Source organism: Arthrobotrys flagrans (genome assembly GCF_004000055.1).
Source record: "Arthrobotrys flagrans strain CBS H-5679 chromosome Unknown unitig_0, whole genome shotgun sequence".
Lineage (NCBI taxonomy): Eukaryota > Fungi > Ascomycota > Orbiliomycetes > Orbiliales > Orbiliaceae > Arthrobotrys > Arthrobotrys flagrans.
This window is the reverse complement of record NW_027137550.1, coordinates 6053407-6477911: the sequence shown is the minus strand read 5'-3', so window position 1 is coordinate 6477911 and position 424505 is coordinate 6053407. Positions and strand designations below refer to the sequence as shown.

General features: G+C 47.5%; 124 protein-coding genes across 132 annotated transcripts; 61 read left to right on the top strand and 63 right to left on the bottom strand.

Moving 5' to 3' along the window:
* Positions 1-2483: 2483 nt before the first annotated feature.
* DFL_004909 (uncharacterized protein) lies at positions 2484-8374 on the bottom strand (the record flags this gene model as incomplete). The annotated part of the gene is made up of 4 exons (XM_067634085.1): positions 2484-2588; positions 2650-2768; positions 2833-5881; positions 6068-8374. 4 exons carry the CDS (start codon positions 8372-8374, stop codon positions 2484-2486), a joined length of 5580 nt encoding a protein of 1859 aa, XP_067492189.1.
* Positions 8375-9451: 1077 nt separating this feature from the next.
* DFL_004908 (uncharacterized protein) lies at positions 9452-9929 on the bottom strand (the record flags this gene model as incomplete). Its single annotated transcript, XM_067634084.1, has 2 exons — positions 9452-9839; positions 9889-9929. 2 exons carry the CDS (start codon positions 9927-9929, stop codon positions 9452-9454), a joined length of 429 nt encoding a protein of 142 aa, XP_067492188.1.
* Positions 9930-11156: 1227 nt separating this feature from the next.
* Positions 11157-12272, top strand: DFL_004907 (uncharacterized protein; the record flags this gene model as incomplete). Of its 2 annotated transcripts, XM_067634083.1 has the most annotated exons (4): positions 11157-11445; positions 11522-11554; positions 11641-12000; positions 12061-12272. In XM_067634083.1, 4 exons carry the CDS (start codon positions 11157-11159, stop codon positions 12270-12272), a joined length of 894 nt encoding a protein of 297 aa, XP_067492187.1. The 2 variants fall into 2 exon arrangements, with proteins under 2 accessions (XP_067492187.1, XP_067492186.1); XM_067634082.1 differs by having other exon boundaries at positions 11157-11559.
* Positions 12273-14628: 2356 nt separating this feature from the next.
* Positions 14629-18487, top strand: DFL_004906 (uncharacterized protein; the record flags this gene model as incomplete). The annotated part of the gene is made up of 4 exons (XM_067634081.1): positions 14629-14730; positions 14795-15398; positions 15468-18000; positions 18070-18487. The coding sequence occupies 4 exons, from the start codon at positions 14629-14631 to the stop codon at positions 18485-18487; spliced, it is 3657 nt and encodes a 1218-aa protein (XP_067492185.1).
* Positions 18488-19381: 894 nt separating this feature from the next.
* On the bottom strand, positions 19382-20321 carry DFL_004905 (uncharacterized protein; the record flags this gene model as incomplete). The annotated part of the gene is made up of 3 exons (XM_067634080.1): positions 19382-19517; positions 19608-20222; positions 20284-20321. 3 exons carry the CDS (start codon positions 20319-20321, stop codon positions 19382-19384), a joined length of 789 nt encoding a protein of 262 aa, XP_067492184.1.
* Positions 20322-20882: 561 nt separating this feature from the next.
* On the bottom strand, positions 20883-27731 carry DFL_004904 (uncharacterized protein; the record flags this gene model as incomplete). 2 transcript variants are annotated; one of them, XM_067634078.1, is made up of 12 exons in its annotated part: positions 20883-21146; positions 21215-21352; positions 21416-22342; positions 22401-22778; positions 22835-23471; positions 23523-23551; positions 23611-24369; positions 24424-24723; positions 24786-24821; positions 24874-26005; positions 26069-26962; positions 27031-27731. In XM_067634078.1, 12 exons carry the CDS (start codon positions 27729-27731, stop codon positions 20883-20885), a joined length of 6195 nt encoding a protein of 2064 aa, XP_067492182.1. The 2 variants fall into 2 exon arrangements, with proteins under 2 accessions (XP_067492182.1, XP_067492183.1); XM_067634079.1 differs by having other exon boundaries at positions 22835-23456.
* A 13-nt stretch (positions 27732-27744) lies between these two features.
* Positions 27745-30198, top strand: DFL_004903 (uncharacterized protein; the record flags this gene model as incomplete). The annotated part of the gene is made up of 7 exons (XM_067634077.1): positions 27745-27984; positions 28063-28125; positions 28500-28707; positions 28817-28879; positions 28956-29609; positions 29673-29744; positions 29813-30198. 7 exons carry the CDS (start codon positions 27745-27747, stop codon positions 30196-30198), a joined length of 1686 nt encoding a protein of 561 aa, XP_067492181.1.
* Positions 30199-30267: 69 nt separating this feature from the next.
* On the bottom strand, positions 30268-31159 carry DFL_004902 (uncharacterized protein; the record flags this gene model as incomplete). Its single annotated transcript, XM_067634076.1, has 2 exons — positions 30268-30961; positions 31035-31159. 2 exons carry the CDS (start codon positions 31157-31159, stop codon positions 30268-30270), a joined length of 819 nt encoding a protein of 272 aa, XP_067492180.1.
* Positions 31160-31930: 771 nt separating this feature from the next.
* On the top strand, positions 31931-32493 carry DFL_004901 (uncharacterized protein; the record flags this gene model as incomplete). The annotated part of the gene is made up of 2 exons (XM_067634075.1): positions 31931-32015; positions 32081-32493. The coding sequence occupies 2 exons, from the start codon at positions 31931-31933 to the stop codon at positions 32491-32493; spliced, it is 498 nt and encodes a 165-aa protein (XP_067492179.1).
* A 4199-nt stretch (positions 32494-36692) lies between these two features.
* On the top strand, positions 36693-37493 carry DFL_004900 (uncharacterized protein; the record flags this gene model as incomplete). The annotated part of the gene is made up of 1 exon (XM_067634074.1): positions 36693-37493. One exon carries the CDS (start codon positions 36693-36695, stop codon positions 37491-37493), a length of 801 nt encoding a protein of 266 aa, XP_067492178.1.
* A 964-nt stretch (positions 37494-38457) lies between these two features.
* Positions 38458-39282, top strand: DFL_004899 (uncharacterized protein; the record flags this gene model as incomplete). The annotated part of the gene is made up of 2 exons (XM_067634071.1): positions 38458-38634; positions 38722-39282. 2 exons carry the CDS (start codon positions 38458-38460, stop codon positions 39280-39282), a joined length of 738 nt encoding a protein of 245 aa, XP_067492177.1.
* Positions 39283-39884: 602 nt separating this feature from the next.
* Positions 39885-40610, bottom strand: DFL_004898 (uncharacterized protein; the record flags this gene model as incomplete). Its single annotated transcript, XM_067634070.1, has 3 exons — positions 39885-40143; positions 40211-40429; positions 40594-40610. The coding sequence occupies 3 exons, from the start codon at positions 40608-40610 to the stop codon at positions 39885-39887; spliced, it is 495 nt and encodes a 164-aa protein (XP_067492176.1).
* A 5219-nt stretch (positions 40611-45829) lies between these two features.
* DFL_004897 (uncharacterized protein) lies at positions 45830-47226 on the top strand (the record flags this gene model as incomplete). Its single annotated transcript, XM_067634069.1, has 3 exons — positions 45830-46350; positions 46435-46741; positions 46819-47226. The coding sequence occupies 3 exons, from the start codon at positions 45830-45832 to the stop codon at positions 47224-47226; spliced, it is 1236 nt and encodes a 411-aa protein (XP_067492175.1).
* Positions 47227-53910: 6684 nt separating this feature from the next.
* Positions 53911-55275, top strand: DFL_004896 (uncharacterized protein; the record flags this gene model as incomplete). The annotated part of the gene is made up of 2 exons (XM_067634068.1): positions 53911-54668; positions 54726-55275. The coding sequence occupies 2 exons, from the start codon at positions 53911-53913 to the stop codon at positions 55273-55275; spliced, it is 1308 nt and encodes a 435-aa protein (XP_067492174.1).
* Positions 55276-57055: 1780 nt separating this feature from the next.
* On the bottom strand, positions 57056-59363 carry DFL_004895 (uncharacterized protein; the record flags this gene model as incomplete). The annotated part of the gene is made up of 3 exons (XM_067634067.1): positions 57056-58171; positions 58705-58974; positions 59085-59363. The coding sequence occupies 3 exons, from the start codon at positions 59361-59363 to the stop codon at positions 57056-57058; spliced, it is 1665 nt and encodes a 554-aa protein (XP_067492173.1).
* A 4039-nt stretch (positions 59364-63402) lies between these two features.
* Positions 63403-64021, top strand: DFL_004894 (uncharacterized protein; the record flags this gene model as incomplete). Its single annotated transcript, XM_067634066.1, has 5 exons — positions 63403-63444; positions 63513-63520; positions 63596-63602; positions 63655-63694; positions 63768-64021. The coding sequence occupies 5 exons, from the start codon at positions 63403-63405 to the stop codon at positions 64019-64021; spliced, it is 351 nt and encodes a 116-aa protein (XP_067492172.1).
* Positions 64022-64817: 796 nt separating this feature from the next.
* DFL_004893 (uncharacterized protein) lies at positions 64818-65395 on the top strand (the record flags this gene model as incomplete). Its single annotated transcript, XM_067634065.1, has 4 exons — positions 64818-64977; positions 65040-65097; positions 65179-65253; positions 65323-65395. 4 exons carry the CDS (start codon positions 64818-64820, stop codon positions 65393-65395), a joined length of 366 nt encoding a protein of 121 aa, XP_067492171.1.
* Positions 65396-66879: 1484 nt separating this feature from the next.
* Positions 66880-68720, top strand: DFL_004892 (uncharacterized protein; the record flags this gene model as incomplete). Its single annotated transcript, XM_067634064.1, has 3 exons — positions 66880-67300; positions 67394-67643; positions 67727-68720. 3 exons carry the CDS (start codon positions 66880-66882, stop codon positions 68718-68720), a joined length of 1665 nt encoding a protein of 554 aa, XP_067492170.1.
* Positions 68721-69372: 652 nt separating this feature from the next.
* On the bottom strand, positions 69373-70539 carry DFL_004891 (uncharacterized protein; the record flags this gene model as incomplete). The annotated part of the gene is made up of 1 exon (XM_067634063.1): positions 69373-70539. One exon carries the CDS (start codon positions 70537-70539, stop codon positions 69373-69375), a length of 1167 nt encoding a protein of 388 aa, XP_067492169.1.
* Positions 70540-70757: 218 nt separating this feature from the next.
* DFL_004890 (uncharacterized protein) lies at positions 70758-72806 on the bottom strand (the record flags this gene model as incomplete). Its single annotated transcript, XM_067634062.1, has 1 exon — positions 70758-72806. One exon carries the CDS (start codon positions 72804-72806, stop codon positions 70758-70760), a length of 2049 nt encoding a protein of 682 aa, XP_067492168.1.
* Positions 72807-75223: 2417 nt separating this feature from the next.
* Positions 75224-77392, bottom strand: DFL_004889 (uncharacterized protein; the record flags this gene model as incomplete). Its single annotated transcript, XM_067634060.1, has 7 exons — positions 75224-75467; positions 75542-75802; positions 75883-76172; positions 76229-76316; positions 76376-76527; positions 76588-77149; positions 77250-77392. The coding sequence occupies 7 exons, from the start codon at positions 77390-77392 to the stop codon at positions 75224-75226; spliced, it is 1740 nt and encodes a 579-aa protein (XP_067492167.1).
* Positions 77393-82581: 5189 nt separating this feature from the next.
* DFL_004888 (uncharacterized protein) lies at positions 82582-84361 on the top strand (the record flags this gene model as incomplete). The annotated part of the gene is made up of 3 exons (XM_067634059.1): positions 82582-82925; positions 83029-84028; positions 84092-84361. The coding sequence occupies 3 exons, from the start codon at positions 82582-82584 to the stop codon at positions 84359-84361; spliced, it is 1614 nt and encodes a 537-aa protein (XP_067492166.1).
* Positions 84362-88907: 4546 nt separating this feature from the next.
* Positions 88908-92150, top strand: DFL_004887 (uncharacterized protein; the record flags this gene model as incomplete). Its single annotated transcript, XM_067634058.1, has 5 exons — positions 88908-89022; positions 89358-89439; positions 89484-89723; positions 89788-90929; positions 90985-92150. The coding sequence occupies 5 exons, from the start codon at positions 88908-88910 to the stop codon at positions 92148-92150; spliced, it is 2745 nt and encodes a 914-aa protein (XP_067492165.1).
* Positions 92151-93176: 1026 nt separating this feature from the next.
* Positions 93177-94555, top strand: DFL_004886 (uncharacterized protein; the record flags this gene model as incomplete). Its single annotated transcript, XM_067634057.1, has 5 exons — positions 93177-93350; positions 93409-93533; positions 93607-93642; positions 93720-93810; positions 93869-94555. The coding sequence occupies 5 exons, from the start codon at positions 93177-93179 to the stop codon at positions 94553-94555; spliced, it is 1113 nt and encodes a 370-aa protein (XP_067492164.1).
* A 1851-nt stretch (positions 94556-96406) lies between these two features.
* Positions 96407-98375, top strand: DFL_004885 (uncharacterized protein; the record flags this gene model as incomplete). 3 transcript variants are annotated; one of them, XM_067634055.1, is made up of 7 exons in its annotated part: positions 96407-96520; positions 96633-96872; positions 96947-97417; positions 97474-97576; positions 97638-97832; positions 97894-98145; positions 98193-98236. In XM_067634055.1, the coding sequence occupies 7 exons, from the start codon at positions 96407-96409 to the stop codon at positions 98234-98236; spliced, it is 1419 nt and encodes a 472-aa protein (XP_067492162.1). The 3 variants fall into 3 exon arrangements, with proteins under 3 accessions (XP_067492162.1, XP_067492163.1, XP_067492161.1); XM_067634056.1 differs by lacking the exon at positions 98193-98236 and having other exon boundaries at positions 97894-98055; positions 98133-98149; XM_067634054.1 differs by having other exon boundaries at positions 97894-98375.
* Positions 98376-100584: 2209 nt separating this feature from the next.
* DFL_004884 (uncharacterized protein) lies at positions 100585-101844 on the top strand (the record flags this gene model as incomplete). The annotated part of the gene is made up of 2 exons (XM_067634053.1): positions 100585-100627; positions 100691-101844. The coding sequence occupies 2 exons, from the start codon at positions 100585-100587 to the stop codon at positions 101842-101844; spliced, it is 1197 nt and encodes a 398-aa protein (XP_067492160.1).
* A 2014-nt stretch (positions 101845-103858) lies between these two features.
* Positions 103859-107269, top strand: DFL_004883 (uncharacterized protein; the record flags this gene model as incomplete). The annotated part of the gene is made up of 9 exons (XM_067634052.1): positions 103859-104057; positions 104143-104721; positions 104784-104887; positions 104948-105044; positions 105096-105655; positions 105709-105773; positions 105826-106980; positions 107060-107150; positions 107210-107269. 9 exons carry the CDS (start codon positions 103859-103861, stop codon positions 107267-107269), a joined length of 2910 nt encoding a protein of 969 aa, XP_067492159.1.
* A 1121-nt stretch (positions 107270-108390) lies between these two features.
* On the bottom strand, positions 108391-110199 carry DFL_004882 (uncharacterized protein; the record flags this gene model as incomplete). The annotated part of the gene is made up of 1 exon (XM_067634051.1): positions 108391-110199. One exon carries the CDS (start codon positions 110197-110199, stop codon positions 108391-108393), a length of 1809 nt encoding a protein of 602 aa, XP_067492158.1.
* A 2185-nt stretch (positions 110200-112384) lies between these two features.
* On the bottom strand, positions 112385-117165 carry DFL_004881 (uncharacterized protein; the record flags this gene model as incomplete). The annotated part of the gene is made up of 5 exons (XM_067634050.1): positions 112385-112457; positions 112536-114911; positions 114967-115971; positions 116025-116661; positions 116724-117165. The coding sequence occupies 5 exons, from the start codon at positions 117163-117165 to the stop codon at positions 112385-112387; spliced, it is 4533 nt and encodes a 1510-aa protein (XP_067492157.1).
* Positions 117166-119747: 2582 nt separating this feature from the next.
* DFL_004880 (uncharacterized protein) lies at positions 119748-121470 on the top strand (the record flags this gene model as incomplete). Its single annotated transcript, XM_067634049.1, has 4 exons — positions 119748-120214; positions 120291-120714; positions 120800-121251; positions 121326-121470. 4 exons carry the CDS (start codon positions 119748-119750, stop codon positions 121468-121470), a joined length of 1488 nt encoding a protein of 495 aa, XP_067492156.1.
* Positions 121471-122123: 653 nt separating this feature from the next.
* Positions 122124-124248, bottom strand: DFL_004879 (uncharacterized protein; the record flags this gene model as incomplete). Its single annotated transcript, XM_067634047.1, has 5 exons — positions 122124-122315; positions 122412-122579; positions 122642-123596; positions 123696-124063; positions 124198-124248. 5 exons carry the CDS (start codon positions 124246-124248, stop codon positions 122124-122126), a joined length of 1734 nt encoding a protein of 577 aa, XP_067492155.1.
* A 1194-nt stretch (positions 124249-125442) lies between these two features.
* On the bottom strand, positions 125443-125711 carry DFL_004878 (uncharacterized protein; the record flags this gene model as incomplete). The annotated part of the gene is made up of 2 exons (XM_067634046.1): positions 125443-125514; positions 125574-125711. 2 exons carry the CDS (start codon positions 125709-125711, stop codon positions 125443-125445), a joined length of 210 nt encoding a protein of 69 aa, XP_067492154.1.
* Positions 125712-127174: 1463 nt separating this feature from the next.
* Positions 127175-129358, bottom strand: DFL_004877 (uncharacterized protein; the record flags this gene model as incomplete). Its single annotated transcript, XM_067634045.1, has 3 exons — positions 127175-127210; positions 127279-129082; positions 129150-129358. The coding sequence occupies 3 exons, from the start codon at positions 129356-129358 to the stop codon at positions 127175-127177; spliced, it is 2049 nt and encodes a 682-aa protein (XP_067492153.1).
* Positions 129359-132556: 3198 nt separating this feature from the next.
* Positions 132557-135863, top strand: DFL_004876 (uncharacterized protein; the record flags this gene model as incomplete). The annotated part of the gene is made up of 5 exons (XM_067634044.1): positions 132557-133189; positions 133249-133839; positions 133908-134202; positions 134326-135507; positions 135580-135863. 5 exons carry the CDS (start codon positions 132557-132559, stop codon positions 135861-135863), a joined length of 2985 nt encoding a protein of 994 aa, XP_067492152.1.
* A 3008-nt stretch (positions 135864-138871) lies between these two features.
* DFL_004875 (uncharacterized protein) lies at positions 138872-140203 on the top strand (the record flags this gene model as incomplete). The annotated part of the gene is made up of 1 exon (XM_067634043.1): positions 138872-140203. The coding sequence occupies one exon, from the start codon at positions 138872-138874 to the stop codon at positions 140201-140203; it is 1332 nt and encodes a 443-aa protein (XP_067492151.1).
* A 504-nt stretch (positions 140204-140707) lies between these two features.
* Positions 140708-141895, bottom strand: DFL_004874 (uncharacterized protein; the record flags this gene model as incomplete). Its single annotated transcript, XM_067634042.1, has 7 exons — positions 140708-140888; positions 140962-141053; positions 141113-141145; positions 141209-141534; positions 141596-141606; positions 141696-141808; positions 141881-141895. 7 exons carry the CDS (start codon positions 141893-141895, stop codon positions 140708-140710), a joined length of 771 nt encoding a protein of 256 aa, XP_067492150.1.
* Positions 141896-142342: 447 nt separating this feature from the next.
* DFL_004873 (uncharacterized protein) lies at positions 142343-145285 on the top strand (the record flags this gene model as incomplete). Its single annotated transcript, XM_067634041.1, has 6 exons — positions 142343-142531; positions 142609-142728; positions 142797-142850; positions 142910-144325; positions 144381-144961; positions 145018-145285. The coding sequence occupies 6 exons, from the start codon at positions 142343-142345 to the stop codon at positions 145283-145285; spliced, it is 2628 nt and encodes an 875-aa protein (XP_067492149.1).
* A 1626-nt stretch (positions 145286-146911) lies between these two features.
* On the top strand, positions 146912-147183 carry DFL_004872 (uncharacterized protein; the record flags this gene model as incomplete). Its single annotated transcript, XM_067634040.1, has 2 exons — positions 146912-146922; positions 146985-147183. 2 exons carry the CDS (start codon positions 146912-146914, stop codon positions 147181-147183), a joined length of 210 nt encoding a protein of 69 aa, XP_067492148.1.
* A 1543-nt stretch (positions 147184-148726) lies between these two features.
* On the top strand, positions 148727-149692 carry DFL_004871 (uncharacterized protein; the record flags this gene model as incomplete). The annotated part of the gene is made up of 2 exons (XM_067634039.1): positions 148727-148860; positions 149020-149692. The coding sequence occupies 2 exons, from the start codon at positions 148727-148729 to the stop codon at positions 149690-149692; spliced, it is 807 nt and encodes a 268-aa protein (XP_067492147.1).
* A 2057-nt stretch (positions 149693-151749) lies between these two features.
* On the bottom strand, positions 151750-152394 carry DFL_004870 (uncharacterized protein; the record flags this gene model as incomplete). Its single annotated transcript, XM_067634038.1, has 2 exons — positions 151750-151924; positions 152159-152394. 2 exons carry the CDS (start codon positions 152392-152394, stop codon positions 151750-151752), a joined length of 411 nt encoding a protein of 136 aa, XP_067492146.1.
* Positions 152395-156230: 3836 nt separating this feature from the next.
* On the bottom strand, positions 156231-158137 carry DFL_004869 (uncharacterized protein; the record flags this gene model as incomplete). Its single annotated transcript, XM_067634036.1, has 7 exons — positions 156231-156540; positions 156620-156760; positions 157288-157328; positions 157578-157590; positions 157648-157692; positions 157928-157961; positions 158089-158137. 7 exons carry the CDS (start codon positions 158135-158137, stop codon positions 156231-156233), a joined length of 633 nt encoding a protein of 210 aa, XP_067492145.1.
* Positions 158138-158161: 24 nt separating this feature from the next.
* Positions 158162-159234, top strand: DFL_004868 (uncharacterized protein; the record flags this gene model as incomplete). The annotated part of the gene is made up of 2 exons (XM_067634035.1): positions 158162-158303; positions 158369-159234. 2 exons carry the CDS (start codon positions 158162-158164, stop codon positions 159232-159234), a joined length of 1008 nt encoding a protein of 335 aa, XP_067492144.1.
* Positions 159235-159378: 144 nt separating this feature from the next.
* DFL_004867 (uncharacterized protein) lies at positions 159379-160519 on the bottom strand (the record flags this gene model as incomplete). Its single annotated transcript, XM_067634034.1, has 3 exons — positions 159379-160272; positions 160341-160381; positions 160438-160519. 3 exons carry the CDS (start codon positions 160517-160519, stop codon positions 159379-159381), a joined length of 1017 nt encoding a protein of 338 aa, XP_067492143.1.
* A 225-nt stretch (positions 160520-160744) lies between these two features.
* On the bottom strand, positions 160745-163346 carry DFL_004866 (uncharacterized protein; the record flags this gene model as incomplete). The annotated part of the gene is made up of 5 exons (XM_067634033.1): positions 160745-161071; positions 161137-162709; positions 162769-163040; positions 163106-163263; positions 163331-163346. The coding sequence occupies 5 exons, from the start codon at positions 163344-163346 to the stop codon at positions 160745-160747; spliced, it is 2346 nt and encodes a 781-aa protein (XP_067492142.1).
* Positions 163347-164446: 1100 nt separating this feature from the next.
* DFL_004865 (uncharacterized protein) lies at positions 164447-169781 on the top strand (the record flags this gene model as incomplete). Its single annotated transcript, XM_067634032.1, has 11 exons — positions 164447-164802; positions 164861-165149; positions 165209-165474; positions 165537-165644; positions 165702-166785; positions 166842-167924; positions 167987-168218; positions 168281-168449; positions 168511-169006; positions 169071-169256; positions 169311-169781. The coding sequence occupies 11 exons, from the start codon at positions 164447-164449 to the stop codon at positions 169779-169781; spliced, it is 4740 nt and encodes a 1579-aa protein (XP_067492141.1).
* A 1545-nt stretch (positions 169782-171326) lies between these two features.
* On the bottom strand, positions 171327-172019 carry DFL_004864 (uncharacterized protein; the record flags this gene model as incomplete). Its single annotated transcript, XM_067634031.1, has 1 exon — positions 171327-172019. The coding sequence occupies one exon, from the start codon at positions 172017-172019 to the stop codon at positions 171327-171329; it is 693 nt and encodes a 230-aa protein (XP_067492140.1).
* Positions 172020-174047: 2028 nt separating this feature from the next.
* Positions 174048-174888, bottom strand: DFL_004863 (uncharacterized protein; the record flags this gene model as incomplete). The annotated part of the gene is made up of 4 exons (XM_067634030.1): positions 174048-174159; positions 174317-174416; positions 174488-174552; positions 174851-174888. 4 exons carry the CDS (start codon positions 174886-174888, stop codon positions 174048-174050), a joined length of 315 nt encoding a protein of 104 aa, XP_067492139.1.
* Positions 174889-179105: 4217 nt separating this feature from the next.
* DFL_004862 (uncharacterized protein) lies at positions 179106-181342 on the top strand (the record flags this gene model as incomplete). The annotated part of the gene is made up of 3 exons (XM_067634029.1): positions 179106-179540; positions 179605-181158; positions 181229-181342. 3 exons carry the CDS (start codon positions 179106-179108, stop codon positions 181340-181342), a joined length of 2103 nt encoding a protein of 700 aa, XP_067492138.1.
* Positions 181343-181743: 401 nt separating this feature from the next.
* Positions 181744-184942, bottom strand: DFL_004861 (uncharacterized protein; the record flags this gene model as incomplete). The annotated part of the gene is made up of 8 exons (XM_067634028.1): positions 181744-181776; positions 181855-183073; positions 183127-183260; positions 183312-183921; positions 183984-184333; positions 184398-184562; positions 184652-184716; positions 184816-184942. The coding sequence occupies 8 exons, from the start codon at positions 184940-184942 to the stop codon at positions 181744-181746; spliced, it is 2703 nt and encodes a 900-aa protein (XP_067492137.1).
* A 582-nt stretch (positions 184943-185524) lies between these two features.
* On the bottom strand, positions 185525-187483 carry DFL_004860 (uncharacterized protein; the record flags this gene model as incomplete). Its single annotated transcript, XM_067634027.1, has 3 exons — positions 185525-185660; positions 185726-185906; positions 185968-187483. The coding sequence occupies 3 exons, from the start codon at positions 187481-187483 to the stop codon at positions 185525-185527; spliced, it is 1833 nt and encodes a 610-aa protein (XP_067492136.1).
* Positions 187484-191432: 3949 nt separating this feature from the next.
* Positions 191433-192064, top strand: DFL_004859 (uncharacterized protein; the record flags this gene model as incomplete). Its single annotated transcript, XM_067634025.1, has 3 exons — positions 191433-191497; positions 191557-191902; positions 191984-192064. 3 exons carry the CDS (start codon positions 191433-191435, stop codon positions 192062-192064), a joined length of 492 nt encoding a protein of 163 aa, XP_067492135.1.
* Positions 192065-192118: 54 nt separating this feature from the next.
* Positions 192119-193327, bottom strand: DFL_004858 (uncharacterized protein; the record flags this gene model as incomplete). The annotated part of the gene is made up of 1 exon (XM_067634024.1): positions 192119-193327. The coding sequence occupies one exon, from the start codon at positions 193325-193327 to the stop codon at positions 192119-192121; it is 1209 nt and encodes a 402-aa protein (XP_067492134.1).
* Positions 193328-193533: 206 nt separating this feature from the next.
* On the top strand, positions 193534-195003 carry DFL_004857 (uncharacterized protein; the record flags this gene model as incomplete). Its single annotated transcript, XM_067634023.1, has 5 exons — positions 193534-193591; positions 193678-194000; positions 194079-194195; positions 194253-194444; positions 194506-195003. 5 exons carry the CDS (start codon positions 193534-193536, stop codon positions 195001-195003), a joined length of 1188 nt encoding a protein of 395 aa, XP_067492133.1.
* Positions 195004-196227: 1224 nt separating this feature from the next.
* Positions 196228-203604, top strand: DFL_004856 (uncharacterized protein; the record flags this gene model as incomplete). The annotated part of the gene is made up of 8 exons (XM_067634022.1): positions 196228-196546; positions 196618-196704; positions 196776-197165; positions 197224-198620; positions 198681-199545; positions 199602-199848; positions 199915-203470; positions 203551-203604. 8 exons carry the CDS (start codon positions 196228-196230, stop codon positions 203602-203604), a joined length of 6915 nt encoding a protein of 2304 aa, XP_067492132.1.
* Positions 203605-204632: 1028 nt separating this feature from the next.
* Positions 204633-209271, bottom strand: DFL_004855 (uncharacterized protein; the record flags this gene model as incomplete). The annotated part of the gene is made up of 5 exons (XM_067634021.1): positions 204633-206054; positions 206123-208509; positions 208573-208731; positions 208784-209003; positions 209071-209271. 5 exons carry the CDS (start codon positions 209269-209271, stop codon positions 204633-204635), a joined length of 4389 nt encoding a protein of 1462 aa, XP_067492131.1.
* A 1780-nt stretch (positions 209272-211051) lies between these two features.
* DFL_004854 (uncharacterized protein) lies at positions 211052-211782 on the bottom strand (the record flags this gene model as incomplete). Its single annotated transcript, XM_067634020.1, has 5 exons — positions 211052-211077; positions 211154-211187; positions 211254-211285; positions 211395-211548; positions 211720-211782. The coding sequence occupies 5 exons, from the start codon at positions 211780-211782 to the stop codon at positions 211052-211054; spliced, it is 309 nt and encodes a 102-aa protein (XP_067492130.1).
* A 278-nt stretch (positions 211783-212060) lies between these two features.
* DFL_004853 (uncharacterized protein) lies at positions 212061-212812 on the top strand (the record flags this gene model as incomplete). Its single annotated transcript, XM_067634019.1, has 3 exons — positions 212061-212251; positions 212321-212631; positions 212703-212812. 3 exons carry the CDS (start codon positions 212061-212063, stop codon positions 212810-212812), a joined length of 612 nt encoding a protein of 203 aa, XP_067492129.1.
* Positions 212813-213046: 234 nt separating this feature from the next.
* DFL_004852 (uncharacterized protein) lies at positions 213047-214976 on the bottom strand (the record flags this gene model as incomplete). Its single annotated transcript, XM_067634018.1, has 10 exons — positions 213047-213527; positions 213602-213833; positions 213899-214023; positions 214093-214123; positions 214187-214229; positions 214294-214441; positions 214505-214632; positions 214695-214762; positions 214818-214848; positions 214920-214976. The coding sequence occupies 10 exons, from the start codon at positions 214974-214976 to the stop codon at positions 213047-213049; spliced, it is 1344 nt and encodes a 447-aa protein (XP_067492128.1).
* Positions 214977-215759: 783 nt separating this feature from the next.
* Positions 215760-218507, top strand: DFL_004851 (uncharacterized protein; the record flags this gene model as incomplete). Its single annotated transcript, XM_067634017.1, has 7 exons — positions 215760-215877; positions 215937-216128; positions 216185-216858; positions 217234-217248; positions 217316-217401; positions 217636-217831; positions 218058-218507. 7 exons carry the CDS (start codon positions 215760-215762, stop codon positions 218505-218507), a joined length of 1731 nt encoding a protein of 576 aa, XP_067492127.1.
* A 1619-nt stretch (positions 218508-220126) lies between these two features.
* DFL_004850 (uncharacterized protein) lies at positions 220127-221305 on the top strand (the record flags this gene model as incomplete). Its single annotated transcript, XM_067634016.1, has 2 exons — positions 220127-220928; positions 220995-221305. 2 exons carry the CDS (start codon positions 220127-220129, stop codon positions 221303-221305), a joined length of 1113 nt encoding a protein of 370 aa, XP_067492126.1.
* A 288-nt stretch (positions 221306-221593) lies between these two features.
* Positions 221594-223375, bottom strand: DFL_004849 (uncharacterized protein; the record flags this gene model as incomplete). The annotated part of the gene is made up of 4 exons (XM_067634014.1): positions 221594-222641; positions 222708-222859; positions 222930-223245; positions 223320-223375. The coding sequence occupies 4 exons, from the start codon at positions 223373-223375 to the stop codon at positions 221594-221596; spliced, it is 1572 nt and encodes a 523-aa protein (XP_067492125.1).
* A 380-nt stretch (positions 223376-223755) lies between these two features.
* On the top strand, positions 223756-225158 carry DFL_004848 (uncharacterized protein; the record flags this gene model as incomplete). The annotated part of the gene is made up of 3 exons (XM_067634013.1): positions 223756-223883; positions 223933-224892; positions 224954-225158. The coding sequence occupies 3 exons, from the start codon at positions 223756-223758 to the stop codon at positions 225156-225158; spliced, it is 1293 nt and encodes a 430-aa protein (XP_067492124.1).
* Positions 225159-225368: 210 nt separating this feature from the next.
* On the bottom strand, positions 225369-227464 carry DFL_004847 (uncharacterized protein; the record flags this gene model as incomplete). The annotated part of the gene is made up of 2 exons (XM_067634012.1): positions 225369-227317; positions 227386-227464. 2 exons carry the CDS (start codon positions 227462-227464, stop codon positions 225369-225371), a joined length of 2028 nt encoding a protein of 675 aa, XP_067492123.1.
* A 1394-nt stretch (positions 227465-228858) lies between these two features.
* On the bottom strand, positions 228859-233451 carry DFL_004846 (uncharacterized protein; the record flags this gene model as incomplete). The annotated part of the gene is made up of 4 exons (XM_067634011.1): positions 228859-230502; positions 230568-230840; positions 230902-232359; positions 232426-233451. 4 exons carry the CDS (start codon positions 233449-233451, stop codon positions 228859-228861), a joined length of 4401 nt encoding a protein of 1466 aa, XP_067492122.1.
* Positions 233452-234172: 721 nt separating this feature from the next.
* On the top strand, positions 234173-239935 carry DFL_004845 (uncharacterized protein; the record flags this gene model as incomplete). The annotated part of the gene is made up of 5 exons (XM_067634010.1): positions 234173-234553; positions 234612-234680; positions 234744-235447; positions 235648-235673; positions 235848-239935. 5 exons carry the CDS (start codon positions 234173-234175, stop codon positions 239933-239935), a joined length of 5268 nt encoding a protein of 1755 aa, XP_067492121.1.
* Positions 239936-245449: 5514 nt separating this feature from the next.
* DFL_004844 (uncharacterized protein) lies at positions 245450-248769 on the top strand (the record flags this gene model as incomplete). Its single annotated transcript, XM_067634009.1, has 2 exons — positions 245450-246807; positions 246864-248769. The coding sequence occupies 2 exons, from the start codon at positions 245450-245452 to the stop codon at positions 248767-248769; spliced, it is 3264 nt and encodes a 1087-aa protein (XP_067492120.1).
* Positions 248770-249571: 802 nt separating this feature from the next.
* Positions 249572-252521, bottom strand: DFL_004843 (uncharacterized protein; the record flags this gene model as incomplete). The annotated part of the gene is made up of 2 exons (XM_067634008.1): positions 249572-252244; positions 252312-252521. The coding sequence occupies 2 exons, from the start codon at positions 252519-252521 to the stop codon at positions 249572-249574; spliced, it is 2883 nt and encodes a 960-aa protein (XP_067492119.1).
* A 543-nt stretch (positions 252522-253064) lies between these two features.
* Positions 253065-257207, top strand: DFL_004842 (uncharacterized protein; the record flags this gene model as incomplete). Its single annotated transcript, XM_067634007.1, has 3 exons — positions 253065-253095; positions 253152-253385; positions 253444-257207. The coding sequence occupies 3 exons, from the start codon at positions 253065-253067 to the stop codon at positions 257205-257207; spliced, it is 4029 nt and encodes a 1342-aa protein (XP_067492118.1).
* Positions 257208-260460: 3253 nt separating this feature from the next.
* On the top strand, positions 260461-262077 carry DFL_004841 (uncharacterized protein; the record flags this gene model as incomplete). The annotated part of the gene is made up of 3 exons (XM_067634006.1): positions 260461-260623; positions 260727-260888; positions 260951-262077. 3 exons carry the CDS (start codon positions 260461-260463, stop codon positions 262075-262077), a joined length of 1452 nt encoding a protein of 483 aa, XP_067492117.1.
* A 938-nt stretch (positions 262078-263015) lies between these two features.
* DFL_004840 (uncharacterized protein) lies at positions 263016-263672 on the bottom strand (the record flags this gene model as incomplete). Its single annotated transcript, XM_067634005.1, has 3 exons — positions 263016-263357; positions 263425-263458; positions 263533-263672. 3 exons carry the CDS (start codon positions 263670-263672, stop codon positions 263016-263018), a joined length of 516 nt encoding a protein of 171 aa, XP_067492116.1.
* A 788-nt stretch (positions 263673-264460) lies between these two features.
* Positions 264461-268559, top strand: DFL_004839 (uncharacterized protein; the record flags this gene model as incomplete). The annotated part of the gene is made up of 4 exons (XM_067634002.1): positions 264461-264678; positions 264765-267504; positions 267560-267727; positions 267783-268559. 4 exons carry the CDS (start codon positions 264461-264463, stop codon positions 268557-268559), a joined length of 3903 nt encoding a protein of 1300 aa, XP_067492115.1.
* A 1409-nt stretch (positions 268560-269968) lies between these two features.
* DFL_004838 (uncharacterized protein) lies at positions 269969-272900 on the top strand (the record flags this gene model as incomplete). Its single annotated transcript, XM_067634001.1, has 7 exons — positions 269969-270009; positions 270096-270123; positions 270225-270280; positions 270361-270610; positions 270695-271010; positions 271072-272262; positions 272329-272900. 7 exons carry the CDS (start codon positions 269969-269971, stop codon positions 272898-272900), a joined length of 2454 nt encoding a protein of 817 aa, XP_067492114.1.
* Positions 272901-273517: 617 nt separating this feature from the next.
* Positions 273518-275728, top strand: DFL_004837 (uncharacterized protein; the record flags this gene model as incomplete). Its single annotated transcript, XM_067634000.1, has 1 exon — positions 273518-275728. One exon carries the CDS (start codon positions 273518-273520, stop codon positions 275726-275728), a length of 2211 nt encoding a protein of 736 aa, XP_067492113.1.
* Positions 275729-276062: 334 nt separating this feature from the next.
* DFL_004836 (uncharacterized protein) lies at positions 276063-277714 on the top strand (the record flags this gene model as incomplete). Of its 2 annotated transcripts, none has more annotated exons than XM_067633999.1 (4): positions 276063-276197; positions 276261-276279; positions 276364-276488; positions 276548-277714. In XM_067633999.1, the coding sequence occupies 4 exons, from the start codon at positions 276063-276065 to the stop codon at positions 277712-277714; spliced, it is 1446 nt and encodes a 481-aa protein (XP_067492112.1). The 2 variants fall into 2 exon arrangements, with proteins under 2 accessions (XP_067492112.1, XP_067492111.1); XM_067633998.1 differs by having other exon boundaries at positions 276343-276488.
* An 897-nt stretch (positions 277715-278611) lies between these two features.
* On the bottom strand, positions 278612-281296 carry DFL_004835 (uncharacterized protein; the record flags this gene model as incomplete). Its single annotated transcript, XM_067633997.1, has 3 exons — positions 278612-278820; positions 278876-279542; positions 279605-281296. The coding sequence occupies 3 exons, from the start codon at positions 281294-281296 to the stop codon at positions 278612-278614; spliced, it is 2568 nt and encodes an 855-aa protein (XP_067492110.1).
* A 1340-nt stretch (positions 281297-282636) lies between these two features.
* On the bottom strand, positions 282637-285088 carry DFL_004834 (uncharacterized protein; the record flags this gene model as incomplete). Its single annotated transcript, XM_067633996.1, has 4 exons — positions 282637-282742; positions 282801-283498; positions 283554-284437; positions 284584-285088. The coding sequence occupies 4 exons, from the start codon at positions 285086-285088 to the stop codon at positions 282637-282639; spliced, it is 2193 nt and encodes a 730-aa protein (XP_067492109.1).
* A 1084-nt stretch (positions 285089-286172) lies between these two features.
* DFL_004833 (uncharacterized protein) lies at positions 286173-288711 on the bottom strand (the record flags this gene model as incomplete). Its single annotated transcript, XM_067633995.1, has 4 exons — positions 286173-286411; positions 286477-286732; positions 286793-288552; positions 288609-288711. The coding sequence occupies 4 exons, from the start codon at positions 288709-288711 to the stop codon at positions 286173-286175; spliced, it is 2358 nt and encodes a 785-aa protein (XP_067492108.1).
* Positions 288712-289315: 604 nt separating this feature from the next.
* Positions 289316-292066, top strand: DFL_004832 (uncharacterized protein; the record flags this gene model as incomplete). The annotated part of the gene is made up of 2 exons (XM_067633994.1): positions 289316-291724; positions 291794-292066. 2 exons carry the CDS (start codon positions 289316-289318, stop codon positions 292064-292066), a joined length of 2682 nt encoding a protein of 893 aa, XP_067492107.1.
* Positions 292067-293510: 1444 nt separating this feature from the next.
* On the top strand, positions 293511-296113 carry DFL_004831 (uncharacterized protein; the record flags this gene model as incomplete). Its single annotated transcript, XM_067633993.1, has 7 exons — positions 293511-294282; positions 294414-294556; positions 294767-294799; positions 294904-295005; positions 295116-295815; positions 295914-295973; positions 296100-296113. 7 exons carry the CDS (start codon positions 293511-293513, stop codon positions 296111-296113), a joined length of 1824 nt encoding a protein of 607 aa, XP_067492106.1.
* Positions 296114-300592: 4479 nt separating this feature from the next.
* DFL_004830 (uncharacterized protein) lies at positions 300593-303341 on the top strand (the record flags this gene model as incomplete). Its single annotated transcript, XM_067633992.1, has 6 exons — positions 300593-300625; positions 301321-301370; positions 301523-301892; positions 302076-302171; positions 302233-302880; positions 302946-303341. The coding sequence occupies 6 exons, from the start codon at positions 300593-300595 to the stop codon at positions 303339-303341; spliced, it is 1593 nt and encodes a 530-aa protein (XP_067492105.1).
* Positions 303342-306062: 2721 nt separating this feature from the next.
* Positions 306063-307955, bottom strand: DFL_004829 (uncharacterized protein; the record flags this gene model as incomplete). Its single annotated transcript, XM_067633990.1, has 5 exons — positions 306063-306428; positions 306743-306857; positions 306938-307227; positions 307494-307595; positions 307821-307955. 5 exons carry the CDS (start codon positions 307953-307955, stop codon positions 306063-306065), a joined length of 1008 nt encoding a protein of 335 aa, XP_067492104.1.
* Positions 307956-311738: 3783 nt separating this feature from the next.
* DFL_004828 (uncharacterized protein) lies at positions 311739-313753 on the bottom strand (the record flags this gene model as incomplete). The annotated part of the gene is made up of 2 exons (XM_067633989.1): positions 311739-313142; positions 313199-313753. 2 exons carry the CDS (start codon positions 313751-313753, stop codon positions 311739-311741), a joined length of 1959 nt encoding a protein of 652 aa, XP_067492103.1.
* Positions 313754-323150: 9397 nt separating this feature from the next.
* DFL_004827 (uncharacterized protein) lies at positions 323151-325472 on the top strand (the record flags this gene model as incomplete). Its single annotated transcript, XM_067633988.1, has 5 exons — positions 323151-323198; positions 323468-323500; positions 323715-323830; positions 324238-324574; positions 324654-325472. 5 exons carry the CDS (start codon positions 323151-323153, stop codon positions 325470-325472), a joined length of 1353 nt encoding a protein of 450 aa, XP_067492102.1.
* A 559-nt stretch (positions 325473-326031) lies between these two features.
* DFL_004826 (uncharacterized protein) lies at positions 326032-326643 on the bottom strand (the record flags this gene model as incomplete). The annotated part of the gene is made up of 2 exons (XM_067633987.1): positions 326032-326417; positions 326499-326643. The coding sequence occupies 2 exons, from the start codon at positions 326641-326643 to the stop codon at positions 326032-326034; spliced, it is 531 nt and encodes a 176-aa protein (XP_067492101.1).
* A 366-nt stretch (positions 326644-327009) lies between these two features.
* On the top strand, positions 327010-327487 carry DFL_004825 (mitochondrial 37S ribosomal protein bS6m; the record flags this gene model as incomplete). Its single annotated transcript, XM_067633986.1, has 3 exons — positions 327010-327033; positions 327097-327128; positions 327199-327487. 3 exons carry the CDS (start codon positions 327010-327012, stop codon positions 327485-327487), a joined length of 345 nt encoding a protein of 114 aa, XP_067492100.1.
* A 709-nt stretch (positions 327488-328196) lies between these two features.
* On the bottom strand, positions 328197-329586 carry DFL_004824 (uncharacterized protein; the record flags this gene model as incomplete). The annotated part of the gene is made up of 3 exons (XM_067633985.1): positions 328197-328493; positions 328552-328679; positions 328743-329586. The coding sequence occupies 3 exons, from the start codon at positions 329584-329586 to the stop codon at positions 328197-328199; spliced, it is 1269 nt and encodes a 422-aa protein (XP_067492099.1).
* Positions 329587-330666: 1080 nt separating this feature from the next.
* DFL_004823 (uncharacterized protein) lies at positions 330667-332423 on the bottom strand (the record flags this gene model as incomplete). Its single annotated transcript, XM_067633984.1, has 3 exons — positions 330667-331584; positions 331642-332031; positions 332106-332423. 3 exons carry the CDS (start codon positions 332421-332423, stop codon positions 330667-330669), a joined length of 1626 nt encoding a protein of 541 aa, XP_067492098.1.
* A 727-nt stretch (positions 332424-333150) lies between these two features.
* Positions 333151-336048, bottom strand: DFL_004822 (uncharacterized protein; the record flags this gene model as incomplete). Its single annotated transcript, XM_067633983.1, has 2 exons — positions 333151-334725; positions 334819-336048. The coding sequence occupies 2 exons, from the start codon at positions 336046-336048 to the stop codon at positions 333151-333153; spliced, it is 2805 nt and encodes a 934-aa protein (XP_067492097.1).
* Positions 336049-336632: 584 nt separating this feature from the next.
* DFL_004821 (uncharacterized protein) lies at positions 336633-337167 on the top strand (the record flags this gene model as incomplete). Its single annotated transcript, XM_067633982.1, has 2 exons — positions 336633-336651; positions 336719-337167. The coding sequence occupies 2 exons, from the start codon at positions 336633-336635 to the stop codon at positions 337165-337167; spliced, it is 468 nt and encodes a 155-aa protein (XP_067492096.1).
* A 353-nt stretch (positions 337168-337520) lies between these two features.
* Positions 337521-339756, bottom strand: DFL_004820 (uncharacterized protein; the record flags this gene model as incomplete). Its single annotated transcript, XM_067633981.1, has 5 exons — positions 337521-337643; positions 337713-338990; positions 339067-339222; positions 339309-339494; positions 339592-339756. 5 exons carry the CDS (start codon positions 339754-339756, stop codon positions 337521-337523), a joined length of 1908 nt encoding a protein of 635 aa, XP_067492095.1.
* Positions 339757-340518: 762 nt separating this feature from the next.
* On the top strand, positions 340519-340868 carry DFL_004819 (uncharacterized protein; the record flags this gene model as incomplete). Its single annotated transcript, XM_067633978.1, has 2 exons — positions 340519-340549; positions 340621-340868. The coding sequence occupies 2 exons, from the start codon at positions 340519-340521 to the stop codon at positions 340866-340868; spliced, it is 279 nt and encodes a 92-aa protein (XP_067492094.1).
* An 804-nt stretch (positions 340869-341672) lies between these two features.
* DFL_004818 (uncharacterized protein) lies at positions 341673-342872 on the bottom strand (the record flags this gene model as incomplete). The annotated part of the gene is made up of 2 exons (XM_067633977.1): positions 341673-342067; positions 342260-342872. The coding sequence occupies 2 exons, from the start codon at positions 342870-342872 to the stop codon at positions 341673-341675; spliced, it is 1008 nt and encodes a 335-aa protein (XP_067492093.1).
* A 511-nt stretch (positions 342873-343383) lies between these two features.
* On the top strand, positions 343384-344143 carry DFL_004817 (uncharacterized protein; the record flags this gene model as incomplete). Its single annotated transcript, XM_067633976.1, has 2 exons — positions 343384-343634; positions 343714-344143. 2 exons carry the CDS (start codon positions 343384-343386, stop codon positions 344141-344143), a joined length of 681 nt encoding a protein of 226 aa, XP_067492092.1.
* Positions 344144-344456: 313 nt separating this feature from the next.
* DFL_004816 (uncharacterized protein) lies at positions 344457-346097 on the bottom strand (the record flags this gene model as incomplete). The annotated part of the gene is made up of 1 exon (XM_067633975.1): positions 344457-346097. The coding sequence occupies one exon, from the start codon at positions 346095-346097 to the stop codon at positions 344457-344459; it is 1641 nt and encodes a 546-aa protein (XP_067492091.1).
* An 831-nt stretch (positions 346098-346928) lies between these two features.
* Positions 346929-347967, bottom strand: DFL_004815 (uncharacterized protein; the record flags this gene model as incomplete). Its single annotated transcript, XM_067633974.1, has 2 exons — positions 346929-347087; positions 347152-347967. The coding sequence occupies 2 exons, from the start codon at positions 347965-347967 to the stop codon at positions 346929-346931; spliced, it is 975 nt and encodes a 324-aa protein (XP_067492090.1).
* A 698-nt stretch (positions 347968-348665) lies between these two features.
* DFL_004814 (uncharacterized protein) lies at positions 348666-350668 on the bottom strand (the record flags this gene model as incomplete). Its single annotated transcript, XM_067633973.1, has 5 exons — positions 348666-349152; positions 349210-349361; positions 349415-350452; positions 350587-350603; positions 350659-350668. 5 exons carry the CDS (start codon positions 350666-350668, stop codon positions 348666-348668), a joined length of 1704 nt encoding a protein of 567 aa, XP_067492089.1.
* Positions 350669-352334: 1666 nt separating this feature from the next.
* DFL_004813 (uncharacterized protein) lies at positions 352335-353071 on the top strand (the record flags this gene model as incomplete). Its single annotated transcript, XM_067633972.1, has 8 exons — positions 352335-352337; positions 352397-352416; positions 352479-352521; positions 352587-352617; positions 352669-352722; positions 352785-352802; positions 352864-352993; positions 353053-353071. The coding sequence occupies 8 exons, from the start codon at positions 352335-352337 to the stop codon at positions 353069-353071; spliced, it is 318 nt and encodes a 105-aa protein (XP_067492088.1).
* Positions 353072-353298: 227 nt separating this feature from the next.
* DFL_004812 (uncharacterized protein) lies at positions 353299-355164 on the bottom strand (the record flags this gene model as incomplete). Its single annotated transcript, XM_067633971.1, has 6 exons — positions 353299-353779; positions 353854-354718; positions 354772-354807; positions 354883-354903; positions 354964-355033; positions 355108-355164. The coding sequence occupies 6 exons, from the start codon at positions 355162-355164 to the stop codon at positions 353299-353301; spliced, it is 1530 nt and encodes a 509-aa protein (XP_067492087.1).
* Positions 355165-356787: 1623 nt separating this feature from the next.
* DFL_004811 (uncharacterized protein) lies at positions 356788-358829 on the bottom strand (the record flags this gene model as incomplete). The annotated part of the gene is made up of 6 exons (XM_067633970.1): positions 356788-357134; positions 357195-358190; positions 358255-358368; positions 358442-358562; positions 358639-358724; positions 358802-358829. 6 exons carry the CDS (start codon positions 358827-358829, stop codon positions 356788-356790), a joined length of 1692 nt encoding a protein of 563 aa, XP_067492086.1.
* A 2454-nt stretch (positions 358830-361283) lies between these two features.
* On the top strand, positions 361284-364027 carry DFL_004810 (uncharacterized protein; the record flags this gene model as incomplete). Of its 2 annotated transcripts, XM_067633969.1 has the most annotated exons (12): positions 361284-361289; positions 361396-361411; positions 361550-361770; positions 361983-362330; positions 362409-362694; positions 362755-363060; positions 363122-363131; positions 363187-363275; positions 363337-363444; positions 363514-363581; positions 363644-363679; positions 363734-364027. In XM_067633969.1, 12 exons carry the CDS (start codon positions 361284-361286, stop codon positions 364025-364027), a joined length of 1788 nt encoding a protein of 595 aa, XP_067492085.1. The 2 variants fall into 2 exon arrangements, with proteins under 2 accessions (XP_067492085.1, XP_067492084.1); XM_067633968.1 differs by lacking the exon at positions 361983-362330 and having other exon boundaries at positions 362439-362694.
* A 780-nt stretch (positions 364028-364807) lies between these two features.
* Positions 364808-366477, top strand: DFL_004809 (uncharacterized protein; the record flags this gene model as incomplete). Its single annotated transcript, XM_067633966.1, has 7 exons — positions 364808-364821; positions 364994-365206; positions 365347-365402; positions 365487-365636; positions 365696-366052; positions 366121-366230; positions 366289-366477. 7 exons carry the CDS (start codon positions 364808-364810, stop codon positions 366475-366477), a joined length of 1089 nt encoding a protein of 362 aa, XP_067492083.1.
* A 362-nt stretch (positions 366478-366839) lies between these two features.
* On the bottom strand, positions 366840-368183 carry DFL_004808 (uncharacterized protein; the record flags this gene model as incomplete). Its single annotated transcript, XM_067633965.1, has 4 exons — positions 366840-367455; positions 367532-367688; positions 367778-367834; positions 367898-368183. The coding sequence occupies 4 exons, from the start codon at positions 368181-368183 to the stop codon at positions 366840-366842; spliced, it is 1116 nt and encodes a 371-aa protein (XP_067492082.1).
* A 488-nt stretch (positions 368184-368671) lies between these two features.
* DFL_004807 (uncharacterized protein) lies at positions 368672-369103 on the top strand (the record flags this gene model as incomplete). The annotated part of the gene is made up of 1 exon (XM_067633964.1): positions 368672-369103. The coding sequence occupies one exon, from the start codon at positions 368672-368674 to the stop codon at positions 369101-369103; it is 432 nt and encodes a 143-aa protein (XP_067492081.1).
* Positions 369104-369395: 292 nt separating this feature from the next.
* On the top strand, positions 369396-369758 carry DFL_004806 (uncharacterized protein; the record flags this gene model as incomplete). The annotated part of the gene is made up of 1 exon (XM_067633963.1): positions 369396-369758. One exon carries the CDS (start codon positions 369396-369398, stop codon positions 369756-369758), a length of 363 nt encoding a protein of 120 aa, XP_067492080.1.
* Positions 369759-369972: 214 nt separating this feature from the next.
* On the bottom strand, positions 369973-370389 carry DFL_004805 (uncharacterized protein; the record flags this gene model as incomplete). Its single annotated transcript, XM_067633962.1, has 1 exon — positions 369973-370389. One exon carries the CDS (start codon positions 370387-370389, stop codon positions 369973-369975), a length of 417 nt encoding a protein of 138 aa, XP_067492079.1.
* Positions 370390-371059: 670 nt separating this feature from the next.
* Positions 371060-372043, top strand: DFL_004804 (uncharacterized protein; the record flags this gene model as incomplete). Its single annotated transcript, XM_067633961.1, has 1 exon — positions 371060-372043. One exon carries the CDS (start codon positions 371060-371062, stop codon positions 372041-372043), a length of 984 nt encoding a protein of 327 aa, XP_067492078.1.
* A 282-nt stretch (positions 372044-372325) lies between these two features.
* On the bottom strand, positions 372326-374263 carry DFL_004803 (uncharacterized protein; the record flags this gene model as incomplete). 2 transcript variants are annotated; one of them, XM_067633960.1, is made up of 2 exons in its annotated part: positions 373323-373340; positions 373439-374263. In XM_067633960.1, the coding sequence occupies 2 exons, from the start codon at positions 374261-374263 to the stop codon at positions 373323-373325; spliced, it is 843 nt and encodes a 280-aa protein (XP_067492077.1). The 2 variants fall into 2 exon arrangements, with proteins under 2 accessions (XP_067492076.1, XP_067492077.1); XM_067633959.1 differs by having other exon boundaries at positions 372326-374263.
* A 659-nt stretch (positions 374264-374922) lies between these two features.
* On the bottom strand, positions 374923-375423 carry DFL_004802 (uncharacterized protein; the record flags this gene model as incomplete). Its single annotated transcript, XM_067633958.1, has 4 exons — positions 374923-374957; positions 375020-375056; positions 375134-375220; positions 375301-375423. 4 exons carry the CDS (start codon positions 375421-375423, stop codon positions 374923-374925), a joined length of 282 nt encoding a protein of 93 aa, XP_067492075.1.
* A 280-nt stretch (positions 375424-375703) lies between these two features.
* Positions 375704-376656, top strand: DFL_004801 (mitochondrial 54S ribosomal protein uL15m; the record flags this gene model as incomplete). The annotated part of the gene is made up of 2 exons (XM_067633957.1): positions 375704-376189; positions 376249-376656. The coding sequence occupies 2 exons, from the start codon at positions 375704-375706 to the stop codon at positions 376654-376656; spliced, it is 894 nt and encodes a 297-aa protein (XP_067492074.1).
* A 270-nt stretch (positions 376657-376926) lies between these two features.
* Positions 376927-378295, top strand: DFL_004800 (uncharacterized protein; the record flags this gene model as incomplete). The annotated part of the gene is made up of 2 exons (XM_067633956.1): positions 376927-377073; positions 377255-378295. 2 exons carry the CDS (start codon positions 376927-376929, stop codon positions 378293-378295), a joined length of 1188 nt encoding a protein of 395 aa, XP_067492073.1.
* A 72-nt stretch (positions 378296-378367) lies between these two features.
* On the bottom strand, positions 378368-379641 carry DFL_004799 (uncharacterized protein; the record flags this gene model as incomplete). Its single annotated transcript, XM_067633953.1, has 2 exons — positions 378368-379276; positions 379342-379641. 2 exons carry the CDS (start codon positions 379639-379641, stop codon positions 378368-378370), a joined length of 1209 nt encoding a protein of 402 aa, XP_067492072.1.
* A 541-nt stretch (positions 379642-380182) lies between these two features.
* Positions 380183-382901, bottom strand: DFL_004798 (uncharacterized protein; the record flags this gene model as incomplete). The annotated part of the gene is made up of 2 exons (XM_067633952.1): positions 380183-382401; positions 382463-382901. The coding sequence occupies 2 exons, from the start codon at positions 382899-382901 to the stop codon at positions 380183-380185; spliced, it is 2658 nt and encodes an 885-aa protein (XP_067492071.1).
* Positions 382902-386621: 3720 nt separating this feature from the next.
* Positions 386622-389659, bottom strand: DFL_004797 (uncharacterized protein; the record flags this gene model as incomplete). Its single annotated transcript, XM_067633951.1, has 7 exons — positions 386622-387154; positions 387263-388083; positions 388302-388375; positions 388435-388442; positions 389026-389064; positions 389145-389503; positions 389613-389659. 7 exons carry the CDS (start codon positions 389657-389659, stop codon positions 386622-386624), a joined length of 1881 nt encoding a protein of 626 aa, XP_067492070.1.
* A 626-nt stretch (positions 389660-390285) lies between these two features.
* Positions 390286-390737, top strand: DFL_004796 (uncharacterized protein; the record flags this gene model as incomplete). The annotated part of the gene is made up of 2 exons (XM_067633950.1): positions 390286-390460; positions 390535-390737. 2 exons carry the CDS (start codon positions 390286-390288, stop codon positions 390735-390737), a joined length of 378 nt encoding a protein of 125 aa, XP_067492069.1.
* Positions 390738-391155: 418 nt separating this feature from the next.
* DFL_004795 (uncharacterized protein) lies at positions 391156-392593 on the bottom strand (the record flags this gene model as incomplete). Its single annotated transcript, XM_067633949.1, has 5 exons — positions 391156-391766; positions 391842-392123; positions 392189-392281; positions 392377-392389; positions 392453-392593. The coding sequence occupies 5 exons, from the start codon at positions 392591-392593 to the stop codon at positions 391156-391158; spliced, it is 1140 nt and encodes a 379-aa protein (XP_067492068.1).
* Positions 392594-393076: 483 nt separating this feature from the next.
* DFL_004794 (uncharacterized protein) lies at positions 393077-393669 on the top strand (the record flags this gene model as incomplete). The annotated part of the gene is made up of 2 exons (XM_067633948.1): positions 393077-393481; positions 393613-393669. 2 exons carry the CDS (start codon positions 393077-393079, stop codon positions 393667-393669), a joined length of 462 nt encoding a protein of 153 aa, XP_067492067.1.
* A 1162-nt stretch (positions 393670-394831) lies between these two features.
* Positions 394832-398017, bottom strand: DFL_004793 (uncharacterized protein; the record flags this gene model as incomplete). The annotated part of the gene is made up of 4 exons (XM_067633947.1): positions 394832-395621; positions 395702-397547; positions 397610-397843; positions 397948-398017. 4 exons carry the CDS (start codon positions 398015-398017, stop codon positions 394832-394834), a joined length of 2940 nt encoding a protein of 979 aa, XP_067492066.1.
* Positions 398018-399238: 1221 nt separating this feature from the next.
* DFL_004792 (uncharacterized protein) lies at positions 399239-399811 on the bottom strand (the record flags this gene model as incomplete). Its single annotated transcript, XM_067633946.1, has 1 exon — positions 399239-399811. One exon carries the CDS (start codon positions 399809-399811, stop codon positions 399239-399241), a length of 573 nt encoding a protein of 190 aa, XP_067492065.1.
* A 1039-nt stretch (positions 399812-400850) lies between these two features.
* Positions 400851-401970, bottom strand: DFL_004791 (uncharacterized protein; the record flags this gene model as incomplete). Its single annotated transcript, XM_067633945.1, has 2 exons — positions 400851-401155; positions 401217-401970. The coding sequence occupies 2 exons, from the start codon at positions 401968-401970 to the stop codon at positions 400851-400853; spliced, it is 1059 nt and encodes a 352-aa protein (XP_067492064.1).
* Positions 401971-402885: 915 nt separating this feature from the next.
* On the bottom strand, positions 402886-405451 carry DFL_004790 (uncharacterized protein; the record flags this gene model as incomplete). The annotated part of the gene is made up of 5 exons (XM_067633944.1): positions 402886-402955; positions 403024-404624; positions 404688-404834; positions 404897-405174; positions 405241-405451. 5 exons carry the CDS (start codon positions 405449-405451, stop codon positions 402886-402888), a joined length of 2307 nt encoding a protein of 768 aa, XP_067492063.1.
* Positions 405452-406470: 1019 nt separating this feature from the next.
* DFL_004789 (uncharacterized protein) lies at positions 406471-409365 on the top strand (the record flags this gene model as incomplete). The annotated part of the gene is made up of 3 exons (XM_067633942.1): positions 406471-406692; positions 406783-409271; positions 409332-409365. 3 exons carry the CDS (start codon positions 406471-406473, stop codon positions 409363-409365), a joined length of 2745 nt encoding a protein of 914 aa, XP_067492062.1.
* Positions 409366-410346: 981 nt separating this feature from the next.
* DFL_004788 (uncharacterized protein) lies at positions 410347-411683 on the top strand (the record flags this gene model as incomplete). The annotated part of the gene is made up of 4 exons (XM_067633941.1): positions 410347-410393; positions 410473-410670; positions 410753-411030; positions 411103-411683. The coding sequence occupies 4 exons, from the start codon at positions 410347-410349 to the stop codon at positions 411681-411683; spliced, it is 1104 nt and encodes a 367-aa protein (XP_067492061.1).
* Positions 411684-411858: 175 nt separating this feature from the next.
* Positions 411859-413663, bottom strand: DFL_004787 (uncharacterized protein; the record flags this gene model as incomplete). 2 transcript variants are annotated; one of them, XM_067633940.1, is made up of 6 exons in its annotated part: positions 411859-412354; positions 412425-412684; positions 412776-413112; positions 413196-413242; positions 413325-413373; positions 413443-413663. In XM_067633940.1, 6 exons carry the CDS (start codon positions 413661-413663, stop codon positions 411859-411861), a joined length of 1410 nt encoding a protein of 469 aa, XP_067492060.1. The 2 variants fall into 2 exon arrangements, with proteins under 2 accessions (XP_067492060.1, XP_067492059.1); XM_067633939.1 differs by having other exon boundaries at positions 413358-413373.
* A 1293-nt stretch (positions 413664-414956) lies between these two features.
* On the bottom strand, positions 414957-418809 carry DFL_004786 (uncharacterized protein; the record flags this gene model as incomplete). The annotated part of the gene is made up of 5 exons (XM_067633938.1): positions 414957-415255; positions 415309-415525; positions 415577-417714; positions 417789-417921; positions 417994-418809. 5 exons carry the CDS (start codon positions 418807-418809, stop codon positions 414957-414959), a joined length of 3603 nt encoding a protein of 1200 aa, XP_067492058.1.
* Positions 418810-424505: the final 5696 nt, after the last annotated feature.

Here is a 424505-nt window from a genome sequence, read left to right as displayed (position 1 = left end):
AAGAAGCTCGATCATGCAAGCACCAGCACGCACAAGAGCGATCGGATGAGATTTCGAGATTATCTATTCTAATGACTCCAACAAGAAAAGAACCCGAACGATAGAGAAGTAACAGCAGAATGAATAAGAATCGAAGAGCGAAGAGCCAAGAGGAGAGGGAAAAAAGAAGAGAGGAGGAGGAGCTAAGGTAGTTGGTTGTCTGTCCCGCGAAATAACGGACCTGACCAAAGAGGGGCCTCAGTTCGGTCGAGGGGTCGCAGATGCTTTAAATATCACACAGACTACAAACCAGGAACGGGCGATGAGGAACCCGAGAATTAGCCACTCACAGAACCCCCCCATTCGATTGTTTTACCTCGCTGAGACGGCCAGAGTACAATGATCTTCCCCTCGACCAGCACAGTATCAGTCTAATCGGTCGGTCAGTCGCTGGAAAGGTGGTCCCAAATTTCAGGTCGGGTGCATGGGTCCAGCCGGGCGCCAAACCAGGGCAACCAATCAGCTGAACGGACCCACCTGCTCACACCTCTTTGACGTCCTCGAGCTTCAGCTGGGGTGAAAACCAAAAAAGAAGCGTGCGCTTGGTGGGGAAAATTCACGCTCGGGGCATTGCGTAGACGCCACAATGCCTGCTGTACGTCTACCCTCGAGGTATTACGCAAGCTATGAATAACATTTTGCATCTCTTCGTTCCAACTTGGTTGACGCTTAAGCTTTGCATTGTGCGACTTTGGCGAAGGAAGTTATCAGATGGATGCCGGAGGATGATATTGCCACATGGAGAAGCTCGATGGATGGCAAGGATGCCCGACTGTGGCTGAATTAACCTTAAAATCTACTAGCCAAGGGCCTTTTCCTTCTGGAACTGCTGTGCAGCTGTGGCGAAGTAGCTCTTGGGCTGGGCTGTACATGTTGCATGCCGCTTGCATCCTCAGGCAGACCCTCGGACAGACGTCAGACGGTACTCGGTGTCGCCTTTTCGTTAATGCAGCATTGCCATCGAGATGCATCTTCTGGGAATAGAATCTTGGAATTTCCACATGCTCTTTTTCGACCTATCAATGCAATATTAATTTTGCTAGTTTGTTGCATTCTGTACCTATGTAAACCCTCTCATGACGGCGGACCAGCTAAGCGCCGGCAGGCGTGACATTCGTAAGCACCTGCGTAAGTACTCCTTGGTCAATGGTGAATTATCGCGATGCACCCGTAAATTGAACTTCACATGAGATCGTCAATTTTACAATCGAAACGGGCCGGCGAAGCCGACGAGTCGAAAATATCGAACTATACCAATCGGCGCTATCATATAATTCAGTGCTATATGTATAAAAGGTTCTATAAAGTTATATAGTAGGATTGGCAGTAATGCGCTGTAGGGTGCCCGCTAACCCCCACAAACTCTTTTATTCTTCTATGGTCACAGCCATATGCATGCCTATAGAAATATATACGTAACTGATTTGCATCTTGGGCGGAGAGGCAAGTAGTTTTTGTTCAATCTAAACTGGCTTTCATACCATATAATTAAGTAAATACGTGATCCTCAAAGGCTCATGAAAGACTCGAAGAGGGGAAAGGATAAACCTACCCACTTCGTAGACTGGTTCCGTTCCTCGATCTTTAGAATTCAAGGTTTCAGGGTCAAGACTGGCGATGATGACGACGAAGCTCAATTAAGGAGGAGATGTTTTATGAGAACAAGCTATACTCGAGGCCAAGGGATCCGGGATCTGGGTACAAGACAATAAAAAGACTCTTAGATTTCTTTCTCGTACTTCCTCCATCCCACCTAGGAATTACTCGATTGAATTCTTGATAGTAAATTATATAAAATCCTATACAAGTATGTTTCTTCCATGAAAGAAATCCTCCGACGGTGCTCCTGATATATCAACATCGATAACAATATAAAAGAAAAGAGATATTAAGAAGAAAAGGCGGGGGGAGCATTAAATCTTTGTACATGTACAAGTATTAGAAATAAAAGTCGTAACGAATGATCCTACGTATTCCAGCAATAATATCAAAAAAAATCCCGACTCCTCTTTTGTTCTTTTAGTCCCCAGACGTATATGCGTGTGCATTTGCATATTCATGTGCCTCTTTTTGTTCGTATGAATGCCCATAAAAAAATATATAAAAAAAGGTTGACTCCTTACCGTGAAAAGTTATCGCCACTCTAAATGCAAGAAAGATACCCCATCCAGAACGCCCCGCTGAAGCAAACAGACGAAAAATGACAACCAAAATCAAAAGAAGATCAACAATAGAATATGTTACAGTTAAACGAGAGACTCCTCGAAAAGCAAATCCCAAAACTCAAAGGGGTATAAGTAAAGCACATAAGATGAAAGAACGAAAAAGCAAACGAAAAAAGTGAAAGACGAAAAATAAAGAAAGGGAAGAAAAAGAGAAAGACTGTGTTACTCTATTGCGGATGTACTCGAACGATAACACTCGATACTCTGACGCCGATGCCATTATTCGTCAACCCCGATAGTGTCACGGTCCTTATATCTGGACACAACAGAGTGAAGTTTGGGTATAAGCTCCTTGATTCGATATGGCTTGGACAAAACATCATCCTAATGAATTACCGTAAGTAATGAATTCTAGTCGGGATTTGGAAAAAAATGGGTTTCTTACCATCCCAGCAGCAAACATCCTGTCAATCTGCGCTTGTCGGGCGTTCGCTGTCACCGCAATGATCGGGATATGACCAAGAATCGACCCTTCCGCCTGTAGCTCACGGATTTGTCTAGAGCCTGTTCCAAGGAAGGTTAATTACCTGTGTGATAATCAACTAGAAGAAGTATGTTGTTCACTTACAAGTCAGGCCATCCATCACTGGCATCTCAACGTCCATGAGGACAAGCGACAACTCCTGCGCATCTTCCCGCGCATCCTTCCAATAAACCGATTCTTTGATCTTGTCCAGAGCCTCGACGCCATGGTTCGCCACGTAGGTCGTACATCCTAAGTTTTCCAAAGCCTTCCTCAATAACTTCTGATTGACTAAATTGTCCTCAACAATGAGCACTTTATAATCTAAGGTTGGATTCCCTTTAGAAGACCTAGAAGGCTTAGGTAACCGGGGTCTGGCAACGTTGAAACCCGAGTCGTTGATCGGGCTTGAGAGTGCGGGTGAACTTTGGCTGCCATCCCTTCGTTTCGAAGACCCCGTTGGTCGAAGGACAGGTGCTTGCGGAACTTCAACTTCAGGCCGTGAACTCCTTCGGCCCTTGATGTAAAACGAGAAGCAACATCCCTTCCCGGCTTCGGATTGAACACCAATTTCACCAGATTGTAAGTGGACAAGCTCCTTGCAAATAAACAATCCCAGCCCACTGCCACCATACGAAACTTCGGTCTTCGCAGTAGCCTGACTGAATTTCTGGAAAAGATTCTTCTTCTCCGCTTCGGTGAGGCCCTTGCCGGTATCTAGCACGGAAAAGGTAAGGAAGACTGACTCGCCATCGCCCCAATCCGGACCTGTCGTAAGGTCGGCTGCCTTTCGTGTTGAAGGGAAATATACTAGCGAGTTTTTCTTGTCCTTCGACGACGGTCGTTTGACTGAACCTCCCATAGTGACAATAATCGATTTGGACGGCTCGGTTCGCAGAAACTTCAAGGCGTTGGTCAAAAGATTGATCAAAACTTGCAATAACCTCGCAGGGTCCAATTTGACCCAATCGACACCGAGTTTCTTGTAAGAATCGTCAATCTTAAATGCCATTTTGGTTTCACTAGATATGGCTTCTTGCTCAAACATCTTGAAGGCCCTCTCGACCACTGCGACCGGCTGAACATCGACCGGCGTGACAGTCAACAAAGCAGAATCGAGCTTGCTCATCGTGAGAATATCGTCAACGACCCGCTTTTGATGGAGTGCGCAAAGGGATATTGTCTGGGCGACATCGATACTTGACTCAATATCTTCTAGTAAATCCTGGGACGATGCAATGTCCCTGTACCTTTCGAGAGATCCAAGGACAGCGTCTGCACCTTGAAGAATAGCGGAAAGTGGATTTCGCATTTCGTGGCTGGCCATATCGACAAAGTTATCCTGCTGTCGCTTCAACTCCACAACCTCCTCCACCCGGCGCTTTTGAAAGTCCTCTGCAAATTTGGTTTCCGAAATGTTGGTAATCGAGCCGAAGACACCTAGTAACATGCCGTCGGAATCAAGCTCCGGACTCGCAGAAAACAAGGTCCATCGGTCAACCTGTTCTCCTAAGTGATTTAGAAGCATCCATGGAGTCTTCCACCTAAACTCCCACGTCTTCCTCTTCTTCCCATGGATGACCTCGTTCCAGTTTGCTTCGGTTTTTGCCGCATCGCCGGGGTGTACACTTTCTAGCCAACGGGAAACGTCGATGTTCTTTGGATGGCATGAGATCTCCGAAAACATGTCGTTGTAATAGCTGATCTTGCCTTGGAAATCTGCGATGAAGACACCAACAGGCGCAAATTCTGCTAGGCGAGTGAACTTCAATTCCGAATGCTCCGCTTCCTTGGATTTTATGGCAAGTTGGTGTGATAGCTCAAACCTGTCCAGCGTAGCCAACCTCACAGCCCTCTGAGCTCGTCGGATCTCCTCCTCATAAAGGACAACGCTCGCTATTGATGTAGTAAGTTGTCTCGTCAAAAGCTGAATGAAGAGTCTATAGTCCTCGTCGAACGGGCGTCGAGGATTGATCCCAAGGACAAGGAAACCAAGTGGTGTTTCGGAGTTCGGATTGATTTGACAAACAACCGCAGATGTGCACATATCGTCTGAGAAACCCTGGACGTCAATCCCATCCATCAGATTTGCCGGCAAAGTCCCAGATTCCACGTTCAAGAAGATGTTTCCCTCAATCTGTAAGGCTTCCCTAAAAGCGACCGAAAAGCCTTCGGAATTCGATTTGAGATCAAGTATCGCGGGTGCCGCCGGATGGCCTTCTGGAACACCAATTGCACCTTCTAATGAGTATACCCGCGTGTTTGATAAATTCGATGCGTATGAAGACGAAACCTCACTATCCGTTGCGTCGGCTTTCTTACAAGAATACAGCATGGCGAACGGCGCGTCCCAAGGGTTCATCTCCAGCGCCGCCAGAACATGCTCCCAGAACGACTTTATATCCCTTGCGCTCCCACACTTTTCACCAACCTCTCGCAACGTAAGCATTCGTCGTTCAGCAATGACGCGCCGTGTTTTCTCGAATGCAGGATTGTGCAATCCGATCGTCGTCCCATCCTCACCAATGATAGGACATATCGACCAAGAGAAATACGTTTCTTCCCGGAACCCATTTCGAAGAATAAACAATCGATCGTCCTCCTTGTTTGTAGGTTTGCCGGTTCGGACCGCCTCCATAAAAAACGGTTCGATAGATTCCCAGATTTCGGACCAGCCATCTTTGTAATTTTTCCCAAGCAAAGACGGATGCTTCGCGCCGATCAAAGGAACATAAGCTTCGTTATAGACGATCGAAAATTCGGGTCCCCAGTACATTGCTGCAGGGTGTGGTGATGATAGGACCAAGTTGACCATGGTGCGCAAGCTCTGGGGCCAGTTTTCAATCGGTCCAAAGCCGGTCGAAGTCCAGTCTACCGCCCTTACCAACTCAAGGTGCGGATCTGAAACGGCCTCGGGCGGAAGCCGGCTCCAGTCGAAGAATCCGTAGTCGCTTGGCAAGTGTGGACTATACACTGTCGAAACCATAGGATCACTGTTTGCTTGGACAATGTCATCACTGACATCCATCTCTTCGGTTTGAAATTTACTATATTCTCCGTCTTCATTTCTATGAAGCTCTTTGGCTCGAGAAGATTCCGGTGCAGGAGTGGAGGGAGGGCTAATAACCATGCCCGAGTCCATCTCATTCGCAACCTGAGTATAATAGTTAGGAACGGTTATAGCTTCAAAGTACGAAGACCCCGGAACAAGTTCAGCATCGCCGTCGCTTGCTCGCCCTGTACTTATGCAACCGGACGTGGAGCACATATCGTTGAGTTGCCCTATAACGCCGATGGAAGGAGTTCCTGGATCTGTAGTAGAGGGCTGCGCATCGCTTACTAGAGTAGTTGCATCGTCTTCATCCCGGAGCGATTCTCGAATTTGTGCGGCCTCCATAGACTTTTCCCAAGCATGGGGAGGACATATTTCCCCTTTGCTTACGTGGACCTGGCTAGTAGTCGTAGAGGGTAAAGGAACACCGCATATGATAACTATTCTCGAACCGTCCGGGCAGGTGAACGCATTCTGTGTCCACAGGATTCCATCAGGACATACGTACGGTCGACATTTACCATTTTTGGTGCTCGTATTTGCAAACGAACTAGATATCCAACGATGATACCGAGGATCTGTTATATTAAAGGTTGTTCTATGATGCCCTAGCTCAACAAGGGTTGTGGAAAATGCTGCATCTGGGAGGATAGAAGAAAACGCATCGTTATGATAAACCACTTCTAGTCTAAGTTCATGAATTGTCGTCGACGATAGCTGGGATTCTTTAGTGTTGGTCGTTGAAGCGGCCCCCAGTAAAAATGTCGGCCTGGGGTCATTGGCAAGAACTTCAAGCAGTTGAACACTCTGAAGGTTTTCAGGCGGCGAGTTTCTGATCGGCACCGCCAATGACTTGAGAAGTTGTGGAGAAATATCGGTAGGAGGAGCAACGGTGGACGGAACAGCGCTAAGTTGTGACCTGCTTTTGATAGGAATAGAAAAAGTCTGAACACTTGGAGCAAGAACCATATCGTATACTTGACAATAGTCTGAAGATTGTTTTTCCCACTGCTCACGAAGGGCGTCTGTGAAGAATGTTGGCTGCACGGGCGATGCACTGATCGATTGAAGTGGAGAATAGAATTCGTCTGCCCCTCCAGCCGGTGTAGAGTAAGATCTTTCTTTGAATATAGCAGGTCTAATTGGTGAAGGTTGTACAAGATGGGGTTGCTGTTCGGGAGTATGAAGTGATGCCGAGGAAAGAAGTTCGGCAGCAGAATTTGCAGATAACGAGTGTGAGTGTGAGTGTGAGGGACCCTTACGAGAAGCAGCAGTGAGGGTAGAGGTGGAGATAGAGGTAGAATTGAGAGGGTTAGAAAGCGGAGAAGCAGGGGTGAGGAAGTGGATCTCTGGAAGGTCGTAGCCGAGACGTCTCCTTCGTTTGTGCAAGTGATGATCGTGATGATTGTTATTGTGAATATTATTGTTATTATTACTACGGTGATGGTAGGCTGAGGAGGACGAGCTGTTGCTCAAAGAGTGACGGTGGAAGCCGTTGGGATTGGCATTATCAGCATCGCGGTTCGGATTCAAGAGTGACGATGACAACGGTCTAGTATGGATACCACTATTAGCAGTGATGGCTTTGGTAGTTGGAGGTTTCGCATGCGGAATATGCTTTGGGGTCAAGGCACGAAAAAGACTGGGCGGCAACCGAGATGCTGAATAACCTCCAGATGCTGATGACAACAGGGAGGCATGTGCGTTTGTGTGAACATGTTGCCTAGGGAAACCTAAATTTTGACTCGGGACAATAGCAGCAACAGGCCCTACAATCCCTCCTCCGTAGCAGGAGGATACCACAATCGGGCCGGAGAGCAACATGCCATCATCATCGACCGATGCGTGCAAGATTGCTGGGATCGGCTGTTGTGGTTGTTGGGCCAGACCGAGGCGACGGCGGCCTGGCTGATTGCCCAGAAGTTTCCGATCTCTGACCCGCCGTCGCTGCTTTTCCCTGTCGGCTGCATTTGCATTTGCATTTGCATTTGCATTCGCATTTAAATTCCTACCACCGACGCTAGTGCTAGTACCGCCACTAGTGATATTGGTGGCTTTGGCTCTGGTTACTCGGGCTCGCCCATGTCGGTGGGCTACGGCTGAGTCGGTGCAGCAGCCATGCGCCGACGACGATGAATGCAAAGAAAATGACGACGATGAAGACGAAGATGTATATCCCGAAGACGGACCGTCCGAAGTATCGTCGTATTCCTCCTCAGCTATTCCCTGTTTGATTCGGTCGTTGTTGTTGTTATTGTTGTTATTGTGTGTGTTTGCGTGTGAATTTGCAGCTTCCTCTTCCCATTGGTCGTCATTCTTGTTGTATTCAGCCGAGGTGAAAGAAACAACGCTGAGCTTTCTCGTCCGGTTGATCGTGGCAGCAGCAGCATCATGAAAGTCGTCGCCTGTGGGAATAATTTCAGATAGAGTTGCAGTCGAATTTGAATTCGAGTTCGAGGCTCCAGCTAGATGGGCGATGATGTTGGCAGTTGGATCATTACTGCTTTTCCTGGAACAGGCGGCACTAGAGCTGCTGTAGGACAACTGTCTGTTGCGCAGGTCCTGGCAAGGCTCTGCCATACCTGATCTGATCATTTCTATCGACAGGAAGTATCAACAGACAAGAGAAAAGAGAAAATACGGCACCATGCAGGTGGCAATAATATACAAGGAAAGAGGAATATTAGATTCTTGAGAAGATAATAGAAGATAAAAGAGATAAAAAAAAGACAGCTAGACGATAGATGGAAAGAGCAGCTATAGGAGAGCGGCCCTATAGGATAACTCCCAAACAAGAACCCCAAGCACAATGACGACTGACTTCCTGCACCCGTCGAAAAAATAATTTTTAATTTAATTTGAAAAAAGAACTAAATCCCGAAAAGAAACAGAGAGAAAAAAACTACAGAATAGTCTGGTTCCATTATTTTCCCTTCTCCTTCCAAAGGCCTGGTGAATTGAAGGTTTTCTGGTGAGCCAGTCGAGCGTGCTTGCATGTGGACATGGAACATGGAATAGCCATGCGCGGGCAATCAGCATTCGAGCATCTTTAGCTGGATTCGGTCATACCACTTGATGGTCCAGACCGCTATCGACTCCGGTCTTCAGGGCCGTTCAGGGTCTTAGGAATGCTTCGGGCATGTCTTTCCCCCTCTAGCCTGCTCCACGTAGCCGGATCCAGAATTGCCTGGCCTGGGCATTTTTTATTTTTTCTCATGTCTTCGGAAAATAGGCTCCACTCGAGCTAAATCTTAAAGAATATCGATTCTTGCTTCCATTGAGAGCCCCATTTTCCCATTCTTGCATCCAAGCCTCTGATTCATTGGCTCCGATTTGTTTGCACTTCTGCGTTCGCGTACTGTGCAGACTGCTAACTCTAGAAAGTAGCTTAGCTTGGCTAAGAGGCTGGTGGGACTCCTCGCTTCATCATCTTCATAAAAATGTACACTGCATCGACAGAAAGAGAGGGGAATTTGAATTATAATATTAGAAATTAAAATGCAAGGAATCGACGCTAAATAACGGGGTCCCAAAAAGACCCGCGTCCAGAACAAAACGCCGATATACCATGACATCATAGAGGATGCACGCCCAGGCTCGCCTCGAACCAGTAGCGAAGCCGATGGAGATTCGAAATTGGGAAAAAGAAATATAAAATGGAGAAGAGCAGAGCTATGTATTAGCTTGTCCTTGAAGCTTCATAGCTTTAGGCCGCGAAGGAAGCTCCTGAGCTTCTGCACTTGGCGGCTTGTACTGTTGTAGCCCTCCGGATATCGTATATGGAGCTCCATAGAATTGGCGATTGCCCAGCTGTCCATTGAACCGTGCCGCAGGAGGTTGCGGAGGCAGTCCTAGCTCTTCATAGCGGCGTGCTCTCTGATTGAAAATAAACCTGCCAATACCAACCCCTATAAGCAGGGCTAGAATAGCCCCGGTCACAATGCCAGCTATAGCTCCACCGCTCAACGGGGGAGTTGCCGACGTGCCACTATTTGGTTCAGACGTGACGGTCGAAGCAGGTGCGGTCGTGGTTGTCGACCCGGCGCTACCACCAACCGGCCTAGTAGTCCCAAATACAACTTCCGGGATCAATTCCGCCCTAATCTCACATCTGACTAATTCTCGAGTCTGGTTGAGGTTTGCCGCACATCTCGTGAGCTCTTAGGGTAAACAAGATTAGAGCGAGCAAAATCCTGTCTGAATCCGGTACAGAACCAAAGTCTCGGATTCTAGATTTTTCCATCCGGAGAGAGTGCGGAGTACCCGGACAGCATGCATCGGAATTACATTCAACGCTATCAGGGGTCCCGCAAGTACTAGCGACGTCGACGAAGCATGATTGGTGCTCGGTGCAACAGAAGCCATAGCCAAAAATGGAGACGCATTTGGGACGGGCCTCGTCGGGAATGATGCCTTTGATTTTACCGTCAATATATACATACATACATACATACGCACACACATAAAACATACAACTCCTTAAGCACTTGGGTATACAAAAGACGCACAGCAAAGGGTATTGCTGACGGAGTTTGGCTGGCAGATTTCGGAGTATCTGCCCGGGAAGGCTTGATTGCAAACATCGGTAGAATTGTCGTTCTGGCGCTTTAGCAGCACCGCCTGCTGGAGAGTCGGATAGTTATAGGAGATGCCATTAATGTTGGGGGACGTCGCTGCAGACTGCGAGGCCAAGAGGAACAAGACCAGTACCAGACGCATGGATCCGTGCCAACAGCAACTATGTATAACCGATCTCGGGATGAAACTGGAGAGAACCGCCATTAGCTAACTTGATGGCCCGTCCGTTCTCCAGCTTCAAGTTGTAAAATGTGACAGAGCTAGTTAAGTGGTCGCAACCTGTCGTCACTAAAAAATTAACCGTCGTACAGTGCCTAGGTAAGTAGACACCAAAGTATGAAGGTCGAGTTCCTATACTAGTGCGATGCAATGGTGTTTGTTATTCGCTGTTCGCCGTTGCCGTTACATGGTTACGATTATTGTTGGTTCTACATGCTACAGACGAGAAGAGTAATATAATTTGCATTGGCCAGCCTGCTATTCTGGGTCGTTCTCAGCCTCTCTCTCTCTGGATCACTCTCTCATCCCCTATTCCATCCAAGTTCAAGTGCTGACCTACTTAAAGTACTTAAGCGGTATATTCTGTACTGTAATCGCTTTGGAGGTTTCATTATTTTTATATTGATCAGACGAAGTATATAAGCTTGCTTCGATTCCCCACATTTCATCCCGAACGTTAAGCAAGTTAAAACGGTATGTCCTGTACCAGGACCAGGACTTATGCCCACCACCACCATCATATGATCCGATTAGCGACCTAGTTGAGACCGTTGATTGTAACCCACACAGATCAGAAGCGATGATTCGCACCTTTACCCAATCCCGCTTCCGCCAACTCTACCTCCTCCTCGTCCTCCTCGTATTCGTCTTCTACTTCCTCCCGTCATCACCAACTTCCAAACTAAAAGCTCTTGACGTCCCTCCCACGCGAGCGTATCCTCCACGCGATATTGTGGTCGCAGCGCTGAAACATGACGATGTCTCCTGGATCGACAAGTTTTTAGCGGAATGGCAGCCACAAGTCTATATTACCGATGCGGCGCTGTATTTTGACGAGACAAGCTTGACCGTACCGAGGAACAAGGGTCGTGAAGCGAATGTCTACCTCACCTATATTATCGACAATTATGACAAGTTACCCGATTATATGGTTTTCATTCATAGTCTACGCTATCAATGGCACAATGAAGATCCAATGTATGGTTCGTCACACTCCTATAATTGCTCGAGTAACTAAATTGTCCTATTTCCGACCGTATATTGATTAGAAAATTAACTCGCAGATGGCGTCCCTGTACTTCGCAATCTCCGATTATCCTACATCGACAGGGTCGGTTTCGTCCCTCTTCGCTGCACTTGGACCTTGGGTTGTCCTTCCGAGCTCAAGCCTACAAACCCGTTCACAACTCGAGTTGACGATCGTTCGCATACTGAAGAAGTATACGCCGAGGCATTCCGACAATTATTTCCCAACATGACAATTCCAGACGTCGTAGGCGCGGCGTGTGGTGGACAATTCGCACTGACGAAATGGAAGGTCCTGGAGCGTCCGTTGGAGGATTACGTGCGATATAGGCAATGGCTGATGGATACGCCATTGCCGGATGCGATCAGCGGGAGGGTCTTTGAGTATTCGTGGCACAGTATGTCCTCAAATTATATGTTCAATCTCGGACGAGCTTTTTTACTAATTGTTTTTATAGTCATGTTCGGGAAACCATATGTCAACTGCCCGCCAGCCAAAGAATGTTTCTGCAATGTATTTGGACTATGCGACTTGGAGTGTAATTCAGAGGGCGAATGCGAAAAGAGGTACATGCTACCCCAGTATGCGACAATGCCACCTGGATGGCCCGAGTACGGGCCTGGGACGGACGGGTGGCCGGAAGTAGGATGGGCGGATGGGAAGAAGTAGTGACTCGAGTTTGATTTTTGGCCTTCACAATTGGACATGGATTTGCCATATTTGGGGTCTGGCGTTTTCGATTCTGTTTGGTTCGCTAGCTGGGCTAAACTAAAACAGGGCAGCATACTCTTCATAATGGAGTCTCAGAAGGATGGACAAAATGTGTATACTTCTTATTCGATTGATCATAAGCAGCAAGATAATATGAGATCCGTCTCGAGCCTCTCTAAAAATCTATCAAGCGTCATGTAGATGCAACACCAACAACGCAAATATTAGGACAAGATGCTTTGAGATTGTCGTCCTACTCGGTTTTGGATCCTATTTCTGAAATCCTCAGAGTCTTGAGGCCTAATCCTCCAAATCTTGAGACTCCAATGCTCGCAGCGCTGAATGGCTCCGACAGTGTGGGATATATGTAGGACATTAATTGGGACGAGACTACCTAGTCTGGTTATCTCGTAAACCAAATGCTACTGCGGAGTAGTTAAGCCGGTGCGTAGTTTTTCGCAAGTATTTATCTCCTGCACTCTCTCTATATAAAATAACCGTGGATCTGCTGCTAGGCTAGTCATTTCGGCATAGTCTAGAGCTTTGGGATTTGGATCCTGAAACACACTTAGGATGGTTTGGTTTTGGTTTGGGCGTCCGAACACCGAGACCTGAAGTCCTACACCTAAACTACAGGTCAATGATAAACCAGACTCTGGTCTTGTAAAAAATGTATCGCGAGCTACGCACTCAATCGAGGACGCCGCAGAATATTCAATTGCTGTAAAATTACAGGTAGGAGCCTCATCGGTCGTTCTTCGAAATACTCTGGGTTTTGGGGCCGGCATTTTAGGACGAGGAGCATCCAAATGCATTTTTACTAGGCTCCGCAATTGAGGCTCAAAAGAACATCGAATATGTGATATAGCAAGTGCTTCGACCTCGTCAGATTTTAAGGCTCTTGTTTTACATAGTACATGCACTAGCTGCGAGGCGACAGCCGCAGGGATCTACGGTTGATCGAAGTAAAACATTCTAATTGACATGAGCATCAGCATTTCGAGCGCGCGAGGCCGAAAGGATGCGCCCTGCCACGGATGGACCACATGTGTAAGTACATGCCGATACCGTGATATTTTGTAGATCAACCACGCGGGTGCAGATAGTTGAGGATTGTAATTTCTGGCGAGCCGTTTCTATTTGGCAAGCCAGCTTGGGCAAGGAGGAAAGAAAGGAGAGGGATCCTGGGAAAGTAAGTTGTATGGAGGAACTTGATTAAAATTTTTTGTGAGATGGTAACGTTCAGTAAACTGCGGCTCTGCGCGGCTCTTTTTTCTGTATCAAATGTAAAGTTTGGAAATCGTGGTTGCATTGAATCGAATCTGGTGAGACAGAGTTTCGTGTGTACTCACGAGTTCATCTAGGATTTAGAAGGGAAAAGACCTCGACTTCCCAGTTCTCGTATCGACAAGGACAGAATTACGTATCTTCGAATATATTCAAAATGAGGCTATTTGACCGAGGCGCCGAATTTAATGTAATTGCCACAGGCATTACGCCCTGTTTGGAGATCGCTCACCTGAGTACTCCCGTTTGCCTTTGGAACAACCTCTTGTTTTCGTCGATGATCTGCTTGGGATACGGAGGTCGTCGGGATCGAGTTAATTCTCTCTCATATATGCATGCTATGGCCTCAGCTTTTAACTAGAGATATCATCATACGTCGGCTGGCGGAAGTTCGAAGGATTAGAATGATAGCTAGAGGCTGAAAGTGCAAGGTAGCTGCAGTCGTCTGACCAAAGATCAGAATGACAAGGTCTAAGCTTCTCGAATTCGACTAAGAATAGGCTAGCCGGGATGTCTGTGAGTAAGTACATAGCTGGGCAGTGGTGAACCCTTGGAATCGGACCCTGCAAGCCCTGCAAGTACCTGTATACTTATGGAAGAGTATAACATTTAAATGTCCGTGTCCAGGTCTTCTTTAGGGAGAAAGAAGACAGGATTGAATTCAAGATACCTTTATAAAAAGGTTAATGCTTTTGCCCGCCCTTCTTCTTCTTTCTTTCTCTTCTTTTCCTTCTCAACCCCCCCTTCGATCAATCAATCCATCTCTTTATCAACCATTCAATTGATTTTAATACCTTACCCAACCCCCTATCGATATCGATTATCGACACGAGTAAGTAGGTAATCATCACTATCTTGAGCTTCGGGTCATTCTTTCCGATCGAGTTCCATCGAACCTCAAGTTTGGATGTGAGGGCCCACTTTTATTAGCGAAAAAGCCCCAATTTCCTATTGCAGCATTGCATTGCATCGCATCCCCCTATCACCATCTTTCATTGTCATCTCCATCCTTTCGAACCAAATCACCATGGAGGGACAACAGGAATCTCCCATATCCGGAGTAAAGCCAACAGCCACAGCTCCAAGAACCGTTCCTCCCGGGCAGAGTCTCATCGCAGAGCGACGCAGGGTAAGCTTAACTGATTCTCCTTCTTCTTCTCTACCATAGCATTTTGCTGACCTGCCGAAAACAGAGCAAACCCGATATTGTTCTGCGATCCGAGATCCCTAGAACTAGCTCTGGACCAGCTGAAATCACCACACCCGTATCTGCCACCTTTCGTCCGAGAAGCGATTCTCTCATAAGCGTCGAACACTCGATTCCAGAGCTTCCTCTCGAAGAATCTCTGTTATCGCCCGATACCAAAGACCCTCCTCCTGACTCCCTAGGCCCAACACATGATGAGCTCGAAAACAGACCTATCGAAGCTCCCCTTACCAAATCTCCTACAATCGAGCTTCCTTCCATCATATCAACTATTCCGGTGAAGCCTCTGCCCGAAATAGTAAACGAGCCACAGGCGACCATCTCTGCGGCTGATAAGGAAACATGGGATCGGACACTGCCACGTGTGATTCGTGGTATTGTTTCTATCAAGGCAACAACCGTTCGGCCGTTCGATACTGAAACTGCCGGTGACTACACGGCAACTGGCTTTGTAATTGACGCCAAGCGTGGCCTCATTCTCTCAAATCGACATGTAGTCTCACCGGCGCCGATCACGGCCGTTGGTATCTTCTTCAACTATGAAGAAGTCAAACTAGCACCCATTTATCGAGACCCGGTCCACGACTTCGGTAAGCAATGAAACCGTGAAACATTTTTCTCTCCAATTTTATGACTTTGCTGGACTAAACGTTTTAAAGGGATTTTCCGATATGATCCGGCCGACCTTAAGCATATTACGGCGACGGAGATCCCACTGAGGCCCGATTTAGCCCGTGTTGGCCTCGATATCAAGGTCGTCGGTAACGATGCTGGTGAGAAACTGTCTATCCTTGGCTCTACCCTGGCTAGGCTGGACCGACCCGCTCCGATCTACGGTTCTGATATGTATAATGATTTCAATACATTTTACTTTCAGGCCGCTAGTGGTACTAGTGGAGGTAGCAGCGGTTCTCCTGTTTTGAATGTACAAGGTGAAGCTATAGCTCTCAACGCCGGAGGCAGTCGGTCGTCTCAGTCTAGCTTCTACCTCCCGTTAGATCGTGTTGTCAGAGCGGTTGAATTGATTAAGCGAGGGGAGCCTGTTCCTCGCGGAACTTTGCAGACCGAGTTTTTTCATCAGAGCTATGACGAGCTCAAGAGGCTCGGCATGTCCGATGAAAACATGATGGCTTGCCGTGAGAGAAATTCTGAGGCTACGGGGCTTCTCACAGTCCGCATGGTGTTGAAGGGTGGCCCAGCTGCTAGCCCCCAGCCGACCAACGCTGCGAACAATACGGAAGAAGACCCTAGCATTCCTATCAAAGGCCTTGAACCCAGTGATATTCTTCTCACGTGTAATGGGAAGTATATTACTAATTTCATCGGGCTCTGGGAAATTATAGACGAGTCAGTGGACAAGGAAATTACTTTGGAGGTGTACCGTGCGAAAGTCCTCCGAAAGTGTACCCTCAAGGTCCAAGACTTGCATAGCATCACTCCTGACCGTTTCCTCCACTTCGGAGGCGCCATTTTCCATGACGCTTCTTACCAGGAGTGCAGGTGGTACAACGAGGCAATTGGGAACGGAACCTTCTGCGCATCTTCGGGGTTCATGATGTGGAACTCTTATTCTCGTGACTTTCTTGTCACTAAGGTTGACGGGAAACCCACTCCAAATCTCGAGGTGTTCATGCAAGTCATCAAAGAGATCCCGGATTATAAGCGGATACAGTGTATGACAAGGGGCCTCGGTAAATCCGATGACCAACTCTTAATGGTTGACGTAGATTGGCATTTCTACCCTGCCAGCTTGTTTGTCCGAGATGACGATAAGGGTGTCTGGAGGAGAGAGGACATTTCGCCTCCAGCGGCTGTTGAAGATGTGAAGACTCTTGCGCCTCCAACTGTAGATGGTGAGACGGATTCCGGTATCGACGTCGAATCAGTTCCTTCGTCGCCGCAGCCCCCAGAGACGGATGCTGCAACCCCGGGCCCCCAGGACCCTAGCCCACAAATAGAAACCACGGACGAAGATTCAGACGAGGAAGAGGAAGAAGATACACCCCTGGATGTCGCTATTGAGGAGCTTAGGTGCTCTATGGCCTACGTCCGATGTTTCCTCCCACATACAATTTACGGCCATACCAGCAATCAGAGCTACAGTGGTGTCGGTCTCATTCTGGCCGTAGATCCCATTCCACTCATATTCTTCGACCGAACTTGTATTCCTACCGACATGGTGGACATTCGCCTGACTATTGCTAACAAAAATATTGCCGGCCGTATTGTCTACATGGGCGACTTTGTCCTCCTCACTTTCGATAAGACCCTCCTTCCAGAGGGTAGCAAGATCCTCATCCCAGAGTGGGATCCCAAACCCCTGAAGGTCCGCGAGTCAGTCAAGATATTCGGCTTGACCTCGGATCAATTGCTCAGCACGAAGGAAACCACGATCAGCTCCATTGGTACGAATTCGAACACCTGGGCATGCAATCCACCTCGTCACAGATTGATAAATACAGAGAATATCTCAATCGCAGAGGGGGCCTCCTGCTGGGGTGGAGTGATCGTTCGTATGGAGCAATTAAAGAGCATCAAACCAGGAGAAAACATCAAGGTTGCTGCGTGGATGATGACTGTATCGTCGCAATCGAGCGGAACTGATTCATACTGGACTCAAGGTATCGATATGCATCGTTATGTCCTCCCCATCGTCAGAGAGATCGAGGAGAAGAAGTTAGCGAGATACGATCACTCGACCTGGGATTTGGGTTTCGAGTTTTCGGACGCGGCGTTGCCGACAGTCTCAGCCATGGGATTGTCGCAGAAGAGGTTCAACGACTTCGTCAAACAGGCCAAGAAGATAAGAGGCGTTGCTAGGCCGTTGATAGTTGAGACGAGGATGCAACCCCCAAAGACGACGCTGACGGAGGAAGAGGAAGCGAACGGCCTGAAAGTTGGTGATATATTGTTAGAAATCGATGGTAACCCGATCTACAAGGTTGGTCAACTTACCGAGTTCAAATTTGAAGGAAGGGAGACCGCGTCTGTTTTGGTATTGAGGAATAGTCAGGAACTTTTATTGAATGTTCCGGTTGTGAAGAGCTGGCCAAATACTGGCGATCGAGTGATTCAGATCTTCGGGGCGATAGTGCACGCTTCACATGCTGCTGCAATCGAGCAAGTCGCCAAGACGGCCAGAAACGTCCCGTTGGATTCTGAGGGACTGTATATCTCTGGTGTAAGCTATGGGTATGTTCTAGAAGCCCCCTCTTGCTTTCCCTTTTATTTGAGCTGTATCACTAATGAATTTCATACCAGGTCTCCTGCTCTCGACAAAATGCGGCCTACTTTCTGGATTTTGTCGATTGATGACCACCCAGTTGCTACCATTGATGATGTCCTTCAACTCGCACGAGAAAGGAAGTGGGCACAGGGCGAGTATGTTCGCATCAAACAAGTCAATCGGGTTGGGATTACTAGCATCGCATCCGTAAAGGTTGACGATCGCTTCTGGCCGTTGTATCAGTGGAGGATGAACCACGAGACTGGAAAGTGGAAGATGACAAAGGAGACTGGGTTGCAATACAATAATGAACTCTCTAACAACGGAATGAAGCAGTTCAAGGACAAGGTTGTTCCATCTCCTGCTTCGTCGGAGGGCGTTCAAATCACCCAAACTGTTTTGCAGGAGAACAAGGAGGCACCGTTGGTAGGTGAGGCAGTTGCGACTGTCTAAGTGACTTTAACAAATTACGAATGATGGAGATTCTGCAGATAGACGATATAGAGGAATAAATGTTGGTTTCTCCTGCAATATGTGAAAAAGGGGAAGAAGGCTAGAAGTGTATGGGTTTGTTACTCTGCTCTGCCTTTTTGTTCCTGGATTCTTTCTTTCCTACAAAATTGCTTTCACGTCTGCAATCCTTTCCATTTTGCCTTTTGATTTTATTCTTTTGACACATCCTTTCAGGGACTACTGTACAGTGGGGGATGGATAAACTGGGGGTGTATATTTTTGTTTTTTTAAAAAATTGCTTTCCTGTGAGCGTTCACCGGCGATTTTCGATATTTCTGGGAAATGGATGGTGGTGCGTTTGGTGCGGTTACCTAGATTTACCTTTCTTCTTACTAGGACAGATCTAGGGAAGGAAAAAAAATTTATCATCTCGACTCATAATCAAGTTGTTAATCAATCTACCGATCTCGACTCCTTGTTTCTTTGCTTTTTATGGTCTTCTGCTTTCATGTTCTATGGTGTGAATAGTCTATGTTATGGTTTGAAGAAGCAGTGTGTGGTTTCTCACTGATTGACCGAAGCACATGCACTGTACTTTTCTGTATTTTTAGACCCCAGCTGTTTATGTTTCCCGACGATCCGCTGCTCGAGTATTAGAATATTGCTAATTGAAAAAAAAATCATAAATTTAAGAAGAAGAGGATACATGGAGAAGTCGTAGGAACGACAGATATCCAAATGCCCGCTCCCTGCATGCTAAAAGTAATAATAGTTATAATACAATCTCTAGAAAGAAACACCATCCTAAAAGCTGGTGGCGAACAAGCAAGTCTATACCAACCGATTCAAAAGGCAGTCGCTTCAATATTATCGAAACGGGAAAGAATATTCTTTTTAAAGCCTAGCAGGCATGCGGCTACCACCATCAAGTCGAATGACTTCACCGTTGAGGATGCTGCTTTCAATGCAAGCGACAGCCACTTGTGCAAATTCATGCGGCTTACCAGGGCGCTTGGGGAATTCCATGGATCTATAGCACGCACAGCACGTCCAACATTAGCCTCATCTCCACAACGATAATAGAAATAAATTGAGTATAAAAGAGGGACATCTAACGTACCGCATCAAACTCTCCTTAACCTTAGCTGGCATCCTCTCGGTCATCGGACTATCGAACATCGACGGCGCAAGCGTCATAACTCTAACTCCGTACCGGCTCAGATCTCTCGCCATCGGCAGCGTCATGCTGACAATAGCACCTTTACTAGCCGAATACGCGACCTGTCCGCTCTGTCCTTCATATGCAGCTGCAGAGGCAACCATGATGATAACTCCTCTCTCACCATCCGGTCCTTCCGGCTCGACCTTTGTAAGGTACTCGAGTCCATTACGAACCAAATCAACGGTCCCAACAACATTGATATCGTTCACGAACTTAAACCCATCAAGATCTAGAGGACCCTGACGTCCGTAGATCAAAGCCGGATTGGCGACACCGGCGGCAGCAATGATACCGCCTAATGGAGCTTTCGATGAAACGGCCCATTCAGCAGCGGATTTTACACTCGAGGCGACTTGTTCGGTGTCTGTGACGTCCGTTGAAAAGAATTTGACTTTGGAGGAGGAAGTCGAGGAGATTACCTCTTTGGCGAGGGATTCGTTGAGATCGAGGATTGCGACGTTGCCGCCTTTGGCGACGATGTCGAGGGTGGTGGCCCGGCCCAGGCCGGATGCTCTGGATGTTGGTTAGCTTTTTTGCTTCTTTTGATCGAGATGGAAAATGGGGTTTTCTTTACCCGCCGGAGATGATGAAAGTGCGGTTTTCGATCTTCATTGTTTCGGTAATTATTAAACTTGGCGAGCGATTAGGAGGAGTTGAAGGTCGTGGAAAAAGATGTCACGGAAGGTTGAGGGTTACGTTGAGATTGGGTTTGGTCCGTTGCTTACGCACTTGAAGAATACATGCGCGGTAGTGATGCAATGGAGTGCGCCGTTGCAACCGAGGTAAACCAGAATCTGGGGAACCTGGCACCGGGCATGTGCAGGGGAATCGTTGAAGCTAGCCGGACCTAGTTATAAAAACCACATGATATTACAATTGGATGCTACGTACTATATTACTTGAATTCATGATCTCTGGTTACCAGACGCCATTGATTCGTGCTAGATTTTAGGATATTAAAGTATTTGAAAACACGAAAGGCTTCTGCTGCTGCTGCTGAAGTGCTCTGAGGAAAGAATAATGTTCATTAAAAAAAGAAAAGAAAAAGAAGGATGGATTGAAAAACAAGACGGCATAGGTCCACCAAAAACTCCGTACGCTCCTTCCTCTATTTTAGAGGTTTTGTAAGAGAGCCCGTTTAAACGTTAGTTTCGGAATGTGTGTGTATTATATTCAAAAACCAAGTAGAATATCTTCGTGGATCAGTGGTGGAGGTGATGGTACTGCGGGGGACTTCTTCTCAACAGCACGGAAAGGCGCTGAGATAATACCTATCGCGTGGCAGTAGAGTCCGAAGTTCCCATGCATACCAATGATCTCGTGTCCCTCTGGGCACATTATTGTTTCGTAGATTAGCTGGGGTGGACACTTATTCCGGTATGTCGATTCTCTGGCAGGTGGTGTCAGGGGTAGAATTTCACCGTTTTCGAGAATAAGCTATTGGGGGTCCTTGTTAGTCTAATGGAACCACACTTGGGGTGAAAAGTTGACATGGGTTTCCATACCTCCAAGGTGACTATTTGAGGCTCGCCACCTTTATTACGCCTGGCTTTGATGGGCCAGTCTGCAAGCTTAACATCTCTTGGCGGGGTTCCTGGAGTGGATGCCGGTATTCTCTGGAAGATATCGGGTACCATACCAACCTATAGGTCCTGATTAGCCTTGTCTACCTTTTTTGACAGTGTATTTTTCTTGTGAATTTTTACCTTCAAACCAAGTATCTTTCGCTCCCTTAGTTTGAGGGGGTTCTTGGTTGTGCTGCAGAGAGTTGTCATAAACCCAGTAGTTCCTAACCTCACAACTTCCTGGTTTCGCATATGGCGACCGGCTCGCTTGTCAACCTTGATAAATTGCGTGAATTCAATTCCATGGATATGGATGAGGCGGGTCGGGAAGCTGTAGTACACGTTGATGTCCATCAATTGAGGCTTGTTAAAAGATGCCCACAGTCGCACTGAACCAATTTGAGCGCCTACTTTCTTCGAAAGCACAGCATCGCCCGGGAGTTTATCTGTCGGATACGACCCCAACCATGGCAATGGCGGCATAAACGGTCTTCCGTTGAAAGACTTGATTTCAGCTGATGGATCATCCGCATCGGTGTAAAGGTCAAGAACTGGTTGAACGGAGGTTTGTGGAGGGGGGAAAGAAAGCTCTGAATAGTCGACCATAGCTAGTAGAGCATCCGGGTCCGGTGCAGCGACAACCAGCATTCCCAACTTAAAATCCAGATCAACCTCCTGGAGCCAAAGTCCTGCGAAATCATACCCTAGTGGCGGGCGGATGTCAACGAATCCATTTTCATCCCATTTGAAAGTTCCCTGAACGACATTGATTTCCAGTGCAGTGGCGGTTTGAACTCGAAGATTGTTTTGATGGGTGTCGTAGGCATCTTCAAGAGGATGCCGATTTGAAGTTTGATAGTTGTTATAATCGGAGCTTTCGTCTGTGGAGTAACTATAATCTCTCTCCGCAGGTCTAACTTCGTCTTCGAATATATGCCGCCATGACTTCAGGTCCCTGACGTTTTCGTTAAGAGGCGGTAGACCAAAGCCAGCAACCTCAATACCGAATAGAGGAGTCGATCTGGTGAGAACGTCTCCGGTTTCCGGGTCCACCCGGGCAGTACAGAACTGATGTATAGTTAGTCCATATGTCTAGGTTATAGTCATGGAAAGGAATTGAACTTACGTGGAAGGAAAAGTTAGTACCCGGGCGGTATCGCAATGCGAAAATTCTCTCCCCTTCTTCCATGTGAAAATCTGCGCTCGCGCCTATGCACTTCCCGAATGACCTTGTTTCGCCAGATTTGTATATGAAACTCAAGCCTCTAAACTGGTGGTCAAAGAATCCTCTGATGATCTTGATTTGGTCGGGGCCAAAGTCTTGGCTATCCGCAGGGTCCGCGAACACTCGTATAACTGATAGTGGTCGATTCAAGACGCTCCAGCCGAATGGGATGTAGCGAAGCTTTGGATCAGGCTTCTCTGGAAGGATATCTTCCTCCTGTTGGCGCCAAATAGGAGAGATCCAATCCGACATATAGTCGTACGTCATTCGGAGGCCAACCTAATATTAATTAGCCCAACCTTTTCGATCCAAATTCTTTCCCTGTTTAGACTTACGAGTTTCTTTTCCCCTGAGGATTCGAAAAAGTGGCAAGTACCACCTCTCTCGCCTCCGAATATCTTACTGGTCCTCCCTTTGTCGGTCCGAAGTCTTAAGGCAACTATTACGTCTGCTCCACGGTGTCCGAATTCGTTCACATGTGACTTACTAACCCGGGTCTTATCAGCGCACCAGACCCAGATACCATTGATCCGTTCGCCTTTCTCAAGATCGAAAGAGCCAGCCGCGCTTTCTTCCCTTAGTTCTCCGAGGATCCGCGCTGCTCGTGGGCGGAAGCCCCCACAACCGTCTTCTACAAGGTCATCGCTGTGATATTCAAAAATAAGGCCAAGGCCATTAGCAGTGGGTTTTGAATACCCAGCAAAGAATGGCAGTGTAGGCCGGCAAAACACTCTGATTTTCGCAATCGGGTCGTCAAAGCTGACTTTATTGATAAAATCTTTGATGATATCATCGTCACCGTGTCTTTTCCAATACCTAGCCTTGTCGAGTTGGGAAAAGCAAGCTACAGGGCCTCCCGATTCAAGTTGATCGGGTGGCCTTAGCTGGCTTATATCTCGTGCATCGAGGACATTTCGCTCTTCTTCAGACGGTGTTTGAGTTACGATTCCGAATGCTCTACGTCTCCGATTGCTGCATCAGTAAGATTAGTTTGGTCGGCCTAAGGGATATGAAAATACATACTTTAGTCCCTCACCCAAGTACGGCTTACCCTATACCAAAATCAGATTAGAAGAGGCAAAGAAGTAAACACAGGGATAAGATATCTTACGTCAGTACACCCAAAGAAACCAGTTATCAAAGATTTCGAATCAGTGTCGAAAAACTCATAGACGGTTGATGATGCATGCGTATCATCAAGATCCGGCTGCGTTTCTTCAGATCTACTAGAGGACACCGTCGGAAGACCGAGACCGAAGGGGTCATCCCAAATACCGGGGGATGTTACACGTGGTGCGATATCGTTTAGGAACGCCTCAAAGGAATTTTCCCTGGCTTGGTTGCTCGGGGTCGCCCCTGATATACTGCTTACCTCGCCTTCATCTTTTGTGCTATCATCTTTTGTGGCGACGTCGCTCTTCACTCCTTCGTTAACTTCGTTTGTGACGGAAGATTTGTTGCTCTTTGAGTCATCTTTGCTCCCCAATGGTGGAGCGAGGCTTGAAGAATCGTTCGCCTTCATCTTTTTAATTCGTACTATCCCTCGAAGCCGCCTGGATGCAGAGGGTATGGCAGTAGGCTGGGCTGCCATCGGGGGTATCAGCACTGGCAAAGCACCACCGGGGGGCTGTGGGCCGTTGGAGATCACATGAGTAGGAGGAGGCAGTGGAATAGATTGCCCGCCAGGGCTTGGAAGCCAGTAAGGCAAGGGAGCGGGGCCTGCGCTATCATCACCGCCGGGTGGAGGGGGGTTACCCCCTCCAGAGGGATATACTCTAGGTACCCTTCTCAATCTACGACGGGACCTGCGCCTAGTGGTTGGAGGCAGGCAAGCTGGAAACTCAATCTTTCGTCCAAAGTTTGTAATGAACTACAATTTCCGTTAGTAATATCTGAAATTTTTTAAATGTGAAAGCTTCCTTACCATGACACCAAGGTAGCTCCGCTCGCTAAGACAGAGATGGTTCGTCCCAACACGCACGATCCGCTCGCCGCCTTTGCCATCTATCGTTGCTGCGCAGCTGAGGTAGTGTAGATCTACGCCCCCGCGTCTAACTTCGACATACCGCTCGAGGGGCGGCATGCCTTCCCCACGAAGTTTGCACTCCTTCACATCCACTTCGTCCATTTCGTAGGTGAACTCAAATCCGGAAACACCTCGTGCGGCACCATTCGTATGGCTAGCATAAAATGCTTTAACACACAGCAATCGTCGTAAATATTTCTAGCTCCAAACGTCAGCAGCAGATTTTAACATTTGAATGTCTGAAATTGGCAGATATATACCCCGCCTGGCCCTCCAAAATCGAAATATTCCATGACCTAAATGCATGTTAGTGTCAAGCGAGATCATGATACTGGAAGTTATTCTCACCGTCAACTCATCCCGGTTTCTCGGAACCCTCAATGGCGGGGTGTTCGGCGGGGGGCCAAAGTTTGGCCCATTCCAGTATGCATGTGCTTCAGGGGGAATTGGCAAGCCCGCAGCCAGGAGGGCATCTTGCAGGTAAGTTTTTGGGAACGCAAATGAAAGGTTCCTGGCAGATACAGTCACATTTGTGGTATTGTCCTCCCAATAGTGAGGTAGCGGGAAGTAAGGCCGCCAGCAATATCGGTCGACAAGGCTGGGAACTCCGTCAATATGTTCGCCTGGCTCGAGGACATTGTCGGCTGCGCAGAGAGGAAGCGGTTCACAGTTGACTTCCTCGCCGTCAATTACAATTTTCCCGCAGTCAGATGGCTCGTCAAAAATAGTAGCTTTTCCCTTGCCTTTGCTTCGTTTTGAGGTTGTCTCGTCATTTCTATATTCAATTAATGCAATTGATGTGAATCGAAGAGTACCTAAGCCGACTGTGATCCCACCAATTGTCCATTTTGTTGGTGAAACTGTAAGTTTGCCCTCAGCTGCTGGGTAGGAAAAATCAGAGTAGTAGTCATGGACGGGGCCGATGACTTTGAAACCTTGAGCTCGACGTTTAGCAAGTGCCGTAGTTTGTTCTCCGTGTTCATGTTCATGCCACATGCTCCAGCCCAATTTTGATTCTGTCATCGAAGTCGAACTCCCGATCCAACGAGCTTCTTTCCATGGTGGGTAGGTGAGTGGCTTTAACCTAACTATCCCCGATTCTGTTACACCGACCATGAATCCAACCCAGATGGAGTTTTCTGGCAGTGAAACAACGACTTCATCAGGCATGATATAGCCAACTTCACCAAGCAGCACCGTCGGCGTTTCCGCCTCAGGTATTTCTTCGTCCCATAGCGTGGGCAGTCGGCCCCAGAATCTAAGACCGCAAATGTGTTTTCGATAATCAACTACAGCTTCCTGTGATTTATCATCTGCTTTCCCAATAAAACTGAAGCCAATCCTCGTAACAGTCGCATTCGGATCCCATGTGCACTTTCGAGCACAATTCTCAATGCAAGACAAAGCAGAATGGATGAGCTGCCTTTGGTCGGGAGGCTGTTCTTCCAAGTCTCTTGTTCCTCGTTTCACATTTGGGCCTCTTGCCAAATCGATCTAGGTTAGCAAATGATCTATGTATTTTGGGGCTGTGGGGTCAACTCACGCAGAAATAGTCTTTCGGATGCGGACTCGTGATCTCCCTCTCAGCGGCAGCAGTCTAACTTGCTGCGTCGATAAACCAATCGTGTTGGGGATGATCGTTGAAGCAAATATACCACCCTGTTCACCTAAATAATAATGTATCCCCTGTCTACTGTGTGGTAGGTTAGTTTTGTCAGCTATGACAGCTGTAAAATCGTCAAGAAGTGGGCTCAAAGATGGGTATTTGTCAAGCTCCCCACCGAGAAATGAAAGAATTCCAGTATACACATCTCCTCTCAACGGTGTATCAACAAGAAGTGTAATACGATCTATCAGGGGTTTCAATATCACATGTATACGGAGCCTATTGGCTAGGCCAGGTGATGCCGGATACCAAGGGCATATCCGGTTTCGATAGAACCGACGTAAATGCCGAGATCTATCAAAACGGAGCCGTTTTTTGCCATCTTTGCTCTCGAATCGTTCCTCATCTGAGTCTTCCTTAGCTGCCGGAGACACTATGAGTTCTTTTATCGAGATGTAAAGACGTCCCCAATCGATTTTCCCTTCAGTGGACCGGGCCGTCGCACTCTCATATACGAAGTGCATCTCATGAGGATCCTTAAATCTCGACCTGAAGAACGAGTTCGTCAAAGGAGATTCTGCGATCGACCTCACAGCGAGCCGAAGGTTGATGACATCTTTACTTCTTAGCTGGCAAAGCACTATATCCAGTATTTCGTTTGGGAGTTTGCTGAACAGATCTCTCGGGCCTTGGCCTTGAGAAAACTGATGCTGAAGAGAATGACTTGAAGCAGATATCAAGGGGGGGTCGTCAAGAATTGCTTGCAATTTTGGAATCTTTAGTGGATCTGCGGCAATGTATGGCAGCATTCCACGACCTCCAAACGCCTTGCTTATTGACATTATGGATATTAGCAAACTTGACTTCGTAAGACAGGTGAGGGCATCATATGAACTTACCCATCCAATAGTGTTCTTGTGCTCGACCAGCTGCTATGGTCGATAAAAGAAGGGAAAGTACCATCGCTGATGGACTGACGGAAGGGTGAAGCCCCATCGTCCCAACCTGAGATATCACCATTTCCAAATCCCTTGCGAACCAGACTCAGTATCTCCCACAGCCTATCTCTCACTTCCGGCTTGACGTAGTATGCTCTGCGGCCCTCGCTTCCATCCTTGAAACGGTCCGGTAGAAGAGTTCTGAATATTTCGAAGCATTTCGCATGGAAGACGAAGCCACGGCCTGATGTGTTATCGAAGGAAACGTAAGATGTGAATATACTAAACGTATCATCGGGACGGGCTTGAAAATCCGGATCGGAATGCACAGCAGTCGGGTCGGTCGGAGCTGTTAAAGCTCTCGCATTGGCGCTCCGCGGGCCGAATAAGCCAATTCCTGTGAAGAATGGAGAGACGGCACTGTCCTCCCCCAAATCGGATGTTGGTGATATGTCGTTGTGTGTACCACGCGAGTCTCGCAGAGCTCTAAACTCAAATGCCCAAGCAAGGTCATCAACAGAGACGTATTCTCCCGGATATCCACCATCCCATCTAGCGTCTGGATACGGTTCCTTCGGATGGGCTCTAGTTCGGTACGCTGCTAAGACAATGCCGCAGAAACAACAATGCGATTCGAAATTATGGTATTCGCCGGTCGCCATCTTCGCGCACGCGATGGAATATCACCACCAGCGCTGCAGGCGAGACTTTGTCGAAGTTCTAGGAAAGTATGATATCCGGCACCGAAGTTATCGTAGGAGCATTTGTATTTCCAAAGGTTTCGAGGAGAAAGGGATCCAATATCAGGCTCAGAACAGGCCGGCTGAGCCGGTTGGATTGCCGCTTTCGTTGGGTAAGATGAGGATTACCAGCGGCTCTAGGACCCAGCAAAGGCACGTCCAGTTGCGGTATTGGGTTTGTATTTGTAGAGTGTTGGATTTGGAATCAAAGTTATCCGGACAAGACCAAAATGACGGATTAATCGATCCTTAGCAGTTCGCGACCGGCTACTGTCGGGATAGGCCAAGTTTGGAGGTTTCTGTTGGATCTAAATTTGTATGTTGGATGTCGGTTGGAAGGTGTCGAAGCTGGCCGTGTAGAGTCCATGTATTGTTGACCAGCCTCGTTCATATTTCACGCGAACCGAGATGGGCTAACATCCAAGGAGAAGCATAAGCATAAGGCTGAGCTGCATCGCATCCATTATATCGATCCAGCCAGCATCATAACAGACGCTAACTGTTACTTCCTGCCTTATATCAGCTATTCCCGGCATCAGTCCTGTTAAGGTCGGTCTTATCGATAATATTGCCGCATCTTACATAGTTTACATACATATAAATGCCGTGGCGGACCGCGAATTCATACCGGTGGTCCGCATAACGTGCTACAGCATATCCGCGATTCGATAGGTGGATATTACTAGCTAGTCTCTTTCGACCCCGGCTGCCTCTGCTCAGGAACAAAACGAATTGGCCTGCTTGGTCAGGACTGAAACTAGAACTGGAACCGGTGGTGCAAACTACAAGCATTCGACCAGGTTGAGGTTCGGGGAGTTGGGGAAGGGCTGGTCTTATACGCATACTTCCTTACCTATTACATATCATAACTGCCAGCTAACGGGGTGGAATAGCTGCAGTACGTCCAAACACCATCATCATCTGCTGCAGCATCATTATTTTCAACCAACTCTTTTTTTTTTTTTTAATCACCATCGACTTGCTAATAATCTGGATCTTGCCAATAGTGGCTCTCTTTGGTTTTCCATTCTTTCCAGTTCCCGAAAAATCCAAAGTCGACGCGAATCATGGTCAGATACCACCACCCTCTCAACAGGCGTCGTTACGCTAGGAACGCTTATCTTAACTCCCCTCACGATCCCTTAGGGTTCGGAGCAACTTTGGTCTCCCCGGCTCTTGCAAAGCCCGAAGACTACATCAATCATGCTGCTGTTTCGCAGTGGCTCGTCAGTAAACGTCAGAGCTACCGCTCAAACCTTCAGAATGGATACGAGCTGTGGGCCGTGAACTGCGTCACTGAGTACTTTACACCCCCGCGCATGTCACCTGTGCCGGGAGATGAGGATTACGACGAAGAAGATCATAAAGATTCGAACGAAGAGCCCATCGACGACAACGACCGAAAGACGGTTAGTGTCCTCTTCTCCAGGGGTGCTCACAAGCGATTCTATCGTCGTAATGGCGGGATATATTCAGAACTTCGCCAAAGAGGTGCTGCCGATTTCTATTCTTCGAGAGACCATAGAGATAATCGTATCAACGTTACAGTCATGTCTCTTGATCGAAGTGGGAAGAACGCGATGCTGGTCCAGAAGTACTCAAAATCGCGTGCCGGCATGGTCGACATTGCCGTTATGGTAGACATCCCAGGACCAGGGAGCGAGACATGGGCTAAAGAAGGCGGTGGCGGGTGGTGGGGCACCGCAAGAGAAACAGAAAAGTTACTAGCTGTAACCTGCCGACTTCGAATGCAAAGTTCGCCTAACGGACTGGGTGTGCTTTTTGGTCTTGTCACTGGAGGTAAATACAACATAACCCGTCCGAGCTCTTTTGTTTTGTTTTTTAACTAGAGAAACTAAACAGGAACCCGGGTGCGATTCTTTAAATGGACCGACGATAAGAAAGAGCCTGTTGAAGGAAGGTTCGAAGATTTAGGTTAGTGGACGCAGCACTCAACAAAATGATACTATACAATTTTTTCTAACAGAGTCTTGGTACAATAGCTGTTCTTCTCGGGCTAACAGATGACGAAGAGGACTACGACTCCTTCTCCGATGATGAAGATGAAGAGATGAAAAATGGGTGTGGAGACGACCTAGCCAATGGTTCCGAGCCCGACTCAACAACAATCAAAGGGAAGGGCAAGGGGAAAGCCAAGGCTGAAGACTTTGAGCCAACTCAAGAGGACGATGGGCTTCTACAGTCGTCTTTTAACGCTGAAGACCCTCCACCACATCATACCTCACAACTATTTGTGCCAGATCCCAAAGATCTTTTCGACATACGACTACCGCCTGAGACATCGCGAGGTGGCTACTACGACATGCTCTGGCAAGGTGACAAGTGCAGTGCAATGTTCCATCATATTGGAGGCTGGAAGGTGGATTGAACCATGGCCCTTTTTGTTACCATTCTTCGATCTTTAGCGATTTTGTATACATGGAGGACCCATTTAATATTAAGGCCAAACTTCTACTTCCCTCCAACTATCAGCTACCTTGCCAAAGTTCTCCAGCTTTTCATTCTTCTCAGCGTCGCTCCCGACTGGTACCCAAATCGTCTTGGTCCGCCCTTCCAAATCCAGGTACTCAACTCGCGTAGGTTCGATAACCGCGACCCGAAAATGTGACAGCGCTACCTCTTCATCCAATTGGTCATCCCCAATCGGACATTTGGGCATCAAACCACCATCACCAAGTTCCTTAGGTGCGCCGGGTAAGGGGTTCCTGAAAGAACCCCGGAGCACAGGCGATAAGTTTCCAAAATGTGCCTTATATTCTTTCGCAAAGTCGAAGCCACTACCATCACCCCCGCCTTCTCTTGACAATTTTTCTATCAGCCATTTTTTCGTCTGCTTAACCCCCCTATCCTCGGTTTCCAAATCTCTCGGTAACACAAAACATCTCCCACGTATTCTCCATTGTTTGCCAATCATCGGATTCTCATCAGATGGTATCCAAAAGCAGGCCTCCACATTATTAGTAACCGTGGGTAAAGAAGAAGATGCGACACCCTCGACCCCACCGAGATCTCTAAATTTCTCCATTCTTTTGTCTGTTGTGAACGCTATCAGGTCTGACCGGAACCCTGTGTTACCCGACACAGGATTATACTTGTTGACCGGGAGTTCGGCGTAAAAGCCCCGAAAGACGCTGTAGGAGCGGAAATGGTTCCATCAGCTTTGTGGGGTCATAAATACCCTCGATGTGAGGGGAATAAACCTACAGAGTTCTGACATGGGGGGCCGTTAAGCCTCCCACCTGTGAAGCTGTCGCAAGGGAAAAAGTCGGGCATGCTAATGTTTGAATGTGAGCATCGAGTGCTTGCTTCCAGGGAGCAATCGATGCCATCGTGTGATCGTATTGAGACAACCCTTAGAATTATTTGATCCGGATTTAGTTTTGCTATCGATATATCAGGATCATGAGGGTGTGGTATCTTAGCTTGGTTAAGAGACATGCGTGCAAAAGCGCGGTTCGGTAACGTTGGCAACCAAGCTTGCGGCAACAACACAGTTTCGCGTGGTATATTTGGTACCAATTGCGATTTGGAGACCTCCAGCCTCGAATCCAAGACCCACTCCTTCGTTACACAGTTTACAATTGCGATGCAAGCCTTCGAATTCCCGGCTCTTAGAAAGCATTAGTTGGTCAGAAACCTGGATCCTAGACCCAGATAGACATTGCGTTATCACTTGATGCGCATTTCGACCATATTTCAACCGGTAAGCAGTGAAACATTGGACGCCCTCATGCATTGTCGGCGAGGCTTCCGATATTCGGCAAGCCTAAGGAATATAGACGACGAGACATACATGCAGATACGATGTAATATTAGGGAGGAGATATATGTCTTATAGCCGAGAAGGGAGTCCACCCATCTAAAGGCGCGGGTCTGGACTCTCGCCCACCGTCGATATAGCTCCAACAATCTGTTCTACACATGAACTCAGAACCATGGCGTTATCTTCTCCAACCTACCGGCAGACATCTTCACCTTCGATACATTTCGCCAGTATTGGCATTTTGCTCATTTATTTCTCTCCTGAGGATCGTATGCCCCTTTCAATCTAATTAGATCATTGGTATATATATTCACCCTTTCAGCAGTAATACCATACGATGGATCTCATGCTTTATTCTCACATCATTATATGCCCTCTGGTTATCGTGTTATACCATACGTGCACTATACGAGCTGATGATGGTAAGAAGATTTAATACTCCGCTACCTAGTTAGGATACAACTCGAACGCTAACAAGAAGATACAGGTGATGAGCTTAGCAATAACCTTTTCAGCAACCTTGCCCACTCCTTGCACTGTTTGGCGAACAACTCGCAAAGTAGTACCTCAGCCAATCATTGTCATGGCTTGACTGTATCATTTTTGCTATGGCCCCACTTGGAATCACCGCAGCCATATACCATAGTATTGGCCATACAAGTTGCCGGGCCAACTTGGCTAAGAGCCGTCATAGAAGCCAAAGGCGATGCCGAACTTGAACTCATGTCCAGTACATCCACAGACGTGTGCGAGCTCTGGAATGGGAAACCAGTTGTTCGAGCGATTGGCTCGCCGCATATCACTGAAGTATTTTGGCTAGAGAATGTGGATCCCAACTCTCCTGATCTAAAGGCAATATCCCAACGAACAAGAGCCCTACCATTTTTATTGAAAAATTAGTTTACGACGTCCTTCTCAGCCAAAGCACTCCCTTCTACCCCAGAAGATAAACAAGAACCAGGATCAAAGGAGTCAATGGGTATTATCTTCAGTGCCCAAGAGGCTCAGAATCACGGGTTTCTCCGTCGGTCTCGGCGTTCAAGCACTGAAAATGCAATGAATCGGACCAATGAAGACACCGAATCAACAAATTCTTCAGACTCTTCTAAAGGGAGATCATTTCCTTAAATATCCTCGGTGACCCGACTTCTAAACTTGAATTAACACTCGTGGCATGCACAAGAACCATTTTGCAATTCGGTGTGATTGCATTTCAAATCACAATAACGTACCTCTTTCCATTCAATAGAGGGTTTACGAAGGGAGGGACCCACCACCAGGCTATGCATGTCCCCTGAATGTTGCATGAACGTTACTTGTCATAATCGGAATGTTTATATGCGCCATAGTTGTATAATTAAAATCGAAGGAATACATACGGTATTCCGACGAGAAAAAGGTTGGTTCTGAAGGCTACTGGTTGAGGTTGGCCTGGCTTCAACGTAGTCAGAGAGTTATGGACCAGATTGTCTTTGCCCCCAAGAAATGAGACGAAAAGTGGTCTACTCCGATTTTAACAACGACTTCCATTATCAACACTCTTGGACAGTTATTGGAACTCTCATCAGTATCGTGGGGTTCGTCCTCCAATTTACCGGGCTGAGAGGGATGAACTACTCGGCCAGCCTGGTTCAACTAGGGGCCATAGGAGTCGCCACACTATTGCGAGCTATGATCCGAAGATACCTTAATGATAAACCAGAAACTCAAGGAATCAAGAATGGGTATGAGCGTGAGTGGATGGCGAGGGAACTAACCGGTTGTTCGTATTGGAGCGTCAAAATTTTAATAAATATTTCGAACAGTTCGGAAGAAAAATAAGACCTCAGAACCTTCAAGGCGAGATGTAAGCTTCAGGAAATTTCTAACTGGCCACCAGAAAACATATCTATCAAGAAACATGCAGATTTTCTTGTTCGTGCGATCCAAGACGTCGCTCGGTACCTTCACCGCTCGGATATCAAACTAAAAACCGAAACTCAAAACGAATTGTCATTCGAATTCACACTTCCCATTGCCTATTCCTCCGCTAGCTCGGCCCCGAATACTCAACAGTCGGCGCCATCAAGATTAAGATAGAAATCAAAACCTCGGATTCAGGCAGGACTTGTGCAAATTGGAAAATGGATCGACGGGCAATCGAAGCAGTCCTCGCATTGTGGGCTTATAACGAGGAAGAAAACGAATCACGGAACGGGCTTGATGGTGGAAACTTGATCCTTCTTGATCCCAGCTCCGAGTTCAGCATACTTGACTACGAAATGTTTATCAGCCACGAGACACCATGCCTTAGGCTGAAAAATGGTCTACACGACCTCACAAAACCAGAATTCCGTATTTCCTGAAACCGAGTTTTTGGTTACGTTGGAACTGATGAAACGAAGGAGCACCTGGCCTTTAAAACTTCTATGGATGTTTTCAGTTTTCGTACAAGACACATTTTGACCTGTTTCTTCGGCCAGTTATTTCACAATATAGGAATTTAAAGGACAGAAGACATGGTATCGCAGAGCAGCTTCAGCTAGTATGTCTGGCATCCCAGCGCCAATCCCGGATCCTATAATACAAATGGGGGACAGTCACTTGGACGGAATAATTGACATCTTACACAATAGCGGTATCGACGGAGCTCGCCAGGAGCTTCTCACAGTATTAGTCCCTACCGTACAGAAGAATGGAAATCTTTTACGGATATTCGACGCATTTTCACAAGTAATCCAGGACGCAAAATTAGCCGAATCAGCAAACTCTCAACCTCAGTGTCTATGGAAGAAGTTTTCCGTATTTTCACCCATGCTGTTAGGAAGTTTCGAAAGAGTAATCATTGGTTCTATGTTGGTGATGCTCTTTTCGGGCTCCTTCAGGCTTGTCGCGCTATCTTTGGCGATAAGCATAAGTGGACAAAGTCAGCATATCCGTTGGTTTCCCAAATCTGCCGTTCTATCGAAGCCCAGATATATTATGAGATAGAGCTCTGAGATGGTGGCCACAAGTTCGCCCTGAGACGACAGCTATAGAGCTTCTGTTAAATGAGAAGCCTGTATTAACAGAGAGCCCTACAACTACAACCTCTTCTCCTGCAAACGATCCCGCCACGGTAAACCAATTCCAAGGGTACCCTGAAATAATACTGAGGCTAGTATGGTCAGAGCACCCAAAGGATTCATTTAATGATATTAGCCGGGCACACCAGGAAAAAGATAAAGTTGGATTGGTATCACAAGCACTCAACGCTGCAGCTGATCGGGGACGCTTAAGAGTGGTAGCGTTATGCATTACAGAGCTCCTTGACACTTTCTCGAGATCCATCTTGCCAATCAAGAACTTGGAAAGTACCATAGTCAAGGCTGCTTCTTCCGCTGCTAAAAACTGAGATGTCGCAGTTATTGATCTAATGCTTTCGACATTAGACGGCGATAAAGTTAAAGCACTAAATGAGGTAGTAGCTACATCGGGACTCAGGTACCTATAGAGATTTTTTGAGACTAGTCTACAAATGGCTTGTGAGAATGGTGCTACTGAAATCGTACATTTACTTTTGAGCGGTGGACTCAATCCTGGACTTGACGGAGATTTTGATTATCTACCCCTCTACATAGCCGCTCGCGGTGGTTTTACCGACATTATCTCCCTTCTTTTCTTTTATGGTGTCCCACCGATGTGTGAAGGGCCTGAAGGATGATACACTTTCTTACACCACGCTGCTGAGCACGGTGCGAAAAAGACTATTGACTTCGTGGTCTCTCCAAAATTAGGCCTTGTATGGTTTTTGTTCACCCAAGATGGTCAGGAGCATTGCCCTCTAGAAATTGTTCTCATTAGCAGTCACGAGCCCTTTGCAATACATATTTTCGAGGCTATAGTTAAACATCGGCAGTGGTACCCCTGGGAGCCAGAATTGAATGCAGAGAGAAGCCACGGACAATCGCTTCTTCACCTTGCGTGTATGCATGACCTCCCAGAGCTAGCGAAAACCCTCCTTAACCATGGTTTTCGGCCTAATGCCGTTGATGAAGACAACCGTTCCACCTTCCAGATAGTAGCGTTGTCTAGAAGCTATAGAGTCGGCAAAGTGTTACTTGAGCACGACAAAGAACATGCAATTTCGCATGGTTACGATGTATCCCCAATGGTACTGGCAGCTTCGAATGGTTAGACGCAATATGTCGAACTACTGATCAAGAATGGTGCTGACATCGAATCTCGGGACCCAACAACTGGGTATACTCCTCTTTTGGCTGCAGCGAGCGATGGAAGAGCCAATACGATCAAACTACTTCTCGAAAGGGGTGCAAATATTCTCGCCAAAGACCCCGGAGGAAGAACATTCGGACAGTTAGTAATGATTTCAGGGGCTCCAGAGTGCCTAGATATCATTTTTGACAATCCAGTCTACCCCAATGCGAAGAAACTGCTTAGCCCAACACTCCCGATAACAGCTATAACCTCTAATACCCACTTTGGGAATATTGGGTGGATACTTAACCGACTTAGACAGATGGAAAAGCCTAAGCGACCTGCTACCAGCTGGGGAAAAGGGACAAAATTCATTTCGTATAATTACTAACCCACAGTTTTATGATTTCCAGGATACATGAGACAGAAAGGGCTTTGACAAACTTATACTTCAAGCCTTATGTTGACGAAGTAAATCCATTGCTTCCCGAGCCTCTAGTAGATTCAGCATGGGGCTTTAGCAAGAAGTCAGCAGAGCGTTTGGACTCCTATATCCGTCCCCTTCTCCGGTTACACAAGGACAAAAGGGCCGCCCCGCCGTTTTAGATATGAAGGGCCTTCCATATGACATTTTATGGGGGTAGGGCCAATATCGTTAAAATCCTTATGGACGCTGGAATCCACGCCAATGAGCCACCCCAAGAAGTCCATCTAACCCAATTATCTCTGCGTCTTCGCATTGCGGCTGTAACGCGGAAAAATTAACGATGGGAAGCATTTTTAAATGATGACTGCAATACAAAGCCCTGGGGAAATGATTTCGACCTTCTAGAGTGTTTGGATTTTTTTCCTTAACCCTGAGATGGAGGTTAACCACCCCGGAAGACCTGGAAAAAGAGCAGTCTCTCCTCCACTTTGCGATTATGTGTAAATCCCCAAAGGTCTTGGCTACACTCATGGCTTTCGGCGTGGATATCAAGCTCTCCGAAGAGGCTAAATGGCCAATCTTACATTTTGCATTTTCATATGAATCCGGAGACACAAGCTGGATACCTGTATTCCGCCAGTATGGAATCGATATTAACGCCGTAGTTACGGACAGGAAGACCGCCCTAGTCATTGAGATCGAAAATTTGAACACATCAACAGCAAATGCTCTGGTCGACAATGAAGCAAAATGGAGGCAGCAGGAGGAAACGCCAGAGCTCATAGCAGCTATCAAATTTGGTCGCCCTCCCTATTCGTTATTTTCACTTCTATGCAAACGACACAAAAGGCATATGCCCGAGGAAGAATACCGAACATATATCAATAGCCCCGGCCTTTACGGTTCTAGTCCCGTACATGTTGCTGCGAAGCAATATAGTAATGAGATATTGAAATTTCTTTGGTTGGAGGGAGCAAATATGAATGTTAAGGACAAGCAAGGCCGCAATGCTTTAAGCTACGCCCTTGAGAGTCGACTAACAATGGAGTTGCTCGTCAAGGTCTGCGGCATTGACCCGAATGAAGGACAAACCGACCAGGAGTATACTCCAGCCCACATAACTGTCCGTACCCTCTCCGACCCCACAATTATTGAAGAAGCCTTGCAGGTTCGATGGGGTTTAGGCGCAAACTTCAATATAAAAGATAAAGCGGGTAACACATCGCTTTCGATAGCCGATGCCCGAATGTCCCAATTCGATCCGTGGTACTGCGCAAGAATTCAACTTCACAAGTAGCCTGGGAAGAAAACTTAGAGCTGAGCGGGCGGCTGCGACAGGTGTTTGATAAATATCGATTGGACGACGGGGGCTATTCAATTAAAGAGCGCGACCGTTGTGTGTCGGTCAAACATTGTAATACCTGTAGATTGAAACACACCGTCCAAGGGGCTAACGAATTTAGGAGACTTGCCTTGCACCTCAATACCCTAAATAAAGTACTTAACAGGTACCTCAATCATTGGCAGTTGTCTTTATTTCCTCGCTATATAAGTACTTTTACCTACACAATGACGACAACACGAAAAATAGTGCTGATCTGTTGTATTTTGTTGCAGTGATTCAACATAGCTTTTTAACTAGGTTGGTCCATGGAGTTGCACGGCCTATTGGAAGCCTTGTAGAAGGAAAGGGCATGCATTATTCGACCTGTCGGCCAGCCCAGCCGGAGGAACCTATGACGTCCTTATGATCCGGGGTGCATGACATGGGATCTGACATAGCAAACAGTACTTAAGTATTATATTAACGACAAGCATGTGGATGATACACTGAAGTATATGTATACTAAAAGAAAGTTTAGCTGCATGGTGGGGTCTCACGACCACGTCCGATTTCTTGAGCAATATAACGTCGCAAGTTTTTTTTTTTTTTCCATTTCGTCTTTATTTTCATTTTCATTTATTTATTTCAAAAGGCAGGAAATATGGAACTGCAGGTTCCCCGCATTCCCCTTGAATGGATCCAACAGGGTAAGCCTCCGCTAATACAAGTAAGGGAAGGGCTGGGGGAGATTGTTGATAAATTTTCCTTGTTCAAGGAATCCATGAGTTGTGATGGAGGTTGTTCGTGCAAGACATATTAGGTAACTATCTATAAGCTTCCTTAGTAGCTTCCTCGGCTTCCTCAGCCATTTATACCTCATCCAATACACCTTTACCATTCTAAAGATTTCTTTGGAGCTATTTATTAGTTTAGAATCATGGCATCACACGATGAAGACGAAAGCGATATTTCGCCAGCTGCGGCTTCGCACCAGCTACCACGTATTTTTATCATCGCAGGGCCTTCCGCAACCGGAAAATCCACCGTCGCTAGTGCAATAGCTGAGACGTTTCGCCTTCCAATGGTCGAAGGAGATGATTTACACCCTCAAAATGTGGGCCATTCTGTAGCAGTTTCTGGTTTTCTGTAATTTCAAAGATCCTCCAAGAACCAAAGCTAATAGAGTATATATTCGGCTTAGAACATTGACAAAATGAGCCAAGGTCATCCTCTCACAGACGATGACCGATGGGGCTGGCTTAAAACCGTAGCTTCAGTATCAGTGAATAGCTCTAAACCTCCTACCTCACCTCCACATGAACTCGGCAGCGAACAGCGGGGTCGTCCGGCATGTATAACCCCATGCTCTGCCTTAAAACGAAAATATAGGGACCTGCTACGTTCCCAGCTCCCCGAGCCAGAAACTGCCATCCTGCATTTCCTCTTCTTGACTGCATCCGAGAAGGAGTTACTCAGAAGGATTGAGGAAAGGAACAAGCATTTTATGAAGAATAATATGGTGCGGTCTCAAATTGTAACGGCTGAGGTTCCGAGAACGTTGGAGCTAGATGGAGGCGAAGAATGGTCTGATGGAGATGTTGAAAATGACTGTACAGTCATCCGGACTGATAATCTCTCCCCAGATGAGGTTGTAGAGAAAGCGGTGGAGGTGGTCAAGCAATTAATGATTTCGGAGGTCGAAAATGTATACTTTGGTGGCGGGGGTGAGAGTGATGAGGGTTCTGATGTTGGTGGTATTTGATTTCCTGGTTATAGTACATCTATGGAGCGTTTTTTGCAGCTTCAGTGGGCGAATATCTGGAGGATCATACCCATATAGCTAGAGTTGTAACTTACTGCTTTTCACTTCATTAAATATCTTAAAATTCAAACCGAAAGCGGTTTACGGTGCTTAGTATTAAATGAAATTATTTTATCAAGTTTATTAATGACAAGTTTGTAAGATGTGAGATGAGATGGGATCAATACTGAGACTCGGGGTATAAAAATCCGACATGAACAACTCGATCCGATATTAGAACTTCAATCCAATATGTAGAAAAATATAACATCTCCCCCAAAACATCGAAAACTCCAAAAGCACCCGGTCTCGAACGCCTCTATAACGCCAATTTTAACGCCAACAAAGGAAAGTTTCTTGGTAAACGAGTGATAGAGGCTTTCCGACGATCTAACTGAATTATAATTATATTGTGAAATAAGTAGTATATCGATCCGGGGTATATGGTAAAAAATAAATGCGATTAATTCTGCCGCCAGATTCGGATGCATTTGTGATAACTGAAACTGGTACCGCCGTTGGTAATGGTATTTTGTGGCGGATATAGGCAGACGTAGCCAGTATCATCTAATGGCCACGGAGTAGAAAGGAGGTTGTTCGCGGATTGTTGTCGCTGAATGTCGGGATGAAGACGAAGATGCGGATGAAGTTGACGAAGATGCGATACTAGGACTGTGATGTAAATCGATTTGATCGTAGGGAACTGGATCATCTGAAGGCACAGTTCGCTGTCCCGGTTTCGCAATAGCTGAGTATTCCGGAGGCAATTCATAGAGTGGCAATGGGTCCTCGTAGTCGCGAGAAAGATGAACCGGAGGGGGTCTAGCAAAAAGATGTTAACTACGAATATTCAACATTTTTTTTGGACTTCATGAAAATGACAACTTACTCTCGTAATCCTGATTCCAGATCGTAATAGTCTCCTCTCGCGCGACCACTTCTTGCCACTCTGCGACCACTATGCCGCCGTTCTTGCATCGACACTTCTCTCGCCATGCCTTGTTGGATAGTCTGAGCCGTCATCCTCCGGGTTTTAGACAGAGAATAATTGATATAAAATGCTCGAACCATTAAGATCGTCAGACCAAGCCCGAGCACGACGCCTAGACTGAGTAATATAAACTTTGTATTAGCGTCCAAGCTCATATTGAATACGTCGCTAGATGAAGTTGTAGATCCATCAAAAGGTTCAAGTCGCAAAGAAAACCTCTAAGCCATAAAAAAATATTCACAAGCGAACCGAAACATCGGTGAGGAATGGGTAGTATATACGCTATAATCTCTGTCATCTTTCTCTCCGTCGCAAGCGACTCATTCAGGCCGACGAATACCAAGGAAAAATGACAAATTGAAACCCAGTGCGCCAACTGAGGACGTCGCTTGACTTTAAACGTCGAAGTTGCGAAAAGCGAAGGGGAAAACTTACTAAGATGCGATTTCCATCAGGATGACTCTATGAGATGATTATATCTTGAAAACACCATTAAGGCCTTTAGATAGCAGAAGACGGGATCAAGCTTTTGAGACACGGGACTGGTTGGTATGGTCCCGAGATCGAGTGTCGTTCTTTTGACGTATCTTGGCTTTTCGGGAATGGTGGTATACAATACCACTTTTTCTATGAGCATATACTTAAGTACTTCTTACGCCCCTCGAAAGACCCTTAAATCATGTCCTCGTGCAGATTTAGCGAGGGTCTCGGTGGGTTCGATATCTTGTTTTGGTGCTATGAGGTTGTCGATAGCGTTCGTACCAGACGCCTGCAGTCCATCGCACGTGGCGATTTAGCGTTGATGTTAATAGACCAGAAGGCTGATAAATAGTTCATGTGGCCAACCTCAGAGTCAAAGATTCGACCCAGAGGTCTTTCGATGGTTATCAGAGGGTTGATCGATACGACCAAGAAATAGATTAAGTGGGGGAAGACTAGAGGTCGAAGTGTGACCCGTTCATATAATATCGATATCTAGCAAGCTAACGTTGGAGGACAAGATGCAACAGCGGGGTTGCTTGTCGAGATACCAAAATTAAAAGCTGTCGATGGACGAACCTTCAAACCGAACTTAAGGAAGGATTCGGAACTTTAGCCTCATCCAAATTTAATTATTTGGCCATCTCTGGCTTTGCAGCCCTCGAATTCGGTCTTTTGCCAGTACCCTTTGCGCAAAAAAATCTTGGATATTATAAGCTTCCTCGTGCCCACCCGCCGCTAAGAGACTGGAGATGCGCATGCTGACCATCGATAGTGGCGTGAGAGCTGATGTAAGGTTTGCGTCAAACATTTAACAGGGTAAGTACTATGCATGTACCGGCCAGCGGGGAAATGGCGAATTCGAATATTCGCGCGAAGACATGAATTAAAGTTAAACGGGAAACGGAAAATGTTAAACGGGATTGAATCCTCGAGCGACAATGGCGGTATGCACAGTCTACTTCAGCGCACGTGCGAACTGGGAATTTTTAAAATATATGGCTCTTATTGCTGTCAAATATTCGAGTATGAATTTATGAAAACATGCCCTCAGCTCATGCCTTCAGCATGAAATCTAGCCGACCGGCGCAAGTAAAAACGGTTTCAGCTACTCAACTAGCAAAGGTCTACAAATATATCGACAGTTCAATAGTTGAAAGCAACGCATTCTGGTTGCCTTTGCCCATATGGTTGGTGGTATATTTAATCCAAGACAAGGCTAGACGGCCAGCTGCATCGCCGACGCTTTGGTTTTGGCTTTCGAACTTTCCCAAACGTTCGGAGCGACCGCAGCTGTACCAACAGTGACTAATAACCGACATATTGGGCTGTATGTAATGTCTCTGGCACCTAAAGTACCGGTACTCAGAATCGAATTGTCAGCTTATGGTACCTGTGAAGATTTTTGAGTGTGTCCGCTAACAGACCAATTGCAACTGAAGCCCAAACTAACTTAACAGGTGCTCATTAATTCCCAAGCCAAAGTTACCAGCCTAGTTATTGGCCGGCTGAAATGTTTTATATGGTCCTCATTTCCCGATATCAATCCATTTTCATTAATCAATTGATATATTCGCTCATATGATCATTCATGTTTTCAAAAGCAAAAAAGCTTGGTGGAGTGGCTATCATTCTTTATATTCGAAGGCTAGAGATCCGGAGATTGAAATCGCATGCTTCGACAGTGCAGTCGTTATGCAAGTAAGTGCATTAGCTACCTGCAAGTGATAGCTTCATTAGCAAATTACGAGCCTTCATATTCGATGTCTACATCCCATAGTTAATATTATCAATACCTATGATTACGCACATCTTCCCCACAGAAAAGGGTGTACCAAGTGAAATTTTTTACAACCAAGTTCCTGTCAGGGTCAGGCTAGTCGAATTTCGAGCGCACAATCCAGGGAAGGGACCCGAGCTTTAACTTTGGAGCCATGCGAAAAAAGAGAAAGCTTTAAAAGTTTCGGTCTGCGACATGACATCACAGTGCATGCGACCAGGTTCAGCTTCCCCAGTAAACTTGCATTCCAGCTAATCCCTCGACAGTCGCTGGTTCGATGGAAAAGGTCAGCCGACCAGGCAAACCTATCAAACCCATTTCTGATCAATCCGATAGACCCCGATGCCTGGAGAGAGACTTTTAAGTGTTTGAAAGACGAAGGAAATTCTAAGGCAAGGTGTGCGCTGCAATAGGCCTGCTGCCTTGAAGCCGTAGACGATTTAGGTCAGATTAGGAAAGTAACGTGATGAGAGCATAAAAATATCAGTGCGAACACACTTTCGAAACGGTGCGACACGTGCAAACTGGATATCAGTAATTCGCAATCGTCGGGCCGCGAAATCACCTTGTTTGTTCGATCCATAGCAAGTAACAAGCTAAACCTGCTAATGAGACCGAATCAGCTGCGACAAAGGAGTGAGCCCGCTTCAAGTACTAACTTAATTCCCCAAAGCAAGGCTGTTTGCCCAAAAACATCATGCTCGAACGGCCTCGCCTTCCTCTCATAATCTCATGCAATAGGTCATAAGCCCCGCAGGCAATGGTGCGGTCGGTAGATAATCAGCATACCCGTAGACTAGCTCGGCCCATGCGAGAAGTGCTTCCTTACCCGAGAATTTGCAGGCTTTCCTATGGACTGGTTATGGTGGTCCTTCCCGTACACGGTATCCACTAGTCCTTCGAGTTCGGCTTAGCGAGTTGAAGACTTCTTTGGACGCTATTGGAGCTTGGAGGACTTTTGACCTCTGATTCGTCTACAGCTCCTGGGTAGCCGCCCACACTTTGACAGGGACCTGGGCGACTCGACTTCTCATTTGCTGCGGCGTATTGAACATTCCTTTCAATTCCCAACAATGGCCTTTACCAAACAGCAGGCCCTCGTTCCTCTACGCTTGGTCTCAGATCAGCTCAGGAAAGATGCGCAGTACTTCCCGCTGCCGATGCAAATGACCGTCGCCTTCAGGTACAGAGTATTCTTAAATGTGATTGATTTGTTTCTTCTTCCGCTTCTTTATATATATATATATATATATTATCAGAACGAAAGGATCGAATTCGTAGGAGGATTATGCCTAATCGAGACACCCTGCTTACCCGCGACGACCGCAACGGCTAGCTATGTATTATATTACCAAACTCAAGCAGAGACCGTAGATATTATTAAAAAGTAAGGGCTTGCCCAAGGCTAGATGGTGTGTGTGTAGAGCAGCTGCGCCTTTTAGCCTCTTCAAGATTCCTGTCTGGTCAGGAAAGGTGCAACGGACGGGATCGCTTAATGTGCGATCGACTGGATGCATATACAGGAAGTACGCCTGTAAGTTAATATACTTTGGTAAGTTAATATCATTGTATCCTGTCGAACTAGACCGTGGGAATCTGCCTGAAGACTCCACTTCTGTCCCGCCTCTACATAATCGACCAAGAGTAGCTTGTCACTAGAGTTCCGCTGCGACTGGGGCGAGCGCTCGTTTTCCTCCTCCTCGATCGCATGAACATACCCCGGTCAATTGATTGCGGAAAAAAAAGTGCACCGCTCTTTTCCTCCAAAACTTTTTGCGAAAGATGCCGATAGTTGGTGCCATAGATAGTATCCGCACAAACTTAATTCCCAAAAGTTTCTAGAGAGAGATATAATAATGTTCATATGAGATCCCTTTGAAACCATCACAAATTGACCTGCGAGGGCTTATGTAGTAGCATATCATAATACCACCCTTGCGCTTTCCATATGCCCTCAAAACCCACATCCCACATCCTAGCTGCTCTACCCCTCCCCCCGCGTAGTTTGTTGAGAATTCGGTTTCCAGTTCGCAAGTTCCTCTTTTATCGAATTGGCCCTGCTTCGCCTGCTCATGCCTACTCTTTTGCTTTTCTATGTGTTTGTCTCTGCCCACCCTTCCACCGTTGGCTCGTCGCCTTCCGCTCCTCCTCTTCTTTTATCTACATAAACGTTTGGATGGAGTCGTTTATGCGATCATAGTACCCCAGAAATTGGCATCAGCAGCCAGGAAAACGCCATAGCTTAAGCCATACCGTGCCCCTCCACCACAGTCCGAGACTTTGGAACATGACGAAGGTTCGGACGGAGAGTGTGATAGACTGACTGCATATGCATGGTGGGGTCGGACAAAAAAAACGAATTAATCAACGACCTTGTGGGAAGGAACCAGAAAAGAACCCACCCTCCTCAAGCCGGCTAGAAGGGTGGTGTGCGACCTGATTTAGCTCCAGTGCCTCACAAGTACACTGGCCATCAGGTCTTTTTTTTCTTTCCCATCACACTCATTTGCAGGCGCACCTGGTTTTATGTCGATTCTAGTCAGAACCCAGACAGGAGTAACTGGAGTCGATTGAAAGAAGAAAAAAGCCATACCATACTTGCCTCCATCCATCCCGCCGCGCAGGACTGCCCGACAGAAGGAAGAGTCTTAAAGAACGGGCTGGGTCGCATGGGATAACTCGTGAAATCGGTACCTTGCTTTTATTATATATCCCAAGGCCTTGCCCTTCTTTCCTTCTTTTGCTTGCATATTTCACCTAAACATACTTATTTTATATATTATATCGATACCATCGCCTGTCTTCGTCTTATTCTTCATCTTGTTTGTTCGTATTGTCGTCGCACCATTTGTTGGAATCGGACCAGGAACGCTGTTCTATTCGTCAGCCATCCGCTTTTAACAGACCAACAGCAGCGCTGCTATAAAGAAACATCGTCGTTCACGTTTCAGAGCTACATTCCCGAACCCTGAGTCGCTTTGTGGGACGAGACGTTTCAGGATATATACCAAGCTACTCCCTTTTTACAAAGGCCCTCCCGTCTCACTCGATGCTTCTTGAGGTTTTTGCATAGCAGCGATATCAATCATACTAGGTGGGGTTTCCGTACCTTGACGTTCCGACTTCGACTTCAACTTCATCCTCAACACATCCCCATTTAAACCACAGCTAAAAGCCATATCCCGCTCACAACATTGCATCGTACTAACGACCGTACCGCTGGGGACTGATCTGTCATTTGGGATACTTTGTCGGATATGTTGGAGAGACCGTGGGACGCAAATTACGCTCCAGCGACGGCGTATGGTGCACAAGTGCGACACAAGGTTCCCAGCACCAGTAGCCATGTACATGTCTACGGCGCACAATATCCATCACAGGCGCAACCTTCTACCTACAACAGCTCATCATATGCCACATCTTCACAGTACAACAACATTTACAGTTCATCGTCATCACACCAATACCAAGTTCCAAGCTTACGCCACTCCAAGAGCCAAGGGAAATCTTCAAGTGGTTCACAGTTTGTTCGTAGGAGGACAAGGAGAACAATGAAGGCCTTACCTGACGATGTATTGGCAAAGATATTTCGATATGCTAGCCATGACTCCCTTCACTATGACCGCAAGGGGCGGAGCCAAATGATATACGGCAGACATACACTGCTTTGTATTGCACTTGTTTCCAAGCGGTTCCACTGGATTATCACACCGCTCTTATACGAGCGTTTGGAAATACATCCTCAAAACGAGGCCCTCGTCAGAGAAACTCTTATAGAGTAAGTCGTTCTAAATACTTTCCCTTTAGCCTTTAATTCCCCTTCGTTGCACGAAAGATTAACACGATTTATTCGTTCGTTCAGGGACCCAGCTCTCACAAAGCATATCCACCATTTGCGAGTTCAAATGCCGAAGAGGTTTCGTACCTGGGTAATGAAGTACAGCTTCTCACCTATCAGCTTCGAGCTTGTATCCAACTATGGTACAGACTTGGACATTCTACAACATTTCAAAATAGATCCTTACAGTTTAAGACGGTTGTACATCGGAGATGCAATGAGTGTTGATTCTCGTATGTGCAAATACATTGCCAACAATTTCCCCAAGCTCGAAGACATCACCATCGAAAGCCCAGTCTCATTCCATTCCCAGTGGAACTCCGACGGACTGGTAAGAATAAACTTTCCCGTTCAAATTTAAATTCCTCGTACCTGACCTAGAATGCTAATTTACATTCCTTTACACAGGAGCGGACCGTTTCATTTTTCTTCCCACTGCGGAGATTGAAACATCTTCGGCTACACGTTAATATGAACCCCAGCCGCACCGCTAACATTCCACCGGAAAGCACCTGGGCAGACCTAGTTCATTTTCTTCCCAAGGTCCCAGAAAGACTCCAGACCCTCACTTTTGGGTCCTTGGGCAAGAACGAAGAATACGTCTCTGTTTCAGATTCCCTCGTTAGATGTGTTGCATACTCTAGTAACCCGCCATCTAAACGCAAGGGCGACAAAAGGTTGAGCTCAGACGGCGTTTGGAGCGGCCGTGGCACCAAGTGGTGGAAAGTCGACATCCCGGCGTATCTCAAAGACCGAATCACAGTCCTCGAGCGTTGGAGCGTACGACTCAAGCTCGACGAACTCTACCTCTACTAAGACGAAATTCCATGATTCCTGAATAAGCGACCATCACCGTACCTTCATACGATCCTGTCATTATTGAATTCTGCATTCCTATTTCCGAAACATGCGTACCTTTATGACTGATATCGGCTTCCCATGACCCCTTATCACGGCTGATTATACGACATATTAAGAATTTGACTCAAGGCAACTTGAATCTACTCATACTCATTCAGCGACGCATGCACAGCAAATATTAACCGCTCTCCTTTCTCATTTCCTTTGTTCTTGTCGTTTCCTTCTATTTCCATTATGTATTAACGTTGATTTCCTTGATTCTTCCAGCCCCCCCTTTCATTTGTGCACGGCGTTCTCAGTCCAGATTTATCGGGTTGCAACTACTCTGTCGGATTTCTGCTTTTTGTTATTTTCGCTTTACCACTAGATGCGCTGGCGTTATTGAAGCGATGTGATCTCTGCTTTTCCTTAGTCCCTTATATTGACGATTCATGTAGCTAGCTTTTTTCCCTTTTTCTTGCAGATGCTTTTTCTCGTCTCTACGAAGATACGTACGGCGTTCAAGATACATATTCAGGAGTCTATGGGGAGTTTTTGAGTTTTAGCATACAATATTAACATGAGCACTGGTTGTTTCCTTCCTTTTGTTCCCTTTGTTAGATCGTTCTTTGAGACTTTCTCTATCTTCGATGGCAAATATTTCTATATATTAACCCAATATTTTTGAATTTCCGAATATTTCTTCAAAGGTATATATCCCCCCCTGTTGTATTACCCTAATAATTTCAATTAACTATTTATTTATATATTTTTTTATTTTTATTTCCATATATTTTAATGAAACGGACATACTTTATTCCCCGAAAGTTGCAACAACTTCCCTGGGCTTTTGGAAAGAGATACAATGGCATTCGTTGAAAAAGTGAACCCCCAAAATGCCTTGCTGCTACTTACTCACATAATGACATATTTTTTAGCTCCAATTCTAGCTTGTGACTAGGGGTGCCGGGTGGGGTGAGCATGGGGTAAGCTTCACACCCTGGAGCTCCATTCGGACAATACCCTTGTGATAAGTTCATCTGCTTCCAGGCCCAGAAGCCTCAAAACTGCTGACGGCTTCCCTTTTTTTTTTTTTTTTTTACAGTGTCACAGAAAGGAAAGTTACTAGAAACTCTAGATTGGGAGGGGTCTATCGGTTTGGTTTTGGTTCGGTAAGCTAGATAATATCCAGGAACCCGTGCTTGCAGTAAGTTTTTGAGCGATGAGGAATAAGTTAAGACGAAGATTATAGTTTTGGTAATCGGATATCGCGCGACGATGGAGATAGTATTGTCCTTTTTAGAGCTTCCTGAATTACTTACCTAAGTACCTTGGCGGCTGTTAGCGTTCAATCTAAATCCTAGAGCTGGTTATCGATATCGCTGGTATATATTATAGCTTCGATAACGCATAAAAAAAACCCTTGATATCATTAAACGCTAACTCCCGTATACCCCTCTCTTCAAAAGCCCGCCTCGCATCTCAACAATTCTATTTTTTTTGGTCTTTCTGTGTGAGATCCCAAGGAAACCATCTGACCAAGGACAGAAACGATGGAGTCCAAGCGATGTGCAGAATCGTCCGCATTAGCGTACATGATGTATATGTATATGTATATGTAATTCAAGTGCAGAATGCAACTCTACAAAGCTTTGCATGCAAGCAGGAATCAAACGTTAAAACCCGCGAACAGGGAGGGAAATAAACGTAAAAGAATATTTTAAGAAATCCGGTATCAGGTACCACACCCCTTTTTCGTGATAACTCTTCAACGGAAGTTACCCATGATGCAAACTTTGACTCATAAACTTTTTTTTTTTTTTTTTTTTGAGATCTGGTCAGATGATCATACGACCGGGTTCCTCTTGGAGCACAAAGATGGTTCGCATCGATTTCGAAGTGTTTGCAAAGTTGATAGGGACTTTTATTGGTACTCACTAATGATTAAGTGGATATAGTACTATACCGTCTTGAAAGCCATCATCCTTACGTCTAAAATTATTAAAGTTCATTTTCATTTTGGTTTTAGCTTGTTTTGAGGTTTTCTGGGACCATGATTGGACACACTAGGGAAAGTTCAGAACGACTAGATAAGATGATATAGCAGAGAGAATAAATAAGCTTACAGTCGAGTATAGATTGTATTCTGACTAGGATTAGTTACTCGCGAGATAATACGGTATCGTAATGGTTATAATGGTGCTTGCTTGAGCAATCGTCATTAAATTAAGTGCCTAAGTATTTGTTTGTTGGCTCCTATTGTTTGTCCTTTCGCTTTTTCCATTTACAGGAGATCCTAGTTTTCCGAGGGTGTTCCACGCGGAAGATAAATATGAGTATTCGTATTTTTCTACAATCAAAAATTGGTGCGTCTTTCTGTAAAATACGATAGATTACCAGCTATTCAGAGGGTCGTTCCAGGGTAGAAGTAGAGAAACTTTTAAATCCTCCTAAATCGAAGATAACAAGTTTGTTTGGCGGGCTTTGATCCGTTGTTCCTGTAAAACTCCAATCTCGTTGTTGATTAGAGTAGCAAATCCGCTTTCTGATGACGGAGTCATATACATAAAGAATGTTCCTTCGGGAACTAACAAGTACTCATCTCAGCGTATGATAGGAGGATCGTGTTAACAACAATAATAATGCCAAAGCCATTTCTGTACTTGTTGGTGACTTGAAAATTGCCAGGCTGTGGTTTCATCAGGAATGTTTAAAGGTTTTTGTTTCAAACCTGAATGCCCTAACGCTTTTAAAGTGCTGGTTCTACAAACCGCCAATTCAACGGAAGAACTGCCGCCTTTCGGCTTTGGATAAAACATTTACAAATTTCCAGAACTTTTCAGAATCTTCTTGACTTTCTATCTGATGCCACAAATCCCAGAACCAATTAAATCCTTACCAAGTTCCATATGCCAAAAAAGCAATGTATCTCCATACTTGAAATTTTGATGCGGGCAAAATATTAAATCAATCTCTGATGGAGCCGGGTCTAAGTGTATGGTGGAATATTTGTCCCCCTCCTCGAACAAGCTGCAGAACAAGGTGACTGGCAGGTCTCAGGTGTTCCTTCTGGACAGCAAAACTCGGGAAGCCCCGTTCTTGAGCATGCGGGAAAGCAGCCTAGAATATCGTCGTTATTAGGCTAAAACGTAAGGCTGGCGTCGGAGCTAATGATAGGAGTCCTTCGAGCCATTTGCAGCGCAGGGCATTTGTCTTCGCCATTGCCGAGATCCTGAGGAGCGTTGCATACGTATCCGTCACCGCCTGCTTCAACATGCCTTTATGAATGCGTTGTCTAGATCCCACGCATAAGCTCGAGATTGGTTGGATTTCAAATCATAGTCAGACAAATTATTCTGATATCTAAATAAATTACGGAATTTGTTACAGTGAAGTCGAAAAGAGTAGCAGGGTCACCCGAGCCGATACATGCCTCTCCATCAAGTTGCTGGTCGATCCATTGACAGCCCTCACGAACCCATATTCTACCGGATTGTGCGTTTTAGGAATCAAAGCGACTGTTGTGTCGTTAAGCTTTAGCAACAATTTCCCCACTTTCAAATAGGATGGAAAGACACGGAGAATTGTGTCCTGTGTACTATTACGTATTCGAAAAGTAACTCTTGAAGAAGAGTCGCCCATAGGAGATAACTCTGTGAAGTGGACAAGACGGACATAGACACCTGAACTGGAGATAAGTGGATTATGCATGTAACTTATAAAGACTAGTTAGTGTAGATGCAGTTCAGGGACACACAGTACATCACGTTCTATCAATTGGTACGGGTCATGCCACTATGCATGATTGCCAATATTCGATATTGCCGGTATGTGCGTTTCTAGAGGCAATCAAATACGGAAGAGTGATATACCATAAAATATAATATTGTAGTTGCGAAACATTTTTGAAAAAATGGATACGAAGGTGTGTTCATATCGTTCGTCGTATGCTAAGCTAAGATCTTGTGAAATTGGCCACTGGGTTTATGCATCGGCAACAGCCGCCAACTCGAGCACGGAAACTTTGTGCTACAAAGAGTGTATGCAGGGTTTGATGCCATCTGGGTGATGATTTCTAGCATAACTCGCAATTACTTTCAGAATTTGTTTTATATAGACAAGTATCTTGAAGGGGTGTAAAATTCTTCAGTAGACCGACATCAGCAAAGTATGCTTTATGTTCCGAGCTTTATCGTTTACTTGGAACATATAGAAGTACAGGTAAGAAAATGATCTCAAGTCGCTTCGACGCTTCAAGGGAGGTCCATCTACTATAAGATCGCCAGACCCGCCTGCAGGCCTGGTGCTACAGCAAGGGACATATGATAAAGTTATCGGAGTTTGCTGGCATATATTATATCTTAGTCGCCATGTATTGTAAACTTCCATGCATGTACTAGTAAATATCGTGGCGAAATACCCTCAATCGGGATGTGGTCGCGTTACGGCATTGTGCGCCGAGCAATTCTTGTTATGGAATTTATAGGCAATAGTTTCTTCTGTAGATATTAATTCTGAAATCGAGGAGATCTATATCTAGAAAATATGACACGACACTTCATGCGACACTAATAATTAGCGTTTATAGCTCGCTACCGGCTTAGATGGTTATATTATCATTATTCGGTTCTCCTGCATTATTCGTCTGTCCCATTTGGCTCCTCGAGGGATATATTAAGACGGTACGGGCCGATGAACGGAGGAAATTTAACCCAAGTACCGAGCTTACTTTTAGATATATTGATATCAGTTCAATTGTGGCCGACAAATTCTGTCAAAACTAGTAAGACCTGAAGATCCGGTTATGATAAGGCGGAGTTACTTTAACACTGAGGAAGGGAAAAAAGGCTCTATCTTGGCCCTTCGCGGCTCTCCCGGTACGTCGATATTAGCTTCGACGGTATCAAGGTACCGAGCTCTTAAGCTCTTGGCTTTTCAACATTTGTTTTGTTTCGAATCTATGCCAAAGAACAATAGGCATCCTACCCGAAACCCAATGCTGACAGATAGTTCGATCTCGGCTGTCGGCTCGACGATCACTTAAGTAGCTAGTCAAGAAGCAAAGCTCAAAGCTTGATCCGAGTGTAATCTCTAAAAAAAACATGCCTATCCTGTACCACCGAGAGGTACCTGACAGGGGTGTTTTTTTTTTTTTTTGGTCTCAACAAAGCATGCATGTGCTAGATCGACTAAGCCGAGACCGCTAAGTATATCAACCATCAGCCAGAAGCTACGGATCTGCAGAGCTAGTCTCGGAGTCAAACTCTCTATAGAGCCGAGCACAAGCTCGTGCTTGTCGGGCTATTAATTACTAACTACGTACGACCTAATTAGGAGCCGAGACTGAGGTTGGTAGTATACACCCCGGAATGACACCTAAAATATATTTACGTACCATTAAGTTAAACAATAAACCGGAAAAAAGCTACCAGTCTTCTCGTCCTTTGGTTAGATTTGGCCAAACGTAGACTTGGTGACTTCTACACGCTACCTACGATCGCGATCATATGATGGTAAGTATCTCAGATGTTCCCGTTGCCTATTAATTCGCGTAAATTCCGAAACATCTTTGTACAGGCGGTCTAGACTAACGGTCGTCAACGATAGCACGGTAGTTCACAAGCGTTAAATATAAATTAAGTAACGGATAGCAATTTAGAGAAATTTAAAGCGCCACATTCCTGAGTAATATAGAAATAACGGGGTTTGTCAAAAAGTGGGCGGAGGGGGCTGTGGTGATATTCCTAGTGGCACTACAGTGGATCTAAGTATATGCTTAAGTATATTGGTTTTTTTTGAAGAGCTAATAGGAGATAATCTATAAATGCGTTTATTCTACCCCGCATCGAATCAATTCGGGCTGACAGGGTGCAGCCAAGTGGCTCGTTTCGGCTAACGTGCATAGTCACAGCTTGATATTGATTCCGGGCATCTAGTTCTTTCGAATCTACAAATTTGTTTGTAAGAGCTCCATTCTGTAAGAAAATGCCACATTAGAATTGGGTCTAGTTTTATACTTGGGTACGAGACCAGCGTATGCTTTGTTTATCTAGAAATGAATTGACTGTCGGAAGGTTTACTCTTTTTTTCATATCGCAGATCTCACTTTTGATCTCGGTGGTAGATGAAGTGGTGTTCTCCATCGATTCGGTAGCGCGGTAGCGAAAATATGGAGATGCTTTTTTTAAAACAAAAGAACAACGGGAAAAAGTTTATTGATATTCTGGAGTTTGCATGCGAAAACAGGGTCTTGGAATATTGAAATTATAGCTAGAATCCTGGCAACTTCGTCCAAAACTTGCCGTAAAAGTTTTCATAAGCGGCGCCGCAACCCTTATTACTAGGCATAGGCGAAAGGTGTCTTCAAAATACCCTTTACTCGCAACTTAACATTATGGTCCGATATCATGATATGGTGGGATCAATATTATATCCATCATTCTGGGTATAAAGAGGGCCTGTGGCGGCGGCTCGAGAGATTACTTCTCTCACCATCACAGCCCTTGTCGATCCAACTTGGGGCCTACCTAGTAGGTAAAGTTCACTCTCACTTTGTCGCTCCTTCATTTTCCTGACTCTCTGAACCACTCTCATTCATCTTTTTACTACCTTCATTCACTTTCTGAACCAAAATTCAACACCCTCCTTTTATCAACCAACATGCACTTTTCAAGTCTTCTCACTCCGGTGGCAATTTCTCTCTTGGGCGTATCCGAGCTTGTATCCGCCCATGTCCTTTTCGTTAAGGCCGTGGGAAGTGGCGATAACAGCATTGCCGGTTACGGACTGGGTTACGATCCAGCCAACAGACGAGATGGGGGTGGTTTCTTCCCTTGGCAGAAAGATGTACCAGTTTTCGACGTCAAAAACGTCCACACCAAGTGGAACAAGAAAATTCTTACTCATGGATGCGGAGTTACTACCGACTCTCTTGTTACCTGGGTACAGAGGAACAAGAAAGCGGAATGGCTAGATGTGGCAAATAAAAAACTCGGATGGCCATGGCCCTATCACGACACTCCAAATGATGGGTATCTCGACATTAAATGGTGGATTAACAACATGTTCCAGTTAGAACAGAGCAAAAAAAATAGGTTTGACAATGCTCTTAAACAGACTCTCAAAAGTGGTATCCCGAAGGTCGTCCCAGGTGGAAAATTAAAGATCACAGCCTGGCAGGTAAACCAGGACGGCGGTGGTCCATTCACATGCATGATCGACTATAAAGGTACTGCGAAAGGGTGGACAACCCAGAACCTGAAAGTAAATACAAACTGCCTCGGTAATGCCTATTCTATACGTCCGTCAGGTCACCCGGGGTCATGCGAGATCGAGGTCCAATTGCCCGCCAATTTGAAATGCGAGGGAAGTTACAATGCCAAAAGAATTTGCATCGTCAGATGTCAAAATAAGGCCGAGTATTATTCAATTCACTTTCACATCAAATAGTAAGAGGCTCTAATTTCGTATATTAGGAACGGCCCCTTTGGAGGATGTATTCCCATCCAACAGCTCGAACCTGTTGTGAAGAGTGTGGTGCAGAAGAAACCAGTTCCGGTTCCTGTCGTCAAAACTGTCAAGCCCGTCGTGCTTCCTCCTAAGGCTGTCACCGTCACGAAGAACAACGTCATCACGGTCATCAAAGACGGTCATACTAAAGTTTCCGTCATCACCAAGAATAGCATTCTCACTCTGACTCAAGTTATTAAGCCACCACCAACTACAACAGTAGAAATCCAGTACAAGACAGTTACTGTTGAGACAGAAGTTTTGCCCACGAAAGAGGCTACGGATATCGAAGAACCCATCACGCCTACTGCCAGGCCACCAGCAGATCAAAAACCTACTGAAGAAGAGCTTGAAGCGGGTCTCGGTGGAGAGGACTATGATGATGATGTCATTGAGGAACTGAAGAACACACCTATCACCTCGGAGGAAAAGGAAAAGCTTCAGGAACAAGTTGGTCAGGAGAATGAACCTGCGGACGGATACTATAAGCAAAAGCTTAGATTCCACCGAGATTAAGAACACTACTCGTCCTTCTTTCTACATGGGGAATTATGGAAACACGATTCCTTATGAGAAACGATTTATCGAGACCTAGCTATAATGCATATGGTCGGTCTCATTTTTTGTTGCGCCGTTTGTATATAGAAATATGTGCTACAATTCGCTTTATATCTAGCTCCGTAAAATGCGTGGTGTTATCAATTATTTAAATAGTAAGAGACTCCAATTCAGCCCCTGTACTACTTCCGACTAAAGAGGGTGCTAGAAAGCAGAGCTTCCGTATGTACCCTAGTATGAGCGGTTTTGAAGTCTTTCTATTTCTTCTCACAAGTGCCTAATTTATAGAAGCCTTGCCCAGAATATATATTGTTTGACTCAACCCTTGAATATTAATTAATTCGGTATGCATTTTACACAAATTGGTCAGAAATCAACACTCTAGTCACGTGCGAAGTCATATCGACGGTGGCCTGTCTAAGACTTGGTACACATCCTTGAACCAAAGGCCTCACAATCGGGAGAGTCTGAAATTGCGGTGACCGAACAAAGCCCTTCAAAAGGAGGGGCAAGTTTTACATCTATAATACATACCTGTATAGTATTTCAACAATGAACCCAAAATCCGACGGAGTGCCTAAACTCAAGTCGGGGTTTTATCAAACCTGCCTCCGAACCGTAAAGTTTCCTAAAAATGTCTAAAATTATATATACATAGTGTGTTACCATGGGGCGGCTGATCCGCCTCTAGACCGCTCCAAACCGTGGAGTAGTAGAGTGGACTTTTTATATCTTTGATGGACTTAAGTCTTTTGGTGGAGCGCCGGTTTGGACTTAATATTTTTAACTTACGTAATTACTTGAAAATATGGGCCGATGGTGTGGTTTGGACTTATATTATAAATAGACGGATTACCAGGCACTTGGCAGCTAGGAGTACCGCTTGAACCGACCTCTATTGATAGATATAATTTGAGAATAACAGTGTTTTGAAGGATAAAAACAGCTAGTAAAACAGCACTGAAGCTCAAATACTTTCCAGTCCAAAACACAACCTACTAAATTATTCCCCCAAAACTCCATCTATGCGCTCCACCATAACACCTTAGATCCCCTGCCCACTATAAATATAAAGTCCACCACAAATAACCGTTTTCTAAAACCCACTGGCACCTAAAGACTATACAGAACGCTAACCCCTCACTAACCCACACTTCATCACAAAATCAAATCCACTCCAAAATCTCCACTCCATCCATATTTTCTCTATCCACCTCCGAGTCCTTTAAAATCCTCTTAAGCGCTATAATACCTTTACTGCTCTCCTTACTATTATAACAACACAATGGATTTTGCATTAGTTAAATTTCATATTATAATTTTTTAAGTGAACTAGTGTATTCTAGTTTGGAGGTTTGGGAGTCCCAAAACAAAGTGAGATAGTACATCCAGAAACAACCCTCTTCTCCCCAGAATAACTTCCCAACCTGTGTTTTAGAAGTACTTAGGATCTGATGGTTGGAGCCTATAGTTTCTTAGTTACTCTCCAGATGGCTTAGTAATCCGTTGTATTTTGGTGTGGGCAACACGTTTACGACGTCACGAATGACTATGAGATCGCTGAGATTACGTTAGTATTAGGATAGTTATTTGAAAATTTTTTATCTCAAGAGTCGGAAAGAGCTTACCTTCTCTCGTTGATTCTTGTGTGTTTGAGAGTTGGGAGCCAAAAAAAATCAAGAAAGAAAAAAACGGCGACAAGTTGCCGGATAATGTTAAAGGGTCCCCCAGGCCCCCTTTATTGAGGATAGTCCATCTTGTTCCTCCAGGAATAAATGTCCTCCCAAGCATCGGACTTCTCAGCGGGGCCGAACACCAGACCGGCAAGCTCGGAGACAAGTTCGGAGACGGTGTCGACATGCGCCTCCCCGCCCACGGCCTCTCCCTGGGGAGCTGAGACTTCAAGGTTACCCCCGAAATCAATCAGCATCCCGGAGGGAGGGCCAGGAAGCGGGGTTTCTTCGGTTTCAGCTCGGGCAAGCCCCTCTTGCCAATCAGGGATGTTACGGTACTGCGCACCCGGAATGACCTGGATGTCGGTGCTCCGGGTCTCCGTGAGGCTCTCAGTAGCCTCGACGGCGCGCCTTTCCTTTGGGATGGCGACAAGACGGGCAGCGAGTTGTGGAGGGAGGGGAGGCAATGGCGGTGGGGCGACGATTCCACGTTGAGCCATTGGTGGGACTTCGGCGATGCTAGTGACCTTGCTCTCGCTTGGGGTGGTCCCGAATGGGTCTGAATCGTCGAAGTGGAAGACGGCGGGTGGTCTGATGGTCCCAGGTTGCTTTGCAGTGATGGCATGGTAGACGCGGCTTCCCCCAGGCTCGGCTTTGACCATGTGCGCAATTGTCAGTGGGTACCATGTGACCGGACGCTTTGGCTCCATTGGCGGGGCATCTTGCACGGCAGCCGATCGTACACTTGGGCCAGCAAAAGTGTTGGCACCAGCCTGGCCGTTAGCAGTTGCAACAGTATTGGCACCAGTGACGGGAGCGTTAGTGGTAACCCGAGCGTTGGTACCAACGGGAGCGTCAGCGGTCGCAACAGGATTGGTACCGGCAGGGAATTTAGTGGCCGCGACATTATTGGAACCGGTTGGAGCATTAGTGGTCCCGAGAACGTTGGCCTTGACGGCAGGAGCATTGGTACCAACTGAAATATTTCCAGCGGCGGGAACGGTGGCGGTAGGAGTATTGCCAGGAGTAGGAATGGTGGCACCGGCGGGAGCACTCGCAACGGTAGCAGCGTTAGCACCAGTAGTAGCATTGGTATTGGCACCATTCGGGGCATTGGTACCAGCATTAGCAGTAGGAGCGATGGAAGGACCAGTTCCAGCAGCAGGAAGACCTTTAAAATACTATTTGAAATAGAGAAAAGAATATGTTAGCCATTGAACCCTCATTCAAAACAATGTGATAGTAAAATGAGAAATTAAATAAAAATCATTGTGAATCCATTAGCTAGGATGAACCAATAGAGTTCCATATGATGTATACAGAGGTCAACTTGTCTGAAGCCATGATTCTATAGGAGAATCAATCAATCTAGTCTCCAAATGCATACAAGGAGGCTAGCGAATCTGCTAGGAGCGAGGATTATAGTGAAGCCAATATCAAGGGGATAAGGAGAGCCGTGATGATGGAATTGAAAGCGAAGACAAGAGTAACTGCAGGGGAGGGGCTGGGCTTTTATAGCCGGGCAGCTCAGCGCAGAGGGCTTGAGGGGGACGTCCTTTTGCCGTTGGTTGCCATGGGGGAACAGGACCCGAGAACTGTGCAGTGACCATGACGTCCAGGAGAGTCACTGCCACGGACTGCGGAAACTAGCAGGCAATCTCCGCCATATAATCAAACTGAACAAAGAACCTAAACAACGTAACATCACGCTTACATGTCCGAAAGTCATTCCAGCATCCTCCATCATATGCATACATCTGCGACGAAGCTCAATAGACGAAAGATTCTGCCATTTAGTGTGACATATGGCCTTGCGAAGGGGCTTTAGGTCGTACGAGTTGGCGTAACGGTTCCACTGGAGAGCCATGAGCCTGTTGTTTCCAAACACCTGGGTTCCGAGAAGCCGGGCAATATCGGTATGGATGTTCGCGTCATTGGAGAAGTCAGTCCAACCACGGAAGCCGGTTTCATTTCGGACTTCAACCTGAAGGTAAGAGAAGTCGCGTCAGTTCAACCATTGGACAATGGAAAGGCAAGCCAACTCGACAGCTAGCAGCTAGCTGTTTAAACTAGGCAATGAGGTATTGCACTTACCTTTGGGTACCCGGCAGGGACATGCTTGTCGTTGACATACAAGACCAATGATGCTGTGTTTTCAGCCCAATAAATAGTAACATACTTGCTATTCATGGTAAAGCGAATGACCTGGCGGCTCGTTGGGGACGGGAAAGTGATCTCAAGCCCATCATTTCGTCGAGCAACTAATTCAATTCGCTGACCTTGGCGGGAGCGAATGTGACGGTTACCTGTGAACGTGATGGATTCGTACGTCTTGATGACGAGAGCAGGGTGGGGGTTCTGTTGATTTGCCATTGTTGCAACGGGTGAGTGTCAAGACACGTCCTCTCGATGCTTAGACCTAGATGATGGATTGAGGAAAAGTTGATCGATGACAGGAGATGACAATGGGGATATCAAGAGTTGGTACTATCAAAAGAGATGATGATGATGGTGATGATGATAGATTGGTTTTGATGGTTGATGGTTGAGATCTGTCAGGTGCAGAGAGGAAAGAGGACGGTGGTTGGTTGTGAGGAGGAAGAAGAACCTGGGGGTTTCTGTTTTGGAGAAATTTATATACCAGAAAAATATCGTTGAGAGATCAATTGTGGCGGTACACTTAAGACTCAAGATATCCTAACAGCACCAAACTCCTCATGGCAGATCATCAGCCACACCAATACAGACATCACGGCCTACATATTCTATTCTACACATCACTATTCACGAGACGCACTAAGAGGCTCTATCGAACGACTGTGGTATTTTGTGTGTTGGATCCAAACAGGAATTATTCCCTATACGGTTGCTGCTCGTTCCGTTTGTCGAGCCACAGCACTCGCCACGATTCCCTCGGGACCTGCATCACCAATCGAACTCGAAAAGAACTCGATGGTACATTCAACCCGAAAAAAGCAAAAGTCTAAGCGTCATGTATTCACTAAAAGGGCCAGGTATCCGTTTGGCTATGCTGCAGCTGTATGACACTCGGAATACTTGGGATGGCACGAATATTAAGCTTAGCGTTGGCAAAAGTTATCAGTGCCCAACGGGCCTGGACGGAACCCTGGGTGGGAAATCCAACCTACAGAAACAAGGGCATATGTGGCCGGCGTTAGAAACAAATATAAAATGAACATGAATGGCCTATTCGACGGCCTAGAGCTTTTCGCGCGATCATTCCGCGGTTTTTTGTTTGTTAGCTGTGTATACTCGAAAACCAACACCAGACCAAACCTCTTCGAAAAATTTATTAATCGCGATACTTTTTATACACCTTTTAACCTTCAAGCTGATATCCTATCTTATTTGTCAGGCTCACATTGATATTATTATATTATCTAAGCATTTAAGACAATATTCAAGGGAGTGATCAGAAATAGAGACTTATTATGAACTTCGGTAATGATATTAGGCATGCAAAGTATACCATTCCAGTGGCCATACTTCTCACAATTCTTCTCCAGCCCTTCAAAACGAGCGTAGAAAATTACAAAAAAACATGTTTACTCGTTGTAAGTAACTAGTTAATTCTGATGGGCCATATTTCTGCATGTCTCGCAGTATTTTATCTAGCAAACACTACTAACAAACTATCAAATGTTGCAAATATCACAGATAGCCATAACATCAACGATACCGTGGGACTCCTATCTCCTGAGCAACGATGCTTGGGCCTAACATGCTGCCATTGGCACCACATTTTGGAGAATACCAGTTGAGGAACTCTTTTCTTCGTAGTACAACCATACATTACTTCACTTGTCTGTATACTTGTGGGTAAATCTATCATTCCTACGGCCTACCTACCGACTTCGCCAATGATTCCGCCGTCTCTATCAATTGAGGAAGCAAACCTCAAGCCAAAGAAGGAAAAACATCTGGTTGAAAACAATTACAAACACCTCAGACGCATCGGATTATTTAGAGCTATCTCCATTGCACCTTTAGTTGCCATTGAGGCCAAACTAGTTCATAGCGGTGGCTAAGGTACATATATGGGCTTGATTATAGTCCGAGCTTGCCCCGTTATCTTCTTCCTTTGGGGCCTATCCTATCAGTGTATTCTTTCAGTTCCTCGCAAGAATGTTCTAATCCCCATATCGCTACCTATGATTTACCTTTGGTTCGTTAATACGTTGGCATTGAAGAATGGCACTTGGGTTATCAATCCTGAGAAGAGTTTTGAGCTCAAGCTCTGGAAATACTTGGATAACGAGTAGGAAACAATGCTATACAGCTTTAATCGTTTACTAAATTAGGAGTAGCTAACAATATGGTGTTCAGGGAAGCTATATTTTTCCTCGTTACCAATATTTTAATCACTTTTGGCCAACTGTCTTTCGACCACACTCTAGATGTGATCAATGGGTTCCCAGAAATTTTCAACTTTGTAATTCCTTCATGGCCACTATTTCTGTCATGGTTAGAGGGTTGAGCATTCCCGTCAGCCAATACACACTTTAGACAGATACTTAATCTTAGATTTGCCATTATGAAACTTCAACATAAGAGCAGAAGTTTCTCCTTTGCCAGTGGCGTGTTTGAGGGAAGACTCCGGATCGACTTAGTATTATTGTAAGTTTAAGGTCCCAAAATATCTAAGGGACACTAACTAATCCGATCGTATTCTAGATACGCGTTCTGTCGGAATGCAAATGGCTTGATAGACGAAGCTGAGACTTGACAGGAGGCTCAAAAAACATTGTCGAAACTTTCTGAGGCCGCCTCGAACACCTATTCATACTATGGAAAATCCAAGGTGGAAAAAAAGCCTCAAACCGCCCATTTCTACGCTTTATAATCTACCAGAGGAAATAGCATCCTCGTTGGAGATGCTGCCTATTGATATCCTCCCCGTGAAACTAATACAAGGGCTTTTTGAGAGATTTGGAATAGATTTATAGTTCCCGTCAGGCAACAACGAGAGAGCGGACAATCATATTTTCGACGGCAAATTCCCTATCAGAACGGAATCAGACGTTTTTATATACCGAGTGATTAGTTGGCAGAATACTAGTTAACCCCTACAATAACCATCGAAAACCCAGATCGAGATGGAGTTCGATTGCTGCGACAGAGGTTACTAGGGATCGCGATGGAAACTTACTATCAGGACAGAAGTGCAATTGAAAGGTTGCCTACTCACAGCGGAGCAAGGAAAGGCGTTAGAGGGGCTGTGGAAAACTATGTAGAAATCGGGAGGGTACTACTTGGACGGGACGGAAAGACGCCGATAGGGAATGAACCGACGGTTAGTAAATCGAGAAGGCTTTGGGTGTTTGTTAAAGCCAACGTATACGAGTTACGTTACATGTAAATAGGTCTTATAGCTGTTTCACAATCTCGAGGTTTAATTCCTCATTTAAATTCGAAATAGAAACAGAACTTCGCCAAAGTTTTCACTTCCACAAACTTCAATTTCTACTATACTCCGATCCTATTTCAAAATTACATAGCATTGCCATCGGTGATATAAATTTTATAAAGGATATCACTAATGCACAACTCTCGCCTCGGAAGCACAATAACTTCCGCGGCCCGACGCCTAACCCTTTCAATGACTCTTCCAGAATGCTACAAACTCAAACATCCTCCAAGCTCGTGTAATCAATGATGTCATGACTTGATCCCAAGACATTTAAATGATGTATCCGTGGCGTGATTTATATATAGCCCCCCTTTCACCCCCGGTTGCACCAGCCACACTTTCACCACGTTTTTCCCGGAGCCGATAGTGAAATATGTAGCAGGGGTTAGAGTGTACCTTATCGATCGCCATGTAGCACAGAAATCGTCCAGTCTGTACTGCTTAGTAATAAATCCCCAGCCGGATCGCGATTTTATTTTTTTCTTCTTCCTTAAACTACGGCATTAAGTTTATAATTATCGTCAACAGATGAGATCTGTGATGACGTTTGATTGGTTGGAATATTATCCGAAACGGTTCTATTGTGAACAGCTGGCTCTTATCTAGGCAATGAAGTTTCACTTGCTAACTGATATAATTTTACAGATTTGCGAAAAATGCTCCGAGAAAGCCAAGTAAATCAATTTCAAGATCGAAGTGCAGGCTTCGCAAATTTTGGGATCTTGCTTCTATTTCAGACATTCTTTCACTACGATTCGGTTCAGATTTGTGTTAATTTTATGCAAGGTACTCTTAAGCTCTCCCTGCCGGCTCATTCAACAGCCGATATGACAGTGCGGGGCGCACTAGAGTGAATATGTGATATATATACACATTAGGCTTTCGTTAATTTGTAAATGCGGTTTTGCGGTTTCTCTGGAATACTTGAACGCCTACCGAAATTAAACTATTACCTGTGGCCCTAGAGTTCAGAGTATCAAAATGGAGCATCAAGGGCTTTTGGGAAATCCGTTGCGATCATCGGTAAGAACCCACAGGATCCAACAAAATTACACAAGTAATTGTCGGATGATGGCTCATCAGAATTATAGGTGCTGGTGTAGGTGTGCCTCTGTGGCCCGTTTGGCAAAGGCAGGGTTCAAGGTTACTATCGCCGAGAAGAATGACTTTACAGGTGGAAGGTTTGGATATCAAGAATCCATATATCTACGGACTATATTTTAATCGATTTAGCTGCGCAGATGCTCCCTAATATATGACGGCGAGCACGCAGGTGACTCCTATTGTGATACAACAGTTACTTTTATTGGACTTCTCACTAATATATTAATTCTCATATACTATAGAGATTCGACCAGGGGCCTTCCCTTCTCCTAACCCCGAACTATTCCACGAAACTTTCACAGACCTTAACACCACAATGGCAGATGAGGGTGTTGGACTCCTTCGATGCAACCCAAATTACCAAGTGTTTTTCCACGATAACGAAAAAATAGTACTTTTGAGTGATTTGGCACAAATGAAACCTGAGATTGAGAAATGGGAGGGGGGAAAGATGGATTTTAACGCTGCCTTGCCTTCTTGGCTGAGGGACACATAAACTATGAGTTTAATCTTGGAAAGTTTCTGAGGAAAAACTTCCCCTCCCTTCTGAGCATGATGCGGCCAAGTTTGTTGAAGGATATTTTTGGGGTGGCGATAGCTACGCCCCTGGTAAATTATTGGTTCTGAATTGTGAGAGTAACCGACACTGATATCATTGTAGTATACCCGAGCGTCGAGTTATTTCTGGACGGATAGGTTAAAATGCTTTACCTTCGGTTCAATGTACTTAGGGATGAGTCCGTATGCCGCCCCAGGGATTTACTCCGTTTTGCAGTATACAGAACTCGCGGAGGGTGTTTGGTACCCCCGCGGTATGTTCCACAAGGTTGTCGATACTATCGTTAGAATAGGCAAGGGGGTGGGGTAGACTACCAATTCAACTCGCCCATTTTCGTCGATTCTCCTGTCCGAAGACGAAAAGCAAGATGTCGGTGTAGTACTGCAGTCCGGAAGGCGCATCCAAGCCGATATCGTCCTCGTAAACGCGGATCTAGTGTACGCATATAACAATCTCCTCCCGGAAACGAAATATTCGAGAAGTCTAGCGAAACGTCCCGCGTCCTGTTCAAGTATATCTTTCTACTGGTTCATGAGCCGAAGAACTGGCGAGTTGAGCGCGCATAATATCTTTCTCGCGGAACGGTATCAAGAAAGCTTTGATGATATATTTAATAAGCTGGAGGTACCGGATGAACCGAGTTTTTATGTTCATGCGCCGGCGAGGATCGATTCTACTGCGGCTCCGGAAGGCAAGGATTCGATCGTGGTACTTGTGCCTACAGGCCACCTGAATGAAAAATGGGAATGGGAAGGGATTCAAGAGTACAGATGACTGGAATAGAATTGTGAATAGGGTCAGGGATTTGGTTATTGAGACAATTGAGAGGAGAACCGGTGCGAGGGATTTGAAAGCAGCGATTGCATCTGAACGGGTTAATGCTCCAACCACATGTAAGTATCCTTGCAAAAATGTTTCCATTGGAAAAGCTTCCGCTGACACTTGTCTTCTTCAGGGCAAGAACGTTTCAATCTCGAAAAAAGTGGAATCCTTGGACTGTTAATTGACTTTTGGTAAGTTATAATTTAGTAGCTGCCCGCTAGAATTGTCCACTTAAAATGGATGAATTGATTGATAAGCTAATTCGTCATCAGGAACGCTCTTGCCTTCCGGCCTAAAACGAACGACAATTTCTGGTCTCTACTTCGTCGGCGCGAGTACTCACCCTGGTACTGGTGTGCCTGTTTGCCTAGCTGGAGCGAAGATTACGACAGAGCAAATACTCGATGACCTCAAAGTGGAGAAACCATGGTCCCCAGCAGCCCTACCAAACTCACGTGCAAAACAAGTGGGGTCTTCACTGGACATTGAACGGATTGGGAGTATCTTCGGTATGGAAGCATGGCAGAGGTTTTTCTGGGCAGTGGTTTTAGGGAGTGCTATTACGTTAATTTTGCAGAGAATCTTCGGCTAGTCTGTTCGACTGATGTATACGTAGTACGTATGTAAGTACTCATGTACTAGTTATTCCTAGGCCATGGGTCATAGTATATGCCATATTTTCGTTTCATTGCGATTGCGATTGAGATTGCGCCTGTGACTGCGTTTTATATAGGCCTAACTTACAAGTAGTCTAGTTGATGTCGTTTTCTCAAAGCCATCAGCTAATCTAACGGTCATTGTGCATAAATAACCGATTTGTGAGCTACCTAGTGGGGAGGAGAGCTGCCGACTTAGGTGAAAGGTCGAATTAGAAGTGGAGAATACCAGGATTTGAAGTCGACGATTGATAGATATTTGTATACCAAGGTACCTCTTATCCAACTTTATACATGAAATTGATTCAAGCTTCGGCTGGCCTGAAAGTCCAGCCTTGGAAACGGAATGTACCGGCTGACAAGGCTTGAGCCTTGGCAATGGTGGACGACCCCACCCGATCGGTCCTGCACGATACTGCAACGGCGGCGCAGCTGGCGACCATGCAACATTAGGATGCACAACCATTTTGAGTGCTGTCCATGCGGTGCATTTTGTATCGGAACAACACCATGCATTTTAAACGCTTCATGACCTTATCATTTGAGAACATCATATCGAACACAGATGCATAATATTGCTTCTCGCCGTCGACACTGCGCTGTCCCTGCGAGCCTTCGGTCGCTTGGATCGGGCTCGGGATATCCGGTGGTCTCGTGGCATCAGATCTCACCTCGATCTGAAACTTGGAGGGGGTGAAGTCGATGATGTCTGTCTTAGTCTGCACCGGGGCGGCGGGATGAGTTTTAGTTCGAGGCTCTCAACAACGGGATCCCTGCAATATGTCAAGGAAATAGCGGGTCCTTATCATCTGGCAACTAACGGTCTGATGGTCATGCATGAGGAATGCAAATAAGTTGGCCCGCACTGCATTGCACTTGCAGCCTTTGCAAGTTTTGTGGCCCGCAAGGTCGTGGTGGTGGTGATTTCGTGGGCCATATGACTGCCGGTAGAACCCTTCTGACAAACCCCCTATTCCCTTCAAAAGTTGTCCAAAGGAACCTGCACCAACCGTCTGCGTTTTCTTTAGGTTTCTGGAAATAAATATGGTATCAACTTGCCTGGCGGGAAGTTGCACCGTTGTCATTATCACCTTTATATAAGTGAAACGGTACCCAGACGGATACACAGCAGCAGGACCCTGGAGGACAAACGTATAACATCGGAACTACCCTACCAGATAAACCATTACACCTCAGCGGGGTTCTTACCTTTCGTCTGGTACCCTCTTCTTCTAATCATCGAAGCTTTTCATTTATATAGTTATATATATATTTTAATTTCTTAGCCGAAAAAGTCACACTTCTATTACCACTATCATGGTGACGGGAGACCGCCAAGACGAGCGAACACCATTGCTTCGGCATGATGGTGCACAATCACTACCAGAATATCAACGTCGTTCTTCAACCACTAGCAATGTTACAAATCTTTCGGAAACACCAACTGTTGACTGCGAGGCTGGATCTCCAGGTCCCAATCACACCTCCCGCCGCGGCCTTGTTATATTAATCAGCTTCGTCCTTGGAATGTTCATATTGGAAGCCGCGGACCAACTTGTAAAACCTGCTATGGTCAGGATATATGAGGATACGATATGTAGGAATTATTATGCTACTCAGCAACATGAACTATTTCCTACCGGGGAGGATGTCCCGGAAGAAAAATGCAAAATTGCACCTGTTCAGACAGAACTAGCATTAATAAGAGGACTAGAACCAGTATTTGATGCCATCCCAAGTATGCTAAACCCTGTATCATATTGTTTTACAATCCATGCAATGTCAATTATTGATATGAACAAGTATCGCTAATGTGTAACAACTATTATAGGCTTCCTGGTAGCAATTCCACTAGGAATGCTTGCTGATAATCCAAAAATTGGGCGGAAGCCTGTCTTCATGGCTTCGCTGTTGGGCGCATTATGTCAACTAATTTGGGCCATCGTCGTCAATCGATTTTCAGATACTTTCCCTATCCGATTCGTATGGTTCGGATCAGTATTCCTGATCACTGGCGGGCTTAGTGTGACAAATGCACTTCTATACACAATGATCATCGATGTGACTGCCCCCTCAGAGAGGTAAGCTAATCCAAAGGACATGAGCTTGGTCATTGAGAAAATTTAAGAACTTTTCTTACTAACAGGTATCATTATAACTATAGAGCATCTACTTTCTTCACTATGCAGCTTGTCGGGTCTTATGCTCCAGGACTTATAATGCCGCTGATAACATCCAGGATTATGGAAAAGTCGGGAAACTGGACGTCCGTCGCATGCGGCGTGTTTTTGACAATATTCGGCTATATTATGATGTCGGCCGTTCCTGAAACGATCAGTTTTCACAATTCTGATAAGTATACTCAACCTGAATCCGCCGTAGAGACTACGTCGACTGCAGAAGCAGATAGCATAAACTCGGAATCCACTATCCCTCCCGAGAAGCAGAGCCTTTGGCTACGGTGTAAAACCCAATTCAACGAATTCATCGACTCTTCCAGTTTCGTTTTCCACAGTCCGCATCTTAGGATTCTTGTCTGCTCGCTCATGATGTCCATGATATCTCTCACCCGCGCTCTGGAAACATTATTATACTACGCATCAGCTCGATACGAGATCACAATTGCAAAAGCCAACCTTTTGAACACAGTTCATGCAGCTGTATGCATGGGCATCCTTTTCTGCCTCCCCTTCGCATCTGCATACTTAACCGGTACACTCGGCATATCCTCTCAGCGTAAAGATCTATTGATAGCACAGGTTTCTGTCGCACTTTTCGCAATTGGATGGTACATCGTCGGGCTGGCACCGACATTACCGCTCGCTATTGTTGGGTTAGTGGTATACACACTCGGGTCAGGGTTTAGTGGGAGTGTGAGGAGTTTAGCTGCGAGTTTTGTGGAGCCACATCACCAAGCGAGATTGAATTCGTTTATCGCAATTATGATGGCGATAGGGAACTTTTTGGGGTCACCGCTGTTGGCGGGATTATATGGTTTTGGGGTTTCGACGGGGAATCCCCTTTGGTATGGTCTACCTTTTGTGGGACTCGGAAGTGTATTTGCGGTTGTGGGGTTTGCCCTATGCTTTAAGTTGAAGTTACCTGAAGAAGGTGGGCCGGTTGTTGCAGACGAGGACGAGGAGGTACTGGTTCGTTGATATACACCTAAGTACTAGCACTTAGGCTATGTGCGTTGCAGATCTAGTGGATTTAGCGTTAGAGTGGATGAAGAGATCCTGGCTTCAGGGTCTAGTCTCATTCCTATGATTATGATTGGGCGTTTCGTTTAGAAGTTTGGTTTCTCTGCACATATTATATACCCTGGTATCGGCGTTTCTTAGGACATCACTGTACGATGGTTTTTCTTTAGCTGCTCCGAGTTTATGATATCTTGCATTAGTTATGACAGCTACATAATATCAACTATCGATCTGAATCAAATACGTATAAAATTGTCTCTCAAAGACGTCTGCTTGCATAAACCATGCGAGAACCAAACATTAACACAATCGACCATGTCCGTAACTCTTCAACGTGTGATAGATTTATATTATCGTATACCCCCTCCCCTGTATTAAGCTTTCTGCTTCTTATAGCGTAAAAAGAACTAACGACATGCTGAACCTTTCCCCTCAAGATATGTATATGTATATACAGAACGCTAATGATATCAATAAAACAGATAAACAAAAACCCTTGCTAAAAAACCGATGAACCCGAGTAAGGACTTTTTAACCAGATACCAAATGCACGGCCGTTAGTTAAGAGCAAAAAGAAAAAGGGAAATAAAAGCAACTGTTAATAGTATCGTCAATTTAATTTTTCAATAAGATTGCAAATAGATGTGTATGCAGAGCAGCACTCTAACACGTTGATCTGGTGAATGCAGTACGGACATCTAAATGAACTATTGCCTCCCGCCATCTTTCTGTAAATATCGCTAGGTGGATCGTGTAATCTGTTGCAATTGCAACACACAACTAAGATTTTCGTGAGAGTTTTGGTGACATCGAGTGAGATCAGTGAACTATTTGATGTTCTATGGTCTAATCCGAGGGGTTCTTTGAGGCGCGAAGATGGTAGAATTGGTGGAGATGGCTCTGCTGCGACCGGGAGACGGCCTGCGATGGGTTTGATCACGAGCGGGGCCACAGGTATGATTGGTGGCTGGATTAAGGGGCTTAAAGGGACAGGTGTTGGAGGGATAAATTGAGCTTGAACCTGAGGTTGTGGGCTTTGGGGTTGAAGTTGTGGCAGCTGTGGCGAAGGTTGCGATTGAAGTTGTGGTGAAGGTTGTGGTGGGAAGTTGAGTGTCGAAAAATTACCCTGAGAATTACGGACGGTGTCCCAATCTTCTCGCTCATGAGGAGGCGTCATTTCACCTAACTGTTTCCGAACTTCGGCTGATGAAGGTCTTCTCTTGCGCTCTGGTGGTTTCTTCTCATCCAAAAAGATGCTGAGGTCCGAAGCGAGGTCATTCGCCCGACCTAGTGCGAAACCACCTCCAACGATGTGGAGAGGTTCAAGTCTGTCCACAGATGTTGTCGATGTGCTTCTCAAGCTCGATGCATCCGTGCCTGGAATTCTCAGATCTGGAGACCCCGTAACTGAGAAAGTACCACGAGGGAACCTTGGTGACCGGGGTGTTGAAGCCAAGTCACTCTCAGCTTCCATGAGCTTCCGTTCGAGCTGGAGTCGCTGCCTTTCTGCGCGCTCGTGAACTCGTCGACCTTCTTCTGTTAATTCGAGGTTCTTAGATGCTCTCTTTTGCTCCTTTTCTTTCTTGGCAGGTCTGCCCAGAGGAGGAGATGCACTTGAACCTGGAGTCGAAAGACCGCTAGCGGGTCGAGATCTACTTCTTGTTTCATTCTTCTTCCCGCGAAATAGCTGCGACAGCCAGTCCGTTCCTTCAGTTGGCTCCGAGGTGATATTATCATCCATGTCGTGTCTGACGAAATCTTTGAAGATTTCAGACATAGATGGAGCTCTTGGTCTAACCGGTCCGGTTTCTGCTGTCGTAACGCTCGTGCCTAGTTTTGATTTTACCGACTTCTTTGACTCCGCTGTGATTGGCCGTTCCACAAATTCCTCGTCTGACGATTCTATCGCGGTTTCTGACCGTATTGGGGGTGGTGTTGATAGACCACGCACAGATTGAATCGATTCGGGCAGTGGGGGTACAGGAGGAATATTTACTAGAGCAGAAGGTTCTGAGTTGGTTGTAGTAGGAGGAGGAGGGGGGGGGTAATATCGGTCACGGGCGCTTTATAGCTGACTGGAGGGTACGGTTTATGCTGCTTCGCCAGTGGGGGCTTCGAGAACCTTTCTTGGGTATACTTCGAAATATCGAAATTTTTCGCTGAGGGAGCTTCAACTTCTATAGATTTCCGGGCAGACATCGAATTCCTGCGAGACAGGTCTGAACCCGATGTTTCCTCTCCACGCTTGAACATCGATCTCCCACGCTCTGGTTGGGATTCCTCTACCGGAGGCTCTATGGGGCTGACTTGTTCGCTCTTGGTGGGAACCGATACAGTAGACAACAGTCTCAACGGCTCTGGTGTTGTGGCTGTTGAAGAACCAACAGATTGAGGGACTGTGTGCCGTCTGTAAGTCTCCTCTTTGGTTTCCTGGATATCCTCTACACTCAAATCTAAAGTTTTGCGAAGGATGGACTTTGGGGGAATAGTTGATTTCGCTCCTTGGGCCTCTGGAGTTGGCGAACTCCTCACTTCATAACTCAGCCTAGAAGGCGTAAGTTGTGGCCGAGCCGTGGTCTTTGACGATAAAGAAGTCTCCGAAGGCGATTGAATTCTACTATAATATGCTTCCCTTGTCGCCTGAGCAATAGCATTGTATTCTTTCGCTTCCTGCGTTGTAAGACGGGTCTCAGACGTACTCCTGCGGTTTTCCGTCGCCGGGCGGGGAGCAAATGGCTTGGTTGGGGGCGCAAAATCCAAATGCACAAATGGAGTCCCAATTTGCTCTTGGTTGAGAGTCTGGGATAGCGGAACAGTGCTTGTAACATGGGATTTTGCCGCATATTTTGGTTGGTATGGCTGGAATCCGGATTTTTCCGCCGGCTTCTCTGTGGGCTTTTGGCTCGTAGCTGAGTTGAGTGACGTTGTACTCGAATTTCCACAGGATGTGCTTGGTGGTGGTGTTACGAGGGGAGATTGAAATGGCCGAACTGGAACTTTCGTCGATACGGCGTTTGGAATTGCTGGAATTGCTGGGACCTGTTCATTCTGGGCAGCAAGGCGGGGAGACGAAGTAACGGAGTCTATGGGAGAATCTAGCTGGGCTGCATATCGCGGTCTATGGAATCCAATAGGCGATGGGGTTTGGCCGGCTGGAGTCTGTATATTTAACGGCACAATTGGCGAGGAGGGTGCTGTTGAAAAAGCCTGTCCTAATCCCGGGGAATTTGGATCGTAAAAATCTACTAAATTTCCTAGAGACGACGGAGTATGCGCAGCAGAGACTGCTCCTCCTCCAAGCACTGTTCCAAGACTCGAATTCGACCGTCCAGCATGAGAAAAAGGTGGGTTTGGATGAGGAAGGTCCCGTGTTGGCGTCATAGGTGCCGGTGTTGCACACGGACTGGTCATTGGCGATGCCGGATAGTTCTGAATTCTGGAGAACGAGTGGGGGGCATGCTGAGGCGGTGGAGGAGGCATGGGGACTGTACTGAAGTCGATTGATGCATGTTTCGTATCAATGCTCTTTCTTTGTTCCGGTTCTCTGCTCTTATTCCGCTTCTGGAGCTTTCCTTTCAGCGGAGGCTGCCAGCTGCTCCTTCGCCTGGCATCTGGTTTCTGTGAAGTCGGTGTCGTCGACATTGTTGGAGATTGCGGACTTGGGGCGACTTCGGATTGCAATTGTGGAGTTGAAGTTCCAGTTAGCAGCCCGAGAGACCGTAATCGACGGCGTTCCTCTTGACGCTCGACTTTATATTGGTGGCCGCCCACAAAACCGGTGTCCCTTTGGACGTAGGGGTCGGATTTCTGCACCGACCGACTCGATCTGGAGCCAGGGCGAGAGCTATTTTTGATATCCTGGCTGATCTCTGGGTCCGAAGGAGAGGGAACGGACTGAACCGAGACGAGCAGGTCGGATGTGTCGAGATGGGGGGTTTCGGGGAGGTAAGGTGCTTTCATGGACACGGGTGGGTAGGACTTGTGGTGGTCCCTTCCCTTGCCAATTGTCAACGGCTTGGTGGTGAAGCTTGCAAAGGACGGCATGGTTTGTGCTAACGCGAGATCCCCAGGCCCTTTAAAGGGACCATTGGAGGATCAAGAGGATGGTCTAATAATTCTTGTTCTGTCCGGAGTACGGCTGTCCGCTTCTTGGAATAAAGAATTAACCCGGTCTAGTCAGTCTTGATGTTTTTGGTAAAGCCGGGATGCAAGTATGTCGTAGCTACTCCAGTCGAACGCAACCATCCAAACCGAATCTAACAATTAAAAACAGAAAAGAAAGAAAGACCATTCGAAGGGGCTTTTACACACCATATACTCCGCTGGGACCGGGTGAATTCTCTATCAGGCCACAGATCCTATGGATGGCACCCTGTACTGCAAATTTTCCCCGATCTTGCGATCCTCAAAATGGTTGATCTGAGGTGGTATCGGGGCGCTGAGGGCGAGACAGATGCTTCGCGTTACCAATCTCCGTTCAGGCTAGGATCATGATCAAGCGGCTGGTCTGGATATCATGGCCGTATTCGTGTGGCTTTAGGCAACTGATAAGCTTGTGACTTCCAGAACCTCAAATGCAAAACCGGTTGGTTCGTGCGCGCGGGGGATGCAAATGTTAATGCCGTGCCTCATACCAACTTTCTATTCGGCCGTGGGATGCAGCGCCTTGCTAGCTGGTGCCTACTGTGTACTGTGTGTATGGGGTCAAGATACAGAAAATATGATATATTATAAGATACAAGATTACGTCGACTCCTCGAGGACGAAGGGATGAATTATGTTGGAAGAAATAGAAATATTTCTTCTCCAAGCAGAGGGGCTTTTCTCATTAATATCGTTATCCTCATCGGCATCATCCAATCCTTGATTTACATATATTAACTGCGATATTAAACACAGACACCAGCCTAGTTTTTCCCACATTGTCACGACTTTATGCTTTTTCAAACTACCGAGAAAGAAAAAATGATATGCGACTTAGCTAAAATTTTCCGATATACCTGGAACGATGTCTCTTTGATCGAGCTCTTGCGCTTTGCTTCCTGGCCCTAATGACGATTGAGTAAAGCGTCTTCCCGTTTCTTAAAATGGGATACAGGCTTTTTTTTTTTTTTTTTTCGGGAAAGCAAGCCCCTGCCGACGAATGACGCTGCCCAGGACCACTTCGCCAGTCAACATCAAATCAGGTTGAGGCATGGGAGGTTACATTCGGTTGCACTACTCCACGGAACCACAGTGACATGTTGCCTTGTATTCACACCTGGCATTTGGGTTCCCCATCTGAAATTTCGACCGATGATGCGATCTGGGTACATGGCTGTACTGTAGGTACAGTTGTACATCATCATGGACAAAGATGAATTACCAGGCTTTCCCATATATATTCAAGTCGGTGAAGACCCCTAAGCTCACGCTTCACTCTTATTGGGCATCATGTCCCAAACGCATGAAAATAATTAAGGTACGAGAGGGAACGATGTATCAGTAGCCCGCAGTTTGAATACTTCCGATCTTTAACTCTCGTAGAGCGTGCGTCTGAACCCATGCTTGGCCAAACCTGCAAGTCCAAAGGAAGTGGTTAGCGACTGCTGAACCTCTCGCCCAGTCAACCGAAAAGTTATAAAAATAGCAGCACGGGGTTATGGAAAAACTATTCTTTCTTGAGAAGAGTGCACCCCACACCCTGCTCTAGCATTGAACAGGCTGCTGCTGTGCTGTACAGGGTACTGTGTGTACCGCTAGAACCAACCAACTTGAACCTTTAAACCGTCGTACAAGAAAAAATTTGGGTTCCAGTTGGTATGTTGTCGGCCACGAGAACATACCCATTATCGATAAAATATATGCCCACAAATATTTAAACTTCATGGTCAGGTGTAAGGGTCAATTCCATGGCGTGGCATCCTTAATATTAATATTGATAACGTTATCCGAGGAGATAACTGATTGTTGGACCCTGCAAAAATTTAAACACGGACATGAAGTACACATTAGCATACTCGGTTTGGTAGTGGACCCGATGTATATCTCAGAGCATGGAATGAAGATCGATTCTCACCATTTTCGACTTGCCTCCTTTAGTGAATTTGATACCGGCTAGATCGGTTCAGAATAATGGAGATAACAAAGCGCTATAACAATAATAGAGGGGGTTTAAGCCGAGTTGAAATCCTTAAACGGTGTAAAATCCTATAGAGTCCATGTTATAGCCGATGCTGACCCCCGTCGACGCCGACGTTGTTGGATGTGCAACACAGACGGGCGTCGATCCCACGTTTCTGTTTCATACTTGTTTCCCAGACACTTTTATATTATTTCGAGGCCTAGCTCTATGTAATGGAGATTTCCGAAGAGACTTTATTTATAGCATGGCTGACCAAATCGTTATTGAATATGCAAGGTTCCTGTGAAATAAACCTCCTTTCGAACTACATGTACACGTCCTCAATCAATTTAATTAATTAAAGAGCCAAAGCATCAACCCAGTTCACCGGCTTCTTCCTCACAAGTCCAGTTGCTTGAGCGACTTCAGCTGACCATCCCAGCAAATCCTCCTCCTTACCCCATTCAGCCAAACCCATTAAAGATACTGGCAAGCTGGTATCGTCGTCGTATCCAACAATAGAATTGGTTGCTGGTGCCCCAATAAAGTTACCAATGGAAACGTACTTCATGCTTCGGATGCTCGAGTCACCGTCACTAACACTGTACACCATGAAACAGGTTAACCCCGGTTACGAACCGATAGGAGGATTCAAAATCAGTGTGTAAATGCATACCCGTATTTCAAATGGCTTTCGATGATTTCTGCCCCCACCGTTGGCACGACAGGACTGACTATAATCATTCCAGGGTGCTGTTGCCACACAGATGCAAAATGGCTGACCATCATGGCGCGAACTCTATTGGCAGCTAGGAGGTCAATTGCAGGTGTTTGAGCTGCGACAGAAAACAATACGCGGTTTGGTGCAGTAAGTCCAGTGACATCTCCGTTTAAAGAAGCAGCCATATCGGTAATGATACTCAGACCGTGAGCCCGTCTATATAAAATTTCCACAGTGTTTAATAGGTTTCTCCGACTGGATTTATCAGTTCTGCTCAGAATATAGGAACGACTTACCGAGCCATACTCAAGTACGGGATCGACGGGATGTAGAAAATCTCGTAACCTTGCTTCTCCAGGGCTTCAACAGCTGGCCAAACGAGCTTGTGAACTGCTGGCGAACAGTCATCAAACCATTTCTTATAAATTCCAACAACCTTCTTTTTCTGTGTGGTAAGTGGCGCCACGGGATTTCGGTGCACCGGGAATGTGGAGGATATTGCTTCTCCCGGATCTGGTGCGGCCATGATTCTATATGCAATCTTCAAGTCTTCAATCGTAGCACACATAGGACCGGTGACGCCATTCTATTTTCATTTTTTCGTCAGCCTACTTAAAATAAATGATGGGAAGGTAGGCATACTCCAGGAGTGAGAGTAGGTGTAGGAGATATCGACACTCTCCCGGCAGATGTCTTCAATCCGTATATACCACAGTAATTTGACGGAATCCTAAGACGAATTAGTGTTGACACTCGATGGGTAGCACTAAGCCTCAATGTCTCTCTCACCGAATGGAGCCACCCCCATCACACCCGACAGCAATTGGGACTATACCTGCACTGACACAATAGGCAGAACCACCAGATGAACCGCCGGTATAGAATTTGCGGTTATACGGGTTCCTAGGCGTTTTCCCTTTAACCGGATTACAGTTGGTCGTCTGAAACAGAGAATTAGAAATCGAAGGCCCCTATAGCACAGCTCTGCTGTAGATACTTACATCACTACCACATTCATGCATGGAGGTTTTCGCAATCATAATTGCCCCTGCGTCCTCGAGTTTCTTGACGCACCAAGAGGTAGCACCCTCGCCATTGTCGAAGACTCTCGCACTTCCACAATGGGTAAGGTATCCATGAATATAAACCTCATCCTTCACCACAAAAGGAACGCCATCCAAAGGCCCCAGTGTGGCGCCAGTAGCATACCGCTTGCTCGATGCATCAGCAGCAGATAGGACGAGCTCAGGAATAACCTGGCTGATTGCTGCTGTATGTGGTTCCTGAGAAACGATGTCTAGCAACCTTTGGGCAACTTGTGTAGGAGTCGCTTTGCGCTCGGTATACAACTTGACGAAGTCAGCGGACGAGTAAAACGTTGTGTCAGTTGGTGTCTGAACTGCAGTCAGGTCACCAGCAGTAATAACATCATCAGGCCCCTTCGGGACTATCGCCGGAACGAAGCATGGGTTCGGATAGCTGTCTAGTATCTTGAGATTTCTGAAGACTCCAAAATCGGCATTGGACCAGAACATTCGCTGGATGAAGCCAATATTTGAGATACTGATTTTTTAGCATGGAAAGATTACGGGTATACGCATTAGTTTTTTTTTTTTTCTTTTAAAAAAAATATATATCCTGTATTTCGGCGGAGAGGGCTTACACTCCCGATAGAATTTCAAGTGTCAGGCCGGACACAACAGGGTTGTTGGCTGGAGGGTTTGTGTACTTTGACTCCTCCGTATTTTCTTCCAGTCCAACTGGATCGGGGTAGTTGAGATACCGTGGGTTCGAATTTGGTGCCATGGCTAACTAGTGGTTATGCAATGCTTCAATCTCGAGATAATAGAGTTACCTTGACTGACTTTCCGGACACTATATCGTATTTATGATCAAGACCAGATCAAAGCCTGAAATGCAGCTGAACTAACAGAGGAATATGTAACGCCGCCAACGCATTAGCGGTGGCTACGGTTTTGTCTGCCAAATGAGCCGAGGATGCGGCTTTTACGAGAACACTTTCGCACTTGCCGTATAATTCCTTGGAACACTCCGCTTTCTTACATAGACTGCCGGTCTGAACAATAGTGAAATTCGGTAGATGATCGAAGCCGGTCTTTTTGACCAGGTTTGTAAATTCTTGCGTGGCAGTATATCCTGTAATTACCTAGTAACTACTAAAATGGTCCTGCGCCTGCGTTTTGTCTTCAATTGAAGGTTGGTTATAGTTAAACCACCAAATATATACAACATATCCAACATACCGCATATAATCTGTACAACAACCCCGCTATGACAGTAATAGACAAAATAAACCGAATCCCCTTACCATTGCTCTCTCTCCCTATTTCCTTGTCTCCTTTACAATTGTGATCTTGCTTTCCGCCGTGACTTGTTCCTCATCATTCGGTCGTGGCATCGGACACTTCCGACGCTTGGTCACTTTCCCGTCGTCCGCTGCCACCCGCGAGTCCACCGGACAGGGCAGTATATGAGGTGCACCAACCACGAGAAATGATATAATAGCCGTCGTCGAGAATATGGATGTTGTGAGCATCGACCGAGGAGGATGAATCCGGAACGGCATTGAGGAAGAATTGGGAGACCAATCGGTCTTATATCAAGTAGACTTCGAAGACCTAGTGACGACAGAATAGATATATTAATATCCAACATGTAATTATACCGGTAGGTATGGTCATAACATGGGTAGAAGGATGTCTAGGTGACGGGTGGTGTTTACAATTTTGAGGTTTACCTCCACGTCCAACGTTTATTGCATTGTATATTAATGGCGAGAGACGATATCGGATGGGAGGATTGGCAGGCAGACGTAACGAGCACTAGCCCACCGGAGAGTAAACCCAATCCGACGAGTGAGGGAGGCCTGGGGAATGGGATGTCGTTGCTTGTAGTCGGGAAATGCTGTGTGACATTATGCTACCCAGGTTTTCTGACATTGAAGTTTTCCGCACGATCTCATTGGCTAGCATCCAAAAGAGGAAAACAACGCAAATCAAACGACCATCAAAAGAGCCTACCTACAGCTGACAATGCAATGAGGTAGTGCACTTTAGCCCGCAGAAGTACACCGTAGGCACGCACTTTCCTCCATGCTTGGGTAATTCCCACAGACACATTTCGTCAGAGATGTTCGGATTAGTCACTTAGATTTTGATTCTAGATCCGATTCCAGATTCCAGCTGGATCCAAACGGCTGGGTGTCCGAGGCTTAACTTCGGTGGAGATATCCTTCGATCTTGGGACCACCAGGACTAGAATTCAGGCTATGTAGATGCAGTGATTGCTATATTATGTCCACGGATTAAGTATATTGTACAGGTACTCCGTACAGGTGTAAGTATCATCGGTACTCTTCAGCCGGTTGCCCATCTTCAGCATATTGTCAGTACTCCCTCCCACTCGGCTGTATTCCAGGTGGTGTTGGACTTAGACATTCGATTAAGTAACCTTTACATGATACTGCCACCAATTGACCCCATTAACCCAATTGAATTGTCCGGTAGTGGCAAATAGATAATCCGTCCTCTGTGGGGTGCTCCGCTGCATCAGGTCAGAACGGTACTTACTCCGTACCGGGGATTTCCCTGAAACCTCCCGAGAGGATTTCACATGCCTTTGACTTTCGAATTTTTTGAGATCCAGCATCATTCGATAGTCTCGCTTGCAACTGCCCTCGAACCCGACACGGAGGATACCCCTACCACTTCCACGTTTAAAGCCTCACGCAAAAAGGAAAGAGCTCCAGAGGTTCTAAGATCATGCCAAACACTGATGCGAACGGAGCCACCAGTATTCTACACCAGTATTTTACACCAGTATTTTATGCATCGAGCTAGTTCAACAGAGAAGCACATGACCCATCGTCCGTCTTCACTTGGATCCTGGCCGCCAAGCCCAATGGATGAAGGGTCCTATGGCATTGTCTCTGGCGGGAAACACTCCGTTTAAGCAGCTCGAGCTCAGAAAGCATAAACTAAATCGTTTAACGAGAACGATTAAAACGCTCACTGCTGGAACTCGACAATCGGCGAGTCTTACACCTGGTTCGGGACCTTTTTTTTTTTTTTTGCAATACATTGTCCTAAAGTGAAAGTCGACATATGGGTAAACTCGGGATATCTGAGAACCGATTCTTGGCATGGCATATCTCTCGGGGCCTCGACCTGGGCAACAGTCGATCGTCGTGGTGATGGAGCTACACACTACATGGACTTACCTCGTGGTGACATTATTTTAGTTTAGTGGCTATATTAAACAAGAGGTACACATGGCAAATCCATTTGTGAGAGGATGGGCCTGAACAGGCTGTTTGTGAGACCTCCCTCGTAGCCAGTGGCGGCACTCGTTTGTAACAAGACATGGCGGATTGGCCTTGCATTAAGCCAAATGTCGACACCAGTACGGTGGAGTATCATAGACCCGAAGCATGCAGCCACAATATGGTCGAAAAGGACTTCAGAACTATAAAGTGCTCCCCAGGTTGACCCATTTGGGCCAGTCTGCTGTTTCTGGCGCGTCTGTTTCACTCACCCTACCAACTAGCTTTGGAGCAGCGCTGCAGTTTGCTGGATGGAGAACGGTCGTCGACGGTATGGTTTAGGCTTTCCCTCGCGAGCCAGCGAACTTTATCTCCCCCCGTGTTCCTTTCCGGTACTTGATGTGCGACAGCCGCTCATAGCTCGACGTAAGGTAGGTCGAGCGGGAGTTCGGTATTTCCCGGGGCAGATCTGCTGAACGACGAGGCAGTTAATTAGGAATTTTATTCTCTTGGATTGAATTGTTCGCAAAGGCGAGAGAGAATTCGAGAAGGTTGCAATCGCAATGTGGACGAAGCCACCGTCCCGTCTGGTGGAGCCATGTATTGGTTTAGTGGGTTTTACATATATTGAACAGTCTGAATCGAATCGGAAACACCACCAACTCTATCACAGGAAAGATTAATCTTAGAAGTGTTCGAAGAAGCACAATTTATTCTTATTCTTAAGTTACTTACTTAACTTACCGACAATACATACCTTAGCTTGCTTATGCTGCCGGTTTGAAAGGGGTCCCACTCCCAAGGTTCACGGTACGATAGGCTGTCACTCTTACTTTCCTTTTCGTCCTCTGTACTGCAGGCCCTCGTCCTCGACATTTAATATTGCATTGTCACATTCCGGTTCCCCATACATACTCCATACTTACTACGTACTTGCTCCTTAAGTTACAGACTTACAGACCTTCCTGCGTCCTTCCCCGGATCTCTGGCGCCCGCACCGCACCTGGTATGCATAATCCTGTGATCTCTGGTATCTTCGTTTGTCTAAGCCTGGAAGTACCTGGCACTTACGTTACTGACTTTTTTTAAGAATTCAAGATACTAGCTGGAGTTTGAATTTGCTCAATTGATTGCTGTTGCTAGCTAGCTGTTACTCTTGATTCGATTCATTACGTACGACGACCCCCAGGCTGCAGGATCAGTCCATCGTCTTGACATCGTTTCAGGGACATATATCCGCCGGATAAGAACTAGAATTCTGCAGGTCCAAGCCGGGATATCTATATTTCCGCACCCACCACGAGACACCGCTGCACGCAGCTTTGATACCGACGTACTGCAAAGCAAAAGAGGTACCTCGCTCTATCAGAAGCCGTTAGCTATATTACCTTAACCTTACCTATTCCAATTGCAATCTTCCCCAAATCCCTCAGCGACAGAGCGGACCCGACTCGTCGAAAGACGACGAACCTCGCTTCAAATCCAAATCTTACTAGGCCGTGCATTTGCATTGTACCGTGCAGTTTTACCGAGGAATCGAGAATCTAATACGTCCGTAGAGACTCTCCCTCTCTTTCTCTCCTCTCTTGCATCGGTGGATCTCAATATCAAATCATATATGCAATACTGAAGCGCCAACACTACGCACGGGCTTTTTAACTAGTAGCAACAGGATAATAATATCTGATCAATCCCGTCCCACGAAGCCGGCCGTGTGTCAAAAATACGGCCGAACCGCTCTACTCCGGGGATAGCTTGTGCCTTCTGGATATTCGGAATTGTTCTGGAAGGCAACTTTCAGGTGTTTGAAAATACATTGCGACCAGGTTGCGTTACCAGCAAACTAGCTTGGACTGGGAAGCCACCAAGGCGGCTAGCAAGGACCTACTCAGTCGTGTCTGCACACCAGCCTAACCAGCCTGCTCGAGCTCTTCCTCCTTCTGACCGGACCAGACTGGGACCATTCTCTTAAAAGTACTTTTCCCCTTCAATCCGTTGTTTCGGTACCCAAACTCCACTCAGCCCTTATTTCCTGCCCACATCATTATTCATTCGTATCTCGAAGACGATATAGCTCCGCTTGCTATATCCTCATATCGACCAACAAGGCATCCTAGAGCGCTACGACTCACGGCATCTTTCATAAATAGTCCTTTCAGTGCCACCTCGGCTCCTTCCTGCCATTGATTTCACAATTTCCCGGCATCTTTCCAATCCTACAAGACCTCGGAACGCAGACTCGAACCTTTTTTTGGGGGGTGAAAGTTGCCTCCTCTTTCGATCCGGTTACGTTAACATCAAAAGCTGTTGCCTCCCAACACTGCTATTTCCGACTAGCCGCAACAACAATTACAATAGATCCTGTGAACTCTCTTGAGCGCTGTCTATCCAGCAACCTTGCTGACTCACGAAAACGTCTCTTGCGGAATATTGGTAACCCTGAACATTTGCAGCAGAAGATTACCGCATCAGATACATCCTTTATATATTTAATATAAATATCGGACTTAAAAACGCCGACTTGACCCTCTCTCGAACCAGACCACGATCCGGATATTAATCCCGATTTACAAAACCTCTATATCCTTATATCGCTCGGACGAGTCCCGAATAGATCGCCGAATTCGCGGGTGCTAGCGACAACAACTTTTTCGACATCTCCTAAACTTAAACCTGCTGCACGTTTGCGAACAAACGACAGCGAAAAGATATAATGGCTCCCGGCCCAATAGACATCAGACCGTCGGCGCATTCCGCGGTTCCGATTGCTGCAAACCGTCCCAACTCTTCTAATCTGACATCTGCCCTGCGAGCAGCCGGAGAAGCGGGCAGGCAGTCCAATTTCAGTCCTAGCCAACCCTCGAATGTCACATCGGCAGGGCCCCAGTTTGAGCGGGGCTCGATTAGCCAAGGCATAAACATCGGAGGTATCGCTTCGGCAGTAAACCACAGCGGTAAGTTCCAACGACGAGAATCCCAGACTGGAGCGGGAGGCTCTCTTGTGAACGGTGGTATGAGCTGGGGAGGAGTAAGCGTCGGAAGCTGGATTCGAGATGAGTATGTGGACACCCGAATTTTTTCCTCCCCAATTTTCGAAACCAACCTTTCCCGGGTTATACCAAAATGCAATCAATTTTTAACCCGCTCCCGTCTGCTATAGCATCATTATGACCGGAACATCGCCATTTTCCTACCAGTCACCATCGTATCACTCGTCATCCTATCTTCCAAAACTTGAGGCAAATTTCTTCCGGGATTTCTCATGCTGTGGCAAGACGCTACCCTCGCTACATGATCTCCTACAACACTATGAAGAGGTGCATGCTTCCCAAACCGGGGGGCATGTTCAGCTTCCAGAAAATGTCCGGGAATTTACTAGGAACAATAGCACGGCATCCGTAAACTTAGCGGGAAGCATGTCTGCGGGCCTAAGTCGTCTAGTCCAGCAACAGCAACTACACCACCAAAAGATGGCTCAGCAATCGCAAGGGCAAAGCTCAAATAGGAACGATAGGCTAGGAAGCATGAGTGCCGCTAGCGGAGGAGGCGTGGATGTTGCCGAAGAAATGGAGATGGATGACGACGACATGACCCCGCCACCAAACATGAACCAGATGATGCCCCAGCAGGCCGGACTCAGGTTATCAACGCAAATGCCACCAAACCTCATGAACAACCCCACAGTTTCGTCCGTTAATACCCCCAACATGCCTAATCCATCAACACCCGCCACTGATCGGTATAGATCTCCGGATTCATCCGGTCCGGGTACACCTGGCCCCACAGATCTCAAGAACGAACTTGAGAATCTATCGAATTTTGGGGCAATGAACTTGAATTACATGGAAAGCGACCTGGATATGACAATAAACGACCCCGGAAAGCATCTTTTCAACCCCTTGGGTAACATGGCGCCCCGTGCACCGGGATTCCCCCAAATGAGTCTCCAGCAGCTAAGGGCTGCGAGAGAAAATGAGCTTGCAAGAAGGATGAATCTTGAGGGCTACATGGGCAACAATGTGCCTGGTGCGAGTATACCCGGGAATGAGGCTCTTCTACAGAGCTTGTGGGCGATGCAGGAAGACAAGCCTTATAAATGTCCAGTTATTGGATGCGAGAAGGCGTATAAAAACCAAAACGGGCTGAAGTATCACAAGAATGTAAGTTGCACAATCCTCCCAAATGGGTTTGTTCATTGGTGACTAATCATAAGACCTTAACAGCATGGTCACGTTAACCAAACGCTTCACCAAAATCCGGACGGTACATACAGCATTATCAATCCAGAAACATCAATTCCTTATCCTGGAACGATGGGCATGGAAAAAGAGAAGCCGTACAAATGCGAATTCTGCGGCAAGAGATACAAGAATCTTAACGGCTTAAAGTACCATCGTGCACACTCGAATCATCAATTCGCAGCCGGCCTCATGATGGCCGGTATGCCGGGTGGTATGCCGCCGCTCGACGATGCTATCGGCGAGGACTACTAAACGACAGACAACCGAGCACGGTCCAGGGGATTCCCCACGTTATTCTGCCTCTGTTTGGTAAATTATTTTGCGCAACTTCAGTGAGCGTCGTCATAGCCGTCGATCGTTTGATTCGCCATAAGCCCTATCTTCGGCTGCATTGTATGCTTGCGATTTGCCACCTGCTTCCGCGTGACCTATTTTCGCGCGAGTATCTCTACTCGACCTCCTTCTCCAACTGACCACAGCGCGCCCTTATCCTTCATGTATAGCCCCTCACCATAGATGCTTTTAATGACTCCACTTTTCACCTCACCTCTCTTCTCATTGCATTCACATTGGACGAGCCGCTCCATGGTGGTTTTTCGGTTCACAATGTCTATGGCTCATTTACTTCAGAAATCCCGTTTCTACTCGTATGAAAGGGGACCCAAAGTTTACGATTAGATGTTTACTCTCGACTTCATTTGTTTCCCTTTCCGAGCCCGCAGTTTAAGTTTTCCCATTACCGGTTAGAAATCTTGTTTCCCGTTGCACAAAAAAATGATGGGCGTTTTCAGTTGCTGTTATCACCACACCAAAAGAATTGTCCATGGTCAGGGCTGGAAAGGAGTTTTCTTATTTTCTTTATTATTCTTCCTTCCATATACTATTATCTAATGCACCAGCGCGACCTATCCTTCAGGCTCGCCTGCATGCTTTTCTTTTAGAATCAAATCTCGTCACCTCGGCCAAGCTGTTTTATTCTCGTTTGATACACATACACCTGCGGTGAAGGACCTGTTCGAAGTTCTTTTGGTTCCTTTTTTGATTTCTTTGTACGATCCTCAAAAAAACTGATGGAGTTTCTCATGTTTTTGTTCTTTGATATCTATTGTCCTTTTCGTTTCCTAATCACAAAAGTTTTTCGATGAATGCAATACAAAAGTTTCTACTGGTCAATCATTCTCCCTGAAGCTATCTGGTACCCGCCCGCTAGTGGTATCTTAGACCGCTATCTTAGGAGCTGTGCGAAATAAGGCCGAGTAGTATAGCTATCTGCACCCGATATCCCATCCCGATAAACATGACCTTCTCGAGTGCAAGATGAGAGCTGTTAGTTAACTACTTGGATGAATCCAAACACCTAGGCCCATGTTAGGTACCTAGGCAGCCAGTAAAATCGAAATATGAAATGGCATTCGAACAGATGTTCCATCATTATAGGGATCCATCGACAATATAAACGAATTCCAAGCGACACAAGTAATTGAATCGACATTATGAAAGCAAATGTTCTAGCCAATATCGGCTCTGAAATCTTACTAAATCACCGGTTGTAGCATCCAAGTGTGGTAGTATAACGGGTTTAGCGGAGAGTTCATCCGTTCGCTGCCGCTGCCGGCTTCCATTCGCGGCAAAAGTTCCGGTTATGTCTATCCCGTTCGTCATCCGCGCATAATTAGAAGTTCTAGTACCGAATTTGCGAATCCAATGCAGTGGCAAGATTAAACCAACTCGTGGATAACATGCTATCTGGAACTGCATCAAAGGCTTGTCTCGAGTCCAGACCGGACTGTCAAAAGGCGCGGAAATAATGTTGGGATAAATGGAAATCCCTGGCCCCCAGATCTGCTGTCTCGCAGATCGCATACAACAACGAAGTAAGTCTTGACGTCTCATAGTGCTGGGACTCAATCTAGCAATACTAGGCCCCCCTTGTGACGTCTGGTCACGAGGCCACGGTTGCCCCCAGATTAGTCGGGTAGAAGTTCAACCATTTTCAACATGATGATCGGAAGAGCGTTGCAAGTCGCATTCGCAATGCCAGTGCCTACAAGGATCGCCCGTTTCCCGGCTACATCACAAACTTTGAGGGCAGGGTTTGTGTCACGTTAGCACGGTGGCATCAAGAGCCAGGGAGTCTTTGGTTCCTACATTCCATTACAGGGATCTTCTGTTAGCAATTGAAATATCAGCTAATGTTCCAAGCTCGAACTCGTCGATGTCGCTGATTCGAGGGTTACAACTTGAGGGTAGTCAACAAGCTATTATACATACTAGATACTAGATATGCTGGTGGTTCTTGACGGAACTGATGCCCGGCAAGCGGGGGCTATTTTGCTATTACATGTAAAACCAAAGCTACTCTGGTAATCGTCTCGAGACAGCTAGACCTCGGGAAGCCGGGCTCAGTGCCCAGGGGCCAGCGGGTTAGCATAAGAAGGCCCAGGGGGTTTGTGGACGCGGAGTGCGGCAGGGCAGAGACATGACTCTGGTGTTGTGGTTACACGAGAAGATGACATCTGCACCATGAAAAATAGTCTCGGGGACCCTTCCTGTGTTGGAGAAGGGTCCTGGAGACTACATGAAAAATGCTTATCTCATACCTAGACTTCGGTTGGGCTGCGCAGGAGACAAGGAAAATGTATTAGTATCGATGTAGTTGTTCGAAGCACTGTAAGGCTCTAAGCCGAGGTCCGAAATGGAAAACCTAGGCCTATAGTACCAAATAAAGATATAAAATAGCCCAGTGCTGAAAACATGTCGATGTATACGCAGCCAGCACTTTCAGCCGGGTCTGAACGCCCCGTCAGCAGCGTCGCTACGGGATCTTTTCGCACATGTGGCACGCGTATTACGGAAGCCCTTACAAGCGAACACGATATCGATAAGAAGCGAGGCTACATAGATTTAATCATAAGGCACTAGCTAGTTCGCGCATTGTTGCGACTTGGGTCCGTTTGCAGCGCCGCTATAGGAATATCGCGTTGTTCTTTGTTGCATTCTAAGCGCGGCAAGATGAAAATTGTTCGGAACTAAACTATGAGGGATTTGATCAGACACCTAGACTCGATACCTAGGTAATTTTTGATATCTCCGACACCTTCGTCATATGCTCCAAATTCTGAGTGCATTAGCCACCTGGTGCCGCATCTGCATATATACGTGGGTGCGGCTGAAGAGGTAATACATCGTCTAGACATCTCCGCATGGTATACATATGATATCATGGGGACAGAACGAAGATGGTGTGACAAACATATTATGCGGGACCCTTCTGCGGCCGGTGGTTCAAACAGACACAGACGCTAGGAATAGTCGTCGGTCTAACCGATGTCGTTTCAGTCTGATATACTCAAGGGTATGTATAACTAATGCAATACCATCGTATTATTTTCCTTGTGTCTTAATTAGGAACTCGCTTCTGTGACTGTGGCTGTGGAGGCTAGAGCTCACAACCGTGGGTTGATATTTTTTTCTCGTCTGGATTCAAGGCTGTGCTCGGAATTAATCGTCCGATATTGGTTCAATCGTCGTCACAATACGGTCATAGCGCTCAAGGCTTGGTCTACGCAACCTAGGACATAATAGTGGCAAACATTAAGCTTAGCTCAAGGGACCGAAAAGGTGTCTCACCGAAAGAGCGACACCGAGGTTTGTTGGAACCTTTTTATCGATAGGTTTATGGGGAAGTCGGGTGGCCCCTCCTGATATTGATATTCCATGATGTGCGTACCACCCGCAGATGCATACCATCTTAGTTCGAACTCGTGCTTGATAACATTCTCAATTCACTAGCCAACTGGTTTGAATTGGTTCGGTCCGGAAAGGTTTTTTTTTTTTGGCGATGCGCTCCCTTGGCGATCTGTGGGAAATTAAGGACCAGCGCCGCAGATCCAAAAGCGGTTCCTCCAACATCATTATCGATGGTGAAAAATGTACATGCAAACCGAGGCAGAAGACGGTCACGCGAGTCGCTTGCGGGTTGAAAATGGCTCTTTTTAAGAATCAAGAGCTTTTCTGCGCTCTTCAAAAAGAAATCCAGACCACCCGAAATCGCTTTCGGTGATCAAGATTGCTGGTGTTCCAACGCGGAAGTTCAATGTTTATCGGAAACCAGGTCTGTGAACTCTATTCGCGACCAGGCCAGGGTTGTCTGCATATGTGGGCTGCTGCAAGACGTGTTTTTTTGTGAATGACCATCGGGTTAAAAGTGGCTGACATCACCAGCAAAAGGGCCTAGTCCCGTCTATCCCTCCCTCTTGCATGCAAGCGACAGATGGTGTAGATGAAGCAAGGAAGCGGACGACTGGAATGCTTGGTCCCAAGACGAAGGGTTATGTAATTGACCGATGATCAGCGCGAATTGCAATCGATCAAAAAATTTGGACATTGCACTGTCCCGTATCACGGCACCTGGATCTCATTGATAAATGGCAGTCGGTTCTTGCCTTGGTTTGAATAATAAACTTCTTTTTCGATTTCTTCTCTGCCACCATCTTTCCCTCACTCCTTGCATCCAAATCTCTAGAATCTGCCTATTAATGGGCGAAACAGTTGGTTTCTGATCATTTAAGATTGTAATTTGATCCGTGGTGGTGAGGCCTATTGGGGACGGAGCGCCACTAGCTGAAGAGTACCAGTGCGTAGCAGGTTTCCTCGCGGCGTTAAGCAAAAAAAGACCCTGGTTTGTGATAGGATTTGGATCTTGTGTTTTGACGTGCATAGGCCGGCAGTTTCCCCCACTGTTTGGCTTGCAGCAGCTGGCTGTCTTTCTGTTCAGCGGGTATTAAATCCCAAGGTCATGTCCAATGCTAACCAGCAATGCCTCCCTACTGCACAGGCCTTTTCAAATTCTCCTCGGACAATCCGTAGACGGTCTCGAGCGTTGGCGGTCAACAATACCCGGGCATCTTCAGGTGAGCAATCGAACTTCCCTTCCAATTCCCTTTTTTCCTTCTTCCCTTTTTTCCTTTGGTCGAGTTGTGTGCATGTTCGTCGACGGCGAGATAGATAAGTAGCTTAGTATTCTTAAATCGTGCTGCATACTGGCTGAACAGGTAAACACGAACGGAGGCCAACGTTCCCTACAACACATGTTTTTACTGTGACATATTGTCGATGTCGTTGTCGACGAGAATATAATCGTCTACAAATCCTCCTCTTCCTCCAGACAATTCTCTTCCTTCTTACCAACCACCATTCTAATAATCCTTATACTTAATACTGACGTTACTCCTCTCCCTCGTCTTAGACTCTTATTTCTCCGTCGGTGAACGGCAAATCACCAGACATCCTTCAAAATGGGTTACCATCACGACGTCTTCCACCAACTGGTCAAGCGTGCCAAACAATGCGGCAATATCATAGACCCGAACAGTGACGAAAATATCGGATCGGCGGCTACACCCGAGTCGAATTCGTTATCCGGATTCCTATCCTCGTTTATCGTCAATGGCGCCATTTTCAGTGTCATGCTTCTTCTCTTTATCATCTTGCGAGCATCGCAGCGCCGTCAGTACGCACCTCGAACATACGTTGGTGCCGTTAAAAAAGAAAAACGGCCCGATCCACTACCAGACGGGATCTTTTCCTGGGTTGGGCCGTTGGTCGCCATCAAGTATGTATTTTAACGGATTCAGTCGACGATTAGCAATGGCACCACTAACACAGACCGAACGCAGTGAATCATACATCATCGAGAAAACCTCATTGGATTCATACTTTTTCCTACGCTATCTCAAAGTCGGCGTTATCATGACATTGGTCGGCTGTTTCATCACATGGCCTATTCTTTTCCCTCTGAACATCACAGGTGGTGCCGGGCAGAAGCAACTCGATGTTCTTGCTATGGGTAACGTCGACAAGGTAACCCATAAGAATTGGTACTATGGTCACATTCTGGCCGCATATCTCTTCTTTGGTTTCGTCCTGTTTACCATATACCGCGAGATGATGCACTTCGTTGCCGTTAGACAGGCATACCTCTGCTCTTCGATGTACGCCAACAGAATCTCTGCTCGCACCATCCTAGTAACTTCAATCCCAGATGACTACCTCGGCGTCCCCCAATTGCTGAAACTGTTCGACAACGTCGCTCGTATTTGGATTAATACTGATGTGAAAGAGCTCGAGGAGACTGTTGAGGAGCGCGACAAACTTGCTATAAAGTTGGAAAATGCCGAAATCAAGTACATCAGAACCGCAGACAAAAACCGCAGGCTTGCCATCAAGAAGGGTACTGCTGGTGATGCCGATGCCGAATCAGGGTCGGTCGGTGCTAGATGGGTGCCAGCGAAGGATAGACCGTCGCATAAACTCAAGTTCGTTATCGGTCAGAAAGTTGACACGATTGAGTGGAGTCGTACCGAGTTGAAAGCCTTGAATGCAAAAATCAAAGACCTACAAGAACTCCAACGAACGGATCAAGTGAAGCAAATGAACTCGGCCTTTATCGAATTCACAACCCAACAGGCGGCCCAGATTGCATTCCAATGTCTCGCAAGCAACCTTCCGTTGCACATGGCACCTCGATACATTGGAATCACCCCCGAAGAAATCGTATGGTCTAGCTTACGACTCAAATGGTGGGAAAGGCTTCTAAAGATCGCATTGGTCACTGCATTTATTGCTGCCCTTGTTATTTTCTGGTCTTTCCCGGTCGCCGTCGTCGGTACCATATCAAACATCAACTACCTTACCTGTCAACTTCCTTGGCTCGGGTTCATCAATAAGATCCCTCAAGCTATTCTGGGAGTTATCACTGGTTTGCTTCCAGCTGCCATGCTGGCCGTTTTAATGGCACTTTTGCCCATCATCCTCCGCAGTAAGTATTTAGCACTCAACTTTCATGAGAACCCGTGGCTAACCTATCCTTTCAGTGTGTGCTCAAATCGTCGGAAAACCATCCCTTTCACATGTCGAACTCCATGTCCAAAACTCGTACTTCGCCTTCCAGGTTATTCAAGTCTTCCTTGTTACTACACTCTCGTCCGCAGTCGCGTCGTCTATCGAGAGCATTCTTAATCTTACCAGTCCTTCTGCGATCACAAACTTCCTGGCTACTAACATCCCCAAGGCATCTAACTTTTATATCTCCTACATGCTTTTGCAGGGGTTGTCCGTTTCTGCTGGCGCTCTCCTCCAGATTGCTGGCTTAATCGTGAGCAAAATACTTAGTTTCATCCTTGACAGCACACCTCGCAAGAAGTGGAACCGATGGACCAGTCTATCTGGGTTAGGCTGGGGAACGGTCTTTCCGGTTTATACCAACATCGTGGTCATTGCTCTAACTTATGCCCCAATCGCCCCATTAATTCTCGGATTCGCAACCATCGGCTTGACACTCTTCTATCTTGCATACAAGCACAACCTTCTATTTGTATACGACAACAGTATTGATACAAAAGGAATGGTCTACCCTCGTGCGCTCTACCAAACTCTTACCGGCGTCTACCTCGCAGAAGCCTGTATGATCGGCCTCTTCGCTATCGGCACTGCCCCAGGACCTATCATTCTCTCCGTTATCCTCCTGGTTCTTACCATCCTCTTCCAGATGGCACTCACAAACGCCTTCGGTCCGATGCTAGAGCCCCTCCCACGGAATCTCCAAATCTCAGAGAACAATCCCGCTACAACTGGCGAGACTGGCGAATCTGGTGGCGAGAAGGCCGCCCCTACAGCTCTTGCTATTGAGGCACCTCCCAAGGTTTCTATGGTTAAGAAATTCTTTCAGCCACACATTTATGCCACATACCTTTCCGTTAAAGCACTGATACCTCAGGATGAGGTGGAGTATACGTATACTCCCGAAGAACGCGAAAACGCCTACGTTCATCCAGCCTTAGCTGCAAGCGAACCAATCCTTTGGCTCGCCAAAGATGAAGCTGGTGTAAGTGCCGAGGAGATCGAGGGATGCAAGGCATTTGACATTGTCGCTAGCGATGAGTTCGCTTGGATCGACGAGAAGAGCAAGGTTCAATGGGAGCCTGTTGTTGACGACCAGCAGGTTAATCCACCAGATTACGCGGAGAAGCAACCTATGTAATCGATTTCTTGGTTAGGCGTTTTTAAAATGTTTTGTTTTTTCTAACTCTCACGTTTTAATGACTACGATATTTAACTTGAACCCCCCAGGACTCCAGACTCACGGTTAGTGCGTTGCATAGCTCTTGTCCATACCAGCTTGACGAAACACTGAGTTCCTGGGTCTGCTATTGTTTGACGTTTCCCTCCTGTCTGTCCGCTGGGCCGAGATACATCCACGCCGTTTAAACGAAGCGTATGTCCTTTCCTTTGGCCAAATGAACCTTTTGTTTCCAGCGTCATGTTATGAAGCGGTTGAAATTCATTGTTCACTTAAACGTACACCATAGCTACCCGAAGTTAATGAATATTGATAATAAATGAAATAAAGAGCTCCTCTCATATGTGTGTTCCCGTGAAAGCCTCAAAACAAGCAGATCTCCGTTCCCGTTACCGTTACCGTAAGAAAGAAAAGTCGCACAATAGAATGTTTCAATCAGCCTGAATGCATAACACTAAAGAGATAAGCTTTCGGCATCCTAACGATAGTTCGGCGGGAGGAGCCTTTCAGGGTTACGCTCGAGGTTCCATGGTTAGCTCTTCGATGCGCCGATGGGATAGGTGGAGGTTAGTTATTCCGCCCCGAAGGTGGCTTTGTGGGATAGCTAAAAGGCAACCCATTTTAGCCGGGCGAGTTAGCTTTCGGCATGGTAGCGAGGGGCCAGATGGCGGGGTAGACGGCAGGGTCCCATGGCCCAGTTTATAAAGGCGACGCACTCGAGGAGAATTTGGATTGATCGCTAGTTTGTGGAATTTATTGCTATGCGAGTGAGAGGAGTAGTTGTTCAATACCATATATAAAGAGCAGAGGCGCAGGACCTATTGAAGTTTAATTTTATTCCTTTCGTCCCCACGTTACCCACAATACTATTTTGACATCTCGTGTGGCATCGACAATCTCCGTCGACACTTACCTCGAAATAGCTTCCTGTTGTATTTCGACTTCACAACGCAGGAATTGTGTGTATCGAACTTCCAAACATCAAAAATGGCGACACCGACTTTAAAGCCCAATGTTGGTGTATACACCAATCCGTCGCACAAGCTATACATTGGCGAGGCCTCTCCAAGCCTACAGGAGATCGAGTCCGAGCAGTTGCTTCAGACCGGCGACGTAGTATTGGAAATGAAAGCTACAGGGATCTGTGGCAGTGATATTCATGTAGGCTCATTTACATCCGTGTGCATCAGCTGCTTGCACTTTGTTAACCGAGACATAGTTCTGGGAACATGGAAGGATAGGACCTACAATGGTCGTCGAAGATGAGCATATCCTTGGCCATGAAAGTTCGGGTATTGTGGTCAAAGTGCATCCAAGTGTTTCGCACCTCAAACCCGGAGACAGGTAGGCACAGCCTCCCAAATTTGGCCACTCTGGCGAATAATTTTTAAAGGAAACTGACGTGAGAATTACGTAGAGTCGCAATCGAGCCCACGATTCCATGTGCCAAATGGTATGTAACAAAAATTCCTGAAGCCCCGCTTCAATGCAATGTTGGCGACTGAATTAACAGGATATGCCATGCCTTAGCGTTCCATGCTTGACAGGAAGATACAACGGTTGCGAAGACGTGCTTTTCCGGTCGACTCCGCCCATCCCCGGCCTCCTTAGGCGATACATTGTATAACTCCTCGGGAAAATAGCCGATTTATCTTGTAAACGCTAATGAGGCGAGACAGGTTCACCCGGCTCAATGGTGCTTTAAACTCGAGGGCTTATCGTACGAAGAAGGGGCATTGCTGGAACCAATATCCGTTGCACTCGCCGGTATTGAACGAGCACAGCTGAAACTCGGAGACAGCTTGCTGATCTGCGGTGCGGGGCCAATTGGACTTGTCACATTACTCTGTGCTAGAGCTGCTGGTGCGACACCGATTACGATCACAGACATCGATGCATCCAGACTTGAGTTCGCGAAGAAGCTAGTGCCTTCCGTTAATACATTCCAAATTCCACTCGGCGGACCCGACGCTACCCCGCAAAAGCTCGCAAAATCGATCAATGACTCCTTTTACTCCACGGCCGGACACCCAGACGTTGCTATTGAATGCACGGGTATCGCATCATCGATCGCAACTGCAGTATTTGCATCTCGGTTTGGCGGTACGGTATTCGTTATCGGTGTTGGAAAGGACGTAGTTGAGATGCCGTTCATGGCATGTAGTGTCAAGGAGGTTGACCTCAAATTCCAGTACAGATATGCCAATCAATGGCCAAAAGCTATCAAGTTGGTTAAGAGTGGCTTGTTGGGAGACGTCAAGATGTTGGTTAGTCACAGGTTCACTCTGGAAGAGGCAGAAAAGGCGTTCGAAACGGTTAAGGACAGAACCAGCAAGAGCATCAAAGTTATGATTACCAATGAATAGGCTTGACCGCATCCTCTGGTACCACGGTAGGCTTTAGTTACCAATTAAGATATGTATTCCTGTAAATGCAAGTGGCGCATGATTTTGGAGAGTTCAAACAATTTCATGTATAGTTCAGGAGTTCCAACAATGTCGCTGCCAAGTTGACCAAAATGTTGTCAGTGACAGCTCACCGTCAGCCAATGAGTCCATCTGCCTCCGCTGGTGATTACTACTCATGTGATACGAACATCACCGCGTAATGCTAAACTACATTACAACGACATTCAACACATATTACTCCTTGCCCGAACCAGTCTGTTAGATAGAATCATGTTGGTCCCTCCACAACTGTATAGGCAACCTGGGATCTATCGTTTGCTAATTTGAGTTTCATGGATCAGATCTAGTATATATATCAGATTCTTGCTAGTCCAGAGATGTTAAGATGGGCCCAGCAGGCGGAATCTCCCACGAGGGAGAATTAAGACTTATCTAAATATTCATAGATTATGCAAGGCATAAATTGAAAATCCCAGATCAATTCCTACAAGGTCATATCCCGAGGATTATTTTAAAATGCTCGTATATACATGAACCTCGGCCGGCAACCCCCGCGAGCTCGTGGTTCCGACCAGATACGATAATATCCCCTTCCCACCCGTTGCTAGATCCAACCTCTAATCCATGTAATCCCATGCCGGTGTGCCACTGGAAGGATTTACAATTGGAAGAGTTGTAACTCGTAAACCGCTCGACTTTATCTGAGAACCCTTGCAGTAGCCCACGTTCCAGCTGGGGCTACATGCATACTTGCGTATAACGTCAGTATATTCAATGTATAATCCATACTCCGAACCCTGGTATTGTGAAGACCTGCGCAGGCAAAAACATTGATCCCTGCGGATGAACCAACATTCAATACGAAGGGCAACTAGAAAACTCGAATTGCTGCTATAGGTTCCTGGCCCTTAAAACAACTTTTCTGGTTAGGCAGACATTTGACACGTCCGGGCGTCCGGACTGGTGTGGAGGCCATAAGGTTAATTGCATATAGACAGCCGTTTGGTTCTTTTAGTGCTGTGATGCGGGCAGCCGGCCGTTGTCCTTATGGGACTTCGATGTAGCAAGCCATTGCATTGCATTGTACTGAGATTTCCACAACCTCACAGATTTCTTTTTTTTCACCTCTCCTTCCACCCACTTCTTTCTCATCTTTCGCTTCTCCTTCCCCCAACCATCTACACTCACCAGTTTCTATCCGCAACCGTTAAAATTCCCTTTCGATCATTCTTCTTACCCATCTTTCTTATCCTTAGCGAAACTTCCCAGTCTCTCGGATAGCTGCGTAAGTCTTATATCACCTAACCAGAGATCTTACATCCCAACTTGGCTCGTTCGTTAGTACACGTGAGTATACTTTTCTCCGATCTAGATCCAGTCCCCAATCCTTGCCCTTATCTATCGCTTTGGCCAACTTCTTCACGGGTTCACTTGTGGATGCATGTCTGAGTCCATCTATTCCTTCGCTTGAGTCGAGTCGTGTGTAGCAGCGGACGTCGAGACGAAATCGTTGATACAATTTCTTTCCATGAAACCTCCTCGTCCTTCCCTTATTTAGTCACCAGCCCTTCCTCTCGCTCTTATCCTCATTCCAACCACGCTCACCCTTCCACGTTCCTTCCTTCCTATCATCCTCATCATCGTCATATCACTAACATCCAGCCCTTCATTCAGACTAAGACCGAGCAACCTCTGTACCAGTTACTAAAAATCTTTCTTATTTTCAATTCCTCTTTCCTCCAACTTCAATCCCTCCCAAGTCGTCCATAAAGATCCCTAGGATACAGGGAAGCCATTGCAGCCGTCAACATGGGTGCCATCACCGATGTTGCAGCTAGTTTGCTCCGGCCTACCTTTTTCAACTTGATGCTTCTTATCATCCTCTTCTTCGTCCACAAGGAAGTTCAATTCTATAGATACAAAGTATGTCAACTAATTGCATCTTCCCATTCCTATCGTTTCTCGAAGCAATAGATTACAACTTTCCTTCATCTAATGGTTTATATTTGAATAATCTCTGACCCAATCGAAATAGGTCAAAGTCCCCGTCGTTGGAGTTCCCTTTCCAGGTTACATTGGGTCATGGCTCGGAGGAATTTGGTTCATCAGATTCGGTCACGAAGTCATTCGCGATGCCTATGAATCTAGGAAGTACACTGTCTTCCAAGTGGCTATGCTCGAACGCATGTTAGTTGTCGTTTGCACCAAGAACTTGATGGAGGAAGTTTGCCATGCAGACCCTACTCAGCTGTCATTCTATGCCAACATCGCAACGGTACCGACTCCATATGAAGAATAACCCTTAATAATCAGTAGAAGGAAGGAATAACTAACGGTATATATGTTTAGGACTTCCAAGTCAAGTACACTATGTCAAATGAGGTTCACACCCATACTTGGCACGTCCCATACATCCATGAGAAGTTGACCAAAAAGCTCACCAAGTCTTTGGACGTGGCTATGGATGAGATGATCAACGCTTGTGGTTTGTTCCTCGGCACTACTAAGGGAGGAACCAAGCAAGTCCCAGTTATGGACACCTTCTTGGATATCCTCACCCGTATGTCAAACCGTTTCTTCGTCGGCAAGCCCTTATGTCGAAACCTCGAGTATATCCACACGGCCAAAGAATACGCCAAAGATGTCGCCATCTGTGGTTTCATCATTCGTGTCTGGCCTAACTTCCTTAAGCCGACCATTGCTCGGATGTGTTCGAGCATCCCCAACAATCAGAAGATCGCTTTGAAGCACTTGTCTCCTATCGTTGAACAACGCCGCGACAAGATGGACTTGTTAGGTAAACGCTGGACGGATCGCCCTGTAAGTTAAATTCAACTACACCTGTAAGGAATCACGTTGGCTGATTGTTATTATAGGATGACTATCTCCAATGGATCATGGAAGGCGCCGTTCAGAACTTTGGCAATTGTGAAGATACCCGAGATATCATGTTGCGTCTTATGTTCCTTAACTTTGCAGGTAGGTTTAAGGTACCCGCTCCTCCCATTCACAATGAAAATTTTTTAACGGGCATCTACAGGGAACCACACCAGCTCCGAGACTTTCTGTATGGTGCTTTATCAACTTGTCAATCGACCAGAGTATATGAAGCCCATCAGAGAGGAGGCCATTGAGATGATCAAGAAATATGGATACACCACCCAGGCATTCAATATGATGTCCAAGCTTGATTCTTTCACTCGCGAATGCACCCGATATGTCTCTTTGGGACCAAGTAAGTTTCAATATATAACTATAAAGCTTTAATCACAGCGTACTGACAATGCTTCCCATAGTAATCATTACCCGTACTGCATTGATTCCATACACCTTGGGAGACGGTACTTTTCTTCCGGTCGGAACCCAAGTCTGCATGCCTCATCACTCCGTTCACAACGACTCCAAGATTGGACTCTATGCCGATCCCGCCTTTGATGGTTTCCGATTCCACAAGATTCGTGAGGAGATGTTGCAACAGAATCCGAAGAACACACAAGCCCATCGCACCGAGCTTTGGACTGCCACCTCTACACAGCAACTATACTTCGGTAATGGTCGCCACCCATGTCCCGGCCGCTTCTTCGCCTCTCTCCAGTCCAAGATGATCATTCACTATATTTTGACCAACTACGAGATTAGCATTGACTCAGAGTCTCAATATCACCCTCATACGTGGCAGACCATGTATATCCCAAACGTCTTCGCCAAGATCAACTTCACACGACTCACGGATCCAGAGGAGGGTGTCATAGAAGAGATCAAATTTGATCTTGCCTAGATTACCATCAACAAAATTTGCGGTATGCTTTTAGTGAAACGTTTTTTTATCACGCACACCAACCCCATCAACCCCATCTCCACACAGCTTGCACGCTTTGATTATTCTTACCGACACAACAACATTCTATTTGATCTTTTAGCGACCGATCATTTTCTGCATGGGCCAGCGTTATGATTTGTCTTTTTTGAATGCATCCTCTGACCAACGTTAACGACGATATCGACTATCTCTACCCTCCCGTCGTGATTCGTCCTGATGCTCCAAGCCATACACCCTGGCCCCAACTCCGAACTATCAGTCGATTAAAGAAAAAGGAAAAGGAAAAGGAAAAAGATACGGAAACTCCAACCGTTTGGCGATCTGCTCTGCATTGGTTTGGGGTTTTCTACGGGACCAGGTCTGCTTCTCGCATGTGGGGTTTAATGCTTGTTTTAATCAACTAGTTTAATTCCTTCATGTCATATAAGATGTAATAACCCGCACCCCACAGTCTTTAGCCAACTGTGGAGCATGCGATGGTTTTTATATAAAATTCGACCGATCCTAGAGCCAGCGTAGACTCCCCGTAGAACATTTTCGAATGATATACTCGTAGATATTGCAACATGTTAACAACTGCTAATCACCAATTTGCAACCCGGCTTAATCTGATAACTCATGTGCCTACTTCATGAACTTGATACCTGGTTACAGATAAAGAAGGAATATAGCTATGGTAAGGGCTTAAACCTCGGAAAGATACATACACATACGTATACACGTACAGAGCTGCAGAGTCTCGAACTTCGATTGTTACACAACACACAATGTGGTGAAATACAACGTCAATGTGTTGTCGTCCCAAGTTGGGAGAGGCGACAGGGATGTTCAAGCAGCTGATTGGTCCTGCTGTTTTAAGCGCAGACTATGAAACATCTCCAAGAGATAGCGGCAACCAATACACTCCCTCGCACCGTTTCTTCTTCTGAACGATGTCCCAGCAAATCATCACGTTCGGAGCCCAGTTCACGATCACGAGAGGTCCGATCCAAAAATAATGCGAACATGGAAAGAGCCGCATGGTTTATTTAGTAGACTGACCAGGGCCCAAGTTCTGGTTGTCGAAACGCGTATCAACGACTGGACCTCGGGCTACCACCAGCACGCGCCCGCCACTGAACCCTAGCTCCTTTCCTTCTCACTGAAATGTGAACTAGGAATTAAGCTCCCCGGCGGCGAAGAGACTGGATTTATCGTAATCTCGACTATTGGTGCCTGGGCTTTGCACTTTCCAATAATATGTACACTTATCGGCGGGTACCAGAGTAATAAGCACAAGTACCTATTCTTAGGATGGCAAGCTTACGGCATCACGGATTCGATATGCCACTCGCGCCTAGGCTAGGTCAAAGTTACGGTGATTAATTACACCGTTACTATGAATACATACACACATGCTAATCGGAAAATAATCTGAAGCATTAACAATATCTACCTGGCGATTTTGATACGGCTCGCATTCCGAAAGGTGGGGCATGCCATACAAGACGCCTCACTTGATGCCAGGGACAGCTGGTGGCCTCCCCCCACTAGGCAAGTCGCGCATCTGTCGAAGGATGCATGGAAAGCTTGTCATTGGAAGCTACAGGGCGACAGCTCAACCTGATCCTAGTAGCGGGTTTTCAGGGCAGCTGTCTTCGTTGGTTATTCGAGATATAAGTTCGAGGTGTCGTCCTCCCTCAATGGTCCTTCTTCTTCTCTCCCTCATCCAGTACAATCTGATACGAATTTCTTTACTGTTTCGTAGCCTTTTCCTTTCCTTTCTTTCCTATTCTTTTTTTAATCTTCATTCTTTTCGATCAGACAGCTAGCTGTTAGAAGTGCAGAGCACTTGGTTTCTTATCAGATCTCATATAACTATCTTTTTTTTTTTTCCCTTTTTTCTTCCTTCACTACTTCGTGTGTTTTTTTGGGCCTATTCAAGAATTAAGATTAACCCATTTATATCAGAGAGAGTGGTATATACTTAAATACGTATTAGAAAGGGAAAAAGGAGAGAACGCAATTTGCTTCTAGAAAGTCTTTTTTTGTTGGTTTGAAAAAAATATATCAGAAGAAAGGAAGACTCCAAGTTCGATATCTTTCCTAGACTACCTATCAACACCAACCTCAGCTTCATCATCAACCATATCACCAACCAACCTCACATCATCAGCAAAACTTCAAAATGTTTAACATCGCCAAGTTCGCCAAAGCGGCGCCATGCACCAGTATGTATCAGACCATCTAAGAAACTACCAGTACAGGGTAACTAATCTGTGGTTTGCATATAGAACCCCTCCTTGGTTTCGCGTCTCTGGCTCTTATGATCGCCTTCATCTTCTCCACTGTCATTGTCACAGCTGGGAAGCAAGAGAGCAGCAAGGGATTATACATCGTCTCATTCGAGTACGACGTCCCAACCGGCAATAACAGACTCGTCAGGCGTCAGGAGGACGACGCGGAAACTACTACCGTTGTTCAGACCCGTTCCGTTGCTACGGTCTCTCAAACAAGAACCGTTGCACCAGAACCCACTGAAGACCCTGCTCCAGCAGACACCAAGGAATCCACTGTTTCTTCCTCCATGCCAACACCTACCCCAAATCTTAAGCTCCAGGAAAAGTTTAAACAGACAGTCCAATCCCTCATTGAAGAGGACAACATGAATGCTACTGTTCAGTTCAACCACGCTCGTGTCAGCTACAGCGGAATCTGTGTCGAAGTTACTTCAATGGAAGGGATCAAGGGTGCCCAATGGAGATGTGGATCCATTAATACCACTGAAGTCCTCGGAGCCACCGCTGGCGGCGATCCGTTCGATCTCATTGGCGTTGCCGCATTCTTCAAGGACAAGATTGCATTCTCCCTCCCATGGTGGGTTGCAACTGTCTGCCTGGGTATCGCCATGTTGTGCCAAATGTTCTTGATGATCCCATTCCTTCCTATCCCACCAGTTGTCCAGAAGGTCACCGCCGTTCTCGCTCTTCTCGGATGTATGGCACTTCTTGGAGGCTTGATCCTACAGCATGTCGCCGCTAATACCGTTGCGTCTCTGTCTCTCAAGCTAACCATTGGAACCGTCAACGCTCACGTCGGAAGAATGAACCAAGCTCTCGGATGGACTGGCTTTGCCTTGTCCTTGCTTGCAAATATCGGAATCTGGGTCATCGTTGCCGCTGAGATGGCAATTGAAAAGGGAGAACAAATGATGAATCATGCTACCGACGCCGCCATCGGCAAGGTTGAATCGAGACTTCCATTCGGCAATCCCGCCCAGAACAGAAGCTTCAGCGGATCGAGCACTGCTAGCAGTGGTCTCGGAAGATCGCTCAGAGATAACGGGCCAGATGTTCTCCGAGGATTGGCTAAGGCCAAGACAAGGGGCGAGGCATTGAGTGCTGTCGCCGGTGGATTCAGGAACGAGAAGGCACACAACGTCGTCTAAATGGGAAAAAAGCTGAACAAAAAAAATCAAAAGATCCTCCCGTAGAAACCGGATATGTGGGAAGGGTCTATTTGTTCTATGATTCTGATATCCTGGATGTACCCTCTTTTATTGTTTTATGGTTTTTATTTTTTTCGTCCCTTTCGTTACAAAGCATTGCATTGCGTGGACCGGGTCTGTCTGTCTCTCTTTATCTCTACATATTTCCTTACTAGTATCAATAAAGTATTTCCTAATTCTGACAAGTTCGATGGTTCTGTGCCCTCTGAGTCTTAACAAAAAATTGAAACTGAAATTAAAAGCATCTTCACAACCTAGCTTGAATCAACACGTCCAAATTTATATGTCGAAGGCCTACGTTGGTCCAGCAACTATTGATTAGGTAGGTAATCAAGGAAGAGACGTCGGGCATATGTCATTGACGAGTCCCCGGCTAGACTGGCAATGTGCCCACCTTACCTACTTAGGTAAGTATGTATCCGTCGATAGTGTGTTGTGGAGCAAGATATAAAAATCTGGAGCTCACACAATACGGTACCCCGGACCCTCACCCCTGATGATACAAAAAATATTTTTGGTTCCTCCCACGAAAGATACAAAAAGTACATCGAATGCTTTCCAAATCCGGGAATTGAGCCCGGGCCTCGCCGGCCCGCTCGATTTTCTCATGAGAGCGACGTATTCTGACCGCTGAACCAATTCGGAGCTCGGATAGAAGACACGGTATACCGGATGCATCTCATACGGCTTGCCGGGGTGCCGATGAACAGGAATTTGCCGACGGCAAATCTTTTCCAATCCCAATCCGGTAGATCAAAGGATACTGACTGCATGTGCATATCGGAGAAATACTGCTCGTGTTCCTCAGCATATCACCTTTTGCATGTGCAGTTGAATTGAAAGTCGTGGCATAAGAAGATAGGACAGTCCTCTGTGCGATTGTGGACCGTCGACACCGGGTCGATGGGAGCAATCCAAAAGCCGTTACACAGGCGGCTTTCCGACGCTGTGCCCTAGCTAGCAGTGCACCTGTCGGTGCGACGGCCATCCATTCGACAGAAGGCGTGGCCTCGGTCCAGGTTACTCTGTGCTTGCTGGTAAAAACCTTTTCGTTCCAATGGCCCCGAGTCTTGGCATGTCAAGATGTTGAGCTGTTGGGAACCAGGGACGAGAACTGGCAATGTTCAAGCTAGTCCGGCGACGGGAAGTTCGTCGTCTGAAAACGGTAAACCTCTTGTTCAAGCCAAGTCGAAGCTTTTTAAATTTGGAGGCATCGGGTTTAGTCTGGTCTCTGCTTCGCCTACCCCGGTCAGCGTGGGATGTCATTATCAAAAACATATGTATCGATAGAGTTATCAATAGTATTCTCCAAGGGGAAAAGACCAATGTTCATGCAATTCGTAAACACTTGTATATCCACTGAGCCAATGCATTGCCTTTCTTTTGCAGCGATTGCGGGATCGTGTGAGCATACATCATGCATGACCAAAAGTTAAAACAAGCGAATCGGTTGACTCTGTTGGCTATTCTCACCACAAAACATCCGCGCCCGGAGGGCATGCCACCTTGGATAGCACCTTGCGTTACATGTTGGATAATCACGTTTGCGTAACAAGGGAGGCCATTTTCTAGCTTGTGAAAATTTTGTGAGCGTGGCCCTGGGATAAAATCTTATGCCCCCTTGGCAAGTAAATCGAAAACCGTCGAAGACTATGAAAGAAAGGGAAGAAAGAAAGCAAGAAAGCAAGAAAGCAATAGAGCGTGGGGAGACAGAAGCCTAAAAACCGGAGCTAAATAAAACTACCAGCCGCCTTTCTGCTTCTGCTCACACGACCCTTCCCATGGTAGCCGACAATCTGTAGAAGGCCCTTTTCCTCCAGGATAGTTTTTCAACCTACATTTGCCCTTGATTTTCAACCTCAAGGGCTGTAGAGCGACTGTGGAATCCCACAATTTCCCGAGTGTCGACACCCGTCTTTTCTCTCCGCTGTTTTGAAACATAGGAACTCGAACCATGGCGACAGGCCACACCTCTGTTGACCTGCCCGGTGCGGCCAACAGCAGCCCCCAGCTCCGGGAAAGGACGAAATCCTCAAAACAGAAGAAACCGACGACCAAGCTTACGACGGAGACTTTGAACGACAGTGCCTCAAAACCGAGAAGTGAGATTGAGAAGGAAGCTAAGACGTATGGCCGGACTCCCGATGGAACTGGTAGGTCACACAGCAGCGGGAGCACATCGATCCCGGCCAATTGGGCAATACAAAAAATGCAACAGCTGACAACGCATCTCGACAGTCTTTGTCGTCCCCCAAACTCATGACATGGTCTCTACGCTCCTCTCGCCCAAGGAACCGAAGAATTTATCTGATCTCCTCGTCCTTGGTGTCTTGGCATTTCACATAAGCCTCTTATTCATTCTCCCGCAATGGTCTCTGAAACCAGTGTTCATGTTTACGTTTCTCTTTTGGCGAGCCGGATACAATCTCGGAATCGGTTTACTTCTCCAGTCCCAGAGCAAATACAAACAGCTCACACATTGGGCATGCAAATACAAACTATTTGACAGAGAGGCTCACCCGATGCTTTACGACTTTATCAAACGTGAAATTTCGACAAAGATACCATCCGAAGACTATGACTTTGATAAAGCACCACTCGAATACAACACTTGGATGGTGTTCCGTAGACTCGTGGATCTGATTCTCATGTGCGATTTCGTGAACTATGTGCTTTTCGCCTACGTTGCCGCCGAAGTACCTACCAGCCATAAGATGTGGTTGCATGTCTGCAGATGGGTCGCGGGAGTGATCCTGTTCGTGTTTAATGTCTGGGTCAAGCTGGACGCACATCGAGTCGTGAAAGATTATGCCTGGTGTAAGTTACCGCTTGAGTCGTGATGCATAACGGCATCTGAACTAACTCGAATCAATCAACAGACTGGGGTGATTTCTTCTTTATGATTGATCAATCTTTGACTTTTGATGGAGTCTACGAGATCGCACCGCACCCAATGTACTCGGTAGGATACGCTGGGTATTATGTAAGTTTTCGGCCACTTCCCTGGAAATAACGATGGCTTTGCTAATACAAATATCCCCAGGGGATTTCACTTTTCTCCGCTAGCTACACCGTTTTTGCCATCTCTCTCATCGCACACGCTGCTCAATTTGCTTTCCTCGTTCTCATCGAAGATCCACGTAAGTTTTGTATTCTATCTCCGACTCAGCTCAAAACTAAGAAATCTGTAGATATCCAAAAGATCTATAACCCCCCGCCGCAAAAACGCAAAGCTCCTCAAAAGCCAACTCTTATAATCGAAGATGGTGCAACTTCAAGCATGGTTAGGGACGTGTCTCCCCCACCCTCCATCTCTTCCTCCGATATACCCGAGCCAGGTGAAGAGCAACCGATTATGCGTCCCCTCGTTGGATACAAAAACTTCGATTTCGTTCGAACTCCAGACCTTCAACTTCTACTTTTGGGGATCTACACTGTTTCTTTGGCCCTCTTAGTTCCTGCCACGCCGCTTACCCAGGCCCTATTCATTCTTCATGCACTGTTTTGGCGACTATTTTACTCTGTCGGACTCGGGATTATCCTCAACCTTCAAAGCAAACGCAAGACTTGGACAAGGCACTTCCTTAAATATGGTGAATCGTTGGATGAGTCGTGGAGACAATGGAGAAGTTTGTTCCATCTGGTCAATTGCATGTGCCATCTGAGCTTCGCAGCCGCCTGCTGGAAGGTATACTCGCCACCAGAAAACTGGTCTACTGATATGGCTTTGTTAAAGCATATGCTTGGATTTGTAAGTTTATATCGGAATTCCGTTGAAAGCCCGGCTAACACCATCGCCTACAGTTGCTCGTTGCGCTTCAAATGTGGGCAGCGGCTTCAATTTACGATAGTGTCGGCGAATTCGGCTGGTAAGTACTATAATTTGGCCTCCAAATAAGGCAGTATTGACCGGTCTTGTAGGTTCTACGGCGACTTCTTCTTCGATACCCGCCCGAAGCTCACTTACTCTGGTATCTATCGCTTCCTCAATAATCCAGAACGTCTCTTCGGCTGCGCCAGCGTCTGGGGTCTTGCTCTGGTTACCTCCAACCCAGCAATTTACCTCCTCGCACTGCTAGCTCATATCGCCACCCACCTCTCGATCGACTTTGTCGAGCGCCCCCATATGGAAAAACTCTATGGTGACCTCCGCCAAGACGCCGGTGTCGCCAAAACCTTGAAGCGTGCCGTTCCAAAGGATCTCAACGACCGTCTTCAAAGAATCCAAGGATCCCTCGATAAAGTTGCAAATACAACTACCGACCTTGTCGAAGAATTCCTAGATAGAGCGATGAAACGTCTCTCGAATAACGAAGAGGCTAACACTTTCCTCTCGGACGCCCCTGGAAGAACTGAACGTCGCCATCTTAGCTTCCCAACATCCTCCCGCATCCTCTTCTCCGGAATCCCAGCCAACGAACTTTCAAAACTTGATTTGTCGCTTTACTCCATCTCCATCCTTTCCGCGAAGCATTCTCCAAAGCCACCGGGTTCGGCTATCGACGCATTCTCTCCACTCTTGGTATCATACGGTTCCGCCGTTAAGATCGCATGGACGGCACCTAAACTCCACTCTAAAAAGGACTGGGTCGGTCTTTACCGTGTAAACGACAATTCAAAGCGTGCAGTCACTGGTATCGCCTCTATGGGTCGCTGGACAGCCGTATCTCGTGGCGAGTATCCACAATACGACGAGGAGTCAATTCTGACTTGCGACGTCGAACAACCAATCGACGAGACCCATGACGAAGAATACATCCGTGGTGAAGCCGTCTTTGAAGGTCATAGGCTATTCTGGCGCACTGGAGTCTACGAATTCAGATATCATCACGGAGGCAAGCATAACGTCATGGCAATCAGTTTACCTTTCGAAGTCGTGGTCGACAAGTTCGATGAGAGTTCGTCTACGCCTGGAAAGGTTATCAACGTAGATGAGATCTTGAAGCCACTGATGGGTGTTGTGAGAGACTGTTTTGACCGAAAGGAAGAAGTGGCACCTGAAAGCGTGGATGATGAGTTCGGAGAGGTTGCGGAGATGAAATACGCAAAGAGGATTGTGTATGCCGTTAAAGAAATGTATAGATACCCCCCTTCCCCTCTTCTCCTTCCCTGAGTAATTTACGGGAACCCATTTTTACTAACATGATGGCTATAGGTTTGGTTTGGACTTGGCCCCCGAGGTTGTCAGGGCTGACGGTACAGTTCGTAAATTGGCATGGCGCATTGTTAATGCAAAGAGAGTTTTGGTAAGCAATATCATTACATACATATATCGGGGTATAATCGCTAACAGAAATCCAAATAGGCACCTTTCAGCTTGTCCCGATCGTCCCCCTCCGCCCCTTCTTCGCCCATTGAAGCTTGAAGCATAAGCATCGAATGTGTCTTGTTCCAAGTAGCAGTGTCCTCGTTTTGTAAATATAGTGTGAAGTCACATGGCTTGCTCACGCAGGTGTGGTGTCAGTAAAAATTTAAACGTAGTTATCAGTTGTCTTGCAAGTTCTTTTTTTTTTTTTTTTTTTTGCCTTCGGGGTCACCGCCAAGTTGGATTTATACCCTTGGAAAATATCAAAGCACAGGAAGCTTGTTTTACAAAATGAGTTATTTGCTCGAAAGCCTGGGAGAAATATTCCATGTTATATAAAAAACAATCACCGATTCCATCCCACCGAAACCATAATCCCCCAATATGAATGAAGAAGAGATATTCCTACAAAGAAGTCCTTCCACAAAATGCCCAATGTTGCAAAAACTAAGAAAGATAAGGTGTCGATACAGGAGAGAGAAAAAAAGATGTCCGAGAGATGCATGCCACCGATTCATACTCCATGCGCTGAAAAGTTTACACAAAGGTGTAAGAAAAAAGAAAATAACGGGGAAAAGGAAATGAAGAGGAGACGAGACACATAAGGGAAATTTTGGTTCAAAAAGTGAGAGAATATTCAAGTTGAAAATGATAAGGAAAAAGTAAGGAGGGGTTATGGGAATGAAAAGTAGGTATCTACAAATATAAAGGAAAGATTAAGCGTGTATATAGTATATACGATATTAGAAGGTAGTTATGGACGAGATATCCTTCCGTCGGATATCAACGATGTAAAAGGTTAAAGAAAACCAAGATAGCTCTGTGTAGGCTACGAATGGGGTAAGTTTCGTAACTGAAAGATAGACTGCTCAAACGGCCGTTGGAAAGAAATCGGAAAGTGAATAAAGGAGACAAGCGGTCATCGTAGGAAAGCAGGTGTGCTAAAATCTGCATGCTTTTCTAAGTTGAGGTTGTCGTGAGAATCGTTAAGGGAAACGCTACATAGCGAGTAAAATATAAACTCATAAATTTACGAAAGCCGAAGGTTGTTGAAAGTCTGTGAATGATCTAGGCTTTGGTGAAGCCTAGGGTTGAGAGAGTGTGTAGTTGTTTTATATAAAATCGAAAAAGGGAAGATAGTTGAGAATGAGGTTGTTATGGAGGAGTAGCCGTGGCAACTCTCACTGGCTGTTTGTAAGAGTCCTGGCACTTGAGACCGTCGGGTTCTCCGAGATGTCTGATGTTGAATTGAAGATAACTCTCTTCTTCCTTTGACTTTGGGATTTCGATGTTACGATACCGCCAGGTAGCGGTATTGGTTCGACAACATCCTCGAGATCGTTATCTTCGCCCTCACTGCTGCTGTCAAACCATGCCGTCCACATTGCGTTATTCCTACTCCTGGACCTGCTTTTATTCCCTTTCCGCTTTTCAAGTCCAGCAGGAATACCGAGTCCTCGACCACGGCTATTCCTTTTCTTATCCCAGCGTCGACCCTTCCGATCCCAACTTTTTGGTCGCAGAACGTCGGTGCCACTGGCCATAGTGGCAGCTGCGAGGCCAAATATTCCTGAACCACGTTTTGAAGAGCGTCTACTACTTGTAGAAGGATCCCTCTCCCGATCGCGCAAGGACCTTGTAGGTGTTCCAGGCGGTGACGGTGTCGCGATATCGGACCGGCCGGCAAATCTGGATTGATTGCTCGAATTCCCAGAACCAACCGTTCCAAACTCTGGTGGTTGATCGCGAGCGGACGATGGGCTTGGTTTCGCACTTGCTGCGCCGGCACCAAAGTATGTACCTTGAGGAAGTGAGTATAGCGGCGGAGTATCCTCAAAGTACGTAGTGTTTTGTTGGAAAATACTTCTGAGGGGTTCCGGCTGCCTTGTTGCATCTTGGATGACGGCGGAGATGTTATCATCTTGTATGGACTTGTCAGAGGTTGAAAGGGCCATCCCGATTTTAGAGATACGGTCGGCCATAGGAACGGCGCGATGAAAATGTTCGCCCTCGTCGGATATGTGATTCAACCCAGGGCTGCGTGGTCCATCCGTGGATACAGACTCAGGTCTTAGATGTCTAAGATGGTGGGGAATAGTCGCAGAGTCCTGTGCCGTAGACCGTCGCAACATCGCGATAGCATGTCTTTTTTCGGGTTCTGAAGTATATGTCCCAGTGGGCCCGAGTTTCCCATAGTCGCTTTGCAATAGCCCTTCCTTCGATTGCGAGGTCCCTTTGCTCAGCGACCGATTTCGAGCATGCGACGAGTCGACATTGATATCAGGAATATTTCGTGATGTCGCCTGGGGCTGTTGCTTCTCATTTGTTCTCCTCGATCCTGCCGTACCGTATGCGCCCTCTTCGCCATTTCCACTGTACCCTCGCTCTATTTCGTTTACAACTTCAGGGTCCGAGACTTCCTGCGCTGCCTTATTCCCTCTTCGACGAATACAATATCCAAACAAAAATGCAACAATAATAAGAAGTATTGCCCCACCGACTATTGCGGGAACTAAAGCCTTGATGTCGATTCCAGGACCGGAAGATCCTGATGCGACAGTTGTTGTTGAGGCGGGGCCTCGTTCCGCTGTGGCTGTAGGCGAGGAAGTTGTAGCCGTCCTTCCCATGCTGGTGTGCACGGTGGCGGAATTCGGAACCGACGTCTGCATCCCGGCGCCTATAGATGAAGTTGGAACTGGCTCAGACATATCACTATTGAAATCATCTGTCAAAGGTATTCGCTCCGGTTGGGAAATAGAAGTCGACGGGGCAAGCGTTAATATCTGTGTAAATGTGGCAGACGGCGTTGCCAATGTCTCTGTGAGAATAAGGGTGGTAACAGCGACTCCCTCGAGCACATCCTGCCGCGGTTGTATACGTTGTCCAGTATCTCGTGCTTGTCGTGTATTCCTAACTCCTAATTGTGATTTTCGTAGTATCCGTCTAGGTAACTGCAGCATCGAATCGTCACGAGCCGCGGCGGCAGCCATAGAGTTATGTGACAAACCACCTGATTGTCGTCTTCCCTTTCCCTCTCGAGCTCTTTCTCTCTTGACTTGCAGGTGAATGTTTGTTCCTGCAAGCCAAGAAGCAGGAGCGACGTTATGTTCCTGAATCTCGGGTAGCTCGCTTGCTCTTGTATGCGGTTCTCGAACCGTCTTCTTCCCCCTTCTGTTCTAGATTTACCTCGTCCTTGACCTGTCGTCCAAAGGTCGTTGAATCCGGATGGGTCAATGAAAACCTTCAAAACCAAAGAGAAGAACAGTCAAAAGATTAAAAGACCTCAGCTATTCGGTTCTTCCAGGGAACAATGGCCCAGGCACACACACACACCACAATTTCGGATTTCGTCTCTTTCGGTGGCGTGGTGCGAAATACCCAGCCCGGCTCCATGCACGCTTTGACACAAAGTTCCCAAGTTCTCTCCGTTTTATAAAAACAAGACGCTGAAAAACGTGCCTTTTCGTACCTGTACAAAAGGTAATATTTAACCGGCCGGGGATCGCAATCGATGGGTTTCCTGGAATCCAATCGTTTGTAGAATCTGTTTGTCAAGTCTCAGTCGCAATGAGCTCAACAGACACATTGAAACCCCGATTCGCAGGGTTTTTTTTTTTTAAAAAAAGGAGACCGGCAAGTGTAGGGGCCGGCAAAAAGCAGCACAGATATTATCATATAAACAGATGATGCACAGCACTTATTTCGAAATCTGCATGCGGGTGCGACTTGTGCGATTGTCCTGCGCGAAATCAAAAGGTCTCCTTAGCCATATCCTTTTCACTGAGAGGGAAATGTGGGCCCACATGGTTTATCTAACCAATCTGACTGTTCTTCGTGACCACACTGAACCACCGACTCGATCCGGGACAGGGAATATCCAAACTGTCAGGACGTTTTTTTTTGAGAGGGAGAGGCGGACATGGGTGCTTTTTCCTGGCGGGCCCATCTCGCTGGGAGAAATTGGCTGAGGCCCTTCAGCTGCAGTGCCGTTCTGACAGGGGATGATGTCTTTGATTAGGTCCTCATCTCTCAGAGCCCCTGCTGCAGATTCCCAATACGATTGTTCATACGAAGCTTATTTGACGGCTTCGCTAGGACACAACAAACAATGCTCTGGAGCATGTAGTAATGATCACGAGCTGTGGTAAAACAATGCAAGAACGTTGGATGCCATTGATCGGCAGCGTCACCATCTTGGATTGGGAAATTACCAGATAGGAAGTACTATTATCTTCAAGTCGCCGCATCGATATATCTGAAGTCATATAGGCCGTTATAATATATCTGCGCCGTGGTTTGCCTCGTATATACTCGCTACGAATTGTCTCTATTTGACATATGTTTCCTGTACAGGTCAATCATTTGTATTCCGCAGCCGCGATATCGGCTGCCGGCTGTGTGCGTGGGTGGCCATGTTTTTCCTGCAAGGTCCCAGAACCGCATTGGCGGATTACGCAGCCCTTTACACAGTAGGCCAAGAGAAGAAAATTCTGTTCTCCGGTTTTTCCGACTTGTTTTAAACCCTTTCGACTCTTTCGTATTTTACCTCATGGGAAAATTCCCCTTCTACATATTTAGATTATGTGCTGAGCAGTCGAACAGGTATTGCCTATCAACTTGCAGATGCATCGTAGACAATTGATAGAAGCTAAACCAAGACCTTCCAAAATATCCATTTTAAAAATCGGTCCAAATTTCCGCGGCACCCTGCAAGAGATACCGACATGTCACATCTCTCCTTTCTCCACAAGGGGTGTCGCTCCCATGATGCCATTTACGTTGTACACTCCAGTTGAAACAAGTCCATTTGGGCACTGATGTCTGGGCATCTCACTACTTTCAGACCCTTATCTCTCCCAAGCCCGCCATGGCGGCATGTTGGCAAACATCACAGCCTGTGTGTGATGACCACAAGCGCTTTCAATAATATTAATTATTTTACCATTATTTCGTGTGGTAATTTTTTTTTGTTCATGCTCAGCTGTAGCGTCCTAAACTCATTCCGGTGCCGATTGTTATATTATTGCAACGGCAATGGCAAGTAACTATATCTACAAACGCCAGTCGCTCTAACTATCGCCAAAGTTCCAAAATACAACGTTCCAAAAACAGGTACAGGAGCAATAATCAACGAGAGGCACCATCCTGCAAAACTTTCAAATTTTCAGCCGGTAATTATGGTCGTTGTCCGTACTTTAGACTTTCTTTGATTGCGCGGTCAATTTCTTCTTGCTCCGCGTCCTTCGAACTATTGTGATAAAAATCCATTTATTAGTTTTAACTCACATGATGATACCAATCTGCGAAAGAGTAGTTGGGAGCTCACCTGCCACCGAGTTTATAGTTAACACCATAAACCGAACTCGCGCCACCATCGTCTTCCCTTATCGCAAAGGCTTTATACTTCTGTTCCGCCAAACTCATTCTCATAACATACTTCATCACCGTTTCTTCTTCCTCCTTTTCTTGTCGTCGTCTTTCCTCCTCCTCTTGCGACATCTGCAGTGCTTTCTGTAGGGCGTCATCTGTTTCGTTGGCCTGATTCTCGCCTTCCTGCTTCGACATTTGCAATGCCAATTCCAAATCATGATTTGACCCCTGATTGGGTTGAGCCACATTTTTACTCTCTTCGATAGCCCTCGCAAGTTCGTCAGGATCAACGTCATTATGAACTTGCCTAGCGTGTGATTCTGTAAGACTCTTCGTGATCGCTTCTTGGATTGCTTGAGCATGAGCATCCTCGTCTCCCTGCGACTCGCCGGTACTAACAAGCGACGCCGTAATCGCACGTCTCAGGACCGTGTCGTCGTCTTCCCCAGAATCTTGATTGACAACCTCTGCAAGTGAAGTTCTGATTGCTTGCTCGATCAACTGATCCTCCTGCGGATTTCCTCGCGAAGTCTGGCGGACGGATTCTTGGATCGCCCGCTCGAGTTCCTCGTGGTTCTCCACCCCTTCTAGTGTCCGCTGAGTCGGTGGCACCGACTCCTGCTGTACCAGTCCAACGTGGTCAGGGGACCAGGGTGGCGCCCTTAAAGAGTAGACTGGTTCAGGGTGTGGGCGCCCCGCCGCCGAAGCAAGAGCCTCTGTCGTTTCGCGGTCAAGCGTTGACCCTATTGTTGGTCGATATCGGTTTTCCGGTGCATCTTCAAGCTCCTCCTCCTCTCTAGTAGCTTCGTCGGCCGCAAGTTCGACGGCAACTTCCTCTTTCGTACCACAACTAAAGGTCTCCTTCCTTTTCTTCTTGTCCTTGTCCTTCTCCTTATCTTTTTCTTTCTCCTTACCTTTACCCTTTTCCTTCTTCTGCTTCACCCTACTGCCCACGCGCTCAACGTTCAAGGCCTTCCACCGCTTAAGCATAGTTTCCAGCTCTGATTGTTGGAACGTTTTTAACTCCTCAATACCCTCCACGATCCTCGCCGCCACGATATAGCCGTTAACATCAGTATGCGCGTACTTCCTGATCTCCTCATACAGTCCTTTGAACGTGTACCCAGCCACGCCCCAGACCGCCGCCCCAGGCTTCAAAACTACACCACCTATGCCCTTCCCAAACCCTTTCCAGAAACCCAAATGACCTTCCTCTCTGGCTCCCTGGACCGGTTGGGTAACAAGCCCAGCTATACCATCGTAAAGCCCGAAGGCGAACTCTTTGCCAGCAACTTTAAGACCGCTACCCATACCAGTGATCTTTTCTTGCTTCCTTACCGTAGTATCACCATACAGCAATGGTGCATTGTGAAAGCCTTGAGCTAGGGCAAGTGTGAAATCCAGTGGGGACTTCATCACTGCTCCAGCGATTCTGCCAGCCCCCTTTCCTGCACCAAGCCATGATTCGAGATTGACACCTTCCTTCTGAGAAACTGCCTGCGACTTTACGCTTGGTGCGGCAGACCCGCTGTCTTCTGGGACTGACTGAGAGGTACGTTCTTTATGAAGCTTATGGGTTTCCCTACTGTCCGTCGGGAACGTCCGCTCTTTGTGGAGCTTCCGATGCGGCGAGGATGACCGTGAGGATGGAAGCTCCGCAGCATGTGGTAAATCGGTGGTGGATTTGGTCGCTTTAGCTTCTGCTCGGGCTTCGCAGGCCTCGCGAAACCGTCGGATTGGTGAGTTAGACCGTGACCTATGGACACCGCTTAGAGCGGAGCCCATGACTGAGCGATGAGACGAGACGCTACCTGCTCCCGGGGCTGGTGTCACTGAGGGGAAAGTATTTGGATGCGGGACGGAGCTGCCCGTAGGCTGAGGGAAGCCAGTTGCAGGAGGCGGTGGCAACGGAGGGGAAGGAAGTTCTGGAATGTCTTTGGTTTGCAATTGCAATAATTTTGGCTCGGATCTCGACTCGAAGCTCGACAGTGATGTAACCTCAGCATCTCTCGAAGAGTCAAACGAAGCTTTCCTACTAGGGTTTACCGATGAAGAAAGAAGCGAAGGTTGATTTCCAGGTCCAGAGGAGGTCGAAGGGGCGGTAGGAGGGGCAGCCGAAGGGGCAGTTGAAGGCACGCTCGTGATTGAACTAGCATCTGCATTGGAGCCTATATCATCCTTTGTTGCAACTTGTTTCGCAGCCTTGAAGATTTCTCGCGGGAAATCGCCGACACCCATTACGACGCTACCAATTGTACCAAGAAGTGCAGATGTTGCACCAGAGATTGGCTCAATCGGTCCAGCTGCGGTCTGCCACTCTTGATGTCGACACCTGTAGGGCAAATTAGTAAACGCTACCAACTTCATAACAGGTTAACATGACGTACAGTTTAAGATCACTATAGTATAAGAGTCCTTGGGACTGAAGGAGCGCTGCTGCAACTGCTGACAATCTGACTTCCGTTCGCTTTATCCTCCAAACAGCTGCCCGTCTCGGATCAACCATACATCGAAGTTTTTGCTTATCCAACGAGGAATGGAAATTGTCTGATCCGGTGACAGTTCCAGCTTCCAGCTTAATCTTGTCTGCAATCTTACCCGCTGCAGTTTGTGCTTCAGGACTTAATGCAAATGTGATTGAAGCCGCAAGCTTTTCCGCTGTCATTTCTTTGAACGGAACGGGTGCTGGCCCGGCACCTGCACGATGAACCATGGAGCCCCAGAAGGGTTGGTCACCAAAGAATGGAACAATGACTGTCGGTTTCCCTAGCGCGACGCCGATGGCAGTTGTGCCGGCTCCACCATGATGGACGACGCAAGCTACTTTCTTGAAAAGCCAATCGTGAGGACAATTTCCTAACATGAAGACATTGTCAGGAATTTCCAGAGAATCGCCTCCAAGGCCTCCCCATCCTTTGGACACCAGAGCTCTAACACCTGTTAATCGAATTGCCTCAAAAATCATATTAGTGAGTGCGTTTGGATCATCCACAACAATTGAACCAAATCCAATATATACCGGTGGTGGGCCGGCGTCCAGAAATGCGGCGAGATCCTCGGCGGGGGTATAGTTGTTTGCGAGATCCAAAAAGTAGAACCCCGAGATTTTGATATGCTCACCCCAGTCCTGGGGCTTGGGGATCAATGCCGGGGACCAACAGTACGTGTGTGGTACCCTTAACCTCTGGACCATGCCCGGCGCCCACATAGTGCTGACTGGATCCAAGCCAAGCGTCTTTTCTCGGAACTTGTTTACCAGATCTCCCAAGCCCTGCCATGTCATCATCTCGACCATTGTATAAGTCAAGAAATTTGTAATATTGGCTTCGGTGTTTGAGCTTTTAATATTGGCAAGAGGGTGTGGGAAGCTCTGGGTAGGTGTCCAAGGCATACTATGGATTTTGTCAGTCTGCTAGAGCCTAAAAATTTCATGAATAAAACTTACGTGAACATCAGATGTAGAGGAATGGCCAGTCTTTCTGCGCAGTGTATATGCGCGAAACTCGGTGGGTTCGCGATAATTGCATCAGCGATAAAGACGTTCTCTTCACCATCCTCGCCAGTGTGTGGCATTGGACCTTTCCGAGGCGTCAATCCATTCCCACCCTCGATACAACTTCTCCAGCATCCCAACAACATCTCGTACATAGCCCTTCTCCTCTTTCCGACGTCACCTTGCTTCAAGCTGTCCCATCCTGGCATCAATCCTGGATTCTTCACCATGAAAGCCATGAGTTCGGCAGGATCTCCGCCAATAGAGAAGAATTCAAGTCCATTCTCTTCAACGAACTTATGGAAGGTGGCATGAGTCGCTATTCTAACTCTATGGTATGGAGGGTTGTTCTTCAAGACCTTCCCTAGGGCAACAAACGGTTGCACGTCGCCTCTCGAGCCGATGATTTGAATAACAATGTTGAGTTTTGGAACATCTTTGCCCTGTAGGCCCCTAGGAACGTTGGGTCCTGGTTTAATTAGAGCTACCGGAGGTTGAATTTGGCTAAGGGTTCGATTCAGAGCCGGCAGAAGGATGTTGGAGAATTTTCTTGAACGTTGATTGATGCTGATATCGATACGACCATCGTCTATAGTTTATATTGTGATTAGCTGCAATATCAAATACCTTTAGAAATTTAATGATCGGTACCCAAGATCCGGGCTTTACTCGAGAGCCCATTCTGTTCAATTTCTAGATAACTATCTCCGATCTCGCTGTATGCCGGTGGAGGTGCTGTTTCGATAAAATCGTCACCCACGGGTATGGCATGGGTTTCATAGTTGATAGAGCTTCCAGCTCTTGTCGAGAAGCTGGAGACGCTGGGCGAATCTAAGCCGCTATTGTAATTTCGAAGATCCGAGTTTGCAGTCGGAATTTGGGACAGCGGTTCAGATGGCCAGCCATTGGAGCTCGATTTAACGTCAGGTTGATAAGCTTCCACAGGAAAGTGTCCTTCGCCCGGCAGTTCCGGTATGCAATTCGTGTATGATGGTAGAGGAGTATGAGTACCGTCCTCGCCATCCGAGTGGTCCTGTGGAGGGTTATTCTGTTGCTCCCGGGAAGGTCCGGGGTTCTGGTGGTTCTCAGACATGGCTGGTAGAGTCGCGGCTGCCGAGCGCTCAGTTTTCCGATTCAAGCTGTATGGTCCTTGGCGATAAAGCCAATTTCAGGTGGCAGCTTCAGGCCCGAGTCTACAGGCTTGAGGTCTAGCTCCTGGTATTGGGAAAGAATGTAGATGGATGTCGGCGGCAGTTGATTTTGAGGAGGGGTGTCGCCGAAGAGGGCGAACAAGTAAAGGTTCGTAATAGACTACCGTATCTAGATGCAATCGGTCATACGGTAAGTTACTGCGATCCGAGCACAACGTTATTGGGAGTGAAGCTTATTGCTTTCGCCAATACAATATTGTGTCTGTATGTACTCGAGTATGTACAAGCGGAATATATCGAACTGACCACCGGGGGTCTGGTGAAGCTAAATAATATTTTCTCATTGAGGCTCTGGAATGGTAATGGTGGCGGCCAGGATTAATCATGAACTTGGAACCTTATAATTTGGTGGGCAAAATGGCCGCTGTCGTGTTGGCTGGACGAACCGCTTGTTTCTTTACGAAACGGACACCTTCAACGAGGCGAGGAGCCTGCCCTAGCTCTGTCAGAATACGATATATGAGAGATAGGATGAGGTAAGTTAAGTACCCGCATTGCAAGGCTATGTGACTAAAACTTCTGGTCTCGAACCTTAGTCTTAGCCTTCGAATTGCTGACGAAAGCCTCCACCCGCGAGACAATCGCGAGATGTGTAGTATTACGTGGACCCAATTGAACTCTGGGTCTCCCGAAATTAATGCCCGTTGCGCAGTCGTGTGTACTGTGCGAATTAAAAATACCTATGTCTATCGAAGAAGGAATATGGTCCGCCAAAGCTTCCGCCACCATTCTCCGGATAATCCCAAAATAGAACTAAGTTATGTTCCGCTTCAGGGAATTAAAGTTGAATCAGAACGCCCAGATATTCGGCAAAGCGACAAGCCTTATAGAATGTTACACTCCATTTGAACGTATTCGAGAATGTCTAGAAACCAAAATACTCTTTGTCTGCCTTGTCATCAAATCATACAATATCGATTACATAACCGGGCATATATCACATGCGGACGCTCGGAAATATAACTCGGATACAATTTAATTTGCAAATTTAGTGAGGCGAACTCAACTTGCCTATTTATTGCAATTGATTGAATTGGAACTCTTCTCTACAGTCTTTGACATTGATATATAGAAATCGACTGTGGACTGGTACAGTATAGTGCATTTATAAGCAATCGAATCCCACGCAATACGGCAATATCCCTTATAAATAGACAACGTTATTATCGCTCAAAGTTGCACTAAATAACGGTCTCGATAATGAATATTTTATAATGACAGATAAAACCTGCGACTGCCTTGAAGTGCTTACGTCAACCCCTCCCCTTCTGACATCCGTGCCCACGTCTTCTCCATGTTTTGGGCGTTCCATGTTTTGGGGGACGGAGGGAGACTTCAAAAATTTGCTCTTAAACATGGTCAAGCCATGGCCCCAAAGCAAAGCAATGCAATGGCCAAACTGTGACAGATTTCTTCGAGCCGTAGCCATATCACCTCCTCCAATGATATCAACGCAACGGCAGTGCACAATGCATAAGATCAGCCGGAGGATTCGATTTTCAACTATCCTAACCTGGGTCGTTGTTAGCGAATACGAAAGATTTCCCGGACTCCATACCCATCCCGCGTTTTCTAGTTTAATTCCTTCGTGCTGACTTGGTGCATTGCATACTACCATACTTAGGCACTTGTGGTTGGTGTCTTTGTGTAACCTTTGCCATGTGTTGAAGCCAACGACACGCAACACAAAACACACCTCTCGCAACACCGGCCCAAAACAGACCAAAAGTTCCAGCCGACCGACGGTTCGAACTTGGAATCTGGTTCGCCCGAGGATATTCCATTCGGATAGCAAGCACAGCACAAGATTCCAAGATTTATGGCGTTCAAAGCTCAAACACAGCCCCGCCCTTCAAATATGTGATCATCAACATCTGCTGTTTCGAATTCCTTTCGTCTTGGGATAAGCTTCGATTTTGAGAAACCAGGAAAGCCCAGGGAAGGGCCCTACTCGAAATCCTGTCCCGCCCGCGCGCTCTGACCCTGTAACAGCTTAACCGTTAATTGGAGCTCTCTCGCATGGCATACCAGGATGTCGATGTATCGCGAGATCGTCTGACCCGCTTCCTTTCCGTCCACCACTGAGTTTCGCCTTTCTGAGACAATCCGTGGATCGAACAGTGCGCAGGAACCTTTGAGCGGATTTGAAGGGTTTTTTTTTTCACGAAAACGTGAATTTGAGGGCGAAGCTTCGAAGGGATATATAAGCGAAGTTCAAACCCATTCGTAAATATCCCCTGCTTATCAATTATCTCGGAATTTGCTTTATAATTGATTTCGCACTGTACTAGTCGTTCCTCGTTCCTCGTACTTTTTTCTCATCTTTTTATCTTCTTTTACAGTACTATACTGCACTATATTGTTCAGTTGGGTCTGAGCAAAAGCTTGTCTCGTTTTCGCAGTCCGTTGCCGAAGTTCAAGCTTAAATTTTGAATTCAAGACATTAAAACTAGTGGACTGCGCTATGTCTTTCGAGAAGGATACCTCATTCTGCGTCCCTCTGTGGATCAACGGGACTACCCTTCGCCCTGAGGATTCACCAACTTACGACGTCACCACTCCTCCATCTCAATCTTTAACCTGGAAGGCATGCGCTGCCACGCCATCTTCCATAAACGAAGCGGTTCTGTCCGCTTCCCAGGCTTTTACCCCTTGGTCCAAAACACCGCTCTCGGATCGTATCTCAATCTTTTCCAAAGCTGCTGATATCCTCGAATCAAAAGCTGATGAGGTTCAATACTACTTCGAGAAAGAGATCGGTGGTACCGAGGCATGGTCTTCTTTTAACCAAAATTTTTGCGTCGGTGCTTTGAGAAGTATTGGAGATGTCCTCGAAGATACATTGGGAACTGAAGTTATTAAAGGAAGAGATGGGATGAAAGGCATTGTTAGTAAGGTGCCATATGGGGTGGTTGGTGCTATTGCTCCATGGTATGTTATATTTTTTACAACCTCTTAAGTCGTATTCAATTACACACTGGTATCGATTCTAAAAAGAGGCTTCTAGGAATGCACCTCTAATCCTCGGCCTCCGCGGAGTTCTCACTCCCATAGCCGCAGGAAATACGGTAGTCATGCTAGCGGCTCCTCTCGCACCTATGATCCACCACTTCATAGGTCTTATTCTTCACGCCGCAGGTCTTCCAGCCGGTGTGCTCAACATCCTTCCCGCACCACCAGCCCCAGACGATGCTGCTAAAATAGTAGAAACCCTGGTTAAACATCCTAGCCTCCGTTTTCTAAACTTCACCGGCTCTACTGCCGTGGGCAGAAAAGTCAACGAAGTCGCAGGGAGATATGGAAAACCTGTGACGATGGAATTAGGCGGTAAATGTGTAGCTTTGGCACTTAAGGATGCTGACTTGGATAAATTGGCCCAGGAGCTCGTAGTCGGGGCTTACCTCAACTCCGGGCAGATTTGCATGTCTACCGTAAGATTCTCTCACAGGCCGAATATCTAGACTCACATGCCTGTATACAATCTTCGAGTGAAACGACGACTAACATTACTCACAGGAACTCGCTCTAATCCCCACCACCCTCATCCCCCCTCTCATCGAAAAAGTAACCTCCACAATCCCCAAGATCTTCCCACAACCAACACTCCCCGTCATCACCCACCCCTCCAAACAAAAAATCCTAAACCTCCTCACCGACGCCGTCCAAAAGGGTGCAACAATCCACACCGCTTCATCAAGTGACCAAGATCTCCCATCCACCTTCCTCAAAAAGATATCTGAAGATGCAACCACCTCCCTACCCCCTCTCTTCCTAACCAAGGTAATCAAAGAAATGGAAATATACCACACCGAAACATTCGGTCCAGTATTCTGTATCATCGAATACGACGATGACGATATTGATCAGGCAGTGAAGATGACGAATGACCTCGAAATTGGATTATCCGCGTCTATCTTCTCAGCAAATGAAGATGAGGCGATTAAAATCGCAGGAGAGATCGAATCTGGGTAAGTCCCGAGACGCTTACTCGCAGGGATGTGGTCCCTTCCCGAATGGCCTTACTAATCAAAAATCCTTATAGGGCTGTACACATTAACCACATGACAGTCTACGATAACCCGGCGTTTCCGCATGGCGGAGTCAAGGCGTCCGGGTTTGGTCGTTTCGGTGGGAAATGGGGTATTAATGAATTCACTTATATCAAAACTATCACGACTGCAATCTGAAAGACTTTTTGTAGAAATATGTTTGGGTAGCCGGCCTACCAAAGATCCTTGAAACCATCGTGGAGAGCAAATCAAGTGAGCTTATATATAAGATTAAGATATCAGCTTTTAAGAACCATTGTTCGAGTTTGTAAATTTAAAACATAACGAGCCTCCAAATATTACCCCTCCAAAGAATACCCAGGTATTCACATTACCGTACCAGAGTAAACGAACACACCAAAAGGAATATACGGAAACGACAGGGAGGAAAGTTTTAGTGCATGAAATCCCAACTACTTACTCAGACACAAGTAAAAAGGAACCATAGATTACATTATAGATATCAATATCACACGCATCTAAGCATTCGACTTCCAGAAACAGAACAAGATTCAAAGGAACGCCACGGTAAATGCACGATTATCCACGCTGTGCTTATGCTGAGGAAGAAAACGGCAAAGTACAGGTATAGCAAAACAAAAACGAGGCTGGCTTACAAAACCAGACAAAAAGAAAAACTCGTCATTAGGGTCATTAGAAAGCCGAAGGGTAAGAAAGCAAGACAAAACAGGGGTCGTGGTCACATCGGACAAAGTCCAAAATGTAACGAATATAGCAGGAAAGGGGCATGGCACAAAACGAAAAAGAGAGGGAAAATTCTGCACATCAGATTATAGAAAAACACCCTCGATAGGCTCCCAAGCCATCTGCGAAACCTTGAAGGCATCGAGGGCGCAAACCAACCTCTCCATATTCATTCTCACCCCAGAATGAACCGCGACTGGTGTTCCTCCACCAACTTGTAGAGCCTCTAGGCAAGGATACGATCTCAAGAGCCAGGGTACAAACTTAGAAGATGGAAGCTATAAATATCTCTCGTTAGTCGGATCCCCGATATAAGCCACACAAGGCTGTTTTGCAGAAAAAAAACCCACAACGCAACATAGGGCACAACTTACAACGTCCTTGGTCCTCATTGCTTGTAATTTTGCGGCATTGGCCTCCCGGTCGAGAGGAATCGACATGGAATTGACATACTCGAATGGGCGGACGGCGGAGACATGAAGGACTTTTAGAGCGTGGTAGCCTTGGAGGAGGTTTTCGAACGCTGGATTATCTCGCTGACGCTATATCGCGAAGAGGAGTCAGAAAAGTCAATGCTTACAAATGGCAACAATGCGGGCCTTACCCATAATAATCTCCAGTACTTCCAATCCCACGGAACATGGAGCTCCAAGTGTCTTAGGTATTTGCACCTTTTAGGGATTTCGTTGATCTTGCTGGCCTCCCACTCAATTCCCGGTGTGGTGCATATGCCTGTGCGTAGTTTCACCAGCTTGGGGAGCATGACAAGTTTGATATCCACATTGGGAAATTCGATGTCGAGCTCGGTGAGCTCTTTGCGGTACTTCTTGAGTAGTGCAAGTTGGAGGTGGCTGCAGTCTCGTATTAAGAGCTTGCCGTTGGATCTATATTCGTAATCGTATAGAACTCTTTCGCCAGACATGAAGTCATTGGTGACAGTGTCAGGATCCATGCTCCTTAGGGTCGAATATTTATTAAACCTTCCATTCGAGGGTGAGTCCAGAATCGTTAGAGATGTAACCCGCGGGAGTGTGTGTCCCTTTTCGAAGAAATCCCACATGCCGTCCGCATCTAGTCCGGTTACACGGAAACAAAAGTTGTTTCTCTGCCTATCGATCAACTCATGTATCTCATGTAATAGCTCGCTCTCGTAGTCCTGTTGCGTTTTGGTCGCGGCCGCCAGTTGAGCTCCATTTGCAGTAAAAAGCAGCGGCGCGGCGGCAGTAGCGGGATTATAGACCGGACGCATCCTTAAGGATAAATTATTCAGCGACGGAACATTACGCAATAGTTCCGTTAAGTCCCAGCATATATTCGATATTTCTTGATAGGGCTCAAATATCCAACACTTCTCAGAAAATAAATTAGGGATGGTAAGTGCCAAAGATTTTAGCCTTGTGCTAGAGAGCATCTGCAGTGAGAATTGACTAGATTCGTCTATTAGTGACGGGGAATACCAGGATTGATCTGAGCCTGGGCATAAATCGAGCCTGCGGAGTGTTGGGTGCCGTCGAAGGGCGAACAGAATAGCAGTATCAATATGAACACTTGTAGACCACCTATCCACAAATAGTTAGAAGGCCGCCCAGCTAACAAAAGTGAAGCTGCAGCCTTTGACAAAAGCCGCCTGTAATGAAAATTTAAGTGGGGTAGCTTACTCAAAACTTTTCAGATTAGTAAGTCGAGGTAGAACTTCGACGACCTGCGCTCTAAATCTCGTACAGAGTTCCGTAAGATATCGAGCTGACGCATCTGTCGGTCCTATCGGAGATACCGGGCTAGCGGTAGGACTTGTTCCCCGCGATCCAAATTTGCTCGTACTGGAAGACGATATTCTTAAACTTTGCACGCAAGATGCATGGTGTCGTCGACGATCCATCAAGACCCGGATGGCGCTGCTAAATCGCGCAGGTTGCGCCGATTTCGTCCTAAGATTGACATTTTTCCACAGGAACCGTGAAGCAACATCGTACATTTCCTTGTCGACGAGGCATAATGCTGAAAGTGAAGTTTTGTCGTTTTCTAACTATTGAAATACGCCAAAATGACCCGGGAGGAAGGGTTTTGTTGTTGTCAGCCGCGGCTAGCTTTATATTGATAATCGCAAGAGATGACGATATCTGGGAATTCCTTATCGAATGACGGGAGCGGGGAACTTACGTAGCTAATAATATCATGCCAGATATCATAATTTCGGGGCACTGAAGCCATGATGTTCAAGCTTAAAGACGCAAAATCGTCAAAGACGAAAGATGGTTCGGCAGGAATTGTGCGAGGTTGAAGAATACTGTAGAAGGAATGCTGCCTAGTCTTACAATCTCTTACCGCAGCATGAAGCGGCCTTGGTGAATGTGACCATGTGAGACTTCGTAGGCTTTGGATTTTGAATGCTGGATCAGTTGCCGCTGCTACAGCTACCTCAGGACAATAATATGCCATGTTCCAACCCACGAATTGTGCGCGTGGTGGGCACAAATTGTGGTATATGCAAGGTTTGATGCGTTTGAGGGTGGATTAGGAAATATTAAATGCAGAGGTTACAACGGCGACTTGTTGTATCGAACCGAGGTGGTTGCTGAAACTTATTTGGACCTGGGTGTTCTGCTTCGTTTAACGAGTTGCAGATTTCATGGAAGCCTATTAAGGATTCTGGAGAATTGCGAAGTTCTATACACTAAATCGCAGTGGTACACTGTTGTATGCGCTGAAATCTGTGAGGTATTCAAAGGTCAGCCAGGAAGTCAACCTTACCCCGAAAGAATGCATAGTGGAGAATAGACTCGAGGAGGGAAGATAAAGTATGTCTATAGGCAGATAATAATACTTACGAATGGGTAGTGAGATTAATCCTAAGAAAATACGCAAGAAGGAGAGGCAGCGCTCAGCTTTAGGCAGAGATGTTTGGAAATCAACCTTATAATGTCGACGGGTAACTCGGTCCGCAAACGATATATGTGGTTCGGCTGCTTCAGATATTCATTTCGAAATAATCTGATTAATCTTATGAAGATTCGTTTCGAAATTTGGATCCAAGTGTGGGAGGCGAAGAGCAAGGCCTTAAAAATATATAAATCTTCTAGAACCACTGAAAGAAGTGAACGAGTCAAAAATCCCGACAGGGCAAAGTCCCAAATGGAGCAACGTTGATGTCGAGGCTAAGCGTATTGTGCCCGGGCGCATGTTTATAGAGCTGACAGGCGATCCTACGGCAAGCTGCAAGGGGCAAGTGGAGGATGCATGAACAAGGGGCTTGGGGGGAGATCGATAAAGCCTCTTTGACTGCTTTAACGTTGTGTATTCTGAATAGAGAATTCGGGGCAGCGACCTGGGATGAGATCCTCTTAAATCGCTTCGTTTTGATGGGTTCTCAGGCTCCCTTGGGACCGGAGCCATGGTGTTGGGTGATCAGAAGCAGGCAAAAAAAGCACTCTGCGAACCGACTTCAGCCGCACAAAGCATGCTGATCTCATGTGCGACCTAAAAGATAGTAATGAGGTGAGTAGCCCTAGGATAAACGATATCCTATGGTGAATTACATATTTGTTATCCAGTCTTTTGAGTCGGAGGATTTGTACGCATAATCGAGAGAATTGTAGCTGACGGCTCTCGTGCGATCCTTCAACCGGGCTAGGCGCCGATCCAGTCGGATGAAGCCGTATTATCTTGCTCGTCATTTCATTTTGTCTTCTCCCTGTGAATAATGGAGAGCGAGCAGGTCGAGCTGAACCGGCACGCCGACGGACGCACGGGAGCCTGCCCTGGCCTGTGGATAAAGTGATCAATGCGATACAGGCAACCAGCAGCCAATAGACCGGGGTTACGGTCAGCTAGCCACCACCACCACCACCACGACGTATATCTAGAGAGAACGGGTCGATGGTCCCGCAGGTCCATCTGGGATTTGGGTCGGGAAGCAAGTGTAGCCGTAAGAAGATGATCCGGGTGTCCCTTTTCGTTCAAGTTACCCACATTGGGTCATCGAAAAATTTCGCTTGCATGACACTTCCCCTTCTGGATGTCAAGCCCGGCTACACCGTCGCTAGGACGCTTTTGATGTGGCTGTACAGCTGGACAGTGGTTTCTGTGAGACCTGCTGGTTAGCGTAGGTTAAGATCTGTGCCTGCAGCAACTGTACTCCATGGAATGTAATGCAGATGTAGACGGATGTAGATGCACGCCTGGCTAAAGCAACTTACCAGTAGCTGACAATAGACCCAAATCATGCGCGATTGCATCAGTTGTGGATATCGTCGACATGGCATGATATATGAGAGGTTGTTGCATATTGAGACCGCCGATATCCGGATTGATGTCAGGCCATCTTCCCGTCCGGAAGCATATTGTGCCAGAAGCTAGCTGAGGCTCGTTGCATTGTTTCATCTGAAGGACGAATCTGATTCGCATGTTTCTATGCGGCATAGGAGCTCGTGCCCGAAGACGACGGTCTTGCCGCAGCTTCATAATACCATAGTTTGTGCGATAGTGTACAATAAGTTGTCTTTGGGTTGGCAGACGTTAATTTTACACCACTTCGACCAATTGCATGCCACATTCCAACCTTAATTCCCCTAAAGACCCATTTGGAGTATCGTTTGCCATCGAGAGAATGGATTCTTCTGGATTACTACGTGGAGTCGTTTACTTGATTTAGAAAGTCTAGGTACTTATTACTTGGTTACTTGTCGGTGTGCCTTGGTTGATCCAGGTTGGCACCAAGCGAGGTGGATTTGGAATACGGATAACGCCACACAGTTCACACGGTTCATTGCCATCACAAGGAAAGGTAAATAAGGTATGTTCGTGTAACTTGCCAGAGTGACCAAAGTTGCACTGTCTTTGTGACTGTTTCAGTCGGCTATTAGAAATAGAAGCTTAACCTTGATCGATCTTCCCGGCCCAAACGACGGCAAAAGTATTATCGTCGTCGTCGTGAATATTTATGCATTAATGGTTGCAATTGGTAGACATATTGGGATACAGCCCCTGCTCTTGCATAGGGCGAGACATTCGCTATAGGTGAAGGATACTATTGCAACAATGCGATCAAGGCCAAGGGCCGTCCCGAGTATAATTCTCCTAAAGCCCAAATATGCAAGTTTCCAAGAAGCTTGATTCCTGGCCCACCTGTGTTTTACCCTTAGCCTTCTGCATCAAGAGCATCGTACGAATTACTCTGGAGAATCCGAGTTAGTAAAAACCGTCCGTTGTCTCAAATTGCGCAATCTATTACGAGAAACGTACCTTGTGCTTGGGGACAAACTTGAAGTCCTCGCCCGCCTTCCCCAAGAACATATCACTAATCTTAACCCAATCCCGGTAATCATCGCTCGCCAACAATGTCTCAAGCTCATTCCTACCTTTGAACCTAGGTGGCCTATCCTGAATCCGCGGAGGTAGAACCTCTAACAGCCCCACGGGAACATATCGATGTGTGAAACTCAAGTACTCGCATAAGAATCGGCGAGTATTGTTCACACCCATTTCGTCGCTACCCCAGCAATCCAATCCATACTTGGCGAATTGCTCTACGTATGCAAGCCGCTCCGTTGAGGTTTTGTCTAGATACTGTCTTGCATGGATCTCTTCAAAGATCCAAGGCTTCATGAGAGCTCCTCTAGCGATTAAGACAGAGTCCACATGGCAGTCGTCCACGGCACGGTAGTAATCCTTGTAAGAGTAGCAGTCTCCGTTGCCGATAAAGTACGGAACTAATCTCCTCGGTTCACTTTTCTCTTTATCATCTTCAGATGTATCCGTTGCTTCTTGCTTCTCCTCTTTTAACCGATGGATGAGAGCAGAGCATTCCGCAATGTATCCCCAATCAGCCTCACGGGAATACCGCTGCTGCCTGGAGCGGCCGTGAAGGGTAATCGCCGCAACATCTCCTTCGTCAACCAACCTTCGGATAACCTTCTGCGCGACGGGATGTTTATCGGAGCATCCGGTTCTGATCTTGACGGTAATCGGAATCTCACCACTCACGTAGTTCATACCTCGCATCATCTTGCTCAATTTTGACTGCTGCTCTAGGAGCGCTGCGCCGCCCCCGGGCCTGCAAACAAGATCGATTGGACATCCGGAGTTCATATCAATGAGATTGAGAGATGGGCAATAGTGCGCGAGCACCTCTGTGGCTTTCAAGGCCTCCCATGGTTTTTTAGCGGATATTTGCACGCCAAAGTTCTTCTCCGAGCTATGAGCTCGAATTAGTGCCCATTCACTCTTCTCACCCTTGACGAGGGGAATAGACATGGCCATTTCGGAATATGTAATGGAGGCTCCGAGGGTGGTACATAACTGTCGAAAAGGCAGATTTCCTGTTGTTGTGAGAGGAGCGAGGAGCGGGGTTTCAGCTGATATATGGAGTCGCCGTTTCTCAGAGGGCCTGAAGCGTGTTTCTTTGTACGATGCATTGTTGTCTCGCCTCTCCTCCCCGGATGTCTCGTCTAGATACTTGAGGAACGGATCACTCTTTTCGTAAGTAAACTGCTTACGGCTAAGAGCTTTCTTGGTTTCTGCGGATATCTCGTTCTTCAGGCTACCTGCTGCACCATGTGTAGCAATATACTTGTTGTACTTGTCCTCATCGACAATGAGCTGCAGCTCTTTCCTCGTACCTTCCGCAGCAGGGTCCTCCGAGGGCACCTCGACGTCTTGCATATGTGATTTGATCCATTTACACTTCCAACCAACGGGGCATTTTCCCATGTCAGCCCACACAGGACAGACACTGTCGTTCAAGTTCTCCCTCTTACTGAGATACACTCTGATATCGTGGCTTTCGCGGCACTTATCCCCGAAACCACACTCTTCTTTTGAGAATTCGTTTACCAGAGCACGAGAGCGGCACAGTCCCACATATTCGCCGTACTTCCCGAACCGTCGGGCCTTGTTTTGTCCTGTACGGGCTTTCTTTTCGGCCTTGGTGAATTTGCGTCCGCCAGCCGGAGCTTCCGAATTGTCAATGGTATGCGACCTTGCCTCTGCAGCATCGTCGTCTGGAGCTGGAGGGGGTGACTGCGCAGAACCTGGCTGCAGGAGATACCTAAGGTCACAAGGGGCAGCTAGTTAGGCGTTTTTTCGAGATTGAACACCAAGTCACAACGACGTACTCTGCTTTGATAGGAGCAATGCCCTTGTACCTCTCTGTGGAGCTTGCCTGATCGGATTCTTTGGTCTTTAGTTTCTTCGACGCTGGACCATCGTCGAAAGCCGGTCTATTGGCAGTGCGGTCTGATACATTTACAGGCGATGGCGACGCCGGACGCTTGGTCATATCCCCAGTGGGTCCTGTGCCCGACGGCGTTTCCGCTGGGTCCATGGTCTACCTAGGTAGAGAACTGAGATTATCAACTGTAATGTTTGAGTTCAGGCGACAATGATGAATATCCAACGGAATTTGGAAAGGTGAAAAGGTGAAGAGTCGACGCGAAAAAAAGTTGTGGTGTTTGATTGGACAATGAGGCGAATCGATGTGGCAGCTATAGAACCGACAAACGCGTGGCTGAGGCAAGACGTCGGCTATGTGGCGCAGTTGAACAACACGTTTCCAGTGTAGCCTGTGTGATCGGAACGTGGCTTTGCGCAACCCTCATTTCCACCCACCTACCACCGTCGTTCGGCGGGAAATAATGGCGTACAGATATCGCCATGATAACTTAAACTAGGTTGTAGGTTATAATTACGATGCTCTCCGCACAGAGCAAACAGGAAGGCAAAGAGACAAACTGCTTCATGGTAGGTAGGTTGACAATTGACTCCCTTTTGTTTTCTTACATATGGTATACCATATTATACTATGCACATCCACAGTCAAGTCGCTGATATACATAAGATGCCGCATAACTTCTGCAGGGTCATGGCAGGCCGTAACAGGCCGTCTGAAGCCTTTTTGCACTTGCAAACTCGATGCCAGAGATTGCAAGGTGATGGGCTGTTGAAACGCTAAAACCATGCCGTTACCTCCTTTCCTGCTCGAGAATGATACAGTAGTTATCAATCTGTGCGCCGTGTTTCCCTGGTGGATCCCGTTTGCAAATGCCTTGCTTCCTTTTTCCTGGTCAGCGGTGCCGGCCTGCGGGCACATGACGTCCAGCGAAAAAGACGGGACGAAAAAGAAGGAAACGCGGTAACGATTTCTTACATCCATCGGAAACGAAGCATGGACTTCTAAGATGTCGAATCCAACTGTCACTCACGGGTCGGAATATCATGTTGGAATGGTCTTTGATTGCGAGAGTGGGCACCCTATCTATCAATCAATCAAAGTGCCCCTCTGCACGGATATGTACGCCATTTGAGAGGGATGCCCGTCAAATCGAAGGTTGAAATTAAAATTTGAGGCTCGCGCGATGAGCAGCCCTGATCCCGGAACCTGTTTTGGCCTAAGCCAGACTGCCAACACATCCTTCCACACCATCTCCATCTGCCCCAGAAAAGATACCTCGATCACGAACGATGGCCATATATCTCTGACGTTCAATTCGAACAGGTCAATGTACCACTTATTGACTTGCTGATGCTGATGCCGATGCTCAGGCGAGTTTATTTGCTGCATCAATTATTCACAGGCAGCTAGTCATGCATCCCCAGTGAATGGTTGGCCCCATCGTTCCGTTAATTTCTAGCAAATGCTTGCTGGCCGGGTACATTTCTCGCTACAGCTTCATATACGCTACCCTAAGGTACTTGCAGTTGCAAAGGTACATCTTGCTGTAAAACATTGCAGAGCAAAGAGTAAGTGAGAGAAGAACCCGGGCTGATCTCTGCATCTTGCTGCGCTGTCAATCAGGACGGGAAGAGAGAAGTGGAAAAATTTAAAAAAAATTTTTACTCTACATACTTCCTGTCTTCCTTCTCACATCTTCCCTTTTCTTTTCCCTTTTACGCTTCTTATCTTTCGATATCACTATTTTTCCACATCGCCATTATCACGTTTTCGATTTGATAGGACGTGCTACATGCTACGGACGTACATAGGTGCCTCTGACATCTTCCATCCCACATAACACATACATCGCTTCGCTATTCATCGGACGGAAACAGCGCATCGCAGCAGCTGCAGCAGGGCATTCCTCGAATTGGCTTGTGGGTTTTGAAAAGGAAGAAGCAGAGTTTTGGACGGGTGTTTTGCCGAACAGGGCTGGTTGTCACACTGCGGGAGGCAGATACCAGCACTTGCAGCGATTGAGATTATTATTTTTTTCCCCCCCTCGTTATTTCTTTTCGATCCAGCTTGGGATATTGGGAGATATCTCGTCAAAGCAAGACATACGAGGTCCGTTAAATTTTACCAGAGTTCGAAATTGGCATATTGAATTTTGAAGCCGAGAAGGAGGATGGTAGGAGAAAAAGGACATACAATACAATACAGCTGTATGACCTACCTAACTACTAGTCCCGTCTCGACTGTTGTCTCCGTATTACCTGCATGAATTGTTCCCATCTTGGATTCTCTTCGCGATATCATTTCTGTCAAGTTGTCAAGAAATTTGGAGTGTTCATCAACTTCAGCGAAGAGCCCGTCTAGGAGAGGGATTTTTAAGAACTAGCGGTCTGAACCTGGCCTGATCGAAGTTAGTTTGGTCGTTTCCTCTCCCGCATGTGTCCCCTTCGCATCGTTAAGATTGATTTGATTGTCTTGTCTTGGGCCAGTTCTGTTCTTGGGGCCCTGTTTGAGCCTGCGCGGTTAGAAGAATAACAATTCACCTTTTCTCTCCATCCGTCAATCACAGGCCCGGTTCTCTCACTCACGCACTCACTCAGTCTCTCTCCCTTTCCTCGGACATTCTCCTATCCTCAGATTCATATCATTGTCGGGAATCAGGAGAAGAACAAGAACAAGAACAAGAAAAGAAGTCACTGCCAACTGCTTCATCTCCTCGACAAACCGACCTGGCCTGTTTCAACTCGCCCTTTCCCAGCCGCCGCTGTAGCGTAGCCCGGTCGCGAACGGATGCCCTTCTGGAGCCAGCCATTTTAACCAACTTTTGAATTTGACCAGGGACAACAACAACACCGGCTCTTGAGAACTGTTCCGACAACCCGCAACAACAAAAACAGTTTTGACTTGAACAGAACAGAACCAACCAGAGACTGAGACCGAGTGTGGCCCTCTCAGCCCGGTTTCTTGCCCGATACTTGGACTTGGACTAAGCACTTCAACAACAATCAGCCATCCACCACCAAACCACCACCATCATCAATCACCATCTATCTCCACCTCCTCCCCTCAATAGCCTGGGCTCCCAAGTCCACATGGACGTAATACCGTAGGGTTTCGTTTCTGCCTTCGTCTCGCTTTCCCGCCATCTCCTGTCGGCGTTTCGATCGCCGCCCTGCCCCTTTTCCACGCGATTTTGATATTCCGGGGCTCTGTCGCGAACTCTCCAAAAAGGCTTGGTTGTCGTTTGTTGTCTCTCTCCCCCCTTGACATCATTCCTTCATCCTTTTTCGCGATTCTTTCCCCCAAACTTCCATTCTGTAAATAATGTCGGCAGCGACATATCTGCAGCCCGCAATGTCACAACCAACCCCCGCCTCGGCCTCGAGACGGCCTGCTCACCGTCCCACAACTTATTCTGGTGCCGGAAACTATCAATCCCAACAACCGCCACAGGCTGGTTCTACCACCAGCTATCATCACCAACCACCAATTCAACCACCACCTAGAACAAGCTCTAATCGTCACCAAGGCAGTTCTGCCAATGCTGCTTTACAGCCTGTTTCTGTAACCGCCAATTCGTCAAAAGGAACTTCTAGAAGCCAGCAGAATGATGGCAGCCGATCAGGCTCTCGCAGGGATGGGGATAAGAGAGCCGTATCCACAAATGCCGCCACTGGTTCCTCGTCTCGACAAGAAGGAACCGTTCCCGTACGTGCCGAAAGCACCCGTGAGCCATCTAGAAGACAAGAACAGGAACAGGGAACTACGCCGAATCCATCTCAACCAGTTCCGCAGCAACAACCACAACAAACACAGCAGCCACAGACCAGGCAAGAAAGGATAGACGCCGCGCGAGCCGAGAGAAACGGTAATGCCGCTTCGTCAAGAAAGGAAACACGCTTTGGCAATTATATTCTGGGTCAAACTCTAGGCGAAGGCGAGTTTGGAAAGGTTAAGCTTGGTTGGAGGAAAGATGGGGGCGTTCAGGTAAAACAAAAGCGATCTTTGCATTCTTAGGTGAATTTTTCTAACTTCTCGTCTCTCAGGTTGCCATCAAATTGATAAGACGAGACACTTTGGCACCACACCCCAATCGATTGTCTAAGATATATCGTGAAATTTCAATTCTTCGAACACTCTCTCATCCAAATATCGTCAAGTTGTTCGAAATGATTGAGAACGAACGACACATCGGAATCATCCTTGAATACGCTTCAGGAGGTGAATTGTTCGATTATATCCTCACACATAGATACCTCAAGGACCCTCCAGCTTGTCGGCTTTTTGCCCAGCTTGTCTCTGGAGTCGGCTATCTTCACAAGATGGGAATTGTTCACCGAGATCTTAAGCTTGAAAACCTGTTGCTCGATCGAAATCGTAACATTATCATCACAGATTTTGGATTTGCTAATGTTTTCGACCCCTTGGACGACATCAGCGAGTACGAAGACCGCTTAGATGATCCAAGCGTTTTGAAGGAGCTCGAAAGGGGTGTTGGGGAGGATGGTCGTGGCCGCCGTGGCGATTTGATGGCAACTAGCTGTGGAAGTCCCTGCTATGCAGCCCCTGAACTCGTCGTTAGTGACGGCGTTTATACAGGGCGAAAGGTTGATGTCTGGAGTTGCGGTGTCATCCTGGTATGCCTCTTCCTGGAAAACTATCGGTTGGTGGTAGTTTTTGGATACTAATGCATAAACTTTGGTAGTACGCAATGTTGGCTGGATACCTTCCATTCGACGACGACCCGGCCAATCCTGAAGGGGACAATATCAACCTTCTCTACAAGTACATTGTCTCGACCCCGCTAACTTTCCCAGAGTATGTTACACCGCATGCCAGAGATCTTTTGAGACGGATCCTGGTGCCGGATCCGCGGAAACGTGCAGATTTGTTTGAGGTTGCTCGACATAGCTGGCTCAGCCCATTCGCAAATGTCGTTGGGTTGATCACGAGCTCGACCACGACGACGCAGGATATTATGACGACAACTGTCACTAGTGGTATGTGTGCTTTGAGTCTCTTTGGAAAATATTAGATTAGACACATCTGCAAAAGAAGACCTACATAGACCCGGAAGATCTCTACGAGGAATAAGAAAGCTAATGAATTTGCATACCGGGTAGATGCACAAGAACAACCTGTCCTTACCCGATCTGCTTCTGTCCGCGAGCCTTCGACGACAACTCATGTACACGCTTCCCCGCAGAGCAATCGACATCAAGAGCAGTCCCCATCATCCAAAGCCTCAGGCGACGCAAAGCGAAACACCGTTCAGGTTGAGTATGTGCAACCGAAGACCCAAACAAAGCGGCAGCAGGCAGCATCGGAACAAGAGAAGGCGTCAAAGAAAGAACGCACACCCGTTATCGAGGAAGCTTCAAGTTCGAAATCGAAGGGTAAGGACAGAGAACCGGAACAGCAGTCGCAGCCTTCATCATCTGCAGCTGCGGCCAAACCAACAGCCCCAGAAGAATATCGTCACGTCCCTGTCAATAAGTCTTCTACATCAGGGGTTCCTCGTACACAGGCTGTGGGATCGGATACCGGAAAATTGCCAACAAAACATCAACAACGAGCAACAAGTTACCAGGGGCCGAATCCCCTCCATGGCACTACCAAGATTACGGTTGGCCCACCTGTGATCGAGACACACCCCGTTCCAGCTCCTCAAAGTCAAAGCCGGTCTACCACAGAAACTAGGGATGCTCAAACGGCTGAATCCTCGCAACCCGGTGTCGCAGCCCTTCCTGTCCCACAGAGCAGCAACCGCCCGACGTCTTCAGAAACCGCAAACTCGGCAGTCTCGCGTTCCCAATCCGTTCGACAAACATCCTACACGAGGTCCAAGAACTCCGATCCCGTTATTCCACAGCCCCTTACGGCCTCAAACAAAGCTCCTCAGCCTGTTCAGAAGAAGCCCTACACAATTTCCAACCCCATACCCCAGGATCCAGATGCGATCGGCATGACTATGTCGACTTATGCTTCAGCCAATCCTCGCGAGTCTAATTCTGAATTGTCCAAGGGACACAAGAGGGCAAACACCGTTGGAGGGCCGAGCGCTAGCGCAAAGATCTTTGATAAGATGTTTGGATCCTCGGATAAGACTGGAGCTCAGACCGTCCAACCCCGACCATCCATGGACCGTCCATCTGGTCAAAATAGCGCTGCCCAAACACCGACGCCGAGGCAGTCGATTGAGCAAGTCGGAGGCAAGTACGAGACGTCAAAGGGGAAGCGAAGGTTCAGTCTTATTCCATCATGGGCCCACAAGAATAGTGATCACGGGAGGAAATCAGGACAGGGTAAGCTCATTAAGCATGATCGTCGCCTTTCGCGGTCGGCTGGGAATGCAACTGACCCTAAGGGTCTTACAGCTCAAAGCGCCGAACCACCCGCATCCTCCCACACCACGAATGGCTCGTATGCAAACATCAACCCCGAGCCTACCAGCCAATCGCTAAATTCCCTTCCCCTCGCGAGCACAAATAACGGTACAAGTGGCTCGGCCACAAATGTTGCAAATCTGACCAGCAAGAATCGCAAGTTTGGAGATGCCTACTCGCACGATGGTCAGATGTCTGGCAACTCTGGTAGTACCGGAGCAGCAAGGAGAGTCATGGATTTCTTTAGGAAGAGGGCCATCGGACGAAGCAAATAGTCTCCGCTTCTCCGCACCCAATCCATGCCAGTCCAACGCTTCCAATTTGCGTATTCTCTGAGGACATCAGAGAGGCGAAGAGCCTTCCTGACGAGGCTAATAACCCAACCACAGCTATACCCCCTTCCGCCCACCTGTCCATCTACCTGAGGACTCTTGTCGAGACTGCTACCAGCCCTGACAACCTCCGTTTCCAAATATGTGCGACCTCTAATTTTACATTTCGTCTTCGAAACGTCCTATTACGATACTTTTAATTTAGCAGCGGAAAGCAGTAATATCATTTTGGAATTGATTTGGAAACGATTGACGACAGGCCTGCCAGCGATTCTCGAAACCCCTATTTTGTAAATCTCAACCCGATCCTCCTAACCCTCCGCTTCCGAAGCGATTCTTTTTTACCCCGGTCTACAACCGCCCACCGTTACCAGTTTCTAGCAAGAAAGTACATTGTTGTGATATCTTAGCGGGGGATGCCCTTTTTTTTTGAAAGCACGGTTACCATTTTGACCCATTGCGAGCGCTGCATGCCTACACCCCATAGTCGACTTACCCCATATCTGTGTTTTCCACTTGTTTCCCCAGTTGCCTGATTACGAGCCTTAGAGATGATTTTCCTTTTCCCGAACATCATGAACGCCGATTGTCTTTTTTTTTTTTTTTTTTTTTTCCTTTCTTGTCGGTCTCCTTTGAACTCAGTACTCGATCTTGTAGTCCTACTTTCTGATGCTTGGTTTTTTCTTCTTTTCCTCTTTCTGTCGGCCGGAGTATAGCTACTACTCTCACATAACAGTTTTTTATTTTTCTTTCTTCTTTTTCCTTTGATGCAATGGGAGGGTGTTAAATCATATTCTACTTTTTATATTTGATTTTATTTCTTATCCCTCGTTCGGATTCGTGTTAATATGGCATACACCAAATTTATTCTGAAATACATTTCCCACTTCCTCAAATCATTGAACCATATGCTATTTGGTCTCAACTCCGTATTTCGAATGTCCTTTTCTCTCTCTCTTTTGCGGCGTGCATGACAATAGCCTGCTGATACGACCTTGTTAGCTTGGACGAACCCTAGAGTCTTTGAGCATTCCCTTTAAATTTAAATTTAAATTTTTTTTTTTCTTTTCTCTTCTTCCGTTTCTTGATTCTTTGATCCCGTTGGGAATGAAACGATAGGATACGAAGGAGCAAAAAAGACAGACAGCCTGACCTCCATACACACGCCAAATATTAGTTCTTTGACTCGCCACACTCATGTTTATATATATACATACATAATCGATCATCTATAATTCTATTTTTTTCGAAAATGCCGTGGTTTAAGGTTCGATAGACAGGTACCCAGCAGTTAGGTTTAATGCATGAAGGTTTATAGTATTTTTTGTTTGATTGGTGTAGTGGCCGATAATTGCCTCCTTGGGTATATCAAAGGGTCCTTGCGTCGTCGGTCCTTCTCGGTTTGTTACCTACTATCAGGATCATAACTTAAATTTTTGAAGTCGATCTCGTCCCGACGATAACCTTATATTGTATCAGGGTTTTTTTATTGAAGATCAGGATGGATGGTTGTCGCAGATACTTTGGCGAATTCGCGAAGGAGCTCGACTCGACGTAAATTTTTTCTTTTGCCTCCAACAGATTTCAGGCAGTCTGATTTTTATTTAAATTTTTTATTTCTCCTACGACTTACTGCCCGATGATTTCCAGTAATATGCATAAATAATATTTTTTCATGATAGTTAACGGCTGAAGAAATTTCTTTCGGCGATACCTAAATGTGTATCCTTCATATATTGCATTAATATTATAAGCTACCACCCCCTTGTGAAATAAAAGGCCTTGAATTTTTTTTCTTCTTTCAAAATTTTCAATATGCGCATGGATATGCAAAAGTACATGTCTGTCAGCCAGCATGTTCTAGTTCCTTCGCCGGCTGATGGGCCAGTAGGCGACTTCCCGGACGACCCATTCGACCTGCTGCTCGGTTATGTCCTGCAGATACGGCCTTTACCTTGCCCTTGTTCTTTGATCCTTGACGTAGACATTAGTAGAGCCCATCTATCAACTTAATCTATTCTGCTATCTTTCCGTTAGCTGGCTAGGCTAACTGCACCAAATGCACGTTTTTGATCTTTTTTTCGATAGGTCAACCAAACGAACAGGGTATCTCCCCGGTCCTCGGACCATGGACGAATGACAGCCGGTTCTCCCCCACGCCGGGTTTCTGTCACACCATTGGCCGGGTGGAGCTCATCGATTTTTCGACTTCGGTCTTTCTTTCGACATGGAGCATGGAACATGGAACATCAGACAAGAAGAAGAGATTCCGAGATTCTGGATTGTTAATGTTGCAGAACTAGAAAAAATAGAGAGGGCGGTTGAGACTAAGCAAAACGGTCATATGAGAGTATCTCTTTTTGGATAAGTTAGTATCATCCCCACATTTTTTCTCCCTCTTACCCGTATCATATTGAGATGTTAGAATGTACACACTTCGCATTCATGTGTTGTAAAATCCTCCAGAAATTTTGGGAATTGAGAACGGCGGCATGGAATCGAGGCGTGAGGATGAACAAGGGTGTGGGGGGGGAGCCGATATGCCAGGCGTTTCCGGCCGAAGATAAGAGAGCTTCGAGACTAAAACTCGACTGGACTTATCATGAGCTCAACCTCTTTTCTCTTAGTTCGGCTCGAAATTCTGAGCGGGAACTTCGAAGGGGTGTCACACTAGCATTAGCAGTTTTGAGCAGACTTACTTGAGCACAGCCCATCGGACTCATATGCATCCCTCCATCCTTGCTACTAGGGAATAATATATTTCCTAGTTTCTCCCTTCGTGCCTTTTAGTTCTTTCACTCGTGTATTATTTACACCACCACCATCCGCTATACACACTGGGTAGTATACCTACTTAGGTAATTAATAAAGTACATCTTTACTTGACGATGCTATTGCAGTGACATTGCATCGCAGCGAAACTTCCAACAACTCGTTCCGGTTCTACGACAATGTCAACACAGTTTCGACCTTCCCTCGCCCGCCTCTCCAGATCCATTATCCATGCCACAAATTTGATTAATAACGAGAATATAAACATCGAACAGTCCCACGACCGTTATTCTCGTCCTCCAAATAACCGCCATAATAACAATGACACCGACTCTCCAAAAGCCTCCGCCTTCCTCTTCCTAGGCTTAATCGTCTCGATCTTCTTGCTAGTTTTAGCATCCCATTTCTTTTACTTGTATGTCGTTCGCAAAGAGCCGTATTATTACAGCGTACAGTCTGACGTTGATCCTACATTATGGCATGTGGAGCGGGTAGTCCCGCTTCGCGAACGACTAAGGAAATGGCGAGGACTCCCCAGAAGTAATAGTGATGTCTTCAGAGATGAGGATTTAGAAAGAGTTAGAGCGAATCTTATGGTTCGTGGGTGGAGAGGGAGGGTAAATAGTGATGGAACGCCGAATAGAAACCATAGAGTGGTTGATGATAGAGCTGCTGTTGGGTTTGGGGCCGGTGGGAGTGCAGCTTGGGGGTTCGTCAATAATGCTGGGAATAATATTAGAGATGTGGAGTATGGACCCAGACAGTATATCGAAACAGAGGACACACCGTTTTGGAAGGAGAGACGGTGGGGGTATACGAATTATGGGACATACGACGGATTTGGAACCTCACCTGCGGAAAGAAGAAAGATGATGCTTCTGGCGTTTGGGGATGGGCCAAGGACTCGAGGTGGGAATGTGGTTCCCGGGATGAGCAGTAGTCGTTGGCCTACGGGTACTATCACACCAGAGTTTGGTAGTTACGGGAAGATTACTACAGCTGGTGCGGGAGAAACTGGAGGCTATGGACTCGCCGCGGCATTTTCGTATCATGCGTCGCCGAAGAATACGCATTTCGTCACCCCGCCGATTAGAGCTTCCAGCAAGATTTTGGAAGGGTTGAAGCATACGGGGTTAAGATATACGACGGATAGGGCTACCAAGTTTCCAGACGATGAGTTACAAGAGCATTATCAGAGTCTTTGTGATTCCGAAGATGTGGCTATGAAGGAACTGGAAGAGGCGAGGGATATGGCGGCTGCGGAACATACCTATCATCCTGCTGTTGAGCAAGAACCTGATCATGCCCAAAGGGTTATTGAGAAGCTTACTGAATTGGAGAAGAAGTTGTTACATGCTGTTAAGAGGAGAACGTTGTTTGCAGAGAGGTTTGCTATGAGAGAGAGTGAAGAGGAGAGGGGTGAGTCCAGCCGTGGACCCTCGGTGTCGGAACCCCCACCACCTTATACGGATATCGACGAGCATGGGTTGCATTTCGATGAGGATCACTAACTATAGCCTTCCAATTTTCTACGGCAGTCGAAGCTGGTTTTTCTTTTGTCCGTCACGTTTCATTTTGGTTTTTCTATATCTATTTGGATTTGCTTTTGGACTACGCACGCTATGCTTCTGGGAGCGAATCTGACTAATTCTTTGCTTTGATCTTACGATACCCATGGATAGCAACATTTTAACGTCTTCATTCTTACATTTTTCTTTCTTTCTTTATATATTAGGCTGCCTTTTGTTTATGAATCCCTTACTAGATGTATATATCGATGCTTTCATGCAGATATTGTAGCTTAAATAATGAATCAAAAAAAAAAGACTGTAAAAAACAAGGACCAATACCGCTAATAGACGCCTAATGAGATTTGCAAAAAGTAACGACGAGCTAAAGGAAAAAAATTCTTCCTGCGAATTAACGCCCCGCTTTGGTCACCTAGCGGCGACGGTCGGGATTGCGGAAGACGTGGTGCTAGCAATGAGGAGGAAGACAAGGTATGCCTTCAAACACTAGAAAATCACATCCTTTTCTTCTTCATCCGCGAGTATATCTGCGGGATAATCAGTTCCTGATATTGTCAGCTGTTCGCCTTGTTGTTCTTTGAACTTTTCACGCTCGGCCTCTGCTTCGTCGAGAGCTTTCTTCTTGTTGTTTTTGACTTTCTTGAGACGGTAGAATTCCTCTCGGTCACTTTGTGCAGCGCATATTAGCTTCTATCGTAGATCTATAGGTTGTATATATATGGATTGACGAGGGACCATACAGTTCGTCTAACTCGGAGTTGATGTATTTGATTGTGTTCTCCGTCCTAGGAATGATGACGTGTTCGATGGCGGCGACACGACGGTTGACAATCTAGTTGCCGTCGTGTGAGTAGTTATATCGATCCAGAAACTTAAAGATCAAATACATACCTTGATCACATCGTCTAATATCACGAATGCCGTCTGAAAGAATGCCTTTAGAACCTTGTCCGTCGAGATCGACTATAATAATAGCAGAACACCAACCTGTAAACTCGCCAACTCCACCAAAGTCTCCACAGCCTTCCCATACACATCCCTACACTTCTGCACCTGCTGCCCACCCCTCCCCAAACCCGTCAATCCAAAGTCGTTGTTCTCCTCTGTTATATAGCTCTCAAACGCCGGTAGCTGGACACCGGAAACGTTTTCCTGTTTCGAACGTATTCGGAAACGAGCAGCTTTGACTGATTCCTGGACTTGATAGCCAATTTGGCCGCCAGTGGCGTAGGTCACTTCGGCGAGAGAGAAGGCGGCGATTTGCATGACACGACCCATTTTGCGTTTTGCTTCATCGATGCGGCGGGTGATTTCTGTAGGGGATATTTATATCAGATATTTGATCGCGGGGAGGTTTTTGTGAAGATATGATACCTCGGAAACGTCTGTGTAAAGGGAATTCAATATTATCAGCAATTGTATGAAAATATAGTAGTAGTAAAACGTGGCATAGGATGTAGATATCATGACATACTTCGTCAGAGCCTCAGACTTGCGCTTCAACAACGAGTGGCCGGTCTCAGCGCCCTTGAGCTTGGTCTTCATGATACCAAGCGACTGACGGGTCGGGAAGACCGCCTCTCTGTTCTATCGATAGAAGAAGAAAAAATATGGTTAGCATGTTATCTTTGTCTTGTAGTAAGCGAAGAAGTAACGTACTCCTGCGCCAGACATCGTGGGTGGTTGTGGGTGGTGGTTGTGGCGGGAGGAAGGATAATAGAAGCTGTTGATAAGTCGTAACTAACGATAGGTCGTTTGGCTGTGCTACTACCTAGCTGCAACCGCCGGAACCAGAGGAAGCGCGTCGGGTTTTGTTAGTTCCTCAAACTGCGCTGTACAGCCCGTAACCAGCGCAGATATCAGTACTGGAAAAGAGGGTCGGTGACGGGTGGACAGTTTCGGGCAGTTCCAGTCGCGCGAGGTTAAGTCAAACAGTACCTGCACCAAAACTAAAAAAAGTCTTGACTGACCAGTCACTCCAGAACCGAAAGCCTTCTTATTCTTCTTCCTCGACGAATGACGACGGCCGACAAGCAATGAGGAGGTAGTCTGGGTCGCGCAGCCTCCATCTTCCTTCCAACGTTCCGTCCATCCACCAATCCACCTACTCGATACATCGCGATGCCTCCTAAGAAGGCGAAGGCCATCAAGGCTGAGAAGGCTGAGAAGGCTGTCGAGCAGCAGGCTCCAGCACAACCAGCGGCTCCTGCGCCCAAACCCGCTGAAGTCCCAGCACCGACGACAACCCCTGTTAAACCCTCAGTATCCGTCCAAGAGGTCACCAAGAGCCTCTTCGACTTCCATCTAATCGTACGTCTCGAAATTGTCTTGTTATCAAATACACCATGCGGAGGAATGCTGACGGAATTCTCGAATCGTGTTTCCAGACCGACGAGGACGTGCTATTCGAACAGGATATCCAGCGAGATAAGGTGCCCGAAGTAAAGACATGGCTGCAGTACATCAACCACAAGAAGAAGAATGGGAAGTTGGCGGAGTTGGTGTTTGTACGTTTCGGACAACTGATTCGTTTTGTTAATGTGGACAAAGTGTAGCTGATGGGGATATATTATAGGTCTTTGAACGGGCAGTGAAAGAAATGCCTAGGTCATACAAGATATGGAAGATGGTATGCCGCCTGATGCCGTTTATATGACGAAGTCTAGGTTCTAACATCGTTTTTTATAGTACCTCGATATCCGTGTAAAGCACGTTGAAGGCCTCAATCCCTCCAAATATGCCGCCGAATACGACAAAGTAAACGATTGCTATGAACGCTCCCTCGTCCTCCTCAACAAAATGCCCCGCATCTGGACAGACTACCTCAGCTTCTTGCTCAAACAATGCAAAGTCACGCATACCCGCCACACCTTCGACCGTGCCCTCCGTGCGTTACCGATCACTCAGCATAATAGGATATGGGAACTCTACATACCCTTTGCGAACTCGGCATCCGGTGATACGGCAGTGAAGATTTGGAGACGGTATATGCAGGGTCATCCAGAGGAGGCGGAAGAGTTCATTGAATTGCTACAGGAAATTGGATATTATACCGAGGCCGCACAGAAATATATTGATATCCTCAACAATCCGAAGTTCAAAAGCAAAGCTGGCAAGAGTAATTTCCAACTGTGGATGGAGCTTTGCGAGCTGCTGGAGCATCATGCTAGGGATATTAAAGGTCTGCGGGTAGAAGATATCATTCGAAGTGGGATCAAGAGGTTTGAGGATCAGAGAGGGAAACTGTGGACATGTTTGGCGAATTATTGGACGAATATGGGCGATTTTCATAATGCGAGGGATGCGTACGAGGAGGGGATTACTACTGTCATGACAGTACGGGATTTCACCCAGATCTTCGACACTTATGTCGAGTTTGAGGAAACAATTGTCGCAGCAGAAATGGAGGCTGCAGCGGAACGACAAGCAGCGGGTACGGTTGATGCCGAAGCCGACCAGGCGTTGGACGTCATGATGATGAGGTTCGAATATCTGATGGACAGGCGGCCCTTCCTTGTCAACGATGTGCTGTTACGGCAGAACCCTAACAATGTCATGGAGTGGGAGAAGAGAGTTGCATTGTGGGGCGACAATAAGAAGGAGGTCGTCCAAACCTATACGGATGCGATTGCGGCGATACAACCGAAGAAGGCGGTAGGAAAGTTCAGCGACTTGTGGGCCAAGTACGCCAAGTTCTACGAAGAAGGCGGTGATTTGAATACGGCGAGGATGATCATGGAAAAGGCGGTCAAAGTTCCATTCAAGACGGTCCAGGAACTTGCAGAGATGTGGGTTGAATGGGCAGAGTTGGAACTAAGAAATGAGAATTTCGATCAAGCTATGGACATCATGGCGAAAGCCACGGCGGCACCTAAGGGCGCCAAGGTGGACTACTTTGACGAAACACTCACCCCGCAGCAGAGAGTACACAAGAGCTGGAAACTATGGAGCTTCTACGTTGACTTGGTAGAGAGTGTGGGAACGCTGGCCGAGACGAAGGGCATTTATGAGCAGATATTCGAGTTGAAGATTGCGACGCCACAGACTGTTGTCAACTATGCGAACTTGCTGGAAGAGAATAAATACTTCGAGGAATCTTTCAAAGTAAGTGCCGATTTATTAATTTGTCATATGGAACTATTTGCTAACTAAAGCTTAGATATACGAACGAGGCCTCGACCTCTTCAGCTACCCAACTGCTTTTGAAATCTGGAACTTGTACCTCAAAAAAGCCATGGATCGTAAGATCAATCTCGAACGCCTGCGAGACCTATTCGAGCAATCCCTCGAAAACTGCCCTCCGAAGTTCGCAAAAGTGTTATATATCATGTACGGCCAACTAGAAGAAGAACGAGGTCTCGCCCGCCATGCAATGAGGATATACGAACGCGCGACCCGAGCAGTCGCCGATGAAGATCGCTTCGAGATGTACGAAATGTACATTATGAAATCCGCTAGCAACTTCGGCCTCACATCCACCCGACCCATTTACGAACGTGCCATCGAGGTCCTACCGGATTCGGAAGCCAAGAACATGTGTCTCAAATTCGCGGAGATGGAACGAAGACTTGGAGAAATCGACCGGGCGAGGGCTATCTATGGACATGCCAGTCAATTCTGCGATCCGCGTGTTGCGCCAGAGTTTTGGGAGAAGTGGGAGAAGTTTGAAGTTCAGCATGGAAATGAGGATACCTTCAAAGAGATGTTGCGGATCAAGAGAAGCGTACAGGCGCAGTATAAGTATGTTGATCATCTTCCTAAGCCTTATATTTACACCATGCTAATAGATCACATAGTACCGACGTCAATTTCATTGCTGCCCAGGCCGTTGCTCGTGTTAAGGAAGCAAAGGGTGCCGGGGCACCACTCGATGAGACGGATGGTAATGCTGCAAATGGAACTAAGGATGCCATGCAAGCTCTGGATAGAGAGCTTCGGGCGCCGATGGGCTTTGTGGCAGCGAAGAGCGGTGGAGTTGTTGGTGGACAAGGTGCTCCGAAACCGCAGATTACTGTTCAAGCTGCGGCCAATCCGGATGCCATCGATATCGATATGGATGAGTAAGGCAATATTCGTATCAATTATCCTCGGATACGGTAGCAGCAAACTCATCCACAAATCCCCAAAAAATCAAGGCTACACGCACACAGCTTTTTCTTTTGTTTTTGCATACTTGACTCATTTGTTCTAGTACTCTTTTTTCTTAACATATCATGGGGCTTTTATATATAGGAGTTGGTGTTTTTTATTACTCGCACATTTCCCCTTTGTTTTGAAAAGAATGTTGAAGGCTTTCTAATCTGTTCTACTATTGATACCTTAGGGTCTCATGCACCCCATTTAAAGGACTGTATTATAGGATATCCGATGGACTTTTAGGCTCAACTGAGGGTCTGTTTCTTTTCTATACATTCGATTTCGGTCCGGATCGGATTGCATATGAGGCTGGCTTTTATAGAGATGTGATCGCACCAGCAACCATGTCAAATCCGATACGATTAATCGTAGTAGAGCAGCCTGGTGACTTAGAATCCGTACATTCCCGGACTCGAGGTTAACAGTCGACATGATTTCCGTAACACCGATGCGACAGCTGTAGTTAGCAAGAAAAGCATTATCTATCTGCAAGCTAGCTAGCTCTTCACCCTCGAGTCTCGTTCTCCTCGACGACTTTTAATTCGAGTTCTAGTGGTCTCGTATCCAGATACCCCCCTCCTAAGAAATACTCGAAGGGATACCTTGATATCAAGATATCGATCGATTTCGAGTCCTCATAAACCCAGAAGGCACCGCTCTACTCCACAAGAAGGAATAAAAGGCACGACCGAAGGGCAGTGTATGTATAAGCCTTGAGACATAGTATTAAGTTTTGTAAGTATGATAGTAATATTTAATAAAACCTAGAAACGTAGCCGAGTGGACCGAGGAAGAGGAGAAAGAACTCGCAAAGTTGAAACGTAGGAAGGGACAGATAGAGAGGAAAATACCGAAAGCAGAAAAGGCCCAGCCGACTACGCCACTACCGCCACCGCCATTACTGCAGAGCCGAGAGAAGGGATGGAGCTTAGGAGTGCTAAGAAGAAGTAAATACGATATGGAACTTGGGGTTTATAGGGATATCATATCACAGCTTAGCTTAGTTCGACATTTAATTTGTGCGAGGGGATGATATTATTACGGGTTCGAAGGGCAAATATTGGCCTCTCATTGGCAAATATCGTATAATCCCAGCATGTTACTACAATTTTTTTGTTTCCATCTGTTTTGCCAGTAACATGATAGCTATAGCCGGCTAGAGAATTCGAGAAAGACGTCAAATAGCGACGGGCCTGAAATCCAACACTTGACAGTCTAACTTTGTGTGTGTGTAACCTTCCACAACGCGGTAGAAAGTATGTATCGACGCGATGACCTCATTCTGGATCATGATCTCATTTTGGCGTAATCTATTTTCAGGGCCCGTCGATTATTACTAAGAAAAAATAAAAAAAGTTTATCACAATATAAAACCTTCTTATTCCCCCGCAAATACTATCTCGCTAAAACGCAAGTTTCTCAACTGATACTCTTATTACATTATTACAGTTTAATATTCGAGAGTCCATTCAAAACCAAACTTCGAGTATTCCGTCGTTAAAGAATATTACACAAAACTTATATACATATATCATACTTCACAAGCATTTCATAATGGATCAGTCGTATGTTGCTCCACTATCCCACGTATGCTCAAATAACTAAAAGATCTCGCTAACAACCACAGAACTCAATCCGCCGCCGCACAAGTCTTCACCGCAAACCCAGGTCCCGTCATCCCGAACGAAGAAGTCCAACAAGAAATGGCCGCACAAGCCCAGAGATACGATACCGCCAGAAAGCAAGCCCAGGCTGGCGAGAAAGCAAACCAAGGTGCGCAGAAGGAGGAAGATAAGAAGGATACTAAGGAGTCCAAGTCGGATTAAGAAGGGTTGCTTAGAAACATATCATCGTGTGGATGTCAATAGACGAGTGATAATGTTGGTTTAGAATGGAACAAATCATGGGGTACAGAAATGGCATTACTGGGGTACCAGCTTTTGTATTACCGCTGTATTTTGGGGGGCAAGAATTAAGATACCTATCAATGTCATCTGGAATGGAGCGTGAGGGTGAACTTAAAGGACTAGTGATAACGTATACGCGTATGCGAATTTCTGTCTATCGCCTTTATGTTATTCGATGTCGTGCACTTATATCAGGGCGTCCTCAGTAATATTGTAGATGTACGTGGGTTGGCGACCAGGTCTGGGTACGAGACAAATGGGTTGGGACGGCCGAGACTAGTTGCAACATTGGATAAAAGTCGTCCGTAGACGGTGCTAGTTAGGCTGGAGAACGTCGAACATGGATGACGCAATGGCTATTACAAAGAGAAAGCCGAAACCCAATCACATGACCAGAAATACATATCACGTAATTTGGAGCTCAAAACCCCTGAATATAAAATCGTTTCGAGATTTTCCTTTGGTACCATATTGTGAATGAACGGAGCTTACGAAATACATAAAATGGGCATATTTTGAATCGTCTAACTCGGGCCATTCTGCGCAACTTGAAATTACCAAATTTAGTAACGTGGTTATGGATTTCGATTTTGGTAGGAGCGTAGTTTGGAGGGCGGAATCTTAGTCTGAGACCCCCCTTAACACAAGAAGGGCCCATGAAAATAGGTTATATCGTAGTCTCGAGACCCTTCTTGCGGTGGTGATATCGAGGCTGTTGCGTTGCCATCTCGGCGTATACTGTGGTCACATGGCTATTTTTGAGGTCGAAATGTCAGCACCTCCATCAACGTTGATCAACCACCACCCGGTCCCCATTTTGACAACGTATTGTAAAAGAACTAGCCACCCTATTCTCATGAAATTTTGATATATCGAATAGCCGTATCCATGCGACTCTAACTACTAACTAAAATTCATGGAATTTGACGTTGTATTTGGCCATAAATTCGGGGGATAGATTTCCACCAATTTGGGGTTCGCTGACCTCACATGTTGTATTTTGCTCTCAGCAACACAATCCCCCATATACTAGTCCAGCATATAAAGTAAAGTCCCGAGACCCCTACACACATAAGATCTTGAGATTCGACGTCTTCATGCCTCTATATTCCTACACCCGTTAGAAGAAACTATTGTAACTCCCAGTTTACAATTATTTTAGTTGAATATAAATGTTAATTTGGAAGTAAGTTGTTCATTTCATCCCCGGTGCCACTTTGAGGCTTGCCTTAAGACATTTGGTATATCAGATATCACATGTATCCGTGAAGAGCGTCAAAAGTCATAATACGTCATGGAGTTTTACACCAACAGCCTAGTTCCCAGGCGCCTTAACAGTCCTCCCATTCCTTGAATCCTTCTTCTCGATCTTTCATCAATTGCAACCATCATCTTCACCCACATCTTAATCATTCCAGCATCTCCACCATAACCTCAGTCCACCAAAACCTATCATTTCACGATGCTACGATCCAAATCTAGAGCCGACTCGGGGTCTGAAGAGCCTTCGAATGATAGAATCAACGTTGTTGATGAGAATAACAAAGAGAACGCAAACAATGGGGTTCCTCTTAGCCCCGGTGGTCCTTCTATGCGGTACGTTTAGTTTTTCTTATATCAACGCAGAACGCCCCCTCCCCCTAACATTCTACTATTTAAGCATCTTCCTTCTACTCCCTCATCCTCCATCTACCTACTATTTGCTGCCCACCGTCTTCCATCCACTTCTTACTGAGTGACTTCCTACCCTTCTAGTCACAAAATCAAGCAATCTTTCACGAACTTTGCTTCGCGTCTGACCCCCGAAGAGACAAAAACTGTTCTTCGCAAGCCATCTCCCTTTGCCCGAGCTTCAAAGACAGACACGGAAACTGCAGCTACAGTTCCTCTCCCAGAAAGCCCACGTTCTGGAACTCCTCTCTCAAACACCAATTCTTCACCATCAAAATCGCCAGCAAAGTCACCAGCAAAGCCGCCAAGCAAGTCAAGGAGATACCTCTCGTTCTTACTGAGCCCAGAAAGCAAGTACAAAATGGACTCAAAGACTGCTACGTCGTTGCTCGCTACCACCTGCCCGGCAGGGGAAGTCAAGAGAAAAGGGGAAGCCCCTGCCCGCGACGATGCTGAAGCCAAATCTCTCGCTTCCATCAAGAAGGAGATTGCTGGCAAACCTGCCGGTGCCTCTATTCTCTCCCCTCCCGCTGCCGCCCCCTCTCCCTCCCCGGTTGGTAAAGAGAACCAGCCAACCACCACCACAACAACAACCGACAAGGCCAAGGGTATGAACAAACTCAAGGCCAAGAACAAAACGAAGCCGGCCACCCCATCTTCTCAAGCCGCCGCCGCCGCCACTGCCCGTCAACCAACTCCCATCCCGCGGTCAGTCCTAGCTCCCCCGCCCCGGAGCGCCAGGAAGGTAGTGATCTGACCAATCAGATCACTGCCCTCATCGGGCGTCTCTCGGCTGGGGAGACTATAAACTACCAGCTCAGGAACCCAGAAGGGTACGTCGATGACGACCCTGAGTGCCTGGACTTCCTGAACGATCCGGAGTGCCAGGAGTTCCTGGGGAATATTGCCCCGGGGCCTCCTCGGCCTCCGGTCGTTCAGGAAAGAAGGGCAGGTAGGTCATTGTCGACGTACCCTTCTGCGTTCTTGGGTGGGGTGGAGCTAAAATAAGTGTCGTTTTTACTTTTTTTTTTGTTTAATAAATAATTCCCTTTTTAATATTCTGTATTTATGTTTTTGGCCCATCTCTCGTTCTGACTTTTTAGTGTTCCTGAGCATCTTACATCTTTGACCTATTCTCCATTTGCTTATTCTATCGTTTGGCTCTCCATTGGTTTATTTTCCTATCTTGCCTTATTTTCTACCAAGCCCTCTAGCATGCCTGATGATACCCCTATACAACCATCTACCCACCTATTAATATCGATACAAAATATCTAGAGATTCGACATCAACCACCCACGATCATAATCACATATACATGTACCTAAAGATAATTCCCTAACCTTCCGAACTCGCCCTCCAAAGGCCTGGCTACAGGTTTAAACCGCCGAGCAGAAAGCTCCAGCTCGCTCACTCATCTTGAATGAAAACCCTTAAACAATCGTTCCACCTAACACTCGTGAACCAAGTTCCACGATAGTAATAAAAACGTATTATAGCAAACCCGCTTAAAGAAAGTTTGAAGAAACTTAGACAACCTTTTCTTCACATTCATTCGCCGTTCCAGTGTAGCCAGGCGGTCCAAGAGGGAAATGACCGGCAACATCGCGATGTGATTACACAGATGATTATCGATCTACTTCCTCGTACCTAGATGATAGAAAATATAATATCACCATCATTTATTCTTCATTTTTAGTATCTTCTTCCCTCCCCTGTACAACCCCAGGGAACATAAAATGACCATTCCAAAGTCTCCATACCCTCGGGACAATGACACTCCACCAAAGCCTTCCCTTTGGTAATCTATACCTCCACTCATCCCTCCGAAAAAGAAACGTAAGAGTAACCGACTGATACATACTCACTTGATATATAAAATACAGCGAAAGGCTAAGGTCATGCACCAGCCGCAGCCGCGACGGATGCATCGAGTACACGGGACGTACTCAATCCATGCGAGACCATGGATTTTAAAGGATACTAAACATGGTCCACGGTGTCTTATTTCGCAGGGATTCTTATTATAAAGAGGAGGACCGGGCAAATTTCTTATAAACGGAGGATATCCTAATTAATTTCATAATATTCACGATGCCCTTACATCACATGTATGGTATTTAATCTTAATCAAAGATATGCTTTCCTTTTGGGTGATCCCCTTAGGATCAATTTTTCCTCGAAGCTATTAGTTCTACAGTACATTCTTTGTCCCTCTTGTAATCCCCCAGGAGTGTTATGATCAAATCCCTCCCATCGATGAAAATCCAAATGAGGAGAAAAGGCCCGTAGGGACATTAAACGGGGGGGCCTTCGGAATATGTTCTATCTGACAATAGCCTTCTGGGAGTGGTAATACTTTCGCCCCAATAAGAAAAAAAAAGAAAAAAGTTGTAGCATAATGCATAAAAAGCATTCAGACCCCGAAACCCGGAATCGTCAAATCCCTTCCTGTTGTTTTGCTCCGTTGGTAATGATAGCAGACGTAAAAAAAATAAGGCCAGCGTACGTTAATTCAATAAAAGTAAAAAAAAAAAGGTTTCAAACACCAAAAAAAGAAAAGGAAGAAAGAAACAAAGCACGAAACTGAAAAGGTACTGTTGTCTCCGCTCTTATATGTTCATTTGCCATAACTACTCTTGTGGAACAGTATTGACAAAACATAATGATGATGAGAAGAAAAAACTTGAAGGATAAAGATGGTGGCACCGTAGTGGTCCCCCGGCCGCCAGAAGATCCAAAAGGTAATGAAGAGTATGAGAGAACTCTCAGACCTTCTGCGGGTGCCGGCGAATTCCCGATCAGCCGATCCATCTAGGACTGACTCTTTCTTCGCTCTCCCTTCTTTCCTTTGTTGAGCTTCTCGAACAACGCTGATCGGTCGTTGCGTTCGATGTGGCCGTCGCGGCTGGGAGGAGTAGCATGGATACTGCCAGCACGCTTCTGGAATCGGGATGGGGGTACTTTGCTAGCGTCCCACTCCTTTGACCTATAGTCGAAGGCAAAAAAAAAGTCGAGTGTTAGTTATCATCATCATCATCATCATCATCATCATCATCATCATGACGTCATAATAAAGCAGCTCGCTGCCAACAGGGACTGTCTCCACGGGACACTACATTGCAGCTGATGCAAGGGGAGGTACACATCATATGCATGATCGTAATCATGATAGATAATAAAAGATACGCAATTGGATAAAAGGGTATTCAAGAAGCCTTACATTCGCCTATCTCTTTGTTCCATAGGTGCTTCTAGGGTGCTGTCAGGTCGGCCAGCACCAAACATATCGTATTTGAAACCAGGCTCTCCAAACTCTGGCTCGGTGGGGCCGCTGGTTCGCCGGGGAACGTTGTCGTAGGTAGGGCTGACAGGAGACGAAGGCTCTTCGAGAGCTTGGGCGTTTTTGAATTGGGGAGGACCGGCCTCTGGTACTATCTTTGGCGCGGTATTTGCCATTGTATTTGACAGCTTTAGGGAGTTCAGAGTTGACGAGGGACGGGTAGGCAAATGGATGTTAGGACGAGTATATATACCACCCAAGAAGAGGAGCGAAGAGAAAGAGAGGGATGCTTTATAGGGATTGATAATAAAAAAGAAGAGTGGTGGAATAGTATATATAATAAAGCTAAAGAAGGGAGAGGAGGCCTGTGTGCATACCTGGGCTTAAGCTTTTAGGAAGAAGGAAGTGATATTTGCAGTCGAGTATAGACTTTCAGGTGTAACTTGTAACTGCGGGTAATGTGCGTAAACTTTCAAATCTTGTGCGATTAAAATATCAGAGTTCAGAATGAAAACAGAAGGCCAGGACCGGCCAGGACTGGACTTAAATAGTCCCGATGTCTGGCGAGGGGATAGACACCACAAGCGTTAAAAGCAAGCTGAGATGCTGAGGCCAATCTGAGACTGTAGTGACTGTACCATGACATGACCAAGGATTATACCTACTTCAGTAAAGTAGGGAGGTAGTATACTAGGTAGTATATTATAGCAGATAGTCTATAGCATCTAGTCAGGGCTGGGGAGAAAGAACCAAAAGAACCCGGCTAGCTTCGAAGGGGACTTAGCGGCCTTGTCTTTTTTTATTTTTTTATTTTTCTAGCTTGGTACCTTTGGGTCTATAATCTTGGAGGTGTATGCACTGGTCCAAAACGAAAGTAGCTCCAATGCAATGTTGGAGGCGGTCTAGGTTGAATCGATGGGTCGGAAGTTGGTGATTTCGTATTCTGAGGGTTTCTAGTATACTTCGTATGTGTAGGTTTGGGGTGAGTGAATGTATCCTCAGAAGGATGATTACAAGAGAAAAAACTCCTCTTTCTGCTTTCCTCCTGTCGAGATATAATATAATATACCATTCTACAATATAATATTTATTCTGATATTCCGTCGGTCAATTCGGCTGGACAAACGTTGCTATTCTCCATATCAAACGCCCGAATACCATATAATATAACATCCTAGAAGCCTCTTTGACTATTTCACCTCGGAACGTTGACCTCTACAGTCACAGTTGCATTGGCATCTGCATCTGCATTATCAGTTAACTGCTCCCTCGGACCTCGTTCTAGTCTGGCCCTTCCTCCGGCCTTAGTAGGTCTACACAGGTACGTATGCTGGCTGTGACTAGTTTGAATCGGTACAATCGCATCTAACCCCAATTGATCAAAACAACTGCAATTGGCGGGTACAAGCACAACGGTGTGCCTACATATGAACGGCCTCGCCTCTCTCTAGCTTCGTCAATCCATGCATGATGCATGTATACCATCCAACTACAACGAAGGTGACTGGTTAAAATACCCCGCCAAGGCCAGGGAAAGACAGAACGGAAGGGTGGGCTTTCGCATTTTTGCATTTGCAAATCCTCGACTCGAATTCCCGAGCATGCTTCTCTTCATCATCGGTACCTATCGATACATTCATTGTGGATTGGCAGAGGCTAGATTTACCGATCGTTAAAAAGGTTATGCAAAGGTTAATTCAGTTATTATATGCGATGCCAGCTATCGATGACATGATTGCACCATGGACCAACAGTAATCTACATATCATCCTGTACTGGTACCTTTTCTCTCTCTCAATATCTCTTCTATTGACCACCGCATTATCATTTATCATATCTCCATGCCTGTTATGCCCATGAAGCGCATTTTTTTTTCGGCTGCTCGTGGCCGGCCATGGTTAACATGGTTACGACTACCGACGACCCGAAAATACAATTTTACCGACGAATTAATTGGCAAGTCGCTCCATTGACCCCTTCTTTTGATTATCTTCACTTCAGAAATAAAAGAAAGGAAACCCTTCCTATCTCGCGATCTTCAAAAAGCTACCTCCAGGGTAGGGAATGGGAAGCTTAAGGATGGCCAAGACACCCCAGCCTATCACATCGAAGACATTTTGATCGATGGTAAAAAAAATAGCTTTCTCCAAGATTCAAACACCCAGTTTTCAATTTACAGCGGAGAAGGCTAAGGACGAGGCCTTGTGGGTCTGGTGGCGATCGATCGAACGGCTACAAGGTCACCAACCGACACACTCATACAGTATACCATAGTCTACAGCTGCAGTACTTCACCCATAATAAAAAAAGGGAAGAGGTCAAGAACGTTAGCTATATCTCCGCCTCTGACGTTTGCATCCCCGTAATTCTCAGAATCCTGCTAGCTAACTAGCTCGGCATTTTAGCTTGATTGGCTGCTTTTGTTTGTTCTGGTGGCGACTGTTTCTCTCCCTAGGTGAATGTACTTACAGCTGGATCTCACGATACATGTGGTGACCACCAAAGACGGCAGGGCTCGTTTTTTCGTTTAGAGTTCTCCTTTCACACAATTACAAGCCGAAAGACTTGCATGAAGAGGGATCCCAGAGAAAGACTTCATTCATTCGGCCGATTTAGTGCTGGGCACGAGGCCAGTTGTAGTCGTGATACAACAAAACCTTTTCGAATTTCATCGTTTCGAATTCGGCGCTCAACCTTGGAATAATCCGAATTCGAATTGATCAAGCCGAATGAAAGAGGCCATGTGCACCCACGAGAGTGAGCATGCACATGTCCATCCAACTGCGCCTCCAGTGGTTGTCGGTTGTCTTGTGGCATCTCCATCGAATATCTAAGTAATGTCCGTGGTACCAAAAGCCTGCGGGTCCTTTTCGCGAGGTGGTGTGCTAGCTGACCGAAACTGGCAACCCCCAAGCTTGACACTTATATCGTCATTTCCCAGCTTTCTCTAGTCCCGCCACCGCTGTACTGCATCCAACCGGAGCAATTCCCACAATCCGGAAGAAGAAGGAGGGCTGTGATGAAACCATCCTAATAAAGCAAGACCTAGACAAAATATCGTTGCATATCAATACCCAGGGACTCTACTAGGTCACAAACAGCTTGGATCGATCGTTGAGAGGGTCCTTTTGATTCTTATCTGCATCCGAATCAGGTTTTAGTCCAGTTCCCTAGCTCATCCGTCGAAAATAATCTTAAAAACATCAGAAGATATCTAGGTTTTCAGCATGGTAAATTAGAGAACCGAGACTAGTAGATTAATTATAAATCACATCCCGGGCTCCCATAAATCCGTGAAGTCCATATGAAAATTACTCAGCTGTCCTGACCTGAAACAACTTATCTGGAGCGTAACCTAAGCTCAGCCATCACATTTACGCATGCCATAGACACAATTATTATCCATAATCCACATACCAAGCCAAAGCATAGCCTCCCTGAACGATTAGAGTGAAAGGGAAAAACCTCAAGCCATCCCTGATATCGATCATGAACAACTGAAGCACTGGAAGAACCTTAGAATTCAGGAAATATCCTCGCTTCGCACATGCCCCCGTCTCCGGAAAACGTTAAATCATACTTCCCTTATTGCCTGCATCTGCAGATCATGTTCTAGGGCCCTTTTTTTTTTCAGGGACGACCCGAGAGTGAACGATGTAACGAGCGGGAGACGAAAAATGCCGCATTGGTTTTTGGTCTTGCGACTCTCTAATCAACCATTGAGAGATTTATGATTGTTGGTATTATTCAGATCTGTGTCTGTGGAGTATGTATCTATACATGTGATAGCTTGAGGGATAAGAAGCTAGCAGGTAGGCATCAGACCTCTGCCTCTAGCATATCTAAGGAAGAAGGCTGTACTAAGACTCCACCGCTGCCCTCACCGTAATCGGGGAGAGTGGGATGTCTCGCTACAACCCCCGCAAGCGGGGAACCTCACAAGACTTCTAACCTTGTAACCATAAAAAGCTTATCAAAGAAGGAATCGTCGCGGATTCTGTTGGTAAACTTCCTAGTCTGTTGACGACTGTAGCACCGACTCCCTCAACTGCCGCTTGAATTCCTCCAAGGCCTCCTTCTCCTCCCTCTGAATCTCCTGGTCAAACAACTCCCTCCGAAGCTTCGAAGCTCGTGTGATCGATACATGGCTCCGAGTCTGCCCATCAGGCTGACCGGCCAAACCTCGAAGCTTCGACCGAAGTCTACCCTGCCTTGCGAGCTCTAGCATCTGCTTGGTATCAGACCCAGGGTCTTTAGCTCCAAACTCTGTTTTAGATTCGTCAGGAATATCTTCCTTTGCTGCCTCATCAGCTCCGACATTTCTAGCAAGGGCCCGGAGGGTAGCATCCAATTCAACATGGACGATGCCTAGATCCGACTTTGCGGTGAAGAGAGAGTTACTCTCCATCAAAGCGTCTTGTGACGACGCAAAGTTGTTGAGGAGAGGAGCGGTGAAGGTCGAAGCCGGAGGAACAAGGAGGGGTAGGATCGCCTCTTGAACATCCTTCAACTGCACCGAAAAGGAAGGTGTCATCTTTTAAACTATTTTATCATTCACGATTAGCTTCCCGATCAAACCATAAAAACTCTTGTTTCGGTAAAAGATCGTGAACAGTGATAATGGTGGATAGATCAGAAAAGCCGGTTTACTCCTCGCTCATACACTCCGATCGTACACACCCAGCTCCGACGTTCCCCGACGACCGACGAACCGGCTGAGCTTCCGATACAAAGCCCTGCGTTTTGCTCTGACTATGGTACCCATTAACGCTTTAACCAAACCTTTCAGAATCATAAAGTCTAACTCAGAACCCGCAAGTCTCTCGGGTTCGAATCCGAGTACCCACTCCCATATTATCCGTCCTCCCATAGCCACAGCGAGAGAGTACTGCGATGGTCGGGTAGGGAGCTTGGTAGGTACCGGTGAGGGACATCTGGCCGGTTGGTGAGGCTAATGGAGCGAGAGTGCAGGGTGGAGAGAGCATTCGTCGAATGGATTGACTAAGGTGTCATCATGATAGATATAGGCGGTGCTGGTGTTATTGAAGAGTTTGGTGATTGTGGCTAACCTTATGTGATGAGGATGGTGGAGTGGAGGTACTGCTGAAGACTTTCCCCGAGGGTTAGCCGATGCCTGCAATCAAAATAGATGCAAATATAGACATAGTGAACAAGGAGTTGATTTATGGTAGGATCAGAGATTTTGTATCGTTTGGTATATCGTTTGGCTTCAGCTTATGGTTCAGAAGCAGAACTGTATAAAGATTTGGTTCTCATCATAAGAGGGAAGAGGGGCAATGAAATTATGTTTTCTTCTTCTTCAAAGGACATAGGCACTTAATAAGAACATTTTACATACCAAGTATAGTGGCCTTCGATCAATATTCAATCAAGCATCTCGAGATGAGATTCTTCGAAGTGTGAAGAACCTGATCGTGCAGCGGCTGTCGACATCGCTGCTGGTTAAGACGAACCTGTCATTGATTCCGTTAGTTCGAGTCTCGCCATAAACCCATATGGCATCGAAAAGACAAAGAATCAATATAGATAAATATGTAAATTATAATCAGATGGTAGTGCATGTATTGGTTCAATGGCTCACAGAATGCGATGAGAGTCGCTCGCCAGAACGTGATATGTGAGAAGTTTCCTCATATGAATAACAAACAAATACAATACAAAGTAACAAGCAAGGAGAAGCGTTCATACCTGTTCGCGAGAAGACCGGAGGTGTTTTTACGGTCTACGAGGGGAAGTCGGTCTTTGAGATGTGGTTGATGGTGAAGAGAAAAAAGAGAAAAGGAATTTTTTGTCTCTCAAGTAAATCACAAAAAAAAGTGCAACCACACACAACGCGCATACCCTGCAACCTCCAAGCACCTGCTCCAACGCTATCTCGCGAGATATCTCGACCTCCATCAGTACCATTTTCATTCATTCACAATGGCAGCCAAAGCCCCAGACAGGCGGCGAAATAACCCGCCTTCGCACGGGACTACACCACCGGTCTTTCTATCTTCATCGTCATCGGGGGCTGTAAAACCGAAGCAGTCGTCCAGACCACCAGATGAAATCCGCAAGATTTGTATGAGCTTCCTTACCACATCGATACATTTAATCGAAAATACTAAAACCGATATCCTGATATAGTCTTGCGAACGGGTCTCATTTCTTCCGTCACGGGTTCTTCCTTCCTTGAAATCGCGCCTCTGAAACTCTCGGTTTCCGTTCTGGGTCCCCGCCCGCTACCACGGACTTCATCTACCCCATTCGCCGCCCAAGCAATCCTCACCACCGAAGTAAAATTCGCACCCTTCGCATCCACAGTTCGCAGAGGATACATCCGCGACTCCTCAGAACGAGACTTGGGAAGCAGGCTATACCAGGCCCTCGTAGGAGCAATAAGACGAGAACTTTACCCTAAAAGTAGGATTGAGGTCGTAGTCACAATACTAGACTCTGAAGATGAAGGGGATGATGTTAATACAGTATACATCGAAGAAGGGAAGGCAACTGTTGAAACGAAATTTTGGGACGCAGGGAGATCGGAGAGGGCGTTAGGAGTTGTGCTGGCTGGGTGCATCACCGCTGCTTCGGCAGCTTTAGCAGATGCAGGGATAGAAATGTTCGATTTAGTCAGTGGTGGGGTCGCGACTTCATTCGTGGATGAAGCTAATTCGAAGGGCAAAGGCAAGGGGCATCTTGTTAGCAACAAGCTATATGTGCGAGACCCAGCTATTGCACCGCCCGGGGGAAAGACCCCATTAGCGACCTGCGTCTTGGGATATATGGCTGCGAGGGATGAGATTAGTGAGCTATGGATATCGGGAAAAGTAGGGACGAAGAATGGAACAACGGAAATGGATGAGCTGGTAGATGAAGCTATAGCTGCTGCGAGGTCGGCGAGAGGAGTGCTGAACGAAGCAGCCAAGGAGAGGGTACAGTTCATCGTTGACAAGACTGGAACAGCACCCCCATCAAAGGGCGAAACTACGGATGTTGAGATGTCCGGATGAAGGAAGTAAAGAAGCGTCTTAATAGCGAATGTAATTATACTGTATTTGATAGACTTTGACATGATACCCGCAATATAACGCCATTCTAATGCTAATGTCCGAACCTACACATTCCCAAGCCCGTTATCTCGTGGTATAAGCCATCTATTCGTCCTCAGCGGTATCCCCATCACCGACTAATTCTCTAACCTTCCCCACGACATCCATTAATGCTTTGCATGCAGGGGAATCCGGGTAAGCGTCGAAGAAACTCTCTCCGTAATCACAAGCCATCCCGATCCTCGGGTCTAACGGTACCCTTCCCAGAAACTCTACTCCAACCTCCTTCGCCAGCGCTTCACCCCCTCCCGTTGTAGCCCTGAATATCTGACTCTCGCCCTTGCAATTCGGACATACGAAGCCCGACATATTCTCCACAATTCCCAGCACCCTTATCCCCGCCTTCCGACAAAAGTCGATTTCCTTCCTAACATCCAACAAAGCTACCTCCTGCGGCGTCGTCACCACAACTGCCCCGCTAACACCAGATTCTCGCATATACGTATTGACACTCAAATGCTCATCACTCGTCCCCGGTGGTGTATCAACCACCAACCAATCCAGCTCACCCCACTCCACATCCTTCAAAAACCTCTTAATCATCCCGTTCTTCTTCGCTCCACGCCAAATAATCGCATCATCGGGATTCGGCAGCATAAATTGTATACTCATCAAGCATAGATTATCGGCAACGTAGACGGGACTCCACCCCGAACTACTGACGTGAATACTTTCGTTATCCGCGCCGAGCATTTTAGGTATCGAAGGACCGCAGATGTCGATGTCCATTATTCCTACTTGGGTTTCTGGGGATATAGAGGCGAAGGCATGGGAGAGCATTGTCGAGAAAGTTGACTTGCCGACACCGCCTTTGCCGCTGAGGACGAGGAGTTTGTGGCGTATGGAGGAAAGGCGGGAGGTTATGACCGGAAGGTCGGGATCGGGGCCTTTGGGAGCGGAGGCACATATTGCTTGGTTGGGACAACCGGCACAGGCATCCTAGGACTATCTTTAGCACAAATCCAGGGCGAATTGGATTTTTTGATGTTCGGGTATATGGCACATACCGATTTGCCTGCATTCTGCGATTCCGGGCCGGGGCAATGCTCTGTAGGCAAAATTGTTATTAAGATGCCTCCGGGATAAAATTACGAAATTGCTTACCAGGCTCCGGCGCGACAAGCTCCGGTGCAACTTTCGGCGGATCCTTGAGCGAAAGCTCTGGTGGTGGTTGGAACGTGACCATTTTGAAGTTGATGTCTAATGAGAAAGTGGGATGTCGATGTGAGGCGAAAGTGCGCCCGTTTTGAGTTGCAGCCTTACAAATCCAAATTCCAGGTACAGCCGTTCGTCGGCCATCTCCATTTTCAACTACAATTTACTAGACCTAATAGTACATGATACCAACCCGAAGCCGTAAATGCTATACACATATACACACCCCCTCAATCTCTTTAATAAGGTAATCCGTTTATGCGGCCCCGTTGATGGCCGCTAGGCTCTCCAATTCCTCCTTTCTTGCCTTATACATCATTTGTGCCTCCATCTCGCGTTTCTGAACAAACTCAACTTCCGATCTCAGGGCATCTAGTCGTCTTGGGATAGTATCTTCCTCAGATATCGCCAGGGTCTTAAAGCTGTCGAGCTTGTTCTTTGCATCCAGGACGGCACTATACGCCTCTGTAATCTTCTGCGCAAGGATCTGCTGGCGCTTTTGATACCCACCCAAAGTCAAACCTAGTTTCTTTTCTAGTTTATTACCGGCCTCGGCGTTCTTGATGAGGTTCGATTGAACGGCCTGTAAAGGTAGATTTGGTCAGTAGGGTATCTAAAAGCAGGTTTGTAGGCTGTAAAACAACTCACACCAAAGATGGTTTTCATGGCATCCTTCTTATCCACTTCTTCATCATCGCCATACCCGTCCAACCCGGGGAGTCCACCGGACCAGTAAGTATTCTCCCACCCGTTCTCATAAGTTTTATTCATCGTCTTTAAGACGTCGGCCGGCAACTCTACTAGGATCTCCAGCCGTGCCTTCTTGACATGCTCGTCCTCTACCTCACTCAGAGATTTCGGGACACCAGTAACCTTCCCCCCCTGGACTGGGAATTTCATGGCATCGGATGCGATTAAGAGAGACATCTCGTTTTGGATAAGCTCTTCTGGTGAAGTTCCGCTAGTGGAGAAAGCCTTGTACAAAGCATCTATATCAAGCACAGTGGGGCGTGGCAGGCCACGTTGTACTACTTGTGTTCTTCTAGCAAACTCAAGTCTCTCCTGCGCCTCCCTTATGGCCTTTAATCGTTCATCACGTTCTTCAGCATCCTCCTCCATAACTTCAGCTGCTACCTCACCCTCGGCGTCCGGGCCATCGATCTCAAACTCCCATTTCTCCTCCTTGGGCTTGGGCAAGTTTGCAAATCCAGTTTGAAGTTGGGATTTTAGAGATGTGAGTCTCATTTTTTGTTCACGAGGAGTTTCACTAGCGAACCCGCCCATTCCGTTGGCATTGATCGCGAGGGTATCTCTGGGTGTACGCAGGGGAGTCTGGCCAGGGTGCCCAGAATGAAGAGGCGTGGCTCCAGGCATGCCTGGTCGCATTGGTGTCGCCATAGGGTTGGGAGTAATAATGGCCGATCTTCTCGGAGTCATGCCTTCGAAACCAGTGGTTCCCTTGCCTTCATGCAGTGGGGTGTTTTCACCACCTAGGAGAGATGATTGGGTTTCAGTTAGGGCCCGGATATTGCGGATTTCATTTGCAATATGATCTTCCTGTGGAGGGGCCCTCGGTGTCCGAATCGGCATTCCGCTGTTGATAACGTTGGTGTAATCACCGACCAACCCCTTTGTCGACTCATTTTCACTCGATGAGGCCAGTTTATTGGCACTTGCACCAGCCAGGCCCATCTTGACGATATCCTCCAATTCAGCATCTCCAACCTGTGGCATCGGAAGCACCAACTGCCGACGTTTGCTCATTTGTTCCGCCTCCCGGATTCGCTGAAGCTGGGCAACTTTTCTCGCAGCCTGAACATCCGCATTCTGTCCTTTCTTCCGACGCTTTGGATCATTGTCATCGTCCTGATCACCCTTTCGTTTTGATTGCACGACAGCCTTTCTCGGATCAAAAGCCTGTAGAGTTCTCTCGTTCCTTGCTTGTTCATCCGATGTGTCGTAGAACCCAGCCGCCGGTTTCTTCTCGAATGGAATGTCGGCATTGTAATCCATCTGGCCCTTCTTCCGATTGGTGAGTTTGATGTTGATACCAGCATGTTTCAGCTCACGTCGCTTTTGTAAGACCGCTAGCCGTCGTGATGCTTCCAGTTGTCGTTCTCTAGCCTTTCGTTTTGCCTTTTTGCCCTGAGTATTCGCAAGACGGGCACGTGCTTCGCTCAACATCTCCTTCTCATCTTCGTCCATATCGATGGCATCGGGCCTGCTTAAAGTTAGCAATTGGACTCTCATACCCGAGGGAAACTGAGTGAAACCACATACCGAGCAGGTTTCGTCTCCGGGTCAGGATCCATCTCTCCGGGACGGAGTTTCCTGACCTGATCGGCCGTAGGTGCCAATGTTTCGGCGCCATCTGGTCCCCCAAGGCCTAGCTCTTCGTTTTCTCTAGCTTCCGCATCGTCGAGCAACTTTTGGTATCGTTCGAGACATTGAGTAGCGGTTCTGCCGACAAGAGGGGCGATTGTTCGCCATTGTGTCGGCATCAACTTTGCAAGGTGCAGAAGCTTCTCGTCTTCCTCTTTGCTCCATTCGATCTGCAATTTACGTTAGATAGTGATTCGTGATATGTGAGATGTCGGTGTGGAATGATCTTTCGTACCTTGCGAATACCGGGATCCAGCCATTCCAGCCATCTTGCCTTGCATTGCTTTGGAGTCTTTCGTGCAAGAAGGGAGGACACACGTGCCCATTGGTTGAGACCGTATTTGGAGACCGAGGCCTTGAGGATCTCATCCTCGACGTTGGTCCAGACACCACCTATATAAGTGTTAGGAGTCGTGTGCTGCGAAAAGATTTTAAAGGGTGTCTGGGTGAAAACACGTACCCTTCACGACCGGCATCTTCGATTGCTTAAAAGCCGGACAATACCAATCACAATACCAATACCAATACCAACGACGGGAGGATCAAATGGCGATAGTATGGGATCTAGCCAACGTGTGGTAGCGGATGTTGGCGAGATAGCGGTTCGGCGGCGACGCGATGAGATCAAAAGAATGATGTAGATTTCGTGACGAACGAGTCAGGTGTGCTCAGAGCCAGGCTGCGAACGTTGCTTTTTTCTTAGGGGGACGACTAGCAACACAGGACAGCTGACCACCCAAAGTTAACACAACTTCAGGCTTGATGTCCTATTTGCCCCGCCAGAATACCGCAGGCAGCCAATCACAGTATCATCAGGGCCTCGACAGGATCTAGAATGCCTGAAAGCAAAGCATCATCGCGGCTGCAGCTAACCGTGCCGTCTTGGCCCCTCGAGTCTCTACCACAGTAGGTAGCAGTGGCAGCTGTGTTGGCGCCGTTGTCGAGGCACAAACAATGAAAAGAATCTCGAAGGTGATTGTAACAATCATATCTTGCATTACCGCCAGCGGCTACTTTTTCCGCTCTCTTTTTATCTTCCCGTCTTAATATCACAGATTACTTTCTCGAGTTAGTATTTTATAATTTTATAATTATATATATATTTTATAAGCTTTGTTTATAATACCCGGCGATATTGGTGCCTGCATTTGCATTTGCATTTGCTTCTGCACTACCGGACTAACAGGCAGACTACCCAGCACTATTAACAACTTCAATCCAGGTCCACAGCAGGAAAGAAAGAGGGCGAAAAAAAACCTAACAACCTGCAGATATCCCCGTCAATTCAATGCAAACCCGCTGCTAGTATGGGACGACTAGGGAACTCTAGGGGATTCTAGGGACAGATCGTGCAGGGCAGTTAGGTAATTGAACGGCGTTGTTGTAGATAGACCTTGCATTTTATTCCTTCTTATTCTACCTCCCTCTCCCCTTCTCTACTCTTCTACTCATCACCATATTATTATTCTTCATTATCATCAATCATTGTATTTGCTTCATTGCATACTTAAACTATTCCCGCCTGGTTTAATTCAGCAGAACCCTAGCCTGGTTCCGCTGTAACCATACCGACACGATGGGGCCTGCACAGACAGAATTGGTTCAATCCGAGCAATCCGATGTCCTCATGTTCGATGCCCCCGGAGAGCCTCTCAACTTGCTAGATGAAATTTTAGATAAGCAGGCTCGTGAATTTGCGGCTAGACTGCCTAATGGTAATAGCCTGCTGCCGGATCAAGACGAATCTAAATTCAAGGAATCTCTCATGGCATCTCAAGTCGAAGAACTTAAAGATAAGAACGATGGTTCTGACGACGAAGGCCATGAGCCTGATATCGACTCCGACTCCGAGGAAGACCCTGATGATGCTGTCGTCATCACTCAGACTAAACGTATAGCAAAGGCTAAGCAAAAGCAGACTTTCGAAGAATGGTATGCATTCCTATCAAAATAGTCAGTTCGATACTCTCGTACTAAAGATAGGTTTTAGGTTCTCCAAAAAAGCCTACGATATTGAGACCAATCCAAAGAAACAGACCCAGGATAACGAACTGGTATCCATCAAGGACTTGCTCTCTAATACTGCGAAGGCAATTATCACAGATCCCCGAGAGTATCAGTTGGAACTCTTCGAGAAAGCCAAGGTGGACAATACCATAGCTGTCCTAGACACAGGATCTGGCAAAACCCTAATTGCCACCCTCCTTATTCGCTGGATGCTTGAACTGGAGCTCGAAGAACGAAAGAACGGCAAATCGCCCAAAGTCTGCGTTTTCCTCGTACGTACTTGCAACCGCTCCTGCATCTAGGAAAGCCCCTTTACTGACATTGTTGTTAGGTCAACTCCGTCACCCTAGTCTTCCAACAGGCAGCGGTTTTGGAATGCAACTTGGATGCCCAAATCGGGAAGTATTGTGGGGATATGGGTACAGACCTATGGACCAAAGCACAATGGGACGCCAGGTTGAAATCCGACAGAATCATAGTCGCAACTGCAGATATTCTTTGGAACTGTTTGACGCATTCCTTCATTCGCATGAGTGACATCTGTCTCTTGATATTCGATGAATGTCACCACACGAAGAAACAGCATGCATACGCAAGGTACTTGATCATCCGTGCCTTTCATAGTTCGGAACCACCATTTCTGACTATCTATATATTAGAATCATGAGGGATTTCTACGAGACAGAGAACGAGGAAAACAGACCTCGTATATTCGGAATGACAGCTTCCCCAGTTGACTCCCGTGTTGATCCCATTAAGGCCGCGCAGTAAGTGAACTAATACTGTTCCTACCGATATCACACTGATCTAACACAGGCATACAGGCAACTGGAGCGTCTTATGCATAGTCGTATCTGTACTACGAGTGATCCAGCGTACATGAGGAAATTCCTACCCAGACCTGAGGAAATGACTCTTGAATACCAAGGGGTTCCAACCCCAGTAGTAACAGAGCTCAATACGAAGCTGTCACCCTACCGAAACACCAAATGTCTTTCTAGTATATTCGGCTTTATCGATAATGTCGCTAGCCGCGACCTGGGCCCTTGGTGTTCGGATTTTATTTGGCAAATCACATTGACCGAGTTAGAGTCTGCCCGACAAGAACGTCGAGCAGGAACGAACTCTGCGTCCAGCCAACGAGAAGGCAGTGCTTTTAATTTGGAAGATGTTGACAAGGAGATTCAATTGATCAAGGAAGCCAGAGCTATCGTAGAGGCGCACGAGTTCCAGGAGCCAAGTCTAGGATCGGGGTCTTGTAGTCCAAAACTCTTTATCCTGCTACGCTTCTTGGTACACGCCTTCGACCAGCATCCTGAATACAAATGCATCATCTTTGTTACCCGACGACACACCGCACAGTGCATACAGGCGATTTTTAAGAAAATCTTCAAACAGCATGGAAGGGACCACCTTATCAGGTTGGGGATCTTGGTTGGGAGCAGTGGTCAACATGGAACCGACAGAATGACATTCAGAGCACAAACTCTTGCGCTGCATCGCTTCAAAAAGGGTGTTACGAACTGTCTCGTTGCAACCGCAGTGGCCGAAGAGGGGCTGGATATCCCGGATTGTAACTTGGTGATCCGTTTCGATCTCTACGATACTATGATCAAATATGTCCAATCCCGTGGCAGAGCTCGACACGCTACCTCGACCTACATCCATATGGTTGAACAGAATAATTGGACACATAAACGGATAGTACAAGACGGCCAGGAAGCCGAGAAAATCATGAAGGAGTTTTGCAGCAAGCTACCAGAAGATAGATTGTTGGACAAACAGGCTCCGTCTGAGGTTTTCGGACCCGATCCTACCGATGATATGGCTTATATCGTCCCAGAAACCGGTGCGAAATTGACGTTGAACTCGAGTATGCAAATTCTAAACCAGTTTGCGGACCATCTAGTAAGTTACGGCGGGTCAATGTTTAAATTATATGCCCTACTAACTCTGAAAAATAGGGCGCTGAAGAAGGGCTGGCGAGTGAACATGTCATGTACGCTGTTCAACCCCAACCTGGCCACGGCTTCAAATGTGAAGTCAAAATGCCTGAAATATCGCCCATCAGATCCGTCCAAGGTGATACCGCTCGATCCAAGGGGGCAGCAAAGCGTCACGCGGCCTTCGAGGCCTGCAAAAAACTCCACCAAGGCAAGCACTTGGACGACCATCTCATGCCAATCTACACAAAGAAGCTTCGTCCTATGATGGCGAATGCTCGCCTCGCAGTTGACTCTCACAAAATGAGCTCCTACCCATCCCAGATCAAGCCGTCGTTTTGGGAACGCAAAGAACCCCCAGTACCAACAAAACTTTGGGCTACTTGTCTTACCCTACGGCATCCAAATCAACTCGAGAAACCAAGTCAAGGAATATGCCTTGCAACTCGAGAGAAACTTCCTAAATTCCCGTCGTTTACACTCTATTTTGATCGTGGCGGTCAGTCACTCGTTGATTGTGTCACAATGGACGAGCCCATTAACTGTGATGGAAACAAAATCGCCCAGTTCAACGAGTTTACGTCTCGTTTCTTTATTGATGTTTTCAACAAAGAATTCGATATACAGACGGAAAAACTCCCATACTGGGTTCTCCCCATCAAGCTCAACAAAACGGTCACACCCGCTTCTTCCATTGACGATATGATCGACTGGGAGCTCGTAATGAATGTGTTCAATAACCCCGAAGAGATTTTCGACCTCGCGACTACGCCCCCAGAGTTCTACTTTGGGAGGTTCGTGATTGATCGTCGACAAGGCTCCCGCAGATTCTATATCCTCGATCACGAACCAAAATACCACCCTTATGATCCGATTCCCGAGGGTGCATCGAATGCCCCACACACATCCAGCATCATCGATTACAGTTACTCGGCAGGGAAGAAAGGATGGCAGAGATGGGTCGGAGAGCTTCCCCCAGACCAACCGGTTCTGATCGCTGAACGTGTCTTGCACCGCCTCAATTTCCTCGAAAGGCCAACCGAGCGAGAAAAAACACAGAATACCATGGCCTACGTCGTTCCTTCCCCGTTCAGGGTATCTCCAGTGAGTAGCTCTCGAACAAATTCAATGTATGGGATCGTAATTAATAAAGCGAAATCTCATAGTTGCCAGCTAAATTCTGTACAATGGGGCTCTTATTCCCGGCAATTATCACAAGGATCGATGCTTACCTTCAAGCTTATGATGTCTGCAATCTTCTTGATGTGCAAATGGATCTTGAACTCGCTTTGGAAGCAATTACAAAGGATGCGGATAACACACATGAACACGAGGAAGAGCAGCAGAATAAGCGTCGAGGCATGGTGAACAACTACGAACGGCTTGAGTTTTTGGGGGGTGGGTTTAATAAGATCTGTCCGTTCCAATAGATTTGCTGCTGATATTTCCTCCCGTTGTAGATTGTTTCTTGAAGCTCGGAACGACTATCGCTCTGTATTCTACTAACCCTGATCAGAATGAATTTGCTTACCATGTCGAAAGAATGGTGCTCGTCTGCAACAGGAGTCTTTACGAGCGTGCTATTGAGCTCGAGTTGTACAAGTACATTCAAACCGAAGGTTTTTCCAGGTTCGTTCTCTCTCGGAAAAGTATGATGTATCGAGGACAGATTGGCTGACGATTAATTTAGACGCCTATGGTACCCGATGATAACACTCATTAAGGGAAAGTCAGTAGGGAAAACCGAATCGCAAAGAACCCATCGGTTGAGCAACAAGTCGGTGGCAGATGTATGCGAGGCGCTAATTGGAGCGTCGCTGTGCAGCGGCGGGCTTGATATGGCCACACGCATGGTGACCGCTCTCGTCAACAAGCCCATTCACCGTGTCAACAGTTTCAAAGAGTACTATTCTCTTTACGCCCTCCCTGAATACCAAACCGGTCCCGTCAACGCATCCCAGCAAGAGCTTGCAGACAAAATCGAAAGAGACATGGGGTATAAGTTCAAATATCCCCGATTACTCAGGTCTGCGTTCACACACCCTTCTTTCCCGACTATGTGGGAGAAGATCCCTTGTTACGAGAGACTTGAGTTTTTGGGCGATGCTTTGATTGATATGGCCTGCGTTGAAGATCTCTGGGAAAGATTCCCTGGTAAAGATCCCCAATGGTTGACGGAACACAAGGTAGGAATCCTTCATCCTTGGATGGACTAATTCTAGCTCCTAACCATAATTTCAATAACCTTAGATGAGTATGATCAACAACCGTTTCCAAGGAGCGTTGTCGGTTAAGCTCAAGTTCCACACTCATCTTCGCGCAATGGGCGCCCATATCAATTCCGCTGTTCAGGAATATGTGCAGCTTATCGAAGAGGCTCGAATCGCCTCTAACGGTTCTGTTGACTACTGGGTCGATGTCAAGCAGCCACCTAAGGTACGGAATAGGAATTCTTTTGATTGATATAAAACTAATTTTGAATATAAAAAGGTCCTCTCCGATATCCTGGAAGCTTACATTGGTGCCATCTTCGTTGATTCGGGCTTCAACTACGATGTCGTCACTAGTTTTTTCCGCATCCACGTTCGTCCCTTCTTCGTTGATATGTCTATCTTCGATGCCTTCGCCAGCAATCACCCGGTCACTCACTTGACTACTCGCATGGGAGAGCTTGGATGTAGTGACTTCCGTTTCTTCTCGAAGGAGTACAAGGATCGTGACAAGAGCTACGTTTTAAGCGCCGTCATATTCCACGATAAGATTCTGGCAGAGGGTAGAGCTTCGTCTAAAAAGAACTCGAGAACCAACGCGGCTAAACATAGTTTGGAGAAATTGGCTACGATGTCGGTAGCTGAGTTCCGGAAGACGTGCACCTGCGCTGAGATACAGAAGGCCGAGGCGGCGGAAAGAGAAAAAGAGAGGGAGAAAAGGGCGCTTGGAGAGGAGAATATGGAAGCATAACATTTTGTTTACTGAATTCTCTTTTTCAAGAGTCTTTTTTTCCGTTTCGAATTTTTTTTTTTTACAATAGAGTTTCCTTTTTTTCCCCGACACATATTCCCGGATGGCACATTCACTTATCGATTGACCTAGGTCGTCTTTATTCTACCGTCGGGTGCAGAATATTAATGTCTCAGGCATTGACATCCTGGTTCGGGCAGTAGGGTGCAGGTTCCAGGTCTTTTGATTTGGCGAGGTAAGCTGGCCTGGAATTTTCGTTGAGATTCCTGTTTTTCATTTAAAAGTTATGAAGTCGTTTCTATTTCTTTTTCACAATGCATTTTGGCTGGGTAGGTAGGTCAGGTAGATATTATTGACGGGTATTAGAGCTGGCATACGACGCCGGCGTTTAGACTGTTGGCTGTTCGAGATATGTAGTGAAAGAATGCCAGTAACCAGCAAAGATGAAGCGGAGGTGATCGGTTTTAGGTGGTGGAGGAAGATGTCATGGGGGTTTCTTTCTTTCTTTCTTTCATCCTCCTTTGCTTCTCCTTTCTCAACAATGCAATGGAAAATCGTATTTGAAGTTGGCTGTTCCCGAGCAGTACTTGCGAAAGTCATGTGAATTTATAAACCAAAGGGCGAGAATGTTTACAATTGCAATAAAAGCTATATCTATAGATCATGCCTTGTTCATACGGTAGGAAAACCGAAGGTATTATCATTACTAGCATTACCACAGCCTCCGCCCCAGCTATAATTATAACAGGCGGAGAAAGGCTGTTTCCGAACCGGTACCGGGTACCCGTCGATACACCCCCAGGCTCCTCAGCTCCAGGCCGGGTACCTTTATACCATCAAACGGGTAATGGTTAATAAAAACGAACGAACGATGATACGGTGAGGTTGTAGCAGTAGTAGTTGCATGCGCAGTAAAAAAAGATGGCTATACAGGATCAAAGGCGATATAGCCAAATATCTCGTTTAAAAGAAAGGGAAACAGATATATTATTGATTACGGCCGTAGAAGTAACTCGTACCAGGAGGAGGAGGAGAGATGGGGACAAAAAAATATATAAAAAACGAGTGTGGGACTCCTAGAACAGGCCTTACCCCCTTCTCCCATTTGTCTGAAAACACCATAAAAGAAAGATTTACACAAAGTATATTCTTATTTATTCGCTTTGCAAGTTGCAAAAACAAGAGGAAAAAAAGAGGTCGCCATCCAATCTACCAATAGTCCAATGAAGCAATGACTAGAGAAAAAAAAAAATATGTCGCTTCAATCAGAAGGAGTTAAGGTGGGTGTAACGAAGAAAATGAAAAAGAAGAAAATATGACTAAAAGCGAGAGTGAGACTCCGTTTCCAAACCCCCTTCCACTCGAAGGCACCGGTGATGAACAAAAACCTGCAAATGCATTGTTTGTTATTATTAATAATAAAAAAGGGTCCAATGAGCCAAGACCAGATTTCGAAGGATGTTTCACCATCGATGTGTGGTTTCCAGAGACATTATTATGCAAAGAGTCCAAAGAGCGAGCTCCCTCTAAGTTAAATAACCTAACTTAGACGGCAATGTTATCGCTCTTCTTCCTGTTCTGGTCAAGGCTTTTCCTGAACTTCCGGGTCGGGGCTGGTTGGGCTTGAGGTTGTCTCGTCGACCATCCAATCGGTCCCTCCCAATATCTCCTATTAACATTGATCAACATCCGTCCGATAGTACCCTGAAGGCCTTCGCCATTCCTGCCGGTGAATGGTGGATTCGATGGGGTGGCGGATTCCCTGACAACCTGTCGGGCATAGGCGAGCACGACGAGGCAGAAATAAGCGCGGACAATCCACAATCCAGCAATGATAGTCATACTAGTCATGGACTCTGGCTGGTTCAGACCGCTGGCAAAGGCATCAAATGCAGTAGCGCTGGAAACCGTTTCGATATACGAGGGTGCTGCAGCGTCGGTTCCGTCGGCTCCCCCGGCAGGGTTGAATGGACCACCAGAAAGCCCGGAAATATCCTCAATCATCTTTCCCGAGTCGCCAACCCCTGGAGCCGTGGATGCATCGGTGAAGGCGGACCTCCGAGGTTCCGAGATGACCATAAACCATGTGATAGCGAAGATGGTGGTGTACGTGGCATTGATGATGGAGTCGATTAGGTACCAGTAGCCAAAGGTGATGTTCGGGAATGGAGTACGTTTCCGGATGTGAGGTTGGGCCCATGCGATGAAGAAGACGGCGAGGGCGGAGTAGATATACATCGATACCTGAAGTGCAGATATCTCGGCGCCTAAAAAAAAAAAAAAAAAGCGATTGGTTAGGTTCCGTCAGCGTGCCGATTTAAAACGTCATGCCCATGTGCCAACAGGGGACGGGTTAACAAGAGCTTGCCTGTAAAGATGGCTAACAAGCCATAGAAGCCAGATGCTTTATTGAATAACGAGCATAGTAAGATAAGTTCTGCGCCGACTTTGAGATCCAAGAAGCCGAGGAAGTGCTGTGGTCGCAAACGACAGTTCCAGCCGTTAGCCACCTTTACCATCGCAAAAACCACATTGCAAGAAAACCTGCGCTTGGAAACGGGAGAAGTTGGGATCGGGGGTAACCTTCGGTCGCGGCAGTAATATCCGGGATAGAGAGAACATGGCGGATCGTGGGATGTCAGAAAGGGAGTGATTATTTGCTCTCGACTTTCGTTTTGATGACGAGTGTGTTTTTCGGAAGAGCTAGGGAACTGGATGCGCTAAAAATAGTAGACCAGACGATTATAGTGGAGAAGAGAAATGATCTCGGACTATCAACTTGTCCTTGCTCGTGGTCTCGTCCGATCGATCCGTGTATCTCTCGTGGCCTAGAGAATGCGAATTCGATGAAGTCTGAAGTTTGGTATGCACGAGTCCGAGAAAGGGAAAAAAGACGGCGCTTAGGAAGGGTATAGGTGTCGGAAACTGCCGGAAAGGTATAAAGTGAAGATACCTTCGGCAGAGATGGATAGTGTCGTCTCGGTCGGAGTGGTCGAGGCGGGCGATGGTGGTGATGGTGGTGATGATGGCGATGATGGTAAGGTTGATGAATGATGATGGTTGTTGTGGAAGGGAAGAAAGAGGGAGAGTCTCAGTCTTACCTTGGTTGTTGTTGTGAAGTCTTGTCCTGTCTTGTGTTTCCTGGCCTGTCCTTGTCCTGTCCTTGTCTTTTCCAAGCCAAAAACCAACTAAACGAGCCAGTGGATGCCGCTTGCTTCCGGCCCCTGGACGTTTATGACGACCCAGCGAATAGAAGCTCAAATACAATCACCAGCTACGAGGTACACATGGAAGCCCGGAAGAAAGGGGTCCCGGTAGTTCTATACTTTTTTTTTTTTTCTTTTCTTAGACATGAACGATCAAATTTGATTACCCGCTAAGGATATCAAGTCCTATGCGCTTATACGGGACGGTGACGTCGTACAATGCTATACTCCCACAGACCGGCATTCTGGGACTCAGCCTTATGTTATACCGGCACTCTTGCTGGGTAACATATAACGTTACTGCGGCGCGGATGTGCATGCGTACACACCCGCAGGGCGCACACGGGCGGTCTGCACTTATAAGCGTGCATACGTACCGTCGTAACCAGTTCCATTAATTTAATTTGTATCAAACAGGAGCGAATCAGTCAATGGCCAGCAGAAACCGCCCTCGAATAACAAGTAGTAGTCGGGCTGAGCAGTAATAATAATAGCAGCAGCAATGGGTAGGAGTCTATAGCTAAAGCAAAAAGAATAAAGAAAATAAAAGAGATAAAGCAAATATCAGCAGACACCGCCCAAGAAAGATAGCACCTAGGAAACCATCACGATATAACCATGCATGGCCTCCAGTAAATTCAATTCGTGGACTGGAATCAAACTTGAACAGATAGCAAGAAATATCAAAAACAACGGTCTATATTTTGGATAAAATTTTTTCCATCCCGAACCCCTCTTTAACCCGAAAAAAAGAAAAGAAAAGAAAAGATAATGAGAATGAGAATGAGAATGAGAACCCGATTAAAAGCAGCGGAGAGATTTTCGTGAACTAGATTTTGAAGGATATGAAAAGAGAGAGAAAAGAGAACAGAAGGACAATGGATGAGTGATGATGAGGCAAGTTGTCGTGTGATCCAGATCATTAGAAATAGTAATGGAAAGAGAGAGAAAAAGATAGAAGAATGATGGAGAGAGAGAGCCCAATATCCAACTAGACGGGAAGGAAGCTTTGAAGTAATATTATGTATATAGGGTCGCACAAGCGGGAGCTCGAGAGCTCTCAGATGGACGCAAAGCTTGTGGCCGCACTGCTCCCGGTATCATCTGGTGCTGACTTGTCCTTGTATATCGCGACAAGAACGCCGTTGTTTCCTTTCCTCAGTAGTACCTTCCTATAGTACCCGGGCCAAAGGATTAGTACATGTCCGTGCTGAAACTTAAGGCACCAAAGCTCCGAAAAGTTTGCTTCTAAAAAACCCTCATTGAAAGTTTTTTATTTCCCCTCCTGTGCATGAGACAGTTGGGAGCTGGGGGATATCCATTACGTACGAGTCTTTGTGCAGGACGGCACCAATGCTGTCCTTCTTCAATGCCGACCTCGCGGCAATTGTAAGATATGTAGCATCGGCTTCTGTGGCTTTTCCTCGAGCTATAATTTTTGAAAGATATAAATATTAGCAAGAGTGTTTTTGAAATGATGATTCGGGAAGTGGTACGAACAGCCAAGACATAACCCGGAGGTCGAATCTATGATCAGGGCCCCGATGACATGCGGCGATGTCATCCTATTGGTCGTTTTGTTCACTGTCAGCTGGATCACACCCACAGACTAATTTTTTCTCCCCCAGAAAAGTAAAACTTGAAAGTTTTGTTGTTGCGGATTGTATGCATGTAGTAATACCCCATATCATTTCAACTCCCCGAAAGCTACAACCTCGCGTAGCGTATCGGGGAGGCAAGTACGATACCCCCATACATACATACATTCCATCCTTAAGCCTCTTTCCCACAGAATTGGGAGTAGAAGCAAGCCAAGAAAGCGTGTAACAATCCGGGGAAGGAGACGAGACGAGGGAGGCTTACATTGCATCCAAGGTTTTTGATATACCAGCTGCATCCATTTTTGCTGGGTTGTTCCCTGACGTCCGAACCGCGCCGTAAACGTGTATGTGAGAAGCTTCTCTCTGTGTGGGTGTTGATCGTCCGAATTGCTAACAAGTTGAGAATGTGGTGCAATGGACTGCTTGAGTGGCTGTGAGGTACTGTCGGCTATATGGCTTAGACAGATGCTGACGAAAGAATATCTGAAAAAAAAAAGAGGAAGACAATATTGTATCCGTCAAAGAGTGAAGTGATGTCAAAATAAACGCCTTCTTCTTTTGGACGTATGCGATGAGCTCTATAATCAGAAAGGTCGAAAATAAAAAATAAAAAATAAAAAATAAAAATAAAATAAAGACAATATAAAATAAAATAAAATAAGAAAGACAAGAACAAGAAAAAGAATGAGAACGAGAAATGATGCCGCGGGGGAAGGTTTAGAGATGGATTTTCGCTATTATGCAAAAGTTGGTTTTTTTCTTCTTTTTTTTTCGTCTTTTTTTTTTTTTCTTTTCTTTCCTCAAAAAAAAAAAAAAAAAAAAGGCTCCCCTTCCTTCCTTCCTTCGGCGTTTCCCTCAGATTTCGTTCCCTTTTGACCGCAGGCTGCTTCTGGAACGCTTAGCTTTCCAGGCACCGTCGCCTGGAACCGGCTATGTTGGGAGGAGATTGTTCTGGCTCCTCGGGGATACCGATCGAATCTGGAATCGAATGTTCGCAGGAGAATTTGGGTCGCCTGTTCCTGCTCTGGTATTTATCCTTGAGCTCTCTCTATTTCTCGTATGCCTGTTGACCTGTTTTGCTTCAGCTATTTTCAGAAACAAGAAACTGGCCTGACCGAGCTAAGATACCCAAGCACTAAGCCGGTAATAAGCAGCTCGTTAGCACGCCGAGTGGTTAGAGCTCCCAGCCAGCACCGGTCTGTTTCAAAGGCCTAGAACTTTGGGGAAGAATTTAGAATAGAACGGCTTCAAATCAAAAACAATCCCCCCAAAATTAAAAAGAAACAACCAAAGAGGAGTCCGTACAAGAAATATGGATAGATAGATAACTAGGTCAAGCAAGTAGAATCGGATAGTTTGGTATATGCACGGCCGAAGGAAAAAGGAAGCCAATCCGGGCGTTCGACCTCTAGCCTTTTAAGCTCATGATCAAGAAATCCACGGAACCTCCTTCACGCACTCTTGTCTCTTCATCTCCCGTCGCTCGAATATTAAGCCCCAACCTCCCTGGCCTGAGCGGAACAAGGAACGCGAAACCTTGACGTTTGCAGAATTTTTATCTTTGGCTTCTTTTCTGTTCCATGCGTGCGTTCCTGGTGGGTATGTAGGGAACAAGGGTGTATTCACTTTCTGGGACCCATTAATATTCCAAACTAGCTCCATATAAGACGGTTAAAATCGTTAATATAAGTAGCACCTCGTTCGATATCACCTTTCCAACGACTTCACACATCGTCATCATACACGCACACACACTCAGTTAATTGTTCACCTGTTGTTTCGCCGCCGCCGTGTGAATATCAATCAAGCACAGCCCGGTTTTTCCCTTCTTGTCACCGTCTTAACCCACAATTGTAAGCATGTTAATTTCGTCAAGGGGAAACAAAGGCGATTCCGGGTATATTTCTCAGCTTGAACTGTGGAGCAAGTGGAGAAACAAAAGGTTTCGACGGGTTGCAAGGATTGTTTGAGACTAGAGGTTGCTGGAGATGACATTCTGTTGTGGTTGCCATCCATAATCTAGTCAGATATTTCGACAAGGGAAAACATCGAGGCCGAGGCGGATTCGAGCCTCTGATGTTTTCCTTTGAAAGAAAGAAAGAAAGAAAGAAAGAAAGAAAGAAAGAGAAAGATGATACCCTGCCGGAAGCCGTGTAACATCGGCCCCGTTGGATAATTTTTATTGTATTACAATTATATGATCCGAAGGACGAGCGTCGGAAGACCAAATCTCGGTTGACGTCCTCGTCGACGATGCCTGAAATATAGCAATTGATATGATCCATATCTGCTGCGACCTGAGAGAGAACGGAAGAAAATAAAATCTTGCATGTTAGGCAAACGTCGAGAGCGGAATTAACTGGTGGCCAGGGTTACATTTCCACTTTAATCATGCCAGAGGCCATGGCCAGGGTTAAACGGGAAAAACCCATCGCCATGTGCATGCTCGTCGGAGTTGAAAAGGTTGAAGCTGCTGTACTGCACAAGAACTCGAATCGAAGTGCTGCATACATATCAACTGGGTTGCCACGCTCTCTCCTCCTCCTCTGTCCTACCCAAGCTAAACAGGCGAGCAAGCGTCAGGGTAATGCGCGGTGGCGCATGTGGAGCCCTTATTTTCTCATGTTTTATTATGATAACAGGCATGGTTAATGTACATTATATGCATGTTCATCAGGCGATTTGCAAGCCTCTGGCTTTCCGGCTCTTTTACCAATCGCTTCACTTCGTGTTCGTCTACGTCCCAGGCCAGGCCGTGCCGAGTCAACGGTGGGAAGATCCAAAGAATGCCGTGAGACAAGGATGTTTTTCCGTTCGAATCGGAACGACATGTCAAAAGCACCATATTCGAAACAAACCAGAGTGGGGTGCGAAATATACGTGTATGTGCTAACAAACAGGAGGTACTACGTCCCAAGAAGCTTGTCCGTTAGCATCTGATAATATTCGGCCACTCGGAGAAAAGTCCAGGGAGCGAGAGGGCTGAAATTGGACTGGGTTAATTGTGATCCGACTCCGCCTGCTCGCCTCAAAAGAAAGCCAAGTGGGGACCGGCTGTTCGAAATTTCTGGGACCTGAACTAATCCCTGAGTTCTTACTTCCACTTGAAGATTTGAGCTTTGACCCCTCATTTTCTGAAGCTTTTCTGCAAGGCCGTTGGCTGGAAACTACATAGACAAGACTGTTGAACGAATTAACCGGAACAAAATCCAAACGTCTCAGCGGTGCGGAACTAACAAAGCCGAAACGATTCTCTACCACCGGCCACCAAATCTCGATTTTGTCCTTGGCGGGGTCTCTTGCATCATATCATATCATATCGTTATTATCACGGCATCTATATCAGACATGACCGAAAAACTGGCCGGGATCATGAAATAATAAGAGCTTGCAAGATCAAGAAGAGCTCGTTTCTGTTGTTTGAGCTAGAGCAGGAATCGATAGGAAGGGTCTAGTATAGGTGGAATGCAAGCTCGAACTGCAAGCATCTTGAAATGAAAAAAAGATGGCTGCAACCCTCTGCTTGAAGCATGATCATGCAACCGAACCGCTGTACTATACCACAAGTAAGTACATAATGGAAACGGTTTCGAAGAAACGGGGGGACTAAAATGCCGACGAGCAAGGAGGGCTTTCAGGATTCACCTCTTCTTCTCCACTTTGAACGACGGAGCTAGGGATGAAGAGAGGACTTGTAGTTACATTACATGCATTTCAAGTCCCGGACCAGCCATAGTCAGCCTACTAGTCATGTATCGTATGTACCAAAATCTGAGAATATCCCAAGGTGTCTAGGGCGACAAAGACATGCACCCAAGACTTGCAAGCTCAAATACTTACAGGGTTCGTTCCGGACCTTCAAGACCAGACCACCAAGCGTTCTCGGCCCAGTTATGCGTTCCCGTGCAAAGCCGGTTGACGGATTTCGACGGATTTAAAGGACCCGGTATGTTAACCTCGGGATGGAAATCGCACGTCTGTCGGTGATCCCATCGTAGTTTTCGTGAGTGATTAAATTTAAACCTCGACAGCGCAGTATGCAATTGCAGACATGAGAAGTGTCTAGGTAGTCGACTAGTCTAGCTATCGAAGCTGCAGGGATTCTATACAAAAATCCACTGCGGGACGGGTCGAAGAAACGAGGGTACCCCAGTGATTGTCAGAAGTAAACCGGAAGACTCGTCAGCAAGTCCATGTACCCGAAGGCACAAGTTCGGAATCCATCTGTAGTTTTTGAGGGTTAGTCTGGTTGCATTGTCGAGATATCGATATGTACATAAATCTTATACATGGCATATACCGTGAGGAGGCCAAGCAGAGCCGCATGTTGAACTTGAAACGGCCTGTGTGTTGCCGGCTTATCGATAAGCTTCGCTCTCAGTCCAATGGACCCCTGCAAAAATTATTTCCCTTTCCTGCGCTCCAACCCAAAACTTCTGCGACAGCTTCGAATAATTTACCACAAACTACCTCATCAACATCGACCCCAGGACATCAACATCAAACAGTTATCAACAATGGTCAACGATACCGCCAAAAAACGAAGAAAGCAGCCCGAGCCTCGTGCCGGCCGTAAATCCTCCGCTACAACATTCTTTTCCTGGGCGAATCCTCAATCCGACATTTCTGTAAACTCTGCAGAAGCCGAAATCCTACGGGACCAAAAAGTCCTACCGATCATCTCGGGAATCCAAGCCGCGTCCCCGGCTGAACGAAGACAGCACCTCGTCGCAGCTTGTTCCATCGTAGAAGACCCAGTTTGCCGAAAACTGCTATTGAAACAGCATATTATCCAAACCATCCTCGAGAAGGTCTTGGCGGACTCCTCCCAGGAGGTTAATACAGCCGGATGGGCTCTTCTGAACAAAATTGTCTTATACGAAGGATACGATATCTCCCTGCACTTGTACAGGAAGGGTATCTTTAAAAAAATCCGCGGAGCTATCAATACGGTTGGTGGAACTTCTTCCTAGAAAGTTCGAGACAAGTGGAAACCTTACTAACCTCATATCCCAGATCAAATCCGGGGTTCATACTCTAGCTACACAACCTAAAGCCCTATCGCCAGCCGCTCAAACCTTGTTATGGGACTACACAAGCAGTGTTCTCTCACTACTCACAAAGCTGAGCGAAACTACAAAAGAGATACTTAACAGGCTATCGAACGAAGACATACTCATACTGGCTTCCACCTTACTGTGCCTGAAAATCAATGGACATAAAATATCAGTCCCCGAAAATGTTCAAATTGCGGCTATTATCCTACTCGACAGGGTTACGGATCAGAATGAGATTGCCTACGACCTGCTGACTAAGGACCTGGAGTTCGTAAAAAATCTGATGAGACTGTACACCGGAAAAGTTGAGGAAGCCCCCTTGAAGATTGCGGCTGCTTGCAGTACGCTGCATAATGTTATATCCCAAAGCCTCGCCTTCGCCGACGACTTTGCTGAAGATAATAAAATCGCCGATGCACGGCTGATTGCACCTTTAACAGCTATCATTCGAGCTGTTCTCTCAAAGCAATCACCGTCTCAGGACGAACAACAGGGACTATTTCTATCCTTGGAGACCCTCGCTGATGTAGCGGACCGTACAGTCGAAACATTTGGCCACAACGCTCCTGGTAATACCAATGGTATCCAGCGCAGAGCTCGTGGCAATAGCGACAGCCCCCTTTCGGATTTGGAAATGGGTTATGATGAGCTTCCGGAGGAGGACGAGTACGGTGAAGGGGATGGAGATGATCATAATCATGGCGGCGATGATGATGATGAGGAAGCCTCAGACGAAGAACTCCCTGACGACCTTGGAGCGGACATGGCCATGGTCACTGGCGAAGAAGGAACTACAGCTCGCGCATCTGGGAAAAAGCCATTCGATTCCCCAGAGCTCGAATTCCTCCTCATCGCCACAATACCCGCCGTACTCCCTATAGCTACCTCGACTCCATCCTCAGAACCAGAACGCAACATAAAACTCACCACGATATCTCTCCTCTCTTCCATCGCCCGCGCTTTCGCCCTCCTTTCCTCCAAAACCTACAAATGCAAACTCACCCTCCCTCAATCTCTTCAGGAATCCTACCTCCCCGTTACTCACGAAATCTGGAACACTCTTATAACTCCGATCCTTTGTTCCAACTCAGCAGATATCAAACTTGCGGAAAAAATCACAGACCTCGCGACCCACACCACGGCCTTCACACAATCGGTCTCTGTCTCAAATAACCAACATAAATCCTTCTTAGCCTTATACAACGCTACGACTTCTATCCCACTCAAAGTCGCCTGCATCAAGGTTCTTTCAAACCTCGCACGATGCCAGGGGACCGAACGAATCCAAGTCAACAAGGAATTGGGTACCTTCTTCATGACCACCGTTAACAAATTACCATTCTATGGTGACGCGGAACCGGTAGATTTACCCGCCCCGGAAGTAATTATCGAGTGCTTGAACGCTGTGTATGACGTCTACGACGATGCGGATCGTGATTACGATGAAGAAGTCTTCGTGAAACTCGGGTTTTTGAAGTATCTCAGGAGCTTTGTCGCCAGGGTGAGAGCCATGGTACGATATAATCCTTACAACCAAGAATATTTATACGGTATAAATACTAACTATGACCGATCTTGCACAGGCTAAGAAAGTCGACAGACGCACGCGATTCGAGCTTCGAGAGAGTGCAGACGAGGCTCTCATCAACCTTACCGAGTTCATCAAATACAAAACCGCAGAGAGGGAAGAAATATAATTTCCCTTTATCGAGATCTTGAAACATGTACAGTAGCGTTTTACCCAAAAGCATTGTATGATATTATTTTCTTAGCAACAGAAATGGAATAGACAAAAGCAAAAGTGTTATGGAATTTAAAGAACCTTGAATTACTGAAGTCCTCTGTCTAGTGCCGAGACTGTGAAGTCCTCTGAAAAAAAGTATGTGGTGTTTGTTTTTGATTGAATTACAATTCAACAGCATTGCAGAAGGAAGGCTCTGCAAAATAAGGATGGAATGGTTGTTTACTACCGATACCGATTTCTATATAGCCTAGCTGGTCGCTCCCATCCGATAAGCTACTATACTTACATGAGAGGCAATAACAAAATGATTTCTTTCTTTTTTTGTTTTGTTTCTATCAATCAATAAACAAAGTCCTACGAATCCTGCTCCGCCTCCCATTCAGGGTTCTATAGGATAGAAGGAATCAACTGTTAGCAAACGGCGCATACCAGGATCGAATGTCACCCATGGTTTAAAGAACATACCTTCTTCAAAATCACCAAACCCTCCATACTACTAGCCAAAGAAATATACTGCTCATCCTCCAACTCTGCCCTCTCACCATATGCCAGAAGTACAGGTGTGCTCTGCGTCTGCCACCCAGTGATAGTCTTCGGCCGACCAGCCTGTCCGACAACATCAACAGCCTGTCCGACTCTCACATTCACAGCCAACGGCTTCAAATCCTCATCCAGAGTGACCAAAAATCTCGGTTGCATGGCCGGAACAAGGAAGAACAGCAGGTAATGTGCATCCGACAGAATAAAGCTCTTGGCGTCAACAAGACTCACGAGTACGGTGAGCAAACCTGCAACGCTGACCCGAGACATGACCTGTCTGTCGGCATGGAATGGGTTTATGCCGATGGTACCTTTACCCATATGCAACAAACCTTGTGCGATGCGAACCATGAACAAAGCGTTTTCGTCACGGTGGTAGTAGCTCACAAGACTTCGTAGTAACTGGGCTAATCTTGCATTGTTTGTACCGGCACCGACGAGACCCATCGCGAAGATAGCATTCAAGGCAACGTCATTGTCGTTGTCGTGGCTGTATCTGGAGAGGGTGTCGTAGACGCGCATTTGTGGGTTCGAGGTAGATAGAAGACCCATGGCTAGCGGAACGGCCTTTCGAATAACACCTTCACCGTAGTGCATAAGGTGGCCGAATTGGCGGAGAACCATTTCCTGGCCAACATCTTCTCCCATGGCGATCAAGGCAATAGCAAGAACGGCGTAAGACTGGAAGATATCATCTCCTTCCTTCGATTCCTTGCCGTCCTTATCCTTGTTGTCCTTGTCGATGTGTTCGTTGCAAAGATGTAGCATCTGTTGGATCTTCAGGACGTTACCGGTACCGGCATAGGCGCAGGCGTTGACGAGGACTTGAGTGTGCTTGGAGAAAGGATGGTCAATAGCTTTGAGGGTCTCAATGGTGGTTTCGGCTTCTTCCTGGCGGGAAACGAAGAGCAGAGCGAGACCCAGTGATAGGAAGCGTGACCATTTGTCCTTCAGCTCGGCAGGTTCACGTGTGAAGAGGATCTCAAGGATAGAGGAGGAAATATCGCCATTAGAAGAGCCGACGAAAATAAGACCGAGGGAGAGAGCAGCGAGGGCGCAAAGCTGGTTGTTGCTATCGCTGAGGAGAGGGGTGATGAAATCTGCAATATCGGAACGGTGAGAACCCGCATAAGCAAGACCCAGACTAAAAATAAAAGTTAGCGGAAGCTTCTACGGCAATCGGGGCGAGCGTCTTACCCCATAATTCCGCTCATTCTAATGTTTGGATTGTCATGCTCCAAAACGGCTGGTTCTGCTAGCAGAGCAAGTGCCGGTTCCGATTCGCTTCTGGTTCCGGAATTCACCAACCCAATACCCAAGAGAGCACCAGCCTATATTCTCGTTAGTTTGCCATATGATTCTATCAATCGAATTAAACGTACTCGAATTGGAATTTCGTCGACATAGGTATACTTGTCAATACTCGACAGACCCATCTCGACATCCCATTGCATTAAGAGACCGATCGACGCGGCGGCGGATAGCTTTCCGAGATCCTTGTTTTTGTACACCCATGGGCTTGCCTCATTCTCGACCAACATCAACTTGTCCTGACCGAATCCAGCGTTGACAAATGCGTTTACGAATGTGGAAGCAAGGTTGTGTCGTGCGGAATCCACACTGCTGGACGCCCCACCCCTCTGGTGTTCTAGATGTGTTTTGTAGATGTCGTCTGGAGTTTTAGGGTCGGCCAAGTTAAGCTCCTTAGCCATGTATTGGAACATCGCTGATAGTTTGCTGTTGGTCAAGCATTCGGCGACTTCGTCGTCTTCTGCTGGCGTTAGAGAGATCTGCTGACGCGCGATTATAAAAGCCATTTGCTTTTGGACGAGCAGATCCTCGGTAGAATCAAAATCATCTTGGATAAGGTCATGATCATTGAGTCGGATGGCAAGAACGAGAGCTTGTGTAAGTTTGTTGTATTGTCTGTAGATGTCGTGCGCGGTTCGAAGGAATGCGATGTCTTCAGGGAAAGGTAATAAGTTGACCATGCTAGAGGAATAATAACGTTAACACCCTGGAAATCCATATGCCTCAAAATTTATGGCCCGTACCTGACCATGTAAAGACACGCCCTAGCATATGTGTTCTCATCCAAATATTTCGGTAGCACCTCGATCATCTCCAACTCACTCAACAAATCGACAGCATCGGCCTCGGCGTTGTGCGATAAGAAATACGGGATGAGAGATAAAGCCAAGTCGGAGATATCTTGAGTATCCTCCTCCTTTTCCTGACGTTTGTTGAACAGCGCTCCAATTTCCAATGCTAGATGTCGGACGTATTCGTGACCCCACCCGCCGATATCGTCCGTGGGTGATAATAATCGATATTTCAGCGATTCTTGTCTATCGTCATCCGAGTATGTCATACCGAGTACGGAAAGAACGTCTGCAAGCATTAACTATTGCCAAAAGAGCATTAGACGCGGTTCTTGAATGTGCACGAGCTAATATCAAGAGGTGTACCTTATCATCGTCATTCTTCCACGTATCGTACAGCCCTGTAAGGTCATCATAATGAGGTCTCAGGAACTTTAGCGGTTTAGGGACGGCGGTCATCGACGAAGTAGATGTCCGTATAAAGTTCTTGATGGCTTCCAAGGCTGGCTTGTAAAGGTTTGAATCGGATTCCTGTATGACACGCGGGACGCCACCATAGAGTCAGCTTCACCTCCGCAGGTGACAATCAAGCAATCGACCGAGAACACGTTGGTTCTCACCTTTAACCGTTCCGCTAGCATGTCAAGCTCCGACTTGAGCTGCTGGTCTTCTTCCGATAGCTCCTCTGTTCCACGATAAGGTATCAGCGTTTCCGAGCTCCCCTAGCTTCAGTAGCTCTCACGAGCTACGTTTCCTCCGTGGGACGGTGTCAAAAACATCCCACCTTCTTTCGGCTCCCCCTTTGCATCTTTAGCATTTGCATCTTTCATCACGACATCATCTTTCTTTGGTGGGTCGACAGCCTTTGCCTTGCCCTTGTCGACGGGGCCGGATCCATCCTCGTTTGCCATGTTGGGAAGTGGGTAATCTGGAGACGAGGATTTGGAGAAGAGGGGTTATTATACGGTATCGTTGACGCTATATCGCAAGGGTAATACGATGGACTTCAAAGGCGACGCGTCTTCGATGGAGTTGGAGCTTGCGGTATTGAAGGATGGTGGAGTGGCGAGGTTTTGGGAATGGCGGGTGCAGTTACCTTGTGGTAGTTTGGTGTAGGTATTTTTGGGGCTTTGAAATCCGAGCACACTCAACGCAAGGCGAATGACGACGCAGCTTAAGATTATGTCAGCCAGGATGATACATCTCGAGATGCTCTATTTTACATGATTTCCCCTTATGGATTGCGGTTCAAAATATTCTAATGGAATTGCTGGAGGTATCTAAAGATTTTGTAGAAACACTTGAGTTCTGATATACAGTAGGTGCAATGCTTGAAAACTAGACCCGATAATCCATACAAATGCAATGCAAACCTGATATCATGCAAAAGAATGAGAGCTAGGTACATGCTACTGATGCAGATATGTAAAAACCCTCAACTTTTCTCTAACCGGTGTCGTGATATCGTACACATACGTTTACCACGCATACTCCTAGTGCTCCTCCCGTAGCCTCTCATGGGCCTCGGAGACCATTGCATGCCACTTCGTCCTCATGATAAACACCGTCTCGGTTATAGCCACCAATAATAAGGCAAAGCTGACACCAGACCAAAGTCCCAAAAGTCCCCTGTCAAGATCATACATTAGTCTGTTTTGTTCGGTGTATAATTTGGATACCTTTGGAATCCTTACCATCCAAGTTTGAACGCGGCAAAGAACGAAAACGGCAGTGCCAGGATATAGTACGCAGCGAGATTGACCCAGGCTCCGATTTTTTGTCTGCCCTGTCCTCGGAGAATACCGCCTGCCGCAGCTGCTAAGGAGTCCCAGAGCTGGAACAAGGCGCAAATGGGGAGCGTGTCGGCAACAAGTTCTATTTTTCCCCAGATTAGCTTCAAGCAACCGTAGAAAATCTATGTCGATTAGGTACTCACTAATAACAACCGGGTCATCGCTAAACATCTTGCCGATATCATGTCTCGTCGTGGTCAACAGTGTCAAATTGGCAATGCCAAGTAGCGTGCTACCCCACAGAGCGACTTGAGAGCATGTCTTCGCTGCATCTCCCAATGTGGCCCCAAGGAAGTTCGCGACCCGAGTCGATGTTGCGATAGAGAGAGCGAATGGGATCTGGAATGTGACGGATGTACAGGTCGCAAGGACGCTCTGCGCCGCAAGATGCCTTGTAGACAAATAGCTTGCTGCCAAAGTCAGGAGCTCAAAGGCCACGAACTCGGATAGAATCATGATGAGCCCGGGAAGCGCCAGCTTGACCATAGGACCCCAGCTCTTAAACGCAATTGCCTTCTTCGAAAACCCTCCCCAGCACTCCGATCCTCTAACGAATACAACATAAAGGAATAGGAACAAAGGCATCATCCAATTCGTGATGACCACAGCAGTCGGTGCGCCCAAAAATCCAAATCCAATAACTGGATGCCAGACCAAGAGGTAGTTCAACAAGGCATTAACCGGCGCACATATTAGAAGAATGTATGTAGCTGCCATAAAGATACCCTGCGCTTGAACGAAACGCTTGCCAACCTCCCATGCTGCATATCCTGGCGCCCCAAAGGCCAGAACTCGAAGATATCCTCCAGCTAATCTGCAAAGTTCGGGGTCAGGCACAATAGGCCTTAAGATCTGCTCGCTGAACTGCCAAACAGTACCGATGGGGATAGTAATAAGCAAAAGAAACCAAAAGCACCTCTGCATGTGCAGTCCAACAAGCTTCTTCTTGCCCGAGCCATAAGCCTGAGAACAGAGGGTATCTAACGACGTAGCAAGACCCTGGTAGATTGTATACCCGGTAATATTACTAGTCATAGATGCCAAACTCACAGCCGCCAGCTCGTTCGTCCCAAGCTTGCCGACTGAAAACACACTTGCTACGGTCAAGGAGTACTGTAGTAAGAATGTTACTATCAGCGGCCCCGAGTACCTCGCCAGCACTTTTGTCTCCCTCTGCCAGGTTGTTGTGATCTTCCCAGCCTCGACGCTGTCCTTCCACTTAACCGTCGGATCCACATTAGCGGCGAGAATGTCGGAATCTCCACTGCTTGGTCCTGCATGCGGTAACAGTGGATCGCTTTCAGTCGTATCATGCGGTCTCTGCTGCCATGGAAGCCCATGAATCGATCGTTTTCTGGGCAGTATGTGGTTATCGCGCAGTAAACTTCGTTCATCTTCCAAGATTTGTTCTCGCTCTGTGCTGGTAATGAAGCTCTGTGGCAGCGGCGATGACGATATCAAAGCCGATCGTGTGATCAACGACCCGCATACTATAGACGCTCGCCGGACGGGGCCTCCAAGTTGATGATTGGGATCGACTGTGATTGTTAAACCAGCTGTTTCTTCAACGTCCTCAGGCTCATCATCTGTATCGGCGAACGGGGAGTTCGGGATCGAGACAGGGCTCCTCGTCGGGGCGGACTTGGACAAGGTGGACATGGCGGTGTATCAGTATCGAATAAATTTACCTAGAATTTTTTCGAGGTAACATCGATAACTTTGACCGTTGAAGATGCAGTAGGAACGAAATAACTTTGGCTTTTGTTACACAACATCAAGTTTCAGAAGGTGAAGGAAGGAAGAGAGAAAAAGTTTCAATGAAATGCGCTCAGCCAAGGAATAAATTTGAGAAGGATCAAAATCGAATTTCTTCCCGAGGAGGGAGTTCACCGAAAAAAAAAAAAAAAAAGAGCGAATGCAGGTCTCAGATGTGATAAGAGGCGATCGCGGCATCGCTGTGGAGTTCCAATTTCATAATTTTTGTATCATTGCCTTCAATCCCTACCCTGCCAGGCCTGTCGCTTGCAAGGTTTGACGCATTGGTGCTGCCCATGTTGGAATCCAAGTGCACGGAGATGACCTATCGACCAGTAAAACCTAGTCGATAAGGTGGCCCAGCCCAGCTTAGCTGCCGCTGGTACGAAAAGAGGCCGCCTCCGACCCCGCTGTTTCGGTTTAGGCCTTAGGCTAACAGCAATTAGGCTGCAGGTTCCATGGATCGATTGAAAGTATCTGGCGAACTGCACAGTCGAGCCTCTTTCGGAACCGGCCAGGCCTGGGGTGCAAAACTGGACGGTAGCAGGATATCATCTAATCGATAATGTCTTTGTGTGCAACTATGATATTATAGGGCTATTGGAGATCCGGTCCCTCATATATCATGATATCAAACCTGCACAGGGTTGTCCAGATCCTTCATTCAAAAGCGGGCCGTTTCGTTAAAGTGTATCAAATAGACAAAACAAACCGGGGTAACCAACCTGCGCGATATCAAGGCTCCGTACATCGTACGATGCTAGTAAAATAGTGTTAGCATTAAGCCATTCTGAGGTTCGATAACATTGATGTTGTAATTCCATTAGCCAACACATACGTACTGGAATTCCGGATAGGGCCACATGAGCAAATACACTCGTGCACCATCATTTGTAACATTAATGATGTGTATACAAGTACTTGCCTAGGTATGTATTCTACTGTTACATATGTCGGACTCTTGTAGGCCCTTGTTACGATTACATCTGTACTTGAACTCTAAATTGAGGTCGTGGAGACATTTATGCCGTTGATTACCAGAATGTGCGAGACTTAACTCTTTTTTCTTTCTTTTTTCCTTTCCTATTATTATTAAAACGAAAACGGTCGATGTGATATAAATAAGTAAGTAACTTTCTTGTATTGCTTGATATCCAAAGATCCTGGTCAAAAATGATCAGTTGAAATCACAGATTGCAATCATCGACGGAAATTAAGCACTGGTACCATTATCGGGCAGAATAATTTGTTCATCTTGGGAGTACATTCATATTTCGACCACAAGGTAGATTAGTTATGATTGGCGATAAAACTTTGAGGTATAGATGTATACATGTATCCGCTTCATACTGGGTACGAGACCGATTGGGTCCACCGGTTAAGGTTTGTCTAACCCTTATCACCGGATTTATCGCTCTATATTCCATTTACTTCAGCAATCATTATGAGCTTATGGGGCCCTGTCATGCTATCAAACTGCTGCGATCGATAGTCCGGGCCGGGACCTCTAGTATGTATACGAATATTAAACTATAGCAGTAGGATTATCTGGACCTAGACAACATATATTAGTTTGTAGGCATCACCTAAAAGACCTGTGGCTAGATTTATAAACATCAAGCGTATAGCCCATGTCGGGTCCCTTTTAATCCTTTGAAACAATGCAACCGTGATGCCGGTGAGATGTTTAATTATAACGATTCGCTTGGTTTGCAATGTATAGAGGCAGTTCCATCTCAGCATCCCTCTCCTGATAAGGTACCAACCTCAACACCAGCCTCGATTATTTCTCGACATCAATACCCACCATCGGATATCCATTCCTAAGATAATACACAACTGCTTCTAACTCTCGAGCTCATAAAGGTAACGGGGCCACAAACTACTAGTGAAGAGACAGATTATGCTCTACGTTGGGCTATAGACGGAATCAAGCTTTCGCTTCCTCTACAATCATGTGCTGGCTCTTTCAATGGTTCACAAAGATAAACAAAAATCCATCCCCAAATCAGCTTATATCAAATTCCATCGTATGGTCTGACACATACCAACCCAGTGTCGCCATTTTACCCTCCGTGAACTCAGCGAGTTCGACATGTACAAATATCGCTGCTACTGTGCGGTCGTCATCAACAACACCCGCGTCCAGCGAGTCGAAGGCGAATGCTATATCTGTGAGCTCAAGTCCGAAGGCAGGATCGGAGAAGAGCAATGGAACGAGGAATTGGCAAAGATGAACAAACATGTTTTGAAAAACGGTCCGGATCTTAACACTATCAGGGTTCCCTAGTTTGAACCCGAGAATATTAACGGTGAAGATTTCCTTTGCCAGGTATATGCGTCTGTATACCTTATAAAAAGAATGCCGGGGACGTCTGAACGTCTCGAGCTCTCCTGTGCTTGCTCATATCGAAGATAAACTTATCGTCTGATAACAGCACGATATATTCGATCCGAAAGCCATTGAATCACGTCCCGTAAATCGAGCTTAGTTTTTTTAGATCTTGCATGCGTCTTTGGAATGAACTGCAATATCCCCAGACTCCAGCCTGACACCGGACGTCATCGATCATATCCATCCCATGCCATGCTTCTCTAACACCAGACGTATTAAAGTCAAACAAGGAATTGATAGCCGCCTCAACTTCTCCTTTCGGATCCCGATATCCCCACAAAAAAACCACGACTCGGGTCGAGTCGTGAACAATCACAAAGCCCAGCGTGGTGCATATGCAAGTCACAGCACCCATTGCAAGAGCTTAAACCAATCCTGTCCAGTCATGTTAGCCCGAGTTCCCAGCGAGTTCTTTGGCCATGGACCCCGCACAAAGCGAAGCCAACCGGCTTAGCTGGGGACAGCCCAGCCAACCAGAGAGCGAGTCGTGTGACCAGGCCAACCCAGTCAAGAACCCGACATCCGATTCGAATCCATCGCATCCCTTCCAACATTGCATCCTTTCTTCAAGCTCTGTTGGGATATGTCTGGGCCCTTTAAAATCACCCGAATCTGCATGGACATAAAAACCTGTGCTGCATGGTTATCAGGCAAACCCTTTGCCGAACATGTACTGCGTAGAGCTGATATCGGTACATCCACATCTGCAGCACAGTTCTCGTTTAAAATCCTTTACACCGAGACGAGAAATTTTTTTTCGAGAAAATGATGAGAGGATTGTGATTTATTTGCTTCGACGGAGAGTACAGTTCTATCGACTCATATCGTACACTAACGTCGACTAGTATTCCAGGTATCAGTGACCTGTGAAAGTTAACGAGAACATGGAATTACCGCTCACCCTTGCTGGATGGCTGATTGGTCTGGGTCATATGCATCCCTTGACAGACTTCCACTTCGGACCAAGCTTCCCGAGCTCTGCGCATTCAAAATTTTACCGACATATGGAACATAAACAGAGGGAAACCGAAGGATAACCCGGATATATAGGTTTTTTGGGAATAGTTGAAGCTTTTAAAGTTGGGTTCATTCGCCACCCCAATTTTCATTTATAGTCTTGGTTTTTCCCTCTTGGTTTATACTTATATAAGGGATGATGCGGTATTCCTGCGTCATGACACTCGGCTGTACGTATAGCACAATTATTAGCCACCATTGCGATATCTTCGTTTCCTTGTACATATTCACGAAATTTGGGAGAGAAGGAACCTTGTAAGAGATAAGGATATCCACAACGGGCTGTTATCAGAGAGCCACCTCTTCCACCCCGCCTGATCCGCCATCTCTTTCTTTTTATGTTGGATCGCATCTTTCTTTTCGCCCATTGATATCGAAACTCCATCATTGTCGCTTTTTCGGATATCGAAACACATCATCACGATTAAAAACCCTCAGCAAATGGCGTCGATATTAGGGAACTACGGCACGTTCGACAATAGAACGAACTATGTCCTCGTCGATGAGTAAATACGCCCTCTTCCGATCCACAAAATTCCAACAATATACTAACAAATCCTCATAGGATCGGCGAAAATTGCAATCTCTTCCTCGCTCGTCCTCTAATTGGGCCCCTAGTATTCGAAAATACAGCTTCAGATGCTAGAGACCATTGCGCCAATGAGCGCAACTTCCTCTCGTGGCTCCGGTTATCATCATACCTTGCCATCGTTTCCGTTGCAATCATGACGACCTTCCATCTTACCTCCGAACCGACAGAACTTGAGAAGAAGATTGCATTCCCGTTAGGGTTGTTATTCTGGTTCCTCGCGATATCGAGTCTTGCCTGCGGCGTGGGAAACTACTTGAAGACTGTGAAGCAATATAGCAGGAAGGTAGCGTTGGTACAGACTGGATGGAAGACACAGTTGGTAAGTTCCCCAATGATTTATTCGTCTTTAAATTCCTATATATCTTGGATATGTTAGGGATGCTAACAAGCCGTATAACAGCTCGGAGCGGTCATCGCAGGCACAGTAATCTGCTGCTGCGTACTCTTCCTAGTGAACAATGCTCTTAACAATCATGAATAAAGGGAGCCGAGTCGTCGAATAGAAACAAAGAGATATCAATCCCATTCCCTTGAATCATGCCCAGAAACCTCGCCAGTTACTTCTCAGCACTTCGTTCCCCCAACTAAACCAACCTTCCGTCAGATTCCGAGCGAATATCTCACAACATCGAGGATCCGGGTTCGGCAAATACGGCTCTATGATACCCTTTAGACAGGGTTTGCGGGAATGGATATCCGGCGTGGCAAATATGACTTTATCTTGCAGACTTTGCCTATCGTTATTGTTACTCGATGCTGGGCCCGAAAGCCCCGTGGCGGCTATCGGTCGAGCGAGTATGAGAGTTTCATACGGCTTTCGGATTGGGTGTTCTAGGTGAAAAATCGGTTCTCCGTGAACTGTGATCTTAACCCACATCCATTCTGCTACCATCTCCACCTTCCAAGCTGGAAACAGCTTTTCGAGCAGAAATGTTCGCCACTTGGTGCTGTTGGTCATCCAGATACCGACTATCCCGCCGTCGCAGAGAGAGTCTGCGACATTGAGTTTGAAAAGGTCGTATACGTTGAACGTGGAAGTTTTGTACGAGTCCTTGTGTTTTGCACGTTTAGCGGAACGGTTATTCCATGGTGGATCGAGAAGGATGAAGTCGAAGCCCGGTATATTTGACGATTTTCCAAATGCAGCCTTGAACACTGGTAAAGTGCTCGTGAAGGGACCAAGGAGGAAAGAAGTTTTCGGAGGGATCATGTATTCGTATTCCTTGTCGATAGTGACTTTTAGCGTCATCCAATTAGATAGCGGATTATAGTGAATCGATCCATAGATATCGACCAAGGATATGGCTTGTAAGGATATCGGGACCAAGTCGACTTGTGTATCCGTATCGTGGTACGAGATCCATGCTGCTCCTAAATTCTCCTGGAATGCCAGGAGATCAGGTTCTCCGTCGTAGACGTCATTTGCTGACTGAACATCAGGATCGTTTATCGCAGTGTTTTGTAATTGCTCCGATAGCCGTAGAGGAAGATGTTGACTGCATTCGTTTTGCAGGCGTGCTAGATTGGTCTTGATCCATTGTCTCCGTTTCGTATGACGCTCCGCCAACGCCTGATCAAACGGTTCACCCGACTGAGGCTCCGGAATGACTAACGGCACAGTGAGAGGCGCCTTTGAGGGCTTCCGCTGGAGGAAGTACGGTGATGATAGTGATGATACGATGTCAATCAGGACAACTTCGTCGGTCGGCCGGCCGTGGAGAATGCCGTTCGATGGCTGTTGCATTATTAATATTGAGTTTGGGGGCTTGTTTGGAGTTGAATGTTTCCGATTGGTCTTCTCGTGCGATTGTGGTTGGGCCGAGGTCCATTCGTTCAGGTCAAGGAAGGCAGGCGGCGGATTCGAGAGCAGGCCGGAACTGCTCTTCAAACCAAACAACAAACAGATCTAGACATCAGGGAAACCCGACTTCTCGGACGGAGGCAGCCACGATGGAGTTTATGAGCAACATCTCGTCGGGAATCGACGACGATAAACCTAGTTTGTTCGGTATGTCGGTCATCAGGAGTCAACTTCAAGTCCGGGTCAGGGACAAGGCAAACGCTAACACCGCGACCGTCTTTTGCGCGTCACAGAACTCGTCTCTGAACAACAGCTCCGTGATCTATTGGAACCGTCTATAAGATATCTTCTCGCCATAATTACCCAACGATACCCACGGTATCTGATCCATATCGTCAACCGATTCGATGAAGCCTACGCTATTGCTATGCTCCTGGTAGAGCGACATTATTTAAAAGCATGGAACGGCAGTTTTACGGAGAATTTCTATGGAGTCAAGCGGGAGAAGGTATTGACGGTGAATGAGCTGCCGACAACAAGCAGAACGGCACCGGGCTCGTTGAGGGAGGCTACGAAACTGAGTGAATTGGACTCTTGGAAGGCATTGTTTGTTGTTGTAAGGATTTCGATGACGATGACGAGTTTCGACGTTGGACGGACGGACAGATGGAACTGATACGGCATCTTTTCGCAGATTGGAGTACCGTATCTTAAACGGAAACTCGACAATTTATACGAAATAAATGCTGGAGGAGCAGCACAGAACCTCTTTACAAATTACCGACCGCGGGAGGAGGAACCAGATGAGAATGTGGGTTATCCCTCCGTTTGATCACCTTCAAGACGTAACTGACATTTCGTCTTCTAGGCTACTACTACAGAGAAGGTTATGCATAAGCTGAAGATCGGATTCCGGAAAGCATATCCGGTGATCAATGCTGCATATTATCTCTCCATGCTGGGCTTCAACCTAGCATATCTCTTTAATAAATCACACTACCATACACCATTCGATTACATGGTGGGCCTGAGAATGCGAAGGCTTACAGAGGCCGATCATGTTAGTATTCCCTTCCTTTGAGAGAAAAGAAAAATATGCTAACGCTAACACTTTCTTTTAGCGGGCATACGAGTTATTGAAGGCGAAGAACAGGAAACCAGGCCTGGCTCCCATCCTTAGTTGGTGGACCATGTTTTCGCCGAAAGTGTTTTCGCGAGTCATCTTACCAAAGCTGCTGGACTCCCTCAAAGTCCTGCTCCCAACATCGATATTCTTTCTCAAATTCCTTGAATGGTGGTATGCATCAGACTTCGCACGTCAGCTGTCATCGAAGACGGCAGCGGCAATCGAATTATCGCGACCCTCGGTGCCAGCACCACCGCCGGCGGAAGACAAACGCAAGGAAGCAAGCAAGAAGCTTGTGGAACTGCCAAAGGACTCCAAGATTTGTGCAATTTGTAGCAATGAGATGACTAACCCTGCCGCTATTCAGACCGGGTTCGTGTTCTGCTACCCTTGTGCGTATAGATGGATCGAAGAGGATGTGGGGCCATGGTGCCCCATCACGGGCGCGAAGCTTTTGGGTGGATCGGAGGGTCTGCGACGGATAATGGTATAGGGTATACATGCTTTATTTGCGATTTTTCATAATGGTCTTTTGGGAACGACGTTGGGCAGCAGCATTGAGCGACTATCCTGGATTTTTTTTTTTTTTTTTTTTTTTTTTTCCCTTCTCTTTTTTTGCTTTCCATCGCGTAATTCCTTCTTATACATATTACTATCACAATGAGTTTAGTTGGACCTTACAAGCTTACTGTTTACGCTGATCTAGAGAGGTTTTTTCAGGCAGTTTCCGTTTCTTGCTTTTATGCATGCACATGATATGATGTACGATTATATCGACTCAAAACTTTAATCCACAGCGATGCCGCACAAATTCTAGAATCTTGCACTACCCAACCACAATCCCTACCAATGAACGGCCCCCATCTTCACTCTTCAGTTACATAATTCTTCTGTCGTCTGCGAGGTTCGGCTGGAACTGCAAGGTTCAGAGCTTTCAGCCGAGCTCCAACGCGCAAAAGAAGAAGCAAAACGGCGAGGAGGAAAAAAAGTTATAGGCGGCCGGGCAGGCAAGGCAAAACGAGACAAGACAGGGCTAGGCAAGTCAATGGGAGTCTAAATTTTTTTTTCTCTTCCTTCTTTCTCTCTCCTCTCTCTCTCCCTTCTCCTATCCTCCCTCCCTTCATCCATTCCTTTGTCAAAGCTTCTCGAGATACCTCCTCGGGCCAATCCAGCAGCAAGCTCTGGTGTGCAACAAACCAATTGACAAAGGAGCGGACGAAACGGACGAAGGAAACGGCAAGGAAGAGATATTGGGAGAGAGAGAGAGAGAGAGAGAGAGAGAGTAACCTCCAGGTTTGTGATCATGACCCTGACCGAGTGCGGCTTCTGGAGAAAAGAATGTGTTTTGTCCTGTTGTTCACCTTGTCATATGCATATCGATTGCAATTGTAATGTAATATTCGATGTTGGAATGGAAGCCATCACGAATTCGATCATGAATCCGATTTGACTTTAACTTTGACTTGATTTGAGCATGCCGCTGACAAGCCGAGTGATATCACGTTGCATGCAGCCTACCGACATCCTTAAATCCCCACACCCTCAATTCAAAAAAAAAAAAAAAAAAAAAAAACAGAACCCACCTTTATATGCATTGGCCTTTCAAGACCGATCGATATCGCGATTCGGAGTCTTAATATACCTCTTAAACATCCCGGCCTTTTCTCCATAAACCTTCATCAAACATTCCATAGTATACCAGCTAAAAAACACCAAAATGACCTCGCAATCCTCCAACAACCCCACGTCGCCCCGCCTTCCACCCCACCAGATGCGCAATGCCGCAGCATCTCCAAGTCCGGTTACAGGCTCGGTCCTGGCGGAAAACCCAGAACCTGCAGCCACTGTTGCACTGCCGCCAGATTACCCACATCTACCTGTTACCGCTAGAAACTTGACCAAAGATGGTCAATTGGCTGACGGTACCACTGACGATGAAGGGCTCATGGCGCTCGAGTTCCAGGACGGGAGTGTCTACCAAGGGTACAGTTTTGGCGCTCAAAAAAGTGCCAGCGGAGAGATGGTTTTTCAGACCGGTATGCTTGTCGCTGTAATAATTCCTTATGATTAAAAGAGTAGTAGCTTACGCAATTGAAATCTTGGTTAGGCATGGTCGGATATCCTGAGGCTATAACAGACCCTTCATACCGCGGCCAGATTCTCGTGATCACGTTTCCCTTAGTTGGAAACTATGGTATGTTTCTGCCATGTAAAATTCATCCAAAATAATATTGTAGACACGAGTGGTTAATAAATTTCGTACAGGTGTCCCAACGCGTGAAGAAGTCGACCGTTTAACCGCAGATCTACCGGCGTACTTCGAATCCAACCAAATCCATATCGCAGGTCTCGTCGTTGCCTCTTATGCCGGCGAAAACTACAGTCACTACCTTGCCTCGAGCTCTTTGGGCACATGGCTGAAGGAGCAAGATGTTCCCGCTATCTACGGAGTCGATACAAGGGCGTTGACGAAGAAGATCCGTCAGCAAGGTAGCATGTTGGGGAAGCTTCTGCTACAAAAGAAGAATACAGGGCTCAGTGGGTTGGCTGGCGGTGTCGGAGCGCTATCGAATTGGCCATCTGACAAGTCGTGGCGAGATCATTTCGAGACTATCGACTGGGTAGACCCAAACCAGAAGAACTTGGTTGCCGATGGTGAGTTATGAACCCACTTGATCCACCTCAAATTACACAAGCTAATGACATGCTGCAGTTTCCATCCGTGAGCCAAAGGTCTACACCCCGCCGACGGAGTTGGTGCAGAAGACACCCTCTGGTCGACCACTCAGAATTCTCTGCGTCGACGTTGGTATGAAATACAACCAAATCCGCTGCTTCTTGGCCCGTGGATTTGAGATCAAAGTCGTCCCATGGGACTATGACTTCCCAACTCTTGAAGCCGGGAAGTACGATGGTCTCTTCATCAGTAACGGTCCCGGTGACCCAGCCATGTTGGATGTCACTGTCAAGAACATTCAGATCGCCTTGAAGGAGGACAAGACCCCCGTCTTTGGTATATGCTTGGGCCACCAGCTTTTGTCTAGGGCCACTGGCGCATCTACAAAGAAGATGAAGTTCGGTAACAGAGGTCACAATATCCCTTGCACAAATATGATCTCTGGCCGTTGTTATATCACATCCCAGAACCACGGTTATGCGGTGGATACCACCACATTAGCCGAAGGTTGGCAGGAACTTTTCGTCAATGCGAATGACGGATCGAACGAGGGTATCTTCCACATTTCGAAGCCACAGTTCAGTGTTCAGTTCCATCCAGAGAGTACCCCCGGACCTAGGGACACGGAGTTTCTGTTTGATATATTCTTGGATGCCGTCAAGAAGTGCACCGAGGATCCCGAGAAATATCTCAAGCAAGCAATCGTCTTCCCTGGCGGCCTCAAGAAGGACAACATTGAGCGTTCTCCGCGTGTCTATGTCAAGAAGGCATTGATCCTAGGTAGCGGTGGTCTGAGTATCGGACAAGCCGGAGAGTTCGATTACTCTGGCAGCCAAGCCATTAAAGCCTTAAAAGAAGAGGGGATCTATACCATACTTATCAACCCCAACATTGCCACTATCCAGACGTCAAAGGGTTTGGCGGACAAAGTCTACTTCCTCCCAGTTACTGCAGACTTCGTCAGGAAAGTTATCAAGCACGAGCGCCCGGATGCTATCTACGTTACATTCGGTGGCCAAACCGCTCTCCAGGTCGGTATCCAGCTCAAGGATGAGTTTGAAGAACTCGGCGTCCGAGTTTTGGGTACACCGATTAATACTATCATTACTACTGAAGATCGAGAGCTCTTCGCCCGTAGTATGGAGGAGATTGGCGAGAAATGCGCCAAGTCCGCTTCCGCTTCTACCGTCGAGGAGTCCCTCAGAGTAATTAAGGATATTGGATTCCCTGTTATAGTTCGTGCAGCCTACGCTCTTGGTGGTTTGGGCAGTGGTTTCGCAGATAACGAGGAAGAGTTAGTTGATCTTTGCAATAAAGCCTTTGCCGCAAGCCCTCAAGTCTTGATTGAGAAGAGCATGAAGGGCTGGAAGGAAATCGAGTACGAAGTTGTTAGAGATTGTCAAGATAACTGTATTACAGTCTGTAACATGGAGGTAAGTCATAGGCTATATCGTGGATCGGATGTCTAAGTCTTTTACTAATTATCCCACTAGAACTTCGATCCCTTGGGTATCCACACCGGCGACTCTATCGTTGTGGCTCCTTCCCAGACGCTCTCTGATGATGATTATAATATGCTGCGAACTACAGCCGTGAACGTCATCCGTCACTTGGGCGTCGTCGGAGAATGCAACATCCAATATGCGTTGAACCCAATTTCTCGAGAATACTGCATCATTGAAGTGAATGCACGTCTGTCTCGTTCCTCAGCTTTGGCATCTAAGGCGACTGGTTATCCGCTTGCATTCGTTGCGGCGAAACTTGGTCTGGGTATCCCTCTTAATGAGATCTCGAACTCTGTGACTAAAGTTACCTGCGCATGTTTCGAGCCGTCGCTTGACTATGTCGTCGTCAAGATTCCACGATGGGACTTGAAGAAGTTTACTCGTGTGTCTACACAGTTGAGTTCGTCCATGAAGTCGGTCGGAGAAGTTATGAGTATTGGCCGAACATTCGAAGAAGCCATTCAAAAGGCGATTAGAGCCATCGATTATCACAATCTTGGGTTCAATGAAACTCAGGCCCTCATGTCTATTGACCAAGAACTTCAATTCCCATCTGATCAGCGTCTCTTTGCTATTGCGAACGCAATGCATGCCGGATACGAAGTCCACAAAATCTGGGAGATGACAAAGATCGATAAGTGGTTCTTGAATAGGCTGATGGGGCTTATCCGAACCGGTAACATTTTGAAGAAGTTCACACCAGCCACGGTTCCAGCTGGATTGTTCCGCATGGCCAAGCAGCTCGGTTTCTGCGATAGACAGCTTGCGAACTTTTGGGGAAGCAATGAGCTTGCTGTCAGACGGGCTAGGGTTGATCAAGGCATTATGCCTTGGGTGAAGCAGATCGATACTGGTGAGTAGCGACCCCTCAAAGCTAAGGGTACTGGACCAAGCTAATTTAGTGTGCAGTTGCCGCCGAATTCCCTGCCTTTACAAATTATCTCTATCTGACATACAATGCCCACGAGCACGATGTTACTTTCGAGGACCAGGGTATCATGGTTCTTGGTTCCGGTGTTTACAGAATTGGATCTTCAGTCGAGTTCGATTGGTGCGCCGTCAGAGCCGTCAGAACCCTCAGAGAGCGTGGGGTTAAGACTATCATGGTCAACTACAATCCGGAAACCGTCAGTACGGATTACGACGAGGCCGACAAGTAAGTTAATAGTTACCCATTTATTGGTTCGAATATATACTAATCAAAAAAAAAAAAAACCATTAGGCTTTACTTCGAGAACATCAATCTTGAAAGCATCCTTGACATTTATAATCTCGAGAGCTCAAGCGGCGTTATCTTGTCTATGGGTGGTCAAACCCCGAACAATATCGCCCTTCCACTCTACCGTCTCAATGTTAAAATCCTCGGTACTTCGCCTGAAATGATTGATACCGCAGAAAACCGCTTCAAGTTCTCCCGTATGCTTGACCGAATAGAAGTCGACCAGCCAGACTGGAAAGAACTTACAAGCATCGAGGAAGCCAGTGCTTTCTGCGACAAGGTTTCGTACCCTGTGTTGGTCAGACCCTCGTATGTCCTTTCTGGCGCAGCCATGAATACAGTTTACTCGAAGGACGATTTGGCAAGCTATCTTCAGCAAGCCGTTGAGGTTTCAAGGGAACACCCTGTCGTTATCAGCAAGTACATCGAGAACGCCAAGGAGATTGAAATGGACGCCGTTGCAAAGGATGGTAAAATGATTATGCATTTCATCTCCGAGCACGTCGAGAACGCTGGTGTTCACTCTGGTGACGCTACATTGATTCTGCCTCCACAGGATCTTGACCCAGAGACCGTTAGACGTATCACAGAGGCTACTCGCAAGATCGGAAACGCCTTGAACGTTACCGGACCCTATAACATTCAATTTATCGCAAAGGACAATGAGATCAAGGTCATTGAGTGTAACGTCAGAGCCTCAAGATCTTTCCCATTCGTTTCCAAAGTCATGGGAGTTGACTTGATTGAAATGGCTACAGATGCGATCATTGGAGCTCCGGTTGATGCATACCCAGCCGTCAACATTCCGCAGAACTATGTCGGTGTCAAGGTTCCACAGTTCAGTTTCTCTCGTCTCTCCGGCGCAGATCCTGTTCTCGGTGTTGAAATGGCCTCGACTGGTGAAGTTGCATCCTTCGGTCGTGACAAGTACGAAGCTTATCTCAAGGCCATGCTCTCGACTGGCTTCCAACTCCCCAAGAAGAGCGTTCTGTTCTCGATTGGAAGTTATAAGGAGAAGGCTGAACTCTTGCCCTCGGTTAAGAAACTCCACGAATACGGTTTCAAGATCTTTGCTACCACTGGTACTGCGGATTTCCTTGAAGCCAATGGCGTCCCTGTCAAGTTTTTGGAAGCACTTACCAACGAGAAGGATGGCCAAAAGTCCGAATACTCTCTCACTCAGCACTTGGAGAACAATTTGATTGACTTGTACATCAACTTGCCTTCTGCCAACCGTTTCAGACGTCCTTCGAACTATATCTCTCAGGGATACCGAAGTCGTCGTCTCGCGGTTGATTTCCAGACCCCACTTGTCACTAACGTCAAGACGGCCAAGTTGTTGATCGAAGCTATTATCAGAAACTATGAGCTCGAGATCTCGACTGTTGATTACAAGGCCAGCCACCTTACTGCCATGCTCCCCGGTCTTGTCAATATTGGCGCCTTTGTTCCCGGGTTGGCCAAGGCAGGAAGCCGTGACTTCGAGAAGGTCATGAAGGCATCTGCTGCCGCTGGTTTCTCGATGGTTAGAATCATGCCATTGGGTTTGGAAAACTCCCTGACTGATTCCAGAGCTCTAAGCACTGCGCATTCCAATGCTAGGAAGGCTGCTTACTGCGATTTCAACTTTTCAGTCGCTGCTACCTCTGCCAATGCCAAGCAGTTGACCAGCTTGACATCTGAAGTCGGATCTCTCTTCATTCCGTTCAACCACTTCTCTGGCAACTTCAACAAAGTGGCTGCGGTCACCACGCATTTCGAGCTTTGGCCTACCAACAAGCCAATTGTTACGGATGCAAAGACCAGCGATTTGGCTTCCATCTTACTCTTGGCTAGTCTTCACAGCAGGAACGTGCATATCACCAGCGTAACCTCGAAGGATGATATCAAACTCATCGCTCTTAGCAAGCAGAAGGGGCTGCAAGTTACCTGTGACGTTGCAATTTATGCGCTCTTCCTGTCACAAGATGAGTACCCACAATGCGCAGCATTGCCAACAAAGGAAGATCAAGTGGCACTTTGGGAGCATATGGATATCATTGACTGTTTCTCCACTGGCAGTCTGCCATACCAACTTTCGCTTGATGTTAAGGGATCTGGGTCCGCTATTCTTGGAATTGCAGAGGCTCTTCCTTTACTCTTCACTGCTGTTGCGGATAAGAGGTTGACTTTGGAAGATATCACGAAGAGGTTGAGGGATAACCCGATGGAGATCTTTGATCTTCATGAGCAGCCGCAGTGTGCTATTGAGGTTAACCTTGACCGTGGTGTTCAAATCCACGAACAAGATTCTTGGTCACCATTTACTGGCAAGGTTCTCAAGGGATCTGTCGAAAGGGTTGTCTTCGAAGGCGAAACCGCTTGCCTCGACGGTACCCTCATTGCGGATGGCACTGTTGGAAAAGACATGTCCTCATCCGGACCTCGGCCGGTTCCAACAGTCAAGTCTCCACCTATCATGCCCCTTCAGGGAGGGAGACGAGAGTCGAATGCAGGCGCAAGCGGCTACCCACATTTCAAGAGACCAAGCACCGCTGGCGGTCCAAGTCTCGAACACCTCGACCTCGATGGTCCCAGGGCACCTTCCTCCAGCCACGGTCAAGACATCGTTCGCTCCTCCGGTTTATCACCCTATAACCTTCTCCAACCAGAGAAACAAGTCTCCCCTGCCCTATACGAACTAGTTTCCCGCTCTCCATTCCGTAGACGTCACATCCTCTCCGTCAACCAATTCAACCGTAGCGATCTACATCTCCTCTTCACCATCGCCCAAGAAATGCGTACCGCGGTTGAAAGGTACGGAGTTATCGACCTCCTCAAGGGTAGAGTTTTATGTACCATGTTCTTCGAACCTTCAACTCGTACCTCTGCCTCCTTCGACGCAGCAATGCAACGTCTTGGAGGTCGCACGATACCCATTTCAGCTGATATGTCGAGCACTCAAAAGGGTGAAACCTTGCAAGATACCATCCGTACATTAGCTTCTTACGGCGACGGTATCGTCCTTCGCCACCCATCCGAAGCTAGTGCGGAAACAGCAGCCCGCTTCTCACCGGTCCCCATTATCAACGGAGGTAATGGAAGTAAAGAACACCCAACCCAGGCATTTTTGGACCTCTTCACCATCCGTGAGGAACTGGGTACCGTCAACGGTCTTACCGTCACATTCATGGGTGATCTCAAATACGGCCGAACAGTCCACAGTCTTGCAAAACTCCTGTTGCATTATGATGTTCGTATCCAATTCGTCTCTCCGAAAGAGTTATCCATGCCCGAGGAGGTAAAGAAAGAGATACAAACTCATGGTAACTTACTCGGTGAGTATAACGAACTTACACCGGAGATCATCGGCCGTAGTGATGTTCTATACTGTACTCGCGTGCAAAAGGAGAGATTCAGCGATCTTGCGGAGTTCGAGAGGTTGAAGGATGCGTTTATAGTGGATAATAAGGTCTTAAAGCATGCGAAGGAGCATATGGTTGTTTTGCACCCGCTGCCGAGGAATGCTGAGATTAGTGAGGAGGTAGACTTTGATCAGAGGGCGGCGTACTTTAGACAGGTAGGTTATTTGTTTCCTTATCAAAGCGTTCTTAGAGTGGTTGGAAGGATACTAATTTGTGTTTTTATTTTGTTTTTTAGATGAGATACGGATTGTTCACTCGAATGGCTATCCTGGCTAGTGTTCTGTTGTAAGAACTTGTGGAATCGGTACCGAAGAAGAAGAAGAGAGGGAGGGTACATATGACAAGGGCTGCAGAGACAGCCTTCTAACACCTTATAAATTAGTAGCTAGAAAAGTACATGGAATTGGCGTTATCATTAGAATTAAAAAAAGTTCGTGAAATTGCTCGAGGCTTTTACCTATATACAATTCGAATTCTTTGGTAGGAAAGAAATACACATACAATGCATGTCGAGAAATGTAATGTATATATAGAGAGAATTAACTTTTGCTCGATAGGTTCTTGCTCGCCGTTAGACTGCAAAGTTAGAGGCGAAGTTAAATTAGGTGGAACTGAATTAAGGCGATCAAGACTACGTCAACATAATGTTGAAGATTACGTTTCATCGCCGTAAGTACTACTACGGTATAAAAGACAATGCACAAGGGTTTTCATGATTTTCTCTTCATATTCCACTTCATTCAACAAAATAGCTGAGCTGTTAACTACATGTCGGCTGCATGTTTGTGTGCATGTGAGGGTGTGTCTGAAAAGAGAGATGGTGATATAGATAGACAGTAACAAGGCGTGGCATCGGCTTGTAATAAAAATGCTCATCCGTGCGTCCACTCATCTGTGCACGTGGATTTGTTGATATCTCTTTCGATATCATCATGAATAGAGAAAAAACAGAATAACATGGCTATAAAAACAAGAGCAAACAAGCTGCCCGTAATATCAGGGATTCTCAGAACATTGGCTGTCATAATGATGATGAGTCAGCCACAGTAACTTCGAGAAGGCCTTGGGGAGGTTGTTAAAAAAAGCAGTGCAAACGCATAGAAAAGAAAAGCTGCATAAACAGTAGCGCTAGAAAATATGAAAAGATGCAGGTGATAGTCGTTATTTAATATCGCAGATAGAAATCCACCTGTTCTCTTGGGGATGCATCATGGGATTCTCGCGTGTTTTTCCAGCGATGCATGGGAGTTCGAGAGGCTTAATGATGGTGATGAGGAGGGCGGAAACGGACAAGAGAGCAGGAGAGAGGGAAAAGAGTTAGGCATTGGTACGATGCGGGCCGTTGTGATCGCGCGGGGGGGCGTTGTAATTCTGGTTACGTCGGCTGCCGTGTTGGTTGGGACCTCGTGGTCGGTTCGAACCATTGCTGGAGCGTCCTGGCTGCCCGCCGCTGTTGGAACGTGGTTCCCTGTATTGCCCGCGGTTCTGATGGCGGTGTTGACCCTTAAGTTTTGCCTCGTATCCCGCCGGCATCGGGTAGGTCTTCGCTTCGGCCATGCCGGGAAGCTTGACCCGGATCGTATTGGGAACCGTGTCCTCGGCGTCGTCTGGCCCGAAGATGTGCTGAGACCGAATCTCGTGGTCTCGTAGACGGTACTTGTCCTTGCCGCGTCGTTGGGTGACCGCCAGGTTGGCAGGTGGGGCGTTCATCACCCCACCTGGGAAGGCCCGGGTGGTCGTGGGAAGACACACGGTGGGTGTCGACCCGAACTCCTGCTGGAACGCCATCTCCTTGAACTCCTCCTCGGTTGGGAGGGTATTTGGCAGCTCTGGCTGCGAGACGATGGCCGGTGCGGTCTGGGGGACCGAACGTGGCAAGGAGACCTTGGGTTTCCCCTCGGTGGCTCCTTGGAAGGCAGGCTTGCTGATGACCTGCAAGGTGGTGTCAGGAGTCGAAACACGCGGTTGAGGCTGAGGCTTCTTCGCCTCTTGCCGCTTCTCCCAAGCTGCCCGGGAGCCCTCATACTCCCGGTGGGCCCTGTCCCTCCTCTGGTTGTAGGCGTCCTTACCCCAAGTCGCCCAGTTCCTCGACTCGTTCTGAGTCTTCGTCGGCTCGCGCCACCGAGGGGCGGCGTCGACATCTTGGAGGGAGTGGAAGTCCCTCCAAGAGCCGCCAGCCGCACCCTTGATGGCGCTCTTGACCCGGTCGAAGCGCTCGTCGTCGGTGGTTGGCTTCTTGGCTTGGATCGCCCCGGCAGGAAGCGTGGTAGCCTTTGGGCTCTTCTCGTCAGAGCCGCTGAAATTGTAGGTCGTGGGGGCCACTTCCGTCGGCATGTTCTTTGCCTCCTTTGCGTAGAAGGCGTCAAATCCCCTGTCAAGTCTTGGGTCTCCTCCCTGGGAGACGCTGTCCATATTGACAGCCCAGACCAACTGCTTGTACGTGGTCCTAGTGCCTGGGACAAAGTCGTTGCCCCTTGGGCCTCGTGCGATTTCACGCAAGTCTGGGATGGTGGCCGCTATGGCCCGGACGTCGACCTCGTTTCTGGCCACGGGAGGTGGAGAAACGATTGGCTTCTCCTCAGAAGGCTTGACGGTTGTTACCTCAGCGGTAGCTTTGGCTGGCTTGACCTCGGCATCCTGAGTATTGCTCTCAGGAGCCTTGGTTGGACGTTCCTCTGATGTATGAGAAGAGTTTCCAAGAGACACATCCAATTTGTTCTCATTGGGGCCCCAGGTCGCCTGTGAGAAGTAGCTTTAGTTAGCATATGTGTTGTATAGAATATAGGACACTCGGAGGAGGAACGTACCTTTTGCGAGCCTTGTGGTTGCTGACCATCCTTGTTGGTCGGGAGGAACATAGAGAAACTCTTGACGTGAGTCTCTGCAGCAGTCGGAGTCCAAGGTGAGGGCTTCATGACGCCATTACGCTTCCAGTCGTTTGGAATCTCGACAGGGTGTTGCTGCTTCTCCTGGTTGGAGGCAGAGGGAGGGGGATTGGGTGTGGTTTTTTGGTCACCAACCTTGACAGCAGGATAGGCATTCGCCATCGGAGAGCTTGTTTGAGACATCTCTTCGTGAAACTCGGGATGAGGATGATGCGAGTGATGATGAGAAGAGTTTGAAGGATGAGAAGAGATTTGATGAGGGACAGCAGGAGGATATGGAGTCTGACTGGACCCGTTGCTGGTTTGCTGATGTGGAAGAGGAAGATGAGGAGGATGAGATGCAAACCTAGAGGAGCTTGGATGATGAAAGCTACCTTGCTCCGAAGCTGGTCGGTGATGGCTTCTGTTGTCGTAATGACGCGAAGGAAGAGAATGAGAATTGGAGCTCCCAGGAGGATACTGAAGGTGACCAGTGACAGGATGAGGATGAGGATGTTCCACGTAACGATGGAAGTGAGAGCTGCTATTGAAGCTTGAAGAGGGCTGAGAGAAGTTATTAGGCGATGCCTGATACTGATGCTGATGGTGAGGTGAAGCTTGGAAGCTGTTGGGGGGCTGGAAAGAAAAAGGGAGGGATGGAGATGAAGGTGGAATGGAAGTGGAAGAAGATGTTGTGGGAGGTGGAGGGAGGTTGGTATTCTGAGAAGGAACGGGAGGAGGAGGAGGATAGAGGCTATGAGCTTGAGAGCTAGCGTTGTTATTGCTGTTGTTGTGTTGTTGAATGGGAGACAGAGGATGTGTTGCTGTTGTTGTGGTTTGTGGTATCCCCTGTGTTTGTGGCTGAACTTGTGGCTTGAACCCATTCACATTGTTGCCATCCAATGCAGGTGGCTTATGCATGGCATCAGGTTCACCCAGCTTCACAGACTGCTCTGTTGATGTTCCTGCTGCTGCTGCTGCTGCCTGGCCTCCAACATCTACACCACTGCTGCCCTCAACCACCGGAACCTCAGCATCCTTACCCTTCTCAACTTTACTTGCAGCATCTGCTTTCATCTTTTCATCCAATTCAGCTAGTTTCTTCTGTATCCTTAACTTCTTTTCTTCTTCTGCTGCAGCTTCTTCAGCAAGTCTCCGTGCTCTAGCTTGTTCCCTCGCATCTCTCATAACTCTTTTCTGCGCTTCTACAGGATTCTCGCCAGGTTCTGCTACTACTGCTGCTGCTTCTTGCCCAGCAGTAATGGGAGCAGCAGCGTCTGCAGGTGGTATAGCAGGCTGGGGGCCATGGGCACTAATTCGATTGAGCCTGGGGTCACCTCCGGGGCTAACATAAAGAGGGCCTTGGTTTGGTCGTTGAGAAGTTGAATCTGCTGCTCCACTCCCGGAAATCGTGACGACATTACCACCAGCAGGTGGGTGTCGATTATCCCACGCATTCGATGAGGCATCGCTTAACCCCGCCGATCTTATAGAACCCGAACGACGCCTCCCCGTATCCATAGGCCCGGGTCCAGGAGCGGGGAAATGATCGTGATCTGGTCGTTGGAACCGAGTATGGTGGTGGAAAGACATATCATGTTCGTGTTCTTTTCCGCCAGGACGCTGTAGTAACGAAGTTGGTCGGACACCTGGGCCTTCATTCCTCGAATTTCTTCTAGCCTGCTCTCTATTACGGTTTGCTTCTCCTATGGGATCGAAATGTCCTGTTTCCGAGTTAAAGAGAGCACTGGGCGATTGGCTCGATTGCCTATCTCTCCATGATTGTCTATTAAAGTCGTCCACCGCAACTTCTTTGGGCGAACGAGTATTGATCATCATGGGTCGATTATTCGGAGGGGGTGGCCGTCCAGGGTATTGTTGGAAGGGTGGGGCGACAGGCAGGGGCGTAGGAAATTGTCCAGACGGCACTGAGGCCCAAGGTGTCTTCGAAGGTGGCATACTAGGAATTAATTCGTGTTTCCTGGGCGCATGTGGATCTAGAGATTTAGACGGGAGCGAAGGGCTTGCGGAAGCCATGCTAGGGCTAGAATGCGAAGCGTGCGAAGCTCTCTGCTCTTTCAAGGCTGCTGTTCCTATCTGTTTCTCAAAAGCGGATATAGTAGTCGGCTTCGGTGTTTCGGCATCCAGTGTGACCTTTGTACCGTCATTCCATTCAATTGTGTCAGGTGGAACCCAATTGTCGTCTTCATCATCGATATCCGCCCATTTGGCCTCTTTGCTATCCTCGGTGTGTAGACGTTCAGCCATATGGATCCCAACTTTACTCAGCTCTTCATCCGTGTATTCCTTTGCGGGTACAGGTGCGGGCGCTATTAAAACGTTACATCAGAAAAGGCATCCCTCCAAACAATCCAAGGGTTTTCGATACTAACGTTGATTTCGATTCCAGACCGAAGGGGTAGTGCCTCCTTTGCCACCAAGCTGTCCAATACCGCCTATTCTCGAACCGGATGGGCCTATCTTACTAACGAGCCGTGGTTTCGCAGCCGAGGCGGAAGCTGCTGCTGCTCCGGAAGTGGTCCCTTTCGAGCCTACATTCAATCAGTCCTAATCCCCACATATATCCCGCAAGGAATCCCATACCCTTATCCAGGGACAACGTAAGCTTCCCATTCCCCGTTTGGGTTGGCGCAGCGGAGGCATTCCCCGAAAGAAAAGCTTTGTTTAACGACATCGACTTTACGGCTGGCGGTTTCCTCGGAGGGGCGACTTTCTGTGCTGTGGGTTTATCGGCACTCTTGATAGACTCGGTGCCGCTAGCTCCTGCAGGGCTATCATCACGTTTATCCTTTAATGAAGAATCCTATCAGATGGCTGTTAGCCTCCGGGCTCCACTTTACATATATCGGGAGTGTATCGACCGGACGTACGTTGGGAGTGTTTGATTCGATAACCACACCGTTGCTGCTGACTGCACCCTCGTTCGCGTTTGATTCTTCCCCAGGGACGACGGCGGCAGCTTCCACACCGTGAGTATTTGAAAGTGTCGTTACTCCATCAGCGCCGGTTGTCGAATCGACAACCGACTGCGCTAAGCGTGGGTCCACATCTTGAGTAAGGTGCTCTGCCATAACACTATTATTCACTTTCTAGAGCAAGCCGACGGATTGATAGATGGTTAGCGGGTGTTTATATTTGGATTAAACAATTCAAAAAACAAAAAAAAAAGGAATAAAGATAATCAAATATATATATAAACAATAGCGATAGAGTCGATGCCAGCAAAGGTATATGCGTGATACTCGGAAATGAGCCGAATAGAAGGTGATAATCTGGACAGAGTCAGAGGTTCAAAGCGCCAGGCACATCCCCAGATCCGGTCAGGCTCCAACCCATATCATTTCCCCAGATTCGTACAAATATATGGTGTGTCTTCTTTCCTACGATAGCAACGATAAAAGAAGAACACTAGCCAGCTGCAATGCCGAACAAAATAGAAAACGAAAGAAAGGAGCAAATAAACTCACCAGGAAGCTATCTTGCTAAAAAGTTGAGAGTCGCCAGCGGGAGGTTTTCGTTCGTTCGGAGTTCGACGAAAAAAAGTCGAGTGAAAAACCCAAGTTAAAAGAAAGCTCGGATGCTATTTCCGTAACCAAAACAGGCGGGGGGGTTGTATCGCCGGTTGTTCCAGATTATCTAAAGTAGTAAGAGGTGTCGTGTGAGTCCACACCGCCGACGAGAGGAGATGTAATTATGGGAGTAGTAGTAGCCAAGCAGAGTTGGATCGAACGGGATCACGCACCAGATAGATTTTTTTGAAAAATGGGGTGAGTGACAAGGTTTCGCTAATATGTCAAACGCCGCTTTTGTTCGACAGATAGAGAGAATATGGCCTTCGAAGGGCGACTGATGTTTCTTCAGGAGAAACTAAAAGCCAGCTAGCAGTAATAACTGTAGGGCAATTCCGGATTGAATGGATTGCGGGGAGAGTAGCGGAGGGATGAGGTTTAGTTGGATTTTGTGGGATGTCGGAGTTCCGGAGGGTGCGTGTGATGCGTGGTGGTTTTAGTATGTGTTTCGCGATGCTGTTTCAGTTGGGAGGCTCAAGAACCAACAGAGTATTTGATACCGCTGCAGAGATCCAGACCTTTAGCTGTCCACTATGGAGAAAGAGATGGTGGTGATAGTGGGGATAGAGAGGATGGCGATGAAGCTGAAATGATGGCGATGAAGCTGAAATGATGATGATGAAGGAGGAGGATGAAGGATGAAGATGATGAAATAAAGAGGTGAGTTTGAGAGAGTATCTCAGCAAGTGGATTTGGTGAAGGGCTTTTAGGCGACTTTTGTGGAAGCACAGAAATAATATTAATTACGGTACCAATTATTGTGGGGAGAATCAAATAGCCCTAAATACAGTACATGCATTATATTATATTACATCATCGAAAGTATCTACAGAGGATATAGGGTCGTTAGTTAAGGAGAATGTAGTCTATTTAGATATATAAACCCTTGGAGGGCATGGTATCAGGTCGAGCGTGCCGCGTGCACGTGGGGAAGGTAACATAAATGTGCCCGAAGAAGAATTAAGTACATCCTATCTACAACATTACCGCATGGCCTGTCTACTATAGGAAATATTATCTCCCTTTCAGGCACAACATTACACTATCGTATCCTCGAACATGGCAATTTACCTACCTAGGTAAGCACTTATACAAAGACTGGAGTTGGAAGCTAAGGTAGATATATGCTAATATATTGCACTTTCTTTTCGTATAAAACAAGTCATTTTCTACTTATATGTACACACCGTTTCCTTTGATGCTATATCGCATACACCCCTCTCCCTAACCAAGTAGCTTCAGTAAAGAAGCGGGTTGGGTAGTATTCAACCAAACGCCCAATTTAGTGGGCATTGTTCTTGTGGTGGCCTAGTATCAAAAGTCCGGTTAGCATTCGCTATATAATATTATCGTAGAGCCTTCAAAAGGATACTGTGTAGCATACGCAAGTGGTAGTAGTAGTTTTGGGCGTATCCGAACTAATAGTAGAGTTAGCCAGCTGTATATAAACCCATTACATAAGATATAATAGAAGGGAAACTTACGGCAATCAAACCGACGAAGATGTGTAGTAATGCTATATCAATCATAACCACAATTAGCAATTCCATTCCAATATCCAATAGATCCATCTCGATCTATATAAACCCCTCATGCAGTTCCGAGATAATATAGGGCAAACATACGAGCAGCACTCGCATTCTCTCCATCAAAGTACTTGGCCTTGTACCGTCCGATAAGACCCTTCCCTTCGATCTTTGGGGCCGGTCCCTTCGGGAGCTTGGTGTAAAGCTCTACCAGTCTGGCCATACGGACGGCATTCTGGGCTTGGCCGATTGCCTAATCAATCCATATATCGTCAGTCTCCGTTTGTACCGTATATAGAAATCCTTAATAGCGACAGCATCTCCCAATTGGCTCCTGAAAGAAGGGTAATAATTCGGGACAGCCGTCGGGATGTCCAATCCTTCCCCTCGGAGGAGGGGCGGACAACCGGGAAGCAAAACGTACATTCGGATTAGCGACCTTAGGCGGGATGATAGTCGAGATACCGCGACGGAAGATGAGCGACATGGTGGGCGAGGAGGAAATGGCAGACTATTCTGACTGTCGAATGGTCGGAGCGGAGAGGAGAGATAGGTTCTATATGGTGTTTTCGAGGGACGTTGGAATGCACCGGCTCGCAATGATGTTTTCTCGGAACGCAAATTATGCGCCACGACAAATCCGGTTAGCGGCACAACACACTCCGCGATGTCAAATGCTCATGTTCTTGACCGGCCGACTTCAACTTCCTCGATTGATATCAGTATCAATACCGACATCAACACCAGACATCAGCAGCAGTCGGCATGTCTACCCTCCTCCGTCCCACGGCGCTGGCCTCCCGCCGGCTAGCCCTCCCAGCGGTATCTCGTACCCTCGCTTCCAAGGCCACCACGTCCAAGAAGACTCCCGCTCATCCTCCCTCTGCTCCACCGGCACCTGCTAAGGACGGCCCACCGGCTGTAGCAGCAGAGCCTCCCACCGACGTTACCACCTCGTATACCCTCCCTCGTTCCAATCGATACCCTTGCGTCAAGTAATATACTAATTATTACCGTCATCTCAGAGCCTACTCCCCCTCCCACACCATCATCCCCGAAGAACACATCCCTTCGGACGTCATCCCCGCCGGCGTCGTCTCCGGCGCCCCAATTGACCTTCAATCCCGCACAGTACGCATCTACAAACCAACTAAAAATGCCATGCAAAGCGCCAATCACAGGGGAAAACTCTGGAGAATGGATTGGGATGTCCTAGCCAAGGGACATAGATGGGAGAATCCGTTGATGGGATGGCAGAGTTCGGCAGATTATGTGCAGGGTACCCATTTGACATTCAGGACGAAGGAGGACGCTATCTATTTTGCAGAGAAGCAGGGTGGGTTTATTCTCGTTTTCCTTCCTTTTCATGTTTGGAGGCAGGATTGGATACTGACGTTTTATATTTAGGGTACGACTACTTTGTCCAGGAACCAAAAGAGAGGGTAATTGTGTCCAAGGCATACGCCTCGAACTTCACATGGAGCGACAAGAAATTAAAGAAAATCCACACCAAATAAACACCGACTCAAAATAGATAATTCTGGTCGATTGGTTTGTTATTGTTGTACATATAAATTCGAGTGTTCTTTTTGGTCATTTGATTCCGAACAAAGAATATTCAAAGGTAAAACTCCGGAGATATACTCAAGTAGCACACTGGGAGTTAAAATACGCCCCAAAAAGTATCCAGTATCTTAACGGTACATTCCATAAGAGTCGGCTTTCAAAGCTATCCGAAAATTCGTATCGAATCAACATCCGAAATACTTCTCATCGATCCACCTACTCGTCCATGCCTCCTCAATCCCAGCCACCACTATCTTCATCTCTGGGAACACAGCGTTCAGCCTCCCCAGCCCTACTTTCGTAGCCATATATGTCAAAAACACAATATTCCCTTCCTCAACCCCATGATCCTTTAAAACCCTCACAGCCATCAACGCCGCCGCACCGCTTGCAATCTGTGGGTCTAGAAGTAACACCTGATGGTCACCCAAATTCGGTGGGACTTTAAGGTGATGGAGCTCGGGTTCTCCCGTTCGAATGTTGGATTGAAGGAGAAGTCGGCCGATTTTGCAATCCGGAACTACACGCTTTAAGCCAATTTCGAAGACACCACCAGAGCGAAGAATGACAATACCACAGATCGCAGAGGCGCAGCGAAGGCCATTGTACGGGAGGTTGAGTGGAGTGAGAACTTCATGGCTCGTGAACGTCATACGATCCATTGCCCTGCATGTATCGGTGCCTGATTAGCCTTTCGTCCGCGTTACATACACTATACGATGGGAATTTTTAAAACGTACTTCTCAACTAACAGACTCGCCAATCTATCGAAATAGAATATGAAATCCTCCCTACTAGTCTTCCTGTCTTGAAGAATGGTATGGATCCCTCTCAACTGCGGCGTCTGGTCGAGGACGGTCACATGGTCCGTTAATGGTTTCTCAAGAACTTTTTCACCAAGTTCTGCAATTTTCTTGAGATGTGCTTCGGATTTCGCGTTTAGGGCTCGCTGAATATGCTTGACCACCATTGCTAAAATATTGTGTTAGTATGAAACCATACTACTAAGGTATGGATTTCGAGGTTATTATTCTTACCTATAGCAGTCAAGTTGTCGATACCTCTGGGAATTGCGATATCCGCATTCTTCATTTGCGGGCGGACGTATAGCTCGAAGTTTGGTTTGACGAATCGGTGCCATTGCTGCAAAGCTCCTCGGACACTACAATAATAGTTGGTATCGATATATCTAAGATTATGGCCCCCCATTTTTTCTCTGGGAGAGACTTACTCTCTGCCTCTGCTCTTGACATCCCTAGCCACTAGACTCCATCAAAGGATATTAGAATATCCGTCTCCACATTTCTCGAATAATAGAAACCTACATCGTCTCGCTAGACAGATATCCGAGTCTGTGTCAACAAAGATCTATAGGCCATCGATATTAGCATCCGTCCACTCACTATCACGGCGATATAATACGCATAACTACCTTCATATCCAACAAATCCAAAACCCTCTGGTCGTATAATGCAAATATACCCTCCAAGATGAGGACATGGCAAGAATAGATTGTTGTGTTCTTATTCGGAACCCTTTGATGCTTTTCGAACGAGTAGATCGGGATCTCTGCTTTCCTCCTGTATTTAGATATTAGACTAACCCTCTATCCTTTGGGAGTTGTAGTATTTAATATTTATTACCCGGCCTTCAAATCCCGCAACCTATCCACCAGGATATCAAAATCGATTGCATCGGGGGAGTCAAAATCGTAGTTATTCGCGAACGCGAGTTTGGATTGATCTGGCGTGAGTTCTTTGTAGAACGAGTCCTGTCCATTGTTTCGTCAACAATCAACCAACCTGAATTTTCGATACCAAGTGAACGACCGACCATAGATAGAACGACAACCCATGGTAGGTTCAACAGCTTGACGAGCTGAGCTGCAACTGATGTTTTACCTAAAGATCTCTGTTAGCGGTATATCAGAGTGACAACTGATACGAATCAACTTACCAGAGCCTGAAGAACCGGCAATTCCAATGATCTATATCAAACCCCATTAGATTTATCTCCAGAACCATATACACCTCGAAATACGGATGGCTAAAAACTAACGTGTGTATCATGCCACGGCGGGCTGTAAGCGTAATTCATGCTCTGTGATTCCGACATTGCTGTTTAAATCCCGAAGATCTAGTATGCGGTAATAGAAGAGAGATAGAGAGAGGAGTAAATGTTTACGAAGACCGGTTTATGCGACCAAGTAATGATAAAAATAGACGTCGATATTCGTCGGCAACGATTGCAAAAACATGCCGTCAGGCCGCTATCTCATGGTCGTTCACAAAGAAACCAATCTGCAGGCTGGGGAAACGAAAAGGATATGCGTTGGTTACTTGTGGTAATCCGACTAACCTCTACCAATCCTATACAACAGCTATGGGAATGTCAGCTGTACCGGCTCTTAATTACCTGGCTGAGAGGACAACATTACATTACCCGGTAGTTCAAGAATGCGAATGATAATGATATGAAATATGAATCTGTTTTCCAAGATATCTTTTTGTCTACCGCTTATAACCTAGGTTCTATGTTTCTTGATAACTCAAATGCAAAAATACGGCGGGTGGTCGATAAGGAAGGTGAACTGAGGGTCTGCAGCTGCCGAATCCAATCCTGTCTGTCCTGCAGGGAACTTGGACTCGAACTCGACGGCGGCGGGGTCAAACAACGCAGGAAAGTCTTGTTGCAGGCGGGTATGCACGTCCGAGTCGGGCGGAGTAGGCCGGGATAGCTGGCTCTTGCTTGGTTGACTAAGGTTGCACAGGTGAGATTAATAACGCTTACTTAGCCTCTGTCGCGAGGTATGTAGAAGTTTCAGTGATATTGTATTATATGGAATTGAAGGCGTATAAATTAACTTTCGAGCGGCTCGTTTAGTTCGGCCGGACAGAAATGGCGACTCAGGAAATCCTATTCGCGACATTTGGGATGGTTATCCTCGATACAATATACTTCAAAGACGACTGGAATAATCCGATATGCGATTCACTCGGTGGCTCTGGGACGTATAGTACGATTCCTTTTTTCACTTGTATTCGATGATATCTACGTACTGATGATACCGTAAAGGCACCCTCGGGGCACGCCTGTTTTGTGCAGGCGACAAGTCTACTTCCATCGGCTGGGTCACTCGCCTCGGGTACGACTTCCCAGATTCGATCCTGGATAGGTTGAAATCATGGGGTACCACTCTCCATGTTATACATGAGCGCCCTGCCACTACTAGAGGGCATCTTAGATATCTTGATACGACGCTTGGACGTATGCGTGCATTGGCCCCTCTCTATAAATTATATATAACTAATCGCAAATCATAGCAAAAACATTCCAGCATACTCAAATGCCGCTATGGACTCTCCCAGTGCATTTCTCAGACACCCAACAGCTATCATCAAAAACCTTCCACTTCCTCGCCCGTCATGGCGAAATCTTCAGAGACGTGCCAAAACTACTTGCGATGCGAGAAGCAGCAGGGATAATAGAACATCCAAAGATTATTTGGGAGCCATTTCCGGCTACCTGTAAACCCCAGTTTCTGAAGGATTACATGAAAGCTGTCAAGTTGGTAGATGTGTTCTCACCGAATCATATGGAAATTTGCAAAATTTTTGATATAGAGGTTGCGGAGACATTTGACCGAGGATTATATGAAGGGCTTGCTAAGAAATTCTTGGATAAAGGTATAGGAAAGGATGGGAAGGGGTGTTTGGTACTCCGTGCAGGGGAATATGGGTGCATGGTGTATACTCGAGAGATGGAGCGACCGCATTGGTTACCGACGTACTATGAAGTGGGGGATGAAAAGGTTGTAGATACTACAGGAGCGGGGAATTCATTCTTGGGAGGATTTGCAATCGGACTTGTGGAAACCGGGGATGTTATCGAGGCAGCTAAATATGGGTCTGTCGCCGCGAGCTTTGTGATCGAGCAGATGGGAGTCGCGAATGTCACATGGGGTGAAGATGGTATCGAGTCATGGAACGGAGAAGATGTAAGAGGTCGTTTAACAGAGTATAATTCACGGGTCAGCCAATGAGCTACTGTCATGATATCAAGCATTCGGTATATCTCCAGTGTATTATATCTCGGACAGCCGAGGCATGTCGTTGAAGAAAAGAGTGTTGGAGTGGAATTTATTATGGAAGTCTTGGCACGGTGCGGCGAGCCCTGCAAAAGAGACCGGGAATAAATTTCAGTTCCTCGATCCAACCACCAACCCACACAACAATCCGTCCACCAATTCCTCCCCGAAGAATTAATTTTTTTCTTCTTGCAAAGAAATCTCGCGATTCATCTTTTTAACGAATCGCCCGAGTCTTCTTCATGGTAATATCCTAATCGCAAAGAGGTGGAGAAAGATCTTTAGAAGACTTCTATCATGGTTCGCACTCCCGTTGTTCCCTCCTCCGTCACCCGGAACCTGTCAATATGGCTGACACGGTTGCCAGTCGGCCACCGTCTCGACGCCTGCAGGTATCATGCCTTCCTCCCGTGACTGGGAGAAGAAGGTCGACGATGTCAGGCCTTCCAAAGCGTAAGTACTATCTTCGTCTCCATCGCTGTCCGACATCAAACCCCCGTCCGTCCGCTTGTCCATTCTTTCCTTCCATCTTTATATGATGACATTACAAACAAATGGGAATCTCTCCGAGAAATTAAGAGTGTGGAGAACAATATTTATTTGTTGCAGTCTGATATATTATACTCGAAATACATCTTCTATATATTATCGCTTATGCGAACGATGGTGCTAACGAGTCTATAACAGAGATATGAACACTATAGTCATGAACTACCTCATCATTGGGGGTTACCCGTCTGCCGCGATGAAATTTGCCCAGGAAGCAGGTCTTCAGTCGCAGATAGACCTGACCTCCATTGAAAAGAGGAATCAGATATGTACTTCCATCCATCACGGGGATATCAAAACTGCGATCGAGCGAATCAATGATTTCGAGCCCGAGGTAACTACCCTTCTTCCTAATTCAATCCTGTCGCGTCCCGAGATATTACAATGATGAAAAAACCTTTCATGCACCACTCTCAGAGATCTTCGGACCTCGATGATGAGTAACAATCACCAAACACTTCAGTTCTCAAGCTGAGTTTTATCTCGTGGGATTCATCTTCCTATATACCACCATAATCGTAATCTCTTCGTCATGTTGGATGAGCTAACGATCATAATAGCTACTGGAAATGCATCCGCGCCTACATTTCGCTCTTCTGCGTCTCCAGCTGATCGAACTGATCCGTCGCAGCATGGTAGACAATGATATCGAGCCCGCTCTCAATTTTGCTCAAGAATATCTTGCACCGCGAGCACCTCAATACCCAGAATTCCTGAAAGACTTGGAACACACCATGGCCCTGCTATGTTTCCCACCGGACCAGCTATCACCGCCATTGGCGAAACTACTGGACCCTGATATGAGGAAACAGGTCGCGACTATGGTGAACCAGACCATCCTTGCGTCTCAGGAAGTGTTCCCCGAAGCCAAAATTAAGAGTTTGGTGAAGTTGAGAGCATGGGTTGAGGCTAAGGCGGCGCAGAGTGAGTCGGAGAGATTGAGGAGCATCCCACATATGGACCTCGGGCTGGTGTCTCCGAAGGGAGAATTCCCCGAATCCAGCAAGTAGGCTGCTGGATCCAGAATTTTGATTTGTTCTTTTTTTCATTTCTTTCTTTGACATCTTCGCGGTCTTGCGGTGGAGTTTCTGGGCGGGCTCTCATGGTTCTTTTGGCAATGGCTCGGTGTCTTTCTTCCTTCCTCTTCTTTTTCTTTCTCTGCTTAACGGTCTTCGGCGGCGGTGGCGGCGTTATTCGTCTTGATACTTTTACCACGTATTACCCTTACGGAAGGGGCATTGGGACAATGGAGCGGAACGGCTTTACCTTGAATGAACAGATTGGCGATACGACAGGTCTTTGCAAGCTTTGCGGGTGGTGCTTCGATACATTGCGCAGGGAGTTACTGACTTTTTTTTTTTTTTTTTTTTTCTTCTTTTATATCTCTGACTAGCACGCTTGATGATAGCCTTCATAGATTGAGTGGATGGATGGACCGGATAATTCAATGAACAATTAACAATCAACAGTTTCCGATCGCCATTTCCATCTCTCAATGTTTACACTGTACACCTCTTATTGTCGTGATAGTATTTTCGTGGAAGTGATCGATGCCGCACTCAGTCTTGGCAAGCCGCATTAGCAAAATATCCAACGTCGTTAGGCACTTCTAAACGCAGTTTTGGAGATTTGTAATTTAGCTAATCTAGGTAGCCAGCGGAAGTGAAATAAAAACGGGCGTAGTGCGTACTGGCTATGTACGTAAACCGACGGGATGCAAAGACCTAGCCATTCGTTTTATAATCAAGTACCTTAGGTAAGTACCGTGCCAATACCGTTCCGCTTCGATGCTCTCACTCTAAAAATGCAACAATCAACACGCTTCCGTTGACGATGCACAGTGCGATCGGTCAAAGGATGCAGCTTGGTAGTGTGCGCAGAAGCGAGGTCGTGAAATACGGAATACTTTATTTTATAACGTTTATGAATAATCGTCAACCCACTCTTCGGACTTATATTCTCCCATGTATCGTTATATATACTTGCAATCGACCTGGGAGAAAAGGTTTTCAAAGTTGGAAGGAATACAGGTCCAACTTTTGGAGAGACAAACAGGGTTAAAGATGGGGCGAATCTCCCAGAGAACGGCCGCGAGACCCTAGGATGGTGCGTCTGCGTGGAGGATGATAACCCGGCCCATCTTCGACCGCGGGCGACTCGGGAAGCTTTGTTTTCAATACTAAGCTGCAGGTAGTAGGCATGATAACGTCGGGGTGTGACGAGCCAGCAAGGCTGACATACATGACACCCATCAAGATCATACTGCAAGATATCCAGCACAAAACCGGGAGGATCTTTTTGTGAGTGGAGCGACTGGGGCGTTATAATGATACATCACAATTATCAGTCTGATATTCTCATTGTTGTCGACGTCGTGACGATCAAAATTTATAAGCTTTGTATTCTCATTAAACATAAATATTATTCAGTATAAATTTAAAGTGTTAAACATATCACGAGACAAGTGTTAAAATCAAGTTGAGGCTCAAAATATTAATGGTCGGTTCTTATTGGTCGGCCTTTGCATTAAACCCGAGTCCCTCGGATATAAGCCTTAACCCAAAACATTACAGAGAAAAAAACCATGCTTTCCCATTGTGCGCCAAACCCCCTTCACTTCACACCAAACATGCCTTCTCGAGCTCGCGCAAGCGATTGGATGCGCACGGCCAGCAACGGCGAAGAATCCGACGCCGGCCACGGATATTCATCAGAAGAAGATCAGAGGACTCGGGTATCGAGACCTACTAAACGGCGACGGTTGTCGCGATCCGAGGACGAAGACGACGATGAAGATGGCGGCGAGATCTCCGAAGATGAGGAAATTCAGCGACCTGTTGGTGGGAGGAGGAAACAACGGGTAGCTTCTAAAGAAGAGGAAGAAGAAGAAGAAGATCTGGAAGATGTGGAACTCGACGAAAATGAAGACGATACGGACGGGGACGAGGACGAGGCAGAACGCTCCCTCCCCACCCTGGGCTCCATCCCACTCAAGAAGTCCTCCAAACCACCCACACAGACCCTCAACATCACCGACCCAACCCACCTGAAACGCCTCACGCCTGCCCAGCTAGCCGTCTCCAAAACCACCCTGAAAAAAACAGGAGTCCTCTACCTTTCCCGCATCCCACCATACATGTCCCCACCCCAAATCCGCCACCTCTTAACCCCTTTCGGCACCATAAACCGCATCTTCCTCTCCCCCGAGCCACCGCATATCTACCAAAAGCGAATAAAAAACGGTGGTAACAAAAAGCGTCAATTCACAGAAGGTTGGGTTGAGTTTGCGAAAAAGAAGGATGCGAAGTGGTGCGCGGAGAGTCTGAATGCTCAACAGGTTGGTGGGAAGAAAGGTGGTTGGTGGTATGATGATGTGTGGAACTTGAAGTATCTGAGTGGGTTTAAATGGAATGATTTGACAGAGCAGATTGGTATGGCCTTTACTCATCCTTATGGTTTTTTGTGGGGGTGGGGCATGCTGATATTGGAATTCATAGCAAACGAAAATGCGGCACGACAAGCCCGTCTCCGAGCAGAGATCTCACAAGCAACCAGGGAGAATAAGACTTATATTCGAAACGTGGAACGAGCGAAGATGGTGGAGAACATGCAGGCTGCTGCGAAGGAGAAGCGGAAGGCCGCTGGTATTGACGATGGTGCTGCTCCCGCAGCAACCGCAAATGACAAAGATAAGATCAGAAGAACGTTCAAGCAGAGAACCGCCGTCACGAAGACAGTGAAGGCCGGTGATAGGGGTAAGGGTGAGAAGTCCGATGCCATGAAGAAGCTTTTGAGCACAGTGTTTTAATATAGAGATGCCCATTTCAAAATAACACACGACCTTGGCGTCGGAGTTAATCCACATATCTTCTCTATATTCAGAAGTAATTCATTATCGAAACAAACTTTTGGTATTCATTGATAATGTATACAAGTACATCGAGATATCAGATCAGATCAGATCATAACCCATTCGCGCCGTTAAACCCCTTATGCAGCAACCCGCCAAAATCCCGAAAATATGCTGCAAACAAAATGCCGAAAGAAATAGAACAAACCGATTGAAAATGAAACACAAGCTGTAGAAGTAGATGGTCTACAGCTGCTCATCGTTCACCGTCAAATTGTCCATATCGTCCAGCAATTCTTCCACATCAATAGCGGGTATGCTATCACTCTCCCCATCGTCCGTCTCGCCATCGACATCCATAGCACCACTCTCTGCTGTCTCTATACCTTCCATCTTGCCTGCTCCTCTCGGTTTATTCGATTTATAGAGCGCCAAAGTTTGTCTCAACTCCTCATCCTCCTCTACATCCCTCATAAACATTTCAAACTCCCTCTCCATCTTCTCTTGGTCAGCCTTCTTCGGCAACAACTCTCCTTCATCCTTAGCTATACGCCTAAGCCTCCAGTTTCTGCTCTTGTGCTTCTTACGACGTGGGTAGTGTTTCTTGACGAGAATGACCTCGGGTATTCTGCTTGCGTCATGACGTTCAAGTTCTTCAAAGTTTGTGTCGTTGAAGACGGTGCCAGACAGGAAATAACCCATTGCCGAGTCGCCAGGGTGAAGGAGTGCCCCGAGATGTGTGCGTATCAGATATGTATCGTCAGACATGCCCATATCGCTAGCCTTTGCGACTGTGGCGTCCGCTAGGACATGGCGGCCTTTTGTAGGTCCAAGGGGTTCGATGTCGAGGACGATGAACTCCGTCAATACCGACGCATCTGCAATACTTCCAAACGGCGCACGCCAGTAGATTGGTGTCGCAATTTCGCAGGTCTGTAGGGTGTTAGGATCGATATAATGTGTCGCATTCCCAACCTTGTTGCACAAAACTATCGGGTTAATGTTTCCCAAGCTCTTCGCCAGCTTCATGGGGAGTACCACGAGATCGTCCTTGCAGATGGGGATTAACTCGACAGAGTATGTGAATTTGAAGCTCTTGGTGGAGCTGTGGATATCCTGGGAGATAAGTTCCTCGGATTTCTTGGTTTTAATAGGAGATACGGAGCCAAGGAAGTCGAGCATCTTTTGGGCATGGGTACGTTGTAGGAAGAAGAAGTCAAGACCGTCTTTGACTTCTCTGATGTTTATGCAGTCGCGATGGGCATTGTGTTTGAGGATTAACTGTTCTAGCCAGCTGTACACCCAAATATATTAGCTCCTAGTTTCAATAGGGGTTTATATAAAAAGGAACCGAGCCTACAGGAATGTTCTCTTGTGCGAGACTTTCTGTCGCATTTGGATGCATGCTCTCCAGGTGTTTGCGGTATATGACTTGGCGCAATCCGGGCACTGTTGATAAGCTACTACGTATTCAACCTCGAAAGACTGTTGTAAAATCGTCTTTTCAAAAGTCTAGAACGGTATGAAATTAGTACTCTAACCTAAATAAACCATCAATCCTTGTGGACCCGTTGGTAATTACCTCCTGCTGCACAGTAATCTTAACCTTCACACGTCTGCTATGCGGCTCCGTCCAAATAAAGCTAGCATCGATAATCCTAACTTTACTCAAACCCCTCAACTTTCTCAAACACAATGCCAACAGCTCTCTGGACTCGGGAGCGGCAGTAATCCAGTGCTGTGGCGGTTGAAGGAAGCGATCGCAACCACGGCAGAAGTGGAGGGTGGCTTCTCGCTGGACGCCTTCGGAGATATCGATGGTGGTTTTAATACAATCGTAGCACATGGCCATACCGGAAGTCCCATCCATGGGGACACCGCAGTTACAGCATAGGACTCTAGTAACAGTATTGTCATTAGCTTCATCTTTTGAACTGTTACCGACGAGGTAGTGGGGTGGAGGGGTTCGTACGTAGCTCCGCCCGTTGGAGCGGTCTGCTGGAGGGGAACCGGCAGGTCGACCTCCATGATGTATTATTGTAACTTGCGATTCTATACGGCGTATATTTTCTACTTGGTAAATGGAGATGAGGTTAAGAAGTTGATGGAGATGGAGAGGTTTATAAGCAGTGGCGGGGAGGTGTTGAAGCTCTGTTGGATTTGTCACCCGCAAAATCAAAAAAAAAAAAAAAAAAAAAAAAAAAAAAGAGTCAGAAAAAGAGTCAAAAAAAATTAAAAGTTTTAAAAAGAAAAAAAAATTCCTGGAGATCCAAAACCACAGAAATAGGTCATCGACACGAGGTCGCCTGCCAAAACTTTTTTTCTCTTTCGCTTCTTCTGCGACAGGGCCCTTTCGATTCCCTTCAATTCATCAGCTACTTCACCACCTAATTTTAAGTACTTAAACAATGGCTGCCGTTGTCGCCGCACCGAAGGCGCAGACATCGAGGAAGGGCAAGAAAGCCTGGCGCAAGAATGTCGATATCTCAGAAGTAACTACAGGCCTCGACCAGGTCCGCACTGAGATCATTCAAGGGTACTCCAAGTCTCTTCAAATCATTATGATTCATACTAATGAACCACAGTGGTATCATCGCCGAAAAAGCCGACGCAGACCTCTTCACAGTCGATACCACCGGCTCTACCAACATCCGTCAAAAACACATTCGCGAAGTCAAGCCTCTCAAGGTCGACGAGATTCTTAATGCTAGAAGTTCGGTACCCGCGCTTATAAATCCGAAGAAAAGGGCGGGTCCAAGTGGAATTGAACTTGGAGATGGTATACTGCCAACGAAAAAGCATAGGAAGAATGGAGTGTCGCATAAAGATTTAGAGAGGTTGCGAAGGATCGCATATGGCGGCGAAGCCGCTAAGGATGGTGTTAAGTCGGCTAAAGCTGTGGAGGGGCAGGATTTATACGATCCGTGGGGTGATGTCGTGCCCGATGCAGAGGGAACGGCGGCCAAGATGGATCAACTTACATTCGTCGAAAAGCCAAAGAAGTTGAGTGCACCAGCGACGATTAAACATGCACCCGTCGGAATCACAAAAGAAGGCGAGGAGGCTGTACCTGCGGTGAGACTTCCGGACCCGGGTATCTCGTATAATCCGGATTTCCAGACATGGGATGAACTGCTTTCGAGGGAAGGTGATAAGGAAGTAGAGTTGGAAAAGAAAAGATTAGAATATGAATCATATGAAAAGAAAATCCTCGCGCTCGCAGATATCGAAGATGAAGACGAGGAAGGGGAAGAGGGCGACGAGGATGACGAGGACGAAGAAGGGGAGGAGGTGGAGGACAAGGTTATCAAAAAAATTCCACAGAGAAAAACACCCTCGCAAAGGAATAAGGTCAAGAGGAGAAAGGAAGCAGAACGCCGAGCAAGACATCAGGCCAAAACCGAAGTTCAAAAGCGGCAGTTGGAGTCTCTTAAAGAATTAAGAAAAACTCTCGATGTCACTTTGAAAGAGCGGGCGGTTGCGAAACGGACGGCGCTGACACCCGCTAAGCGTCAGGTCAGGCGAAGGAAATTCGACAAATCGATGTGAGTTTTCTAATTTCTTAGTCCAAAAGCCTCTATTTCTTGTTAACGGGATCTCATATAGATTGCCACAAGCTCCGCTTGAGCTGCAGCTACCCGAGGAATTGGCGGACTCGTTAAGGAGGCTAAAGCCGGAAGGGAACCTGCTACGAGACAGATACAGGAATTTGCGTGAACGGGGCGTGATCGAAACCAGAGCCAACATCCAGCAAAAGAAGGCAAAGAAGAAGCTCACGGAGAAGTGGAGCTACAAGGATTGGAAGCCTTAGTAGATTATATTCCATTTCCCTTTCACTGTACATTATCTTATCTTGTGCAATTTATAGCAATTGCAATCCTTTACAACGTTTGAACCTGTATTGCGGGATGCTTCAGCGATCGTTGATTTGGCTTCCCATAAACCTTTGTATTACCAAATACCTACTTGGGTATGAGATAGAATCCTCGAACGCCATATGATACAATATCTTACATATATTCTACTTGCGTCGCTTCTTTTTGCCATCGGAGGGCTCATCACCAGCCCTCCTCTTTCTCCTCTCCTCCATAACTTTCTCCATTGCCTGCGTCTTCTTATACCTTGGATTTGTAGGATCGATCGCAAACTCTGTCTTTTCATAGATGGCTGAGAATCTAGGGTCGCTCACGTCTATCTTGTAACCGTCCTGTAGCCCTTCTGCCTCCTTCACGCCCTTCTTCTTAGCCATTCTCTTCGCCGCCTTGCCCTTCAGTTTTGCGAGTTTCTCCCGTTTCAAGATATCATTCATGTTAAAGTGCTGGAGCTCCGATGTTTTGTCGTTGGCCATCAAGGCTTCTAACTCCTCTCGTTTAGCAGCTTGTTCGGCAGCGGTCTTCTCTTTTTCTTCTCGCCGTTTCTGCTTCTTTGCCTTCTTGGAATCGACGTTAACCTTCTCCGGGTTTTCGAAAAAGGGGTCATTGAATCCTAGATCTTCGCCTTGCTCTTCCTCATCGGACCCGGGAGCATCGATCTTCTCGCCATTTGCCTCCGCACGCCTTTCCTTCATCTTCTCTTTTCTAGCTTTCTTCCTTTCCCTTTCTTTTCTAACATACTTTTCCATCGTCGTCTCATCTCTTTCAAATATGTCACTCTTCTTGCCACCCTCTTCAGTCAGCGCAGCCGAAAAAGTAACTTCTATATCCCCAACGGGCTTCTTCTCCCCTTTCTCAGAACTTGATCCCAAATTCAACAATTTCCTATAGGCATCTTTTGCCTCCTCCCCTTCTTCATCACTATCACTCGCCAGATACGCCTGTAAATCCATCTCCTCAACCTCCCTCCTACTGAAGGCCTCCTTCACTGCCGCTTTCCTCGTAGCATCTTCTTGATCCCACGTAAGCTTCACTTTAGAATGTTGCAGAGCATCCGTGCTAAATTCCACGGGCTTATACTTCTTCGGCATTTCACTGCACTCGTCCCTCGGCCGGTCATCAAATTCTGTACCATCGGGTACGAATCTGAGATCGAAAAAATTGGCTGTGCTTGCAAACTCTGCTCCGTCGCATTCGGTATATATAGCGTTCGCGGTAGTCGGGGTATCGCAGGTTACAATAGCGTAAAAGTACCGTAATCTTTCCAATTGATATCTTCGTAGCGCTGTGGAATCAAACTCCTCGCCGGTGTCTTCTTTTATCAGAGTCGCTTCCGTGATTTCTTCTTGGTCATCCCTTTCCACTTCCTTCTTCGATTTTGATTTCTTCTTCGCACCAGCAGAGGAAGACAGTCCAAATACCTCCTTCGGTGGCCCCTCCATCTCCTCGCGTTCCATTCGCTCTTTCCCAAACTCGGATGGATAGATCGAAACATTCAAAATCTTCCCGCCAATAGGTACAAAGCTCGACAACACGACGAATAAATCTGTGGACTTGATATGGTCCCAATCGAGGTTTACCACCGCTATACGAGAGGATATGTCGCCGAGGGGTACTGCTTCCGCTTCTTGTGCTGCGGCCTCCGCGTCCTCGGCTTCGGAAGTGACTACCGATTCGTCGTCCGAATCATCCTCGGATGATGAAGCATCGGAAAGGAGGCCCTCTCCACGGGCTGGATCGTATCTAGGCGCTTCATCATCTTCGTCCTCGTCCTCCTCTTCGTCAGACGAAGCGGGTGCAACCTCCAGTGACTTCTTTTTCTTTCCTTTCTTGCTCTCCTCTTCCTCTTCTTCATCAAGTTTCACCCCATCTTCTTCGTCTTCACCTTCCTCATCTTCAAAGGTATACAGCCGCCTAATCTCCTCCCTTCGCTTATCAACTGGCAGCCGTCGGCCGTACTTGTCAACCTTGGCTTTCCGAGCAAATTCTTCATCTTCAAGAACTTTTTTGAAACGAGAGTCGATAGTAACGGTTCTATCGCGCTTTTTAGGAAGTGCGAAGCGTGGGTCGGAGTGAACGGTCGAGAAACGAGGGTCGTCTGGAAAGGAAGCACTTGGTTAATATTGTATCTGTCATGAGAGTAGTTGAGAATGAAGGGTCCCATACTAGTCAGAGGCACAATTGGCTCTGTTCGTTTGGGCCGACTGCCATTGGACTTGGATTTCTTGCTATCTTCTTTCGCCATGGTTTTGGTTGGTAGTTGGTAAAGATAGACTGCGATCGATATCGATAGCTTGATACTCTGGCGCAAGTAAAGTGTCGAGGATTTAGCGGTCGCACAAAACTCCAGAAATTTTTTGTAGGAAAGCCAAAGAGCGATGCGACAAATAGGGCAATTCGTCACGAATTCCATATTTAGCTAAAAAAGGAAACCGAAAATCCCACAAACTCAACACCAAAATTTTTTATCCAGGACCCCAGCAATCATGATCACGACTAAACCTATTAAAGCCTCAACCACGGCAAAAAAAAAAAAAAAAAAAAAATTTAACCTGCGTTAAGCACGATTCGCACACGGTCACCCATTGTACTACTAAGTGCTCGCTTGGAGGCTTAAGTAAGGCAGAGCGGACGGGATACCCTGTTTGCCGCCAGCAATGAACGCAGATATTAGTAGTGCTAGAAAGGATTCTTACATTGTTAACTGAGCAGGGTCTTCGGCTTCCAATGTTCATCAAATAGAGCAGCCTAAAGGTTCTGGATAGTTAATTGCAGTAGCAAAAACACCGAAACCGAGCCAGAAGCAGATGTTTATTAGGCTAGTTCCAAGACGAGTTCTGTCTCATAAAAGGAACTTGTGATGTTTATATACATTATTAAAAACATAAAAGGAACAAGCTTACGGATCTCTGCGCAGCTGCGGGCCGCATTGAAGTTTTTATGTGTAAGCCTATAAGATTAGTCTGCAGAATACCACTGAGGTTGATGTTGAAATTAAGTATGTGATAAGGCATCGACGCAGACAATCTTTCACGGCATTTGCGATCTAATCAATCTCGCACGTATACGTAGTCTAATTTCGAACCAAAGATGACGAAAGTTAACATAAGTCTTTGATCAATTGATTTTTTTTTACATAGATATAGTACACTATATACAGCGGGTAGCATCACAAGCAGCTCCGGCCTCTATCAACAATGAAAAACAACCCATACCCATGACCCCAACAATATTGTATATGCATTTGAACGTAGATATTCTACCTATGCCCCGCCGGCCCAAAGGAGACCGATAGACTAAGAGCTGGCAAAATAAAGGATAATAAGAAGAAAACAAAGCCGAGTAAAAATGAACGCCGAAGATGTGGGTTTTTGTGTTCAAATATAAACCGATGAGAAATTAAGTAAAAAATTCCCATCATAACACCGTCGAAAGAAACACAAACCCTTAATATCTAGTAAGCACCTTCCTTCAGAAGTTGCGGCGGTTGTGGCCCTCTTTCGACTGCAGAAAATTTCAAATTAGGATACCCGAATGTTTTTCTTGAAACTCACCAAGAAGAATAAGCAGAGACAAGTCCAAAGAAAGATAGCAAAGTGCAGCGTATAAAAGCTAGAGGTTCAAAGAGAATTCATGTTCTTACGAGAAGAAGTATTTGCTATTCTTCAGTCTGGAAACATCAAAATCTCCCTTCGGTGGAACTGGTGGGAATTCGAGATCCACCCACACGTGAACTCTTCCAAAGTTGGCCTTAGCCTTCTTCTTCGGAGCCTTTTTGGTTGTTTTACTACCCTCATCTGCTTCGCTCGCTTCTATGGTAGCTTCCAGGCTCTCTTCCAGGCTCTCTTCCATGTTACCATCTGATTCGCTTTCTGGCTTCAAAAGACGGCCTTCTAGCTCGATCTGGGTTTCACCACCGGAAAGTTCTTCTCCAAAAGCAGGACTGTCAACTTTATCAAAATCATGGTCAGGTGTAAGACCAAATGATCTATAGATGGAACCAGCGGTGACCATTTTCTCGCCTCTAGCTTTTTCCTCTGGGTCTTCGCTAGCGCACAACCTGTCCCGTTCGATCTCTCTCAGTAAGTCGTCGACGGCAGTTATGGCCACCTTTGTCTTCTTTCCTGTAAGAACCTTTCCTTCCGCAGCCAGCTTCATTTTTTCAATCTCAGGAGCAATTTCCTTACGATGCTTATTGATCGCCTTTCCTGCGGGGTGGCTAGACGGAACGATGATCAACGTCTTGTGTTTGGCGTAGCGGAGAACAAATTCATCGCGAAGTTTAGCTACGAGATCCTCTGAGTGAAGCTCAACGAATGCATCACGGAGGACACGGCTCATAGTGTCAACATCACAAGGGTGGGTCCAGAAAGAATCATGGACGGCTGCGAATGTTAACCCGGCCTGCTTCGAGGCCATCGCGGAGAGTAACATGTGGGTCGCATCGAGGGAATGGATGTAATTAGGAGGGAAAGCGCCCATCTGCCTCCGCGAATTGACTTGATTGATGATAGAAGTATCGACGATGGTAATTTGTTGCAAGTTGGTCTTGACGGCGACAGTTGCGTCGTGGCGGTAAGGTTGTACGACAGGCAATCCCAATGGAGTAGTCCAAACCACCGAGGTCATGAACTCCGCCTTGCCTCTTTCCTTCGTATGTGCCTGTCGGCCCGTTGTCGGGATCACCCCAGTGTAATGCTCAGCGAACGAGGCGTACTGGGTTGGACTGACGGATCGGCTGATACGCTTCGCGCATTCACCAAACCACTTCTGGATCAAGTGGGCACCAGTGAACATGGATTGGAGTGAGGTAAAGATCTTTTTCGTAAGATAGATGGAGAGCTTGTCAACTCGGTCCCTGGGCCAGACACCCTTCTCCATTAATCTGGATTTAACCTGGTTCTTTGCCCCGATGAATGTCACACCATACACATTGGTCATGACGGTTTGCTTAACCACTTTTCTGTTAATATGGCCGAGAAGATCTTTGGCGAGTTCATTGCCGTTTTCAGCGTCTTCCGCAACTGCTTGATTAACCAAATCGGCGACACCAGTGTAAACGTCCTGTGGTTTATCCGCTGGTTCCAAATTGACCTGCTTGGCTCCAACTATGTCACCACCTAAGGCAGCATAATGTTGCAAACCGTTACAGGTTCCATCCTGATGAACTGGCATGTTGGACTCGAACTTGAGCGGGTCTTCCGAGGTCATAGCTGCTTCAAGTTCCATGCAAGTAGCAAGCATTTGCCATGGATCTTCTGATTCTAACCACCATCGTTTTCCCTGTGAAGTGACTTACGTTTAGCACGAAATCCGTTAGCGCTGCTAGTGAAGAGAGCTATACGCACCCCGAGAGGATCTCTTGCCGAGTCAAAGACATCCTCCATGTGGAACTCTGCCCATTCTTCTCTAGCCGTGAGACTGGCTTTGTCGTAGCCTCCAAGATTGGATAAATGGATCTTCAGCCATCGCAGCCCAGCTTCCCCCAGCGGCTTCCTTTCCGAGAATTTCAGAAGCCCACGACAAAGATCATTACCCAAGTGATTCAAGTGTGGCGGCATGGCATACGCACGACCTCTAAAATCCACGTTATGGGGGAAGTAGAAAACTTCGTTATAGAACTATGCGAGTTGGTAAACTGTTAGTAAATTTTCATCCAGGTAAACGTCGGGTAAAACGTACGGCTCTGGCAATTTCTAGTTTGAAGTTAACGTCGCATCTCTGGCTGTGGTGGTTCTTTCGAATCAAGGCCATTTCCTGATAAGCAATTTTGAATGCAGCTTTAGCTGCAGCATCAGCAGTTGGTGGGGGCATCTCTGGCATATCGACATCCTTTTCGAAGGTTGGGGGTATGTCTGCAAATTTGTCGCCAGTGTTCCAAACCTGCAGGATGACATCGAAAACCTTTTGGTTGATAGTCCAAGCAGTTGAGCCAAGGACGTCCAAGCCGGTGAAAAGGCGATCGAGATTTCCGTGCTTGGATGCTTCTTTGACATACATAATCTGCTCTAGCGAATCTCTGACTCGGACCATGCGGGTTGGTGTAAAATAGTAAGCTCCGTCATTCCAAGCGCACCATGGGCGCGGTTTGGCTATCATGGGGAGCTGCTTTGCAAGCGTGGTACCCTTCAGCGGCTCTGTCATGAGTTTCTTTGAGAACTCATCGTGGAGTCTGATCACACCGATTTTCTTTCCGCCGACAAACTGATACCCGTGGACGAGTGCAGGCTGTTCAATAGCCAAATCCTTATCCATATGTTTGAGAACCTTCTTGTTTGTAGGCCTGACCTTAATCTTCGCGACTTGGAATAACAACGATACCAGCACTGAGCCGACCTTTGCCCTAACAGGCTGAGACCAACGCTGATTCAAAAGCAAACTAGTCCCATCCTTTTCCATTTCGGCTCTTCGGTTCTGACGATATACCAACATGGCAAGATCTTTTTCGTTTTTGACCTCTGCCAGTTGTTTTTGGAGGGCCTTCTTCTTGTAGTATTCAGGCTCGCCGACCTTTGTTTCAAAAGCTTTTTGGAGCTGCTCCGAGATGTATTCGTGTTCAACGTTCCTACCGACAGTTATAATAGATGCCGATGCCTTCATAGCAGTTGAATCATGCCACCCCGATGCTAATTTGATGATCGACGTGATGGTAATCCCAGCTAACTTCTCCGGAGAAAGTAGGCGCAAGTAAGGTCCATATTGACATCTCTCAAAGTTTTCAGGTTTTCCAGGGTTTGCTTCGGCTTCTTCAACATGCTTTAATTCCTCCTTGATCAAAGGAACCATCCCAAGCAGCCATCGATGCAAGAGCGGGTTAATGGCCGGGTTGTGTACCTTTGAACCCAAGCTGTCCGAAGCTTCCGCGTCCGCACGCCATCGATTTATTGCAGCATCATAGGCGTCCTGTTCAAGAACTCGCTGGCGTTCGATAGTATACTGCAGCCTATCTTCTTCGGACGTGAAGACAGGCTGGAATTTCTCCACGCTGTGGTCAGCAAAGGATTGTAGGGACTGCTTAACAGCTGCTAATGAGGATCCCTTGACTTGGGTTTCCAGAACCTCTGCTAACTCAGGCTTTGTGTAACCGGTCAAGATAGAATACTGTTCTGGGTGGAGGTCGTTTTGTGTAATTTTATGCGCCTATCATCACACGAAATCAGCGACATCAGATAAATCGTCAGAGCATAAATGTAAGAAATAGCTTACCATTTTGACCGCATCAATCGCCGACAAGGGCATGTGGCGTAGGATATCTCCGAGCAGGACATCATTTCTCCTTTCCCATTTGAAGATAAGGTTCCCGATTTCCTGCTTTTTATCCCGTGGTGACCGATTACTAAGAGTGACAGCCTCTAACAGGATCGCAAATGTCATGTCATCTCCTTCAATTCCATACTTAGCAACCATATAATTGTTATACCAGTCCTCGATTTTTTGAATACTATGATCTCGGATCTCTTCTGCATTGCTTGCTATGACGGGCTCGCCATCAGGGCCCTGCTCTGCTTCGGATGTCCGTGGCTTCCCCAACCTCTCAATAGCATTCTTTGCCCGAGCTAAGTAACCCCGGAGAAATATGTTATGATTTGCCAGCATATCCCGGTTCTCGATTGCATTCGCATCCACTATACTCGTGCAAGCTACAAAATCATGATGAAGACGGTCGAGCATGAGTTCTGCACGTTCGAGTCTTCCCATCTTCACACAGGCGACAAAAGATGTGAAGACATCTTCCTTATGAGTACCTGTGCCGATTTTGAATGGGTCGACCGTGCCTCGTGATGTTTCGTAGGGTCTCGCATGCATGGGTAATTCCGGCGTCTGGAGCTTGAAAAACGATGAGGGATCATGTAGTCGAAGCCATGAGAAATCAGGTGGTGGTTCATCTGTAGAAGCTTTAATTTCGGGATTGGAGGCTTTACTATCACGATCGGCTGTTGGGAAGAATGGGAAATCGCCTTGGGGATTTTCTATAGAACTCAGATCTGGCGAGGTGCTATAATGTCGTTCGGACGATGCTGTAGGCCGGTCCACCTTCTTCGACGATGTCGAAGGTGTTACCGATCCCGGTGTAGCCGGGTATGCATTACATATTGGACCGGTCGTCGAGAAAAGACGGGATGGAGGGGCAGCAGTGAGAGTGGGCAGCCATCTGGGCGACCTCGAGATAGCATACTGCTGGATTGTCGACCGGAGAGGGAACTGGCGCCGACCACATCGTCGTACAAGCATGTTTCTGTCAAATGGAACCGGTTAACCACGATATCTGCTTGGTGCTGTGGTTTTTCGAGGTCCTATAAAATTTTTGTGCAGCTTGTTCTGCAGGAAGCTGTAGTATGGTGGGATGGCAAATTTGCTAGGTAGTGGGATATCAATGGCGACCAAACAATAAGTAACGAATAGAAAGAAGATAGTAGAAGAAATAAACTCCGTCGCTGATTAATATTTCTGTCGTAGAAGCCGGAGAGAAGAGTCGTGGAAGAGGGAGAAGAATACAAAGATAGGTTGATGTTGGAAAGAATGGCAGACGACCGGTTTCTCTTTCAAAGCGGTCGTAGGCGAGACAGACAGGAAAAAAAAAAAAAAAAAAAAAAAAATTTCGAGCAGAACAAACTTACTACTGAAACTACCCACCAATTTGCGCCCAATCGATAAGGTTAGGCTGCATGAACCTGGCAAGCCAGGCCAGGGTCCACTTTGCTTCAGCCTGTCGCGAACTCCTACTTCCATTCAAGCTTGGGCTCTGCCGTTGAATCAATTCATTCAATCATATTATTTCGTGTTTTCTGGAGAATCTCCGGCACGGAAGTCGGTTCCAATATCTCGCGATCGCTTTCTACACAACTTCGCTCTACCTGGATACTAAGTATCCGAGTGCGCCTCGATCCGATTCAAGTACAGTATCACCATGTCGTAGGACGGCGCGGTCGGCCACAGCGGCGATTCATTACACATGTCGGTTCTCAGCAGCCAAGCGGCCTCCAAAACGAAGCTTTACTCTTCTATCGTCGTAACTCTATGGATTCACGAGTCCCAAAATACTCCGGGCTCTAAACCGGAAGTCATCTTCAATCCAGAATTGTTCCAGGGAAATGCCTCTCCCGGAGACCTCGTTCAACTTACGCCTTGGAAATCAAACTCTGCTTCTCATGAAGCTCTGGCTACGCTGAAAGCAGGCCTGGAAAACTCGGGGTCAGGGTTCGGGAGCGATAATGATGGACCGAGAAAGAACGGGAAGGAAGGCGATAATGGTTCCGAAAATCACCATGCGCACTATTTATTTATCATACCAGAATGGAATCCCGATGACCGTACAAAGTTGCCCGGGTACCAGGTATTACCGCATAAATCCTATCGTTGACATTGGCACCGGGTTAACATACATGTCATAGGTTTCTGTCGCACAGCATGTCGCGACCAAATTCAAATTGTTGCCGCGCACCAATGTAAAATTGACCATCGTACGTTAAATGACACCGCTAAGGCAGCAACCTATATTATTAAAACTAACGAATTTCCTTTAGGTTGATAAAGTCATGCATGAAGCTTCTCATGTTGAGATTTTTTTCCGTGACCAGTACCTGGCACGGTCAGATATGTGGAGACTAGCTGCGAATGAGCTCGCTGGCAAATGCCTTTACTCTTCACGAAGGATCAACTTCGTCGGGGCAATCAAAGCCCAGATCCATGGTATCTGGATCCGGGGGCAGAAAGTACAATCCGCCTACTTCTCCTCCAAAACTCGGCCTATCTTTCGATCCTCGTCGGCAAGATTCGTTCTTTTCGTTCAGATGTCCAAGGAGATGTGGCATTTCGAAAACGAGGGGAAGGGCGAGATTCTTTTTAATAAAATGGTCAACGGTTTCCTACCTGAGTTGTTCAAAAGGTGGAAAAGACTAAATGCCCGCCATCTCGTCAGTATTGTCCTATTTACACGCATTGTTTATGACGGTGACGTCAAAATTGGGGTTATGGAAGCAGGTGACGAGCATACCGCGATGACAGCGTTCCGCAAACCACTTCAATATCGTGACTTCTTCCGAGTTGTCGTCACGCATAGAGAGAGTGAAGATTGGACAATTATTCTGCATCAGCTCAAAAAGGAATTTGCAGTATTCCTCAAGGATATCTTGGTCCAACCGACAGGGGCTCCTTTAGACGCTCATATCGAGCAGCCTGTTAGTCCCGGTGGTACAGCTCCCACGCCGGAGGACCCCTTTCCAGAGTCGTACGTTATTCGTGGAGAGCCTTCAACGTCAATCCAAGGGAATATCCTGGAAGCTATTAACCTCGCATGCAATCAATTTTCACGGGATCACGTTGATCGGGACCTGGTTCGAACTGGGATTTCTATAATAATTATTACCCCGGGAACAGGTCATTTCGAAATTGACTATCAGATGCTCCAGATGACCACAGAAAATCTAGTATCCAACGGGATAGGAATCGATCTAGTGTGTCTCTCACGGCCTCCTTTACATAGTACCCCATTGTTCAAATATAAAAACCCGAATCTTCAAAAAACACCGGACCCACGCTCCCCCGTCACCTCAAGATCTCGAGCTGGGACCCTTCACGACTTCGGAAAACGGTCTGGTACGGAAACTCCATATGATGCCTCCGGTCAGGGGGGAGGCGGATGTCGAATGCGACCATTGCCGGTAAACTTGCGGATGCTCTTAATAGTGGAATAACGGATGAACATATGGTGGATGCTCTGGGTGATGAATACTTATACGCTGTACCTCACTGGATCGATGTTTCCTTCTGGTCTAACTCCTCAGAAAGAAAATCTCGTCATCACCGAATGCAAGCTGCTGCAAGGAGCCGAGCCTCTAATGTTACTGGTCTTACAAGTCATGCAAGGCAAAAGAAGAGTTCAAACTTCAAACCAAGGTGTAAAATGTATGAGCTCCAAATGATGGGAGTAATGGAGAATGAAGTTGCCAAGATCAGTATTCCGTTTCTACATGAAAATCCCTTTTTTGTGCCATACGAAGACCATACGAAGTACGAAGAAAAGCGACTTATCGAGAGCGCTAACGAAAGGAAAGAGCTTGCAGCTGAAGAAAAGAAGCGAACTGAAGCTGCGAAGAAACACGAGAAGGCTATGCAAGAATATATGGACAAATACGACGATTACGCCTTCAGGCCGCTGCATGATATTCTGAACGCACAGGACGAGGCTAGGTATCGGAGAGTCTATGAAGACCAACAGCGAATTGATGAGATTGTTCAGGAAGACCCAAATGTTCTAAGTACGAGTTTCCGGAGTACTGTATCCCGGAGAAGCCTTGGCCCCAATACTGGCGCATTCTTTGATCTTCAAATGAAGCAGCGGAGGCCTAGCCTCGAATCTCCAAACGAAACTGCAGAGCTCGCTACTTCTACAGAAAATAAGGAAGTTGTTGAACCGAAACAACCGCGTAAAGCACTTCCAATGATTTCAAAAGAAGACCCAAAACCCGAGCCAAAAGCTGAGAAGAGCAAGCTTGCGAGGGGCCTCCTTGGATCTGGTGGATTTAAAGTCTTCGGCTCATCATCAAAGGCTGCCCCGAGTGCGGCAACGACCGCGGCGACTCACTTCCCCATACTTACAAGAGGTTTTACACCCGCTGCTGTCACAGCGCGGACGTCGATTAGTTCTACAAGTACCGGTTTCTTATCGAACGCAATATTCTCTCCAGACCTCTACATCAGAAACAATAGCACAGTGTCTGTTAGCCACGCCTCCCTTAATGACGGCAAGGGTTCTGACAGCAAGTCCCTTAACGACTTTCCTCTGAATACTCCAAAACCAAGTAGACCTATAGCTATTCGAAATACTGCCTCGGAGATGAAAGAAGAACCAAAACCACCATCCGCTATGGCTCTAAGCCCAACGGAAAGGCGTCAAGGAATCGCATTGCGTGAAGGAAGGCTTTCGAAAGGAGGTCAGATCGATACCCTAAAAGCTGCTTCTCAAGCTAGACTCGCCGCCCCAAGACTCGACTTGACACAGACTTCCGGTCAGCTAAGTATCGCGCCTACTGCAAGCCCTGCATCGTCGATTCTTCCTTGGCTTACCATACTAAATCCTTCAAATCCTAAGAAAGCACAGATGAGCGCTAAGAATCAATTCCGTCGGTGGCAGCATGTCTTCCCCCGCCCACTTAGAGTGTCAACCATGAAATGGAAATCACTGTGTTCACCAGCAGCTCTCCCTCTTACAACAGAATACTTCCCAACTCTTGAGCAGCTTGCCAACGAGTACTCTGAAAGCCCTTATGTTATTTCCCAGAATGATGACGATGACGTTGAGGAAATCAGCAGGAACCGAAAGGAGCTAGTAAGGGAAATGGTGTCACAGAGATTGTCCCGTGGGTTCCAGATCGTCGTTGGTGCTGCAGTTCAGGAGGCTACCGTAAACCGAATTGGAGAGCCGGATATCTTCGCCATGAACTACATGGGCAAAGCCGGATCATCAGTTTATATGTCTATGGGACCCAATATCCACCAGCTTATTTGTGACGAAGAGTATAACGTCGAGGTTAAGCGTTACACCCGAAAACCGGTGGGTCAGAGGAACGGTGGAACCGGACTGGCGCCTATTAAGTATAATGCATCAGTTCGGACGAACTATTCTGAGACATACCGGCCACTGACTGTGGTGTTCAAACCGCCACAATACGACTATAGCTGGAATTATGTGGATCGATACATCGGAGGGTACGAAGAGGACTTTGTGGAGCCAATGCGATTCTGGAGGGCAAGATTCATTCTTATTCCTGTCGACTTACCTCCGGGAGCCGGCCTACAACGGCGGCAAACTATCACTGGAATCCCGCAGGAGGACCTCAACGACGAAGAAATCCGGCTCGAAGGTATCCAAAAGCTTACACAGTTGTTCCAGCGACATCGATACGTCCCCCCCGAAGAACGTAGATACCAAAGAACGAAGAAAGGAAAGGATGACAACCCTCTTGAAATCGTCTTCAAAACAGCCAACCCATCAGTTGTGGTAGCAAAAGAGGTTGAGAGCTTACCCTTGATTGGTGAAGCAAACACCAACGCTCGCCGACAGCATCTAATTACGGGATCGGAAATGTTCGAGAGAAGTGGTATGCGGCTACCCACTCTAGCACAGGAATTACAGGGACCGAGGGGGATCCGCCTCCAGGATCGGAGATGGCATCTAAGGCTCCATTACAATTGTTTCATTGGCTCTGAACTTGTCACTTGGATGCTCTTAAATTTCAAAGACCTTGACACAAGAGAGGAAGCGGTTGAGTACGGAAACGATCTCATGAAGCAAGGGCTCTTCCAGCACGTGGAGCGAAGGCACGCCTTCCGTGATGGTAACTTCTTTTACCAACTTCAGAGTGAATACGTGGCTGCTCGTCCCATGTCGAGAGGCGGTTGGTTCGGCGGGCGTAGCTCAAAACCATATAACCTTGGTGATACGGATCTAATTCCCGGGTCGCTGAGCCGCGCGAGATCCAATTCCGTAATTGGGGATAGCATATACTTTAACAGCACGGATTCGCCTTCCAGCATTCAAACACCCAAGCAAAAGGCGAGAGTCGCTCTAAGCAAGGTTATGAAGTACAACATTGACCCTGGAAAAAAGTCTTACCGTCCAGAGATCGTCAATCTCCATTACGATAGAGTTCACAATCCGGAGAACTGCTACCATATTCGTATCGAATGGCTCAACGTTACTGCAAAATTAATCGACGATGCGCTGACTACATGGGCTAAAACTGTGCACCGATACGGGTTGAAACTTGTCGAAGCACCAACCGACGAGATATGTGCCATCGCTGCGAGCGACCCTTTCAGGTCACCAGCCATCGCTCGTCTCTGCATCCCGCCACCGAACCACGCCAGCCTCGATGGTTCAACTCCTACCCTGGCCACAATATATCAAGATACATTCTTCTACCACGAAGCCATTCTCAAGAAGTTCAACTTCGTCCTAGACCTTGAGGCTGCGAAGAACTTCCCCCAAGATGTAGAGGTGTCATACTCATGGGGTATACCAAACTATCGATATACCCAATACATCCACCGCACTGGCGTAATATTTGCACAGATCACTGATTTCGGCGATTTCCTCCTGCTTGCAAATAGGCTGTTTCAGGCACGAGGAGGCATGGATGCCAACAAGTTCGACAACAATAACTCTGGGAGGGACGATCGTCGTGGAGAGAATCGAAGTGCTAAAGGTGGCGGAGGAGGTTTATTTATGTCTACGTTCCCGCATGCGCCTGCCTCATCTTCGTTTACGGCAAGTTCGGGATTCAATCCAATGACGGCATCACAGCAAACCTTTGTCACTGCTGAGATTATAAAAGACGAACTGATATCCTTCTGCAAAGATCCGGAAAAACTGCGGGCATTCTATGAAGAAATCGATAGTAAGAGCGTGACTACGATCCCCCCGACACCACACGTCGGCCCAGTCGGAGGCGCGGCGAGTGCACCTTTAGGACCTACGATCGTCGGAATTGCGAATATTCCAAGTATCCCAGGCGGATTATTTGGTACGGCGAGTCCTGGGATGAGGGACCCCGTCAGTCCAGCAATGTTGGCTCTAGGTAGTATTAGCAACGCAAGCACTAGTAGTATTAGCACGTTGACGGGAAACAGGAGTAACATAAGCGTGTTCAGTGGGGATAGGAGAAGTACAAGCCAGAGCTCTGGGCTTGCGGGCGAGAGGGACAGGGATAGTTGAATGTAATCGGAAGGGGTTGGTTGGCGTTTTGAAACGACCCTGTAATAGCATTGAGCTCAGTATTGGTGTTGTATATAGCCAAAAGTGTATGGTATTAATATTTATACGCTGCCGTTAAAATCTTCTCCAAACTTCAATATTAAGTATGTTCTTTAGGCATTTCGAAGGTCCGTCTAAACTACAGCACCACCAAAATGAATTCACGAATTGACACAGCCTCCTTTAGAGGTTTGCGTTGAAGATACAAAAATACCACATTCTACATGCCAAGATCATTAATGTATTGCTCAACTACTAAATCCTCGAATAAGGTAAGGATAGAAATTACTAGATGCAAATGTAATGGTCTCAAGGATACCAGATATCAACCGCCCAATTAAGCGAATTCGGAACGGTACCGAATACAACGGTGTAATTTCCGTATGCACTGTGACTGTAAATCTGCCTATGCATTGCAGAGCGAAGACCTCAAGCATCAATTCAATATGGAAGGCCCGCATTCTAAGCAAGCACGGTACAGAGCCCTTTTCAATTGCCGCACCTGGCCACCGATACCGGAGTTAAAATCCGCTGTTGCATCGATCATTATTTTGAGTAATCATTGGTTAGCTATAGTGGTATCGAGAGTTTTTTATTGTTGCCAATCGCATATTGGTTGGGGTCCCCATGGCGCTAACGGGAAGGGAAGGGAAGGGAGGGAAGGAATGGGAAGGCGGGTGCTCCTCCATCAAGGGTGGGGTCAGTGCGGGATACTAATGGAGTAGGTTCAACATTCTGAAGACTTTTACTTCCAAGATATCATAGCCTTTAATTGATATTTCGTCGAAAATGGAATTACGAACTGTTCTTGGTTGTTAATAGGCTTGAAAATATGCCTGCATACCAATTCATTACGGCTCTAAACATGTCGGCAAAGATAATTGATATTATGATATAATACCCAAGAGAGCCGACGGTTCCCCTGTAAATGTCAAGAAGCCACCAAGATGCAAGAGCCGACAAGGGATTAAGAGTTTTACCTGAAAAGACAGGTCTATCCGAAGCCATTGGGTGTTCCCTCGATCTCGGTATGAGTGGGATCCAAACCAGATCAGATTATGGTCTTGCGCCCTCCCTCTCTAAACGGATCCAGGTTGTGAAATGCATGACAAGGGTGCCATTTGGATGCCGGCAAACTTTGGATGAAAGAAGCATAAAGTCAGGATGCAGGAGTTTAGCAGTATATGTAGCAATTTATACGTTGATCTAGGTCTTGCACTAGGCTTGGAAGCTTGGCTAGTTGTTGTCTCCAACATGCGACATCTGTCACGCAGGAACATCTAGGCGGTGGAGTTCAGAATTGTGAGTATCGACACGGTGGTCGTTCGAGGTAAGTTGGAGGCCGGGCCTCGCCACAGACTGGAGGGGAGCTCGTTGCCTTTTATGTCATAGCGGGGTGCATAAAGTGGTGGTGTCAGAAATTAAGGTCGATGAGGCGAGCATTCTCCAAGGCGGGTATTTATCGATAAAAGGAAACTTGCTTGCAGGCAAACTGTTTAATCATGATTGACTCAAATATGACCGTCCGATTGGTGACCATGAGAGCGAGACGAGTTTCTTCAGCAAAGTCGCTTGGATGAATGCATAGATGTCGACTTCTCGCTAGCATCTACCGGTCTGTCCCGATGTAGCAATATTGACTGGCGGTCTTAATGGAACCATGGGGTTTCTGCTATATCCAAATGGTCGAGAAACCTGGGCAGGGCTGAGAATGCGGAAGGAGATTCAGTGCACGAGCCTAGTACCCTAGGTTGACCTGGTCAGCATTTGGCAAAGCCGCTGGTAAGGCAAAGCGTTAGACATCCGCTGTTGGATCGTCTGTCTTGTGCGTCAAACTGCTGTCATATGCCTCATGATTTTCATTTTAAATGAAGATCAGTTTCGAATATTTTTCGTTATGCTGGTAAAATTCTTCTATACTCGGGCTCAAATGATAGACTGACCACTTAAATGATTTCCCGATATCAGTGGAGACGGAGACATAAACCGATGATTTAGCGTTCCGACTAGAGCTCTCACAGAAATCATCCGGCGTCCAGACCTCATAAGGACTTCTGGCTGGTTGCATCGTATGTACCCCGCCAAATCTAACCCTGCTCGAAACAAGAGAGCATGACATGATACCGTTAAATTTGGAGAACGGCTCTCCGTCGATGCCCCACTTCATGCGGAATCCTCCAAACTGAAATACTCTCACAGATGCCGTTCTTCGGCGAAAATCGATGAAAAAATTTTTCCACCTTTGAATTCGTCGGACAATTTCCAGATATTCATTAACATATTTCGGACCGGCCTCTCAATTGTGATACTGATTTGAAATACTTGCACTGCAATTGAAAGTATTTCATGTGGCGGTGGGTGTCTTTTTTTTTTTTTGAGTTCTCATCAGCATGTCAATTTGTAGACATTCCTGTGAGATGCAATCAGGCAGGCACGACCTTTTATATTTGCAAACAGCGCAACCAGAAACGTTTGGCTTCGTTAGGCTGCGAAGCGAAGAATTGTAGTCTGGGGGTCGAGGAATTGAATAAACTTTGGTGTCCACTGGATATCGGTTAAGTGTTGATGTTCCTCCCCGATCCCAAGCGCCAAAAGCTATCAGATGGACAAAACCGCAGGGAGCTCGTGTGTGCGGATAACTGTGAGTATTATGCCGTGTGGTACTTGACGGCTAAGTGGAGTAGCAACCGGATGTTGACGGTCTCTGAGACAAAATCAAAATATCATTGATCCCCGGAGGAAAATGACAACCGATGTATATATGCATACATATATGTATGTATGTATATATGTATGGAGATGCAAGTCCTGGAATGAGGACTCAAATGTTGACGTGAGGATTGGCCAATTCCCATCAAGCGGCTGGGATTCGTCTGTGGGCGAGAGGCAAAACAACCGTTTACGGAAACTCATCCAGTGAACCATCCATCACATTAGCAATTCTCCCTAGTGGTAGCTGTTAGCGTGGTTCGAACAAGCTAGCACCGAGAATAGAAGCGGGTCTTGTGCTGTGGATACATATATCTGGACTGCCCGGGTTTGCAACTATGGTGTATGTACGACCTGTCGCATATATCTCTGTTTCTCTTCATTGCATCTAAGGAGTTCAATTCCATATTCGCCAACATGGCTCCATAGATTCACCTTGTCACAGGACCGACTTCGCCTTCTAGTTCGGGTCGAGCTAGGTTTGCAGAGGGGCTGCAAGGTAAACCTTATACGAACCTCGAACTCGGGCAACCGCCATTCTTACACCGGTCTTTTCGAGTTTCAGCAGCAGCTGGTCGGGATATAAAGGCCCATATAACTTTCTGTTAATCCCTCACGAAAACCTGACCTCGTGGTAATCAAATATATTGTCCGACAGACCGGAAGCTTGGTCTTTCTTATTATAGTGTTGCGGAGACTTTGGCTGATTTCCAACTCGATCTCTCTAAATCCATATTCCGGACCGACGTTAATAGCAAAAGAAGTCTCCCCACCAGCCTAAAAACCCGATCATTTGTACCAGTTACTTTCTTGCCATTTCTCTTTTTCTTCGACACCACGACCCATCTCGACGCAAAGATAATTGCAGCATCACCTCGAAATCTGCGGAATTAACCCGTTCAACCAGTCGATTACGTAGACCAACCGTCGAAATTCCAGTCTAGCGTAAGTGCACTCCCATTTTGTATTTCCAACTGCTTGAACCCCTTTTTGGGGAGAGAGTTATCACACCGAATATTGGTATCTCACTCATATTCGGACTGCATATGTCTCAATATCAAAAACGTGATTTGCTGCTGAGTTATTCGCATCAGCCCGTTGAAATCTTATCACCTGAGATGGGACACTGATCCTCCTTCATACCTTACCTCCAAATGCTCGTCGCATTCTTTTCCACTGTGGTATCCCGTCCAACAGTTGTTGCGAGCTTCCCGTTTTTGCTTCGTTTTCGTTCAGGTTGGTATGTCCCGTGGCCTCACATGTTAGTGTGGGTATCCGAGCATTCGTACCTGCTCGCCTAAGCCATCGGGAGGTGGAAGCTGGTCCACCGGGCTCGCTCACGAGATGCTCGAAACAGCACACATATCACATGTAACATCTCATCTTTGTACGCAGCATCCGTATTGATATCAATATCGATACTCTTGTTGCGATTTGCCTCATTTTTAAAGGATCGATATCTCGGATTTCCGTGTGGCCTCTTTGCGCACGAGTATGTGTAACCTCCAGGTTTCTTGCATTAAAGCGTCCTGATAGGGGAGCAAAAGCACACTCTTGCAGGCGCCAACCTTGTATGCGCGCCCATCTTGTGCAACCTCGTGGCAGCATCGGCCTCCAGCGATACATTCCGTTGAGAATGGAAGGTTCGCTCTTAGCATGCTGAACAAGCACCACGTCACACGAACCCAAGAGCGAGTTCCTTGGGCGGCCAGGCAGAAGGGGGTAAATACCATCGGACGAATAAACCATAGGCTAGCGAGCAAGGTCGACGAGCTACCGGGTCATAATAGGCGCATGCCCTTTTGTTCTTTGGATCGATCTTGCTTGTCTTTGTCCCTATTCTCACGCAAGAACATTATATCGCTTCATGGAACTGGCCATCCGTGTTCCCTTTCGCCTCTATGCGACTGGACTTTCCAGGGCGTAGAAGGTACGAAGGTACATATTTCTCGTCCGAACCTTGCTCTCCGCAGGTCTCTTTTCCCGTTATCATTCGGACGGCGTATTAGTCTGCCATGTTAACATGTCGGACTGGCTGTCCCATTACTGTCAGAGGTGACGTTGGCTTACGCTGATGTATTTCTCATTCCCCTCGTCTCATTCTGGTCGGGGTATACTGTCCTCGGGTCCACGGATGATAGGCTTCTTTCCTCCCTTATTGATGTATTCCCATATCGTTTAGTCGTCGATGGGTCATAGTTTATCAGTTGTTTGGTGTTGCTTCTGTAGCTTGCTTCCCTGTTCAGCACCATAACCCATCTTACCTTTTAGCTTGATATTTTGATATCAGTCACTACCACCATCACCCTCTTCTTCTGACTACTCTCCGTCAACGAACTCTTGCATCGTTCTCGCAAACATCAAACTACCCCTTTTTTCTTATCACTAATACCCTTTTCTAAGAGATCCAGCCCTTCAGACTGCTAAATAGTTCCTTCAGGCTGCGCGACGACTTGCTGTATACAGGCTGCCTCCTTCCTGCATACCAGCATTACATTTGCTTGGATCCCGATTCTGCAACCTCCTCCCCACGACCAAGCTACTTATGGATATACAGCCTACTAGCAAACAGCCCTTGAATACTATCATGTCCGTCAATATATCATCCAGAACAACAGCACGAACTCAAAGAAGAGCGGTGGCCGAAATGGTCTAAGCATATCGCTTCGGCCCTTTGACGTACAAAAAAGCCAACCCAATATCAATCCAGAAGGAGACCCATTTCCTATTCTAAATACGCTAAGACCAGGGAATACTACATTCAATATGCTGGGACGCCTTCTTTCGACAGCAATATCCTCGTCCAATACCCCAAAGGCCCCGGTTAATGACGAAGCCGAAGATGCTCACACAAGGGCTCTTCTCTATCAAGCAAATAACACAGTCAGCACTTGCAACTGCTCCGAGGAGGGAGGGAAGGGTTGTGTTCGCGATGTCAGAGTCATTATAGCACAGGACTCCGTCAATGGAGATACAAAACTGACAATATATGATTCTGTTCCAATCCAAAACCCCCAGGGCATGGGTTCACGTAAAGCCGATTCTCCTGGCCTCTCAACAACATCCGCTCCTAGAAGTCGGAGGAGATCTGGCGCCCGTTTGTCAGTGTCTGGGATTCAATTTACCCCAGCTGCCGGAGCCGAAGATGAAAGAAAGGTGCTCCAGGAATGTATGTTTGGCTCTTCGATATTGGCATACAAAGGCCCGAGTACCAAAGTACATGTCCTGCCATCGGCCCCTCAGACTACCACGCCGACTGTTAATACAACATCGACAAGTGCTCCGAACACATTGCGAAGGAATTCATTGAAGGCCCCGGTCATGGGTCAGATATCCGCCTCCACACAAGATCTGACCGCCAACGCTGCTCAAGAGGATATCAAGAGCGTTTTGATAACCCGAACCTTTAATGTCATTCTGCCTTCGTCATCCAGCGCGATAACCGTCACTCAACAGCATCACCACCACCATGTTTCGTTCAAAGTCCCATCGAAAGAAGAGCTACCAGTTACTCCTAGCAGCTCAGTAGGTTCGAATCATGGGTTTCCTTTCCCTAATATGGGATCAAAAATGAACACCCCGCCGAGTGCTTTGAAAGCGGTTAAACCGCCCAAGACCATAAACTACGCCATAGGATTGATCATCTCCATCCCAAACAACTCCGTCCACCAGTCGCCGAATCCTCGGCAAACAAAACCACCCGGCGACGTTGAGTTCATGGATCCCCTAGCTACTATTCGTCGACCAATCCAGGCTCCCTTACCAGACGAACTGGCGGAGAACTTGGTCGACAATAGAATGGATCTTGTGACTAAGAATTGGGACATCATCACTCGGACGCTTAACGAATTGCAAGTCGTGGCGACACAACGTATCACATCCGCACTAACTGCGAAGGCCGCTATATTGTCGCCGCCTACTTACGGTCCTCAGAGAAAAACGTCCTTAGACACAGCATCTCTCATGAATGACCCTATCGTCAAAGAAGAGGTGGAAAGACAGCGGTGGAGAATCACTACTGGTCTTCAAATTCCCCGGGTAATCACTGGCCAGGGTCGCTGGAGCGAGTGGAGGGAGGAAGCAAAATGGGCCGGTACGACCTATGGTGGGAGAGATCGAAATTTGTAAGCAGCCTTATTGCGTCCGAATATCCTTGCTCTGTATACTGACGTACATACAGTTTTTTCCTCACCCTATTGACGGCTTTCCTTGGTCATCATCCCGACTGGTTAGACGTGCTTGCTCCACCGGTGTATCGTCGAAGGCATGTTCAGAGGCAGCGAACACTCAGCAAGGAGGATGCGTATCTACCTTCCAGGACGGTCATTGTTTGCGACAACAAGCTTGTATCACGACGACTCGTCTATCTCTTAGCAGCCTTTCTCCCCGAGCGTTCATCTCCCACGACTCACTGGACAGGTGACTACACCTCGTCGAACCGTAGCACAGTTAGTGACGATGGCCTTGGACGTTCTCCGCCGAACAAGGGGCCGGATTTCAAGCGAGAGATCCGTCGTGTTCCTAGTAAACTCAGTATGGTTGAGGGAGTAGATGAGAACGATACTCTGACGAGCACGTGGGATGTCCCCAAAATCATGAATAGTCATGCGGGTGATAGAGATGGGAGCTCCTCTAGGATAGGTACCTCCTTACCTACTCATTTTGGCACCGCTCAGCTACCCATCCCGTTTTCAACTCCTCGCAAAGCCCCAAGTACCACCACAACGGATAGTATTGCTCCTCACCCAGCAAATTTGAGCTCTTCATTCAAAAAGGAGCATTCTGAACCCCGCCCTGGAAGCAGTGGCTCATCAGTCAGCGTCGGGCTCATGCAGACTTTAAGACGAAGTGGTAGCAACAATACAAGCGGCCACACGAATGAGTCTTCCGGCGGTACCAATGCAAGTGGCTGGGGTAGCTTCTTGAGCAGCATATGGTCGAGTCCAAGAAGCCGTGGTAGCGCAAGCGTCGCTAGTAGCCTGGCATCGACGGTCGCCGATGACACAAATACAGAAAGCGGAAGGCTGCGTCGGACAGATACTGGTTTGTCGGATCATGTGTACGACAATGACAACCATGGATATCCAGGGCTATACGACGGACAAGGGGACGAGGCGACACGACCACTTACATTCAGCCCACCCACACACTGGCACCAAGATGAGATTCGTACACCGGGTTTCGAGGAAAGCACTCTGAGATACTCCGTGGACGATGATGGGATCATTGATGTTGATATCCCAATGGGGTTGCCTGCCGTGCAACCTAATTTTGATATGGGAGGGTTGGGGGCTATTGGATCATCACCATTGCCATCTTCGCCTACATCGACCACTGCTGCTGAGTCTTCAATGGAAAACTCAGTCATATCTCTCTCTGCTTTGACACTTCTCCCACCATTCCCGAAAGCGACTGGGGAAAGTGATACCACAGGCAATGTGGCCGCGGAACTTGATCGGTTTCATCCGGATTTTATCCTCCAGGCCGTAAAGTCCTATCGAGATCTTGAAAAGGATGTTCGTCGTGGGATGCAGTCTGAGCCAACGCCAGCAATGATTCCCACCCCGGCAAATGAAAATGGCCGCGAAGAAGGAAAATGGATCGATATCTGCAGTACTCTCATCGCTGATACCAACACGATGAAGATCAAGCGGTTAACGCTTCGGAGGAAGAAGAAGCCGACACCATTTTTCTCGCAGCATCTTACCCCAGCGCAACTTGTTGCTCACTCGTTCATGAGGGACGAACACGAAGAAGAAGAATTCGTCGAAGAAGATGTTATGGATATGGAAGAGCTGCTCGTTTCGGCTGTCGAAAAAGTGATATCGGAATCGCCTCCGAAATCCGGGCTGCCGTCGCGGACTGCGAGTGTCAAATCACCAAAAGCGAGGCCTCAGAACTCGCATAGACGCACAGATGTGTCTGATAGCAAAGCTGCCAACTATGACACTAGAAAAGCTGTTTTAGGGTCGCTCGAGGATGTCGTGCGCAAAGTTGCAGACGATCGAAAATCCCTCGTCGAAAACGTTCTCACAGAGGGTGTGGCCAAATGGCTAAATGAGCTAGAGGACGCAGGGGCGGTGTAGTACATCTACCCTCAAGTGGACCTAACTCTTTGATTCTTCAACAGTGTCAACTATGTTACATTATCATTATTAGTATTATTATTGTACCGGCTTCTTTTATCGGGTCTTGTGGCTTTACATGGACGGAGAAGGGTTTTCTGTGGCGTTTTGTGATTGTCTTTTTCTATTCCTTGTGGGTTTCTTTTCTCGTCTTTCGTGTGCTTCCTACAACTTCCGACTACCTTTTTTTTGTCGTTCTCAGCGTCTTGTTGATTTCCTAAATATACCAAGGGAACATGGCTGTTTTGTTATTGTATGGGATTAAGGGGTTAAGATAGGAGATGGGGTGTAAGTGTGCGCATGTGCGGAGGTGTCTAATGACCGTTACGGAATCGTCATGGCTTTCGTTCTTTTTTCTTTTCGGCTGGTTTTAGCGATTCTCTTTTTTTTCTCTTTTGAATTCTTAACCTTACTCTAATTTCGATCTTCGAGTTTTATTTTCTCTAGATTTGTATTATTCTATCCTTAGGTCCGGAAGGGATTAATGGCCCTGGAGTGTGGGAAGTCAAGTAATGGGATTTACAAGTTTTAATTACCATCAAGCTCCCGTACAAACCCCGGAATAGCAAATTCTCTCAGGTTTCTTCCAGTAGTCATGAGGTTAGCCTCGAATATAAACATTGATTGAAATCCTATAGTAAAACAAGTAATATAAAGGAAGTAATCCCACATGCTCGGCGAATATAAAAAAACTATGAATCGAACAAAACTGATCAACCAACCATATCCCTGAAGTATTATGTACCTCGAGAAAATATGCTACTTAAACCTCAATCCTCTCTAGAGAATATGCTCCTACGCCCAAGTTCTTGCGATACTTGTTGACCCTTACCTCCCTCATCTTTTGCGCTGCTGGATCCGTGCTTCTCCTGCGAGTAACCGGTGGTGGGTATCCCATTGGCAAAACTGCAGCCTTCTTCCTCTCCCTCGCCACGATTTCTGGTTTCTTTTGACGGCGAGGTCGAACATCACCTGGCCTTATCGACTTGGCGGGGCGTGTGGCCTGCGTCATGGCTGCACTATAAGCCTCTGCACGGCTCAGGAAGTGTAGCAGGGCCTCAGAGACCTGAGCTGCACCTTCCAAGGATTCGCAGGTCGCAGATACCTCGCTAGAAAGTGACTCGAGGAGCAATTCTTCTCTCTCGAGTTCCTCGGCTTCGTCGCTGACTGGCTCTGGTTTATCGATACCGTATTGGACTAATGTATCCTTCGCCAAAAGTAATCCCGTCATACCCGCCGCATCCACAGCACTAGTTAAGAGGTCACAGATCAACCCCAGCCATTCATTGTCTTGGGGGCTCTCTACGGCCTCGTTGATATTTCCAGTGTTATCCCGTTCATCCGCGTCACGGAGGAGCTCGCGTCGCAAGACACGGATCAATCCGGCAAGCTCTGCTCCGTTGAGAGTTTCTCTCAAGGTTCTGATAATAGCAGCCCTTGAGAATCTTCCGACACGGAGTAATGAGGCACGGAGGATACGTTCTTTGACGTCGCTAAGGTCTAATAGTAGCTGGGCTTGTTCTAATGCCTTTTCGACCTGCTGGGTTACCCGTTGGAGTTGTTCGTCATCGAGAGTTTCCTCATTAAGGTCCATTTCATCGATGTCATTGACAGCAGAGGCATCGGCACCTTGTACTAGCTCCATCATGACAATTTTAACACTAGCAACGACCTCCTTCAATGGAATGGCAGACCTGGATGCATTTTCAAGGAAGAAGAGAAGCAAGTTAAGCTCCGGGTCGAACTTTGTTAGAGCATCGACAAAGCCGCTGCCTTGGGCTGGCAAGTTGGTGCATGAGAAGTATCCTTCCCACAGCAGAAACTTGAACACGTTAGGAACAGACATTGTAAGTTCTAGCTCCAAAGCGCCAGATTCTGTGATGACAAGTTTGAAAACCATTCCAAGAATGGCTGCGACGAAGGACTGGGAGAGGTTTTCGAGCTCTGGGTCGGCGTATTCTCCTTCTTCCGGTGGGGGGTAAAGAAACTCTGGAAGATCTTCATCCTTTGGCGTAGAGCCATTTGAATGGAGAGATGTTGGCTCAATATGACCGCCATTAGTACCATTCGATCCGTTGGCCGAGGTACCATTAGCCATGGTTGCTTCAGTGATAGCGTAAGCACCCGTTTTGCGGTCAAGTTTAACAAACTCTGCGAATTCCTTTTCGAAGCCAAATGCGTCCCCTTCTGCTGCAAGCTCGCTAAGGATCTTTAGTACATCACGAGCGTGGCCTTCCTTTTTCACCAAATGCTCTTTCTGGTTGTCTTTCTCGTCTAGGACCGTGTATGTTCTCTTGGCGCCATCGAAGTCCTCTTCTATATCGACGGATTTGACACCCTTGCATAGAGAGTCGAGGATAGTATCACCCGTGAAGAAACCGGATTTTGTGAGCTGGATGGCGAAACATCCGTGTTGATTGAAACCGATGGCGACATCAATTTCTGGAACGTAGCCGAGGAAGAGGAGAGAGCTGTGGAGTCCCGAATCCAGCACTTGGTTTGTGCTGGATTTACTGGTGGTATTTAGGGTACAGTGTGTGGCACCATATTTAGTGTTATAAACACTGATTGCAGTTTCCGTAGATACGAACAGATTACTAGAAGATGTAGGTAGAACAGATGAGATGAAGCTGCTGATTTCTAAGAGGGCTTCAGGCTCCGGGGCTAGTTTTGAGAGGTCATAGGTGGTTATTGATTTGTCAACCTGACGGAATAGGGTACCGGTTGGTGCATGAAAAGTAAATTGGGACTTGTCTGCTGTCCCGGTAGTCGCCAATCGTATCTGTGTGAGTCTTCTGACATGACCCATAGGGGAGGCATTGGATATTAAGTAAAAGGAAGCTTCGACGTTGTTCTCTTTCCGAATTGTGGCATTCAAGGTTATGAGAATACAATCGCCTGGTTTTGCTTGATACCCTGCCAGGACCTCCAACCTGTTCTTTAAAAGTGTCTTCTTCGCCGTATTGACCGATAGTGTCGTGGACATGAGGAGAGGTCCCTTTGTCCTATGCGAAGGTGTATTTCGGCTGTTGACCACCCATCGCTCAACTTGAAGATCTGCGGACAAACATTGAATGCTGGCATCTTCAGACACAACGAGGATGTCATCCGCCGAAGGCTCACCATCGCCTTTGGTACTACAAGAGACGTTATGTAGCGAGAGTATTGTAGAAGATCTAGTAACTAGGCGCGAATGGTGTTCAATTGTGGTATCCAAAGGGCCAAAATCAGACACTGGCGACGATACGACGGAATTAGTACGTGAGCTTCGTCGGATTGCCTGTTCTTTCCAACAAGATATAAAGCGACCGTCCGATGATATCGAAGCGTAAGACCATCTTGTGGAGCCATTGGCACTCCTAATCGACAGCGGAGAGCAGCTGAACTGGGTGGTTGGAGGGGTAGAATAGGTTGATATTATACGAGGAGCTTGCACCTAGTCATTCAGGACGGAACGTCAGTAAAGATAACTATAGATGGAAAAGGTATACCCAAAATCTTACATCAACGATAGAAACCCCATGGCCGTCGACTGCGATAGTAAATTCCGAGCGCTTTCGCTTCCTGGATGGACCTGTTTGAATGTGAACTTGACTGCCATAGCACTGCTTCGAAGAGGTTTCTGAAGAGTATTCTGCTCTAGAAAAGGGTAGAAGGGAGTAAGGATTGGACAGCGACACCGATGGCGCCGCTGTAGCTGAAGATATGGCCATCTTCGTGAAGAATTTGAGGAAGGTCGACGAGATGCGAAGTTGTAAGGATGCAAGTATCACCACAGAAAAATTTCAAGTAACAAAAAAATTTAGAGCCGACAGATGCCAAGCCTTTTCTCTCCAGATGTTTGTCGATTCTGGAATTGCCTGTTCTGGACAGATAGGAACGTGCGGTTGGACTACCTCGCGTTGAATTTGAACGCGTTTGTTGTGGCTGCTTGCGATATGTCGCAGACCTCATGCAACTTCCCTCGATCATATCTCGATACCCAACTACCTCCACCAACGACGACATTGCAAACTCACCAAGACCTAGCTAGCTATAGCCACCCTTACCACCTATCTATCCCTCGCCTTCCATTTAGCCATCTACATCTCTTCGATCCTTCAACAGTGTTTAGGTTACGAATCGAATCGAGTATTGGAAACATAGCTTCTGAGTGTTCTTGGCTTAGAGTACAGGAAGACAGACATTGAATACCGCACCACTACGCTGATGGAGTTGTAACTTCTCTCCTTGGACTCGCCCAGGTAGCTCTAGCAATGGGCGGGAAGAAACAGAATTCCATATCTAGTATGTTGGCTCCCTTTCGATTCTCCTATAACTTGGTGTCTAACTGCTTTGGATAGATTTCTTCATTGAGATACCTCCCGCAAATAAGAACCCGAGCATAGTCCCGCCTCTAGAACCTGAGCCAAATACATATGAGAGACCTCAACTACTGCCGGGGGCAGCCGAGTCCCTTCCTACTCCCGCGGCCGAAACCATTCCCGCAATCGAACCCGCTCCTGCTATGACAGAAGTTCTGCCGGCTCCTGTTCAGAATGACACAATCCTGCATCCGTTCTTCGATAAGGAAACCCGTAAGCAAGGAATTGAGGAATCTATATCCTGTTGCCAGTAAATCTAACCAGTTGACAGGCAATGCAATCCAGCTTCTGAAAGCGAAATCTACCCCCAAAACCGACAAGGTGGCTCTAAATCTCCATAAGATATTGACAAATGACGACACGGGCAAGGTTACAAAGCCTAGAAAGCGGAAAGCTAGTAAAGGGGTTGCAAAAGCGGAGAATGGCTCAAGATATAGTCACCCGGGTTTGGGATCCCACGACGGGGCGTTAGATGGACTGGTCTGGGGAGATCCTATATCAGAGGGCGGCTTTCCGACACCGTCTTCGCCTCATAGTAGTGACTATGAGGATTCGGGTGTGGATGACCTGCCGAAAGAGAGGGCCGTAAAGAAGAGACGAAAGAACACTGGAAAACTAGTATCCTTACCAACCCCACCAAGGTCTTCTGAGAAGGAGACACTGCCCGCGGCTAAGATTACTCTTATTGGCCCGCCAGCGCGATCATCCCCACCTCCCACCACAATACCGACGAATTTTGAATCCCCTCGAGATCTAGGCGATGGAACAAATAGGATTGTTCTTCACGTAAAGAATCAGCTGTCAACGGGCACCCTGCCAGCTGGATCTACAGCCGCCCGTTCCGCTTTCGATTTAATGAAAAAGTCATCGACTCCTATGACCAAGACAAGGAGCCGAAGCGCATCCCCTCCGCCAGCTAGTACTACTGAGGGGCCGCCAGCTAAGAAAGCAAGGACAAGGGGGAGGCCACGAAAGTCCGTTGCAGATGTGGATTTAACCTCAGTGGACGTGGAATCGCCGGCTAGTCCCCACGACGAGAAAAGGAAGCTTATTGTTAAGCTCGATATCGGTAAAATTGCCGCTGTTAAGCTTATTCCTCCGGGATCCCGACCAAAACTTGTAGTTAAGCTGAGGCTGAGCAAGGAGGTCCTCGAGAGGTTCGTTGTGAAGCCGCACCCATTCTTCGTGAAGGTTAGTGAAAGGCAAAAGCAAGCCGACGAATCTACCACGAAGCCGCCTACGGAGCCGAAGCCGCCTGTTCTCAGACCAAATCCCTTCACGTTCCAGCCTAAGCCAAAGTTCAAGGTTGAACATTTGCCCCCATGGCCCTCGAAAGAGAATATGCACGTTCGGAATATTGGTACCGAAGAAGTACTACCGATCCCGCCAGCTCATGGACTGCTAAATAATACGTCTCGGAAAGGAAAAACGAAGCAATCCGAGGTTACACCAGCTGAGTTTATCTTGGAGAAGCTGCGCAAGAGATATTCAAACCTATACGCTAAATACTCTTGGGAAGATGACTCAAACGGGCCACCGGTCTCCCACCCTGCAGTCCGCGTACCCGGGCGGAAGCTCATGGGAGCAAGTGATGTTATCAAATTCATCCATTCACAGATTGAACCTTCGCGCCTTTACGCTGAAACCACACATCCAGCCATCCGGGAACTCATGAGGAAGATTGGGAACTGCGAAGAACTACTTACAGCGTTTGACAAGTCTGAATGTGAATCACGAATCTGGAGCTCCCTGTACGAACCAACTTCGAGTAGCTGCGTACTGCAAACTGGACAAGAGGCTCGGGAGCTAGGCCAATGGCTAGCGTGCATGAAAGTCACAGCTGTCGATAACGGGACGAATTCAAAACCGAAAGCACCGTTTGTTAAAAAGAAGAAAAAGCCGAAGCATGAACTAGACGACTTTGTGGTCAGTGAAGACGAAGATGAAGACACAATGTCAGATTTAACAGATCCTGAGGACACGGAAACCTTCCCAACCGGCCCACACTTCCTAAGAGGCTTCAAAAATTCGGAGATTCGACGTAAGAGCAGGGCCACTGTTCTTTCCACTGCCAATCCGCAGAAAAAGCGCACAAGTTCTCCACCAGCAAGGCTTCCCAATTCGATTATGCTGAGTGGCCCTTCGGGCGTTGGCAAGACGGCTGCGGTATTGGCAGCTGCTAAAGAACATGGCTTTCACATTTTCGAGATTCACGCTGGAACAAAAAGGGGTAGCAAGGAGATTCAAGAACTCGTCGGAGATATGAGTCGCAATCATTTGGTGCACCAACCCAAAATCCAGGAACAGGCTGCCCCGAGTACGGATATCGAACAACCTACAATTACCAAACCAACCGGCTTCAACTCATTTTTCTCGAAGAAAGACGCACAGCCGACGGCCCAAGGAGCCGCCCAGGGCGTGCAGCCGAAGGAGAAATCTAATCAACAGCAACAGCAACAATCCCTCATATTGATCGAGGAAGCAGATACGCTTTTTGCAGAAGATGTTGGGTTCTGGCGGTATATAATCACATTGATCCAAAAGTCGAAAAGACCGGTAATCATCACTTGCAATGATGAATCGCTTATAAAGTGTATTCCTGAGCTGGATTTGTACGCAATCTTACGGTTCAAGCCTGCAAGCCCCGACTTGGCAGCAGACTACCTACTTTGCATGGCGGCTGCTCAGGGTCACTTTTTAAACAGGGCGATGATTCGCAGTGTTTATGAGGGTTACAACTACGACTTACGAAAGAGTATTGCGCACCTTAGCTTTTGGTGTCAGATGGCGATCGGTGATCGCACATGGTGTAGCCGATGGTTTTATCTTCGGGACGATCCAGACAAGGGGCATTCTAGGAATGCAGCGGGTGAAGTCAAGCGATCTATAAGTGATGGATCATATCTCCCAGAGATGGAGTCATTTGGTCGGGATCTCGTTATTGGCGATGATGGGAGACCACTCGAGGCCAGCGAGATTGACGAGCCTGCTGTGTGGAAGGATGTTCAGGATGGTTCTGGGGTTGATATCGGTGATCGATTCTACCACGGAAGCCTAGAAAGCTGGATGGGCGCTCCTGAGAATACCTGGGATCCCAATGGCCCCAGGAGGGGTAAGCCTCTATTGTCGACATACGGCGATTACATTGAATCCCTGAGTATGTTAGACGCGCACCAAGGGATCGGTGTGTTTACTTATGACGACGATCTCTATCAGATCGATCCTATTCCAAGCGGTCTCAAGGATTTCAGGGAGGACGGCAAAGATGACGACAAGGACCTATCGCCCGATGCTGTTTTGGAAGTTACCCTAGTGGATGCAGAAAGAAAGACGGACCCACTTTCTACCAGCTCTTTGCTATCGATTACGGGACAAATCCTCGCTCGCAACGTTCTACGCGACGCCAGTCGACTTCGTATGTCGGAAGAAGTTTGCGATAAAGTATTCGCACCAACGACGGAAGCTGGGATCGTGGACATGATTTCCTCGAACCGCAAATTTCGAGAGGAACATCAGAAGAAAAGCCCGGAGGACCTCCGGTGGCCATTCGACGGGGTCAAGTACGGGGGTCACTCGCAGATCGGGCGACCAACGTCGGTTCTTGTAGATACCATACCATACGTTCGAGAGATCGCAAGGTATGATTTACAGAACGGGGAAGTTGCACGAGAGACGAGTAGTTTGATATCCCAACGACCCGGTGGTGGCAAGAAGCGCACTACTAGAGCATCCGCCTATGCTTCTGAGGGGAGAAGCCGTGGGGGTGCAAGGCCTCGCGGAGAACAATACTTCCGTGGGAATCTCAACGCGATGATTGGCACTGGGGGTTCGGGATGGGGCGAAGCGGTGTTCCTATATACACCTCGCCCTGAGCCAGATTTTGAGGACGGTGTAGCCGAAGGAATTGCACCGATTACAGAAGTACAGGAGACGGCTACACAAGAGGCAGAGCAAGAGGCGGATATCATTGTTGTACGACCTTCACGGAGACCAGTTATTCATGACGACATTGAGGAATGGTCTTCCGATGCATGATATGTAACACGGTAGTATATTTTCAGACTACGCCGCTTTTTTTAACGACATGGTATTTCTTTCTTTTATCGAAGCGTGTTTGTTACCCGTTGTGTACTTTTCATTCACAACTTTTCTACCGCTTCTCCCTTTTTCTAAAAAACCTTTGCATGAATATACTGGAGAATGGCGTTTACTGTGCATTGACGGTTTAGAGTGTATTATAGGCAATTGGAGGTAGCATGTCTATCTATTTTGAAAAAATATCTTTTTCGGCCCTGTGAAATTTTTTGTAGAAAATAGTAAATCCAACTGCCCGATATCGAGATGTTTAAATTTAGAGAAATCAATTTATAGGTATTGTATCGTATCGTATCTACTGGCACAGATCTGAGCACTCGATGCGATGGACGAGGCACGATATAAAAATGTATGAAAGTACTACGAAACTCGCAGCGTTTTGAAGTTCAGAAAATTGGTATCTACCGGCCCCTCCAAGGCAGCCGTTCCGATGTTTTTATGTAATCCCGTGACTGCCTTCTTCGCAAGACTCTTAGAGGGGGAAGCTACGTTTCAAGCGCCCGAGTCGTCAACAAAAATGCAACGTGTAAAGGGACCTGGACACTGACGACCGAAAATAAAAGAGGTGGTCTAAATATAGGACCCCTATTCGTCTTGTTCAATTGCGACCCGCATGTGCAGAAATACCCAAGAGGGGTGGGCGCTTAAGGGGTGGGTTTTCTTGCCCGTCAAGCCCCATGGATGCACCACCCACCGATTTTCTTCCAACCAGCTACATATTAGCTACCGGGTGGTAAAGATGCGCCAGCGAGTGACGGATTGGGCGAAAGTTTTTGCGAAGTTGCTTTTGGAGGAGTCCTTGAACCGGATACCTGGGTCTTTTTGACGATGTGGAGACAATTGGATTGTTCGGTTTTGTAGGTATTTTTTACCAACATCGTTCCGCAATTCGGAGTACTTACCGGCAGAACGATCAAAAAGAATACAATTACTCGTCCCGGGTAATATAGATTTTGAACAGGAAGCTGGTTGAGACCGTGATTGTAGCAAGAAGGATTCAGAATTCGAGAACTTGCCACTTACCATTTGACATTCGACCCCCGTCCTGTGCCACATACTACTGCAAAGCAAGGCCTTTTTTCGCGAGAGGGGTACCCAATCCAAGCGAGAGTCAGGAACAGGAACAGAACAGGAACGAACAAGGTCCTGCCTACATACAGGCACAGGAACGGAAATGCTAACCAGATGGCCATACGGCTAAGAAAGAAAGAAAGTGCTTACAGGTTGATACCCAGTTTAAAAGTGGATCTATACTCTACTCGAGTACCCACAGATCCTATGGTGTAGCGGTACCGTATGTACAGTTAGGTGTGTGCAGGCGCCCACGGCCGGCCTTCATACCATGTCCGGACATGTGTATATCATATATTGTCGACGGTTATATGTCTCCTGACGGGTACATTAGATACCGATATATCAATAATACACACGTACTTGCATCCGCAAGTACATACCAGGTACATCATATAAGATGATGATATAAGTGGGAATGGGAATGGGAATGCTGAACCTGACCGAATAATTTCGTTTCGTCCGTAGTTCGGCGCCATTGCGCAGCGTCTTAATATTGGTAATTTCGCGTGACCGTTCTGACTTTCTAGATACGTCCGATTTTAATATCCTTTTTTTATATTCGAATCTTCAAATCATAACAACCATTCGGAGATTGCCAATATTAAAGTCATTCACAGTAGAAGGAAGCATCGTGGAGGAATCCGAATTCGAATTCAACATTCCTTGACGTACTTATCTTGGTGGACCCACCCGAGTATAGTAGCATACAATCTCGGTATCTTAGCCTCGCTCTCTCGTCTCTTTCTCCCATCCCTTCCCTCCTCCTCCTCCTTCTTTCCTTCTTTCCATCTTCGGACCATCAACTTGACCGTTAACCTTGAATCGAACGTCCAGTCTACGTCAACCCTGTCGAAGCATCGTTCCAATCAGACGTGCTCGTTAATTCGTCTGTCCGGCCCGTTAACCAATCGATATCCAAATCCAAATCCAAATCGATCCCGCCTCCAACGGGACGACAGCCAGCATTCTCCGCGCAGGACCATTTGCCTCGTGCCTTGTGCCTTGCCCTGCTGCTCCTGCTTGCTGCTTGCTGCACATCATTCAGGTGCCCCCGGTTACCTAGCAAGACCAGGTCCTTGCATAAGTGCCATCCTCAGTTCGATTTGCTATTTGCCGCTATTAATACATCCACCCATTGCTCCCATCAACTGGAATCCAATACACCACAATACAAATACGAATGCAATACATGCTACTATAATACTTCTACCTGACCCCTCTGCTGGTGCCACAGACCGCAGACAGACCACAGGCACAGGCACAGGCACGGGTAACAGACAGACGAGAAGCTTCCAAAGGTCGGCCTAAGCCTCGAAATTCCCTCCCTGACACCTTTGAATTCTATTCTATCCTACTCGGTCTCGTCGTCGTCAAATTCCTCTCTTTGGTATCATATCGATCAACCGTCTCTTCTCCGCTTCTGGCCGGCTACGCCTTTTACTTTTTTATTTTATTTTTTTCTTCTCCCCTCTCTCCTTTCTCACCCCGAACTGACTAAGTACTGACTTATTGTCCGTTCGTTCGTTCTTTTTGCTTGTTATTGCTCGTCCCGCTCGATCGTTCTGGCCATTCACAGCCCAGCCATTCATTCATTCATTCCTTCCTTTCGATATCTAGCCTCCTATTCTCTCCTGACCTACCAAGACGCCAACATCCGATAATTCATTTATTCCCACGGATAAGACAGGAAGGGGATAAAGAAAGAAAATTAACACCATCGCTCTTTTTATCTGCCGTCCCTTTCGGTCAACTCGGACGGAATACATTCTACCCAAGGACCGAGAGAGAGATAGGGAGAGGCAGACAGACATAAAGAAATTCTTCGGTCAGATAGGAACACCCACACCCACACGTTGGCCCCCACCTCCACCTTCCCAGCATCACAATACCCTCCTGATCTTTAAAAACATTCAAACTGCAAACCCAACAAGGGACTTCCCCTCAAACAACCTCCAAAATTTCACGACTCATCCCCTCTCTCCTTCGCCCGCTCTCCTCCCTCAGGGCTCGACCTCTATCGCCGCCTGGCGAAGAGTTCCCTCCTCTTTCTCCGGAGCTTCCTCACACCCCGACTTCTCCAAGATCGCCACGTAACATGACGTCCCCCCAGTATGCCACGATGCCGGCTTCGCCGAACAAGATACCCTCCGCTCAGGCGACACCCACCTTTGCTCAACAGATGCCCGAACTACCCAATAAGAATATCATGAACTGGTCGACGGAGGATGTCGTTACTTTTATGAACGAGCTGGGTTTACCTCAGTATCCGGATGCTTGGATAGGTAAGCTTGGGACGTGCACACGAACACATATGGGTCGATCCCGGTTCGCGCGATAGGGGAAAAGAAACGTGGTACTGATACTTCCGGAATGGATTTGCAACAGATAACGAAGTCACCGGCGATGCACTCATTCACTTGAACCATGACGAACTACTGGAAATGGGAATCGAAAGTATCGGGCATAGGATGCAGATCCTCAAGGCTGTTTACAAAGTCAAGATCGCCCACGAGGTTCCCATCGAACCAGAACATTACGTTCCGATCAGTAAGCTCCACTCGATAATCCAGACCTGTGTTCGAATCTTGACTGATATTGATTCTTCTTAGCCGCCAACCCCGCCGACGCCAACCCCGATACCACCTTTGTTACCGTATCCGAATTCCAGCAGTTGATATCCGCGGTGAAGTTACGTGACGATAAGGTGTTTACGTTAGAACAGGAGTTGAGAAGGGTCAATGAAGCCTTCAATAGGCTGCGAGAGGAAATGCTACCGATTCTGAAGACGATCAAAAACGAAACGAAACCCTTACCGAAGCCATCATCCACCTCAACGGCAACTTCGACCACACCCACCTACAAAGACTTCGATAACGGCGCCTACGATAGGGACACGGCCTATAGGACCCGGGGCCAGGAACACGTATCCGAAAATGTCGACATCCGACGTGAACCCACCCCTCAACCCCTACTATCGCAACCGCCGACGAGGAAATACTCGGTCAAGAAGGTCGATAGCGGGAAGAATTACTTGAAGGGCGCGATATCGCCTGGAAGCGACAGGAGCACGATTCGTGAGCAATTCGTAACAGTCCCGGACCCACCGAACAGTATGGATTCGATAGCTAGCACGCTGGTCCCGACGCCCAGCAGTGCGATTCAGTTGCCTCCGACGACGATCGTAGGGAAGGACAGGTCCGAATCCACAGTATCCCTGCCGACGGCCTCGCTTCCGACACCATCGTCGCCGCATAACGGTGGCCTCTCGCATAACGTTCTGGGACGGAGCTTCAGCACCAACAGGCCCAGCGGCCGATACGGCAGAAGAGAGGAACCGGATCAACATTCGAGAGCCCGTTCGCGAGATCGTGATCTCCGAAGACATGAACCACCACCGATGGCGTCCCCACCTGCGGCAGAAGACGAAGGTAGCAATCCACCTACCGTCGAAATTTTCAAGTCTTTCAGGGTATCCATGGACGACCCGTGTTACAAAGTGCTCCCGGCTGCACTCAAGCGATACAACATTCAAGCCGATTGGCAACATTATGCACTTTATATTGTGTACGGGGATCAGGAGCGCTGCTTGGGATATGAGGAGAAGCCCCTCATTCTGTTCAAACAACTCGACAAGGAAGGAAAGAAACCGATGTTCATGCTGAGAAGGCATGTGAACCCGGAATCCGGGCAGCCGAGCGGCGTGGTGACAGCAAATCCACCCGGAGGCGTCCTATAAGTCTTTACATTCCCCATATTTATAACCTAAACCTCCCTTTTTTTTTTACGGTCTTATAAAGTATTGTTTCTGGTTTTAAAGCATCTCATGGAAAAAGCCAGCTGTTTTCTGTTTCTCCACCTTTTTTTTTTTAGCCTTTCAAACTGATATCAGCATTTTTTCCCCCTCTCTCGACCAATACCTTTACTGACCGAGGCATTTGTTTCTTTTTTTTCCTCTGGTCTTTTTTCCTACGGGCTTCCTTTTTTAAAAAAACTTACTACTACTCTCTGTATTATTTTTCAATGTATACATTTTTACACCTACTCCTTATTCCTTCATGTTTTACCTACAACCGACATTATCATCATCATCATTAACAACAACATTGATCACACACCACACGCATGCCCGGCTTTTTAACTCTTCTTTTGGATTCATGGCTAGTTGCTTTATATTTACGGAGTAGGGTGGTCTTCTGGGACTGTGGGAGAAAGTGGTTTACGGGAATGATGTTCTTTTTTTGTGTTAGATACTTATTATTCAAATATGCATTAGAGATTAGCGATGCATATACATACGTTGAATGCGAAACAGATGAGATTCAGATGAGATTTTAAGAGCGAGATCAAGAGAGGGTGATTCTGTGGGATAGGTTGATTCCATACAGAGAGAGAATAATTTCAAGAAGAGCACCGTTCGAACAAGATGTATACTTGCGATTACGGTTCGGCTGGAATCCGATATAGCGGACACCCAAAGCGTAAAGAAAAATAATATATTATGAAACTGCAGAGGGTATGGTAAAGGTGATCTGAACGATAGAGACTTTTTTGGTTTGGATATCGTACAAAATGCAGGAGAGCATCGCTGTCGTTACTCTCATGAGGCGTATGTACAGCGTCCAATGTAGGTAATCAGTGGTATCTTCGCGGAGAGGGGGGGCATGGCAGTGCTTTCTACGAGGACTTCTCCTCGGCCTTTGGTTCTTCCTTCTTCTCCTCCTCCTTTGGTTCTTCCTTCTCCTCCTCCTTTGGTTCTTCCGTCTTCTCTTCCTTCTTCTCTTCCGTCTTTTCTTCCTTCTTTTCTTCCTTCTCCTCCTCCTTCTCTTCTTTCTTCTCCTCCTCTTTCACTTCAGGTTCGGCTGGCTTGGCAGCAGGCTTTTCCTCCTCCTTTGGTGGGGGCGGGGGTGGTGGTGGGTGGGACTCGACCTTGGCCTCCTTCGGAGCGGCGTGGGAGTCGTGGTGGGAGTCGTGCCCACCCTTGTGAGGAGCAGGCGCAGACTTAACGAGCCAGTAGGACTATTTTAATGTACCGTTAGAACTGTCCGATGCGACCTTTGGAGCCAATTGACTCGACTTGACTTACAGCTGGAACGGTGAAGCCGACGGCGGCGAGGAGCCTACGTTGCAGGTCAATTGGTCAGCCATACATGTTACCGTTTCTCTTGTGGAATTTTAGCAAACGTCGGCGTACCATGGGAGATCGCTGGTCTTCTCGTAGGCGTGATGGGCATCGGAATAACCTCGTCGAGCGACGATTCTGTTGACACCTCGGGCCGCCAGCCCGCTTCGGAAGGCGACGGTAACCAGACGACGGGACGCGGGACGGAACATGGTTTTTTTTTATTTTAATTTTAATACGGATTACAATCGGAAGGGAAAGAATGAGTGGAGATGATAAACCAGAGATCAATTGATGATACTGCGGAGGAGGAGGGTTACGACCGAAGTCCGGAATGGAATGTGAATGTGTCCGGAACAAGTGCGGGTTTTTGTGGTTTGACGCCTTCTTCTATCGGGGCGTTCGTATGGCGGCACCGGTAGCGATGACGTCTATTCTTGGACGCCCGGGGAGGTTCGTAAGACCCCGGGGATCGCACGCGTTGCGGTCCGGCCGTATCTTATCGGACAGCTGGAGCGGTTCCCCACCAACAAACACCACCAAACGACCTCGTCACAGCCTGTGTCTGCCATTTTAGCTCCTTGCTAGCCGGACACGGTCACGTTGGTTTTACCTCGAAAGGTGCATCCTTTGAATTGCTCATCATCCTTCTTTATATACAAGTACTGTCGCGGGAGTACTTGAGGAAGCGAGTGAGTGTAGACAGTGGTGGGGTTTTGAAGATACAATATCAAGCTTGTCTTCGAGAGCTTCACAATTTCAGGTAATCCATCTGCTCCGAAACGAGCTCAGCTGGCTGTGTGGATGGCCTCCTGGATCCTTCATGTTGAAAGTATCTTGTCACGTCCGTGACTTCTGACTTCGATCTCGTTGTCCTAGATAAACCCACCCGAGAGCACACTTGTACCTACCCCCCATTCCACCACCCGAAAATACCGCTTCATCTTCACCACCGACCGACCGATAACCGCTACATTCTACCGTCCTCGCCACCGTCAAAATGTCTCAACAATTTCAGATAAACCCTATCCTTCAGCAGCTGGGGGATGCGGACAGTGATTTCCGGTTCATGGCCCTGAACGACTTGTACGCGCTTGTCACTTCCACTTCGAATACCATTCCTAGCGACTCCGGTTCCACGACCTCGCGTCTCATCGATGGTGTTGTGAAGGCTCTGGATGATACCAACGGAGAAGTGCAGAATTTAGCTGTTAAATGGTTAGCCCGTTATCTATCTCACACTTCCTTTGGGAGATTTGATCATCGTCACGATGGATGCTAACATGGGTGCCTAATATCACCAGCCTTGCGCCACTCTCGCTCAAAATTAAAGATTTGCAGCTCCGAGATCTGTTCGGCAAGCTTACCGAGCTCATCAGCTCGTCCAATGATCCTTCTATCCCGGCAACTGCTCTGCGGCTGGTCATTGCTTCTCTATCGAGATTTGGAGCTTCGGCAACTGCTGGTTCGGCCACGGCCCTCCAAACTGCTCAACAGTCGATTCACCACGTCGTCATCCCTAAACTCCTGACGATTCTTGCTCCGGGAGCTCCCACCAAGTCCGGGCAGGGAGTCTCGATTGACGTTGTTGATATCCTCATCGAGGTTCTGAAATCGTTCGGAGATACCATCGATCCCGGTGACCTCGAGAAGCTCCAGCCCGCGCTTCTGTCCCTGATTGAGAACGAGAAAGCCTCTTCGGTCGTCAAGAAGCGTGCGGTTACCGCCCTCGCCTCGTTGGGTATCTATGCGTCTGATAGCTTGCTCAGTAGGACCGTTTCGCATATGACCATGGTCTTCCTATCCTCTCACATCTCTCCGAATATGCAAAGACTGCTGGTGTCGATTGCCGGTGCGCTTTCTAGGTCTACTCCTAAGAGGTTTGGACCGTACTTGAAGACTTTGGCGCCGTTTGTTATAACCTTGGTCGATGGGCATGATCTGGAGAGAGACGATGATGACTCGGAGCCACAGACCGAACAAGATGAAGTTCGAGAAGCGGCTTTGGCGGCGCTCGAGTCGTTCTTGGCGCATTGTCCCGTTGAGATGAAGGATTTCACGAACGAGGTCATCAGTGCGGGATTGTTGTACTTGAAGTACGATCCCAACTATGTCGAGGAAGAAGAGGATGAGGAAATGGGTGGTACTCAAGCCGATGACGACGAAGAAGACGATGCGGATAATCTTGATGATGAGGAGTTCGAAGACGAAGGTGGGTTGAGTGATGACGATGATATCTCATGGAAAGTCCGACGGGGAGCAGCCAAGTTGCTCAGCACTGTTATCAGCACCAGAGCGGAAGATCTGTTGAAGGAGACTTTGTACAGAGAGGTTGCTCCGTCGCTGGTTAAGCGTTTCTCGGAACGTGAGGAGAATGTCCGCCTTGAAGTTTTGGCTACCGCTACCACGCTCATCCGCAAGACCAGAGATCTGGCATACTCGAGCTCCGGACCTTCGAAGAGGGCCGTGGCGGCCCAAAAGCGCAGAAGGGGTTCGGATATTAGCATGTATGAGCAGGAGAAATCCTCGATGGCGCCACCTAACCAGCCGTCTGCCTCTCATGCTCTTCAGAAGCTGTCGCCGCAGTTGGCCAAGTCTTCCGCTAAGCTACTGAGGAACCCAAGTTTGAATACCAGGCAGACTACCGTCGACCTCCTGTCGGCTTTGATCACCGCTCTACCGGACCCGAACGATACTTTGAAGACCGTTTTACCCCCGGCCGTCAGCATCGTCGCTGCTAATGACGGCGCGTCCGCCGCACCTGCCTCCGCGGCGGCTTCGGGAAGCGCCGCTGCCTCCTCTTCGTCACTTAGGATCGAGGCTCTCAAGTTCTTGAGCATCGCTTTCGTTGAAGGCGGTGATGAGGCCCTTAAGCCTTCTCTCAACGATATCGTCAAGGCTGTTGCCGGTGCCGCGTTGGACAAGTTCTACAAGATTTCGGGTCAAGCTCTTACCACTGCTTCGGAACTCCTCACCCTTCTCGCTCCCGAGATCGCCCTCGAAGATGTTTCCTCGTTCAAGACGCTGTATGATTCCATAGTTTCAAAAATTCAGCAAAACGACGCCGATCTTGAAGTCCGAGAACGTGCTATCGAGGCCATGGGAAGCTTGCTCACGGTTACCAGCGGAACCGAATATTTGGACCAGGAATCCAGAACTCGTGCTTTCACATTGCTCCTTGAGCGTCTTCGCAACGAGACCACTCGGTTGACTACCGTTCGCTCCATCGAAAAACTGGCACACGAAGCTCAGCCCAACGATCTTTCTCCCGCTTGGGTCAAAGATGTTATTTCGGAGCTGGGTGCTCAGTTGAGAAAGGCAAACCGTGCGCTCCGCGGGTCTAGCTTGGTGACTCTTAGGGCGTTGGTTTTGAATCCAAACGTCCAACCTACCTTGTCCGCTGGGACGGCGGATGAACTCGTTACGGTTTTGACGCCATTGCTTTCTTCCAGCGATCTTCATTTGTGCGGGCCCGCGCTTCAGATCCTGTCGGTTCTCGTCTCCGGTGGTATCGTACTCAAGCCGGAGGTCATCACCGGTATCTCCAGCCTTGGTCAGAATCCTCTCACCGGTGGTCCATTGGAGGCACTCTTGGGCTTGATCCGTAGTGCTACCGCAAGGGGACAGGGTAACGACATACTCGTTCAATACTTGAACCTAGGCGTCAACGGCAATACGGTCGTCGTTGCGAAGGTCATCGGTACCATCCTAGCCACCGGGGCTGATCATAAACAACTGCTCAAGTTATCGTTGGGAAGCTTTGTGGATGAGATCCAGACCAGTACTGTCGATAAGCAGAAGGCCCTAGCGTTGATGGTGCTTGGTGAGGCTGCGTTGAACGGACATGGAGAGTTCTCCTTGGGACCGGATATCTTTATCAAACAGCTCAGGTCGAAGAGTGACGATGTACCTTTGGCCGCTGCGACCGCTTTGGGACTTGCCGGTGTGGGTAACCCGCAGCAGTTTGTTCCGGCCATCATTAAGGAGTTTGCGGCCAGCGTCACTCCGAAGAATCAATATCTGCTATTGCATTCCTACAAAGAGGTTGGTGGTTTTGTAACTTTTGTGGTATCGTAAGGGTATGCTAATTGGGGCGTAGATTCTTCAACACTCCGTTCAAAAGCCGGAGAATATTAGCGAGTTTGGTGGTGAGATTTGGAACCACTTGATCACTGCGGCTAAACACGAGGAGAGCAAGAGCATCGCTGCTGAGTGCGTCGGAAGACTTGCTATCATTGATCCGAGAGCTTATATTCCTGGGCTTCAGGTACGTGCGATCTTTGTTTTTTTTGTAGAATACACGAAACTAACGATGAATATAGCAACAATTGGGTGATCCGGACCCGGCTGTCCGAGGAGTCGTCATCTCCGGTCTCCGTTATACTTTGACGGATACCACGGGTAGTTTCGACGCTTTCCTCCAGCCTGTTGTTACGGAACTTTTGGTTGCCATGTTGAATGACCCCAACTTGGACAACAGGAAGCTTGCATTGACCACCCTCAACTCTGCAGCGCATAGCAAGGCCGGCTTGGTCAAGGCGAATCTTTCGTCCTTGCTTCCGTTGGTTTACCAGGAGACCATCATCAAACCCGAGCTTATCCGCGAGGTTCAGATGGGTCCGTTTAAGCATAAGGTTGACGATGGTCTCGAGCTTCGGAAGACTGCGTATGATACTCTGTTCACTATTATCGAAGCTGCTTACGCACGTATGAACCCGGCCCAGGTTTACGACCGTATCATCGCCGGTCTGGGAGACGAACACGAGGTTCAGATTATTTGTAACCTAATGCTCGGGAAATTGGTGGTCATCGGTAAGGATGATGTTATCAAGCGATTGGATAGCATTGCGGAGAAGTACAAGGTCACACTATCGATCAAAGCTAAGGAGAACGCGGTTAAGCAGGAGTTGGAGAAGATGAGCGAGTTGAACAGGTCGATTTTGAGGACCACGTTGACGATTCAGGCACATGTTGGTGCCGGGGCGAATCACGAGCAGGGATGGTTGGGATTTTACGAGTGGGCGAAGCAGAACCATGGGAGTGAGTTGAGCAGTTTGGAGAAGGAGGAGGCGAAGGCTGCGAAGGGGGTCGGGAATTAGATTTCTTCAAGAGCAGGGGATCTGCTTTGTTGGTGGTTGTGGTGGCCTTTTTTCTCCTCACGTTAACGTTTTTGTTTGGCCGGTGGATTTCTGCATACTATGGTATACGATGGTAGGACGGAGGTGTTACGAATTATAAGCATAGCTATCGACGTAAACAGTCTATAAAGCTAGCTAGCAATGCATGCTAAATTGAATGAGGTTTATCTACGCCCGGCCCGGATATGAGTGTTCGTACAGTCGTCAACTTATCTGTAGATGTCAATACGTGGTTATCTCAAGGCTGTATTAAACTCAGTCTAGATCACGAGATCAGTCCGGATCCATCCCGTAAACCAAATGCCTGCTGGCCCGGACTGGTCTTGCAGCAATAGGCTGGATAGTATCTTTGTTTTTCTAATCTCATAAAGGGTATCAATAGATAAGCCTGGTAACTATGGGCCTATGGGGTGGCCGTTGTGCAGATATGCCGCCAAGCCAAGCCGGACTTCCGACTTCTGGCCCGCCTTCGCCAAAAGAGTTCCTGGGGATGGATATACCTATGTTTTCAGGCATGGTAAGATGAATCATGATCACCGAAGCTTGATGGATTACTGGAAGCAAGTCGTATGCCTTGTCTGGATCCGGCAGCTCCACCATTGCTCGGAGGCTGCATTAGTGGTACCAGGTATGGGTTTACGTATGTGTTGCATGTGTCGTTGTTTTAGCCTTCCGGGGTGGGAGATGCCGGGACTCATGGTTCCAGATTCGATATCTCGGAGCTCGAAGCTTTGGACGAGGCCTCTTATGAACGGAGGCGAGCAAAATAGAGCCCGCGTCCGTTTTTGCCCGCTATACGGTAACCTTTGGCCTTCCCCGGAGGAGGGGTGTGCGAAGTATGTACAGTTATGTAGTGTAATCGTGTAATAGATGAGGCTACGTGGAGGTTACTAGCTAGCTCAAAGCGCTTAACAAAGAAGCACGGATTGTTCTGGCACCTTCGAAAGGCTGCGGTTGAGCCACAACAGTGACTCCGAATCCTAGTTTATTGAGTGGGATATTAACCTCAGACAGTGGCAAAGGCGCATTACTTCGTTACGGTTTAGTTTAAGCAAGTTAGGCTGAGGGACGTGTGAGTGTTCAAGTGAGTGCGGTGCATGACCAAGCAGCTGTTAAGCTACGCCGTGAGCTGCCTTGACCTTAGATCAGATCGGATCCTCAACCTTCTCCTCCACTTCCTACTTCCTCCCACCTTCACCAACCACCAACCATCATCCATCACTCCTAAGCCCTCATCTCAACCTCTCCAGCTCTCTTTGTTTTTCAAAAGAACTCACATTTTAGTATTCTCCTAGATACCTGCTTTTTTTTTTTTTTTCCCTGCATCTCTACGCGATTTCCTTACTCCACATACAGCACCGTCTACCATCATGGCTGAAGAAGATCACAAGCACAAGAAGGTCAATTTGACGTATGTATACCTCCTGGAATCATCATTCCAGCTTAAAGATCCATCGAACCAAAGTATCTAACCGCGTTTTTTGGCTCTTCGAATAGTGATCCTTCCGGTGGTGAGAAGAAAGAGGTATGACGACGACATCCCACCTTTTATCGATAAAGCAGCCCTCGTCCTGCTATTCCCGGTCAACACCTCGTATGCTGACGTATTCCCCTGCTATCCATCAGGTCGACGCGACCGCTACCGCCATCTTGAAGAAAAAGAAGAAGCCAAACAGCTTAATGTGAGTATCCCATCTTCTTTTACAAACTTCCGATCCTATTTCCGGACGAACGGGGAAAAAGACTAACATTTATCTAACAGCGTCACCGACGCCTCTAACGATGACAACTCCGTTATCGCCCTCTCCAACAATACTATGGAGACCCTCCAGCTCTTCCGTGGAGACACAGTCCTCGTCAAGGGAAAGAAGCGACGGGATACCGTTATGATTGTTCTTGCGGACGATGATTTGGAAGATGGTAGTGCGAGAATCAACCGTGTGGTTCGAAACAACCTACGGGTGAGACTGGGTGATATCATTACCGTTCATCCTTGCCCGGATATCAAATACGTATGTCTACCTCGAATGCAAACTATATTCGGATGCAAGGGGATTCTAATAGCTTTCTTTTTTTTATTTTAATTTTTTTTACAGGCCAAACGGATTGCCGTTTTACCCCTTGCCGACACCATCGAGGGTCTCACGGGCTCCCTCTTTGACGTTTACCTCAAGCCATATTTCCTTGAGAACTACCGACCGGTCCGACAAGGTGACTTGTTTACCGTCCGTGGTGGTATGAGACAGGTGGAATTCAAGGTTGTGGAGGTCGACCCACCAGAATATGGTATCGTGGCCCAGGACACTGTCATACACTGCGAGGGCGAGCCTCTGAACCGCGAAGACGAAGAGGGCAACCTCAACGATGTTGGTTACGATGATATCGGTGGCTGCAGACAGCAGATGGCCAAGAGTATGTTTTCCCGGTCCCTCTGTATGATCTTTTAGCGTAATATTCTAACGCGAAACTCAAGTCCGTGAATTGGTTGAATTGCCACTTCGCCACCCACAGCTCTTCAAGAGCATAGGTATCAAGCCTCCAAGGGGTATCCTGATGTACGGACCTCCCGGTACGGGTAAAACGTTGATGGCCCGTGCTGTCGCCAACGAAACCGGTGCCTTCTTCTTCTTGATCAACGGTCCCGAAATCATGTCCAAGATGGCCGGTGAATCCGAGTCCAATCTCCGAAAAGCCTTCGAGGAAGCCGAGAAGAACTCGCCGGCCATCATCTTCATTGATGAAATCGACTCGATTGCACCAAAGCGTGAGAAGACCAACGGTGAAGTCGAAAGGCGTGTCGTTTCTCAGCTTTTGACTCTCATGGATGGAATGAAATCCCGAAGCAACGTCGTCGTCATGGCTGCCACCAACCGACCCAACTCCATCGATCCCGCTCTCAGACGTTTCGGACGTTTCGATCGTGAGGTCGATATCGGTATCCCAGACCCAACCGGCCGTTTGGAGATTCTCCAGATTCACACCAAGAACATGAAGCTTGCCGATGATGTTGATCTTGAATCCATTGCCGCTGAAACCCACGGCTATGTCGGTTCTGATATCGCCTCGCTTTGCTCCGAAGCTGCCATGCAACAAATTCGTGAGAAGATGGATCTTATCGATCTCGATGAGGATACTATCGACGCTGAAGTTTTGGACTCCCTCGGAGTCACCATGGAGAACTTCAGATTCGCCCTCGGAGTCAGCAACCCATCCGCTCTTCGTGAAGTTGCCGTCGTTGAGGTTCCGAACGTCAAGTGGGACGACATTGGTGGTTTGGACGGCGTCAAGCGCGAACTCATCGAGTCCGTTCAGTATCCAGTCGAGCATCCCGAGAAGTTCCTCAAGTTCGGCATGTCCCCATCGCGTGGTGTCTTGTTCTACGGACCCCCCGGTACCGGTAAAACAATGTTGGCCAAGGCCGTCGCCAACGAATGTGCTGCCAATTTCATCTCCGTCAAGGGACCGGAACTTCTCAGCATGTGGTTCGGTGAGTCCGAATCGAACATTCGAGACATCTTTGACAAGGCTCGTGCTGCCGCTCCTTGCGTCGTCTTCTTGGACGAGTTGGATTCCATTGCCAAGTCCCGCGGTGGCAGCGTTGGAGATGCCGGCGGTGCCAGCGACAGAGTCGTCAACATGCTTTTGACCGAGCTCGACGGAATGGGTGAGTTTCCCTCCAGATAAATTTGATTTTATAGAATTATTCACTAATAGCAATCTAAAAATATAGGTGTCAAGAAGAATGTCTTCGTTATCGGAGCAACCAATCGACCGGAACAGCTTGACGCTGCTCTTTGCAGACCCGGTCGTCTTGATACTTTGGTCTACGTTCCTCTTCCGGACCTGGAATCCCGTCTCTCGATTCTCAAGGCGCAGCTCCGAAACACCCCCGTTGCCGACGATATCGACTTGGCCTACATCGCCAGCAAGACCCACGGATTCTCCGGTGCCGATCTTGGATTTGTCACACAACGTGCTGTCAAGCTCGCCATCAAGGAGTCCATCGCTGTCGAAATCGAACGCAGCAGGAACAAGGGTGATGATACCGAGATGGCTGACGAGGCCGAATACGAAGATCCAGTTCCTCAGCTCACCAAGAAGCACTTCGAGGAGGCCATGTCTGCTGCCCGTCGTTCCGTTTCGGACGTTGAGATCCGAAGGTACGAGGCTTTCGCCCAGCAGATGAAGCAGGCCGGTGGCATGAACGTCTTCAGATTCCCATCGGCAGCCGAAGCCGGTGCCACCTCGACCGACGGTGGTGCTTTCGGAGATGCTGGTGAGGATACCAGTCTATACGAATAAATCGGGGAGATGATAAATCGTTATGTCTTCCGGTCTCCTTTTTTAGTTGTTTTCCTACATTACGGCTTCCTTTGTTTTTCTTTACTCACGTGGTCGCAAAAGAGGTTTTCTGTTCTTTGTTCTGCTCTTTGAAAGCAGGCTGTTCTCTCGGTCGTCGTATAGTCGGACGGTCCATACATAACTCATATTCAAATGTATTCCTCTACCTTCATGTCATCACCGAAACCCCTACCATCATCCCTGTTACACCTTTTTTGTAAACAGAATTAAGAGAATGGAAAGAGACAATTGAATGAAAACTTCATCGGTGAGATAATTTAATGGTGGGGTAGTAAAAGCTTGTGGGTAGGAAAAGGTTTATGGGATAATCCACTCGCTCCTGATGTCTGACGCGAACGAACCAAAACGGCAATAAATTCCGTGCTACGGCACCTCCACAGTATCATTTATCAAAATTATGTTATAGGTATTTTCGGGGGTTCTTTTGAGTATCTGGAACATCGCGAAAGTTTCGATGTCATTCTTTTCATCTTCCCAAGTTGAGATCTGGAGCTCATGGTGAGCCATAAGCTGTATTTTAGGCTCACTCGCCAAAGTTGATCAGCCACGACACCGCGATGCCACCACAGCCATCATCAAAACGTCCGTTGGCATCAGACGCCGCCACAAGCTGCTCGTCACCGCAATCCCTGTCGGACACCATAACGTGGGCATACTCGCTCCGCGACTTCCTACCCGCCTTCGCGGATCGCCAAACAGCGATCCTCAATTCCGCCGGGGATGTGACGTTTTCGACCCCTCACGAAACGGCGATAACCACTTTTACCGCATTATTTTCTATCGCCGCGGCCGCGAGGGGGAGGCCTGGGATTCCGCCCGAGAAGTACGGGAAGGATGGGATCGGGAGGAGAAAAGGGGGGTTGGGGGAGATATTGAGGGAGGGGGAAGGGGAGAGTGTCACCCTTACTTCTGGTGATGACGGCGGGGGGGAGGGAGGGAAGAAGATTGTTAAATGTTACGACGAAGGGTTTACGCATGTGAAAAGGATATACAATCACGTTGTTACCAAGACCGGGGAGCAGATGGATAGATTGTTAGATGAGGTTTTGAAGAGTGGCGGGGAAGGGTATGTTGCGGGGTGTGCGAGTGCGGATTTTAGGGTCGAGTTGGAGGCTGAGGAGGATGTTTGTGATGAGGGGGTGGTCAGTGTGCCGGTTAGAGCGCCGAAGAGGGAGAGCATTGTGAGGAAGGAGAGGAGGGGGAAGGGGGTGGTGAAGAAGGAGGGGAAGGAGGTGGTGGCTGATGAGGCCACAGAGACACCATCACGACCGGAAGCACCGAGTTCTAAGGCTTCGACATCCTCATTATACGCAGAAATACACCTCCACCGCTTCATCGCCGTATCCTCCATCCCGTACTACAAATACCTCGACCTAACATCCTCCTCCCGTCTCCGCTTCTCCGATACATCCTCGAACTCCTCCACCCTCCCCTACCCGACGGTGACCTTCTACGCCCTCCGCGTGATCCAACGCTGGCTTTACAACCCCCTGAGGATCGGAGAAGTCCTCGAAGAATTCGAACCGAACGCTCATCTCCATTTACTCTCAAACTGTAAACGCCAAGACCGTAACGGGTACCCCCCACCGCTTGCAACCGCAAAGGGAATAATTGAAGTCGCCAGGGCGGCGGATTATTTAGGAATAACAGAGTTATCGGAATGGAGTGGGAAGATACTCAGGAAGATGTGTCATGGGTTGCATAGATGCAGCGGAGCGAGTTGTAGAACCATGGTTCCCTATATTCTCGATGAGATTTATAGGAGCGGAGGGATGGGGCTGGATGAACGGTTGACCGCGGATATCAAGGAAGTTTTGGCGATGAACGTGGAGAGTATGTGGAAGAGACCGGTGGTCATGTTGCACGACGGGTGTTTGAAGGAATTGGTGGAGGCGTTTAAGGGGTTACACGCTGGGTGCGGGGTTCCTCCCAACGGAGGGGCCATCAATAAAGTACCGAAGAAGAAAGGGAATAATAGTAATGGAGGAGAAGAGGATATCATAACGAGACCGTTGCATTGGTGGCATTTATATCTGGAGTTGAACAGAGTACGGGTTTCGGTCATGATGTCGGCATCGGGGAATACGAATCGATGGATGGAAAAATTGTTAGGGCCGACGATGGAACATTGCGTTCACGAGATCGCTAGGGGGTTTGACGACCCCCGACTTGCGGCGGATTTGGCGAGTAAAATGGAAGATGGGAGTTTTCAGAAGGATGTGGTGGGGGAGATGTTGATGATGGTCAGTATGAGTAGCATCTTCGGGGGTAATGGTACGGAAGTTGGGATTCGGTTCGAAAAGGCACCGCTGAACAGACGGACCGTCAAGGCTGTTTTCGAGGGGATCGTGAACCTGAGGAAGTTTACATGGGAGGGGAGGGATCATGATGAGTGGGGCAAAGCGGAGAAGAAGGTTTTGGAGTTTCTGGGGAGGGAGTGGATGACCATCGTCGTCGGGGGGGAAGGGAAGGATGGGAAGAGCGGGTTCGCCGGGTGGAGACCTGCGATGTTGACGGTTTTGAGTAGGAAGTTGAGGGTTTCCGTGGATGATTTGTTGGGGAAGGGGGCGAGGAAAGGGATGACGATGCAGTCCGCCGGAAGGTCGAGGGGGAGAATGGTTAAGGATAGTTTTGGGAACGACGTTATGGTCGATAGCAGGGAGCTCAGGAGGACCGAGGTCGAGGGGGGTACCGGTGGACCTTCTTCTTCTTCTCCTTCGAGGGCTTTGAGGCCTGAAGCTGAGGCTTTTGTGCCTACCGGCGGATAAATTATATACGGTGGTGTTCGGGCGCCTCATTTTTGTATAACAGGTAAAATGATAAGTTTGATATGATATACTCTATCTACACTATTACCTATTCGCTGCATACTAATATGAATAGAAATCATCAATATCGAGCTGAAAGAGAGGAATGTTGCATTTTCCGCGTTGCGATTTTCTTGTGCGACACGAAAGTCAGCCCGTTTGGGAATCCTCCCCCTGCACTCTTCCTTCGCAACCCTTCGGCCTTTGACCCTCAACCCTCGACTCTCAGCCTTAACCTCCATACCCACGACAACACCACCCTCCCTCCTCTCCCCCCGGTTACCGAGTAAAACGAATGACCGGCGACGTGTCAACCTCCGCATCAACACGGCCGCTCGACGAGCCGACGCCATTCCACAAAGCCGCCCGCGATGGCACCGGTAACCCACAATTGCTGCTCGAGAAGCTGCCGGCCATGCTTCATGGTGTCGTACGTCCTTCCCCCCCCCGATAAACCCCCCAACATCGAATACATAACTGACCAATAAAACAGATGATACAATGCGCAGATGGTACCAAAAGCCCTCTCCGCGAATACCCATTGATGAAAGAATAGAGAGACACTGACGGGCAAGGCATATCGGAACAAACCACAGTCTTCAAACACCCGGCGAGGTCGCACCCTCGGGCGATACTGCACACGAATGCGCAGATGAAAGCTACCATCCCCGCGACGGTGGATAGGTTTCAACAGGCGTTGGATATGTTGGAGATTGAAATTGTACTTCCCCCTTGTGTCCATACGGTAGGGTTTGTTTTAACCGGGAATGTAAAATATAGTTGAAAGCAAAAGCCGTCCTCCACCGCGATCTCACAAAATTCTACACCGCTGCAGAACTGGCCCGCCAAAAGGAACTGGAAGAGGAAGAAAGAAAAGCAGCGTTGGAAAGGGAAGCGGAAGCCGAACGACTCCGAATACAAAAACAATCCGAGGAAGCGGAAAAACAAGCTGCTGCCGAAGCTGCCGAAGCCGCCGCGAATGCTGCCGCCGCCGCAAATGCTACTGCTGCTGCTGCGGCTGTACCTGCTATATCCACCGATCTGGAAATGACACTTGATGATAACGAACCACCGCCGTCCGCTCAACCTCCCGTGGAAAGTAAGGATACGGATATGGACCGGTTATTCGAAGATATGCAGGATGTTGAATCCTTTAAAGTCGAGGAAGACGCAACAACAACAGCGAACGCACAATCATCCCACCACCCACTCGAAATGAATATCCCCCTCGTAGCGGCAAGTAACTCCAACGTCGTCTCCCTAGGCGACGACGGTAACGACAAAAATGCCACCGCCAAACCCGACGGGAAGATTAAACCCGAATCGTCGCCAAATCTAGCAGCTGCAGCGGCGGCAGCGGCGGTAGCAGCAACATTCGAAGATCCCATCGTACTGGATTCACCGTTATTACCCCCCGCGGAAGGGGAAGAAGGAGAACCTCAATCGGCGGTGGATCTGTTCGGTGACGATCCGTTAAATCCCGTTGGTGAAGCGGGTAAAGACGGTAGCGGTGGAGGCGTAGCGGGTGGGAATATGTCGATCGAAGAACAGATTGACATAGACTTTTTGTTCGCGGGGCCTGGTAATGCTACCAATCCTACGGATGGAAGTGCCACCGCCGCTGCCGCCGCTGCCGGTAATACCGGCGGTGCGCATGAAACTTCCGTGGATGATTTGTTCGGAGATCTGGAAGTCGATGGGTCTGGCGATGCGGGTAAGCTCGATATGATGAATTTGGATATGATTCCCGGTTTGGAAAAGGAAGCTGGGAAGGGGGTTGACGATCCGAAGAAGGCCGGGACCGGTCAGGGTCAGCCTGATATCGATCTCACCCAAGCCCTAGGAGCGGGTTCCTTTGACGACCTTTTGGCCAGTTTCGATCTCGGACAGTTGGGGAACGATGAGACCAGCTTGTTCGACGATGCGTTTAATATTTATGATAATTAATCAGGGGAGGCTATGCAGCGTGCGTTGGTTGGCGGGTTTGGATCGTGTACTTTTCAATTCTACGCATACAGGGAGCTAGCCGTGTGGATGACATCTACAGTTCACAGTCACCGATATAATTAATCATGACACGGCAATTTAATGTAATACATACTCAACGATCGTCTTCCATTTGCACGTGCACGTCTCTCTACGTAGTTAGCCCCGAGGGTATACGACAACTTTTCTTCTGAGCACAAAAAAGGACAAACAAAAGATCAAAACGCCATGGAAGAAATGCGATGTGAGATCGATGGCCCAAATGAAAGAAAATGTACAGAGAAAAAGCAAAAGGTATAGACTGGTTTTCGAGGTACGTCGGCTTTTTGTATTCCCCAGCGATCAGAAACATGAGAATCGACGCTTGTCAGGTACAGACGGAGGAAGAGAAAGAAGGGTACGAGGCCACGATATCACCAGTGATGACCATCCGGTGGACGCGTGTATCAGGGAGACAAAGGGAACACATGGGTAAAAGTTATGTATCCATAAAGCAAGACAAAAAAAATTAAAGACAACGTAGCCTCGTTACCACCATTATGAGCAGTCACATTATTCGTAAAAGATCCACCCGTCAGAGACTCATTCGTCGTCCATTATCGTCAGAGAAAAAAAAAAAAAAAAAAGGAACGAGCGTGATCGATCGGTCAGTCATAAGAGCTAACGCGAAATGATCCCAAGCTCATCATCAATGGGCCAGCGAACCCATTCCCCAGGGTCAGGGGCGACATCATCCTTCATCAAGAATCGAACATTTTTCGGTCCATCGTTAACAGCTCCGTTGGGGATATCGTTGGACCGATCCAGTGGCTCGAAATCATCAGGTGGGGAATCGTCGTCTTTGTCGTCGTCAACGTGCTACGATGCGCCGACGGTGCCCTCTCGCTCAGCCAAAAGTCGGAAAACACTAGGGATACCGAAGGGTGGGGTGAACCCGGTCTCGGTGATCACGGCGGTGATGTACTTGGGGAGCGTGAGATCGTAAAGAAGGTTGACGATGTGCAAGTTCGGAATCTCAGCGTGGTTCTGGAGAGGACTGTCGTCACCGATGAGTGCTTCGGTAGGGCCTATTCGACGCGACGTTAGCATGTCAACAACGAAAAGGAAAAGGATGGAACGTACCGAGCTCGTTGGTAGTGATGCTGTCCATGACAATCTTATCAGACAACTTGAGACCCTCGCAACAGATCATGACGGGCTTCTGATACTCGGCGGCTGTCATCGCGACCGCGGAAGTCCCAGCCCTGGAGTAGCAGGCGCCGTTGGCGTAGACAGCATGGGCACCGAGGAAGACCTTGTTGACCGTTTTCATGACGTGGTCAAGAGCGTGCAAAGTAGTGTATTTGACCTGAATCCCAGCCCTGGTGAGATCTCTGGCCATGCCTCTACCCTCAAAGTAAGGTCGTGAATCGATGACAATAACCGAGAACTGCTTGCCATCGTTGAGAGCTCGAAGGAGAACGCGTTGAACGACGGTAGACTTTGCGTAGGTCAGGATGACGTCGCCGTTGGCAATTTTGTCGGCAGCAACGTTAGCAATGACGTCCTGGGCGACGATGATACGTTCTTTCATGTAAGTGTCGATGGAGGCGGTGAGATCCCTCTTTGCTTCCTCGTCGGGGATTTCAGGCGGAACACGCGAAGCAATGGTCTTGAGCCATCGGATGGCATTTCCCTGAGAGACGGATAGCTTTCGGCCAACGGCAATCTGTGAAATCTGCAGATTGAGGTGCTGCGTGAGGTTACGCGCAAGAGCAACGCCTTCCGGGGTGCAGTAGTCATTGATGACCTGTAAAAGAGAAGTTAGCATCCATCCGGATATATCCAGACGAAAGCGGGGAGGGACCTTACCTCCTTGAAGACCAAAAGCATGTAGAGACATCGAGCCGTAGATCCGATGATCTCGAAGTTGCGGAGCTTCATCGACAAGCGAACAACGGATGGATGGACGTCTCTGTTAATGGTCGCCAAATCGATAGGCGGCTTGTTCTCCTTCAAGTGTTCGAAGAACGGAATTCGCTTGTTCTCGGGCTCCGCGACGGTCTTCGCATCGCCATCGGTGGGAGGAGCCGCTTGTTGCTGCTTGCCCTTCTGTCCCTGTTGTGTCGGTTTGGAGGTTCCCGGTGAGGCCGAAGCCTGGCCTTGCTTGGTTGGCGTGCCACCCGAAGCTGCCGGTGCATCGGGAACATCACCACGTTGAAGTTTTTCAGCAGCACGACGAGCTTGCTTCTCTGCTTTCTTTGCTTCCTTCAATTCCTTGCCGGTAAGTTTCTTCTCACCTGGAGCGGAAGCCTGAGCGCCGGCGGCCTTGGTGCTGTCAGGTAAGGTACTCATGTCTGGATTGATGAGAGGCGGTGCGAACGGTTTGAGAATAGATGCCTTTGGTTGACGGAGTCGATGGTTCTCCGATAGAACGGGGGTGGAGCGGGGGTAGGGAAAGGTGCTGATCTGAAGGGAACCGGGGCCCGGGAGGTCCTGGTCGTCTTCCTGCTGAAGGCACCAACCGGCGATTTCCTCGCAACGAGCCAGATCCGCTGCTTCGTCGACGACGTCAGGTGGGGTTGGTGTGAAGCCGGAATCGTTATCGGAGTCGTTTTCGTGTTCCGAAGCCGAAGGAGTCGGGAGCTGGGTGATTGTTTTGTTCGCGTCCTTGTCCTGCTTCTTCTGCTCTGGCTTCTTCGAGGTTGGTGCGGATGGATGAATCCCAAACAACAACGCAGTCGATGACCCTTCCTTCTCTCGTTGCTCCGGTCGTTCTAGCAACGGTTTCTCCTCTCTGTCTTTATCGATAACGACGGCGCCCGATTGCACGATGACCGAAGTCGCTGTATCTCGAGGCAAGCGAAAGGAGGACTCGCCAGCCGCCTGTGGCACAATGGCAGGCAGCACCGGGTCTTCGTCAACTCGTCTTTCTACTTCCTCTTCCTCTCCTTCTTTTTCTCGCCCGTGCTCGTAGACGACCGTTGCTTCGGGGAGGTGGTCGGCCACTCGCTCTCTTATCCGGTCGTAATTGCCGGGACCTACGACCTCGAAGAACCGTCGGTTGATCGGTTCTTCTTTCTCCTCCTCCTCCTCTCCTTCTTCCCTCTCGTCAACCTCTCTTTCGTTTTCTTCTTCTACCTCCTCCTCTGCCGAGGCAGCAGCGGGGACGACGGGAGCGGACGCCCTCGGCGGGGTCACCGAAAGCTTTCGGATGACCTGCTTCGGAATCGAAGCGGTCGACTTGCTCTTCCGAAGTTTTGTGACTTCCCTCGGTGGGAAGTCACACGAGCGTGGTGACGACGGCTGCGGCGGGGGCGGCGATTCGATAACGACAGGACCCGTCAATGGGTCCGTCGAACGGGCGGAGGATGCTGACGATGATGAGGATGGGCGGGATGGTGGTGATGATGATGCGGGCCGAACGAAAATCCAACGTCGAGTCAGCCTGACCTCGACGCTTTGGTGGGGAGGGGTGTTGTTTGTGGGTTTTTTCTTTCGGCGCCAAGACCTGGCGGGGACGCAGCCGCCAAGGCGCTTGGTCACCCACCGACCGAAGCGCATTTCGATGCTTGTTAGCTGATAAGAAAAAAAAATTGGCGGTGGTGGTGTGGTGAAGATGGAGATGGAGATGGCGATGAGAAAAAGAAGAGAAGAAAGGGAGAAGAGAGTAAAAAATGAGGTTGTGGCTAGTGCTCTCTTCGCTGTGATGAGTCTCAGCACCGCAGCACGGCTGCTTCAGCACAATAATAACATCCAGCACAGCATTGAATTGTAAATATCCACTCTCCGCCGGCCGCCACAGCGCACCGTAAATTAATTCCAACTGCCTGCTTTATCGGAAACCAGAAGATAGATATAAACAAGCAAGTAAACAGGAAGTTATATGTACTGCGCAAGCAAGCCAAGAGAGCAAGTAAACACCACCCCTTTCGACGGTTGGAAGCAAACAAGATCGTGTGCCGCGCAGCGCAGTCACAGTGGCAGTACAGGTACAGACGGTCTACAGAACAACCCCGAAGGAACTCACCTGTTTCGCAGCGAGGAGGTGCAGGTACCCAAGCTCGGTTACGAAGCAAAGGGGGTCTCCTCTATCTATCATAATAACTACCCTCTCAGGCAAAGTAACCAACAGATAGCGAAGCTATAATATACCATACCGAGGACAACAATCCTACGTGGACGGCCAAGGGTCTTATCGTTTTCTGCTATCCATCGTATCGTATATTCCCTGCCCGTCCCTGTTTACTCTGGTTTTTTTTCAACCGTGTAAAACTAATGCGCATGTAAGGGGACCGGGTCAGACCAACCAGACATAAAACGGCTCGCCTGCATCACACCGGATCGTAGTACACGCCCAGCAAAAGAAAATAGGAAAGAACAAAAAGAAGTTAGGGCGGGGTTTTTTTTTTTTGACATTATTTGTCCGTTCCGCGATGGCGTTTCAAAACATGTCACAAACACTTCGAAGCCAGCTGGCTGGTATCATATAGGTTGACACCTGTAGCACACTTTATCTGTACGTGCTTATATAAGTAGAGATAGATTGTTGGTAAGCGGTATCAAACAATTGATCAACAGCTGGGATGCAGCTCGGTACGGAATAGGCAGTCTTCGTGAACGGAACAAAAAACAAGCATATGTCAAAATCCACCGCTGGACAATAAAACCAAAGCCGTGCTGCAAAAAATCGTACTCGAAAACATCAAACGGAAAAGAAAGTAACGTGAAAGCGATCGATCCCGTGGCTCGAGAAAGAGGCGGAAAAAGCAAAAGGCTACGCACAATCGTGATCTCATCTCGTATGCTACCGAAAAAGGAAAAAAGGTCCATCCTCGTAAGAGACAAAATTCTAGAATGTCTCTTTCGCTTCAAAGACCTGGGGTAGATGCCTCGGAGGCATTCTACTCCCCAAGCGGCATCCCATCCACGGAGTGGCCCAGGCTCTTCCAATTATCAGCATACAGCTCCGCATACTTGATCCTCTCCTGCGCCCAATCCTGGTGCAGTCTGTACTTCCGTCAGCCGTGTTCATCCGTACGTTGAAAAGAGAGGAAGGGAAACATACCTCGACACATGATATTGACTTCCCTGAAAGTAAATCAATTCATCCCTCACGCACTCCTTGATCAACACCCCTCTCGCCCTCTGCCTCACGATGCTCTCCCGATCGGCCACAAGGCTCGCCTCCATCTTCTCGATCTCCCCATCCTTGACCTGTTCCTTGGGCTTCAACCTCGTCACCTTCAATTTTTCCTCCGTAGTCCTGATCCTCTTCTCGAGATACGGGATATTATCCCCCGCGTACTTATCCTTCCTCTCGAACAGCTCTCGCATGGACACGAGCGCATCCCGATGTCGCTTGAGATCCTCGAGAACGCCGATATCCCAGGCTTTGATCTCATCTTCCATGATACTCTGCGCCGTATTCAAATGCTTCGCGACGGCCACCAATCCATCGTTCAAGGGGGCTACCTCGGACGTATCCACCTTGTACGTCGCCTCGGTCGTATCCGTCAGACTTTCCAGCGCTTGCGAGAAACGGCGGTAGTCCGCCGCAACACCCTCATGTCTCTTCTCGATCCTCTCGAGAAGGTTGCACAGTCCGATGTACGTTTCCGAAGAGCGGCGGATTCCCGACCTCACGGTTTCAAACGTATGTTCCAGATCCGCGGGGAGGGAGTCTTCCAGGTGCGGCGGGAGTGGTTTGTCCGCGAATTCCTCTTGGACGGAAATCGTAGCCTGCTTGCGCCAGACCGCCAGTTCCTACCCGAAAACCCTGTTAGCGAGGTCCACCTGCCATCGATGATGGATTACTAACCGTCGGCACCGTCAAAAACATAACAACCAACGTCTCCTCCTTCAAAACCGGATGCCTAACGAGCGCGTTCGCAAACCTCGCCAGTCCCCTCCGTCTCCTCTCGATGAACGCCGTGTCGGCAGACAGATAATGTCCGTTGACCGCAAGCCTCTTCGGCGGCATGAGCGGTAACTGTCGGAACGGATACCGTTTCTGCAAACACTCGAGCAACCATACAAAGTCACTGTACCTCCGGACAACCCTGGATCCGCGCCGTGCGCTCGCGACTTGGTAGTTTCGATGTTGGAACATAAACATGCCTTCTTTGTCGGGGAGGACGGTGACCGTGATGTTTTCCTCCACCCGGTTGCCTCCGCCGGATGCGGCACCTCTGATGCTTCCGAAGGTCGGGCGGAGGCTGCTACCGGCGACGGACCCGTTGTCGGTCGGATCGCCGAACCCTTGCTGCCCTCCGAATCCAGGTGGTGCCCCGAAGCCGCCGGGCTGGGTTTGAGGCGGTGGGCCCCAGGCGTTCGTCATCGTGGGTTGTCGCGGTAATCGTAAAGAAGCTTGCAGGTCGTCCGCTTCGGTCATCGCAGGGGTGTACGATGGTCTGGAAGGTGACAAGGATGGTGCCTCGAGGGACCCGACGTCCGGTGCGTCCGGGTAGGTAGCAGGAGCGGCGGTTGCGCCGTTGGTCTTGCTCGCGGGACCATGGTTGTGGCCTTCGTGAAGCTCGGGGCTTCCCCAGGGGTCCTCCTGGCTCGGAGCGCTGTGGGACATGACAGGCGGACTCGGGGGAGTCTGGATGGGTCGGTCTTGAACGGACGGTGAGGGTCGTCCGGGTGGTTGTTCGAGAGGAGGAGGAACAGGCTTGGTCGGTGCTATCGTGGGGATCGGTAGATCTAGAGCAGGACACCCGGACGGCTCATATTAGCATTTCAACATTCCCGAGCCACCTCCAAGCTTCCCTTCCCTCCCGTTTTATCCAAATAAAAATAACCAAAAGAGGTAGAAGAAAACGAAGTGAGAAAAGAAGGCAAGAACGAACTCCTCTTCCGATCGTCCACAGCATCGAATCCCAAGTACTCATCCCCATCTTCGGCCAACGCCACGAGTGCCAGGAACACATTGAATGCCTCCCGGTTGATCACAGTCCCATCGTCCCTGTTCCTCCCAGCGATCAAATCCAAAATCCGATCCCAATCCGAAGTTTTGACCTGCGACTCCCCGAGCAAACGTTCCAGGGCACCGACGGTAACGGCGCCGGTGACGCTTAAGATCTCATCGAAGAGGTCGATGTATTCTTCGGGAATGGTAGCTCCTCTCATGACATTTCTGATCATTTCGGAGTTACTCCCGCTGCGTTTGGAACGAGGGGTAGGCATGCCCCAGGGACTACCGCCACCCAAACCATCATCGAAGAGGGAGGAGCGGGGGCCGTCGGTGGCGTTGTTGTTGCTTCCGGAAGCACGGCCGACATCGTCATCGTCGAAGAGGGAGCTGCGATTTCGGACCGGTGACGCGTCTGTGGGACTGGATCCAAAGAGCGCCATTATGATGATGCAGAAGCTGTTGAAATTTCTCCGGAGATATTTTTTTTTTTTTTTTTTTTTCCTTGAGGAGAAGGTGGGAAGCTGTTTTCGGAGCTTCGAAGGGAGTGGCGAGGGATGCGATGAGGAGGAGGAGGAATCGGTGGTGGTCGGGGTGGCCCGAGGTCGACTCCGCACAGCAACAGGCAAGCTCCCTCGCTTCGATGGTGAGAGATAGAAAGGTAGCACCACCGTACAACCGTTGGCTCGAAACAGCCAGCGATGTAAATGTGACGATACGATAGATCTTACGAATACAGAATCGGTGATACGGACAGAGAAAAGAAAGAATCGCAAACCTTTGGCCTTTGTTTCCGTCCCAAACTTCCAGATGGATGCGTATTCCGTTGTAACGTACGTGCGTATGTATGATGTGATGTATTATGAAGTATGTATCCAACGGACGCAGAAGCACAGCGACTACGACCGGGGGGAAAGACCCAGCGCCGAATTGCAAACGAACGCTCCCTCGGGACAAAGCAGAGTAAAGTATGGACGTACGAATATAAATATCAAGGGACGAGCGATCCAATGATTTTTTTGAGAGCGAGCAAGCGAGACTTTTAAGATAATAGCGCAAGCCAGCCGGGGAGAGATGGGACTTGACCAGGGGCCGTTGTCTGTCAGATAACTATTCCTCTCCGTACTGCGCGGTGGCTGGGACCAAACATCATGATACGATGGGACCGTGGTATTGGGTACCAACCAGGTACCTGTCGGGCCTTGGATCGAAAGGGACAGGCAAAGAAAGGTATCCCAGCATTAGTATCTACGGAAAATGCCCCGGATACCATTTCCATTTCTATTATAATCAAAGGCGCCATCAGAGCCCAAAAAGGTCGAGGTGGAGAATACAACAGCAACACAAGTACCGATTCTTGTTGTTTTGATCAGATCGAATCCCTCTCCGGAACCTTATGCGGAGCCGTGTATGACCATAAAATAAAGCTCCAGATCGTACGCACCTCCCCGTAAACATGGACACCTATTTTTACGTACATGCCGCCGCAAAAAGTATCATCGACCCTCCGTCCGCGTGCGTTGCCGCTCAAAGGATATATTCGATCGCAGAAACCCACTCGGCTCCAAACTCCACCCCGTGCCTCCTTCGGCTCCCGTACTTCCTCCACGCCGTATTCGGAATCCCGATATCGACAACGTGTAAATTCCACCCGGCTCCGACCGTCTGCAATGCAGCTCTGACGCCGGTCTTGGGTGCTCCCATGCAAACCACGAACTTCGCTTCGATGTAGAATTGCTCCGCGTCGTCTAACGTTGTGACCTCACCTGTTTCGCACGCAAACATGTCAGCCGAGTAATCCGATAAAAAGTAACATCGCAGGGTGGCTCACCGGTCGACCCGTCGATGCCGGACGGAACGTCGATGCTCATGATCTGAGCTTTGCTCGCGTTTGCAAACTTGACGAGCTCGAACAACGACGCTTGGTCCGGCAACCTCAGATCCTCAAACCCAACGTGCATTCCTAGCAACCCATCGATGATCAGCTCCGGCGGCGAATCCAACGACTGCAACTTGTACGACAGTTCGTCCCAATGCGCAAGTCTCCCTCCCGCGTTGCGAAAGATCTGGATCTGCCTTCGCAGGTGCTGCATCGTAAACCGGTTAGCAAATCACCATCACTGCTTTCGAAGGTCAAATGCACTCACATCGAGCAACTCCTCCTCTCTTTCCAGTCCCAGAACGCAAATCAAGACCCTGACGTGATGGTTCTTCAGATGCCTTCCCGCAGCGACCGCCCTGGCACCGCTCTTGTTGTTCCCTGCGAAAACGAGAACAACGGGTAACGAATTATGGTTCCCGCTATGCAATCGCTTCCCGAACGCTTGGATGGCAACCTGTGCGATCCCACGCCCCGCATTCTCCGACATCATATCGTCCGTCAATCCCAAGTCCACCTCCGCAATCCTCTCCACATCCAACATTTGCAAAGGCGAAACGACAGGACAGGGTCGTGACGATGTTTTGAGCCTAAGGATGGGTTTGGCCTTTGCATCGCTACTGTTGGCGAGCTGCTCGGCCCTTCCACCCCCCGACCCGATGCCGCTGGAGATGTTGGGCGATATTCTGCCGGATACGTTGACGCTGGCTTTTCGGAGGAGTTTTGACCCGTGCCTGGCGGGTCGTGTCATCCCCCTTCTCGAGCTGCGTCCGCTCCCCGGTTCTTCCTCGTCGTCCGAGGAACTGGATGCAAAATCCGGTCCCTTCTTCAAAAAGCTATTGTCGTTCCATGTCTCCCGGTCCGCCAAAGGTGCACCGTTCGCGTACGTTCCGAGCACGTTCTCCGAATTCTTGAAATTCTTGCGAATGGACGGGATATCCGTCGACCCTTGGGGACGTTTGTTGAAGGATACCAAGCGATCTTCGATTGCAGTCGTATCTTCCGTCTCGATCTGCGAGAAGACAGCCTTTTTGTCAAACCGTTCCAAGTTTCCCTGGAAATCAAACTCGGTGTCCTTGATACCGGTGACATCTTCCGTCGCCCAGCCGTCGCTGTTCTGGTACCTGTGACGACGAATGTAGGCACTGTTCTCACGCGTGCCGTGGTGACCCTCGCGGCCCCTTCGCAGGTTGGCGTTACCGCTGTTCCTGGGGTGCTGCGACGGTTGGTGTACGAAATTGCCAGTGTTGGGATCCCTCCTACCCCTCCTGGGTCGGTTGTCGAGAGGCCTTCTGGGTCGGTGCGGGGCTTGGCTGTCGTCGGTTTCTTCGAACGCACTCGAGTCGACGGCATCCCCTAGCTTGAGTTTCGAGAACGGTGACGTGAGAGCGGGTGTGGTGAAGGGAGGTCGCGTGACGGTTGTGGTGGTGATGTTATCGTTGTTGCTATTATCGTCCTTCCCGTGTGGTACAGAGGGGGGTTTCGAACCATTCGGGGGAGCGGCTTGAACTCCTTTGGATGGCGAAGCCGCCGGTAGCAACGGAGCGACCGGGAAAGATAGGCTGGGAGGTGGAGGTGGGAGTTGTCCTTTGAGAGGAGAAGGTTGCGGTTGAGGTTGAGATTGCGGGGTAGGTCCTCGAGGGCGGCCAACGGATACAATTGCCGGATCGTAGAACGGCTTCTTCGCTGGAAGTTGAGGTTGCGACCGAGGAGGGATGGATTGAGGCGGTGGGGGTGGAATGGAAGGTCGGATCGAAGGCATCTGAGGATGCATGGGAACCTGAGGCGGTGGGAAGCCATAGGAAGGTGTCCGGGGTTGGTTCACGCTCCCCGGTGGAGGAAACGGTGGCCGGTGAGATTGGGGTGGCGGAGGAGGGTAGGAAGGATAGTTTGTGGAATCGGTGGGTGCAAGAGCGGCAGCTGCCCGAGAAGCATCGCCGGGACCATCGTCGAGGACTTCGATTTCTCCGATACCTTTCCCATCGATTTGATAGAAAGGATAGGGGATTCCGGAGATCGTATCGAATGCTATCTCATCAATTAGCACTTGTTTTACTTTAAATATATGCAAGGTATAGATATACCGTTGGTGAGGGTGAGGCTTGAGCCTTCGAGGGTACCGACGGTCCCCTGGATGATAGGACCGGCCGTGAGGGTCACACGCACGGTGTAACCGAAGAAACTCATCGCAGATTGCAATCAGGACGGATGGATGCAGGTGTGCAGATTTATCGATGTCTGTACCGGATTGGATTCGGATGAGGTGTTTTTTGGTATCCGGAAGGGTCGCGATCGATTGATCGTGCAAGGGAGTTATTCGAGGTGAGTTCGTGTACACCCGCCAGGTGGTTAAACCGACATGCCGGGGTGAAGACGAGGAGGAGCGAGCAAAGGTGACCGGTCAGGTGCGAGGATTATAGTGGTGATTATTCCGATGATGGTGATGATGGTAAAGGGGAGAGAAATGAAGGGAGTCGGGTTTGAAGCTGAAGACAAGCTCAGCGCATCCATCCCTGCCCCACCATCAGAGCTGCCAATCCAGAGCGCTCTCCGGGCCCCGGGGGGGTTCTCGGGCAACCACGTGACCGCATGTTTGTATCGTCCCCGAACAAACACAAAAAATTCTGAGTCGCGACGAGAGCTCTTTCTCTGCTGCAGAAAATATTTTCTTCGAGAACCATACTATGCTGCTACTACTACTATCCTCTCTCTCTCTTCTTCCTTACCTTCATACCAAATTACTACTGTCGCCCATTCGATAATATCGTGCATCCGGACGGGATAGAAGTGCATGTGGCGTGGGTCAAGACTGGGACTGGGTCGTGTCCGGGTGGTGGCGGGTCTTCAATCTCAATTCCCCTTTCGGAGCGCGTCCCCCCCAAAACACCAAAACAACATTACCACCATCGCTACCACCACCCTTCTCCCATCCTCATCACCTCCACCTATACCTCTATCACCATCACCATCACCATTATCGCAGCGATCGACACCATCGCTTCTCTACGGCTTCTTCTCCTCCTCGGAGTACCTCCTGCCGGCCATGTTCAACCGAAACAACGGCGGTCGTGGCGGTGGTAGTATTCTCAATAATAACGGTAGCGGTGGTAATTCCGGCCAAAACGCTCCAAAACAAGCCACCCTCTCCTTCTCGAACAAGCCGATCCAACGTCCGGGTCTCGTCGGTCGTCCGGGCCTTCCGAACAGACCGGGTCCGGGCAAACTCCTCTCCTCCTCCAACGTAAACTCCCTATCCTCCCGTGCACCACCACCTGCCAACGTTCCTTCGAAACCTGCCGTCCAACGTTCTTCTCTGGGCAAGCGACCGGCCGGTTCCCAGGAAGCCCTCCGTCAGGCATTTCAATCCGAAAATTCATTCTCCGAAGAGCCATCCACGAGATTCGACGATAATAAGGCCCCCCGGACAGCCGAAGATGCTCTCAAGAATGCTGTCAACTGTTGGGACGAAGATGATTTCGAATTCGATGATATGGACCTCCTCGAAGCCGGCTTGACCTCTGCTAAACCACCCCTGTCGGCTCCGGTCCCTCGAAACGTAACCTCGAGACCGAAATCCCCACCATCCGATTCCGCCGATATGTGGAAGAAACAATTCGAACTCACGCCGAAAGTCGAACAGGATGTCCCAAAACCGGCCGGGCCCGCTCCCAAGAAACGACGTACCCTCCCCTGGAAAACTGAACAGCAGGAGGCCGAACTCGCTGCCATACTCCCATCCGAACCACCAAAGTCGGTCGAAACCCCGCAGCCCGTCAAAACCGCCCCGTGGGACAAAACCGCCTCAGCTGTCAAAGCGGCGAAAATCGATCTCAAAGGTAAGCTTCAACAACAGAAGCGTGCCATATCGACATCCAGCCTCGGTGGTCAGCAGAGCACGACCCTACGTGGTACCAAACCTACTCGACACTATTTGAGCAACGAACAAGTCCATGTCTTGGATATGGTTGTGAACGAAGGCAAGAGCGTATTCTTTACGGGCTCGGCCGGTACGGGTAAATCGGTCCTTTTGAGAGAAATCATCACGGGACTCAGGAAGAAGCACAAGAGCTACGATTCGGTCGCCATCACGGCGTCCACCGGGTTGGCGGCTTGTAACATCGGAGGTGTCACCTTGCACTCTTTCTCGGGTATCGGGCTGGGCAGGGAGTCCGTCGAACAACTCGTCAAGAAGATCCGTCGTGTTCCAAAATCAAAGCAGAGGTGGTCGCGTGCCAAGGTTCTCATCATCGATGAGGTCAGTATGGTGGACGGTGACCTCTTCGACAAGTTGGAAGGCGTGGCCAGAATCTTGAAGAACAAGGGCAGACCGTTCGGTGGGATTCAGTTGGTCGTCACCGGTGACTTTTTCCAATTGCCTCCGGTCCCGGACAACGGCAAGGCGGCCAAATTTGCCTTCGAGGCTAACACTTGGAGCAACTGCGTCGACCACACGATCTTGCTCACCCACATATTCAGACAGAAGGACCCCGTCTTCGCAGGCATGCTTAACGAGATGCGATTGGGGACGTTGAGTCTCGCGTCCATTGCCAACTTTAAGAAACTCAGCCGTGACCTCGAGTTCGACGACGGTTTGCAAGCTACCGAGCTCTTCCCGACCCGAAAGGAAGTCGACAACGCCAATAACAAACAGTTACGAGGGTTACCCGGCGAGCTGTATACTTTCTCCGCCTCCGACGAGTCCGCGGTATTGGATCAACAGCAACGGGAGAAATTACTGTCCAACTGCATGGCACCGCAGGTCCTGGAGTTGAAGCAGGGTGCGCAGGTCATGTTGGTCAAGAATATGGACGAAACACTGGTCAACGGATCCCTCGGCCGCGTCGTCGGGTTTATGAGCGAAAAGACGTACGCTCTGGTACAAGACGAGCTTCCCGGTGGTGAAGACCTGCTTCTTGGCTCCCAAGGGGAGAAGGGTCTCGGGGATACGGCGATGTACGAGAGATGGGCGAACGAACAGAGTCGGACGAATACGACGAAGAAGTACCCGTTGGTGCAGTGGAGTATCGCGGATGGAACGCAGAGGAGGACGTTGATGTTGCCCGAGTCGTGGAAGTTTGAGTTGCCGACGGGGGAGGTGCAAGCTTCGAGGAAGCAGGTGCCGTTGATTTTGGCGTGGGCGTTGTCGATCCACAAGGCGCAGGGGCAGACGTTGGATCGGGTCAAGGTGGATTTGAACAAGGTATGTTTCGGCTCACGTTTACTTTTCACTTTACTACGCACGAACGGGGGGCTAACGCGGGGTGAACAGGTGTTCGAGAAGGGGCAGGCGTACGTCGCGCTCAGCCGCGCGACGACGCAAGAAGGCCTGCAGGTTACGGGGTTCGATGCGAAGAAGGTAATGGCGCATGAGAAGGTCCGGGTGTTCTACAATAGCTTGACGTCTGCCGAGGCAGCGGTTCGGGCGGCGGCTGCACCACCGACATCAAATGCGGGTAAGGCTGCCGCCGCTTCGTTTTCGAACGAAGATGATCTGGAGGAGGGGGACGGATCTTCAAAGTTAAAGAAGTATGCGTACTCGTGATCACGTGGGGAGAGTATTTTTCTTAGGGACCATGCATTTGTTTTTCCTTCACGGTTTGCGATTTCATGATGATTACCAGGTGATTGTTTGGCGTCCGTGTGTTTTTTACGAACTCTCCACACCACTCGGTGGGCGGTTTCTTTGTTCTGTTCATAACAACATGTAGAACGAAGCGGCGTTCGACTCTGTTTTTTATAGTCCGTACCCACCGGCGGGTGATGATGATACGGACGCTCAATTGTACCCAATTTCTCAATTACAAGCCACGGGCTAAAATTTATTATTAATAAAATATAAGCTTAAAAAATCATAGGATCCGGCTCGGGGGCATCTCGAATTTTGGGGGGTTTGCAATTCGATCAGCGATATCGCACGGTCTCGAGGTTTTTTTGACGATACCGGTTTGGGAGCCGCACCAGTCGGAACTCGCCTCGTCTCGAGGGTCATCCTGGACGCCGAAGTTATTTTCCTTCGCCCCTCTTTTTTTTCATTATACTATTTTTTTGACAACGATTGAATAAAAAAAGAAGAACAATCGAGAAGAAGGGGGGAGGGCGTTTGGGAGCATTGCGAATCACTCATTCTTCCCCAACGGACTGCGCGATTAAATTTGTTTTCTCGGGCAATGGGCAACTTTGGAATCGCCAATCCCGTATGCCCGCCGACCTAACCTGAGACCGGATTGGGCCTTCTAGCTTGTGAATTTTTTTTTTTTTCGAGTTTCGCCATCGGCGTTCTAGCGCCAGACACAAGCCAGACATCCATGCGCATACCGTGGGATTGGGGGTTTGCCAGAAGAATAATTGATCCGAGAAAACTGCAGGTTGAGGTAAAGCTGGATCAACACGGTCTAGCGTACGGTTGGCCCTGACGTATCTTTGCTCTCCCTTATCACATCCCACCCATATTTCCGAAGCAGCTGGTTGGCATCGAAGGGGTTGTATAAATAAACCCTCCTCCGAAAAGAAAAAAAGAAGCTTCCTTTCCTCCGTTGGCAAAACTCGTCGATAGTACCTTGTCGTCGGAAGGTAGGTGCCAGTCTCGTTCACTTTGGATCTGTCCTCTCTCCGCAATTTTATCTTGATACTGGAATTGGAACCCGGACGGAAGTCGAAGCTTGATTGGAATAAGCTTATCGTCGTCATTTTTCCAACATCGAAGTTCTGTCCCTGCTGGGATTTTTATATGCAACGCAGAAAATAAAAAAGTCGAGTTTGGTAAATAAATAAATAAAAAAAGAAAATAAAAAAAGTTGGTTGGTGTCATCGAAAGACAAGACAGGAGCTCTCTGTCTCTTCTTTTCCGTATAAACCCTTTCCCGCTCCGGCATTCGATTTCAAAATCTTCAGTTCGGAAACTTCGAGGCCTTCACCTTCAAATTCACCATCTTTTTTTTATCATCACCTCGCTCTTACCTCAAAGCTAGCCCGGCAATAACATCACAATGGTGCTTCGCACCCCTCCTGCTGCCATTGCTGCAGCTTCATCCCGCCGCTCTATCCTCCAATCCACAATACGCACAAATCCTTCCGGATGCCTCCTATTACGGCCTCACCGGACATCTCAATTCTCAACCTCCCTCCACCGATCCCTCAAACCCCGCCAATCTACTGCATCGTCTTCGGCTCTCCGACAGCAGCCCCGCCGCCAAATATCAAACATCGCGGAACCCAAAAATGAATCCTCATCCGCAACCGCCACCGTTTCCACCCCCATCCCCAAGAAACAGCGATTCCGCGTCCTCCGCTTCCTTTGGCGCCTCACCTGGCTCTCCACCCTCGGCGGCGCCGCCTACCTCACCTACCACATCTACGACTCCAAACACCCACCCGAACAGCTACCCCTCGACCCCACCAAGAAAACCCTCGTGATCCTCGGTAGCGGATGGGGGTCCGTCTCCCTCCTCAAAAAGCTAGACACCGAGGACTACAACGTTATCGTCATCTCGCCTCGAAACTTCTTCCTGTTCACCCCGCTATTGCCAAGTTGTACGACGGGGACGATCGAACACCGAAGTATCATGGAACCTCTTAGGCATATCATCCGCCATAAGAAAAGAGCGGTGAAGTATTACGAAGCCGAGGCGACAAAGATTGATGTCGATAGGAGGGTGGTTAAGATCAATGATTTTTCGGACGTCAAGGGTAACGTGTCTGAGACGGAGGTGCCGTTCGATTACCTTGTTGTCGGCGTGGGTGCTGAGAATGCGACCTTTGGTGAGTTTTTTTTAATTTTTATCGTCGATTATCATCTTGTGCCTTTTTGGTTGCTTCCGATTGGTTGGGAGGTATGCATCCATGTGAAAAAAAACATGCATGATAAGCTAATAATTTTTATCGGAAAATAGGTATTCCCGGGGTTAGAGAGAATGCGTGCTTTCTGAAAGAGATTGGAGATGCTCAGCAGATTCGGAAGAAAGTAATGGATTGTATCGAGACTGCGACGTTCAAGGATCAGACGGAAGAAGAGAAGGACAGGTTGTTGCATATGGTACGTTTTTCTTTTTTCCTCCCTTCCATTTTCCCTTTTGGTCCGGTTCCTTCTTTTGGGCAGCGACATACGGAAGTACCGGTCCACCGGGTCTTCCCTAGCTGTGTGCTGTTTTTTTTTTGTTCCGATGAGTTTTTGGGGAGTGGTCCGAATTCACCCGACTAGGATTATAGCCGAGCTAACCATTGGGAAACCTGCGAATGGAAATAGGTTGTCGTTGGTGGAGGTCCGACTGGTATTGAGGTTCGTCGTTCCCTCTTTCTTTTGCTATCTTTCTTCATGTGAAGAAGAAGCTATGGCGCCTAAGCTTTTTAAGGCTAACCGAACATCCCTGTTGGTTTTTTTAGTTTGCGGCAGAACTTCAAGATTTCTTCGAGGAGGACCTTCGAAAATGGGTTCCTGATATTACCGACAGGTTCAAGGTGACCTTGGTGGAGGCATTGCCCAATGTGAGGATTTCCCGAACTTTTCCCTCCCCTTCCCTGCTGGCTCCCGGGCATGACATCGTGTTCCTCGTCGAAAGGTGATAGCTAACCCCCTGCCCACGCTCTTTCTTCAGGTCTTGCCCATGTTCTCGAAAGCCTTGATCGATTACACCGAAAAGACATTTAAAGATGAGAACATCAGCGTCCGAACCAAGACCATGGTCAAGAAGGTGACCGACAAGAGCATCGAAGTCGAAGCTACCCAACCCGACGGCAGCAAAGTTAAGGAAAGCATTAACTATGGTCTCCTCGTCTGGGCGACCGGAAACGCCGTCCGCGGCGTAGTCCGAGACCTGATGAGCCAGGTCCCCGCGCAGAAGAACTCGAGACGTGGCCTGGCGGTCAACGACTACCTTGTCGTCGACGGTACCGACGGTATCTGGGCCCTCGGTGATTGCAGTGCTACCAAATATGCACCAACAGCGCAGGTGGCTTCCCAACAGGGCAATTTCCTTGCCAGGTTGTTCAACTCCATGGCGAAAACGCAGGCTGTGGAGGAGGAACTGAGGAGTCTGGATGCTCGGTTGCAGGCATCGACGGATGAGGCTGAGAAAACACTGTTGACGGCGGAGATTAATGCCAAAGGTCGGAGTTTGTCAAAGGTTAAGCAGTTGTCGCCGTTCCAGTATTCACATCAGGGTTCGTTAGCGTACATTGGTGCGGATAGGGCGGTGGCGGATCTTAATTGGTTCGGAGGGGCTATTTCGTCGGCTACGGGTGGCGAGTTGACGTACTTGTTTTGGAGGAGTGCGTACGTTTCGATGGTGTTTAGCTGTGAGCATATCATATTCCCCTTCCATTGGATATATAAAAAAGGATCGTGAATCCTAAGCTTGGGACGGATGGTGGCTAATCGGCTTTTCCTCTTTTAGTGAGAAACCGAATACTGGTGCTTACGGATTGGTTGAAGACGAAGGCGTTCGGTAGAGATGGTAAGTGCAAAATTTTTCTCCCCTCCTGCATCCCTTTTCCTTTCGTCCTGGATAGCGAGGTCGTTGTTCTCCATATTTTGGAGATGTGCAGGTTTGGCTAACGTCGGTTTGTCTGTGGCGTGATAGTGAGTCGAGAGTAATTGTGTTGCCTCACTGCTGTGTGGTTGGGCTTCGACTCTATCCTTTCGTCCGTTTCCTATGCGGCCCTCTTTTGCTTTTATTATATTCTTCTCTTCCCTGTTATTCTATCCGTAGGAATCAATTCTGCCCTGTCCTGTCAGTATCTTCTTTCGTTTGAAAGAACAAAAGGTATAAGGGACAAAACAAATCAATTTTATAGAAAGGAATAATTGCTGGAGTTAAGGCAATGGTCTTTCTTTTTCTTCCTTGGCTCCCCTTCTTTCGGCTCCTTTAATTATTTATTTTCCTTTGGGGTATCTTTACAATTATAATGTGTCGGTCGTTGATTATCGGTCGTCGGTACGGTTTGAACGCTTACGTTTTATCTCTAATATCCCTCTTTTCCTTCCAGAGAAAAATTTCCAATACAATAGATTAGGTGATGAAGCCAAAGAATTTCAAAAATGATTCGAAAGTTGTAATTTTTTTTATTCATGCCGAAGAATGATATATAAATCTCGGAACGGACAAACAGGGTCAGGGTCTGGGTGTTTCCCGGCCGGATATGCAAGGGCGGAAGAATATTTATCCGGGAGGCGGATATAGATCTGAAATACCGAGTGCTAATGGAAGTTGAAATGGCCCCCAAAATGATATACGTATTAGAGCTCTTGAGTCGTTTGGAGGTCGCCTCGTGCCATTTTGGGGGGTAGTAGCCGCGCGGGAGCCGCGAGGGGTGTTTAAGCTTAAGCTTTTTTTTTTGCTCTGTGTAACAGTCGATTGTTGTTGGAATTGACCTACTTGCCTCTTCCGACCAAAGAGAAGTTTTTGGAACGACATGCCGATTTGAAAAAAAAAAAAAAAAAAAACAAAGCAGAGCCTGGCGAAAGGAATATCCGCTAGGAAGACCCGTCCGAGACCATTTGCAGGAGAGAGAGGCATCTTGGACGTAAATGGGTTAGTGTCTGTAGAGGGCACCTGGCGGTTGGGATTGTCTGTAGAGCTCCCTCTCGATGCAGGTTCCTCGTTCGGAAATATTCTGGGATTTCCCGCTGGAGCCGGGTAGGTCAGGTGAGTTATGCAAATGTAAGGATAAGTATTGAGGGATCTGGTGACTAGGGATCTATCGGTTCCCAAAAGTTGGTATTCGTCGATACAGTTTTTCTTGGGGGCGGAATCTGCATGGGAAACCTTGAGTGGCGAATATGTGTTGGCTTTGTGGTAAGTTTCTGGGCGAAGCTGTGGAACCAGCGCCGGTAACCGAAGCCAGGGTGCCCGTCCTGACAAGCTCGCAGTTTTTTTTTTTGTCTTACTGGTGCAGGGGGATTGGCGAACCGGGGGACCCTTTTCCTGTTGGATATGCTTGTGTATACATACATGTACCTTCAAGTATCTTCTGTTGACGGTGTTCCAGACTCAGTATTTCTTGCGGCAAAGTTGTCAGCGAAAACCCGATTGACAAGGGGATCAAAGGGAAAAAAAAAAGGGATGGTTCGTCACTCATGCCCAAATGCAAGGACACTTTGAATCTGGCTGGTCAATGGTGCTAGTCCGGAGACGTTTTGTCTTACCATCAACAAATAGGGTCGCAACGTCTGTCCGTGTCATTCCCTCTCATTCGTAGACCGTGACAGAGAATGAACTCCACATGCTGTGATAATCGAAAGAATCATCAAGAGAGTTTATTTCTTTTGTTTTTCGCAAATCTTGATTCAAATCACGAGGGGTGGTCCTTTTTTTTTTTTTTTTTTTTGAAGTGTTTGTGACCAGCTCTGCGTGTGCAGCTGTTGTTCGTGATATCCCGCCAATGGGATGTCAGTTCACGTCTCCATTGATGCTAATCGCTAACTCGTCACGATCGCTGTCGTGAAAAGGGGAGACGAAAATGTCTCTGACGGGCAATACTTTTTGCCCTGCGCACAGCGGGCATGTGGGAATCGGAACACTGATAATCCGTTCTAACGCTGATATCGATCGAGATAGTGATCATGATTTCATATGGATCATAAGCTTTCGCAGAAGACCGGGGGGTTTTTTTTTGATAGTGTCACCAGAAAAAACTAGGCGAAAACACAATCACATACTTATTCCCGTCCGGATCGGAACTTGCCTTTGCATCATCCGACGTCTGTTTCACCCCGATTTGTTGACAAGGTTGTTTGGATGTATTTCCTCCAAAAAAGACCCCAAACCTCGCTTGTCCAACGATTCTTGACGTTCTAAATTCAGCCCTAATACCTAGCCTAGGTTTTGGGTATCATGTCAAAAAAAAAAGTCAGTCATACGTTATAGTCCTGGTGGTGATGAAATGGTGTGGTTTTTACTTTTGCGGTTTTGTAATGGGATCTTTTTTTTTTTTTTTCCCTCCGATCCTGGATAGTATGTATGTCAGTAGCGTCCCCCACTCTTTGACGGACTGACGGCACTTGGTAGACGGTTCCTTTTTTTTTTATTCAACGGGGAGTTATGCATGAGGGTTGTACTCGAATTTCAGATGCAGAAGAAGGTTAAAATCTCGGAACCGGCAGCTTGGGCCACGGTACCCTGAATGATGCAGAGTCTCGTTTAGTCAGAAGAGCGAGGAGAAAACCGACCTTGAGGAATACCCCACTTTTGAGCTCCCTGTGCATCCATCATTTTTCCTGTTGCAGGATCGCACTCAATGCAATGCAGTGCCGGACAAGGTGGGAAGAAGAAAAAAAACCTTCTCAAACAAGTTCCCTTTTTTCTTTCCTTTCTTTCCTTTTCTTTCCTTCTCGGACGACTAGGCACGATCGAAATAACCGGCGCGACGAGGTACCTTTCAAGCAGAGATTGGTGATGATATACCGACGACGTATTGGTGAGGGGGTTTTGAGCTTGGGGATACCAAGCAGCCAACATGTGAGCATGCTAGCTAGCTACTAGCTCTGAGTAGTTCAATGTAAGTAGTAGCTTAGCTATCAAACCTTACATGGGACCGACGCCTCCTCTTCTAGTACGTAATCCTTTTTTTTTTCTTTTTTTCTTTTCCTTCTACTGTTGCAGACGTGGAACAAATATCTCCGCATTTGATACCTCGCGCGGTCTGAAGCGTGGTTGGTAATCGATCAATTATCAGAGTACCAGTAAGTCAGTTCAGGAGCAATTGGGAGGATAGTATAGTCGCATGCAATAGCATTTATGCTTATGAGGCAACACACCTATTGGTTTGGAGCCTAGTACTGTCCGGCTTCTGCAGCTTGACCCTAGCCCTGTCGTCCAGCGGCCTTAGCTGTGCGACTATGCAGGCAGGCAGGCTAGAGGCTCGAGGTACCTCAACCTTTCGATAACCCTGAGTTATACATACCTACGTCGACCGTATACTAGCAGGTACAAACACACGTACACGCACAGATGTACCTGCTCTTGGTTTGATAGTGGTTAAAAAAAAAAAAAGAAGAAGAAGAAACTGTTGAACTTCCCTGTTACATACGAACCCCAAACCTTGACCAGGAACCTAGTTAACCTTGACCGTGCGTATGCTATGTACGATGCCAAAGGCGCCTAGGTTGGAGTTTGATGATACCCAGACCTGCCTAGAGGCTGCTTTGGTATCTGTAGTAGAAATGTTAATAGTATCGACGACTCGATTAGCTTTGAGAGGGTCGAGTCCTACGCTTATCAGGTTAGCAACGTTAGTTGGGAGGTTAGTTTGTTCTTGTTTTGGGGATACAATGTCAGACGGGGTCAGACTAGACCCAAGAGGAGCCGGCTTGTGAGCACTGCATCTTCCCTTCAGACTAAGTGGTTTAGCTCGAGCGAGACGAATAGCTTAGCGGCGGAGAACGACGATTGGGACGTAGCGAGGTTCCGACGTCCCTGCGAGAGGTACCCAAGAAGGTCCGAATATATCGTTCAAACGTTACCATTGGACTTTGGACTTGTTTCTGACTGATTTGATTCGATCGGAATTGCAATTGATTGAAGGGTTGGGTTTGATCAGACTTGCAACTTCAATTCTCCTCTCCCTTAAGCTGCTACGGTTAGTACTACTGCTACTACTGTTATACTATCGACGGTATCTCCACCAGCACCATCGTGGAGTTGAAGTCAAAGTAGCACAACTCGGACGCTCACCACAAATAGTTTATTTTCTTTCACCTCGCTGCGCATTCACACCGTCACTATCACGAACCAAACAAAAAAGACTTCACTCTTGCCCTCTTACCTTCTATAGATTTTACCTTCGTACCTACCCTTCCCTCCTTCTCTCTCTTCCTTCCCTCTCACCTACCTTCACCTTCATCATCACCATCTCCTTCCTCTCCATCGTCCTTTCCCTTCGACTTCATCATTTTTCATCTCGCATTCCCTCTATATCCATCTCCTTCTAATTCTCCTAGTCCTTTCATTGCTCTAGCCCTTAATAACTAACCACTGCTCCCGTTGCTGCTTCCATCTCTAAGCTACATCACAGTAAGTTCCTGATACCTACTTAAGTCATCTACCCATCTACCTACCTACTGCCTACCTACCTTATGGTGTCTACCTGCGCGAGGTACTTGGTTAAAGTACTTAGTTTGAACTTGCTCAGTTGCTCTCCCCATCATCCCTGCTGTTTGCCGTTGCTTCTGCTGCTCGCTTTCCCCCCTCCCCTTCTTCCCCTTCCCAGCTTTCTAGCTTCTCACCATATCCCTCCTCTTCTTCCTCAACCAGACGAGACCAGGCCTCCGCAGTACATACGCACCAATACCGTCTGATAGTTCATTGGTTTCGCTTCCCTTCCCATGATACCCTTATCCCTCCCTTATCCCTACTCCTTCTGCTGTTCCTACTCCTCTTAATTCCTCTTCTTCTGCTGTTACCGTTGCCGCTGCTGCTGCTCCCTTCCTGGCCTTCCCTTTTTTTTTTCCTCTCTACTTTTAGCTCCTGCTGTACCACTACTGCTGGGGTGTACTGTACTTGCTTGGTCTAGTGCTTTGGTTCTAACGTTTTGCTTGGCTCTTGTAACAGCGTCCCTAACGAACGAACGACACGACCACCCTTTCTTTTACTACTTCACTGTTTTCTCTGCATCGTCACCTTCGGTTTCCTATCCTTCCGTTCTTTTCTTTTCTGCTTCGTCGTTACTTTTTTTTTTTCTCTACGTAAAAGTGCGTATTTCTCCCGTTCCCGCTTCCCCTCCTTCCGAACGGACGCCATACCATACATATCCCTAGCCAGTTCGGTTTCCTAAAGCGTGTGCGGAGTAGGGCCTCACGGATAGACATTCAACCAACACCTCTCTCCACCAAACAATACACCTCGATATCTCAGGTAAGCTATTCTATTTCCATCAGATCCATTGGCCTTACCGTCAAATATGTCCTTGATGTATTTGTTCGGTTCTATCCAATTCCTAGTTTGCGAACTTTCAAACTTGATATTCAGCAATTGCTTATTCGCTTTATATCCCTACTCTCTTGCAGGCTCCATCCCCTCAGATATCCGTCACCAATGGCAGACTCAAATCCAAACGTCGCCCAACTCCCTTCGGGCGCCTTTGATGGTTCTGGGAATCAGAATCAGGGAGGTCCGCCAATGGGACCTCCTTCCTTGCCACCAGTTATCATCCCTCAAAACACCAACCCAATCCCTACCGCGATCACGTCGCCCATGTCGGCATCTGTCACTTCCCCCACCTCTGCTGGTGGTTTCGTTCGCCGAGCTGCCCCAGAACCTAACAAGCGTGCCCTCTACGTTGGGGGGTTGGACCCCCGTGTCACAGACGATATCCTTCGTCAGATCTTCGAGACAACCGGTCACGTCGTCAGCGTAAAAATAATACCAGACAAGAACGTAAGAACCGCGCGCACTTATAGTTATGATGGATTGGCAATTGGGTGTTTCAAAGCGCTCCTCCAGATTAGTCTGTGGAACAGCTGTCACGGGATCAATGCCCTGAACTTATCGGCCATTGGGCGACATCAGCGCCCTGTATCAACTTGACGATGACAACAGTGCTAACATATTTTCTTGCAGGCAAAGGGATTCAATTATGGATTCGTGGAGTACGATGACCCTGGTGCAGCCGAGCGGGCTATGCAGACCTTGAACGGTCGTCGTGTACACCAGTCTGTATGTCACACTTCGCGCCCACCACTACCAAATTTGACGGCTAAAACGCGGTAAATTATAGGAAATAAGAGTCAACTGGGCGTACCAGTCTAGCCAGGCTGCGAAGGAGGATACGTCCCATCATTTCCATATTTTCGTTGGAGACTTGTCCAATGAGGTCAACGATGAGCTTCTCCAACAAGCTTTCACAGGCTTTGGTACCATTTCTGAAGCCCGCGTCATGTGGGATATGAAAACTGGTCGATCTCGTGGATATGGCTTTGTTGCCTACCGTGAACGCTCTGATGCCGAAAAGGCTTTGTCGTCGATGGATGGAGAATGGTTGGGATCTCGTGCTATCAGGTGCAACTGGGCCAACCAGAAGGGCCAACCATCAATTTCCCAACAGAGTCAGATGGCCCAGATGGGAATGACACCCACTACTCCCTTCGGTCACCACCACTTCCCCACTCATGGCATTCAGAGTTACGACATGATTGTTCAACAAACCCCACAATGGCAAACTACCGTCTACGTTGGAAACCTGACCCCATATACCACTCAGAACGATCTCGTTCCCCTCTTCCAGAACTTCGGGTACATTGTTGAGACCCGTTTCCAGGCCGATAGAGGGTTCGCTTTCATCAAGATGGACACGCACGAAAACGCAGCCATGGCGATTTGTCAACTTAGTGGGTACAACGTCAACGGGAGGCCGCTGAAGTGCAGTGTATGTAAAATTTAACCGTCCCTGTCCCTGAGCTTTCAATGCTAACAAATTGAGGATATGAATAGTGGGGTAAGGACCGTCCACCAACCGGACAATTTGACGGGTACTCACCTCAGGGAGGTCCGCAGACCCCTCAATTTCCTAACTCGCCGTTCAGCAACTTCCCACAGTACGGTGGGCCAGGCGGCCCCATGAGCCCTCAAGGTGGACCAAATTCGGCTAGCGCTCATCCAACTTCCCCATCCCAGGGTCGTTGGATGGATGGCAACAACCAAGGTTTTAACAGCCCTCATGGCCCTCCACAAGGATACAATCAGCAAGGTTTCGGTCGTGGGCAAGCCGGCGGCGGTCAAGCTGGAAATCAACAAGGTTGGAACAACAACAACTCCGGACAAGGGGGATTCACCGGCAACGGGTTCCAACAATCCGGCTTCCAACAGCCTCAGCAGCAGCAGCAATAACTTGCTGACGTTCTTGAATCAATTTTCGATCATGAAGGCAGCTTGTGATTGTGCATCGACCAACAACTCAACCTCTTTTTACTTCCACGATAAACACTTATTCGAAGCTGAACAACGAAGTCAGTATATAACGGGTTAATTTCTTAGCGAAGGACAAAACTGTTACATGAGCTTAGTTTTTTACGCTCTGCTTTTCTGTTTCTCTCCGCGGGCAAATGTTATTATCAAAATGCTGTTTTTCCTTTTATTTCCTTTTCTATTACAGGCATTTGCATCTGTATGGGACGTTACGGCGGACGCAATGACAACGGCGAGGCTAAAATCAAAATGACGGCATATGTCCTAGGTTTTCCTTCTTTTTTTACAGATTTCCTTTTTCCTTTTCTCTTACTTTTTAATAGCGTTACAAAATTTCATATCGTGGGTTCATTACGTTTATTCCCAAACTGCCTTTCATTATGGACAACGGTGTTATCTTTTTCCTTGCCTCGAAGATGCGTGTGAAGAGATGCATTCTCCTTTTCTTTCTATCTCTTACTAACGGCCGTCCATTGCATGAAACCAAAATGAATTTTTGATTGTTTTTCTATAAAAAAAAGAAGAGAGGCTTTTTCCTGTCCTTTACTGTTCCAGGGGCTCCCTACGAGCTCCCTTTACCAACTGTTCTCTTCTATTACTGCGACTACTGCCTTTACTCTACCCTTTTCAAACTGTTAATATTAACTATGTGTGTCCTTTCAAGCTTCTCTCCTAAATCCTACCCCCCCCCCCCCTTTTATTGTCTTTGAGTAGCAGGGCAAGCATGCATATACCGTATCGGTTTTTTAAACCCCCTCTTCCTCTTTCTCTAAAACTCTATACTCTCTTTGTTATTTCCTCTGTCCATGGCTCCTAGGGTGGCCATAATCACCACGGTCAAATGAAACGTTAGCGTACAGTATTCTATTCTATTCCATTATAATTATTTCTTCTCGTTCCTCCTATTCTTCATTCGTCTTGAATTAAAACTCTTATGCTTGTCCGAGTAGGTACCCTGCTTGATTATGATATCCCAGGAGCCTTTGCCTTTCTCGTTTCTATTCGTATGAAGTTAGCGAAGTAATGCATTTTCATTTCATAAGATATACATATATTTCCATTATTCCGGCGTATTTTCTACGTTTTAATCCTATATACCCTTACGGGCAGCCCTTTTTGGCTGCGTTCTATTACAAATGGCTATCATATTAACAATGTTGTTTCCGCCAAAGCTATTGCTTGTAGTTTATAATGCGGATGCATATCCGATTGGATACCCCGATGCCGGTTTCAATTCCATCTAATCCGTTTGAACACCGAGAAGAACACAATTATATTACCCAACTCTCAAAAAGCCCAGGAGCTCCTGGGGGGCAGAATATAACATCTGCAGCTCCAGTACACGTGTATCCTTGCCTAATGGACCTTCCAGTCCGACGGGAATGGGTTTTCCTTCGTACCATGGTTCCCGAACCAATACTATCCGAAGCCGCTTTGTGGGAAAAGAAAAGGAGCCACGAGACCTCAGTTGCCTAGCGAATCGGATATCTCCAACGATCAGTTTGTAGATGTGATAGGATCCTGTCACTCTGCATCACTTTTTTTAAGATATCGCGGGCTGTTAGCTAGCCCCGGCACAGGAAGCTGGAAATTTGGAAATATCGGAATACCATAGTACTGGTTTCAGAAATCTTACGGAGTTTTTCGCGCCACTTTTTATGATTCACGAGGGATTGTATAATTTCATATAGAGGCTCAAGCGATTGGATGTTTTCCAATGCGAATGATGATTGGTCGGATGTGAGGATTTTTTCCCGCTTCCGATTTTTAGATATCGAGCTATATATATACCATGCTCTCCTCCGCGAACCTGAAAGCCAAGCTATGCATGTCCGTTAATGCGGTATGTTCACCAGTGAAGATGAAATGTGATCGAGACCATCAATTGGATGGAACGAATGGTGCCACGGACTCTTGCTGCCAACCAGTCGTTCCTAAACATTCTAGGCCTTCCGATAGCTATTGCGTCCAAGTCCTTGTATAGACAAATCGCAAACTGTATATCGGAACTACAAACATCGCGGTTACGATCAATGCAGAGGGAGATGATCATTACCTGTACCAAAAATACAACAATGTAACCGTGTTGGAAGCGATCTTCCTATAGATGCGCCGCATGCTGGCCTCGTGCGGCGATCGATTTTTGATCTACGTTTTTGGTGTTTGCCGCATTGGGCGAATTAGATAGGCGCCATCGTATGAAGACTAATTTGGGACCTGAACTTTTACGTGCGGGATTGGATTATACTTAAATTTTAAGGTATTGGACGACGGTTTGTCTTGCAGCTGAGATGTCATGTAGTTAGGAACATGCCTATTAGCCTTGTAGTCTCGAATTCTAGACCGACCAGTTGATTAATCGTCACGGTGTTGGCAGATACGAGGTATTTCAGAATAAATCTTTATAGACGCACTGCCTCGTATACACACAGTGTTGATAGCCTGTTAACAAATGCCAATGTCTCGCAATGTTTGCTAGTCTTACTGAGACACCACTTTCATCTTTATCTTGAATACGACGTTAAAATTAGTAGGGCGCTTAGGTAAAGATGCCAAATGGAGGCCATGTATACACACTCCTCCCTTCGTTAACCGGCGATCCCGTACCCGAGATTAACATATCCACACTTGCTTCTTCAAATATTACAACATGCCCTTCAGTGACTCTGAAAACGTTGGTTTCCGCTTATCAATCTTCCCAGCCCATTTCTCGCCGTTGTCGACTCTTACGCGGATCAAGGCGTCTTGCATGACACTCGCTAGTAATGTCCCATCTGCGCTCCATATCCTCGACCTAATCAACCCGCGCCCTTCACTCGCGCTATCGCCGAGTTGTTCTAATATAATCCATGATGACGGATCGTCATCTTCATTGGTATTCGAGAAGAGGAGTTTGTCGGGGTTGGCGTGGAAAATGAGGGTGTGCGAGAGAGAGCCTGTGTGGATTATATTGTCGCTGGCGTTGTGGGGTCCCGTGACGGCGAACATGCCGTTTCTGTCGGATGCGTACTATGTTTTTTGTGTCTCAGATTTTGTCATGTTCGAGGGTGATTCGAGAGGCACGGGTTTGTGGGGGTGAAAAAGGTGGCAATCTGCATATATATCGAAGGAAGAAGAAGGGAAAGGGGATAGCACTTACGATGTGGGTACATATACTTAAACATGACTGTTCCTCCGAAGGGAATGGGCCTACGGGCTTGTATATTTGTACCTGGATTTTATTGCGAAATATTGGGTTAGACTTTTTAAAACAACTGATACAAGGATTCCGCAGTTATAGTCTTGTAGTGGAATACTGCGTATACTGCGTTACGTCAACATACCTTTCGATGCTCGTGCAGAGGTCTCGATCTATTCTCTTCTTCCACATCGACCTTCCTAAGATCGACGGCTGTGTAGAATGGTCGCATGCCTTTATGCTTTGTGAACTCGATCCAGCTATTGTTTTTCATTGTTCCACTGTATTAGAGCGTAACCATCCGCAGAAGTTGCGTTTCAGGCCGGAATAGCGTTCATACCTAGGAACATCGACCGCCGGAGCAATCTCACGCCCTCTCGGATTCGATACCCACTGCTTCAACTCCTTCGGCGGCGGAACTTGACTTTCCAGTCCGCGTGGTTCCACAGTTTTGAAGGATGCAGTGGCGACGAATATGACTTCCGAATCGAGCGGACGAGGGTCCGTGGGACTTGGTTGTCTGACCAGGACATTTCTTGTGCAATATGTTTTCCCCTGTCGGAGGGTTTCTACGGTGTATATAAACGGTACTTTGGGCTTTCCGCCTACGAGGAAGTGGCCGGTTATGCTCTGTAGTTTGTAAGGAATATTGGATTGTGTGTTATTATATCATATCATATCGCGAGTTTTCTTTTGAAGCTAGAATAAGAAGGGTCTACGGGCAAAATACGGAAATCGGAGGGGTCACAGTGCACAGGAGCGCGGAATGTTGGATTTGGTTGTGCAAATGTGTTGTACGACGATAAGCAAGAACCGCCCTTTTTCTCATTCCGACTTTCTTCCAATTTGAATGTTTTAAAACAGAAGTTTGGGGCAAGCGGGAGGGTGGAACGTACATGGCAGTAAAACGACTTATCAACAGTCTTGTATGCCGCATACGCCGATTGACCCAGCAGATGACCCCCATAAACTCCATATATCGGTACGAAAGCAGGTCCCTGTTGTTTTGTTCAATGCGAACAAAAAAGAGTACACGAGTGTTAGTGATATTGGCCAGACCGCCCCGCAGTTTTCCCAGGAACACCCCCAGCCCAGCCAAAGTTCCTTTTCCTTTTTGTTAGGCTTCGGTGACACCGAAGCCAACGATTGTTGCCCGCAGGAATAGTGGCAGGGGGTTTCTTTCCAAAAGAGAGGGTTAGGAGGAGGGAAAGATTGAAACATACAGTTGATTTAAACACCCTCCTGCCTCCTGTTGCTGCGTTATTGATATTGCTCGACGTGGGCTTAATATCCGGCGGTGATGATATCATAACCTCCTGCAGAGCCATCGATTCTACAAATGTAGCGGGAGGAGCCATTTTTATTCTTTTCTTTTCTTTCCGCTTTCTGTTTTATCCAAAGCAAGGCAGATCCGGTCGAAGTGATTGAAATTGGGGACGGGCCAAATCTGCAGCCCCAATTGATCCAAAATTATATCGGGTTATTGTACTGTATATCCGTTGAGGTTAGAACAAGAAGTGATATGCCAATACGATTAGAAAACCTGTCAACAACCGAATGGAGGTTTTCTCTAAAGTTTAACCTTTTCTTTCCCGCCCTTCCACAACGGCAATTGGGGAAGGTGTCGCCTTACTGCTAAACCATTTGCTACGTATGGCGCTTCGGACAAGAAAATACCCAGCTGACGTGACAGCCACTTCGGCTTTGTACCCTCGGTTCAAAATTCCTATCGGCTACCGAATTGAAAAAACACGAGACAAATGTTCATCCATTTCCGACATGGCTATTTTTCACACCTCTCCCTTTCGCGGAGTTTATGTTCACGATGATAACGTTTAAATTTGTATCATATTTGAGCTTACTACAGGGCTTGGGAGGATATCTTTGGTCCAACCAACTAGATGTTCGATATTCTCACACGCCCATGCACATGCGGTACGGTTACATATGATTCAAAGTCGCAACTACCAGCCCGTCAGATTCTTCTTTTATTAAAATTGCAAATATTGGATTTTCTAACAGGGTTAAAGATGTGATGAAAAGGCTTTTTCCGGCGTCGAATTTTTTTTTTCAAGCCTTCGTAAGATTTGAAAGGTGAGATCTAATATCTTCTTATATGGTTAATTGAATGAAATGACAAGTTCTATAATTTTGGATAACGGGAACCGTTCATCTGCCATTCGCTCGGACCAAGCCTCAGGTTGACAACACGGGTCGAGAGTGCCTGGCTTCAAGGGTTGTCTTAAAGGAGATAAAGCTCGTCTCTCACACTTTATTTGGAGGGGGTGAGGGAATGGGAAGCCCGTGATCGTTTCTAAAAGTGTGGGGGGGAAGCTTGGAGGGGAAACACCCGGGGCCAAAAAACCTCACGCCCAATGCGACGGGCATATCCAGACCGTCGGGATCCCAATAATGAAAAAAAACTTACCAATTTCCATGAAACCCGCTCGCGAACTGAATATTTCATACAGATGTTCAAAAGCTCCTGCCAATCACAGTGTCCTTCCAATTAAAAAAGTAATCTGTTCACTTCCCGCGGATGCTTTTTTGCCCAAAATATATATGTTTTTTCGTTTTCGCGGCCCCCCGAACCACTGTCATTCCATGCCGGGGCATCCGTAACATCCAGTGGCTTTTCTATCCAGCATGGACCTTGATCTGGCTATATCCACTTTTTCTTTTCACCCTTCAAAACCTTTTCTTCTTTTTAATTTTCGCCAAAAAAAAAAGGTCGACTCCCTTGTTTCCATTTTCGATTTCCCAGTGTGGGGCTTGGATAATAGCCACGCACGTTTTTTTTTTCTCATGGTTTGATATATTTGTTTTTTCTATAGGTGTTCCCCTGGATCGTGGGATAGAATATTACACTCCGGCCCGGGGTCTAACTACTCTATAATTGACGGATTCCAAAGTTACTGACTGGAGACGGCATGTTTAAACACCAACATCATGTCATAAAAAACCCCAAGCCTCAAGTCTGAAAGCCTAAATTCGTTCCCGTTTAATGCAAGGGAGCTGCAAAGTCCTTGTTAGAACGGCGGTAATGTATCGAAAAGGCACCTGGCCTAGACCTGCAGCAAAGCACAAGGATATGACCTATACAATAAGAATGTCTTCAAGCAGCCGTACCAAGTAGACCAGTTTAAGGTCTAAGTTAGTTAAGGAAGTATTGACGATTATGGTCTGAGCGGCGTTAGTATGTTATACACAGGATCACGAGTCGAGAAGCGGCTACAAAGAACGGGATTCGCCATACGGAATCCCCCTTCGACCTTGGAAATATATTCTGATTGGGAGCATTTTCGGGAAGCCTTTTAGCTTCAACGAAGGTTTTCCTACTGACATATATGTGCATTTTTGTATATAATGTACGTAAAATCTTTTCCCGATCCCGCATGACACTTACCTACAAAAAAATGTACCAGTTCCTGCCTTTTTCATCCCGCATTGCTCGGAAAACCTCCCCTCCTCGTTCTCGTATACCCCACCTTTGTGTTCCTAGAAAGGTTTTTAAGACATCACCAACCTGTGCCTCGCTTCTTGTTTGCCTTAGATGAATGTGCGTGTGCGTGCGTGCGTGAAGTCGCGAGAGAGGATTGAGAGACATAGCAGAGAGGGGTGGTTCCTACCTATCACATCGATATCTTCGTTCCTTTTTCTACATTCTTGGATCGCTTACCCTTCCGATATCCTTGCTTGGCGACGGTTTTTTTTTTTTTTTTTTCGAATTCACGATGCATAAAATATCACTTTTGTTTTTGGTTCACCCTTCTGCATGACTGAACTGGGTTCACGAGTGATCGGGAAGATATGTGAATGATCAATATTCGATTTCTTTCTTTGCTTAATTTTTCAATGTGAGGTCATTCTCACGACCAACAGCCCGGAGTGCTATACTACTGATTATATTGGTTTGTTACTAATTCAAAGCGACTAACACAAGCTCCACAATGGGGTGGCCGGAATCCATTCGGGACCATAAGCAGTATATGGTTTCCGGAGGCGAATATTCCTTAATCTGTTAAAGAGGGTCGTCGTAGATCTTATAGCGTGCTTATAAGGGGGCGGTGGATTGGGGAAACACTTTAAGATATCAGGAAGGACGACGCTTGATATCAAAGCGTGATACAGTAGTGTATAAAACATCGTGAACGTGGAGAGAAAAAAAGAGACAAGAGATCTTTAAAGAGGCTTAAACCCGAACGAATCAGCAAGGTATCGTTCGCTTTTGCTTCTTTTCCTTTTCGGTCATATGTGATTTCGTCTATTTCCTATGATACACGCGCTGAGATTGAAAACCAAAGATGTCACCTCCAATGAATATCGAACCGAATGCATATGCTTCCTTTTTGTGAACGATCCTAGTCAGGTGTCTATGAAATGAAGAATGAAACATTAAAAAAAAATATTAAAAAAGAGTTGAAAGATAGATGAAGATAGAATATTAAAAATCCCCTTCAATTTGTAAAAAGAAGTGCCACTTCTTTCGCACCCTTGTTATATATAAAAAATAACAGCCGAGAAGGTTTTTTGTAGTTTGGTATAAAAACAAAAAAAAACAAAAAAAAAAAAAAAACAAAGAGAAGATATTCTTCCTGCCCATTTCCTTTGCTCCCTTCTCAACTAAAAATATTTCGAATACAATGGGAAGTATAGTTTCCCTCCATGTGGTAGTAGTAGAATACAATATTCGTATGTGCAAATAGTGGAGACACACAGATCATCCAGCAAATAAATAAAAAAGCAAGATAGTCACATTGTGTCCCCCCCCGGCCCCCCAGTTTGAAATACGTAAATATAACGGAAAGACGAAGTGAAAAAAGCTCCTGTATAGAACGCCGCTTGCCATGCCCATAGCGAAAAAAAAAGAGAAAAAAAGGCAGTAGTAGAAACATATCGTGCTTCGCTGGTCTGCAAGTGTGTATCCAATCTCTGAAGCCTAGGGGTAAAAAAAAGAGGGGCGAGAAGATCGAGCTATTATAACCGAAACCATAAGAGCAAGTGTATTGCGAAAACGCCATATAGGGTTGATTACAGCCAAGTTTGCAAAAGGAAATCGAAGAACTGTAGAAAAATCGAAACGCCCTTCGCAAAAAAAAAAACAAAAAAACAATGGATATCAAGAAAGCTAAATCAAATTCTTACGGCTCGAAGTTTGGTGGGAGGCTCCAGTTGGTGGATTGTGGCCAGTATTCAGTCTGCATGTATGGAACGGGACCTTGTCTGTACTCGTTCCTGGCCTTGGTGAGAGGTTGATATTGCATCTGGTCTTGGCCAAGATGCTGAGCTTCCGTGGTCTGCTGAGGCACCAAGAGGGCCGACACGGTTCTAACAGGTCGGTACGGAGACTCTCGGCTAGTGAGGAAGATAGATGGAGAGTTGTTGCTGTAGGCAGTTGGGGAGTTGTTGCTTGAGCTGAGAGGATAGGGGGAAGTATGTCGGCTGGTAGGATATGGTGCAAGGCTAATGCCGTTTACCGGTGCTGGGGTGGCACTAGTGCTCACCACAGGAAGCTGAGTAGTCGGATGATTCCAAGAGCTGGTAGCTGTTTGGGAAGGAGTCCATACGGCGGAGGAAGAAGAGGGATAGACGGTTGACATCGCCCTGGTGGTAGGGTAGTATGGCTGCACCTGAGGTTGGAGAGGCGCGGGTGGAGTTGGCATGGGTGCGTTTGGATTAATTGGCAGTTGCGAAGCATACGGGTTGGGCGATGGAGTTGGAATCGTCAAGGCAGGTGGATATTGTGCCAACATTGAGGAAGATGATGGACCGGACCTCGAAAGACGCTTGGCAGGCGGGTGCATACCGTTATCTTCCAACGTTCGCTTCCTGCTTGACGACTCAAGCCTATCATAATCTTCGCGATATCGCTGCAAGAGCGAAGTGTTCTTGGGCGAAACATTAGCAACTGGAAGAGCCGGCAAAGCAGGCGGGTAAGCGGAACTAGGCGAATGGGAGCTTCCGTATGGTGGCGAAGCGTGATTCGAGTGAGGCGGCGATGGGAGCGATGGTGGGACGGTGCTAGTAGGCGTGATAGAAGAGAATTGGTGGGATGGGCTCAGCTTTGGGATGCATCGAGCACGGTCCCAGTATTCTCCGAACTTGCCAAGCTTAACATGCCAGTCTTGCCATTCCTCTGCAGAAGTGAATAAGCTGTATCTCATGTTGCTTAGGAACTCTACCTCCATAACGTGGATTTCCCCAACAGTGATACCAGAAACCTCTGCCCAGGTCTTGTTGGTATAGGTATTGTCGTCCAGGAACTTGTTGCCAAGCATCAAAGCGACTGTGAGCAAACGATACTCGCTTCCAACCTTTCCCTTAACGGACGGGTTCAACTTCTTGAGGCGATAGATGAACAACAGGGCCAGAAGGATGACATTCTGGGAAACCTGCGTTGTCGAAAGGATTGTGGCGACCCATTTCTTGAAGGACATCGATGGAACCGCGTCCTCAATCAGAGGGGTCGTTGGAATGACCTTCGTTGTCGACGAAGCAACTTTAGCAAGGTCGTGAGAAGATTCGAACCAGAATAGACAAGTAATCTACGAATTGTTAGCATCCGATTCTGGTATTAATCTTTTTTTGGATTGGTACAAACCTGAGCTGCGAATTCGGCCAAGCTGCCCTTGCTTGAATTGATGGAGGCTGGAACTGTCAGTGGTGGGACAGCTGTTGACGACCTTCTACCCCGCGACGAATTCTCAACCTGCTGAGCAAACGATCCTCGCCTCGATTGTGGAGAAGTCGCTTTCCTCTTGACCATTTCTTGGGATTGAGAAGACGACCTGAAGCATTCTGACATGCTTGGTATCGACGACTGAGAGTGGTCGTATTGCCGATATTGGCTCCTGGAATTCTGGACGTTCCCACTGGTTGGGAGAAGCGCTGTCGAATAGTCCACCGAATGGCTGCTCATTGTACCTTCGGATGGAGGCGTCCTTAGAGATTCCCGCGAGTTATATCTCGATGACAATGTGCACGAGGAACTGGGAGAGGGAATGGAGAAGACCCGGGCCGACTCGTTTGTTGCTCTGGCATAGTAGTCCGTCGATCTTGTCCTGCTGTCAACTGAGCTGTATGCTGAGTTTCTCCGGCCAGAGTGGAGGGGGAATGAGGATATGGAGTCTTGGGGATATGGTATTGTGGAATTCATTGTGAGATTAGCAACTCCGAGCATTAGAGATAATCTGCTAAAGACTTTGGCCGCCGCCTCTAGAAATTAGAGTATATGAAGTATAGTCCCAGATAGAGCGAAAAGGAAAAGAAAAAAGGAGAAAAAAAGTGGGGGAACAGAGATAATTGGTCTCAAAATTAACAGTCGGCCTTCATATATGGCGAGGTATATATGTATGAAATGTCGAATAGAGTTGTGAAGGGTTGGACTGGTAGTAGTCTGTGTCGGTTCTTTGTTCGAATTTACAGAGTCCTTTGAAGCAAGATATATATATATTGAATAAGACCAACCACTTGCTTGAAGACTGGTAAAAGTAGTAGAAGAGTGAGATATATCTGTTTCACCAATCAAGTGAATGATGGCGAAACAAGAAGCAACCGGTAGATGGAAACGTGGTAGGAAAAAAAGGCAAGCCAGTTAAGATTCCAGAGTCCGGTTTCGAAGGTGGTTCCTTTTTGAGTTTGTGGAGGTTGATTTGATATTTAGGAGACGGGAGCCAGTATATACGGCACGGGAGGAAAACAGAAGAGACGGGATTGTCGGATCACTAAAAGGATAGGATGGGATGTAGAGTTTGCCTGTAGGTTCCCTATGTGTAATTATAATTGCTGGAGGCCGTTGATATTGATGCTTTGTTGAAGCTGCTGGGGAACGTTCCAATCCGTCCGATGTCGTTAACCAAGACCAGCAAGGTTTGTGTTGTTTGTCCGTAGAGGGATTGATTGATTGATTGATTTGGTCAGAAGTTGGATTGAGGTGGATAGAATATTATTTGGCCGAAGACACACGAGGTCGTTTTAGTGAATACTCTGGTTATATATATTAATATAGGCTGAGGGCACTGGCAGTCGATAATCTGGTTCGGAGATATTAGGTACACATACCATTAGAAATTGCTGGTGGTGATGACTTCACAGAGGCCGGCTCCACGGATATATATCAAACTGCTCAGGACATCCCATATAAGTCACTAACACGAACCAGACTAGCTTCGAACACGCAAGGTCGTCAACTTCAGGTGGGCTGCAGTTATAAACATTTCCCACTTCCCGGGGCTAAGTTACATGTCCTGTGCCTACATCTGTATACCGGGGTGTCATCCCCGGAATGCGAAAAAGAAAATCCCTTCCACAGAAAATAAAGCAAAAGCCAAAAGCAACCACTTAAACCGAACAAACTTTTTTCTCTGGATGACAGTCCCTTCAGTTCGTTCTGCTAAATGCAAAAAAGAGGCGCTGGTTGAAAACGGGTTAGTGCGGGTCTTGAAGATAGATAGTTGAATGGACCGCCCGACCTCTAAAAAAAACACAATCCTGCCTGCTAAGCTGTTTTCCTCCTGCTGACTGTCGCATATGTAGTCGTAGTCGTAGTCGTAGTCGTAGTCGTAGTCGGAGAGGTGCATATCAAATCCTTTTTGTCCTCTCCTCGTTTTTTTTCCCCATGGCATTGGATACATCCAATCAGGATCGCTTCGCTCCCACGCAAAGAGATTGACTGAGATGCGTATCTCAAATCGAGGAACAAAAACATGAGTGAGCTGGTAGATCTCCAAATATTATCCCGGGCTTCACGCTGATTGGCGGCCTCTTTTTTTTCTTTGCCTGTCCGCTTTGAAATCTTCATTCAAACCGCTTCGTATGCAAGGTGTGAAATATGACCTCGTTTTTGTTGCAACCATGTTAAACTCTGGTTCGACTTAGCTGAGAGAAATAATTCCAAACGGAAACCTGAGAGTTTCAGAGCGTAATAATCCCACATCAGCGGCCGGAGTTCACGACGAACACGGTAATTATGGACGAGCGCTCCGGTAGCAAAGACAAACATTGCGTTTCTCTGAACTTCCCAGCTCAATCGGTTGCAAGTTGCAAGGTCATTCTGATCATTTCTCGTTCGATGAGACCTGACTACCTCCTCGTGCCAGGCAAAGTCAGTGCTAATCAATCCTATCGCGAACATGTATAATTAGCCCACACACATAGCCCATAGCGAAGGCCTGTTAATAACTTAGCCCATCTCTGAGGCAGGAGCTGGATGGAGGTGTGGTCCGAATGGGAAGTCAAAGTGGGTATTGGATTAGTTTCCATGCCGTGCCGTGGGGATTCTAACCGACCGGGATCAAGGAAAGGATTGGGGGTGGAGGTCTGGAATGCCCTTTTTCTCCTTATTTCCTCACAAAAGAGATCATGCTGCTGGAACCAGCAGCCTCCAAAGGCCTCCCTTGGCTAGCCCGACCCTGGCCAAGTTACGCACTTTCGAGGTCTTGAGACACACGCTTATTAGTTCACCACCAAGCAAATCGTCCACTGCTTCGAGGCGGTGGTCGACGTGCATAAAAAACGATACACTGGCTCAGGCGTAAGAAACCAACTGCACCGATTTGGTACATGTACTTATACTGGCAATATACATTTATATCCCATCGGCTTCATACGCAGAAAATGTAACATATCCAAGCCTCCTCCTTACGTTCCTATTTTGCTCCTCAAATACTGGGTCAAGCTACTGCTTGTGCTATCTCGTTCCGTCCTGGACAGCTGCCTCAGAGATATGACCAATCTCGAATGCCACAAGTGGGACAGGGCGCGCGACATGGTTAAAGATGCTTGGACGGACCTGTACATAATAAGATGTTGTAAGGGTTGGGCTTGCGTGAAGTCGAGAAGATTGGAAAAATAAAATAAAAAAGCCACTAACGATGGGGAAAAAGGATTTTAAAGGAAATCTTCCCACAGACCCTGTTTCTGGAAAAAGCAGGATACTTGCGTCTTGCTTGCAACAAAAGTATTTTCAATTATCAGACCAATCGTTGTCGGTGCCCACAATCTCAGCTTGTCACCATTAATTCTGTGTCCAGCCGGACATGCTGAGTTGGTTAGGTGTGATATTGAACCTCACCCTCGATTCGCCAAGTAACGCAATAACCCCAAGCAGGGGAGAGGTAGTGCATACAGAACTTGGAGAAAAAAGGAAGTATCACTCGTGAGTTGCTGTGAAGGTTCTCTTTCTCTCGCCAGGGAAGGATGCGCTCTCCGCTGTGTGTGTCATGATGCTTGCGTGTGGGAACCCTAGGAAGCCACGGCCGCCAAATCAGACAACATTCTCTTGTCGATGGCGGGGGAGCAAAAATACGAATGCAAAGGAGACATTAAGGGAAAAAAAAGAAAGAAAAAAAAAAAAAAAAAAAAAAAAAAAAACCTCCAAGGGTAACGAAACAATACAGAGAAAACCAGCTTTTTGATAAAGCTAAAAGCGACATTTTGTTGCAGTTGTGTGGGTACATTACGCATATTCGGATCGAACATGTAATGTTGAGCGCTCGTCGTCGATGACTGAAAAAATGCAGGCATGTTCCTCCAAGTCGTCGAATACAGGGGTGAAATTTTACCTTTCTAGCCTTTCTGTCTCATGCAACTTCCAATGCACCCTTGGCGGTGGGCACACAATGTTCACAAGCGAAAAGGCCGTCTAGCCTCCTTTGAAGGGCAAAAAAGGAGAGAAGAGAGCATGGGGGTGTGGATGCAGAACTTTGCCTTGAACTCCTCTAAGCTTTTTTCGATCGTGCAGGGCAGCAAAAGCCCCGACAAAATATCCCACTAACGCAGACATTATTAGAGGAAGGGTTGCAAGGGGTCCTCACTCGTGATTTTAGGACCCGAACAAATTTGCTTGCAATTTCAGTTTAGGAGCCCGCTTTCCGTCATTCAGGCCGAGACGACATCGAAACCCCAACAATGAATGTTCCCTCTTGGAGCGAATAGGATCCGGCCGTGGCAGCCCCATCCAGCCAATAGCCTAGTGGGCTTGTCAACGAACTTTGGCTGGTCAGAACCTTGTGCAAACTCTCTCCTAAAAGGACCCAACCGTGTTGTTTGTCACACAGGCGTTCTATCAAGCAGGTGGCCGATGATTGGCTTCGACACCCTAAACCTCGAACGTGATCTCCTCACTTGGGTGGAGGCATTTTTCTTTTGTCTTTTTCCCTGTGTGGGTGTTGCAGCAAGTTAATAGCATGGAACATCGGTGCATAACCTCGTAGACCTCTCTCGAATGTGGAGATGGCCTGTATCTTCGTCGATACTTGCGTCCGAGTACCTGTCTTGGGAACTGTTACCTTCCCACATTTCGCATCTTTGCCAGCGAGCAAAGGAGAAACATCCCTTGTCCGCCGGGATGGAACCAAAGGTAGTATTGGTTTCGTTCTTTAGACCTTTCTTTCTTTTGTTCAAAGTTGTATTCTTCCTTTTGCAACAAAATAATATAGCGCTTGTGCTTTGCAGCTATCCAGATTGGCTTAATGCGAGGAGGGCACACATAAAGGTGGTTAGCTTGCAGCCCTGTCATCATCGAATTCAGTTCAAGGCCATCGGAAGCCAATAAGTTTTCTCGAAACAATTTGAAGGCAAACGTTAACATCCCGTTAGATTCGGGATGCATATATTTTTTGTGTCCGCCCCGGTTGCACAGCAAGGACCCAGCTGCCGCGAGTTCCATCAACGTAGCTGGGTAAATCTCAAAGGCCATCTGGAGGGAACAAAAAAATAAACGAAAAAACCAATGTGATGGACCTAATACTTGTTAGTATATAGTCCCCATCATAATAGCCCGATCGATCACAGAAATGCGACTTTGGTTGGAGTGCATGCTACGATGTGGTTGGTTGGATTGCGGAGGAGGAGCAAGCTAGAACCCAGAACGGGATGTGGGAACCGCCATCCTTTCAACCTCACCGGAAACTGTGTTGTGGCCGAATTAATTCGAGACGGCTTGCTTCCCTTTCGAAATAACTCCATAATGCAAACACGTAGGATAGATCTATGTACATTACATACAGACTATATGTGCGTGTGTACTATGTATGCAAGCGCTGTTATAACATCCGAGCACATAGGAAGGAACGGCATGACGAAAAAGTAACCATTCAGAAACCATAATCTCACCAACCCGCGGGAGGGCAGCTGCATGGTAATGTTAGATGGGAAGAATCTCGATAACTCAGATATCAGACCGCGGTGCATAGCTAACAACTTTGGCACCTGAGTTTCAAGATTTTTCCCATCTAACACTAAAACCTCAATTCAACAAAGCATTAGCTAGGGGTTGCAAAAGAGATGGATCACATTCCGAGAACGCAAGGCAGGCCGATTAGATATTGAATATCGTATGTAGACCCCGTCAGACGATGTGATATTATCATGCATCTCTAGCTCTCGCCCAACAGGTGATATAAGACTTTGATAGTGGATTTAATATAATTGCATAAGATAAAAAAGGATACGGATATTGAAAACTGAGGCCTGGCCCTGGGAGGTGTCCAGGTATCTTTGTACCTGTACCCGGACTATGGCTGCCACTTAATGAATCCAGCATATTTCGAACATGTTGAAATGATTGCGATAAAATGACAAATACCAATCAGCATCGACGGTGGCCTCGTTGGACAAATCAGGTAACATAAGTTCGAAAAGAAACAATTAAGTCATTAGGGTGGTAGTCGTGAGGATGTCAAACCTTGCATTGCAGCTCGCAATACGTTAAATGTTGGGGAACAACTGACCGTTCGAAGGAGTTGAACAGAAGGAGGCGGCACTTGTTTGAATGTTGGCCGATTACATATATCTCCATGTGGGTTCTCCAGGTTATTCCGACCAATAGGCTGAAGTCTCGTCGCTTTTTCTCTTCGCCTCGGTGTTTGCGTCGACCCCAGCTCGTTCCTTTTCTTATTTCTTTCCTGCGTCGGATGTAAATGGACGCGTGATTCCAAGGCGTAATGGGTAATTGCCTGCTCTCACGAAGGTGGTCTTTTGCCTTGGCGGATACCTCAGCCTGGAAAGCAACCAGCGGAATAGTGAAACCTTGCTTCGCCGCGTCGGGTTGCGTTAAGTTGCTGCTATCTTCGGCTTACCGATGGCTGGCTGGCTTGCTTATGGACCACATACCAACGAGTCGTATCATCAGCGTCTCCGTTATGACGATTTGCGAATTAATTGGATTTTGCGGCGCCCCTGCAGGTGCGCTCACCTCGGAGTACCGCTTTTTTTTTTTTTCCTTGTCTCGGATGTAAGTTGAAGGTCCATATGGTGCTTCGTACATCTACACCATCCATTAGATCTCTCACGGCTCCAAGCGAAAGGAAAAAAAAAAAAAAAGGTATGCCGCGAGCAAGTGCATTCTTGAAGAAACGAACTCCGAAAAGGTATTCGAATGCGGGCAAGTTAAGCGATCCTCCTTGGAGAATCATAAACCGGTCGGCGAGCAAGAGGAATTCATTATCATTGTCAGATGGATACCCGTTCCCTCGAAGCTCCTTCTTCAAATGCATAGATCCAACCCCTCGAAGCATGCTGGATTTCCAAGCAACATCGGTTCAGAATCAGATGTCGCAATGCAAAACGGGGTGGATGCAAGGTCCCAGGCATGTCCACTCGACCTCGAAAAACAGATCACCCAGCCGGCATTTCCTTCAGCTTCCGAAACTCTCGTCCGTGTGCGCTTTGATGTGTCAAAACCCAAGATGCCGCTGCGATCTAATTATTGTATTTTGCATCTATCGCAGGACCTTTGCCACTAGTCCATTCGTAGCCTCTTAAAAGATTTGATTGTCATGTGGAGGGTGAATAGAACCTCAATTGAACGAGATCCACTTTTTGGCTCTTTTGCCTTCCCGGAACGCGTAAAGTGCTAAAATACCTGTGCTTCTCGTGCATCATGCTTAGGATCTGGGTTTTGGCCCTCTCAAATGACTTTACCATGCTCGGAAAGAGGTGGGAAAGGAGGGGGCCGTGATACATGGGAACAAATGCCCAGCCATGCTGGATGATAAATTGCCAGACGTATCTGATTAAGTGCGGTGAACCCAGTTGCATAACCAGGCGAGGCAAGGATAAACGTATTATATGTAAGTGTGGGCAGTTTAACGAGGAAAGCAGGACCGTTCATGCTAGTTCGGCCAACCCTCATAACTGGCTCTCCTTCGAAGGTCCCACACTTACATACTGAACTTGCAACGCGGAGCATCCCATGGCCACGGATGGTGGGATGGCCCTCGGTGTCTTGGGACCGTAGGCAGGTTCCCATTTGCTAAAGTTTGTTCCATGCACAGCATATCCTTTAAAGTTATTTGCTACGCTCCAATCTCCCCAATAGCCGATCCCTCTGAGTGTTTTCTAGCCGCTGACATGCTATATTTGGCTATTGTGTGGTTTTCAACATGGTTTTTATGAAGCGGTTGTCGTGTTACATAGTACATCATGATCATGGGAAAAAAAAAATTTTTACATCTCCTCACGATGTGATAAATGAAGTCCGCGGCTTTCTTCAATATTCCTTTTGTTTGGACTTTTAGGTTTCTCATGCACGAGTCCTATATGCGTTATCTTGGTTCTTCAAATGTTGCATGGTACTCTTCGGTTTTTGCCTCAGCTTCAGCTTTCGATATCACATTCGAATGGATAATTGCTTAGCTTCATCTCCAAATATCCACTCAAAGCTAGCCCGTGATCTAGACCATTTCGATATCGGTGTTGACTTGCAATGCAAATAGTTATGTGCTTATGTACCTACTAGGTGTCGAATGTCGTGGCGGTCTCGCAACTTTGCGACATGTTGGGGTCCTAATTGTCGTACTTGACCGAGATAATCGATCGCGATCCACAATTAAAATTTCATGGATGGGGGGCCTTCGTCGGAATGGTTGACTGACAGTCATTGAACTAAGCAAGTACTTTGAAGGAAAAAAAAAAATGTCATGTTAGTACATTACAAGGAGCAGCCGCAAATTCCCGTGAGGTCGTTGAGGAGTATGGGTGAGTCCGGGCGAATCAGAGAACAGGGTTTTGGGTGGCACTTCAACGTCATCCATTGCACAACTCCATTTTTCGACAATATAGGTTCACTAGATCACCAGCCTCGCCTTTCCAGCAATGATAGTTTTCCCCATGAGGCTTGTCTCGAACTCGGCGGAAAGGGAAAAACTTTTGATTTGATAATGGATCGCCGGTATTCCATATTACCATATGCAGATGAGCAAAGTCTGCAGATACATAGCTCGAGAATGCCCCTAGTATCTTAGCTTTGAAGCCTTTTTGATATCGAACCTTCAAAAAAAAAATAAAATCTTTGTCCTCCTAAGCCTAGGTCACCTGGTCAGGCCCTTTTCGTCAGTCCTATCAGAGTTTTGAATGTCTCAATCATGCCTACATCTCGGAAGACATGGAAGCTGCAGGATGTCAGGACAAGACAATTCGTGGCGGGCAGTCCGCAGCCACCCAGGCCTGTTATGTATGTACTGTCAACAGTATATTGACGAACTATACGAATAAAATCCTTTAAACATACCACTTCCATTGCCTCTGGGAGTATGAATCATGTTGCCAGCACTTTGTAGTGACCCGCGGCCGCTGCGGGACTAAAAAAAACCATCGCAGCTTCCGAACGTAAATGGCCCGCCGACGACATGCATAGACGAACAGGGTAGACATCTGATCACTAACAACCATCATCCCTCCAGAGAGGTCCACTTTGGTGCTGCAAGATCGGCAAAAGCTGAGAAGACCGAGGATTCGAAGACGCAGACGTTAGGCGTTTACAGGGTTATTGTTAGCTGTCTCTCTGTTTGTCGAGATCTTGACAGATCATACGGCCATAGACAGGGTAACTGTACATCCATACATCCAGTACCAGTTTGATGCTCGCAGCAGACAGGATCAGTTGAGTCCTTGCATGCAACAAGAACTTTCGTGAAGAGGCAAGCTTCGTCCGTTTTTGGGTACAATAACCTGTTAATGTTAACATTAGTCAAATACAGACCTCCACACAAATCCATCCATTATACACACGTCGACAGCTCGACAGACACGCGCTGATTTTAGCCAATCTCAGGCATTTCCCGTTCGAAGGTGCTAGATCGCGGGCGAACTTCCAACCTTTGTTGACAGTTAATGGCGCATGATATGATAATCGTCACCGGTTTGCCCCGCTTGCAGTTTTTTTTTTGTTCTTACATGTCGACAAACTCAACATCGTACATACCATTCAAGGCGATATCGCTCTTGCATGCCTCCGAAGTAGTTAAACACCACCGAAGGAGGTGACTAAAAAAAGAAAGAAACAAAGAAACAACTAAGTAATTTGTCGTAGTGGCACCGGACGGACTTGTACTTCGTCGATGTTAGGTTGTTAGTGACTTAATACTAAACCCAACGGACTGATTCCCAAAAATCTCTCCAAACCGAGCTCAGTTAATCTTGAATTTAAACCTGTTCCACCATCGATATCACCACCAACCAGGGTTTCTAACCACCAAGCGTTTCTTTTTATACCACCCACCGCTTTAACGGGGTTCGAGAGCTACATTCTTTCTTCTCCCACGGCCGCTTTGATGGCACGGAAACGGACGTTGCTATTAGTTTTCATCCATGGCTTCAAGGTTAGTTGACATCAGCCGCCTCAATTGAACTCGGGCACGACAGCCACCACCCCTGGAGGAGGTACTCCACATATCTTTCGGCGGCCAATTCTGATTGTTCCCATGCATATCGATTATAACCTTTCCACCCGTTGACTCGTTGTTACCTGCTGCATTTTTGCCCTCCCTTTTTTTCTCTCTCTCTCTCCATAAGATGCCTAGATTAGCGCCTTGGATTATCAAATTGAATATGGACTAAAAAAGTTACTTATTTCTCCTCCTCGGATTAGGGTGGCGATGATACTTTCGGCCTTTTCCCTGAGGTATTTCTGCCGAGAATTCAAATGCACCCCTTGCACTTCCTCGTTTTCTCACCTTTAAGGTGGATCTATACCCCTACATAGACCCCATCTTTAGGATGCAGATATGGAGGTCGAATATCGAAATGAAGGTTTATTTATTTTATTTTTTTGAACTCGTGGCTAAGACTCTCATTGGGTGATTTTTCACTTTTCCTCGGATGTCGGGATGTAACAGCATCTACAGCAGACATTACAAAAGTTTCTTCCGAATATCAGCGTGAAAGCTGTCGTGTACCCGAGATACGAAACTAGAGGGAATCTGCCTGCGGCTGTGAAGCGTTTTCGTGAATGGTATGGAGACCCTCTCCTTCGCCCTCTCTCGTCTGCTGGAACCCCTCCACAATTGAATACGCACATCTCGTCGTCTATCCTGTTGCTGCTATTTTCTCCACTCACACCGGTGTGATGATGAACCAGGCAGCAAACGGGATTAGTACTCTGAAGGGGTGTGGTATCCAAGAATAAACGACTGGAGCCAACTTCTGTTGCAAACAAGCCATGGCTTTTTGTCACTCCAACAGCTGTGCCTTATTGCGGCCACTTCGTCAGGAAGAGACTTCCAAGTCTGTGCTAAAGGGTTTCGCTTTTACCCGATCTTGAACGAGTTCCTGTTGTTGCTCTTGGGCTTGCCTCAGCTGGAACATATGTCTCCTTCGATTGACGTATTTGGAATGTTAACTCGAGATCGAGGACCGTAGGCTCCAAGATCTCGTTCTCGACACCGAAGATCTCAATGGCAACCGGTCGCTGATTGACCCCTCCGTGCGGGTGGTGCTGCTGGCCCACTCCATGGGCGGGATCGTGGCCGCTGACACGCTGCTTTCGATTCTGGACGACGAACCCATAAGGAAAAAGCCAACATCTCCGTCTTCATCATCGTCTTCGTCGAGGTCCGGGAGCCTAGACCCGAGGAAAAGAAGGGACTCGTCGGCGAAGCCCTCGTCGTCGAGCGGGAAGCGACACGACGTATTAAACGATGAGCGGATGATGTTCCCTGCTATCATCGGCATATGTGCCTTTGATACTCCGTATCTGGTATTTCTGCCTGAACTCATGACGACAGCTTGATAGAGGAAAGCGAAAAGTTTAGTAATATCGTTGGATGTCGCATTAGGGACTTTCACCGAGTATGTTTGCCAACAGTGCGGAGAACAACTTCCGTGTAGCGTCGGATGCGTTCACGACCGTTTCAAGCATTGCGAAGACCCTCGGTTTCTTCGGGTCTCAAGGAGCAGCGCCCGCTGCATCGGTGGCCACTTCCTCGTCGGGCGCACAAGCTGCTGCTCTCCCTGCCGCCGGACAGGCAGCTTCGTCAGGTGGAGGATGGGGCTGGGGAAAGTTGGCACTGGCTGCGGCGGCAGCGACGACTGTTACTGCGGGCGCTGGCACCGCAGTTTACATGAACAGGTCCAACATCACGCAGGGCTTTAGCTGGGTTACGTCCCACTTGGAATTTGTCGGGGTGCTGTTCAATTCTGAAGAATTGAAACAACGGATCATGAGGGCTTCCTCCGTTCCCGGTATGGGAATCGCCAATTTCTATACGGTATTGGGTAAAGGTGCAAAGTCCGTATCAACGACACAAGGAAAGACCGTCGAAGTAGGCGGGGGAGGACTCCGAACGTTCTGCTCGCTCCCACCAAAACCGAAGTCCGGATCGACTTCGCCTTCTTCCTCAAATGGCAAAGCTCCCGCTCCTGCTGGAAGCGCAGCAGCTTCATCCGATAACAGGGGAACGGCGGATATCGATGTTGGAAGCCGAGACTTGAGGACTTGGTGGTTCCCCCAGCTGAATGACAAGGCCGCCGATGAGGTCAGTGCGCATATGTATATGTTTACGCAGGCTACGAATCCCGCGTATAAACAGATGCTGGACGGAGCTGGGAAGCAGGTTATGAGGTGGTCTATCAATTGGTACGATTCTCGGGTTTAGGTAGTGGGGGCTCTGCCTTTTGAAATTATCAACTAGACTTCTTCTTTCATACTCGCTTTTGCGATGCTTGTTTCCTACTTTTGTTCTAGACATGGACTGGATTTACCAAATTTTAGAAATGCATTTCTCACGAAATCAATCACGGGCCGTATTAATGAGCTAAGGAGGGTCTTATCGTATATGGTAGTTTGCGTTCGCTTGTTGTAAATTTTGGTGGAGCGGATACCTTCGGACAGTTTCCGAAGGACTCGTCAACCCATCGATATCGCGATATTCGACAGCCTCATCCACAGCTACTCTATCTGCTCGCTTTGTGGGAGATGCTGCATCGATTGGTGTTGAATCCGTTATATTTCGTTCCGTATATGTATAAACCATAGCTGTTAAAACCTATAGTACAAAAACAGACCAAAAAGCGGAATGGAAAGTTTCTTCGCGACGACGCCTTTGTTCTTAATTCATTTTTTCTCTCGATTGCAACGGCACCGGTTAATCATTACCATCCCCATACCCATCAACTATGCACATATACACACCCCATGACCCCGCCGTCAAGCATCTATTCTTTGGTAAAACTCTCATAAGCAGCTTCATCCATCAGCTCCTCCTGTAGACGCTCAACCTCACCCTCACCCATCTCGACCTTAACAATCCACCCCTCCTCGCCCTCAGGATCTTCATTGACCAACTTTGGCTTCTCATTCAGTGCCTCATTGACCTCTACAATATCACCGGTAACAGGTGACATAATATCCGACGCAGACTTAACACTCTCCACGGCACCTATCGAATCATCGGCCTCAACTGAGGAATCAACCTCCGGCAATTCGATGAAGACCACTTCGCCGAGTTTTTCTTGGGCGTAGTCGGTGATCCCGATGGTTCCGATGCCGGTTTCTGTGTCGTAGGAGATCCATTCGTGGTCTACGGTGTAGCGTTTGATGACTGGAGATTAATGTAGATAGTTGGTTAGTAAATTGTGATTTTCATGGCTTCGGGAAAGCGAAGGAAGGGAATATTTCATACTATCGGATCGTGCAGCGGTCCCAGAAAGGTATCTACGGCTCAACGGAGCACCGAGGGTCCTAACAGGAGCAGCAGAGGTAGCTCTGCACAGTGAACCCGAAGCTCTCGGGAGAACTCGCGAAGCAATACGGAGTGTTGATGCCATTGTTGTAATTTCCTTCTATTTATTTCCTCCTTTGAAAACTCACTTGAATGCAATCGTAACGTCGGAATGTATCCTAATCGAAAGGAAGATTTATTTTTTGTTTATGGCGGGGTGTGTGAAGGAATTTATCGTAACGACGTTGGGGAGAGTCCGACTTGTGGAAATTTTGGAGTTGTTTTGCGAACAATTGCCGTTGTTTTGGTTGGTTATCTTATCGGAAATCTTGATGGAATATTTTCTTTTTCTTTCTTGTTTCTTTGCCTCGGACCTCAAGTCTTTTGCAGTCCGGCGACAGTCTTTTCAGCTTCACCTCGACAATCCCAGGATAACGAATCCAGACTTCGAGGTTAGAAAAGGACCGCAATCATGTTGTACGAGCTTCTGGGAGCTGTGAGTCCATACCATCATACCTCATAAACACCAGGCAATGCTAACATGTCTCGATATATCCAGGTCCGTCCGGGCAGCCTGATGGAAATCAAAGAGTACCCCCACCCCAGCACCCCTCCCATGACACCCCTCGATCCACCCTCTAACGTAGAAAACCCCCTTTAGGGTCATTAAAACCGTCGGCATGCAAGTCCTAACCAACGGCGGTATCGTTCGAGGCATCAACAACTGGGATACAACCTTCCTTCCCAAGAAGATTCGAAAACATCAAGCCACACATACCCAAGGCCATTACTTCCTCATGCGTTTCGATTGCGACCCAGCTACCCAGAAGATTGTGAGGGAGACGTTGGGAGTCGATCCGAGAATGATCAAGTTTTCGGTCGTCAAGATGGGCAAGGGAAAGTTGGAGGATATCAGTCGGGTCAGAGGGGATTCACCGTGGTTTCACTGATCGAGGGTTATGTATAGCTACGGGAGAGAGATGCGAGGGGAAAGATTGTTTTGTAAGATATGAAATCCATGTTGGGTACATGGATGGCGTTTATTTGGATATGTTTTCAGCCCGAAATATAGAGGGTCAATTGACGATATCTCTGGAGACATGTAAGCCTTGATGAAGTTGCTGGTGAGCTGCAAACATCGTCCTAGAATCCGTGGTAGTTTAAAGGTCCTTCAGCAGCTTTGCAGGAAATGATTCAACCGTCTTGGAGATGTATAATTTACAAATTCCAGCCCACCACTTGCCCACAAAGAACGTCTGCAATAAGGATACGAAGAAATCGAAAAAAACCCGTAGGGAGAATTGTCGAAGCACCAGAGAACATCATAAGCATCCAACAAAAAGAGGCATCGGTCAAAAATCCCATAAAGCATCCGAGGCATATCAAAAAGAGAATAAAAAAAAACCGAAGGGAGAAAGAAACCACAAGAATGCCACCTGAAGCGCCGTCAACAATGTTCTTTTTGCAAAGCGAGAGAAATAGAAACGAATGAAGAGAGGGATGAAGGAGGAACAGAAGAGGAACAGAAACAAAGTAGGGATTTTATTCGTCGCCAAAGAGGATTTTCTTTCAGAGTACAGCGAGGTCTGCAGTTCAAGATGTACAAAGAGGCAAAGAGACAGCGAAGGAAAATAACAAGCAAATGCACAATTCTTTCGCTCACTTCGCCTCCTCGGTCTTCGGTGGAGTCGCCTTCTTCTCGGCCGCATCGTCCATAACGACGTCCTCGTCAACAAGGGCGTTCTCAGATGCGTTCTTTTCCGGAAGAATCCCGAGACCGACGCCAGCAACAGTGTTCAGCTCCCTAGGTTTCTCGAACCGAACGATCATGCAACTCAAATTGTCAGTCGAGAACCTAGCAAGGGCATGGTCAACGAGTGCCTTGGATGCGTCCTGAGGGTCCTGGACGGTTCGGACGAGATCGACGGCTTCCTGGTCCGAGCAGACATCCCATAGCTGGAGAGCGAATTAGCTTGGATCCTCTAAGCATCTTGGGAGGTTATGAATCACCTACCCCATCGCACGCTAGGATAATGAACTCGTCGATGTCAGGCTGAATGACGGTTTCGGTGGTATATGGATGACCGGTCACTAGCTCCTTGATGTATGAGTCTCCCAATGCTCTTGTGACAGCGAGAACCCCTATGTACCTTGGTTAGCCATCTTGAAAATCCAAGGTAAAAATTTTCTGAGAATGTGACCTACCATTCACTCGATTGTTGAGAATAAGACCGCCGGCATTAGCGACCCTCTTGCCCTCATTTTCATCACTGCCCTTGTGGTCGTAGCTAAGTCGTAGAGCTTTACCCGAGCGACACAAGACGATTCTGGCATCGCCAACATTGGCGGTATACAGCATTCGAACACGTTTTGTGGGTTTCTTTTCGGCAGGATGCTTCTTCGAGCCTGGGGACTGGTCTCCTGCGGAATCCGATCCCGGGTCGACAGTTCGGTCCTCCCACTTCAGGACGGCACAAACAGCCGTGCAGCCACTGTTCTTAACGGGAAGGTCCTTGAGTTCTTTATCCACATTCATAAAGGTCTGATCCAGCAACTCGGGCATCGACTTGTTGTCCTTGTTCCTCCGAATACAGTCCTCGAGCAAGTGATGCAACTTCTTCCCGCACCAATCCGCAGCGAAGGTCCCGGCGTGGCCGTCGAAAACTGCGAAATATCCATTGTCCGACTCACCGGCAGCATTTTCGTCTAGGCTAGAATATATGACGGTCTTATCGGTATCCGAGCACAAATTCGAGTTTAGCATGCAAGCTGGCGGGGTAGGAGGCAGGAAGTTGTAAAGATAGGAGTGGGTATCTTCCATCGTCCGCCTGCAGCGCCTGTTCTTATCTTCCGACACGCCTACACGAAATGTATTTTGGGGTAAAGGATGCGAATTCCCGGCGGCATTATTGTTTTCGGTCTCGTATGGAGCGACAGAACCGCCGGGTGTCCTTGTGGGGCTCGGTGGAGGGTGTATGACGTTAAAGGATCTTTTCGATTTGTCTTCCAGCCCCGCCGCGTGCGACAAGGTGTTTTTGGCAGATGCCATGAACGAAGATACTGCAGCGGCGGAGATTCTTCGCGACTTTTTTTCCTGGTGTGCCGGAGAGATAGGAGTGGATGGTTTTGAGGAACCGTTGGAGTCTTTCGAAGGGGTAGGCGGGTCAGAGGAAGAGGATTGTGCTGTAGTGGTGTTGGTTCCGCCTAGCAGCCTAGAAAGGCCGAACGAAAGACGTTTGCTCGCCAGCTTTGAAAATGGTCGATGGGACGCCCCAGCGGTATATTCTTAGATAATATTAGGGTAACGAAATAACGACAAGGACTATGGAGACAAGGACGAAGATGACGGGCCGGGTCGGTGGGGATAAGCCCTTTTTTTGATTTAGGTCTGCACTTGACTGGTTAGTACCTGGGGTAGCTGTCTCACTCTGCTCAGGTAAGGTCGGTCAAAGTCGCTTGCGTACTCGCTCGCTTGATTGTCCCAGGTTCCTCTCAGCTAGTGCTGACAAAGCTGATCGATACTTGTAGGGTGTATCTTGGGATAACCTCAGTTCTGGACGAGAGGAAGGGGGGATTCTAGCAATCCGACGCAACCCGCAATCAGAGAGGCCAGCAGTACTTATATGTTAGATATGTATATATAGAATACCAGCCGTCGTCGAACGGTAGAATTGTATCCTGGCCAGCTCTAGGTAGGATACACGGATACGGATATGGATATGGTGAATAAGCAGGGGTCAGGCTTTGTGGATAATTGCAATCGACGGCGATTAGAGAAGGGCCAATATGTAGAGAACCCCGCTGAAGTCCGGTTGATGATGATGGTGTAGTGGTGGTGGTTGGTTGGTTCCTGATCGTGCTCGCATTCAGGCAAGCAAGCAAAGCAGGGCTGAAAGGCCGTTTGCCAAAATTAGCCAGCTGCGCTGCTTGTGCGTCGTTGCAACACCAAACAACACACAATTCAACACATCCTCAATTGCACCCTGAGATATCAACATTGATGTACGAGCTTTCGTCATTGCTCTCGGTTATTCTACACACTACGTGGCCGTGAAAATACAAACACGTAATCGGTCTGTAATGCCTTTGATGTTTCTGCGTGCTTGGTATCCTTTCAAAGTCTTCCTTCCTAAATCGTTGCTTGTCGCCAGTTTGTATTCTTGCCTTCGTCCCCACTCTTGTCTGGGACCGTTTCCCCATCTGTCACTTTTTCGTATATCAGTGCATACATCTGCCCGGGCCGATTGTTCTTCGGATCTTCCCTCTTTGCACCAAACATATCTTGCTTGCTTACCCTTAGCGTAACAGCCTCATTACAGTACCACCACTGTTCACTCAGAGGGTTCGTCGGATCCTTCCATTCGCGGCGGTAACAATACCAATGTCCGGCTCTGAAATCCATGCCCTGGTGGACCAATATGGCCCGTAATTCATACATCGGAACCGCTGGGTTTGCAGCATCGCCACTGATCCTAATTGGTAAGTTAAAATCTCCCATACTCACATTACGATTCGGTCCGGCCGTGTATTCAGTGAAGTCCGTAGATGGGCCGAACGTGACACGGCTCTTTAATTTTATAGGTAATCCTCGGTTGTCAAATCCTGGAACGTTAACGAACTCCAATAGCAGAATGTCAGGTAGCTTGGTTATTGCCTGTGTTTGGGACCAGGAGGACTCGTAATTGATTTGCCTTCTCTTACATTCGTTATCGGAGGCATCTTTGGCAGATTTGAAAGCCTCGTCCGTCATGCCTGCGGTCTTTGTGGGCCTTGAGGGGTTTGGGGCCCTCCTAGCCAATCCTACTTTTTTTTCTTCATCGTCTGTCAAGTTATTGTATGTATGGTTCTGAAGAACTTGTTCGAGAAATTGAATACGGTTTTGTATCATCTTCACACTCTCCGCGGATGTATCGTCTTTGGCTGGGTTTTTAAGAGCACGGCGAAGTATCTTTCTAATTGCGAGGCCTTTGCACCTGTTGCATCCACCGGTAATCCAGTATTCTATTCGTCGATGCCACTCAAGAGTTTCGTTTAAAGTCGCCTCTTTCTGTTACCAATGTGTTAAAAACAAACCCCATAGCGGTTGAGAGGGTCACGGTCTTACCTTGGGAGGTTTATGTAACTGAAGACTTGGGTACTGTTCAACCTGCGTCCAGACATTGCCACAGTCCAGGCAATTCCGTCGAGTGAGTACATCTACTTCAATACGGTTCTCATATCTAGTAGTATTCATGTTTTCTATAATGCGTTCATTCAACCGTGCGATTAACTCAGCGGCACAATGTTGGTCCTCCTTGAGATCTGGAAATGAGAGTTCGGTCGTGGTCGGTGTCTTTACAATTGCCCTTTGTAGATACCTTTTTGTTGTGAAACGATTGAGCTGTTTGAAGACTCCATCTACAAGTGTGGCCAAGTCTTTTTTGGCCGGGTCGTCTGCGTACTCGGCCATTATGGTGGCATTCACCCACTCAGGGTATGAAGTCCCTGCTAGTGCCTGTGGTATGTAGATATTAGTCAAGATTTTTACCATCGCCACGGGTATTTAGGAGATCGAAAGCGAGGACTAACCTGCAATGCTGTATTGACGTAGCATAGATTTGGTACGAGCGGATGCTCCATACCACAAATTATCTGCCTGGCATCTCCTGTCGTCCAAGGGTCAGCTGTTGGGCGGCTGGGTGGAGGCTTAAGCTCTGGTTTCTCCTCCTCTTCTTCGTCGTCGGACTCGTCATCTGACTCGACGGCCTTCTTTTTAGCCATGCGAAGACCAATAGTCTGTCCTTTGACGACCCGACTGGTACGGCCGAGAACACTATTCAAGATATCACCCGGTTTGGTACAACTGATGGGCCCCGAATTGGCCTCGAGGCTTTGTCGATAGCCCATGGCTAATATGTAGTTATGTCGTTTACTGTAGGACTATATATTTTTTCGTATGTATGGAGTTAGCGAGATTAGAATCGGTGATGTTGAGGATTGCCAAAATTGGATGTGGTTAGGGAAGAGACCCGGCTAAAAGAGTGGTGGTAGGTATTTTGAAATACGAGGCATTCCGTCAATGGGATGTTTTGTTGTCCCTGGATGAATCAAAATGTGTCTAGTAATTTGTTTGAAGTATTTAATGACGAGCCCTGGGGAAGTTGTTTATTCATAACTGTTGGTTTTATTTTGTTTCAACAGTTGAAAATGGATATCGAAGGAAGTTGAGACCTTTTATGCCCATTGCATTGCAGGATCCACCGAATCTCGGACGAGAAGAATATACGCAGGGGTCTTGATATAGTTTAGTGAAGCAAAAGTTCTAAACGACATCCTCTACAGCCGCAATATTGATATTGGTTTCATCCTCATGGCCGATTCACGGCGAAGGAGTAGTCTAGTTCCGCTAAGGAGTATTAATTATGTACATCTAATATACATCCAATATGCATATAGATGCACGTTCTACGTAATTGCAATGGCTACAAAATCAGACCGAGAAAACCTCCCCAAACATGTATGACGGCGATCCTATCTGCCTGAACGATGTCAAACTCTACGACGCAAATATTCTGGAATTCCGGTTTCTTCTCCGAGCTTCCGGTCATCTCTTAGAGTTGAGAGGATGGTTTTATTAGTAGGTGTGGGATCCTGACCCGGACTCAAAGTAACCATAGGCAGGTCTTTTACCTTTGGTTCTTTCACTGAGGTTGCGATTATTCGAGCCTGGCTTTTCTACGTGTCCCATTTCTTGGTACCCTATCGGATCATCATCATGAACTATGTATATAGGCGTGATAGCATTTCCGGATGGTGGTGACTCCGAGGTTTCGCCCCGCTCATGTGGGTTCCTCGCTCTCTGCTGCTTCTTCTTCTTCTCATTATTGTTGGATTCGATAGAGGACGCGGAGGTATCCGCAGGTGGTATTATAAAGTGTCCGCCGTGGGAACCCCCCATTCTCCATTTCCTTTTTTTCTCGGGATCGGCTAGGGCTTTAGGATTTCGGATCAAGTTTGAATCATGTAATCTTTCCAGTGTCTTTCTCCGTTGCTTTTCTACCTCGGGGCCTGTTCGTCCAGTGGATCGTACGCCCCGACCCCCAGCCTCATATTCGGATACCCGCGCTCGCTTTGAAGGTCTGGTATCCGCCATGGATTGTATTATCAGATTCCCATCTTCATCATCACATACCCGCACCCTCTTTGAAGATCTCGTTCCGACTGCGGAGAACAGCCCTGTAACGGTAAACTTTGTCCATTTCGACCAATCTATGAGGGGACGGTCATCCAGCGCCTTTTGCTCATTTTTGAACACTACTGGTGGACCGGCTGGAATGGGGTACTCCGAGAAGTGATACTCTCTGTTGTAATCAAACCTGGGGACCCTGCTTGCAGGAATGATAGCAGCTTTATCAGCGGGGTTCATAATCCTCTCGTACACTACCAAAACCTCCTGCTCCTTTGCTCCGGAGGGACGAGGAAACGGTTGGTCGGCAGGAAACATATCGGTGAGATATTCGTTGCAAAACCACCATTCGTATGGCTGATTTGTATCTTTACCGGCCGCAACATCCCTAGGGTTGGGTATCCAAGGCATCCTGTCGGTGAAATAGTGACCACCGTTCGTATCTTCGCCGCGGTGGTATGATATGGCTCTGCACTCGAATTCAATACCGTCGTTGAATCTACTATCTTTTGGCCTCAGTGGCCGAAGCGGGTCCCTGCTGTGGTTCCCGTCCGTCATATCGGCAGTCCATGGTGCAAAGCTTAGTACTTGTGGAATTTTCAACTGCGTTCTGTTCTTTTTCGTTGTTTCGGACTGGACAATATTAAATCCTAGGATGATAGTGTCGGGCAGGCGCGAAATTGCTTGAGTTTCAGATCGAGGACTTCTTGGTGTCACAGCTTCACTTCGCATATTGATACCCCGAAGTCTTCCATTTTCATCAACTGGTATCCTGTCGTTTGTAAGTTTACGTCGCAACGCCTGTTCTATTGCTAACAGACGCCGGTCGATTTCTAGCATATCCGGTAAGGTTCCCTTGGAGGCCTCGCCACCGGCGACCACTTCTTTTTTTGCGTTAGCTCTTAGGTGCCTTCGAGCCCTTCTGTTGATTTTGTATAAATCGATTAGATTGCACGAAATGCATGCTTCGCTTTCTACTAATGCAACCCTGGTGAAGTGGTCTAGAGAGTGTGGGACACTGACCTGTAAAGTCATGATTTGTTAACAGGAACCCCTGTGCATCGATACATCCGTAGTTTTGGAAAGCCAATCGATCTGGGAATAGGCAGCACTTACAGCATGCCTTCCATGAGCGTTATTTTCTGCAAACGGCTTGTGCAGCGCCCCAATCCACACCCTGGAATTCTGTTCGACATACGTATACCCACAGATCAAACACGATATTTTAGTTGCTTGCATGCCCGCAGTCGGATTTTGGTGGTTCACCCAACCGCTGGCACCCCAGTCCCGAAAGGTCTCCAATTCTGTAAAGTACTCCTCGTTTAAAGATCCAATAATGCTGTCGAGAAATTCCATCATGTCGCACATGGGCGTGAATCCGGTAGACGGATCAAGGAAGGGAGGCATGCCCATCCCGATCGTCTGTGGTACCGGTGTCTGATGAACTCGTCCGGCGAGTACGCGGGTGGCTAGACTCCCGCCAAACCCAGCATCGCACCATTTGTTGACACCCCTAAACGCATCGCGAATGCGCTCCGTAATCTGTAATAAACCGTGGCCGTCCCCTGAAATGGGCGCGAGTTGGTCGCCTCGGTCGACGAAGTGGACGAAACGGGTTGCGGCTAGAGCTTGGATACCAGCGTTGAGGTAACATAGATTTACGCAGGCGGAGTGCGCGATGGCGCCGATTTTTCTGTTTAACCTTGAATAATCGGCTGCTTTGAGGTTGGATCGGAAGAGGGCTTCGTTTACGGGATCTGCGCTGGTCCAGACCATACGTGCCCAGTCTCCCCACGGTGTTATAGAAAGGCCCGAGCGATCACCTGAGCTGCCACTCGGACCGCCACTTGAACCATCGCCTGGACTACCACCTGAACCGCCGCCTGAAGTATCGCCCGAACCACCACCCGAACCATCGCTTGAACCATCGCATGAACTACCGCCCACTCTAAGGGCACTTGGAATCTTCTGACCCCGTTCGTAACTCCCTCTCTTGACCATACTGCTATTATTCATGATCACATGTCGGCCAATTTCCGTGCATTCGCTCCATCCCTTGGTTTCCTCGTTTGGCTCCGATATACCGCCAAAGAATGCAACATTTGAAAGCAACCGAGGGTAGTCTTTCTTTGATTTCTTCGATATACGGTTATTTTGATGGGGTCCGAGTGGGTGTATTGGTTTTAACTTGGGTTTCAACGTCCGTACCCATTCGGAGTCTGGCTGATTCGACTTGCTCAAGACGTCCGGGATGTCGGTGTTCGTACCTGGGCAGCTTCGTAAGCCCTTGTGTTTGTGGCGTCGCTTCCATTTTGAGAAGCCAACGGAAGGGTCTGATTCCTCCATATTGAGATTGGATTTCTAGATTTCCGTGGTATATCTTTCCCTGCACACTGACGTTTATGAGCGTCGATGTTTTGAGGAGGTTTGTGGGTGTAGAGAAAATGAACAAATCCGAAGCATACTCATACCACAGGAGCGATTAAGAAACCACCACAATGTTTCATCCCATGGATTGTTTACAATCCGACAAGACAAAGAGCCTACCATTCGCGCCCAAGATCCGACCTCGGGGCCAGCAAGAACAAAGATATAATAATATCTAAACATCGAGGGCGACTGGAGGTCATCCTTTATATCGCCACCGGTGTTTGACAATCCAACAATGTGTTGGATTCTGCGTTAACCAACGTTGTAATATTCCCAAAAGGGCTTAGCGCAAACAAGCTCACCCCTGTCATCGCTGAACAAAAAAAAAAGTTTCTGTGCGGCTTGAAAGGTTCCAAACTGCAACCCAAAGACGACATCGTTTTCTTTCAAACCGTCTTCGACCACCAGGGGCCTTATAGTGATCTCGTCTCAGGTCGCGGATATTTCTCCAGCCTTGCTATCCTACCAACTCCGGGGTTATCAATAATCCACTTGAAACGATGGCAAAAGCAAGAAAAGGTATGACGGACTCCAAGCTCTGACCCGCCCCGGCAACATCACTATCTCACAAACTACAATCTACCAGCCCCATCGGTCCACTCCCGCGCCGCCCGTCGCGCCGTATCTCCCTCCTTAAACCTCGATAAATCAATAACCACAGCCCCCCGCCCATCCTCCCCAACCGGAACCTCCCTGACAACCCCCACCGCCGAAAAAATAACTCGAAAAGTCCTGGATGTAATCCACCGTACCCTCTCCTCCGGCGTTCAAAAGTCTTCAAACTCGAATAAAAATCTAAAACGTGGTCAGAAGTCAAAAACCCAGAAGAAACGAAGGGAGGTGGGTAAGGAGAAGGCTGCTGCTTTTGCGGAAATATTGGAGGTTAAGCAAGAAGAGAGTAGGAAGAAGGGAAAGGTTATTAAGGAAAGAAGTGGGGATTGGGAGAATGTTAATTCGAAGATTGTGGAGGGTGAAGGAGAGATTGCGGGTCAAGTTGGGGTGAATCCGTTCGCGGCTTTGGCTGGGACGGTGTAAGCGGTTGTGAGGCTAGTCGGATGCTGTATATTATAGATTTCGGATGTTATTCGGGCGCTCGGACTGGGACGGCGTTTTTGGTGTGATTTGGGTATTATATGATGTATATGCGTATTTAGTGATGTGCTTACAAAGGTTTTATACGCGGTAACTTCTTTATACGAACTGCATCTAAACCATCTCAGGCAAAACTTCCGTGTACTCGTGCAAATTAAAAATTACAAAAAAGGATTACTAAAGAGTTCCTGATGCAGTTTATATGCTATGTATACGCCAATGTCCCAACGGAATGATAGATGCATAGAAAACCCAAGCGGTGAATTCACGTACTGTACTGGTTTGGATCATGTCCCCTAACGCCATCCATGTTTATTATTATCGGCATCGATTTCACTACCGTCTCCGCTGTATCCAATTTTGTCCCTGTTGTCGTCCACGACCCTAGCATACTCTAGGAGTAGTCGTAGCATGTAAATCTGCATGTTTCGAGCAAATTAGTATGCCGCTTCCTCGGGCCCGGAGAAACATGTAACGGAAGGACCAACCTCAATATCTTCCGTCCTTAGCACCTGCGTCGCCCACTCCCTACTCCTATCTGCAATCCTCTTTGCCTCAGTATCATGTCTGGGGACATATGTTCCATCGCTGCCGTCGACTCCCTTTTCCAACCCGGTAAAATAAGTCATAAGTGCGTATAAATCGTCAAACCGATTATCCATCGGTGCAAAATGCACCCATTCGAAAAGTCTCTGATCGTGCCATTCTCTGAATATGGTGGACTTGATACCCATACTCTTACTCTTCAGGAACGCATACCAACGGCCGCTGAAAGAGTGCCCATCGATATCTGCTAGGTACTTGAATCTGAAAGTCTCCTTAAACTCTAACCCAGGTTTCGCAGATAATTTGTCGTCGAGGAAGTGGCAATCGGGAACACACCAGAGGATTGCCGAGAAGCCTACATCCATGGTCGCAGCCGCATAATGCGCTGGATGGAAAAACGTAGGGGTGTATTCTCCGCTTATATTGTCCTCACTGACGGCTTCCATAATGGTAACCTCGGTTTCGGAAAGCTTTGACGAGTTTGTCAAGGCGACAAAGCGGTGTCGTTGGAGCTTGTGGTATATATCCCGGTTCTGAACGCCACCGGAGGTTACGCCACGCCAGACCATCCGAGGCGTCTTCTCATGCCATGGGACGTCTTGTTCATCGTTATAGACGTAGCGAGGATCCGCGAGGTCGTAGTATTTATTGGCTGGGAATAAGATGTCATTGTTTACGTTGACTTTGCATTCTCCGAATATCGGGACGAGTTTCTGCGTCGCAATGGTGGTGGAGGAGCTAAAGAGGAAGCCGTGTAGATGGGAGATATGCGGGCCAACGGTGCAGAGGTCGGATGAAAGGTTGAAGTTGCGGATAAACCCACCTACCGGGTCCTTATACTTGCTCTCAACGTGCTTGATATCCAGTTCCGGGCGACGGGCGTAGGACTCTGGGGGACAGGCCTTGGATGCGAGATCCATATAAGGTTTCCCGCTGTGATCGAAGAAACCGAGGTCGAGATCCTTAGTATCGATTGGAGCATCCCAATCAATCTTTGAGAACTCGTTCACGGTCTCCGGATGCTGAATCCTAGTCTTCTTTTCCTCGGCTAGTTTGGCCTGAACTTCCTCCCATGGTGTGACCACTCGTGGCTCATCGAGGTAATTCATAGCTATATCTAAATCGGGGAGAAACGGTGCAGCTACCGCCAGCATTCTCTCGAACACCGAAGTTCGCCATGCGTCCGGGCGACTCGTTTGGGCGACTTTCTTGCCTCTAACCTACATTCCGTCCCACAGGCTCTTGTAAGACGCCAATCACTTTATATACCACAGGCAAGCAATTTTTCGGGCTTACCTTTAATATAGAAACCCTGCTTTGGTCACTATCCATAGCTTTGACCATAGCCCTGATATCCGCAGGCTTTATTCCCCAATATGGCCGTAAATCATCCATAATCTGGTCGAAATCATCAAAGTTGACGCATTTCCGCTTCTTGGCGAACTTGTACCACTATCGCCCGCCCAAAAAATACCTTAGCAATTCCGGTACGATCATATATGGGGTTTACCCTGCTCGGAGCCAAGGCTGTATCTAACCTGGTCGAAGTTTGGTGGTGGATGTCGGCCATATTTCAGACGGTATTTCTCCACCACCTGAGCGAACGACTTTGGCTGCGCACGCTTATACCGGTCGAATTTCTTGAGCTGGTCGCGCGTCAAGGCGACGATTGGATGCTGGTCGAGTTCGTCGGGAAGGTCTATGTCGTCGACTAGGTTTGGAGGCTGACAAATTTAAAATGCCCGTAGAAATTATTTAGCTTCTGCTTCGGAAACAAGGAAAACAAAGCAATGAAGTCGATTCTATGGCGATATAGCATACGTCGAAATATGGGAAATCCTTCTTGCCCTCCTTCGGCAAGACTATTTTGGAAATCTTCCCCTTAACATCGATCCCGGTCAAGATGATAACATTGACTATGCAGAAAAGACAGCCGACAAATGCCAGCAGGAAAATCGGCCAGGGCCGGACCTCACCGGCGGCCATAGTTGTGCCACCAAACCGGCGACAATGGAATTATGGGTGCGGTCGTGTGTGGTGCGGTCGGAGTACTTTAAACGGGCGATTTTGGCTGTTGGAAGTCTTGGTGTCGCCAGGACTGCGGGAAGAGAATACTTTTGACCCCCGTTCATTGGAGGTTACTACTCTCCTACAGCGACACGCGTGTGGATCACATGATTTAAATAGTCTCGCGTCGAGAGGATCAGATATCATATCAATTATCACCAATGGGAATAGATCCTTCATATACAGCATACGTACGGTCTTATATTTTTAACTATCGACCATCCTAGTATGCGCATGGCTAACAAGCACTTCAGTACGAAATATGATTGCAGGCTGAATTGGCCGTATTAGAGGCTGGCTTATTGAATGTAGTTGGTATTATACTGTAATTATAACTGCGATTAGGTACGGGTCCTCATATAAGCTAGCCCCAAGACCATGCATCTTATTCCCAAGAAACCGTCTTTATATCGAGTCAAGCATTCAGCTGATGGAGGGAGACATGTTGAAGCCAAGATATTCCCAATCGGCCAGGATTTGCACCCGCCGCAACACATCCGCCGAAAAGGCTTGGCGCGAATGAACCTCCAACCTCCGATTCTGCCTCAACGTCACCGGAAACCAATCCATTCTCCCTCGACGACTACGCCCCGGCGCTCCCCCGGAAAAACTACAAAGGGGATATCAATCATATTCTCGAATCGCCGTTCCGCCGTCCGATCCAGCCGACCAAGAAAAACCATGAGCTCAATCGCCTTCTACGCCTTCTTCGGTACTTCTCCCCTTCATGAATCCCTTTCGACATAGTCGGACATCCTACTGACCCCAAGAAATCTCACCCAGGCGCCGCTGCCCGTTTCATGCAATTGGGCATCCAAAAACGTCCTCACTACCTCCCCTCCGAGGCCATCGCCTACCCGTTGTACATGTCCGTCTCCGTCGGGGTCGGATTGTGGCTCGACAGTGTGGAGGACAAGCATATGGAACTCTTGCAGGATAGGAAAAAGCTATTGATCGAAAAGAGGGCACGGAGGGACGAGGAGCTGAGATCGTTTGCGAGGGATCATATGACTGGTGATTCTCATTCGTGAAGAATGTGGAACAAGAGTTCGGTGTGATTTCTGTATATTTGGTTGTTTTCGGCCTGGATATGAGGATTATGGTTGCTAAGGGGTTTTACAAAAGGACGGGCCATCATCGACCTGTGTTTGGCGACATTCTTTCTGATGGCCAATCGCTGTTGTACATATATCCAATGTTTATTCTATCAAAGAACCCATACCTGCCACGGATGTGCAGATAACATCTAACCGTAAGACCTCGGGGCTTGGGGGGAGGTGATTTAGAGTCTGAAGGCGTAGAAATCGGGTTCTGTCGAGCTCAGCCGCCACTGCCCAGACATTTTCAATACACCATGTTAATTCGGTGAGGCCGAGTGCTCGTATTCCAGCATACCCAAGTAGGTACATACGCTACGGAAGACGAGGGGCTTTACGATAATAACTGGAAATCCTCAGACCGGATAAAAACTTGTTTCGAATCGATATAGCATTTCGTTAAAGTCAACCCTCCAATTATAGCACCGAATGAAAATCAACACCGGCGCGCCGTATAACCAAAACTGGAACCAGAAGTGGCAGTAAAGATGAAGATTAAAGTACAGGTAGAAATAAAGGCAGGGGCAAGATCTGTCGAGTACAGGCTTAGTGTATTTGTACGAAAATCCAATATCAAGATGGTTTTGGGGAAGCGGAAGGAATGCTAGTAACTTAAAACGCAATAATATCTGCTCTGCTCCGAGGTCTCGTCGCCACGGCGTCGTGGTTTCTGACATCAAGTCGGTTAGTCCACTCGGGCTCTTAGTCTTGTGGCCAGAATTTTTGGACTCTCTTCACTCAGACTCTCTTCTCCTCGCCTTTCTTCTCCTCGTCTCTCTTCTCGAGGTTTTCTCGTGGTACATATGAAGACTCCCCAAAGGGAGACGCAAATTTACCACCCGAGTAAAAATTCCCCGGCCAACCCCGCATTCTTGGGTCCTCGTCGCTCGGCCCCTCGAGATAGTAAGGTTCTTTTGTGCCTGGGACGAGTTCCCTGTGGGTTGCCTGCCCACTGCCTGACCCATATTGACCGGTGCCCCACGTCATCTCCCAGCCCAGAGATGGCTTCCAGGTATAGCCAGGATTCGCAGATTTAATGCGATCGGGGATTCGATTTAGTGCATCTTGGTATTCCTCCACCGTGACCTCTCGAAATCTTGGGGGTTGTTGCATTTCGAAGACACAGAAGCAATCTAAAATGCATTATCGCACCGTTAGTATTAGGTATTCATGTCTATGAAAAAGGCCGGTGATTTTGCGCTTGTATCGTCAAGCCCATGAAGCAAATTTGGAAAGTAACCGGGAACACAATTTTGACGGCCTATGGCTGTTAAAGAATCCGGATACTAATGTGGCGAGAAATCCTGCCATAGAAGGTAACTTACTTAACCAGTTTTCACATTTCCGGGGCGTCTCATCCTTGCAATGGAACCGGCGGCCTGAAGAATCGGAGGGTCGGAATGCGCCCAGGGGTTCCGGGACCAATCTACCCGTGTTAGAGTCGCAATCGCAGTTCATGCACTTTTCAATCCAGCCTACGCGTCTACTGTGTAAAGTTGCTCTACTTGTTGGGTTCCCCCCTCGAGTATTAAATTTTGGCCGTCTCTGTGGGCTAAAAAAGAAGGTCTCATAGTGGTCTGGGTCACCATCCATATCCCTTATCTGTATGGATGTCGGGCATTGTACGGTGCCTCGGATACTATAAAATATATTTGGGTTTATAGGGGCATCGGTACGCTTTGAGGGACTGATGGAGTTGATTGTACTTGATGTCTCTCGCTGCGGGTTCTCGCCGTTTATCACGGCTGTAGGTGGTGGCACCTTTTGGGTAGTTAATGAAAACGTAGTAAGATTCACAAATGTAATTCTAAAGTTCGAGCCGGAGGAGGGGGCCGGGGTGGAGCTTTCTTCCATCTCTGAGGGAGGTGCCACCAATACGCTTGAAGCTAATGTAGCGAATAATAGGACAAAGTATTTGAATTTACCGTCCGGAGCCATTGCGGATGCTTCAAAATGTGATTCCGAACAAGGGCCATTGCTCCTTGATCTGGAACTGTTGAATATAGGGAGGACCATAGCCCTTTAAGCAGGATCACGGTCGACCTCGACCAGCCAAAGCCGTCTTCGTATGCTGCTAAGGCCACGATTCTCGTGGTCCGAAGGGCGCTCTAGGGCCGAGGTTAAGCATGAAACAACTTCGAATTCAGTTGCAGTCCCCTCAAATTTAAAGTCTAATATGTTGTATGTACGTATTTGACTTGAAGGGAAAATTGCATTGAAGAAAAAGAGGCATCAAGTTGGTCTTGTATAGCATCAAGTGTTGGTGTTGTATTTTCCATTTGGGTAGCTAAGTACCTCCAGCCTTGTCTATCTCGTCTCAGTGTCAATGCTCTACTCGCATAGATCCAACTCCTCTATATACATCCCATCCTGAAACGATCTGGCGACTGCTCTCACGACGTTGACACATCCGCACCACTGTCCCACGAGCTTCGCATTAAAGGTCGCGATGAATAGAGATCCGTCACCGTTCCGCACAGCCTCGACGGCATCTACTGCCACCTCTCCCACTCCCAAATATGCCAACTTGACGGCATCCACTAATCTCCGCTACTCCCTCACGCGGAAGTCAATCTACGACCGACACTTAAATCGCACCAAGACCTCAGAGCTCTCCAAATCGGCTTTCGCCTTTCTCTTCGGTGAAATGGTACAGTATGCCCAGAAAAAGGTCTACGGTGTTCAAGATCTCGAGAAAAAGTATAGACCTCCAACGGTTCCTCAGGCCCCGAACGTCACTGCTTTATAGGCGCTTTTTGAAACTAACCAACTTCCGTAGACTCAACCTCCATGGCTATGCTGTCGGCCAACGCTTCTTAGAGCTCCTTCTCTGGCGTGACGGCCGTACCGCAAAACGTGAAACCAGGATCCTTGGGATCCTCCAGTTTATATCCCACCAACTCTACCGCGCCATTTTCCAAAAGCAAGCCGACACTCTCGAGAAAGTCCGAGAAAATGAAGACGAATACATGATTTCCGACAATGATCCCGTCGTGAATACGTACATCAGTGTGCCAAAGGAGATGAGCCAATTGAATTGTGGGGCGTTTATAGCAGGAATTATCGAAGCTGTGTTGGATGGGCATTGTTTTCCGGCGAAGGTGACGGCGCATACAGCACCTAACGAGATGTGGCCTGGCAGGACGGTGTTCTTGATAAAATTCGAGCCGGAGGTGTTGGAGCGAGAGGCACTGAGGGTTGGTAGCTAGCCTATCTGTGAAGTCGAGCCATCGGTGGGCGAATTCGACCCCCGAGACTACTTAGCTGTTGGGAAGGAAGTCAAGTAGGCACGGCTGTTATGCGTATGGGGTTTAGCGATTGCATCTTCTGGCGTTATTCGGAGTTTTTGCGGCTTAGGATACCAGTCCATCATTTTATACGTGTCAATTGGAATTATATATGCACCCGGTGGACTCGAGGCTAAGTCTCAGCACCCGGCATTTGCTGAGCTTGGTACTTTCCATACTGTACAGCTTCGTGGTATCACGCGCGAAAACAGACCCTCAAAGGCACCAATAAAGGTCAAGTATCAATCTTACGCCGCTTCTCATCGAGATGAACGCCGTCGCCGCCGCGTTTTCTATCCGTTTTGTCATCCCAGCGAGATTTATATGTGGACCCTCCCTTGTCACCATCACGGCGGTCTTCTCTATCGTGATCTGATCTCCTACCATCACGTCTAGAGTCGTAATCTCGATCGTTTTTATCATCGTAACGATCTCTTCGAGGGCTCCTTGACCTATTTCTTCGCCTATAGTCGTCGTCCCTCCTATTCCTATCGCCACTTGGACGATAACTATCTGCATCTCTTCTGTCATCCCTCCTGTCATCTCTTCTCCTATCTCTACCTCCCGAATCTCTCACATCCACACCCCCTCGCTCTGCCCCCCTCTTCTCCCTTTCTCTATCCGACATGAACCTCTCGTCCCTCACCCCCTTCAAATCCTCAAACTTCTTCGGCTTTCTCATTGCCTGCCCGGCAAACCCATAACCCTCCTCTCTCCCCAAGTTCGTTGTATCCTCCGCTGCTAAATGCGTCCACTTCGTCCTCCCCCTCTTTCCTAACTGATCCAAACTTCGAACCTGCAGAGCCTTGGGTAACAAATCCAGATTGACAACTTCATCTTCCACCTTCGCTGTCGCATAACTTCTCGTCATGACCTCACTTTCATCATCTTGATAGAAAGCACCTTTATGGTAGAATTTTTGCATAAACCCCATTTTCCCTTTTTTATCTTGAGCTTCCTGTCGTTGTTTAGCAACGAACTCAAGGTCGGATTTTAATCGTTCGTCGGTATCCATTGCCCTCCTGGTTTCGATTTCTTCACGTTCCTTTTCCATCTTTTCAATCGCATCCCTTGCACGTTTTATCCTTAATAGTTCACGGAGTTTCCATGCTGCCCTTTCGGCGGCCGGATCGAGATCGTCGGTGTCATCCGGAGGTTCGGTATATGTGACGTCCGTATCTAGAGATCTTTTAGACCTAGCGTTTTTCTCTACTGCTTCGCGACGGATGGCGGATTCGACGAGATTGTGAGCTTCTGCCTTCCGTTGGGCTATGGCAGCGGCAGACGTTGGATCTGCGGTTGTTGGTTCCGGGAGGTTACGTTTTGATTTCGGGATAAATGTCGGACGGATGAGTTTTCTTCGCGGAGCTTCGTCTTCCGATGATTCTTCGTCCGAAGAGTCGTCCGAGTCCGAGGATTCGTAGTCGCCGGATGGTGCTGGTCGTGAAGAATCGCCTCGTGCGTCATCGTCATCGTCATCCTCTTCGTCTTCGTCTTCTTCTTCTTCGGATGATTCTTCATCGTCGCTGGTTTTTTGGAACGTTTGGTTCAAATCGACTTTTTGCAGGCCCGTGGATATTATAGTCCCTGCCTGCGCGGGACGATGGGCGGGCGCTGGTGGCTGTTGCTCAACTTCGTCTTCGTCCTCGTTTTCTTCGTCATTTTCGTCGCCGGACTCCTCGGATCGATCGCCCGGTAAGGGTTTTCCGGCGCGATAACGTGCCGGACGGACCGGGTTCGCGGTCATGCGTTTGGGCGGCATGGTGGCGGTGAAGTTTGATGTTCCAGTTGGGGATTCGGGGTCGATGGAGAGGGTGTTTAGTTCGAGTTCGAGTTTCGCGTGTTCAGGCCTCGTGCCGCTAACTACCACCGCCATAAAAGTTGGCGACTCCCAACTTTAAATTTTTTTTTTTCTTTTCTTCTCAAAATCGTATAGCTCCTGAGACAAGACGGAGGAATGTCGATAACATGACGAGTTTGTGACGTTATTCAATTCGGCATGTTGGAAATGTGGCTCAAGCATAGCGTCGGCATACAATCTTCAATCTTATCCAAAATGAAATTACTCTATTCTACGAGGTATGGCTATCTACATGTCCTCAGATCGAAAAGCTAGAATTGCAAAGAAAATAAAGAAATCCGAGGTATTAAAAAGAAACACACTCTGTGAGCTTGTAAGAAAATGAAAATGAAAATGAAAAAGATGTCGAAAAGAAAGGTAAGGTTGAAATGCGAGAGAATAACCATAAATGCGATCTGACACAAAACTCCATGCCGGCCAATCAAAGAAAAACACAGAAATTAACCCTACAGGACCCCTTTGTGAATAAAGGAGAATCTGTTTTTTTTTGTAAAAGAGATATGTGGCGAAAGTTCCCCGCGAAGAAAGGCATAAGCGAATGCTTGCTCATGCTGATGCTTTTCCGATGCAAAGTCGGTGGATGCTGTGGCCAATATGTGCTTCGTATGTAAATGCAGAATCCAAATCCGAAACCTCGCACATTAAATTGAAAAAAAAAAAAAAAAAAGGGAGAGTAGCCAAGAAAGAAATTAATTTGTACAACTTTTTACTCCGTCCTTCTCTACCCGGATCCCCATCTCTTACGGTTTCAAAAAGCACTCAGTGTGTGGTCGTATCATTATAGTCATTATAGGTTTGGCGTTAACGGAGGGGAAGAAGGACGAGTAAACTCGAAACAACAACCGTCTAGTAGTATTGATAAGCGCTTGATCGTGTTCCCGGTGGGTGGAATTCGGGCTCGTAGGTGCTGTGGAACTTGGATTCGTCCATGAGTGGCTCCTTGACTTCGAAGTTTTGGCTGGCAACCGAGAATTCCAAGTCTTCCTTGGTGATAGAATCCCAGTACTATTTTAAACGTTAATGAAAGGGTCCTAATCGATGTAGCATCTCGAATTCGAGAGGACCGTACCTTGTAAACCATCATAACGCCCAACAAGTTGCAAATAGTAGCAAAGAAAACACCGTCAAGATAATGATTCACAGCATTGCAAATCTTATCACTGACAGCATAAAGCAAGACCTGTCCAACGGCGAAGAAGAGGATTCCGAACAAGATATCTCCCAACGGCCAACGATCCTGGAGGGTGTTCAAAACCAGCAAAATCTGCGAGGCGATGTAGACAACCAAAAAGACAGCGTTCAAAATGTACAACACGACAAAGAGTCCTATCGTCTTTGTCGGTCCCAGACCCGCCCATCCCTTGAAAGTTGCCAAAGCCACAGCACCAGTAACCAGGAACATAAGAAGAGACGAAAGCCTGAGTAGCCAAATCGATAACCTTGTACCGTCTTCGTAGAGTTGAAAGCCGACGAAACCGTTTATCATTAGACACCAGCAAAGAGCAGATATCATTCCGCTCTGCACGGCGACAAAGTAAAGGTAGACCTGCGAACCGACGGGGATAACTCCGGCGTCAAGACATAACGAAACAGCGGTGAGTCCCATGAAGAGGTAGAAGAACGTTGTGATTTCTTTCCTGCCGACGGCTGTGAATTTTGATCTAACATGAATCAACATGATAGCTGTCATGATTAACGAGATGATGTGAATGAAATCGGAAGCGCCCTGGAAAATGATTGTATTGGCGAGTTCGATGCTTCTGGAGTAGCATTCTGCTTCGATACCGATGGTTGCAATTGTGCTCTTTTGGTCGTAAGGTCCGATCAGCGAGCACAACGGCAGGCTGACCTTGGAACATATCTGGTCGAAGTCCCCGAACCCCATTGTGAATTTAAAGACAAGAAAATCCCGTGAAGCCGGAGAACTTCACGGATAAAAATTTACTTCGTATGTGTGATAGTCGGTGACGGTGGTTCAACGTTAACGTGAGTCGTGTTAAGGGGTTGTAGTATAGGATTTGAGGTGGTTCGTCGTGAGAATGTATTTTTGGTTGAGTGGTGTCCCCCTTTATTCCCTTACGATGTTTTTCAGCCTGTTGCGTTTGTGTTCCCCCCTCAGCGGTGTGGTCGGATTGAAGCAAGTAAGGAGTCGGAGATGAGCTAAGAGATAATAAACAGAGATGGCGGCGGAGGGTAAGTATCTATGGATACTTGGTGGGAGGTAGGTGGGAGGTTGGAGCCGGTGGGATGGCAACGGCGGTGGAATGGCGACCAGCGATGGAGGTTGACAGGAATTGGCCAAGCAACACCGACAAAGGAAATTTGGTGAGGAAACAGAAAAGGAGGTCGCCAAGCAAAACACCAGCGCAGGAACATCGAGTGCAAGGGCGTCACCATGGCAAAACCCACTTTGTCTAATTATAGAAAGTCCTATCGCTGTCAAGTTGCATTCGCTCGCCACTAACCCGACTTCTACACAGACTAACGACTATAGGAAACTTTGTTTCGTCCCAAGACTGCATAAACATAAACCAGGCCTCATCGAGCATCATACACGGATTTCGTATCTGTGGTTGCAGTGTATCACCAATTATCGAAGTTGCCAAAACCACCACTTCCCTTCACCTTCTTCCGAATCGGCTCTTGGTAATAGCTTGCATCGTCATCCTCGATCACTTCCACTATCTCGTCCTCTTCAACGGCAGCCTTCGCAGCAGCCAGATACTTCCCCACCCCCAAGCCACCAGCCCCACCTTTCCCGCCCTGCCCATCTCCCGCCGTTCGTAGCCTCTTCCCGGTCCAAGTAGTCTTGTCATCTTCGGTTCCACCCGCCCTCTTGACTTCCTCTGCCGTCTTCTCATCTTCTTCCTTCTGTATTCTCTCCTTTTGAAACTCTTCGAACGGGTTAACGAATACCACGATTTCTTCAATCTTAATCTCCTTTGTCGGTCTGTCACTCGAATCCGTTGGTGTAGTCTCCATCCGATCTAGGACATCAAGGCCACCCACAACTTTCCCAAAAACCGTGTGTTTCCGGTCAAGATGTGCCTGCGGGCGGTACAAGATATAGCTATAAACACCGATTAGTGATAGATCGAGATATATCCCGAAACAAAAAAATACTTACAATTGTGATCCATTCGTGTTCTTGCCCTTGTTCGCCATTGACAGCACGCCCCGTGCGTCATGAGTATGAGGACCCTGAACTTCATCATCAAAATTCTTCCCCCAGTAACTCGTTCCACCCCGTCCTGTGCCCGTAGGGTCACCGCCTTGGATCTATTCACCGCATTAGTTGCGCTTCGACCACCATGATCACGTAAAATACCGACCATAAAGCTCCGAATATTCCTGTGGAATATCGTGTCGTTATAATAACCCTTCTCCGCCAATTTGATAAAATTATACACCGCTTTAGGTGCCCAATCCGTATGCAACTCCACATTCAAGTTCCCCAGATTTGTCGAAATCCTAGCGTAACCCTTGATCTTGACAACCTTCGGCTTAAGCATGTATTCCTCTTCGGTCAACAATGCACGATCGGCCGCGGTATGCACGCTAACACCGGTGGATGTGAACGACGCCGCTGCCTTTCCGGTTGTGTGTTTGGCTGCATTGTACGGCATGGCAGGTTTAGCTGGCACGGACGCCACCGCTTTCCCTTTAGAACCCGAGACCACAGTCGAACCCGCTTTCGACTGTCCTTGCGCTTGTTGTACTGCTCTAGCCTCCCTCGCCTTCGCGACGGCAGCTTTAGCAGCGAGTACCTTAGCACTGGACCCCATATTCCCAAGATTGATATCATTCAACGGGTTCGCCCTCTCCGCCTCCTGCTCATCCGTTAAAGTCGACGTCCCATCCTTCAAGTATTTAAAACTCGACATATCCCTCCCCGCCAAATTCTGTGGATCTTGAATAGTAATCACATCCTTCCTCGTAAACTCCTCATCCGTCTGAAGATCCCTCCAAAACTTCGCTTTGATATTGAACTTTTCGACGGTCTCGTACGCATACACATTCCCACTCGTCTTAATAACCACGATATGCGTATTATTCGTAAATATCTTGGAAGCAATGGGATCCCAATATTCATCATCGGAGTTTTTCGACATGTGCATTTTTATCAAATCTTTCGATTCGAGTTTCGTACCGTCCACGGGGTTCGTACCATGTTTTTTCAGCCAGGGGACGATATTTGTGAGATCGAATACTACGCCGGTGGTAGTGCAGACGGGGTGTTCGTAGGGTTGCAAGGAGAGGGCGCAGTAGTTGAAGGGCAGGCGGCGAAAGGTCGCGTCGTCGCTTTTACCGGTTCGAGCACCCCGAGAGGCACCGTGGGAGTCGGTGCTGGACCATTCTGATTGTGTGATCTGTATCGATCAAAGGACCCTGGTTTCGTGGTACAGTGAACGGGGTGTTCACCGATGGGAGCGGGATTTAGTCAGGCTCGTGCGCTTTTTCATTTCGACGATTGAGTTCTGCGATGAGGCAACGTGGGACTTACGTAGAGTTTATCGGTTCCTGAGAGATGGACGGTTAGCATTTTTATGATATCCAGCAAGGCCGTATGGTTTACCTTTTCCCATGACTGCGACCGAATTTTATGGATTTCCTTGGGATCGGTGGTGACTTTTGATTTTCTGTGGTTTCGAAGGTGGTTGCGGTTGGAGGCAAAGTTTCTGGGTCGCTAAACAGCAGGATTTCGCGACCGAATACCAGGGCAGGGTGTCAGTTAGCTCCATGCTACTATTCTGGGCATGCATAATTGCATTTTCGTGTTCGCTTCAAGGCTCTCTATGTATGGCTACGAAATTTATGCATGGTTTCAACTACTTTACGATATCGAAACTCCAGTCTACGCAGAATTCTAGTCCCGAGGCCAGCAGAATTCCCCTTGGACCAGTACTCCAAGGCCCGCACAATGTTCATCGGCAGCAACCCCTTCATCAAAGAAGCTGAATTCGCATTATAATACGCTTATCCATGAAAAAAAAAAGGACTAATCCGAGTAAACACCGAACGAATCAAAAGGAGAAAAAAGTATATGACACATGATAAAGGAAAAAAAAGGAGGAGTATCTAGTGAAGCCAAAGAATTTTCGGATAGTCGGGGGGGAATTCGTCGGATTGTCAAAAGGATTCTGGCATTATCGGAGTTCGCTGAGAATTTTGATGGAAGACGTATTAATTAATACGTTCACATCATTCTAGCCAAGGAGGGAGTAGTATAGTAGACTTGGTAGGAAAAGGAGTAGTAGAAAAAGTGTCGGAAGCGTTTTCGTCATCATGTGGATGGATATTGGCTCGTAATGAAAAATGCATCGTTCCTCCGCTCTCCCTTATCAACAAAAAAACTCAAGAATGAAACAATTTACCGGTTCTATAGAGGTTGTCAGTTATTTGTTCGGGACTGTAGATGATGTTTGGAGGAGAGCTGACCTTGGTGAAACCGATGTCCTTGGATCGTTCTCTGAAGCACTGACGGCAGATGTTCAAACCGTACTTGCGGATGAGACCGGCTTGATGGGCGCAGACGCGGCTGTATTAACGAAAACGAGGTCATCAGCATCTCAATTCCCTCCCAAAGCAACCCATCACTTTGATATCTCCATATACCATCCCTCCTCTTTGTAGTATACCCCTCATCCGATTCCCAACTTTCTCCCCCCAAATTCGATTTAAAAGATAGAGTAGTCGACATACCAAGCTCTGCTGCCCTTTCCGTAGGTCCTTGGGCGGGAGTACCAAACTTGATCGTGAGCCATGTTTGCGGATTGAGGTTTATTTCGAAAAAGTCGAAAAGGTCTATCAAAAACAAGTCGTCTATATCAGTGATCACGGAATTCCCGAGTAAATAAAACGAAGCTGTCGATAAAAAAGTCGAAAGAGGGGAGGTATAGTATCGGAAGAACGTACAGTTGAGGATTTGTCGAAGGGTCGGGTTTGGGGATGGCTTGGTTTCCGTCGATTGGTGCTTGAAGATGAGGATGTCGAATTTGGTAGGACGAAAAGCCAAAATGAATTTTTTGGTTTGTGGGTGCCAAGACTTAAACGGAGCCCTAAGCTAGATGGACAACACATCTTTGATGAGATAAGATAAGATTTGAAGGATCACATGATATCGCTTGATGTCTTGTTTCGCGACCTTGGCTCTGTTTGTTCGTCCATGCTTGCTTGCGTTTGCAAGGTTTCTCGAGCTCGATCTTTCAACCTCAGATCTTGAGCTTCGTCAACGAAGATATTATATCCAAGATGGTGAGTTTATACACCATCGAAATGGTTGAGTACTGTATAGCTAACATTATATCTCGTAGTCTCGCGATTCTAACCGCACGTATGTTACACGGTCCACAGTCTTAAATACAACAGCCGTTAAACTCACACCGGTATCACTAGCTATGTCCACTTCCGCCTCCCTCGCATTGTCGAGCAGTACGAAGTAAGAGTTTCATTCCTTTAGAAGCTCGCTTTTGTAGCGTTTCGTACTAAAGAACGTGGATGTAGGACTACTGTCGAGACAAGCTTCCCAACGATGGTAAATTATATTACGGATCTCGAGTAACGGAATACGACTGATAGCAAACAGAGGTCTACGTTCCACCGGAACACCAGCCCATCAACCCGGAGGATGAAGATGACGGTATGCTATCTCTATCTATATATTCCTTTAAGATTTGGGGTACGTTGCTAACATGTGTCTAGTGATTCCCGACCAACATGGTACGCTCTTATATCTTGCAACGTTCGAAAAAAGTCATTATACTATACTAATACGTACCAGCTGCATTTGGTATCGCCAGAGCTCAGCAGAAGGAACGGGAGCCGTTGTGGAAGGATCTCAACCTTTCAGACCTCTTGCATCGTGCACCGGCCGAAGGGGATCTTCCTCGAGTTCGAGCCAGGTTCCCTAGGTGAAATGGTGGAAACGCGACGAATGAATTTAGATATTCGGTAGGTAACATGACTATAGAACGGGGCGCAACCTTTGAAATCCACGATCCACTACTAGCAAAACCTCCTAGGCGTTTTTTTAAGGGGTTATTGTTAAACCATGGTGTTCAAGCGTACTTTAGCCTGGTAGTATGCAACCGTTTTAGATAACGAATAAAAATGATACGAAAGGAATACAAAACTTTCACCAACATGGAAAAACTAGAAAAGAAAAACTCCAAACCCCATACCGATTCCTTCCAAACGATAGTAAAACCTTTATGCTCTAGACTCCAATAACAGGCAATACCTGCATCCTTGTTGAATCCACCGTCGACCTCCTCTGCTTCGGCGATTGTTTCCTCCCTCTGATCATGTCCAGCGCTTGTCCCAATGCCGGCATCTCGAACAAACATCCTTTACCCTTCTCATTCTTTTTCCCCGCAACCTTCCAACTTTCGATTCCTAGTTCCTTAAACTTCGCGGTGTCTACCTTGGGAACATCGTATCCTTCCAAGTACAAGATATGGGTGATATACCTTTTATACTCGGTTTCAGCTGTTAGTTGTTCAAACCCTGTTTCGCCGGCTACGATGCCCTGTGACTCAACACAGGCGTTTACGATCGATTTTACAAAGTCGAGGGCGGTGAACGTGGTTCCCGGCCCTGTTTCACGATCGAACGAGCCGTTTAGGATCAAAACTTTATGCTTGCATGATGAAGCGATTGTTTCGCCCATACCGCGGAGGATAAGGCAGGGTATTATACTACGCTCAAAAAAATTAGCATGAATCCGCACAAAAGAGCCGAGGGAACGGAACAAAATTGTGAAAGAGATCACCTTGTATATAAACTCCCAATACTATAAACCAAAGTCTCAGCGCTCCTGATCGCCGCCAAACTCTTCGGATTGGCCGGCGGCCTAATCTCCTGTCCGTAAGGGTTAATATACCAAATCCTCTGAATCCTCGCGGGCAACTCCGCCTCCTCTTCCTTCGTAAACACTATATTCCCTCTCCTCAACGCCGGTAACGAACCCGGTAAATTCGCATCTTCGATTTCATCGTGATCGTGGAGGTATAATACCGGAGTAGAATAACCGGGGTTTAAGGGAGTAGTCGAACCGAATACCGGACCGGACGGGGAACGAGGGATTATACTTGAATTTTTGAGTTGTGCTGTCAACTCCGGTAAAGCTTGGTTTCCCGTTATTTGCACGGCATGGTTACCAGACGCTGGTTCTTCCGAAGGATGGGAAATCTGGTTTTGACCGGCGATGACGGTGCCATCTGTTAAACCGGCGGCAATGTGATGGCTGAAATTACTATTCAATGCGGGGATGACGTGAGCATACTCCGGAACACCGCATACCGAGCGAAACAAGAATATGGCGGATTCGAGAGACCCGAAGAATATACGACACCCGGTTATGAAAAGATTTCCGAGGGAGGCGAGTTGAAAGTTGAATGTACTGGTGGGACGGGTACGTTTTGTGATTTCGCCACCGACGAGGATGAAGAAGCTACGGAGGAGTTCCTTTTTTTCAGAGGGGATACCATCCCAGTTTTGGTGGGTGCCTTCGACTATGAGGTTCCATTCGTGGCGGGCGGCTTCGGCAGAGGGGGGTAGGCGGTAGTTTAGAAGGCCTTTGATGCGGAGACGTTCTTCGTCTCCGGTGTCGTCGGGGACGAGACGGATGAGACGACCTGGACTTGTTTAGTCGACAGTACGCATGAGCCCTACAAAGAAGGGATCTAACTTCGTATATCACCGATTCCCGGACCACCAAATACCCCTACGATATACAAATGCAAACCGATAAGTATAAACAGTCGAACCCTCCCATTTTGAAACAGCAGCGGATACTAACTGATAAGCTCCGAGGTTGAGCCTATTCGTTCTATTAGTTCAAATATTATCATGATGCTGTTGCTCTATACCTGATGCATACCTCCATTATCTGATATACCAATAATATATGAGATAGGGCTCCCCGCGCTCACACTCTTGAAGACGTCCACCTGCCCTAAACGTTAGAATCCGCAACCCGTTATCAACCAAATATCAATCCGTAACGATAAGAATTAAAACGTACCAAACTATTCGCTGCATTCCCACCAGAAATTACAACAATGCTCCCACGACTACGCATTGTGACTTATATATAAAGTTGGTAGAATATCGAATATCGATGACGGAAGGGTGCGAAAAATGTTGGAAAATGTGCGTTGCCAATGTTTACCAGCGGGGATTCCATGGGAGTATCAAGAGCAAGCGTCCATTCCTTGGAATTTATAGCGATGCAATGGCCTCTCGTACTACCATCCCCTTCGATGCCGGTCGTACTATCTTAATCGGAACGGGGGATGCAAAATGCTGAATGCTGTTGGTTAATTCAGCTTGCAAACAACAAAGAATAAACGACATGTAACACGCTGTTCAAAAAGCCCCTCATGAAACATTACCATCACGATGTAAAATTAAACTCCCAGGTATGAGTCGATTTCGGTTCGAAAGTAAAATTATCATGGCTGTGTAAAATCCACGCGGCAGCGCTAATATATCGATTGGTCAGATGTAACGTGTAGGGAAATTTCTTGATTGAGAATGACGGCCTGGATATGGTTACCGTGTCCAGAGCTGCAGATGGGTAGGTGCTGGATGTCGTGCATGCAGCGCTGCAGCGCGGCTCCGAATTGCAGGACCCAGAGCCGGGGAGATGAGACGATATGTGGGGTATCTCGTCATACATATGCCTAGCTTTCAATACTTACTCATCACTTGTTTCGATCTATATCCGTAGTTCCGTAATGAATAAGCTTTCGAATCGGCAACCCGACTACAGTGATATATCAGTGATCTGTTATTTTGACAATATGCTGTGATTGTAACTTCATGGAACGGTATATGGTTGTTTGTCTTGATCTCATCCATTTTTTCAATTTTCGGTCCGGTGAATATGGTGAAGGAAATATTGATATTGACATTGGTATGAGTTAAGAGAAGCCCCTTTCATTGACAGAGGTATTTCAATCTAAACGTTTCTCTCTGGGGGGGCATAAAAACCAAATGAGAATCGTCTGGCAAGGTCGGTGCATTCGTTATTTGTATTGATAAGAAAGAAAAAAAAGGGTCTCTGAGCAGAGGAAAAAAGGAGAACAAGTATAACATGGCGAGCAAAGAAATTAAAGAAACTCTTGAAACTTCAACCCCAAAGAAATACACAGAAAGGAAAAGCCGCATCCCAAAAACCTAGCCCTTCCAAACGTCCTTTTTGCTCAAATTACAACTTCGAGTAAAACCAAACCGTGCGAGTAAAAAGAAAATAGGGAAAACGAGCTGCACGCGAACCGCACGAAGGGTACTAGGCCAGGCTTCGGAAAACAAATCGCTTCATTAGGAACGTCTCAAAAGTATTGGATATGCAGATAGTAGCAAATCGGTCCGAACAATAGATCGATAACTAGGGTAAATTTTATGTGCGGGGATATCTTGTATTCCGTTCAGAATAGTAAAGGAAAACATTGACAGGGTATCTTCGGGTCCCGGCCAATAGTCTCTTCTCTATCCTGAACGGAGGTATATGGGACCATCTCGCACGGTGGCAGAGGGACCGGCGGTACTGGAATAACCTTCTTTCTGAACTCCATATTCGTATGATGTGTAAGTCTCTTGGAACGGTCCGGTGGGGGTAGAACTGTTACATGGTATTGGGTAGCCGGCTTGGTAAGGCGGATTCGGTATCGGCACCAGTCGGTTATCGGGGAACACCATACTACGAATGTTTTACCAATGTATCCTTTTGGTTTTGCTCTGCGCCGGATTGGGTTAACAGATCGGATGCCCGCCTAGCCAACTGAACAACCTCTGCTTCGCCGTCTTCGCTTTCATCGTCGGACTCGATGTTCTTTTCGGCGATGCTTCGGATGGTTGTCACAATTTCTTTGGATTGGAGGATCAGCTTCTTAAGCTGTTGGTCTTCGGATTCGAGGAGCTGAACTAGCGTCCAAATGGCAATATGTTGGAAGGTGGCGTCGCCGCTAGCGAGGAACCGTTTGAGATAACCGTGGATACCGCCAGAGGGCTCAGTCCAATCCTGCACAAACATGTTGTAGTCACCGACTAGAGTCGAATTAGTGTCATTGCATGGTAGAAAACCAAAAATTTATGTTTCAGACGCACCTTTCGAAGATAGATTACCCAACGCAGCGGCGCTATTACCCTGGACTTCGATACTCTCGGAATCCGTCAGTGGGATTAAGACGTCGAAAACGCCGAGATTAAGGAGATGCGGTTTGAGTTCGTCGCTCAAGGCAAGCACCGCGACGGCGGCAGTCATTTCTGACTGGACACTGAGGGGCACATTGAGAACCAAGTCCTTGCATTTTTGGACAGCTCCGGCTTCGAGAACTAGCTGCTTGTTTCTATCGGAGCTAGCTGCCAGGTTACGGAGAGTACTAATTGCGTGACACTGGATTTCCTCGTTCTCAGTGGTCCCTAGGAGTTCGACCAATGGCTTCAAGAATCCGGCATCGATAATGGGGGATTCATTGAGAGGATGGATGGAGATGTTACGGATGCAGGCGACGGCCGACAGGACGAGCGGGAGGAGCGAAGCTTGTAGGAGTTTTAGAAGCGGAGGGAGGCCTTTGGATCTGACGATCTCCAGTTGGTATTTTTCATCAGAAGCCAAATTTCTAAGAGCCAAGGCGGCCTGGCATTGGACCTTGGCGCTCGACGAGTCCATGAGGTGTACGAGCGAGTGAACAAGACGTGGTTCCGTTTGAGCGAGTTTCTTTCGGTTCGTTGCGTCCACGGCAATATTGCTGAGTGCTGTGGTACAGTAATATTGAACATCCGGGTCGTGCGAGGAGAGAAGGGAGACGAGAACTGGGATGGCACCGGCGCTAACGAGTTGCTGCCTGTTGTCGTCGGAGTGTGTCATGTTGAGGAGAGCCCCGGTGGCGTTACGCTGGACACGCATATCCTTTGACTTAGCCAGCCTGGTAAGAGGACCGAGGGCTCCGGATCTTGCGATCTTCGCCTTGTTGTCTTCGTGAGTGGCGAGGTTGGTGATACACCCGACAGCATTGCATTGAACCTCCACATTCTGGGACATCATCTGTCGTATCAGGGGTGGTAGGCCACCGAGTTGAACGATCGAGACCTTGTTTTGTGCTGTTGAGGTGATCGGGTTAGCAGACCATATAGCAGTCGGGCGTAGACCGAAAATGCGACATACTGTTGACGGCCAGGTTTCCCAGAGCTGCGCTGGCAGCCCTCTGAACTTCGACATCGGAACTCTGCAGAAGGAATAATATCGGCTCGAGGGTATCCCTATCAACTTCCCGGACGTCTAAACAAAGGACGGTTAGCGAACATGTTCCCGGCCGATAGAGGGATCAAGGGATATTTTTTCGGAAACATACCTCTCTCTGTGATTTCAGCGAATGTTAGACTGGCGCTGCGCTGGAGGTCGACATTGTCCGAGTATACGAGGGTGCTGAGTGCCCTGAGCGGTTCTCCCGCGAAAAAGTCCGTTTCGGCTCGCTAGAGATATCGTCATACCAAGTCAGTCTTTATGTTTTCGCTGGTATGATGGAATATTGGATCCAAGGCTTCTTACGTTCTCAAGGTATTGTAAAAGGTCCGAGACGGCCTCCCTTTCACTCTCAGCTAGTTGGGGAACTTCATTGTAACCGTCCGATCGGTCTATAACAAAACATAGGTTAGCATCGAGAGATGACGACAAAGGGTCGGGGAAAGTTAGTATTATTCGGGATACGTACTTCCGCAGCAGGAGCTGCAGTTCCCCATCGCGAAGCCGCACCGAGGCAGTTTGAATATAATATAATGGTTAGGCCCGCGGCAGAGAACAGTTTCCGAGGAAAGAAGCCTCGGAGGAGAGGGGTTTTTGTAGGAGAGAGACTTTGGTCGACGATGAGATGAAGGGTCAAGGGGTTTTGGGTGGTGTTTGTTTTCGAGGGAAAGCCGGGACAAGCGACTCCCAGCAATATTTTCCCGCGTTGGTTATGGAGACAAAAACCCGGCCAGTTGTTTGGCTGCAGGCCAACTGGCAGCCAGCGAACAGAACAGAACGGACCGAGACCAAGCCAAACCAAAACCAAAACCACCGAAGGCAAGCGTCGACGGGATGTTATGTCGGCTGTAAGTTCTATCGACGAAAAATATATATATATATTTTCTATCTATCCGATGCTGATATAATATAAATGTGGGAGGCGGTGTGTCATGCCAGGGAAGAAAGCAGACGAGAATTAAAAATGGAAAGCAAGAAAAATATGACCCTGTCCCAGGCCAGGCCAGCCAGCTGGTCGGCAAGTTTAATCACCATCACGGCGTCGGGAAGTTTAGAGAAATTCGATGGCTAGCTGTCAGCCAACCAGACGCCGACGATTAATACCAAAAGTCTGGTTAGACTTGCGGCTTCATTCTCCCTTTTGGAAGGCACCCAGCCTGCCGTTGCTTCAAAACGGACCATCTGGCGAGAAATCACAGCGTCGAAATTAATTACTTCCCCGGTCGAACGGTCTCGCGATAGCATTTGATATCATAGTAAATGGAACGGTGGAAGGTAGAAATAACGAGACAGGATATAAACCCACATAGACCTAGGCTAAGCTAAGGCGACGCAAACACAATAAACTATACTCGAGAGCATGCGGTATCTCTGGTGACGCTTGCTTTTTCCGAATTCTTCACCTCACATATAAAATCTTTTTGGTGACCTGAAGAGGTAGGTAGGGGTTCTGGATATGGCAGTTTGATCCAACAGAATCGAGATCACGAGGATATGCATGGGATTCGATTATCTCAATCACACAGCACGTTGCTATTGCACATTGGTGCCGGTGAGCCTGCATGACATGCCTCCTCACCGTTGTTTCAGGAATTTACCGGTATTGGATCTGGAAGCAAGTACTTTCCATGCACGACAATGAACAGCATACAGATTCCTTGCAGGCCTTGGCGATAAGAATTCGGATTACAACTTGAATATACCAACATGTTAGCTTTGAGGATCCAGAATGTGCCGCCTACACGCAGGCTAACATATGCAGGCTTCCGGCACGGATATACTGTATACCCGCGAACTCTGTTTATATATCAGACGTTCGAAAGACAAAGCGACAGATTGTCGATTAATTTGCATCATTTTTTTGGGTGGGAAAAGGCCGCCTTGGGGAGAGGCTAGATGCAGGACCCCGCAGACCGTTATTCAACCGCGGGACGTTGCTGCGAGCCGATACAAAGCGATAACGAATGAAGACCTATTGTGCGACACGAGAAGTGCCTCTTCGCGCAGTGTCCATGTATACGTACCCGTATTTTGTAGATACTTAAATATATACTTACTTACCTACCGTATGTCCTTGTTGGTGTGTTGTTTAATATGGTTCCCGCTTCACCTGCGTCCGCGTTCCAGTCTCAGAGCCTTGCATCATGCCTTCGGAGACGCTAGCCGGGCATACTTACATCTAGTGGCTGTTTGATATTGGATCCTTCGATGCCATATGCCGCGCGGACGTCGACACAGTGATTGGATAAGCATATCCTTTGTTCGAATTGATGATCGACTCACATTTCCATTTCGAACTGACTGCAAGGTAGAATATCATGGCCCTGATATCTAGTCAGTACCTGTATGATATACGGTACCTATGTGGCAGCGTACATTTACCCCACTTGTCGAGTACCAAGCTTGTCTTCGGTAACCAAGCCGAAGAAATGAAAGAAAACCGTCCACAATAAAGAATAGACCCATGTAGACATCATGTAGATTTCGAGTTAGTCTGGCGTCAGCGCAGCCCCCTCCTTCATTACCACCAACTGTTCGAAGCAAAAGCAACAAGCTAGTAGACCTGACCTGCATGCAATGTAATAGGTATTAATCCGAATTCAAAGAGTACAAATAACCCCCTCGTTCCTTCTAGCTAAACAGCTCTGAATTTAGCAACTTCATCCTCCGGCCCAGATATCTTTTTTTCCCATCGTCATCATCATCAGGTACGTACTGTGTTCGCATTAACCTGGGTATCCGTTATCGACCATCCCCGAAGACTTGGGCTGTTCTACTACGTAGCTACCCCGCCATGCAATGGTCCCCGCCATAAAATGCCGCAACCGTCCCGTTGAACTGATGCTGACACGACCATCTGCTGCCTTCAACCAACCTAGTCCCGAACATCATCATCCTCTTGAAATTTAACTAAAAACCTAAACCACCGACGTCTCGTATATCGCTAAGTTATGGGTGTAAGTTTGGACCCCTTCCCAAATCCATCCATCCGTCTTCGTCATCTGAACCGGATCCTGTTGACGGCACAGTCCCAGCTGACCTGCTTTTCCCGTTGCTTTCAAGCTCGCTTCCAAATTAGGTAATTCCGGCTGTGGTACCCGACGACGCAACGCAGTTTCTGCAACAGATTAGAAAATAGAACCTGCTGCATGATAATCCTGCACTGCGCTGCTGTTATCCGTATAGTCGCTCCGAGCTAACCGGTCTTCGGAAATAGCTTCTGCGCAAGCAAATCCAAATTACTACGCCCCTCCAGGTGCATATCCCGGCCAGGCTCCACCGGGCCAGTACCCTCCAAGCGGCCCAGGAGGCCCCCCTCCGCAAGGAGGCCAGAAGGCAGGTGCTCCAGGCGCCTACCAGGCTCCACAATATCAAGCTTACTCTGGCGGGCCTGGGGGTAAACCGCCCGGCGGCCCCGGCGGCCCCGCTCCATATGGCGTAAGTAACCATTATGATTCCCGCACACTCTCCGTTTTAGTAGTCTAGTTGGTTTGTTTCTGTTCTGTTGTGCCGCCGTTCTCTTTTTTTCTCCTCTTTGCAATACTCCCTGTCGTCCTTGCCGGAAACCGGAAAAGCAATCTAAAGGGCGATTCAACATATCTCTCTCGAGGCCGACGGTTGATCGAGGATTTTTTATTCATCTACCATAGCAAACTCCAATGTCGCCCTCCTCCTATGGCTATAACCAGCCGCCACCATACACAGGGGCTCCAGCGATACCGCCCAGACCCGGTGCTATGCCCGGTGGAATGCCTAACCCCTCTCCCTATGGTGGTGGATACCAAAGTCCCCCTCCTCCTCCTCCGCAGCAATATAATCCCTATGGAGCCCCTTCACATAACCCTCCCTATCAGAATTCACCATTCGGCCAGTCGAATCCGTATGCACCGCCGGTACAACAGTACGGACAGCCGCAGCAGATGCCCCCGTACAATAATCCGTACGGCGGCCCCGCACAACAGCCTTATGGACAGCCTACACCGCAAACGGGTTATTACGTTAGTTTGGAATTAACGTCGTTTTGCTTGCGTTTAGCGTTGCTTTGACTTCAAATTATAGAGTCGGAATATGTATAGTTCGCTAACTTGAGTAATCATGACTCTCAGGCACCCCAGGGTCAACAACCGATGGGCGGTCCAGCTGGAGGTCCCGGCCAGGTGAACCCACAACAATACATACAAGTCCTGCAACAAACCGTTGTCGATAACAAGATCCAAAACTTTTTCCCACCTCAAAGGCTGGATCAAATTGCTCGAACCATTTCCAACCAGATCGATCGACTCCGTCAAGGATGGAGCCTCCCTCTTGAGGTCGCCGTTGACTTTGTCAAGTTGGCTTTGTTCGACATCATCATCTATATCGGTAGGTTTGGAATCTAGCATACGAGTCTTCTTTAGGAGTGTTAACGTAAGCTTGAAATAGATGACAGCGGTTCCATGGCCTTCGAGGAAGGCGGAGAACGGATCAAAGACCTCAAACTCATACTTGAGCGAGTTGCCTTTGCTGCTACTCTGTTCGACCAGGATGGTATCAGCTTGCGCTTCATGAACAACGACCTCACCCGAAACAATATCACTCAACCCCAGGAAATTGAGCAGATCATCAGTCAGGTCCAGTTTAAGGGCCTCACTCCAATGGGGACTTCGCTGAAGTCTAAGGTTTTGGATCCTTTGGTTCTTGCGCCCGCACGTTCTAATGGCCTGCAAAAACCAATTCTCGTCATTACTAGTAAGTTTCTCGGTTCACTTTTTGTTATTCTTGAATGTTCTAGTGCTAACTATCTCCATAGTCACTGACGGGTACGCTTCCTCCCAATCCATGTGGAATGAATTTTGATGCTAAAATATAAACTAGACAACCTGCCGGTGAGCCCGAGAGCGCAGTTCAAGATGCTGTTAAGAGCACCTCGGATGAGCTCGCCAGAACTCAGTATGGCTCCGGTGGTACGTAGAGGCCTAAGCGATAATATATTCGGGGCCATGGACGCTAATAACGTGTATGCAGCTGTTTCCTTCCAGTTCGCGCAAGTCGGAAACGATCTCCGTGCTCGTGAATTCTTGGGCAGACTGGACAGAGACCCCAGGATCGGTCACTTGATCGATTGCACATCCAGTAAGTTTTTTTTTTTAACGACCGATTGTTAGCCCGGAAAAGTGGAGTGTTTCTAACATTTGATGATAGACTATGAGGTTGAGGCCGATGAGATGGCGAAATCCAGCCCACCTGTTAATCTCACCGTGGAACTTTGGGTAAGATGAATCAATCATATGACACAACCGATGCTATCGAGAAACTAACAAGGGAATCATAGTTGACAAAACTTCTCCTTGGTGCCATTGACCCATCGGTATGTAGCTCTGCAAGGCCTCAAGATGCGAAACACGGCTAACGGATATGATAGTACGACCGCAAAGATGAAGCCGGCCATGCTCCCCCACCACAACAGGGTGGATATGGTGGACCACAAGGTTACGGTGCCCCACCACCACAACAATACGGTGCGCCACAGGGTCATTATGGTGCTCCTCCACCAGGCCAATATGGCGCCCCTCCACCAGGTCAATACGGAGCTCCACCGCAACAATACGGTGCGCCACAAGGACAGTACGGAGCACCCCCACCAGGCCAATATGGAGCTCCACCACCAGGACAGTACGGTGGCGGATACCCCGGTGGAAAGCCCCCGAAGTACTAAGCGAATGCGGTTGAAGGAATTGGAAAGAAGGAAAAGTGTATTGATTCCGTTTAAGATGCTTCTGACCACGATGTGACGTTTTTAACGCGTTTCCTTTCATTCATGACTCCTGGGAATTCGTATTTTTTTTTTCTTATAGGAATTTCATTTTCTTTGTTTTTCTTACTCACTTGGAGGCTGTTATTCGTAAACAAGACCAAAAAAATGCAAGTGCGTCAATCGTCTGGTGCGATAATGACGTAGCTATATATCGAGGATACATCCATACCTGATGCATATGCATCGGTACGGGAGAAGAGATATTACTGGCCAAGCAAAGCAATTGCTCAAAATGTGATATAAAACCAGCTGATATAACAAAAGTGACGAGCTCAACCAACGGTAGAATACGTTGGTTCAGGCGGGCTTTGATTGGTGCCCGCCGGTCCGCCATAGAATCTCTGAACAGGGGGGTCCTCGATAGTGTCATGTTAAATGTTGGATGTGGGACGAGTACGTACTCGGCCGTGTAAACCGAACCAAACCTCAAAACCTACTCCCTCAACCTAGTACGACTGCTGTACTCGTACTAATCACTAAACTCCGCCTCTTTCTGTCGACCACACGTGCGCCGCCCATTCCAAACCCCGAGATTCGAGTCCAGATCTTGGACCCACTAGCTTGGCTTCCTGCGGGGTTCGATTCGATTACTATACCGTCCTGTGCCTGCGGGCGGGTGTCTCATTTTCGGAGCCTTTCCCCAATAATTCGTCGTCTGCTGCCGCTGCCATTGCTGCCAAAATGCCGTCGAGCAGGTATGTAGGAGGTCACGGTCACCCGGTCCACGCCCACAGCGGCCAGGTAGCTAGAATGGCCCCGGGAAACAAGCCCGGCCGCCCTGCGAAAAATGCTACACTTAACCCTTTGGATCCAGAAACTAACCCGCTTTTTCTCTTCTTCTCTTATCCTTTTTCTCTCTGGAAGTAGGATAACTCCCGCAACTCCCTCATCCTTCCTACGACCTGCCGTTCGGTCTTCAGCTGTCGCACCGGGTCCTACGCCTCCTTCTATTACCAATCAATCGGGCCAGAGAAAGATGGATGTGGTCGACGAAGAGCAGAAGGCTGGCTTGAAGGCTATTCGAAATTTCTTGAGGCTGAGAACGAGCTATGATGTCTTGCCCGTTTCGTTCAGATTGATGTGAGCTTATGCATTTCCGACGATGCTACCATTGTCATTATATTTTTTATTCCCTTTACTCTTTCCCTTTTATGGCGAATTGGATGCGATCGAGGTCGGATATCGATTTAAAGTGGTGATATACTGACATCGGCCTGCAGAGTCCTGGATACCACGCTATTTGTGAAGCAGAGCTTGGCGATACTCGTTCAAAATGGCAAGGCGATTTCTCCCCACCTGCAGGTACCCGTCGGCGCTATATTGAAGCTAATATTCTGACAAATACTATTGCTATATACAGGCATTGTTTCGGCACCCCTCTGGGACTCGACACAGTCCAAATTCGCCGGCCTCCTCACATCAACCGATTTTATTAACGTCATACAATACTACTTTCAGTTCCCCGAAGATCTAAAGGAGATTGACAAATTTAGGCTGAATAGTTTGCGAGGTACGTCCCATTCGATCCGTCTTTATGAGTACTTCGGCATTAACTAACGTTGTTTCAAGAGGTCGAACGCCGAATCGGTGTCGCTCCACCGGAAACCTCCTATATCGACCCGATGAGACCCCTCTACGATGCCTGTCGCCAAATGCTTCGTTCCCGCGCCCGCAGAATACCCCTCATCGACGTTGACGACGAAACCGGCCAAGAAATGGTTGTCAACGTGGTCACCCAATACCGTATCCTACGATTCGTGGCTATCAATGTCAAGGGTGTGCAGGCGCTTCGTAAACCTCTAAGGGATCTTAAGATCGGATGTTATGATAACCTGGCGACGGCGGCGATGGATACACCGGTGTTGGATGTGATTCATTTGTTGGTCAAAAGGGATATCGCGAGTGTGCCTATTGTTAATCCTGATGGTGGGTGTATATTCCATATTGATATTGGGAGTTACTGGGGTAAACATTTTTGCTAATTTTTTTCGTAGGGGTCGTTCTCAACTGCTACGAGGCCGTGGACATCCTGACTCTCATCAAGGGTGGGATTTACGATGAGCTAAGCCTTACTGTTGGAGAGTCCCTCCTGAAGAGGCCTGACGTAAGATGCCTTCCTCTGATGTGATTGTTCGGGCTGATGCTGACAGATTGATATGTAGGACTTCGCCGGAATACATACCTGCACGCTGCAAGATCGCCTTGACACAATCTTTGACACGATTAGAAACTCACGAGTTCATCGATTTGTGGTTGTGGATGAGAAGAAGCGATTGGTGGGAATCTTAACATTGAGCGATATTTTGCGGTATATTTTGCTGGAGGGTAATGATGCCGGCGAAGGGTCGTAAAGAATTTAACTCGATGAAGGATTTCCTTTCTACAATATTTTCTTTACCTAGCATTTAACTACCGGTTGGCAGGGGGGTCTTTTGACTTTGTGATCAAGGCATCGGAGGTTGTTTGGGCGTTGCTTGTTTGTGGGTGTGGTGTGGTAATTGTGTGTGGCACATTTGTCTGGCAGCTTTTTTTCTTGTTCAAAACGTTTCTTTCCAACCGCGTGATCGATATAGAGCGGAAGTGGCGGTATATTATACTCTAACTAATACGCTATGGCAACCTTTGGTAGTTTATATGTACGTGGGTATGTGACATATACAACGTGCGTATGTACTTCAGTAATCAGCCGGTTAGCTGAGATAGAGGGGGGTATCTACTGCTTCTCGACCAACTTCCTCATCGCCTCCTCGACCTCGGTCTCCTTCTCTGCAACTTTTGCGGCCTGCGGATCGCTATCCTTGCTCCTCTGGATCGCATTCAAGATGGTACCGGCCCCTTGATCTAGCATCCTAGCAGCCATAAGCCTGCCCACATCCTCCGCCCGCGTAACACTCAATTTCAACCCAACCCCATCATCATCCAAACTCAATACATCCTCGACCTCCACACCCTGCGTCCCATCGACCGATGTCACGGACGCTTTCATATGTATTCTATTCCCCTTCTCCCCATCTTCTTCCAAAAACTTCGTTTCAACACCGATGGGGACGCTGCACCCTCCTTCCAAGGTCCTCATCAATTGTCTTTCAGAAAGAGCGCAGAGGTAGGTAGGGATGTGGGTTAGTGGTTTTACTAGTTCCGAGACTTCGGGGTCTTCGGAACGGATTTCGACACCGATTGCGCCTTGGCCGACGGCGTGGAGGAGGGTTGGAGAGGAGAGGTAGGCTGTTATTCGGTCTTGGAGACCCATGCGGATCAATCCGGCTGCGGCGAGGATTATACAGCTATACGGAGATTCTGGGTCGTCGAGTTTGCGGAGTCGGGTGTCACTGTTTTCCAGTTGTTAGAATCATTCTTTTATACCGTAACCTAAAAACCAAGAATGGAGATAGAAAAATAACTTACACATTACCCCTAGCATTCTCGAGTTTTAAGTGTGGATACCGTTTTAGAATTTGAGCGCCACGACGGACGGAGGAGGTACCGATTACGCTGCCCGGTGGGAGGTCGTCAAGGGATTTGTGCGGTGATCCGGCTTTCATTATCAAGGCGTCGCGAGGGTCTGTGCTGGATTTTATGGAGTTTTTTAGAATTTAATCTGATAAAAGGATTTAAAACCGATAGATCGGGGAAAGGGTATTTGGGTTGTACCTTCACGCCCCAGAATACTGCCAATGATACAACCGGGTGGAAGTTGGGTCGGCATATCTGATACACAGTTGTCGTTAATATCATACCCCGCTACATCTATCGAGACGAATGGATACAAACCTTTTAAAGAATGAACAATCAAATCCACCTCCTTCTCCAATAAAAGAGCTTCAAGTTCTAAAGTCCATAAACTCTTCGCACCGAATGAATGCAATGCTGTGACTTTATCCTTGTCGCCCATGGTTTTCATGGAGGTTATCTCGAAGGTGGCGGTGGGGTTTAGTGCTACCAATGCATCCCGGACAATGTTGGTTTGGATCATTGCGAGACGGGAGGAACGGGTTCCGATGCGGTAGACTTTACCGCCTGCCGTTGGGACGATGGTTGGAGCTGTTGATGTTGACATTTTGGGTGGTGAATGGTGGTATGAAGAATGAAGTTCGGTTTTGATGTATTTTCTTGAAGTCGATACGGCTGGGTCAAAGATTTACGGGTTTTGTCGGGATGGAGCCGAGATGTTGCACATGTGCTCGACACTTTTTTTTAGGACTGGATTTGCTTCTTTTAGCCTTTTTTGGCGGTTGTCCCGATTAGGAATGGTCGTCTTCATAATTCAACATTTGCAACACATTTTCTTTTTCTCACCTCTGTTACGTATAAAGTACCTTACATATCTTCATAACTCAAAGAACGTTTCTGCTAACTTTTCATACCCTTGAATTATAAAATTCCAATCGTTCCGTCAATCCGGCTACCTCCCAGACCCGCACCCAAGAAGCCAACTCGGGAGCTGTCGTCTCCCCTCGTACGGTCCCGGAACACGATGACTACAAAGGCGTCTACAAATTCTACGTCCTAACCAACGATCCTCCTATCATCCCCGAGAAATTAAGGATGAGGATTGAAAATGATGACAGAGAGTTGTATACTGAAGATTCACCGACGGCGTTGATACTCCATGCTGGTAGAGCTATGGGAACACCCATGACTTATCCGAAACAGTATGGACTATCGAATGCAGTCAAACAAAAGCTTTTGAAATTGTTCATACTTTGGGAACGTCAGCCGCCCGGGTCCTTGCCTAAGTTGAGGTTTGGCGAGAAGAAAAATAGTGCTAGGGCTATCGAGCAATTGGGTACCGGCCCTAGTAAGAACAGATATAATGAGGTGGAAGAGAGCGAATCGAGGGATCGGGAATATGAAGACGACGAGAATTATAGAGATATGGATGGGTACTCCGATGATGATGAAGACTGGGATTATGGCCCTCAGATGCCTTCTTTAGCTATCATCGAACGTGCACCTAAGAGTTCTTTAAAACATTAAGATCTCAAAGGAGCAAAACATTTTTCAATACGTTCTTCGAAACATCTTTCGTTGGTTTTCTCTCCCAAGAATTAGAAAGGCATTTCTCCACATTGCCGATGCAGGATTTTATCTTGAAATAACTCTGAGCAGTAAACCATCCGAGTAAGCCGAACCCATCGATGCATTGGTTTCTGACCTAAATATTTCCGCCTTAGGAACACCGGGGCAACGTAACACTAACGAATTATAATAATAAAAATATAGCTTTGAATCGAGCGGTGTATTTTGCGAGTTCGGAATCCGGTCCCCAATGAGAGAGGCGCCTCAAATCACTTGTGACATATTTGACGGTCGAGTCTCTATAGGTGGTGAATATGACTTTGACTGGCTATATGACATTGGTTTTGAAGATATTTCTGAAGAAAAGGAGGAGGATATCAAATCCATTTATAAATCCAGGTTCTCCAACTACACCGGCAAGTTTAGAGTAAACTTTGGGGCGGAAAAATTCATGTCTGAACTTGCTAATTTAGAAGATTGGAAGGCGAATTGGGATGAAAGGCGAGAAATGACGGAGGGAAGGGTAATAAGTTTACGAAAGGCAGATTCAGAGAACTCGGCTATTGGAACACAAATGGGGTTTATTCTATTAGCCGCTATTGCAAAACGTTAGCTTTGGTGAGGTTATTTACTTACAGCTTGTACGGGCAACTAGGTAACGCTATTGGCTATTATGTACTTATATACAGGTCTAAAGTACTCTATATATCGATATGAAATTCCGAACCTGTAAGCACAAGATCTTCATGATCCTGGTACGATGATTCCTGTAGCAACAAAGCCATCAAATACTATAAAGTTCCATCCCCTAAGGTCGTACCGCGAATTCACTGGATACACATGGCCATTCCAACAGACCTTGGCGCGGTCATTTCGAACCCGTATTGTTCGTAAAGCCGGTATGCTTCCCCATCTGCGATCAAGCTAACATACGCACTAGCGAAGAGTTCCTTCTTAACCCAATCCATAATTGTTTGCATGATAGCTTTCCCAATACCACGGCCTTGGTATGCCGGTTCAACCGCGATATCAACTATCTGAACAAAGAGACCTCCATCCCCGACGACCCTGCCCATCCCCACCACCTTACCATCATCTTTATGGCGAACCACAACTCCGAATAAAGTATTGGGAAGACCTCGCGCAATAGCCTCCCGTGTTTTCGGTGTGAGCCCGGAGATTTGACGGAGACGAAAGTAATCCTCTGGAGAGGGTGTTTCATGTAATATTTCGAAATCTTCCATTTTGTAGTCAAACTTCCCGTGTTTGCGATCGTTGTAAATTGTCCGATGCGTTTCGGCCGAGAGAAATATAGCCGTCGACGTCAGAGTGGGACAACCACTATTGTATCGGTGATCGGTCTCGTATTTCTTTGGGGGTCTCAAGTAGAGGGTGTATTGTGCACGCAATGGCTAAATGCACTCGAGAGCGTTTATGTCGAAGGGTTTGGCTTAGCTTACCCGACACTTCATGAACGACATCCGCGCTGACTAATCCATAGACTTCGCACCTACCCAATTAGGCAAACAGTCTCCAGCCAATCAGATCCCACTCAATCTGAGCGTCAAGCTCGAGCCCATGACCTCAAAGTTCGAAACTTCTAATTTACGATATTGATAATGCTGAATAATTTTAATAATTATAACTCCGTCCGATTACTTCCAATTAAGTCCGTAGGATTATCAGGGTCATCTGTTAGCTATAGGAATTTATAAATATCTGACTCCGAAGCAAAAATTGTTCAGAATATACAACCAAACCGTAGCTTAATACTCTTCTTTCTACTCTATATAATAATCACGTTTCTTAAGATCACCAGACAAGATCAATTCTACTTGCCTGCTAGAAGGCTTTCAAAATTGAAAAGTTTCCCAACTTATACATATACTCAGATAGATTTAAAGTTACAACACCATGGCGCACTCTGGATATCACGCCAAAATCGGGGCCGCTGCTCAAATTCCAATTAACGATTCGACGCCAATAATCTCCTACAGTCCCGTTGTCCTCCCTGCCCCCAAACGTCTGTTCGACCTAGAATTGCGTGTTACATTCCCAGCCACGGGGGACGATGCGTTCCCAATTATTCTTCTCTCCCACGGCCAGGGAGCCAGTAATTATCTTTCTTCGTTGGAAGGGTATGCCCCATTAGCCGAGTTCTATGCCGCTCACGGCTTTGCGGTGCTCCAGCCTACACACTTGAGGTCTGGATTTTTGGGGAATGGTCTTCCATGGCCAGAGGGAGATGAAATGTGGTGGAAAGGTGGTGCAGAGGATATGGTGCAAATTCTTGATAATCTTGAGACGATCGAGTCAACTGTACCTGGTCTTAAAGGCCGCCTCGATCGCACGAAAATCAGTGCAGTCGGCCATTCGGCCGGTTCGCTCACAGTCTATGGACTCCTCGGATTCTCTAATACCGATCCCAGAGACGGCTCGGTTTACCATCGACCGGATGACCGTGTTAAGGCCGGCGTTGTCCTTGCCGGCGTGGGAAGTTCAGGCGAACACATGTCAGAACGCGGGAAGAGTATAATGCCGTTCTACGGAGCGGAGTTTAGCAAGATGGCCGCCCCTGCTTTGGTAGTTTATGGTGATGATGATGATGTTAGTCCACATCTAACGATCCGTGGCGCTGATTGGCACGCCGATCCATACCATGAAGCCCCGGGACCGAAGGATCTACTTACGCTCTTCGGCGCGAAGCACGGATTGGGGGGAATTAGCGGGTGGGATACGGCTGAGACTTTGGATGAAAGTCCAGAGCTGCAGGGCATTGTGCAGAGAATGACTTGGGCGTATTTGAGGAGCCAGCTTTTTGAAGGGGACACCGCTTGGGGGGATGCCTGTAAGGCTTTTGCGGAAATCGGGAAAGGGAAGGTCGAGAGGAAGGAGTAAATAGCTTAAGGTTTCTTGACTTACGTCGAGTATTGTTTGAAGATATATTTTGATATTGTACGGAAACAGAATTAATTTAGATACGCATCGAGGAACGAGCCATGCTGACATTTACTAACCTCGAGTCGGTCTTTACTATTATATATACAACTTCAAACGCCGTCGCTAGTAATACACAGACGATCAAAATTTAAAACCAATCGAACTGCCACTCGACTGGTCAGCCGATGGCAGGCTCCAATTCAAAGATCTATCATAAAATCATAACCTTCTTCCAACGGGCTATATGTAATAACCCTGCCGCCGAATAGGTCCCACATTCTCTGGCCGCCCGAAAGCTGTGTGTGCGGCACCGCTGGCCAGCAGTGCACTATCCTGCTCCTTCAACTCTCCCAATCTCAGCCTCTCCCTGTATAAGCTCCTTGGTTTCAAGTCGCTGCGTCCTAAGGAGTTCCCTTGCATCATCTTGTCGAGCTCCGGATTCCTCGTTGTTGCCACGACCTGTGAGAACGAAATTTCGGAGACAAGGCCGTTCTGGCGGAGCGCGATGGCACCCACTATCAACGAAATCAACGCCACTGCCGTACCGACTGAGTATGCAATCACCAAATTCGTCTTTTCATACTTCCAAACGTTATTGAAGGTCGTAACGGTGCAATTCGTAGTCGTAATATTCCTAACCCCCAGGTCTGGGAACGCAAGCAGCGACATGGAATAATTCAAGCTTAGTTGCTCCGCTAGACCTCTTATCGAACCCTTTATTTCATCATTGGGTCCATTGCCACCCTCCGCGGTTACCGTGTTGGGCTTGACAAACGCCGGCATGTTGAGAATACTCGTATCTCTGGTAAACAATTTGCCCGATCGGCCTTCCAAATTAACAGTTCCCACGAAAAGCCCTGCAAGAATTCTATAGGTAACCTGATGACGTGCAAGGTCTACAGCACGAATACCCTGTTCTGTTGACCATAACGGACCCAATGTCCAGTTGATTTGTTGTCCGTATTCGATATTCTCGACGAGGGGGTAGTGCTGTTCGCCGTTGAGGAACTCTTGTCGGAGAGAGACTGTCGAGTTATAACCTTCACAGTAGAATGTTTCCACATCATGCTCCTCCCAGAAGGTGGCATTCGGGTCGTTCCTAATATCCTTTCTGACAAGGTGGCCGACCCAGAGGTTCCCTGTTACATTGGATATTTCTGCCACGTACTGATATATCGAGGTATAGGAGTACTGGTTCCCGTTTTTGGAGGAAGCCCAAGGTGCTGATGTACTATTATCAATCTCCCATGGCGACCTTGCATCATGACGGTCTGTTTCGGTACATTTCCAAAGTGCTGCGTTATAAGTCATGCTGTAGGAGCAGTTATTCCCACAAGGCGACCCATAGCTGACTGGTTCTCCGAGATATCCCGTTAATGTCGCGATTTTCAACGCCAGAGGGCTAGGATTCCATGAGTTTCCCGTGTATTCCTGGAAAGCCAGGTCTGCAAGATAGGTGCCGGTTTCCGGTTCATTGTCGCCGAAGTAGAATCTATTGTAATCGGTAGCAGACAGGTTGAGCGTTGGTACTTGGCAATCTCTATAGCTGACGGTTCCGCGGGATTGGACTGTTAACGTTGTCGGTGCTACAATCGACATGATCGGTAGTAGCCAACGAAGAGTAATCATGATGGCAGAGAGCGGGTGCTGGATCCATATGGAATAATAGAACAACGATACGACTTGATAAGTCGCCCCGAATAATGCATCGATCGCCCGGAAGCTGGTCCCGCTTTCTTTATTCTTCAATCCCATCCAAACGACTTGTTCGTAGCATACTAGAATCGATGTCGCAAAACAGGTCTTAACAACAAGCGCCATGGCAAGGCCGTATCTTCCAACCCAGACAACATTTTCGTATGGAGTGCCGTTAAGTCGTGTAAAGTAAGCGTGATTTCCGATTGCAAGAGCTATCCCGGTGAGGAATGACACAAGGCAAAGAGCTGGTGATTGCCATGTTATTCCCCATTTACTTTGTTGCGGGGGACCTTCAGTTCCCGGTTTGCCCTTTAACTCGTACTCAGGTTCATTCAAACTTGATATTGGAGTATCAATAGATTGATATGGAACTGGTTTTCGGGGAATTGTAGATTCCGAGGAAGCCTGGGGCATCCAGTGAGGTCTGGAATACATCTCGGACCCATGGGTTGTAATTTCCGGGTTTTGTGTCGACGCCATGGTCGGTTGGTTTTAAAGCGGGCTTGTTGTGCCAAGTTTCCTTGCGTCTTTGTGCTTTCGAATTCGAACTTTTGGCAACTACTGGAAAAGGATAGGGAAAAAGGTTTTATCGACATCAAGAACGATGGCTTTGAATACGGAATTTAAGGAGATAGATGAGAGACGGTTAAGGATTAGTATTTACCTTGCTTACCAAGTCCCGTCTTACGATTTGCATTTATTGCGACTCCTTGTGTATCATCCGTCGGGCAGCCTAGCGAACGAGCACGTTGAACCAGTGGATAAATGTCAAACATGGCTATGCCAAGGGTGGAGAAGCGGCAAGCGGCTCCAATTTTAAAATAAACTGACGGAAAACAGTCGTTTGATTCGTGAGGAGGAAATCTTTGCTTTTCTATTTGAGCGTTTAGATATATCAAGCAGAGTCATGGGCCGCACTAGAATAGCGGAGACGACGTCTGAAATATCTATATTTCAACTTTTCGGCATATCACGATGCCTGGGTACCTTCAGAACCCTAGAAAACCTGGCCGTCGCTTTCCGTCGAGTTTTAAGCATATGCTACTAACATGTTGGGGTATAATAGTTCGGGGAAAGCGTCTCGATTATAGAGTATGCGTTTTGGCCCAAACGTGGGGTCTCGAGAGGGATCAGTTCCTTTAGGTTGTCGTAGCTATAATGACAACGCTGTCGCCTGATTATAGGTAACATAGTTAGCTTCCCTTCAAACATGAAGGCTGAGGATATCCGACGAACCTCTGACAAACAGCATCTCCGAGTTTTTCTTGACTGTCTATGGAACCCATAAAACTTTTTAGCTTCCAGGTCAAATTCCAAGGTGACTGGCGGATTGATATCGATATATCGTACCCGTATTGTGTCATCGTCATCTTCGTCAACCACATATATCGTTTCCTCAACCTCTCCGAGTACTAGATTGCAATGCGAGTCGTAGGCCTGTAGATACGTCGTCCAATACCGTCAGATTTCCATCGTATATCTCCGTTTTGGTGACCAATAGTGGGGGGAGTACACACGTGTAGCCTGCCTCTAAGCTCGCGATCTCCACGTAGCTTAACAAAGACGACTTCATCGAGGGAAAGTCGGACGAGATCTAACGGTTCCGCAACGGCGCTTGTACCGTTTTCCGTGTCGGCCATGTTGGAGAAGCCTGTTCGATGTCTTTTGATGAAGGTTTTGGTGGATGGGAATGTGTTTTGGAAGCTTCCTTCTGCCGATATTGAATTCAGCGTTGAGGTGGTTTTGGCGGGCAAGCAAATTTCAACCAACCTGCGCTTGCAACACCAAAGAATCGAGAAAGTCCCATCTCGATATCCTTTATCCAACCAAACCTCCAACCTTCGATCGCACCTGGCTCTGCCTGGGCTCTTCGTCTTTGGGAGAGTCGGAGAGGCTCCCATAGATAGATAGATTGCGACAATGATCCCCTCCACAACGGCTCTAAGGGCCTTACGGCAGACCCTCCGCCAGCTTAGCATCTCCCCGATATCCAACCCCTCATCATCGGCACCGGCCTTCGTTTTCCCAATCAATCAGGTCCGGTTTGCATCTATTATTGCAGACCTTCGAGACATTCGTACACAGCATACAAACAAGAAGCGTGTCGGTCGCGGTCCTTCATCCGGCAAGGGCAAGACATCCGGTCGTGGTCATAAAGGTCAGGGTCAGCGTGGTGGACACAGGCCTAAGAATTTTGAGGGAGGTCAGACGCCTCAATCGATTGTGAATCCTGAAAAGGGATTCAAAAATCCGTTGGTGAAGCATTTTACGCCATTGAATCTGGGTACATTGCAATTATGGATCAACCAGGGTCGAATTGATCCGACGAAGCCGATCACTTTGAAGGAATTGTTCGATTCGAGGGCGGTGCATGGAATTAAGGATGGCGTCAAGCTTTTGGCAAGAGTACGGAGACCAGTTCCATGAATCTCTCAATATTTAACCAGACTCTGATGGCTATTTAGGACGTTGACCAACTCACAACTCCGATCGAAATCGAAGTCAACAAAGCATCTCGACAAGCCATTGAGAAGATCGAATCGCTGGGCGGCAAGATTACAACAAAGTTTTATACCAGGGAAGGCATTCGGTTCATCACAAGGCCACATCTATTCCCTGACGGCCATAGACTGGCCGGTCCGACTTCCAGATCGGATATCGAATACTACAGAGACCCAGCACACAGAGGTTACCTCACACACCTTGTCAGGCCTGGTGAGACTCCAAGTTTGTTCTGGGGTAGGAAGCCTCAGAGAAGGAAGCCGGCGGCAGATAAGCAGACACCGGTTGTAAAGAAGAGTGCAGAGGAGCTTGAGGTGCAAAAGAAGAAGAAGGAGTTGAGGAAAGCACAATCCGAAAACAGAGTCTTCTAAGGGACCCCGACCACATATGCACACATATTCATTCTATTGTATGATATAATTTAACTAGGAGGACTTTGGCAAAAGAGTATATTGTACATAGCTATTCCGATATCCTCTAAATATATAGCCTGTTGGGCAATAGCCATCCGGGTTTTATACCATGGTGTTCACCTATTTATATCCCTCCGTCGCTTAGCTTCAACCATCCAACCGCAACTTAAACTCTGATTCACCACCACTACCCATCGATATCACCACCATCACACCCAACCGCCCAGCATGCCTTCGGAATCCGAGGCCATCGAGTTCGCGAACTCGCCCATCTCTTTCTATGAACTCCTCAGCCTTGAAACCACAGCTCAAGCCAAAGATGTCCGGCGCGCGTACCGAAAAACCGCGCTTCAATACCATCCAGACAAGAATCCCGTAAGTCATCATCCATCCCTCTCCGCCCCAGCTCTCCCCCTTCTATTACCACACCGTCGCTGAACGACCGTCAATTTTCTCTTTTGCTCGTATTATCTACAGTGAAAAATAAACGTACCAAAAAAAAAAAGAATCCATGCCAACCAAAAATATTTTCACAAATCCTTTGTGCCAAAAATAGGACAACCCTTCCGCCGTCGAAAAATTCCACCTCCTTACCGCCGCTCAAGAGATCCTTTGTGACGCTGCATTACGCGCCGCATACGACAATGCACTCGCTGCGAAGGTTGCCAAGAAGCGACGAGCAGAGGCGTACGATACCAATAGACGGCAGATGAAGGAGGAACTCGAGGCTCGAGAGAATAGCTTTAAACGACAAAAGACCGACGCCGATGAGAAGAAACGGGAGCTTGAACGACTAAAAGAAGAAGGTACAAGGAGGAGAAAAGAGATGGATGAGAGGAAGAAGAGAGAAGCCGCTATGGAGGAAGAGGAAGAGAAAGCTGTAGAGATGGAAGTTGATCAGGACGACGATCAAGAAGTGCTAGTCGGAGAATCGAAGTTCTCAGAGCTAGATCGGACGCTCAAGGTAAAGTGGAGACGGAAAGGAGCCGGCGAAATGATGGACAAAGCGGGTTTGATCGACCTATTTAGTCGATTTGGAAAGATCGATGAGTGCGTAGTGGTTTCTGGGAGTGCCGAGAAGGAAAAGAAGTATGCTAGTGCCCTGCTGATATTTCACAATATTGCGCACGCATATGCTGCTGTTCATCGTGATAAGAAGGCTTTAGAGGAAGAGGACGATGAATGGGGAATATTCAGGGATGTAGTATGGGCATCAGGCAAGGAGCCGGACTTAATGTTCAAAAAATCGTCCAAACCGACAGAGACAAAGAAGGAAGCGCCACCGCCGAAACTACAAAATAACGATTCGCGGTCAAATCCTCAAGAGGCTAAGGATGATGAGCAGGACAAATTTCCAACGTTCTCAAAGAGCTACAAACCTACCTTGAAGTCCACGCCATCATTTAGTTTTAAAGCATCGTCGTTCAGGAAACCGACAACTTCGACAGGCTCATCGAGTCGGGCGGATGAGATGGACTTCGAATCGGTCACATTGATGAGGATGAAAGCCAAAGCAGCCGAAAGGCGTCAAGCGGAACAGCAAAAACTGACAGAAGAGCTGCTAAAGCGAGAGGCTGAAGAAGAGAAGGCCGAGTGACCTAATCGCAATCCTAGTATGGCATTGTATACACTCAAAATATCATACACCCCATCAAGATAAAACGGTTATCTACAAAACCTCATTGGTAACCGCGCCAGTAGTATGCCACTCCGGCACAAAAGCTCTAACTTTCACCACTTCCCCATCCCCCGCCCCTTCACCAAGATCTACTTTAAACTCATCAACCTCCGGATCAAAACTCGGCCCTTCACCACCCAAGTTTGTTGCCGTCATGATCTCCAACCGACACAATGCCAATCCTATATTCCCCACGTTCCCAAAGAACTTCCCCGCTGACCTCGCCTTCTTGTTTACTCGGGCGATATTACCACCGGTCGGTATTTCCGGAAGAGTAGCCCCAAAAATCGGATCATAAAAAGGCGCCGTGTTCTTCAACGGTTCCGAAGAAGTATACAACTGAACCGGCAATATCCTCTTCCTGACCACCCCTGTATGCCGAGTCCGTATCGTTAATTCCTGTCCGACATAACACCCCTTGTGGAAGTTAATCCCAGACATATAATCAATATTCGATTCCTGTGGTAATCCGGTCCCAGATACTATCTCCGTCGGTGTCTCCGGTACCCCCGATAGATATCTCTTAAGTTTGTACGTAATCTCGTCGTCAGGAGCAGTAACGAGTCCTTCAGATGGCGAAACATCCGCCGGAAGCACAACCCTACGACCCATACCAGGTGCCCTAGGATCCACACACCCGATCTTAAGATTTGATGGATGATCGATAGCTTCGTCTTCACCCAGTCGGAATGAATTCGGAACAGACCATACGTTGAAGTCGTCGACAGCTTTAACAACGAACTTTGACCGAAGCTTATACCGCCGTATATGCTTCAGGAGTTCGGGCGCCAGTCCTGCCCCAACGTCAATCAGGAAAGCAGGATCGTCGCCACCATTCGCGAGTAGAGCATGCCTGGAGTGGTTGGTGGGGTATATGAAGACGTCATAGAGAATTCTTCCCTGTATCCTTCCCGTCAGTGCTGGAAACAATGTATCTCTTTTATCTGTAGAATAGTAGAACCCACCTGCGCCGTCAAAAAAGCAGAATACAACCCCTCAACATTCTTCGAGTTCGGAACAATATTCGTAGTAATTCCGTGTAGAAAATCCGCGGCATCACGGCCTTGAATCGAGATCAACTTTCTCGACGAAGAGAGCTTAAAAACCCGATGTTCGGAGGGCGGTTCAGGCGGCAATAGAATCCTCTGCGACTCCGGATTCACAGGAATACCATCACGAAGACTTTGAGAGGTCGAGATTGACCTTTTTTGAAAGCACGACCGGCAGATATAGCCGAGTCTTTGGGCTGTGCTCCGGCGCGACATGATGGATGAGGACGACTGAGGAAGCATTTGCAAAATGTCACAGGTTGAACAACGCGACATTCATGATTTATCAGCAAAATACCACAGACACATCGTTTACGGTGTTCTAGACCAGCTAAAAGGCCAATCAACTGAGCAGATTGTCTTTTTAGAAAAATGAAAAATATTATTTCAATAGCCTGTATCCATTACTTAACAGGAGAACACCTTCGGCAAACAATTAAAAAATATTAAAAGGGTAGAATGACATTGAAGAAGTGATGCTTTAGTCAACATATGTTATCTGATGCGTGCTTTTGGAATGCGTAAGAGTTCTTAAAAGAAAGAAAGAGCAAACAGCATTCGTTGACACAAAAAATAGGGTATTGAAAGGAGGCCTCTAAAACCTTTCAGAGGCAGCGAAAGAAATGAAATGAGAACCATTCCAGGTTTAATTAGAAGAGCGTGTTCAAAACAAAAAGCGGATAGCACGCTGGAAGTAAAAGCGACAGCATCTTATCATAGAAAAGTGAACAAAGGAAATTAGGTGAATATTGCAGGCTTAGTGTCCAAAATCGGGGTGGATGTTGGTACCGAGCATAGGAGCATTTGAATTACCAGGCTTAGTGGTTTCTGGAAATTGCCCATATAGGTCGACACGGGTAGGGCCAGCGGTATAGCTGGTAGGATCGAATCTAGCTCCGCCAAGGATGACGTCACTAGTATCAAAGTCGGCCCCGGAATCACGAGGGGCTCGGAGTTGGGCTCGACCAGTGCCGTGTGACTTCCGAGTGACATCGATAGGCTTTGGAGTGTTCGTGGATTCCTTGGCGGCTCCGATGCTAAATACAGGAGATTCCCAGCGTTCGCCATCGCGAGCCATCTCCTTGTACTTAGTAGCAGCAGTTGAAGTGCCACTAGGAAGCTGGATATCCTTGAACATGGAATCCTCCTGGGTGATGGCAATGTTCGCTTGCTTATCGGCAGTGATGTCGTTGGCCTTCTCCTTCTTCCGGGTGAACTCATGTTGAGCGGCAGACCAATAACATTGGAAAATGTTTCGGGCCTTTTCGGGGTCTGGGTTTTCTCGCAAATCTTCTTCAATTTTGTCTGCCTCGGTCTTGATGGCGTATAGCTTGCGATTAAGATCGGAGAAGGATGTCTGAATCTGTTTTTCGAGAACCTTCTGCAAGGCTGGGCGGACGACTCTTAAGAGGAGTGGCTTGAAGACGGTGAAAAGCAGCTTGTGCTTGCTCTGTTTAAGCTTAATGTCGATGTGCTTGACATCAACGTCAACCTTGTCGATTTGTAAGAAATGAGCACGATCCTCTTTCTCGGCAGTTGACATTTTGATGGTGAAGCTAAAACCTTCACCTCCCAAGTATATGTCCATCAAACCGGTATCTGTGAGCGATGGGAATCCCTGCTTCTTCTTAATGTAAAAGCTGACATCCCGGAGATCACACTGAACTCCGGAAACGGCAAGCATGACTTTCTGCTTGTTCTTGCTAGTGACGTCCTTGCGCGCCCAACGAAAATATGATTCATTGCCGAACTCGAAGACATTGGGCATGAGATTGTCTCCTTCGATGACAAGGTTCTCGACGATAACGTCGAACTGTTTGTCGGTATACTCAATTCGGGGAACTGGAACATAGCGAACGGTTTCGAAGAATGCAGGGATAATAACGGTGGTAACGTCAGTAACGAGGTGCTTCTTGAAAACCGCTTTGCCATTTGCATCCTTGCCGAGATTGTTCAATAATTTTGTGATCGAGTCACCAACCTGCTTGTTTTGAGGGTCTTGTGCGAATTGATCGCCTAGGAACTTGAATTCATCGACAATGCGATCGGTATGACCACGATAGCGCTCACGGAGGAGGAAATGACCACGATCGTAAAGGCCGTTGTACTCTTCATCGGCACTGTTGCTCAAGATATATCCCTGTTGCTTCAAACACTTGCGGATGTACCTATCAACATCCTTGAACCAATCCTTCAACTGAGAATCCTTATCGGCATCTTTATAGACATCCCTGATGGCCTCGAAAAGATCCTCAGAGGAAGTATGGTTGGCGAATCGCTCGATAATGACACGGAGTAAATTCTCTGCAGATTTGAGGTGATTGTCGTCACGGACGGTTGAGACAGATGTATTGGCCTGTTCTCCGACGGATTTCGTGTGCCCAGCATAAGTTTCGGCAAGATGCAACAAAGTATCGATGGCTTGCTGGTAGTCTCCATGCCCTTGGATTTCGACGATCATCTTCTTCAAGCGGTAGATGGTTTGGTCGCGACGCTCCTGTGACAGTTTCCCCTTGAGATAATCTGAAGCTCGTCGCTTGTATCTATTGCTCGTCTCCTCAAGCTTGTCCTTTTGCTCTTCCAATCTTTGGTCATCTTTACGAGCATCCAAAGTATTCAATCCGGCTTGGAGACCACCCTGAGCATCAATGCCCGACTGAGAACCAGTTTGGTATTCCCCGGCTGCTCTTTTTGCAAGGCCTTGTGGATCCCTAGAACCCTCTGGGTGTGCTGCTGCTGTGGTATCCCCAACAGCTTGCTTGACGTCTTCGGTTTTGACCGGTGCATTCCGGTTGAAGGTGCCCTTAGCAAGTCCTTGGATGGCACCACGAGAGAGATCCGGTGCCTCGTGCCAGGTGTTGTCCTCGGCGGGTTTATCAATTTGGTTCAGTTGATCTTGAGATGGCTGGAGTTTCCCTCCTGCCTTTCGGGCAGCATCAGAGGCGATATCTCGGAAAAGTATTGTGAAATCCGTAACTATAAGCCAATTATTAATAAGCATCGGATCAACGCAATCCTGAAGGATTTCCCGACTTACGAAGCTTTCTGAATTGACCGTTAGTAATTATCAAAGTTCCTAGTGTTCGTAATCCAGAAAGAGCATTCTGCCCATCCTGCTGAGCCTGTTCCTTGCTGACGGGAGCATCAGGACTCGGGCCGACGGCAGTCTTAGAGGCTTGTTCAGCGTGCCAGATGAACTCTTGGATGGCTTGGTCATGGTTTTTAGAGAGAAAGAGCAACTTGACCTCATTAATAACGTTCTTGAGATCGCCAACTAGAGACTTCCCTTCATCGGAGAGCTTATCACTCGGCGACGAGAGGGCCTTCGATTCTAGGACGCTGTTGAGGGCAACGTCGATTTGTTGGTTAGAGGGAACCTTGCCGTTGGCGAAGGCGTTATAGATTCCGAACAATCTCAATTTGTTCTCGATATCAGCATCCCGGACCTTCGGGTCCACTGGAACATTAACCGACATGGTGAAACGGCTGCTAGGTGCGTGTTTTTGGGAGTTTTTTTATCGTATTATGGTCTATGATCGATGTTTGGTGATGGGAGAGATGATATGGGATGAAGTATAATGTTTGGAAGGGAGGTTGGTGTGATCAGGAGGTGAGCTCGAGAGCTCGAGCAAAAAATAGGTATTATATCTTTATAATGAAGTAATATAGCGAGAATATGCTCAGAGAGGAGCGTACCTTGCGCGCATGGCAGGATACATTCCTTTATATACTAGCATCGATCTTTACAACAGAGCATGAAAGCAGCTCTCGATAACGCATTTGACATTTGGCATTTTTGTTTCCTGTTTTTTGTACCGCAGGTTCCCACTTGTTCGGAGAACAAGCTGAGGAGTTAGTAAGTATGATATATTAGTGACGAAACGGGGCGTGTTCGAGCGTTTTAGCTCGTGTGTCCGCCACCCGATCAGTCCAGTTCGATAGATCGGACGAACCAAACTAAATCAAAGACTTAGTAGCAGAACTCAAATAGATATATCACTTTGGCTGTGAGAATACCGTTGTCTATGTCTCGGGCTTTTTCACCCCTCGGTGGCCATAACCGTTAACCAGTTTTTTTTAATTTGGAAAGTTCTAGTTCCAGAGAAACCTCGAAATCGATGCTGAAAGTCACAAACGGTATGACCCAAAGATCGAGACACTGCCGGATTAATACTACCTCATTTACTATATCTCGTTGCCGTTTGTATTAATGTTAGGCCTGGTGGTCGATACCAGCTTTGGAAATTTTGATAAATTTAAGCATTACCAAAATTAACTGATCCAAATTTTAAAAAAAAAAGATTCAGCCCGTTCTATTCGGAACTACGATCAGATGACCCGGATCCGCATCCTAAAGAAACTCGAGGGGCGTCTTCGAAAATCTCCAATTGCACTTCCCATGTCGTAATAGAAACGTACTGTCGTCATGAACATCCAAGGAAGAGTCTTAAAACGTCATAATGACACATAAAATGTGTTGGAGGTTAACAAGACGCTGGACTATTATAGGATATGACTAATCCACTTTGGGACATGCAACATCGCAACACGATTTTGCATCCAAGCATTTATAACGTACTAGTCTCGAGTCCTAGCACTTTTAGCTATCTGAATCGAGGTTACAGATCCAATTCGATTATCCACTATTGAAACCTACTTTATGGACCCCAGATCCCTGTTCCTCAGAAATATCGATATTAAGGCTGATCCCTGTAGTGTCTACTAAGGGACTTACATGTAGAATTTCGTGTCCGATCCTGACCCGGCCATGGTTTATATTTGACAGAGAGATAGTGCTCATCAGTTGGGGGTTGCTCAGCTACTTTGACGATATTAATATATATGTGGTTGAGGTATACTCTAGTGCTCCAACTTGATGAGTTGTATAGATGTATTGTACATAAAGTACATACTAATCTTCGATCTCTTGATTTGCCTCCTGTCCTCCAAACGAGCTCGAACGGATGCGTTTAACACGAATTCCAGTTGAACTAACTTCTGAAATTACCAGCCCATTCTTCACTAGTTTTTTCCGCCACAGTATACGAAATAGGCCTAAACGAGCGACCTAGACCCTGAAGAGTCTCGGTCTCGGTTCTGGAACCATTCAATTAGCTTCGCACTTCGGAATAACCAGAATTTGTTGGTGAGGCTGAAGTATCCTACGTGTGCAAGATTCGTCCACGAGAATATCACAGTCTAGCCACGCAAACTATCACCTCGGCGCCGCTTGGAGACCCACTGGATATCGGATGGGTAGACGCCGAGAAATTTATAAAATCCAGTGGCGTTCCACCAACGCCTCGACCACAGCGTGGTGCGTTCCTCCATTTTGAATACTTTGCGGTTAGAACGAGGGAAACGCAGGGCCCATGGTATGTGTTAAATAGAGTTCACTTCCTTCCCGTTAACCGGTTCGCGAATTCACCGGTAACCTACCATTCTTCTACAAAACGTCGGTCGGCTTGAACAAAAAGCCAAATACACATCGAGGCAGACCGCAGAATGGCGCGGCTCTTGTTTTTCTACACTCTTTTTGCGGCGTTGGTTGCGACTTCTTCGGCCACGTAGTCTTGTAAAGCAAAATACAATCCATCACGTCCAACAGCAGGCGCGAAGGCGCTGCAGTGCTCGTCTCAAATCTCGACTAAGCCACAACCACCCATAACTTTTTCTGTCTCTACATTTAGAGGGACAGGGATCTTAGGCAAATACCAGGGTTTACAACTCTAACTTGCACGCTGTATTAGAACTCAAACTCGAGAGAACAACCTGCATTACCCCCTCGACCACCGTGGCAGAGACAGTTACAATTAGACCGAGTACCACAAAGACGGTATCAACAACATCTTCCCGAACTATCGTCAGTACAAATCAGAGTGTCGCCACCAGCACCATAATTCCTACCGTAAAGGGACAAGCGAAACATTCTTCACTCATACCGAAACAACTAGTACTTCTACGGTCACCGAGACCGCACCCGAAATAGAGACATGCACGGCACATCTGATAGAAGCTCAGGAAGAGGCGTATATGCACTTCCAGCACACTCAGCGCCAGTTCCCTTCAGTCCTGCGAAAACCCATATATGCTCGACGGGATATCAGCTGCTCGACCCCAGGGTCTTACATGAGACATCGACCCCAGAGAATCCCTGTCGGACCGCTGCTATCATGGCCGAAATTGTGCATATTGCGCCAGGGAAGAGGATGGAATGCGTACGGTTTGGTTCGTAACGCCTGAAACCTGGACGTATGGTTGCAAGACGGAAACTTGCGATCGGGGTACCTATCGCGAAGGTTTTGAGGATTGTGCTGACAAAGGGGCGCAGGGGTGGCAAGCCAAATAGAACATAGAGTATATTCCAGCGATCTTTTAGTTACAGGAATGTAATAATACAATTCGAATGAACCATCCATTTTTGTAACCATTGTCTAGCTACCAAGAGAGCTAAATCTAGGATCGCATACCAGATTTTGCATCGAAACTTTTAAAACCTGCATCCCATGCACCAACCACGAGAGGGAAAAGACCTCAAACTTGGAAACGTGTTGTCTACCCAAAATACCACGTTCCCGCCCAAATCGGCAAAAAAAAAAAAAATTCTTCCGTCTTTTCGACAGACGGGACAAAAGAGAAGCAAAAGAAGAAGCTCAGGCGGTTACCAGGGCTCGAACCTGGGACCTCTCGCATATTGTTTCTAAGAACCCTAAGCGAGAATTATACCACTAAACCATAACCGCTTGATGAAAGAGAGTGTCAGAAAGCATCTTTTAGACATTCGTGAAACACTCGGTTAACTTGGAATCCCCGGACAGCTGTCTACAGACTTAATTGATTTAAACTTGCGATTCATGAGTCGGTGATGTGGATCTAGGAGGCAAAATATATTTCTATAAGCAAACCGGAGCTGACATGAGCTTCTCTTTGAAAATTTTTTGGCAATATTATTCTTACAGAATAATTCCTGGCCCGGGTATGCTTCAGTTGTTCCGTCGACACTCGAGCTTCGGTTTCTGCATAGCCTCAACTCTGCATGTTAGCACAGTCTTGTAACCAGACTGACTAAGTGAGACCGGTTGTTTCGATTGGACATGTCATATCCTCAATTCGAGAGTAGCTACTCCGTATGGCGCTAACCATACCTAATAATCAATAACCATACAACGAGCAAGGCCAGAGTTACAAGGCTATAGCTACAGCCCGTCCCCCACAAACTCTGGAAAGTGATACCCCCATTCTTCCAACCTCCAATCGTCCCATAAACAATCTTCGATCATAGCACAAACGCTTTCCTGATTCGGCGAAATCCAGGTCCGAGGCGCACGCGTCAACGTAGAATCCTCAACCCTTGGTACCGCAACTATCCCAGTCGCACCTTTGATCAGCCGCCTCGATGGCGGGCGGCAATACCAAGTCTGACCGGGCCTTGTGTAAGTTTCTTTTGAGATCTCTCCCGTTTCCAAACATCGTATCTTAAGCGCGGTAATAAAATAGAGGTGGGTTCTGAGGGCAACGTTCACTATCTGGCAGTTTTGGGTCTCCTCCCAGAGAATGAACGGGTATAAGCAATCTCTGTTTCTTGCTGTGTCAATAAGCCAATCTGCAGACCTTCTCCGATGTCCCAAGTTCTCCAGAAACTCTGCATGTTTTCCTGGATTCCAACCCCGCATTGAGAATATGAACGAAACCAAATCCTCTAGCCATTCGGCTTTTATCTGGCGCGATCCTGTATTTGATTGTTTTATTAGTTATCTTGTCTTAAATTTACTCCAATTATCGAGTTATCATCAAATACAATCAGAAATATCAAAAGAACTCAAAATAGATAACGTACTTTCTCTACAGCGTACCCGCTGGCGCAGTATGTTGAGCAAATCGGCGTCAGCGTCTGGATCTCTTCCTATAGCCTCCTTAAAAACCGCCATCGGAAGCTCATACCAGAGTTTCACAAGAACAACTCCCAGCTCTTTAATATCCCAATACTTCCATTGATTCCATAGGATATGATAAACATCCTGCTGAACGCGTGGTATCATGGTTTCCACGATTTCGAGATTGACGGTGTATGTAGAATTCGAGATTGGAAAATCCGAGTGATTCACAAATCTCATGATTACCATGATGTATGATCTATAAACCGCCATGATGATTCTTGTCCTTTCGTCAGCTGTGGGGGAGCGGTAAGTCTTGGGTGGTGGGTGGTGAGATTCAAGTTGGTTCTTCATGAAGATGTAGGCGAGTTTTTCGATCTGAATATGAGTGGTTCTCATGTTAAGAATAGTTCGCGGGGTAAGTGATTTTAACATGGCCGTTTGAGCCTTTTGTACAGTCGAGTCGACGTGCCCGGTATCGGTTTTGTCACTTTCGGGTTGGTCATCGGATTCTTTCGATGGAGCCAGCGAGCGCAACAGTTGCATAGCTTCCTCGGACTTGTTCAACGTCGAGTTCAACAAGGCAAGAGGCATTAAGAAGTCATTTTTGATTTCCTTCCAATATAATCGATTAGTGATATGAGTGTGTTTTGCAACAAGTTCTTCAATGCAAGGGAAGGCGAGGCAGAGATTGTCAAGATCGGGTTTATTATCGATCCTGAGTAGAATTTCGTAGATGGCATCGAAGGGAATGGATCCAAGAGATGGTTCGACTCCGACCATCCTGCCGGTTTGAACGTTCGTCGTTAGTGTAAAGATGGATAAAAGGTAATATGAAGAATTGAATGAAGTTGGTTGAATGAAGTTGGTTGAATAAAGTTGGTTGAATAAAGTTGGTTTAAATTAGGGTGGAAGTGAAATTTTTTACCGGGTATCGAATTATACTGGCATTTGTGTAGTAGATCTGAGCTAGTCAAGCTCACCACCGGCTTCTAGTATTACCTACTCTCTGGCACAAAGGCCTTGCAGTATTGCTCGAGCCCTTTATCTAAACCGGTAGTTTGGTTCCAAGTCATCTAGGTAAATCTGTGCGTAAGGACCAGTGCACCTTTGAAATTAATAAAAAACTACCTACCGTGGTGTCTAGGAACCGTATGCATAACCATCTCAGACTTCAGACCCAACTGATCAATGATTACGTAGACCTCGGCATAGTATAACCTAGCTCTCGAAGTCTCCAATTATCCCGGATACAATCCCCAATCATCACGTTCTCCATCTCCGTCCAATCACAATCTGCAAGAGACAGTTCCCGCCATTCTATCTTCTCCAAGTTCGGTATCTGAAAAGCGCGACATTTACCTTTGACTATTCTCCTCTTCCGTGGACGTAGCATATCAACCCCGTCCTCCACGTGCTCGTGCACGGGGATAACACGCAAGAAGAACGACTTTCTCGTTATTTTCAACTCATTATCGCAGAGTTTGAGAGGCCATCAGCGCCGGTGAATTCGTCTGACGAAAACTAGTTTTTTTTTTAAAACTATATTTTAGTGAAAAGGCTAGACCGGGTCTGGGCACGGGACATGCAGGTGAAGCGGCATATTCATGCTGTTATTTTAAGATTCTACTCACCTTTGTTGAATACGAAATCCAGTAGTTTTAGAGACCGTTCAGTCGATAATCCATCTCCTAGCTCGGCTGGAGGTTCTCCGAGAGGCTCGTACATGTTCCCGTAAGGATGGATATCGTTTTCGTCACCCATTCTACTCCCATGTCAGGATTCCTAACTCCGATCAAACTCCCAAAAAGAGGGTATATAAGAGATCGGTATGGTGTATTTTGCCTTTCATAGCATCTTCTATAAAATCTTTAGAACCTTTACCCCTTACCAGGGCCCGTTCCTCTACCTCACCGGTAGCCGCTCGCACGGGATCCTCCTCCGGAGCACATCGATCATAGCCTCGACCTCCCGAGAATTCCAATACTTTCTTTTCCATCGTAACAATGCGTCCTTCAAATGGTGTGATTTTGGGTGCTGAGCATCCACCCGCCTTAACTGCCTGGCCGTTACTAGCCATGTATGATAAACTATCTTTATAGTTTTCTTTCGTTCTCGGGCTGTCAGTGGACGGTTGTACATTGGATTCGAATACTTTGGTTTTGATGTTGATGCTGATGGTGCAGACGAATATGACCTTCCATCTGATACTTCATAAACACCTTCGCAACTTTCTCGGCATGTACATGTATCCATTTAATCCCAGAAATCATACCGTCATCAAAATCACGCAAATCCAGCGCCTTCACATACCCCGGATAATCCCTATACGGATCAAACTCCTCGTCAGGTGGGTCCATGCCAATAATGTTCGTACCTTTCCCAATACCTAATGCTCCCCAGAAAAAATCCCGTTCTTTATCTTCGTAACCATAAAATATGGAATAGCAGAGAGGGAAAAGTCTTCCTGCTTGATTTCTTGCCGGTATAGTTTATTTGTCATTGAGGGACATCCTGATATAAACGCGCCAACGGTGGCAGGTAACGCGAAGCAGAGGTTGCCAAGGTCGGCTTTGTCTGAGATGGTAGAGCAGATCAGATGTCGTAGGGAAGGGGCTCAATCTTGGTAGGTGAGGTATTCGAGGTGGCCATGATATCGAGATATCCAGTCAACCAAGTGTAGCTTACTGACGTAGCTATAGCTACTGTGCCGGAAGGACGGTGTTTCCGAATACCGTTCCAATCCAAATCATAAGGAAATTCAAATTTTGACCTTCAATACCACTTTAAGAACAGTACTCCAAAGTAAGTAAGTACTTGGGGTCATTGGATGATGAGATGTGGTTAGCCTCGAAGCTATACCCCTAGCTTGTCTTGCCTTGGCGCTTGGTCCCTGACAACTACATACTCCGTCCCACGGGATTAATCCCGCCACCGTTTTACATAAACATCCTTACCTCCCCCTCACCTCTTACCGCTACCGAAGATGTCGAACCCTCGAACCTCCGCAACATCTCTCATGAACGGCCAAGCCACTTCCGGCAGCCGCGCGCCTTCCTCGCACCCTCAATCCGTTGACGAGGTAATCGCGGACATCAACACCGCAATCGACAAGTTAACCGATAAATTTACCACCGCGTCGCAAGAGTTCTTTGGACGACGTAATTACCCCCCTCCTTCCCCCTTTATATCCTTAACTAGAATTTAGATGGAGATATGCTAACTCTCCTAACAGTAGACGAAATCTCCACCCGTCTGGACGTCCTCGAACAATCGATCTTAGCTTCCCATACTAACGAATCCGGCGGGACCGCCGCCGCTACCAACAGTAACAACGTAGAAGCAGATCTAGGCGGTACCCTCGAAAAGAAGGAACCCACCGGAAGCGACACTGCTACCTCTGCCGCCGCACCAGCGATTGCCGAAAACAAGGAATAGCACCCCTTGCGTAAATCAGCTGCCCAACTCGCCGGTCCGATTGATCATTGAATGGGAACAAAAAGAGGGGGAAATGCGGGGGGTGTAGCAATTCATGTTGCTTTGAAGATGTTGGGGGGTTAGTTTCGAAGGAGACATTGTTGGCGGTGGAAATCTTATACATTTAGAGAGAGCGAGGATGCATAGCGTTTGGCGTTATTTTGGCTGGAGAAACCTTTGGTCTTTGAGCTTTGCATTGTCCATGGTTTCTTGATTACTACTACCACGATGATATTGTTACCTTAGCACTTCGAGTGGAGCCTTGAGATTTGAACATATTAACCCCATTCAAAAGTTATTATTGCCTATACTGTAGCAGCTAGGTACAAGTTTTGCTCAACTTCCATCCGGTGCTTCCTCAAGATTATCACAAGATAATTTACAACTCATCCTTCTCAGTATCCTTCTTCTTCTCCTCCTCAGCGACGGTCTCCTCCTCCTCTCCGTTAAACCTCTTCAAAATATTCTGACGCTGGGTGATATCATCAACCTTGTCGGCGTGTAACCCACCCTTCGCCACCATCTTCGTCAACCTCTCCAACTCGTTCTTCACATAATCCTTCTTCTCCTCCAACTTCTTCGCAACTTTGACATAATAAGCCGCATATTTGTGTTCAAGTCCCTTGACCTTCTCTACGAACTCATCATGGGCACCCACGAGTCCCGTTGGTAATTTATCCCTGATGATATCATCGAGGACTTCGATCCTTCCGGCTTTAGCGTTTAGCCCACCGCCGGGGAGACGGTTTAGACCGGTCTGTTCGTTGATGTAGTCGACCAGAGCTTCGATTTTGCGGTCTCCATCGTGGGGGATCGGTTCGGATGATCCGGCGGGGAAGTATATGAGGGTTGGGTAGCTTTCGATGTTGTACTTGGCGCAGGCGATCTTGGCGGAGACCTCGTCGCAGTTAACTTCGGCGATTACGACGCTGGGTTCACGGGCGAAGGTTGTTGCCAGTTGTTCATAGATCGGAGCGAGCATTTTGCAGTCTTATGATCGATACTGTTAGCCAGATCCTCTTATCCAAGAGAGATTTGAAGGAGAAAAAGGGTGGGGGTACTAACATCCACACCAAGGCGCATAAAACTTGACAAAAACACCTTTAGAAGGATCGTTTGCCACGGCCTCAAAGCTCGAATCCGTAAGAGCCTTGACGGGAGATACCGGTTCCTTCTTTGCTGCAGCTGCACCCTTAAGTTTGATACCGGTCTTGTCGGTGATGTATTTGGTCATGGCATCGAGGGTACGCGCGGAATCGTAGGTAATCGGCTTGTCGGACTTGCCATCGAACCATTTGAGAGTGGGGAAACCCTTGATTTCGAAACGTTTGCCGAGTTCACGGTGCTCTATTGTATAATAAACGTTGGTGAGTATCATTGTGTCCTCGAAGGGAGGAAGCGTATATACGTACTGTCGGCATCAACCTTGGCGATGACAACCTGGTCCTTTACAGACTCAAAGGCATCTCCTAGCTCATCGTACGTCGGAGCCATCTTCTTGCAATCTAATCACAATATCCAATTCAAATCAATTCCATCGTTCTTGTACCCAAAATCAGGTAGACAAAAGTCCGGGGTCGGACGAGCGAGGGTAACTCACGTCCGCACCATGGCTACGATATCAACCCATCCCATTAGTACACATCCCAAGCAGATGGATGGAAAGAACAGCTCACAGCAAAGAACTTGACCAAAGCCGGCTTCCCGCTGTTCGTGATAATCTCATCAAAGTTCTGGGGCGTAAGATCAATGACGTTACTACCCGCCGCCACGACGACGGCATAGAGCAGCACGGAAGCTGCAGAAATGAACTTCATCGTCGCGTGTCGTGACTATATTCAACAAAAAGGAAAAATAACAATACCAATGCTTTTTTTAAGTTTTGCGAATTAAGAAAGGATGAATTGGAAGAGGGGTAGGATTTTAAAAAGCTGGGGATGCAATGATATAAATGTGTCCGGATCCCCACAGCTAACCGCAGCTTGGACGGCGGACGTGTGTGCTTGGTAATATGTAAGTTGTCCCCGGTGTATCCCGGGACCGTTCGGGGCTATTCCCGGGGTCTATCGATAACACTCTGTGCTCCGGGGTCTTCACCACTGCGTCACCGAAAAATTTCAAAATCTTTAAGCGACAGCCCACTTCGAACACACCCATCCATCCGCCATCCCTCATCGACACCCACGCGACATCTCTACCATCGCCGCAAATAGGTCTACGATACCCAAATATCGCTCAACCGAATCCATTCCCCTCGCATCAACCCAAACCAAAAAGACCCAACTATCACATCACCCAAAATGGTCCAACTGGTCGAAGTCCCCGACGAACACTACGACGAAAAGCAAGCCGGTCCCGAAGAAGACGATGCCTACTACACAGACACGGACTCCTCGATCACCGACGACGGTGCATCAGATGCATCGGATACCTCTTCTCTCGCAGATCTAGACTCGGAAACACTCTACGATCGTATCGTTGCACTAAAGGATATCATCCCACCTGGTCGGCGCGCTCAGATCTCAAAGTCCTTCAGTAATACTTATGGACTGGTATCTTCGGGTCTATCGCTGGGCGGGAAGACTTTGTGGGTTTTGAGCACCTCGGCTTTGATGTTAGGTGTGCCCTATGTTCTCGCTTGGCAGGAGGAACAGCAGGTTATTGAGATGGAGAAGGAGATGCAGATGCAGCAGAATTTGAACGAGGTCAGTAGTATTCTGGTATCTCCGATAAGCCCGCAGCTTCGAAAAGAAAGGCCTTCTTAACGCCCAATCGAAAATGAAAATTCAAATGCGAAAAAATTCATACATACTAACCAAACAAACCCTTCCGATAGCTCATCACACCCGGCTCGAAATCCTCACTCGGCCAACCGGAACTTCCAAAGCGGTAGATGGAATGGCAGAAAACCACCATCTCCTGCCTTTTTTCTTCTCTGGAAAAAAAAAAAAATAAAGGAATTCAACCGACAAAACCCACAAGATCTTCGAACTCCCCTCTTCCCAAACTTTAGCTAGCCATATCATGGCCACTACCTGCCACCTGTCACATTAATTCCGCCGGCAGCAGTCAACAGATGGTACCATTCTTGGTGGTGGTGGGTCGGTAGCAGTGTAGACATCACGATATTCACGTCCTTTGCCTTCTTCTTGTACTATAGACTTGGTGTCGTCAACCGTTTTTCTTCCATTCTAACTAGTGGCATCTGCGTCTTTTCAGATTACCCTTTTGTACATATAATAACCCTTTTTCTTCCTGCTACTACTGCTTAAACCACTCCTACTATACCAAGCACTTGAAAGTCACAAGTCACATGCTACTGGTCTACGATCTCTACAAAGCACACCATTCGGTGGGACGGGTGTTCTTCATTGTCTCCTAAAACAAATGCTGGCGCTAAAAAAAACAAAACAACCTTCTCGAAATGCAGGCTAAACGTGCACGATAAAAACAGGAGCAAACAAGAAAACGCAAGAAAGGAGATGTAGAAGGGAGCCAATGAAGAGGAGGGAATTCGAGTCCTGGGAGGATATCAAGAATCCAAAACCCGGAGGAAGAGGTGTCAACGGTGTAAAGCGGTGGGAAAATACCCTTAGATACGAAACCTTTCCCGTTTAAAAGCGTGGGTTCGGGAGGGCTTCATGTCGCTGGGATTTTCGAGGAAGGAGAGGGAGAGAATAATACACCGGAGAGTCGGATAAAGTTTGAAAGCAAGAACACCCGCCCCTTTTCTGTATTTTTCTTTCTTTCTTCCGCCATGTCATAATTTTTCCACGTTGCAAGTAGGCCTGGGGAGCTCGTTTTGGTAACATCCAGAGAAGCTCGTATCGTAATGGGGTCAGAGAAGCTCGTATCGTAATAAAGTAAGAAGAATTCGATAGTAATAAAGACGAAAGGGTTCGTATCGTAAGCAGGCCGGAAGCAGGCAAGTAACCGAGTAATCAAAGCGGAGAGGTTCATATCATGATTAGACCATAGAAGTGAGCGTGTGAAGGAGGCGTAACAAGTGAGAGAAAGGTTAAGTCGGAGAACGAAAGAATCCGTCGGATGGTTTCTTAACGCCCTCCACCCCGGCCTTCATCCCATTCATCCTTCTTTCCCTGGTACTCTTCGACCTCGTCCTCGTCGTTAAGGAAGACGTAGTCATCAGAATCGGAAGATTCATTGCCGTTCGGATTCCCACAGGGTAAATCTTCGTCGCTCGTGTCAAGGTTAACGATTACTCTAGGTCGAGTTCTCCCGATACCATCGTAGCGGATCCGTGGTCTATTTGGTTGAAGTGGCGGAACAGCTGGCTCCTTGGGAAGAAGATGGTCCCAAAAGGCCCGTTTCTCACCCCGGGTAATATCACCCTGTAGCTCGCGTCTGTGGCCAGGCTCCGTGGTTGAAGGATCGTGTTGAGTCTCAGAAGCACCGACTTGATCTTCGGAGCGGCTAGCCTGCGTTCCAGAGACGTCGCTATCCTTCCCTTGGCCGCTTTCTTCCTTGATGGTGGCAGAGGTGTTATCGACTCCCTTCTTTTTCCCCGTGCCCGGACCATGTCGCTTCCTGAACTTTAGGGACATGCCCTTCCTGGCTTTTTTGATGTCTAGCGAGCGCTTGTGGGTGCTGGTAAGCTCGTCAAGAATCCCGTCGACTTTTGAGGTCCCGTCTTCGGCTTCTTCTTCAAGGAGTCTCTGAACAATATCGGCCACGAGCTCGAACGAGGCCCCGCCCGCAAAATTTCGGGTTAAATACCCGTCCTGTCTGTGCCCAAGTTCTCGCATTCTTTCGTGGACCCAGGCCTTAAGGGTTCTCTCCCACTGTCGGAGAGTGTGATAGCTCGTTATGAGCTCTGTGCACCGCCTAAGAGTGGGAGAATTTAAGTTAGTGGCTTCCATTTCTCGAAGCCTAGGAGCCATGTAGGTTGGATGCCTATTACTCACCTGCCAACGTTGAAGCGGATCGGTGTGGTTCTAGGCCGCCCGGGCATGTCGCTGTCAGAGCCCCTGGTCATCTCCTCGGGCTCGTGCTCCTTGGTAGACTTGTAGGGGGTGCCAGCGAAGCCAACGGAGAATTCAACTCCGTGGCGTCGGCCACAGACGCTGCAACGGACCCGAGTACCCGGGTCGCAGAAATCAAGTCCCTCGGTCTCCCTATTGCGTCGGGCCGGAGGCCCGATGTCTAGTGTTGGCCGGCGCAGTTCTTCGCGGAAATCGCGACGCCAAACATCGCAGATGACGTCCAAGGCGTCATCTCCGTTTCCAAGCAAAGCACGGATTGCCTGGCTGGCAAGGAGGATAAGCCTTCGCCGGGCTTCGGTGATAGAGGCCTCCCCGGTGCCTGACCTCGTTTGGAAGTATATGCCATGTACGAGGTGGAAGATAAGGGCCCGCATACGATCGGCATTGCTCTCGATCGTTGTGATCTTGAGCTTTTCGAAGGCTTTTGCCTTCGTCTCTCGGACGGCCTCAGCGGTCTCCGTCTCGGACGGCTTCCCCTGTTGTTGCGAAATCCTCGTGGATCTGCGCGCAGAGACAGGCATGTTGGGAGGGGAAAAGGCGCGGCCGTGGTTGCGGGTGCGGGTGCGAGCACTGACGTGGCCCGGGGAGAGGGCCGGCGGGGGGTCCTGGGCGGCGACTGAAGCGAGAATGCGGTTGGCGTTGTGGCGGGCGGTCCGGAACGGGGACTCGAACACACTCTCGCTACGGTGGCCGCCGAGCAACGATGCTGGCAGCCGGGGTGGAGGCTCGCGCCCCGCCTTCTGGTTCTCCTTTCCGGAAGCGGGTTCGAGGGTTTTTGGCCCCTCGTTGCCCTCGCTGGTTTGCTTGGGGGAGGCCAAGCCCTCGGAACGCCCTACGTTCTGGTGAGCGTTACCTGCCATCTCGATATCTGGCGAGGGACCGTAATCGGCCTCGTCTCCGCCTTCATTATCCGTAACCGCAGAAGGGAGTTCGTTGCCCGAGAGCGGCTCGATGTCAGAATCCATGATTTCGAACGGTGGGATAACCTCCGTTCTCTTGCTTGGCCCTGGAAAAGCACCTGGCGACGGTCGTGGCCTCTTTTCAAAGGCCCGGCGCGACATCTTTGATGCCTTCACGGGGACAGGCTCCGATGATTCCGCAGGAGCGGGGGCGGGAGTAAGAGTAGGAGTGGGCCTCGATGTTGCTACTTGCCTTGACAGGATCAATGGGATAAATGGCGTCGAGACTTGTGTGCCTTCGAGAGGTTGCGGACTAATAACGGGGGTAATCCTTGCTCTGGGTGGAGGATTGGTTAGAACTGGGGATGTTGTTGTAGCGGGTGGATGAGAGGTCGGTGCAACAGGAGGATATGAAGAATTCGTTGTAGCGTGTGGATGAGAAAGATTGTTTGCAACTGGTGGTTGAGAGGGACCTGTTGCTGGAGGTTGATACCCAACGCTCGTTTCAGGAGGTGGACGAGGATAGTCAGGTGCAACGTGTGAATGAGAAAGGCTCCTCGGTGCAACAGGTGGAGGAGGATATGCCGGTGGAATGGGTGAAGAGTAGGAGGGAGGAGGGTAGTAGGGAAGAGAAGGAGGAAAAGCAGGGTTGGGAACCGGTGCTCTTCCGTAGGGCTCACCAAAGGGTTGCTGTAGCTGTTGGAATCCTGTCCCGATCGGAGAGCTTCCTTGATACGCTCCAGTCGCCCCTTGGGGAGCCTGCGCCTGCGGGAATCCTGCATGCGCTTGGTAGGGTCCTTGAGGTGCTCGTGGGGGGAAGCTCTGCTGATATTGCATCCGCGGTGGGGGAGCTTGTCCAGGAATACCTCCTATGTGAGTTCGTAAGTCTTACATTGCAAGTTATTGAGAGAAACTGTTAAATTGAACTTACCAGGATGAGGCCCAGGCTGCATAAGAAGTTGCTGCATTCTGTTCCTGAGTGCCCGAGCCATCCGGTCACGATCCTCTCTTGCATATTTTGCGAAAGCAGCATACTTGGCTATCAGATAGGCATTTGATACTGGTTGCATTTTGTTCGTTTGCTTCTCGAGGGCGTCCCACTGCTTTTCTTTCTCGGCGGGAGAAAGAGCCTTCACCTTTCTATACTGTTCTCCGATAGACCCTTCTATTAGGAGCCGTGGTCGGGGAGGTCGACGACGTGGGGGAGGTCGGGAAGGTGGAGGAGGTGGCGGTGGGGGTAATTTTGAGGGGCGGGAACCTCGGGGGTACCTTGCAATTGAGTCGAAGGAATCTGCTCCTCTTCAACAGGCGGTACCTTTTTATCGGCCGACTGATCCATTGTGAGCTCAAAGGAGTAGGAATTAGTCGATCGTAAAAGGTGTATGTGTGTGTGCGTTTGTGATCAGAAATAAAAAGGAGCTTTGATCAGAAACTGAGAGCCGAAGAAAGGCGCAAATGAAAAGGATTCTGAGAAGTAAGGAAGGAAGGAAGGAAGGAAGGGGGGTGTTGAGATGCTCTGGCGACAAACCTTTCCGACGATGAGGGAGACTCGACAAAGGTCTTGATGAGATGGAAAGAGAAGGATAAGAGGATGAAAGGTAAGTTGCAAGCAACGGGGAAGAGGATGGGAAAACTTTTTGGAAGGAAACCCGAAGGACAGAAGTTGCTCTCGACGGCACCCACGGACACCAAACCAGTTAGCAGCTCGTGCACCAGAAGCAGGCGAAGCTACCGTCGAAGGAAGGATTGAATGCTCGAAGCTGAAGACTTTGTCCGAGATGACGAGCTTGGACTGACGATGATATCAATGATGACGAGAGGATGGGGAGGCGAAGAGGGAAAGGAAGATTGCGATGACGGTGTGTGAGGTGAAGGTAAGAGAGAGTAGGGAGGGAGGAAAGAAAATATGTTTTGCGGGTAGTTAAATAAGAGGGACTAGGGAATCCGCAGCGTCTCCTCAAGGCCCTGATGAACTCCAAATTTGCCAGGGAAAATCGACCGAGACGATTGGCAGGTCTGCACCTGCTGTTCCCTGGCTGTTGAGGATCTCTGGTAGCCTGCTTCGTCGTCGTCGAAAGAAGGCGGGGGGTCGAGCCAGCCATATATGTTTTCCAACACCATCGGTGACAGTAAGGCATGAGGCTCAACCCCCTCCTCCCCAGTTTTCTTTCTTTCATCCATCCATTCATTCTCCATCTCTTCGGTAACACACCCAGCAAGCTTCGGCGGGCCGAAAGGAAACGACCTGATAGACCTCCATGGCTTCACGATAGTCAATTCGAGAGCCTTAGACGATATAGGACTATGTATATACGTGTATATACTCGAGTCCTTCAGTATATTTCATTCCGGGATAACCTCCTTCCGGAGTACGGGCTTTATACCACGATACGGCAGCCTTTGGTGCGGACGGCACTTCACAGCGAAATATCGTTGACAATCGGTACAATCGGTACTTCAAGTTCTATATATGCGTAAAAGGTTTTAAGAAATAACAACAATTAGCCTTCATTCTGCCAATATTTTCTTTTCCGATGCATCGCTGTTTTTACTCGCAATATCATATATCAAATGCTAGCTTACCTTGTACAGGCTGCTTATCACTCGTATCGATACCGATATCCGCGCCGGAGGAGCCATTGGGCTCATCCGAGTGTTCTGGTGCCTCCGGTTGGTTCTCGCCGACAGGGTTTTCCCGCCCCGCATCTTGCGCATCTTCGACCCCGACTCGTGCAATCTCCTCGTCCGTCGCCATATCCGCGTCCGGAAATCTTTCGTACTGCTGAAGAACAGCCAACTTCCTCTTCGAAGGGATCGGAATGCACACTTCAAAGTTACTCCCGACCTCAACCCCAGCCCCAAACGCGAATCTAGAAGCCGTTAAAGTCGGAGACGCAGAATCCGACGGGGAGGAATTCGAAGTCGATTTGCCTGAAGAACGGGATGAGGTTGAAATTAAGTTTCTGTGGTTTGTTGGGGCTCTACGCCGTGTCTGGGACATGGTTACACGGGCACCAGTGGATCCAACATGACCAGCGCCCTGTAAACTCTTCCGTGTCCGAGGCTTATGCGCCGGGATGTCTTTGGGTGAGAGCCCCAGTGCGACGACTTCATTTGGTTCCAGAAGTGGCATGGTTGGTGATAAGGTACGTATGCGGCTCCGTTTCTCGGTGGTTCAATGTCGGGGACCGCATATACAATAAAAATACAGCGCAAGAAGTGCGGGCGGTGATCCGAACAAAGAGAAACGGGGTTGAGACAAGCGCGCCCGCTTTTTATGGAAGTGACAGGGGACTTGCATTGGCGGTCCAGGGCTCTGCCGAAGCGAGCTGTTTGTGCCTGTGCGACATGCGACCACCGCATTCTGAGAGCGGCCGTGGATCAACTCTCAAAGTGTGCATCCTTCTCACGTTAGGAGGTAGTAACTAGGGGGGTTCGGAAAGTTTACCGGGAGTTTCTCACACGACTACCTATGTATCAATTAGGATGGTCTCAAGACCCTTTCCCGTTACTACTGGTTACTTAAGTAAGTAGTTATGCGGAGGGGTGCGCAGGTTCAAAGAGGGCTTTTAGATGCGCTGGGGTGGTCTAGTACCAAGACGGGTGCTGTCCCAGCTCTGGGGTAGAGCGCAGCATTGGAACGACTTTTGGCGACCACCGCAGGAACCAAGCGAGAGGACTGGATGGAGATATCCGATAGGTCCAGAGGCTGCTGAAACTAGCTACCGTGCGAGCACACCGTCTGGGTACGAGACTACTACCATGCTAGCGATAGATCTTTATAATGGAACTTGTTTTCATTTTTATTTTTATTTTCGGCGGATAGCAGAAATCGTAGCGTAGTACTTCGGTTCGTTAACCTCACGGCAATTACGGGTTTTGATAGCAATGCACCCGCAAGTCAAAGTGCATGTTAGTCGATGTGACTATTTCGTGGAGTCTAGCGTACGAGGCCATTGTAGATCAAAATAAGAGTATACGGGCATGTGATAATCGGAGTTCGGGCGCAGGGGCGATTTCAACTTCAAGGCCGGGTAAACTTTTGTCATATGGATAAAAGCCACAGCATGTATCATATATTACAAAACTCCCAAATCAAGCATTCACACGAAACGACCTGTAGTCTCCAGGATTCTTTTCTCACACTATCGTACAATCCCATCGATTACGCTTCATCTCCTCGTCTGTCTCTTGCTCTTCCCGGGCCTCGGAGCTTTCGCCTTCTTCCCATTGCCAAACGAATTCTTCTTCATCCCCTTGCTATTAAACCCACCAAGATCTCCACTGCTAACCGCATCTCCACTCTTCGAGAACTTCTTCTTGCCTCCGTATCCGAACTTCTCGTTCCTCTTCTGCCGTTTAACATTTGGTCCCTTCCTATCCCTTCCTTCCCGTCCGTTGACCTTTGAAGCCTTTTCGATTGCAATATCGAACGGATCACCTTCGTTCTCGTCACCCAAGTCGGCTCCGGCTCGTTCTATAATATCCGTCAGCACAAATCCCTTTCCAAAAGAAGGGTGATAAAAGGAACAACATACTCCTCTTCAAAATATTAATCTTATCCAACATCTCCCTCTTCTCCTTCTGCCTCTCCTGCAACCTCGCAACCTGCACCTGTTTCCCAAACTTCTTCAGATCCCTTTGCCTCTTCGCGTCCGTCGAAGCCTGCTTCATAGCCGCCTGCTCTTTGATCTTCTCCTTAATCTTGCCCATGTGTTCTTCGCTCTTTACCATTTCCGCGAAATAGTCGGTAGGACGGGTGAACGGTGCCCCCTCGGCGAGTAACAGCGCACGGCCCTGCTTCGCGGCATCGAGAGCTTGTGTGTAGAATGCTAGTTCGCGGGTGAGATCGTCGTGGACGTCTTTGATTTCTACGGGTGTGGAGGTGATGATCGTGTGGTGGATGGAGAATGGGGTGGATTTTTTGATCGGGAGGGCGATGGAAGCGTGGGAGGCTGTGAGGGCGGAGTGGTTGTCTATTGTGAGCTTTTGGCGGGGGATGATGTCGGCTTCGGGGTCTTCATCTTCTTCGGAGATTTCGGAAAGAGGGATGTCTTCTTCGTCTTCTTCGTCTTCTTCGTCTTCTTCGTCTTCTTCGTCGGCTGCTGTGGTCGCCTTGGAAGATTTTAAGATGCCATTTCGAGGTTTCTTCGTCTCTTCCTCCTCTTCGTCATCATCCTCACTGTTCTCCGAATCACTATCCTCCAACTTCGACATATCAATCACCCTCTCGTCATCTTCACTATCCTCCTCCTCATCACTCTCACTCTCCCACTCCCCATCAACCTCCATTTTTCTTCTTCTCCATCGCTCCCCTCATCTCCACCTTTCTTCCCCTCCTGCAATCTCTTCCGTTTCCTCGCTTCCTTCTGCAATTTCTTCTGTTTCTCAAGGTACGGCACCTTTCCCTTATCCGCCGCGAGAATCTGGCGTAACTTCGCTTTCGCCATTGCGTGTGTACTTCTTAAAATATCCCTTGAAGGTCTTTCGTAAGAAGTTTATGAAATCGTTCAAATCCGTTATCGAGGTGTGGGATGAAATCCTGTGGTCGAGAAATAACGGATCGCAGTTTGGTGACGCTTGGGAAAGAAAAGAGCAGAAGGAAACTCAGAAATTTTTTTGGACAGGCTGACAGGGATTTGCTGCGACGCGAAAAAAGCAAAACACCATACTCCACTCTCATGGCCACACAGAAACCAACTACATTTCTACTTTATCAAGACAATTGACGACGAATACAATTTCATGTTCTCAAGACTCCGATGTAATTAATTTTGAATCATTCCGTTTGATATCCATCAGATATCATGTTAATACCCTACAGAACTATAATCTATCAGTCAAGGACAAAAAGGTCCAATCCGAGAGACCCTTCGGGCCACGCCCCGTGAACCCGTCCAAAAATAACAATAACCAAAAGAAACAATCCCTCTTTTTCGCTTCACCGAACAAATATAAATGGGTATAACCGGTCCTCAACTTTTCAAAAACGAGAAAGAGAAATAAGAACTAAACCGTCCCACCGAACGCAAGTAATATCAACGCCAAGGCACCACAGTGAAAATTAAAATATCAAAAAACTTTAGACAGTTCAAAAACCAAGTCTCGCCAAAAGGGATTACGAGGCGCCGGGCCCCCGGTTCTATCAGTTTCGAAAAGCAATGCAACGTCGATAAGGATGTTGTCTGGCAACGAAACGAATAAGGATCAACAGACACCAGCAGGAAACCACGATTTCGACTTGGTCGCCTCTCCTTCAAGCCAACTAACAAGATGGCTAAAAGCACTCCTAGTTAGCTTCGTCGCTCCCCTCGCAACAAGTAAGAACTGGTCTCGAAAACTTACTCGATATTGATCCACGGATCTCGGACCTGCTGGTCTCTTGCTATCGTCTGCGCCTCCTCAATGTTCTCCCTCTTTTTCACCAAGGTCTCCTCGGTAGCGAGCTTCCTCAGCTCGCATGTCCTCCAATGGTCGCTCGCTTTCTTCGCTCCCTCCAAGGTCGAAGCGTCCTCGAGGAAAAATAGACACTTATTCCCGTCCGCGTCATGTCCCTTACATTTCCACGTCAAATCAACAGCTGCAGCCGTAGTCGCATTGCTCCTATCGGAAGCCCCATTCGGTATACTCGTAATTTTCAGCTCCGATAGAGACGATGCGACTTCCTCAGCGACCGGGTGTTTCCTCGGCCTTCCTCGGCCGTGCTTCCCACCCCTCATCCTCGCATTCCTTTTCGCCTCCTTAACAGGCTGCAGCAATTCACGGACATATGTTCCCCGATTCACATTCTGCAACAATTCGGCCGCGGTATCAAAATCCCATTCCGCCCTATCGATGAGATATTCGGTCCCGGGAACCCTCCTGATCAAACTCGAGTCCTTTATCTCATCCTTATAATACCCGGCTGCGTATACAACGTCGATGTATACGGCTTTCAACCCGTGCTGTCTCCTCCATTCGGCATTCTCATCAGCAAGTTCCAAGAACTTTTCGTATTCGCTTTGATTCGTATTCTTGGAAATCTGCTGGTAAAGCGAGTGCATCTGTGTCAACTTCGAGATAGCTTGGTCTCGTAGATCGTCATATCCCGGATGGCTCTCATCTAATGGAACTACGGGAGGTACAGGGGCAGCCGTCCTCTTTCGGGATCTCTTCGTAGCTCTAGGAACCAGTGGTGGTATATGGACCTGGGGAGACGCCGCTGCTGCCGACCTCGTGACCTTCTTTGCAGGTGGCGATTTCGATCTTGGAGAAGATCTGGAGCCAGGCAACCGTGAGAGCTTACTCGCCCGAACCACGTTAGTCTTTACAACCGGTTTGTGTTCAATCACCTCCTTTAGCATATCAATCGATGGCTTCGGTGGTGCAGGCGGTTCTGTGGAATTTTGTTTTATTAAGGGTGTCGATACTGCCGGCTTCGTCTCCTGGGCTAAAAGTGTGGGAGCAGTGGATATCGAAGAAGCAGACACCGCTCCGAAATTTGACAACGTAGGCGAAGCAGAAGATGGATTGGAAGAGCGAGTTGAACGGGTCGTTCTCAGTATCACACGCTCTACTGTGCCGTTAGAGGCGATCTGAAGCGGTGTCGGGACAGTTTCGGGAGTCGGCGAATTTGAAGGGCCAGGAATTCGATTCGATCGCCTGGACTTCTGGCCAAGCTTGACGCGAATTTTGGGCTTGACCGAAGATTCGTCGGTGCCAGTCTTTCTACGACGAGAATCCGGTTCTTCCGTAGAGTGGTCGCGAGATTTCCGTTTCGTATTCGGGCCCGGCTCCGAAGTTCCGCTGCTAGCAGTACCGGAGCGGGCTCGTGTCCGTCTTCGCCCCGGCGGATTAGATCCTTTTGCCACGAGTAGGCTCTCGAGTCTTTGAGCCTTCTTCTCATCTTGGTCCATGATTAATTGTTCAGCCTTCAGCTTAGCAGCCTGCACTTCTGCGATTTCACCCTATTCAACCCAAACGTTAACAAACAAAATATGACGCAAGCGGCTTGGAGGATCGTATTATACCGGATAGGTGCGGTCAAAATAAGGCCAAAACGGCGTCTTTTTGAATTTGGCGTTCTCGATCAGCTGGGCCATTATAAACCGCCGGTGCATATGAACAAGTCCCTCCACTTCGCCAGGAGTACCTAGAACTGGGTTATCAACCGACAACTAACATACTCTCCCGGTTAGTCTTGGCTTCTTATACTGTTCTTCGAGGATATGGGACGTACTTCATTATAAAGATCGGTGATGGGGGTTTTGACATGTTTGCTTCTGATAGACAAGTGATCATACTTGTCTATAATGAAGTTATATATCGCCGCCTTCTTGACCATAATGTTGTAAATATCGTTATAGTCATCCGACGGGTGGATGCCATACCAGGCAGCGCCACCGAGGGCCCAGATAACGATACTCTCGTCGGCCAATCGCTCGATCGACCATCTCCTAACGTTGGCGACCCGGATCTTCTTGCCTTTCAATGTTTGTACGTTCGAAGGATTACGAGCTAGTGAGGACGGCTCGTTAGCTACTCGAGTACGTATATTATATATACCCTTTGAACGGCCCTTACCAAACCCCCTCAACCCGTCAGGAACATCTCTTATCCTCCCTTCAACGGTAAATGGTCCTTTTTCCAGCACATCCAACAGATCGATGAGGTTATTCGGGTGGGTAGATTTCGGCGACCAGACAAAGGCATCTTCGAGGTCAATGGTAGGCCAGTCGTCGTGGGAAATCTCATTAGGATTTAACTCCTTGAGAACCGACAGTTCGACCAGCATGGTGGCGATGGTATTTTGCAGAATTTGGGTGTCTTGAATGGTTTGAATGGTGGTGGTCCAGTGGTTGCACAATAGTGGCGGTGGGACGTTTAGCGCGCAGCCAATCGGGAGTAGTGGTATCGCTTTTTCGACGAACTAAAACGCTAAACAGTGTAGATTTGTTTATCTATCTTTTGATATGACGATAGATATCGAGAAGCGCGTCATGTCGCATGATAACCGGGGAAGGTCGTAGAATGGCGGAGGATACAGCCGAGATTGTGGAGTGGTTATGTGGGGGTTGTTGAGGGAGTAGAGCCTGATGTAGTATCGGGGGTGGTCTGCGGATGTGGGCAGCGATAAATGTTTTGATGTGATTGAGAGAGGATTAGATAACAGGGGACTCAGCTTTGGCGAGCACCACTTCGCATCGACGAGCTGTTTTTCGGAGCCACTCTTTTGTCTTGGCAGATCATGTGATCTCCTGCCAGATATAATCTTGGCAGTCGGATATTGGGTTGTCATAGAAGTCGGGTTTAGTTCGTGTCTTCCATAAATGGAAATGTCTAGAGAAACAAACGCAACGCACGTTCCAGCGAGCAACATCATGATTGCATAACAACCCCAGGGAGTCTAAATTCGAACTATCATCATCACCATTTGATATACCTATCAGCTTCAATTCTGACTCTTACTCATCTTTTGCATTTTGGTCCGTATCTATACATACAGTCCTGCAGTTATAGTAGTTACCGTTTCACGTTTTTACCGAACTCCCAGCTGTAACGGTCAAATCACATCGTCCGGATCAATCACAAGCCAACAGGCCCGCATCAGCATCATCACCCTTTCCATCCGCCCATTCGTTCGGCCTCGTCATCTCCCTTCCGACATTCGACACACATCCTTACCTCCCCGAATTCCTCCGATCTCCTTCCTTATCGTCGCCATTTCCCCGCTTCCCTTCCGCTATCTCTATGTAAAAGACACCACCACCATTCCTAACCAGCCAGATTAACGCTCCCTACGATCGCGCTCCTATGAGCAAGAAACATTCCAAGAAGGCCACTCCTTCGTCCTCTGCACCTCCCCCATCGTCCACACCCCAGCAGAATCCTTCGGCTTCTACGTCAACAACCTCCTTCACTTCCCAAGCAACTGTCACCACCCATCGGGATGATGCAAGTGTGGCCGGTTCCGCAATGTTTAAGCCTCGGGCATCGGCGTTGGAATCAACCGCCTCGGTCGTTCACAAGGTGAAGGTACGCAAGCAACCCTAAATCTCTCCCCTGAATTCTCGATAATCTACCATTTTAACACCAGACTGACTTGCTCACTTTCAATCCAAACAGGCTCAGGTTCCTGAAACAATACAAGCAGTCTCTCAAACCATCCCTCAACGGCTACCTCAAAACCTCACTCGTTGGACAGGCTCCAAAACAACGGCTAGTACCAAAGTTGACCAAGAAAGCATCACGAGAACACCATCCTTCTCGGAACCATCACCACCCCAGTTTTCACAATCACCACGAGCACTTTCTCCGATGCACAAAGTTCTATCTCCACCAAAGCCAACCACCCAGTTAACCGGTGCACCAGAAGATTCTAGTTCGAAAGGATCACAAGAGGAACCAGGTTCTGATACCAGCGACAATCAAAAGTCGATAACAAATGGAGGAAGTGGAAAGACCGAAGACGCCACCAAGCCCGACGCTCCAGAACAGCCTGAACAGAAGGTCGCCACGGGGTGGTTAGGGGGGTGGTGGGGTGGAAGCCAGCCGAATCCGAAGCCAGCTGCTACAAATACAGAAGCTACACCGGCTTTAAATGCCGAAACTACACCACCGGCAGTGACACCGACGGGCTCGACAACACCAAAAGTAACTCCAAATTTACCATCAATAGAGAACCTCAAGGCCGACCATCGAACCGTACAGAAGGTCCGAAGTGCAGAGAACCTAGGGCTGAAGAGATCTTTGAATGGAAGCATGACCTCCATCAAAACTGCACCTGCAACGGTGGCCGACCCTCCAAAGGTGACTATTACAGCCGAGGAACCGCTTCCAGCAAGCAATACGCCGCCGGGCCCAGCCTCAGAAGCAACTATACAACCTCCGACACAACCTCCCAGGGGATCATGGTTCGGATATTGGTACGGATCGAGCGAAAGTGCACCACCAGCTACCAAGGCCGATGACAATGCAGCAACTGATGGACCACAGCCAATGGATATCGATAGCAGTACGACTCAAGTTGAGAATGGGAACACAAAGTTCTCCCAAGGCAGTGCAGTGGCCGCAACTAATGTACCGGAGAACCTAACAAGCACGCCACCCCAAGCTGCGCAGCCCACACAGCCTGAAGGTTTATTAGCGAGAGGAGCGGCATGGGTATGGTGGTCCAAGTCAGCACCAGAAACCGATAAAGACAGGGCGGTGGAAACTGGGGAAATTGCGGTAGCTGGATCTTCAACAGAAACAGAACCCCAGAAGGCGAAAATCTCAATCCAACAACCACAATCGACCAATGCTGCGAAGAGAAGGAGCGAATCGCCGCACTCAATAAGATTGAGACCAGGTTCAGCTTCTGCATCTCAGCCACCGTCTATTCCCGTTGCCCCCAAAGAGATATCTCCAGCCGCGAAGAATCTGCAAAAAGTGCTACCACCGAACTTACTCGTGCCTTCATTCGATTCCTGTTACTACTCCCAACAATCGCGCCCATGGTTCAAACTAAGCTCCGCTGTCAATCGCTTCTGGTCCGCTCCTAAAGCAGTATCACGTACACAACTCTCGATCGTTCCAACTCTCCCGCGAATACGCAAGGCGGTCGCAATTGGTGTACATGGCTTCTTCCCTATGAAGATCCTCCAGCGGGTGCTTGGCGAACCCACGGGTACATCAGTTCGATTCGCGAACGAGGGAGCAGCAGCAATCCAACGATGGGCCGACAAACATAATATAAGCGTCGATATCGAAAAGATCGCACTAGAGGGTGAAGGTCGGGTGTCCGATAGGGTCGAAGTGCTGTGGAAGCTGCTAGAGAATAAGCTAGATGTGATTCAAGCTGCGGATTTCATCCTCGTCTGCTGCCACTCACAGGGAACACCTGTTGGCGTGCATTTGGTGGCCAGGATGATCGAGTATGGGTTAGTCGAAAAGTCAAAGGTCGGAATAATCGGTATGGCGGGAATAAATCTCGGTCCCTTTGGCGAACTAAATTCGAGGATTCTTACCGGGTCGGCAAAGGAGATGTTCGAGTTTTCAAGTCCGGAGAGTGAGGTGTCGCTACAGTACATCGAATCGCTTACCGCGGTGCTCGCACATGGGGTCAAGCTAGTGTTCGTGGGCAGTATCGACGACCAACTCGTTTCACTGTACTCTTCAACCTTCTCAAACATCAGCCATCCATTTATATACCGTGCGGTATTCGTTGATGGACGAGTTCACGCACCGGATTTCATATCCAATGTTGTCGGATTGGCGTTGAAGCTACGGAATATCGGAGTAAGAGACCATGGGATTATCAGAGAGCTATCCGGCCCGTTAGCAGGAAGCTTATACTCCGGGGAGGGACATTCGAGAATATATGACGACGCGGCAATCTACGATTTGGGCGTCAGGCACACGTTAGAGACCACTACCAAAGAGTTCCTACGGGTGCCATTAAAAGTCGAAGATTTCCAGTTGCCTTCAGCATCGAACCCTTATATCCTACCGTGGGCTATGAGAGGGATGTTGGAGGAAAGGAAGATGCAGGATGAATTGCAAGAAGAGGCGCGGGCTCTTCTCGATGAGTTTGCGAAATGGCAACCGGTGTCGAAGGTTTTAAAAGATGTTAAGTATGTGACACAATCCTCCTTGCTATGCGTGAACATGAATTAACATTGTCATCGTAATAGATTTCGACTGGAAGCAATACGTTCAAAATTATAGACATGGGACGCCCTTTCGTTTGCAGTTCTCGGTCGTACAGGTTTTAAGACCGTTTTCAGTGGTGGCATTTTACAAGCCCACAAGACAGGGGGGTTCTTCATCTAATTTTGGTGATACAAAGGGAGGACTCGCATACAAGCAAGTGTTTATAGGTTTTTTTTTTTTTCTTGTTTCGCGGGAGTTTTCTTATCTAGACTTCCGATACCAGGATTGGCGTTTGGACGACAGCACGGACTTTATATTTTTCTCTCCGCTCCTCCCTTTCGATGCTGTGTATTACTAGCTTTCTTCTTTCACTATAGTTTATAGTAACTACTGGGGTACTCGGGATATAGCAGGGACAATTATTAATCGATCAATAACTTTTTCTTCAACAGAATAGACTATCCTTGTTTTCGGTAGAATACCCGCTTTTCGTATACCAACAGGCCTACTTGCCTACCTGCGTCCGAGGTTGCACCGATCCGAGAATGAGACATGCAGACCGTATGTGCATAGTCGAGCTCTCCCAAACCCCTTGCATGAGTAAGGAAGTAAATGCTCCCATACCTTGAAAAGGAGCCGGCTAGGTAGCTATCCCGCGAAAAAAAAAAAAAAAGTTAGTCCAAGCTAGCTAGTCTGCAAAACTTTGGGCGACTTTGGATTTCGCGCGCATTAATCCGGTGAAAAGGATACTAGGGTGGAATGCGCAGGATATCTGGTATCATGTATTACTAAGCTGGTCTCTCCACATGAGATGAAATTTCTTTTTCTCATCTCTGTTACACAATTATATTTAAAGTCTATCCTTTGACCTAGATCTTGATCAAAAGTTCGAAATTTAGTGCGTAAGATTTTTAAGTTAGCGCAGTGACGTCAAAGAGGTGGTCAAAGCTTCGATCGATATCCAACAGCATCAACACCGTTCTAAATACTCTATTCAATCCCCCAACTTGCATACCCAGGTAACTACCCCTTTTTACCAAGCTAAGAAATTCAACCATGGCTCCCATTGGCGTCGCAATAATCGGTAGCGGCATCTTCGTCGAGTAAGTTCATGAGTTCACTCCCGTGCGCCGGCAGTTATATATGTGGATGGTCTTAATAATCTCAAACCCAACCCCATAGAAGCCAGCACAAACCCGCCTGCCTCCAGGACCCGGAACTCTTAACTCTCAAAGCGATCTACTCCCGTAGAAAGACATCCGTTGAATCCATTATTGCCAATGAAACCGTCCCAATTGACGTTTACTCCGATGACTCTGAGCCGGGCAAGAGCTTTGACGATTTGTTAAGAAGAAATGATATCGCTTTCGTAATCATCGCGTGAGTCTTTCCCATCATCTTATTCGGATATCAAGAGTATCCTTATACGGGTAAAATATTAATATTATACATTTCCTCAAAGTCTTCCGATCCCCCACCAACCCGAATTCATCAAAAAGGCCCTTTCGGCCGGAAAACATGTTCTCTCTGAGAAGCCGGTCGCAAAGGATCTCGCCACCGCAAACGAATTGATCAGATGGAAGAAAGCAAATGCCCCAGATCTCATCTGGTCCGTCGCCGAAAACTTTAGATACTGGCCTGCGTTCGACTACGCGGAGGAAAAAGTCAAGAGCCTTGGAAGGGTTCTCGCTTTCCATGTTGAGGTTTTACAGCATGTTGCGCCTGGTGGGAAGTATTTTGGTAAGAAAAATATCAATTCTTTGAATAAAAGTATTATCATTCATCATGCTGATTGGTATATAATAAATAAAGAAACGGCATGGCGCAAAGTCCCAACGTACCAAGGCGGCTTCTGCCTCGACGCCGGCGTCCACTTCACCGCTGCCCTCCGTCGTCTAGTCGGAGAAGACCAAATCGCTTCTCTATCCGCTTTCACAAATCTAACTCAGCCGCACCTTCCCCCGATCGACACCATTATGTCTACCATCAAATTAAAATCCGGTGTATGCGGCACATTCGCAATGAGCCATGGTACACCGGCTACAAAAGTATTTGAATGGTTCATAGTTTGCGAGCAGGGGACTGTAAAGGTTTCGGACGGTCCGAAGGTGGTGGTGAAGCAATTGGAGATGCCGGAGGAGTGGACGGAGTTCGGAGGGGATAAGAATGAGTGGAGTGGGGTTAAGACGGAGGTCAGGGTTTTTGTGGAGTCGGTGAAGAATGGGAAAGGAGTTGAAGGGTTGAGTCCGGAGAATGCGGTGGCGGATTTAGAGATGATTGAGAAGATGATTCTGTCTGGTGAGCAGGGTGGGAGACCGTTCGAGATTACGGGAGGAATCGAGCCGACGAGTATTTTGGGGGATGTGGTTGATATGATCAGCAAGCACTCTTAGAAAAAAGTTTAGTCTTATCCTCACCCTGACTGCTAATATGGTGCATAGGGTCTTATTTAATACTTCAATTTATACGCCAGGCCAAGTTTTAGACTTAAGTGATTACAATCAATTAGCAAACAGGTAGTGTGCGTCCCCGTTTAGGTCTTTCAATTCATAACATCAAAACCACCCCTCACAAAACACCAACCCCATCAACCCAAACCCTCACCACATTCCTATCATCCCCGGTAGTGACCCACTTCTCAAACAACTCCTCCGCACTCTCATCCCCAAACCTCGTAAACCGCATCGCCCTCTCATCCTCTCCATCTTCCCCATCAAGTCCCAGATCCAACTGTAAAGCATCAAACCTCATTCCTTCTTCAAACTTTCCAATCATATCCTCCATCCCCAACGCCTTCGCACCACTCGCCGTAGCAAGGTGGAAAGCATACTTGAAATCTACCGTCCAGTTTTCCTTTTTGATATTCGGGTCGGTGGAGGTGTTTGAGCGATTTACGGTGGCGAAGGAGTCGATACGGTCTTGGAGGATTGCGGTACGCATGTTGTCTAGCATGGTACCGAATCCACCAGCTATGTCCGTGCCTAATCCGATTTTGAGGTTTGGAAATGTAGAGTTGTAGTAGGGTATCGGGACTGTGGCACGAGCGAAGAGGATATTTGACCACCTATCGTAGGAGTACGAAAACAGTCAGCCAGCTTATCCCCTGTTACTCAAATTTTAGAGAATATACTTACGGACAGCTAACCACCGTCGCACCGACTTTTTGCATCACTCCCGCTTCGGAGTTTTTAAGTCTACAACAATGGGCTAGAATCGTTTTGTTACCTAACAGGCCGGATTCTCGGTATATCTCCACATCTCTTTGCCCTGGATGTTGACTCTCAACGAGTGCTTCCTCGTCGACCGACTCCGCCGCATGGCTCTGCACAAAGCAATCATACTTTTGCGCAATGCCTCCCAACCCTCTCAGGAGTTCTTTAGAACAAGTCGGTATCTTCAAACATATCAAATCCCCGTCAGCACCCCCCACAACCAAGAACAGAACACAAGAACGATGGGCACAAGGAGCGAAAGACAAAACATACAAACCTCGGCGTAACAACCGGCCTAACCCTCCCCTCCCTTCCACTCCCCCACTTTTCATAACACCACTTCACAAACTCCTCCGTATCCTTCAAACTCCCCTCCGTAGTTTCAACATAATACTCCGGCGTCAACATATCCGCACAGGTTTTCCCTACAAAAGCACGGATACCGGCATTGTGACATGATTCTGCTAGGATCTTTGTCGCAGATAAGTGGTTTGAGCCGTAGAGGACGGCGGTGGTTGTGCCGGTTTTTAAAAGGTGGGAGAGGAGTTTTGGGTAGATGGTCGAGGCGTGGGTTGGGGACGAGAAGGCGGACTCGGCGGGGAAAGTGTATCTTTTTTTTCAACAAGGTGGTACAGTATCAGTAAGTATTAAGGAATTTAGTTTAAGGACATATATAAAAGATCTCTTGCCTACTTTTGAAGCCATTCCATCAGTGGTATATCTGTCTTTGTGCCTAATTGCTAAATTCAGACTTCGATATCAGCCACGCTCCTTCGAAAAGAACGTGGTATTTTCCGCGTTGCGGTTACAGCTCTTTTCAACCTCGAACTCTCTCACAGGTAGACAAAAACCGACCTTGAACTGTGGGGCACTATCGTAAGATCGCAATTAGCAAAATATATTTCTAGATGCACCTTTTTTGGGGGGAACCGTAATCTACTGAATATGCAAATCAACCAATCCTGGCACAATAACCTGGGTCTTCTTCAACCGAATAATATCTAAACTCCTAAATTCCTCGCGGATATGCGATTCGTCCGTGCATATCTGCCTGATCGCACCGGTCTTTGTAACGACTACAAAGATATTCTCACGGACTCTGAGAGACTGTGGGGTTGGAGCATCGATGAACGTTCCGTGAATGATTGCCTCGAGTGACATGGTTGATTGGAAATTGTGGGGATGGGAAAAACGTGGAATGTGAGGCATGAAATATGAGGTATGACCGGCTACGGGCTGAGAAGGTGGTACGTATAAACTCCATGGATAGAGCTAGAGATTAGCGGAATTTCGTCAGGTCAGATCCGCGATATTGATCTATTCTTTCCTTTACACTAAAATCTTACTAAAAGCTAGGAATATCTTGCAGGAACATTAATGTAGTCCACTGGTAGAGCGATATCTCTTAAATTTCATGTGAATTCTAGCTTGCATCACGGTTTTCAAATTTAAAAATTTACTAAAAGAAAATCCATAATATTGGCTTGGCTAAACTGCTCAAAGTAACAATCATAAGCTATAGAAAAAGCAGAAAACCCGGTGGAGAAGGGAACACAACGGCTGCCGCTGGGAGTAATCTCTGTGAAAAAAGAAGCAACAGAAGATAGTACTAAGATGAGGTGGTTATACTAGAAACAAAATGATGGATTTTGTACCGGACAGTAAACGTCGACGGCGTATGCAATGGTTTCGTAAAGACTATAGAGAATACATATGCTGCGCCGCTAGTGGAATCAACAACGTTTGTGTGGTTTTGTAGCATGGCGATGAAACAAAATACACATAAAGAATGGAAGTTTTCGCTATGTACATAAATGCAAACGGGATGCAATGCATATGCGGACTCTGTTTAAAAAGTGTATGCATGCAACGGCTATGTGGGCGCCTAGATAGGGCAAGGCTAGCCAAGTGAAAAACAAACCTGTCGCTTTGCTGGGAGAAGATACGTTATTGGCTTCGTAAACTTAAGCAATAGCAGACTGTGCTGATGGGTCGATAGGGGTCTCCAGAAAAAAATGTGAAGCAGATGAGAAAACAGAATCGCAATAATGTAATAAAGCTGAAAACACCATAATCTCCGAGCGTAAAAAAAAAGAAAAGAAAAGAAAAAGAAAAAGATAAAAGGGAGAAAAAAGGGAGAAAAAAAGTCACCGGCGATTCTTCGCACCGTTCTCCGTTTATCGACAAAAGCAACCGTGTTTGTTCCCGAATTTTGTTTTAAAAAAAGAGGCCCGTGTAATCATGGGTGTAAAGAGAAATGCGAGCCGTAACCAGATCCGAAAACCCCAGAAAATCATGCCGTTCTTGCGATTGTAAATGGTTTTTTTGGTCGTAATGTGATGGGTATATTTTTGTTTGTACAAATACTGAACATCTACGTTAAACCGGGCTGGAATTACGTAGTGGGTTCTTTGCGTCATTATAATCGCTCGAAGGTGGTGGGAACGTCCTCCCCTAGAGGAATCCAGACTCCTGGAGTAATCGTGCGATTTTCTCGTCCTCCCGTTCTCTTGGCTCTATCTGGATGGAAACTTCGTACATCTCGTGCACGTCTTTGGCGGCTTGCATGTTGGATAGAATATACTCTTGTAGTGGCTTAACGGCCTCCAAAGCGTATGGGACGGACTGGTACTGCTGAATTTCTCGGATAACTTCCGCAGTCTTCGCTCTCTTGGCAAAGTTGATAAGATCGGTACCCTTAATGAGATCTGGGTTACCGTCTTCAATAAAGGTAAGATCGGTAAGATAAACACCTAGGCATTGTTAGAACACAGCTGTGATAAATAAGAAACATAGTAGCGCTTACCTAAGAAAGGTACACAAGGCGGGTTGACAAGGTGAAGCATTTCACGGTAATCACCGAAGTTCCTTGTTGTTCCCATAAGAGTACGCATGCTTTCCAAGATACCGATCGTACGAGTTGGTACCTGTTCCCAAGTTCTCTTCAATCTGTGAATCGGGGAAGTTGACAGAGCCGAAATGATGGCAGTCAATGTTGAGAAATTGTTTAGGTACCGACATTTCTAGGGGCTAGTTAGCATCGGGGAATTGAAGATTGTTCGACGAATGCTTACCTCGGCCACCGAAATGAAGTGCTTGATGACAACGACACGCTTCTTCACCTCAGGTTGGTTCAAGATCATCTCTGCAACCCAATTTGTAAGCTGGTTCGAATTCAGAATCATGGCCTTGACGTTCTCCGCTGGATCTGGGCTTGAGTCAGAAGGTGAAGGTTTACTCCATGCCTTGCCCAAGCACTCGGTTGCTTTGATTTTGGTATAAGCCTTGGATTCGATGATCGTCAATTGACGAGCAAACTCCAATGGATCAATATCCAAGAACTTCAGCTTTCGCATGTTCTTAGGATAGATTGGAGCGGGCTTGGCACCGTCTGTGCGGATCATAACCCTCTCGAACTGTGGGTCACGGCCCTGAATACGCATCTCAACGAGTTTCTTCAAGACGTTGGCTCCTGGGAACGAGGGTGCCATCACAGCCGTCGCGAAATCAAGGACACGCTGTAATATCTCTGTCTCCGCCTCGCCTCTCGGTTCCATCCAGAAGTTTTCAAACCACGACTTGAGGATATTAAGGACACGCAGTCTAATAGGCTTCTGCTTGCGCTCCGCCCAGAGTTTATATTCCGGGGTAGTGAGATTATTAGGTGGCTGGATATTGAAACGATCCGTGAGGAGATCGAACAGGTGGCTAGCCGTCGTAAACGACTTGTAGGTGAGGAGGAAGGTATTGTTGAAATCGGCATCCAAAGAATCGTGCCTTGTGAGATTGACGACAAGCAACTCGAGCTTACCACCACGGATGGTGGCCTTTTCTTTATCCGCGTACTGGATTTCGTTCTCATCTTCGACTTCAGGAGCAAGGAACCAAGGGTCTGGTTCTGGTACCTTTTCTTGAGGGGAAGGCTCTTCCTTGGCTGGTACACCCTTTTCCAGTGGAGTATCGCCTAAGATTCGTCGGATCTTATCCGAGTTTTGGACAATGAAAGGTGCACCGACGGTCGATCCAGCACGCCCACGAGTGCCAGGGATCGCCTGGACGGGAGTCTTACCGCCACCATTCGCCGCCTTCGCGGTGGAGGGGCTAGATTGTGATGGTTTATGCCCATCCTCAGCTGGCGCCTTGGCCGCTCTTTCGTTGAACTCTTCAACCAGGTGTTCAGCCGTGAATACGAGACTCTGGATGCCTTGCTGGATTTCCCTGATATACGCACGAACCTCCGAAAGTCTATCCTCAAGCGGCAAGCCCTGGAAACTTGTCCATTCGTCTGCAAGTTCGGCTGTCACATATTGGACAGCCATGAACAAGTCGGCGAAAGAGTCATACAAGCGCTGTTTCGTGATAGCGAAATCCAAGAGAGTTGGGCTTCGTCCCCCAGACGCAAGAGGGGCAAGGTTGACACTCTCGAGGAAATGGAAGTAAGCACGCATCGACTCCATAGAGGTCTGTGCGGCGTGGATCACAAATGCACCGACAACGTTCTGTTGGTGAACTGTCGTAACCGGCCCAGGTGTCTCCAGAGCATCCTCCAGAGTCCTGAGACCTGGAACAACGACTGCCTGCAGGCCCCTTAGACTCTCTACCAATTGGCTGTCAATTGGAGTAGTTGCGACGCTAAGATTATCACGCTCGCCGAAGATAACAGATTGCTTGGAGTTCGGGTTGCCAAGGCCATTGCTAAACCAGCTACCTCCAATATGACTTCCAACAACGAATCCAGGACCAAGTCGTGGAACAACATCATCCTTCTGGGCGCGAGCGACCTTAGCGAACTCGAGGACACCGGTCATCACCTCATCAGCTTCAGCGAGGCACTTAGCCTCAGCATCAGCTGGTGGCCAGTCTGTGCTAGCAACATGGGACGACAGAACCAGTTTCGAGAAAGCAGCCATGAAATGTCGGAAATGTGGGTGCAAGGCTTTATTTGAAGAGATAATTGTCGGCTGCCCGGAATGGTTGTCGGTTGTCGAAGAACCAGCACCGATGATCAGACGAAGCATGTCAGAAATATCCTCCGCCCGCGAGACGTATTGCATACGTTGCCTTTGCATGATCGCCTGGCGGTACCTTGCGATAGCATGTTGCGTTTCCTCGATAAGGGCGTCCCAGGACGCTGGTATTGGGAGGATGTCATCGTGGAAAGTGACAGTGTCCAGTTTGGCGTCTTCATCGGCCATATTAGCAAAAAAGGGAACTATAGATACAGAAGGCGCAGATGCCCATCACACGGTTCATTCGGAGTCCAAGTGTAGAGAATAATTGACTTACCCTCGTTTTCTGCGTTAATATCGTTCCCATCAAAAAGCTCTCTGTTCGAAATGGGCTCATCGGTTGCTCGTTGGCCATTAGCCTTGCCAGACTGCGCAGAGGTCCGATCTGGCGTGGCCGCATTGTTCGTTTCCTAAAGATCGTGTCAACGAAAACGTGGCCAACCTTAAAATAATGTGAAAATTGCCGGAGGAAGTTTCCATACCCTGACTGGGCTGTGTACAGCAAACATGAGCATCTCCCCATCTCCCTGAGACTCGTTATCGGCGCCATCATCGTGATCTACACCATTTGTAGCCTCGTCGGTGATTAATCCGGCAGCCATAAGCTCCGGAGGTGGGCGAGTCGAGTCAGGGGCGGTAAATTCCGTACGAAGTCGAGGTCCGGATTCCGTTGACGAAACTGGGGTTTCCAGAGGAAGCTCTGTCCTCGACGCCCCAGTTAAAGTATTAAAGTAATACAAGCGACCATCGGGGGTCACCTGTGGAAGCCAAAAAGCAGCCTCGTCATCATGATCTTGTCCTTCCAACGGCAATTGTGGGGAGCTCCTTCCTTGGCCGTCCCCGTCCGATTCGTCCGATTCAGTATCTTCATAGTCTTCGTAGTCCTGGCCTTCGGCATCCTCATCTGCCCCTTCAAGCTGGGTACCGGGATTCTCATCGCCATTCAGGTCGCTATTAGGAACCAACGCACAGTAATTACTCGGGAACCATCCACGTTGTCCATTGACGATACCATCCCACCAGCCGCTCTCCAACTGTGTAAGAACTTGAATAACATCGCCCTGGTGAAAACTCAAGCTTGTCGGGTCATCGGCGGCGTAGTTGTACAATGCCCGAACAAACATGGCCGGCGGAGAAGGAGAGTGAGCAGGAGCGACGGGATTCGACGATCTCGGCCTTCTACCTTCGCTAAAGCTGCCATTACCATTTAGCAATCTCCCACGAGGCACCTGTGCTGCCTGTCGCTGTTGTCCACCATTACTCGGGAAGTGAGCCGTTTGGCTCGACATCACCATCATCCTGGATGCTGCTCGATCTTAAGGATCAGAACAGATGTGCGTGTCGGTTGAATAAAGAAGCTCTTTTTTTTTAAGCGAAGCGAGGAGATATAATTCTAGGTTATTTTTTTCAAGAGGGAGAGAAGGAGAGAAGGGAAAAAAAAAAAAAACACCTTTGGAATCGTAGTCGGGTTATATATATATATATATATAAATACTTATTAGAGCTGAGAATCGCTGGCTTCGGAGGAATCGATAAAGGGAAAGAGCTTCAGCCGCTTTGTGGTTGTTCGAGTCTCTTAGCTATGTCGCCTCAGATGATCCTGTCAGGCCAGGTAAACGATCGGGAACAATCCATTCGCTAAAGGCTCTTGATGAAGACAGTGGGTTTTGTGAGAAAAAAATTCGAAAGATCGGATTATTGGACCTGAGGGGTGGGAAAAGCAGAAATAGTCGAGATACACAGGAGACAATATAAGTGTTCTTCCGTTAGTAAGAGGAGGAGTCCGAAGGGTGGCCAATAAACCCGGAGTTACGGAGGGATGGTTCTCCCAGATATTTACGGGAATATGCTGTTTGTGTAGGTTGGGTGTTTTATGTATGTATGAATGCAAAAGTAGAGCAATATTTTATATATAGAATGCAAGGAGAGTAGTCTGTCCGAGGAGACGATTATATTGGATAGATAGATGTCGGTGATGGAGGTTGGTGATGATGATGGTGGTGGTGGTGGTTAGTGGTAGCGGGGCGGGAAGTGAACCCGACGAGGTCGAGGAGGAGGATGAGGAGAGAGACGATGAGATATTATGGATGGGATGGGACCAAAGGCGAAGGGGGGGAAGAGAAGACCTCCTTTTTGTTTTTTTGGCTGTGAAAGACCTCAGCAAGCCAGAAAGCCCCCGCCTTTTTCGCAACACGAAGACGGGACGGGCCCTGTCCTGAGCAAGGTGCCTGCTCTCAAGTACTTAATTAACAGTACTTGGCGGGTAGTTAGTAGCTAGGATGGGATGCTAGCTAAGGTCTGGTTCCTGATTCTATTCTTCAGATTCAATCCGAGCAAATCCAATCCGATCCAATCCAATAAATCGATTCACTACCCGTCGTGTTAAAACAGAGGTGTCGTCGAAGATATGGGTGATGGTGGATGCAATGGATTCAAAAAGGATACCCAAATCAACAGGCTAAGTTAAGTACTTTAGAAAGATCCCTAGCTAATGAAATAGGGGAGAGGCACGGCTAGTTATCGAGGTCCAGACTAATGGTTTTGCCAAAGATAGGGAAATGGAAGCGTCCTGGCGCGGGTGGACTCGCCAACTGCAGCACACTGTACGCTATATATTAGCACTAGGCAGAGCAGAAACACTGTTTGCTGTCCTGTGCGTGCTTGCTATATGGGGCTGCTTAGCCTGGCTCAATACATACGCAGATTCGTCAAATATAAAGAATTATCACGGAGGTCTTTGGTGGAGAGGATTCCTGGCGACTACTATCCACGACCCTGGAATGCATGCTCCAGAAATCGAGAGTTAGGGTTGTGTCCACAGAAAGCCATGAACCAAGGAAATCCTCGATGTCTCGTGCAGCTCAGAATGTGGGTGTGTCTATATGAATACAGGTATGTATGCTAAGGCCTCCCCGTTCCAGTCCAGCTGAAGATATTATCGTCGAAACAAAGACAGAAGGGAAGGTCGGGCGTATTATTTTAGAAGCTTGAACAAAACATCGGAAACACATCCCTTAAAGTGACCAGCCAAAGGCGCACGGCACCCTCTTCCTCTGCACAACGTGCCCACAAGCCATAAAGCTCTTCCTTGTCCTCATCCCTTGCTTTTTTCCCACTTATCCCTCGCCTCTCCCCGATTCGATAGCCTGACGCTAGCAAAAAACGTGCGAAACCTAACCGGAGGCTCGCCTGTCAGGATGACAGGGAACGAGGCAGCTGCGATTATGAGCATCAGGCAGCACGTTTAATACATACACTCTGCGATAAGGCTTGATACATGCTCGAATATATCCATACGGGCAGGTGTGGATTGTGCGTGGGAAATTCACCTCGATTTTGAACATACGCCCATCGATGCATCCCTCTCGAAAATTCTCCTTGTCGGAATGGAAGAATTGTTTAAATACAGAAATTCCGGCTTGTCTCAACTCATTCCTTTTTGTGGATATATAATCTGTACACCCTAAACACCGTCCCCACAAAATGTCTCTCAGATCCTGCTTGTCGAGACGGCTCTTGATCTGAAGCCAGGACCCCAGCTAAAAGGCGAAAAAAAAAAAAAAAAAAAAGTGAAGAAGGTTTGTCCAAGCGTGATGTTATTTTTAAGGAAAAGAAAAAAAAAAAACCGCAGAGCTGCACTACGCGGAAGCCAGACATCTGCCGTAAACAGAACAGTCGGTGTTGTCTACAGCCTATCGGCTGGCGAGCGGCCTTAGTGCAACTATAATCGCTAAGGCAGAAGCCTCGGATCGGCCAACATGCAACAAGCTGCACAGCTCCTCTCGCGAAGGATTCTGGCTTGCAGTTCCCGAGGCTGGAAGGTGGTTTTGATTTTTCCTCGCCAAATATCACCATTTACCTTGGCCTTTTGGGTTGTTATTTTGTTCTTAGCGACATAATATATATCTACATTTGGTATCGATTGTCTCGAGGCGCGTCGGTCTACATATCATAACCCATCGAACGACTACATTAAGACAGACGCTACCCATGGAATTTCGCTAAAGCATGTGTGAACACAAGACTAAGCACCAAAAGTAATCGGGTTTGAAATTAGATATACAGACCTTCCGCGACTACGAATAATATGAGTAGTAGCTTCTCAGTAAACGGTTAGGACCTGTCCGATGCCAATTCTCCAGATCCGAGCCATAGACCTAAGTTTCTTATTCGCTCCAGCGCCGTGGCTTAAACGCATTATATGAAATTAAAATTCCGATATGCAATGCGTGGTGCCGGTTGACGGGATACTCTCAAGCTCCAATACAGTCGTCGTGACGGGTACTGAATACTGATATCAACTTGCTTAGGCGCTGACGGCTAGTCTCTAGGATCTTGCTAAGCTCGATAACTAAACTAGTCTATGTTCGCCTCGGAGCACCCGCTCGCGCTATTGACGACCGGACGCTAGAAACCCTCGTTACATGACTATGGCTTCGGTAACCCCACAATTAACTCCTGTATCCACCTTTTCCTCTCGTACGGGACATGTCGACACTTAGAGACCATAACTAATCACTCACAATCGAGGGTCCAGGTTTTCTCGCAACGTCAGCTTTATCATCCAAATGGAAACCTACGAATGGGAACCATGGGTTTAGCCCATGGTTATATCACTTCCACTCGCACTTGAGGATATCACTCTGGAGTCCCTAGATTCGCAGTTATCACAGCAGCGGCTATCAGTTCTGGATGTTCCCATTTTGTGATCCCAGTAAGATTTGAAACATTTTATGGGAGGGGGGGGTAACTGGCATTACTTTTCGTCGATGCATTGTCTATTCACAAACATGACTGGGGCGTCTGCGTATACGTATGTCGTATTTGTCTTTGATTGTCGGAAATTAGACACTCGGAGCCATCCGAACGCCCCAACTACCGTGAGTTATATTTATTGAACAGCTTAACACTCCCCCATCGAAATATATGAGATATCAAAGATAATCGGTTGTCTGCCGAGACAACAGTTTAAGGCATTTACGTTTTCACAAGTAAACTTGCGTAGGGTACGTGTACATTCGAAGTACATTGTTGATATCTCAACAGACCACGATTACCTGGGGCTTACACGTACTAACATCCGACTCGCGCTTGAGCGCTCACCAACGCTGTTTTGCACAGGGTTTCCCTAGCCGACCCTAAACCGATGTCTCATACCACGGACCGAAGTGGCCCATTCGTAAAATCCAAAGGGGTTCAGCGTTTTGACAATGCATTTCATAATAGATACCATGCGATTAGGCAAATTAGCAGATCCGCCCCATTGCCACGTCGACAGTGTGCTCCTGCAATTGCCTGAGCTCTTATATCCATCAACAGCGATCAAGCCCTGGTACACTCCTCTCGTTGTGACTTCTGGGTATGAGGCCTCCCCCTAGTGTCTATATTAGGTATTTATATTTTTGCCGGGGGGGGGTAGCTTAACACCACCCAGCCCATAATATGCCACCAGTTGATTGTTGCCACAACGTAATGGCGAGCCTTACATGATACATCTAATTTCTCACCACCAACACGTGAGCATACATGTACCCAAGCATATTCAATATTATCCCTGAAAGATTACGCTGTACTCGAAAGCGGTATACGTGCATGTGACGAACTTCCCATCACAGCATCAACATGTACATGCAATCACCTACCGTACCCGGCCGTGGCAACCAAACACCTGGGAGGCGACATCTCGCTAATACCCACGTGTGACGGACTTAAAAATTGCACAGAATGTACTGGTATTTTGGGTTCCCGAAATGCTGTGGGTTTTCCTTTGTCAGAATGCAATAGTTATTGTATGGTGCTGCATGGGCACTCGGGCCGTTCGTGGCACAACATGAACTGTCGTGCGATATCAGCGTCACTAGGTGGGTTTTACGTAAATATACACAAGCGAATTACAAGGGGTGTAGAATTTTAAATGTATGGTATATTAAGTGTTATTTGTTGCTTTATCCTAATTATTGGTTCTATAGAGCTGATAATTTGAGGTAGTTGAATCTCACTTGGTATTTTACTTCATTGGCCAAATCGATAAATGTGTTGAAATTGTTGGAGGTTGTTCCTGTCGTCGATAGCTGCCGCGTCGACATGCAGCTTCAAACGCCTCAAAAGTGATACATCGCAAAAGTGATGTATCGTCAGATAACATAGTGCATACGTAGGGAAATCCCGTTTGTTGGGCATTGGACAGCCTCTTGCCGGCCAACGTCCCTTACGACAGTGTCAAGATATCTTTAGATACTCGATATTTCAGCCTTCCAAGTCTACTAGTACCGGCTATTTCCAAACATACAGACTTTTGGCACGTGTTCTAAGATATTTTCATGTAATACCCGGATATATCAATATCCAGAATCGACGGGACCGACGGGACTAATATTGTTAACAGAATCGCTAGTATTGATATATGATAGAGCGAGCAGACATGCATTTGGCACTTTCCGGAATTCCGTTAATAGCAACAGCTGAAAGTCTACGCGGTAGCATTGCGCACCAAGTTTCAGAACGAGGGACCTTGGATCGATGGGATTTCATTCGTGGAATCTCCAGGAAGTCCAAGCTGATCGATATCCAATCGTTACACCTTGCTTGTCTAACATCGAACGGTCCGTGTTGCAAAGTTGGTTACCAACAAACGACGCCGATGCCGAATGCCCAGTTGATAGTCTGGTGGCTGGGAGTCTAAACCATCCCTTTAAGACATTGTCAAAAGCCAACATTTAGTATCTTCGAAAGTTTCGTTTCGAACTGCCTGTAATTGAAACGCCTGAAGGCCCCACCCTAGCTTGGCCTAAATGGTGTTGGCTAGTGTTCCCCGGTTTACTTGGAAGCCGAAGATCGGGCGTCGACTTGGGAGCGTTCCGTCGAATCGGGCTTGGGCGTTGGAAGCTCCGGCGTCCACGAGACCTGCATTCGATAGCCAATTATCTAAAAGCCCGGTACATAGACGCTCAAGCACGGATCTCGGTGCACGGAACCACCAGAAGTTAATTTTTTC